Source organism: Stenella coeruleoalba (assembly GCF_951394435.1).
Source record: "Stenella coeruleoalba genome assembly, chromosome: 8".
Classification (NCBI taxonomy): domain Eukaryota; kingdom Metazoa; phylum Chordata; class Mammalia; order Artiodactyla; family Delphinidae; genus Stenella; species Stenella coeruleoalba.
The window spans coordinates 84,592,089-85,037,220 of NC_137154.1; the positions used below are offsets into that span (position 1 = coordinate 84,592,089).

At 37.8% G+C, this 445,132-nt stretch overlaps 3 protein-coding genes across 4 annotated transcripts; 1 reads left to right on the forward strand and 2 right to left on the reverse strand.

The window, feature by feature from the left end:
- Nucleotides 1-19,818: 19,818 nt before the first annotated feature.
- POGLUT3 (protein O-glucosyltransferase 3) lies at nucleotides 19,819-39,612 on the reverse strand. Its single transcript, XM_079929538.1, has 8 exons — nucleotides 39,265-39,612; nucleotides 33,770-33,967; nucleotides 31,246-31,532; nucleotides 28,614-28,830; nucleotides 27,006-27,202; nucleotides 25,534-25,728; nucleotides 23,349-23,453; nucleotides 19,819-21,749 (listed from the first exon to the last, which is right to left on the reverse strand). Exons 1-8 carry the CDS (start codon nucleotides 39,464-39,466, stop codon nucleotides 21,624-21,626), a joined length of 1,527 nt encoding a protein of 508 aa, XP_079785664.1. The 5' UTR covers nucleotides 39,467-39,612; the 3' UTR covers nucleotides 19,819-21,623.
- An 11,385-nt stretch (nucleotides 39,613-50,997) lies between these two features.
- On the reverse strand, nucleotides 50,998-126,316 carry EXPH5 (exophilin 5). The gene is made up of 6 exons (XM_079930728.1): nucleotides 126,018-126,316; nucleotides 78,710-78,870; nucleotides 76,715-76,877; nucleotides 69,499-69,544; nucleotides 61,103-61,238; nucleotides 50,998-58,327 (listed from the first exon to the last, which is right to left on the reverse strand). The coding sequence occupies exons 1-6, from the start codon at nucleotides 126,134-126,136 to the stop codon at nucleotides 52,944-52,946; spliced, it is 6,009 nt and encodes a 2,002-aa protein (XP_079786854.1). The 5' UTR covers nucleotides 126,137-126,316; the 3' UTR covers nucleotides 50,998-52,943.
- A 25,299-nt stretch (nucleotides 126,317-151,615) lies between these two features.
- Nucleotides 151,616-438,312, forward strand: DDX10 (DEAD-box helicase 10). 2 transcript variants are annotated; one of them, XM_079930173.1, is made up of 19 exons: nucleotides 151,616-151,908; nucleotides 159,847-159,907; nucleotides 162,120-162,250; nucleotides 163,299-163,457; nucleotides 164,512-164,632; nucleotides 165,954-166,143; nucleotides 169,050-169,176; nucleotides 172,060-172,222; nucleotides 177,125-177,209; nucleotides 199,666-199,767; nucleotides 200,955-201,042; nucleotides 201,279-201,350; nucleotides 204,035-204,123; nucleotides 207,035-207,512; nucleotides 316,939-317,058; nucleotides 319,903-320,064; nucleotides 330,717-330,773; nucleotides 400,891-401,027; nucleotides 436,006-438,312. In XM_079930173.1, the coding sequence occupies exons 1-19, from the start codon at nucleotides 151,723-151,725 to the stop codon at nucleotides 436,181-436,183; spliced, it is 2,706 nt and encodes a 901-aa protein (XP_079786299.1). In that variant the 5' UTR covers nucleotides 151,616-151,722; the 3' UTR covers nucleotides 436,184-438,312. The 2 variants fall into 2 exon arrangements, with proteins under 2 accessions (XP_079786299.1, XP_079786300.1); XM_079930174.1 differs by lacking the exon at nucleotides 201,279-201,350.
- The last annotated feature ends 6,820 nt before the right edge of the window (nucleotides 438,313-445,132 follow it).

Sequence of the window (445,132 nt, forward strand, 5' to 3'; positions counted from 1 at the left end):
TACATACAATGGAATATTATTCTTCCATTAAAAGGAGGGAAATCGGACATATGATATAACATAGATGAACCTTGAGGACATTATGCTAATTGAAAGAAAAAGTCGCAAAAAAAAAAAAACCAGATAGTGTATGATTCCCTTTATATGAAGTACTTATAGTAGTCAAAATCATAGAGACAGAAAGAATGGTGGTGCTGGGAGTTTGGAACGGGTATGGAGGGTTATTGTTTAATGGGTATAGAATTTCAAGATGAAAAGAGTTCTGGAGATGGATGGTGGCAATAGTTGCACAACATTATGAATGTATTTAATACCACTGAACTGTACACTTAATAATGGTTAAGATGATAAATTTCATCTTACGTGTATTTTACTACACAAATAAACTGGAGTAAGCTAAATTCTTACTTATGCTGCTTAAACATTTATTATCCTAAAAAGGATCTCATCCAAAATTGAATGATTGAGTAGGTCAAATAATTAAACTTTTCCAATATTGTCCCAGTTCTATCAGAAAAGTGTAATGCAAGAATTTTGTTTATTTAGGTTATATAAATTAATACAGGAATTATATTCATTTTCCAGTATACATAATGAGAGGAAATACAAGGTATACATAAGATTTGCAAGTAACCTGTTGTTTTGGTAGTTTTCTTACACATAATCAGGGAAGGAATCCTACTGAACTGAAAGACTGAAGATGTATTTTAGTTTTAGTTCACAGCGCTACTTAACATAACCAAGGACAAATAGCTTAACATCTTTTGGCTTCCATTTCATTGTTTGTAAAATAAAAGCACTGTAATAAATTAACTCCAAAGAGACTTTCAATTTCACAAGTCTCTGAGTTTACCTTATAAAGGACACAAGGCTCCAATGGTCAAAAAAAAGAAAAGGGGAAAAAAGGCCCTATACTGAACACAGAGAGAAACATGGATTTTACTTAATCTCAGAGTTATTAATACTTCATTGTATAAATGTCACTCATTACATTTGCAGTAGTAGCATGGTTCTGAGATGCTTTATCATAGTCCAAACTAAGTGAATATAGTTCTACTTAAAATTAAAAAATTCTGAACCGTTACTTGTAAAATGCTAAATTTAAAAGGACTTACAAATCCCAAAGTCCTGAAGTATTTAGGACTGTATATATAACACACATCTACTAATATGTGCATTATATTTAGAGAGACAGAGACCAAACAGAAAAACTGTCTAAAAGATATGTCATTTATAAGGAAAAATGAAAGAAAAACCTATTTACATATTTTATTTAAACTGTTTTTCTCTTTTGATGTTTAAACTTACATGGAGGCTTAAAACTAAAGAAGTTTTCTTCCTAACTGTGTATATTGCTGAGTTTTAAAAATTGGAACTTTTAAGAGTAAGGAGAAAATGCTCTATGAGAAAAATGCTCTGTGACTTTTTTATTTCTCTTCAAATAGGTTTAATAATATAGGAGGCATGCGGATATAGGTTAAATCTTTGGGTCTGAAGTAAGACAGACCAGTGTTTAAATCATATTCTACCTCATACCTAATTGTGTGATCTTATAAAAGTTATTTAACTTATTCCAACTTCAGTTTCCTCATCTGTAAAATATGGGGAGGCATAGTACCCACTTCATAGAATTGTGGGGATTAAATCAGATGATACAGGTAAAGCATTTAGTACAATTTCTGGTCCATCATAACCATTCAATATATTGTATCTATTATTATAATATAAACTATTTTCAAATATAAGAATTATTCACATGCATTATTCTGGATAAAAAAACATGACTGAACATTATAAGCATTCTCATAACTTATAAATAACTATTAGCATAAATAATAGTAGGAATGATATTTGGTACTTAAAAGATTTGTTAATTTCTTTGTAAATAGTGTGATAATCAGTTTTAATAATTTTTAAGGACACTGTCATACTTCTATCATTAAAAGGGATAAACACAGAAGAAAACCTTGCTATCTGAGATTTATCATAAATAAAAATCGTATCAAAATTTTAATTTTCAAATGTGAGGAAAAAATAGGAAAATAATTATACTGAATTTTGAAACATGGTGGTCACTTCAATTCATTACTTTTTCTGTAATTCATGTTCTTTTGCATTGTTCAACATACAGAACACTGTTACCTGGTTATTCACAAATAACCATAGAAACAGGGCAATATTTAAACAGCATTAGAAAAATAGATAAATATCATTCCCTATTTAACATTTCATTTCTGCTTAAAATCCAAAATTATTCATAGCATTGCCTAGATTTATCTACTCTAAAAGTTATTATGTAAATAATACACATATACATTCTTGTAGTAAAAATTTCAAACAATATAGTACTATAGAGTAAAAAGCGAAAATACCCCATTCCCCATTTCTTCTAGTCCAGTCCTCTGTTTAAAGGTTATCTTTATCTCTATTAATAGGTATGTGATTCTTCCAGCTCTTTTCTTATATATTTAAATTTGGACTATATTTATGTACATATACATATACACACACATACCATAGATTGTTTATTTGCATTAATGTGATGAAATGATACATATTTTCTGCTTTCTTTACTTAACAATATATGTTGGAGATTTTCCATGTTAATACATATAGATCTTCCTCATTCTTTTTATAGTTGCACAGTATTTCTAAGTATAGATATGTCATAATTTATTTACTCTTTATTATTGGACATTCAAATTGTTTCTATTTTTTTTGCTATTACAATTACAAAATGAATATCCTTATACATATATTTTTGTACATGTGCAATTATTTCTGTTGGATGGACTTTTATAAGTGGAAATGTTATGAGAAAAGGTATGCATATATATATTTGCATTGACTCTCTCTGAAAGGGGATATAAGAAAACTGCTGATTGTCTCTGGGGAGGGACCAGGGGGACTAAGGGACTGGATTTAGGAATGAAAAGGAGATTTTATTTTGGTATATTCTTTTATACTGTGTGATTTTGTTTCTATGATGTGTATGTAGCTCAGATATACATAACTTCACAAAAAAAGAGTGAGCTGTGACAAAGCAAGAGAGAGGCATGGACATACATATACTACTAAACGTAAGGTAGATAGCTAGCGGGAAGCAGCCGCATAGCACAGGGAGATCAGCTCGGTGCTTTGTGACCGCCTGGAATTGTGGGATAGGGAGGATGGGAGGGAGGGAGACGCAAGAGGGAAGAGATATGGGAACATATGTATATGTATAACTGATTCACTTTGTTATAAAGCAGAAACGAACACACCATTGTAAAGCAATTATACCCCAATAAAGATGTTAAAAAAAAAAAAGAGTATGCACACTAAAATTTTGACACAGCCAATTGTCCTCAAAAATGTTAATCAGTTTACACCTATAAGCATTCTATGAGAGTGCATAACTTCTAGATTTTACAAAAGTGAGAAACTAAACATAAATGGGACATTTTTGTCCCATTGGAACAAAATGGGACATATTTATTGTGGGTCTTTAATATGCTTTCTAATAATCAACTTTATGTGAGTTTTACCCCTGTTATCAATGCTTAGTGATTGAAGGTATAAAGCAACGTATGTGAGAGTGTGTGTGTGTGTGTGTGTGTGTGTGTGTGTGTGTATGATAGCACAAGATACCATTAGTGTTGATTCATGCAAATTACATAATTTTCCCCAAAACATTCTCAATTGTAGGCCAAGAGTAAGTGATCAATAAATAATATTTGCTGCTGACTGAATAGAAAATTGGTTAAATAAATTATGATGCTTTCATAAAATAGAATCCTGTGAGAATATTAAAAGTGATGCTGTAAATGTACACATTGACATGGAAAATGTTTCATATTACAATGTTCAATTTTCAAAGAGCAGTTTATTAAACAGTTATCTGTAATAAGCTATTTGTCTTAGCTTCTCCCTCCCCTATTCAAATAGATAAGTCTTGTATATATATAACTATGTACATACAAATATGAATGTTAACCGTGCTGATAGAATTGAGGAATTTAAAATATGTTTTTTTCGCTTATGTCTATAATGAACATGTACTACCTGAATAATAATAACAGTTTTAAAAAATTAATTTGTTACCAGCAGGAGAACAATTCACTGCAGGCTTAACTTGAAAAGTGAGCAGAAATAGGGTGTGGGAGGGATAGGGCATAAGGGGTTGGAGCGAATCTCCTGTAGGTGGATATCTAAAAGCTATACTACTTTGAGTGTGGTCCACAGACCTATGCCAGTCTCTGAACTACATGTTACCAGAAGAGATAAGTAAAGAAACTGATAGTAGTTTGAAGCTTTTATAGCAATTTTATACTGTTGTGGTGCACACACACACACACACACACACACATGATCAGTGGGTTTGTAGATCTGTTATTTTTTTTCTTTCTCTAGTAATTCATTTTTATTTTACAAAAGCAATGGTCTGCAACACATTGGAAATAACATTTTAAAAAGTTTCTTCACCACTGAAGATTGATCTAAAGTTTAGTCTTGGAATCAGGGCCAGGAGTTACATTTAGTTACATACAGTTCATGTAGGGTCAATAGCATTTGCTTAACATTCTAGAAACTGGAATCTACCAATAACTGATGCCTCTGTACATATATCAGACACCACTCATAAGGATCTTAATCTTGGTTAATGATCTTGTTATTAGTATTGCTTTAGTCCTCTTGTTTAGACTGAGTTTAGTATGATGAATGTTGGGGATTAGAGGCAGATTTTAACCTTTCATTAATATAATGCACCAATTAAAAGAGTTTTAAATAAATATTTATTGGAGGGAATAATACAATAAGTGACAAAGGAGGCTAAAAATTCTACATATTATATTAATTCTTTGTTGTTTAAGCAGAAACTTGAATGAAGTGGAATGAGCCATTTACATACACAAAGAGCTTTTTAGGCAGACAGAACAGCAAGTGTGAAGGCAATGAAATAGGAAACTGGAACAGGAAGAAGGCCAGTGTGACTGTAGCCAACTATAGAGAAAAAGAGTGATAGGAGATAAAAGCAGAGAGGTAGTGGCAACACAGATTACATAGTGCTTTCCATGGTAAAAAGTTAGAATTTTATTGTAACTGTGATCGGAAGCTGCTGGAGGGTTATACCAGAGGAGTAACATAATCTGACTTGTGTATTTTAAGTGTCACCCTGAAAGGGGGCAAAAAAAAAGAAAAAAAAACCCAAAACTAAACTATTGCTATGGCTCAGTATGAATAAGTATACAACCATAACCATGTTAATATTAATATTAATCCTCCCAAAATGTATGATACAACAACAGTAATACCCCATAATTATATACCCTATGATAATGCCACCCCCAATAATATGAATTTGGATACAACATGATTGGTGACTGGTTCTTGACTCCAAAGCAGGCTTACCCTGGATATTTAATTAGAGTTGACCCTTGAACATGGGTTTGTACTGCATGGGTACATTTACATGCAAAGTTTTCAATAAATATATTGGAAAAAATTTTGGGAGATTTGTAACAGTTTGAAAAAACTTATAAGGTGAACTGCATAGCCAAGGAATATCAAAAAATAAAGAGGTATGTCATGACGGCATAAAATATATGTAGATACTAGTCTATTTTATCATTTGCTAGTGTAAAATATACACGAATCTATTATAAAAAGTTAAAATTTATCAAAACTTAATGCACACACAGACTGAACATGGTGCCATTTGCAGTTGAGAGAATAGTAAACAAATGTAAAGATGCAGTATTAAACATACCTGCATAAAATTAATTGTAGAACATACCATACCAGTGTAGTAATTTCATAGCCACCTCTTGTTGCTATTGCAGTGAGCTCAAGTGTTGAATCTGCTTAAAATGCTGTGTGACACTAATCATCTCCATGTGAGCAGTTCACCTCTCCAGTGAATTGCATATCACAGTGAAAAGTGATCTCCTGCAGTTCTCACCTATTTTTCACCATGTTTAATGTAAACCCTGAATAACACCATGGGACCCATACAAAGTGCTGCTAGTGATGCTGGAAGTGTTCCAAGAAACAGAGTTCATGACATTACAAGATAAAGTTGAATTGCTTAATATGTACTGTAGATTGAGGTCTGCAGCTGCAGTTGCCTGCCATTTTGAGATAAATGAATCCAGTGTAAGGACCACTGTAAAAAAAAAAAAAAAGGAAAGGAAAGGAAATTCATGAAGCTGTCACTGCAGCTATGCCATCAGATATGAAAACCTTGCACTTTTTGCTGAAATACCTTTTTGTCTTATATTGAAAATGTAGCTTTTATGTGGGTGAAGGATTGCTATAAGAAAGCCATACCTATAGACTCTAATATGATTCAAGAAAAAGTGAAGTCATTATATGACAACTTAAAGCAAAAGGAAGGTGAAGGATCTAAAGCTGAAGAATTTAATGCCAGCAAAGAGTGGTTTGATAATTTTAGAAAACGGTTTGGCTTTAAAAAATGTAAAGATAATAGAAGAAGCAGCTTCTGCCAACTAAGAGGCAGCAGACAAGTTCAGATGCCCACTGAAGAGAAAGGAAAGGCTATCTCCCTGAACAGGTTCTAAATGCATATGAAAGTGACCTATTCTGGAAAAAAAAGTGCCACAAAGGACATTTATTAGTAAGGAAGAGAAGTGAGTACTGGGATTCAAGGCAAGAAGGGATAGGCTAACTCTACTGTTTTGTACAAATGCAGTTGGGTTTATGATCAGGACTGCCCTTATTTATAAACTTGCTAACCCTTAATAATTGAAGGGAAAAGATAAATGCCAGCTGCCAGTCTGTACAAGAAGACCCAGACAACCAGTACACTTTTACTGAATTGATTCCATCAATGCTTTGTCTCTGAAGTCAGGAAGTACCTTGCCAATAAGGGACTGCCTTTTAAAGTTCTTTTGATATTGGACAATGCCCCTGGTCACTCAGAACTCCATGAGTTTATCACTGAATGCATCGATGTGGTCTACTTGATCTGAAAACACAACGTCTTTAATTCAGCCTCCAGACCAGGGTGTCAATAAGGCCCTTGAAGGCTCATTACACATGGTACTCTATGGAAAGGATTGTCAACCTCTATCAGAGAACCTCAATAGAGAGACCAACGTGGAAGTCTAGAAGGATTACACCATAAAAGATACCATCGTTGTTATACAAAAAGCAACGAAAGCCATCAAGCATGAAACAATAAATTCCTGCTGGAGAAAACTGTGTCCAGATGTTGTGCATGACCTCACAGGATTTATTACAGAGCTATTCAAGAAAATCATTAAAGGGATTGTGGATATGGCAAAAAAGGTAGGGGGTAAAGGGTTGCACGATATGGATCTTGGCGACATTCAAGGGCTAATAGACACATCAGAGGAATTAGAAGGCGACTTGATGGAGATGAGTGCTTCTGAACCAGTTCCAGGTGATAAGGAAGAAAATGTAAAAGAAGCAGTGCCAGAAAACAAACTGACATTTAGGCAATCTGGCAGAAGAGTTCTTATTATTCAAGACTGCTTTTGACTTCTTTTACAACATGGACTCTTCTATGCTCGGCACTGAAACTAAACAGTGGAAGAAGGATTAGAACCATGTAGAAACATTTTTAGAGAAATGAAAAAGCAAAAAGTCAGACAGAAATTATGACCTATTTCTGTAAAGTTACACTGAGTATGCTGGCCTCTCCTACCTCCCTTTTCACCTCCTATATTTCTTCTGCTTCTGCCACCCTGGGACAGCAAAGACCAATCCCTCCTCTTACTCAGCCTACTCAACGTGAAGATGATGAGGATGAAGATCTTTATGATTATACCTTTCCACTTAATAAATAGTAAATAATAATCATGCTGTATAGTTAATAAACTTATCTGTTATGTATGTGTGTGAGTGTCTTCACGTGAAAATCTAGTAACCATTACAGTGTGCCTCATTCTCCCTGTAATTGGAGAAACTGAATATGTCTATCATCACAGGTAAGTGGTTTAAAAATGTTAACAATGTTTCCAGTGCTGTACTATGAATATGACTAGCACTGTACAACATAAAAATTTTATAATTCTTTCATTAGTATATAGGCCAGGCTACTGTGAAGCAATCGTATCAATTGCACTAGGCTACCATAAAGCAATCATATTTCTGCCCCTTCATTATCAATGTATGAATCATTATACCTGTAGATTAATATGATTTTTTTCACATTATCTTCATTTTTGATGTCTAGTGTTAGTAATACATAAAATGTCTATGGGGCTTTGTACCATATAAGACAATAATGTTGAAGGTATGACAGAAGGACAATTCATCATGTAAACAGATGATGTAAACTCATGGCACCAACAAATAAAGTATAGTACTGTAAATGTATTTTCTCTTCCTTATGATTTTCTTAATAACATTCTTTTCTCTAGCTTACTTTATTATAAGAATACAGTATATAATACATATAACATACAAAATATGTGTTAATCATCTGTTTATGTTATCAGTAAGGTTACTGTAGTTAAGTTTTGGGAGAGTTAAAAGTTGTATTCGAATTTTCAACTGCAGGGGGTGGTCAGCAACCCTAATCCCACGTTGTTCAGGGTCAACTGGGCTTTGTAATAACTCATCCTTATATTGAATGCAATTAAATTTTTGGAACCTACTTAGCGTTATGACATGATTTTTTTTTTTTAAATTAGGAAGATGAGGGTAGAGGATCAGTGTGTATATGTACATATGGTTGGTGTAAGAGAGCTAAATTCTCATTTTATATTTTAAGAGTCTACCAGAAAACAGCCAAATCTAAAAGAAATCAAGACACACTACTATATATAAAATAGATAACTAGCAAGAATCTATTGTATAGCAAAGGGAACTCTACTCAGTACTCTGTAATGATGTATATGGGAAAAGAATCTAAAAGAGTGGATATATGTATATGTATAACTGATTCACTTTGATTCACTTTATTAGCAGAAACTAACACAACATTGTAAATCAACTATACTTCAAAAAAAATTAATTTAAAAAGTAAGAAAAAAAAGAAATCAAGAATAAGTAGAATAACATGTTATTTAAAATATGGCTGTAGAAACCAAAAGAAGTGCATGTGCAATGAAGATAAAAGAGTAGGGATAAAGAATGACCAAGGGGTATTTTAGTACAAACAGCCAAGGAAGGCCTCTCTAATTAGGAGACACTACTTTTCATGATGCAAAGAGAGAACCATGGGAAAATGGTAGAAGAGGGTTGCAGGCACAGGGAACAAAAGATAAAAATGTCTTGAGATAAGGAGCTTGGTGTGTTGAAGTGGTAGAAAGGAAGAAAACTGTGCCATTGGAGCGCAGAGAAGAGACAGAAGAGTGGGAGGTAAGGTAAAAGAAATAGGCAGGAGCGACTATAATTATATGGGAAATTGACTGGCATGGTTTGGCAATGTACTAAGCTGACTTTAGTTCAGTAGAGCCAAATTTTAAATTTTTGAGAATTTTGTGAGTTAGTTTTTAAACAGTCATTATTTTAAAATTAAATTATTTAAGCTTACAATTAAATAAAATAAAGGTAACACACACTCAAAACTCATCACTTACTAATTACTTTACTATTGAAGGGGATCAGAATATACCACCCCAAAATATGCTACTTCGGCATAAGGATTATTTTGAGCTTAAGGCAATTGAGAAATAGCATATGTAGGAAAAGCTCTCTATCCTCCTTTTATCTGCCTAAAAGCAGGACATACATTTCCCTGTGTGAAGGTGTTCCTCCTCTTCTCTCCCATACCAGGAGGAGAAAAATAACCATTATCACTGGAGACAAAATAACCATTATCACTGGCACTGAGATGGGTCTGCACAAACCAGCCTTACTTAAATAACCCTTACCCTCCATGAGCTTTCCCCAAATATTTACCCTCTCACAATTTACCACCTCTAAAAACCCAAATCTCTTTCCCTTTGTCTTGTCACTTCACAAATTTATCAACTTTGTTAAAATAATATACAAGCTCCAAGGGCTAAGCACCCCTTTGGGTTTTCACTTCCTTTCCTGTATATATGTAAAATTAAAATATTAACATCAAATAAAATTTGTATGTCTTTTCTCCTGTTAATCTGTATTTTGTCGGTTTAATTTGCAGGCTCCAAGCACCAAACCTGAGAGTATAGAAAAAAATTTTTCCTCTCTTACACTATTTTTTACTACTATTTATTTTCTTGCGGTTATTTATTTTTATTGCAGGGTTCCTCAACAGTGACCCATTGACGTTCTGGGCTGGGTTCTTTGTTGTGAGGGTTGTTCTGTGCACAATAGGATGTTTAGCAGAATCCCTGCCTTATACTCACCAGATGCAGTAGCACAGTTGTGACAATCGAAAATATCTCCAGACATTGCCAAATGTCCCCTGGGGAACAAAGTCACCCAAGGTTGAGAATTACTGGTCTCTGCATATTATCTACTGGTATCTGTATGGTGGAAACTATATCATGGTGCATGACCACACATACCTTTCCAGTTCCTAAGGCATGTTGGTAGCTTGAAATTGGCCAGTGTGGGAGTATTTATATTATAGAAATTGACAAATGTTACAAATCAGGGCTTGTTGTTTTGCTGGTTGTCCAGATTTAAGATAGTAGCATTTGAAAATGTTAACTTGCAGACTAATTCCACATGTCACCATTACACTATGAATAGCACAAAATAGTGATGAAATATTTTTCAGTATTCAAAATTATTACCTGACTCAGAAATGAATCACATTACTTAGGAATGATGAAGTTCCACACATTTCAAGAAAGAGAAGTGCTCAATTGTGGAGAGTCAAGTAAATGGAGGATAAAGAATTAGATTTGGCCAACTAAAGTTGCTTATTGGAGCAGCAAGGAAGAAAGCCTGTGTCGAGGAAGTGGGAACGCTGAGACAGTGAATATGTAAATGATTCTTTGGAGTGCTGTCAGGGAGCAGAGATAAGGGGTATTTGCTGGAAGGTGGGAATGGATTCAAGAAATTTTTTAAAATATGGGAGACATTAAGGCACATTAAGATGTTGTTAGCTATGAAGGGTAAAGTCTTTCGAGTAGTTTAAAAGGACAAGGTCCAGAGAAGAAAAGGGGGTAAGGACAGTTGCTGGCCTTAAATAAAAAACAATACTGATGTCATATGGTTATTATGAGGCTCCAAATAAATTAATGTGAAAACACTTCAGAAATTCTAAGATACTAAAAAGTACTATCAAGTCACTGTTCAGGTCATGAGGATTTTACATCTGGGTTCCACTTGCAGATTCAGAGATAAGATTTTTATCTATCCCAATTCAAAAACTTATTATAATAGATCATGGCTCCGCTGATCTATTCAGGCTTCATGAGAAAAAGATTACAAGGTTAAGTCTTTGAAATCTAAGTTCCATTTACTTCTTTAAAAGTTTGAAAATAGAATTAAAATTAATTTGCTGGGATTAGAACCTATGCTTCCCATTTTGTTTCCCCTACTGTTTTATTGAATAAACAAATGTTTCGCGATCTTTATCAATTTTGTAATTTCGCTTTTCCTTTTCTTCTGTGGTCCTTTATACCAAGAGCGGAAGAGGTAAAAAAAAAAACAAAACTGCTTAGCCTCCTCCTTAAAAACGATTTTGCCCTTTCCATCTCTAAATAATGAAATGAAAAGACAGAAAACCATTTCATGAATCGAACAGAAAAAAAGTCCAGAAAAACACGTGAGGTAGGTTAAGTATTTCCCGTATTTCCCGCTCGGCCTGAAGGTGGACTAGACAGTATCTGCGCGGTGAGTGGGGCACTGAGAGCGCGAAGGATGGGCCGGGAGCTCCTTTCAACCAGAGGAACGCGAGTTCACCGAGGGCAAGGAGAGGAAACACGGAAACACGGGGGAAGGGGTTAATCCTGGCCAAGATTTTAAACGAGAGGCTAGATGCCCAATGGGGGTTTCAGAGAAACGAAACTTAATTAAGAGGGCTGGATAGGGCGGGGACCTCAAGGACCTGGGGCCGTCAACACACTGAACCAGAGGAGGTTCAGACCCAGCGGCCCCAGAGGCAAGCCGAGTGGGAGCAGTACCGGCTAAGGGGGAGGAGACACCATTCCCTTCACCTACCAATCGCCGCCTTCCTGAGCTCCACTTGTGCCCCAGGTAACGCCGCAGACAGAAATGACGTAAATCTAGTTCCGCTTTGTTAGGCAGGGCTTGGCCCCGTTCGTCCCGCCTCTGGGCCCCGCCCCTCGGCTCCGGGCCTTGGTGCGTCCCCGACCTTTGCGAGTCGCGGAGATCAAAAATCGGAATGTGAACGTGCTTGGGCTTCTTAGAAGCTCTCACAGCGGCTGTCAGTGGCTTTGAAGCAAAGGGTTTGGGACGGGAGAGAAACCGAAGGGACTTTCTGCGAAGCTGGGCTCAATATTTTATAACGCCCGGTTGCTTCAACCAAGGACTTTGAAGATATTGGAGAAGTGTGGTGAAATCCTTTCTACTGAATTAATTTATTCGTTTGTAAATAAAAGAACTGACCCTTCTAGCTTTTTGAGACATCCTGCGTAGGATCAAAAAATAAGTGACACGTGACTGCAGTCCAATGCTACTTCTAAATTTAAGCTATTTAGCTGGTAAAGCCTAAACCAATTTTTAAGTGAAAACAGATGACCTCGTAAATGAATTCCTAGATAACTTTAAATTATACAAATATGCAGGTCTAAAGCAAGTTTGATTTGCTTGAATTCCAGATGTCTCACACTTGGCCCTGTTTTAGTTTGTCACTTATTGCAATGTCAAATAATCTTGCTCAGAAACTGCCCGGTTCTGCTATTTTCCTCCTATGCTCATGCAAGTAATACAATTAGTTTGTAAGGAAGATTAACGTCTAGGGGAAAAAAAACAGCTGAAGAAAATGTTCCCTACATAATACAGAATTGTACAGAAGAAATTCCCTGTAGGCTAATTCATTGACTCACTGAGTTTCCAGAGTTCTTTAAAATTATTTTCACAAATCAGAATAAGCAGATGTGAGCTTTAGTTCCCTTTCATGTAGTTACTTGATACATTAATACACAGTAGCTATGAATAATAAACTGTAAAAATATAGTCATGGAAACATTATGTATATTTGTACTTTTTGTTTATATGTTACTTTAAAAATAAGCCCTACATATTTTTAATGGAGTGCCAGTCTGAATCACTTAAAAAAAGAAAAAAAGATTATAATGTTTACTATTTGAGCATGTATTAATATTATTTTACCTTTAACCTGATCCAGAACAATTCAGTAATTCCTTAATAATAGGCTCAGACCTTTTTCTATTGCTCTAATACATGTAAAAATATTTCAATTTTTTAAAAGAAAAAGTATGTTTAAAGTAGTCACAAAGGATCATTAAGACTTAAAACCATCAGTTTTTCTATTTATTTATTAATATGCACCTGCTTCAATCTAGGACAATTTACTAGGAAACAGAACTCAGAGGAACTTCTGGGTGGTTTTATAAAAACCTTTCTTTCCTTCCTTCCCTCTGTTCGCCATATCCTTCCTTATTCTCCTCATCTTTTTTTTTTCCTCTCTCCTTTTTCTTATTATTATACAGTATGTACTATTATATTAACGAAATTAATATTCTTGCTTTCCAGTTAGGAGGCAAAGATTTATAAGCGATGTAAAGACAAGCGATGTAAAGATTTATAAGCGATGTAAAGACAAAGATTTAAAGCGATGTATTCAATTTTTTATAAGGAAAAAAATTGAATTGGTATAAGAGAAGGGGATATATATATTTTTATTAGTCATCCATTTTATGCATATCAGTGTATACATGTCAATCCCAATCTCCCAATTTATCACACCACCACCACCACCCCCCTGCCACTTTCCTCCTTGGTGTCCATACGTTTCTTCCCTACATCTGTGTCTCACTTTCTGCCCTGCAAACTGGTTCATCTGTACCATTTTTCTACGTTCCACATATATGCGTTAGTATACGATATTTGTTTTACTCTTTCTAACTTACTTCACTCTGTATGACAGTCTCTAGATCCATCCACGTCTCTACAGATGACCCAATTTCATTCCTTTTTATGGCTAAGTAATTCCATTGTATGTATGTACCACACCTTTTTATGGCTAAGTAATTCCATTGTATGTATGTACCACATCTTCTTTACCCATTCATCTGTTGATGGGCATTTAGGTTGCTTACATGACCTGGCTATTGTAAATAGTGCTGCAATGAACATTGGGGTGCATGTGTCTTTCTGAATTATGGTTTTCTCTGGGTATATGCCCAGTAGTGGGATTGCTGGGTCATACAGTAATTCTATTTTTAGTTTTTTAAGGAACCTCCATACTGTTCTCCAGAGTGGCTGTTTCAATTTACATTCCCACCAACAGTGCAAGAGGGTTCCCATTTCTCCCCACCCTTTCCAGCATTTGTTGTTTGTAGGTTTTCTGATGATGCCCATTCTAACTGGTGTGAGGTGATACCTCATTGTAGTTTTGATTTGCATTTCTCTAATAATTAGTGACGTTGAGCAGCTTTTCATATGCTTCTTGGCCATCTGTATGTCTTCTTTGGAGAAATGTCTATTTAGGTCTTCTGCCCATTTTTGGATTGGGTTGGTTTTTTTTTTAATATTGAGCTGCCTGAGCTGTTTATATATTTTGGAGATTAATCCTTTGTCTGTTGATTTGTTTTGAAAACCTTTTCTTTTCTTTTCTCCCATTCTTTTCATCTTGTTTATGATTTCCTTTGCTGTGCAAAAGCTTTGAAGTTTCATTAGATCCCATTTGTTTATTTTTGTTTTTATTTCTATTACTCTAGGAGGTGGATCAAAAAAGATCTTGCTGTGATTTATGTCAAAGAGTGTTCTTCCTATGTTTTCCTCTAAGAGTTTCATAGTGTCCAGTCTTACATTTAGGCCTCTAATCCATTTTGAGTTTATTTTTGTGTATGGTGTTAGGGAGTGTTCTAATTTCATTCTTTTACGTAGCTGTCCAGTTTTCCCAGTACCACTTATTGAAGAGACTGTCATTTCTCCATTGTATATCCTTGCCTCCTTTGTCATAGATTAGTTGACCATAGGTGCGTGGGTTTATCTCTGGGCTTTCTATGTTGTTCCATTGATCTATATTTCTGTTTTTGTGCCAGTACCATATTGTCTTGATGACTGTAGCTTTGTAGTATAGTCTGAAGTCAGGGAGTCTGATTCCTCCAGCTCTGCTGTTTTCCCTCAAGAGTGCTTTGGCTATTCAGGGTCTTTTGTCTCTCCATACAAATTTTAAGGATTTTTGTTCTAGTTCTGTTAAAAAATGCCATTGATAATTTGATAGGGATTGCATTGAATCTGTAGATTGCATTGGGTAGTATAGTCATTTTCAAAATATTGATTCTTCCAGTCCAGGAACATGGTATATATCTCCATCTGTTGGTATCATCTTTAATTTCTTTCATTAGTGTCTTATAGTTTTCTGCATACAGGTCATTTGTCTCCTTAGGTAGGTTTATTCCTAGGTATTTTATTCTTTTTGTTGCAGTGGTAAATGGGAGTGTTTCCTTAATTTCTCTTTCAGATTTTTCATCATTAGTATATAGGAATGCAAGAGATTTCTATGCATTAATTTTGTATCCTGCAACCTTACCAAATTCATTGATTAGCTCTAGTAGTGTTTTGGTACCATCTTTAGGATTCTCTATATATAGTATCATGTCATCTGCAAACAGTGACGCTTTTACTTCTTCTTTTCCAATTTGTATTCCTTTTATTCCTTTTTCTTCTCTGATTGCCATGACTAGGACTTCCAAAACTATGTTAAATAATAGTGGTGAGAGTTGACATCCTTGTCTTGTTCCTGATCTTAGAGGAAATGCTTTCAGTTTTTCACCATTGAGAATGATGTTTGCTGTGGGTTTGTCATATATGGCCTTTATTATATTGAGGTAGGTTCCCTCTATGCCCACTTTCTGGAGAGTTTTTTAATCATAAATTGGGTGTTGAATTTTGTAAAAAGATTTTTCTGCATCTATTGAGATGATCATATGGTTTTCCTTCTTCAGTTTGTTAATATGGTGTATCACATTGATTGATTTGCATATATTGAAGAATCCTTGAATCCTTGGGATAAATCCCACTTGATAATGGTGTATGATCCTTTTAATGTGTTGTTGGATTCTGTTTGCTAGTATTTTGTTCAGAATTTTTGCATCTATATTCATCAGTGATATTGGTCTGTAATATTCTTTTTTTTGTAGTATCTTTGTCTGGTTTTGGTGTCAGGGCGATGGTGGCCTCGTAGAATGAGTTTGGGAGTGTTCCTTTCTCTGCAGTTTTTTAGAAGAGTTTGAGAAGGATGGGTGTTAGCTCTTCTTTAAATGTTTGATAGAATTCACCTGTGAAGCCACCTGATCCTGGACTTTTGTTTGTTGGAAGATTTTTAATCACAGTTTCAATTTCATTACTTGTGATTGGTCTGTTCATATTTTCTATTTCTTCCTGGTTCAGTCTTGGAAGGTTATACCTCTCTAAGAATTTGTCCATTTCTTCCAGGTTGTCCATTTTATTGGCAAAGAGTTGCTTGTAGTGGTCTCTTAGGATGCTTGGTATTTCTGCGGTGTCTGTTGTAACTTCTCCTCTTTCGTTTCTACTTTTATTGATTTGAGCCCTCTCCGTTTCTTGATGAGTCTGGCTAATGGTTTCTCAATTTTGTTTATCTTCTGAAATAACCAGCTTTTAGTTTTATTGATCTTTGCTATTCTTTTCTTTGTTTCTATTTTTTTTATTTCTGCTCTGATCTTTATGATTTCTTTCCTTCTGTTAACTTTGTCTATCCTTCTGTGAATGTGGTATTTGTTCCACAGGCTGCAGGATTATAGTTCTTCTTGCTTCTGCTGTCTGCTCTCTGGTGGATGAGGCTATCTAAAAGGCTTGTGCAAGTGTCCTGATGGGAGGGATTGGTGGTGGGTAGAGGTGGGTGTTGCTCTGGTGGGCAGAGCTCAGTAAAACTTTAATATGCTTGTCTGCTGATGGGTGGGGCTGGGTTCCCTCCCTGTTGGTTGTTTGGCCTGAATCAACCCAACACTGGAGCCTACCTGGGCTCTTTGGTGGGGCTAATGGCAGACTCTGGGAGGGCTCATGCCAAGGAGTACTTCCTAGAACTTCCACTGCCAGTGTTCCTGTCCTCACGGTGAGACAGAGCCACACGCCGCCTCTGCAGGAGACCCTCCAACACCAGCAGGTAGGTCTGGTTCAGTCACATATGGGGTCACTGCTCCTCCTGGGTCCCGATGCACACACTACTTTGTGTGTGCCCTCCAAGAGTGGAGTCTCTGTTTTCTCCCAGTTCTGTCGAAGTCCTGCAATCAAATCCTGCTAGCCTTCAAAGTCTGATTCTTTAGGAATTCCTCCATGGGCAGAAGACAAGTCATTTTTCTTGGAGGACTTATTCAGCCCATGTAGGTGACAAGTGCTTGTTCCATAGCTGCAGTGCTAGTGGTACCAGTGACATAGGTGGTGGCAGAAGGTTCTTGTTACTCTTTGGTAAGAAGAAAGAATGGGGGTGGGGTGGGGTATGAAGGGGAAACAGCTCTTATATTCCTTTAGCTGGTTCACTGTCATCTGAAGCATGTTACTTCTTGCTGTCCACTAGCTCACATTAAAGATATGGATAAAAACCCTTAGAAATCAGAGAGAGACTACACTGTGCCTGTTTAAAATATCCCCTTATCATATACTATGAACTAAAGTATATGGGATTTGGTTAACACATACTGTAATACTCAGGTATTTGTCCCAGACCTTCTGGAGTGAGGTTGATCTTGCTACTTCATTCCCTCGATTCAAGTCTGGTGACTTAGGTAGTCCTCAGTTCCAAGGCTCTCAGAGGTGTTGTGATATTATTAAAAATATACCTGATCTTTGTCTCTGGTTCCTATTAGAGAGTTTCGAAAACCTTAGAATTTCCTGAGTGATAGAAAGAAGTCTCTAATGAGGTATTAATGGTGGGACTCTTAGGTAGCTTCAGAATGGGACTGGTCACCAAAAAGACCAAGCACATGATTAGAGGATTGGGACTTTAGCTGTCCAAACTCCTGGGAGGGGAAGGAGGCTGGATATTGAGTTCAATCACATGGTCAGTGGTTTAGTCCACTGACCATGCCTACATAATGAGACTCCCCCCCAAACTCTGGACACCAAAGCTCAGTGTAGCTTCCTGATTAGTAGCACAATGATGAGGGTGACATGCCCTGGCCTCCCAGAGAGAGGGCATGAAAGCTTTGTGCTCCTTTCTAGACCATGCCCTATGGGTATCCTTTAAAATGAAACTGTAGTAGTTAAGTATAGCATTTTCCTGGGTTCTCTGAGTTGTTTTAGAGAATTATTGAACCTGAGAGGGGTCATGGGAACCCCTGAATTTGCAGCCAGTTGGTCAGAAGTGTGGGTAGCCTGGGGACCTCACTTTTGCCTGATGTCTGTAAAGGCAGTCTTGTGGAACAGTGAGCCCTACACCTGTGGGATCTGATGCTGAATCTGGGTGGTTAGCATCAAATTGTATTGAAGTACACCTAGTTTGGGGTGAAACAAAACAGGTAGCTCATGAAAATATTTCTTCTTTTCTAACTTTCTTTCCTCACTTCTGGCTGCATATAACTCCCTCTACATAAGCCACCCCCTACCCTCCCCGTGCACACTTCCAGGATTTGCTATTTCTTCCCATAGAATAAACAAACTCCAGTCTTCTTCTTTTCTTGTGTCTAAGAAATGTTAAGGTGTTGGTTATCACAGTAAAGTTTAGTGTGACTTCTTCCACACAGCTCTACAGAGAGAACTTGGCTTAAAAGAGACAACTTTGATCTCAGCAAGTGGAATGGCTCCACAAGAGGCTGGTGTGGGGTAGGCACAGCAGTGGTTGGGATAGGGTAAACTGTGGTTCTATGCATAAAAGAGGGATTTTTACAGTCTGGTTAATTTTGTCCTCAACTATTTGAAGTCAAACATGCCTTACCACCACAAGGATGATTTCTTATCCCTCCAAATAAGAAATTTATATTTCTTCTAACTTTGGCCTTATTATGTCAGGGGAGAATTTTTCCTCTCCCTGCCTGCTATGGACTGAAAGTTTGTCCCCACCCCACCCCCCCAAATTAATATGTTGAAACCCTCATCACTAATGTGATGGTATTTGGAGACGGAGCCTTTGAGAGCTAATTAGATCATAAGGGTGGAGTCCTCATGATGGGATTAGTGTGCTTATAAGAAGAGAGAGGGGATAGCTTGCTTCCTCTCTCTTTGCTTTCTGCCATGTGAGGATACAATGAGAATGCATCAGTCCACAAACCAGAAAGTGGGCTCTCATCAGACATCAGATCTGCTGGCACTTTGATCTTGGACTTCCAGCCTCCAGAACTGTGAGAAATAAATATTTGCTGTCAAAGCCACCCAGTCTATGGTATATTTGTTATAATGGTAGCGTGAACTGACAAAGACACTGCACTTAACAGTATTTGCACCTGAAATAACAGAAAATAATGGTGTCAAGCCCAAATATCTTTTCCTTTAATATCAATTTCTACTCACTAGGGATTTAGTGTTTGTGGTAGAAGTTTTGATCCATTTATTCATGAAGACATAATAGAATTAAAATTAGGCCAACCCAGTTACAGAAATACCAAAGCTATAGGTGATTCAATCCTCTTTCTTAAAAAACAAGTTTATCTGTTTCAAAATTTTATTTAGAAAATTTACTTTATTTAAAATGTGTAAATAATATGTCACATGATATAAAATTCTAGACATAGTAGATTTAAAAATAGCATAATGGAAAATATAAATATCCATTTTATTTTCCTATGTATATCTTTTGTGGATTTATTTTCTTTTCCTAGGTTTGTATTTTTCTTTATTTTCCAATCTGATCCATACTTACAGTAAAAACATTTTAAATATCATAGACAGGTATAAGACAAAAAGTAAAAATTCCCTTCTCTCCATTTTCCTCAGATATTGGTGAATATCCTTCTAAACTTTCAATCACATGGATATATTTTTTTACATAAATGTTTTCACATTATATGTGTTGTTCTGTAACTTGCTTTTTACACTGAACACTGTCATGGAAATCTTTCATGATTGATAGTGCATTTAGAGCTAGTTCATTACTTTTAATGGTTGTACTGTATTCCTTGATGTATAGCTATATATTTAGCTAGCTCCCTCATGATGGCTATTTAAGGTGTTTCCAACATTTTATTAATAAAAACAAAATATTGATAGCTTATTTTGACAAATGTAGTTATTATATTAACTTACATATCGTCACACCCCTCTTCTCCTTAGGATCTGGTCACTGTACAGCTTGCCCTTTATTTTATACTTGTGCACTTGTGCTTTTGAACAACTGGTGGGTATTAGTGTTTTCCATGGATACTTGGCTTTGATTACACTGTTACTAAATGTGCTTTTGCTTTTGTCTAGTTAAAAAAATTCTGTGTCCCTAGTAATGTTCAGTAAAGAATAGATATGACTATTTTAAAGTGGTTACATTGTCTTCCAGGTTAAGTAAATATTTCAATTAGGAGAGTAAATATTTTTAAATTGGAGTGTGGATATTTCTTGCTTTGGGAGTGTGTTCTTAATGAATTGAATCTCATATTGGTGGTATTACAAGGAACGTGTAATGAATTTCTGGGTCCTAAGACTTCACCCTGTCCTAAAAGGCAAAGGAAATTTCCAAAGTTTTTATCTTAGCAATACAGCACAGTGAAATAGAGGAGGGGTGCAGTAAAGAATGGATGCTTGCTTCTGTCATTAGTTTATTAGTGAATCCCAAGATACCAGGCTCCCTACAGCTTGTTTCAGAGGTTTTTCAAGTATCCCTTTTAAAGATTAAAAAGAATTAAAGATCCCTATCTGACTACAGTTATCATTTATCTATTCAATATATAGATAATGAAGATACCAATAGGATGCTGTCATCTACTTTAATAACTGTGTTGTCCTTGATGGGTGTCCAACTCAGATAGACTGGGAATTAACTAGCTTAAGGCACTACCTCTCCTTAATTTTGTCTCAGCCCTTGGTAAAACTTAGTTAAAAAGATATGAATGAGCTTTAAAATAACTTCCCTTCATAGTCTCCAAGCTACCTTTAATAATAGAGTCATTCTCATCTTCCTTCATTATTCATATCAGACCTTCCAAGAGGAAACCTGCTATTACTGAATGCCAAAAGCAGCTTGTAGGAGGAGAAGTTATGCAGTGAGGGGGTAAAAAAAGCCCTGCAAAAATATTTTTTCTTCATCATTGGAAAGGGAAGAGGGAAAGTGAACAAGGGATAGAAACAAACCAATAAATACAATGTAAACAGTTTCATACAGAGTTATTTATATTTTGGCAATCCTCTCTATCTACTATGATCCCCAAGTTTTCTTTTCAGAGAAACTATGATGCTGATAATAGCAGTGTTTACTCAAAAGATATTAATATCCTAAGATATTTGGTAATACTTGCTCTAATATTGCTCTATCCATCCACATTATATGAAGCCACCAAGAGAAGCAGTCCCCTGCATACAGTCTTCCAGGCTGTCTTCACAGTCTTCACAGCTTAGATTCCATCTGAATGCTGCCATGAAAGATGTTGCCGGCATATACAGGAGTGTGAATATGGGCTGACTTAAAGCTCTTCTCTTAAAGGCCTTTTCCTGTGGCACTGGCAGATAGATGCACTGTCATCCGGCTGAGGAACAAGTTCCATTCCATCACGTATTTCGGGTTTGCTGGTCTGGCGCTCAGCGTATTTCTGGAATGTGTTTGAAGGCAATGGAAAGATTAGTCCAAACTTCATTCCACTGAATCCTCCCCGTTCCCCTCATGCTATTGTTTCTAGTGGCTATGTATCTTCAGACTAAAACCAAAGGTCTGGTTTATCTCAGTCCTAAAGTTACCTTTTAACTTTAGTTATTACAGGCACTAGTGCCTGTAAGGAGCCCCATCCACTATTTTAGCAAGGAGCCCCATCCACTATTTTATGTATAGGAAAGAAGCCTCTTGTAACGGGATGTCCCTACTTGAAATACAGCACCTCTCGAATTCATCCTCCATGTGTTAATGAATAATTAACTTTGCTGAATATTCAAATCAGTGAACAAAGATGATAAGCATCTCACAATAAAGTTGGTGGTTTCACACATCCTTTCCTTTAGGCCTGTAGTCACACACACTTTGTAAATGGCGACAGGCCTGTGAAATGTCTCTCCTTTTTGGCCACTGACTGAAATATTCCTATACATTGGATTTTTCAGTTCAGTGGTTCCATGTACATTTAGCTGTACATTCCTGGTCCTGGGTCAAATCCAACAAAATACTGACATGTGTACATGAACCTAATTAATATTTCAGAGGGAGAAACTCCTATCATTAAAGTTACAGCCAGACTAGCAGAGGGAAAAGAACTCATTTAAGGAAAAGGCTGCTTCTAATAAATGGAGTAATTAATCATTTTAATTTTTCTGTGAGAGGGTAGTAGCCTCAGGCATCTGAGGAAATTTATTTTTTTTCTGCCTCACAGAAAAATAAGTTTAGGTTAACAACAAAAACATAATTTCTTATTTTTCTCTTCTGGCTAAATTTTACTGAGTAAAACACAAGTTAATTATACAAAGAACCAATCCTTGAATTGTTGGAAGTACAGTAAATATCTGTACTTCAGAATTCAGCCCTAAGGTTTTAGATTATAAATAAAGCTGACCCTTAAACAATGTCGGGGTTAGGAGTACTGACCCTTGGCACAGCTGAAAATCTGTGTATAACTTATAGCTGGCCCTCCATATATGTGATTCCTCAGTATGCGTGGTTCCATATCCGTGGGTTCAACCAACCTTGGATTGTGTAGTACTGTAGTATTTACTACTAAAAAAAAATCCACATGTAAGTGGACCTGCACAGTTCAAAACCATGTTGTTCAAGGGTCAACTGTATTTTTCATTTGTTTGTTTTATACAACAAATTAAATATTTGTTTTCCATCCTGTACTGATAGCAAAAGCGTGGCTCTTAAGCAGTAAGGAGAACAAAGAGGTAGATATTTTGAGCAGAAAGAGACGTTAATGATCTCTAGTCCAACCCTCCTATTTTCCATATGAGGAAAGATTTTCTCTGAGGTTCAGAGATTTTAATCTGTATTTGTAATGGCGCTAAGCATTGTTTTTCATAATACTGAATGGAGATAAAAATATGGAGGCCACAAAGGGACTTAGCACTATCTTTCTATAGGCTGGCGCCTCAGCATAGCCAGAGTTCCACAGGCTGACTGACTCTTGAACACCTCCAGGAAGCAAGCATTCAGGCCATGCATTTGGTCTGAGGACACTCAACCAAGCAGATGGATCCTCTGAACTGACCTGTAGTACTCTGTAATAGTAGCAGTAAAGCCTGTGGGGCTGTAGCAGATCTCTAGCAGTCAACTGCCCTTCTTTTGCAATCTTCTTGGCTTCTTCATCATTTTCCTGAAAAGTTTAAAAAGAAACAATGAATGAAGATTACTCCTGTGACTCACAAAGAAAGCTAATTGTGAATATGAGGTAGGACAGATGTAGGGTTGAATGTGAACAGCATGGGAGAGATGAAACATAAAAATATAACTTAAGGGTTTCCCTGGTGGCGCCATGGTTGAGAGTCCGCCTGCCGATGCAGGGGACACGGCTTCGTGCCCCGGTCCGGGAAGATCCCACATGCCGCGGAGCGGCTGGGCCCGTGAGCCATGGCCGCTGAGCCTGCGCGTTTGGAGCCTGTGCTACGCAACGGGAGAGGCCACAACAATGAGAGGCCCGCGTACGGCAAAAAAAAAAAAAGAAAAAAAAAGTTTATATATATATATATATATATATATATAAAACTTAAGAATTAGGTTATGGAAATTGACAAAGTACTTTCCTAGAAATCTCTGCTATATAGAAATAATCATACCTGTTTGGATCCCCCCTCACCCAGTGCAACAACCCACATACAGCCCCTATCGTGACTATCTTGGTACTTTCCTAGCTACCCAGGAAGTCTAGGGCTCATCATCTGTTCCCCTAATCTAACCCTCTCTGCCTGATATTAAAATACAACTAAAATAGAATGAATTAGTTTTTATAACATCTCTTAAAAGCTCCATTTAAATATGTAGTCTGAGCCAAAAAGTTGTTGTAAAATGGTACCTATGAAAGACTGTATTATTGTTGTAATAAAAAATTCAGTTATTAGTACCCATAGGTTGTTCCTTCAGTACCAGGAATAGTCAGCATTCCTAATTATACTTTTAGAAAATAGCTAATATTCTATCATGGTGCCCACAGGAAAAGCCATTTGCAAGCAATTCTGACTCTTTATAAAGGGTCACAAAAATATTCTGCCTCAGGGGCACCCAGTTATTTCCATAGCCACATTGCTTCTCAGAAACAAAATAAAGTCTTACAGTGGAAGGGTAAATTTTATAATTTCACAATAAAACACAAGAACTTTTAAAATACTTTTCCTTTTTTAAAAAAAGAGTTCTTATTTTATGGGAAACTTGTGATTCATTAAGAACTTGTTATCCAGAGAAAACCATAATTCGAAAAGATACATTCACCACAATGTTCATTGCAGCACTATTTACAATAGCCAGGACATGGAAGCAACCTAAATGTCCATTGAGAGAGGAATGGATAAAGAAGATGTGGTACATATATGCAATGGAATATCACTCAGCCATAAAAAAGAACAAAATAATGCCATTAGCAGTGACATGGATGGACCTAGAGATTGTCATACTGAGTGAAGTAAGTCAGAGAAAGACAAATATATGATATCACTTACATGTGGAATCTAAAAAAAATGGTACAAATGAACCTATTTACCAAAGAGAAATAGAGTCACAGATATAGAAAACAAACTTATAGTTACCAAGGGGGAAAGAGTCAGGGGAGGGATAAATTGGGAGATTGGGATTGACATAAAATAGATAACTAATAAGAACATACTGTATAGCATAGGGAACTCTACTCAATACTCTGTAATGACATATATGGGAATAGAATCTAAAAAAGAGTGTATATATGTATATATGTAACTGGTTTACTTTGCTGTACAGCAGAAACTAACATAACATTGTAAATCAACTATACTCCAATAAAAATTAATTAAAAAAAGAACTTGTGCCTTTTTTTCTAACTGGGGAAAACAAAAGTGTACCATAATTGCTTTAAATGTTTTCTTGTGCATAAAGCACTTTAACCCTGGTCTTTTTAATCTTTAATTTGCATTTGGTGTGTGTAATTTGCATTTGGTATGTGTGCATGAATAAGGATAGTTTAGAAAAATCTATATTCTATATAACACTGGACTTCAAGTCTTCTAAAAATCCTCAAACATACTGATAGAGGGTATTCAAAATTGTCCTGATGTTGATTCTTCAGATATTTCAAGGGAACAAAAATTTCACAAAATAACATTTCTTTTGACTAAATTATGTCAAATTAAATTGTGTTATGATGGAACTCATGTAACTAATACTGGTGAATTTGTGATTGCCTAAAGAAACTAAAATGGCAGAAAGCATACCTTGGCCCATTCAACTTTCTCTAGTAGATCACTAAGATTTCTTTTAATTGGAACATAATGTTTCCAAGGCTTTAGTGCCATATAAAAATGTTCATAATATGGTGAGTCCTGCTTCAGAACCAAACTGTCACCAAGCATGAGGTATGGATATCTATAAGCAGCCACAGTCCCGTCCACATTCACTTGATACTTGTACTAAAAGATTAAAACAAACATAAACAAAAATTTTAACAGTCATTTGTTTCACTTCTGCTTCTTGTCAACACTGTAACATTAAATATAAAGAAGTTATTTCCCAACTTTAGTATTTACAAGTTTTATATTTTATTTTGTAACACACATCTTCTCTTTGTATTAAAATCATAAGTATCATTTAACAGGTCAATTTTAAGAAATACAACACATTTAAAGATAATAAATAATTTTAGGAAATAGGAATACCTATTTCAACTATGTCTATGTAATGGGAAATTCAGATTTCTGTAACCAGGTAAGAAAACTATTTCCAAAGCTCTATATTTAGCAAAGCTTAATATTGATAACAATTTACACTTTCATTTATTTCATTTGTTCCTTATACCCATGTTAGTATAAAAAAGGAAGGCATTATTGTCTCAAAGTTCGGTTTTAGAGTTCAGGAGACAGAAGTCTGGAGAAGACTAAGGACTAGTGTGATGCTGGTGACACAGTACGGACATATTTGTTGGATTAATAAACTTTGATTTACATTTAAAGTCACTTTTCATTCAATTATAATAATGTGAAGCAGATGTTATCATCTCCCTCTCTTTTTTTTTATTAATGATAAAATTTGTTTCAGAGATATTTATAAACCTCTATTCTATGAGCCCAAATCCCATGCTCTCTTCATTATATCACACAGAGGAACAGGATATACTAACAGATTCGGTAATTACTTTTTTCTTAAATAATTGGTACCAAGGACTTTACCAGCCAGTCAGATTTTGTCACATTGTCACACCTCTACCTCCTTTGAGCCTTATACGGTGCTCTGAAGGAGCTAGGCAGGCTCACACATGTTAGAGGCGAGAAGTGCTAAGAGATGAAAGCCCCACAGTTCGTGGCAGAGGCAGGACCGCAGGCAGGACTTGAACCCTATTTTACTAGCATAGAATTCATACTCTTTTTATTTACAAGATCATTTTATGTAAAAGACATTTATATTCCCAGTTTATTAAAGAAGAGAAAAACAGGGAAATATACCAAAACTCTAGGTTAATCCTTGTACTGTATTTTGAGTATTAAATACAGTTCTGAGCTATTTGTTAGACAAAGTTAACAACTACAACAAACAAAAAAGAAACTGCATGAGTTTCATAATTCCCTATGCCTGATAAGAAAGTGTGTGTTGGGTCACAAGATGGGAGAAATCTGCCCAACCCCAGCTATTTGGTTGACTTTTAATACAAGTTTATCACTTCATATGTATCCAGGAAGACTTAATTGCATACCTTAAAGAAGTCAAAGAAACCTATCAATTTAGCTTTTCCAAGCTCCTTTTCTTTTTCTTGGAAGAAGAAATATCCTGTAATTCCTGCATCTAGTAGCTGTGGATTATCTTTGGACAGCTGCACCAACTGGAGCCTCTCCTCTCGGCTATCTCTACCTCTAAAGAAAGCTTTCTCTGTTTTATTGATCCAGGAAGGTCCTAGAGGTTTGAGACCATAAAAAAATACAATTATGAATTTGACATTTTTATATTATGGTAAGTATAATCATCTTTAATCTACCTTTGTCATTTAAGATGCTAAAGCTCTTTTATCATCAACACATCTAAAGTAAATGTTACTTTCGAAAAATATGCTCTAATTTTATCCTTTAGTGTACTAGTGAGAGGTCACTCAAAAAGTGGAGTTTCTATTGCATGACATTAGGAATTATCCAAAATAATGCTGGATCAAGTTCAAAGCAAAAAGAGATTCCGTGACTTGGCTCACTCATCAAGGCATTAGTTTCTTCCAACTTTTGTGCTTCACAAAAAAAAAAAAAAAAAAAGCGCTAGGCTTTTATTCTTAGAGTGACTAGAACAAAGTAGAGAATTAAGTAACATCCACACATCTTTAATTCTTAGGTTGCTCAGAATTTTGAGCATATCACTTTTGAATACAGTGCAGAATTTTTCTAATATGTTGTTAAATGCAAATAAGTTTTGCATAACTTAACTATGTATATATATTTATATCCTCTCTTTCCTGGGAGGGAAATAATCTGGAAGACTTAATTTAGCTCTCTTTCTATTATTCTAAAAAGAAGTCATTAGTTAACACCTGTCAGTGTTCTAAGGGATAAATCATAAAACATAGAAACTGTAGGGGGTCAACCTCTTTACTATTTTAGCATACTTTTCAGGAATTTACTGTTATCAAATAAAAAGTAGGTCAGTTTTCATTTCCCATTACCTTTAGAGAGTTTACAAGGAGTCTCTAGACTTGTCTACTAAATAAGTCCACTAAACTGCTCTAAACAGAAATAGAGACTTATTAAGACAAGGCAGGGATTTTTTCTACTCAGGGAGTTCGGTTTAATAAAAAGGTGTGTAGTACCATAAACCTAAGGTCATCAAATAGGAGGAAAGGAATTCAGATTGTAAAGGATCAAGAGAGGCAGAAAGAGGGAAGAGGAGAATTTCTTATGGTGCTGGAGGTTGTAATATCCAAATTATACTGTTATCACAATTCTCTTACATATGAATATAATTTTATATTTTTCAGAATTCTCTCTCATTTCATCCAGCAATATAAAGGCACTGGAGTCAGAATTAAGTTAAGTGATAGTTTTACCAAATATGTATTTTCAAATGGTATTTACAAGTGACCAACTCAAAGGAGACTCAGTTACACTAGGTTCTGGACATTACTAGCCTAATCCACATATCTTTAATTTCTGGATTAGAAGAATCCTAAACAAAAACCACTTTAGAGTTTAGAGTGCTGTTTTTCTTTTTTCCTGGCTAGAAAATAAGAACAATGGTTATTTAAATATATTCACATACTCTCTCTGATTGAACATTCCTTTCACCTTTCTTACTTCTAAGCTTTTTCTTAGAGAATGACTTTTACCTGTATTTCCTTGAATAGAGAGAAGATCATTTGTAACACCCCTCATAGCTTCAAGTGTGGAGTGGGTGATGTCATATGTTGGAAGGATAACATCTCGTGAATCCAGAGAGCCACACCATGAAATGATAGGTAAAGGGCCAGGGGTTTCATTGACTTTTCGATGCTCCAAAGGCCAATCTCCAAGATTAACATAAAATTCTAAATCTGGGAGAAGGACCTAAATAAACAAAAGAATGCTTATCAGTGCTGGGAAGACCTCAGTCTTTGGTACTAAATGCTTCAGTTCTTTGGCTTTTAAAATATTTCTGATAAAACTGAAATTTGAAAATAGTAGAAGAGAGAAGGATGCCTCTCAGTCATCAGTAGTATCAGAAAATCAAGGGTGAGGATTGTACATGACAATTCACTTGAGCAGGAGTTAGCTACCTCTGTTCAGAGGTGACATTTAAAACTGTTGTGTATTATAGATATGGAAACTGTGTAGAAAGGTGTGAATGAGTGGCTTCAAGCACCTTTTCTGCCAGCTGCTTAAGTGAGAATCTACAAAGTTAGACCCAAGCCCTTGTTTTCCTTCACTATCAAGCCTTTTTATAACATCTATGTTTGTTTCTGGAATCTGCTATCCATTTCTATCTCCATGGTCAATGCCTTAGTTTAGGCCTTTATCATCTCTTACCTAGATTGTTGCAATAGTTGTCCCTTACTAGATGTTCTGATTCTAGCCTCTCCCCACTCTAATCTGCTCTCCACATTACTGTCCAAATTTCTACAACACAAATTAATGTTACTATCAAGCTTAACAGAAATTTAAGCCTATAGGACAAGGTCTAAACTCTCTGGCTGGAATTCAGGCCCCACTCTCTTACTCCAGCTTAGCTCTGAATCCATCTTCCATCTGCCCGTATACCAGAAAACTTTAGTTACTCTCTGAAAATGCCACCCACTTTAATACGTAATTCTCTTCACCTAGAATGCCCTTCTCCTACTTATCCACTTGGCAGTCTCCTGTCTCATCCTTCACACTCAGAGCTAATGTTACCTCTTCTATGACTCGCCTTCCTCAGACATTTTAACCCTGGGTACCTACTTTTCTTATGGGCCTATCGTGTTGTGGTACAATTATTTGTTTGTATTTATATCCCATCCTCACTTCTGAATAACAAAAACAAGTTCCACTAGAGTGAGCTGTTCAAAGACCAGAGGTGAGTCTCACTTATCGTAAGTCTCCTTTCAGTCACTGGGCAAAGAACCTGGAACAAAAGGGAAGGGCAAAGGGATATGACTATTCACCTTAGTGCTTCCCTGTTATCATTTAGTAGCTCATTAGTAAGCTCCACATCAGAAGTTCTCACTGTAGAGCAGGATTTCTCAATCTTGGCACTATTGATATTTTGGTGTGGATAATTCTTTCCTGTGGGGGCTGTCCTGTGCACTGTAGAATGATTAGCAGAATCCCTGGCCTCTACCCACCAGATGCTAGTAGCAACTCCCCAGTTGCGATAACCAAAAATGTCCCTAGGCATTGCCAAATTCCTCTAAGGGGCAAAATCATTCCTAGTTAAAAACCACATGAGTACAAGATACAGAAATACAGGGCAGAGTGGATTGATGGTAGCCCAGGAAGAAAGAACCGCCTTTAGGATCAGATGCCCATAATATGCTCATACGGTGGGCTGATGGGGAGATAGGAGGCAACTGCTATTTAAAATAAGAATTGATTGCAGCTCTACATTCCATCTGCTTGGGAAATTGTATAACTCACATCAGGAAAGCTGGCTTTTGATTTAGAAAACTACCTTGATGGTCTTTCTGGGTGAAAAAGGTAAAAAATGCCCATCCTCATCTTTTACTCTGCATAATCAGGAACAAGAAAGAACAAAAGGCGGTTTGAATTGCTCTGCTTAAGAGGAATTTATAGGAATTTGGCAAATGTGGAAAGAGGGGCTGAATAGAGGGATTGGGGGAGGAGTTGCTGGGGATGTGGAGAAGTCTTTTGAAAGACAGAAGCCCCAGTCATATTTAGTAAGAAGCCAAGACTTGAAAATCAAGGACAGCCAGTGAGAAATTCCCAGAGGCAAGGATGACTGAGAGTCTGATTAACACAGGGATGTCTATTTTTAAATGTTAGGATTTTTGTTTTGTTTTGTTTACTCTGCATTGGCACAAAATAACCTCTCTCAGTTACCCCAACATTCAATGAAGTGTGCAATGCACTTAGGATAAAACAAGGAAAATGTATGCACTTAGGATAAAACAAGGAAAATGTGTCCTCAGTTCAACTTATTCTGAGGTGACAAGAAGAAAATGAAATCTGAATGGAAGGAGTATTCAGCAGGATTGGGGAACTTGAAGAAGTCACCTTGCAGCTGTAAATGTCTGGGAGTTCACAGAAACCTTGGGAGAGCACTATATGGCCTACTTACCTGGGATGGGGGCTCAAGCCATTTAACTTAAATATTAAAGGAAAGAGATATCCATAAAGGTGAAGAACTTATGAGTACTCAGGTGGCAGACAGATGCACATTTTCAAGCCTGGAATCCATTTCCATTCTTTACCATTATTATTCTAAGAATTAAAGGTTACAAATAAATAATTAAACTATTTTTAGAATCAATGAATTCATTCTCATACCTTTCTTGCCAGTGACAGCAAAATCTCATCTGAGAACATTTTGAAGTCTGTGTATTTCCCTAAAGATCTCCGGTAGATTAGGTTACTGAGAATCGTGTAATGAACAATAGCACCCCTCTCATCCCCAAACCTTTTTGGAACTTCGTTTAGCATCTGCTGGAGATTGATGCTGGGAAAAGAAGAAAAATCTTTTGCAATCTGTGGCTCCTTGGCTGGACAAGACAGAGTTTTCTGCCAGGCCTGAGGATCCTCTTCTGGACACTCACAGTACTCATGGTACACTGGTCCTAAGGAAAGCAAAACACATACAATGCCAAGTTTCATTAACATGCACTGCAACACAGGAAGTTGTTTCTGCCCCTGCTGTGAGCATGGGATGACTTCTTGGTAAATTCTAAGATTATCCAGACAGGGATAATCTGCCCTAAACAAATCAGTGGTAAAAGTAGTAATGTCAGAGTCTTGTGCTCTCACCTTCTATCCCCCTTTCATCCCACCCTAGATAAACTAGTATAGCATATGCTCTCTCCCAATATAACCTACTCTCAGTCAATTTATTGAAAAATTTATTTCTAATGAGTTATAAATGGCTGATGAGCATAAAACAACTTACCTTTTAACAAGGAAAAAGAGAATGTATTACTTTTCAGGCATGATAATGTAGTAGGGGTGGTGATTTTTTAAGACAAGATGAGGTCTCTTCCTCTGAGTCCCTAAAACTACCTCCATCAGCACATCTCAAAGAGGAAATATGAAACCTAAGGGCATCTTGCAGTGTAATTTTAAAGTGGCCAGACATAAGTATAAAACTATTCTGAAGACTCATTTAAAAAAGAATTTATGCAGAATTTATATATTATTTCAAAATATATCCATATTTATTTTAATATAAAAATAATTTTTTAAAGTTATTCAATTTTCATGAGAATTTCTACTTCAGACAAGTAATAGGGACCAATTTACCCTCCTACCTGAAACTACCAAAAAACAGATAAAATATATGAAATAACATTTTTTTTTAAGACATTGGACATCAGGCAATGGACAATGAGTTTGAGAGATGAGAAACAAATGAGGTAAACCCTACAGTTCCTAAAGCTTACTGCCTAAGGGAGTTTCTAGGTTGTGGAACATGGAGGAGGAATCCAGGTAGACCCCAGCAGTCTCACTGAGCTGAGGAGACAAGAGCTGAAAGTCCAGTGAGATCAAGGCAGCTAAAAGTTGTAGGACATACTCACTGCACAGAGAGGACTCCAGAGATCTGTACAGGTTCCCTTCAAATATTTAAGGCATACTGACCAATATATATGTTTGAGGAAACTATCCAAGGCAGAGAAAGGACCATCCATAAGGATTAGAGGCAACAATACCCATTGTTCATACAGGGCTGGGAATAGTGCCTATTCATACAAGCCAGACTGGAAAGCATTCTAATTCACAGAGGTTGGATAGAGTATGCAGAGATGTATTGCCTGAGTAGTAAGGAATAATTAGCCCTAGACTAAACATGGCTCTAGGCATGCCTAATAAATTGTAAAAGAAAATTTGAAGCATCAAACTAATTCCAAATAACTTAACTGCATCCTAGAGAAAAGCTCAAGAAGATGAGAAAGCATCAAGCAATGAAGAATACACTGGATGGAATTAATGACAAATTGGGCGTTATAGAAGAAAAGATTAGTGAACTTAAAGATATAGCAATAGAAACTATACAAAACGAAATGGAGAAAAAACATATTTTTAAATGAAAAGAGCATAATTGAATCATCGGATAATTTCAAGTTTAATGTATGGGTAATTAGAATTCTTGGAGGGGAGCTGGGGTAGAACAGAAAAAATATTTGAAGAAATAATGGCCAAATTTTTTCTGGATTTAATGAAAGCTATAAACCCAAAGATCCACAAACCCTAAGCACAAGAAACATGAAGAAACCTACACCAAAGCACATAATAATCAAATTGCTCAAAAAAAACTGATAAAGAGAAAACCTTTAGCAGAGGATCAAAGATATAGATGATGGAAGATTTATCATGGGAAATAATGCAATTGTGAAGACAGTGGAACAGTATATTTCAAGTACTAAAAGAAAAAAATAACTGTCAACCTATAATTTTTAAAAGACATCTGTCTTTCAAAAATAAAGGCAAAATAAAGACTTTTTCAGATATCCAAAAGCTAGAAGAACTAATCATCAGCGTTCTCACATTAAAAGAAAAGCTAATGGGAATCCTTCAGGTAGAAGGCAAATGGTACTAGATGAAAATATGTATGTATGCAAAAGAATGAAGAGTACTAAAAATGGTAACTACCCCGGTAAACACACAAGATTTTTTTGCTTGTCATTTAAATTGCTTTAAATTACTTAGTTTTTCTCTCCCTTAAAATATCTAGTTAAATTGAGCTCCAGAAGATACATATATAATGTTTACCCTGTTGCACATACTTTAAGGTCATCATAACGCATTCTGAAAGCCATGGAGTCTACTCATAAGGCTGGCTCTGGTTTATGTAATAATTACTTACCTTTCAAAATATAAGGAGACTGAGCGACATGTTCATCACCATAAAGGACCTCTATCTTCAGCCCTTCACTGACAGTTTCATACATCCTATATCGCATCAAAAATGTCCCATCATTCCTGTCCAAAGGTTTAGGGATGTGAATCCGAACTAACTCTTTAGGTGAGAGAGATTTGATTACTACTTTGAATAGTGTTTGGCCTGAAAGAAAAAAAATATATAAGTAATTCTACTATTTCATGATTATTTTGTTTTACTAATTATTGGGTAAGTGTCTTTATGCAGAAGTTATTTTTTCAGTACTATCAATGGTAAACAAAATTATTTTAGTTTGGAAGATCCTTGAGGCCAGGAACTACGTTTGATTTATGTCTCAAAACCAAGGATCTGATTCAACATTTGATTCCTTAGTCATTCAATAAGATTGATTGAGTGAACAAAATCATTGAATAAAATAATTCTTAAAAAAACAAGGAAGAGATTAATTTTTTGCCTATTTGATCTTTTCTCCTTTGTGTAGGTTTAAAAGCCCAGGTAGTTAAAAATCCATAAACTTTTAGGATGACATAGCTCTAAGGCAATCTAACTTACTCCTTATAAAGTATGCACAAGCTTTCTTTGTAAACCATTTTAATACCTAATAAACCTCAATTCTGAAGAAATTTCCTTTTTATTAACCCAAATTTCAAGCTATACTTCCAAGCCCATTTCCTTAAGTAGAGAGAGATTATAGCTAGTTACTAGACTCTGCACAAATGCAACACACTCATACGTACACACAAACTCACATACTTTTGTAAATACTAGAGTTTACTTCTCTAAATTTGTTTCCTCAAGTTGAAATGAAACAGTTATACTAGGATGATCTACTAGGATGATCTAACAACCTTTTCAAACCCAGAATTCTGTGGGTTTTCTTTTCCAGGATAGACAATACCTACTTAGCAAACTTTCCCTTCTCTTTTTGCAGTATATTAGCTGACTTTTCAGGCTTTGAAACAATATTGTTGCAGGAATAAATGTTGGGACTTCTTTCTTCAGAGAGTACAGTGGACATACCTGCACTCAGTACAGATCTGATCCTCAGGAGCTTTAAGAATAAAGATCAGTTAATGTCTTAACCACAGTTAATCACCTATCAAAGGAATTGTTAAAAAAAAAGTGGTGAATCCTCTGAAATACACAGTCCTAGTACACAATAATTTGTGATCAAACAGTCTTTCATCTCACACTATCATATTTCATAATATTCAAATATTAAGCATATTTTTTGTTTTTTAAAATTAATTTTTATCGGAATATAGTTGCTTTATTTTTTAATTTTATTGTATTAAGCATATTTAACATATATTTTTGAAATTACTAAAGAAAAAAGTTTGTTCCTCCTATTCTTAGTTTCTAAATCTAGTGAGTGATGTTTCTACTTTTTTTGATCTTCAAGGGTATCATTTTTCCTTGTGGGTCAGAAAAAAATGTTTCTCAGTCTCTTCAATTTAGTAATAGTAATGTAGTATCTGACATATTGCTACTACATAATTAAGTACCAAACACATGCATTTTAGGATTCTTGAAAGAAGTGTGATAAAATTATGAAAGACATCTGCTAAAAAAAAGAACTATAACAGATAAATGTAAGGGATTTATTAAAAAAAGAGTAATAACTTAATGTGAAATTATTATAAATGTTGGCCAATTACCTGAAATGCTTAATGAAACATGTAAGTTATTGCTTTACGTTATTTCCCGCTTAAGTTTCAGAAAGGCAATGTGGTATGGTAGACTGAAAATCAGGAAGGCAGAGCCTGGAGACTAAAAAGCCACCATTCTCTCCCCAGACTGGAAACAGGACAGAAAAGTCTTCTTATCTCCTATCAAATAGTGCTATTCTCCATAAGTTTATGATTTTTAAATAAACAAAACAGATATAAGACAAGCATATTAATGACTATGTGATATTTTGGAAGGAGCTGGATTTACAAAAGAAAACTATCTCCAAAACACTTCATTATTTTTAAATTGATCACACTAAAATAGAAATAAGCAATTCCAACATCATAAAAGAGAAAATGAGAAGAATGCCATTTCAAATTGCTTCAGATAGAAGGTACGTGAATTCTCATTTGCCCTGGGGGCTAATATAATGGAACAGAATCAAGCTCAGCTTGAGCTTTTCTATTCCACAGATCCACACTTGTTTAGGAAAGATAGCTAATTGAATGAGAATGCAGTGACTAAAGGAGACAAAAGGAGGTTGGCAGTATCAAAGCCTTACATCATTAGAATCAGAAATTTTGCAGACTTTTGATATGGAAAGAACACATTTTTAAAAAATTCACTTACTTAGCCAGGGGGACTGGGCCAGTCCCTGAGCTTGAAATTTTCATATGCATTTTCTTATTTATTTCCTCCAAGAACTTGTGAGGAAGGTATTTGCCACCCCATTTTACAGATCAGGAAGCCAAGGCTCCCTTGAAGAATTTAAGTATATACCTTGCCCAAGGTCTCATACCTATGAGTAGCAGAGCCAAAATTTGCACACAGCTTGAATCTTTCTTCTTTCAAAGCCCATTCTGAATCCAACTTGTCACATTGTGTAATGTTAACATACAGGTTCCCAAAATTCATAGTTGGAGAAATAACCTCTGACATTCCTGGTACAATGGAGTCAGCACCTCCCTTGTTGTTTAGGAATTTTATTAAGGCTCTCTACAGCTGCAACAAAAGTGTTGACTCCATCTGGCCAAGGGAACAGAGTCCCTGAAGGCCAACTTGTTACACCTTAAGGCTAAATGGAAATCCTCCCAAATGTCTGGCTGCCTGCTTACCATGCATACTCTATAGGATCTTAGTGAAAACTGGTTCACAGTGATCATATTACCAGTGATTTGATAAAAGGGAAAGACCATTGAACTAGATATTGAAAGGGTTGGGTATCTGGTTTTGACTCTGATCCTTATCCACTGTAGGACCACAGGAAAGACATTTATTTTCACTAACCTGGTTTCTTATAGAAAAAGTGAAGAGAATAGTATCTACCCTTCCTACCTCACAGGATGCTTAAGGAGAGCAAATTAAACACGGCACAGTTCAAAACACTGAAGTGCTACACAACTAGGAGGTAAGATAAGTTTATGAAGATATCATTACTGATGAAGGTAGAGGATGACTGAGGAGAAAATGAGTACTTGTATCCTGCCATCCTGACATACTCCAACCACCCTCTCTCCACCCCTTCTTTCTTTTCTTCTACAATAGTTACTGAGCAACTTTGCCGGGTATTATGTTAGATGCTGGGAATATAACAGTGGCAACAGGTTCTGCCTACATTCATAATAGAAGGAAATAATCTAAGTCAGACATTAGTGAAAATAAAGATATAAATTGGTTTTTTTCCTCATTCAAGGTCACAAGGGATTGAGTAGGATAGTCAAATAGTTAGCATAGAAACCCCATTAGGGAATTGTAGATAGAGAGGGAAATTTAGGGGGCTTTGGGAGACCACAGTAAGATTAATGATCACTCAAGAAAGTAATGGGAAAATCCTGAAACAATGTGGGCTTGCTTGACTCATAAAGCAGAACAAGTTGCTTAGCATCAAAGCCAGATTGGCTTGCTTAACAACAAAATCAAGCTAACTTGATTAGCTACAAAATCATGCAACAGAAGCACGAGACATGCCCCAAAACAATAAAACAATAGTAGCATGAGACCTACATCCTGTCCAGTGAGCTCAGTAAGTTAATGACCCCCAAAACATGCTTTTTGCCTGATGCCCTAAAAACAATAAAACAACAGTGGAGAATAAGGCCTACAACCTGCCTAGTGGTGTCATCAAGTTAATGACCCCCAGCACATGCTCTGTGCACACACAAAAAAACAATCATTTATGGAAATGTGACATCTACCCAAGAGAGACAAAGAAGGTCTTCTCCCCGTCCCCTGTCTTCCTTTGATTATAAAACTGTAACCCATTAAGCACTCAGGGGAGAGCAACTTGCCTGCCCACTTGTAAGCCTCACAAGTGTTCTATTCTAATTAATCACTTCTTATCTATCACTTTGCCTTTGCTGAATTCTTTCTGCGTTGAGACATAAAGGACCAGCCTCCTTGGAGCCCCCTGAAACGACACCTATCAGTTTCAAAAGGGCATGGACATTTTTCATAAATGATATATTTTTTAAAAATTACATTTTCTAACTGTTGAAACTCATTTTTGCACATTTGATTTGTAAATGTTTAAGACTCTTCATATGTTGGGAAAATTACTTTCCAGAACCATTTGACCAATTGTGCTCCCACCAGCGGAGGATGTAGGTCATTGTCTGAGAGTATCTCATTAGCAGCTTTGAGTATTACCACTTAAAATTTTTTTGCCTTTATTTTTAGATTAAAAAAATGGAATTTTATTTGACTTTATAGTTCTTTCATTAAAAGTAAGGTTAACAGTATTTCCTTTTGGATCATGTAACTTTCCTTTTTCATGTATAAATTAATTTTTTCCTTAGTTTTCCATCTTCTTTCTAAAGTCCTCCCCCATTTATGACATTATAAAATTAATTTTAGAAAACAAAGAAAACTATAAAGAAGAAAATACACCTCATGGTGAAAGACTGAATCTGGGTTTAAGAATCTTTTTTTCTGATCCTTAGGGCCAAGGAGAGTCTTTCTAAAACTGAAAAAAAAAAGTACTCAGTTTTCCACCGGCAGCGGAAGGGGCACTGGGTATTCTGATTGTCTCTTTGTTGATAAAACAGGGTGCCAGTTAGCAAGACATAATTTAGACATAAATTATCAAATCCTGACTGGCAACAACTTGAAACTAGCGGGACAAGTTGTAAGACGTTGCAAAGGTAAGATATTAAAGAGAACGTGGGAGGATGATTGGGCAGAAGGGATTCAGGACGATATCCACCCTCGGTAGAGGTAAAACCTAATGCGTTCTGAGTTTCGCTAATTCCTGCAATCTGCTTTCAAGAACTCAAAACTCTAAGAAAATAACCTAGTCTGCAAAACTGCCTCCTTTCTGCCTACTGCTCTGATATTTCCTTTGTGTAGGAGGGAGCTGTTTCAAACCCATTAGGCCTAAGCAGTGTAACCCCATCCGATTCTTGGGCTTGATGACTCAACACGTGAAGGCACTCCCTGCAAGCTGTGACAGATCAGACAACTAGTCAGGGGTGGAAAGACCATCTCCAACTTGAGACTCACACTGCATTCATTAACACCCTGGGCGCCATCCATTCGGAATGTCAGTCCTTGCACGTTAACTAAGGAAGGGCCCTCGGAGTTCATTTATTCATTCAGCATACTCTTGTTGCAACTGCCTCCCGCCTTCGGGTCCAGGGAACGGGGAGAGAAGAGGAAGTGACCGGACTCGGGGGAAGGACGCCACGCAGGTGGCGGGCGGATTCCCGAGAGGCGCGGTCGCGGCGGGGACGCGCGGCGGGGACGGAGGGGAGCGGGCAGCTGAGCGAGGGAGGCCCGCGGCCGAACGCTACCTGGGGGCGAGCGAGTGAGGTTTTGGCCCTCCGAGTTGACGGCCTGCAGGTAGAAATAGCGGACGGGCAAAACGACGCCCGCCCGCAGCCCGGGCCCCCACACCAGGCTCTGCGGCGCGCTGACCGGAGCCTCAGGGGCCCCCGCGGCCACGAGCAGGGCGAGCTGCAGCGGTAGCAGCGGAACCAGCGGGAGGCGGCGCATGGTCTCCAGGCCGCTGCGGTCCAGCTCGGCTGCGGCGGGGAGGGGACGGGAGCGCGGCGGCCAGAGCTGGGCCCACCCCGGGGCGGGCTGTGCGCCGCCGCCCGCCGTCCCGCCTCCGGCCCCCTTCCGGCCGGAACGCGAGGGCGCGCCACAGGCGACTGCGTCAGGCGCTGCCGGGGGTCCGCGATGGACTCGTCACTTCCCCCACCCCCCCACCCCCAGCCGCGCAGGGTTGAGGACCAGGGTCGAGAGGCGGACACTGAGACCAGGGTGCTTGAGGCTGCACCCGGCCCCCACCTCTGGTTGCTGGAGTTTGGCACCTGTTTAGTGGAAACCGTCTTTTGAAGGACGCAAACACAATGGTGATTGCTAGGGGACCAGAGAAAAGGCCCAGCGGCGAACAGCTTTGAAGAGTTTAGGGAAATGCCTTCAAACAAGGAATTTCACTGGGTTTACGAGACGCTGAGCAAATATCACTCCCCTGATCCCCTACAAGGCCAAATCTCCCAGCCCTTTTGTTCACATTAGCACCAAATTTTATTACCTATCTCCTGTTTGTTTTCTGCTCAGCAGTCTCCCTCACTGGACTGTGACTCTCTCCATTCTCCCTAATCCCCTAACCCTAACTTCCCTTCTTTCAACAAGTGTTTGCTGAGCATCCACTGAGTTTGGGCCAAGCCTCAAGCCAGGAGCCAGGAGCTGGGCACTGGAGTAGCAGAAGTCACGGTTGAGGCTGGTGGGTGAGCGTCACCTCAAAGTCAGAAGCTGCTGTCCCCTGTAATTGATGAGGAATGATTGGTCTTGATTACTCCTCAGATGCTGAAAGTTGGATCTGGGAAGAGACTGGCAAGGGCCCTATTAGCGGGAAGCCACTGTCTGCCTCTCTTTTCGGACCATCTTATCTATATTAGTTAATTATTTTTCCTTCTTTTATCTGTTTATGGTTTTAATCTATTCAAAGGAAATAAAAGTTCTTCACAGGCTGGGTGAGCCAGGGAAAATTCACGTACCAGTATGGACACAGGATTTCTTTCTTTTTTAAAAATTTATTTATGGCTGCGTTGGGTCTTCATTGCTGCACGCAGGCTTTCTCTAGTTGTGGCGAGCGGGGGCTACTCTTCGTTGCAGTGTGCGGGCTTCTCATTGTAGTGACTTCTCTTGTTGTGGAGCATGGGCTCCAGGCACACAGGCTTCAGTAGTTGCAGCACACAGGCTCAGTAGTTGTTGCTGCCGGGCTCTAGAGCCCAGGCTCAGTAGTTGTGGTGCACAGGCTTAGCTGCTCCATGGCATGTGGGATCTTCCCAGACCAGGGATCGAACCCTTGTCCCCTACATTGGCAGTGGATTCGTTTTTTTTTTTTTTTCTGGTACGCGGGCCTCTCACTGTTGTGGCCTCTCCCGTTGCGGAGCACAGGCTCTGGACGTGCAGGCTCAGCGGCCATGGCTCACGGGCCCAGCCGCTCTGCGGCATGTGGGATCTTCCCGGACTGGGGCACGAACCCGTGTCCCCTGCATCGGCAGGCGGACTCCCAACCACTGCGCCACCAGGGAAGCCCGGCAGTGGGTTCTTAACCACTGCGCCACCAGGGAAGTCTCTGGAACAGAGACTGCATCCTCCTGATAGTTTCTTAATCCAGAGTCACCAAAATCAGGCCCTTGGGCTGCTCAGCATTCCCGCTATGACCAAGGTTTACCAGGGCAAAATCTTTACCATATTTTCCCCACTTCTCTTGACCTATTTTAATAATGCTGAGCAGAGTTTGTAGATAGTGTTCTTTGTACTTTGGAAAAAATTTTCAGAAACCAATAGTAAAGCACTGATAAATTGCAGGGCTAAAGTGTAGCATTACTTGGCATTACTTTCACTGCTAAATTTTATTTTCTGGGAGTGTCTGCATACTTTAAATTGAAAAATTTGCTCTGCTCTAGCTATCGCTTAAAAGGTTGTTTGGAACACATTGTGTTTGCATTCTTTCAAAATAAATATTAAATTTTTTATTCAGAGAAATAATCTGAGGTTTAGCTGGTACTGGATGATAGTAGAATATGGCCTAATAACATTCCATCCAAAAACAACAGAATACAGTTTCTTCTCAAGTGCTCATGGAACATTCTCCAGGATAGATCATATCTTGGGTCACAAATCAAGCCTTGGTAAATTAGAGAAAATTGAAATCGTATCAAGTATCTTTTCTGACCACAACGCTATGAGACTAGATATCAATTACAGGAAAAAATCTGTAAAAAATACAAACACATGGAGGCTAAACAATACAGTACTAAATAGTCAAGAGATCACTGAAGAAATCAAAGAGGAAATCAGAAAATACCTAGAAACAAATGACAATGAAAACACGATGACCAAAACCTATGGGTTGCAGCAAAAGCAGTTCTATGAAGGAAGTTTATAGCAATACAATCCTACCTTAAGAAACAAGAGACATCTCAAATAAACAACCTAACCTTACACCCAAAGCAATTAGAGAAAGAAGAACAAAAAACCCCAAAGTTAGCAGAAGGAAAGAAATCATAAAGATCAGAGCAGAAATGAATGAAAAAGAAATGAAGGAAACAATAGCAAATTTCAATAAAACTAAAAGCTGTTTCTTTGAGAGGATAAAAAAAAAATTGATAAACCGTTAGCCAGACTCATCAAGAAAAAAAGGGAGGAGACTCAAATCAATAGAATTAGAAATGAAAAAGGAGAAGTAACAGCTGACACTGTAGAAATACAAAGTATCATGAGAGATTACTACAAGCAACTATATGCCAATAAAATAGACAACCTGGAAGAAATGGACAAATTCTTAGAAAAGCACAACATTCTGAGACTGAAGCAGGAAGAAATAGAAAATATAAACAGACCAATCACAAGCACTGAAATTGAGACTGTGATTAAAAATCTTCCAACAAAAACCCAGGACCAGATGGCTTCACAGGGGAATTCTGTCAAATATTTAGAGAAGAGCTAACACCTATCCTTCTCACACTCTTCCAAAATACAGCAGAGGGAGGAACACTCCCAAACTCATTCTACAAGACCACCATCACCCTGATACCAAAACCAGACAAAAATGTCACAAGTAAAGAAAACTACAGGCCAATATCACTGATGAACATAGATGCAAAAATCCTCAACAAAATATTAGCAAACAGAATCCAACAGTACATTAAAAGGATCATACAACACGATCGAGTGGGATTTATCCCAGGAATGCAAGGATTCTTCAATATATGCAAATCAATCAATGTGATACGCCATATTAACAAATTGAAGGAGAAAAACCATATGATCATCTCAATAGATGCAGAAAAAGCTTTTGACTAAATGCAGCACCGATTTATGATAAAAATCCTCCAGAAAGTAGGCATAGAGGGAACCTACCTCAACATAATAAAGGCCATATATGACAAACCTACAGCCAACATTGTTCTCAATGGTGAAAAACTGAAACCGTTTCCTCTAAGATCAGGAAAAAGACAAGGTTGTCCACTCTCACCACTATTATTCAACATAGTTTTGGAAGTTTTAGCCACAGCAATCAGAGAAGAAGAAGAAATATAAGGAATCCAAATCAGAAAAGAGGTAAAGATGTCACTGTTTGCAGATGACATGATACTATACAAAGAGAATCCTAAAGATGCTCCCAGAAAACTACTGCGGCTAATCAATGAATTTGGTAAAGTTGCAGGATACAAAATTAATGCACAGAAATCTCTTACATTCCTATATACTAATTATGAAAAATCTGAAAGAGAAATTAAGGAAACACTCCCATTTACCATTGCAACAAAAAGAATAAAATACCCAGCAATAAACCTACCTAAGGAGACAAAAGACCTGTATGCAGAAAACTATAAGACACTGATGAAAGAAATTAAAGATGATACAGATGGAGAGATATACCATGTTCTTGGATTGGAAGAATCAACATTATGAAAATGACTATACTACCCAAAGCAATCTACAGATTCAATGCAATCCCTATCAAACTACCAATGGCATTTTTCACAGAACTAGAACAAAACATTTCACAATTTGTGTGGAAACACAAAAGACCCTGAGTAGCCAAAGCAATATTGAGAAAGAAAAATGGAGTTGGAGGAATCAGGCTTCTGACTTCAGCCTGTACTACAAAGCTACAGTAATCAAGACAGTATGCTACTGGCACAAAAACAGAAATATAGATCAATGGAACAGGATAGAAAACCCAGAGATAAACCCATGCACATATGTCACCTTAGTTTTGGTAAAGGAGGGAAGAATATACAATGGAGAAAAGACAGCCTCTTCAATAAGTGGTGCTGGGAAAACTAGACAGCTACATGTAAAATGATGAAATTAGAACACTCCCTAACACTATACACAAAAATAAACTCAAAATGGATTAGACACCTAAATGTAAGACCGGCCACTATAAAACGCTTAGAGGAAAACATAGGAAGAACACTCTTTGACATAAATCACAGCAAGATCTTTTTTGACCCACCTCCTAGAGTAATGGAAATAAAACCAAAAATAAACAAATGGGACCTAATGAAACTTAAAAGCTTTTGCACACCAAAGGAAACCATAAACAAATGAAAAGACAACCCTCAGAATGGGAGAAAATATGTGCAAATGAAGCAACTGACAAAGGATTAATCTCCAAAATTTACAAGCAGCTCATGCAGCTCGATATCAAAAAAACAAGCAACCCAATCCAAAAATGGGAAGAAGACCTAAATAGATATTTCTCCAAAGAAGATATACAGATTGGCAACAAACACATGAAAGGATGCTCAATATCACAAATCATTAGAGAAATGCAAATCAAAACCACAATGAGGTATCACCTCACACCAGTCAGAATGGCCATCATCAAAAAATCTACAAAAAATAAATGCTAGAGAGGGTGTGGAGAAAAGGGAACCCTCTTGCACTGTTGGTGGGAATGTAAGTTGAAACAACCACTACGGAGAACAGTATAGAGGTTCCTTAAAAAACGAAAAATAGAAGTACCATATGACCCAGCAATCCCACCGCTGGGCATATACCCTGAAAAAATAATAATTCAAAAAGAGCCATGTACCACAATATTCATTGCAGTTCTATTTACAATAGCCAGGTATGGAAGCCACCTAAGTGTCCATCAACAGATGAATGGATAAAGAAGATGTGGCACATATATACAATGGAATATTACTCAGCCATAAATAGAAACGAAATTGAGTTATTTGTAGTGAGGTGGATGGACCTAGAGTCTGTCATACAGAGTGAAGTAAGTCAGAAAGAGAAAAACAAATACCGTATGCTAACACATATATATGGAATCTAAAAAAAAAAAATGGTTCTGAAGAACTGGCGGCAGGACAGGAATAAAGACGCAGACGTAGAGAATGGACTTGAGGACATGGAGGGGGGAAGGGTAAGCTGGGACGAAGTGAGAGAGTGGAATGGGCATATATACGTTACCAAATGTAAAATAGATAGCTAGTGGGAAGCAGCCGCATAGCACAGGTAGATCATCTTGGTGCTTTGTGACCACCTACAGAGCTGGGATAAGGAGGGTGGGAGGGAGGTGCAAGAGGGAGGAGATATGGGGATATATGTATATGTATACCTGATTCACTTTTTTATAAAGCAGAAACACCATTGTAAAGCAATTATCCTCCAATAAAGATGTTAAAAAAATATGGCCTAATAAATTAGATAACATGTGGTGACACTATTTTTGAGAACAGATCAAGGAAGCCATATAATTGTATCTGAACACTTGTTTAGCTGTACTGAGTCTATAGCAACCTGTTTTCTTTCTCATCCTAATCCATATCTTAAAAGGTATATCTCTTCAAATCAACCAATGCCTTGACTAGATTCTTTATAATAAATCAAATATCATTCACTCAACAAACATTTATTCCATGCCTACTATGTTTTACACATTATACTTTGACTTCACAGCTCCTGTGGTTTAGTGGAGAAGAAAGACAAAGAGGAAATGTAAATAGTGTTATAGGTGCTAAAACATGGGTGTCAAGAACTGTATAGTGTCTGAGATTTTACCCTATTTACAAGCTAATAAGTTAGTCTGTTACTGTTTCATGGATGCTGTCAAAAGACACAAGACTCCTGGGTCAGAGACAAAGAACAATATTATTCATTGTAAAAGCAGTAACCAGAGCTTGTTTTGGTTTGTGTTGGATCCCCATGTCTCTTGTTATATGCTGAAATGAGTTCCTCAATAATTCATATGTAGAGGTGTTAACACTAGTACCTCAGAACATCACTGTATTTGGAGACAGTACCTTTAAAGAGATGATTAAGTCAAAAGCAAGTCATTAGGGTGGGCCCTAATCCAATCTAACTGGTGTCCTAGTAAGAAGAGGAAATTTGGGCACACAGAGAGACACCAGGAGTTCTTGGTTACAGGAGACAGACCATGTGAGGATGCAGTGAGAAGGTAGCCATCTGCAATCCAAGGAGAGAGGAGTCAGGAGAAATCAAATTTGATCTTGGACTTCTAACCTCCAGAACTGTGAGAAAATAAATCTTGCCATTTAAGCCAATCAGTCTGTGGAATTTTGTTATGGTGGCCCTAGCAAACGAATACACTCTCTCCACCCACCTCCCCCCCAACAAAAGTCCTGTGGGGACAATGCAAAAGACCTGTCCTGGATGCCTGAAGTGAGTTGCATTACAAGAGATACACTCTAAATTCAGGGGCTTACCATTTTTAGAGTAAGGGGAATTAAGTCTGTTCTTTGTCAGTGGGGAGATGTTTTCTCATCCCTCTAGGATGCTTGCTGCAAACACACCCTGTACCTTTACACTATGGGTAAAGAATAGTCAAGAACTTACATTCTTGGCATTCCCAGCAAAAATGTTCAGATATGTCCAGGGCCCATGGCAGATTGCCTCTACCAACATAAGTACATCAGATGAGGCCCAGTTAACCCAAACTTGGGAGAACTGAGATGCTTTCTGAAAGAGATGACATCTATGCTGACTCATGAAGGTCAAATAAAAATTTGCTGCAGGAAGAGGGGGAGAAGGGCATTCCAGGCAGGAGAAAAGTCATGCACAAAAGTTGAAATAAATGACACACTTCAAGAAGTTTTCTGTTCCCTTTCACATTCATCTATATATTGAGTTCCAATCTCAGACACCTAGAATTACAGTCTGTGTGTGACTCTGGAAGGTCAACATTCAATATGTATGCTTTTATGAATTGCACTGGCCCCTGGAGTCTTCACATTAAAGCTATGTAAAATTCACAGCTATTGATTATTCACTCAGTTCATCATTTTCTACCTTTTCTAGAAACTGTTCCTCTTTTTTTTTTTTTTTTTTTTTTAATATACTACACAATCCAGAGTTAACAGTGAGGCTTTGCGAAACATGACCTTAACCCATGGCCATAGTTGATTGGTCCATAGTTTAGGACCTGCCTCATACTGAACCAGTCGGAATCTTTTCCTTGGGAGTTTAAAATCAGGGTTAAGAGATTTCAATTTGTAACTATTCTCTTAAACAGAGGCAACATAAACGTCATGTTTTTTGCCTTTTAAACTGAAAATGGAGGAGAAATATAGAAAACTCTCTGGGTTTTCTATACAGTGCACTATAGAGGCTTGGTACAGTTCATAAGCAGCATCTTTGCCCTTGGTTTCTGGGATATCCCTGTGTCATTATAATAAATTCATCTTTTAACATTAGAGAATTGTCTAATTTTCAATGTTATTAATAAAAACCTTACTTGGGCTTAGACAAGCTTAGATCTCATAAAAATTCATAAAAATTTATTTTTGATTATTTCAGTAATATTTATTCAGCACCCACTTTTTGTCATGCATTCTGCAAGGTGCTGGGGATATAAACTCAGTGGCTGCCTTTCCATACATTACAGTTCCAAGGGTGGATTTTAGATTATGAGACAACTGGTTTAAATATTAACTTGCATTTAGAATCAGAATACAGGTGTATTTCCTCCTAAAACACACTACTTATTGGTCCAGTCTGAATCAGGCACTCATTCCTGAACCAATCAATTGTGCTCAGACTCTTAGGGTCTTGTAAGAACATTGATTCTTCCACAGTGAAGATGTGGTGGTGGTGGTGGTGGTGGTGGTGATGGGGTGTCAGTTGGAGAATGGAATTGCCAAAGAAAAGAAAGAAGTGTCTACTGAGAAGACAATCATATCAACAACCACTGCATACCTCCAAAGCATTTCTAGAAGTACTTCTGAGTTTACTCTAGACTGCAATGACAGCATAATCTGGAAAGGATGGATGGGATAGAAAGCATGGGCTCAGAGGGAAAATTAGTGCTAGCATTTATTTTATTAAAACACAATGTTTCCTAAAAGTTCTCAACACAAGGAAAAACACAATTTTCTTCTTCTTCTACCCCCGTTCTTTTTGTATCTGTATGAGATGATGAATGTTAATTAAACTTATTGTGACAATCATTTGGCAATATAGGTAAGTCATGTCATTATGCTGTACACTTTAAACTTATACAGTGCTGTATCTCAATTATATCTCAATACAACTGAAAAAAAAACCCCACTATTTTTCACAGACTGTAGTACAAATATTAATTTTCTAAAAGAAAATAACTTATTAAATATTCTCCTGGATAGTAAATCTTTTTAAAAAATTGTCTCTCACTTTTTATCTGTATACCCACTGATAAAATATTCTAAGTGCATAAATACAATCATAATTACACACACACATAGATACCTATGTATACCCATGTGTGTATATATTTATAGTTTCTTTTTTGGAGGGGTCTTGGCTACCTCTTCTCTCTCTTTTCTGCTGTTCTTGAACATACATCTCCACCTCACCCCCCCAGTCTGGCCACAAAACAACCAACATTAATAGCCTAGTATGTAGCCCTCCATAACATACACATGCATATGCAGGTTTCTTGGTTAATGCTTTACAAAAATGAGATTTTGTATTTCTCAGTCAATAGTACCTCACGCAAATTCTTCTAAGTCAACTTGTATAGTTATACCTTATTTTTTTAATGGTTTCATCATATTACATATGTGGGTGTTCATAATATATTGTCACTTCTTATTAGGTATTCACTTTGTTTCTGGTTTTTGCCACAAAATACATTGTAGCAATACAAATGATTATGTGTAACTCTATGCATATTAGTGCTTTTTATTTCTATTGGAGTGGTTTCTGGGGCAAATAAATATGATTCAGCCAGCATACTGATTCTGCATCTTCCTGGTCATAACAAGGACAGAAGCTCCCATGGCAATCCAATAATCTATGGCATGGTTTTAGGAATTGGACCTAGAATTTCAGCGTAATGTTTATCCCCTGAGCCCTACCAATGTGTTTCTGAGCAAAGTATATATGCTTTAATAAATCCTTTTCTATTTGAACCACCTAGAGAGGATTATATTGTCTACAACTAAAAATCCTAGCTGATCTAATGTATTTTAAATTTTAATAAAGGACAGTAAAAATATTGTAAATAAAATACTGCTCATATTCAAGATGATGACACTCTCCTGTCCTTGGTAGAGAGATGGCTTTGGGTTCCTCTTCTAGAAAAGATAAAAGATTAGTACAAATCTACTAATTTGTTTAGCAGGAATTAACATTGCATGTCTTACATTTCAACTGGAAAGGTCTGCTTATCTTTCATAAGTGCTACTGGGCAGTAGATGGCCCAACTCCACGGGGCTTCCTCTTCCTTTATAAGTGTGAGAACTCTCAGAGAGAAATGCCAGACCCTCCTCATTCCTCCTCTCTTTTGCAGCCAAGTACATTGATCTCCACTTATGGTTGGTTGCTTTTTGGTACAAATGGAAGGAGAAGAGAGAAGGAGTCATTGTTTTCTAAAACCACTCATATGGCTGATCTTATTCAATAGCCACCAGTAAGATTTATTTGAATACTTTCGTCCACCACACTCCACCCCCCGTTTTCTTTTTTGTATTCTTCCTGAAACTTTCACACTTAAAAATAATCATTTGAGGATGGGAATAAAAACCAAGTCAAATAATGCATCTATTTAAATCATTTATTTCAACACAGGCATTGTTTCAAATTTGTACCTTGTCTTGTAACACATTTCATATCTAGGGAACAGGTTTGAGAACAAGTACATAAAAGGATTATTTGACAACATTTTAAACAAAAGTGCTTAAGGCTTATTACATGTTTCAGAAACACAGAAGTGCCAGTCACAAAGAGACTCAAAGTAAAATATTTACATATCTACACTGTACATTTAAATGGGTTATTCTGAAGCATTATTACTATTATTAACAATAAACTCTTAGCAAAAAGGCCTCTTTAACCCTCTGGTATTCAATGGAGTATATTACTTTTATGGACATGTGGATATTCCAGTTTGACACCTAGCTTTACCATAACGTAAGTGGACTTTCTTTCACCACCTCAAGTACAGGCACACATGTACCTCCTACACAAAGCAGATTTTATTAGCCTATCATCAGCCAAAACCTTGTTAGCAGCAGTTGGAGTTTTATTAACAGCGATGTATTTACAATATAAGGGAGTAAATTATTTAGAGGGAAGTCTCTAAAAATTAAAATAATCTCATTAAGCCCTATTTTATTTTATTATTTTATTTTTAATTTTATTTATTTATTTATTTTTGCGTTACGCGGGCCTCTCACCGTTGTGGCCTCTCCCGTTGCGGAGCACAGGCTCCGGACGCGCAGACTCAGCGGCCATGGCTCACGGGCCCAGCCGCTCCGCGGCATGTGGGATCCTCCCAGACCGGGGCACAAACCCACTTCCCCTGCATCGGCAGGCAGACTCTTAACCACTGCGCCACCAGGGAAGCCCCTAAGCCCTATTTTAAATGGACTTTACATGTAAAATTTATGGCTATGGAAGTCTATCATTTAAACAAGTTAATAATTTACCAGGTACTTATTAATATTGATTTCTTCATTATTTACTCCATTTATGTGACTATTTACTTTAATGATGATTATATATTTTAGAAAACGAGTTATGAGTATAAAAATGACTACTATAAATTATTATAGCTATACCAAAAATGAATATTAAAAAGCAGCAGTTTGTATGTTAAAATACATAGACATTTGCTATACTTCTTTAATGAAGTGTTTTATAAAGGTATAAAATTATAGAAGGTGCTATTTTCATGAATTTTCTGTTTGCTTGACTTTTGAGCCAGACCAACAAGCAAATATTACAAATAGTGCAATGAGCATTGGCCATCAATGACCTTTGAATTCAGATGGTAGATTCTAGTACAGAGAAGCAGGGTCCCAAAGTAGTTGTTTAGCCTGACTTTAATTTACCTAATTGTTGATATAGGCTAAATTCAGTGAAAAATAAGCTAACTTCATCTCACTTTTGTAACATACATGTAGACTCAGAATATTTACTGAAATAGATTGGTAAATGATCATTTAAAAAACCAAGAATCTTAATATTAAAATATTAACTTCGAATATTTTAAAATTAAATAGAAAACATAGGTCATGGTTTATGAATTTTATTTAAATTATCAGATAAATAGAAAAAGGAAGGTAGAATTTACAAACATACATGAAACAAAGAATAAACTGTTATTTATTCTTCACCATACAAATTTAAATGGAAACATTTAGAACAGTTGATTTAGAATTCTACTGTCAGTCTCTTTGAGGTCAGGATTGGCCAGAGCTTGAAGTTTAAGACAATGTATAGATTGAAGAAATAGCTTTCATGTAATTACCTCAGTTTCCTTAGTTTTGAGTTTCATGGGAACAATGCAAACTAGCTCTGGCATTTTGCTTCTAGGCAAGGCAATGTTTAGGAGGATAATAATAATATAGTCCTTTCTTGCATTTCTATCAGTTCCAAATTTCTGCATACTTCCCCAACACCTATCATTATCCTTAATTTATATGGATGAAACAAACTAGGTGAGAAAAATGGAAACTAAAATGAGGCCAGGAAGCAAATATAAACCAAACAAGATGAAATCCATTCATGCTGACCCTCACAGTACTAAGATCCAGGATAGCATGATTTCTGTAGTTCTAGCAGATTAGCTTCACTGCCACCTGTTTATTGGTCTTTATGCTGATTAGGAGGAGAGAAAACCCCAAAAATTCCGCATGGCAAATAAAGAGTTAGGAAAGCCAAGTTATCAGTGGGTGTGACAAGTTATTTAGTCTAGATAAATTATTAAAAGAATCATAGTGACGAGCCCTTAGAAGTTCTGCCTTCTAATTTCCAAGGGTCTGGTAAATGATCTGGCAAAGAAGCCTGTGAACCCCAAGGTGTCAGATCTGACTTGGTAGTACTTTAGGGACTTGACCAAGGCTACCATTTGCAACTAAAATGTCTCACATGGAAAAAAGTGTTCTATCCTGCAAATAAAGAAAAAATTTAAATGGATGGTTCTGGAGAAATGGAAGAAAAAAGGAACAGTTGCAGAGAGAGCTGCAGTAAGGATGTCAGTCTCATGAAGGGATGTCTGCTTATCTCTACCCCTCAGTTATGTTCCCTTCCTAAGCAGAAATTCTGTGGCAAAGCCACCTTCTGTACCATCCTAGAAACTATTTCAAAGGAATTCCTAGAAGTACTAATGTTCTTTGGCTTACTAGGGATTTACCTCTTCATCTACTATCTCAAGCACTTCAAATATGTGTTTCCCTGGCTCCGCTATGGATAAAACAGGATGTCCTTATAGATAAGGCCTTATCTTTGCTCAAAAGAAAAAACCCCCAAAAAACCCAAACTCTAAACCTCCTAAATGTTGATGAGTCAGACAGGATAATAATACTTACTCCATTGTTATCACCCTATATTTTATTAAATGCCATGAATATAAGGTATGGAAGAGGCAAGACAGAGTTTTGCTGTTGTGCTGGGATATTAAAGTTGTAAATCACCATGAAAGGTATAAGAAAGTTAGGGGGAAAATAGAGCAGAAAACCAAAACTGGACAGTGAATTAGAGATTAAGTTTGGGCTGAGTGGCAGAAGGCCAAGGATATATACAGGGGAAGAAAACAGCAGAGAATCCCTCTAAACAAGAATTCATTGCTCTAGAATTCAGGAAGTCTATATATAGGGTGTGGAGGGGGAAAAAAAGAGAATTTGGATTGTTTCAGAGCAGGAACTGCCCAGACTAGATATTTTTTTTTTCTAATGTCTGTCCTTTCCGTAGACATACATATTTGCACTTTATTTACATTACAAACTTTTTTTTTTTTTTTTTTTTTTTTTTGCAGTTCGTGCGCCTCTCACTGTTGTGGCCTCTCCCGTTGCGGAGCACAGGCTCTGGACGCGCAGGCTCAGCGGCCATGGCTCACAGGCCCAGCCACTCCGCGGCATGTGGGATCTTCCCGGACCGGGGCACGAACCCTTGTCCCCTGCATCGGCAGGCGGACTCTCAACCACTGCGCCACCAGGGAAGCCCTACATTACAAACTTTTGGTGAAAAGGTTATACATTTTATAGAAAAAGCTTCACAGTTCTGACTCTTTGTCATTTTCATCCAGGTAGTATTCGTCATCCGTGGTTGTGTCTGTGTCACAATCTGAGTCTACTGGATCATCTTCATAGATATTAAGTGGTGCACTTAGAGATAAGCCATCTTTTGGCATCTGATTACTAGGAGAATTAGAACTTGATGACTCTGTTGGGTTAGGAGAGTTAACTACATCATCTTTCAGGAAGCCAGGGTTCTTAAGAAAACTTGGTTTCCATAATCTTCCTTGTGTGAGTGACCTCTTTACATTCTCCAAGAAAGCCAGTTGTTGTTCTTTCCCAAATATCCCATAGTCAATAGGTCTGGATATAGATGTTGCAGACCTAGGACCCATTTTTGGCCCGCTGTTGTACAAAGCCCAACTTTCATTTTCATCACAGGAGGGTAGTTCAGAAAAAGATTTGAATCTTCGACTGTACCCACTGTTGTTAGAGAATTCATTCCCAAGGGTCAGTTGACTCAGGGCATTGTCAATGGAAGTACTTTCAGAAAAATGACGCTCTCTGAATTTTGGAGGATGACTTTTTCGTAGTAGAGCACCGTGCACATTGATGCTTTTTAAACTCTTTGAATGATAGGGGTGTGGCTCAGGTTCCCACTCCAGAGATGAAGCACTCCTTTGTTGTTGCTGAAAACTGGCCAGTGGCATGCTTACTGTAGATTTCTCTGCAGGCTCCAATTGAAAAGGAGGGTTCAGCCCCCTCTGATGGTCAGGGAAATCTGCTTCCCTGAGGCTGATCAATGAGGGTTGGGCCAGGGCTTCTGACTCTCCTTCCAAAATCTGAGCTACTGTTACATCCTTAGAATTCTCATACTTTAGTTGTGATTCTGAGATTTTTTTAAACTCATTTTGATGTGGCTGTGAAATATTGTTAGACTTCTGATTGCTTAAGTGTGTAGAAGTTTCTCTGTTGGTTATTGCAGTAACCTGGAGAGGGTCCTCGGATTTCTCCACATTTACTCCATCATTACTTAACCTGCTTTCATCTGTGGATTCTGTGGACTTTAACGTAGGCACAGGGGAGTGTGGGTTGCACTCTGGTGTGCCAGGGGATAAGGTGCTAAAGCCAGAATTGTTCCCACTTTGAGGAAAGATAGTAGTTACATGTCTTCTGGGGTATAAATCTTCAGCTGGAAATTTTCTGCTTGCTTTGGACATAACTGCCAATCTGTGTTTAACTGAAGATCTGTTTTCCCCTTTTTCTAGGTCATCCAAGCTTTTTTTACTTTTATTACTTCCTTCAAGAAGTGAAGGTTGATTCCATGCCAACTCCTGCATTTCATCTTTAGCCTTGCTCTCTGTCATATTTACCTCCTGACTTCTTTGAGGTAGTTCTCTGGGTTCAGACTGTAAACTGTCTAAATCTTGTTCACTTGAACAAGTCTTCTCATCAAGCTGTAGTTTATGCAAGGCTGGAGTAAGAGCAAAGACTTGGCTTTCTGAGTCAGAAAGTGGTTTATCAGGGTTTTTTGGGAAATCTTTTCTAATTCCCCCTCTTACTTCCCCAGGCTGCAATCCATTGGAGCTATCATCTATAGCTATACCTGTTATATCTTTCTGAAGACTTCCAGTAGCTGTAATGGTTATAGCACTACTTGTACACTCCCCAGAACTTCTAATAATTTGTGAATTTTCAACATTCTCTTCTGAATGGGCTGGGAGGTTAGAAAAATCACTGTTACCTGATTTAATGGATTGCTGACAATTTTCAGATTTCTCTCTTGTAACTTTTTTTCCCTGAAGCATTAGTGAAGTATACAGGGTTTCACTTCGCAATTTTCCCCCTTTCTCTTTCTTGCTTTGTGAATCACATAAAGGTGTTTTAGCTAAGTTGTGTGGGGAAACCTCTCTAGATTTAGGTTCTCCTTTATGAAGAGAAACATCTGCTTCAATAGAAGCAATTTCCTGTAATGTAGGCTCTGAGGACCTAAAACTTGGTAATTGTAAACCAGTCATATTTTCAGTAGTGTGAGAAAGATGGCTGTTCTCCTGAGCAGAGCTGACCTGCATCTTTAGCTCTTTCGAGGAAGGTGTTCCTGACTGCTCGTGTGTAGAACAATTTAGTTTGTCTTTTTCTAAAGCATTAGGAGATATTTCAGTCCCCACTTTAGTTGATTCTGTAAGTGAATCGATATTTTGTGTATACTTTTGAAGAAGGTTACAGAACTTTTTTCTGTGTTTCCTTGGTAGAGTATAGTATATTGAAATCACCTCAAGACATTTCACATTATCTTCATCACCAGAAACAGAAAACATGCTAGTAGTCTTAAATTTATGTAATGTTTTCCCACTTTCTTTGCCTGACAAATCTGCAGAAAAAGGTAAAGGGTGTTCATTTGGATGGGAAAATATACCTGTCCTGGAGGCAGAAATTCTACCATTCTTTTCAGTGCATTCCTGAAAGTATTCCTTCTGGTGGTGTCTTTTGCTTAAAGAACACTCCCGAACAGATGAGTCACTTCCCAGAGGGTTAATGAGTCTCTCCCAAGGCTTTAGTGTTATAATAGAAGCATCTGTATCTGAGACTAAACCTTCTTTTCTTTCATCTCTTCCAGTTGAGGCATATGGCACCCCTGAGGGACATGACACAGCCCTCTTGATGAGGACTTGAAGTGGTCCTTTTCTAACAGAAGCAGATCCAATGTTTGTCATATTTGTCATCTCCTCTGTGGCTTCAGGTGGTATTGAGACTGAGTCTGAAACTACTCTGGAATATTTGCTCTCTGACTCACAAGAACTGGGACTGAATTTGTTTGATGTGTACTTCCCTACTGGATCTTCCACATCATTTTTGATTTGGAATGCAAGTTGCTCATTCCTAAACGAAGAAGGCATTTTCTTACTTTCAGACTTCCTGTTATTGATGAGAAAACTGGCTGATTTTCTTGGTAAGGTACAATAAATTGTGTGAAGCTCAGGAGGCTTGGAATTGCTTTCAGTTCCCTCAATGAGGTTACTGCTGTCACTTGTGGGTATTGATCTACTTTCCGTTTTGCTTAATTTTTCGGTATAGGATATACGTCGTCTTATTTTTCCTTTTCCCTTTCCATCCCTGAAAGGAGGATGTGAATGGCATTTGACAACATCAACCACTTCATTATGTACAGGCATACAATTAACATTACTCTTTTGGTTTTCTGAGAAGCTTAGGGAAAATTGACTATTTTGGTTCTTGCAATCATTGTCTTTTTTTTCTCTTTCTCCCAGAGACAGATCTTTGCTTGAAGGACATTTCCAGGAGAACCCTGCAGTAGAAGGAATCACCAGAGCATCAAGGCAAGAATCATTTGATGGTAAGGAATCTGGTAGTGTACCTGATGACAGATCTAAAGAATCACATGGCACATTGTGGTTGGCAGGTGACTTGCTACAGTTGGTAGAATAAGTTGTGGTACATTGTTCTTCCTTGGTATCTAAAACAGCAGGCTTTTCTGAAGACTGTGCATTTTGATTATCAGTACGTTCAGGACTCCCGTGGTTATTTTTAATAATGTTTGAAATATCTTTATTTCTTACTGTTAATTCCTGGTGAAAACCTTGACTTGGGCTGAGAGAAGGTGATGTTGTTTTGCTTTCTTGAATGAAAGGAAGGGAAGTTGCTGAGCCAAGTTTTCTGTTCCCAGTATAACTCTTATCTTTTTTTAGTTCATTGGCTTTATGAATTTTGGAGATATCTCTCCTGGAAATCTCTCCAGGCAAACTTTTTGAACTTATCGTCGTAGATGCATTAAAAACAAATCTGTTGCTCTTGGCTGAGTCCTGAGAGAGGAAATTTTGAAAATCAGGTAAAGGGTTAGAAATTACTGTCTGTGAAACAAGTTGGGGTATTTCACCTGTCATGGTTGTCTGGTCTATCTTGTTTAGTTGTTTGTCTTTTTCCAAAACAGATCCATTCAAGTCTTTCTCACTATTCACTTCCGTGACCAAGATATTGGGCTGGCTTTCAGTCAGAGGTGGAGAATCAACTGAATCACTGTTGGTCCCAGTGACTTCTGTATAGTTTCTGATTGGAAGAGAAGCAGGCTTAATTTTCTGCAAAGTGACTGTGGGATTCTGAAAGTTGGGACTCTGAGGATTCCCTCTGTCATCAGGAATCTGTGGGAAGGTAGTTTTGAATGAGGATGCTAGAGTTTGAGCAATTTCAAATGAGTAAGGTTCTTTGTTTATATGTAGTTCCACAGGAGAACTGTCCTGTTGACATTCTAACCCATCAGATTTGATGTGATAGCTTGAACCAGGCATGGGGCAAACATTCGGTGCACTAAAATAAGTAGACTGGTTCCTTTTAACTTGTGACACCTCCATGCTCTCCAGTGTGGATGCCTGAGAATCAAACTGTGAGGGATGTGGCTTCTCTTGGTTTCTGGAAATATTTGTCCTGTACCTAGGAGAAAATGACCCCCAGTGTTGAGAAGGAACACTATGACAATGACCAGCTAAAAATGCACTATTTGCTTCAATGGAGATCATTTCAAAGTCTCTGTCAGAAGAAGTGAATGGTTTCCTGCTTTGATGAAAGTCAGACCAGGAAGAATGTTTTTCCTGTTGGCCCCCAAAAGGACTTGGTCTAAATCTCTGTTCCCTGCTCCATCCAAAGGTATTGCTAAGGAAAGACCCAGTAAATGGGTTATCTTCATGGTAGAACAGCATATTCTCTGAGTTCTCAAATGGGTCAGCACTCATTGCATTATTCATGGGGGCATTTAAACCAACACTTCGGTGAACACTCTGTGGATGGTAAAATTCATATCTCCTATCCTCCTGAAAACACCTGGGATACATATACTGGTCAGCAAGGTCAATTTCCATTGGTGATGGTGCCCTCAGGAACTCTTCCTGGTTCTGCCTATCACTAGAGGAATCTGATCTATTCCATATGATAGATGATAAAGGAGTTCTCTTTGGGCTCTGTTGGTGGCTTGGTGGTATAAACCCAGTCTTGATCTGAGTTGTGGCTGAAAAAGGTAAGCTTCTTGCTGTGAAATACCCTGTAGCTGGTGAGGCTGATTGTTGTCTGCTGTCAAAATACAGAGAAATACTACCAAAAATATTCTTTTGCACATAATCTTCTTTTAAGACTCTGGGTTCCCTTGTCTTGTACATATCACAGATTGTCCTTGTTCTAGGAGAAAAGGTTTTAAAACCTTCCTTAGGGGTTCCTGGTCTTAGGATGTCATAGATAGACATATTAGAAGTTTCATTACAGCAATTTTTGTGCCTTGCTGTGATATTACGGTGTTTATTCCCACTGGAGTAAAAACGACTGAACTGTGTTCTTGATCCATAGTTGAGAGGTGTTCTGGCATCCAATGAGCTTGGAGACTGTTCCTGAGCCAGTTTTCCATCCAAATCATCTAAAACTAAAAGGAGAATATACGTCATTTTTTTGCATAAGATTTTACAGTCTAATAATATTTTGAGTTGTTGAAGGCTCCGCTTGAAGAAACATAATCCCTTATAATTTTTAGATCATATCACCATAAATGTTATGACATTAACTTTGATTATGTCTTTAAGATAGTTTGACTTTTACAAGCCTGTAATGGAAGTTTCTTTTTCATTTTCACACTTTTTCAAATCACACATTTTCAAAGTTGACCTTCCAAAATGTCTTAAGAACATAAAAGCACATTTTCCCCCCTAACAGTAAATTTTAATCATGGTTTCTAGTGAATCTTTTGTGTCACTAGGTAGCTATAATGTTTCCAATTATGTTTACCTCAGGGGATTGTAAAAGATATGAAAGTCTGTAAATAACATGTGAGTTCTTAGTTGTACTTAGTTGCACATTACTGCCAAAAGTTTAGCATCCAATTTATTAACATACCTATTTGGATGGTAACAGATATATTTTATCATATTCATGTTACAATAAATATGAGTAGATTGTGTATTTTTTTAAGAAATGTTCATTAAAAAAATAAAATCTGACATGAGAAATAAGTTATGGGATTATTTAAATTGCTGAAGAACTTTTTGGTTTACAGAAATCTATCCTTCTGAGTTACATAAAATGGTGCACTTTCTTTGGTTAATTAAAATTATTTGTCATTAAAAATTGTAATTTTAGGGGTTTCCCTGGTGGCACAGTGGTTGAGAGTCTGCCTGCCGATGCAGGGGACAGGGGTTCGTGCCCCGGTCTGGGAAGATCCCACATGCCGCGGAGCGGCTAGGCCCGTGAGCCATGGCCGCTGAGCCTGTGCGTCCGGAGCCTGTGCTCCGCAACGGGAGAGGCCACATACAGCAAAAAAAAAAAAAAAAAAAAATTGTAATTTTAACTCTTCAATGACAGGGAAAGTGAGGTATATCGGTATCTGAGTGAATGTAAGTGAGACGTACTTATAATATACCAATTATGTTAGGACAGGTGCTGAAGGGGTTTTTGATATCTGCTCTGAATTTTCTCTACTCTCTTTTATTTGTAAGTTGGTGCTATTAAGTTCGCATAGCCAGCAAAAGAACTAGTCTTGAGCATGAAAGATCTGTAACTAAGGAATTCTTCAGGGAAAACATTCGTCAATGTTTTAGTGAAAAAAATTATTTTTCTCCTGTCCCTGAAATAATTTATTTCCTACATCCACAAATAAAATAATCAAGCAATGCCAAAATATAAGGCAGGGCAAAAAGAAAAGAAAACTACATAAATCTGTCTTTAAAGCAAATTATAATGAAATCTCTTTGATTTCTGTTTTCCCTTTCAAGCTGTTCATAGTTTTTTCTTCCTCCTTAAATAAAGTCTTTTGCTGACTACAAAAGCAATATATGGTAAATACAGGAAAATATAACAAAAGAGGTAAAATCACCTGGAGTCCTTCTTCCCAGAGATAACCACTCTTAACATCAGTATCACGGGACTTTAAATTATTCAAAGTTACTTTGATTCCGAAATTAATACTGCTATTTGACTCACTACTCTTGAGGTCAAAAAAATTCCTGTTCTGCTTCTCCTTTTTATTTTCAGAGAGGTCAAGTCATTTTTTTTTTTTATTTCATAAAAAGTAGCTCTCCTCTACTAGCAAAACCTTTGTTTCGGAACAGAAGTTTTCCTCTGGGTCTCTTTTCTCTGAAGCAAGTTCTCTGGCAGTAACCATCTTACTGAAAGGAGTTAACCAACCAGCTGGATGTCTCTCAATGATCACACCACCTGTCCTAACTATAGGGCTGAGGTGACATCATTGCCCTTGGAAATTGAATTTAGTTCCTCAAGGTGAAGCTAGTGAATGATTTCAGACTTCACTTTTCAAATGGCTAGGCTTATTTTATATAGAATAAACTATGTCAAGGTGAGCTATGCTTGTATAATAAGGTCCATGTGTATATAGTACTTTTGGAACCTGTTTTAGTCTTTATTGTTATCTATTGTACAAGGTTAATTGTTTAACAACGATCAGATTTCATCACAGTGCATTTAGGTCCTAATCAGGAACAATAAAAGTCTATTAAGGACAGTAAACTTTATAGATATATTTCCTAAAGACATATCTTTTCCTTTTTACCTGGGTTTAAATATTAAACATTATTACCATTCCATAGATTTATCAGGGCTTGATCCAAGAATATTTGCTTAGATTATATTTAAATATAAGATTCTTTAGGGACTTCCCCGGTGGCGCAGTGGTTACGAATCCACCCGCCAATGCAGGGGACATGGGTTCGAGCTCTGGTCTGAGAAGATCCCACATGCCGCGGAGCAACTAAGTCTGTGCGCTACAACTACTGAGCCTGTGTTCTAGAGCCCGCGAACCACAACTACTGAGCCCATGTGCTACAACTACTGAAGCCCGCACGCCTAAGAGCCCATTCTCCGCAACAAGAGAAGCCACCGCGATGAGAAGCCCGCGCACCGCAACGAAGAGTAGCCTCCGCTCACCACAACTAGAGAAAGCCTGCACAGAGCAACAAAGACCCAACACAGCAAAAAATAAATAAATTAATAAATTAATTTAAGAAAATGATTCTTTAATATTTGTGTTAATAGCATGTAACCACATCTTCTTCAGGTAAGGTAAACAAGAGGGACTTCAGAAATGAGGTACAGGGTTTGATACATTTTGAGCACTTTAATACAGACTGTAATTATTATTTGCTTTCCTTTAGTACTGGGAATTCCAAAGCAATTCAATGCACAGACTTACCTTGGAAAAACTCATCCTCTAGCAGTGAAGCATCCCACGGAGGCATGCTACTTCCCTCCCTCATGCCTGCTGGCTTGGGGACAAATGCACTGCCAATGGGTTGATTTTCCAGAGGTGAATTGTATATTTTTGCCTGCTAATTTTAAAATAGAAAATGTAATATTATTTCTGGACTTCCCCAGCCAACATGTTCCCACGAAAATGTCCCAAGCTTAAAAGTCCTAGTCTAGGGCTTCCCTGGTGGCACAGTGGTTAAGAGTCCACCTGCCGATGCAGGGGACACGGGTTCGTGCCCCGGCCCGGGAGGATCCCACGTGCCGCGGAGCGGCTGGGCCCGTGAGCCGTGGCCGCTGAGCCTGCGCGTCCGGAGCCTGTGCTCCGCAGCAGGAGATGCCACAGCAGTGAGAGGCCCGCGTATCGCAAAAAAAAAAAAAAGTCCTAGTCTAAGAACAGCAAATAAATTTTCCTAACATTTATTTCTCTAGTTGTAATGTTTTGTTGCTTTTGCAATTTGCAACTGATCACAAACTTCTCCATACCTACATTAATTCCTTTCAGTATGAGCCTCTCCGTGCAAAAGATTCCTACAAATTTACATAGCACTACAAAAATCTTAAGGAGGTTCCTGGAAAATAGGAAAAAAATTGACCTCTCTTGAGTGGGGAATGTTGTCTCTCTGGCCCCAGTGGCTGTAATTTTAGATTTCTTAACACTGTACCTATTTTCTCTCAAGAGGCGGTTAGCTGAAACTTGCGGTAGATCTTAAGATTTGTAAACTTGATGGATTTAGGAAAAAAAAGTATTTCTATCCATGGAAATCATGTAGCATGGTAGAACCTCCCAGATACACATAAGGAACTGATTAATCATTCTGAAAAAAAGGCGCTGAAAAGCATGACCTTATAATTTTTTTTTAAACCTTTGCTAGTTTTATAGGATTTAGGAGAATGATGTAGAGTTCTTTACTAGCAAATTATATCTTGATTTCATTAAATCCATCACTGCTCTACTTTTAAGTTTTAATTTGTCTTTATAACCTTGGGGAATTATCCACTCCCACACCTCCACTTCCTTTTGCCAAAACTCCATTTGCATTTCCTCTGGCAAACTGGGTCTGCCACTCATGACTCCACTTTAACTCATCCTGCCTGCATCCCTGCACAAGGCCACTTCCCATTCCAATTGCTTTATTTTCAGTTCACTTTCTACCCAGTCCTTGCCGCTTGAATCCTTCTCTTCCCCAATTTTTCTCTTTTATTTGATGTTCACTATCACATTTAATCTCATCTTGAATGCTTAAGGCCAAATCTCTAATATTTCTAAAGCTCCAGCTTTTTAATTTCCTCAACACAGGTGTGTCCAATTCTAAAGCCTAGGTTCTCTTAATCCTTGCATTCGTCATAATCTAGTATTTTTATACCTGTTTGTTTTCTTTCTCAAGATCTAGGTCAGTTATTTCTTACAGAAGCCCTGCCCAAATTTCATTGACTTGTCATTTTCAGTTCTATGGGTAAGCTGTAATTGAATACATACAGAGGAGATTTAGTAATAAGAAAAATAATCCAATGATAATTTATTGGTTATTGGATATAATTTAACACACTTATGTTAAATTCAGAAGTAAACAAATATTAGAAGCACGATATAACTATAGGGATATACCAATTGGAGGTAATAAAACTAGAAACTAATCATTTGAAAAATCAGATCAGTTACAGTTACACTTTTCTCTCTACAGTGCATCGAGGTGTTCTCTTTTGTGTCCTACCTACTGTCTCTCCAAGTCTTTATTTGTGCTAATAACAATTAGCCATGAACCTTATAAGCCCATTCTTCCCAAACCTTCAGTTTTGGTAGTTGGTGCAGAGTAGATACATTTAAGAGAATAGTAAGCATCATTGTCTCCCAACCATTTTAACATTCAAATAAACTTCAGATTTCCTCTATGTAGACCAGAGTACATTCTTTTTGGCCTCCTGGATCACATTCCTTTATAATGAATTTATAATGAAATGCAAAGTACATGAACTGAACACTCAGGTGAAGAGAAGAACCTCTCTAGGCGGGAAGGGTTTCTACCAAGAGACTGTGAATATAACATCCTTTGGTTATATTTCTGCACAGATCTTCTGCTTCAAGGCCACCCCTATTCACCTAACATATTAAGGATGTTTCCAACACATGGAGATATTATATGGCTAAGAGAGGTAAATCCTTCTGCGGCTCAGAGCACACACAGATCCTCAGTCAGGGGTCAGTCTTGGACTCCGAATCTTCCTCCAAAGAATATTCTGTGCCATAACGTCATCATAAAAGATGAAGCCTATTTCCCATACCTGGCCTAGAGGATGAGGCCCAAACACCTCCGTGCAGCAAAATAGTGTCAAAATCCTTTTCCAATTTTTGATTTAAGCCTTTCTTCCCCAACTAGCTTTAATCCCCATGCTCCAAGCTCCCTACACACAGTCCTTTAAAATGCTGTGCACTTCTGAGGACTCTGTGTCTCTGCTCCTGATCTTTGCCCTTTCTCCTCTTCTTCTGGAAAATGTCAGCTCATCCTTCGGAGTCCAGCTCCTATATCAACCTCTCTGTTAGTCCTTCTCCAATTCTTGCAGGAATAATTAATTACCACAGTATTTTTTATGCACCTCTGGTATTATACATTTTATTTCATATCAAAGTTGTTTACATTCTCTCCACTTTTACTTTATCACTCGACTTCTACCCTTCCTCCCCTACCCTCTCACACATTCTAATCCCCACTCTGATCTAGGAAACCAGGGATTCACAGACACATGAATAAAACCCTGGAAGTGGACCAAATTCTAAAATAACTAAGAAAGCAAAGTATTCTACTTTGTATCCTGAGCACCTTGCATAGCATCAGCATATAAGAGATTGACTCATATTTACTGAACTGAATTCAAAGACGATGCTTCCCACAATAATATTTTCCACTTCTGAACTTCTCCAATACATTTTTGTACACTCTTTTGATACTATTTTATATTTGAACAAAATTACTCATTTATTCAGTTTTCAATATACTTTAAAAATATCTTCTCTCATTTGATCCTTAGAACAAACTTGTGAAATAGGTAGGGATTTTCATTCCCACTTTGCAGATGAAAAAACTGAGTCTCAGTTAAGTACCTTACTCAAGTCACAGGAATAATAAAAGGTGACACTGGCTACTGACACTCATATGGTCTGATCTCTAATCCTATTTTCTCCACTACATTGCTTTGTATTTTTATTTTACTAATGTACATTTCTTCAATTAGGTGGTAAACTCTCTGAGGACAGGAACCTTGCTTTAAACATTCCATACCCTCCATGCACACAGTTATGGATTGATTTTCAATATACCAAGGTAGAAAATTACATATATAGGATTTTTAGTGAAGATTATTACAGAAATTGAGACACTGAATATTTACAATATTGACTCAATATAGCATGTCTGAGGTAGCAAAGCATAATGGTTAAGCACATGAATACTAAACAAGTCCAAATTCTGGTTCTCTCTCTTAAAAGCTGTACAACTTTGGGCAAGTTGCTTAACGTTCCTGTTCTGTACCTTAGTTTCTTTCTTGGAATAATGAAAAAAAAGACAAAAACGCAACAACAACACTCCTCATCTGATAGTGGTGCTGCGAGGATTAAATGAATTAATAGTTGTAAAACACTTTAGAATGGTGTTTAGCACTTAGTAATTCCTCATCGTTAGCCATTACTAGTCTTCTGTGGTTACAGAGAATTTCCTGGAGGACTCCTGCAGGTACTCGTAGTGTAATGAGTTAGAAAAGTGTCCTACAGGATTAGAGGCCAGAGTCTCAAAATGCTGGCTTTAGGGTCTCAGTTACATTCTTAAACATGGTACACAGAATATGCTGAGCAAAATAAGGCCATTTTTCCAACCCCAATTCACTCTACTGATAACATCTGCAATTCTGACATGATGAGTCAAACAAACCTCAGTCATAGAGTAACCTCAGACTATCTGAGAACTTCTAGGGCAGCCAAACCTGTAGAACAGCTGTTGGAACTGAAGCCGGAGCTCGTGGATGTTATCAAATGCCTTGATAAAGTCAACAAGTTAATTTTTCAAGGTGTTCTTGAATTTATTCTGCATCTGTTTTCCTGCAAAGGTCAAATCCAGCATTGCATCTTGTGGCTTAAAACCACACATTCATTTCTTCTTTCAGTTTCTGAGTACTCACGTTGTGCCAGGAAGTGGGGATACACAGGTGAGCAGGTATGGTCCCAGTCTCAGGGAGCTCACACCAGCCTAGTCTGGTTATGCCACATTGGAGGTATGTTTCTAGGGGTACAGAGCTGGCATATCAGCTAAGAACAGACCCAGCCTGAATTTGTTCAGAAATAAGGAGTGACCAAGTGGCCAAGGCCATACAGTTTGTCTATTCTCGGAGATGGCGGCTACTTTGATTTTTGATTCCTCGCCTTTAAGGAGATGGTTCTCAGCTGAGGTCAATTTGCTCCTCATGGAACATTTGGCAATTTCTGGAGATAGTTTTGATTGTCACAGTTTAGTGGAGGAGAAATACTGGCATCTAGTAGGATGCCACTAAACATCCTACAGTTCACAGGAGAGGCCCCACAGCAAAGAATTATTCAGCCCAAGATGTCAGAAGTGCTGAAGTAGAGAGAAACTCTGAGCTAGAAGATCTCTAAGTTTCTCTTGTCAACCTAAATAAAAGGGTAAACTGAGGCAAGATCGAGAGATGAGTTTATTTAGCAATAGCAGAGGACTTGCAATTTGGGACACACAAGCTGTAGCGAGCTGCAGGCAAGTTTGCTGAGGGTTTGAGATAGGCTGTATTTGGGCAGGGAATGTAAAGAGGGGAAAGTTCAATTCGAGTCTGTTAAAACAGACTTATATACACTACCAAATGGAAAATAGATAGCTAGTGGGAAGCAGCCGCATAGCACAGGGAGATCAGCTCGGAGCTTTGCGACCACCTGAGGGGGGGATAGGGAGGGTGGGAGGGAGACGCAACAGGGAGGAGATATGGGGAAATATATATATGTATAGCTGATTCACTTTGTTATAAAGCAGAAACTAACACACCATTGTAAAGCAATTATACTCCAATAAAGATGTTTAAAAAAACCACACAAATGGAGACCAGCTTTGAAAATTTCCTGAGCAGACAAAACCAGTCCAGTCATACAAACAAAGCTCAGTTAGCTTATTTTGTGAGGCCAACCTGACCCGGATCATTTTTGTTCATGCCTCTGGAAACCATAAGCAAAACTTTGCAAGGTTGATAGGAGGCAATCCCTGACCAATTCCCTGTCATTTAAGAAAATTCCAATATTATTATCAGTTTTCTGTAAATCAGGCATTTATGGGAAATCAGTTTCTCGGTCCTTAAGTTTTGTCTTCCTCAGGGAACATGTGTCAGATTTTCCATTTTATGCAATGTATCCTCTGGTTCCATTTTATTTATTATTTTTATTTTTATTTTTTTTGCGGTACACGGGCCTCTCACTGTTGTGGCCTCTCCCATTGCGGAGCACAGGTTCCGGACGCGCAGGCTCAGCGGCCATGGCTCACGGGCCTAGCCGCTCCGCGGCATGTGGGATCTTCCCGGACCGCGGCACAAACCCGTGTCGCCTGCATTGGCAGGCGGACTCTCAACCACTGTGCCACCAGGGAAGCCCTGCTTCCATTTTAGACTGAAATTCTTTCACACATTCTAGCTCTAAAAATTCTGTTTTCTGAAACCCTTTGCTTCTTTTAAGCTGATGTAAATGTTTATTTATTTATTTATTTTTGGCTGCATTGAGTCTTCGTTGCTGTGCGCGGGCTTCCTCTAGTTGCGGCGAGTGGGGGCTACTCTTCGTTGTGGTGCTCGGGTTTCTCATTGTGGTGGCTTCTCTTTGTTGCAGAGCACGGTGCTCTAGGCGCGCGGGCTTCGGTAGTTGTGGCGCGCGGGCTTCGGTAGTTGTGGCATGCGGGCTCTAGAGCACAGGCTCAATAGTTATGGCGCACGGGCTTAGTTGCTCCGCAGCATGTGGGATCTTCGTGGACCAGGGATCAAATCCATGTCTCCTGCAATGGCAGGCAGATTCCTAACCACTGCGCCACCAGGGAAGTCCCTGATGTATATGTATAAATAGCAGCTTCCTTCTCTCTCTTTTTAAAAAAATATTTATTTATTTATTTGGCTGAGCTGGGTCTTAGTGGCGGTATGTAGGATCTTTTAGTTGTGGCATGCAGGCTCTTAGTTGTGGCATGCAAACTCTTAGTTGCACATGCATATGGGATCTAGTTCCCTGACCAGGGATCAAACCCGGGCCCCCTGCATTGGGAGCACAGGGTCTTAACCACTGGACCCCAGGGAAGTCCCAGCTTCCTTCTCTTTGAATGGAAGGTCATCCAAGAATGTAGTACAACCTCCTACAAAATGTTGGAATCCCCCTTGTACAATTCCTGCTAGGCTACCAACCAAGTGAGAGGAAGTTCATTATCTTAAATCTTGGCAAGAATCCCTGTGGCATCAAAGGCCAAATTCCAGCTCTCTGCAGGTTAAGGGGATAGGACTTTCATGGATAAATAATGGAGATCTACATGTTATACAAAACTCTTGTCTTCAACAATCGTTTCATTATTTTCTCTCTCCTACTTTTTATAATAGTTATTAACTGGGAGCTGCAATCATCAGCTTGAGTTTCATTTATATTCCCAGTTCTTACTTTTTTAGATTGACATGCTCTGAGCAGAAAAATGGTCTAAGGCAAGCAGCAATTAAGAGTGCCAAAGAAGGATATCTACTAATCCTCAGACTGGACTTTCAAATCCCAAGAACTCCAGATTAGCTCTCCTGTTTTATAACTTCTAGGTGCTCGCATTTCTTTTTATGTTCCTCATTTGTTTCAGACCCCATGGCTCTTAAATGGGAAAGGAAGGTTAGCTCTGAGCACTTCTTCGAGGAAAAGCAAGAGTACAGAAGCATCCTGAAGTAGGGCTCTGTCCTTTTAGAGAACAAAGCTGCATGTGTGCCAGTTCAGTCTACTGCTCAGTTAAAGGAGAGTCTGCATGTAGCGAGCAACTGGGGCTCATAAACAAACAGGGCTTTGGGGCTGTTGAAGCTGTAGGCATTTTTGACTTCTGGCTACCGAGTTAACAGAGACCCGGGTGTTTCAATCCTGATTATACCATTTTCCAGTGTGACCTTGAGCATGATCTTTAAATTCTCTGAACCTTAGTTTCTTCATCTTTAAATGGGAATAATAATAGTACCTACTTCATAGATTACCTCTGGGGATCAAATGAAGTGACCCATGTCAAGTACCTGAATGATAGCAAGTTCTCCATCAGAATGTAGCTGTTGTTGCTGCTGGCATCATGGTTGGGGCTCAAGCATATAAAGGAGAGAAAGTAGCATTACTCTGAAGAAGAAAGGAGGCTCACTTTTGTTTGTGAAGTAAAGAACCTCTGTTTATATGCTCTCCTCACCAGAATTCTATCTCATGCTTTTTGAAAAAAGAAGAGAAAGGTAGATATTAGTACTAAGGGCCATCAACTGAGAAATGCCTCTACCTTCCTCCTGCACTCTTAGGTACCTTCCAAAACTCCGTCTTTCTTTCATCTCCAAACCATATGAGTTACACACGAAGACACAAGTGTGTGTAGATCAAAAGTCATGATAGCAAAAAAGTAAGAAACAGAAAACTTAAAGCTTCTCAATCTTATAAGCATGTGAACACAGAGATAAATTTAAATTTAAGCCCTTTAAGTGGAGGTCCTGTTGGGTCAGCCCCCTCATGTGAACCTGTTCTGTCCAAATGCATCTCACCTATCAGTGGCTTCCTCTTTGAATACAAATGATGATCTTGCCCAGAATAGGTCTAGCACAGACCCACACTGGTTTGAAGTTTATTTGGAAATTTTCAAAGCTGGTCTCCATTGATTTTGACAGACTCAAACTGAACTCTCCCCTCTTTACATTCCTTGCCCAAATACAGCCTACCCCAAATCCTCAGCAGACTTGCCTGCAGCTTGCTACAGTTTGCATGCCTCAAATTGCGATTCCTCTGCTATCCCCAAATAAATTCTTCCTCTGTCCAACATTCTAGGGCTGTACAGGACTGACACGTGGTAAAATATCAGAGATACTAACGCTAGTCTCTGTGGACACACAATGGCTTCACTCCTCCTGGCAGAGCCTGCTGTTTGAGTATTTTAGTACCACAGCCAACTGGAAACAGATCACAGCTGGGAAACTTTGAACTCTGTAGGAGAAATCTAAGCTTCTCAAGGAAATTTCAAACTGTGCCAATGAGAATTCTATTTAAGTAGGTAGCCAATCAGGAATTACATTAATTCTGAGTTCTTCAGCATAACCTTTAGTTCTTTGGTTACTTACCAAAGCAGTTCCCCTCACAGACACAGGAGGTATGTGGTCGTCACATCTGTGAAAAGAATTTGAAATAACTTCTTTGAAGAAGTGCCTAACTTTTGGAAAATCAATAGCATGTTTGCTATTATATCTTGATATCTTGAGAAGATATATTTCTGATGCTTAGTAGGGAGACATTTCTTAGTGCACTGTTGAAAAATCTTTCAGAAACATTTTCCTATTCTTGCTTAGGATCAATGTTTTACATCTTTGTCACTCAGGTAGCCAAGAAAAATTACATAATAGTGGATTTGTACTTGAACATAGCATGAAGACAATTACAAAAACAGTTATATTTGTTGAGTGTTTACTGTGTATCAGGCAGTATTCTCATGCTCTATAGGCATGTTATCTCATTTAAATACATCACTCTTGTCAGGTGGATACTATGACAACTCTCATTTTACAGATTAGAGAAGTTAGAAGACACTGTACAAGGTACATAGTGGCTGAGTTCAGAGCCGGCCACAGGCTGACTGAATCTAGAGCTCTCATTCTTGATCAGTATGGCACACAGAATTTTCTTGTAAATGGGAAACAGATTTTCTGCTTCTGTACATTTTTATTTTAAAGAGAGAGTAAGTCAGAACCAGACTCAACAATTCTTAAGGGAATTTTTAAAAAAGCAAACCTTATAAAGATGACTTCAGGATGCTTATTTTTATACATATGTCTTATTTATTATGAAATCATCTTGAAGGAGAACAATTATGCTTTTACTATTTATGTTGCTCCTCTAAAATTCAGTAGAAGGTGAAAAATTTTAAAGACATAGGTCCAAAATTGAGATAAATTTTGATTTTTTTAAATCTATAATCCTATGCCAGGGTATGCTGCCTGAATTGCAGCTTAAGAGTTAATAGACCATAGTGACTCAGAGCTCTTGTATGAAATCAAGTCCTCTCCTTCGCTAAGAGAACAGCAAAATGGAATCAAGAATTAAACAAACTGAGACTCTAGGTCAGATCAATTGAAAGTGGCAAGATGCAGTTTTCCTTCATTCAAACTCCTAGTTGCTTCATGGTTCTTGAAAGTTGAGCATAAAACCTGGGAGGCCAAGCAATTTTATATTTAAAAGATACCAACATGTATTTTATAGTTTAGCTCAAAATTTAAACAGAAATTAAAATTAATATGGATTTTTTTCATATTATTTTGAAATACCAGCTCTACACTAATAATATTTAGAAGTTAAAATACTGTTTTTATTCATATGCTTCCTTTTCATACAGCTTTATTGAGCCTGCAAGCCTTCTACATGCTACGCACTATTTTGAGTGCTTTGGAGGAAATAAATATGCCTGAGATAGAGACCCTGTTCTCTGAGACGCTTTATGATAGGAAAGATTAGATACATAAAGAGCCAAAGTGCAAGCCACAATGTGAAAAGGACAATACAGACAATACAGAGGCTTAAGTATAATATGCTGAAAATGCAGAGGGGCCGGTGAGCACTTGCCGAGATAAATGGGAAGGCAACAGGGAGAGAAGGTGGTGGTTGAACAGGTATGAGAGGAAAAGAACAGCAGGAGCACAAGCCTGAGGTGTAAGAGAGTAAGGGAGGCCGGGAACTGGCAAGTAATTCAATTTGCCTGGAGCCAAACTGTCCAGATTGTGAAGATTCTTTCCGGAGCCCTGTGGAGCTGCCGGCTTCATGGTGTCGCTGCGCAGCTCAACACTCTCATCAGCTCAGTCAGGCCCCTGGTCTGATTTGGAGTGAAGGGAGCAGGGGCAACAATCAGTTTCTGAGGGTAGCAGGTGGCACAATTGGGACAGAGTGTCACCGAGTGGGAGGGTGTGCTGTGAGTGGGAGGATGCATGTTCCCTGACAGTGTGCAAGGCCGTGTGGATTTAGGTTGCAGGCAGGGTATAGGACTCAGGAGGCTTGGAGGCCCAGAGTCTCCATGGTCACTTCCAGGCCCACCTTCAAGTTAATTTATGTTTCTTCCACTGAAGAAACATAAGTATGCTTCCGCTTGTAGAGTGAATAAAAACAACAGTGTAATCACAAAAGCTATGCTGGTTAAAGTCCTCTGGACTGGGTGATTTCAAGAGATTGAAAGCTATCTCACCTGCATTTGCTTACAAGTCCTACTGAGCCATACCTTAAAGATCTCTCACATATATTTCCACTTCACCAGCTATAGGTAGAGCAGTTTCTCAGCCTTGGTACTACTGGCGTTTCTTCTGTGTAGTGGTTTGTCACATGCGTTATATGATGTTTAGCAACATCTCTGACCCCTACCCACTAGATGCCAATAGCACCCACCCTTCAGTTATGAAAACCAGAAATGTCTTTAGACATTGTCAAGTGGCTTTCGGGGTGCAAAATTTCCCCTGCTTGAGAACCACTGTGCTAAAGTGATTTTTCTAAAATGAAAATCTCATTATGTCACTTCTCTATTTAATGAAAAAATATATATACAATATGCACACATGCATGAAATACACCAAAATAATTAGTGTTTGTCCAGGTCAGTGGGTGGGGGGTGATTTCATCTGTTTTATATATATATATATATATATATATATATTTATATATATATATATATAAATATATATATATAAATATAAATAAAGGAATGCATATACATATATAATAAAGAGAAAAAGTGATTAAGGGCTCCCTGCTGTCTACAGGATCAAGTCCAAGCTCCTTAGCATTGCATGTATAAGGTTCCTATGTTCTGGCCTTTGCCAGCTGATCCCACCCCACCTCTTATCAGTCTCACCTTATACTTGGTCACTGAACCTCAATGACCTAGATGAGTTCTTACTTTTTTCCAGTCTCTGCATCTTTGCTGTACCATTCTTTCTGCCCAGCGCAACCTCCTAACTCTTAATTGCCTAGCTCAGTCCTATGTGTCCTTCAGAAATTGGCTCTCTTTTTCCAGGAATGCTTCTGTATCCTCCAGTCTGAATTAACTGCTTCTCCTATAATGTTCTCATGGCAGGAATACCTTGCATCCACCACAGCACTCACCATATGATACCATAATCATCAGTGTACTCGGCTGTCATCCAGGCTGTCACTCAGAGGTCACCCCTGTGTGTTTTCTAAAGAGCATCCCTTCCTCAAGATCCTTACTGTCATTTGCCAGGAAACTGCCATAATGAATATACGAATAAATCCATGATGATTGTGATGTGATCAGCACTTCCTAGAGTTCTGCCCAACCATACGCAGTCATCTGGTGTTCCCTACTAGATTTTAAAGTCCTCCAGGTGGGGACTTTGCCTTATTTTCACGATTTTACCTCCAGCACTAAACACAGTATCCGATCCAGAGTAGGACTTTGATAAACAAATGAAAGAGAAGCTATCACCTCAGCTATTAGTACCATGCCAGGAATTCTGATGGCCCTTGCCATAATGAGGGTAGAAAGCTCTGTAACCATGGCTCCTAAACCTGGATGAGCATCCAAATATCCTAGGGAATTAAAAATAAATAAAGTGTTCCACTTCAGACCTGAATCAGAATCTCAAGGCTAGGGCCTGGTTATCTGTCATTATTTTAAAATGCTGATGAAATTCTAATAATGATCAACCAGATCATCTGGGAACCACTCCCTTTGTCATGCTTCTCCCTCCTGTCACCACAATCCTACTGTTTATCTGTGGACACCACACCTGGGATCACTGAAGGAGAATTTCCAGAGAAGGATTTTGCTTACTCTGATCTCTCCTTTGATCTAGGTGTCTTACATGCCTGTGTCCTCCAACTGAAGCCTAGTCACTTAGCAGGAAAAAGGAAGGCAGCATAGTAGGACATTTGGAAAGAGAGAAAAAGGAAGAGTGAGAGAGACAGATAGACAGAGAGAAAACAGAATCCAGGGAAAACAATAATCTGCCTTTTAAACTTTCCAAAATAGCATTTGATCTTTTGCTTATGTAAACTGGAGTGCCTAGGCTGTGTACATCCTATGATAGATCAGGTAAATTTGAGCACCCACCAAAAACTCTGCATCCTCAGGTAAAAAATCATCTGAAAGGAACAGGGTAGTGGGCAGGCATACCCTCACTCCAGGAGAGCAGTTGTCACGCTATAATCACAGCTGTGTGGTGAGTGCTTACTGTATGCTATACACTGTGATGGTCCTCAAAGGAAAGAAGCCAACTTAAATTTAACTGTACATGTTACTCATGAGTCTTATGAACTAGTTCTCTTGTACTTCCACTTTGCCCTAGTCCTTGGGACTACAACAAAGGAAAGTATAGAGGAGAAAACAATCAACATCTCTAAAATCACCATCATGAACTGGTGGCACATGGCTTCATACCTTTAAGAATGTGTGTAGACATGAAGGGGCCCCTTTGCAGGGACGACTTCATTGTGGAGTGTGTTGGTGCATGGAACAGAGGGTGGCACATCACCTATTCACAGTGAGGCGTACATCAATGGAATAACTCGGGGTCTGGAATAAGAAAAAGTAACTGCAGATATTGCTGGGCAGCCAGGAAGGCTGCATTTACAAGCTCATGATATACACTATTAGGTACTTGCTGAACTATGTGGAGGTGATGGAGTTACTGAAATTCTGTGGCAGGGACTGAGCTCCATATCTCAGGCAATAAATACCCCAAAACAAGACACAAGGAAATATAACTTACAGGGAAATATTAGGAGAAAGATACACAATCCAGTCAGCCCTCAGTGTCCACATGTTCTGCGGATTCAACTAACCACAGATGGAACCCTGGTTGGCTGAATTTGTGGCTATGGAGGGCTAACTGTACATTTTGTATAAGATACTTGAGCACCTGTGGGTTTTGGTATCCGCAGGAGGTTCCCAGAACCAATCCCCCGCAGATACCAAGGTACAATTGTATATGTATGTTTTCTTGAATTTTTGGCTAGTAATAAATGAATTAAAACATTAATGGAAAATTTTCTTTGTTCCTGGGTTGTGGTAGAGTCATAGAGAGTACAGTTCAATCATTTACAAATAGGATTAAAATAATAAGGGGATAATTTGGGAAGTACATAAATTTGGGAGGAGAAACTTCAGTAGTCATATTTGAATCAGAAATAGCAAAACTTTTTGCCTTTTCATTAATTAATAAAGTCACTATGTTCCCATGGCTTTCTAGGGGTTGGCTTTCTCTCTGTGATTTGCAGAAGATCCTTTTAAACTGCTTTGCTGACTTGTTCTCCAGAAGACAGTGTGTGACAAAGTCGAGTCTTGATGCTTCAGCAAGTAGAAACCTGCCTCGCACAGGATGACTGTGCTCCCCTCTGGGGCCCTCTGGGGCTCTTTGTCAGTTCCTCCCACTGCGCTTATAGGCAAGGAGGAGCTCCTGAACCAGAGTCTGTATGCTGAAGCTTGATTCTGTATTTTGAAAAAAATCAGAACTGCCTAAGGAAAAAAGCTCTACGTAAGAATAAAGGGCCCCTCGGAATGTATGACACACAATTTATAGTCCTACCATAGTACTATGCTCCCTTAAAAACACCCTTCCCCCAGCACACACATACACATTCAGGATTTAGATCCAGATATTTAGGTCACATTCATATTTAAAAATAAAAAGGGCATATTTTCATGTTTTATCTTCTGAAACCTATTAGGAGCATAAAACAGTGCCTTCATTACATTCTGCACCAGCACAATTATTCCCACTTACGGTTTGAACATAAAATGTATTTAAAGATGGCAAATTCTGAAAACTGTAACACACACACATGCTTAAAGGATAAAATTTGTTTCATTTTTGTATCCTGTGTTTGGCTAAAAGACAGCTACAAGTCATTGTGATATTTAAGAAGAACAATCGCTAAACAGAATTTTGCAAGAGTTTCATTTTTTTCAATTTGGTCTATAACTAAAATACATGATACCCAAAATGAAGATTGTAGAACTTTCATCTTCTTTGATCCACTTTGGCAGCAACTTACAATATGAGCTTGGAAATAACTTGTCAATAGAGTTAACAGTTTCCTCAACTTTTCCTAGTTTACTAATGTTAGATTGTTCAGCTACAATAAAACTCTGCCTTGAAGAAAATTACCTAAAACACAAATTACATCATAAGTCTCAGCCACACTACACATTAGGAATATTTCTTTTCTCCTTAAAAATAATATTTCCTATAAAGGAAATACTCCTCAATTTTTAATTCCCAAATGAGAGAATTACTAGAGTTTAAAACATTTTTTACAAAGAAAAGCAACTCACTATTTGAAGAGTACTTCCTCGTAAGTGACTCTGGTGGAAACGATCACATAAATCTACATTTTGTTCAGCTCTTCACTATTTCATCAAAGACAAAAACAGCCTCAAGTGAAAGCTGGAAGCAAAACCCTTTCATTCCCCCAAGAGCTCCTCTACGAGTCAGGAGCCTCATTGCATGCTTCACCAAGCTGCTTGCTGCCTGTTGTTTTTCAGCAAGAGTGACCTCCAACACCTTTTATTTAGAGCTGCAATGCACTCTTAAAGGCATACATGGAACACATCATGTGCCAAGCCAACACCTTAAGAGGGTGGGAAGCTTTTCAACCAGGAAGACATGCTGAAAATATTTAGCAGTCAGCAAATTGCATGTAAGCAAAGCCTTGCTTGTTTTTCACAAAACAATCCAACAACGTAATGAGTCAAGATGAACTGATTTACACAGTTCTCAACTGGGAATCATCTGGAACAATACCTCCACTGCTCTCAGAGCTTCCCCTCCTTCACCTTAAGTTTAAATTCCAAGCAACTACAGAGGAATGGCTGTCCTCAATATTTTTAATGATGGTAATATATTTTTTCTCCATTTCATAATTCAGTTTTTCTCTACTCTTTGCTCATCTCATTTATGCTCATTTACTCTTTAAACTGCAATTCTCCTGACACACATACTCCCCAAGTAAGGAGTAGTTTCAATTTAAATGTAACTACTTGACCAGGGCAAAGACCAGGCTCTTGGAGCAGTGGAGAAACTGCCAATAATTATTTCTCAACATTTAATCCATCATTCACTATGTCCACCTCCTGAGACCTGTGCAGTTGGTTAGAAGTTAGATTTCAGATGAGCCCAAAGTTTCATAAGAACTTTGTCCCTTTGAGGGCTCAGCCCTGTTTCCTTTGTTACTATCTGAAATTAAATTCTAAGAACATTAAACATTCTGAACACAAAACAGGCTGGTGGGCTCTGGTATCAGATAACTAATGAGCTGTCACAGGAGCTGAGTTTAACTCACCCTTTCTCTCCCAGTGGTTGAAGCTTTAAAGTCTCCTTTCTGGATTTTCTGAATGAGAATAGAGAAGCAAATGATGATCTGAAGCTCAGCTGAGAAGGAACGGATGTTGGGTTTCTTTGATTAGGTATATTTTTAGATCTTGATGTTTGTAATTCCATAGGATCTAAAAGAAAATTGTAAAAATTTTGCATGATTAATATTTCCAGGTAAATACTCTTGGAGAACTAACACCCCCACCCATGCAGTCTAGGAACGCAGGCATCCCCACATGAAGACCTCGGGACTAGGTGGGGCCCTGTGCCTCTTGGTTCTGCTGAGCGGAGGAGCCTCACTAAGAGTGGGGCATCTTTCAGTAGGTGCTGGGGCCTGCAGCTCCGCAGGACATCCTTCCTCTCATACCAGCTGGGACACTTTCTCAATGCGCTTTCCCCATGGCAATCCAAGGCCAAAGGTAGTGTGTTAGGGACCTCATCCGGTTCTTGTGCTGGTCTTAACTACCCCATCCTTCAGAAATTTTTATTTTGGTGCTTTAAAAACATAGTGATAGGGCCTCCCTGGTGGCACAGTGGTTGAGAGTCTGCCTGCCGATGCCGGGGACACGGGTTCGTGCCCCGGTCTGGGAGTATCCCACATGCCGCGGAGCGGCTGGGCCCGTGAGCCATGGCCGCTGAGCCTGCGCGTCCGGAGCCTGTGCTCCGCAACGGGAGAGGCCACAACAGTGAGAGGCCCGCGAACCGCAAAAAAATAAAAAAATAAATAAAAATTAAAAAAAAAAAACACAGTGATAGACTACGTGACTTTTCATATCAAAGAAAGTAAAGGAAAAGGAAATTAAGCCCTTTAGAGTGCTCCTTATTCCCATTAAAATCTCTGTGCATATGTATTTGCTACATATACGGTTTATATGTGGGTATGCATGTAATATAAATATGTATAATATATATGTATAGATAATATGATATTATATATGAGTATTAAAAATTCTAAGCCATGCTCAACATATACCAGTTCCATCATACTGTAATACTTTTGGACATGCTGAGTTTTTAAATGAGAAATTCAAGGTAAGGGGAAATTCATCATGGTATATATGGGGTTAATCTAAAAATCTGAATTGTGAACTTTTTAGATAAATTTCTTTTTTCTGGGAGTTGCAAAATATTTCCAATATATAAGTTTAGATATATTGTTACATATTTCTCAATGTTACTAATGTTAGTAACATATAACAAAAGCAGTCAATGTGACTCTATACTTTACACTGTTTTACTACTTAAAATTTCTAAATGCACTTTGTTATTCTCAAACAGTCCTGAGAAAGCAGTTTTTATTATCCTCATTTACAGACTAAAAAATAAGTGATTGGTGAAGGTGAGAGACATGCTGGTAGTCACAAAGTTAGAATGTCCAAGGAAGGCATTTGTTTGAGCTCATTTTTGGGGTTTAAGTTACCAAAGTACCAGAAGGGTGGCAGTTTCTCTACCACCTTCCCCCTCCTAACCCCCCTCCTGTCCTGTTCTCCTTTCCCTCCCTTCCTCTGTCTCCCCCTCCTTGTGCATCATCATCCCATTTATTTACATGCTTACTGTGTTAGAGTTCAGTACTTTATATGTATTATTTTATTTAATTCTCACAACCACCCTGTGAAGTAGGTATTATCATACCCATTTAAAGATGAGAGAATTGAGGCTTATAGAGAATAAGAATAAGTAATTTGAACAGAGTCACATGAATTCTGATAGAATAGAGAATACAGAGACAGACAGAGTGGAGATTTGAATCCAGGCCCTTTTTGATACTGATGCCTGTGTTCTTAACCATTGTGCTATCTTGCCTGACTCTAAACATACCCTCAAGACAGTACAGTCCATTTTCAGTTCACTCTTTTTATTGTGAATTTTGCCCCTTATGATTTAAAAATAATCCTGAACATGATTGGTTAAATTGGAGATCCCACTGAGCCTTTATCTACAATGAGGTGTCCTAAGATCTCACCATTTTCTACCATCCCCTTTCTCAGTCTGTATGTAACTGGTTGTTTTAACATTTGGCTAACATCTGTTTCATTGCAAAACTTTTTCCTTTGAACTTCTTCAAACCATTCACCAGTTACTCCTTGAAGCCATCTGATATCCCTCTTTGTCTTCTGGAGTTTGCTGAAATAAAACAAAAATATCAATGCATGCTTTAAATTTCTTTGCATGAAGTGCAAACTCGTGGTGGGTCAAACTTTACCTAGTGGAGGCGTTGCATAAACTATAAGTCCAGGGGAAAAATTGGCTCTAGTCGGAGTTTCCTCTTCACCACCATGGATGTATTTTGGCTGTAATCATATAAATTCGATGACAATCTAAAAGTGTCTGCTAGTAGTTGAAATAATCAAGTTGCTGAGGACAATGTGGGTTGAGCATTGTGCAAACCTGACCTAATAATGCAACTGAATGATAGATATTTTAATGACACGGGGAAACTAGAATATTCCAGTTCTGATTACGCATTCATTCATTCGGTAATGACTAGATGTTTATTGAGCAATGTAGGCAATGGGGATTCAATGGTGAATATAACAGATAGTGTCCTTACTTGCCCATTCAGTGGTCAAAGAGAAAAGCTTACATGCAGAAAAGAAATTGTTGAATGTAATGGTCTTAGATAATGGAATTCTTTAAACACACAGACACAAAAGCCCATGAATGAGGACATGGCTAATGCTCAGTAGTAAGGGCAGTGCGATTTGAGATGGATAGGAAAGGTCATCCAAAGCACAGATGTGTCTGATGCACACTTCCAGAGTGCCAGAACTGAAATTCTGCCATTATTTATTTTTCCTTCTCCCCTGCCCTTACCTGCTTAGTCTTCTTTCAAATGAAAATGCTGCTCTAAGTCCTTAGTTAAATCATGAGTTGTGATTTTTTTTTTTTTTTAAAGCAGATCATTTGCTTCATTTCAGGAGGACCCTAGAACTGTTTGGAAATGAGAGAATATTCAATCCAGAGGGAGACTGCCCTGGACTGAGGCAAATAAAGCAGAAAGGGGAGTCTGAAGAACATAATGACAAATTTCATCAAGTGGTCAGTTTGACAAAGCTCTGATGAAAAAGCCAGGCTTGTTGTTGGGCCCCAAGCTCGAGAAGTTCTGCTGTTATTTATTTATTTATTTTGCGGTACGCGGGCCTCTCACTGTTGTGGTCTCTCCCGTTGCGGAGCACAGGCTCCGGACATGCAGGCTCAGCGGCCATGGCTCACGGGCCCAGCCGCTCCACGGCATGTGGGATCTTCCCGGACCGGGGCACGAACCCGTGTCCCCTGCATCGGCAGGGGAACTCTCAGCCATTGCGCCACCAGGGAAGCCCCAGTTCTGCTGTTTTGGAAAGAAGTTCATGTGACTCCGCAGTTGCCTTTTATCCAGGGTCCTCTGTGAAGCACAAGTGTTAGAGAGTTTGTATTCCTAAGAAAGTGGTGAGCAAGACAGCTGCAGAATGGCTAATTTGGGGTTAAAGGCAATGAACTGTGATGGTTGCAAGTCAGGCTCCTGCTTGGGGCTATGATACTGTCATTTTATAAAATAATCAAGAGGGAAGCCAGAGGCCATCCTGCCCAGACTTGCATTTTGAAAAGCATTACGCAACAGTCATCATGTCTAATCCGCATAATTTGCATTGGTGCCTCCCATTTTGCCATTGCCATCCCTCTGACACCTGGTCACTCCTGTCTCTATTGCTACTATTCTTACTAACAGACTAAGAGACCACAAGTACCAGTTTCTAACCAGTACTGGCTGCCTCCAACTTGTTACTACCTCATTTATTAATGTCATATATATATATATATATATATATACACACACACACACACATATACATACATACATACATATATATATATATATATATATATATATTTTTTTTTTTTTTTTTTTTTTTTGGCCACACCTCACAGTTTGCAGGATCTTAGTTTCCCAACCAGGGATCGAACCCGGGCCCCAGGCAGTGAAAGTGCTGAGCCCTAACCACTGGATGTCCAGGAAATTCCCTAATGTCCCACATTTGTACATGACCTCTAGTTCCTCAAAAACCCTTCCAAATTATCAGACCCCAACATTCAGCAGCATCCCTGCCCCCTTCTCAACACATCCTTCTCATTTCAGAGGACAGTCAAGCTACCCGACTTAGGAACTCTCTAATAAACGTAACTTTATTATTTTTTTCTAAAGCCTCCATATAACATTGAGTCTCTTTTAAAATAATCACACTTCATTTAATTTCATCTCAAGCACTCATTCCACACTTGCACTCAAATCCATCACTGACTGTTTCTTGTTAACATTTGGCCAATGAAGTCAGAAATCTGTACCTCTATGTGAATACTCAGACAGTGTGAATTCTACTCCAGGACATATATCTTAAAGAAATACCCTCCCACTCCCCACCCCCCGCAAAGTACATTAATTTAACTGAACATTATGCAGTTGCTAAAAATAATTACTCAGGCAATGTAGCATGTGACATAACATGAAGCAGAAAAAACAAAGTACAACATTTTATCTGTGCTTATATCTATGTGAAAATGATGCACCCATTTAGACACACTAGGGAAAAAAATCAAACACCCGGTCTCTTAGAATACAGTAATTACAGGTATCAATTCCACTTTTAATTTTTGTAAAATTATGTTTATTCTATAAGTACAATATATGTTTCTTTTTAATGTGAGTTTTTATTTATATTATCATTTTACATTATAATGTTTCTTGTAGATAGAGAAAAATATCAGTCATATTTTCACAATCCTAATGCAATCGGTATTGCCCTTTTTTTTTTTTTCTTCGCGGTACGCGGGCCTCTCACTGTTGCAGCCTCTCCCGTTGCGGAGCACAGGCTCCGGAGGCGCAGGCTCAGCAGCCATGGCTCACGGGCCCAGCCGCTCTGCGGCATGTGGGATCTTCCCGAACCGGGGCACGAACCCGTGTCCCCTGCATCGGCAGGCGGACTCTCAACCACTGCGCCACCAGGGAAGCCCCGGTATTGCCCTTTTGATGTGATCTTTTCCTCTGCACGTTTCACATGGTTGTAATAAAATGTATTAAATATATATTTGTGGAAAGCCTCCTGCAGAGAAGATGCAGGGATACAATGGCAAGCAGAGCTGATATAGCTACTATCCTAGAGAGCTTACCGCCTAATGAGAGAGACAGATATGAGTCCAATAATTATACAAATATAAGATAACAAAGAGTGGTAAGTATGATTTCTTCATTCAACACATGTTTGAACTCTGGGCAAAGAGCGGTGAACAAGTCAAGTCCTTGCCCTCATGGAATTTACATTCTGTTGGGGTAGGAGTGGGGACAAACAATAAAAAATTAAACAGGTGTTATAAGAGCATATAACAAGGGGCCCTGCTTATATGAGGCAGAAGCAAATATTTCCCTAAGAAGATGACATACGGCCTGAAGGATGTATCTCAAATTTATTGAGGTATAATTGACATTATTATTTAATTTTAAAAACTTTATTTTACAACATTAGTTTCAGGGGTACAACATAATGATTCAATATTTGTATATACTGTGAAATGATCACCACAACAGATGTCTAGTTAACATCTGTCACCACATATAGTTACAAACTTTTTTCTTGTGATGAGGACTTTTAAGATCTCTACTCTCTTAGCAACTTTGAAATATTCAATACAGTGTTATTAACTACTGTCACTATATATAAAACCATATAGTGGTTATATGTAGATACATGAAAGGGCAAGATTTTGAAGAAATCCAGTGGCTTTTAAAGCAGAAGTATTCCAAGGTTGTCAGGGAAGTGGGTGAACATGTACAGCCAAGAGTGAGAAGATTCAAGGGTAAGGTAGTAAAAACTGGCATTGTGTTTACGTGTTACTAAATAAGTAAACATAAATAGTTCTGGCCCTTGAAGTAAGGATAACCCAGGAAGGGAAACTATGAATGACATAAAAGTCTACTCTAGGTATTACTCTAGGCATCAGTAATTTACCGCCTTAAGCTTTATATTCCCATAAGCCCTGTGCACTATAAAATACAGTCTGTACACTTGCAATGGTTGACTGAGCTTCTTGTACTAAAAGGAGCACACCAACTGTAAAACCAGTGGTTTAGACTCATTTATTTACTTAAAAAATAAAACATCAAATTAGCTCAACATTAGCAAAAAAGAAAAAAAAAACCTGAACACAAAGCAGGGGTATCTTGATGTATGAAACTTAAAAAGACAATATTTTAAGTTTCAGCTAGCCTTAGTCTGAGAGAGGTAACAGTTGCTTGCAAATGGAGTTGAACCAAGTTCATGGCCAGCCTGTACAGGGCTCTTCCTCATCTATTTTGGTTTGTTATATATTCAGCCAGTCATTTAGAGCACACGGTCCACTTTATACCCAAGAGAATAACCTCAAGGTTACAAAGGACATACAACATACATATAGATAAATCACCAGTACACAGATTATTTGCTTCATTAGTGCAGCTTGACTCAACATATCACAAGGGACTGCTGTCTATACATGTAATTTGTTCTACCCCCTAGGCTGATTAACTTGACTAAACTAAATCAGGTCTTTTCTTGCTGGGCCGTAGTCCCAGCCCTCTGCTCCAAGTCAAAATGCTCTTTCTTCATTCACAGGAATCTTAGTCTGCTGTGTGCTGTCTTTTTCCATTCTAGCACCTGCTGAATGAGTCTGTCCTCTGAGGTTCCTCCTTCTATGTTAAATTTCTTTTCCTTTGTTTTCCATCCTTGAGTAATGAACCCATCTCCCCATCTTCCTTGTACTCCCCCACTGTGCCCTTGCCGACCTTTGCTACTCACTTTTCTTTGTCCACCTTTTTCTGAGCAGGTCTCTGTCCTCATCTCTATTTTGATGACTAATTATGTACTAACCATTGAGAATGTGCTCAGTAAATGATACACAGTTGTCTCTTTATCTTCCAGTCTTTTGCCCCACTTGTCTGCTCCCTGAGAACCAAACTCTGGCCTGTTCTTGAGCTGCCATCAAATAGTAGAAAGAGCACTGAATGAGGGTCAGGTTCTAGCTGGTGATCTTGGCCAAATATTTAACTCTCTTGCCTTTGTCACCTGTGAAAGAGAGTTAAAGGCACGGTAGGTTGTTTACAAAGCAGGCGTCCATGGTTCCTTTCATGGCAGAAGGTATACTCCTTCGTGGAGTGACTTTGTCCCTCCTCTGCCCCCTTGAATCTGGGCTGGCCTTGTGCTTGCTTAGACCAATTGAAAATGATAAAGTGAAATTGTGAGGCTTCTGAGCCTAGGCCTCAAGAAGCCTTGCAGCTTCTGCCCTCTCCCTCTTGGAATCTTGATTCTCTGGTCTGAAGAAGCGGGGGCTAGCCTCCTGGAGGATGTGTTCATGTGCAGAGGAGGACCCAGCAGAGTGCTATCACCAATTGCCAGAGATGTGAGTGAAGCTTTCTTAGACCATCCAGATGCCATCCAGCTGCCAGACGACTGGAGCCAAGGGAGTGATCCCAGGCAAGACTAGGAGAACCACCCAGCTGAGCCCAGAACAAATGGCTGTCCCTTAGAATTGTGAGCTAATAAACTGAAGTCATTTTAAGCCTTTAGGCTTTGGGATGGTTTGTTATGCACAATTTTTAAAAATGGACACAGATGAGATTATCTGGAAGATATCTTCTCAGTAAATCTTCTCAGGAAATGATGAGAAGTCCTGACCAAAATGTATGGTCAGGACTTCCCTGGTGGTGCAGTGATTAAAGAATCCACCTGCCAATGCAGGGGACATGGGTTTGATTCCTGGTCTGGGAAGATCCCACATGCCGTGGAGCAACTAAGCCTGTGTGCCACAACTACTGAGCCTGCACTCTAGAGCCTGCGATCCAGAGCTACTGAGCCTGCATGCCACAACTACTGAAGCCCGTGCGCCTAGAGCCCGTGCTCCGCAACAAGAGAAGCCACTGCAATGAGAAGCCTGTGCACCACAACGAAGAGTAGCCCCTGCTCGCTGCAACTAGAGAGAAAGCCCACATGCAGCAACGAAGACCCAACACAGCCAAAAATAAATAAATAAACAAAATGTATGGTCAAAAGACTCATCATTCTCACATCAGAATTAAATCATTGAGAAATCTTATAAAACTGAAAAGGGGTTTAAAGCATAATCAGGTCAATCTCCCTGTCTTCAGATGAAATAATAGCAATAACAGATAATAAGGGAAGATGCTATATATTGAGCACCCACCCTCTCCCAGGATTCTGCAGTCATAATCCTCACAATGCTGCACAGGTATTGCTGTCCTCATTTACAGAGGCCAGCAGGCTGGAGCTGGAGAACTGGGATGGGTACTCATGCCTCATTTGCAAGTCCATGGCCTCATGACCTATCTCACTGTCTCTGGGTACTATTAACCCCATTAATAAACAATGCAATTGATATCAGCTCAGAGTGATTTTTCCCAATTAAAAAGGTGACAATGAGTATTCAAATGTGATTGAGAACAGTCAGACAAATGTTGAAAGCAAACAAATTCCCCAGACCAGAAAATAGGAATTACAGCTTCTATTTTCTTGTCAGAAAAATCTCAAATTTCTCAAAATTGTTCCCTTATCATCTCCTCTTGCCAAGGGCATCAATTCCACTTTTGGCTGTTCTCACCTTCCTTTCATCTCCTCAATTCACATTTTTTTCTCCACTTTTCTTATTTCCTTGGTTTCTATACACGTATCAGTTTGCTTCGCTGACCTTCCGGGTACATGACCCATCTTATTACACCTTATTCTGCCTTCCAGGCAGCTAAGCATCCTTATCTCTATCAACCATCTGCTCTTGCCTTCGAGGACCGCTTCCCAAATATTCCCCAAATCCCTCACCCTATCCTAGTCTCACAGGTTCAGTCATCAGTAAATCCTAGAACGAATTGTTCAATTACACCGAATCCTGTAAAAGTGGATTTGTCATTTGAATTGTAGGAGATCAAAGCAGCATTAAAGTTTGCTTCCCACACAGGAATTCAAACACATTTTTGTTTTATATTGCCCAGCAACCACAACACACAGAAAAGCACAAATGAGTGCACGGGGTGGGAACTGTGTCCAAGTCGCAGCGTAAACACTGAGTTAGTGTCATACCAGACACAGGATCAGTCTGTCCAAGCAAGGACCTTTCAAACCCTGAAACCCCAAGGAAACTCACCATCTTGGGAAAGTGTTGCCCTTTTGTTTTCCTGCTCCAGAAAGGTGATACTTCCAGGTCCAGATTTCTTATCACTCATGATCTAGGGAAAGCTTTAGGACAACTACTATGAGTTCTCAGCCAGGAAGAGGAAAAGTAAAGAATGCAAAAGCCCTTGTTCAGTGGTTGTAACAGCAGCTTTACAATCCAGGTCCTGGCCTCTCCTCTCCCTGTTTGCTGAAAAGAATTGTTTTTTGACAGCCATGGCCCCTGATATCAGAGGCTATTTTTTGGCTCAGCCCATAGCCAAGACTCAGAAAGGGCAGAGATTAGAAAAAAGCAAGCAGGTGTATTGAAAAAATGTGTTCTTTTGATCATAGAAAAGTTAAAACATAGAAGGAAGTCTAGAGGAAGGGAAGCTCAGATAAGGAAAAGTGATGCAAGCAGGAGACAACAAAAACAAAGAGTGGCAGGAAATAATGGCACCAGCATTCAAGCCAAGCTAGATAATAAAGCCCATTTAATCTCCCTGAATGGCTGTCATTGAACCAACCTAAAATAAAAGACAACCTTTTCTATATTTAAAAAATTGACCTGGGCTTCCCTGGTGGTGCAGTGGTTGAGAATCTGCCTGCCAATGCAGGGAACACGGGTTCGAGCCCTGGTCCGGGAAGATCCCACATGCCGCGGAGCAACTAAGCCTGTGGGCCGCAACTATTGAGTCTGCGCGTCTAGAGCCTGTGCTCCGCAACAAGAGGCCGCGATAGTGAGAGGCCTGCGCACCGGCGATGAAGAGTGGCCCCCGCTTGCCACAACTAGAGAAAGCCCTTGCACAGAAACGAAGACCCAACACAGCCAAAAATAAATATATATATAAAAAAAATTGACCTGTGCAATCTTCTTGAATGCTTATTCTCATGTGACACAAAGTCACAACAAAAGGAAAAAATAATCTAAGTAACATGAAGGATGTATACTTCCTGTACTGGTTCAGATCACAGAGAGTCATTTCTTACTGATTAATCACTCTAAGGAAGGTGCCACAGAAAAGACGAGCTGTACACACCAAGGCCAAACTAAGAGTTTAAGTGCCAGCCCCTCATCTGGCCTCAGGGCTTTCTGTCTTCTTAGGTTTGTCTTATTTCTTTCTTAATCTATTTATACCTTTTACCCAAACCACCTGGGAAAACATCCATTGTCACCTCTATATTTGCCAAACTGTATTGAATTGCTTGTCATGCTCCTGTTGGTTTCACTCTCTGTCAGCTCCTTGAGGACAGGTATTGTGTCTCATTTCTCTTCGTGCCCCAGGGCCTAGCACAGTCTCTGACCCAGGATCAATCAATACATATTTGCTCAACTTCTGGGGTAATGAATGAGTTCTACATTCATCGCTGTGAAGCAACTCAGTCAGTATTTGACATAAGTGAGAGAGGTGACCCTGCACATACAAAAAATCATGTATGTGAAACGTAATTTCTCCATAGGAATAATACTGGAAAGCTAGTCATAACTAAGATTTATATGATGCTAATTCTAGACCAGGCATGATTACTTATATTAATTAATTTAATCTTTACAAGAACTCTGTGAGGTAGATACTTTTATTTCATTCTACCAATGAGGAAATTAAAATACCGAGAGGGTAAATTAATGTCAGACTGACTGGTTTGAATGCTGTCCCTGATCTTTATTAACTGTGTGATTTAAACCTCTCTGTGTCTCTGTTTTCTCATCTGTAAAGTAGGGATAAGGGTAATAACAATACCTCATGGGGTTTTTGTGAGGATTAAGTGAGTTAATACATGTAAGGCCCATATACCTGTTCTGGCACAAATGAAATACTAAGTGAGTGCGATCTGCAAAATGACAGAACAGGCAGTAAAGGGGTGGATGGATGGAGAGTGGGGAATGGAATTTGTGTATCACCTTCCTCAACAGAGGTAGATAGCAGGCAGTAAAGAGAATTACCCTTAGGCTTTTCCTTTTCCTGTAGAGAAACTCAAAAGCATTAATTATTTATCATGGGCCACCTACCCCTCTTGGATCTCCAAGTTGCACTTAAATTAATAGCAGGAGTGTGAGAAAACCAAACCTTGCATTGCAGATTCCACAAACACAGTCTAAATGCCATGCTCAAGACAGCGGTGGGGGGCTGGGGTTTAGGGGGGCGCTGGGTAAGACTTATTGACGTCACTGGACTGGACCTCACACTTCACTGAATGCATTGGCTGATGCCAGGGTTTGGGCCATGATTTGCTAAGAACATTGCACTGATTTTAGTCGAAGGTCTAAAGAACATTTACTGTTTTAAACTCTATTAAGGCAAACATACATGAACTGAGAAGAACTTACACTTTTACTTATCTTAAACCTGATTCAAGTCTAACTTCAGAAAGTAACTATTCACTCATTTATTCAACTAATATTTTTTGAGTAGGTATTACGTTCCAGGCACTGTTCTGGAAGCTTGGAATATAAAAGTGCACAAAAGAGACAGCTCCAAGCCTTCCTGGAATTTGTAGTCTAGCTAGTAGCAGTATTTCCATGGCCACCTCCATGGCCCAAGCCACCACCATCTCTCACCTGGACAAACACCAGAACTCCCTACTTCTCTGCCTACTTCCACTCTGACCTCCCTTCCATCCAGGCTCCACACAGCAGCCAGAGTGACATTTTTAAAAAGTTAGTTACATTATGCATTCCACTCCCCTGCTTAAATCTCTCCAGGAGCTTCCAATCATGCTTAGAAGTCCAAACTCCATTGGTCTTCACGTCTGTACAGAATCTGGCTCTCTACCTTATCTGTCACTTTTCTCATACTCCTCTCCCCACCACTCAGCACTTGGCCTTCTTTCTGTTCCTCCAGCAAGCCAAGCTGGTTCCACTGGGCTTTGCACTTGCTGTTTTCTCCACCTGGAATGCTCTTCCCTATTTGTCTCACGGCCATTCCTTTGTATCATTTATGCCTTAGCTAAAACGTCACATCCTTAGAAAGGTCTTCCATGACCCTCCAAAACTACAGTCACTTTCTATCAAATTAATTGGTTTACTTGTCTTTATCTCATTTATCATCACATCATCTTCTTCATTTATTTACTTTTTTATTGATTAAAATATAATCCATAAGAGCAAAGACCTTGCCTACCCTGTCTTCTGGAATGATGTCTGATATAGAGTAGGGGATCAGTAAGCCCTTGATGAACAAATGAGTAAGAATTTGGGAAACTCTTCTCTATGGACCAGAATTTCTTCATCTATAATATGAAGGATTTGAACTAGATGTTCTCAAGGGTGGTTTCCTGCATTTTATCATGCTAAGATTGCTTTTGCTAATATTTCAAGGGGTATACCCTAATATTTCAAGACATGGTGAACAAATCCATATTTAGCTCTGTCTGAGAGTTCATAAGATTCCAACTCTGTCTCCCTTGGGCCTCTGTATTTCAGCCTGAAGAGTCCCAATTATTCATATTGTACTCATATGTCAATTGCCCTTTCACTCCCTTCACTCTTTCTTTCTGCTTCTTCACTCTGGATCCATCACATGATTAAAATAAAACAACTAGAAGAGAATTTATTGTCAAACTGACAATAACTTTATGGAAGATGAAGACAATATTTCATGTTATATCTAGTACCTTCATGATGCTGCTGAATGTTATGGGAACCTTGCACCCTGTCACAGCACATCATTCCCTGCAGAGGGATGTGCACCTGGAATTAAATGTTAAGCATCTGTTGTGTGACAGCCACTCTGTTAGGTGCTTCCACATGCACTATCTCATTTAATCACTATGGGTGCCCAGCGAGGTAGGTATTATTATATTCATTTTACAGTAAAAGGAGTTGAAACCATGAAGTGTGAAAAATCTTGCCTGTGGTTATACAGTGGTAAGTGAAAGAGTTAGGCTTCTACCTAGCCTCAGATCCCACTACCCAGCATGATAACATGTGTTGAGTGAGTACAGTTATTTCCAGATTGTTTTCCAGAGCCTGAATTATTCAATGCTCACTTGTCTCTGAACTTTTTTCACACTGGGTGTCTCATCACTGGATTGCCATCTCCTTAAGCAGAGTGCCAGACATTCTGAACATACAGCAAACAGTGACTAAATATTTGTTGAATAACCCAACAAAGGAATACAAGAAAATTAAAAACTAGAGTTTTTAGCCTTTGCTTCTCACTTATTCTCTTTACACAGATGCTTAGACATCTTCCACTGAAACTTGTAAGGCAAGGGTTAGTTAATTCAAGTTGAATGTTAGGGAAGCTGCTCAGAGCTACAGAATTGGATATGAATGCCTCTTGTAAGGCTGTTATATTACTAGGACAACTGCAAGGCAGGTTAGAGCCAATAAGTTTTGATCAATAGATAAAGTATATTACCTCAACATCTTGGCTTTGTTTATTATATTATTCATGGCTTCTTCTCAAAGACAACTACATCCAAAATTTTGACCACACTCTCTACACTGTTAGTTATATAGAGTTAGGTAGCAAGACAACTGTTCTCGTGCAAATCTGGTGCATCCTTTCATTTTCATGAATAAGAATGCAGAGCATGTTTTTTTTTTTTTCACATATTCAGGCAATTTAATGTTAATTCTTATAATGTGTCCTGACAGGAAAAAAATACAGAAAGAGAAACGTTCTCAGAGGAGCCTAGGCAATTCTACAAGGTTGAAAGAAAGTGATGCCCCCATAGTTTCATTCCAGGTCCAGGCAGTGAAGGCAGAAAGTGCCTTCACTGTCTCAATACCCACAATTATCGTACTTAACTAATTCATTCTCTGTATCATGAAAACTTAAAGATGTTAGAAAATCAACTCAAATCCAACATTTTGGAAGTAGCTTTAACTTTAAGGAACTTAATGTTGTAATATGAGACTCCCTCCGCCACACCCCTACCTACACACTGACCAAATATGTAAGCCAAGGGGGAAAGAAAGATAGTTCTCAAATGGCTATTTAGTCTTTGCTTTGGGACACAGAACTCTGAGAAAATGCTTGAGGTTTCCTAAATGCCACCACCATGGGAACCTCTGGGTTCCCATCAGGGATAATGGAGGTTCAGAAAGTCCATGGCTTGCAAACCATTACCCACTTCACGATTCAAAGAAAGTTTGACGTGGACATCAATTAAAGCTCACTGGTTTGGATTACAATTTGCAATACATTTTCAAAAGGAGTTAACCCTTGAAGTAATCCTTATCCAAAGGGCTGCTGCTTTTCCAAGTGCTCTCTAGCAAACTTGCCTCACAATGATCAGCTTGGGTTTTTTTTAAAGGGCTTCTTGCTGACCTGACAAGCCAACATTCCACCTCATCAGAAATTACTGCAGAATCATATCCCAAAGGGCTTGCTTTGAACATTTCCCCTTGAATCCCTCTGCTAAATGGTATTAATGATAATTATTACTCTTCTGATCAGTTATTCCAAACTGCTTATCTCATCTATGGTATTATCTCATCCAGAAGAGCTTATTAAGTTTTGTCTCTAGATGTAGTTACATTTATTTACCCAAACATACTCTTAAGCACTCCTAGAATAATTCTATAACAAAATCAGTACCTGGGGTGAAATGAAGTAATGCCAGCAGTACAAATGCTTGTCTCTACTCCAAATTATGTAACTTACTTATGGAAACTTAACACATATAAAAGATATTTTACTGGCAATACTGTTGTTATGCATTATTACTATCATTTTAACTTTCAGATTCTAGTATCTAAATTTTTCTTTCTCAATAACAAAAAAAATTGTGATCATTCTTTATAATGTATTAAATACTTTATCATAAAATCTCAATGGCTCTTTGGAAAAAAGTCCTAAATGAAGCTTTGTTACACAATAAAAATGATAATGTAACATCAGAAGCTATTATGTACTTTACATGAATATGTCTCAGTGCATCAAGAAGAGGTACGGAATTGTACTTAATCTGTAAACAGTCAACAATTTCTCAAAAATGAGAAGAAATGTCAGTTGTAATGAAGTAGTAATGCCCGGTGTATTTTACAGAAGAAAAGTGGAAATGAAAAGAACTGTTTACTTGGTATTGTAGATGGGTGTGGTCTATTCTTTATTAACAATGACATTAAATTTTAAAAGTCATTATTTGGTTTTGAATCACTTTGGATTTGTTTGCAAAAATTTGTTTTCTTTCAGGTAGGATGTGATGAAGTAATGTATAGCATAGAAAAATAAATCTGGATATCTGATTCTCTCCATCTTGTTTTGTTTTGTAAATTCTGGCCCCTTTACTGATATCCAAAAATAGGACTCAATTAAACCATAGAGGTAATGAATTAAATATGGTGGTAGGTCTGTCTGAAAGACATGGACCGCTTTTCTAGCATACGGGCAGTCCATGATACGTTGGGAGCCTATTTCACTAGCAAAATTGTCATGGGTAGTTGCTATGCTTTGGGTTATGTGATCCAAAATTTTTCACATTCCTGACCCTAATCAACTGAACCAGGGATTCACGATTGACCCAAAAGCTAAACATGAGCAAGAATGCTGCCTACTCAACATCACTAATTATTAGAGAAATGTAAACCAAAACTACAATGAGGTATCACCTCACACCAGTTAGAATGGACACCATCAGAAAATCTACAAACAACAAATGTTGGAGAGGGTATGGAGAAAAGGGAACCCCCTTGCACTGTTGGTGGGAATGTAAATTGATACAGCCACCATGGAGAACAGTATGGAGGTTCCTTAAAAAACTAAAAGTAGGATTACCATATGACCCAGCAATCCCACTACTGGGTACATACCCAGAGAAAACCATAATTCAAAAAGACACATACACCCCAATGTTCATTGCAGCACTATTTACAATAGTCAGGTCATGGAAGCAACCTAAATGCCATTGACAGATGAATGGGTAAAGAAGATGTGGCACATATATACAATGGAATATTACTCAGCCATAAAAAGGAACGAAATTGGGTCATTTGTGGAGATGTGGATGGACCTAGAGACTGTCATACAGAGTGAAGTAAGTCAGAAAGAGAAAAACAAATATCGTATATTAACGCATATATGTGGAATCTAGAAAAATGGTACAGATGAACTGGTTTGCAAGGCAGAAATAGAGACACAGATGTAGAGAACAAACGTATGGACACCAAGGGGTGGGTGGGGACAGTGGTGGTGGGATGAATTGGGAGATTGGGATTGACATATATACACTAATATGTATAAAATAGATAACTAATAAGAAACTGCTGTATAAAAAAAATAAAATAAAACAAAAAATAAAATAATATTCAAAAAAAAAAAGAATGCTGCCTAACTGATGTGCTCTGTTTTGGAGAGTAATTAACAACTTATTCATATCCTTCCTCTTGAGATGTCTTGAAATCATTATGACAAGTAAGACACACTAAAGTGACACAGTGGCTGAGAGAGACATTGAGAAGGCATTAAGCAGTACCAGAAGTAGAAGCCATGAGGCAACAGAGTCTGGAATAGGCAGAAGCCCTGAAGCAGAAAGGAAAGTTGCAAGAAGAAAATCAACCATGGCCATGGAAGTGAACAGGGAAAAGCAGAGCAAAGTAGTTGAGCCACAAGTCTGGTAGATTACCAGCCTGGTTGATTGGCACCAGAATGTTGCTATGTTGTGATCACTGTTCTTGTTCCCAAGGACTGGTTGTGCAAGCTGAGGCCGTTGTTTCCTTAATTCCCCACTGCAGACTTACAATAGAGTGCCACCCATCACTTGAGGTAAACTAGAGCGTGTTCCTTGTCATCTGAAAGGGCATAATGAAAACAGCCAGCCATAGCTACATGTAGAAATCTTTTTACAAGGGAATTCTTCAGGGTTGGGACAGGAAATTTCTAATGTCAACAAAACTGACTTTGATTGCTGTTGTACAATTTTTAAGTTCATTGTTTTTCTAATTACTAAAGTGAAGTTACACTCAGTACAGAAGACTTGAAAATTGCAGAAAAGCTTGAAAAAAAAAGTCACTCATAATCCCCACAACCAGAGATACTGCTGTGTGTGCCTATGTCCACAGAGCATTTTAAAGCAGGGGTAACAGGATGTTATACTGAGACCCAGCCTGTCTCAGTTTTAGCTGAGGCATGAAAGCAAGTGATTCCACATACTCAATTGAATTGTGAGAAGACCAGTAGGAGAATTTGTTTGGTAGGATTTATAAAAACAAACCAAAAAAAAAAAGAAAGAAAGTCAAAGACTTTATCCTATGTTTTCTTCTTCTTTTACAGTTTCCAGTCTTATGTGTAAGCCTTTTGAGTTGATATTTGTGTATGCGGTAAGGCAAGGGTCCAATATCATTCTTTTGTATGTGGATATCCAGTTTTCCCAACATCATTTGTTGAACAGGTTATCCTTTGTACTTCGTGTATTCTTGGCACCCTTGTCAAAGATCAGTTGACATTAGGACTTCCCTGGTGGTCCAGTGCGTAAGACTCCACGCTCCCAGTGCAGGTGGCCCAGGTTCGATCCCTGGTTGGGGAACTAAATGCCGCATGCATGCTGCAACTAAGGAGTCCGCGTGCCACAACTAAGGAGTCTGCATGCTGCAACTAAGAAGCCCGCATGCTGCAACTTGGAGCCTGGTGCAGCCAAAATAAATACATAAATAAATATTAAAAAAAAAAAGATCAGTTGACATATATGTATGGATTTATTTCTGGGCTCTCTGTTCTGTTCCATTGGTCTATATATCTATCTTTACACCAGTATCATACTGTTTTAGTTACTGTAGCTTTGTAATATATTTTGACATCAGGACGTGTGATGTGATTTCATGGATATGACATCAAAAGCATAGGCAACAAAAGCAAAAGTAGACAAGAGGGACTATATCAAACTAAAAAGCTTCTGCACAGCAAAGGAAACAACCAGTAGGGTGTAACAGCTAACTATGGAATAGGAGAAAATATGTGCAAACTATATTTCTGATAAAAGGTTAATTTCTAAGATATACGAGGAACTCCTACAACTCAATAGGAAAAACCCTAATAACCTAATTTAAAGATGGGCTAAGCACTTGAATAGACATTTCTCCAAAGAAGGCATACAAATGACCTATAGATATATAAAAAGATGCTCAATGTCAGCAATCATCAGGCAAATGCAAATTAAAACCACAATGAGATATCACCTCACACCTGTTGGGATGGCCATTGTAGTAGTAATAATAATAATAATAATAATAATAATAATAATAGACAACAAGTGTTGGCAAGGATGTAGAGAAATTGGAACCCTTGTGCACTGTTGATGGGAATCCAAAATGGTGCAGTTATTATGGAAAACAGCATGGAGGTTCCTCAAAAAATTAAAAATAGAATTACCATATGATATAGCAATCCCATTTCTGGGTATTTATCCTAAGTAATTGAAATCAGCGTCTAGAAAAGATATTAGCACTCCCTTGTTCACTGCACCATTATGAATAATGGCCAAGATGTAGAAACAATCTAAATGCCCATCAGTAGATGAACTGGTAAAAGAAAATGTGGTATATACATATAATAGAATATCATTCAGCTGTAAAAAAGAAGGCAATCCTGCAATATGCAACATGGATGAACCTTGAGGACATTATGACAAATGAAAGAAGCCAATCACAGAAGGACAAATAATACATGATTCCACTTATATGAGGTTTCTAAAATAGTCAAACTCATAAAAGCAAAGAATATATTGATGGTTGCCAGAGGTTGGGGGAGGGGGAAATGAGGAGTTGCTAATTAACAGGTATAAAATTTCATTTATTCATGAATGAATAAATTCTAGAGATCTGCTGTACAACACTGTGCCTGTAGATAACAATACTGTCCTGTGCACTGAAAAATCTGTTAAGAGGGTGGATCTCATGGTAGGGTAACAAGTCCCCTTACCCACATTGGTTCAGAAGAGCAGAGACACAGAGTCTTTTTTTACAGAGGGGCTTCAACAGTACCACTGAAAGAGCTTAATATATGTCCTTTAGAGTTTTGGGGAAAGGACAACTGGTGTCTAACTCCTGCCTAAGAAGCATAAGTTTGAGAAACTGGGGCCAGCCAGCCTAGAGTGAGGGAAGTAAGGGGAGACTGAAGGGAGATTGTTCAGCTGGCAGTCAGTCCTCACTTCCAGAGTTTCTCATGCATGAACAGTTCTACGCATTTCTCATGGACAAGACATGGGCCACAGAAGAGGCTGAGGGGGGGCTGAGGTTCTCTTAGTTCATGTCCACGATAGCTGGCTCAAGAGGCGAACAAACCTTAATAGAAAGGCTGTGAGCGAATCACAAGATTCCTAGGGACATGGAGGGGTTGGCAGAGAGCAGGGGAGGGCACATCATGGTATCAAGAGAGCTGCAAAACAGAGCCTGAAAACCCCACCTGAGCACACAAGAGGCATATTTAAACATCTGCCTGGCCTAAGAGACCGTGAAGCCACCCCAGTCAAGAAAGAGCTTCCTAACATATACCCCCACCCCCACCCAAACATGTACCTCTCCTCCCCTCCATCCTCCACTTCAACTCTGGAATGGTCAAGAACTACCTTCGAGGGGATGGAGAGTAGAGGCTGACAGGGAAAAGGTAGGATCAAACCCCTCCTTACTGTTACAGGCTTCTCACTGCCGCAAGCTGTGGCTGTGTGAGGGGAAATGGCTGCTGCTCTGAATAACACTGGAATTAATCAGGGACTGGACAATCTAATTATTGTATTGAATTGAGACAGTGGTTTTGTGTCTTCAAGTGCCCAAAGGATGTTTACTACCTGAGAGTGAGCAGAAAAGTCATGGGACAGCCCATGTTTTTATCCAGTGGCATTTAAAGGCAAAACTAAAGGTGCTTTCTGATTATATCCCATGAGTCCTGATTTCTCAACATGCCAGTTATACATGTATACATTTTTCAAAATGTTTTTAAACTATAAATACTGTTTTGCAGCCAACATTTCCCACTTAGCATTATATTAAGAATGCTGCACTACATCAATATCCTTTTACCATTGTGTCTTTGTGCCATAGGATATGTACCTACTCCCCTAACATTAGATACATGAGTCATTTCTAATTTTTCACAGCCATAATGTTGAAATGAACATAGTTCCAGCCTAGCATTGCACACCTCTCTAATTAGCTTCTTCGGACTTGAAGTAGAATTGCCAGAAAGAATGACCATGTTTTAATGACTGATGAAATACATTGACAAATTGCTCTGTGGAAAGCTTACATCAAATTTTTCTCCAACCAGCAGATTCTACATGTGTGCCAATTTTCCCATATCCTTGCCAACAGTAGTTATTATTGTTATTATTAATCTTGATAATCTGATATCTAATAAGAGAAAAATAATTTTTTCATAAAAAATTTTCTTTTATTACTGGAGAGGTTGAACATTATTTCATATGTTTATAGGCTATGTGTCATTTTTTTAATGACTTACCTGCTCAACACCTTTGCTTATTATTGTAACTCAGGTATCACTGAAAATATTAGTTCTTTGAATCTCAAGGCAAAGGTCAAAAGAATGGCAGAGCTGGCAATTCTTGGTATTTGCTTCGAAGTGTAGCTCACAGACCAGTCTGTGGGTTACTAAGTGGGGGCTCAGGTTGGCCACTACGACTTGCCACAGAGCAGTGCTAGATGTTGTCTTCAGAGCACCTAGTTTTCTTGGTTGTTTGCCTCCTATTGCTCTTGCCTCTATGGAAGTACAAAGAGAGGCATCGTGTGGCCCGACCACACAGACACGATTGTCACAGATGCTCTCTGCATTATCTTCATCTTTTCCCACCCAGTTGCCTCAGACTGGCATGGTTGCATAACATCACTGTCTGAGCTTATGGAAAGTTGCTGGGCCTGGATGGTGGGAACAATCAGATGGGTTCTAATCCCTTTGTTACTGTGGCTGATCAAATAACATCTATGTGTCTCATTTTCCTCATATGTAAAACTTCATGACCAGACCCCACACTTACCTGTCTGGACTTGTTTCCCATTACCCTCTCATTTAAACCCTATGTACCAACCATTCCAAACTCTTTGCATGCTCTCTGGGCCTTTTTCCAAGTTTCTCTTTGGTTTGCAATGCCCTTCCTTAAACAGTTTTTGGTCCCATGATTAACTCAGGGCTGACACAACTAAAGGTTTGAAAAATGTTCTTTGAGTGAAAAAAAAAAAAAGATTCAATTAAACTATAATGAGAATTTAAATTTGTAAGAATGACTTGAAAGCACTAGGAAATTTAAGATCTAACAGTAGGAAAAGATACGTACAAAATAGCTGTGATATAACACAGGACATGATAGACCTTTAAAAGAAAAACAGATTCTCTATTCACAACACTTCTGAGTTAGTGCAGACCCCGCAGGTTAAGGGCTCAGTCCCACAAAACTAACTCCACTTCAGACACCAACCTCAAGTCCAGACTTCTAGGACTTCGACTGACGGGCTGTAAATTGGGGGTTTCCATGACCCCCTCTTCAGGGTTGACAACTTATTAGAACCGTTCACAGAACCCAGGTAAATAGTTTACTTACTATTACCAATTTATTACAAAGGATATTTTAAAGGATACAAATAAATAGCTAGATGAAGAGATATGTATGACAAGATCCAGAAGGGTCCTGAGCACAGGAGCTTCTGTCCCCATGGAGTTTAGGATATGCCACCCTCTTGGCACGTAGAGGCATTCTTGTTCACCAACTCAAAAGCTCTCTGAACTTTGTTGTTTATTGTTTTTATGGAGGCTTCATTATGTAGGCATAACTAATTAAATAACCAGCCATTGGTGATTAAGGCGGGGGTGAAGTTAGGGGGTGGCTAAAATTTCCAGCCCTCTAATCACATGATTGGTTCCTCTGGCAACCAGCCCCCATCCTCCAAGAGTCACCGCATTAATGTAAACTCAGGTGGTTGAAAGGGGCTTATAATGAATAACAAAAGATACTCCTCTTACCCCTCCCACTCAGGATATATTAAGGGCTTTAGACGTTCTGTGCCAGGAACCTCGGATGAATACCTAAACTATATATATTTCTTACTATATCAATCACATAATAGAAAAACGAGACTCTTACCAAGCCCAGCCAAGGCCCCACTGACTGTTCCCGGCCTGAGCCCCAGCGCCCACAAAACTGCCCCTACATCCAGCAGAGACGGCAGCAGCCCCCTGGACCCAGGCAGCCCACAGCCCCGGAGACCTCAGCCCCCATCAACAGTGGGGACCCTCCAACCACCATACTGGAGTGATTCCAACTCAAAGGACACCCAGAGCCACCATCTGGTATCTGCCAGTTTTTCCAACTGACCTGTATCCTACCCAGCACCTCCCTTCCCCCTTTCCCACAATTCATGACATCAAAACACCGGCTTTTCCCCTTTTTCCTTGAGACTCAGGAGGGCCAAAGCAACAGCCTTTTGCTTTTTTTCTCTCCCTTACCAAGGATTAAAGGAAGGGATCCATTCTTATTGTTCAGAGGCACTAACTCCCTCCGCTAAATCAGGCTGAGAAGGAAACAGCCAGCTCTTATCTCCTCCTGGTTGTTTTTCTTTCCCATCCCAGTTTAATTTTTGTTTCCCCACTACCCCCTACCTCTGAAGCCATTTTATGAACTGTCATGTGCCACCTGAGCCTCCAGTAAAAATAAAAACAGGCTTTCCTGTTGAAAAAAAAAAAGAAAAAAAGAAAAGAAAACCGAGACTCCTGCTTTAAGATTAATTCTGGCTACGGGCTGGGAAAACATTCCTGAAGATGGGTCTTAAAGACAGGGAGATAAGCCTTGTTAGCTCAGAGTCTGAATCCACCATTGTTCCTCACTAGTGATGCTTATCCCCAGTGAATGGTGGAATGGTTTGGAAAGTAGGTACAGGGTGTGTGTGTGTGTGTGTGTGTGTGTGTGCGCGCGCATGCGTGCACAGAGGGGGGATGCATGCAGGCCATCATTGGCAGAGAGTAATCTGAGCAAAGGAAGCGAAGTAGGAGAGTGAAGAACTTCATTTTGTTCTTGTTTTATTTTAAATGGTCATAGGAAGTTTGTATTTGCTGGCCTTGCATCAAGGGAAATCGTCCAAATTTACTCGTGGAGGTCAACCATTATCCATTAATATTTTCAACACTGTCCTGGTCATTGGGTTATAAATAAGAATCCCAGAAACTCTGAAATTCTCTCAATTCTTTGGTACACAGAAATATACACAGAAATTTCAACACTAAGATCATGCAAGTCTTCTGGAGGCTCCTATGCTCTTATGTAAAGAACAGGGCTTGGAGGGGAAGCCAAAGATTTCTTTTTGTGGCCTCATGCCTATCACTCACACAGCTGGTGACTGCTCCCTGACTCAGCAGATTCAACTGAAAGCCTGAGATATGGAGAAAAGTGCCACATAACACTTTAAGACACAGTGAATTTCTATTTATCAAAATGATTTTGTGCTGCTCTGCTATTTATCATTTGCAGAAAAAAATATAAACAGCTAGCCTAAATCTCATTCTCTATGTGAAAGATTGCTAAAAATTAGTGAACATTTAGCAGAAGTTACCGAGGGTGAATAGATCTCTGGGGAGGATGAGGGAAACAATTCAGTTGATGGAATGCTCCAGCAAGCCAGCAGTTTTCCTACAATAAATAAACACTAGCTCTTTTCCTTAGGACTTTAGTTCCCAGTATTGACATGAATAGCCTTCCTGAATTGAAGATTTACATATTCTAACTAGAAATTAAAATTCAATAAGTGTGTTATATAAACTTGATTCGATGGAAGTGTTAACAAGCCATACTTGGAAGTCATTCTCCCCTTATCCACCTTCCACTTATCTACAACCAACCACCCTTCAAGGCCAGTTTCTGTATGAAGTCTTTCCTAATAATTTCAGCTACCATCCATCTTACTCTCATTCCAATATCCTACTGTCTGTACTACCCATTAGGTACTTAGTCATGTGTAACCTTATAATATTATTTAAATTTTCAATTGTCCACCCAAATAGATTATAAATTTCTTGGGTTCTGCACTTTGTATTTACCATAGAAGTTTGCATATACCAAAGAAGTTTGCATAGCACATAAAAAAATAGTAGGTCCTCAAAATATTTGTCAATGATTTCTTATTTTAATAAAGATGAAAATATCACTAATCTTGATCTCCAAACATGTTGGGATTTAAGTACTCTACCATCATGTTAAACTTGGAAAGGTGTACCTTTTTCCTTTATCATCGTTCCTACTGAAGATACCATTCTCAGCCTTGCTGCTTTGAACCTAGAGGTATGCGTTCAACATATTCAGGCAAATTCTGAAATACCAGGGCCAGTGGTTTGCCGGGGGCTTCATCCTGGTGCACAGCATCTTACCTGATGGGTGCTGAGTAGCACAAGGTAGAATGATGGCTTTGCCTCTCTCTTCAGTGACTCTGGACAAGCTTCTGGACAAGATCCCCAATGCCCTAGGCTGGTGGGCAGGGCACACAGAAGAGGGGATTCCCCCACTTGCTGAAGGTGAAATACACTTCTGCTGAGCCCGGAATGAAGAGAAGGGTACTGCTGCACTGCCACTTCAGAGGGAAACAGCCACTTGAAATGAAATGTCTTGCTTTTTCTTTGGAAGGGGGGAAAAGGTGTTTTAATGATCAGTTGGTCTTAATTATTTTTGCTTATAATAGGAGAGAGATAAAGCTACTGATAGAAGTCCAGAGCTGAAAGGGAGGAAATGAAACCCGCTGCAGTTTCCTCTGGCAGGCGGTTCCTGTGGGCCAATCAGTGCCCTCCTCTCCTGTCAGGTGGCTGCTTTCCGCTTCTCCCCAGATGTCCTTTACCAGGCCGCCTGGAGCTGGGGAACAAGCTTCAATCTCCCTAGTCAGAATTCTGCTTTGAAATCTGCTTACTCCTCCCTTCACCCCCAATCCCAGTGTCAGGCCTAAAACGAACTTAACTGCTAAGAGATAACATTCATCAAGAGATAACGTAATTTTTAAATGTTTAGAAGTTGATGGATGGAGGAATTGATGTCCTTTAATATTCATATATATTACCTCACCCGGGACTCACAAAGTGTAGAGTCCACTTGCATCTACCAGTTTCAGTGTAAACAGTAGGTCAAATACCAAAAACTCATCAAAGCCAGAAACCTAAGTTCATATGAACACTCCTTCCCCCTCCTCCTCCAGCCAATCAGCCACTAAGTCCTGCTAATTTAACTGTGCAAATATTTCTTGAACCTTTCCCCTTCTCTTTATCCCTAGTCAAGGCCCCTAAACATATCTGTCTTCTAATCTGGGCTTCACCCTTCATACAGAGCCATCTACCTAAGAGGCACATGTGACACTGTCACTCTGTTGCTAAGCATTTCAATGGCACCTCCTCACCCCCAGTTTGTACCAAGCCGTCTCTTGCAGGTCATTGGCTCTCACTCTGTATTCCAGTGCTAGCCACTGCTAATGGTGCTGCAACTCCATCAGGGTCTTTCACATCTTTGTGACTTATCTCCTCCTGCAAGTCTTCCCTGAGACCACACATGGGGTTAAATGATCTCTGTGTCCCTGTGTGCAACTACCTTATCACCTGCCACATTATAGTGAATATACTGTTTTCAAATCCATCTCCTTCACTACACTGAGAGATTGTGGAGAGCATTTTAGTATCTCTGGTACTAAGATCATGGTAGGATCTCATCTGTGAATAAATGAGTGTTTGATACCTAACAGAAGTGTTGTTGAGTCAATATACTGGGAAAAAAATCTACCCTATGGGGCTTTCATGCTCAAGAGGAACACAGAGGTACCCGACTCTGACCCCTGATGCTGTGAGGTGATGTGAGGAGGGTCCTGAGGCAGTGACAGGTTCCCAAGACAGTTGCCTTAATGCTGCAAATGGAGAAGCTTGTCATATCTGGCAGGTCCAAGAGAAAGAGGTGAAATTGCAATGCTACCCCCAACACGTAACTTTGACGGTTGATTGACCTACAATAAAAAAAAACTCCTGATGATGACCTACCTCCCAGGAAGGAAGCCAAAGGAGTAGTGAGGACCTGGCTTACCTCCCGAAGAGACCCAGGCCCCTGGAGGTGTAGAATCTTCCATCTTTAGGAGTTGCCACCTAGGAGTGCCTATAGTACCTCAGAGATGAAGCTCAGATGAGCTAAGAAGAGAAAAACATTTTAATCACTTTGATGATAAAACTGTAATTATTTTGCAGCACTGTTTGGAAACTGTGACACTTACAACACTTAGTTGGCTTTTAGACACATGAAGATTGTTTATAATAAAAAAATTCACATTTACATATCATTTTGTTCCCCTTAAACTCTGCTTAAGGATCTGGGAGGCCCGGAACAAGTGGTTACATGCTGACACATGAAGGAAGTGAAAAAAGCTGGGGAAGCAGCTGGAGCCAGAGCTCAGGGGAACTGGGCGTACGAGGTGTGAGGCAGAGCTAGGTGAGGGGTGGTGCATGTGACTTTGAAGGTGGAGACAACTACCCTGGAGGGAATATGTTACTCATAAACCTTTTAAAGTTTTGCCTGGATGACAGCGACAAAGTAATTAAACAGCTGTGGACAGACATGACCTACTTTACTGGCCTTTCCTGTTGTCTTTGGTGGAGGCGGTGCTATAGCCTAACCTACAACTAAGAATGTTTGGTGGGGTGTGAGGTTGGGGGTTGCTGAGAATAGGGAAGAAACTGATGTCCTTGAGGAAGAAGAGGCACTAGCAAGCAGGCCAAGTGGAGGGATGGCCAGACCCTCCTGACATACTCCCCTAGAGGGAAGGCCATTGTTAGCAGTCCCCTCAGCAAGCCCCAGTGATTTTTCTACTCTGAGGAGTGAAGTACCCAACACCAGCTACTTCGGGGACAACTTTCAGCAGACAGAGTTCTCCTTTGGCCTTCGGTGATCCTGAAGGGGACTGCAAAGTGTAGGCTCAAGTACAAACACAGAGATTCAGCAACTCAGACCTGCCCTCAAGTGTGCATGATCCAAAAGTCATGCTTATCTACTTTATGGCATCTGGAAGAAAGGAAGAGGACCACACATAAAATACATGATAGATATTTTAAAAATAGGCCACAAAAATGTTCTGCAGTTTAATCACTTAATAATGAAACGAGGGGGACGAGGGGAAGATGGCGGAAGAGTAAGACGTGGAGATCACCTTCCTCCCCACAGATACACCAGAAATACATCTACACGTGGAACAACTCCTACAGAACAGCTACTGAACGCTGGCAGAAGACCTCAGACCTCCCAAAAGGCAAGAAAGTGCCCACGTACCTGGGTAGGGCAAATGAAAAAAGAATAAACAGAGACAAAAGAATAGGGACGGGACCCGCACCAGTGGGAGGGAGCTGTGAAGGAGGAAAGGTTTCCACACACTAGGAAGCCCCTTCGCGGGCAGAGACTGTGGGTGGCGGAGGGGGAAGCTTCGAAGCCGCGGAGGAGACCACAGCAACAGGGGTGCGGAGGGCAAAGCGGAGAGGTTCCCGCACAGAGGATCGCTGCCGACCGGCACTCACCAGCCCGAGAGACTTGACTGCTCACCCGCCGGGGCGGGCGGGGCTGGGAGGTGAGGCTTGTGCTTCGGTTGGAGCGCAGGGAGAGGACTGGGGTTGGCGTTGTGAACACAGCCTGCAGGGGGTTAGTGAAGCTCGGCTAGCCGGGAGGGAGTCCGGGGAAAAGTCTGGAGCTGCCGAAGAGGCAAGAGACTTTTTCTTCCCTCTTTGTTTCCTGCTGCGCGAGGAGGGGGGATTAAGAGCGCTGCTTAAAGGAGCTCCAGAGGCGTGCGCGAGCCACGGCTAAAAGCGCGGACCCCAGAGACGGGCATGAGACGCTAAGGCTGCTGCTGCCGCCACCAAGAAGCCTATGTGCGAGCACAGGTCACTCTCCACACCTCCCTTCCGGGGAGCCTGTGCAGCCCGCCACTGCCAGGGTCCCGGGATCCAAGGACAGCTTCCCCGGAAGAACGCACGGCGCGCCTCAGGCTGGTGCAATGTCACGGCGGCCTCTGCTGCACCCCTCCCTCCCCCCGGCCTGAGTGAGCCAGAGTCCCTGAAGCAGCTGCTCCTTTAACCCTGTCCTGTCTGAGCAAAGAACAGACCCCCTCCAGCGACCTACACGCAGAGGCGGGGCCAAATCCAAAACTGAGCCCCTGGGAGCTGTGAGAACAAAGAAGAGAAAGAGAAATCTCTCCCAGCAGCCTCAGAAGCAGCGGATTAAAGCTCCACAATCAACTTGATGTACCCTGCATCTGTGGAATACATGAATAGACAACGAATCATCCCAAATTGAGGAGGTGGACTTTGGGAGTATGATGGATTATTTCTTTCCCTTTTCCTCTTTTTGTGAGTATGTATGTGTATGATTCTGTGTGAGATTTTGTCTGTATAGCTTTGCTTTCACCGTTTGTCCTAGGGTTCTATCTGTCCGTTTTTTTTTTTATTTTTTTCTTAATAATTATTTATTTTAATACTTTATTTTATTTTACTTTATCTTCTTTCTTTCCTTCCTTCCTTCCCTCCTTTAGACAACGAATCATCCCAAATTGAGGAGGTGGACTATGCGAGCAAGATTTATGATTTTTTCCCCATTTCCTCTTTTTGTGAGTGTGTATGTGTATGCTTCTGTGTGAGATTTTGTCTGTATAGCTTTGCTTCCACCATTTGTCCTAGGGTTCCAGCCGTCCGCTTTTTTTTTGTTGTTGTTAATTTTTTTCTTAATAACTATTTTTTAGTTTAATAACTTTATTATATTTTATCTTACTTTATTTTATTTTACTTTATCTTCTTTCTTTTTTTCCTTCCTTCCCTCCTTCCTTCCTCCCTCCCTCCCTTCTTTCTTCCTTTTTCTTTCTTTCTTTCTTTCTTTCTTTCTTTCTTTCTTTCTTTCTTTCTTTCTACTTCTACTAATTCTATCTTTCTACTTTTTCTCCCTTTTATTCTGAACCGTGTGGATGAAAGGCTCTTGGTGCTGCAGCCAGGACTCAGTGCTGTGCCTCTGAGGTGGGTGAGCCAACTTCAGGACACTGGTCCACAAGAGACCTCCCAGCTCCACATAATATCAAATGGCGAAAATCTCCCAGAGATCTCCATCTCAACACCAGTACCCAGCTTCACTCAACGACCAGCAAGCTACAGTGCTGGACACACTATGCCAAACAACTAGCAAGACAGGAACACAACCCCACCCATTAGCAGAGAGGCTGCCTAAAATCATATTAAGTCCACAGACACCCCAAAACACACCAGCAGACGTGGACCTGCCCAGCAGAAAGACAAGATCAAGCATCATCCACCAGAACACAGGCACTAGTCCCCTTCACCAGGAAGCCTACACAACCCACTGAACCAAACTTAGCCACTGGGGACAGACACCAAAAACAACGGGAACTACGAACCTGCAGCCTGCAAAAAGGAGACCCCAAACACAGTAAGATAAGCAAAATGAGAAGACAGAAAAACACACAGCAGATGAAGGAGCAAGATAAAAACCCACCAGAGCTAACAAATGAAGAGGAAATAGGCAGTCTACCCGAAAAAGAATTCAGAATACTGATAGTAAAGATATCCAAAATCTTGGAAATAGAATAGAGAAAATGCAAGAAATATTTAACAAGGACCTAGAAGAACTAAAGATGAAACAAACAACAATGAACAACACAATAAATGAAATTAAAAATACTCTAGATGGGAACAATAGCAGAATAACTGAGGCAGAAGAACGGATAAGTGACCTGGAAGATAAAATAGTGGAAATAACTACTGTAGAGCAGAACAAAGAAAAAAGAATGAAAAGAACTGAGGACAGTCTCAGAGACCTGTGAGACAACATTAAATGCACCAACATTCGAATTATAGGGGTTCCAGAAGAAGAAGAGAAAAAGAAAGGGACTGTGAAAATATTTGAAAAGATTATAGTTGAAAACATCCCTAATATGGGAAAGGAAATAGTTAATCAAGTCCAGGGAGCACAGAGAGCCCCATACAGGAAATACGCCAAGACACATATTAATCAAGCTGTCAAAAATTAAATAAAACATATTAAAAGCAGGAAGGGAAAAACAACAAATAACACACAAGGGAATCCCCATAAGGTTAACAGCTGATCTTTCAGCAGAAAATCTGCAAGCCAGAAGGAAACGGCAGGACATATTTAAAGTGATGAAGGAGAAAAACCTGCAACCAAGATTACTCTACCCAGCAAGGATCTCATTCAGATTTGATGGAGAAATTAAAAGCTTTACAGACAAGCAAAAGCTGAGAGACGTCAGCACCACCAAACCAGCTTTACAACAAATGCTAAAGGATCTTCTCTAGGCAAGAAACACAAGCGAAGGAAAAGACCTATAGTAACAAACCCAAAACAATTAAGAAAATGGGAATAGGAATGTACATATCGATAACTACCTTAAATGTAAATGAATTAAATGCTCCAACCAAAAGACACAGACTGGCTGAATGGATACAAAAACAAGATCCATATATATGCTGTCTACAAGAGACCCACTTCAGACCTAGAGACACATACAGACTGAAAGTGAGGGGATGGAAAAAGATATTCCATGCAAATGGAAACCAAAAGAAAGCTGGAGTAGCAATTCTCATATCAGACAAAATAGACTTTAAAATAAAGACTATTAGAAGAGACAAAGAATGACACTACATAATGATCAAGGGATCGATCCAAGAAGAAGATATAACAATTGTAAATATTTATGCACCCAACATAGGAGCACCTCAATACATAAGGCAAATACTAACAGCCAGTAAAGGGGAAATCGACAGTAACACATTCATAGTAGGGGACTTTAGCACCCCACTTTCAACAATGGACAGATCATCCAAAATGAAAATAAATAAGGATACACAAACTTTAAATGATACATTAAACAAAATGGACTTAATTGATATTTAGAGGACATTCCATCTAAAAACAACAGAATACACATTTTTCTCAAGTGCTCGTGGAACATTCCCCAGGATAGATCATAACTTGGGTCACAAGTCAAGCCTTGGTAAATTTAAGAAATGAAATTGTATCAAGTATCTTTTCTGACCACAATGCTATGAGACTAGATATCAATTACAGGAAAAGATCTGTGAAAAACACAAACACATGGAGGCTAAACAAGACCCTACTTAATAACGAAGTGATCACTGAAGAAATCAAAGAGGAAATTAAAACATACCTAGAAACAAATGACAATGGAGACACGACGGCCCAAAACCTATGGGATGCGGCAAAAACAGTTCTAAGCGGGAAGTTTATAGCAATACAATCCTACCTTAAGAAACAGGAAACATCTCGAATAAACAACCTAACCTTGCACCTAAACCAATTAGAGAAAGAAGAACAAATACCCCCAAATTTAGCAGAAGGAAAGAAATCATAAAAATCAGATCAGAAATAAATGAAAAAGAAATGAAGGAAATGATAGCAAAGATCCATAAAACTAAAAGCTGGTTCTTTGAGAAGATAAACAAAATTGATAAACTATTAGCCAGACTCATCAAGAAAAAAAGGGAGGAGACTCAAATCAATAGAATTAGATATGAAAAAGGAGAAGTAACAACTGACACTGCAGAAATACAAAAGATCATGAGAGATTACTACAAGCAACTCTATGCCAATAAAATGGACAACCTGGAATAAATGGAAAAATTCTTAGAAATGCACAACGTGGCAAGACTGAATCAGGAAGAAATAGAAAAAAATCAACATACCAATCACAAGCACTGAAATTGAAACTGTGACGAAGAATCTTCCAACAAACAAAAGCCCAGGACCAGATGGTTTCACAGGCGAATTCTATCAAACGTTTAGAGAAGAGCTAACACCTCTCCGTCTCAAACTCTTCCAAAATATAGCAGAGGGAGGAACACTCCCAAACTCATTCTACGAGGCCACCATCACCTTGATACCAAAACCAGACAAGGATGTCACAAAGAAATAAAACTACAGGCCAATATCACTGATGAACATAGATGCAAAAATCCTCAACAAAATACTAGCAAACAGAATCCAACAGCACATGAAAAGGATCATACACCATGATCAAGTGGGGTTTATTCCAGGAATGCAAGGATTCTTCAATATACGCAAATCAATCAATGATAAACCATATCAACAAATTGAAGGAGAAAAACCATATGATCATCTGAATAGGTGCAGAGAAAGCTTTCAACAAAATTCAACACCCATTTATGATAAAAATCCTGCAGAAAGTAGGCATAGAAGGAACTTTCCTCAACATAATAAAGGTCATATATGACAAACCCACAGCCAACATCATCCTCAATGGTGAAAAACTGAAACCATTCCCACTAAGATCGGGAAGAAGACAAGGTTGCCCACTCTCACCACTCTTATTCAACATAGTTTTGGAAGTTTTAGCCACAGCAATCAGAGAAGAAAAGGAAATAAAAGGAATACAAATTGGAAAAGAAGAAGTAAAGCTGTCACTGTTTGCAGATGACATGATACTATACATAGAGAATCCTAAAGATGCTACCAGAAAACTACTAGAGTTAATCAATGAATTTGGTAAAGTAGCAGGATACAAAATTAATGCATAGAAATCTCTGGCATTCCTATACACTAATGATGAAAATTATGAAAGTGAAATCAAGAAAACACTCCTATTTACCACTGCAACAAAAAGAATAAAATATCTAGGAATAAACCTACCTTAGCAGATAAAAGACCTGTATGCAGAAAATTATAAGACACTGATGAAAGAAATTAAAAATGATACAAATAGATGGAGAGATATACCATATTCTTGGATTGGAAGAATCAACATTGTGAAAATGACTCTACTACCCAAAGCAATCTGCAGATTCAATGTGATCCCTATCAAACTACCACTGGCATTTTTCACAGAACTAGAACAAAAAATTTCACAATTTGCATGGAAACACAAAAGACCCCGAATAGCCAAAGCAATCTTGAGAACGAAAAACGGAGCTGGAGGAATCAGGCTCCCTGACTTCAGACTATACTACAAAGCTACAGTAATCAAGACAGTATGGTACTGGCACAATAACAGAAAAATAGATCAATAGAACAGGATAGAAAACCCAGAGATAAACCCACGCACATATGGTCACCTTATCTTTGATAAGGGAGGCAGGAATGTACAGTGGAGAAAGGACAGCCTCTTCAATAAGTGGTGCTGGGAAAACTGGACAGGTACATGTAAAAGTATGAGATTAGATCACTCCCTAACACCATACACAAAAATAAGCTCAAAATGGATTAAAGACCTAAATGTAAGGCCAGAAACTATCAAACTCTTAGAGGAAAACACAGGCAGAACACTCTATGACATACATAAATCACAGAAAGCTCTTTTTTGACCCACCTCCTAGAGAAATGGAAATAAAAACAAAAATAAACAAATGGGACCTAATGAAACTTCAAAGCTTTTGCACAGCAAAGGAAACCATAAACAAGACCCAAAGAGAACCTCAGAATGGGAGAAAATATTTGCAAATGAAGCAACTGACAAAGGATTAATCTCCAAAATTTAGAAGCAGCTCATGCAGCTCAATAACAAGAAAACAAACAACCCAATCTAAAAAGGGGCAGAGGACCTAAATAGACATTTCTCCAAAGAAGATACACAGACTGCCAACAAACACATGAAAGAATGCTCAACATCATTAATCATTAGAGAAATGCAAATCAAAACTACAATGAGATATCATCTCACACCAGTCAGAATGGCCATCATCAAAAAATCTAGAAACAATAAATGCTGGAGAAGGTGTGGAGAAAAGGGAACACTCTTGCACTGCTGGTGGGAATGTGAATTGGTACAGCCACTATGGAGAACAGTATGGAGTTTCCTTACAAAACTACAAATAGAACTACCATATGACCCAGCAATCCCACTACTGGGCATGTACCCTGAGAAAACCATAATTCAAAAAGAGTCATGTACCAAAATGTTCATTGCAGCTCTATTTACAATAGCCCGGAGATGGAAACAACCTAAGTGTCCGTCATCGGATGAATGGATAAAGAAGATGTGGCACATATATATATAATGGAATATTAGTCAGCCATAAAAAGAAACGAAACTGAGCTATTTGTAGTGAGGTGGATAGACCTAGAGTCTGTCATACAGAGTGAAGTAAGTCAGAAAGAGAAAGATAAATACTGTATGCTAGCACATATATATGGAAGTTAAGAAAAAAAAATGTCATGAAGAACCTAGGGGTAAGACAGGAATAAGGACACAGGCCTACTAGAGAATGGACTTGAGGACATGGGGAGGGGGAAGGGTAAGCTGTGACAAAGCGAGAGAGAGGCATGGACATATATACACTACCAAATGTAAGGTAGATAGCTAGTGGGAAGCAGCTGCACAGCACAGGGAGATCAGCTCGGTGCTTTGTGACCGCCTGGAGGGGTGGGATAGGGAAGGTGGGAGCGAGGGAGATGCAAGAGGGAAGAGATATAGGAACATATGTATATGTATAACTGATTCAATTTGTTATACAGCAGAAACTAACACACCATTGTAAAGCAATTATACTCCAATAAAGATGTAAAAAAAAAAGAAAAGAAAAGAAAAACCTTTGTTGCCATCTGGGCTCTGATGCATTTTAAATCAGAATGCTGCCTTTTTAGGGGATTTATTTAAGACCCCTAGGACTTTCCTCAGGCTCCCTGGGAGCCTTTGAGGATTCTATCTGCACCACTCCTTGGCCCCATGGTCACTCCTGCCTGTATCACAGCAGCACCTCAGGGAAGCTCATGAGGGGCTGCAGAACAGCAAGTGGTCGGCCTCAGAAAAAGGGGATCTTGTTGTGAAGCTGTGTCACATGGACAGCACTTGAGTCTCACCTAGACTGTGAGTTTATCTGGTGTGGCTGTAGGGGTGAGGCTGACGGAGATCACAGGGGTCCCAAGCTGACCCACACACATCATAGCAATCTATGATCACAATTCACACATTCTCTCAACTGTTATTTAACTCTCTTAAAGCTCAGGTATTAACTTCCCTTTGAATCCACACATTTCCACACACCTCCATCGCTTAGTGTCTGGATCGGTTCACCCGTACAGCAACAGGACATGCTGCACAAGTGCCACAGGGCCCAGAGTCCTGTGTTCTAGTCTCACATCCACCCTTGGGCGTTACTATGGTCTTGAGGTATTTTGAGAAAAGAGAAAAATAAGGATAATAATATCTCATCTGGGAAAATAAGAAAATAATATCTGCTGTTTCTACTTTAAAGGATATTTGAGAGGATCCAGTGAACATGGTAAGCTTTAAAGTACTGCATATATTTAAAAAGTCACCAATCACATATTCCTGAATAATCACAGAATCATCAAAGAAAGACATCTAATTCCTTTCTCTTTCTTTTGACCAACTTGTAGTGAAACCAGGCTGCTTTACCCTTTCAGAAACTCTTTGGGCTTCCATGTTGTCCTTCTTTAGCTATGTCCTGTTTCCTCACGTTGAACATAACCACTCAACAGCCAATGTGAAGAACCTATGACTAGAATTTGGTTCAAGGAAGCGAGTTCACAGCCAGGATGTAATAAGCTCCTGGATATTACAGCATTTGTGTTTATGTGTAACCACACTAAGAGGGCAGTAAAACAAAATAAAAGCAACAAAAAGTGAAAAGCAATTTTTACAGTTGTCAGACTACACAGCTCCAGGGGCAGAAGGTCTTTTTGATCCTGCCAAGAAATTCTGAAGTGGGAAAGTACTAGAAACAAGGCTTTCTACATTTGTGTCAGGCATATTCCTCTCAGACTGTCCTTCACTAGCACTCTAGGCTTTCCCTTCCCAAACCATAGGGTTTCCTGAGAAATCAACAGTCCCTCAACTCATGTAAAGGAGTGGCCTATAGGAAAGATGTGACAAGCGAAGTCACAATCCAATGTCCAGGCAACCAAGATGGGATCCCTTACTGCATATTAGGTCATCTGGGAGCTTTAAAAAAACACCCATGCCCAACCTGATCACAGACCAATTTGGCTGGAGTGTCAGGGTGGGGCATGGAATCGGGCATTTTGAGAGTTCCTCAGGTAGTTGTCATTTCAACCAGGGTTGAGAATCTCTGTCTTTGCAGAGCCTGCAGTCCAAGACTTGTCATCACAGAAGCCAAGCAGACACATCAAATGTATCTTAGTGCACAGGTAGGCATACAGAAAGGAGAGACAGTGTGAGTACAAAGAACCCAAGTGCAACCCCCTCCTGGACAGGTGAATCTCAGTGCCTGCCAAGTCAATATTATAGCATCTTGAGCTGAACTGGATGGTCTACGGCCCCCACTTAGAATATCCAGCAATAAGTTTTCCCTAGGAGGTGCTACAGATTGGATGCCTTATCCTAGGGCAGCCCATTCACAGGCTGGCTAGAGAGGCATCAGGTGACCTGGCATAATGGCCATGAGCACCAGAATCAGACCAGAGAATGTATAAAGAGTCAGCCAGTTGAAATATGCCGCAGCATGAAGTGAGGGAATCAAAGGCATCCTAGGAGAAGAACAGTGTGGGCTGTGCCAGGCAAGCAGAGTAGCTGGTCCCTAGAGTTGTCTTGGTTTCCCAAGTCCTTCAAATTCCAGATTCAGTCCACAGGTAACCTTTCTGCAAAGCCCTCTCCATCTAAAGTGTCCTGAGTGAGACTCTTCCTCTCCACCCAAAGACCCTGACTAACCTGAGCATGTTGGAGGCTGACCATGGCATAGGAAGAATACCCAGAAAGGTGGGGAGAAGCAGCAGCACAGAGAAGCAAGAGCAGAATAGGGCCACTCCCAAAAGGTGCTGAAGCAAGAGACAGAAACTGTGAAAGAGCAGAGTGAGCAGGAACAATAAGTATAGGATAACTGGAAAGAAAACTCAAGACAATTTTCTGGCAGGGAAGCAAAGCCTTAGCAATGTAAGACTGGGCAGTGAGAAAAAGTAGAATCTAAAGGACGACAGAAGAAAACAACAGGGATGGAAGGGAAAAGAGGACAAGAAACTGTCCCTTCCCCGCTCTGCTCTGTGCTGCTGGGAGATGACCCCTGTAAGCTGCATTTCCCAGGCTCTCACTACCAGTTAGATGCTTCCAGCTGGCTTCAGCCAGACACTGGCAAAAGACTGGAGGGCTGGAAGGGAAAAGTCAGGGTATTTCTCCTCTTCCCTCTCTCTGCCTCATGCAGAACTTCTGGCAGTGACTGTCTCTCCCACGTCTCCAAATCCCCAGACAGGCCTGCCATGGTCCCAGTTTCTCATGGGGGACCCTAGCCTGTAGGGCTTGGCTAACACCACCTGCTCCCTTTTCCTCTCTAACCAGTGGTGTGCTACAGCTGGCTTGTACTGGTTTACAAGAGCAGATTGTAAATATTCAGGAATTTTACAAGCTGTTTGTTAAACTGTTTCTAGCTTGAAATTAGCCAATGCTACAAATCAAGGCTTTTTCTCTAGGAGTACCAGTTATCAGTGCACCACTGCCTCCAGGCTCCCTGCAGCTGCCAATCTCTGGTCAGCCTCACTGTCCCCTGATTGTTTTCTCTCCCTTTTTTTAATCACCATGTAACTAACCAATTCAGGGCACTACACTCTGTTTTAAATACCCAGTAGTTTCTGTTTTCCTGGTGTGACCCTGAGTGATAAGCAATGATCTCCTGAAGAGTTTTACCTGTTCCCCTGTGAATGGTAAACATTAAACTCAAAACATATGTGATTTTAATTTTGTTTGCTTGTTTGTCTAGTAATCCTGTTAATCACTTATCCTTTTAAAGCAAATTAATTTTGTTGTAAGTTAAAAACTTATACCCCCCTAATAAGGTATTTGTTTGACTAGGAAAAGAACCAGATCTAAATGACAACCAGGTCACTTGATGGATATCTCAGGATGAGATAATTGAGGTCTACTCTCAATTAGGTTTGCTACCTGTCATAGAAAATGGAAAGAGGAAGGAAACTGAAACACGATCCATTAACTATGTGCACTGATAAACGTATAACAAACAATCACACTTCTCAGTACTAAAGCCTTTTCCCTGCAATTTCCTTCTTAGGTTTCATGAAAGCTGATGTTGCAGCATTTGCCTCATCAATTCTTTGCTGTTGTTGATATTGTTTTTTTGTCCCATAGTCCTTTCTCTAAAAGGAATAACCATGGGCCCTAGAAGTAGATGGAAATAAGTGGTACCAGGACAATTTGCTAGTTATTTGGGAAAAAAATCAATTTATATAATTAACCTACCTTATAGGTAAAATACATATCTGATCAATTAAAAAGTTAAATTTTCAAAAAGATTTTAAAAACTAGAGGTAAATGTCGATCTAATTTCTAAATGGAAGAACTTTTTAATCTAAAAAACAAACAAAAAAATTTAAACTTAGTACATTATATAAATAGGAAAAAAAAAGCCTTTTCTCAGATAAATAGCAGTTAAGTGCAAACTGAAATCTGGGAAATATATTTGTAATAAGTAGGATAAAAGTCAATTTCCTTCATGTATAGAGAAATATATAAAGCAATAAAAAACCCAAAACACACTGAGACTCTGTGTCAGATAGTGCTCTTTGCCTTCTAGAATCCGTTCCCCCTAGTTCCCCTCCTTTTTGGTTTTGCTGTGGGCAGCAAAGTGTGCAGCCCCAGGGGATGGATCACGAATGATTTAAGCCTAACATTTAAATCCTATTACTTGATTTCTCAATTCCCTTGCAGCAAAGGGTGGCTTTATGACCTGGTTCTGGTCAATGAGACATAAGGGGAAGTGTGCTGGGATAGCATTTGGCAAAGCTTTTACTTTCATAATAAAGGGGACAGATGCAGTTGGCTCCACCCTATCCCCTCTCTCCCTGCCTTGAACATGGATGTAATGTTTGGGGCAGTTGCAGCCATTTTTCATTGCAAAGACACCAACCTGACATCCTAAACCACTAAACCAGCTAGCAGTCGCCTACTTCTAGATATCTTGTTTATGTCAGAAAACTTTATTCCCAAGTCATTAAAGCCATGATTAGATCTGTTATTTGTGACAACAAGCATTCTGAATATAAATTCTGAAATATAAATGGGCAAAGGTATAGAGAATTCATAAATCATGAAATGTAAATAAATAGTAAACATATGAAAAAAGTTCAAATTTATTATAACCACAGTGTCAGAAATTATTGATAAATCTATTATAAGAATATTTTAGCCTACAAAATTAGCAAAGATTAAACATAATAATAATAATAATACGATCCAGGGCTGGGAAGGGTATGGTAAAATAGGAGGCTTTCCGCTGCAAGTCAAGTCAGTGTTCGGTAGAACATTTTTGAAGAGCAAGTTGGTAACAGGTATCATGAATTTAGCAAGTATTTATATTATAAAATAATGATTCTACATTTTGGAATTTACCTTAGGGACACAGTTTAAATTGAATTAAGGATGTAAGCACAAATGTTTGTCCTGGTGTTATTTAACATAGTGTAACAGAGAAGAACAAACCTGACTCCATATTGAATCTATTCCTTTAGCTCTAACTTGTGTGCTCTGTTGCCAGTGCTTAGTCATGCTGGTTCTGAACCTTTTGTACAAGAATGTTGCCTAGAGCCTGAAATATACAGGATAGCCCATTCTCAAGAACATCGTGACCAGACCTAAATGGACAGTTGCAAGAACAAAGAATTCTGGCACCAAGAAGTTTGCAACAACCAGCCACATCCCCTCCCCTTTTAGTATAAAAGAAGGCTGAATTCTAACTTGGGTGAGATGGTTCTTTGGGACACTAGTCCACCTCTTCCTGGTCTGCTGGCTTTCCAAATAAAGTCACTATTCCTTGCCCCAACAACTTGTCTCTCAATTTATTGGCCTGTAGTGCAGCAAGCAGTATGAGCTTGGACTCGTTAACAATAGCAATGAGAAACAAAAAGAATAAGAGAAAACTGAAGAACCTAAAATACTGGAATGATTAATTAAATTATAAAATGCATATAGCAGAATAGTATGCAGCCACAAAAAATAATGTTGACTAAGAGTCTTTAATTTGAAGGGGTTATTTTTATGTCAGATATTACACAAACAAAAATATACACAGTACAGTCACAATTATATGAAAGTGAGTGTGGATGAAAACAGTTTTGATGATTCCTAGAAAGTTAAACCCAGAATTACCAAATGTCACAGTAATTCCACTCTTGGGTATATACCCCAAAGAACTGGGAACAGGTACTCAAAACCCTTGTAGATAAATATTCATAGCAGCACTATTCACAATAGCCAAAAGGTGGAAACAACCCAAATGTTTATGAAGAATGGATAAACAAATTGTGGTATGTACATACAATGCAATATCATTCAGTCATAAAAAAGAATGAAGTACAGACACATGCTACAAAGTAGATAAACCTCAAAACATTATGCTAAGTAAAGCAGACACAAAAGGTTATGTATTATATGAAAGGTTCCATTTATATGAAATATTCAGAATAGGTAGATACATATAGACAGAAAGCTGATTGGTGGTTGCCAGCATTGGAGGGAGGCAGGAATGAAGAGTAACTTTTAAAAAAATTTATTTTATTGAAGTAGAGTAGATTTACAGTGTTGGGTTAATTTCTGCTGTACAGCAAAGTGATTCAGTTTTATATATATATATATATATATATACATAAACACACATATATATTCTTTTTCATATTTTTTCATTATGGTTTATCACAGGATATTGAATATAGTTGCCTGTGCTATACAGTAGGACCTTGTTTATCCATTCTATATATAATAGTTTGCATCTGCTAATATCAAACTCCCAATCCATCCCTCCCCCACCCCCTCCCTCTTGGCAACCAACCACAAGTCTGTTCTCTATGTCTGTGAGTCTGTTTCTGTTTCGTAGATAAGTTCATTTGTGTCAAATTTTACATTCCACATATAAGTGATATAATATGGTATCTGTCTTTCGAAGAGTAACTATTTAATGTTTAATTTTGGGGTGATGAAAATGTTTCTAGCCTTGTGCCCAAATATCCCAACACGTTTTGTTGAAAAGACTATCCTTCATTGAACTGCTTTCATACCTTTGTAAAAAAATCAATTGGCTATATTTTGGGGGTCTATTTCTGGACTACATTCTGTTCCATCAAACTATATGTTTTTCCCTTCACAACTACTATGATAGCTTGATTACTGTGATGTTATAGTAAGTCTTAAAATCAAGTAGTGTGATTCTTTCAATTTTCTTCTTTTTTTCAAAATTGTTTTGTCTACTCAGTTCCTTTGTTTTTTCATAAAATTTTTTAAAAATTAGATTTTTAACTGTTCATTGTTATTATATGGAAACACAGTAGATTTTTGTGTATTAATCTTGTATTCTACCACCTTGCTAAATTCACTTATTAGTTCTAGGATTTTTTTGATAGGTTTTTGGGGAGATTTTCTTTGTAGACAATCATGTCATCTGCAAATAGTGATAGTTTTATTTCTTCCTTTCTGATATGTATACCTTTCATTTCTTTGCCTTGCTAGGACCTCAAGTATGATGTTAAATAGGAACGGAAGGATTGATTGTACATCCTTGTCTTGTTCTCAATCTTAAAGGAAAAGCAGTCTTTCACCATTAGATATGATGTTAGCTGTAAGTTTTTTGTAGATACCTTTTATTAGGTTCTATTTCTTCCTTGCCAAGAGGTTTTATCTTGGCTTTTTCTGCATCAACTGATATGATCATGTGTTTTTCTTCTTTAGACTGTTGATATAGTGGTTTACAGTAATTTATTTAAAAACATTGAACCAGCCTTACTGTTATGTATTAAATTGTGTCCTCCAAAAAAGATATGTTGGAGTCCTAACCCCTCGTACCTCAGAACATGACCTTTTTTGGGGATAGGGTCTTTACAAAGGTAATCAAGATAAAATGAGGTCATTAGGGTGGGCTCTAGTTCAGTATGATTGGTGTCCTCATGGAAAAGGCAAAATTTGGACAGCAGAGGCAGACATGCACACAGGGAGAATGCCATGTGAAGACTGGAGTTACACTGCCACCACCCCAGGAACTACCAGAAGTTAGGAGAGGCCTGGAACAGATTCTTCCCAAGTGCCTTCAGAGGGAGCATGGCCCTTCTTGATACCTGGAGGACAGATCTTTTCAGCAGATCTGAAGAACAGAGCAGTGGTTGCCAGGTTACTCTCTCCCCACACCAGATCAGACCCTTCCCTCCTTCAACTACCATTAAATGCATTGTTTTAAAATTGAAACCAAGGCAAACTTGATATAAATATAAAACACCACAACTTTTCTTTGGGAAGTGGGGAGTTTGGTGGTCACTGTAGCCCCTGATTTCCTCTTTCATCATTAGAAAGTCTAACACACAGAGGAATGAGGAAGCTGGCTCCTGTGGTATGCCAAGTTGATATTTTGAGTACAGCCTTTAATTAGGGCTATTGGCAACGCCAATAAGGAAATATTCCTGAGCAGGAGAGTGAAGTGAACCTAGACCCTCAATATTATGGCCTGTGCAGTAACTAACTGCAGAAAAACGGACCTGAATTGCTTTAGCAAGGCTCTTAGCCAACTCGTTCTCAGTTTTAAAACCCAAATGTGCTAACAGGAAGAAGAATATTTTCTGATTAACCTTAATCTGACCTTCTTTGTCCTTCATATGGTTTCCCCAGATCTATCCTTCCCTCATTTTGTACTCCCTCACAGAAGTAAGTTAAAGTCCACTTAATTAGGAACTGAGTACCTACTAGGTGTGTGAGGCTCTCCATCCCTAAGATAATCCTTGACCACAAAGAACTTGAGATTGATGCAGAGAAACCAACTTACCCATAAATACATTAACATTACAAAATGTATAAAACATTATAAAGAAAAGGGCAGAAAAATATTCAGATATTTTTAAGACAAATATTTTAAAAGTTATATTTATGAAGGAAAAAGAGTTATTTTGCATTTCTTTATTATCAAAAGAAATAATCATTAAAAAATAATCCGTGATAATTTTAAGGAATAAAATAATAGTAAAATGGTTAGAGTTCCTTTAAATATCACATCCAAGAGATAACCATCTTAATAGTTTACAGTATATCCTTACAAAATACATATACGCTTTTTTAAAAAAAAACAGCAATAAAAGAAAATTTCACATATTGAGGTACAGGGAAGTCATTCTGGCTTATACATGAGTAAACTTGAATTTTGTGCTAACTAAAACAGCCTGTGTGTACATACATTGTACATCTGCTTTAATTATTAAAGAAAAGGGCACAGTGACCAGAAGTAAAGAATGTCCATGTTAAAAGTAAAGATTAAATGCCTCCCTTCCTGGGACACCAATGCTGGTTCTCCTTTGATGATGATTCCCTTCCCAGGTGCCAAGGCTGTACTGACTCACTGTGTATGTGCTGATCTGTTTTTGGTCTCCTTGGAGACCAATCCAAGGAGTAACTAGCCGGGAGAATTTGTCTGAGAGAAAGCTCTCCCCTCAGTTTAAAGGAATTAACTAAATTGGATGTTACTGAAAAGTGCAGACGCCTCAGAGATCCATGATATTGATCCCATTCCTTGTTATATTATCAGAACACTCCAGCCTATAGGGCACTCTTGTGACCTCCAGGCAGTTCTCACAGTCCCTTCCCCAGCCACGCAGGGCTCCATGAGGGCAAGCTACATTTGTACGAAGTCTTCATCTTAGAGGACTTAACCACCAACCAAAAACTTTCATAGACTAAAGCCATTTGGGGCAGAATTTCTTTGCTGTATCCTCAGGGCCAACACAGTGTCTGGCACAGAGTAGATGCCCAATAAATAAGCATCCAAAGTTTCTTGAAAGTCTATCCTAGCCAGAGGCAAATTTCACCAGCTGGAAGAGGAGAGGGCAGGCAGAAAGCCTATGAGAGACAGGAGACTTGTGTATCTTGTTTTTAATCTCCGCAGGATGTTGCAGTTTCCAGCAGCTACGGATCACTTCACTACTTTGATATGCATAGTCCCCCTCAGGACTGAGGCACAGCTCAAGTACACTAGTGTAAATCAATCGAAACAGCTAAGTTCTAGAAAACTCTCCTGGGCTGCAATCTTGCCACTGAGCAAAGATAGTCTAAATCTAGACATGCCATTTTTCAACTTAAGTACACCTGGTGCTGTAACATCTTATACTTTATAAGTTTTCTGCAATAGGAAAAATAAACATTTTTGATTTATTGATATCTCTTCTGTGAGCTTGACTAGTTGATATAATCTCTTGGTACTTTCTATTTCAGTCACACTTATGAGATGGGGGTGGTGGGGGTTATAGGTAGGTAGTTGTGTTTTTCAAAGACTTGTAAAAAGTAAGATGCTTTTCAGATTTTATTCCATCTATCTATCTATCTATCTATCTATAGTATTTGTGTATATATATGTATACACACACACATATATATTTCCTCCAAGATGTGACAGAAGTAGTAAGGGGAAATTTTTCACCCGCCAATCGTGATTCAAACTCTCAGCCATTTTTCTTCACTGTAGCTAAAACCACAGACTGTACATGGCTTAAAAAGTCACGACCAAGTGAATACTTCCAGGCAAAATCCTTTCCACAATCCAAAAAGAAGCGTAACTGACAGATTATAATTTAAGTATTTCCATTTCTTTAACTGGCTCTCAGAGAATTTCTGTAGCTCAGATCCCAGACTGACAGGACAGAAGAGGATAAATGTAACAGAGTGATTATAGTCCATTACAGGGTTCAAAGGAGGGAGAAATCCCATGTAACTGGGCAGAGGGTATTGAGGGATGAGAAGAAGGTGAAACAAACAGAGACTGAGAAATGGGAAGAGAAGTTGGGACAGCAGAAGCCTCTGACTGCAGCCAGTGCAGACCATTAATTCCTTCATCAAGTATTTATAGGGGGCCTATACAGACAGAAACCTTTGTGACCCAGGTCTCCCTCTCCTCTTAGCCATGAAATCCTACATCTTTCCCCTCATCTGCCTTCCCAGAGCCTTAGGAGGAAGCATGTGTCCGGCATTCCTGCCCAGACTACCAAGCATCCTTACCCCCAGGTCTGATATCCCATCTTGGCAGTGTTGGGTTTGAGGGCAGGAGAGCCCAGCCCCCAGCTGTCAGGGCAAGCCCATGCCTTTCAGCAAACATTTACTGACTGTTCACCATGGGCCAAGAGCTGCAGCAGGCCCTAGAGATTCACGGAAAGGAGAAGCACAGATTTTTGCTATTTTCTTCTAGTTGCTATGCACATGCCCAGATGTCCAGAAGAAACTGAAATAATAACATAAGCACTATTTTGTGTTCTGCTTTTTCACAGAACAGTGCCTCGTACACATTTTTCCACAGCTGCATCCATGACAAGCTTGAGGTGTCTACAAAACCAAGGTAGTCAGAAATATAGAACTAAAATATCATATTGGATGGGACATAATGATGTCTTCATAATTGTCCTTTGTAATGACTGGACTTTTACTTAGATTTGAAATTTTCCACTATTTTGCTATTATAGGTAACACTGCAATATCTGAGAGTATATGTCTTGTTTTTCCTCTACTAAATTGTTTCCTCAGGGAAAAATATGGTATAGTGGAAAGAATACAGGTTTTTAGAGCCAGATAGATTTGGGTTCAAATTCTAGTTCTGCCACTTACGAGCTGTGTGACCTTGGGCAAGTTCCTTAACCTTGTTAAATTTCAGTTTCTCTTCTGTACAAAGTCATTAATAATACTCACCCCAAGGGATGGTTGTGAGGATTAGTCAATGCTGATGGGTAAAATAATTTTGAGATGGATCTGGATTTGAATTCTAGCTCTGCTGCTTAACTTGAACAAGATACTCAACATTTTTAAGCTGTTTCCTTCTCTGTGGAATGGAAATTAAAGTGTGTACCTAACGAGGTTATTGAGAGGATTAATTAAAAATATACAACATGTTTAATACAGTGCCTAGTATACAGTAAGGGACCAATAAATGTTAGCAATTATTATTATCACAGTAATTACTATTATTACTTAAAAAGGCAGCACTTAATAAATGTTGGTGTGGTCATTTTCTCCACCTCAATCTCCGACTAATGAGTAACATTCAAGAATTGGATAACTGGGTCAAGGGCAAGTCATATCTTCACAGGTGTTGCAGTATTGTTCACCAAAAGGATGATATTCAACTTACAATACCACTAACAATATACAGAATCTATCCATTTCACTTCAACCCTCACCAAGTCTTTTTAGTTATTTTTAAAGGTGCAGTATGATATCTTGAGGTTACTTTGATTTTTTCTTTTTTCTTTTTTTTTTACTGTTAGGGTGAACATTTTCCCATATGTTTTGTTTACTGTTTTGATATCTTCTAGTGTGAATGATTTCTTTCTATCTTTGCTTATTCATCAGTATGAATCTTGGTGTTTTTCTTAAAAATCTGAATAAACTCTTCATATATTGGAAACATTATAATATTTAATGTGAATACTTTCCCAGTAAGCTGGGGCCAAAGAGTTCTGGTACTGATGAAGGAAGATCGGGGGAAGCTCATTTCTACAGGTGGGGCTATGGTCTCCTGCATGGTGAACTCAACTAGTTCTGTGCCATTAACATCCACCTCTGGACACCTCTGGCCTTGCATGATACTGTAGTTCTATATTTCTAACTGTAGGATACTTCTTCTTAGTTGTCTTGTAGACAGCTCAAGCCTATCACAGATAGGCCCTAACCGGCAAACCTTCCAAGCTTCTGCATTTAGTCCCTTCCCTTTTTTTTTTTTTTTTTTTTTGGTACACGGGCCTCTCACTGTTGTGGCCTCTCCCGCTGCGGAGCACAGGCTCCAGAGGCTCAGGCTCAGCGGTCTAGCCGCTCCGCGGCATGTGGGATCTTCCCGGACCGGGGCACGAACCCGTGTCCCCTGCATCAGCAGGTGGACTCTCAACCACTGCGCCACCAGGGAGGCCAGTGCCTTCCCTTTTTGTCCTAATTAAGAGATCTGAAGACTGTTTCTCAGTATAGTAAAAAGACCTCTGAGAGTCTCTTAGCACTGTTGTATTTTTTCTCAAATAATACTCTTGATTTATAAGTCACGTGTCTTGACTTGATTAGGAAAATACGATGATCAAAAATGAACAGAAGAGCTAAGTTGGCATGTCATCTCAGGACTTTTCTGCATGCCAGTATCTGCTTCTAAAACCAACGCATGTGAGCTGGTGAGCAGAGCAATCCCATGGAGACTGCTATCCAGGGACAGGTATTTGATAGTGAGACACAGGAATCAACCAGGGGAAAATAAAGTACTAGAAATAATTGCCTTGAGCATTTGGCTCAAGTGTCTGCTTTCCTTAAATTATTTGTATACTTTAGTGGTGACATTTAAAAAATTGCTGGGGTAATTATTTTTCAAAGTTTGTTTAATAGTTAACAGTATTGATTTTTTTTCTCTGCTTCAGACCTTTATTAAACAGATTTTTTAAAAAACAAAGCAGAAAAAAATGTTGTGCCTGAGTAAATAATCTTAATTATTTTAAATTTCCTCTCTGATAATGCCAATATTCCTATCATAACAGTATTGATCTTTGTCTTAGCATTATGGCTTTTTTTGCTGATGCTCCAGTTAGGATATGAGTGCCATGAAATCAGAAAATGTGTTTTAGCCTTCCTTCTAAGGCCTAGCCCAATGGCCTTTGCCATCTAAGTGTAGCTCCCCCTAAAGTCAGCTGCCACAGGCACCATGAGCTGCTATAGAGAAAACACAACAAGGCAAGCATGCAGTTCTAAAGCTCTGCTTCCCAACATTGGGTGTGCCTGTGTACACTGCACGTGCATACGTGTGGGCACATGCTCCTGGGTGTATGTGGGTGTGGACATACTGTGCTCACGAGGGCATATTTCTTCATAGTTTGAAGAAATTATGGAGCCTATTTTTCTAAAGGCAGAGTATGATGGCGTGAAATACACATCCTCAAACTTCAAATATTCACTTCTCCCCACAAGAGTCATATCTGGGGGGTAGGGAGTGGGGAGAGAAGACAGGGTTTTGGGCCCAGTGTGTTTTAATCGCTTCTACAAAACCAGCTAGGGTTTCCCTATGTGAAGAGTATCTTTGGAGGTTTTTTCCCTGGGGGTTTGGGGGGTGAGGGGTAAGTAGGATGCCTGGAAGGAAGTGGAAACATAGAACCTAGATCACCAAGAAGTTGTTCACAAACAAAATGGCTTTCTAAATTCCATCAGTGCCACACTTTCTGGTCTGAGAGTGATGCCCTAAATTTTCTTCCACAGTCCACTGGAGGCCTTGGGTGGGTTTATTCCAGGATTGGTGAGAAAGTCTTTAATTCATTCCAAGACTTATCCCACACTTCCCCAGCAGAAAAACTGGTTACTTTACATCTCAGGCAATGATCTCTGGATTTCATTTCCTGGTAACTAATCCCTCACCTCCAACACTGTACAGTAAGGTCAAGGGGGAAATTCCGCAGCAACTTCTTCCCCAAGCGCCACACACAAGGGGATCGAACCATTCTAGACACCCCACGCGGCCCAGTCCCAGCTGGGTTCACTCCACACAATTTGGCAAGTTCCTCGAACTCCAGCCCTTGGGGTGGGAAACACTTGGCCTCCAGTGAGGTGCCAGCTCTCCCGGGCCTCGCTGACGGCCCGCGTCGGATGGAGAGGGAGGTTTCTCTGGGGCAGAGGAAGAGTGTGTTGGGCGAGAGTGGACGACCCGGAGGCCTCTGTAAGCACGTGGATGCGCGCGGGCAAGACTGCGCTCCCCACCCCGTTTCATGGGCCCACCTGGCCCGCGCCACGTGGCAGCCTAGGAGACACCTGAGAGATCCGCCACCCAGCCTGGACCCCCTGCGGCGATTGCCGCCCACGTGTCCCGGTCTGGGGCCGGAGCCGCAGCGCAGGATCCACTCTGAGAAGAAACGCGCCAAGGCACGCTCCCGCGCGGCGAGGGCAGGGGCGCGCCCTACGCTGCGGGACCTGAGCTCGCAGTCCAGCCTGCCCGGAAGGCCGTGTCTGCACCAGCAGCGCCTCCCAACGTTCTCAAGAGAGACTCACTGCAGATTTCCCCCTGCCGGGCCGCGCGCTCCGGACGAACGCTGAGCGTCCCCGAGCCTCGGACAGGTGCCCCACAAAAGCTCGACCCCTTCCTCCACTCACGCCGGGCTCGGGGGACGCCGCGGACGCCCCCCACTGTGGCCCAGACCCAGGGGAAAAAGGAATTAGCTCGGTACCTGATCCTGTCCTTCTCTGCCCTCTGTAGCTCCTCATTTCTTTCCAGCACCTGAAGGATCTTCCTGGCTTCTTCTTCATTTAGGAAACTGAAATCAAACCCCTGAGGAACTTTCGTCATATCCTCTACTGTGTGTGAATTAACACTTAAGCTCTTGGCGCTTCCTGTTACAATGACATTTTTCAAGCTATAGAAGACCAGTTTCAGGAACTTGATCCTATAGCCAATGATAAGTCCTCCCGTTTGAAAATCTAAAACCACAAACCTAGGGAACAGCCCACACCTACAGGGCTCTCAATGACATATTTCTCTCAGCCTATCCAACCGAGATGCAAAATGAACGGCTGAAGGGAGAGAGGGAACCAATCCCATTCCAAAGGGGCGGCCCCTTCCACGCTCCTCCCTTCCCTCCCCCACCCCCTATCAGACTTGTTGACGATCCTACGTAATTTTGCTCGTGAGGCAGAGGCTTCAGTATTGGCTCTAGCGTATTTATTTTGGCTGTTGTTTGCCCACAAAACTTGAACTTGACTAGCAGGAGTGAAAGGGAGACAGTTTCACGACTAATCCTCCTTTCCAAAGAAGAGCTTATAGGAAATAGAATTGCGCTTAGGAGCTTTGGAACTGGCAAAAGGGTTAGCCTATTAGAAAGACCCGGAAGGATTGAATTTACTATACAGCTGGCTGTAGGCGGACCAGGCCCCAAGGCTGAATTTAGTGTATCCTTGGAAATAAATTATTTGTCGAGTCTCCCATCCCTCAGATACCCCCAATTCATTGTCCACAGAAGGCATTCTCGGACTTTAGAAAAATCAAACAAACACAAAGCCGTTTATGGTATTTTAACAGAAGACATGACCAAAGGATGGTAAAAAGCACCTGTTTGTAGTTTTCTATAAGATTTGATAATCTTCTTAATAAATTGTTTCAGGGAAGTAATAAAAGTGCCACTTTAGGGGCTTCCTTGGTGGTGCAGTGGTTGGGAGTCCGCCTGCCAATGCAGGGGACACGAGTTCGAGCCGTGGTCCGGGAAGATCCCACATGCCGCGGAGCAACTAAGCCCGTGCGCCACAACTACTGAGCCTGAGCTCTAGATCCCGCGAGCCACAGCTACTTAGCCCACGTGCCACAACTACGGAAGCCCGCGTGCCTAGAGCCCGTGCTCCACAACAAGAGAAGCCACCACAATGAGAAGCCCGTGCACCACAATGGAGAGTAGACCCCGCTCGCTGCAACTAGAGAAAGCCCGTGCCCAGCAACGAAGACCCAACACAGCCAAAAATAAATAAATAAAATAAATAAATTTAAAAAAAAAAGTGCCACTTTAAAACACCTAATCCTCTAAGGTAGAATGCAATCTTATGAAACCACAGAAATAGCTTTCCCTAGAAAGTACTATTCCAAGATATGATGGAAATTTCTAAATATATTTATAAATATACATTTAAAAAATTATCCATACTTTAAAATGTATAACTCAGAAATAACTAAATTTTCTTGTCAATTGCATTATTATGAACTTTCATCAAATCTTTAACCATGGTCATTTTAAAGTCTTTTGTCATTTACAGACAGTTCTGGGTATACTCTGATGCTTTTGCAAAAATGTTCCTATAAAAGGGTTTCTATCCTCAAGGAATTCATGGAAAAGACAGGTTTCTGGTAACTGACCATACTGCTGAACTGAATGAATAATCATTTTCAGAAATCTAATAGAAAACTGATGAATTCATAAAGTGCTAACCAAAGATCAAGATAAAAAAAATTAATTACATGGGACTGAGTGAACTGATGAAGATGATTATAATTTTTGTGACTTTCTGTTTGAATTAAAAAAAAAATCCCACAAGGACTCAGAGGCAAAAAATATACAAATCAATTTTCACTGCAAAGTAAAGGAGCTGTTACAGTGGAGGATTACTGGATTGAATGTCAATATTATGACATAGTATGAGTGTGTTTCGTGTTTGGTAATTGCAATCATTGTTGCTTTTGTTGTGGTCATCCAAAAAAAAAATTGAGTAAAACTGTTATAACAGAACTCTGTCCATTTCCACTGAATGATTCCTCAGCACTTAAATGCATTAAAGATTGATAGGATTGAAAAAAAAATTATCCAGCCTTTTTCAGAAAACATTTTGCTTCTTTTGGCTTCACTTTGCACACAAAAATAGCTTCATCAGATCAACTTTATTGTCCCATAGCCTTAATGTGGTCACATAGTATGTAGTGGTGATGGTTACTAAGAGTTAAAATGTGCTTCCACATGTATCATCTCTTTTCATAGTGAATAAGCACAATAAAGATTTTCTATCTGCAACAAAAACATTTGTCAAAAATGGCTATTATGTTTTGGCCTTTGGATCCTCTACTCACCTTGATCATACTTATTCAAGACATGTCTAGGCAGGTAGGCTTTAACTAACTTCTGTGGGCATCTGTTATTTCTATGAAACAGGAATTAATTCAGTTCACCAATGTTGTACAACACACAGAACTTCTTTATAAATAATCTCTGTGTTAATGATGGTTTAGGAATGTGTCTTGTTTATGATGTCCATTTTTTCTACTCTTTAGTGTGTTCATTTATTCAGCATACATATGGAACTTTTTAAATGTGTGCACAGGTAGGCTCTTATTTTGTTCCTGGTGTAGCAGTGAATTGATTTCAAATAACATGTAATGGTGCCTACTATATGAAAGCACTATACACTGTGAAGAAGATAGTCCTTGTCTTTAGGAAGTTTATAATACAGTGAAGGAGATAACACAAATAGAAAAATGACTACATAACAAAGAAGAACATAATGGATGTATAAAGTAAGTTCTATTAGAGCACAGAAGGAAGAAGTTAGTTCCAGCTGAGTGCTTCAGGGGAGGAAATGGTACTTGGGTTGCAACATGAAGAGTCATATTTCAATAGGAAGAAATGGAGGGTAGTGCGAGGAGATGTGTGAGTCTATTCTAGGCAAGGGAAACAGTGCACTGAGTAGCAGAAGTACACTCTAGGAATCTTCTCATAATTCCTCTACTCCTCTGGCTAATGGCCAAAGTGAGTTAAAACTTGGAAGCTAGGAAATAGAGGGGCATATTCAGGGATTGGTAAAAGATGTGTTTTGGCTAGAGTATGAATTCTAAATAGGGGCAATATTGCCCCTGGTGGAGCAAAAATTGGTTCTTGGAGGGTAAAATCATCTTACTTTTTAAATGGAAAGTACAGATATACACCCAGTGTATAAACAGACAGTATACCTATGGCATTAAAATTTCATGAGAGGGATGATTAAGAAAAAAATAAAAACCTTAAAAGACACCTTGGGGGACAATAATTAAAAAGGTTGAAAAACCACTGAGGTAGGGCATAGGACATGGAAAGAGTAAATAAGGCTGAGCCCTGACTATGAATGCCATGCTGAAGAATGTGGACTCCACTGTGTAAGAATGTGGACTCCACTGTGTAAGGAGTCAACACAGGCTTTAAGGATGACAATGATAAAGTTGAAGCTGAATATTGGGATGACGATTCTGGCAGCAGTAGGTAAGAAAGAGTAGAGTGAGGGTGGTAGCAAGGGGCACTGTTGGGTTGGAAAGCTGATGCAGGAGAAAGGGGAAGGAGGACCAGAACTAAAGCAGTGGAATTGGGAATAGAAACGAGGCTTGGAGTCCAAAGATATTGGCTGGACTTGGTAACTCATTAGATATGAGAGTTAAGAAAGAAAGAGGCACAAAGATTATGCAAGGTTTCAAGAGAAGTGTCTGAAAGGAGTGTAGTCTTTTTGATTATAGGAGAAGCATAGGGCTTGTAAAAAGATTAGGAGTTCAGTTTTAGACATAAAGAGTTTGAGGTACCTGCAATTTATCCACATGGAGGTACTGAGCAAAAGTGAAAAATGTGGGACCAGAAATTCTTGACACATGGATGGAGAAGTAGATTAGGAAGTCATCTGCTTAAAGATGATTGCCAAAATCCTGAGACTAGATAAGATGGCCAGAGCAAAGGGGAGATAGAAGTAGAGGCTGTGTTCAGAACCTTGAATGACCACCCGGGACATCAGCACCCAGGCATGTTTCAGCCCTGGGTTATGGCACAAAGGGGAATATGATTGAGAAATTTTTATATTGAAGTTTTATACTGAGAAATTTATAAGGCATTGGGGTTGCCCTGGAAACCACAGAGGCACTTTCTGTGGGGCTATAAACTTAGTGTTTTTAAAGTAAAAATAATTCTCAACGGGTTGTTTTACAGGCTCCTTCAGCCAGCTCCAAGCAGCCATTTTCATCCTTAGTATTTGGTAAACCTGACAACCTCCTGCCCAGCCTCCCAGCTAGAGAGATACTCATCAGTTTGGTTTTTAATGGTAGCAGTTGGATAGAGAGCAATGATCTTTTTTATTAACATCTTTATTAGAGTGTAATTGCTTTACATTGTTGTGTTAGTTGCTGCTGTATAACAAAGTGAATCAGCTATACGTATACATATATCCCCATATACCCTCCCTCTTGCGTCTCCCTCCCACCCTCCCTATCCCACTCCTCTAGGATCAGGAATATGTGAGAAAGGACATCACCTTCTACGTCAATCCCCAAACTGCCTACTTCTAAAGCCCCATCTTGATCTGATCGTGTTACCCCTCCAAACCTGCCCCAGTCAGTTGGTTTCATTATGGTCTCTGTCTGCTTAGACTCTTTCCCTGCCTTGTGCTCACCCATCTACTCCACTGTACTTATCTATATCCTGCTCATTTTAAGGCTTGGCTCAACTTTACTTCCTTTATACCTTCCCTATGCACCTACTCCAACTTACCTACACTACTTCTCCAAAAGCTTTTAGATCTATTAATCAGTTCCACACAACTTAATGCCAAATTATTCACTATTTTTTCATGTATTTTAAATTTGGACTCTCTAATGAGATTGTAAACTTGTTGATATTAAACCTTTTAAAGACAAGAGTTTCATTCTAAAGGTTCAGCTCACTTTGCATATGAACACTTTCCTTACCCTCTCCATGTGATTCATCCCTGCCTGATGACACACTCTCTCAAGCCTCACTCTACCCATGCAGACCTTTACCATAGCACCTGGAACTAATTCTTTTTTTGGGGAATTTTATTTATTTTTTTATACAGCAGGCTCTTATTAGTTATCCACTTTATACGTATCAGTGTATATATGTCATTCCCAATCTCCCAATTCATCACACCACCCCACCCCCACCCCCGCCGCTTTCCCCCCTTGGTGTCCATACATTTGTTCTCTACATCTGTATCTCAATTTCTGCCCTGCAAACTGGTTCGTCTCTACCATTTTACTAGGTTCCACAGATACGCGTTAATATACGATATTTGTTTTTCTCTTTCTGACTTACTTCACTCTGTATGACAGTCTGTAGAGCCATCCACATCTCTAAAATGGGCCAGTTCCATTCCTTTTTATGGCTGAGTAATATTCCATTCTATAAGTGTACCACATTTTCTTTATCCATTTGTCTGTCGATGGGCATTAACTTGCTTCCATAACCTGGCTATAGTAAACAGTGCTGCAATGAGCATTGGGGTGTATGTGTCTTTTTGAATTATGGTTCTCTCTGGGTACATGCCCAGCTGTGGGATTGCTGGGTCATATGGTAATTCCATTTTTAGTTTTTTAGAGAACCTCCATACTCTTTCCATAGTAGCTGTATCAATTTACATTCCCACCAACAGTGCAGGAAGGTTCCCTTTTCTCCACACCCTCTCCAGCATTTGTTGTTTGTAGATTTTCTGATGATGCCCATTCAGACTGGGCTGAGGTGATACCTCATTGTAGTTTTGATTTGCATTTCTCTAATAATTAGTGATGTTGAGCAGCTTTTCATGTGCTTCTTGGCCATCTGTATGTCTTCTTTGGAGAAATGTCTATTTAGGTCCTCGGCCCATTTTTGGATTGGGTAGTTTGTTTTTATAATATTGAGCTGCCTGAGCTGTTTATCTATTTTTCAGATTAATTCTTTGTCCGTTGATTTGTTTGTAAATATTTTCTCCCATTCTGAGGGTTGTCTTTTCATCTTATTTGTAGTTTCCTTTGCTTTGCAAAAGCTTTTAAGTTTCATTAAGTCCCATTTGCTTATTTTTGTTTTTATTTCCATTACTCTAGGAAGTGGATCAAAAAAGATCTTGCTGTGATTTATGTCAAAGAGTGTTCTTCCTAGGTTTTCTTCTAAGAGTTTTATAGTGTCTGGTCTTACATTTAGGTGTCTAAAACATTTTGAGTTTATTTTTGTGTATGGTGTTAGGGAGTGTTCTAATTTCATTCTTTTACATGTAGCTGTCCAGTTTTTCCAGCACCTTATTGAAGAGACTGTCTTTTCTCCATTGTATATCCTTGCCTCCTTTGTCATAGATTAGTTGACCATAGATGTGTGGGTTTATCTCTGGGCTTTCTGTCCTGTTCCATTGATCTATATTTCTGTTTTTGTGCCAGTACCATTTGTCTTGATTACTGTGGCTTTGCAGTATAGTCTGAAGTCAGGGAGTCTGATACCTCCAGCTCCGTTTTTTCCCCACAAGACTGCTTTGGCTATTTGGGGTCTTTTCTGTCTCCATACAAATTTTAAGATTTTTTGTTCTAGTTCTGTAAAAAAATGACATTGGTAATTTGATAGGGGTTGCATTGAATCTGTAGATTACTTTGGGTAGTATAGTCATTTTCACATTATTGAGTCTTCCAATCCAAGAACATGGTATATCTCTAAATCTGTTTGCATCATCTTTAATTTCTTTCATCAGTGTCTTACAGTTTTCTGCATACAAGTCTTCTGTCTCCCTAGGTAGGTTTCTTCCTAGGTAAATTATTCTTTTTGTTGCAATGGTAAATGGGAGTGTTTCCTTAATTTCTCTTACAGATTTTTCATCATTAGTATACAGGAATGCAAGAGACTTCTGTGTATTAATTTTGTATCCTGCAACTTTACCAAATTCACTGATTAGCTCTAGTAGTTTTCTGGTGGCATCTTTAGGATTCTCTATGTATAGTATCATGTCATCTGCCAACAGTGACAGTTTTACTTCGTCTTTTCCAATTTGTATTCCTTTTATTTCTTTTTCTTCTCTGATTGCCATGACTAGGACTTCCCAAACTATGTTGAATAATAGTGGTGAGAGTGGACATCCTTTCTTCTCCTGATCTTTGAGGAAATGCTTTCAGTTTTTCACCATTGAGAATGATTTTTGCTGTGGGTTTATCATATATGGCCTTTGTTATGTTGAGGTAGGTTCCCTCTATGTCCACTTTCTGGAGAGTTTTTAAGCATAAATCGGTGTTGAAATTTGTCAAAAGTTTTTACTGCATCTATTGAGATGATCATATGGTTCTTCTTCAATTTGTTAATAGGGTGTACCAGAGTGATTGATTTGCGTATATTGCAGAATCCTTGCATCACTGGGATAAATCCCAATTGGTGATGGTGTATGATTCTTTTAATGTGCTGTTGGATTCCTTTTGCTAGTATTTTGTTGAGGATTTTTGCAACTATATTCGTCAGTGATATTGGCCTGTAATTTTCATTTTTTGTAGCATCTTTGTCTGGTTTTGGTATCAGGGTGATGGTGGCCTCATAGAATGAGTTTGCAAGGGTCTCCTGCAGAGGCAGGGTTGGGGAGCTATGGCTCACTGTGAGGACAAGGACACTGTCAGCAGAAGTTCTGAGAAGTATTCCTTGGCGTGAGCCCTCCGAGAGTCCACTGTTATCCCCACCAAAGAGCTGGGTAGACTCCAGTGTTGGGTCGCTTCAGGCCAAACAACCAACAGGGAAGGAACCCAGCCCCACCCCTCAGCAGACAAGCATATTAAAGTTTTACTGAGATCTGCCCACCAGAGCAATACCCACCTCTACCCACCACCTGTCCCTCCCATCAGGAAACTCGAACAAGCCTCTTAGATAGCCTCATCCACCAGAGGGCAGGAAGCAGAAGCAAGAAGAAATACAATCCTACAGGCTGTGGACCAAAAAACACATTCACAGAAAGATAGACAAGATGAAAAGGCAGAGGGATATGTACCAGATGAAGGAACAAAATAAAACCCAAGAGAAACAACTAAATGAAGTGGAGATAGGAATCCTTCCAGAAAAAGAATTCAGAATAATGATACTGAAGATGATCCAGGACCTTAGAAAAAGAATGGAGGCAAAGATTGAGAAGATGCAAGAAATGTTTAACAAAGACCTAGAAGAATTAAAGAACAAACACCTAGAAGGATTAAAGAACAAACAGAGATGAACAATACAATAACTGAAATGAAAAATACACTGGAATGAATCAATAGCAAAATAACTGAGGCAGAGAACAGATAAGTGACCTGGAAGACAGAATGGTGAAATTCACTGCTATGGAACAGAAAAAAGAAAAAAGAATGAAAAGAAATGAAGACAGCCTAAGAGACCTTGGGAAAACATTAAATGCAACAACATTCACATTATAGGGGTCCCAGAAGGAGAAGAGAGAGAGAAAAGACCCGAGGAAATATTTGAAGAGGTTATAGTTGAAAACGTTCCTAACATGGGAAAGGAAATAGCCACCCGAGTCCAGGAAGTGCAGAGAGTCCCAGGCAGGATAAACCCAAGGAGAAACACGCTGAGACACATAGTAATCAAACTAACAAAAATTAAAGACAAAAAAAAATTATTGAAAGCAACAAGGGAAAAATGACAAATAACATACAAGGGATCTCTCATAAGGTGAACAGCTGATTTCTCAGCAGAAACTCTACAAGCCAGAAGGGAGTGGCATGCTATATTTAAAGTGATGAAAAGGAAGAACCTACAACCAAGATTACTCTACCCAACAAGGACTTCATTCAGATTCCATGGAGAAATCGAAAGCTTTACAGACAAGCAAAAGCTAAGAGAATTCAGCACCACCAAGCCAGCTTTACAACAAATGCTAAAGGAACTTCTCTAAGTGAAAAACACAAGAGAAGAAAAGGACCTACAAAAACAAACCCATAACAATTAAGAAAATAGTCATAGGAACATATATATATCGATAATTACCTTAAATGTAAGTGGATAAAATGCTCCAACCAAAAGACACAGGCTCACTGAATGGATACAAAAACAAGACCCATATATACGCTGTCTACAAGAGACCACTTCAGACCTAGGGACACATACAGACTGAAAGTGAGGGGATGGAAAAAGATATCCCATGCAGATGAAATCAAAAGAAAGCTTGAGCAGCAATACTCATACCAGATAAAATAGAGTTTAAAATAAAGAATGTTACAAGACACAAGGAAGGACACTACATAATGATCAAGGGATTGATCCAAGAAGAAGATATAACAATTGTAGATATATATGCACCCAACACAGGAGAATCACAAAACATAAGGCAACTGCTAACAGCTATAAAAGAGGAAATCGACAGTAACACAATAATAGTGGGGGACTTTAACACCTCACTTACACCAATGGACAGATCATCCAAACAGAAAATTAATAAGGAAACACAAGCTTTAAATGACACAATAGACCAGATAGATTTAATTGATATTTATAGGACATTCCATCCAAAAACAGCAGATTACACTTTCTTCTCAAGTGCACAGGGAATATTTTCCAGGATAGATCACATCTTGGGTCACAAATCAAGCCTGAGTAAATTTAGAGAAAATTGAAATCATATCAAGCATCTTTTCTGACCACAACACTATGAGATTAGAAATGAATTACAGGGGAAAAAACTGTAAAAATCACAAACACATGGAGGCTAAACAATACGTTACTAAATAACCAAGAGATCACTGAGGAAATCAAAGAGGAAATCAAAAAATAACCAGAGACAAATTACAACAAAAACACGATGATCCAAAACCTATGGGATGCAGCAAAAGCAGTCCTAAGAGGGAAGTTTATAGCAGTACAAGCCTACCTCATGAAACAAGAAAATTCTCAAATAAACAATTTAACCTTACACTTAAAGAATCTAGAGAAAGAAGAACAAACAAAACCCAAAGTTAGTAGAAGGAAAGAATTTATCAAGGTCAGAGCGAAATAAATGAAATAGAAACAAAGAAAACAATAGCAAAGATCAATTTAAAAAGTGGTTCTTTGAGAAGATAAACAAAATTGATAAACCATTAGCCAGACTCATCTAGAAAAAGAGGGAGAAGACTCAAATCAATTAAATTAGAAATGAAAACGGAGAAGTTACAACAGAAACCACAGAAATACAAAGCATCCTAAGAGACTACAAGCAACTCTATGCCAATAAAATGGACAACCCGGAAATAAATGGACAAATTCTTTGAAAAGTATAACCTTCCAAGACTGAACCAGGAAGAAATAGAACATATGAACAGACCAATAACAAGTAATGAAGTTGAAACTGTGATTAAAAATCTTCCAACAAACAAAAGTCCAGGACCATATGGCTTCACAGGTGAATTCTAACAAGCATTTAGAGAAGAGCTAACACCCATCCTTCTGAAACTCTTCCAAAAAATTGCAGAGGAAGGAACACTCCCAAACTCATTGTATGAGGCCACCATCACCCTGATACCAAAACCAGACAAATATGCTACAAAAAATGAAAATTACAGACCAATATCACTGATGAATATAGATGCAAAAATCCTCAACAAAATACTAGCAAACAGAATCCGACAACACATTAAAAGAATCATACACCATGATCAAGTGCGATTTATCCCAAGAACGCAAGGATTCTTCAATATATGCAAATCAATCAATGTGATACACCATATTAACAAATTGAAGAAGCATAATCATATGATCATATCAATAGATGCAGAAAAAGCTTTTGACAAAATTCAACACCCATTTATGATAAAAACTCTCCAGAAAGTGGACATAGAGGGAAACTACCTCAACATAATAAAAGCCATATATGACAAACCCACTGCAAACATCATTCTCAATGGTGAAAAACTTATAGCATTTCCTCAAAGATCAGGAGAAGACAAGGATGTCCACTCTCACCACTATTATTCAAAATAGTTTTGAAAGTCCTAGCCATGGCAATCAGAGAAGAAAAAGAAATAAAAGGAATACAAATTGGAAAAGACGAAGTAAAACTGTCACTGTTGGCAGATGACATGATACTATACATAGAGAATCCTAAAGATGCCACCAGAAAACTACTAGAGCTAATCAGTGAATTTGGTAAAGTTGCAGGATACAAAATTAATACACAGAAGTCTCTTGCATTCCTGTATACTAATGATGAAAAATATGAAAGAGAAATTAAGGAAACACTCCCATTTACCATTGCAACAAAAAGAATAATTTACCTAGGAAGAAACCTACCTAGGGAGACAAAAGACTTGTATGCAGAAAACTGTAAGACACTGATGAAAGAAATTAAAGATGATGCAAACAGATTTAGAGATATACCATGTTCTTGGATTGGAAGACTCAATAATGTGAAAATGACTATACTACCCAAAGCAATCTACAGATTCAATGCAACCCTTATCAAATTACCAGTGTCATTTTTTTACAGAACTAGAACAAAAAATCTTAAAATTTGTATGGAGACAGAAAAGACCCCGAATAGCCAAAGCAGTCTTGTGGGCAAAAAATGGAGTTGGAGGTATCAGACTCCCTGACTTCAGACTATACTGCAAAGCCACAGTAATCAAGACAAATGGTACTGGCACAAAAACAGAAATATAGATCAATGGAACAGGACAGAAAGCCCAGAGATAAACCCACATATCTATGGTCAACTAATCTATGACAAAGGAGGCAAGGATATACAATGGAGAAAAGACAGTCTCTTCAATAAGTGGTGCTGGGAAAACTGGACAGCTACATGTAAAAGAATGAAATTAGAACACTCCCTAACAGCATACACAAAAATAAACTCAAAATCGATTAGAGATCTAAATGTAAAACCGACACTATAAAACTCTTGGAAGAACACTCTTTGACATAAATCACAGCAAGATCTTTTTTGATCCACCTCCTAGAGTAATGGAAATAAAAACAAAAATAAGCAAATGGGACCTAATGAAACTTAAAAGCTTTTGCAAGGGAAAGGAAACTACAGACAAGACGAAAAGACAACCCTCAGAATAGGAGAAAACATTTGCAAACGAATCAATGGACAAGGGATTAATCTGCAAAATATATAACCAGTTCATGCAGCTCAATATTAAAAAAACAAACAACCCAATCCAAAAATGGGCAAAAGACCTAAATAGACATTTCTCCAAAGACATACAGATGGCCAAGAAGCACGTGAAAAGCTGCTCAACATCACTAATCATTAGAGAAATGCAAATCAAAACTACAATGAGGTATCACCTCAGCCCAGTCAGAATGGGCATCATCAGAAAATCTACAGACAACAAATGCTGGAGAGGGTGTGGAGAAAAGGGAACCCTCTTGCACTGTTGGTGGGAATGTAAATTGATACAACCACTATGGAGAACAGTATGGATGTTCCTTAAAAAAACTAAAAGTAGAATTACCATATGACCCAGCAATCCCACTACTGGGCATATACCCAGAGGAAACCATAATTCAAAAAGAGTCATGTACTCCAAAGTTCATTGCAGCACTATTTACAAGAGCCAGGTCATGGAAGCAACCTAAATGCCCATCGACAGACGAATGGATAAAGTAGATGTGGTACACATATACAATGGAATATTACTTCGCCATAAAAAGGAACGAAATTGGGTCATTTGTAGAAATGTGGATAGCTGTAGAGACTGTCATACAGAGTGAAGTAAGTCAGAAAGAGAAAAACAAATATCATGTATTAACGCATATATGTGGAACCTAGAAAAATGGTCCAGATGAACCGGTTTGCAGGACAGAAATTGAGACACAGATCTAGAGAACAAACATATGGACACCAAGGGGGAAAGGGGCCGGGGGGTGGTGGTGGTGTAAGAATTGGGAGATTGGGATTGACATATATACACTAATATGTATAAAATGGATAACTAATAAAACCTGCTGTGTGAAAAAATTAATAAAATAAAATTCAAGGAAAATAAAGAAACTTTTCTTTGCATATTTACCACTACACATAATGGTCATGAGCTCTTGAAAGCGTCTGTGTACAAAGATGGAATCTGTATAACACAGTGCTCTTTTATGACGACATGCCCTTTATAGCACTTGCTGTGTGATGACTCAGTTCAATTATTCCACCACTTGTCTTTATTTGTACCACTTGTAAAACTTTCCCTAATTTATACATGAAGGCTCCACTTGGACTGAACACATCATTCGTGTATTATATATGCTTCTTGTGTTTTTTTTTCTCTCATTGGCCTATAACAATCAAAGTAGTTCATAACTCCCTTGCATCACATTGCTTTCTACAAACAAATGAAAGTCTCGATGGATTGACTTTTCTATGAAATGTCTTTTAATTTTGAACTATCTCTCCAAAAAAAGAAGTTTGACTTTGGTAAAAGAGTTAAACATGAGTGCTACTTTGAACACATAGCTCACCATATAGTGGCCCTGGTGAGCAGAGGTAATTTTCACACATAGAAATTAATGCTATTATTTAGGGACATGGATTTTAAACCTATGCAGGGACACTGAAAGGGATGTATCTCTGTGAAAGAAGGATAAGAAAAACTCTCCCCACTGTCTCAGGGAGATTCAAAGGGAATTTGTCAATGCTTAGGTCTTTAGGTATGAAAAACAAAACAAAACAACAAATCAAAAATCCCAAGTTTTCTCCATGTATAGGTTTGGAACTTCCAGCATGGTCCAGGAAAAACTGCCCTGCCCCCACTCCTGAAATGAAAAAGTTAATGTAAAAACTTGTCCCCATTGGTGGTACCACTCAGCAGCCTGGAAAAAACGAAAATCAAATAAACAAATAAGCTACTTTGGAGAGTACTTCCAAATCCAAGTCTTCACTGAAAAAAATTCCCACTGAAGATAAACTCACATTTTTAAAATTACAAAACAAAGGAGGAAACAATTCACCATGTGTGAAAGTTATCAGATTCAATAAACAGCAGATTGATACATTCTCAAAACGTCCCTCCCCCAAACTTCAGCTTACAGCACTACAAAATACAAATGTTTAAAATAGTTTAAGAGATAAGAAAAAATAGAAAGCATAGGAAAATGATATACTATAAAAGGCAAGCTTTAAAAAACAAAACTTTTAAAAATAAAAATTGAAAAATATAGTTGTAACTTGAAACCTTTATTCCCTAAATAGAGAATTCATGACCTAAGTTATAGATCTTAGGAAACGTATACAGTATGTGAATCTCAAAGGGTTTATTTAAGAAATGGAAAACATGAAAGAGAGTTTAAGAGACATGGAAGAAAAAGGGAGATGTCCAATGTCTATCTAATAGGAATTTCCAAGGAGAGACTGGACAGTGAAAGGGAGGCAGTGTTTCAAAAGATAATGACTGAGAATTTTCTTGAATTAATGAAAGACATGAATGCTCAGGACAAAGAATTACAGAACACTTAAATAAAAGAAAATATTAAAACAACCAGGGATTTAAAAAAAAATTACACTAAAAGTGAACATTAGTTAAAAAGACAGTAGACTCCAACAGAACTGAACAAGTTCGGAGTTAATCGAATAGAAGTTTCAAATCTGTCAACTTAGAATTCTATCCCCAGCTAAATTATCATTCAGTTGGAAGGCTAAAATAAGGTAAAATAAATATATTTTAAGACAAAAGTGAGAAAACTTACCACTCACAGATCCTTGCTAAAAGAGCTCCTAAAGGATTTACTCCAGGAAGAAGCAATTTGAATGGAGAAGAAAGGAACAAGGAGGAGTGAGGTTTGGGAGATAAATGAGGACACAATAGTTTCTGACCTCTTGCCCCATTTCTTCCATCTCCTTCCCTTTTCAGAGGGCTTCTGCTTCCCTTCCTAATTTTGAAGTAGGATTACTTTGCCTTTTATCATATCCTCCCCATTTATGGAATTTTCTTCTAGTTTGTACCTTCTTCCCTGGGGCTTCCATCTGGCGTAGCATGCATGATAGATAGTAGGGTACTGGGGAACATGATTAATTAGGAAAAGAAAAATATAACCTGCTTAATATTTTAAAAATCTTAGCCTTATAGTGCTTATATTAATTTTTTTAGACTATCATTGAAATGAAAATACGAAATTTTAAAGACCTGTGTTCAAGGTTCCCAAGGGTTCAAGACCACCAGCTTGAAAGATCTGCTTGATAACATTTGCCTTCTTAACTCATGGGTGTTCTAACTTTTTCCTAGTAGCAGGCTCATTTTCATTGTGTTTATAGGCTTGTCTCAAGCAAACAAGCCAATGTATGTTCATTGTCTCATCAGAAAGTTTTTCATTTGAGGTGGGTCTTGGGTATTATAGATAATTTTCATGGTGTAATTGAGATTATTGTGAAAGACACACCTCAAGAATCGACACACTGCATCTAGCATGCTTTCTGGGTGCAGGGTTTACATTGTCATATAAATCCATGGAGAGCTCAGTTTCCATGTCCTTCCTGTTCAGTAACATTATAAGTACAAATGTTCAAACAGCAGTGAAGTTGTTCTATGGCTAAATAGCAACTTTTACCCTTTAAGAATTGAGCAGCTCTCATTTGACTGGTTCTTTTAGATTCATTTGTAATGTTTGAGAAAAAGAACCTCACCTTCTGAATCTCCGCTTCCATTAAGCAGGAGAGGATAAAGATCGAAACTTAAATGACATTTAAGATTCTGCAGTTTCAAAATCTATGCTCTGTCCCTTGCCTTCTCCTTTTAAGTTGCTTTTGTTTTGACACAGTGGGTGGGGAACCGTCAATTCAACTTAATCCACAATGAGCGAGTGGTGAAACACTTATGTCAGTATAAAGAACTGGAAATGCTGTCGTCTAGGTAAGACTTAAGGTAAGCTACCCAGTTGACAATACTTTAGTGTTTCTATAGAAACCTCTTTCTAAAAAGGCCACTTTTCACAATGTAGCATAGATTTCCTGGCCTGATCTGATAAAACATATTCAATGAGATAAATGTCATGCATGGTTCCTATCTTACAAAAAAGAAGACAGGCACAGAGAAATTAGGGGCAGCAATAGCATTGGTAAAGTGAATTCTTATCTATCTCATGGGTAACCTGAAAGATCCTGGCCCATGGTTTCTCCTCCAGTGGTCCTGCTGAGGTAATAGGTGAGGGTGTGTAGAGAGAGGACCAGTTCAGAAGGGGTCTCCCATGACATGCTGAGAAACTTGACCTTAAATCTGAGAGGATTACAGGAAGATGTAAAGGAATATTTTTTCTTTTCAACTAAATAACTTTTTCTTCATAAAACATATTGTCTTCATAAAAATGATACAGGTCATTATATTTAAAATATTCAGCAATATAGTTTTATTAGAGAGTGGATTGAATACACTCCTTTACCTTTACTATCTTCTAAAATACTATTTAACATAGCCAAAAATCCACAAGGACAAAAAAAGTCCAGAAACAAAAACTGGGCAAAAAATTTTGGAGGCTGGAAAGCAAACAGACCAGTGTTAACTGGCTTAGCAGAAGCAAGAAAGGTAAAAACCTATGAAGTCAAGGAAGCCATAGTTATTTTAAATTCCTTTTCTAATACTTCCAATATCTGCTTCATATCTAAGTTTGGTTCTGATGCTTGCTTTGCCTCTTTAGACTTTTTTCTTGTATATTGGTGTATCTTTTCAATTTTTTGTCAGAAGCCTGGTACATTGTATTAGGTAATAGGAATTGAGGTGTGTGAGAGTTTATGGTAATCTGTCTAGGAGTTGAACTTTGTTTAATGTTTGCTGTAGCTATAGGTGCCAGAGGCTTCAGATTCCTCTAGTGTTCTTGGTTTTATATTTTCTATTGACCTTGGGCTTCCCTAAGTTCTTCTCCTTAGAGAGAGCCTGTGTATTGCAGTTTTTTTCAGTTATAACCCACTACTATTACATTGGAGCCTTGCTGGAGTGGTGGTAAGGTGTAGGGGAGGGGGAGGGTCTATAATTTTCCAATTCAGTGTCAATCTTTTATTGGGTCTATGTCTCTTGCCTGTGATTTTCACAAGTATTTATTCTTAGATAGTCCTTCCCTCACTTTAGGTAAGACAGGAAGACTGGAAGGGCTGGAGTGAGAGGAATGTCCTTCCCTCATGAATCTGGGACAAAGTTCTGGTAAAGTTGTTTCTCCTGGAGGGTAGTCCTTTATCATGGAGAAGGCTTTGGGAATATTTCATAATAATTACTCTTCCCCTCACCGTGGCCACAAGGGCATTTTTCTCAGATCTTTACTTTTTTTTTTTGCGGTACGCGGGCTTCTCACTGTTGTGGCCTCTCCCGTTGCGGAGCACAGGCTCCGGACGTACAGGCTCAGCGACCACGGTTCATGGGCTCAGCCGCTCCGCGGCATGTGGGATCCTCCCGGACCGGGGCACAAACCTGTGTCCCCTGCATGGGCAGGCGGACTCTCAACCACTGCGCCGCCAGGAAAGCCTGGCAGTTGCTTTTAATTGAAAGTAATGTGATGGAAGAAAGAATTCATAAGTATTCCAGAGAATTTAAGGAGTACTAATTGTAGGTCATGTTCTAAAAGCTGATTGTTACAAGGCGGATAAACTGAAAGGAAAACCAACTGCTTGGTGGCTATAAAAACTCAGATTGAATTTGGTCTAATCCCAAGGGAAAGAGAGTACGTGATCCTGAGCTGCCATCTGCTGGCCATGACCAACTAAAAAGAACTAACTGTAAGTTCTATTCCTTACTAAGTGAGAAAAGTGGCAGAGGTTTAGTTTATCTCAGACAAATGATTAGGGCATGAGTTTTCAAATATTTTTACTAGTAGACCTCTTTATCAGAATCTTTATGGTGAGAGCTACAGTAATTTTTACTGATAACTTCCATGAGTGGAGATGGTTTTGTTAGGCTTGTTAGTATTATCTATGGTTCAAATGTGATTCAAGGGCATATGGAGAATTTATTCATTTCTATTTCCTTTTCATATGTTAATCTTTCATAGTTTTATTATTGTGTAATTTTAGTGGCATTAAACTGAACTGATTCAAATTATATAATTAATTATAATCAGCTTCAAGTATTATGATTAATTATAATCTATTAGACCAGAGGTTCCCAAAAAACAATGTGCAGACCAGTTGATCTGGTTGATCACATCAGGTTGCCTAGTTTCCATTTCATACTTGCAGAATCAGAATATTTTTGGGTAAAACTGAGGAAGCACTATTTTCTAAAAAAACTCCCTTTGTGATTCTCAGCAAGCTAATTTCAGAGATTATCATACTAGGTTATAAACTCCTTGAGGCAAGGACAATTTCTTATTCATTTTGTATTCTTGAGGCTTAACAATGTCCATCCAGTACACTGTAGGCACCCACAAAAATTAGATAAATGAATGAACAAATGTGTGCAGAGACAAAGTAATTGATTCATGACTTCTGGCAGAGGTTAGAAACACGACAGCTGTGGCCAGAACCTCTTGGCCTTCCAGTTTATGTGTTCTAGCCAATTAGGCAAATATATTTTTGCTGTTGAAAATTTCAGAGATGTTACATACACTCTGTTTCTCTGGGATTAAAGTGGCTGCATGTTGGCCCTGCCAGGTTTCAGAGGATGTGAGTTAAAGAAGATGGAACCAACCTAAGCTGCAACCTCTAAAATTCCATAGAGGTATTGTGTCCTAAGAATGACTTCAGACTGATGATATTTATAAGGCATAAAGAGACAAAGAGGGATTTATTTATTTGAATAAGCATATACTTTGTTGTAGGGTTATTAATTTCCTTTTCAATAAATAAGTTGACATACAATTGAATTGATTTACCATAAATTATTTGCCTTTTTACATGACAAGAGGACTTAGATGAATCATATTTTAGCTTCTTAGGCCAAGTTATTCAGCAGCTATGGGACTCTCTTGAACTTAAATATATTTAATTTCAGTAGCAATGTAAGAGGCAGTTACATTATAGAAAGCAGAAAAACTTAAACAAAGAACTAATATTGAAGAGATCCTTTCTGTGCCTGGGAAAAAATTGACCGGTAGCAGTTAACTCTAAAACATAACATAGTAAAACTATCAGGGTTTTTCAATTGAAGTATAGTTCATGTACAATGTTATATAAATTATAGGTATACAATATAATGAGTCACAATTTTTAACGGTTATACTCCATTTACAGTTATTATATAATGTTGGCTATATTCCCTATGTTGTACTTATAGTTTATTTTATACCTAATATTGATAGTTCGTACCTCTTAATCGCCTGTCCCTCCCTTATTACCCCTCCCTCCTTCCTTCTCCCCACTGGTAACCACTAGTTTGTTCTCTGTATCTGTGAGTCTGCTTCTTTTTTGTTACATTCACTGGTTTGTGGTGCTTTTTAGATACCACATATAAGTTATATCATACAGTATTTGTCTTTCTCTGTCTGACTTATTTCACTTAGCATAATGTCCTCCAAGTCCATCCATCTTGCTGCAAATGGCAAAATTTCATTCTTTTTATGGCTGAGTAGTATTCCATTGTGTGTGTGTGTGTGTGTGTGTGTGTGTGTGTGTGTGTGTACATATATGCCACATCTTCTTTATCCATTCATCTGTTGATGTACACTTAGGTTGCTGCCATATCTTGGCAATTGTAAATAATGCTGCTATGAACATTGGGGTGCATGTATCTTTTTGAATTAGTATTTTTTTTTTCAGATGTATACCCAGAAGTGGAATTGCTGGGTCATATGGTAGTTCTATTTTTAGTTTTTTGAGAAACCTCCATAATGTTTTCCAGCTGCACCAATTTACATTCTCACCAACGCTGTACAAGGGCTCCCTTTTCCCCACATCCTTGCCAACCTTTGTTATTTGTTAAAACTATCAGATTTGTTTAAGAAAATGGGGTGATCCTCTTATTCTGCAGTCAAAATAAGTAAGATCCCAAAAGTACATGTTATATAACAATAATTTAGTAATTCCTAGGTAAGCATTAGGTGATTATACAAGGGTACATGCTTCCTTGTTCTTTTTTTTTTGTGTGTGGTACGCGGGCCTCTCACTGTTGTGGCTTCTCCCGTTGCGGAGCGCAGGCTCCGGACGCACAGGCTTAGTGGCCATGGCTCATGGGCCCAGCGGCTCGGCGGCATGTGGGATCTTCCCGGACCAGGGCACGAACCCGTGTCTCCTGCATGGGCAGGCAGACTCTCAACCACTGCGCCACCAGGGAAGCCCCGCTTCCTTGTTCTTATAAAATGTCATTAGGCAAAAATAATCAGTGTTGAAATTTAGCAGCTTTTTTGGGTATATATTGTTTTAAATTTTTACAAATTTTGAGATAAAATACAAAACTCATATAATTTCTTACTAGATATCAGAAACATAATTTTAAATATTAATAGAACCAGAAAACAAAAAGAGGAAGCTATTATAGAGGAAAGTGAAATAATATTATTTGGTTAATTGAGAAAATATAGGGGGGATACAGTACTGGAAAAAATAGTATTTTCATAGACTGTGGAACTGAGAGAAGGGTGGGAATTTACTTACCTCCATGTCAATCAAGACACATGAATTGAAATAAAAACTGGAAGAGAAAAAATTAAATATACATTTGTACCCATGTATTTTCTTCCAATTCAGGTACATGGCCATATAATTTGAATATTAAATAGGTCATTCTTCTTGGAAATTATCTGTGACAAGCAAGAAATCTAAAATTAAAAAATAAAAAACAGCACACGTGGAAGTTTTGGAAACTTTGTAAAAAATACAAACTCTTTCAAAGAGTGAAAACTTACTAGATTCTGTTTATTTTACCTTGAAGGAATGTTTTTATCAAAAGTTATCAAAGAATGAAAAAAAATGCAAATGGATGCAAAGACTCACATTTATCACACGTTCCTAGAAATGATAAAGAGAATGAAAAAGCACATCAGCAAAATGTTAAATATTCAAAAATGAAATTGGATTTGAAAAGTATATATGCAACTGTTGGTGCTGTGGAATAGAGACTATACTTAGAGGGTAAAATACAAAACCAAATAATTAATACAATAGCAGACGCATTACATGAGATTATTTGAATAAGGCAAGATATGCTAAATATTGCTCAATTGTTTTAGTTATAACCTTCATAGAACCCATGTAAAAGAGATAACAATTACTGTTAGATTTGTGGATTTCTAAAATCCACTCTTTCTGTATATGAACATAGATTTTGCTCAGCAAATGACACAACTGGAGAATTATCAGATCTACATATCTAGTGGGCTACTTGTAAACACAGAACAGAAACCAAAATCATGTCAAGGGAAGAGATCTTTGTGATTTGTGATGATTCTCTCCATGATGAGAGCATGTTGGCCAAAGTAAAGCTTCCCTGAAGGCTGAATTCAAAGTAAATGCCAAAAAAGCTTCTGACAGCAGTGTAGAAATTGTGACCGTGAAAAAAAATACTGTTACCTGACTAAAGTTTGAAATGCTACATTTTTCTTTTTTGCGGTATGCGGGCCTCTTACTGCTGTGGTTTCTCCCGTTGTGGAGCACAGGCTCCGGACGCACAGGCTCAGCGGCCATGGCTCAGCCACTCCGCAGCATGTGGGACCTTCCCGGACAGGGGCACGAGCTCGTGAACCCGTGAACCCGTGTCCCCTGCATCGGTATGCGTTCTCTCAACCACTGCGCCACCAGGGAAGCCCTGAAATGCTACAGTTTTGAGGTGAAGATGTTACGGCAAATTGAAAATGATCTATCCTTAAGAAAAAAAACATAACTTCTGGTTCATAGGTCGATATTGGAAAAAAATTTGGTTCAAATAATAATTTCAGCAGTAATAATGATATTATTATTAATATACTACTACTGCTATTATTCATAGCTTGGAAGTCACAGATATGATAGTGTCACAATTTTGTAAATGAAAAGCCAAATGGATTTTGACAGGAAGTTTCTCAAAAAGTAATTCTAGAGAATTCCATATCCCTGTTGTACGTTCTTCAAACATAATGGTGAAAAACACAGCAAAAATCTTTTTTTATACATTTGAAATTTTCATATCATCTAAGAACTATACATCTACCTTTTAGTTCATTGAAGCATGGAAAGGCATTAAAATATTAATTTTGAAATCATAATAAAAATAAATGATGTGAAAGTCCAGTTGAGGTCATCCTGTCACTAAAACTCAATTAGAGGCAATAAACAATGCTCTTTTATAAATTATTGATATTTTTAAAGCTAAATTTTCTGGATAAAGGTTAGAATGCTAGCCAAAGATATACTTTTGAAAATACCTATGTTTAAATGTATTTTCTCAGCACTATTTTTGTATGCCTCTTTTGGTGTGGACATTTTATATTTTAAAACATTTTTTATTGAAAATATAACATACCTATAGAAAACAATATAAAACAAGTATAGAACTTATGAAGTATTACGAGGCCAACATTCTTACGACTAGCACCTAGGTCAATAAATAGAACTGTGCCCTCTATTCCCATCATTCTTTGAACTCTTTTTAAAAATTTGTTGGCACCTCAAGACATTCTAGGCTCGTCCTGTACTTTTCCTGCCCCGTCCCCGGAATTAGTTATTTCTCCAAAGAGCTGTGGTTCGTTTGATTGGAAAAAAGGGTATTTACAGACCAAGATCTGGGCAGCAGTTGGGCTCATCACTACTGGGTATCATTGCTTCTATGCTTTTGCAGATAAGATAATCTTTAAAAAACAGTTTTAAAGTACAGAAAGCATATAATGGTCTTTTCAAATTTTAGAGACATATGTAATTTGAAGAATTTTGATGATGAACAACCATAACTATGTAAAAATTAAAATAGAGACCAATGATGAATAATATTAAGTGGGTTATAATATATGAGGAACTGATATTACATCCTTCTCCCCCTAAATTTTAATAAAGCCCCTGCCCCCACTGAAGTTTTGCCTGTATTTGTAGTAGTAGTTACCAGGCATATTTCCATATACTTTTTAGCCCTTTGGGGCCTTTTTTTTTTAAAAGTATTTATTTATTTATTGGCTGCGCCGGGTCTTCGTTGTGGCACGCAGGAACTTTGTTGCTGCGTGCGAGATCTTCTTTGCGGCATGTGGGATCTTTAGTTGCAGTATGCGGGATCTAGTCCCCTGACCAGGGATTGAACTTGGGCCCCCTGCATTGGGAGCGCAGGGTCTTAACCAGTGGACCACCAGGGAATTCCCAGGAGCTTTTTGAATATTGGCTGGTAGCGGAGGATGTAGTCTGAAAATTAAAATGTGTTAACAACTATTTAATGTCCTCAATGTCACTGAACATCTGTCTCAGGGTCATTTCTACAGAAAACAGGTTATTGGAGTAAATAAGCATTGAAACCATCATAAACATGTTATTTTATCCAATCAGGATGTGAATTATTATTATTACAAATCATCAAATCCATTAGTGACTTTGGAATGTGATATTGAGTTTTTTATTGTGATTAAGCTTTGAATTTTCTTATTTTATGTCAAAAATTTGACATATATAATGAACAAAATAATTTCCATTGAGTTCTATTTAATTTTCTGAATAGTTTCTGTTCTTACACGTGGATACCATATCTTACCTTTCTAAAAATATTAATTTTTGAAGATTTATTTTGCTCTTTGCATTCATTTGTTAGTTTTAGCTTCCAACTTTTTAGTTAAAGGATTTCCTCAAATGTTTGGTGGTCTTTGCTTATTATTTCATATTTGAGTAAGGCTGATCAGAAACAAGTGTTTGGAAGGCCTTATTAATTGGTAGGTTTCACTGAAGAGCCGGGGGAGGTCAGTGACTTGCCATTTATTTGGTCGCTGCCTAAATGCCATCATATCCAGGTCTTTCTCTTATGCCAGTTGGCTTCCCGAGAGACAAACGGTCCAGTTTTTTGCCTGAGGCATGTACATGCTTGGCTGCTTCAGATTTAGGAGAAAAGTGAGAATTAGCGTTGAGAACCTCATTGTTCTGTATATACCCTTAAAAATTAAAATAATTTAAAAAATTGTGGTAAAGTACACATAAAATTTGCCATTTAAACCAGTTTAAAGTGTATAGTTCAGTGGCATTAAGTATATTCACATCCTTGTGCAACCAACCTCCAGAACTCTTTTCATCTCACAAAACTGAAACTCTCTACCCCCTAAACAGCAATTCCCCATTTCCCCTCCCCCCAGCCCCTGGCAACCACCGTTTTACTTTCCATCTCTATAAATCTGACTACTTTAGGTACCTTATATAAGTGGAATCAGATGGTATTTGTCTTTTTGTGACTGTCTTATCTCATTTAGCCTCATGTCTTCAAGGCTCATCTACATTGTAGCATTGTCAGAATTTCCTTCCTTCTTAAGGATGAATAATATTCCATCGTATGCATATACTGCATTTTGTTTATCTACCATTTGTGGATGGACACTTGGTTTGCTTCCACCTTTTGGCTATTGTGAATAATGCTGCTATGAACATGGGAATGCAGGTCTCTTCCAGACCGTGCTTTCAATTCTTTAGTGTGTATATCCAGAAGTAGAATTGCTAGGTCTTGTGGTAGTTCTATTTTTAACTTTTAGTGGATGTATATATACTTTTATATAACCTCTCCATATTGAGCTTTACTCTCTACCACATCTAGTGATTCTTGAGTGTGGAGATTTTCCAGTTCACCTGCTCCCCCACTCCCTCACCCTCCATCCTCTGTTTAGGGAATGGGCTTGTGGTTTGGGCATTCATCTGGCTTTGTGGGGTTGGAAGGGGAATTTGAGGGTCCAAATACTCTGCATGGGAACTTTGAACTTAATTTCCCTGTTTTCCTTGCCACAACTCTGCCCTCACCCCTCTCTAGTGTATATTTGTGCTCTAGGTAAATGTACCAGAAAAACCAATTCACTGAAAGCCAATTCACTTAAATGGCCAACTTGCAAATAACTTTTAATTCTTTATTTTTACTTATTTTGTCTTCATGATAGCCTTTTAAGGCAATTCAATTTGACCCTGCTCCAGTTCCCTACTGCTGCAGCTACAGTCTGACGGGCTAGAAAAAGGGGAAAACACAGAAGGACATAAGAAGAATACAGAATATTCATTTTTATTCCTACGGAGTTACCCTGCAGCGGACAGAAATCAGAAGTTGTTAACTAGCTGTTTGATTTTGGGGCAAACCATTCGGCTCCCTGGGCTGAAACATGCAAAACGAGGATCACAATTATAATTCACAGATGGGTGTGTGTATATGTGTGTGTGGCGGGGGGGTGGGGCGGTGTGTGTCTGTGTGTGTGTGTGTGTGTGTGTGTGGCGGGGGGTGGAGGGGCGCGCAGTGGTGGTAGCGCCCGGTTCGCGAAGGAAAACCCAGAGCAAAGTTACGGCCTTTAAGTATTAAGTTGTACGACCTCACCATAGTAACAGCAATCAGCACGCATGCGTGTATTTAAAGCGCCGGCGTGCTTTAGGAACCACTCAGCCCCGCCCTCTTCCTCAGATTGCCCGGTTTCCGTTTCCCCCGAGCCTGCTCCGCTCCGCTCTGTGGATTCCGAGTCGCCAATCACCGCCCACTTTTTTCTAGCTGTGAACACCGCGCATGCCCACGTTTCGAAAGCCCGGGGGCGGGCTTGTGGTTTCGCGTATGCGTAGTCGTCCTCTTTCCCCACGCTGGTTCCTCGTCGTCTTAGTGCCGTACGTCCTCCTGGCCTGATCTCGTGTTTGGGCACCGTGTGCGCTGTCGCCACCGCCGCGATGGGTAAAACTTCCGCCTCTCAGGGTCCAGGAGCTCGGCCTGACCCGGTGCGGAGCTTCAATCGTTGGAAGAAGAAACACAGCCACAAGCAGAGCCAAAAAAAACAGTTGAGGAAGCAGCTGAAGAAGCCCGAATGGCAGGTCGAGCGCGAGGTTATCAGCCGCCTCATGCAGAACTTTGAGAAGGTGAGGCCGGCGCCGGGGAGGGGGCGCGGGCCGGCTACGGGGCTACATGTCCCTGCCGCGCTGGGCTGCACAGACGAGGGGGCCGACCTGTCACTGGTACCCTGCCTGGGGAGCAAGCCGTTAGTTCCGGAGAAGGGAGTGGGGTGAGAGGTGCCACCCGGGGCCCTGTTGAGGCCACAGGTGGGCTGCTGGGTGCCACAACCCAGGCCTCCTGACCGTCCAGGCCGCTCTTCTGCTCACCACACTTGTCTTGATAAAATGATGGAAATGCAGTGGTACTTAAGCATAGGGAGATTAATTGCTATAATAGGTATTAGAAATATTCATAAAAATAATACTAACAACAGTAATGGTAAATAATGACACATTTTAAGCCACTCACCATGTGCTTCCCATTAATTATTTGACTTGATCTGAGGCATTGGGTCTTATTTCCATTTTACAGATGAGAACATTGAGGCTCCAAGAGGGTAAGAAACTTGTCTGGAACCTAGACTCATGTCTTTCTGATTCCAAAGCCTTTGCTTTTAATCGTTATGCTAGTCTTGCATCTCTCATCACCATCCTTCCTATGCTTATTTTTTCTACTTGTTTCATGTCCCCATCCAATAATTGCTATAGAAAAGCTGGACTCATGGTCTGTTTCTGGTACCTGCCATCCCACAATGTAGCTGATGTTCCCAGATGAATGTAGTAGTTATCCGGTAGTTATCATTTTCTTTTTTCTTTTTTTTCAATTTTTTGCGTTATGCGGGCCTCTCACTGTTGAGGCCTCTCCCATTGCGGAGCACAGGCCCCGGCCGCGCAGGCTCAGCGGCCATGGCTCACGGGCCTAGCCGCTCCGCGGCATGTGGGATCTTCCCGGACCGGGGCACGAACCCGTGTCCCCTGCATCGGCAGGCGGACTCTCAACCACTGCGCCACCAGGGAAGCCCCTGTAGTTATCATTTTGACTTCTAGATCTCTTCCCAGCTCACGCTTCTTGGGGCTGCCACTACCCCTTCTTTTCCTTCCTCCTAAATTCCACGTCTGTTGGCCTTCACCCACCTCACGTAGCCTTTCAGTGATTGCCCCCTTCTAGTGCAGTGTAATCGGGGATTTAACATATGGAATATATCTGGAATTAAAGTCATCATGTGTCATGCTGGTATAGCTTTTCTTTAAACAACTATTAGATCAAAAGTAAGGTTAGATGGAGCTTAGAGTTTGTTTTGGGCTTTTAAGTTTAGATGATGATTTGATTCTGGCTTTTGGTTGCCCGATGAGTGACTTTGGGCAAGTTACTTTGCTTCTCTTGTCTTTAAAAGGCATAATAATATCTACCTTATAAGTTATGGGCAGTTAGTAAGAATGCATGTAAAGTATTCTGCACAATGCCTGACGCATAAATATTCCATATATAACCTGTTACATTATTACTGCTGCTGTATACACAGCACCTCAAGAAGCCACTGTAAGGTAAATTACTGTCAGATTGCATTTTGGGCCCTTCTTCATCTGACTGGAATTACTTCAGGAGGAGAGCCTCATCCCTTGCTTCTTCTCACTCTGTTCTCTTATCTTGTGTAATCCCAAGGTTTATTCTTGTGACTCTTCCTTCTTGCATTCTACCCAGAGCTCTTCTGAGTTCATATCCTTTTTTTTTTTTTTCTGACTGTGCTGGATGTCTTTATTTGTGTCATAGGATACCTTAAATGCTGCAGATCTAAAACTGAGTTCATTATCTTTGTCTTCTAAATTCACAATCCTGTGTATTATTTCCGTATTGCCACCATGGCAAATTACCACAAATTTGTTGTCTAAAAACAACAGGAATTTGTTCTCTTACAGTTCTGGAAGCCAGAAGTCTGAAATCAATTTCACTGGGCTGAAATCAAGGTGTCAGTGGGGACACACTCCCTCTAGAGGCTCTAGGGGAAATTCTGTTTCTTGCTGCTTCTAGCTTCTGGTGGACGTATTCATTGGCCTGTGGCTGCATTACTCCAGTCTCTGCCTCCATGGACACACTGCCTTCTCTTGTTCTATGTCAAATCTACCTGTATCCTTTTTTTGTAAGGGTACTTTTGATCACATTTAGGGTTTACTCAAATAATTGAGGATAATCTCCCCATCTCAAGATCGTTAGTTACTGTGCAAAGTCTCTTTCGTCATGTAAGATAATATCCACAGTTCCGGAGATTAGGATATGGGCATATTTGGGGACCATTATTTAAGCTACCCCATCCTAGCCCCACCACTTAAGCAGACTGATGAGCTAGAAACCTAGGAGTAATCCTAGAGGCCTCCGTCTTACCACTCTTACATTCAGTTAGTCACAGTGGTGATTAACTCTGCTTCTTAAATTTCTCAAATGCTTCTCCATCGCCAGTGCTATGCCTTAGTTCAGGCTCCATCATCTCTTGCCTGGGTTACTACAGTAGCTATTGCTTGTAACATGGGTCAGCAGACTTTTCCTGTAAAGGACAGGACAGTAAATGGTTTTAGCTTTGCAGGTTGTAAGGGTGGAACTACTCAACTCTGCCATTGTAACACAAAAGCTTGCCATGGAAATACTTAAATGGGCATAGCAAAACTTCAGTTACTAAAACAGGTGGTGGGATTTGTCCCTTAGGCCTTACTGCCTTCTAATCTGTCCTCCATATTTGCTAGAATGTTTATTTCCAAGATGAGATCCAATTGTTTTACTCCTGATTAAAACCCTTCCTTGGCTCACAGTTATTTTCAGAAAAGTGGTCAAACACTTCAATGTGTCAGCGTGTTCTAGTCCAGTGAAAGAGTAAGTTATTTGTGGTCAGGCAGACCTGGTTTAAATCTCACTCAGTTCAGGTGTTGACTCGCCAAATTTCTTTATGTCCCTGTGTCTCAGTTTCTTTATTCAACAGAGATTATTAACCACCCAGAGTGTTGTAAGGCTAAAATGAGGTGATGTATATAAACCAAGTGGTATGTGGTAGGCGCACATGAAAGAACAACCTGCACTTTTGTGAATTGGCCATGCTCCTTGATGCTTCTTGTCCTGGTACTTGATGTTTCCACTGCTTGCAGTGAGCAGTCCCATTTCCCCAACCCTAGGGACACCTACTCATCCTCCAAGATTTACCTCCAGCTTCTCTTCCTGACCTCCCCAGGTAGGGTTAGGGCTGCTGTGTGTCCGTAGCATTTTGTATATGCCTTTATTATAGCAGTCATCAGCAGGCTGTGATGACTGGCTTTAACTTCTTTGTCAACTCTACCACTAGGTCATTGATGATATACCTGCTTTGCTCTCCCCAAAGATGGGTCCCACAGTGCTTGTCCTTGAGAAGACCTTTAGTGTTTAGATGTTTGGTGCACACTGACCTTTTCCAGGTGGCTTTATTCTGCTCGGTAACGTGGGTCCGTTCTTTTTGGTCTCTTGTTTTAATAATAATTATTAACATTTATCAAGCTTTTATACATGTTGATTTGCCATATTCTCACAACAAACAACCCTATGAGATAGTCCCCATTATATAAGTGAGGAAACTTTAAGACACAGCAAGGCTAAATAATTTGCACTACATTAAACAGGAAGTGAAAATGCTATTGATAGTAAGGGGAAAAGTTCTAATCCAGCGGGTATAGGTCTGATGCCAGGGCTCCAGACCACCATGCTTTACTGTGTTGCACAAATGTTTAAATCCCAATCTTTTCACTAAGTTGAAGGAACATTTTTTTTCCTGCTAAGTATTGTTCTGTTTTTTTTTAAGTTTTAGAAATATTTTCTTAAGAAATAAATGCAGTATGGAATCAGTTGCCATGGCTAGCAATACTAGAATACAACCAGAGAAGATTGTATGTAAAAAGGGGCAGACCCTACCATATGGCTCTCAGATGGTAGAATTTGTGCATAGAAGTTTTATTACAGTGGACAGTGCACAGGTGGTTCTCAGTAGCCTCACTGGTGAAATACTGAACAATTTGATTCAGAGACATTTTGGAACATTTTGACAGGTTGTTGTTGAGGCTTAGGTAAAAATCGGTGGAAAAAAAATACCTGTCTGTATCTCAAGGGAGGTGGGATGGGGTTGATACATTTTGACAGATGTAATGCTAGTAAATATGTGCAGTGCTCTGGAGTTAGAGGATGGTGTAATTGGGGAAAAAGGTTGAGTTATTCTATGCAGAGCCCTTTCTGGCCAGATGACTTAGAGAAAGGTTTTTCCACTGGGCACGCTACCCTTCTTCCTGGTGGTTGCAGCCTCAGGCCTGGCTGGTGGTGCTGAAAGTGGGCTGGATTTCAGCTCCCACACCTCAGCCTTACCAGATGCCTTTGGGTAGGACATGAACTGTACAGCAGTTTGTGGTAGCCATGAGTGGAGCCAGTTCTTGAATGATGTGTTCTCCAGGTGGAAAAGATTGGCAAGGACATTGTAGGTGGAGGGAGCAACAAGAGGAGATACAAAAAGATGTGAAAATACATGGTGTTCTTTGAGGGGGACATACTCCTTGGAGTGTGTGTGATATGTGTTCCAAAATTGGCTTCAGATGAGGTTGAAGAAGAGGATTGAAAGTAGACTGAATGGCTTTGGAGGCTGTAGTAGGTAGAATAATGACCTCCTAAAGACGTCAGCATCCTAATCCTCAGACCTGTGAATAAGTTACATGGCAAGGGGTAATTCAGGTTGCTAATCAGCTGACTTTAAAATATGTTGGTTGATCAGGATTATCCAAGTGGACCCAGTGTAATCATCCAAGGGCCCTTAAGTGTGGAGGAGGGAGGCAGAAGAGTCAGTGTCAGAGCACTGTGAAGTGAGAGACTTGACTGTCCATGCTGGCTGGCTTTGAAGATGGGAGGGGGCCATAAGCCAAGGAATGTGGGCAGCCTCTAGAAGCTGGAAAAAGCAAGGAAATGGATTCTCTCCTAAAGTTACCCAAAAGAATGCAGCCCTGCCAACTCCTTGATTTTAGTTGAGTAAGACTGGTTTTGGACTTCTGACTTCCAGAATTGTAAGTAATAAATTTATATTGGTTTAAGCCACTGTTCTTGGTAATTTGTTACAGCAACAGTAGGAAACTTATATAGAGGCTGTCTTTAAAAGCTTTATCTAGAGGCAATGGTGAGTTTCAGGGGACAATTAGAGAATATATCCAAACTGTAAAGGGTCTGGAGGCTAGACTGTTGGTATAGTCTAGATCTTGGGTCCTCTGAGAGGCAGATGCCAAGATGGGGTTAAGTGAATTGGAATTTATTGGGGGAAAGTGTCTGTAAAGGTAAAGGAGAGGGAACAGGAATAGGGAGGGAAAGGAAAGAGGACAGGAGGAGGGGGTAGGAGGCGCGTAGGCTGCAACACTGTTTTCAGAAAGCTGACAGGATGTCCTCAAACCAAAGTTGCGCATAGAGGAATCCCCTGTCCTGCGGGAATGGGTACTGCTGCTGTGCTTGGTCATTGACTGGGTGCAGGCCAGGCAGGCATGGCTTTTTCAGTGGTGGCTCTAGAGCGGTGACAGCTGGCATTTATCAGTCAGCTCTCTTCCCGAAGTGGGAACTCTGGGTGGCTTATTTCTAAGGCCACTGTGTAGGGTGTGTGTTCTAGAGGGGCTGATGGAGAGCTGGGGATTGAAGCTTATGGAGAAATGTTGAACTAGTTGTTTAGTAATGGTTTTCACTTGCTGAATGACTCAAGCTCTCCTCACCTAGGATTCATTTAGATTTTTTATTGTAATCAGCTATGCTATATAGGAACTCTGCTTTCTAATCTGATTTTGGTTTTTCCTTAATCAGAATTTGGTCTGGTGTAATTTGAAGTAGATTGCTTTTCTTCTCTTGATTGCAATAGGTGGAGCATTTTAGGAAGTTTTAAATACTTTTTCCTCCCTGCTTCGGGATGTAAAAGCATCATTCACATTTGTGAAAAAAAGACAGTTGGAAGAAGTATAAGAGAGTGGTTAAGTAATATCCACCCTGTTCTCCTTTCCTCTGCCCCCTCTAACTTTTCTACCAATGCTGGGACGTTCTTAATAAGTACCGTCACTGAAAGATCTGTTCTTTGATTTCAGAAGAATGATGATACAGATTTTTAGAGGTTTTGATTGATAGAGATGTTATGATTTTTCTAAGAGTGATTTTTTTTCTAAGAAAAGAAAAGGATGAAGGGAAGGGGAAAGAGAGTTTTATTTTTTTTGTAGGAACCATAGCCATCTTCTGCTGTGGCTTCCTAGTGTTCCTTGGACTATAATTGACAGTCTTCTAGAACATGGTTGGCAGAATTTTTCTGTGAATATTAAGATAGTGAATATTAAGTTTTGTGGACCAGATGGTCTCTGGCACAACTACATAGACAGTATGTAAATGAATGGTTGTAGTTGTGAATATTAAGATAGTGAATATAAGTTTTGTGGGCCATATGGTCTCTGGCACAACTACATAGACAGTATGTAAATAAATGGTTGTAGTTGTGCTCCAGTAAAACTGTATTTACAAAAACAGGGAAGAAAAGATTGGGCTTGTGGGCCATAGTCTGCTGACCCTTGTTCTAGAAATCAGTGGAGTAAAAAATGTCCTTTTTGTTTCTTTGGTGACCTCTTTCTAAGCGTATAGTGTGCAGTTTTATGTTGTAATGGTTGGTAGAGTACTGGAATAGTTTGTTTCTTCCAGACTTTCCCTTTAGGAGGTTGATAGACTTTAGAAAGATATGCAGTCCTTTGTCTGAGTAGCCCACTTTGCCTGTGGGCTGTATCTATGATGGGGATTAAAGAGTGTGTTGCCCGTCTAGCTCCTGTAAGCATTCTACTTGCTGTGAAAACAGATTTTTAGCTGATAATACCACAAGTGCAGGGTGGACCGCATCTGATTTTATTGTCTGGTTTGGGAGATTACTTACCTCCTAATTTAGGTTCCTTGATAGGACAGGATATTATTTGAATAAAATTTTCTCCTTCTACTGTTCGTACACTGATTCTGCCTCCTCTCCAGTGTTATCTGGAATGAGTTGTAGGGATTAAGGCAATGTTTTAATAATTATGTTTTCATCATTTGAGGCCAGAGAATAACCCTGTCTGGACTACATTAAGAATCTATAGACTGAAATGAAATCCAAGCTGTCATCCCTTTACTGCCTGGAGTGTAATTTTAATAAATGAACCTTACAAATGCAGCTTTCCCCTTTTGTGAATCATGAATAATTTGGCAGCACATTCCCAGATCTGAGTAGTTCCTACTTTCAGCATCTATGATAAAATAATTCTCCTGAGCATCCGAAATGAAATTCAGAAAATTGGGTTTATGCTAATGAAGAACATCAGTGATGAACATTTAGGTAATGTAAAGTTAAAGGGCAAAATGTTACTTTTTGTGACTTCAGCTCATGACAGAGACACTTTCCCTGGTTATTGTTAAATAATACCCCTCCTCCAGTATACCCCCAAACGAGTAGTTGTCAGGTTGCGTTTGAAAGGTTTGTGCTAGCAAGATATATTTCTGCACCTAACTTCAAGTTAGTCTCCAAAGTGTGTAAAGAGAAGTTTTCTCATCGTGGTCTGTGGTTTATAGTCATTTTGCCCTTGACTTCCTAGACTGATATTCTTTGAAGGATGGGATGAAGGGAAATTTTCTTCGTAAAATTGATGTGATGATGACTTATTGTATTGTTAACATTTTAGAGGTGTTCGAAGATATTGAAGGTAGGTGTGTGTGTGTGTGTGTGTGTGTGTGTGTGTGTGTTGAGTGAATGAAGTTTTTTTTTTTAACCAGTTGAAATGGTTACAGAGTTATATTTTTGATGATAGCTTCTTCAAGGCATATTTCTTTTCAGAAGGAATGATAGTTTTTATTTAGAAGTGATGATTGAATTCAATACCGCAGTACCAAGGATGCGCTAGGCAGCACAATGTAGACAAAAATTAGTTTTGTTGTAAAATAAATGAATTATGCAGTATGTTATTTTGCCTTATCTCACATAGTCCCCTTTTACTTTTCAGATAAATGTAAATGAAATTACAAGATTTTCAGATTTCCCCTTGTCCAAAAAAACACTGAAAGGTAGGTTCATGGTGATCTTGGGACATATTGTTGGATTTCTTGATGCTTTTTTTAAATGGAAAAATGTTTAGAGAAAGTTTAACCTGAAAAAAGTCTTATTTTGTTGGACTTAATGAAATTTAAAAGCTTTTGCACAGCAAAGGAAACTATAAACAAGACGAAAAGACAACCCTCAGAATGGGAGAAAATATCTGAAAATGAATCAACGGACAAAGGATTAATCTCCAAAATATATAAACAGCTCAGGCAGCTCAATATTAAAAAAACAAACAACCCAGTCAAAATATGGGCAGAAAACCTAAATAGACATTTCTCCAAAGAAGACATACAGATGGCCAAGGGGCACATGAAAAGCTGCTCAACATCACTAATTATTAGAGAAGTGCAAATCAAAACTACAGTGAGGTATCACTTCACACCGGTTAGAATGGGCATCATCAGAAAATCTACAAACAACAATTGTGAGAGGGTGTGGAGAAAAGGGAACCCTCTTTCACTGTTGGTGGAATGTAAATTGATACAGCCACTATAGAGAACAGTATGGAGGTTCTCTAAAAAACTAAAAATGGAATTACCATATGACCTAGCAGTACCACTACTGGGCACATACCCAGAGAAAACCATAATTCAAAAAGACACATGCAGGGGCTTCCCTGGTGGCGCAGTGGTTGAGAGTCTGCCTGCCGATGCAGGGGACACGGGTTCGTGCCCCGGTCCAGGAAGATCCCACATGCCGTGGAGCGGCTAGGCCCGTGAGCCATGGCCGCTGAGCCTGCGCGTCCGGAGCCTGTGCTCTGCAACGGGAGAGGCCACAACAGTGAGAGGCCCACTTACCGCAACAACAACAACAAAAAAGGGACACATGCACCCCAGTATTCATTGCAGCACTATTTACAATAGCCAGGTCATGGAAACAACCTGAATGCCCATTGACAGACGAACGGATAAAGGTATGGTTCATATATACAATGGTATATTACTCAGCCATAAAAAGGAAAGAAAGTGGGTCATTGATAGAGACGTGGATGGACCTAGAGACTGTCATACAGAGTGAAGTAAGTCAGAAAGAGAAAAACAAATATCATATATTAACACATATATGTGGAACCTAGAAAAATGGTACAGACGAACCAGTTTGCAAGGCAGAAATAGAGACACAGATGTAGAGAACAAACGTATGGACACCAAGCGGGGGAAAGCGGGGGGTGGTGGTGGTGGGATGAATTGGGAGATTGGGATTGACATATATACACTGATATGTATCACATAGATAACTAATAAGAACATGTGGGCTTCTCTGGTGGTGCAGTGGTTGAGGGTCCGCCTGCGGATGCAGGGGACACAGGTTCGTGCCCTGGTCCAGGAGGATCCCACGTGCCGTGGAGTGGCTGGGCCCGTGAACCATGGCCGCTGAGCCTGCGTGTCCGGAGCCTGTGCTCCACAACGGGAGAGGCCACAACAGTGAGAGGCCCGTGTACTGCAAAACAAAAACTAAAACAAAAAAAATCATGCTATATAAAAAAATAAAATTAAAAAAACTCTTATTTTGATATCATGAAAACCTATAACAAGAAACAATATTAATTTATTTAAGCTTTACCAATTTGTCATTCTCATTCTTTCTGGACTGGTTAAAAAACAGTAGTAAAAAACCAAGGTGCCAGGGCCTCTGAATAATTAAAATGTTTAAAATAAGCAAGAGAATAAACAAAAATGTGTCACCTTTTGTATTGATTTGCTAGTGCCACCAGAACAAAATAACACAGACTAGGTGGCTTAAACAACAGAAATTTATTTTCTCATTGTTCTGGAGGTCAGAAGTCTAAGATCAAGGTGCTGGCAGGGGTGGTTTCCTCTGAGGGCCATGATGGAAGGATATGCTCCAGGCCTCTCTCCTTGGCTTACAGATGGTTGCCCTCTGCTGCCTCTCAAAGTAGTTGTCCCTCTGTGTACTCACACCCTAGTGGTTTTTGTGTCCGAATTTTCCCTTATAAAGACATCAGTCAGATTGGATTTGGGCCCACCCTAATGGACTCATTTTAACTTAATCACCTCTTTAATCACCTGTGTCTGAATACAGTCACATTCTAAGTACTGGGGGTTAGGGGTTCAACATATGAATTCTGCGATTGAGGGGGTGCCCAATTCAGCCCATAGTACTGTTCTACAGGGATGCTCTAAAGTGTCATTTTCTTCCTGTCCATACTGGCAGGTTTGCAAGAAGCGCAGTACCGTTTGGTAACTGAGATACAGAAGCAGACCATTGGGTTGGCATTGCGAGGTAAAGATGTCCTTGGAGCTGCCAAAACTGGATCTGGCAAGACTTTGGCTTTCCTTGTTCCAGTAAGTAGTTTTTTCATGTTGGGTCAGATCCTTTGTTATATGATTTTAAAACATTCTGTGCCTAGATAGAAATAACTATGTGAAGAGTTGTTTCATGTTGGGTTTCCCTGGCTAGAATGCAAGCTTTATCAGACTGGTGCCACATCTGTCTTGTTCTCTACTGTATCCCCCATGTCCTAGCACAGCACCTTGCACATGATGGGCACTCAATAACTTACTGAATGAATGAATTATCGTGTGCCGACAAGCCTGAATTCCTGAAGGATGTGGGGGTGGCAGGTTCCAGGGTGGCGGGCTCTCTGCAATGAGCCCGGTGGCATGGCAGGGAAGGCTCTTTCTGTACTCACCCTTGCAAACCTGCCAATCGCATTTATACTTGCCACCTGTTTAGGATAAAGCTAAAAATTGCTCACTTTAAGGAAATTGGGTCATTCATTGAGAATTTTCCAGGACATTGATATCTATCTTTTATAGCAGTAGAACAATAGAGCCTCTTAGGAATTCACTTATATCTGTTATGCAGTTGGTCTCGTAATTTTTAATTCCTGCTAAATAATCAGCTCAGAAAAATCACATTTGATTTTTTGTTCCAAGTGTTAAAAAAACATTTTTCTCTTAAATTCTATTTTTTATAACAACATCTTTCTACAACTAGAAAATTCAGTCACTGTATAACTACGGCAGTTACACAGAGTTTATTTTAATGTGGTTTCTGTTCAGAAAATGGTGACAAATATTTTTCTGAAATCTGTTTTAATGGACTGTGGGCTATACAGACCTTTCACTGATTGTCATCTCATGGCATGTCTCTGGTAGCATCTGCACTGCCATGGGGCTTCTTTTCCTCTATGATTGGGGGAGGATGCTTCTGGTGCATAGAAGAAAAAGAAAAAACAAAGCAAACAGTTTCTTCTTTCTGATTAAGACTCATGACAGGTATACTTTCTGCTTGGAAGGTGCCTTTGATTTGGGGGGGCAAGATTGACTCAGGAGTCAAAAAGTTGCCTCTCTAAAGGACTTATTGAACGTGAATTTGTTCTTTTTTGAGGTGCTGGAAGGCTTGTATCGTCTGCAGTGGACCTCAGCAGATGGGCTGGGGGCTCTGATTATATCACCTACAAGAGAACTGGCCTATCAGACCTTTGAGGTTCTCCGAAAAGTAGGGAAGAATCATGACTTTTCAGCTGGCCTCATCATTGGCGGAAAGGTTTGTCTTTTTGTCCTTGTCCTTCTTTCTTTCCTTCTATAACTTATTTATGTTGGAGCACTGTGGCAGTTGACTGGGAAGAGGTAGAGATATCATCTAAACAGAGGCTGGCCCCTTAGACAGGAGGTGGCAGCATCCTGGTGTGGTCACTATCATCCAGAATATGTTTGTCAGTTTTGCAGGTCCAGAAAATCTGTTTTGTCAGGGTATCTGGATTGATCAGATTCTCTGAGACTAATTAATTCTAATTAGCCTGTAAATCTATTTGTTAATATTCATTGGAAAAGGTACATTTCAGTATGTAGACTAGTTCCTTTCAATAAAGTATCTAGGAGGTTGAATAATTCAGAACATTGCTGGGTCAGCAGCAGAAGAAAGGAAGGTAGAAGGTAGTTTTGAGGAGTGTTTATTTTAGGTTATAGTAAAGCCCACTGCTCCACTTCTCTTTCTTCTGGTTTACCTGGACTACTTGTCTTGGCTAGAGTCTCTTCTAGATTGTGAGGAATTCTTGAATTTATATGCAAATATGCACAAAAAAGGAAGAGTATCACAAGCCCTCACATACTCATGTACCTATCACCCAGCTCTAACAACTAACATTCTGTGGCTCTTCTTTCGAGGAGAGATATTCTAGAATGTGGAGAAGTCAGCTCTTGTTTTCAGTCCATGAAGTGCAGTGAGTGGTGTCAGAGAGCCTGTTCAGTGCCCCTGGGTTCTGACTTAAAAGAATGGGTATAATTCTAGTTTTTAAGTGGGTTCTGGCAGACACAGGAGGAAATAAAGACTTGGAGCAGTCATATATTTTTCTTGGCTTCAAAATCCCAGATAGGATTAAGAATCTAGAGGAGCTCTGAACTCCTTAGGTCTTCACTAAGGACTTTTTTTTAGCCCAGAAATTTGGATGTGCTATAAAAATAGAAGGGAGAAATTACATTTACTTCTAGAGTATTTACATTGCTATGATGAAATGCCACATGCAGATGGCTTGTATAGTTTTGCTACACAGGCTGCTCAGTGATGGGTCTGTGTAATCAAAAGAAACAACTGTTTTCAGGATCTGAAACACGAAGCTGAGAGGATCAATAACATAAATATACTTGTTTGCACACCGGGTCGGCTTCTTCAACACATGGATGAAACGATATGTTTTCATGCTACCAATCTCCAGATGTTAGGTGAGTCTAATATATCTCTAATGAAAAAAATCTCAGGCTTAGGAGTGAGTGCTCATAAATTTTAATGATAGAAATATTTTATTGAATAAATATTGTGACTAAAAATCTGAGAATAACTTGAAGCAATTTTTTGGCATATGGTTCTAAATCCAGAGAGTACAACTCAGACTTTTTTTTTTTAATATCTTTATTGGAGTATAATTGCTTTATAATGTTGTGTTAGTTTCTGCTCTATAACAAAGTGAATCAGCTACATGTATACATATATCCCCATATCCCCTGTCTCTTGAGCCTCCCTCCTACCCTCCCTATCCCACCCCTCGAGGTCGTCACAAAGCATCAAGCTGATCTCCCTGTGCTATGCAGCAGTTTCCCACTAGGCATCCATTTTACATTTGGTAGTGTATATATTTTCAATGCTACTCTCTCACTTTGTCCCAGTTTCCCCTTCCCCTGCCCTGTGTCCTCAAGTTCGTTCTCTACATTTCCACCCTTATTCTTGCCCTGCCACTAGGTTCATCAGTACTGTTTTTTAAGATTCCGTATGTGTGCGTTAGCATACGGTATTTGTTTTTCTTTTTCTGACTTACTTCACTCTGTATGACAGACTCTAGGTCCATCTACCGCATTACAAATAACTCAATTTCATTCCTTTTTATGGATGAGTAATATTCCATTGTATATATGTGCCACATCTTTATCCATTCATTTGTTGATGGGCATTTAGGTTGCTTCCATGTCCTGGCTATTGTCAGTAGTGCTGCAGTGAACATTGTGGTACGTGTAACTTTTTTTTTTTAACATCTTTATTGGAGTATAATTGCTTTACAATGGTGTGTTAGTTTCTGCTTCATGTAACTTTTTGAATTAACTGTTTTCACTGAGACCATTTTTAAATCAAAATAGAAAGAGATAAGCCCTCTTTTCTGTATGAAATTAGACACCTCAGTATTTGACACTGCTAAGAGTTATCTTTTAAGGTACATCTACTTATGATGTTACCTAATGTGTATTTTTTAAAATCAACTTCGGAATAATTCTAGATTTATAGAAAAGTTGCAGTGATAGTTCAGAACGTTCCTCTATATCCTTCCGTCCCTCATTTTCCCCCAGTGTAACATCTTATATAACTTTGGTACCTTTGCCAAAACTAAGTGATTAACATTGGCATATTTATTTAATATACAGACTTTTTTTTGATTTTACCAGTTTTTCCACGAATGTCCTTTTTCTATTCTAGAATCCAGTGCAGAATACCATATTACATTTAGCCTAACGTGTATCTTAAATATTGTTGTTCAACTTGCATCTCTCTTTTTAGTTCTTGATGAAGCAGATAGAATCTTGGATATGGGCTTTGCTGATACCATGAATGCTATTATTGAAAACCTTCCCAAGAAACGTCAGACTTTGCTTTTCTCAGCTACACAAACCAAATCTGTAAAGGACCTTGCACGCTTGAGTTTGAAAAACCCTGAGTATGTTTGGGTTCATGAAAAAGCAAAATACAGGTATGTACTATTTGAAACCATATTTGATTCAATCACAATCAGTGTTCTCTCTTTTTAGATTAAGAATTTGACATTTCAAATTAATACTACTTTTCTAGGAAAGAAAACATTATTTTATATTGTTGATTAAATATGCAAAGCATAGAAAGTATATTGGTAAAAATTATTTAAATTCTCTATGCACCTTTAAATGTGTGACTACTCTAATGCAATATTTTCCAAAATGTGGTGTGGGGAACAAATTCCCCCATAAAATAGGGGTGAGGTGGGGAAATGCATACCTAGATAGATAAATAGCAAATGTTGAGTTAAGGTAAAGCAGTGTTCTTCAAGACTTCTCAGAACCTTTAATATTTTCTTGGACATTGTGATTCTTCAAAGCAGTGGGAGATGAATAAAGCTTTCTGCATTTACTGAAATTATTTTGGTACAGAATCATTCTTTTTAGCTGTATTATGCGGGACTAATGTATTATGCGGGACTAATGTGCTATGGAACACATTTTATCAACTGTATTAATATTTAGCAAAATACCTTTCTGTTTAAAACATTGCAGCAATGTTTTGTGTTGGTCTCACTAAAACTGGAAAGTAAGGTGTGTGTGTCTATGTGACAGTAAAAGGTGTGTGCGTGTGTGTGTGTGAGAGAGAGAGAGAGAGAGAGAGAGAGAGAGAGAGAGGTATAAATGGGTTGGGGGAAATATGTTTTAAAGTGTATTTTGATATTATGACTGCTGGAAGTGTATATATGTTTAGTATGAATCATACGCACATACATGCAGACTGTGGACATACTTGACTTCCAGAAATGTTTTCCAGTGAATTTAAATTGAATCTGTATTGAAGATCTCAATATGGACTCACCTCTACCATCATCTCTATCTTAACTTTCATTTCTTGCTGTGAAATGTTAGTCTAAAAAGAAATATATTGGGAAAACAAATTGGGTTTCTTGGAAAGTCTTTAAATACAGGGGATATGGGCATTGAGGCCCACCTTGACCTTGTTCAACCAATGGATGTCTAGGATTAAAAAAAGCCTGAGAAGAGGCTAGATTCTATGCTTCCAGGTGATCCTAGTGGATAAACTTCGGAGAATCTGAGTTCTGGTAGCTTTGGTTATCAAGAACTCCTTAGGAATGGGATAGCAAGAGATATTTGAGGTACAGTTTCCTCCTTGGCTTACCATTGAGTAGACACTAGTTTTTGTTTGTAAGTTAGTGTCGAGACAGCTCTTGAAATTCTTGGTACAATTAATTTGATAATCTAAAGACTGTCTAGGTCTTTTGATTTTATTCATTGTTCTCTTTGCTCTTTCCTTTCTGCCTGTTTTTGTCTTTACCTGACACTAATTTTTCAATCATTAGGTGGTCTCTAAAGTGTAAATTAATTGTACATATTATCCCTGTTCCCAGTTTCTGTAGATAATAGTTGGTCATTATCTGTAGATCATGGAGTTAGAAAAAAATGAATGCAAAAACTGTTTATTTCATAAATGATTCTAGAAAGTAGTTCCATCATTTGTAAAAAAATGTGACTATCAGAAAACATATTGAAAGACAGGTATTTAGCAACATAATTTACAAAACTGGAGGTTATATGATAATGACTGCAGTACTCTGTAATTTCACATTCACCAGAAGCACTATAAAAAGCAGATGCTATTGTGAATTTTATTTAATATCATTATTGAATTTTCCCCTTTAGCAACTTAACGGTTTGGTTAATATATCCTGAGAGATTATGGTCAAGAATATTTTAAGGCATAAAAGAATATTTACTCTCAAATTACAAAGGACCAGAAAAATCAGGATTGAATCTTTCTGAGTTGTATATCAGAGTATACGTAGAAGAAGTACACCAGTGTGTTTCCTTTATATTTCTATATGTTGCTCTTTTTTTTCCTCTTTATACAAACAGATACACCCACAGGGTTGCCTGTGTGTGCATGAATGTATATATACCTTCACTCTGATAAATGATACCAAATTTTATGTACTATTCTTCTTTGCTTCTTTCACTTAACAGTATGCCCTAGAGATCATACCATAGCACTATATATATATTCCTCATTCCTTTTTTTGCAGTTGCATGATACATTATTGTGTACAGTAGTTCATTACACAAGTTTTCTACTACATATGGGTTGATTTCCATCTTTTTTTTTTTTTTCTTTGTAAATAATACTGTATCTTTTTGTGTTTTTACCAGATTATTTTTTGGAACAGAATCCTTAAAGTAGTTTTATTAGTTCAAAGAGTAAATGCATGTATGTTTCTCTCCAACATTTTTATTATGAGAAATTTCAAACATGCAGCACAATTGAAAGAATTTTGCAGTGAAAACCCTATACGCATCCCTCTGTACATCAACCCATCTTATTTTTGATGCATTTCAAAGTAATTTTCAGATATCTGTACACTTCCCCTAAATATTTCAGTACACATATCACTAACTAGAGTTCAGTATTTGTATAGAGATTTTCTTTTTTGATGTAAGATTTACATACAGTGCGAACAAACGAACAAATTAAGAGTACATTTACTGAGTTTTGATAAATGTGTATGTCTCTGTAACCCAAGGCCCTGCTAAGAAGTAGAACAGTACCATCTGCCCAGCAAGTTCCATCATGCCCTTAAGTTGATCCTTGACCCTACTCTTGCAGAGGTGACCCCTGTTTGCATGTATATTTTTGATACATTATAAGGGATTTTGTATGTATTTTGGTCATGTGTTGTATTCATTTCCTAAGGGACAGTAGAGAGGTTGTTTTTGGGGGTATGTATGTATGTGTGTGTCTGAAAAATTTGCTTGAGAGGCATGCCACTGTTAACATTTGTTTTTTGGTCTGGGTTTCAAAATTACCAACACGGCATATTTTTAACATTTTCCCTCTTATTTCCATAAGCACCCCTGCCACTTTGGAACAGAACTACATAGTCTGTGAGCTGCAGCAAAAAATAAGTGTGCTGTATTCCTTTTTGAGAAGCCACCTGAAGAAGAAAAGTATTGTATTTTTCTCCAGTTGTAAAGAGGTACCTAGTGTTTATTTTTCTTAAGTTATTCGTGTTGAATTGTCCCTTTTAAAATATCAAATTTCTGTTTGAAAATGCTGTTTATCTATTTTAATAAATACAGTGCTAAATGTGGAGGGATTTGTAGATAATGAAAATCTTGGCATCTTCATTTTTAAAGGAACCCATGGATGAGACTGTAAGCTCAATAAGGAAGGGCAGAAACTGTCCGTTTTTACTTCAGTATTGTTAGCACCTAGCACAATACTTAGAACATAGTAGTCCTCAATAAATATTGGTAGAACCAACAATTGAATGGCTAGACTAACTAGAGGTCTTTATAACCTCATGTCTACCTTACCCTCCGTGAATACCGAACTGAATATGCCATTTATTTCCATGCCTCCGTATCTTTGTTCATGCTGATCTCCCTGCATCCCTCCATCCTAATTCTGGAGGAATATTTAATATCCTTTAAGATTAAGGTCAAATGTTGTATCTGAAAGTCCTTTTCTGACACTCCCCAACCCCCTTGTGACAATGAACTGCACCTTCCTCTATCATTCTGTAGTGTTTTGTTTATATCTTTATTTAGTTTATCAGCATTTCTTAAACACTAGTCATATGCTTATAAGTAACGGATTTAGTGATGTATAAGAAAACGTGGTCTTTTCCCTTAAAGAGAAGAAACTGTGGTTGATTTTGTGTGTCACTTTTCTTCTACTGTATTTCAGATTTCCTGATGACATGTAGTTGTTGGTATATAGTAGGTTGATTCTAGATTTATAGCTTTTGCAATAGCTTAGCATGGCAAATATGCAGTGAGTTTTCCTCCAGCTTATGGGGAAGATAAGTAGTGGTCTGTTTTTGGGGGAAAGCACAGAACCTCATTATTTATCCATGTAAAGAATGACTTCAGATTTTTTAGGACTTCTTTTAGATTTTTAGAATTTTATATCTTCTAAAGAAAGGATGTTTTTCGTATCTGTGTACAAGGAAATAATTTTAAGAGTTAATGTTTATAAAGTTTTTATTCTGTAATACTCTGCTTTTCCTCTTCACAGTGGGCAGAGTATACTCTGCCCTTTCTCAAGCTATACTCTTTCTATACCTCTTTAATTCCATGGCTTTAAATGCCATCTGTATTCTAACAACTGCCAAATCTACATCCTAAGCCCTGACTTCTTTTCTGAGCCCCAAACTTGTTTATCCACTTGACTACTAGATATTTCCAGTTGGGTGTCTAAAGGGCATCTTAAATTTAACATAGGAAAAGCAGTTTTAAGATTTCCTATCCCTAAGTTCTGCTCCCTCTAACTCTTCCGCATCTCATTAAATGACGGAATCCTTAATTCTTGCTTGTCTTCAACTCATATTCAATCTGTTGACAGTTCTCATTAGTTTTACCACTTCTCACCACCCATCATGTTACAGTGCAGTTTAAACCGTGCTTAACTTTCTCTTAGCCTCTTGGTTGATCTTCCATTTTAATAGTTCTTCAATTTCCATATATGCTCTTCTGAGATTGGGTTGCCTGAGAGTACATCTGTGGTCTGGTCTGTGGGCTCTCCTTTCTCATCTCCGCTTTCATGTTAGCCCTTTTAAAAACTTTACAAAGGAAAGGCAGGAGTGCCTCTATCCCTAGTCTTACTGGGGCATTGTCTCAGGATCAGAGAACCTTCCTAGCACTAGAATATTGTTTGAGAAAGTGAATAACTTTAATTTTGGAGTAACAAGTCATTTTGCAATTTAGGTGGTTTCCCATTCTTTACTTTCAACAAAATACGAAGGAAGACTTAATGGAGTTATTAGCTGATAAAATTATTTGTAATTTATCATCATGTTTCTGACATATTTTATAGGAGTTCAAAAAGTTAAGGTCCCTTCCAGTCCATTTTCTATATTTTCATGAAGAGATTTTCTTAACACCTGTGTTAGAGAAATAGGAATAAAATGATGCTGTACTCTGCCTCAGTATAGCAACCAGTGGTATTCATTTATAAGTACGTAAACTAAAGAAAAATAAAACTAAAGCAACAGCTCTATCTTGTCTCATGTATTAAGAGAGATATTTATAATAGAATTTTATTTTTTATGTTTAACAGTTTTTTAAATCAAATTTTAACATTTTTTTGTTTCGGCCAGTTCTGTACTAATAATTATAATAGTACCTGAGTCTGAGAACTTTTAATGCAGCTTTACGGCTACAGGAAATTAAAGTTAAAACTTACATATACATAGTTTTGTTGTAGAAAATCACAAATTGTGATAAAGTGATCAATAAGAGACTTTCGAGCATAAAACAAGATAAAATTCTGTGAGGTCAGGAAATAGAAATATGAATTCAAGGAAGAAAAGAAATGATGTAAAATTTTTCTGTTAAGGAAGAGGTTCCTCACATTTTGTTAGTAATCTTCCTTTTTTAAAGACTTTGTTTTAGAGCAGTCTTAGGTTCGCAGCAAAATTGACGGGTCCTGCCCCACACATGTGTAGCCTTCCCCATTATTTTTAAATAACTGGTGGTGGATATCATGTTGCTGTGCTATTTAGAATCAATTGGATACATTTATAAGAGGTAAGTCTTTATTTTAAAATATATTTAAATATACCAGAAATTATATTCTTTGCAACCACTTAAATTTGGAAAAATGTCAGATACTAACTTAAAAGTGTAAGGAGGGCACATTTTTTTCAAAATTCTTTTAGGAAATAATGTGAGCAAAAATGTTCAAAGACCACAGCTTTGTTTGAAGACCACAGCTCTAGACTACATTTCCCTTTCTGTGCTCTGTACTTTAATTGATGAACCTGTGCTCTGTAATGCATTTTTCTGTTCATCTTGCAAGCTTACTTCCTGCTGCTACCCAGAAGTCCTACCAAAATCATTTTTCTGTAAATGCCTAGGTTCAGTATCTGTACCGAGTATTCTGCCGGCTACGTCCTGGCATTTCTATCCTTGCCCTGCATGGTCGACAGCAGCAGATGAGAAGAATGGAAGTCTATGATGAATTTGTTGGCAAGAGAGCTGCAGTACTCTTTGCTACTGATCTTGCAGCCAGGGGGCTGGGTAAGAAAACTTCTTTTGAGAAAATGTTCTGTGATCATGGGCTTATAAATGGGTGTATTCCAGTAATTCAAATAGTTTGACTCAAATAATTGGGCTTTCTTATTTTATAAAAGAAAATTAAGTAAATTGATAACTGGGATGACTAACACTAAGGATATGTCAGTGAAACTTTTTGTAATGTCTTCATCTTTTGTGCTCTTATTGTTTCATGATAATAATTACATCATAGAATCCGAGGAGTCTACAGGATCAAAGGAGAATTAAAAATTTAAAGATGTGAAAAAAAATTGTTTCTTTGAAAATTGGAAACTTTGACAAATACTATAATTTACTTAACAAGAAAAATCAATGAAGTACATCTTTTCTCCAACCATTCTAATTTTTATTTTAAAATCGTTACATTTAATGTGTTTAAACTTTCAAAAAGCCATTATAATATCATACAACTGATGGCTTTGTGGGGGTGGGATGGGGTATGGAAGTAATTACAGAGGATATAGAGGCAAGAACAAAAGATAAGGATAAATAAGTGGTAATTTGAATTCTTCAAACACCTAATTTTATTACATTAATTATTATGGTAAATTTTAAACATACACAGAGATTGAGTCTAAAGTACCCTCATATACATATTACCCAGTTCGAGCAGTTATCTTTCTCATGACCACCCACTTAGCTCCCCGTCTTCCATCCCTCTGGGAGTATTTTAAAGCATATCTCAGTCATCATAAAGTTCATTCCCATGTGACTAGCAGCAGTAGTTAAGTATGAATATTTTTAAAGCTCTCTAGGTTATTTTCTCAGCTCCACAGTAACTCATTCCAACTACCCTCCCCCACCCCCTGCTCCTCATCACTGTTTTGAAACATTTTAGTTATGTTTTTATCTACTTATATTACACTCTGATACCACCCTTCCCCTCCCGATTTTTGAACCTAAAATAGTTTAGGTCAAAATAAGCAATTAATTATATTGCATATATAACATGTATTCTGTATATTGATATATCACAATGAACAGATATTACTGTTTTGTCATATTTTCCTTGCAGTTTGTTAAAGAAACCAAATATTTAGTAGATGTAGTTGAAATCCTTTTTGTACCCTTTCCCAGTCTCACTATTTTCCCTCTCCTCCTTTCCATAGACATGTTTACTGTCATATAGTTGGTAGGTAACCTTTTAATTGAAGGCTCTTCACTTCTTGTCTGTGATAGAATTCAGGGTGTCTGTGAACTTAGATGGGGAAAAAATTACACATATTCACTAACCTTTAACTGAGATTTAGCATTTCCTTCAATTATAAATGTAAGCAGCGAACTGTTGTGGTAGTACTTATAACTTTGTCATCAATTGAAAATCATAGATATTTTCATTTTACATTACAGTTTCTGTAGATATCTTGGAATATTATTTACACTTAGTACTATTTTGATATTATGGTAGTTATTAGATATACAGCTAGGTTGTGTTATTTAATATGTTAGTAAATAAGCATATACATTGCTATATAAAAAAGTCAATAAAAATGTTTATTTCATTATAATTGCTTTCTCTTATAATCCTATATGTTTTACTTTATGCATTTAAAAAATATTCTGAAAAGGGGTTCATAGGTTTTAACTGTGGCACAAAAAATGTCAAGAATCTCTTTTCTAGTTTATTTTAAAAAGATTATATGAATGTATTCATGAGCAATATATAGTATTATCTTATGTGTTTATGAAGTGTATAAAATAATATTATACATACCAGTCTGTGACTTGCTTTCCAAGGCTTTCCATGTCAGTGTATAAAGTTCCAGTGTATTTATGTAGTGTATCTCATAGTATGTCCAGGAATTTCTTTAGAGTACACCAGTATCTTTTTTAAACTTGAGTCTTAATTTTTCTCAGTTTTATTTCTTAATGAATAATATGCGATATGGGTAAAAACGAGTTATGAGACATAGCAAGCCGTACTCTACCCCTCCTCACTCTCCAGAAGCCATTATTTCTCTTGGTATTTAGCTTCATATTTCTAAGTACATTTCTTATATCAAGTTAATGATTGAGTTAAAATTAGTTTTGTGTTTCCTGTTCTAACTTTCCTCAGATGTTCCAGCAGATGTCACATCCCTAGTTTCCTAATAGTTCAAACACAGTCTGTTTCTTTTTCCCTTGGGATCTCCTTGTTGCAGCCTTTTAAAAGTCTTCAGCTCTTATCTGGACTGGTTGCTCCATAAGCCTGATGCATGTTTGTCATCGTGAGACTTTTCATTTGGGTCTTCATTGCTGTACATGGTCTTTCTGTAGTTGTGGCAAATGGGGGCTACTTTTCGTTGCAGTGCACGAACTTCTCACTGTGGTGGCATCTGCAGAGCACAGGCTCTAGGCGCACAGGCTTCAGTAGTTGTGGCTCGCGGGCTTAGTTGCTCCGCAGCATGTGGGATCTTCTCAGACCAGGGATTGAACCCTTGTCCCCTGCATTGGCAGGCGGATTCTTAACCACTGCGCCACCAGGGAAGTCCCCTTCCTCTTTCTTGATTTATTGTTATTATTGTTTTTTAAACTAAAGCTCATTCTTTAATAGCTTCCGAAGTAAGAGTGCATGGGAGGTACATTTTTTGAATTGTTGCATATCTGATAATGTCCTATTCTTGAATGATAGTTGTATTGAGAATAGAAATCTAGGTTGAAATAATTTTCTCTTAGAATTTTGCAGATAGTGCTCCATTGTCTTACGGTAGTCAGTATTATGTTGAAAAGACCTTTGCCTTTCTGATTCTGTTTTTTGTAGCCCCCTTTTCTTTTTCTGGCTGTTCTTAGTGTTTTCTGTTTATCTATGGAGTCCTGAAATTTTATGATAATGTGCCTTAGTGTGAGGTCCCATTTGTTGTATAGGCGCATTCAGTATATTTTTTCAATCTAGACCAGCAGTGTTCAATAGAATTTTCTTTGATCACTGAAATGTTCTGTGTCTGCACTGTCTAATACTATAGCTGCTAGCTACACGTGACAGTTGACCACTTAAAATGTGTCCAGTGCAATGAGGAAAGATTGAGTTATTAATTCTATTAAATTTTAAACTTGAATACCTTCTGTATTGAGCAGCACACAATAGGGACTCATGTCTTTCAGTTGCAGGAAATATACTTCTGAATTGCTTCTTTGGTGATTTGATTAAATAAATATTCAATATTTGTTTTGAGTATGTAATTACTGCTTACTAATGGGAAATTTGTGTACTTAGCTTGTTTCCTTTCTCATACCTTTTTTATAACATTTTCCCATTCCCCCCTTATTTTCTCTTTCTGGAAGAGTATTTGACCTCTTTGATCAATCCTCTAGTTTTCCTGTTTCTTCTGTTGCCATTTCATTGTCTTTTTCTTGTTATTTCTGGGGGATTTCTTGATTTTATATTTCAACTTTTCTGATTAAAATTTTAATGAAGTACCAAGAGTTCCTTTTTTATAGCCTCTTACTCTTATTTGATGGATGCCGTGTTTTAGCTCTCTGACGATATTAGGTTAAAGTTCTCTTCACATTGTTTCTGTTTCTGTTGAGTTTCATTTTTACTCTTTTATCTGTCTTTTCATTTTTGAGACTTTTCTCGATTGTCTGCAATTGACAGTCTTTTATTATATGTAACAGTGAGGCATCAAGAAGCTTATTTGAAGTGATTTGTATGTGGATGAGGCTTGTTGACTAACGGCCTTCATTGCGAGGGGATTTAGACGGAGTTGGTCATCTTGTGGAGGACCAGGATGTCAAAGTGTATTCTTTTTGAACATTCAGTCTCTCCAGATAAGAATACTTCAACCTCTTGAGCAGAAGGATTAAGCTTGCTGCTGGCTCTCTAGAAGCCTAGCAAGGAAGTAGACATAGAGGGCTCCCAGTCAGCATTCAGACTTACACTCAGTACCCCTGTTTTCACTCTGCCTCTGGTGCCTCTTTTTTCCACTCTCTCTGGTGTCTTGGCTTGAAGCCTTTCTCGAGAATAAGACTTTCGCTTTTCTTCAGGAGACCCAGTGTATAGGATCCTGGAGGGAACCTGAGGATCTGAGTGCTACTTTCAACCTATCTTCCTTTTTACAACCCTGAAATATATCCTTGCCTTCTGAGGTACCTGGTTACTTCAAGTCCCAAGGGAGAGAATTGTTCTAAATATCTTTTTTCTGTTTTTCTTGGGTTATGCCCATTTAAATAGATTCAACCCTTTTGAATAGCTTGTATAACTTGGTTGTAGTTTTTATGCTCATAGGTATCCATAGGTATCATTATCTTCCCAAATATTTCTTTTTCTTTCTCTTTTTCTTTTTCCTTCCTTCCCTCCCTCCCTTAGCTTTTTTCTCTGTGATAGACATTGATCTGAAATCCTTATGGCAAAATCTGTAAATGACTAAAGGTAATTCTCTTAAGTTGTTGAGACCAGGATCTCTGAGAATGAATGGAAACTTTTGCAGCCAGAAATAAATATGAAGTAATTATTGCTAGGAAATGGGGAGAGGGATTTAAAAAGACATCATTAATTTGAATGGAGATGGAAATAGCAGGAAAAGTAAATTTTCATTAAAATTTATCAACCAGTTTCATAGTTCACTGGGAGCTCATGAGAAGTGGTTCTTTTAGGTTATTAACTATCAGGATATTTCGTTATTTGTGTGACACAAAGCAGTCTGTCTCCTCTGTCAGATACAAAATAATCTTCACATTCAAACACTGTCATTAATTTTAGTTCAGTTTGTCAAAGAAGAGAAGTGTTTATTATCTCTCGGTTCATGCAGTTAATTTTAATAGTGTCCACAGATGATATCTATCAGTTTGATGTGATGGAAAGCCCTGGCAAGCAATATTATAAAATAAAAATAGTGCAGCAGGAAGATCTTGGAACTGTGTTTTCAACTTGATATTCCTTCTGTACAGATTTCCCAGCTGTGAATTGGGTTCTTCAGTTTGATTGTCCAGAGGATGCCAACACATATATTCACAGAGCAGGTAGAACTGCCAGGTAGGTGTGCCAGCCTATATCTTTGCTTTTGGTTTTATCTAAGCAAAAAAGCGTGCTTTCTGAACTGTGTACAAACAAAGAATGGAGGAATTCAGGTAAGTGACTGCTGGTTTGACATTTTTGTGACATTGGTTGCTAGCAAGTGGACAGCTCTTGCTAAGTCATTGTGGCCGAGACTTGATGATGAGGGCTGAGAAAAATCCATGAAAATCTTCTTTTAGTGTTTTTGTTCTAACTTTCTTCCCTTACTAAGCTTTTCATTAGAACTGCTCACTGAACATCATCTCTTTGATGAGGTATAAGACTGTTTATTCAATCTCTGTTTTCAGATGACAAAACTTGAGTGTTCTGAGCAGTTAAACATTTTGTGTGAAAATCCATAGAGCCAGGATTTGAACCAAGGCAGTCTGACTCCTGTAGTCTAGATCTGTGCTCTTACCTTCTCTGGTATAGGTTCTAATAAGAGACAAGGTGGTTTTGAGTCATAGATTTCTCTTTTCCTTTTTTCTAGTGTGGGAATTAGAGGCATTGCTGGAGGCTACTCCCAAATACTCCCTTTTCACCTCCCCCCACCCCCAGTAAAAGTATCCTGTGTTTGCTCAGGAATGTGGGGGAGCTATTTGGAAAAGAATATAGCAAAGTCAGTCATTTGGGAGGAAAGGGCATAGAAAGGTATATGAATGAATGAAAAGGGTAACGTGCTATATCATTGCCATTGAGGTTGCAGTCAAGTTGGGAGATGTGTGCTGCAGGTAGAATTATAAATGTTAGCATCTTTATGGGTAATATTTGGTAGTACTTACCAAAAGCCTTAGAGTTCTTCCTTTTGCTTCAGTAATTCCACGTCCAGAAATTGATCTTAATAAAGTTTCTATAAAGGTGTTCATCTTACTGACATTTGTAATGGTAAGAATTGGAAATAACCAATTAAGTGTTAGACCCCAAATCACTAAGTATATGGCAGAAACAGAACTAGAATTCAGATCTTTTGACCCCGGATTTCAATCTTTTTCACTAAGTAACCATTCATGAAAGACCAACCACGTGTGAGGTACTGGATTAGGCCTGGTGTGAGCTTGTGCATGAAAATAAGATATAGTGTCCATTCCATTAAGGATGTTTTAGTACCTCGAAAACAGTCTATAGTAGAGGCATATACAGTATTAGAGGTATTGACAGAAGTTTTATGGAGCTCCTGTGGAAGTACAGAAGAAAACTTCACAGAGGAGAAACAGTTGGGTTCAGTTTTGATTGGCAGATACAAGTTCTTGGGAGGCAACTTGATACAAGATATTTCTTCCTCTGTTAACTGTGTGCTATATAATATATCTTTCTGTATTTTAACTCAGACTCAAATCCCAACTACTCTTGATAATTTTTTTTGAGGGAGGGACTACTAGAAAATACAAGAGTTCTATGTGTCCATATCGTAAAATGTGATCCTTTTCATAAGCATCTCCAAACACTGAGCCCCTAGTCAGTTGTAAAACATTGTTCCCTAAAGTTAAGGAATGGTCTGTGTGCCATGCAGTATTGCAGCCACTTGCAACATGTGGCTATTTAAATTTCAATTAAGTAAAATTAAATTAAAATAAAAATACAGTTTCTCAGTCACACTAGTCACATTTAAACTGCTAATACCACATCTTGAACAGAGCAGGTATAGAACATTTCCATCATTGTGAAAAGTTCTTTTGAATACTACTGGTATATGTTTAAAATACATTTTACTTAAAATTGTTGAACCAAAGAACCATAGATTCATATAATAAAACCATAAAATAGAAAATCATAAAGACATTAGAGCTGAAAGTAATCTGGATTCACTCATTCATTTTTTCTATATGGATTTAACAAATACATATTAAGTGCCAGGCATTGTACATAGTAGGAGGTAAAACGAGCAAAACAGACATGATTCCTGACCTCGTTCATCTTGAAACCTGGAGGGAATACAGACAATAAAATGCATAATTTCAGTAGAATGTGATTGATTATTTACTCCTATCTCTAATTTTGTTGCAGTCATGAGAACACATGGCAACTCTCAGGTTTACACATGCAAAGAGAAATAGACATTTTTGTCTCCTGAGAGGTTATAATCTTTCTGAGTCACATAACCCCCCCTACTAACTAAAGGAAAGTTTTCTTTCAGAGATTTCTGTAGGTTTTTGAGGTGTGAGCTTATTAACAGGCATTTTTACCTCACATGGATTCAAATATGAGGTTCTTCAAATGTGGGTATATTTTGTTTAAAAAAGAAAACTGGAAGCAACCTAAATAATAATCACAATAAGGTTGTGATTGGTTATGATGTACTATCTCTTTGGTTTTACGTTTTCTTTCTCATCAAAACTGCATGAGTATTTATAATATGGATGTCAGTCAGACATTAATGCTTAATGATGGAAGAGACACCAACTGTTGGTTTAAATGGACCAAGTTACTTCTGATTATTAAGCCACCAACTTCTATTTAATGAGTTCCCAGGGATGGCAGGATCTTTAAGACCCAAGATTTAAATCCTCATCTAGGGACTTCCTTGGTGGTCCAGTGGTAAAGAATTCGCCTTGCAATGCAGGGAGCACGGGTTTGATCCCTGGTCAGGGAAGTAAGATCCCACATGCCGTGGGGCAACTAAGCCCGTGTGCCACAACTGCTGAGCTTGCGTGCTCCTCGACTAGAGAGCCCGCGTGCTGCACACTACAGAGCCCACGCACCCTGGAGCCAGTGCGCCACAACTAGAGAAGAGAAAAAACCCACACTCTGCAACTAGAGAGAAGCCCACGCACCGCGACAAAGAGTCTGTGCACTGCAACGAAGAGCCCGTGCGCCACATGCCTCAATGAAGATTCCTCATGCCGCAACTAAAAGACCTGATGCAGACAAAAATAAGTAAATAATAAATAAATCTTAAAAAAAAAAGAAGAAATTCTCATCTAAGCAAAGTCTGTCATTCGCCAGCAGGCTTGCTTTTCTACCTGCCCTGCACCCATTTCAGCCAGTGGCCTCAAGTTTGAATGTGTCCTCTATCCTTTGCTTATCTAGGAAGTCCCTTTGGAGTTGAGTCTCATAAATTTCTTTGTATCTACTGTTCTTGGATGGCTTTAAAGGGAAAAAGTTTTTTTGTTTGTATTTGGTCAATTTTGTTGTTGTTTCAGTTGAAGTGGAGGTTTTTCCTGTTCTACAGCCTAACAAGATATAGAGCTCCTTCTTCCTATAATTTTCTAATTTTCATAAACTGTTTTAATGTTTAAACATTTTTCGATTGATTCAGATTTACCCTTTGGGCTGTTAAACATGGGCTATGATCAAAATGTACTCATTTAAATTAAAAGCATTTCTTTTGACCTGCATGAAGAAGGAAAGGAGAGAATAGTACAATAGTGATAGATAAAACTATTTAACAGTAGGATTGTACTAGAGGATTCAAAAGTAAGTCTTTTTAATTGTAATTATGTAATTTGAGCAAGTAATAGAGTTAGAACTAGGCTCTGTGTATGATTTCATTGTACATTCAGACAGACTTGTCTTTAGACTGGTAACCTTTTGGTTTCTAGTGGGATCTAAGTAAATGGGACATAGGTAGAACAGCAGCTTTGTTTTCCATTTTGTAAGAAGGTACATGGTGCATCAGTGGTCTTTGTGTTGGATACATGTTTGGATTATCTTTCATAGTGAGATATTTAGAGAAGTCATTAGTAGTGGTTGGTGGAATTAATACACTGTTTAATTCTCCTCAGTAAATGTGTAGCATGTATGAATTTGTACATTTATCTATGCACACATTTGCATTTCATGGCCCTGTGGGCCTCTGGATAGGTGAGGTTGGTGGATATCATCTCTCATCAGTGTATTGGACCAGGCCAGACAGGCTTTTTTAGATGTGCCAATGGTGTGGGCATGGACAGGTTAAACTGATTCCTTTATAGAATACATTTAGCAGTATTTTAAAATTATTCATCCTATATGAAGATTATTTGACATCTCAGTATATCAGGAAAAGTTTCAAGAAGGGGAAATATTTCAGGGTGCTTGGTTCCTGGAGAAGTTGTTAAAAATCTTATGTAGTTGAACATGCCATGGTAAGCATTAAATTGGTTTTAATGACTCGAGGTGAAGAGGAGGTACAACATCACAATGATTGTGTTTGAAGAGAGAATACCAATTTGAAAAACTATTATAATGTAGTTTCTAATATGGTCATTGATTTTTAAAGTACAAGCTTGTTTGACCCTTTGTAACCAATTAAAAATGTTTTGAACTGACTATTTTAGATGTATAGTTAGTGGAAAGGTTTAGGATATGTAATGCTTATTTTTTCTTTGTCAGTCTAATAAAAAAAAGAACCAAACTGCAAAAAGTTACCATTAATGGGCTTAGAGATAAATTAGAACTTTTGTGGGCCATCAGACTGGATAATTGAATTGAATAAAAGCTAAATTAAAGCTTGAAACTAATTAAAATCCTGTATATATGCTGTAATTAAAACTAGGTTGCCAGATAGTGTTTGCTTTTGGAAGTGAACTATACTGTATTAATATTGAGAAATGAATTCACTGCTTTGTGGCAAAATAGCTAAGGTTTGGGGAATCTGTTTTTTTCCTTTCTGTGTTTTAGCTAAAAATAAAGGGTGGTTTAGGTACTTGTTGCCTTAAGTGCTTTATTCTGTTTTAATTTATTCACCTGTTTAAAATTCTTTTGATCTTTAGTAATTGAGAGAAATTTGTTTTCTTAACTATCCACACCCCTTTTAACAAAATGATCTCGTTTAGGAAACAAGTGAGGCAAGGAATATGAATATAGTTTTTTAAAGCCATGTTCTGTGATACATTCTACCACTTAAAAGCGAATGTCTTTAGGGCTTGTAGTTTTTAGTACTCATAAAACTAAGCTCTTCTATTTCTTATAAAAATGCCCAGTTGAAAATAAAAAGGATTTGGGAATGGAAAGTCCTTACATATCAGATACTCCTAATTTTTAAAATGCTTTTATTTGGGCAGTAGGGGTCTGTGGGTGGAAGACGGGAACTTATATATAACTGTGTATATTTAAACAGTTGGGAGTTTATATATAAGAGTTAGGACTTTATATATATAACTGCTTGGTTTTCCAGAGTAGTGGTAAAATTCCAGCAGTATTTCAACCGAGCCTTATTTGCCTGGCTGCATTTTGTGGATCTCAGATTTTGTTTGTGGGAGATTTAGGTAGCAAGATGTGATTCCAGTAGGGGGCAGCAGAGGCCAGTTCTTTGCATTGCACACTGGCTTGCATCAGTTTAGATTAAAAACAGCAAATATGAAGATGGGAAGTAGTTAAAATTTCTAATGTGATAACCTGTGCAGAGTTCATGGTTTGTTTGTGGTAAATACTAGTACTTTATGGAATAGATAATGAGAATTTTTTAAATAGTGTCTTTAATTGATTTGTAAATTGAAATAATAAAAGTGAAAAGACAATTTCCATGAGCATTAATTTACTGAAACATACTGTGTATATCTTAGGTATAAGATAGGAACAGTCTTTGCTAGCGAGAATTCTTATTACTTTGATTCCTTTATTGACTGAAGATGCTAACTTTACTCAGCTCCTCCTAGATAGAGGCTGGTGCTTCCTCACATGGCCTTCTGCCTTTGTTGTTATCTAGGATTTAAAGCAAAAAGGCAAAACCAATGCTTTATTTTGCATCAAAAAACATTGAGCTGGGGTAGAGTATGACCACTATAGCTAGAGAGGTAGATAAGGGGGCTGATATTTCTTAGGAGTTTCTTATTTCCTAGCACTTCCCCCTTGCTCTCCTGCTGTCTATTCTCAATACAGCAGACAGAATGATCCTTTAAAAACACAACTCAGATCATGGGACTCCTCTGATGGCTCCCCATTTCACTCAGAATAAAAGCCAGTGTGACCTACTGGGCCTATGCTATTCAACCCCCCTCCAATCTTATTTCCTGTTATTCTCCGCTTGTTATTATTCTCCGCTTGTTCCCTTGCTCCACACTGGTCTTGCTATTTCTCCTGCATGCCAGGCATATTTTTGCCTCAAAGCCTTTATATTATGTTTCTTCCACTGGAATGCTTTTCCCTCAAGTATCCACATGGCTGTCTTTCTTTACACTGCCCCAACCACTCCTCCTTACCTTGCTCTATATTATCTTTTTTCCATAGCACTTATCACCTTCAAATATACTAGAGTATTTACTTATTTATTGTTGTTTTCTTTTTCTCTTCATTAGAGTGTAAGCTCCATAAAGGCAAAGGAATTTGTCTACTTAATTGATGGTTCCAGAGCACTTAGAACAGGGTCTGGAACAGAGAGGCACTTGAGATAACACAATTAGTTTCTCAAATCAGGCTCATGAATCAGAGATAACATATAAATTATCTATTGTGGTGTAATGAATTACCCCACAGCTTAGTGGCTTGAAGCAAGAACCATATATTATCTCATGGTATCTGTGGGTTAGGAATTCAGGTGTGGCTCATCTGGGTCCTCTGGCTCAGTCTGTCACAAGATTGCAAATCAAGGTGTCACAGGTACTTTAAGGCTCAACGGGGGTGGGGTGGGTGTGGGTGTGGGTCTCTTTCCAAGCTCACGCATGTGCTTGTTGACAAGATTCATTCTCTTGCTGGCTGTTGGTCAGAGGTGTCTTTCAGTTCCTTTCCATGTGGTCCTCCTCTTCAGAGGGCTTCTCACAATGTGGCATCTGGCCTCATCAGAGAGAGCAAATGAGAGGGGAAGAAGGAGTACGGTGGAAGCAGCAATGTTCTTTATGACCTAGACTCAGAAGTCAAACTCCATTTTTTTTTTTTTTAATAATTGACATACAACATTATATTAGTTTCAGGTGTACAACATAACAATTCAGTATTTGTATATTTTGCAAAATGATCATCAAAATAAGTCTAATCTGTTACCATACACAGTTACAGAATTTTTTTTTCTTGTGATGAGAACTTTTAAGGTCTATTCTCTTAGCAACTTTCAAATATACAGTACAGTATTATTAACTGTAGTCACCGCGCTGTACATTACATCTGCATGACTTTTTTTTTTTGCGGTACGCGGGCCTCTCACTGTTGTGGCCTCTCCTGTTGCGGAGCGCAGGCTCCGGACGCGCAGGCTCAGCGGCCATGGCTCACGGGCCCAGCCGCTCCGCGGCATATGAGATCTTCCCGGACTGTGTCCCCTGCATCGGCAGGCGGACTCTCAACCACTGCACCACCAGGGAAGCCCGCATGACTTATTTTATAACTGAAATTTTGTTCCCCTTCTCCCATATTGTTTACTCCTTGCCCCCAGCCCCGGCAACCACCAGTCTGTTCTCTGTATCTATGAGCTTGGTTTTTTGTTTGTTTGTTTTTAGATTCCATATATAAGTGAGATCATACAGTATTTGTCTTCCTCTGACTTATTTCACTTATATTTTTAAATCTATTTTTGCCCCACCTGCTCCTGACATATTTTCTATAGTGTAATGCCCTTAAGGTCCTTTCATGTTGTTGCAAATGGCAAAATTTCATTCTTTTTAACACAAAATAATATTCCATTGTATATATATACTACATCTTCTTTATCCATTCACCATTGGTGGACACTTAGGTTGCTTCCGTATCTTGACAATTGTAAATAATGCTGCAGTGAACATGAGGGTGCGTATATCTTTTTGAGTTATTGTTATTCTTTTCTTTGGATAAATACACAGAAGTGGAATTGCTGGATCACATGGTAGTTCTATTTTTAATTTTTAATTTTTTTGCATCTTTATTGGAGTATAATTGCTTTACAAAGGTGTGTTAGTTTCTGCTTTATAACAAAGTGAATCAGTTATACATATACATATGTTCCCATATCTCTTACCTCTTGCGTCTCCCTCCCTCTCACCCTCCCTATCCCACCCCTCTAGGTGGTCGCAAAGCACTGAGCTGATCTCCCTGTGCTATGCGGCTGCTTCCCACTAGCTATCTATTTTACGTTTGGTAGTGTATATATGTCCATGCCACTCTCTCGCTATGTCACAGCTTACCCTTCGCCCTCCCTGTATCCTCAAGTCCATTCTCTAGTAGGTCTGTGTCCTTATTCCTGTCTTACCCCTAGGTTCTTCATGACATTTTTCTTTTTTTCTTAAATTCCATATATATGTGTTAGCATACGGTATTTGTCTTTCTCTTTCTGATTTACTTCACTCTGTACGACAGACTCTTGGTCCATCCGCCTCATTACAAATAGCTCAATTTCGTTTCTTTTTATGGCTGAGTAATATTCCATTGTATATATGTGACACATCTTCTTTATCCATTCATCCGGTGATGGACACTTATGTTGTTTCCATCTCCGGGCTATTGTAAATAGAGCTGCAATGAACATTTTGGTACATGACTCTTTTTGAATTATGGTTTTCTCAGGGTATATGCCCAGTAGTGGGATTGCTGGGTCATATGGTAGTTCTGTTTATAGTTTTTTAAGGAGCCTCCATACTGTTCTCCATAGTGGCTGAACCAATTCACATTCCCACCAGCAGTGCAAGAGTGTTCCCTTTTCTCCACACCATCTCCAGCATTTATTGTTTCTAGATTTTTTGATGATGGCCATTCTGACTGGTGTGAGATGATATCTCATTGTAGTTTTGATTTGCATTTCTCTAATGATGAATGATGTTGAGCATTCTTTCATGTGTTTGTTGGCAGTCTGTATATCTTCTTTGGAGAAATGTCTGTTGAGGTCTTCTGCCCATTTTTGGATTGGGTTGTTTGTTTTTTTGTTATTGAGCTGCATGAGCTGCTTATAAATTTTGGAGATTAATCCTTTGTCAGTTGCTTCATTTGCAAATATTTTCTCCCATTCTGAGGGTTTTCTTTGGGTCTTGATTATGATTTCCTTTGCTGTGCAAAAGCTTTGAAGTTTCATTAGGTCCCATTTGTTTATTTTTGTTTTTATTTCCATTTCTCTAGGAGGTGGGTCAAAAAGGAGCTTGCTGTGATTTCTGTCATAGAGTGTTCTGCCTATGTTTTCCTCTAAGAGTTTGATAGTTTCTGGCCTTACATTTAGGTCCTTAATCCATTTTGAGCTTATTTTTGTGTATGGTGTTAGGGAGTGATCTAATCTCATACTTTTACATGTACCTGTCCTGTATTCCCAGCACCACTTATTGAAGAGGCTGTTCTTTCTCCACTGTACATTCCTGCCTCCTTTACCAAAGATAAGGTGACCATATGTGCGTGGGTTTATCTCTGGGCTTTCTATCCTGTTCCATTGATCTATCTTTCTGTTTTTGTGCCAGTACCATACTGTCTTGATTACTGTAGCTTTGTAGTATAGTCTGAAGTCAGGGAGCCTGATTCCTCCAGCTCCGTTTTTCGTTCTCAAGATTGCTTTGGCTATTCGGGGTCTTTTGTGTTTCCATACAAATTGTGAAATTTTTTGTTCTAGTTCTGTGAAAAATGCCAGTGGTAGTTTGATAGGGATTTCATTGAATCTGTAGATTGCTTTGGGTAGTAGAGTCATTTTCACAATGTTGATTCTTCCAATCCAAGAACATGGTATATCTCTCCATCTATTTGTATCATCTTTAATTTCTTTCATCAGTGTCTTATAATTTTCTGCATACAGGTCTTTTGTCTCCTTAGGTAGGTTTATTCCTACATATCTGTTGCAATGGTAAATGGGAGTGTTTTCTTGATTTCACTTTCAGATTTTTCATCATTAGTGTATAGGAATGCCAGAGATTTCTATGCATTAATTTTGTATCCTGCTACTTTACCAAATTCACTGATTAGCTCTAGTAGTTTTCTGGTAGCATCTTTAGGATTCTCTATGTATAGTATCATGTCATCTGCAAACAGTGACAGCTTTACTTCTTCTTTTCCGATTTGGATTCCTTTTATTTCCTTTTCTTCTCTGATTGCTGTGGCTAAAACTTCTAAAACTATTTTGAATAAGAGTGGTGAGAGTGGGCAACCTTGTCTTGTTCCTGATCTTAGTGGAAATTCTTTCAGTTTTTCACCATTGAGGACAATGTTGGCTGTGGGTTTGTCATATGTGGCCTTTATTATGTTGAGGAAAGTTCCCTCTATGCCTACTTTCTGCAGGGTTTTTATCATAAATGGGTGTTGAATTTTGTTGAAAGTTTTCTCTGCAACTATTGAGATGATCATATGGTTTTTCAGTTTGTTAATATGGTGTATCACGTTGATAGATTTGCATATATTGAAGAATCCTTGCATTCCTGGAATAAACCCCACTTGATCATGATGGATGATCCTTTTAATGTGCTGTTGGATTCTGTTTGCTAGTATTTTGTTGACGATTTTTGCATCTGTGTTCATCAGTGATATTGGCCTGTAGTTTTCTTTGTGACATCCTTGTCTGGTTTTGGTATCAAGGTGATGGTGGCCTCGTAGAATGAGTTTGGGAGTGTTCCTCCCTCAGCTATATTTTGGAAGAGTTTGAGAAGGATAGGTGTTAGCTCTTCTCTAAATGTTTGATAGAATTCACCTGTGAAGCCATCTGGTCCTGGGCTTTTGTTTGTTGGAAGATTTTTAATCACAGTTTCAATTTCAGTGCTTGTGATTGGTCTGTTCATATTTTCTATTTCTTCCTGATTCAGTCTTGGCAGGTTGTGCATTTCTAAGAATTTGTCCATTTCTTCCAGGTTGTCCATTTTATTGGCATAGAGTTGCTTGTAGTAATCTCTCATGATCTTTTGTATTTCTGCAGTGTCAGTTGTTACTTCTCCTTTTTCATTTCTAATTCTATTGATTTGAGTCTTCTCCCTTTTTTTCTTGATGAGTCTGGCTAATAGTTTATCAATTTTATTTATCTTCTCAAAGAACCAGCTTTTAGTTTTATTGATCTTTGCTATCGTTTCCTTCATTTCTTTTTAAAGTTTGTGTTTCCTTATTTATTTTCATTTTGGATGATCTGTCCATTGATGAAAGTGGGGTGGTGAAGTCCCCTACTATGAATGTGTTACTGTTGATTTCCCCTTTTATGGCTGTTAGTATTTGCCTTATGTATTGAGGTGCTCCTATGTTGGGTGCATAAATATTTACAATTGTTATATCTTCTTCTTGGATGGATCCCTTGATCATTATGTAGTGTCCTTCTTTGTCTCTTATAATAGTCTTTATTTTAAAGTCTATTTTGTCTGATATGAGAATTGCTACTCCAGCTTTCTTTTGGTTTCCATTTGCATGGAATATCTTTTTCTATCCCCTCATTTTCAGTCTGTATGTGTCTCTAGGTCTGAAGTGGGTCTCTTGTAGACTGCATATATATGGGTCTTGTTTTTGTATCCATTCAGCCAATCTGTGTCTTTTGGTTGGAGCATTTAGTCCATTTACATGTAAGGTAGTTATCGATATGTATGTTCCTATTCCCATTTTCTTAATAGTTTTGGGTTCGTTATTGTAGGTCTTTTCCTTCCCTTGTGTTTCTTGCCTAGAGAAGATCCTTTAGCATTTGTTGTAAAGCTAGTTTGGTGGTGCTGAACTCTCTAAGCTTTTGCTTGTCTGTAAAGGTTTTAATTTCTCCATCAAATCTGAATGAGATCCTTGCTGGGTAGAGTAATCTTAGTTGCAGGTTTTTCTCCTTCATCACTTTAAATATGTCCTGCCAGTCCCTTCTGGCTTGTAGAGTTTCTGCTGAAAGTTCAGCTGTTAACCTTATGGGGATTCCCTTGTGTAATATATGTTGTTTTTCCCTTGCTGCTTTTAATATGTTTTCTTTGTATTTAGTTTTTGACAGTTTGATTAATATGTGTCTTGGCGTATTTCTCCTTGGATTTATCCTGTATGGGACTCTCTGTGCTTCCTGGATTTGATTAACTATTTCCTTTCCCATATTAGGGAAGTTTTCAACTATTATCTCTTCAAATATTCTCTCAGTCCCTTGCTTTTTCTCTTCTTCTTCTGGAACCCCTATAATTCAAATGTTGGTGCATTTAATGTTGTCCCAGAGGTCTCTGAGACTGTCCTCAGTTCTTTTCATTCTTTTTTCTTTATTCTGCTCTGCAGTAGTTATTTCCACTATTTTATCTTCCAGGTCACTTATCCGTTCTTCTGCCTCAGTTATTCTGCTATTGATCCCTTCTAGAGTATTTTTAATTTCATTTATTGTGTTGTTCATCGTTGCTTGTTTCATCTTTAGTTCCTCTAGGTCCGTGTTAAATGTTTCTTGCATTTTGTCTATTCTATTTCCAAGATTTTGGATTATCTTTACTATCATTACTCTGAATTCTTTTTCAGGTAGACTGCCTATTTCCTGTTCATTTGTTAGGTCTGGTGGGTTTTTATCTTGCTCCTTCATCTGCTGTGTGTTTTTCTGTCTTCTCATTTTTGCTTATCTTACTGTTTTTGGGGTCTCCATTTTGCAGGCTGCAGGTTCGTAGTTCCCGTTGTTTTTGGTGTCTGTCCCCAGTGGCTAAAGTTGGTTCAGTGGGTTGTGTAGGCTTCCTGGTGGAGGGGACTAGTGCCTGTGTTCTGGTGGATGAGGTGGATCTTGTCTTTCTGGTGGGCAGGTCCGCGTCTGGTGGTGTGTTTTGGGGTGTCTGTGGACTTATTATGATTTTAGGCAGCCTCTCTTTTAATGGGTGGGGTTGTGTTCCTGTCTTGCTAGTTGTTTGGCATAGGGAGTCCAGCACTGTAGCTTGCTAGTCGTTTAGTGAAGCTGGGTGCTGGTGTTGAGATGGAGATCTCTGGTAGATTTCTGCCATTTGATATTATGTGGAGCTGGGAGGTCTCTTGTGGACCAGTGTCCTGAAGTTGGCTCACCCACCTCAGAGGCACAGCACTGACTCCTGGCTGCAGCACCAAGAGCCTTTCTTCCACATGGCTCAGAATAAATGGGAGAAAAAGTAGAAAGAAAGAAAGGAAGGAAGGAAGAAAGGAAAGAAAGAAAGAAAGAAAGGAGGGAGGGAAGGAAGGAAAGAAAGAAAGAAGGTAAAGTAAAATAAAATAAAGGAAGATAAAATAAAGTTATTAAAGTAAAAAATAATTATTAATAAAAAAATTCATTTTTAAAGAAAAAAAAAAATAAGGGACGGATAGAACCCTAGGACAAATGGTGGAAGCAAAGCTATACAGACAAAATCTCACACAGAAGCATAGACATACACACAAAAATAGGAAAAGGGGAAAAAGTCATAAATCTTGCTCTCAAAGTCCACCTCCTCAATTTGGGATGATTCGTTGTCTACTCCTGTATTCCACAGATGCAGGGTACATCAAGTTGATTGTGGAGCTTTAATCCGCTGCTTCTGAGGCTGCTGGGAGAGATTTCCCTTTCTCTTCTTTGTTCTCACAGCTCCCGGGGCTCAGTTTTGGGTTTGGCCCCGCCTCTGCGTGCAGGTCTCTAGAGGGCGTCTGTTCTTCGCTCTGACAGGACGGGGTTAAAGGAGCAGCTGCTTCGGGGACTCAGGCTCACTCAGGCGGTGGGGTTGGAGGGGTATGGAGTGCGGGGCGAGCCTGCGCCGGCAGAGGCCGGCGTGATGTTGCACCAGCCTGAGGCGCGCCGTGCGTTTTCTCCGGGAAGTTGTCCGTGGGTCCCGGGACCCTGGCAGTGGCGGGCTGCACAGGCTCCCTCGAAGGGGGGTGTGGATAGTGACCTGTGGTCGCACACAGGCTTCTTGGTGGCAGCAGCAGAAGCCTTAGCGTCTCATGCCCGTCTCTGGGGTCCGCGCTTTTAGCCGCGGGTTGCGCCCGTCTCTGGAGCTCCTTTAAGCAGCGCTCTTAATCCCCTCTCCTCGCGCAGCAGGAAACTAAGAGGGAAGAAAAAGTCTCTTGCCTCTTCGGCAGGTCCAGACTTTTCCCTGGACTCCCTCCCGGCTAGCCGTGCTTCACTAACCCTCTGCAGGCTGTGTTCACGTCTCCAACCCCAGTCCTCTCCCTGTGCTCCGACCAAAGCCCGAGCCTCACCTCCCAACCCCGTCCGCCCCGGCGGTTGAGCAGACAAGCCTCTCGGGCTGGTGAGTGCCCGTCGGCACCGATCATCTGTGCGGGAATCTCTCCGCTTTGCCGTCCGCACCCCTGTTGCTGTGCTCTCTTCCGCAGCCCCGAAGCTTCCCCCTCCGCCACCCGCAGTCTCCGCCCGCGAAGGGGCTTCCTAGTGTGTGGAAACCTTTCCTCCCTCTCAGCTCCGTCCCACTGGTGCAGGTCCCGTCCCTATTCTTTTGTCTCTGTTTATTCTTTTTTCTTTAGCCCTACCCAGGTATGTGGGCACTGTCTTGCCTTTTGGGAGGTCTGAGGTCTTCTGCCAGCGTTCAGTAGGTGTTCTGTAGGAGTTGTTCCACATGTAGATGTATTTCTGATGTATCTGTGGGGAGGAAGGTGATCTCCACGTCTTACTCTTCCGCCCTGTTCCCCAGCTCCACCTATTTTTAAGTTTTTTGAGGAACCTCCATACTGTTTTCTGTACTGACTGCACCAATTTACATTCCCACCAACAGTGCACAAGGATTCCCTTTTGTCCACAGCCTTGCCAACAGTTGTCATTTCCAACCTTCTGTATAATAGCCATTCTGACAGTTGTGAGGTGATTATCTTATAGCGGTTTTGATTTGCTTTTCTCTGATGGTTAGTGATGTTAAGAACCTTTTCATGTACCTGTTGACCATTTGTATGTCTTCTTTGAAAAAAATGTCTCCTCAAGCCCATTTTTTGAATGAGATTCTTTGGTTTTTGCTATTGTGTGAATTCCTTGAATATTTTATTTTATTTTGGTTTTTTAAATTTATTTATTTATTTATGCCTGCGTTGGGTGTTCGTTGCTGCGTGCGGGCTTTTCTCTAGTTGTGGTGAGCGGGGGCTACTCTTCGTTGCGGTGCGCAGGCTTCTCATTGCGGTGGCTTCTCTTGTTGCAGAGCACGGGCTCTAGGCACGTGGGCTTCAGTTGTTGTGGCACGCAGGCTCAGTAGCTGTGGCTTTCGGGCTCTAGAGTGCAGGCTCAGTAGTTGTGGTGCATGGGCTTAGTTGCTCCACAGTATGTGGGATCTGCCCCGACCAGCGCTTCAACCCGTGTCCCCTGCATTGGCAGGTGGATTCTTAACCACTGCGCCACCAGGGAAGCCCCCTTGAATATTTTAGAACTTACCAGATATATGGTTTGCAAATATTTTCTCCCATTCAGTAGGTTGTCTTTTTATTTTGTCGATGGTTTCCTTTTCTGTGCAGGAACTTTTTAGTTTGATGTAGTCCCACTTGTTTGTTTTTGCTTTTGTTGCCTTTGCTTTTGGTGTCACACACAAAAAATCATTGCCAAGAGCAGTGTCAACACTTCATCTTGGCCAGGAGGCCCAGATTACAGTTAAGTCCCCTGCATACAAACGAGTTCCGTTCCGAGAGCGCATTCATAAGTCCAATTTGTAAGTCCAACAAAGTTAGCCTAGGTACCCAACCAACACAATCGGCTATATAGTACTGTACTGTAATAGGTTTATAATACTTTTCACACAAATAATACATAAAAAACAAACACAAAAAATAAAGAAAACATTTTAAATCTTACAGTACAGTACCTTGAAGAGTACAGTAGTATAGTACAAGAAGAGTATAGTACAAGAAGTACAAGAAGAGTTACTGACTGGAGGAGGGAGAGGAGGTGGGAGATGGTAGAGCTGAAGGATTGTCAGCAGTGGGAGACGTAGGGCAAGCTGCAGTTTCACTCATGCCTGACGTTGATGGCACAGGTTCTGGTTCCTTGTTGGATTCAACTCTCTCTACCCTCTTGAAAAAACAATCCAGTGATGTCTGGGTAGTAGCTCTTTTTTTCTCATCATAGATGGCGTGGTAGCACTGGATTGCATTTTGAAGAGCTGCTGCAACCTTTGTGTACCGTTCTACGTTAGGGTCCTATGCCTGAAAAACTTACCAGTGCCTCCTTAAATAAAGAAAATCCCCTTGCCATTTCCTGCGTCGTGAATCTCTTTGGTTCTTCAGTTACTTCTTCCTCTTGTCTCTCTTGGTCCCTTCTCTGGGCCTCCAATTCCATCAGATCTTCATTAGTAAACTCCTCGTGTTGTACAGCAAAGGGTTCAATGAAGTCCTCTTGCAGATCTAGCTTGAAATAACGATACTTTATAGTATTACTGTACTCTATACAGTACTGTACAGTAAAGTACACAAGAGCATAACCACTTGTAGAGGATGCATGCACACCAGACAATGTACACCAGACAATGTACACCAGACACATGAACTAACTTACGTGATTGGACACGTGAATGCACGTTTGCACCTTTGAAAGCTCGCAACTTGAAGATTTGTGTGTAGGGAACTTACTGTATTGGGAGCCAGTAATTTAGAAGCTGCCTACCACACCTAATGTCAAACTTCACTAGTATGTAATTTCAAGTACAAAGGTAATCACGCGGTATAGGTGAAGGCAGGAAGAGGTCTGGGACCTCCATTACAGCTCCACAGGTGCATTCTTGCCACATCAGGGTGTGCTGTGGCCCAGATTAACCTCAGAGTCTCTAAGTGATATATGAGGTTTATCATTTACACCGATGGGCCACTGGTATAGTTACAAAGCTGATCCCAGAGACCTACTCCTTAAATGCATAGACTGTAAACAAACCTGGTACATCGTCTTAGTATCTCATAGATGAGGACTCTCATGCTAGCAGATCTACTATGTTTGTTTCCCAGGAGGCTTGTCATTGGTATGTTTACGAGGAGGTTTGACTATATCACTTGTTTTTTTGGCCAGGGTAGCTTCTTCCCTGCCCTCTTCTGCACCTCCACAGTGAAAGATGGGTTGTGGCTTAGCCATTCACTTCCTAACACATAGCTGGGTGAATATGAATGAACTCATTTAGCCTTTATAATAACCTTATGAGAGAGGTCTTCGTATTAAAAAACTGTTTCTCAGAGATTGTGAGGTAAAATGTGTCTAAGATCACTCAGGAAGTACCATGGCTGGGGTTTATACTTGGGTCTTTCTGACTCTACAGCTCATGTTCTTGTCAGTGTGCCCCAAACTAGTCGTTTTCATTTAATGAAGTCTAGTGGCCGTTGCTTCCATGCAGGGCTTCTAGAATGTATGAAAGGCAGGTACTTGGAGAAGGAAAGTAGATATTTCTATTTAAGTTTGCTGCCATTCATGGTCATGAGGATAAACTAAAAATATATGCATTTTCCTTCTTTATTTGGACTGTGAGAGACAGATATCCCATAGTTGATCAAACACTGTCCTTAAAAGTCAAGAAGTTTAGGTTTGGACATGGCTCTGTCACCTGATGGCTGTGTACCCTTTGAACTTGTGTTCTTAACCTCTTTAAGCCTCAGTTTCTTCTCTTGTAAAATGGGATTGATCATATCTCTCAGGTTCCTAAAAGTATAATTTTAGGTAGTATCAGTACCACTTTTGTATAGATTTTCTTTTTCTTTTTAATCTATTAAAACTTTAGTGTTTTTCAAAAAAAAAAAATTCTTTTCTGGGGACAGAGTTGACAGAGTTTAATGTTTTCTACCCTTACCCTGTGAACTTCATAAATCCTTATACTTACTCAGTTTGCTAGAAGCTTTTCATGCAATGCATGTTAGCCAGCTTGGCTTCTTTCCAGTTATTTTATGGTGAACCTCATTTGTCAAACTGTTGAGCCTATGTGGTATACCTGTTTGTATTTCTAAGATCTTAGGCTGCAGATGACTTCATCTTTCCTGGAATATTTCCCAGTCTGTCTTTTTATTTTTTAAATCTAGTGTAGTATCTTTAGATCCTGGAATAAGCTCTGCTTTGTACCACGTTGTGCAGGAGGAGCAGAACAATTGGACTCTGATTCTTATGGCTGTCTGTCTGCCTCTGTATGGCTGACTGCACTGTCCTCCCACAGTGATAGGAGCTCTTGGGGCTGGTTGCCACAGGTAAGGCTAAGGCATAGGGAGAATAGAAGCAGACACAGGGCGGGGACAAAAGAGAGAAGGGCTGTGGAATAGCAGAGTGTGACCAACAGTTGTCTCCATTTCTCCACCTCTTGATCATACTTGTATTGTGAACAATGACTAGTATATTAATACAGTCACAGGTGTTAGAATTAAGGTCCTAAAGGGACCTAGATCATCTCACTCAAACTGTATAATTTATAAATAAGAAAATACAATATATAGTGATAAAATGACTCATTATCCAAGTTTATAAAGCTAATGAATAGTAGAACTGGAACTTGAAATCAGTTCTGTTGATTCCAAATCCAGTATTTCATCTGCTAGTGCAACATCTAGTGGTTTGTTTGCATTTTTTCACCCACCAAATATTTAGTCACCAGCTTTTAGGTACATACGATATATGTTAGGTCTGAAAGTCAAATTCATACATGTTAATTTAATGGTCAAGATAAGAGAATACACTAATATTGGTAGTACTAGGATGTGTTAAACAAGGTAAGAGTTAGATGTAGATTTTTAAAGCTTATAAAGTTTTTACTAACTTGTGTTTTATTACAAAAGACATGCTTATTTATTATACAAATTTGAGACAATGGGCAAAACAGTTAAACCACCCAAATTCTACCACCTAGAAAAATTTCTTTTTCGTGTATGTTTGTATATATATTTTTTTAAATTACAAAAGTCGAATCCTTCTAAACATTCTTTTATAACCTGATTGATAACCTGGAGAACCAGGCTGGGAGAACTCAGAGTGGCAGTTGTGAACACTGTCAGATCCTGCTGCAGCAGTTGTTGAAGGTAGGAGTGAGCAAGGTTTAAGGGCCATTTAAAGACTCAACTAGAATGGAGTTTGTGTTGAGGAATCTGAATTGGTGGATTAATGGTTCTTGGGTAGAAGGCAAACTATTGCCAGAATGGCAAGGCCTTTTTCCCTTCCTCTGGCCATATTGTTTCAAGGTTATTTCATTGGAAGAATTACCATTGGGATCCAAGAGTCAGTGGTTTGGATCTCCTAATTTAGCTAGAGATACAAGTGAGCTGTAGGGTGTAGAAATAAGTTTCCTGATATCAGACAGTTACGGTCAACCTATTGAGGATCCTTCTTTCCGGACAGAATCCTGCTATAGTTGAAAAGGAGTATGGAAGTGAAAGTGTAGTCATCAGCTCATTATGTAGTCATCAGCTGATTATTTATTTATTTAGGCCAATTTCTTGGCCTTTCAGGAACTTTTTTATTTGCTTCCTCAATTGGTTGCTTGCTTTTAAGATTGGCAAATTAATGTAAAATGAAGCTTATCATAAATTCTGAAGAGTTACATAAATGTAACTGATGGTATTAACACTGATGGTAAAAATGAGACTTTTTGTTTTGTTTCAGATGCAGGGCTTTTTTTTTTTTTTTTTGATGCCTACAGTGTTTCTTAAAATAATCTGTCTAAATATATAGAACTTTAAAATGTAGGTCTTATGAAGAACATTTATTTCTCTATGCATATATTTAGCCTTGGGTCTTGGATATTGCTTTGGAAATATAAAAGCTAGCTCATGGGTAAATAGATTATTCTTGTAAGCATTTTTTAAAAAGGGGGGCAAATGTGCTTATGCTTTTTTAAAAGTGCTCTTCTTTTTGTAATAAAAGCTTACTGGAAAATTTTGGGTGTTGGTATGTGGGAGATAATTTGTGCTTTACATTGTTTCTGGGAAAAGATGTGTGTGATGTAAAATAGGTAAAATAACCAGTGATGATCTTTATTAAAAGATGCTTGCTTTGTGGGATTCGACTTTGGACATGTTTTTCCATTTTCCTTTGGGAATCTTTTTCTTCTAAATTTCAGTGTTGCAGTCTGTCTTAACCTTAGCCTTTTATGTGTATATTCTGTTAGGTATATTCTGTTAAAGGTTTGAATATGACCCCTTGGTGACATTACTCGTGACTTATCCTCCTAGATTGTCCCTGGATGCATGAATGGGTAGATAAGATAGATGTAGATGGTTAGACTTATTTTTGCTTATGAGTCAGTCTGAAGATTGAGATCTTCATTGGATTCCCTTTTGATATCCTAGAGATTTCTCTTTACCCCTTTGCTACAGCTCTGGCCTAAGTAGACTTTGGAAGCCTTTTTATTTTCTTTCTCCATCTCTGAATTTGGATGTGGAATGTTAGAAGCGTGTGTTATCCTTCAACCCACTCATCTCCCTTATTCCTAATTGTTTTTCTTTGTACCACATGAAATAAGCTTTTTTACTTATGAAGGTAACTGATTTTACTTCAAGAGTCGGTCTGCTTTGAGGGTATTTGGTAAGTGCATACATAGTGAGTCAGTATTGACTGATCTGTGTCCTCTTTGACCTTCACCCTGTCCTTGGTAAAATTTTAGAATTTCAGTAGTTGTGATGTCTCTCAGATATCTTGTTTGTTCAGGTACCTCACTACTTCATAGACTAATAATTTCTGCTCACAGATAGTTTAGTCCAACATTGCTTAGGGGAAATGCTTTAAATTCATATTTCTTCATAGTAAATTAAGATGAAACATTTGAGTCATACTAGTCTGTATTAAAATACAGTGAAGAAGTTTTTCAGTTGTGAAACAGATTCTTTGTAAAAGGAGTAAATGTATGCTTAATTACTTTCATCTCCCTGTTTAATACACAAGCATTTAGAAAACATGGAATAAACAAACAAGCACAAAGTAGACAAAACTACCCATCGGACTCTCTCAAATGCTGTTTTCTCCCTGGAAAACTTGACTCTCCTCTAACAGTTGACTAATTCCTAATTGTTCTTTAAATTTCAGCTCTTAGATGTCATTTTCTCAGGGCAGTTTTTTCTTTCTTTTTTTTTTTTAAACTCCTAGAGCACATTGTGTAGAGCTCTGTGTTATGTGTTTTTGTAGCTTCCCATATGTCTACTGTAGCAGTCATATCACTTTGTTGTTATTACGGGTTTTATGTCTATCCCTAATAGTCTGTAAGCTCTGTGACAGCCAGAACTGTATCTGTTTTATCACTCTATTTCAGTGCCTGGTATATAGTAGCCCCTTAATTTTTTTAAATTTATGAATTAACTTTAACCTTTTAATACTTTTGATGTTTTATTTCATACTTTTCTATGTGTCTGGGTACACATAAAAATATATAAACACATACTTTTGTAATGCTATTACACTGGAGTTTTTTTACCCTTTTGTGTAGGAATAGAATTTTGAAATCAACATGTGAGGTAAAAATTGCTCTTCAGTCTTTGGATTGACAGTAAGTCAACAAAGTCATATTCCCTCCAGTGTACAGTGATAAAGGTCTGCTTATATACAGTGGTAGTTGGTCTCTCTAGAGACTTATCCAAGGTCCTCTAAAACCAGACTCTCATGTACCTTCCGGCAGTCTTTCCTGCTGTGCACTTACATACACTGGCTTCAGTTGAATTTCTCCTATCTTTAGTTTACTCTGTGTTTGTCTTGTATTTTCTGATTCCCGCTCCTTTGTTCATGCCATTTTTCCTCTTTGGAATACCTTAGCTTTTCCCTTTCTATCCATTTTTAAGGCCCACGTCAAATTCCATCTGCTGTGACATGTTTCTCTTTTTCTCTGGCTAACCCTTAGTGTCCTCCTTTCACTTCTGAGTTCATGGCGCTTTATTGCCAGTGGTTATCCTTTGACACTTGGTGATTTACCATTTTGGGACTGTTTTTTGAGGCTCTTGCTTTTGTGTGAGTTTGTCTTTTCTGGTAACCATATTGTTGGATCACTGAAGGCAGGGATATTCATCTTCTATTTATTTGTGTTCTTCATAATTTATACCTGGCACAAAGTTTTTCAGTAAATAGTTTATTTGGTTAACTATAAAAATTTATTTGCCCCTCATATTTATAGCATGAACCCTGAAGAGAATTCTTTGTCTTTAAGAAATTTCTACAAATACCTGATTCTATTCTGTCTTACTGCTTTCATGTAATATCTAAGGTATCCAGGAAATCTGTATATAAGTAGCACAAGAAGCTTAAGTAACTATGGGGTGCCTTATGGCCCACTTACATAGAAATTTTTGATGGTGCACCTATATACTAGGTGAAGGAAGAGAAATCATGGATTAGAGGTAGTAAGTTTTTCAGCGGAGCAGAGATCCATTCCTTATAACTGATGCCTCTGAACTCTGAACCATGTTATTCCCAAGGTAGAAGAAAAATTTCCAGGAAGATGATTAGATTTCCTTAATGTATTGGGAGCCATGTTTATTAAATGATTAATTTTATTACATCAGTCTTGTGACTTGAATGAGAAATTGTCTCCTTGCTATAGGTAGACCGTTATTTAAGAAATTCTTCTTAATTGATTTGTTTCTTCTACTGTGGTATAGCCTAAAAATCAATGGGAATTGTAACTAGTGATGAATTTTGAAAAAGGTGTTCAAGAGCCCTAGTTTTCTGTTGTCACAGAAGTTAAAAAAAATGGTATTCCTCATATTTACTAATTTGGTGAACTTGCTTTCTTGTTACCTGTTCATCAAACTGTTAAAATGTAAAGTGCAGATGGCATTAATGTGGAAGGGATTTTGTTTGTTTTTTGTTTAGGTACAAAGAGGATGGTGAAGCTTTATTAATTTTGCTTCCCTCAGAAGAAAAAGGGATGGTGCAGCAGCTTCTTCAGAAGAAAGTGCCTGTGAAGGAAATCAAGTAAGAACTATTTGCTGTCTTGATATTATTGTTAGAAAAATGAAGGCATGAAATTATTATGCCTAATTATGTATACCTAATTCCCTCCTCCCTCTAAGCTTTTCTGCTCTATGATTTTGGACTTTTTGTTTGCTTTGTTTTTAACAACTTTTTTAGAAGACTGTCATCGGAGAAAACAAGATGAAAAAGAGACCTTGTTAGCATCAGGAGGCATTGATGGTTGAAAGAATTAAACCTCTTGGCTGAACTTATTTTTGGGGTTGTCTGTCTATTTCAGAGGATTGTCCTCTCCTGTCATTGAAGATGTTTAGATTGAGTGTCAGCAGAATTGATTGTAGTCTCACTTATATTGGGGCCCTTGAAACACCCTGCTTTCATCTGGAGGAAAGTAACTTGGGAGGGTGGTTAGATGTGGTGGAGGAGTGGATAAGAGTTTAGATGAAACAAGATTGGATGTGAGTTGATAATTGTTGAGGCTGAGTGAAAGTTTTCTACCTTTGTATATTTTGATATTTTCTGTAATTAAAAAAAGTAAAAAACACCTCATCTGCCACCACCTATTACCACTCCAGCTTTTCAGGAACAAAATTGTTCAGTCTAAAATCAGGGAAACAAGTGGAAGTTCCTTTGTGAAACCTAGAATAGATGCTTGTAAGAATTACATTCTTTCCTGTAATTTTCATTCTAAACCCCGGGCAGATTTAAGTAACCATTCTATTATGTTATGCCTGATTTCTAGATAAGGAAAACAATATTTATATCCTTGGCTACTTGTTTATTATTTGACTTTTGTTTTATGGTATTTGACTGAAAACGGAAATTGTATAAAAGTGACGTTTGCTTTCATTTATTCCATTTCATTGATGATCCACCTCCCACAAGAGGCTACTTTCTATCCTTAAAGACTTAAGAAGTGAACATTGCTAATTGTGGTGTTAACCTAATCTTTCAGTCACTCAGCATGGGTTGTTTAGAGAAAATGTGAATTTTACATTTTTTTCCTGCATTATTCAAAATATGCAGAGTCAAATTTCTGTCTAGTGTAATTTCAGTCTAATCTGGGTCATAGATGAGAAATAATGTTATAGATTTTAAAAATACTGAGGAAAATAGAAAATACTGTATACTGTTTTCAGTTTCTAAAATTGAGATGTCTTAGTTTAATCTTTATCTTTTTGTTACAAAAGAATCAATCCAGAAAAACTTACAGACATTCAGAAAAAATTGGAATCGCTTTTAGCTCAAGATCAAGATTTAAAAGAAAGAGCTCAAAGGGTAAGTCATTTTTGAATTTGATACCTTCAGTGGAATAGAGCATATAATAAAGTTACGTTGTATCATTTTCTACTACTTCTAGGTTGCATAGTTATGCTTCAGATATTCAGGTAGTATAAAGTTCAGGTAAGTTTAACTTATTCTTTAACTTTGAAAAAATTATGTATTTCTTTCTTTTTTTTTTAAAAATCTTTGGCTGCACCACGTGGCATGTGGGATCTTGGTTCCCAAACCAGGGGATTGAACCCGTGTCCCTTGCAGTGGAAGCGTGGAGTCTTAACCACTGGACCGCCAGGGAAGTCCTAAAAGTATATATTTCTTATAGTAACTTGGAAAAATGTCTATTATTTGTCCATAGTCTTGTCAGACATATAGAAAATACTCTGATTTTTAAGTGTACAATGGCTGGATTTCTAATATACTTGATAAGGTTATCAACTTTTGATTTCTTCAGTAAAGTTTTTATTAACTTCTGACTGCACTTTCTTGACTGTAAAATTAATATCTTATATTAGGTTAAATTTCTAGAAAGCATAGCACTCTTGCTAAATTCTCTTTAGGAATGAGATTTTAATCTATAAGTATGACAGTGTTCCCAAACTGCTTTTTTTGGACTTAGAAATCCTCTTGATTAGCAAATACTCAAAGAATTGTCACTTTTAGTTATACTTATTTTTTAGTTCTTAGAGCACCCAGCAGTAGATTCTTTAGAAAAGGAAGATGTGAAATTATTTTGCGTTGTGCTTATAGCTGTCCAATCTTTGAATTGACAAATATTTGAGTCCCTGTTATGAAGTTCTTCATTTTCAGCACTTGTTTACTTATATTTTAGTTACGAGATCTACATACGATATCTACATCTGCATCTCCCATAACTCAACAATGATTTAAAGAGTAGGGATTCAGAGATTGGAGGAAGAAAATAAAGAGGAGGCATGGAAAGGGCATCCTCAGTAGACAGAGGAGCCTGAGCAGAAAGTCAGTAGTCAGTCTTTTGTGTGATGGTTTTGAAAGTGGATATTCTAAGCAAAGAAGTTTTATTTAAAGACAAGATCTTATGTTTAAAAAATTAACTTAGGTTATATTTTATCAAATTATTGTCACTGTGCTTAAAATACCAACATTAATGATGAAAGCTAAAATTCAGATGCTTAGTATGTGCTAGGCACTTAGCTGCAGCATGACCCTATTACATGACAGTTTGGTTTTTTTTTTTTTTTACATGACAGTTTGATATGCATTGTGTTATTTAATCTTGCCAACAACCTATGAGGTAGGTGATATTGATTTGATTTTATAGATGGGAAAATAGGAGCTGAGGAAATTAAAAATTGTCCAGGGTGACGTAGCTATTAAGTGGCAGACCTAAGATTTAAATCCAGGTCTTTCTTCAGAAGTTCCATGATACATCAGGAGAAGTTCCAGAGTATAAGAGAATCAAATGATGAACTGTGCGTAGTTAAACTTCTGTAAGCTCACTTCACCTGAAATCTAATGAAAAGGGTCTTTAAACAGATTTTTTTTTTCTTAGTTTTTGGGCATATATTTAGGCATGGAAACATTTGTGTGCATGTTTTGCCTAGCAGACATACTTTAAGCTAGGAGTTAAATCTTTTAGAAGCTTTGGAAATAGTATGCACATTTGAAAATAATATACATGAATTCTGATGTCATGACTTTGTGCATACTTAGGTCATTCTATTATGAATCAGGAAATATGAAACACTGGAAGGATGTCGTTTCACTGGTTTCTGCATATAACAAATGAGCCTTCCAGAATAAGATTATAGAAAAGCACATTGAAATAAATGATGTGATTTACTGGGTGTCACGCATGGTTTAGCAGAACGGCTAACTGTTGTCAGCTGCAGCAAGCTATCGAATTTCATAGAAGCAATTTTCTAGCTTTTATTATAATCTGGATAGAACAAAAACAATAAGAAACTGGGATGATTTCTTGTGGACGATTGTAGGGGAAAAAATTATCCTTGAATTATTCATTTTAATGCCTATGGAGACAGGGAAAATGGTTTGAAGATTAGTGTAAATGGTTTGAAGAAAGGATTAGTGTAAAGTTAGAGAAAATGTGAAGTTTAGGAAATATAGAAATGGGAATTAAATATACTGTATAAAAATTAATTTTAAAATCAAAAAATAAAACTCCTGCTTACATATGTTTCACCATCTTTGCTGCCTGTTTATTTTACAGACTGACAGAGGATCCAGGACCATGTTTACTTTTTAGTTTGCAATAGTTCTTGGTATAAAGATAGTTTACTTTCTTTTTTTTTTAACACAAGCAAGAAAAATATTACAAGTTAATGACAGATTACTTGAAATTATAATGACAACTAATTACTTGAAATTATAATAAAAAAGAAAAAGCTTTAGGAATAAACTTTTCCTGTTATGATTTTATTAAGCTTAATTTAAGTACAGTAAAATTTTGTTGTAGTAGTCAAAGGATGTTTTCAAGTAATAATTATTACTTATAACTGGTATTCATTGGTACTTAATGTATTCCAGAAGAAATGCCGAGTACTCTACATGCATTTTTCTCATTTAATTCTCATAACACTCTGAGTAGAAGGTACTGTTATATTATGTTTGATAGATGAGGAAACTGACAGAGAAATGAGAAACTTGCTCAGCTAGTAAGATGTGGAGCTCAGATTTCAACTGTATTATTCCAAAGCCTGTGTTTTTCCATATTAATGCACCTGAATGATATTAACTTCTAGAATAGCTTTTTGAGAAGGTTATGTTTTATGTTGAGTTGGCTTGATGAAACCAAATTTAAAGTCTTTTCTAATATTACAATTCGAAAAAGGTAGGTTTTTTTGTTTTTGTGAGATGACATATACTCAGCTATTTTTGAGGTTTTTCACTACTGTTGAATTTATCCTTTTGATTAATTTTTTTATCTCAGTTAAAATTCATTTTCCATTTCTGACTAGTATATATCTTACACTTCAGCCTTTTATGTTTACAGTGTTTTGTCTCCTACATACGTTCAGTGTATCTGATGAAGGATAAAGAAATATTTGATGTGAGCAAGTTACCTATACCTGAATATGCCCTGTAAGTATTCATATTATAGTTTTGTTTGTGAATCCTTAAAGTTAGAGGGAATTTGTTTGAAACCTGGTTTTGAGAGTCTTAGTTTAAACCACTGTGCCTTACCTTAGAAGAATCTGTTGAAGATTTGCAGAGAAAAAGATTATATAAACTGTAGAAAACTTGTTGAGCTTTCAGTTGTCAGGAATTTCAGTCAGGAAGAAGTTTCTTACTTGTAAGTATGAATTCCTGAAAGTTACACTGGCAGTTTCCTGTAGTTTGGGCTTAAAGGAGATGGAGAGCAATTGACAAGCATTCTTTGAAATCTTTAAATGTCTGTAGCCCTCTTGTTTTCTAAAAAGCTGGCTTGGTTTACTGTAGTTCTTTTTATGCTTTGGATGCAAGTCTGTTTGTCAGTTCTTCCCTTCTTTTAGATTGGTTTCCCATGCTGCTTATTGCCTGGATATTCTTTGTGTCTTGATGTTTCTTACATGTGCTCACAGTTACCATGGCAAAATGTCTCTCTTTAGTAATTGTGGTTACTATTATATGAAAACGGAACTCTTGGTCTTGTTTTGGCTTAGTAGTTGAAGGATTTTTTTTCCTAATCTTTTCAGGTATAAAGGAGGAGCATCTGTTTTTTCAATGGGGTCCCACTTGTGGGAAAAGCATTGACAAAATCCTATAGAAGCACCCTTAAGGTTACTCATACTTTGAATGTCAGATTGAAATCTCCTAGTCTGTGATGAAATATGTACTTTCAAAGCAAGGTCTGTGTATTTGGCCTGCTTTCCAGGAATTCGAGTACCTTTACCTTTGAGTCTAATAAAAACTTGTATCCGAGTGAGCTGCTGTTTTCCATTCTTCATGTTACATTGCAAGTTCATTATAACAGGTAATTTGTCAGTTGTAACATTTTAGAGCCATTTAATTTGCTAGATAACAAAGTAAGGTCACTGACTGTTTAGGTAATGGATGGAAAATCACATGCCAGGGATAACATGTTTTTGTTTGCTTATCTCTTTACGAATTTTAAAATTTCTGAATATGATTCATGGTTTAGGTTATTAGCTGATTTTTGTGCTTCATGAAATTCTATCCTGGTTTCCTGGTTTTCTCATTGACATAGCTGAGATACTAGCAAACAGGAGAGGCACAGGTCTTTTAATGCTGCAGGGCCATATTTAGAGGACATTTTGTTGCCACAGATGCCAGTAAATCTCATCTGTTTACAGTTGAAGACCTTTGCTTTTTGTTGGTGATGCTTAGGGAAGCAGAAAGTTAAATTCTGAGCCTAAATTACTGGTACAGTTTAACTTGGTGTTTTAATTTAATTTTTGTGGATTTTAGATGTATAATTTCCTTGATCTATACTTTCCTTTAGAAGCCTTTGATACCTAAAACAGTGCTATGTATGTGGGATAAAATAAAGGTTTAAAAAACTATTTTACTGAAGAAATATATTTTATTTATTTATATTAGTAAAATACTTTTTTGAATATTAAAGAAATATGTTTTAAATACCTAATATATCTAGTTCATTGAGCTAGGCATTAAAATTATAGATGTGGGGCTTCCCTGGTGGCGCAGTGGTTGAGAGTCCGCCTGCCGATGCAGGGGACACGGGTTCGTGCCCCAGTCTGGGGAGATCCCACATGCCACGGAGCGGCTAGGCCCGTGAGCCATGGCCAATGAGCCTGCGCGTCTGGAGCCTGTGCTCCGCAAGGGGAGAGGCCACAACAGTGAGAGGCTCGCGTACTGCAAAAAAAAAAAAAAAAAAATTATAGATGTATGGTTATGTACTTCTACCTTAAAGGAGGTCCAAGTTTAGTAGCAGAGAAAGACATGTAAATGTAACTGTAATACATTGAGGGAAATGCTCTGATGCGTATTGAGTTTGTGATCCTAACTGTATCCCCTATAACAGTAATAATGACAAGTGCTCAGTAGTGGCTGCCTGTGTGTTAGGCACTATAATAGATGCATTGCCTCTGTGAACTCATTTTATTTTTATAATGATCCTATAATGTAGGTACTCTTGTCATGCCATTTTGCAAATGAGAGGACTGAGGTATAGAGAGGTTTAATAATGTCCTTTGATCATATAGCTTATAGGTGACAGAGCCAGGATTTTAACCTCAACAGTTCTATTTATGAATCCAGGTTTTACAACCACACCTCTCAGTTTCTGTGAATTGTGTCTTATAGGAAAAAGGCAGTTGGTCCATTTTCTAATGTTAGCTTTTTATTATAGCAGGCCTTGCTTTAAGAGTTTCTTTTCAATCCATCTGTGGGAACTTAGAAGCTAGGAAAGACCTGACCATAAAGTAAATCTTGATCTTAGAAGGAGAAAATAAGATTTTTTTTTCTTTTTTGGTCTAAAGTTTAAAAATCCATTTTTATAGAAGTGATTGTGCCACGTTATGTGTGTTAGAAGGGAGGATGATAATACTTGAGTTTATTCATTGCAGAGAACTGTGTTTTGTTCTTTCATGGTCATGCCTTTTCCAGCTTTAGTATTTATATTTTACAAAGTATTTTCATATAGTTAGTACATCAGATATTTATAATAGCTGTGAGATAGGCCTGGTAGGTATTGTTATCTCACATTTGAGAAAACTGAGGCTGAGAGAGTTATACTGGAAATAGGCAGATTTAGTAGTTGAACTGTTCCCTTGCTTCTGGTCTCATGCTCTTTATTTTGTTAACTGTGTTACCATCTTAATGGAAAATGGGGTATCTCCAATATTTTCTGACAGGTATTCATTATCTTTTAGATCACCTAATGTGTCAAGGTGGAGTTGTATCTCAGAGGAACATTTTCTTAAAAAAAAAATTTCCAAAAATCTCAACTCCTGAGAAACTGTTTCATAATAAACTCATAAACACACCATCAGTGTGCTGAGATAACTGTTTTCATTTGCTCATATTTAAGGTCTCTTGGTCTTGCTGTGGCACCACGGGTAAGATTTCTTCAGAGAATGCAAAAACAAACCAACAAAGAACTGGTAGTGAGTCAAGATAATAAAGTAATTGAGCCAAGGACTCTCTCCCTCACTAGTGATGAAGTGGAAGAATTTAGAGCCTACTTCAATGAGAAAATGTCTATTCTCCAGAAAGGTGGGAAAATACCAGAAGGGACAGAGTACAGACTGGCTAGTGGTATTAGTGATGGAGAGGAAGAAGAGAAAGAATGTGAACAAGAAATGGAAGAGAAACTGGGAAAAACAAAAGGGTCTCAACCTCAGTCTGTCTCTAGCAACAAAGAGCCACAGAAGAACAAAGAAGTTCCTGTGCAGTTCTTGGACAGAGATGATGATGATGAGGAGGACGATGGCCTCAATGCTGACTTCATTAAGGTGAAGAGGCGCAATGTGTTTGGGTTGGATCTTAAAGAGAATAAAACATTACAGGTAAGTTTACCCCTAGTGGAGGATCTTCTATTATTTCCTACCACTTCTTACCACGTGCTGCCTGTTGCCTTTGGGGAACTGTGGGAAAATAACCAGGAGAAATTTGTAGAATGACTTTCTTTGCTGTGAACTCTCCCTCCTTCTCCATCTTTAATGATGGAATAGGTGCTAAAGAATTCTCATTTTTCATAACTTTGCGAATTCTAAGAGGTTGACAGCTTTAATCTTTTCATTTATTGGTTTTCTGGTGCATGTTTTAAAAAGTAGCCAGTTTCATGATTATAACATTAAGTAATAAGGTGATGGGGTTTCGTGGTTTATGATGTGAGGATCCTTCACTGTGATTCTTAGTATACTACTTTCTGATTTAAATAATTATAAATATTCCTTACAACAATTCAATCTCTCTAAACTTTTAATGAGACATTTGGTTTTGGGCACCAATCCAGAATCTTAAAAAGAAAGCCAGCACTTCTATTTAAAGGCCGCTTATGAAGGTTTATTAAGTTTCACATAGGTCCTTTGTTTCTCACTAGGCACCTGCTAGGAGGAATAAAAGAGATAATCAAGGTAAAGCACCTGTTTCCTGGGGTACTTGTAGGTGCACAGTAAATATGTTTCTCCACCCTTCCCTTATTTTCGTTTTAATTTTGTATGCCTTATTCTTGATCATTTCTTTGGAGAGAATTGAATGAAAAATGAACCTGAACTCTTATTCCTTATACAATTCTTTATACAATATTGTGACAAGAGTCACAATAGGAAATATTAAATTTTGAACTATGAAACTTGGATAGGTGTTTTTTAAAATTAATTAATTAATTATTATTTTTGGCTGTGTTGGATCTTCATTGCTGTGTGCGGCTTTCTCTAGTTGAAGAGAGCATGGGCTTCTCCCTGCAGTGGCTTCTCTTGCTGCGGAGCACGGGCTCTAGAGCACATGGGCTTCAGTAGATGTGGCGCGTGGGCTCTAGAGCGCAGGCTCAGTAGTTGTGGCTCACGGGCCTAGTTGCTCCACCGCATGTGGGGTCTTCCCAGACCAGGGCTCGAACCCGTGTCCCCTGCATTGGCAGGCGGATTCTTAACCACTGTGCCACCAGGGAAGCCCTGGATAGGTGCTTTTTAAAGTAACTAAATAAAAACTTTAAAAGTAGCAAACATACTGAGTACTTTATGTATTAGGCATTTTCTAAACATTATCTCATTTGGTCCTTGAATAACCCTATAGGTAGGTACTCTATCATTATACAAGTAAGAGGAAAATAACGGAGATACAGAGATAATAAAATAGTGAGGTGCACAATTAATTATTGGCAAAGTCGGAGTTTGAATCTAGGTATTCTTACTCTAATACTCGTATCTTGACCAATAATCTGTTTTTTTGAAGTCTGATTTAGGTTTTCTCTTACGTTTTCTTCTGGACTTTTTATAGTTTTAGCACTTGAGTTTAGGGCTAGTGTTCATTTCAATTTAATTTTTGTGTACGGTATGAGGTAAGGGTTGAGGTTCCAATGCCTCTCTCCCCCCATGTGGATGTCCAGTTGAACCAGTACTGTTTTCTGAAATTACTGTCCTTTTTCCATTCTAGTTACCTTGACTCTTTGTTGACCACGTACGTTTAGGTCTCTGTGTTGACTCTCTTGGTTTTATACAGTTACCCTTTCATAAATAACACCAGTGTCAATTAGTATAGCTTTATGGTAAATCTCAAGTCAGATAGTGTTAGTCTTCCAACTTGATATTTTAAAAAATTTTGAGCATTTTTAGACCATTGCATTTCCATGTAAGTTTTTGAATCAGCTAGTTAATATTTATAGAAAGTCTTTTCATATTTTCATTGAGATTGCATTGAATGTATAAATCTGTTTGGGGAGAATTAACAATATTGACTCTTCTGATTCAGTATATGACGTATCTTTCCATTTATCTAGGTCTTCTTTAATATCTTTTAGTATTTTTTAATAATTTTAAGCATGTACGTCTTACCACATATTTTGTTAGATCCATCACTATTTTATAGTTTTCAATGCTATTATAAATACTTCAAAAAATTCAGTTTCTCATTTTTTGTTGCTAGAATATAGAAGTACAGTTTTTGCATACCAGTCATTCTAAACTGTCCTGTTAAGTTCTTGTGGCTGTTTTTTGAGATTCTTTGGAGTTTTCTTTGGATCTTCTCTGTAGCTGGTCATGGTATTTGTGAATAAAGATAGTTTCATTTCTTCCTTTCCAATCTGTGTGTCTTTTATTTCATTTTCTTACTTGATTACACTGTATGTTGAGCAGCGGTAGTGAGAATGGACATCATTGTCTTGTTCCTGTCTTAGGGAGGGGAAACATTCAGTCCTTTACCATTACATCCGATGTTAGCTGTAGGTTTTTTGTAAATGCTTTTAACGGGTTGAGGAAGTTCATTCTATTTCTGGCTGGTTTAGTGTTTTTATCAGAAATGGATGGTGAATTTTGTCAGATGCTTTTTCTGCACCTATTAGGGTGAACATAGAGTTGTTGTTATTTATTCTGTCAGCACATTGATTTTTCTAATGTTGAACCAACCTTAAATTCCTATGATAAACCTCACTCATTCGTGATGTGCTTTCCTGTATCTATTACAGGACTCTATTTGCTAATATTTTGTTAAGGGTCTTTGCTTCTGTGTTCATAAGGAATATTGGTTTGTAGTTTTCCTGTAATGACTTTGAGGACATGACACGTTTTAAAAGCTTTAGATACATTTTGCCAAACTGTCCTGCAGAGAGGTCATATTGATCATTGTCCCACGGGCTTTATGTCCGTGCCCATTTACTAACACCAACACCGAATATCCACATGTTTTTACTGTTTTGAAACAAACAGTTAGTGAGAAATTCAAACTTACTCTTTCAATTTATTTTTCCTTGATTCTGTTATTGAACATTATTCATTTATTTATCCATTGTATAATTTCTGTGTGTGTATTGCTTGTTTTCCTCTCTCTTTTTTTCTCTTACGATATTGGTCTCTTTCCTGTTGATTAGCAAGATGTCCTTAAACTTTAATTACTATTACTGGCTTTTAATTATTTTATACCTCCCACCACATTTTTTGCCTGCCTTCCTTACTGGATTTTGAATTTCCTGAAATTATTGTCTTACTGACCAGTGTGTGTTCACGGCTTGATACAGTGTCTAGGACCTAGTGCAGATTTCACAAATGTTTCATGAATGAATAAGTGAATCACTCATATCTTCTTTCACTTTGATAGTTTTATTTGCTGTGAATTATGTAGAATTCATATATGTAGAGTATATTCTTTGAAATCTATATTTTGAAACTGAGTATGATTTGTCTGATTGACTTACAATAATTCAAAAGGTATTGTTGAATTTTCTATAAACATGAGCAGAAATGACTTATTTATTTGACTTGAATGATATAGCTGTGCAGGCCAAGCTTTGTAATTTAGATAGTAAATAAAAATATCTAATAGTAATGATAACTACTGTTATCATTGTTAACATATCACTGTTATTCTGTTAACTAAGAATATGTTTGCATAGCATAGTATAAAAAGTTCTATCTTGAAAATACCTGCTTTTTTTTTTTTTTAGCCATAACAAATGGGAAATATTATAGTGTTTGTATCAAATGTGAGGGAACTTTTGGGGCAGTTACAGGATTTTTAAGAAGCCAATAAAGGAATGTTTTTCTGTATCTTCCTGCACATTTCCTAGTACTATACACAAAAAGTAGAGTTAAAATTATTGGCTCTTTAGCTGAAATAGAAATAGAAAGGCTTGTCAACTTTACCTGTTATTTGCCTTTGAATTTTCAAAATCAATACTTATTTGTACTCAGATTATCATTTTTTTTGTTGTTGTTGTTGTTCTTTATCATGTTTTCAAGGCATTTGGTTTTGAGTGTGATTTTGTATCCACAATCTCAACTTGACTTTCCTATTTAGCTTTTGTTTTGGCATTTTATATTTTCATATTGCATTACAGCCATCACTCACTGGAAGCTGCTTTTTTCTTTTATTACGTGTTTTTAAGGATAGACCTGATAAAGTAAAGAAAACCAAACAAACCTTACACAAAATGGGAAATAATACTATCATTTACATATATAAATGAATCTATTCTTCTTAAGGTTAAATATTGGGTTCGCCGAAAAGTTCGTTTGGGTTTTTCTGCAACATCTTATGGAAAAACCCGGACGAACTTTTTTGGCCAACCCAAAACTTTTTCAGACACTGCTGCCTTTGTTCAAATATTTTTGTTGCTGCTGTTTTAGAATTTTCTTTAGGGAGAGCATACCAGGCATGCAAGGGAACTGGTTTCATTACCTCTATCACAGGCTGTTCTCTTTGTCTTGTTATCTTTTTCCTCATTTCTTGCTCCCTTGGAGCAGTTGTAGAACTCAATTGAGACTTGGAGTCAGTGGGAACACATTGGATTACAGATTACATGGAATTTGTTTATCATATCATTATCATTAATAAAATAATATATTTTTTGGTATTTTACCATATACCAGTGCTTTCCTTGCAAGTATTCATTTTATCCTCATGACAGGAAAGGCAGATGCTATTATTTAAAATTTCAGAGACTTTTAAGTGACTTTTCCAAGGTTACAGTGGTGGAGTTAGTACTACAATCTATCCCTGATGTCAGATCACATTCTCTTTCTCGTTTATTCTGTGGCCTACTGTCATTTGTGTGTGGTTTACTTTCTGTAAATGGGTAGTGCCAGTGTAATTGACAGCACTGTAGATAATTTTGGGCAACCCATTGTGTGCAGACACTTTGAATACAGAATTGATAAGTTTACCTCTTTAGACTTGGGCATAAATGGAGAAGAGAGGTACTGAGTGCCAGGGGCAAGTGATATCTTCTGGAAGACTGCCCTGTCACAGTTCTTTTCCATTTGACAGGTTCAAGGCATTGACAGAGAAACAGATCTCCTTAGCATTGGAGAGGGAGTCATGAGTGATGGAGCCATGAAAGAAATGGGCGGGAGAGAGCACACTTGGGCTGATTAGGCACTACAGTAGTAAGAGAAGTTTGGTTGACCTCCCACATAGGGAAGGGACTTTTATTTTTTTTATTTATTTAATTTTTTGGGGGGACTTTTATTTTGCCTTGCTTTCTTGGCTGTTGGGTGTCTAGAAAGTTAGCTTCCAGAGAGACAGTGTTAGAGAAGAGCGTGAATATATAATTAAAATGTTGAAATTGAGAATGATTTTAAAACATGTTCTTGGGCTTCCTTGGTGGCGCAGTGGTTGAGAGTCCGCCTGCAGCTGCAGGGGACATGGGTTCGTGCCCCGGCCCGGGAGGATCCCATGTGCTGTGGAGCGGCTGGGCCCGTGGGCCATGGCCGCTGAGCCTGTGTGTCCGGAGCCTGTGCTCTGCAACGGGAGAGGCCACAACGGTGAGAGGCCCGCGTACCGCAAAAAAACAAAAACAAACAAAAAAAATGTTCTTAAATATGAGAATGAAATCTCTAAGCAAACACTTTTCTCTCTCATATTTTACAGTTGTTTAGAAATGAGACTGATAGGTGGATTCCATTTTAGCTCAGCAAGTGTCCTTTTAAAGCTTTCTCAACAGTAAACATACATCAGTCTTGGTTAAGATTTGAATGATACTCATAAATTATTCTTTGTCCTTAGAGCTGAATCTATATTCTGTTTACATTTTAATTTTATATTTTGGCACAAAATTCTTAGTAAGTGTTTTAGGAACTCACTGTTGGTGGTAAAACATAGGTTAGCTAATTTTATTATTAAATTGTTGCTTATGAGTATTCTCTTATAAATATATTAGAAGTTCTTCATCAAGAATCAGATATTTGGGAGCTGGGATTTTTCTGCCTCTTGTCTCCTCTCCTTTTCCCTTTCACTCCCTTCTTGCTTTCATTTTTTTCTCCTCACAGCAGTGATTACTGAGTGCCTACAAGGTGCCAGGGGCTGTGCTAGGTTCTTAGTAAGTTTCAGAGCCTTATACTTTAGTTAACATAGCAGACTATTAAACCAAAATTTCAGTACATAATCTTAGATTTCTGTTCATTTATTGATTCTTGAAACCAAATGTTTTAAAGTGTTAACATTGGCACCACAGTAGAGAAGACATCCTGAGAGAAGTTGAGCCTTAAAGCATGAATATGAGTTAATAGGAAGGGGAATAAGCATTCTAAGCAGAGAGTACAGAATGAGCAAAACCATGGCCACAAGAAAGTGTGTGTTTAGTGTGGGAGCTATTTCTGGTATGATGTTTAGTTTCAGTAGTTAGCCTTTCTGAGGCTTAGTGTCCATCTCTGTAAAGTTACTACCTGGCAGAGTTATTGTGATGCTTAGAGATAGAAAGCAACCAGCACAGTTTGTGTATGTAGAAGGAGCATGGTTAAAATTAGTTATTATTTCTACTTGATGAAGTATAATAGGAACATACAGGTAAAGGGTTTATAGAACTTTGCCAGTGCAATGGCTAGGCAGTGTCCGAGGTAGTGCTGAAAAATAAAGGCTTTTTCTGAATCAGGTCGCATTGTAGAGAGAAAAAGTGATGTATTTTTTTTATTCCAGATGTAGTATCAGGAAACAAGACTACTTTTTGATTTTAGCGTAGTTGATAGAGCAGTTTTCACATTTTCAGTGTCCTGCATTGATCTGGAGAGTGCTAAGGCCTACACTGATACCACAGGTCAGGTGATGTCATAGCCAGGTATTTAAGGAGAACTTATAATTTGGTATAATCAGACCATAACTAGGCAAGCATAGTGCCCTGTGGAAATAAATCAGTTGGTTATAAATAAAACTAAAAATGATGTTAGTAGTTGATATTTAATGTGGAGTCATTAAATGAATATTTTTCTGGGTGGAGTTCTCTGTCCAATTAACTGGCAGTATTCTTGTGAATATTAATACTATGCAGTATACCTCTAGAAGATATTATATAGAAGATACTAGGTTATAGATATTGTTTATATGTTTAAGACTTGATTTAAAAATGGACATTAGACCATTGACAAAGGAATGGATAAAGAAGATGTGGTACATATATACAATGGAATATTACTTAGCCATGAAAAAGAATGAAATAATGCCATTTGCAGCAACATGGATGGACCTAGAGATTGTCATACTGAGTGAAGTAAGTCAGACAGAGAAAGACAAATATCATACAGTATTGCTTATATGTGGAATATTAAAAAAATGGTACAAATGAACTTATTTACAAAACAGAAATAGAGTCACAGATGTAGTAATCTTATGGTTCCCAGCAGGGGAAGGGAAGGAGGGATAAACTGGGAGATTGGGATTGACATATACACACTACTGTATATAAAATAGATAACTAATAAGGACCTACTGTATAGCACAGAGAACTCTACTCAAAACTCTATAATGACCTATATGGGAAAAGAATCTACAAAGAGCGGGTATATGTATATATATAGCTGATTCACTGTGCTGTACAGCAAAAACTAATATAACATTGTAAATCAGCTATACTTCAATAAAAATTTTAAAAAATGGCATTAGAGAAAGTAATGCCCTTGTTTGGGGAGTGATTGGGCATGCTGATGAGCTGCTTTAGGAGAGAGCTGATTTAACTGTTTTTTTAGCCTCATAATTATTTAATTTAAAAATGGGAATGAACCATGTTAACTTATTTCCAGAAATTTCTTGCAGACAACTATGTTTTTGTAGAAGAAGATCAGGAAATGATGAACATCTTTTGGTTTCCTATAATCTGCCATGCCTTTGAGTATTGCATCTCATTGCTTAAACTCTCCACAACCTTGCACAGTATTTTCCCCATTTTGTGGGTTAAGAAACAGAGGCTTTGAAAAGTTCTGTTGCTTGCCTAATGTCCCACAGTTGGTGAAGTGGCAGAACTGGAATTTGTTTTGCCCAGGCTCATCGATTCTTTTGACTGTGCTTCTTTCGATTCCTGTCATTTCTACATTTTAGCAGTTCTTCTTTACTTTAGTGCTCTTTACTTTTAGTGTTCCTCTTTACTTCCCACTAGCACTACCACTGTTCTGTCCCACACCGTTTTCACCTCAGACTTGCCTTGTGGGATAAGCCTCGTAATTGGTCCCAAATGTTGTTCTTCTGAGTCATCTTCCTGTGAACCTCTCTCAGATCTATTTTTTTCATGTGGTTGACCTTCCATGCCTCCCTTCATTTCATCCTTTTCAGTTGGGCTTTGTAAGCTAGCCCCTTCCCTGTTAAACTACCAGTCCAGTGCATTCTTCCCAGTGTGAGTTTCCACTTACACTGAAGGGATTCCTTCCCAGGATATTCTCACCACTCCAGCCTTTCACATCTTATCTTTCAAGATTCAGGGCTGAGCTTGCCTCTTCCTTGAAGTCTTTCTTTACTTACTTATTCCACTGACCTCCAGATTCCAATTGTCTGTTTTGCTAGTACTTTTCTTTTTGGCTCTTCATAATAGACCTACTTGAATGTCTTAATTTCCATTTCTCCTGGTGATTCCTGAGATTGTCATAACCTTTGTATGCAAGGGTCTTATATATTGCTGTTGAATTAAACAGAAGGGAAAACTCTTTAAAATAAAACCTAGGAGTCAAGAAACTTTATTCTCAATTTTTTGGTACCATGAAGTGGAACACAATCTTAAATGCTGAGTAGCTCAAATAGAGTTGGTATATATGTTCTTTTGTCTTCTTACAGGTGCTTTTATTTTATTTTATTTTATTTTTGCATCCTGTGCTTAATTCTTGTAGGCTTCATTCTAATTCAAAAGGAATAGTTACTGTGTGACTTGAAGCTTAAATGTATATACTGAGTTGCTATATATATGTATATATATATTTTTCTCCCCTATTTGAGTTTTGTATGCAAATGATTTCCTAAGGATGTAAATTGTCAGTGGAAAGCTAAAAGTTTTTGGCTTGATGTTTATTCTTTCACATGCTGCATCATTATTGTATCAAAAATATTTCAACTTGTTTCTCTTCATTTCCTAGTTTTATACATATTCAGTGTTTAAAGGAACTGCTGACTAGTACTGGATTTTCTCATGACCTACTTTTATAGCCTAAATTTCAGGAACTACATTTATCAGGGCATGCTTATCTTCATTTTAAGCTAAAGTGGAGGTAATGACAGAAATTTGAAATAGGACAGGCTATTCTTGAAGAGGGTCATATAAGTTGCCCTTGAACTTGACTGTTAGGATAATCAGAAATAAGGAGCTTTTCAAAGTCATCAACAGGTGCTTCTGTACGTGTGTGTGTGTGTGTATGTGTGTGTGTGTGTGTGTGTGTATATATATATATAACAAATATAACTATAGAGAATTTAGACTAATATGCCAGGTTTTCTGCTTATGAACAGATTAGTTCCAGTATGCTCTTTGTGAGATCCTTTGTTCTTGAGTCTAAGCCATCAGTATATGTATATTTACCTAAAGCTTTTTAATGGAAGGACTGTCTTTGTGGTGACACTGGATTTAACTGTTCAAGTTTCTTTCAAACTCTTAAATTTTTCCAAATGTATTTCACTTTTGACTTTGTTCTTTTCAGTGTATGTTTTTGAAACACAGCTTCAAAAATCCATGCTGTGTCTTGAGTCCAAGGCAGCAGTTGAAGCTAGTGCCATCTGGTGGTGACAGGCAGAGTTAAATCACATTTGCTTTGATGTGAAGCTTTGTTTCTATCATGAAAGTTTCTATTTTAGGTGAAATGAAGGCTTGTTAAATGAAGCATTAATGAGATAAAAAAAAAATTCACTCCTTCAACAAATATTTACTGCATACCTGCCATGTGCCAGGCATTGAAACATCACCATTCCCTCTCCTCATGGAGTGTTATGTTCTAGTGAAGGGAGATGGACAAAAACTATAAACATGTGCTGTGGGAAAAATGAAGCATGGTAAGGGGGTGGGGTGTAGCATTCCAAATAGTAGGATGGTGAGAGGCACCTCCCTGAGAGTGTGTAAGGCACTCTTCTGCTATTGCTAGATTAAGACCTTTAGATGTTTTAAGCATTTAAGATTATGGTGCTTCCTCTGCCCATATGTAATTTGAAACAAAAAGAGTACTACATTTTAAAACAGAGTCCTCAAGTTATTATTTTTTCCATGATGACTACTTCATTGCTTTTGTTGAAATATGTTATTTCAGAAACATTTTTTCTTAAAATACTCCAGTTTTGCTGGTGCCCTGAGCATGTGTTGTGAATAGCCAGTTGGTTATTTGCACTTGAAAGCTAGGCCTGTTAGGGGAATGGAAAGAGAATTCAGACCCTCTTGGGAGCAGGCGCTAGCAAGTAAATTGGTCAGAGCAATGGCACTTCGATGAAGTTCAGTGGGAACAGGGATGCCTGTATATTAAGAAAGGCCTATTTTTCAGTAAAAGTAAAGTCTAAGCATAAATTACATACTTACAAAATAAGTATAAGATTAGCATAGTGATTTCATGATGGTTTAAAATTTTAAAGTCTTTAGGGCAGTGCTTCTCAAGCTATGTTTGCTGAAGGGCTAGCTTTTTAATTTCCAATTCATCACACAACAATAATGTTATAAAATAGATTAAAGAAAAATTACTAAAAAAGTGAAATGAATGTTTTCTTGGCTCTTTTCTTTCTCTACCTTTTTTGCTGCCTTCTCTTTCTCTCTCTGGGTTAGATGATTATTTTCTCTTTTACTATTTGATCAAAAGCCTCTTTCTTTTTTTTTTTGTTTCTCTCCATTTCTTCTGTTTGTGTGGCCATAATAGTATACAGTGTTGTGGGATGTTTGTGTCTGTGTAATGAATGATGTTTAATGAATGGAACATACTGTTTGTCGTTTAGAAAACTGTGTAGTTTTAACCTTTCCATGCCTTTTGGGTTATTTTTGATGAATGGGATTTGGCCCTGTAAGGGATACCACCACAGTTGGGATATGAGTGTTCCTTGGCCCTTTTTGGTATTAGTTCCTTGTTTAAGTTGTGTACTTTAAACAAGGAAAGATTAAGAGGGAGAAATGATTGGTAAATGGGCTTTTGGTAGGCACATTGACTATACAGAGAAATGTGTAGTAAGATGTATCTCCTTGAGAGCAGGTAATAAAATTTATTTATGTTTTGGCTGTGTCAGGTCGTATTTATGGCGCGTGGGCTCTTCGTTGCTGTGCACTGGCTTCTCTCTAGTTGTGGTGCATGGGCTGCAGAGCGCGTGGGCTCTGTATTTGCAGCATTCGGGCTCTATAGTTGTGGTGCGCGGGCTTAGTTGCCTCTTGGCACGTGAGATCTTAGTTTCCTGACCAGGAATCCAACTGGCGTCCACTGCATTGCAAGACGGATTCTCAACCACTGGACCACCAGGGAAATCCCAGCACTTCTTGCTTATAGCTGCATTCTCTGCAGCATCTTTTACATGGTAGACACTGAATGCTTGTTTCTAGTGTGGGGTCATTTTCTTTCAATGAGCCTCTCCTGTGGCATTCATTGACAGCACTTTCATCCTTAGTATAAAAATAAAAGAAAACAATAGTGTAGCTCTTCCTAAACAAATCATAATTAGAAACATCTACGATGAAGTTTTAATAAACTGAATTTAAAAAATTTTGTTTATTTTTCAAGCTGGGAGTGTTTTGCCATAGAATAAAAAATTTATCTCTATTAAGCAAGAGGCAGACCATCAATCTCTGGACATTTTCTCCTCAAGAACGCTGTTGCTGTTTTTGGTTTTTTTTCCTTTCTTTTCTTCTTTTAGCTTGCTTGCTGGCTGTTAGAATAGAGGTGACAGACAGACCTGATATACTGTTGGGCAGAGAATCTGCTGGTTTTTATTTGGCATAATAAATGATTGAAAACAGAGTGATATTATGTTGCAGTTCTAATAAAGCCAATACAGTGGTGATTCTTACAGTACATTAATTTTAAGCTCCAGAAACAAGTGCCTTACTGTACTGGGCACTGTAAATGTCCCTGGAATATATGAAGAAAATCCTAAGCATTTGGCAAATGTGATAGAAGTCACATATTGCAACTTTTCTGATAGCACATAAAGGATGCATCTCATATTTTCAGGGGTAATCGCTCTTGATAAAATTTTCTTACTGTTGGTCTGTTCCCTCCCCACCCCTCACATTGGTGGAATAAGCGAATCAATTAATTTCTCAGTGGCAGTCAATATAGAGCCTACCTCCAAATAATAATTCCTACCTAAGTTTGTTTTCTAAATTAAAATGGCATATTTCCCATTATTTCTTTTGTGTGATCACAATTAGAATAATTCTTCCATCTGCACGCATTTTCATGTCTGCTGGTTTATGTCATAGGAAGCAACAGAGCAGAGGAATGCTTTCTTCCTTGCTGTGATACCTAATTTTGGAGATATACTAATTTCAGAATGTTTGTTGTAGGAAATGGTTGCATATTCCAGAAACAGTAAGAACTTGCTGAATAATGTTCTCTCCTGTGGTTTGGTTCAGCACTGTTTTTTTTGCATTTTTTGATCTATCTGTACTGTTTTTCCTATCTGCTGACATTCCATAAAGTAGAACTTTACAAATCAAAGAGTAGGTAAATTTCTATTAGGTTCTCTATCTCTACTCCCCACCCAAATCTTCTGAGACTGAACTTTTTTTTTTTTTTTAAGAAATCTGAAAAGCTGGCTTTTAGTGAATCTTATTTTCTCCTTACTATTTTCCATTAAGTGTTTTTAGGTTGACTCAATTTCAAGCATACTTAGTAGTACATGTTTTAATAGCTATTGGACAATTTTATTTAATAACTTGAACAAAGTAGTGGTGTTCAGTGGGTGTTTTTAGAAATAATAGTCTATTTCTAACTCTCCCCCTTCACATATTGCCCAAGAATATGGCATCAGTGTCCTGGAGGCTACCTACATATCTAATTTCCAGCCTGTCTGCTAACACCAGCTTAGCTAACCAGGTTTATAATGGATTTATAGTTACAGGATTAGATGTGGTATACTGGGTTACTCTTCCTCTCTTCCTTTCCCCATCTCCCATTAACTAGCTCTGTTCTCTGGTAGAAATTGCAGGTTAATTTGGCTTTTCTTATTCTTTTACTGAAAAGAGAAAAATTATTTCTAGGTTTCAAGAACCATGAAGAGTCTGAGATCCTACTCTACTTGCCATGAGTTAGCCTGCCATATTTTGATATATGTTGCTAGACAACTCATGGGACAGCAGGCCACATGAGCTTCAAGTTTGCATTGGTTCCCCTGCCTCTGAAGTTCCACAGGGGCCATGCGGAGGTATCCCCAGGTGGGAGCTGTCCACAGGGTAGGTTTGTGTCAAAGCTAGGAAGAAGACTGCTAGCAAACCTGCCCAGCCTTCACCCAGAGGGAGAAGTTGTCTCTATTAACCTGGTCAGGAGGAAGTCTGTTAATTGCCCCCAGGGGAGATACTATCTCTGTCTTCTAAGGCTGTATGCTATGTTGACATCCTTGAAAGATAATCTGGAAGAGTAACTGATTAAAATGTGCAGAAACACGAGAGACCCACATAGATGATTATCTCTCAGTGCTTGGTAGCAACAGAGTCAGAACTGTTTCCTTCTGGTTCTGTTTTGGTCTGTTTCTCCCAAATCAGAATGTAGAAAAACTAGTTTAAATGATCAGCATGAATTCCAGAGACACAGATTCCTCCATGTGAGAACTGTTGTTTTTATTTGATAAGGCCTAAAATAGTGGGTAGTTACGTTTGCTGGGACCAAGTCAGGTGCTCCAAAGTGTGCGTCCGGAGCAACCTGTCCTCATGTTCTCATAGCACTGAGCACGCTGCACTGTCATATTGTTTGTTTTCCCCACCGTATGATGTACCTTTACGGAGGCAGAGAATATATATTAATTCATTTTTGTGTCTTTATATCTGTCAGGGTTGCCTATCGTTGTAATAGGTTTTTAGTAGCTGTTTGTTGAATGAAAAGAATGAATAAATAGATAAACAAGTAGAGTCTTTTAAATTCAAATCTGTTTAATCTTTTGTCTGTTTAATCAGATTTCTTACCCCAATTTGAGACTGTACCATTTGATAGAAAAATGTACTGGGAACACAGGGGGGTCAGAAAATATTTGTTGCCTGAATGGGTTAATCTTAGGTAGGACCCTTGTGTTGGATTAGAAAAGCTGGGTTAGGTACAGAGTAAATACCTTGTGTGAAATCTTTCTTAAGCCTGACTTTAATTCATCCATATCCTTTTCTTTGCATATTGGTTATTTTGATCTCTAGGACCTGTTTTCTTGCTGTGTTCCTCTGTTGTTCTAGAGAAAATAAAAATTTAAGTGATATTTTGGCTATTTCCCTTTTTCTAAAGATGGTTGAGAAAATAATTTAGAAAAACTAACTTCTTATGTTGAACAGCCATTAATTTTATTTTATAGTGAGTTTACTTGTAGAGATTAGTTTGATCCTAATGCTGTCCATCAGTGGGTTGTTTTAGGTCTACATGGGTATATACTTTTGAGCAGAGTGTGTATTTAAATCACTATTTCCAGGAGAGTTTGCAAGACTCTTTCCCGCCATTGTGTACTTCTTCAGCCTAGACTTAACCTTAGCAGAGGAAGGTGGAGGCAGGCTTCCTGTTTCTCAGTGCTGGCACAGACGCTCCTCCATTTGCAGCACCACTTGAGTCCTGGTGTCCCCACACTTAAGAAGCCTGGAGAAGCAATTTAAGAACTACTAGGCAGTACTGGTGCTGTCTCTTTTGAGACATGAGTAAGCACAATAATCAAAATTACCTAGTTATTTTAAACCAGAAATGACAGAATTGTTTTGGCAGGTCTGTGTGTTCACATCTGTGTTGGGTTTATATGTTCCTGCAAAAAGTGTATTTAGCAGTATAAAGGAGAATAATGATTCATAAGCTTTTTCAAATTCAGATCTACAATTCATTTATACTTAATTATATCCTCATTAATATCATTTTGAATGGCTTTATATAGTTTTCTAGGAATTCCTCAGATTAGAAGTTGAGGGAAAGAGTGGTTTCATTGCAGCTGGGGAAGCATTTTTCCAGTAGTGTCCATGTGTATTGAGTTGCACATATTGTGTGAAATGTAGAGCCTTAGCATGTGCCAAGAAACAATCATTTAATGAGGCTCTATTTATGTGTCTGGTTTTCTCAGGTTGAAAGACCCTTAGAACACCAGCTTCTGTCTTATTCTGTTGAGGTCTCTGTAAAAACACCCATAGCCACTTCAGGGACTTATTTATTCCTACTTTCACTGAAATAATTCATAGTTCCCAAACCCAAGAGTTTATTGAAAGAATAAAAGTACTGAACCTTTAGGGATAGTGGGTTAGTCTGAGCATTTGGGATTGTGTCAGTTGGCCTTAAATATCTTCTGCCACAGTTTACCCCTGTAGTTAATCAAGTGTGTGTTTGTTTTACTCACTTAATGTGGACATGTTATTGTATCAAATATGAAACAATTAGACTTGTCAGCTCTCGGGAAAGTTAGAGTTGAGGATATAGGACATTTATGTGGAAATGTTATATGAAAAAACAATATAAGATAGCTATGTAAAAAGGACAATGTAAAATATTTACCTAAATAAAATGTTTTGAATTTGGGCTAGAGTCTTAGAGATCTTTCTGAGTAGGTGGGACTTGATTAGCACTAAAGGCTGTGTTGGATCTGATAGGTGGAGAAAGAGGGAAAGGGTATGAGCAGAGTTGGGGGCAGTAGTTTGGGTCATTAGTTTTGGAAGAGTAGAAGAGCTTTGCAGGAACCATGAGGCAAGTAAAGAGTGATTCTATTTATATATGTTCTTGTATTATCCAAGTTCACTACTATGACCACTACTGCAGTTTCAATATAAATCTGATCATAGTATCAAGTAAAGGAAAGTTGATGCAGATTCATCTTAAAACATGACTTCTGAAAGTTAGTCTTCCTTTTTACAATTCTCTGAGTAGTCTTAATTATTAAGTATTACAATTAGCATTTATAATTGTGATTTTTATCAGTGAGAAGAAAATAACTAAATCAGATACTGAACTCTTCTAGACCTTGAAGACCTGATATATGGTTAGATATGTTGGAAATTAGTGCATCATGTTATTCCCTTCTCAGTGGAAGATTTTCAGCATGTCTCTCATATCCTCTCTCTTTTATTTTTTTTTTTGCGGTACACTGGCCTCTCATCGTTGTGGCCTCTCCCATTGTGGAGCACAGGCTCCGGACGCGCAGGCTTAGCGGCCACGGCTCATGGGCCCAGCTGCTCCCTGGCATGTGGGATCCTCCCGGACCGGGGCACGAACCCGTGTCCCCTGCATCGGCAGGCGGACTCTCAACCACTGCGCCACCAGGGAAGACCTCATATCCCCTCTTTTTTGATAACAGCTTTATTGAGATATAATTCATGTATTATAAAATTCATCTATTTAAATTGTAGCTTTTGGTATGTTTCCAGAGTTGTCCAACCATCATCACAATCATAGAATATTTCATTACCTCTGAGGAAATCCCACACCCTTTAGCTGTTACTCCTCAAGCCCCCATTTTTCCTCAGCCATAAGCAACCACTAATATATTTTCTATCTCTACAGGTTTGCTTATTTTGGATAGTCTGTGTAAATGGAATCATGTATGTGGTCTTTTGTGACTGTCTTCTTTCACTTGAGATAATGTTTTTAAGCTTCGTTCATATTGTTGCATGTATCAGTACTTCATTCCTTTTTATGGCTGAATAATATTCCACTGTATGGATAAACCACATTTTGTTTATCCCTTCATCAGTGTCCATCTTTTGGCAATTATGAATGATGCTGCTATGAACATTCGTGTACAAATTTTTTTGTGAACCTAAGTATTCATTTCTGTTGGGTATATACCTAGGATTGCAGTTGCTGGGTCATATAGCAAGAACTTTTAACCTTTTGCAAGTCTGTTTTCCAGAGTGATTGTACCACTAACAGTGTACGAGAGCTCCAGTCCTCCCATATTTTCAATAGCACTTGTTATCATCTATCTTTTTGATTATAGCCATCCTACTGGATGTGAAATGGTATTTCACTGTATTCACTGGTATTCACTGACTTGCATTTCCCTGATGACCAATGAGTTGCTTATACTCATGTTGTTTTAGTTTGGTTGAGTATACAGACCATAAGCATTAAAAGATGATTAACAATACCTGTTAGCTTAGGTATGTTATAGAAATATTTTGGAGGGAAATAGTGCAAGGACCTGTGAGGGTGGGACTTGAATTGAGTCTTGAAGAAAAGAATTTAACTACAATTGTGATTATAAGGATTTTTTTAGCAAGGTGATAGCATAAACAAAGCCTTGCAGATAGAAATGTACATTTCATGTTGTGAAAGGGGACTGGTGGAGTTGCGAAGGTACATGTAAAGGAATCATAGCTAAATTTGGATAGGTAGGTTGTGCTAGATTAGGAGGCTCAGTATATGAACTTGATCTTGATAGTGTAAATAGGGATCATTTAACATATTTTTGTTTACTCTGATTATATATAAATCATTTTTGGTAGATCAGTCTGATCAAAATATAAATCAAGGATAGTAGATAGGTGTCCTGTTATATGCTAGCTGATTAGTTGGTGTTGGCAACCTGGATCTCTATATTGAAAAGAATGATAAATTCAGTTTTGGCTCAATGGGCTAGAGTGTGGTGATTGAATAGTGAGGCCCACTTTTAATATGGTATGGAAGAGTTTTGACAGGATCAATACTTACTTTCCATTTCTAGGTAGACTGAGGTGATAGCAGTGAATGTAAGAAACATGGAGAGAAGTGTTAATGGCATAATACTGTGGGGGAAAAATGTTTGTGACTTCTACCCTGACATTCCTTTTGATTTCTGGGTAACTTACTTACCTGTATACTTTCTAATTTCTTTGACTCAGTCCCCATCCTCTTCATGCTTACCACTATCCTCTCCCTATTCTTTCCTTTGGACTGTTAAATTAGTCCCCTAACCGATCTCCTTTCTCAAATCCATCCTCTAACATAGCCATCAGAATTGTCTTAATTAAAAGCACATCTAATAAGTACTATTAATGATCTTTCTCTTGCTATATATATTATGACTCCAGAGTTATTGAGTCATGGAATTCATCCTATCAAACTTTTTATGGATTTTGTCCTTCCTGAAACCTTGGGGTACACTGAGTCCATTATTAGGTTTCAGACAGAAACACGTGCGCGCGCGCGCGCGCGCACACACACACACACACACACACGAGCCTGCGCGCACGCACACACACGCACACACACAAAGTAACATTGAAAAACAGTTTAAGTCTGCATAGGGGCTTCTATGGTGTAGGTATAGTAAGCGTCTAATAGACTGATCCTCCTGCAGTTAAGAATCATAAGTTTTGGACAAAACAAAAACTTAAAGACTCGAGAGAGAGCAAAAGTAAGCAGATTTTAGAGGGGAGTCAAAACTTGCAAGAAAGGACTGGCTGACACAGGGTGGATTTTCTGTTGTGGCCCTTCTGTCCTAAGGATGGGCCACAGTAACAAAGTGGGAAAAACTCTCATAGGAAGTATGCAGTCTTACTGGCCTGAGGAAAAGAGTGGGGCTAGGGCAGTTATGGCCCTCAGAGTGAGAGGAGACCTCTGGAAGAGAGAGCCAGAGAAGGAGAGCTCCAAATCATTTTAAGGCCATTTAACTCTCCTTTGTCAGCAAATGATAGAGCAACTAGATTTAAAAAAATCAATAGACATATGAAAACATTGAGAATGTATCTGGGTAATACTGTCAACTACCTAGGCCTAACTGATATTTTAGAACAATACATCCAACAACTGCAGAGTATTTATTTGTTTCCAGTTCACATGGTGTTTTCATAATACATTATATACTAAGTCATAAAATAAGCATCAATATATTTAAAAGGTTTGAATTCCTACTGAGTATGTACTTTGATTACAACTGAATTAAAATAGGAATCAGTAAAACATCTAGGAAGACCCCAAATACTGGGAAACCCAATCCATTCAAAGCCTGAAGATAGTGAGTATCCTTGCTAATTACCTGTTTTTGTCTTCTCATTGCTAATATTGACATGAATATGCATTTTAAATAGTGGGGTAGAAGTACAGAGGAACACAGAATGGGTTACATATGAATATTGAAATCTGTATCTGGATTTTTTCCTTAGCTTTATTGAGATATAATCATGTAGATATTTTTAAAGGCCACAATGGTAAAGGAAATAGAATTCCATCCATTATTATATACAATTTATGAAATAGTGATTTGTTACAGTGTACTATAATTCTTGTAATTATCATACTAACAGTGTTTACACTGTTAATGATGAGAATCTTTGTTCCAGGAATGGGGGATTACTGCCGTATTTATTTCACTCTTCAATAGTTTGTTAGCTTACTGAAAGGTTGCATGTTTTATCAGGCCAAATTTAAAAGTTCTCTTGATGCTTAAAGGTCAAAGAACTGATCCTCTTTTGTTGTTCTTGAAATAGAGAAACCATGTAATTTTATTAAACGCTTCCTTTAAATGCTTGGTTTTCTTCCTCATGCTTCTTGGAGTTGTCACTGCTATAATTTTTTTCTGTAAATGTCAGTATATATAGGGTGTGTACTACAGTGTGAAGTAAATTGTGGTTGAATCACATTTAATGTGTAAAATTTTATTAATAAAATTGAGTTATCATGAAAGAAATCACGCTGAAGCTAAGTGTTTAATGATCATTTAGAAGTCTAGAATTTCAACCAGATGTTTATTTTGACTTAAGTTTTGTTTGAGCCAAACCGAGGACAGTAGCCTGGGAGACATCCTCTCAGATAACTCTGAGGAACTGCTCTGGAGAAGCATGGTTTTCAGCACAAAGAACATCAAACAAGTCAGGGATACCTTCCTTCAAGGTTTTTTTTAAAAAAAAGATCAGCGTGTACACGGCAAGTCGGTAGGGTAGGGCCTTGGCAGCTGGGAAGGGAGTCTTATCATCAAAGGAGAACCAGTGTTGGCCTCCCAAGAAGGGAGGCATTTAATCTTTATTTTTAACATGGACATTCTTTACTTTTGGTCAGTGCACCCATTTATTTAATAATTAAAGCAGATGTATGTTTGATAGGCTACAGACAGGTTGTTTTAGTTAGCATAAAATTCAAGTTAAATCATGAGTAAGCCAGAATGACCTCCCCATACTTCAGTATGTCAAACTTTCTTTCATCAATAGTGTGATGATTTGATACACATACATATTGTGAAAGGATTCCTCTCACAGAGTAAATTAACACATCTATCACCTCACGTGTGTGTGTGTGTGTGTGTGTGTGTGTGTGTGTGTGTGTACATTTAAATTCTGCTCTCTTAGGAAATTTCAGTTACATAACATAGTGTTATTAACTGTGATCACCATGTTATACATTAGGTTCTTAGACCTTCATCTTATAACTGAATGTTTGTATCCTTTTACCAGCCTTTCCCTCTTTCCCTCATCTCCCAACCCCAGGCAACAACTTTTCTACTCGCTTGCAGTGACTAGTTTTTATGTGGAGGTGTTAGAAGTACATTTGTGCAGGGTCTTCAAATTTAATCTAAGATTAAACCTGCTGATTTGCTTCTTGCTCTTGATGTGTACTCAACACAAGACAGAAAAAACAAGTAGAGGTGTCCTAATGCTGCCTTCAGCATGACAGTGCTTTGGGTTTCTGCCACCTATTTCTGCTGCTCTCTTTACTTTCTCTCTTGTGGCATGAATTGGGTAGAGGTGGCTCACCAAATAATTTATGTAGAGCTTTGGTTAAATTCACTGTTGTCACCACTGATAGCATGAACATCCAGTAGTGTTTTATCTAGTAACCAGTGATGAATGTGATGCATGTTTTGCATCACTAGCATGGATCCATCTTGGTGTGTTTATGAATGAGTAGGTAGCTGGTGAATATCATGACTCAGTTGGAACAGTTTTTGTTGTTCTGGTCTAACCGCCAGATTGGATTATCATATGCCATGTAATAGTCATTCACTGTGGAATGATCACAGTGGTGAAAACTTGTGAAATGGTTTTGTATTTGTCATATTCATATTATATACACTTCTAAAATAGAATTGGTAGAAAATTACAAGACAGTATTTTTCCCAGCACTAAACTATAAACATAGCCTAACATTTTGCCATTTTGAGCAGTAGCACCTTAATTTTTATATTTCCTAGGCAATTCAGTGTTGTTTTTTGATGCCAGATTTTGAGTCACTACTAGACAGTGAATGTCACAAAAGTTCCATTTTTGTCCCTTGAGGCCTGGCACAGTAGGTACTAAATAAATATTTGCTGTATTGAATTCTGGTAGCCAAACTATAATGTTAGAAAACATATAGCTCTTTATCATCAACTAGAAATGTGTTTCATATCGATTACCAGTGACTATTAGCAGTCTTTATTTCAGAAAGGAGACTTCATAATGCATAATAATTTGTACAAACCAAATTTGTTTAATTTTTTTTTATAGATGGACTAACAGCACAACTGGAATGCTCATTAAAAATTTATGTCTTAATCATAAGGCACAAACCTTGCATAACTACTTCCGCACTTATCCTTGGTTGGAAAAAGTCTATCTAAATAGAGCCACTGTTTTTTAATTTTCAATTTTAAAAGTCTACTGTCCTTCACGGGGAGGGGGAAGGGTAAGCTGGGACGAAGTGAGAGAGTGGCACTGACATGTATACACTACCAAATGTAAAACAGATAGCTAGTGGGAAGCAGCCACATAGCACAGGGAGATCAGCTCAGTGCTTTGTGACCACCTAGAGGGGTGGGATAGGGAGGGTGGGAGGGAGGGAGATGCAAGAGGGAGGAGATATGGGGATATATGTATACATATAGCTGATTCACCTTGTTATACAGCAGAAACTAACACAACATTGTAAAGCAATTATACTCCAGTAGAGATGTTAAAAAAAAAAAGAACAGTGGTATGCTAAAATTTAGATTGTTCACAAACAAACAAACCAAACTACAAAATGGAGTCATCCACTCCAACATGGATAAACATTCCAAAAGGAAGCAACTATTACTACATATTGCCCTTACAAGTGTTAAAGCTACTTTGAAATGCCCAACCATTTCCCACCTGTCACGTTTTTAGTGGTTACACTTTTTTATATATCATGAGTGCAAAGGATTCTCTGTGCATTGATTCCTGTAAATAACTGCTTCAGAACACAGTTGGAAGCTAGAGTAAGCATGTAAGATGTGTAGTTCCTATGGTGTGTTCTCATTTGGAAAGTGAAGAGCATCATGAAAAATTGGAAATACTGAATGCAGGACAATTAAGCAAAAGTATTCTGCTGGAATTAATTTGGAATATTTAGTAAAGTTTTATATTAGTGAGTTATCAAATAATTGAGCTTAATTTTAGATTTAGTATTATTCTGAGCCAGATAGTACTTGCTTTTATAGGAGTATTAAGACGTTTAGTGACTTGAAATTTCTTAGACTTTTCTTGAGCTGCCTTATGAATGTAAAATGCTGAATGCAGAGTGTGGGGGGTGTGTGTGTGTGTATGTGTATGTATAAAGTAACATATTTATATATTACATTTATTTTTGGCTGCCTTTTCCCTAGAAGTCAATCCAAGACATCAGTCTCTCAATTTACCTTTTTAATTCAGTGTTGACAACTGTTCTCATTCATTAAAAATTTTGTTTCTAACAAAGTTAGTTTTGATGCTGATTTATGTTGTAGTGAAGTAATGGACTCTATACAGGCTTGTTTTTTTGTTCACATTTTATGCTGCTGTTCTTGCTGGGATGTATCATATCACTGAACTATTTACTGTTCCTAGTACACAGTATGACTTTAAAGGCCCAGTCTTAGTATGACCTTCACTGTATGCTTTCCCTGGTGGGTTGTCCAAGCTGAATGAACCATACCTTCATCACTGTTCTCATAGTGTTTTATACATTAATATGTTTGAGTATATCATTCACTTTACAAGAATTATTTTGGTAGTGCCAAGTTTGGAACCTATGGCCATAATCTAGTTTCCATGTAGAATGTGCTTGGTGAAGCATTGGGATATAGGAAGAAAATATTAGAACCTGTATTTGCTTATCTAATCCTTTATACTTTTCTTGTATAATTTGATTTTATATACACCTACATATATTTATACACAAATTTTATAAGTTAAAATGTGTATTGGGTACATATTTAACATGTTTTTACTAAAAGGTGTAAGTGATGAAAAACATTTGTAAACTAAATAAATAATAGGTGGGTAAAAGTTAAATTAGAGAGGTAATGTTAGGAATTGGAGAGGAAGGGGAGTAATTTAAGATATAGTGCAACCTTTAGCTGTAGGTGAGAGGTAAGATAAGAATAAGGTGGGTGACAGAAGGATCAAAGAAATTCCATTTTCTTGTTCATAACTTCAGTTAGCCTGGGGGATCTATGAGAACAGAGGGCAAACCTTGTTCATGGTTCTTTTCCCTGTACCTAACTGGGTGAGTAGCCAGGAAGATAGTGGTTAAAAACTAGAAAGTCAGCATCAGAAAAGGTTGAATTTTCAGTGTGATGCATTTATATCTGTTTAATTTGCTTACTCTACTGAAATGCAGTCTCATGCTTCCTGCCTTTACTGTTCAGGAAATCAGATTTTGTTGGCTGAATGTTATAACCCCAACCCTAACAGTACAGATGCTATTGATGGGGAGTAAATGTGGGCCAGGAACAAATGTAGGCTGTGCAGCAGCCCTGGTGCAAGTGGCTGTGGCTTTATAAAACCTGTTCTTGGCAGGAGGTGCTGCCTGCCCTGGGGATTTAGAAAAACCTAGAGGTGTCCGTGAGAGACTGCAAAGAGAAAAGCTGCACTAAACACTAAAACAATGCATTTTAACAATGTAATTAAAAATACAAATCTTTCTGCAAATAAAACTATTTGCCCTTGAGAAGGTCCTTGATATTACTTCTTATAGCTTCTGTGCAGATTTTTTTCTGTAATTGATTTATATAGGAGTCATAAGTCTACTGAAAAAAAAAAATGTCTACTGAAACTTTTAAAATCTCCTGCTTATGAACTAGCCTAGGTAGGCAAACTACCGCCCCTGAGATAAATCTGGCCTATTACCTGTGTTTGTAAATAAAATTTAACTTTTTAAATAAATTTTATTGGAACACAGCAGAGCTCATTTGTTTATGGTTACTTACTGGCTGCAGTAGCAGAGACGAGTAGTTGTGTAGTTATGACAGAGGCCATGTGGGCCATAAAACCTGAAATATTTATTATCTGACCCTTCACAGAGAAAGTTTGCTTACCTCTGAGTGAGTTGATCTTGCAGATATTTTATGAATAGTTGTTTCTCTTTACTCAGATTTTATTTTATTTTTTTTTAATGTTTCCATGGAGAAGCTTACCTTTTATGAGACAGTATAGTGGAATGATTAACAACATTGACTCTGGAGTAAAACTTTGTGAGTTCAGGTCTTGCTTCAGCCACTTGTCAATTTTGTGACTTGGGGAATATTACTTCTCTTCCCTTTAGTTTCCTTTCTGGAAAGTAGGGCTAATAATAGTACTAGCTCAAAGGCTTGTTGTAAGAATTCAGTAAGTAAAGTGTCTAGTGTACGGCAGGTGCTCAGTAAATAAATATTAGCTGTTTTCACTACAGGTTTTTTTTTTTCTTTGAAATCTGAAATATAATGGTAAAAGGAACAATTCCAAGATCATACATCATGTCAGAAGTTTGCACCTTCCCTCATACTTAGCCTCTGGCTACAATGATTTCATTAGTGCTGCTACAGTTTTCTTCTTTAAAGATATTTGTCCAAACCACAGGAAGGTTAGTTTGTGGTAAATTTTATTGAATGTGATTTCTTTTGGTTAATTCTTGTTTATTTTTCATACATTGACTTCATAAAATTCAACCCAATTGTTCATTGGACTGGGTGATTCTTACATAGAGAATTTATCAGTGCTGTGGACCTCATGCATCTGGATGTCAAACTCACTGAGATCAAATTGCATTCTTCATCTGCTTTAATCTTATTGCAAGCATAATGAAGTTCAAATTTATAGTTGTCTTGAGAATAGGCTGCAGAATTGATGAGAGGTAAATTGAAATTGACCCTGTATTTTCACTCAAGTTAATTTACTCACTTCACTGTGTATAGTTGGATTTGTCTGTTGATTTAGGATATTATGGACTTTACCTGATCTTTGGTTTACATAGTCCTGAACTAGTAACCTTGTTCCTATAATATCTTTTTAGTTTTGCTCTTTGAGCTACAGATAAGTTAGAGCTGTGAATAATTTTCTTCAGGTTGCTTACTTTTGGAAGTTCCTTTCAGAGCAGCTTGTCTAAAACCAGTAAGGTAGTATTCTCATGATGTTTTCAGAGTATCTATTTGTGCTTTCTTGATGGCTTGTGATGACCATTAGGCTTTTTTTGGCTATTCCTACAGTGAGAAAAACGCAGTTCTTATGTTTTGGAAATTACAATCAACATCCATCTACTCGTATCTTGCTTTCAGATTCTTTTGGTCTTAATTGAAGGAAAGTGTTGTAAAGTCATTTATTAAGTAGAATTATCTCTCTTGTAATTCCTAAAGCATACCAACACACATTCTCTCTCTTGACCTAGGAACTATCTGAAAAATATAGCAGATAACAGAGCATTTGATTTTAGTCTGGATCTATATTTTGATAGAGGGTAAGACTGCTGAGGAAGGTGCTGTCTTGGAAGCTGGATGACTTTTTGGAGCCCGTGGTCTATGGTTTCACTAGTTCATTTCAGGTGTAATTTCACCAACCCAATCACAGAACTCTCCCATCTCTCCCCACAGAGAATTCTTTAAACCAAAACATCAGCCTGTCTGAATTCACCTTTATTTCCATCTCTTCCTCTTTTCCTGTCTCTATAGAAGAAATGTTTGTTCTCCTTTCCATGATTTATTTTGCATATCAAAATCATTTGATTTCTAGAAACTCAGTTTCTGCCTTTTGTGTTCTTGTCTGTGTAACGTAAGCTACACCTGTTAATTATAGTTTTATGTAATTATCCAGATAAAAATATTTACTGGTAACTGTATTTTTATAATTTTGAATACTGTTTATGGGATTTGGGAGCAGATGTGTGCACATGACAGTCTTTTTATTTATTATGATAATTTCCATACTCATCAAAATGCCTGGATCCAAATAACCAAGAGTTCTGTGGCCAAGAATGCCTGACCCACCCAGGGGTTTCCTGAAAAAGCATGGTTATCTTCCTTGGTGTCAACCTTAGTAATCAAGCTTCTCTTTATAGGCTTGTGATTTTATTATGCCTAGATTTGACCAAGATCTTTGACTTTTTAGTTCCTTCTGGAACCATCTGTCCATTGCCCTGTTGGAAACTGTCATACTCTCTGACCCTAATTTCTTAACCTTCCAGCCCTTATAATCTGTTATTTGTCCTCTTCTTGTTTTCTGGTTTTTCCCTGATCTCTATCCCCCAAGTCAGTACATTTTCTTGCCATTTGTCAGCCTTAGCTTCCTGTATTTCCTTCCTGTCTGCTTTCTAATTTGTGATCGATTGAACCTTTTTCTTTTTTGCTTTGTTTCTTTCAGTACCTTTAATGCCATTGCATTCTTGTCTTTCTAACTCATCTGCCCAACAGACTTCATACCGGAATTCACGGGACTGTCCACCTTCCCCACGCCCGGACCTGGGTTGCCACAACAACCTCAGCTGGGCTTTGCTCTTTCCGCCTCCTCTTACGCATAGTGACAACATCAAATTTTTACTCTTCCTAAGCCTCCTAACCAGTCATCTCCCTGCTCAGTTTCATCAAATGGCTCCAAAGAGAAAATAGCTACCATCTGGCAGAAAATCTGGTTCATGGTAAGTAAGCGAGGGGTGAATCTATAATACATTTTTTGTATCCTCAGCACCTACTGCAAGTTCATGTTCTGTGGGTATTCTGGACGTTTGACAATGTTGTATCATTTATTTTAAAAATTTATACCATCTCAGCCTATAAAGGATTTGAAATAGCTCACAGGAAATACATATTAAACAGTGAAATAAACTTAAAAAATGAAACTTTTGGATTTTGTAAAATGTCAGGACAAGAGATATATATAGCATAGGGAAAACGGAATAATAGAGGGATTGTACTATTTTCCTGTAGCAGCTTTAACAAGTTATTACAAACTTAGTGGCTTTAAAGCAACACAAATATGTTTTCTTACAGTTCTGTCGTTCAGAAGTCTTACATGGGCCTCATTGGGCTAAAAACAAGGTGTCAGCAGGGCTGTGTTCCTTTCTGGAGGCTCTAGGAGTGAGTTCGTTTCCTTGCCCTTTCAATTATAGAGAGGCTGCCCATGTTCCTTGGCTTCCTGCCTTCTTTCTCTGTCTTCAAAGTCGGTAACAGTGGGTTGAGTTCTTCTCACATCACATTGCTCTGAGCTCTTTGCCTCCTCCCGCTTTTAAGGATCCTTGTGATTATATTGGACTCACCTGGATCATCCAGGATAATCTCATTTTAAGATCAGCTGATTAGCAACCTTAATTCCAATTACAACCTTAATTTCCCTTTGCCATATAATGTAATAGATTCATAGGATGGAGGGATTAGCACATGGACATATATTTTTGGTGGGGAGGATGTTGTTTTTTTACCTACCACAGGGACTGACTATAAAATCCCACTCAGTTGTTCTAGTTAAGTCATAATTGTGTCTCTAAGATGCCTTTAAGGTAGCCGAAAGGAAAATAGGAAATATTGCTTGTTTTATATTTATTTTGTATATGTATTTGTGTGTGTGTGTATACATATATATGTGTGTATGTATATATGTGTGTGTGTGTGTATATATATATATATATATATGTATATATATTGCTTTTACTAACAGACATACCACTTCTGGTAATGCTGTTAAAGTATAATCCACATGATCTTTTTAGTTCTTCCCTCAACCATGTTGACTTGCATTATTGAAGGTTGGTATTAGATGGTTAATAAAAGTAATTATAAATTAATAATGCAATAAAAATTAACTTGTTTATCTTTTAGATGCTATATAATTATTTCCTTAAATTATTTGATTACGATACAACTTAACAAAAAACTGTGTCTAAGTTCCTTGTACTTAGAGCTCTCATATACCTGTAAAACCAAAACAAAATAAAAGACAAAGCTAAAAACCAGTGCACTTCAAATAAACAGCATTCATTTTATGAGCTGGGTGATACTGTTTTGAGTTAGTCATGAGCGCAGGGGTGGTGTGATGAGTCAGTGCTCCTACTCTGCTCCAACTTCTCTCCCTTTGCTCCTGCAGTTCCAGCATTTCTGCTTTGTGCCAGTACGGTTGTCAGGACTCCACTGAACTCAGATGTTAGATTTGGTTGTAGGATCATCATCCAGTTGATCCAGAATGTAAACTAAGCATTTTAGATTGTCATTGAACTAAAAATGCAACATTTTAAGTTCTTACAGTGAATTTATAGTTAATTGAGACCTCTTTTTCTACTACATCAGTCCCAGGGCTGCTTCGATGACTCCAAAACTAAAGTCGGCAGAACTTGATTTATTACCATCATCCTGCATCTTTTTTCTTCATCGGTTAATAGCTCATGACTGAGATTTTCCATACATTTCTTTATTCCAATAGCTCAGATTAGGATGTGGCAGTAAAACTTTTGATTTAAGATACTTATTCCAGATGTCATATTTTATCAGGAATTAGTGTTATTACAAAACTACAAGGTAATGAAGGAATTTTCCAGGCATTCGTGCTGTGCCAAAAAAGCAGGTATTTTTGTGTGGAGGATGCTTGGCTTAGCCTCCTTCCATTTCACTGCATAGCTGATTTTGTCTGCAAAAGAAAGAGTTTTGATGTATTTAGAGAAATTGCCTGCCCTGATTCACTGCAAATAAAAATATGATTATCCGACTGTGAAAGAGATAACTTGAATGTGTGAGTAGCGGGTGCGTCTTTAGAGTGTTATGTTTCTTTTTTTTCTTTTTTTTGCGGTATGCGGGCCTCTCGCTGTTGTGGCCTCTCCCGTTGCGGAGCACAGGCTCCCGACGCGCAGGCTCAGCGGCCATAGCTCACGGGCCCAGCCGCTCAGCGGCATGTGGAATCTTCCCGGACTGGGGCACGAACCCGCGTCCCTTGAATCGGCAGGCGGACTCTCAACCACTGTGCCACCAGGGAAGCCCAGAGTCTTATGTTTCTTATTGGTTGTTCTTTACTTTGCTTGAATCTGGAACTTTCACTTTTACGTTTTCCTTTTCGTTAACGTTTTCTGTGTGGTATGTGTGAAGGTTGGTTTTTCTTATCATTAAGTAAGGGTTTGTTTAAGCTTTAAGAATTGTTTTGTGTACCGGGCTGCGTTTTAATTGGGCTATATTCTGTTGTTCATGAAGTAGATCTCTGCAGGAAACTGGCACAGCTCATTAGATGACTTGGTGAGTTTGATGGGTGAGCTGGCGGGGATGGTTGTGGGTGGACATGTGAAAACTAGGGGAGAGACAGAAGGACATAGATTCTAAAATGTTTCTACTTGTTATATTTTTATACATTTTTAAATGATTACTACGTTGGATGTATTAAAAAAAAACCAAACTTGTTAAAGTTCCTATATGCTTTCATGTTAATTCATGTGAGAATGTTCTTAAATTGATCTTTTAGGATTACAGGTAATAAATTTATTTGTACAACTATGAAATCATATTCAGATTTGATTTAGGATATGTTTTTATTAAAGTGCAACATAGTATTGTTTTTTCTTAAAAAAGGGTTTGGGGCCTGTAACAGGAAAGGTGGTTACCTTATCCTGACTGTATCCCATTAACTTACAGATGAATGACTTGTTGAAGTAGAAGTCTAGAGTTTAGGAATAGGAAAAATCTCCTTTTATGCTGGTCTCAAAAAGGAGTTCTAAGTATGATTTTAACTTTTGCCATGTAATTCTTTCTCATGGATCGTTTTCATGGTTATTTTCTATGATTGGCAGGGCTATTCACCTAAATCTTCTTTGAAATGATGTGAAAAATCTTTGGGAATAGGAGATTGAATAAACAAAGTAATTCAGTCACCTAAGCATATGCTGTTGGAATTCTAGCTGTGTGACAAAACCTAACTCACACATAGTACTTTATCAGCGCCTGTAGAAAAAATGAAACAGATGCAAGGTGTAAAATGAAAACAATTTTCAAACTCTCATCGCTTCAGAAAGCTTTTATTTTGGAGGGTGATAAGACCTCTAAGGACCTGGTTGGTTTTCTTTTTCCTCTTTCCCTATTGTGGCAACAGTATGAGCATCCTTCAAGAAGGAATGAGCCAGCAGATCTCTTCCACTCTGTTGAATACTCAAAGCAGGGAAGATGTATAGAAAGCCTGATTCTATTTTGATTCTGTTAGGAAAATTGTTATTTTATGTGCTTGTGTTTTTCTTTTCCTCTCCTTTTGGAGAATAGTAGTTTAGAGGCAGCTTCTCTCCAGTTTTTTGGTGGCCTTTTTGCATGGCAATAACTGAAGTGGGATTAAAGTCCTCTTTGATTCTGGACTTTTCTTTCTAAATGGCTGTACATGTTAACTTTTAAAGAGCTTTTGGACTTCCGATCCCCTCTAATATAAAATTTCTTTGATTTAGAATGCTGGTACTTCTGGGTGGTGAGATTGCTATTTGTATTTCCCTGTTACTCTGTCCTCAGTGATCAAGAGATTACCATGTATTGGGACTTCCCTGGTGGTCCAGTGGTTGACTCCACGCTTCCACTGTAGGGGGCATGGGTTCAATCCCTAGTTGGGGAACTAAAATCCCACATGCTCTGTGAAGCGGCCAAAAAAAAAAGAGAGATTACCATGTATTGCTTCTGTGTTCATTGGGAAACTCAGAAAACATGTATGGACCACTATATCAGGAAGGTTAGTGTTTTAGAGAAAGAGTCAAGTATAAATCCAGATCTATTCTTCTTGTAAGACATTTCAGTAGCTGTAGTGTTGTTGTTTTTGCTTCAAGTTGTGTATCTTTTGGCCTCTTCCATTTGGCTTAGAACAAGGAAGGACCATCAGAGAGAGGAAGTATCTTGTAATTAGAAGTGAAACTTACTGTTAGTGTGGAGAGGTGTGTGTATTGCAGGAAATTTGAATATCCATTTTGTGGAAGCATAATATGTTAGTACCTTGGCAGATTTACTAAGAATGGAAAATAAGATAATTTGTAATAAATCATTATGTAAATGTATGTAATATTTTATGTAGTAATGGAAATGTGAAAAATCAAAGTTTGACATTTCTCTCATTAAGAATGTGTATGATTGATGTTTATTGTTCACTGGGGTTTCTCAGTTGGATTAGAACAATAATCTTTCTTTTGGATTGAACCTGCTGTTCCTAGTTTTCGTAAATTATTAAAAGAAGGCCTGCATATATTTAAATGAAGAATTATGGGCAAGTCATAGCCAGCTGTTCATTTAGTAAATCTGATTGATCTACCAAATCTCTGTGTTGAGAACGTGAATATTACAACCTACCAGGTGTGAATCAGAGGTAACCTTTCCTTAACTCCCTGTCCCCAGTCCCTCCTGATTTGTCATGATTACTTTATAGAGGGTGTAATAAAGTTTCTACTAGAGAGCAAACAACTTGACCTTATTTTAAGTATTAGACTGACCTTATTTTAAGTAATAGACATACTCAGCTGAAGTTGCAGAAAGGGACATTTTGTGCATTTAAAAACATTTCCCTGTTGATTCTATTGTAACTTAAGTGCTATGGTAATAACAAAAAGTTTGTATCTAGTACATAATAAAAATCAATCTTGTTAAATATTCAATTCAAGGGACATTTTGCCGTTTACTGTTAAAGTCTTCAGGCCTTTAATTCTACAGTAACACTTGCAAAAAGATTTTCAAATGGACAGTGAATCTTTATGACCTTACTATTAAAAAGGCTCAAGTATGTCCCAATGACAGTTAATTTCTATTAATCCTTAGTGACTTCTGTGCTTGTTCTGCTATACAAGTTAATTCTGTACTTCAGCCAGCTGTTGCTTTGTGAGTTGCAGTCAACTATGTCTGAGAACAAGAAACTAAGTCTTACTCAGTTGATAGACCACTATAAATTAGATGATACATTACTACACTGTAACAGAAATGAAGAAGAATTTATAGGTATTTAATTCATAATTTTTTCTCCAGATTATCTTTTTGAATGACAACTTAATTAAAAGATACTTACTCATTTTAAAGGGAAGTTATAAGCCATTAGGGCTTAGAGAAAGGCATCCTGGTGAACCTGGATCAATTTTGGGGCACTCTGGTGTATAAGTACAAACTAAGTTCTAAAATGAAAATTTAGTATTTTGGATAAACTTAACCAATGAAAACTTGACAGTTAAAGAAATGTGAAAAAAATTTAAATCATGTTAAAAAATAATTTGGACAATTCTGGAAGTCAGTTTTAATACTCTGTCTTATTGTGATAAAAAGTTTTATTTAAAGTTAAAAAATAGTCCAATTTGGTGAGTTTAAACCTAAACTGGTCTAAAAATGCCCGCCTTTCTGGTAAGTTTATGACCCTTGTTTCCATTCATTTACCACATATTTCCATTTCAACTGATTTCAACTGAACTAAACTTAAATACTTAAGCATTTGGATTAATGTATTATTCCAGGAACTTGCCATTTTCTGTGTGTGAGCCGTACATGGATTTCTTTTCATACACACACCCCCCCCCCACCCTCTGCCCCAATACCATTCACCTCTCCCTAAAACAATGAAGGCATTGTTGTTTTTGGCATCACTGAATTATATGCTTGGCTTTTAAAGAGAATTGTTGGTATATTCATAGTCACTGAATAATACTTGAGAATTTATTTTTTAAAAAGTGCTAGAAGGGCTTCCCTGGTGGTGCAGTGGTTGAGAGTCCGCCTGCCGATGCAGGGGACACGGGTTTGTGCCCCGGTCCGGGAAGATCCCACATGCCGCGGAGCGGCTGTGCCCGTAAGCCATGGCCGCTGAGCCTGCGCGTCCGGAGCCTGTTGCTCCGCAACGGGAGAGGCCACAACAGTGAGAGGCCCGCGTACCGCAAAAAAAAAAAAAAAAAAAAAAGTGCTAGAAGTTAGAAGAATGGCACAGAGTGAATAAATTTTTTTAAAAAATTGAGGTGGATTCTGGCAGTGAAAAAACTGGCAAGCTAGCCTTCATCTTTAGTGAAAATTCTAGATCTTATTAAATAGATGTGAGCAACATAGGGTAAAAAAAGGAATGAATGTTAGAAGTCAGTGTGGATTACTTTAACTAGTTCATTTCATTTTCTGAATAGGATTGCTAGATTGACAAATACAGGGACTTATTTAGAAGTGTAGTGTGTTCTGCTTTTAGACAGATATTCTCAGAGCATCTTTGGTAGCAAGATAAAGAAACTAGGAATCCCCAAAGTATTGTCTCTTTTGTTCTAAAGCAATGCTCCTCAAAGTATGATTTGCATACCAGTTTCAGTTCATAAACTTTGTTGCTGACCTTGATCAAATTGGTATTTAAGGTTTTAAACTTGACTTTTAATTTCTGTTTTCAGTCTTAGAAGACAAAAGAGGGTTGGACTAGATAGTAATCTCTTAGCTTCCTTCCTTGCTCTAAATTTCCAATGCTTGGGGATATTTTTATTTGGTTTACTTGTTGTGGAATGAGATTCTCAAATATATAAGACACATGTGTACCAGTGAGGAAATATATCAGCAGTCCCAATTTAGGTAACAAAACTCAACAGAATGGGTAGTTATTCCTCCTTGAGTTACTTTCCCTTTTTCATTGTTGTGCTGCCACGCAAACAGTGTGGTTCATTTATACTGTTTTTGTGAAAACAAGCAAGCACACAAACAAACTAGGGATTCAGGATAAAAAATATATCCTTTTCCATTTGTGGTATCACAGTTATGATGGGAATTGGGTATTATCAGTCTAGATCAGGAACCCAGGCTTAAAAACTGGAGAACAAAGATTGAAAACCTAGGCAGGAGTTTCTGAAAGCAGGACATAACCTACTGGTCAACTAGAGGTCTTCTAGACGAATGGAACTTGATTACTAAATTAAAGGCCCTGTGAGACAGATTCTCAAAATACCTTTAAATTGGTCTCGTGTGGATAAGGCAGATCTTACCTTGTTGGAGGTAAGTAAATGATCCTGATTAAAGTCAGAAGAAAGTAAAGTAATGTCTATATCAGTGGTCTCATTTTTGGGGGACATGTATACAAAAATTATGTGCATTTCTACCCTCATTTTATACATTATTTTATTCCACCTTCCCATGGAGAACACTGTCTATTTGGCTGCCAGTGAGCATTCCTTTCCTTTTCCCTTTCTTAGAACAGTGTGATTCCTTAAAATGTTGAAAATAGGTTCTGCCAGTTTTCTTTCCTTGCGTATAGAATAATTTGATTCCCATTAAAATATCTTTGAATTTCAGTACCATGCCTCAAAGAAATAAATTCTAGTCACAAAACAACTGTGGTGGGCTTCCCTGGTGGCACAGTGGTTGAGAGTCCGCCTGCCGACGCAGGTGACATGGGTTCGTGCCCCGGTCCGGGCAGATCCCACATGCTGCGGAGTGGCTGGGCCTGTGGGTCGTGGCCGCTGAGCCTGTGCGTCCGGAGCCTGTGCTCCGCAACGGGAGAGGCCACAACAGTGAGAGGCCCGCGTACCGCAAAAAAAAAAAAAAAACTGTGGTACATATGGATCCTGTTCTCTCTTATCTTTTGCTGCCTCTGTGTTCTTGAACACACTGATTCCTTCACCATAGTGCATGCCTCTTTGTAGAGCAGGAGCTGGGTGTCCTTGAAAAAAATCGCCATGACAGGCAGAGCAGGTGCTCGGTTAACAGATTCAAAGAGGGCGCTAGTGCTGTTCTTCCTCTGGTTTCAGTTCCACTGCTGCCAGACTGGACTGCACTGTAGCAGTTATATTGAGAAGAAGTTGATAGTTCCTCTGATGAAGGGGGATGGCACTGATGTCTAATTTCACAGGCCGTTATGAAGGTCATCTGCACTTGGGTTTATCTTTACCTAGTCTCTCACCACTTGGTTTCACAAGAATCCATAGTAAGTTAAACATTGAAAAAAAGTATCCATAAGGCATTCTATTACTAGAAACAATGTGTTAATAAACAAGACTGATTAGAGATATAGGGGATGCTGAACACTTGGCAGTGCACACATATTAAGGATTTTCTGTATTGGTGAGCACCACGCTTTATCCAGTGTTGAATTTATTTGGCTTCTTTTTTTTTTTTTTTTTTTTTTTTTTGCGGTACGCGGGCCTCTCACTGTTGTGGCCTCTCCCGTTGCGGAGCACAGGCTCCGGACGCGCAGGCTCAGTGGCCATGGCTCACGGGCCTAGCCACTCCGTGGCATGTGGGATCTTCCCGGACCGGGGCACAAACCCGTGTCCCCTGCATTGGCAGGTAGACTCTCAACCACTGCGTATTTGGCTTCATTTTTAAATGGGCTAGAAAGCTTTGTATTTTTGAAATGTTTTATTGTTGTGCTTTGATATAACCAAAGTCATTTGGTATAAGGACAGTAGACTTTATTTTTTTTTAACATCTTTATTGGAGTATAATTGCTTTACAATGTTGTGTTAATTTCTGCTGTATAGCAAAGTGAATCAGCTGTACGTATACATATATCCCCATATCCCCTCCCTCTTGCGTCTCCCTCCTACCTTCCCTATCCCACCCCTCTAGGTGGTCACAAAACACTGAGCTGATCTCCCTGTGCTATGTGGCTGCTTCCCACTAGCTATCTGTTTTACATTTGGTAGTGTATACATGTCAGTGCCACTCTCTCACTTCGTCCCAGTTTACCCTTCCCCCTCCCCGTGAAGGACAGTAGACTTTTAAAATTGAATTTTTAAATTGAGTTGTTAATCATTGGATGGTAGGTTCTATTTTAATTGTGGATATAAAGGAGTAAATGGGAGAGAAAATATTTGACTCTGCTCAAAATGTATGTATAGTAAAAAGCAAAGCGTTTCCATTCTCAACAAACATTCTCTACTTAGTAATACTGCATTGAACAGTTCAGGTTTAAAATTTTATATAAGAATAGCTGATATTCAAAGAGAATATGCTGCGTTTCCTCATATTCTAATTTGCAGAAAATAGAAATTGATAAATATTAACCATTGAAAATATGGTGCTTTTATTACTTTATTGACTAAGTAAAAAGAGAAGAGTGAAAATTATGAGAATTGTGGAAATAAACCTTTTTTGTTTTGAAGGCAAAACGTCTAAAGCCTGTGGTAGGTTTTGAATAAAAAACTTTGTATTTTAGTGCATCTTTTAACTCCACACTAATATTTGAGAACTGCTTTTGCAGGGCAGTATATATTGTGTTAGATGAGCAGCAAAATGAAGTTTGCCTCTTTCAATTTTATGGAAGAGTCAAACACCACATCAAAGAAATATCATCCCTTCCAGGGAATTTTTTGTTTAGCCAAGTAGAACACAAGATGAAGAGTGAGAGAGACGTTTACAAAGGTTATTAATTCATTTTGGTGTGGGAGAGAAGAGAGAAATAGCATACTGAAGTTAGTTTTTAAAAATTTCACTACAACACAGATCAATTTCACTAATGTTTGCAAGGAGACATTGTAAATTAAGAGGACATTCAACAATCAAAACAACAAAAACAAAGCTTGGGAAAAGAACAAAAAAAATACTACCTTGATACTATGAATATAAAAAATAAAAAGTTTAATTTGAAGCGGACTGAGATAGGGCATGGGATGCATTTTTTAGTATGCTTTCCTTGACTTTGTCTCTTAAAAATCCATAATGATTTGAAAATTGATTATAAACAATGAATAAGTACTTAGATAAAATGACGTTTGAACTGTAATATTTATGGTGATTCTAGTATAAATAACAGCATAAAGTTAAACCTAAAATTCATTCTATTAGCTTTGGGATAAAAAGCATGTTCTTTAATAATATATTCTATCAGATAGGACATGCAAATAAAAAAAACTACTTGGATTGCAATTTAAACTTTTATTTTCGTTTCCTTGTTTTTAGTAAGATATTAACTTTCATGCAAGATTGTAATTGACCTTCAGAGTAATTTAAAATATTTTGAAGAAAGCAAAATTTCTTAGTAGACCTGAAAGATGGAGAAATCTACAGTTATAATACTTTGCCAGTTCCACAAAGTAGATTTGTACCTTGACTCTGAGACTCTGAGGCAATGAATATAACAATCTATTACTTACTTATAGTCAGTGGAAGTGTCAAAAGAGCTACAGTGCTACTGAATTTAAAAAGTAGACTGCTTTAGTTTTATGCTACATCCTCATATTGTCCCTTCATTGAATAACATATATACAATTAGTCATAGTCTTCGAAGAAGGATAAGAAAAACACTAGCATTCAAGTTTTGTATACTGTAGCTTTAGAAAATTACCGCTCTTTTAGAAATGTTGACAAGGTGCTATTAGTTTTTAAGTAAATTCAGTGCTCTGTCTTTAAGCCTAGAAAAAATATTTGTAAGCTATAGTTTCACTTCAGTTGTCTAAAGGAAATAAAATATTTTGACTGCAGTTTGAGAAATTTGACAACCTCATATTAAATCCAGGAGTCATTCTGTATTTTATAGATGCCAGTTTACTTCTGCATTGTAAAATATATTACCATGATCTTTGACATTTGTTCATGTACTTTATTTTTCATGTGAGCATCACAAAATGATGATCTGTGCCTAAATAGGTGAGATTTTCTATTAAGTCAACTCTGCAATTCAACAATCATTTAATTGTGTGCTTTTGCCTTTACATACACTGAGAGGGTTTTGAATGGAGTGGAAGATTGGGCCATGTGATGCTGTAAAGAACGTTAAATTGTTGATGAATTTGACCATGTTTTAAGGAAATTTAAATAGTTTCTTATTAATTAGTTGGAGTATTGAATCATAGATGCCTACAAAATTTAGTGATCAGTGAGAGCCACAGTTGTATGCTTTACTTCAGCACAGCCTTACTTAAATTTAATTGATGTTACTTACTTAAAGCTTTACTTAAAAAATGATTTTGAATTGGGTATTTTCCTCAATATAATAATACATGGGCCTCTACATTTATAGTTCGATTGTATTTTCCTTTGTTTCTGTTATCTTTGTATCTTTTTTTCCTCCACTAGATTATAAGCTTATGAGGGCAGAACTATCAATATGTCTTGTTTGCCTTTATATCCCTCACAGAACCCAGCAGTATTTGTCAAAAAGAAGTAAATTAATACATTTTGTACCGTGTATTTAATATAACATTCCTGATTATTCCTTCATAATGACAAATCTGTAATTTCTTTTCATGATGACAGTTAAAATAGAAACAAAGGTAGTATAGGATTTTTAAAAATTTCTTACCTCATTCAAGTACATAATCTAGATAAAAGTAGCACTTTATACACACGTGACTTTGGACACTTGCTTGAAAACCATTGCAAGCTAATTACTATGTATTTTAGATCTTTTTTATGATCATAATTGATATTAACAGACATTTATTGAACACCTACTGTGTAAGTGTGTGTTTTCTTATCCCAATTGTTTAGATTTGGAGCAAACTTACATTATAGGTACTTGGGTGTGTGTCTTATTTGTATTACTCAGAATTTTAAACAAAACAATATGAAGAGAATTTTAGTTAATGAAAGTCATGGTTCTTGAGATTAAATAGTAGCAAGCTGGGGAAGTGTTATGTCGTATTGGGAAGGAACATCTGTTTTCATCACGAGATGGCAGCACCAATGCCTAGTGTTTTTTTTTGGCCGAGCTGCATGCCATGTGGGATCTTAGTTCCCGACCAGGGATGATGGAACCTGCATTCCCTGCATTGGCAGTGCAGAGTCTTAACCACTGGACTGCCAGGGAAATCCTCCCCCCTCCCACCCCAGTACATAGTTAACACTCATTGACTAATTGAATGACTGACTGAGTGAACAAATACGTGAATAAACAACTGAATACAATTTAAGAAGGTTGGTACAGAGTAATTAATTGGCTAAGCTGGAGTGCAACCATTAGGATCTGAGTTGTTTGTTGATTAAAAGCTTCAGTTTGACTTCAAGAGTATGGAAAACTTAATTACTTTGTGAACTCTTTATTAAGTAACGGGTGCTAATTGCCTGATGTCTATTAAGCAATTGTTGGGGCAAGAGAATCTTACTTCTACTTTTGGGGTGCCAGCTGTTTTAGCTTTCATTTTGGAGAGTAAAAGGGAAAGCAGTATTAGGCACTAAGCAATATGGGCCTCATCTTATGTATCACCAATAGTGTATATATGCTTTCAGCAGTCTATGGAATTGTATTACTACTTATTGAAAGTCACTATCTTGATTACTTGTATTATACTGAGATACATTCTGAGAAAAGGCGTTGTAAAAGTGCGTCTGTGCAATGGTAATTCTTTTTTTTTTTTTTTTTTGCGGTACGCGGGCCTCTCACTGTTGTGCCCTCTCCCGTTGCGGAGCACAGGCTCCGGACGCACAGGCTCAGCGGCCATGGCTTACGGGCCCAGCCGCTCCGCGGCATGTGGGATCTTCCCGGACCGGGGCACAAACCCGTGTCCCCTGCATCGGCAGGCGGACTCTCAACCACTGCACCACCAGGGAAGCCCTGGAAATTCATTTTGTGCAATAAAATGGAACTCAGATTTCATGTTCCTTTGGGGCCAAACAGTAAAACCCTGTCTACTTTCCAATTTAGGCATCTTCACATATGGTGAGTACCGGACACTGATTACTGTGAGGAGAGGAAGGTGGAAAAGAGACTGGGATCCACTGGCAGCTTTATCTCCTGCATTAGAGATAAGGATGTCTCCTGTTGGTTTTTACAAGTGAATGCCTGGGAGATGAGCTTTGTGCCCTAGCAGTTCAGAACTGCAAATTTCAAACTGCTTTTAGTTTTCCTACACAAACCATGCTGTTTTATCCCTTTGGCTTTTACTCATGCTCTTACATCTCTTTGGAACACACTTCACTTAACCCATTCTTTGCTTAGTTAATTCACGGTTTATTATGTGAATATCTTGGGGAAGCTGTCCCTACTGTAGAATCCTGGGCATATATCTCTACCTTGGCAAAGTAAAGAGCAGGATAATTCATTGGGGTACAAGAAGAAAATATTAATCTAAGCTTTTTGCAATATTATATGGATCGAAAATGGCACGCTCATTGTCTCATGTGTCAAGTGGGCACTTGTTATATACAATGTGCGAAATACTCTGCGGAAGAGTGGGAGTTTGTGAAACACAGAGGGGTTTATATTAGTATCCACACATATTTGTTGGCTTTCAGCATACTGTCATATATTTTAGTTTGTTACGTGTACCTGGTTATCTTAAACATTCAAACTTTTGGTTTCCCTTGATATGATAAACACGTACTTAATTTAACTAAGTCTAAAGTTAACCATTTTGGGGCTTCCCTGGTGGTGCAGTGGTTAAGAATCCGCCTGCCAATGCAGAGGACATGGGTTCAATCCCTGGTCTGGGAAGATCCCACATGCCACGGAGCAGCTAAGCCCATGCACCACAACTACTGAGCCTGCGCTCTAGAGCCTGCGAGCCACAACTACTGAGCCTGCGTGCCACAACTGCTGAAGCCCATGCGCCTAGAGCCCGTGCTCCACAACAAGAGAAGCCACTGCAATGAGAAGCCTGCACACCACAATGAAGAGTAGCCCCCACTCGCAGCAACTAAAGAAAGCCTGTGCGTAGCAACAAAGACCCGACACTGCCAAAAATAAAAATAAAAAGAATTAGGCTGATCTGATGCAAATTTAAAAAAATATAAAGCTAACCATTTTCTCTACCCTCCTCTTGTACAATGTGAGACCTTTGGAACACTTTAACTCTTCACTTTTCCAACTCCAATGTTATTATGTTCAGTATTTTAGTTTTGCATATTTTAAGCCTCCAGCATTAGTTGTTACTCTCCCTCTTGGGTAGCAATACTTATTATTTATACTTGCACATTTATTTATTTGCTGATGTCTTTCTTGTGCCCCATTTTCTTCTTTTTGATTTAATTTTCTCTCAAAATACCACTGAGTACTTATTTCAGTGAGGACGTGATAGTAGTAAATATTTCTTCTGTAAATATTAGTTTGGTTGGGTATGACTGTTACCCTTGTTAGCCTCAGGATATTATCCTACTGTCTTCCAGCTTGTCTTGTGCTGTTGCTGATGTTAGTCTAATTGTCATCCTTCTGTAGTAGTTTGACTCTGATTTTTTCTGGGGGTTCACTGATTGGGATTCATACTTCCTATATCCTAGGATTTGCCTCTTTTGTCAGTTCTGGAAAATTTTCAATATTATTTTCTTGTTTGAAACTCCAAGTTAACATATGTTGTCTTTTTATTTTGTTCTCCATGTCTTGTAATCTCATTTTCATATTTTTCATTCCTATATCTCTGTGCTGCCTTCTGTTTAATTGCTCAGATTTATCTTCGAATCCATCTCTACTATCTATATCTGTATCTAATTTACTGTTTAGCCCAACCACTGAAGCTTAAATTTCAGTGCCCATTTTTTATTCCAGTAAGTTATATTTGATTCTTTTCTAATCTACCCTTAAAAATATACTTTTTTCTTATGTTAATTTCTTCTCATATGTTTAATAAATTTTAAACTTATTTCAGTCTCTATCACATGATTCTATTATCCAGATTTCCTGGGAATATAAACCACTGTGTTCTTTTTTATTTATTTATTTTTATTTATTGTTTAAAAAATTTTTATTTTATATTGGAGCATAGTTGGTTAACAATGTTGTATTAGTTTCAGGTGTACAGCAAAGTGATACAGTTATACATATACATGTATCTATTCTTTTTCAAATACTTTTCGCATTTAGATTATTACAGAATATTGAGCTGTGTTCCTTATGCTATACAGTAGGTCCTTGTTGGTTATCTATTTTAAACATAGCAGTGTGTACGCGTCAATCCCAAACTCCCAATCTAACCCTCCCCCCCATCCTTCCTCCCTGGTAACCGTAAGTTAGTTCTCTAAGTCTGTGAGTGTTTCTGTTTTGTAAATAAGTTCCTTTGTATTAATTTTTTTTTTAAGATTCTGCATATAAGTAAAACCATATGATATTTGTCTGACTTACTTCACTTAGTATGATAATCTCTAGGTCCATCATGTTGCTACAAATGGCATTATTTCATTCCTTTTAATGGCTGAGTAATAAGTATTCCATTGTATATATGTACTGCATCTTCTTTTTCCATTCATCTGTCGATGGACATTTAGGTTGCTTCCATGTCCTGGTTATTGTAAACAGTGCTGCAATGAACATTGAGCTGCATGTATCCTTTTGAACTATGTTTTCCTCTGCATATATGCCCAGGATTGGGATTGCTGGGTCATATGGTAGCCCTATTTTTAGTTTCTTAAACAACCTCCATACTGTTCTCCATAGTGGCTGTACCAATTTACATTCCCACCAACAGTGTAGGAGGGTTTCCTTTTCTCCACCCTCTCCAGCATTTATTGTTTGTAGATTTCTTGATGATGGCCATTCTGACTGGTGTGAGGTGATAGCTCATTGTAGTTTTCATTTGCACTTCTCTAATAATTAGCAAAGATGTTTAGCATCTTTGCATGTGCCTCTTGGCCATCTGTATGTCTTCTTTGCAGAAATGTCTATTTTCGGTCTTCTGCCCTTTTTTTTCCTTGATGAGTTAACATTTTATTTTATTTTTTTTTGGCTGCACCGCGTGGCTTGTGGAATCTTAGTTCCCCGACCAGGGATTGAACCTGGGCCCCAGGTGGAAGTGCGCAGACCTAACCACTGGACCGACAGGGAATTCCATGCCCATTTTTTGATTGGGTTGTTTGTTTTTTGGATATTGAGCCATGTGAACTGTTTATAAATTTTGGAGACTAATCCCTTGTTGGTTGCATCATTTGCAAATATTTTCTCCCATTCTCTGGGTTGTCTTTTCACCTCATTTATGGTTTCCTTTGCTGTGCAAAGGCTTTTGATTTTAATTAGGTTCTATTTGTTTATTTTTGTTTTTATTTCCATTACTCTGGGAGACAGCTCGGAAAAGATATTGCTGTGATTTATGTCGAAGAGTGTACTGCCTATGTTTTCCTCTAAGAATTTTATAGTATCCGGTCTTACATTTAGGTCACCATTTTGAATTTATTTTTATGTATGGTGTTAAAGAATGTTCTAATTTCATTTTTTTACATGTAGCTGCCCAGTTTTCCCAGCACCATTTATTGAAGAGACTGCTTTCCTTCATTGTATGGTCTTGTCTCCTTTGCTGTAGATTAATTGACTGTCGGTGTCTGCATTTATTTCTCAGCTTTCTATCCTGTTCCATAGATCTACATTTCTGTTTTTGTGCTAGTACCATACTGTTTTGATGACTGTAGCTTTGTAGTATAGTCTGAAGTCAGGGAGTCTGATTCCTCCAGCTTCATTTTTCTTTCTCAGGATTGCTTTGGCTATTCAGGGTTTTTGTGTCTCCATACAAATTTTAAGATTTTTTTGTTCTAGTTCTGTGAAAAATGCCATTGGTAATTTGATAGAGATTGCATTGAATCTTAGATTGCCTTGGGTAGTATAATCATTTTCATTTTGACAATATTGATTCTTCCAATCCAAGAACATGGTATATCTTTCCATCTGTTTGTGTCATCTTTGATTTCTTTCATCAGCACATTATAGTTTTCGGAGTACAGGTCTTTTGTCTCCTTAGGTAGGTTTATTCTTAGGTATTTTATTCTTTTTGATGCAGTGGTAAATGGAATTGTTTCTTTAATTTTTCTTTCTGATCTTTTGTTGTTAGTGTATTGAAGTGCAACAGGTATCTATGTATTAATTTTGTATCCTGCAACTTTACTGAATTCATTGATGAGCTCTAGTAGTTTTCTGGTAGCATCTTCAGGATTTTCTATGTATAATATCATGTCATCTGCAGTGACATTTTTACTTCTTCTTCTCTAATTTGGATTACTTTTATTTCTTTTTTTTCTCTAATTGCTGTGGCTAAGGACTTCCAAAACTCTGTTGAATAAAAGTGGTGAGAGTGGACATCCTTGTCTTGTTCCTAACCTTACAAGAAATGCTTTCAGCTTTTCACCGTTGAGTATGATGGTAGCTGTAGTTTTGTCATGTATTGCCTTTATTATGTTGATGTATATTCCCTCTACTCCTGCTTTCTAGAGAGTTTTTATCATAAATGGTTGTTGAATTCTGTCAGTAGCTTTTCTGCATCTATTGAGATGATCATATGGTTCTTATTCTTCAGTTTGTTGATGTGGTATATAACACTGATTTGTGGTTATTGAAAAATCCTTGCATTCCTGGGAAAAATCCTACTTGATCATGGTGTATGATCCTTTTAATATATTGTTGTATTCGGATTGCTAGTATTTTGTTGAGGATTTTTGCTCTATGTTCATCAGTGATATTGGTCTATAATTTTCTTTTTCTGTGGTATCTTTATCTGGTTTTGTTATCAGGGTGATGGTAGCCTCATAGAATGAGTTTGGGAGTGTTCCTTCCTCTGCAATTTTTTGGAATAGTTTCAAAAGGATAGGTATTAACTCTTCTCTAAATGTTTCATAGAATTCGCCTGTGAAGCCATCTGGTCCTGGACTTTTGTTTGTTGGAAAATTTTAAATCATGGTTTCAATTTTAGTACTTGTGATTGATCTGTTCATATTTTCTATTTCTTCTTGGTTCAGTCTTGGGAGATTGTACCTTTCTACGAATTTGTCCATTTCTTCTTGGTTGTCCATTTTATTGGCATATAGTTGCTTGTAGTAGTCTCTTATTATCCTTTGTATTTCTTGGTGTCCATTATAATGTCTCCTTTTTTATTTCTAATCTTATTGATTTGAGTGTCTCCCTTTTTTTCTTGGAGTCTGGCTAAAGGTTTATCAATTTTGTTTATCTTTTCAAAGAACCAACTTTTAGTTTCATTGATCTTTTCTATTGTTTTCTTCATTTCTATTTCATTTACTTCTGTTCTGATCTTCATGATTTCTTTCCCTCTATGAGCTTTGGGTTTTGTTTGTTCTTTCTCTAGTTGCTTTAGGTACAAGATTAGGTTGTTTATTTGTGATTTTTCTTGTTTCCTGAGGTAAGATTGTGTCACTGTAAACTTCCCTCTTAGAACTGCTTTTGCCACGTCCCATAGGTTTTGGATCATTGTGCTTTCATTTTCATTTGTCTTAGGTATTTTTTGATTTCTTCTTTGATTTCAGCAGTGGTCTATTGGTTGTTTAGTAGCATAGTGTTTAGCCTCCATGTGTTTGTGTTTTTTACAGTTATTTTCTTGTAGTTGATTTCTAATCTCATAGTGTTTGTGCTCAGAAAAGATGCTTGATAAGATTTCAATTTTCTTAAATTTACTGTGGCTCACTTTGAGGCCTAGCATGTGATCAGTCATGGAGTATGTTCCATGTCCACTTGAGAAGAATGTGTATTCTGCTTTTATGGATGGAATGCTCTATAAATATCAATTAAAGCTGTCTGGTCTAATGTATCATTTAAGACCTGTGTTTCCTTATTGATCTTCTGTCTGTATGGTCTGTCCATTGATGAAAGTAGGGTATTAAAGTCCCCCACTATTATTGTGTTACTGTTGATTTCTCCTTTTATTGCTGTTAGTATTTGCCTTATATATTGGGGTACTCCTATGTTGGGTGCACATATATTTACAGTTGTTTTATTTTCTTCTTGGATTGGTTCCTTGGTCATTATTTAGTGTCCTTCTTTGTCTTTTGTAACAGTCTTTATTTTAAAGTCTATTTTGTCTAACATGAGTATTGCTACTCCAGCTTTCTTTTGATTTCCATTTGCATGGAATACCTTTTTCCATCCCCTTACTTTCAGTCTGTATGTATCTGAATTGGGTCTCTTGTAGGCAGCATATATATGGGTCTCGTTTTTGTATCCGTTAAGCCAGTCTGTGTCTTTTGGTTGAAGCATTACATCCATTTACATTTAAGGTACTTATCAATATGTATGTTTGTACTACTATTTTCTTTTTTTGCGGTACGCGGGCCTCTCACTGTTGTGGCCTCTCCCGTTGCGGAGCACAGGCTCCGGACGCGCAGGCCCAGCGGCCATGGCCCATGGGCCCAGCCGCCCCGCGGCATGCGGGATCCTCCCAGACCGGGGCACGAACCTGCGTCCCCCGCATCGGCAGGCGGACTCTCGACCACTGCGCCACCAGGGAAGCCCCTGCTATTAATTGTTATGGATTTGTTTTTGTAGGTCTTTTTCTTCCCTTTTTTGTTCTCTTGTGATTTGATGACTAACTTCAGTGTTCTTTTGGATTCCTTTTTCTTTTTTGTGTGTGTATCTATTGTAGATTTTCAGTTTGTGGTTACCGTGAGGTTTTGATATAGCAGTCTGTATATAACCTAGATTGTTTCAAATTGCTCATCTTTTAATTTCAAATGCATTTCCAGTATCCTGCATTTGTACTCTCCTCTTCTCACAATTGCTGGTTTTGATAACATATTTGTGTACAGATGATTTCCTACCTTTACTTTATGTTTGCCTTTACCAGTGAGTTTTTCTGTCTGTAATTTTCTTATTTCTAGTAGTGACCTTTTCTTTTCCACTTAGAGAAGTTCCTGTAGCATTTGTTGCAAAGCTGGTCTGGTGGTTCTGAGTTCTCTTAGCTTTTGATTTCTCCATCGAATCTGAATGAGGGCCTTACTGGATAGAGTATTCTTGGTTGTAGGTTCTTCCCTTTCATCACTTTAAATATATCATTCCACTCCCTTCTTGCCTTCAGAGTTTCTGCTGAGAAGTCAGCTGATAACCTTATGAGAGTTACCTTGTATGTTATTTGTTGCTTTTCCCTTGTTCCCTCTTTTTTTTTTTTTTTGTGGTGCGCGGGCCTCTCACTGTTGTGGCCTCTCCTGTTGCGGAGCACAGGCTCCGGACACGCAGGCTCAGCGGCCATGGCTCATGGGCCTAGCCGCTCCGCGGCATGTGGGATCTTCCCAGACTGGGGCACAAACCCGTGTCCCCTGCATCGGCAGGTGGACTCAACCACTGCGCCACCAGGGAAGCCCTCCCATGTTGCTTTTAATATTTTTTCTTTGTCTTTAATTTGATTACTACGTGTTTTGGCATGTTTCTCCTTGGGTTTCTCCTTCCTGGGACTGTCTGTGCTTCCTGGACTTGGGTGACTGTTTCCTTTCCCATGTTAGGGAAGTTTTCAGCTGTTATCTCTTTAAATATTTTCTCAGGTCATTCCTCTCTCTCTTCTCCTTCTGCGACCCCTATAATGCAAATCTTGGTGAGTTTAATGTTGTCTCTTAGACTGTCTTCATTCCTTTTCATTCTTTTTCTTTATTCTGTTCCATGGCAGTGATTTCCACCATTCAGTCTTCCTGGTCACTTATCCGTTCTCCTGCTTCACTTACTCTGCTGTTTCCTTTTAGTGTATTTTTCATTTCAGTTATTGTATTGTTCATTTCTGCTTGTTTGTTCTTTAGTACTTCTAGGTCTTTGTTAAACATTTCTTGCCTTTTCTCGATCTGTGCCTCCATTCTTTTTCTGAGATCTTGGGATCATCTTCACTATCATTACTCTGAATTCTTTTTCTGGTATATTGCCTATCTCCACTTCCAATAGTTGGTCTTCTGGGGTTTTATCTTGTTCCTTCATCTGGAATATTTTCCTGTGCTGTCTCATTTTAACTTTCTGTGATTGCGATTTCCATTCTGCAGGCTGCAGGATTGTAGTTCTCCTTGTTTCTGCTATCTATCCTCTGGTGGATGTCTAAGTCTCATGCAGGCTTCCCAGTGGGAGGGTCTGGTTTCTGCCCACTAGTGGCTGGAGCTGGGTCTTGTTCCTCTGGTGGGCAGGGCTGTGCTTAGGAAGACTTTAAGTAGCCTGTCTGCTGATGTATGGAGCTTTGTTCCCTCCCTTTTTGTTGTTTGGCCTTAGGTGGCCCAGCACTGGGAGCTTTAAGACTGCTGGGTGGGGCTAGGTCTTGGGGAGGAAATGGTGGCCTGCAGGAGGGATCATGTCAATGACTACTTGCTGGAACTGCTGCTACCAGTGTATTTGTCCCCACAGGGAGCCACAGCCACCCCCTCTCTCCATAGGAGATGCTCCAATACTAGCAGGTGTGTCTGGCCAAGTCTCTTATGAGGTCATTGTATTTTCCCCTGGGTCCTGGTGTGCATGGGACCTTGTGTGTACCCTCCAAGAGTGGAGTTTCTGTTTCCCCTGGTCCTGTGGAATTCCTGTGATCAAACCCCACTGACTTTCAAAGCCAGATTCCCTGGGGGCTCCTCCTTCTGTTGCCAGACACCCAGGCTGGGAAGCCTCACGTGGGGCTTAGGACTTTTACTCCTGTGAGAGAACTTCTGTGGTATAATTACTTTCCAGTGTGTGGGTCACCCACCTGGCGGGCATGGAGTTTGATTTTATTGCGATTGCTTCCCTCCTACTGTCTTGTTGTGGCTTTTCGTTTTCTTTGGATGTAAGGTGTCTTTTTTAGTAGATTTCAGCATTTCTTTTGTTGATGTTTTTTCAGTGGTTAGTTGTGATTTTCGTGTTTTTGCAAGAAGGGGTGGGCTCACATGTCCTTCTACTCCACCACCTAGCTGGCCAATTGGCCTTGCTCTGGTTGTTCTTTTTTATGATGATGGATTGTTTCCATGTGTGTTTTATAATTTTGTATTCTGAAGCTGTCTTCAGACTACTTTCCGCTGTGGTAATTCTGTGTGCTCTAGTTTGCATATATGTTCCCCTGGAACTGTTTTGTATTTGTTCTGGCACCTGAAGTATCCCAGGCTTCACTCAGGTTATTTTCTTGATGGGTAGGGAGTTCTCAGACCAACCATGTAAATAAACATTGACCTGTTATTCTTCATTTACTTTGTTCTGAATTGGGATGTTTGTATATACACCCGTAGTGTCATATTATTGAGATCTGGGAACTTTCATATAAGTGTTGGGAATTAAATTGTAGTTCAAGTTGTGTTGTACCTGCCTTATTGTGTGAGATAAGATTTGAACAATCTGAATGATTCTTTGTCATAGAAAGTTATTGAAACTGGTGGGTAGAAGGAGTGAGGTTGTTTTGAAAAGTAGGAACAGTTCAAGCTAGTGATACTAAAACTTTGCGATTGCCCAAACTTTTGACACCCATAGTCATTATTGAGGGCCCCAAAGAGCTTTTATTTCTGGGGGTTATATATATTGATACTTATTGTATTGGAAATAAACACTGAGAGAATTTTTCTTCTTTTTATTTTTTATACAGCAGGTTCTTAATAGTCATCCATTTTATACATATTAGTGTATACATGTCAATCCCAATCTCCCAATTCATCACAGCACCACCCCCACCACCCACCGCTTTCCCCCCTTGGTGTCCATACATTTGTTCTCTACATCTGTGTCTCAATTTCTGTCCTGCAGACTGGTTCATCTGTACAATTTTTCTAGGTTACATATATATGCGTTAATATATGATACTTGTTTTTCTCTTTCTGACTTACTTCACTCTGTATGACAGTCTCTAGATCCATCCACGTCTCTACAAATGACCCAATTTCGTTCCTTTTTGTGGCTGAGTAATGTTCCATTGTATATATCAACCAACTTCTTTATCCATTCGTCGGTCAATGGGCATTTAGGTTGTTTCCATGACATAGGCATTTCCAATGGGCATTTGGGTTGTTTCCATTACAACTATTTAGGTTGTAAATAGTGCTGCAGTGAACACTGGAGTGCATGTGTCTTTTTGAATTATGGTTTTCTCTGGGTATTGGGATCCCAGTAGTGGGATTGCTGGGTCATATGGTAATTCTATTTTTAGTTTTTTAAGCAACCTCCATACTGTTCTCCATAGTGGCTGTATCAATTTACAATTCTACCAACATTGCAAGAGGGTTCCCTTTTCTCCACACCCTCTCCAGCATTTGTTGTTTGTAGATTTTCTGATGATGCCCATTCTGACTGGTGTGAGGTGATACTTCATGGTAGTTTTGATTTGCAGTTCTCTAATAATTAGTGATATTGAGCAGCTTTTCATGTGTTTTTTGGCCATCTGTATGTCTTCTTTGGAGGAAAGTCTATTTAGGTCTTCTGCCCATTTTTGGATTGGGCTGTTTGTTTTTTTAATATTGAGCTGCATGAGCTGTTTATATATTTTGGAGATAAATGCTTTGACCATTGATTCGTTTGCAAATATTTTCTCCCATCTGAGGGTTGTCTTTTTGTCTTGTTTATGGTTTCCTTTGCTGTGCAAAAGCTTTTAAGTTTCTTTAGGTCCCATTTGTTTATTTTTGTTTTTATTTCCATTACTCTAGGAGGTGGATCAAAAAAGATCTTGCTGTGATTTATGTCAAACAGTGTTCTTCCTATGTTTTCCTCTAAGAGTTTTATAGTGTCTGGTCTTACATTTAGGTCTCTAATCCATTTTGAGTTTATTTTTGTGTATGGTGTTAGGGAGTGTTCTAATTTCATTCTTTTACATTTAGCTGTCCAGTTTTCCCAGCACCACTTATTGAAGAGACTGACTTTTCTCCATTGTATATCCTTGCCTCCTTTGTCATTGATTAGTTGACCATAGGTGCGTGGGTTTATCTCTGGGCTTTCTGTCTTGTTCCATTGATCTATGTTTCTGTTTTTGTGCCAGTACCATATTGTCTTGATGACTGTAGCTTTGTAGTATAGTCTGAAGTCAGGGAGTCTGATTCCTCCAGCTCCGCTTTTTTCCCTCAAGACTGCTTTGGCTATTTGGGGTCTTTTGTTTCTCGATACAAATTTTAAGATGATTTGTTCTAGCTCTGTAAAAAATGCAATTGGTAATTTGATAGGGATTACATTGAATCTGTAGATTGCTTTGGGTAGTATAGTCATTTTCACAATATTCTTCCAATCTAAGAGCATGGTATATCTCTCCATCTGTTGGTATCATCTTTAATTTCTTTCATTAGTGTCTTATAGTTTTCTGCATACAGGTCATTTGTCTCCTTAGTAGGTTTATTCCTAGGTATTTTATTCTTTTTGTTGCAATGGTAAATGGGAATGTTTCCTTAATTTCTCTTTCAGATATTTCATCATTACTATATAGGAATGCAAGAGATTTCTATGCATTAATTTTGTATCCTGCACCTGTACCAAAGTCATTGATTAGCTCTAGTAGTTTTCTGGTGGCATCTTTAGGATTCTCTGTGTATAGTATCATGTCATCTGCAAACAGTGACAAGTTTTACTTCTTCTTTTCCAATTTGTATTCCTTTTATTTCTTTTTCTTCTCTGATTGCCGTGGCTAGGACTTCCAAAACTATGTTGAATAATAGCGGTGAGCGTGGACATCCTTGTCTTGTTCCTGATCTTAGAGGAAGTGCTTTCAGGTTTTCACCATTGAGAATGATGTTTACTGTGGGTTTGTCGTATATGGCCTTTATTATGTTGAGCTAGGTTCCCTTTATGTCCACTTTTGGAGAGCTTTTGTCATAAATGGGTGTTGAATTTTGTCAAAAGCTTTTTCTGCATCTGTTGAGATGATCATATGGTTGTTATTCTTCAATATGTTAATATGGTGATTCACATTGATTGATTTGCATACATTGAAGAATCCTTGCCTCCCTGTGATAAATCCCACTTGGTCATGGTGTATGATCCTTTTAATGTGTTGTTGGATTCCTTTTGCTAGTATTTTGTTTTGTATATTTGCATCTATATTCATCAGTGATATTGGTCTATAATTTTCTTTTTTTGTAGTATCTTTGTCTGGTTTTGGTAGCAGGGTGATGGTGGCCTCATAGAATGAGTTTGGGAGTTGTTTGGAAGAGTTTGAGAAGGATGGGTGTTAGCACTTCTCTAAATGTTTGATAGAATTCCCCTATGAGGCCATCTGGTCCTGGACTTTTGTTTGTTGGAAGATTTTTAATCACACTTTCAATTTCATTACTTGCGATTGGTCTGTTCTTATTTTCTGTTTCTTCCTGGTTCAGTCTTGGAAGGTTATACCTCTCTAAGAATTTGTCTGTTTCTTCCAGGTTGTCCATTTTATTGGCATAGAGTTGCTTGTGCTAGTCTTTTATTATCCTTTGTATTTCTGCAGTGTCTGTTGTAACTTCTCCTTTTTCATTTCTAATTTTATTGATTTGAGTTCTTTCCCTCTTTTTCTTGATGAGTCTGGCTAATGGTTTATCAATTTTGTTTATCATCTCAAAGAACCAGCTTTTAGTTTTATTGATCTTTGCTATTGTTTTCTTTGTTTCTATTTAATTTATTTCTGCGCTGATCTTTATGATTTTTCTCCTTGTGCTAAATTTGTGTTCTGTTTGTTCTTCTTTCTCTAGTTACTTTAGGTGTAAGGTTAGATTGTTTATTTGAGATTTTTCTTGTTTCTTGAGGTAGGCTTGTATAGCTACAAACTTCCCTCTTAGAACTGCTTTTGCTCCGTCCCGTAGGTTTTGGATCATCGTGTTTTCATTGTCAGTTGTCTGTAGGTAGTTTTTTGATTTCCTCTTTGATTTCTTCAATGATCTCTTTGTTATTTAGTAATGTATTGTTTAGCCTCCATGTGTTTCTTTTTTTACGTTTTTTTCCCTGTAATTGATTTCAATTTTCCTTGTAATTGATTTCAACAATTTCAGTTTTCTTAAATTTACTGAGGCTTGATTTGTAACCCAAGATGTGATCTATCCCGGAGAATGTTCCATGTGCACTTGAGAAGAAAGTGTAATCTGCTGTCTTTGGATGGAATGTTGTATAAATATCAATTAAATCTATCTGGTCTTGTGTTATTTAAAGCTTGTGTTTCCTTCTTAATTTTCTGTTTGGATGATCTGTCCATTGGTGTATGTGAGGTGTTACTGTCGATTTCCTCTTTTATAGCTGTTAGCAGTTACCTTATGTATTGAGGTGCTCCTATGTTGGGTGCATATATATATATAATTGTTATATCTTCTTCTTGGATTGATCCCTTGACCATTATATAGCCTCCTTCCTTGTCTCTTGTAACATTCTTTATTTTAAGGTCTATTTTGTCTGATATGAGTATTGCTAGTTCAGCTTTCTTTTGATTTCCATTTGCATGGAATATCTTTTTCCATCCCCTCACTTTCAGTCTGTATGTGTCCCTAGGTCTGAAGTGGGTCTCTTGTATACAGCATATATATGGGTCTTGTTTTTGTATGCATTCAGCAAGCCTGTGTCTTTTGGTTGGAGCATTTAATTTGTTCACATTTAAGGTAATTATTGATATGTATGTTCCTATGACCATTTTCTTAATTGTTTTGCGTTTGATTTTGTAGGTCCTTTTCTTCTCTTGTGTTTCCCACCTAGAGAATTTCCTTTAGCACTTGTTGTAGAGCTGGTCTGGTGGTGCTGAATTCTCTTAGCTTTTGCTTGTCTGTAAAGCTTTTGATTTCTCCATGGAATCTGAATGAGATCCTTTCTGGGTAGAGTAATCTAAAGGTTCTTCCCTTTCATCACTTTATGTATATCATGCCACTCCCTTCTGGCTTATAGAGTGTCTGCTGAGAAATCAGCTGTTAACCTTATGGGAGTTCCCGTGTACGTTATTTGTCGTTTTTCCCTTGCTGCTTTCAATAATTTTTCTTTGTCTTTAATTTTTGCCAGTTTGATTACTGTGTGTCTCGGTGTGTTTCTGCCTGGGTTTATCCTGTATGGAACGCACTGCGCTTCCTGGACTTGGGTGGCTATTTCCTTTCCCATGTTAGGGAAGTTTTCAACTATAATCTCTTAAAATATTTTCTCTGGTCCTTTCTCTCTCTCTTCTCCTTTTGGGACCCCTATAATGCGAATATTGTTGCATTTAATGTTGTCCCAGAGGTCTCTTAGGCTGTCTTCATTTCTTTTCATTCTTTTTTCTTTATTCTGTTCCGCAGCAGTGAATTCCACCATTCTGTCTTTCAGTTCACTTATCCGTTCTTCTGCCTTTGTTATTCTGCTATTGATTCCTTCTAGTGTATTTTTCATTTCAGTTATTGTAATGTTCATCTCTGTTTATTTGTTCTTTAGTTTTTCTAGATATTTCTTAAACATTTCTTGCATCTTCTCTATATGTGCCTCCATTCTTTTTCTGAGGTCCTGGATCATTTCAGTATCATTGTTCTGAATTCTTTTTCTGGAAGGATGCCTATCTCCACTTCATTTAGTTGTTTTTCTGGGGTTTTATCTTGTTCCTTCATCTGGTACATAGCCCTCTGCCTTTCGTCTTGTCTATCTTTCTGTGAATGTGGTTCTTGTTCCACAGGCTGCAGAGTTGTAGTTCTTTTTGCTTCTGCTGTCTGCACTCTGGTGGATCCATCATGGTCAGAGTGGCCTTATCTGTTGCTGGTGTTCAGTTTATGTTTAGCTGTAGAACATCAAGACTTAGCTGTGAGGGTCAGAGCTTAATCACATCAAGTCTCCACTGATAGTACCAGACACGTTTCTATCTTTTAGGGCTGCTTTTGTAGTTTGTTAGTTGTTCTTTCAAGTAATAATTATTTGCATACAGAAAGTGTCTAGTTCGGTTTGCAGCTTATACAGTCTCACAAGTACTTTTCCTCGAGATAACCATTGTATTTCACTATGCAGTAGAAGTGCTTTATGCACACTTTCCATTTGGTCACGCAGAGTATTAAAACGACTTGTTGTTAAGGGGCTGAATAAAGGCCCCTCAAAAGATATGTCCATATTCTAACTCCCAGAATCTGTGAATGTTACTTGAATCAGAAAAAGGGTCTTAGCAGATATAATTAAGTTAAAAATCTTGAGATCATTTTGGGTTATGCAAGTGGGACCTAAATCCAATGATAAGTGTCCATTTGGAAGAGAGACACTGACAGAAGAGAAGACACATTTGGAGAAGAGAAGGAGGCAATGTGTGATCATAGAGACAGAGATTAATGTGGCTACAAGCCAGGGAACACCTGGAGCTAGAAGAAATTGGAAGAGGCAAGGAATGAATTCTCCCCAAGAATCACTGGAGGGAGTGTGGCTTTGCTGACATTTGATTTTGGACTTCTGGCCTCTAGAACGCCAGGAGAATAAATGTCTATTTTAAGCCACCAAATAGCGATTTGTGGTTATTTGTTATGGCAGCCTCAGGAAACCGGTGCACTTGTACTTAAGGGTTGAGATGTAATGAAATCAGTTATTTTTACTAGTTTGAAAGGGCATTTGCAAGTGAAACTGACATCTATTACAGGGAGTATGTGGGGGTGGAAAATACAATGATGCTAGTTACGTTTGTTGCCAAACCCTTGATTGGTGCTAATGCACTGGCATTTTTTTTATCCACTGTTGGTCTTGTATCACAACTGAAAATGTCAATATGGTGAAACATAGGATTATTTTGAAGACAGATTTGACCTTGCAGACTTCCTGAAAGGGTATCGGTGAGGGTGTGTGTCTGTGGACCACACTTGGAGAACTACAGGCTAAGGAAACCTGACCCAATTTCAGAACCCAGATTGAAAATGAAGAACTTTCTTTTTTGAGACTTTCTTTGTTAGGGCACAGGATATTGCAGCCACTGTATTCTTTTTCACTGACAACTCTGATGTAAACTGTAGCATAGTGTCTTGACTCATAATAGTTCTGTTGAATCATAACGTGTTGAGTATTATGAACCTTATAGTACTAATGTAAATGTGCAGGCAGGAATGATTTATCTCTCTAGAAAGTAGATCTTTTACTTGTGACAGAAACCCAACTCAACCTCAACTTTCTCTTCTGCCCACTAACTGGCTGTTCCTTGCAGAGAAATACCTATCAAGGCAGCAACACTTTTTGTTGGGCGTCTTGTCTTTTGATGAGGTCTCCTTTTCTACCTGCATTCTTTACATACATAGTTCTTTTGGAACAATTAAAATTTTTGAAAAAAACTTATGATTTATTCTTCTACCAAATTATACTAGGAGTTCTTTGAGCCTTTCCTGTCTCCTCTCCATGGTTCCTAACTTGTGAGCACATGTGTGCTCACAGACACACACTCAGATGTACCTTTCACTTCATTGTCTAGCTGTTTCTCAGCCTTTTCCCAGAATCTGGTTTCATCATTGCAGAATTACAAATATTGATTTCCATAGATATTAAAGGTTTGGCGTTAGCTTGTTTATAGCCAAACTGAGGAGGACAAAGTACAGTAAGGGTAATTCATTTATATTTTAGAGTTGCCTATAAAAAGGAATTTTAAGCTTACTAATGTTTAAAAATCATATTATATTCTCATTTAATTGTTTTGAAACAATTAAATGAAGGTATAGCTGAGAAGGTGCCCCTTCTCAGCTATAGCGCTGAGAAGGGAGACTCAGCCCTGAAACTGTTAGTTGGGAGTGTGAGCATTGGGCCTGGAGAAACATAAAGGAAGCTATTTTGCTTGAATTAGACAAGGAAGAAAGTACTTTTCCCCAGACACAAAGAGAATGCTGGGTTGGGGAAAGTACCAAAGCTACAAGGTAGCACAGATGCAATCTCTTAGTTGGTGAATGGATTAAAGGTGTTCTCATGAAAAACTACCATAGCAAAAACAGACTATGCCTCTGTAAGCAATAAGGAGAGCCTGTGTAAGTACTTAGTAATACTAGTTTTTTTCATTGGCTTGGGACTAGCTGACAACCAGAAGGAGAATCCAGGGTGTTGTCTTACTTATGTCTAGTAGGAAATGTGTTTGGTAGGAACTGATGCTGTAATTCAGTTTATAGTGTGGGAGTAGATTTGCCTTAGTTTATTGCATGTGGTGAGGTGAGAGTCATTTGTTAGCAGTGTGACTAGTCTAGCATGTTGTGGGCATTGCCCTGTGCAGGCACTTAGTTCACATCTTTCTTCACACTGCTGAGTTATTTACCATCCTTCATCCACTTAACATAATATAAAATTTTGTTAATATCTGCTGTCTGCTATTATCTTCTCTCTCTTTCTGTTGGTCGGTGGGGGTTTATACTTATTTCTTGTATGCTTTTTAATTAATTCTTTTCTGGAGGGAAGAGAAAGGGTCCACTCATTCCATTGCCTGTACTGGAAATCTCAGCCTTGATTTACTACCAAATCTTGCATTATACCTAGGACATTAATTTTTTCTTTAATTCCTGGAGCCTGTGCCTGGTTACGCTAGAAAATATCATTTCACATTCTTCTCCACTGCCCCCAAACCCACGCCCCTTTACACTGTTCTGTTCCCCCAGCCAAGAAGACTCGTGATCTTTCATGTTTGTAGTTTGTATTACAGAAAAATATAGGCATATTAAATAAGCTGTTTCATACTGTTCCTGGTATGCTTTGAGAAAGGATTTTGGTTTGGACCTTCTCCTCTCCAGTGAAAACCACACGTTGCTCACTGTTTAGAGATTTCTGCCTGCTCTGAGCCGAATCTCACTTGCTAGGGTAGAAGGCACATCCGTTTATATGACTACATGTCTGGCACTATTAACCCTTGGTAATTTGTTACAACTTTTCTCACTTGTTTGCTTGTAGTGAAAGAACTCAGTACCGTGTAGTTTTATAAGTGAAATAGATCACAGTGAAATGTTTTCAGAACCTATTCAGAATTGGATGTTGGCTCATTTAAATGGTTGGTATTGCCAAATGTGTCCAGTTCAGAAAGAAGTGAAATAAATATGAAAGCTGTCTTTAGCTCATTAGTGAAATGAAGGAAACATTGTGAATATGAGGGTGAGTTGTCATGGGAAATTAAATGGGAATGAAAAATATTAATCTTAAATTGGTTTTGCTATGCATACCAATTTTTAAATGTGTCAGGTTACACTGGCAGATGGATGATATGAAGACTTTGACCTTCACGGGGAAACATACAATTCATTTGCCAATTGAATGAATGTATGAACCAAAAAAATGAGTGAGGTACTGTGTAATTTAGGAATTGATGACTAGCTAATTGAAAAGAGTAAAAAGGGGAAATGAGTGCTAAGCCTTGGTATCTGGGTCGAATTGTGGAAACTCAAGCATTCTCCAGTTAAATTCAACATCTCAAAACAATGTTTAATGATCTTGGTTTGCTTTTGTAGCAGGCTGGTCCCAAGCAATGAATTGGCTTTTTAAAATTTCCCTGCCCAAATAATGTTTAAAATATAAGTGTATAACTGTGAGATCAAAAAAATTGACATGATTTTAAATGTATTTATATTTTCTTTTTGTCATTTTGTCAACATAAATCTGCATACTTATAGTTTTAGTGCAGTATCATACATTTTTTAATTTTACATTTTTAGAGGTATAATTTATATGCAATACAGGCACAGATTTTAAGCAAGTTCCCTTATGCCCTTTCCAGCCCCCTGCCCTCCTCTAATACAACTACTACTATTCATTCAACTAGCTTATTATCTTTGTCCATTGTAGGACTTAACAATAAACATAATCATACAGTGTATACTCTTTTATGTTTGGTTTCTTTTGTTTAACATACGTTTTGAAAATTCTTTCATTGTTGGATGGGTGAATAGTTATTTCATTTTCAATGCTGAGTTGTATTCCACTGTATGAATGTAGTACAATTTGTTTATCTGTTCACTTGCTGATGGACATTTGGGTTATTTCTGCTTCTTGGCTAGTATGAATAAAATTGTTGTGATCAATCATGTACAAATCTTTTAAGTACATTCGTGTTCATATCTGTTGGGTAAATGCCCAGGAATGAAATTGCTGAGTAGTTGTATGTTTAATAAAGGAGTGATTCTCAACTATGGATGATTTTTCCACCTTGGGGGACATTTGGCAGTGTCTAGAAACATTTTTGATAATCACGACTGAGTGAGGGTTGGATAGAGGTTAAAGATACTGCTAAACAACATACAAGGTACAAGATAGCTCTGCATGCAAAGAACTATTTGGTACACAATATCTATAATGCTGAGGTTGAGAATTTCTGCTTTAAGCAAAATTGCCGAACAATATTCCAAAGTAGTTGTGTTATTGTAGATCAGCATAGATGACAGTTTACATTTGTTACATGTACTCTGAAAAATTTGTTATTATTAGTCTTAATTTTAGTTATTCTAGTGGTATCCTATTTGTGGTTTTAATTTGCATTTCCTTTATCAGATAGTGATGTTAAGCATTTTTTCTTGTGCTTTTGACCATTCCTATATCTTTCTTTTTCCAGTTTTGAGATAATTGACATAACATTTAAGTTTAAGTATATAAACATAAGTTTAAGGTATATAATGTGATGCTTTGGTATATGTATAGACTATGAAATGATTACCACAATAAGGTTAGGGAACACGTTCATCATCTCACATGGTTACCTTTTTTTTTTTTGACAAGAACATTTAAGACCTATCCTTTTAGCAACTTTGAAGTATATAATACAGCACTTAACTATAGTCACCATGCTTTATGTTAGATCCCCAGAACTTATTTCTCTTAGAATTTGAAGTTTAATTACCATCACCCATATTCCATTCCCCAACCCTGGCAACCACCAATCTACTGCTTCTATGAGTTTGACTCTTTTAGATGCCACATATAAATAAGATCATACAGTTTTTTGTTTTGTATTTCTCTGCCTGACTTATTTCACTCTCACATAATACCCTCAAAGTTCATCCATGTTGTCACAAATGGCAGGATTTCCTTTTTTATGGCTGAATAATATTCCATTGTACACATATTTCCTGGTTTAAACTATATCACAAAGCTATAATAAAACAGTATGGTGCTGTCATAAAACAGGTACATGGATCAGTGGAAAAGAATTGAGAGCCCAGAAATAAACCTGTGCATAGTTGGTTAACTAATATTTGACAAGGGAGCCAAAAATACTCTGGGGGAAGTGTAGTCTCTTCAATAAATGGTGCTAGGAAAACTGGATATCCACATGCAAAAGAATGAAACTGGGGCCCTAACTTACACCACTTGCAAAAATTAACTTGAAATGGATTAAAGATTTAAATTTAAGACTTGAAACCATAAAACTCCTAGAAGAAAACATAGGTTATGGCATGACAACACAGGCAAAAAAAATCAAAAATACACAGGTGTGATTACATTAAACAGAAAAGCTTCTATGCACAGCAAAACAAACAAACAAGCAACAACAAAACCACAACAAATGTAAAGGTAGCTTATGGAATGGGAGAAAATATTTGCAAACCATATATCTGATAAGGAATTATAACATCTAAGATATTGAAGGAACTCATACAGTTAAATAGCAAAAAGTCAAACAATTTGATTCAAAAAGTGGGCAGAGACTTGAATAGACATTTTTTTTCAAAGAAGACATACAAATGGGCAGAAGACTTGAATAGACTTTCCCAAAGAAGGCATACAAATGGCCAATAGGTACATGAAAATGTGCTCAATATCACTAATCATTAGGAACATGCAAACCAGAAGCGCTGTAAGATGTCATCTCAAATCTGTTAGAATGGCTGTTATTAAAAAGATAAGAGATAACATGCTGGTGAGGATATGGAGAAAAGAAAACCCTTGTGCACTGTTGGTGGGAATGTATTATAAATTGGTATAACCACCATGGAGTACAATGTGGAGGTTCCTCAAAAAATTAAAATTAGAACTACCATGTGATCCAGCAATTCCACTTCTTGGTATGTATCTGAAGGAAATGAAATACTACCTTGAAGAGATATCTGTACTGTGATGTTTACTGCAGCATTATTTACAATAGCCAAAGACATGGAAATCAACCTAAGTGTTCTATACCTTTTGCAAAAGTTTCTCTTCAGTTCGTGTCCAATGGAAAAACTGGATTGTTTACATAATCTTGTTCAAAATCCTTTTCCAGACATACGTCTTGCATATGTTTTCTCTTGGTCTGTAGCTTTCCTTTTACTTTCTTAATGGTATCTTTCGAAGTACAGAAAATTTAAACTTGAGTCTAGTTTATTACTTTTATTTCTTTTTTTGGCTAGTGCTTTCTGTGCCCTATGAAGGCTTTGCTTATACGAAGATATCACAAAGATACTCTTCTTGGTTATCATCTAGAGCAGCAGTTCCCAACCTTTTTGGCACCAGGGACCGGTTTCGTTTGAAGACAATTTTTCTACGGACTGGTGGAGCTGTGGTGGTGGTGGTTCAGGCAGTAATGCGAGTGATGTGGAATGGCAGATGAAGCTTTGCTTGCTGGCTGCTCATCTCCTGCTGTGCAGCCCGGTTCCTGACAGGCTGTGGACTGGTAGCAGTCCGCGGCCTGGGGGTTGGGGACCCCTGGTCTAGAAGCTTATAGTTTTAGGTTTTATATTCTATTGGAATGGATTTTTAAAATATATGGTATGAGGTGGGGATCAATATATATTTATTTCCTTATGGATTTTCAGATCTTACAGACCATTTCTTCAAAAGACTATTCTTTCCCCAATAAATTACTTTGTCTTCTGCCTAAACTCAGTTGATCTATTTTGTGGGTCCGTTGTTGAACTTTCTATTCTTCTCTGTTTAATCTGTATCTATGCTTATTGCCAATATCACACTGCCTTAATTACTGTAGTTTTATAGTAAGTCATGGAAACAGGTATGATGTAAGCTCTTCAATTTTATTTTTCTTCAATATTATTTTGCCTATTCTAAGTCTTTTGAATTTCCATATAAAGTTTAGAATGTGCCTATTAGTTTCTATTATAAACATGTTAGAATTTTAATGATGATGGCATTGATCAGTTTGAGGAGAATTGATATATTAATATTAATAATACTGAATCTTCCAATTCACAAACATGAGTTCTCTCTCCATTTGTTTCTTTAGAGCTTTAATTGCTGACATCGTTGTTTTAGAATTTTCTGTTACAGTTCTCAAAGAGTTTTGTGTTTCTTTTAAAGTTTTTTATGATTTGTTTTTAAGACTTTATTTTTTTAGAGTAGTTTTAGTTTCACGACAAAATTGAGAGGAAGGTACAAAGATTTCCTATATATCCCCTTATCCCCCACATGGGTAGACTACCCCAGGTGGATATATTTGTTAAAATTGATGCCTAAATTGACACATAGTAATTGCCCGAAGGACACACTTTACATTAGGGTATACTTTGGGTGTTGTACGTTCTATGGGTCTGGACCAATGTGTAATGACATTCATCCACCTTTATAGTATCATACAGAATATTTTCACCACCCTGAAAATCCTTCCTTACAATGCTTCCCCTATTGTAAATTTCTTTTTAAGTGTTTTGTGATTTTTTTGATAACATGTAACTGTTATTTGAAAAAAAATTTATATTGTTGCTAGTACAGCAAACTAGAATACAGTTGGTGCTTTGATTTTGTATCCTGTAAAATTGGTAAATTTACTGTTATTTCTATTAAGGTTTCTTTTTTGGTACATTCTTTAGGATTTTCTGCATAAACAATTCTGTCTTCTAAGAATAGAAGTTTTAATTTTTACTTTTCAATTACTGTGCTTTTATTCATTTTTCCTGCCTACTGCAATGGCTAGGACTTCCAATATAATATTAAACAGAAGTGGTGAGAGCAGACATTCTTGCCTTTTCCCTGATTTTGGGCAAATGCATTTAATATTTCACCATTAAATAGATGTAGAGTGTAGATTGTTTATTCCATTTTGCCTCTCCAAAGTTTGTCTTGGGTTCATCTAAATATCGGAAAGGGAAGTAAAACTGTGATTGCCATACTGGGCTTCAGGTGTCTGTTAATCTTGGAACTCAGTCCCCTCCACTGCTCCCCATCCTAGGTGAGATTTCAGGTGCAAGAAAACAAGATCCCCATTAAGTGGTTGGGGGAGCCATACTAGGTTAGGAGTTTCATGCCCCTCGGGAGCTGCTGTCTTTTTGTAACGCCATAGGTATCTTTTACATGGTCCTTGCAAAGGACATATCCATTACAAAGAAGCTTGAATTTATACTTCCTGTCAGATTATTAGTAGTTCTCTTAGTCCAGATGCAGACTACCAACAGGGATCATTTTTACTGTAAGCATAAAGATCGTGGACATACTAATTTATCAGGTAGGAGATACCTCATAAAGGAGATAGAGCTAGGAAGTTAACCAAATGTCTGGTTACCTACATCATAGCTGTCTTTCATCAAATTGATAAAGTTCTCTTCTCTTCCTAGTTTTCTGAGTGCTTTTCTTTTTAAAATTATGAATGGGCATAATTTAGTCATGCGTATTTTTTATTTCTATTAAGATAATATACAGTTTTTGTTCCTGATTCAGTTAATGTGGTGAATTACATTAATGGATTTTGCATTTCTGGGCTAGACCCAAATTGGTCATTGTGTACTCTCCTTTTTATATATTGCTTGGTTAAGTTTGCTAATATTTTTAAAGAATTTTTACGTCAATGTTCATGAGTAATATTGGTCTTTAATTTTGTTTTATAATGTCTTTAGCAGGTGTTGGTGTCAGGGTTATGTTAGCCTCATGAGAGAAGTTTGATGATTTTAAGGTTGTTATTATTTTATCCTTAAGTGATTTATAGAATTCACCAGTGAAGCCAGCAGTGCTTGGAAAACTTTTGTGGGAAAATTTTAAATTCTGAATTTAGTTTCTTTAGTAGATATAGGGATATTCAGATGTTTTTGTTCTTGTATTAGTTTTAATTGGTTTTGTTTTCTGGTTACTTGTCAATTTAATCTAAGTTGTTTTTGGATAATTTCAGTCTACCTGTCTTAAGAGTCATTGATTCTTTTTGCTATTGTGTCCAATTCTCTGTCCGTTCTATCTGATAAAGTTTTTATTTTATACATTTGGTTTTCAAAATCTGGGATTTCTGCTTTTCCATTTGATTTTTTTTGATTATTTCATTCTCTATTGAAATATCCATTTTTTACCCATTAAGTCTACCTTTTTATGCAGACTCTTTTATATATTTGTTATAGAAAATTCTTATTTATTAATTCCAGTATCTGGATCATTTGTGGATTTGTCTCTATTGATTGTTTTTTCTCTTGACTGTGAGCCACATTTTTCTATTTTTTTCATGTCTAATTTTTTAAAAAATTGTATATTATTGTACATTCCAGATGCTGTGTTGTAGAAGCTCTGAATTTTGTTATCTTCTTCTGAAGGGTGTTTTGTTCTACTAGGTGGTTAAGTTTTTGACAGACCCCCTTGAACTTGTGGAGGCTTCATGTTTGGCCTTTTTAAGGAAGTTCTGTTTTGGTTTCATCCTTAGTTTTGGGGCACATTCCTTAGTCCTGGATCCTTCTGGAGTTTCAGTGGAAAGATCAAGGTATATACCAAACTTATCTAATTTGGTGGGACTAAGACTCCAAATTTTGTCTTTTTCAGTGAACAGCAGCTGGATCTCTACTCAGCTCTTTCTGTCTTCCAGCTATTGTTTCTCCTTAAGTTTCTAGGAGTTTTGTCACCTACATGGGCATTTCAGCTGTCAACCAAGGTTCTTAGAAGAATTATACATAGATGTATGAGCTATCTCTGTGACTCCCTCTGCTTTGGGATTTCTCTTCTTAATTTCTAGATTCTCTGGGCCTGAGGTATATGTTCTGACTCTTCAGAGTAATAGATAGTGGCTTTCTGCTTTAGTGTTAGCCGTCCATACTGAGAGGACTGGGAGTCCCCTCAGAGAAAAAGCCATATAAGTGCGTATGGTAGGGAGAATGCTAAAAATGGCCCCTCAAGATTCCACACACTAATCCCTGGTGCCTGTGAATATGTTGAGACATCATCTCTGTGATGATATGTTATACAGCACAGTTGACCTTAAGATCGGGAGGTTATCTTGTGGGGGTGTGCTCACTACTCACACGAGATCCTTTAAAATTAGTTTTTTCTGCATGGTGGCAGAAGAGGAACTCAGAAATTCAAAGCACAGGGAGGATTTGACACACTATTGCTGGCTTAAAGATGATGGGGGCCACATGAGAAGGCAGTCTTAAGGAATTGAGAGAAATTCCTAGCTGACAGCCATCAAGGAAACAGGGACCTCAGTCCTATAACCACAAGGAACTATATTCTGCCAGAGGACTGTGTGACCCTGGAAGCAGATTTTTCTCCAGAGGTTCCACATGAGAACTTGGCTGAGCCAACATCTTGATTTCAGTCTTGTGACTAAACAGAGACCTTAGTCATGCTGGCTAGATTTCTGACTTGCTGAATTGTGAACTATATAATGGATGCTACTTTTTAATTTAATTTTATTTGTTTTTTTATACAGCAGGTTCTTATTAGTCATCAATTTTATACATATCAGTGCATACATGTCAATACCAATCGCCCAGTTCATCACACCCCTCCCCCACCCCACCACGGCTTTCCCCCCTTGGTGTCCATATGTTTGTTTTCTACATCTGTGCCTCAATCCCTGCCCCGCAAACAGGTCCATCTGCACCATATTTCTAGGTTCCACTTATATGCGTTAATATATGATATTTGTTTTTCTCTAACTTACTTCACTCTGTATGACAGTCTCTAGATTCATCCACGTCTCAACAAATGACTCAATTTCGTTCCTTTTTATGGCTGAGTAATATTCCATTGTATATATGTACCACATCTTCTTTATCCATTCATCTGTCAACGGGCATTTAGGTTGTTTCCATGACCTGGCTATTGTAAATAGTGCTGCAGTGAACATTGGGGTGCATGTGTCTTTTTGAATTATGGTTTTCTCTGGGTATATGCCCAGTAGTGGGATTGCTGGATCATATGGTAATTCTATTTTTAGTTTTTTAAGGAACCTCCATACTGTTCTCCATAGTAGCTGTATCAATTTACATTCCCACCAACAATGCAAGAGGGTTCCCTTTTCTCCACACCCTCTCCAGCATTTGTTGTTTGTAGATTTTCTGATGATGCCCATTCTAACTGGTGTGAGGTGATACCTCATTGTAGTTTTGATTTGCATTTCTCTAATAATTAGTGATGTTGAGCAGCTTTTCATGTGCTTCTTGGCCATCTGTATGTCTTCTTTGGCGAAATGTCTATTTAGGTCTTCTGCCCATTTTTGGATTGGGTTGTTTGTTTTTTTAATATTGAGCTGCATGAGCTGTTTATATATTTTGGCGATTTACCTTTGTCTGTTGATTCGTTTGCAAATATTTTATCCCATTCTGAGGGTTGTCTTTTCGTCTTGTTTATAGTTTCCTTTGCTGTACAAAAACTTTTAAGTTTCTTTAGGTCCCATTTGTTTATTTTTGTTTTTATTTCCATTACTCTAGGAGGTGGATCAAAAAAGACCTTGCTGTGTTTTATGCCAAAGAGTGTCCTTCCTATATTTTCCTCTAAGAGTTTTATAGTGTCCGGTCTTACATTTAGGTCTCTAATCCATTTGGAGTTTATTTTTGTGTATGGTGTTAGGGAGTGTTCTAATTTCATTCTTTTGCAAGTAGCTGTCCAGTTTTCCCAGCACCACTTATTGAAGAGACTGACTTTTCTCCATTGTATATCCTTGCCTCCTTTGTCATAGATTAGTTGACCATAGGTGCATGGGTTTATCTCTGGGCTTTCTATGTTGTTCTATTGATCTATGATTCTGTTTTGTGCCAGTACCATATTGTCTTGATGACTGTAGCTTTGTAGTATAGTCTGAAGTCAGGGAGTCTGATTCCTCCATCTCCATTTCTTTCCCTCAAGACTGCTTTGGCTATTTGGGGTCTTTTGTGTCTCTATACACATTTTAAGATGATTTGTTCTAGTTCTGTAAAAAATGCCATTGGTAATTTGATAGGGAGTGCATTGAATCTATAGATTGCTTTGGGTAGTACAGTAATTTTCACAATATTGATTCTTCCGATCCAAGAACATGGTATATCTCTCCAACTGTTGGTATTATCTTTAACTTCTTTCATCAGTTTCTTATGGTTTTCTGCATACAGGTCTTTTGTCTCCCTAGGTAGGTTTATTCCTAGGTATTTTATTCTTTTGGTTGCAATGGTAAATGAGAGTGTTCCCTTAATTTCTCTTTCATATTTTTTCATCATTAGTGTAGAGGAATGCAAGAGATTTCTATATATTAATTTTGTATCCTGTAACTTTACCAAATTCATTGATTAGCTCTAGTAGTTTTCTGGTGGCATCTTTAGGATTCTCTATGTATAGTATCATGTCATCTGCAAACAGTGACAGTTACTTTTTCTTTTCCAATTTGTATTCCTTTTGTTTCTTTTTCTTCTCTGATTGCCATGGCTAGGACTTCCAAAACTATGTTGAATAATATTGGTTAGCATGCACATCCTTGTCTTGTCCTGATCTTAGAGGAAATGCTTTCAGTTTTTCCCATTGAGAATGTTGTGTGCTGTGGGTTTGTCATATATGGCCTTTATTATGTTGAGGTAGGTTCCCTCTATGCCCACTTTCTGGAGAGTTTTTATCATAAATAGGTGTTGAATTTTGTCAAAAGCTTTTTCTGTATCTATTGAGATGATAATATGGTTTTTCTTCTTCAGTTTGTTAATATGGTGTATCACATTGATTGATTTGCGTATATTGAAGAATCCTTGCATCCTTGGGATAAATCCCACTTGATCATGGTGTATGATCCTTTTAATGAGTTGTTGGATTCTGTTTGCTTGTATTTTGTTCAGGATTTTTGCATCTATATTCATGAGTGGTATTGGTCTGTAATTTTCTTTTTTTGTAGTATCTTTGTCTGGTTTTGGTGTCAGGGTGATGGTGGGCTCATAGAATGAGTTTGGGAGTGTTCCTTCCTCTGCAGTTTTGTGGAAGAGTTTGAGAAGGATTGGTGTTAGCTCTTCTCTAAATGTTTGATAGAATTCACATGTGAAGCCATCTGGTCCTGGGCTTTTGTTTGTTGGAAGATTTTTAATCACAGTTTCAATTTCATTACTTGTGATTGGTCTGTTCATATTTTCTCTTTCTTCCTTGTTTAGTCTTGGAAAGTTATACTTTTCTAAGAATTTGTCCATTTCTTCCAGGTTGTCCATTTTATTGGCATAGGGTTGCTTGTAGTAGTCTGTTAGGTTGCTTTGTATTTCTGTGGTGTCTGTTGTAACTTTTCCTTTTTCATTTATAATTTTATTGATTTGAGTCCTCTCCATCTTTTTCTTGATGAGTCTGCCTACTGGTTTATCAATTTTGTTTATCTTCTCATAGAACCAGCTTTTAGTTTTATTGATCTTTGCTATTGTTCTCTTTGTTTCTATTTCATTTATTTCTGCTCTGATCTTTATGATTTCTTTCCTTCCACTAACTTTGTGTTTTGTTTCTTCTTCTTTCTCTAGTTCCTTTAGGTGTAAGGTTAGAGTATTTATTTGAGATTTTTCTTCTTTCTTGAGGTAGGCTTGTATAGCTATAAACTTCCCTCTTAGAACTGCTTTTGCTCCATCCCGTAGGTTTTGAGTCATCGTGTTTTCATTGTCATTTGTCTCTAGGTATTTTATGATTTCCTCAGTGATCTCTTGGTTATTTAGTAACGTATTGTTTAGCCTCCATGTGTTTGTGATTTTTACGTTTTTTCCCCTGTAATTCATTTCTAATCTCATAGCATTGTGGTCAGAAAAGATGCTTGATAGGATTTCAATGTTTTTAAATTTACTGAGGCTTGATTTGGGACCCATGATGTGATCTATCCTGGAGAATGGTCCGAGCGCACTTGAGAAGAAAGTGTAATCTGCTGTTTTTGGATGGAATGTCCAATAAATATCAATTAAATCTATCTGGTCTAATGTGTCAGTTAAAGCTTCTGTTTCCTTATTTTTTTCATTTTGGATGATCTGTCCATTGGTGTAAGTGAGGTGTTAAAGTCCCCCACTATTATTGTGTTACTGTTGATTTCCTCTTATATAGTTGTTAGCAGTTGCGTTATGTATTGAGGTGCTCCTATGTTGGGTGCATATATATGTATAATTGTTATATCTTCTTCTTGGATTGATCCCTTGATCATTATGTTGTGTCCTTCCTTGTCTCTTGTAACATTCTTTTTTTTAAGGTCTCTTTTGTCTGATATGAGTATTGCTAGTTCAGCTTTCTGTTGATTTCCATTTGCATGGAATATCTTTTTCCATCCCCTCACTTTCAGTCTGTATGTATCCCTAGTTCTGAAGTGGGTCTTTTGTAGACAGCATATATATGGGTCTTGTTTTTGTATGCATTCAGCAAGCCTGTGTCTTTTGGTTGGAGCATATAATCCATTCACGTTTAAGGTAATTATCAATATGTATGTTCCTATGACCATTTTCTTAATTGTTTTGGATTTGTAGGTCCTTTTCTTCTCTTGTGTTTCTCACTTAGAGAAGTTCCTTTAGCATTTGTTGTATAGTTGGTTTGGTGGTGCTGAATTCTCTTAGCTTTTGCTTGTCTGTAAAGCTTTTGATTTCTCCATCGAATCTGAATGAGATCCTTGCTGGTAGAGTAATCTTGGTTGTAGGTTCTTCCCCTCATCACTTTAAGTATGTCTTGCCACCCCCTTGTGCCTTGTAGAGTTTCTGCTGAGAAATCAGCTGTTAACCTTATGGGAGTTCCCGTGTACGTTATTTGTCGTTTTTCCCTTGATGCTTTCAGTAATTTTTCTTTGTCTTTAATTTTTGCCAGTTTGATTACTGTGTGTCTCGGCATGTTTCTCCTTGGGTTTATCCTGTATGGGACACACTGTGCTTCCTGGAGTTGGGTGGCTATTTCCTTTCCCATGTTAGGGAATTTTTCAACTATAATCTCTTAAAATATTTTCTCTGGTCCTTTCTCTCTCTCTTCTCCTTCTGGGACCCTTATAATGCGAATATTGTTGCATTTAATGTTGTCCCAGAGGTCTCCTAGGCTGTCTTCATTTCTTTTCATTCTTTTTTCTTTATTCTGTTCCGCAGCAGTGAATTCCACCATTCTGTCTTTCAGTTCACTTATCCGTTCTTCTGCCTTTGTTATTCTGCTATTGATTCCTTCTAGTGTATTTTTCTTTTCAGTTATTCTATTGTTCATCTCTGTTTGTTAGTTCTTTAATTCTTCTAGGTGTTTTTAAACATTTCTTGCATGTTCTTGATCTTTGCCTCCAATCTCTTTCCGAGGTCCTGGATCATCTTCACTATCATTATTCTGAATTCTTTTTCTGCAAGATTGCCTATCTCCACTTCATTTAGTTGTTTTTCTGGGGTTTTATCTTGTTCCTTCATCTGGTACATAGCCCTCTGCCTTTTCATCTTGTCTGTCCTTCTGTGAATGTGGTTTTTGTTCCAGAGGCTGTAGGATTGTAGTTCTTCTTGCTTCTGCTGTCTGCTTTCTGGTGGATGAGGCTATCTGAGAGGCTTGTGCAAGTGTCCTGATGGGAGGGACTGATGGTGCGTAGAGCTGGCTGTTGCTCTGGTTGGCAGAGCTTAGTAAAACTTTAATCCGCTTGTCTGCTGATGGGTGGGGCTGTGTTCTCTCCCTGTTGGTTGTGTGGCCTGAGGCAACCCAACACTGGAGCCTACCTGGGCTGTTTGTTGGGGCTAATCGCAGACTCTGGGAGGGCTCATGCCAAGGAGTACTTCCCAGAACTTCTGCTGCCAGTGTCCTTATACCCCCGGTGAGCCATAGCCACCCCCTGCCTTTGCAGGAGACCCTCCAACACTAGCAGGTAGGTCTGGTTCAGTCTCCCCTTTTGTCACTGCTCCTTCCCCTGTGTCCCAATGCACACACTACTTTGTGTGTGCCCTCCAAGGGTGGAGTCTCTGTTTCCCCCAGTCCTGTTGAAGTCCTGCAATCAAACCCCGCTAGCCTTCAAAGTCTGATTCTCTATGAATTCCTCCTCCCATTGCAGGACCCCCAGGTTGGGAGGCCTGACGTGGGGCTCTGGATCTTCACTCCAGTGGGTCGACTTCTGTGGTATAAGTGTTCTGCAGTCTGTGAGTTACCCACCCAGCCGTTATGGGATTTGATTTTACTGTGATTGCACCCCTGCTACCTTCTCATTGCGGCTTCTCCTTTGTCTTTGGATGTGGGGTATCTTTTTAGTGAGTTCCAGTGTCTTCCAGTTGATGATTGTCCAGCAGCTAGTTGTGATTCTTGTGTTCTCACAAGAGGGAGTGAGAGCACGTCCTTCTACTCCGCCATCTTGGTCACAGGCTCCATGCATGCTATTTTAAATGGCTAAGTTTGTGGTAATTTGTTTTGTAGCAATTGAAAACTAATACAACAGGGATTTCACCCAGCAGTATTTCCTTCTTTCTTGGTAATCCTGTTCAGTTCCTACTTGATTTTGGTTGCCCTCCAGTGCCTTCAAAGAGTTGTTTTACATATTTTGAGTGGAGGTTATAATTGCCATCTGTGGGAGTGCTAGTAGGTTACAAACTATTTTACCATTGCCGGAGCTAAAACTCTCCATATTAATTTCAGGGTTTCCTTTTCTTTAAACATTATTTATATGGGCTTCATGTTAGTTATACAATATTTCATTCTGTTGAATTAGCATTCTCCTAATGTTAGCTATTTGGTTGTTTCTGATTTTTGCTATAAAGAGCAAAAATATCTTTTATGAGTCTGTGTTTTGGTTTTGTTTATTTATTTACTTAGGATAAATTTGGGGTAGAGTTCCTAGGTTAAAGAGACTAGAGGAAATAAAGCCTTTGGAGGGATATGTGAGTTCACATTCTGCTATGCTACTTACTAGCTGTGAGACTGTGGCAATTTAACCTGTTGCAGCCTTATTTTCATCTTATGTGAAAAGTTAAGAAAGTCTGTCCTTTGTGGTTGTTTGAGCATTAAATTATATAGCTTATAGAAAGCACTGGGAAAAGAGAGGATACTTAATGGTAGATGAAGAGATGAGGATTATGATGATAGCTATTGATGTGTTTTGCCATCTTGCTTTCTGATAGTAAAATGTCAATTTACAGTTGGATTGCTTTCTTTAATAGGTCTTCTGTGTAACTAATGACACAAGGAGGGACAACTACAAAATGCAGAGCACAGGACAGCATAGCTGAAGTTAAAGATGAAAGAACAGACTTTATAATACTACCGCATACATATTTGGTACTGAATCAGGTCTCCAAAAGATATCATTGTCCTATTCTCCTTAGTTTGTGCATCAAAAGGAAATCTTTTGAGATGACTTAGAGGGGTGGTTTCTGGGCATTTTTCTTTCCCTCTGTGCTTCGGTTTAGGTCTAGTATGTTTGTTCAGGCCGGCAGACTATATTATCTGGTTTGTTTCCAGTATAGCTGTCATTTGAATAATCTGAAAAGCTTTTTATTGGAGGTCTTTATCAAGTGCTGGTTGGATTTGTAATTTTCTTAGTTTACCACATCCTCCATAAATATACTTGTCTTGTCTCTGTGTCCCAATGGATGCTATTGTATTACAACTCATTGAAATAACATAGTCTTAGCATTCCATTCAAGCATTTTATTAATGTAGATGCCTGGGTTATATTGTTGCAGAATGTTTGTTATTGACAACTTGCTCTCTTTTTATTTGGATGGGGCAATAAATATAGGTACTTAATTTACATAAGCCTATTAAATGAAATTCTCAAGAGGAAAGAAAATAATTTTAAATGCAGTTTACAATGTGGTAACAGCTGATCCACTTACAAATAAGCTCATTTAGTGGAATTGGATTGAATGAAGAAAAAAAAACTTTGCATAACATTATTGTTTGTGATATATACCAAACGGTATTTATGATACTGAGCTGCATGAAGAGATTAACTGTATTCCTACTGACCCTTCTCTTCTCTTCTTACCCCTAGAGGGTACTATTCCTATTGACCCCTTCTCTTCTCTCTTCTTACCCGTAGAGGGTAAAAGAAAGAGGGTTTTTGCTTTGTTTTCCAAAATGGTTCTATCAATGTGTAATTAAAATGGCTTTCTTTTAAAAGGGAAGCGAAGAGTCTGAGCTGCAGTTATTAGATGTTCTAAAAGTGTAGTTCAAGTTGCAAACCAAAGAATCCTCTCTCCCGAATGTTTGTTTCCTTTCTTGAATGAATAATTTTCAGACTTTTTTTTTCGGGGTAGAAATAAAATTAGCAAGAGAGTATGAATAGGACAACTGGATTGTTCTATTTTTAATATCTCTTCAGAAGTTTTTAAAAGTTGCTTCTGTAACGTCATAAGGATTTTGTTTCCATTGGCCATTGGGAGTTAAGAGCACAGTCATCAGAAGAGATTATTCTCACATTTTCCTCTTTGACCTTCACAAAGGTGCATTTCCTTTTTGAAAATGCACAAAGGTGCATTTTCTTTGACCTTCACAAAGGTGCATTTTCTTTCTTCAGCTAATGCGGAACATGGAGTCCATTTGTTTAAAGGGTTGCAGCCTTAGGGCACAAATATAACACATCAGCTCTTCCAGTTAATTTCTGGCAAGCTCAGGTGATGACTTTGATACGTTGGATCATGTATGGTATGGATATGGGACTTGGTTACCTTAGGAACCATCTTTTTTCTTAGGTTTCTGCTTAGGAATTGTGATTCTTAACAGGCAATTCTGCAGAAGATTTTCAGATTTGAATTTGGATGTAGAGGACTCACCCACATTCTTCAGAGAAAGAACAAGCCTAGAATTCTTCTCCCATTAATTCATTCTGCAATTGTTTTTAAAAACCTGGATATGGTTAAAATTTGTATCATCAGTTTTTCTCATCTGCAATTAAATTCTAGTTAGATTATTTCTCAACCACAAATTCTGCAGTTTCATTGTCCCAGGATCACTTTCTGCTTGCTTCTGTTCTATACATTTTATTAATCTATGGTAGTGTACTTGAGGCCACTATTCATGCACTATATTATCCTCATAACTGCTATTTTTTGTACATGTTTGTTTGGACATTACTTTTATGAAAGCAATTAATTTGACTAATCCTGTGGAGAGAACTGAATATTCTTTTTCTCATCAGTACATCATTAAAGTTGCAAATGAAAACTTTTTATAGTGACCCAGTTTGCAGTGTCTACCACCCAGTACGAGGCTGGGATCAAATCTTCTTGAGACCATTTAGAGTGTGAGGAAGATGGAGACAGACACTTGGGAATAGAAAAAGAATCCCACAGAAGAGTGGGATGGGAGGAAAGCCAGAGAGAGTATCAAGAAAGGAAGAATAATCAGTGATATCAAATTTTGCCTGACAGGTTAATTAATTTCTCCTAGATCTATCCCTTCCTTCCTGCTCACTGATGCGGCCTGAGTTAAGGTCATTTCTCTATTTTTCACACATATGTACTCTGTCTGAAATATCCTTTTTCAGTGTCTACAACATTATGAATTCCTGTTAAACCTGTAAAACTTCAATTGTTCATTGCTTCTTTGAAACTGTTACTAGCTCCTGTTCCTTGTGATTTCTGTCTATCATGTATAGGCTTCTGTCATTGAAATTATTTACCAGGTATTAAAATCATCTCTGTGACTATTTCTCCCATTAGACTGAGCATTTTAAGATAGGGACTGTTTTAATCAGTCTTGGACATCTAGTGCCTAACACAGTTTGGCTTTAATGGAAGCTTAAAAATAATCAAGAAAGAACTGCAAAGACTCAAAAGGGGTCATTAATTTTAGCAATGAGGCAATAATTGGTGACCTTTCCCAGAGCAATTTTAATCAAGTAGTGGAGGTGGAAGCCATATTGAAGTGGGTTGATAAATGAAGAGATAAGTGGCCACAGTTGAGGTTGACTGTAAAAGGCATGGGTGGGAGTGGAGGCCGTAGCTGGCAGGGCAAGGAATATAAGGTGCAGAGTCTTATACTGTGTGTAAGCAGTGGGAGGTGTGAAAATAATTCAAGGCCTAAGTCAAGGAGCCCTGCACCTTATGGAAGACAGTGGGGACAGTGAAGAGCAGCAGGTTCAGGAGGGGTGGGAGGGATCCAATCCAGGGTATGGGGGAGAGGTGAGCTTTGGGAGTGACAAGCTGTCCACATTCCCTTGAGAACGAAATGAAGAAAAGTTTAAATAATTGACTCAGAAGTGAATTTAGGGAGAGAATCCTTTATTTTTTTAAACAGGTTTAATTCACTTTACTTTTCTGGTATAAAAGCTATGTGGTGACCACAGTTGGAGCCTGGGTCCTCTGCAGGGAGATTCTAGTTTGGGTCTTTTTGAGATGGTCAGTGAATTCCTGATAGGGAGACTTGGTGAAAGTGGTCTCTGTAGAGGCTTAGGGATACAGCTGTAGGTTTGGAGATGACATCAAAAGCAACTTTGGTGGAGTTGCCAGGGAACATTCTAGCCATCCTCAGTACCGTCTGCAGCAGCTTCTTGGGTATAGGGGCCTAGATCATGCCAGTGCCCCTGGGGGTGAGGATGAGAAGCACCTGCGTAGAGCCACAGCAGATAGTCACCTTGCAAGGGACGGTTAGGGCTTGCTGATCTTGTGTCCCCAGTTGCCTCGTCACACGGGGTGATGAAGAGCCTGGCCTGGATGATAGCCCTGAGGATGGCAATGGCTACCTCCATGGAGTGCTTAACACCCAGACCAGCAGGTCTGTAGTAAACCTTGGTGGTGACAAATGCCTTAAACCTGGTCCACTGGCCAGCACAGGTCTGCTTTTGCATGGGCATAATCTTCAAAACCTTGAGGGACATACCTGAAAAAAGTCAGTGATCTCAGATTCTGTAAAGGGCAAGGAGAAGAAAGAGATCTCCTCCAGGGACTTTACTTCATATCCTTGACCAGGCAGCTCAGTTTGGTGACAGGGACCCACTTCTTGTCCTTTGCCATGCCTCCACGGAGCCCTTTCCGTAGCACCTGCCCATGATCCACTGTTATGTGTTCTCTCGGAGAAGAAGTGCAGAATTCTTCAAATCAGGTGCTTTCTCCTCTTGTACCTTAAATCGGAGCCAAAGTTGAGTATACACCAGCAGCATAGGCTTGGTAGCAGTTCCTTTTTACTGTGTTTAGGTAGTTTGAACTGATGAGCAGAACAAAGAAGGAAATGTCATCTGTGTATTGTTTCATTCTGGTTTTTGTGAATGTCCCTATTCATTTCAGACTAATATTATAGGTGTATCTGGGAGATAGCGCTTAAAATACTCGTGAAAAATATATGTGCAAATTGATATTTTATACTACTGTATCATTCAGTTTCAAAGAAGAAGCTCTAGTCATTTGAAGATGCAATTGAGCAGGCACAATCTGTTCAAATATTCAAAATTAGATGTATTTTATAAGCTTTGAAAAGATCTTTTCAGTAAAATGACGTCATTTTTTGCTGGCTCCTGTAAAATTGGCTTGTCCTTTGTCAGCAGAATGACTGGAGTTCTGCTTCCTGTTTATAAAGCTAAACTTTTTTATCCTGAAAATTGTATTGCCAGGCATAGCCTGTAGGATACTTTTCATTGCAAGAAACAGGAAACACAACCAGAAATGGCTTAAAAAATGAGAAGAATTGTTAATTACATAATGAGAAACCTGGATGAAAGACAGTTCTATTGTCAGTTAATTCAACAAAGTTTTCAAAATCAAGGTTCTTTTCATCTTTCTGCTCTTAGTTAATATTGGGTTGACTTTTGTCCTCAGACTTGTCCCCTAATGATTAAAAAGACACTGTTACTCCAGACCAGTTAAATGAGAATCACTGTGGGGAAGTGAGGAAGTCCAGTCATTAGTCCATTTAAAAGTTCCCAGATGATTCTATCCTGCAGCTTGCTAGGACCCAGAACAGAGTTACACCAAATAAGGTTAACCCTGGGGATTATAATCCCAGCTACTGTGAAGTATATGGCCATTTGATAGCTGAAGAAAACAGGAGTCCTTTTACCAAGGAATAATGGAGAAGAATTAGGCCAATATTATCTGCCATGCTACAGATGATTTATTTAAAGTGTAAAAAACAAATAATATATTTTGAATTCATGTTTGATCATTATTATCACTTAAAAAAGCTATGTAAATTGTTCCTACCCCTTGCCTTAGAGACAAATCTTCAGATAGACATTTTATTAACCCAGTGAACTACAAAGAAAATGTTTCAGCTAGGAAGGAAGCAGGAGTATTAAAGCATACTTTCTGGCATTTGGTGTTTAGATAAATATCCATCTTTTTAGTAAATATAAAGTAATGATCTATGTTGCCTTGTCTAAGGATTGTAGTCGACTCTTGATCAATCAGAATTGAGTCTCTTCTTCATGGGTTATATAATGTGTGCTCTTTGTTGTGGCTCTCTTGTTTTTTAATTTTCAGATGCATTCTACCTCTGCCAACATGTGCCAGAACAGAATTTGTTATTATCCCTTCTAAACTTTGTGTTGCTTAATGACGTTACCATTTTCCAGCCAAGACATTTCACTTGTATTCGTATAGCATCTCTGGCAAGCATGTTTTCTCTTCTTTCTTGCTCACAGACATTCTGCCACTTGAGAGTCTCCTTTGCTTTTGACTCCGAAATACCATCTTAAAAGGTCCTCACTCTCCTTCCCTTTGCTCCCCATGTTTTTCAGTCTCTCTGTTTTAGTCTATCCATAATAGTGCTTCTGGAGTTATCATCCTAAAATTTAGATTGGATCATGTTTTTACATTGCCCTATCTACCACTTATCTACAGAATAAAAATTCAGTGTGTTAGATTGTCTTTTCCAAGATAGTCATAAAAATATTTCCCATTTCACACACTCTGCTTTATACTGTGACGTTGATAGTCCTCCCATGAAGAGGTGGGGTCTGTGTCCCTTCACTAGAATCTGGGCAGGCTTCTGACTGTGGTGGAAGAGACACTAATGTGACCACCTAGACTAGGTCATAAAGAGTGATAGGGCTTCTGCCTGTACCTTTGGGATACTTAGTATTGGAACCGAAGTCACCATGATGTGAGTGAGAGCCCAGCCAAAACCTTCCCTGCAGCCCTTGCTAAGCTTCCAGCTCCCACCATCTTCCTGCCCTGTGAGTGATCTTAGAAGTGGATCCTTCCCCCAGTTAAGCCACCCAAGCTGACCTTTGTGGAGCAGGACTGAGCCATCTCTGCCAAGTTCGCCTATATTGGAAAATCATGGGGGAAAAAAAAAAAGGTTACTTGCATTTAAAGTGACTAGATTTTTCTTTTTAAAATCAGCTTTGATGAAGTATAAGGTACATAAATTTCAATAATGTTCAGTATACAATTCAATGAATTTTGACAAATTTTTGCAGTCTTTTCACAGTAACACAATCAAAATAGAACAGTTACATCACTTTACAAAGTTCTCTTGTATACCTTTGCATTCAGTCTTCTGTCACTATCCTTAGTCCCTGGTAACCGCTGATCTGCTTTCTATTATTAGAGTTTTGCCTTTTGCAGAATGGAAAATTTGTTTCTGTGCTAGTTTTTGGCTGTTATAAATATACCTGTTATGAATAGTCAAGTATAAGTCTTTTTGTAGACCTCAGTTTTCACTAGTAAAGAGTGGAATTGCTGGGTTATATGGTAGTACATGCTTAATTTTTTTAACTGCCTGTTTTCCAAAGTAGTTTTTCCAGCAATGTATGAGAGTTTTAGTTGCCCTGTGTTTTTGCTAGTTCTTGCTGTCTTTTTTTTTTTTTAAGTTCAGCCATTCTCATGGGTGTAAAGGCATCTTATTGCTGTTTCAATTTGCATAGCCCTAATGACTAGTCGTGTTGACATCCTTTGTGTGTTTGCTATTTCTATATCTTATTTGATAAAGTATCTATTCAAGTCATTCTGCCATGTAAAAAAAGATTGGATTGTTTATCTCTTCAATACTTAGTTTTAAGATTTTTTATATATTTGGGATATGTTTCCTATCAGATATATAGTTTGTAAATATTTCCTCCTGTTCTGTGGGTTGTCTTTTCACTTTCTTGATGGTGTCCTTTGAAGCACAAAGTTTATAATTTTCGTCAAAGTACATTTTATCAGTTTTTTATTTTGTGGTTCATGTCTTTTGTGTTTTATCTAAAAAAACAAACAAACAAACAAAAACTTTGCCTAAACAAGGTCACAAAGATTTTTCTTCTGTGTTTTCTTCTAGAAGCTTTATATTTTTAGCTCTTGCATCTAGGGGTATGACCCATTTTGAGTTAATTTTTGCATATGGTGTGGGGGAAGTTTCAAAGTTCATTTGTATATTTTCAACAACATTTGTTAAAAAGAAGACCATCTTTTTCTCATTGAAATATCTTGGCACCTTTCTTGAAAATCAGTTGACCATATTCATATGGGTTTGTTTCTAGAGTATGTGTTCTGTTCCCTTGATTATCTGTCTATCCTTGTGCCAATATTATACCCTCTTGATTACTGTAGCTTTATAGTCAACCTTGAAATCAATTAGTGTTAAGTTTTCCAACATTTGTTCTTTTTTCAAAGATGTTCTAACTGTTCCAGGTTCTTTGCATTTCCATATAGATTTTATAATAAGCTTTTAATTACTATGAAAAGGTTTGCTAGAATGGGGATTGGATTGAATATTGATTAATTTACTGACAGTAACATCTTTAAAATAGTATTTTTTCTCATTTTGCATATCCATTTACTTAGTTCTTTTAGCAGTGTTTAGTAGTTTTCAGTGTATAAGTTTTGCACACGTTTTGTTAAATTTATTCTTTGCACTAATGGTGGCATTCCAGATAGGGTTCAGTTACTAAAGAACACTCAAAGGGTCCAGAATTAGAAATTTATTGCAGGGAAAGGATTCAGTATAGCAACAGGATTAGAACATTAAGGATATGTGTTGCAGCCAGAGGTTCCCTCACTGCAAGAGCTTTAGAAGGGCTAGGCATGACCCCTGACTGTCCTCTTTGTTGATCATATGGACACACTTTTTCTCTCAGATCAGGTGCCACTGATGTGTGCACAGAACCATGTAGCCCCTAATGGAGTCTAGGCTGGTACTCCTTATACTCTGCTGGTCATGTAGGCATAGTCTTTCTCATAACCAGCCCCAAAGGTAGAGCCCTCTGTGGTGTTTCACTAAGACCAGATGCAAATCATCAAATCTCACTTATCAATAAACATTGTTGACAGTCTGATACAAACTACCCTGAAACTTACCTTAAACCCATCAGTACAAAGCAACACTATCAAGCCATACATTTCATGTCTTGACAGGGATCAGCACCATACAGGTACATTTTTACTTTAGCAGAACAACTCGGGCTAATTCCAGGTGTGCTGCAGTTGACTCACATCCCTAAATTTCTCTTTGGTCCTGTTATAATTGGTATTTAAAAAAATTTCTATTTCCAATGTGTATTGCTTTTATATGTAAATAAAACATGCTTTTTGTATATTGACCTTATATCCTGTGACCTTGCTAACTCACTTATTACTTTTAGTAGCTTTTTGTAGATTTCCTAGGAATTTTTACATTGAAAGTCTTGCAGTCTTTGAATAAGGGTAGTGTTTCTTCATTCTTACCAATCTGCTTTTATTTCTTTTTCTTGCCTTGTTGCATTGGCTAAGAACTCTAGTACAACGTTGACTAAAAGTGATGACAGCATTCTTTCTGATTTTAGAGATAAAACATTCAGTATCTCAGCATTAAGTAGGATGTCGTCTCTAGGATTTTTATAGATATTATTTATCAAGTTGAAGGATTTCCTTTTCCTTTTATTCCCAGTTTTTATCATGAATGGATATTGAATTTTGTCAAATACCTTTTTTGCTTTCATTAAGACAATCATTTGGTTCCTTTGGTGGTGGCAGGGGTATGTTAGTCTGTTAATATGGTGGACTTGTATTGATTTTTGAATGTTAAACCAGCTTTGCATTCCTGGAATAGATCTCTCATGACCATGATTCTTTTTATATATTGCTTCGTTCAATTTGCAAATATCCTGTTAAGGATTTTTAGTTCTGGGTTTATGAGAAACATTGGTCTTTAGTTTTCTTTTTTTGTAATACCTTGGTCTAATTTGGGTATTAGGGTAATGCTTGACTCACAGAATGATTTGGAGCCTGTTTCTTCTTCCGTATTTTGCACAAGTTTATGCAGCATTGTTATCTATTTCTTACATGTTTGGTATAACTCACCAGTGAAGCCATCTGGACTTACGAATTTTCTTTGTGGGTAGGTTTTTAAACTACGAATTCTTTTTCTCTAATAAATATAGGGCTAGTCAGTTTATCTGTTTTTTTCTTGGATGACCTTCAGTAGTTTGTATCTTTCAAGAAATTTGCCCATTCCATTTAAGTTACTGAATTTGTTGATATAGAATTCTTAGTAATATTGTCTTAGTCTTTTAATGTCTGTATGATTTGTAGTGATGTTCTCTCTTTCATTCTTGATATTGTGAATTGTGTTTACTCTCTTTTCTCCTTGTCAATTTTACTGACCTTTCAAAGAGCTCGTTTTGGGTTTATTGATTTTCAATAAAGACATTGTTTTTATGTTTTTTGTTTTATGATGGCAGAACTATCCTTATTCCTCATAACCTTTATAGTACAGATCCCTTCTGTTCTAATTGAATGTGTACTTGTGTTTCACCCCTTCACCTCCCAGGTGAATATGCTTTTTGGGACAACTGTTGTTATTCATCTTTGTCATTTTGACAGAATCTTAATTTAAATTGGACTCAGTAATAGAGAATAAAGATCTTGGAAGTTAGCATAAGTTGATTTAGTGTTCTGGTAACTGCCTCATACAGAATTCAATAGTAAGTTAAAACAAAAAGGCATAGAGAGAATTCTCATTATTTGGATGGAAAATTTAGCCTTTTTTAAATAAAAAATTGTCTCTATAATGTGTTTTAAATATTTACATTTTTATTATGATTCACATGCTTTAGGTAATTCCGGTCTCATTTTCTTTTGGTATATAAAAGGGGAAGGGCTCTTTTAGTACATTTATCTGATTTAGAGCTTTCTTTTAACCTCACTTCAAGTCTTTCTCGCATGCTGCAGTGGAGATGAATGCAAAGGAATCGATACTAGGATTTAACAGAATAAATAAATGATTTCTATTATGAAAAGAGCCACTCTAGGAAATAAAGCTCTATCTAGTAAATATGGGCTTACTTAGTACATTTAGCATGTGACTGGAGTTACCACAATTTTGTTTATAAAATCTTTCAGAATTTCATCTATCATGTAATTTGTAAAGAGAGTTGTATCATTATCACAGCAGCTCAAATTCTGGAATACTTCCATTGTGCTTGGCCAACAGCGAGTAACAGAACAGTGGTTATTTGCTGACCTTTTCAGATATTTTTAGATGAAGAAAGGTGTAAATAAATAAAGCAATTCTTTGATTCCTGATAAATGGCCTGGAGGCTGATCTTGTGCAGTTTACTGTACCTTTATCTGCTTGCTCAGCCACTCCTTAATAAAGATCCCAAGGGAGCAGACTGAGGCTACATCCTTCCTCTTACCCATGCTAGAAATCTTAGCAACTTCATCTTTGAACTGATCCCTAAAATTGTCATTTCTTTCAATTTTTCTAAACAGTTTTTCTTGACTCCCTCCTTCCAGCTCTCATTTCCATCTGATATATTTTAATATATTAATGTCATTTTAATCTTGGTAAAAACATTGCAATTATATCATTCTTTTGCCCCCAAACTTTCACAGAATAAAATAGTCTAAACTCTTCATCCCCAGTAAATGATTTACTTGGTTTCACTGCCTTGGGACATGGACTCATCCTCAGTTATTCACCATTTCATTCTCAATTTTTAAAAATATTTTAGTAATATTTTAAAACACACATGAAATTTCCCATGTTAACTGCTTTCAAGTATACAGTTCAGTATTGTTAAGTATATTCACACTGTTGTGCAACCAGTCTCCAAAACTTTTTCATATTGCAAAACTGAAACTATTTATTAAATAGTAACACCACTTTTTCTCATCCCTCCAGCCCTTGGCAACCATCATTATACTTTGTTTCTATGAATTTGACTAATCTAGATTTCTCATATAAGTAGAATTATACAGTATTTGTCTTTTTGAGACTGGCTTATTTCACTTAGCATAATGTCTTTAAATTCATCCATGTTGAAGCATGTGTCAAAGTTTCCTTCCTTTTTAAGGCTGAATATCAGATCCCTTTTTAAGAGCAGGATTTTTTATGGGAAGGGGATTGAAGATGTTAGAATATTAAATATGTGAGAAGAATTACTATAGTTAGAAGGTAGGCTGGTGGGGGGAACATTGTGGGGCTTCTGAAAGTTTCAACTTTGCTTACCCTACTTGTGTAGGGTAGCAGAATATGCCACCCCCAAATATTCCACTGGGGCATAAGGATTATTCTGAGTCAAAGGCACATAAACAGCAGATGCAAGAAGGCCATTCTGACCTTTCTTTTTCTTCTTGAAAGCAAGAGGTAAACTCTCATGTAAAAGGTGCCTTCTGGGTATCAGGTGGAAGGAAAACATTCTTACTACTAGAGATGGGGAATAGAAGCTGGGAACAATCTGTACAAAGAAACCTTGTTACTAATCCTTATCTTCCTAGTCACTTTTCCACAATTAACTGCTCTAGCCCAAACCCTTTGTCTTGTTACATCTTCACAATTTACACCTCTTTATCCAACCACACATATAAGCTTTTGGCCCTAACTGCTTCTTTGGGTCTTTATTTTCCTTGTGAAGGCTTTCAGATACACAAAAAAATTACTAAATAAAATTTGTGTGCTTCTCTCCTGTTAATGTGTCTTGTGTCAATCTAATTCTTAGGCCCATCTGGGAGAGGGTAGAGGAGAAATTTTATCACCCCCTCTCCCCCCAGTCTTGTTTCCCATTTACTGAGTTTCCTGGGTATTAGTAGTGCCTGGGTTTTTGTAATTTTTTTAATTTAAGTAAAATCCCATCTCAGACCAAGTTTATTTCTAATTAATAGACATACTGATTCAATAATGTATCTGCTGTCTTAGGAATCACCTTTTCTTTGCAGTCTTTGCGATACATGTTTTTTGTTTTTGTTCTTTCACTGAAGATCTGTTAAAATTAATGTTAATGTCTTTTTGGACTCATGATAACCCAGATGACCTGAAAAATAAGTTGTTTCTTTGGAGTTCTCTTAGTCATTGGTAAGCGTGTGCATGACAAAGTTTACTTTTCTTGTTATATAATAAAACAGTCTTCAATGTAAAAAAGTTCAGTCTTCAATTTGGACAGAATTTTTTTTTCTACTTACTGTGTAGCAAATATGATAGTCTTCTGAAAGGATTAGTTCTTGGCCTCCTTGAACCAGAACCACCTAAGAAGTTTTTTGGGACAAATCTGATCACTTTATACCTCCAGAGTATGCCCCTGCCTTTTTCTATATGTGAATTCCAAAATCTTTAGCTACTAAGTGTTTTACAGTCTGGTGCAAAACTAAGTCCATGTCCTATTTCTTGTCAGACTCCAATTCTCTCCTTTCTCACTTTCATCCCTGCCTTCATCTCAATGAAATGACTTAGAATTCTCCAAATGTGGCATACCTTTTCCTTGGCCTAGCAAATAAGATTCTCCCTGCTTGGGATACCCAATTCTTGTTTCTCTGTATCTGGTGAAATCTCCCTATTTGATGGAGGCCTTTGTCTGCCAGGGTTTCCTTTTTTTTTTTTTTTTAAATGAATGAATTAATTAATTAAGCTGCATTGACCCTTCGTTTCTGCACACGGGCTTTCTCTGGTTGCGGCGAGCGGGGGCTACTCTTCGTTGCAGTGCACGGGCTTCTCATTGCGGTGGCTTCTGTTACGGAGCACGGGCTCTAGGCGCATGGGCTTCAGTAGTTGTGGTGCACAGGGTCAGTAGTTGTGACGCATGGGCTTAGTTGCTCCGCGGCATGTGGGATCTTCCCTCACCAGGGCTTGAACCCGTGTCCCTTGCATTGGCAGGCGGATTCTTAACGACTGTGCCACCAGGGAAGTCTCTCTGCCTGGGTTTCTTATCTGAACCTCAGAACTCAGTGATTTGAATGACTGTTTCTCAGTTTTTTTAAAGATGGTGTATGAAAAAAAATAAAGATGATGTATGAATATTATCATTCTAGACGTATAAGAACAAAGTTAATTTATTACCTTCAATGGATACTTTAGGGCATTAGGAATTAATTTTCTTTTGAGATCCCTACTAAAAAAGATGTAGTCTGAGTTTGTTTCCTTCTATTGCCCTTGCACAAATTTTATACTCCTTTGGAACATTTGTCATATTAGAATTATTTGTTTGTATATTATATATTATTTTTTGTCAGTTTTTCCATTTAGGCTGGACATCTAGAGAACAGTCTGTCTTATTTATTCTCACACCCCAGTACGCGGCACCATGCCTGATATAGTGTTGATGTTCAATAAATTTTAGTGAATATAGATAGATACAGATGCTGAGGATTATATTGACTTCCTTAAAGTAGTTTAGCTTCATTTTTTTCAGCATGACTATACTCCACGTTCTTCATTCCCTTTTCAAACTTATTTTTGTATTTGCTTTCTTTCTTAAATGAGCACCTTAATATTTGCTACCCTATTCTCTACTTGTCTATATATCACACTTAAGCAATTTTCTTGTTCCTTGTGGATGCTCTACCTGCTTAAATAGAGCGAAGTGCTCCTATTGGTATGGATTTTTGGAATCTCTAGTGTCAGATTTATAAGAAATTAAACTCATTGATTAATTGACAGCTACATGGAAAATTGTATGAGATGATGCTTTTGCCTAATTTTATTTGAATAATAATGTTGCTTTTGTAGTGTTTATAATTTGTGTTATCTATTTCCATTTTCTCAGTTGATAATTTTCACTATACATTATTATACTTACCCTTTGAGTGTTTGCTCTATGAATTGATTTCTCATCCAGATGGTAATTTCCCTCCATTCTTTTTGCACCCCTATCTGTCCAGTATGTAGAGATGGAAGTAGATATTGGTTGTTATTTGATGTCATTTTGTCAAGTATATGCTACGTTCATGAAGAACAAAAGAGTTAATCCTTCGAATTGGCAGAACCACAGACAATGCTGAGGTATCAATTCTCTCTCAGACTCTGGAGGATAATGACAGTACAGCTTCTCTTCATGGAAAAGACCCTGTAGTTGTTAGATTATGGACTTTGGAATGTCAGAATGGGTTCTTTGCCAGAGTGTGATTGTTTTAGTTTTTGTCAAGCAAATATTAAACTAGACCATAGTTTTCTAACAATATTAGAAAAAAACAAAAAATTTGTCTTCATGTCTCCTTACCTGCCTAGCCTATGAAGATTGATAGGACACATTCAATATTTTGTTAACTGCTGTAGAATCAGCAGTAGGTTTCTGTTGTGTTGTGTTGTCTTTCTCCTCTCCTTAAAGCTTGAGATAAGTGTGCTTTTTTGAGGTTGATTAGAAATACGTTTTCAAAGTGTCTGAATTGGTGAAATGTTAAACCATTCCAAGATTGGAAGTAGCTTGGCATGTGTAGAGAAAACCACATTGCTAGTGGATTAAGATATCAGAAGACCTGTGAATCCTGACTATATTCTGTTCTGTTTCCTGAATTTGTTCTTAACTTCTTATAGCCTCAGTTTTCTCTTGTTGTGAAAATCAAATGAAAACATACACAGTAATATTTATATAGACTGTATGGAACAAATGTGAAGTGACATTACTTTCTGTGTTTGGTTGATAGGGTATTATTAAGCCAGCTCCCATTTTCTCCTGCTTGAATACATTCTCCATATTCTTCTTGCCCCGTTATAATGCATCCAACCTTGAAAACCCTCTTCCTCATGAAAAATTTGAGTATTTTTTAAAATGTGCTAGACACTGATAAATAAAAACATAACTAGTAAATAGCAAAGTTAGAATTCAAATCCAGGTCCTTTTTACCCCTGAGCTTGCGCCGTTAACCAATATATGCTATCAACTATCAACATTCTTTTATCATCATTAATGTTAGAATGGTGATCTTGAGAATCTTATTATTCAAAGATAACTGTTAACTAAAAGGGAGCTATAGGAAGCTTGACAAAGAAAATTATAGAAATTCTCAACATGACACTGTTCTAGTAGGTGTATTTGTAGTCAAAACAAACAAACAAAAAAATAGAATCAGTGTGAACTGAGGACTGTGTGGCCTATTGTGGCTCATGAAGTGGAACCCATCACTTCTCTGTTCAGAAAACGCAGAAATGTGTGTGGGTAAGTCTGGAACATCCAAATAATCGTGCATTAATGTGATTTAAAATTTACTAAATGCAATAATACTGTTACTCGAAAGATGCCAGGTTTTTTTTTTTTAATTCTTTAAAGCAATCTTTCAAAATTTTTTTGAATTTTATTTATTTTTTTATACAGTAGGTTCTTATTAGTTATCCATTTTATACATATTAGTGTATATATGCCAATCCCAACCTCCCAATTCATCATATTTCATCATTTGAATTTCTTTCAAATTTTTATTAATCCATTTTTATTTATGTACCAGAAGAAGTATCTGATTTCTTGTACAAAGTTTATGTTTACAAGACAGCAGCATTTTATTTCTCTTCAGGGAGATGTCATTCTCTCAAGTCTGGTTCTGTATTGCTTAGAATAAGTTGTTTTTCTTTTGTAATTTTCTGAAACCTTATGAGATTTTTAAAAAGATAATTAAAAGATCCCTAGAGTTAGTTGCTTACATTGCATGGAAAGAGACAGGTATGTGCTTTTAATTTTTATATGTGCACTTTAGTGAAAATTACCCCTCCCCCCTCATTAACAAGGTGAATTTTTGAATGAGAAAGTGCTAACTTAGGATACTTGTTTCATGAATTTATCTTTCCAGGCTTGAAATTTAATTATATCACTCCCTCAGATTTAGATATAAATACAGCTCCTAAGTACTGTCAGCAGAAGCTACCTATAAAACTGATGTCCGTATAATTTTTATAAATCCAACATTTAAGAAAAAGTAAAAAATATAGTTCTTAGAAAAGCCAATCAGATTTAAATGTATTCTGTAGAACTGATACTCTGCTATTACAGGCACATGCGGTCTCCACCAACCTTTTCTTTTTCTTTTGGCTGTTTATTTCAGTTTCCTCTGCTTTTTCTTTCTTTCTTTTCAAACAAATGAGTCTTTGCCAGCAGCATTCTTTCAATCTATCCAATTTGCTTCAATATTGAAAGTTTTTCTGCTACCTTTGTTACTCAGGGTGATTTCCATCCAGATGAATAATATTATCCAGGAGCAGTATTTTAGAACCTTTAAGGATCTGTTTTTCTTTATCATTGCCATTCACATTATATCTGTGAGGCATATATTATGTAAATAAAAGTTATATTTTGAAGTCATATAAAATATACTTGATATATATTTTTATATGCTCATTCTTTTATATTTTTAGGTAAGTAAATTTCAGATATTAATTTCAGCAGAAAGTTTTTGATTTCAAATGATCTTTTGCTTATAAAGTAATCTCTAGGTAATAGAAACTGAGAGATAAAGCAAATGCTCATGTGTTGGAAATAAATATCTTTGGTTGTTGCCCCTGAACTGTGTTTTCCTTTTGCTAACCTGTGAGGATCACATGAAATAATTGCATTTTGGGGATATTTTCTCACTTTTGAGTTCTGTAGCTTCTCATCTCTTTTTAGAGTAAGGCATTGCTAATGGGTCTCTTTTCAAGGCAATTTCTATCTTTTCTCACTTGTGAGCCTTTTTTTTTTGCCTGCTTTACCACAGAATTGAAATATAAGTTGGCCAAAAAGATCAAACTCTCACAGTTAATTCAGTAGGCATTTATTGAGGGCATTGTATGTTGTGTTAAGTCCAAGTACATCAAAGAAATAAAAATGAAATCAAATTAGCGAGCTGTTCTAAGGCAGTGCATTAGTTTTCTATTGCTGCATAACAAATTTCCACAAATTTAGCAGCTTAAAACAATATACATTTATTATCTCGTGTGTTTTTGTGGCTCTGGAGTCTGGGCACAGTTTAGCTGGTTCTCTGCTCAGGGTCTCACAAGGGTGCAGTCAAGGTATTGGCCAGTCTACATTCTCATCTAGGGACCTGAATGGAGAAGAATCCTATTCTGGGCTCATTCAAGTTGTTGGCAGAATTTCTTTGGCAGCTGTATGATGTAGGCCCCAGATTTTGGTTGGCCAACTAAGGGTGATCACCCTTAGTTCCTAGAGGCTGCCCACAGCTCCTTCCATGTGGGCTTCTCCAGTGTGGCTGCTTACCTCATTAAGCCTGCAAGGGGAGTTGTAGCTCCAGTCTGCTGGTAAGATGGAGGCTTATATAATGTAACACAATCATGGGAGTGATATCTCATTACCTTTGCCATATTCTGTTGACTAGAAGAAAGTCATAGGTCCTGCTTACGCTGAAGGAGACGGGATTACACAAAGGCACGAACACCAGAATGTGGGATCATGGAGAGTCACTTTCGGATCATTCTGCCGCAGGCAAGATGGAAATAAATGGGTGATAAGTAAACCTTGAGTAATTAAAAATGGTACATTTTATTGCTTATATATATTATGTTCATGCTGGGATTAGATTAGACAGTGTTGAAGCTGGGCCATTACTGTGATTGGCACTTTGTTGAAGCATGGTTTCTACTTTGACGAGACTGTGTGCAAGCTAAGGATGAGGTCTATCTCACGAAGCCCTGTAGTCTGTGTGCCCTAGCATTCCAAAGACATACCTACATATATTTGAGCCTCCATAGTAGAGGCCAGCATTTCTTTCTCTCCACATTTTATTCATTAAGATTTCAGAATTGTCATCAAACTTTTAATATAGTTAGTTGCTTTTGTTTAAAGTAGCAAACAATGCAGACATAAATGATAAGTTTCTTATTAGGCTGAATAAAAATCTCATTAAAATAATCATTTAGACATGTATAGTGGATAATTTTTTTTAGATTTATGTGTTCTTGGAAAGCAGCAATATGTTATATTTTTAGATTTCATAATAACCTTAGGGTTTCGTTTTTTGCTTCAACTTATTCAGCTGTTTAAACAGGTAATGAGATTAGTTCCATTGAATTTTTTCACCTTTTCTTATTTTTCCTCCTACTTAATACTAGGCTTTATTTTACATTGCTCAGTTGATATCATGAATTTAATGACTTAGAACAGTGACCTTTAATTTTGGCTATAGATTAAAATAAAAGATATCAAATTTCTCAGTGTCCTGCCTCTGCAACCTCAGTTTATTTATGCCAATATGAGCTGCTTTAATTTTAAAGATTTCTGGATTAAATTCACATTTTAAAAATATTTTTATTCTTGGGAAATATACCAATTTAATAGTGAAAGTTAATATTTGTAGATATTATTGAAAGTTAAATATGTAGAATAAACCATAGTCTTTTAAAAATGTTTATACATTTTTCTTTTTTTTTTTAATTGAAGTATACTTGATAAGAATTCTGTTTATACATAAAAAAAAACTTTTTTATTAAGAAGAACTGCAGGGCTTCCCTGGTGGCGCAGTGGTTGAGAGTCTGCCTGCCGATGCAGGGGACACGGGTTCGTGCCCCAGTCCGGGAAGATCCCACATGCCGCAGAGCGGCTAGGCCCGTGAGCCATGGCCACTGAGCCTGCGCGTCCAGAGCCTGTGCTCCGCAATGGGAGAGGTCACAACAGTGAGAGGCCCGTGCACCGCAAAAAAAAAAAAAAAAAAGAAGAACTGCAACAACAAGAAAAAGTGGGTGGAAGGGACTTGAATAGATATATCTTTTCCCCTGGCTGTATTCTTTTGATCTTGTTTTATAACATGAGTTATGAGAGCAGTGATGACAACCTATGTGGAGAAGAGTAGGATGTACTGTACCCAGTTGCATTTATAGATGATTTATAAGTTTGGCTTGGAGGGCTGGCGTGTGTGTGTGTGTGTGTGTGTGTGTGTGTGTGTGTTTTGGGGGGCGATAAGGGAGGAGAGGTTGATTGAGAAGGGGAGATGGTGTTCTGAGTTGTGCTAACTTTCATTGTTTAGAATTGACTGATGTGGACCACATCTCTAAAATGGGGACACTAAGCTCCAATTAAAGTATAAACTTCTCAAGTATAAACTTTCACTTTTCCATGGCATTTGTGCTTTGTCTTATTTTGCATTTTTTCCACACTTGAGTGATCGTGCACGTGTGTGCATGTGCGCGCGCGCGCACACACACACACACACACACACACACACACACACACAAATGCATGGCTAGATGCTCTGGGAATTTTAACAACCACCAACCCCTGATCCCCACCTCCCTCAAAGACACATGCCACACACTTGCCATTCCTCCTTTACCCTGCTGTGTATTTTTTCCCATAGCACTTATACCTTCCAGTCATTATTCTTTGTCTGTGTCCAATGGACTGTAATATCCAAGGGAGATGTTTTTGTCCCTTTTGTTCACTTTCTACAAAAAAGGTGAACAAAATATATTTTACAAGATATTTTTGTCTGTTCACCTTCTACAAGAGATCACTAGATTTTGTTGTCTAAGTCAGTAGTTGGTCACTTGATATACTATGTAAGTTATGTTGCCATCTTTTTCGTACTCAGTGTTGTGCCAGTGTGGTGTATGTCTATGTTGGGATGGTGGCGGTGGCTGTGGTTATATATACTTTCAACCTGTCACACCTCACATGATTATATTGTGGAGATAGGTAGTATGTGTAAAAATTAGCAAATGATACAAGACCTTATAAAATTAAGCGCTAAATTATATGGTAGTAGGAATTGATCAAAGATCATCCTGTTGGATTGAGCAAGAGACAGCTTCATGGCATAGGTGGACCTTGCACTGGACTTTTAAAATTATAGAGGGTGGGCTTCCCTGGTGGCGCAGTGGTTGAGAGTCCGCCTGCCGATGCAGGGGACACGGGTTCGTGCCCCAGTCCAGGAAGATCCCACATGCCGCGGAGCGGCTGGGCCCGTGAGCCATGGCCGCTGAGCCTGCGTGTCCGGAGCCTGTGCTCTGCAATGGGAGAGGCCACAACAGTGAGAGGCCCGCGTACCACAAAAAACAAAAACAAAAACAAAAATAAAATTATAGAGGGTAAGGAAGGATATTCTAGGAAAGGAGCCCTTATGCTGCCTCCTTGCTGAACTTTCTCTGAATTTACCCCCATCCTTTAGGATTTATTTTTAAAAAGGAAACACACTCAAACGTTATTCACCATCTTCTACCATGATCTGGCATATAGCACATAATTAAATTTAAATATTATAATGTCATTATTTGTATACTGTTTTTTACTCAAAACAAAACAAAAAAATGTCTTAGACATATTATTGATGTTACCTTAGAGATATTTGTTAAAAAGCAAGCAGAGAGAATGTGTTTTCTCTTTCAGTGAGGGGGAAAGAATCCTCAGAAGACAGTATGGATCTATTTAGCACCCAGTTATACTTTCTCATTAACTGTCTACCAGTTTCCCATTGCCTTTATGCCCTAGAAATGACAAGTGATCCTACTGAATTTTAGTTAGCTAGGACTAATAGAGCAAAGGCTACTTCTGGAAGGGAAATTGACTATAAATGTGATAAAGAGAGAGCCAGTAATTAATAAGACGGGCAATTTTTGATACACATTTGCTGTACTTTTTCTATATATTTTAATTGTATATATGTAGAAGATCCTCATGTTTTTTGATAATGTTCACTTATCCTAAAATTTTTATACTGGTACTAGTTAAAGGTAAGCATGTTACTATGTTCCTGTTTTTCTTCTAGTAAAATCATTGATCATTTTGCAGTAATGGCTGCAACCAATCTGCTCATTAATTTCCTTGTTGCAAGAGCCTTTGCCTAACACACTAGATACAATTTGAGGAATGGACAACAAAATCAATAAATAAGATATTTTCCAAAATCCAGTTATCTTTCAGGGTTTATTAAGCAAATCACTAATACACAGATATTATGCCTTTGAAATGAGGTTTGCCACATAGCATCATCAAATCTTGCTGTGTTTGATATCCTATGTAGCCAATTAATTAGCCGCCTTTGCTTTCGATTGATTTTTGCTTTTCAAAAGTAAATTCCCTAGATATTCTTTTTATAGTGTTATATCTCTCAAAAAACTGCACATGAATGAGAATTTTAGTATACTTCATTTTTGATGAAATAGACATGTAAGCTCATTACTTACATTGATTTATAAGTACATGATAATAGTCAACACTGAGTTACATTTTTGTAGTTCTTAGGTATTACTTGTATATGTTTTTCAGTAGCTGTTGACTAAATGGATTATAGCATGTGTAAAAAGATGTAAAATGAATATTTCTAAAATTATAATAATGAAAAGTCATAAAAATGCCATGAGCAAACATTTACTCTGTTTATAAACAGATTTCCCAAGTTCTTAAGTTGTTATAAAATTCATAATATATGTTTTTGAAAACAGACAACCAGCCAAAACCATATGTATTTTCTTCCTTACTGATATAGAATATATTTGAGTGTGTATTTCTCTTCATTTAAAAATAAACTATAGAATAAATTCCCAGAAGTGAAATTACTAAGTCAAAGGGTCCATAAGTTTAAATTTTTGATAGATATTGTAAATTGGGCTATTTCACATTTCTGTTTGTAATACATGATACCACTTTTTCTCGTAACACAGAATCTTTTGAAATATTTGATCTTTCCCAATTACACAGGAGATAAATGGTATCTCTGTGAAGTTTTCATTTACATTTCTCATATCATGAGTGAGCCATTTGTATTGCATTTTCTGGGAACTGTCCATATCTTTTGCCTTACTGGGAGGTTGATCTTTTTTCTTACTCTTTGTATTAGCTCTTTATATTGGGAAAATTTGACCATTGCTTGGATCTAATGAATTAATTGCAAGTAGTTTGCTTTTTCTGTTGTTCTTGGTTTGTTTTTGTTTTCCAGATTAGACTATCTTTTGTTTTTCTGACTTTGGATCATGTTTTAAAAATTTTTTATGTAGTTGAATTTGCCAATTTTGTCTTTTGTGACTTCTAAGTTTCATGTCAAAGTTGAAAAGAACCTTCACTGCTCTAAGGTTATAAAAGATTTCTCCAAGCACTTATTCCAGTACTTTTATGGTTTAATTTTGTGCATATAAGTTTTTGATCCACTTGGAATATATTCTTTTGTAAGGTGTGAAGTGTGGAAAAAATAAACTGTATTTTTTCTAGATAGCTATTTTGTTCTAACACCATTTGTTGAAGTCTGTCTTTTGCACTGATTTAATGTGCCACCTTTATTCTATGTGAAAACCTTTATATATTTTGGTTCTATTTTTGGACTTTCTGTTCCATTCCATTGATATGTATATTTTCCTTTATCATAAGCTTAAATATTTCATAGAGCTACTCATCACTTACTCTTTTACAGATTTCCCAAAATTCTTAACTTAAATGTAAACTATTTTTTGTTTATTTCTTAACCTGGGGGTTTCTGGTGGTGTAAATTTGGGCAATCCACCTTGGGTTTTTTATTTTATTCTAGGATTTTATACTCATCTCCCTCCCCTTAGTCTCTTTCTTGTACCCAGAGCTCAGAGCCTGAATTGATCTAAACTTCCTTGTTGTCTTTTTGGGCCCCCAGCCGAATTTTTTTTCTGGTCCTTCTTTCACAGAGCATACAGCCATTTGAGAGTTTCATAGCAGATTGATTGTTCTCATTTCTTGCATCTCTTCTACCAAGTGTGAGTGTAATACTCAGTCTCATAGCATTTGTGGTTTGTTTTGGGTTGATAGTGTACCTGAGGACTACCCAATTTCCTTTTCCTTTTCTGACTTGGGGGATTTTTTTCTTGCTAAATTAGCAATATATTTAATTATTGAAAAGCTATTTAGTTATATTTTATCAGTGTTGCTAGGTATTTATGGTGTGAGAGCTTCTACCATGTTGCCAGAACTGGAAGTCTAAATATTACACATTTAAAACCACCTCTCCTATCTTGGCAGTGAATGAATAGTGATTTATAATTTTCTCTTATACCTAGATTAGATAATGTGTATAAAGGTTAAACTTTAGCTGGTCTTTTTTTTTTTAGTGGTACGCGGCCCTCTCACTGTTGTGGCCTCTCCCGTTGCAGAGCACAGGCTCCAGACGCACAGGCCCAGCGGCCATGGCTCACGGGCCCAGTCGCTCTGCGGCATGTGGGATCTTCCCGGACTGGGGCATGAACCCGTGTCCCCTGCATCGGCAGACGGACTCTCAACCACTGCGCCACCAGGGAAGCCCTTTAGCTGGTCTTTTGATATTAGTATTCATCTTTTTGCTACATGTAAGCCAGGGTTTAGAAAAAACAAAAATGACATGTTTGTCAATGTTTCTAAGTTAACATTGGACACAAATTATTTTCTTTATTTTCTTGAATACTGGTAATAAGTGTTAGTAGAGGTTCATTTTTCAAGCTTGTGACTGGTTTATTTTTGGCCAGATTTATGGTAGGTGGCTTTCTACTTAAGGGAGCTAAAACTGAAAATAGGGGCCAGATCTGCAGTAGCATATGTTAGAGAGTATAAGGTGGCAAGATACCATTGTGAAGTTGAAAGAGTAACAGCTCAGTGGTCAGACAGTCAAAGCTAGATGCCATTCTCAGTAGGATGATGAGTGGAGGTAGACCAGAGTAGGAGGACACATCTGTGATTAGAGCTGGTTGATGAATGTTGAGGTTAGTAGACTAGATGAGTGAAGACATATTTACTAATTAATCCTGAAGGTAGCCCTATCGAAAATATATTATCGTTCCTATTTTAAAGATGAGGAAGTTGAAGATTGGGAGGTTAAAAAATCTTGAGCTAGTAAATGATAGAGCTAGGATTTGGACATAGTAATAAGTAGTTCCAAAATTTATGTGCTTAATCTTTATACTGACTTAATAATAAAGCAGGTTTTTTGGGTCAGTTTTCATCTTTTTGTTAATTTGTTAGACTTACCTGTAGAAAATGTTCACCCCTTTAACATGCTTGTGTGAATGCTGGCTGGCTGGGTCTAGGCTGGGTCACACAATAAGTGTATATAATTAAGTCTTTGCGTAGCTCTTGTAGAGTTACTCTCTTATCCCTGCACATAAAAAATTAACAAATTTCTTTGTTGGTGATTTTTAAAATACAACACTGTTATTAAAATAAACAAGTTAGCTGTTAACTTCATGAATAACAGTACATGTTACCTTTCCATACTCTGTCCACCCTACTAGATTTGGGAGGCAAAATCTAATTTGACATTAGGAAGCTCTCAGTTAATCATTAGATAAATTTATATGAGTTTCCCTTAGCATGATTCTGGGAGGTAGTTTATAATAAAATAATGGACAAGGTAAGTAAGATGGAAGCTTACCATTGTTTTTGGATGAACTAGATTTAAAAAAAAAAAAGAGTACTATTAATGATCCAAAAGCTCCCTGGGAGACAGACATAAAATGTTTTTAGGATGTTCAGAAGACCTGGATGTCCTTCTGTAAAATGGGCTTATTAATTGCTTTAATGGTTGTAAAATTGGGACCATCAATCAAACACTCTTTAATAATGAGATTTCTTTGGGCTCAGTTAGCTTTATTCCTTTTCCTTATTAATTTGAATCTGAATGGTAGTGAACTGATTTGTCATTCCCTCCATTATAGCATGAAGATGAGATCAAAAGGAGTAAGCTTATTACCTTCCACTTTAAAATGACAAAAATTTAATTTTATTTATTTGCTTAGTTTATTCGGTTTTCTTTGCTGGTTCCCCCATCTTTAAATGAGGGAGTGCCCCAAGACTCTGCCTTAAACTAGTCTCCACCTAAATATATTCCCTAGGCAAACCTAGACGTTGGATTTGTCGATGAATCCAAATACATGTCCTGAACCTCTTCTGCTTCACTTAAACTCCTTTTAACTAGGTGTTTAATATCTTTTGGATATTTAACGCCAGTCACTCAGTCACTCAGTCTAAGAACCTAGGAGTTATCCCTGAATCCTCTTTCACCTCCCACATCTACTCTTCTGGCAAGTGTTGTTACTCTTCCTTCAAAATATATCCAGACTCTACCATGTTCTTCACTTGCTACTCTGATTCAAACCATCTATGATCTTGCACGTAGACTGATAGATTAATTTTCTAATTGGTTTTCTTGTTTTTTTCTTTGTCCCCCTCTTGCTTCTATACAATTTGGTATCTTCACAGCGGGGTGGGGGTAGATAAAAAAAGAGTAAACTAGATCATGTCCTCTTTCTTGCTCAAAACTTGTATTCATTCTGTTGTATTCAGGGTAAAATCAGACTCCTTATAGTGTCCTGCAAGGCCTTACCTAATCAGAAATCTTCCTTTGTCTCTGATTGCCTCTCTTACCACCCTCCATCTTGCTCACTCTTTTTTTTTTTTTTTTTTTTGCGATACACGGGCCTCTCACCGTTGTGGCCTCTCCGGCTGCGGAGCACAGGCTCTGGATGCGCAGGCCCAGCGGCCGTGGCTCACAGGCCCAGCCGCTCCGTGGCATGTGGGATCCTCCTGGACCAGGGCACGAACCCGCGTCCCCTGCATCGGCAGGCGGACTCTAAACCACTGCGCCACCAGGGAAGCCCCATCTTGCTCACTCTTATCTGGTCACTCGGAATTTTTTTTTCTTGAAAATAATAAACTCATTTCCCTTGTGGGCCTTCAGAACTTATTGTTTCCTCTACCTGCAAAGCTTACATAGATTACTGACGACTTCCTCTTTCACATCCTTATGATATTTGCTCAGGTGTCCACTCTTCAGAGAGGCCTTCTCTGTCTGAAATTTCTTCATTCTACTCAGTCACTTCTAGCCCCTTACTCTGCCTTTGTTTCTAGCTCCTAAAGCTCCTTGACATATTTGTGTGTGTGTGTGTGTGTGTGTGTGTGTGTGTGTCTGTGTGTGTTTGTGTGTATGTGTGTGTGTCTGTGTTTTCCGACTAGAATTCAAGCTTCACTATAGCCTAAGTGCCTAGGATAGGACTTGGGATATAATAGGTACTTAGTCAGTGTTTGATGTATAAATAACTGAGCTTCCTTTATTCCTTTTAATTATATTTTATCCCTCCTAATCCCACAAGGAATTTGAAGTGGCTTAAAAAATACTTCTAAGTGTAATAAAGTAGAAAACATCAGGCATGTAAAATATAGATAGAATAGAAATGACTGGTGGGAAATTAAATATGCAGGTCATGCAAGGTTTTACCTGGTTCTTAATATGGATCAGGAATTTGGCTCTGAGGTCTTAAGTGCCAAAATGAAAGAAGAACACTTTTTCCATATTGAGAAAACATTCTTCTACTTTAGAGAAACACAGCTTTTCCTTGCAATTCAACAACTGTCCTACAGTACATAAAGTAATAAATTTTTTATGGCAATTTTCAGTACCTATCTTAAGTAACTGGAGAGATGATGCCAGGGTAAGTTCAGGGAAAGCAGCTCTCTAGAAACTGATAAGATACTCATACACATTCATATTTGCTCCCTCCCTCTGTGCCTTCCTCCGCCAAAAAAAAATGCATGCATGCTTCTCTGAGTAAGGTGGTGGAGCTTACTTTAACATGATTGTCAAGGTATAGCAGCTGATTTCTGGCAAAGCAGTGAATTACAACTTACTGTTCTTAAAATGGTTAGTCCATTCCAAACCAAGTTAAAAATTATCCAGATGCTATGCCTTCAGTTAAATAGCTGATAATAGTACTATTTTGATCAAGTTACTCTGTGATAGTTTGTGGTCTTTATTAGGAAGTTTTGACATCTAGCATCTTAGATTCAGAACTAATGAAGCAAATTATTAGTGTGCTTCATAATATGCTGACTCCAGAATTCTTAATACATGAGTGGAGAATTAATTGCATTTTAATAGAGAAAATTCCCATCACTTCAGCCTGTTTACTTGATTAGATTGAAATTGAATGTATTTGAAATTAGTTTTAGGTAAATCTTTTATTAGGATCATCACTGAGTTATTAATGATTGAACCAAATCCTTCAAATTATTGTATGATTTAAATAATTCAAGTTTTTGGAGAAGAACCGGTTTAGGATATGTTATAAATAGTATTGGTCAGTGGTAGCATACTAACTTGGAAATAACCACACTGAGTTCTAAAGATTAATTTCATGTTTTAATATACTCTTTTCTTTTGAACTTACCACTTCTATTCTTATATCTCAGGCTTTCTTTTGGTGTAAGGAAGAGAATATTTGGGAGATGGAAGACAGTTATGCATCCTGTCAGTATGTTTTCCCTATTTAGAGTTGATAGTTTGGTTAGGTGTCTGTTAAGGGAAAAAAGTGAATTGGCTGTATGGTGCAGTGTTCTTGCAACACATCACTAATCGTGAGAGGAATTTGTTTTCTTAGAGCTTTTCCTTTCCCTTGTTTCTTCCTTTCTTGTGATTTTGTTTTCAGATTGTCTCCTTTTATTACTGTAACTGTCCTGACTCTGCACAGCTGTCCTTTTTCTTGTCTATATTGTTCCATACATGTTGTCTCTTTTGTCCCCAGTCTTCCCTGACTCTTGTCACAGAACTCTTATTAGCTCTCTACCACCCCCCAACTTTATTTCACCTCTATCTGTAATTACTATTTTCTTTTTCCTAGATTGACATAAGAAAATTCAATTTGTCTTCGTTTTCATTACCAGAAGAGACCTCTAAAGGGTAACAGTGGAACTTTGAAAAAAGCATTTAAATTGGGATTTTGACCAATATTAATTGCTTATGTGGTTTGGAAACTACATTAATTTTTTAGTAAAAAGAGTAATTTTCCTTGCTGTTTTCTATTAATATAATTTATTCTTTTAAAAATACATAGGAAAGATAGCAATAGGTGCCCGGTGCAACACGTTTTCTTTATTTAATGAATTCGCTATCAAAGGATTTGTTCAAGTGGAAGTAGTATTTCAATCTCTGAGAGAGGTTATGGGCTCCAGCATTTGAAAAGTAGACTAAAGTTTCCTACAAACAATGTTTCTAAAGTTTTTTTAATCAGTGACATTGTAGAGTCCTGAGAAGAGCATGAGCTTCAGTGTTTGAGATTATAAAATTTGAGTTTGATGGGTCTGTGTTTAGAACCTCCCTCTTTCTCTTTAGCAGGATAATTGTTAAACTTATTTTATTGTCAGTTTCATTGCCTGTAAGATGCAGGAAATACCTCAAAAGGGATGTTGTGAGGAGTAAATGAAATGGAAAACATCTAGCATGGTACCTGGCAGATGGCATCTCTAATTAGCTACTGTTCTATAAACTTCTCAAAGAAAAGTTTAGTGACCTTCTGATCTGCCGGTAAGTCCATCTGGATTGGCACTTGTCATGCATCAGAGCTTAGGACAAATTTCACAATATCATGGCATGGATTAAGGAATAGGCTTTATCGGGAACAGGTGACATTTTATGGGGACAAGCCAGGATCAGCAAGAAGAAGGTAAGGCATGGGTTTCCCATCCTTTCATTATTCCACACAGAGGGATGCCAGAGGTTTGACAGTCTGCTCAATATAAAGCATAGGTATTTATTCTAGTGAAGGTATCCTGTCCTATATATTATTCTCTCTTACGTATTAGAATACGTGGTAGATCAACCTCATATGTGAATTGTCACACAGACTACTTGGGAATCAGACAGAATAGTGTGGATGCCTGCAGTCATCTAAGAAATTCATCTGTCCAGCATGTGGAGACCTGGGGCCCATGGGAAGTTGGGTTTGCCCTGCTAAGGGAAGAAGCTCTGGCTTTGTCTAAAGCTGAGTGAGGTCACACAGCCTCTCCTGCTGGGAGAAGGGGATAAAAGAGTGATTCCAGCTCACTGACTAGGCACCCGGAGTGACTCCTGACTGCATTTACAGACAGTTCTACTTCTTGCATCATACTTTATTGTCCAGAGTTAGTGAATCCATTTTCTCAACTAATAAGTATCAAATGTGAAATATTATATATTTGTTTATTTTTATGCTATTTAAGTAAGTTGATGTCAGAATAGGTAACAGAAGAATGCATTTCAGAGTCTTTGAATGAATGTTGCTCCCCCAAAAAATTGGTCTTGATTTGACCAGTCTCAGCTCAGCTTCACAAATAATTATTAGTTTGTCCAGGCACAGTGTTAGGCACTTACTCTAGGAATTGAACAATGAGTAAAACAAAGTCCATATCCTCAGGGAGTTTGGTGTGGTGTCTAAGAGGAGTAAAATAGAAGTAGCAGAATTTCTTAAAAATAGAAGTAGAGTGTAAGAAAAACCATGAAAGATAATCACCAGAAGACCGAGGGAAGAAAGTGAGAAAAGGTCTCAAAAGACAGCCAGTGTTGAATCTTAAATTAAACTTTCCTTTTGCAGGAGAATTTCAAGCATTTTTTAAAAAATTGAATTATAGTTAATTTACGATGTGTTAGTTTCTGGTGTACAGCAAAGTGATTCAGTTATACATATGTGTGTGTATATAAATATTCTTTTTCATATTCTTTTCTGTTATGGTTTATTATGAGGTATTGAATATAGTTCTTTGTGCTATACAGTAGGACCTTATTGTTTATATATTTTATATATAGTAGTTTATATCTGCTAATCCCAAACTCCTAATTTATCCCCCCCCTTCCGCTTTGGTAACCGTAAGATTGTTTTCTATGTCTGTGAGTCTATTTCTGTTTTATAAACAAGTTCATTTGTATCTTTTTTTTTTTAGATTCCACATATAAGTGATACTTGTCTTTCTCTGACTTACTTCACTTAGTATGATAATCTTTAGGTTCATCTGTGTTGCTGCAAATGGCATTATTTCATTCTTTTCTATGGCTGAGTCATATTCCATTGTGTGTATATATATTTGTGTGTGTGTGTGTATGTATACATACACACACACAGTGTCTTCTTTATCTGTTCATCTGTTGATGGACATTTAGGTTGCTTCCATGTCTTGGCTATTGTAAGTAGTGCTGCAATGAACATTGCAGTGCATGTATCTTTTCAATTTATGTTATTCTCCAGATATATGCCCAGGAGTGAGATTGCTGGATCATATGGTAACTCTGTTTTAGTTTTTTAAGGAGCCTTCATACCATGCTCCATAGTGGCTGCACCAATTTACATTCCCACCAACAGTGTAGGAGGGTTCCCACTTTTCCACACCGTCTGCATCATTTATTATTTGTAGACTTTTTGATGATGCCCATTCTGACCAGTGTAAGGTTGAATGTCTCATTGTAGTTTTGATTTGCATTTCTCTAATAATTAGCAGTGTTGAGCATCTCTTCATGTACCTTTTGGCCATCTGTATGTTTTCTTTGGAGAAATGTCTATTTAGGTCTTAATGTCCATTTTTCTGATTGGGTTTTTTGTGTTTTTGTTATTGAGTTGTATGAACTGTTTGTATATTTTGGAAATTAAGCCCTTGTCAGTTGCATCGTTTGCACATACTTTCTGCCAGTCTGTAGGTTGTCTTTTCATTCTGTTTATGGTTTCCTTTGCTGTGCATCAAGCATATTGATAGCTCCTACATTTTCTAGTTTGTGGATGGGACAGTAGGAAAAAGAGTGATTTTTAAAAAAAGTGTTGCTTGGCTGTGTAGCATAAGGAGTTTGGAGCTTAGCAAAAATTTCATTTTACTTCTTTGGGAAGTATGGTTTACAGTAGTTTTTAGTAAGTGGTAGTCCAGAATATTACATTTTAGTGTTACAGATTTACTAATGAAATAACAGGGACTCATTCTAAGGTAGGAGAAAAATAAACAAATGAGCAAGAATCTGTCAACACCTTGCAGTCGCTGTCTAACTTTTAAAAATGTTTAAGTGCGAAAGAGGGCAGATGGAAATTATATTAATCACTGCATGCTCAGCATGCAACTTACCGGAAAAAAAAAAGCACGTTGAGAGGCAGAATACTTTTTTCTAAATGTTATGCTTTTGAGAGATTTTTAAAAAAAATAGAGGTCAGATTTAGTCATATATCTGGTCCTGCCATTAGAAAAAAAAGGGCTTCCTTGGTGGTGCAGTGGTTGGGAGTCCGCCTGTCGATGCAGGGGACACGGGTTCGTGCCCTGGCCCGGGAGGATCCCACGTGCCGTGGAGCCTCTGGGCCCGTGAGCCATGGCCGCTGAGCCTGCGCGTCCGGAGCCTGTGCTCCGAGGCGGGAGAGGCCACAGCAGTGAGAGGCCCGCGTACTGGAAAGAAAAAAAAAAGAAAAGGAAAACGCTTTTAAAATGCATTCCTTGAGAAATTCTTTGCGTTTTAAAGAAAATTGTTTGTTGTTGACCAGCTTTTGATTTCTGTTTTATGGAGTTTCTGAGTATTGTTTAGGAAAACTATGATTCTCAGAGGAAAGTGTGGTCTCTGCGATGTTTCTAAGATATTTTATTAGTTATATGTGGTATTAAGGTAAGATCACAAACTAGGTTTTGGGGTTTTTTTTTTTGGTGATCAATATAGGTTTTATTTTTTGTTGTTTTTAAGTATAATTGATTTACAATATTATATTAGTGTCAGGTGTACAACATAGTGATTCAGTATTTTTATATATCACAAAGTGGTCACCACACTAAGTCTGGTTACCATCTGTCAAAATTAAAAAAAAAAAGTTATTACAGTATTATTGGCTATATTCCCTATGCTGTACATTACATCCTGCGACTTATGTATTTTATAGCTGGAAGTTCTTACCTCTTAATCCCCTTTATTTTGCCCACCCCTCTACCCCAGGATTTAGAGTTCCAGCCCTAACCTTGCTGGTATTGTTATGTGATCTTGAAAACCTCTTAACTTCTACATATACAGGTGCATGCAGTGTTATTTTTCTAGGTGATTTTGGCCTTTTCATCCTTCCAGGTTCTGTATTTAATAATGTCAATATTTTAAAATCACCATTATATGGCTTTGCATAACACTATTTTATAAATGGTGTATTTTTAAGAATATCCAATTTTAAATGACTGGACATAATCCAAGCACATTTTGTTGACGTGTACATGTAGGCTGGCCTTTGACCTTTCATTTGGTACTTTTTGCTTAGCTAACTTTTGTGTACAACAGAAGGCAGAGCTTGGAAACTTGATGTATGTGTAGTTGTGAACATGGCTTGGACTGGACGTGGTAGTGATGTTTATTATTTCTCTCTCAGTTAAGATATATCCCATTCATGTCTTGTGATTTACTAGTGTTAACCAATTTAGAAAAATGGCAGACACTGGAACCGTGGAAGGTGGTAGAGAAGTAGACAGCTTAGTTGCTTTCCCCAAGAGAGTATACCTTAGTGTCATATTGTTTCTAGTAGTTTTATAAATGCTGCCCCAAGTCATTTAACTTAGTTTATTACCACCAGTAGCAGTGATTACCTTGTCTTGGGAGTTTGGGAGGTTGGCATCAGCATCTCTTAAATGTCTTAAAATGGCCTGTCAAAATTGGCTTAACTAACTAGGTACCAAGGCCAGTTTGAGTTTAGTATATATATATTTTAAAAAAGGAATCACAAATATTTCATAATAAATATTTTGTCATTGCTGCTTAATATATTGTAGTGCTCAGTAACCATTCTCATTACTTTATACATTGAAATTGCAGTTCACAGACTACAGTGAAATTAGTAGTGCATGGCCTTATTGACCATACAGAATAGAGAAAGAGAAAGATTAACATTTACTTATGGTTTGCTTCTTAATATAAGATGGACTTAATTGTATATTAAGCTCCTTAATATACAAGGACTGATCTAACCTTAAAATAAGTGAGGAACTTTGTTGGGCTATGTAGGCTTTCATCTATATGATTTTGTGTTTAGAATAAACACACATTATTCATAAAATTTAAAAATTTGGAAGGATTTGTAGAATGGATCATTTAGGCAATCTTTTAGATATAATTTATGAAGTGTCAATATCAAGTAATGAGACAAGTATCTCATACAAATAAATTCTATAACAGCTATGATTCTCATCAGAAAGGAGGTAGGGTTGGGGTCTTGTAATTTGAATAGAATATTCTTAGCAATGATCTTTTGGTTAAGATACCAAAAGCATAGGCAACAAAAGCTGAAATAAGCAAAGGGACTGCATCAAACTAAAAAGCTCTACACAGCAAAGGAAACAAGTTAAAAAGGCAATCTATAGAATGGGAGAAAATATTTACAGATGATGTATCTAATAAAGGGTTAATATCTTAGATATATAAGGAACTCATACAACTTAAAAACAAAAAACCAAATAATCATATTTTTAAATGGGCAAACAACCTGAATAGACTTTTTTCCAAAGAAGATATACAGATAGGCAATAAGTGCATGAAAATGTGCTCAACATCACTCATCATCAGAGAAGTTTAGATAGCTTTAAAATAGATTGTCAAATAGTACATCCTTATTTTATACTGTAAAATTAGTGAATCATTGTAGTTCAGCAAATATAGAATGATTAAGGATTAAGTTTACATGGCAGGCAGTTTTGCTTTTTTTAGAAAAAAGTAATAAACAAGTTCTAGTAGGGTTTGGTTATTTAGGCAGCAGAAATATCTGAAGTTAAGTACATTTGGACTTTGGGGAAACAGTGTTTATAAATGTTACAAAAGGCCCTTATCTTTAGCATGAGGGCATAATAGGTATCCTCTAAGGTTCCTACCAGGATTGATAGTTCTTTATTTTGTTGGTTTTCTTCACTTTTAGATACAATTTCTATTATAAACTATTAATTATTCAGTGACACACATGGAGCTACTTTAGGGAAAGATAAAAATCTGATTTCTTTGGAGTATCTTTCCCTTTAATTTTAACTTTCATCTCCGTATGGTTTTGTTTTTCATCATTTTGCAATAATACTTTTATCCTCTATGATATCTAGTAATGTTTATACTAAGGTAGGTTTTTTTCGTTGATTGTATTTTGAATCTTCTTGTAGCCAATATTAACTAATGTGGCCCTTTTGATAGGAACTGTTATTGTGTTTGTAACTGTTTTCATTGTTCTTTTATCTTCCAAGTTATTCATGGCAACCTGCTACAGCTATCACTATCGAGAATGACTTGATGCTTTATCAGCTTTGTATTTTATGACATTTTTCCTCTTGGCATTTTATTTTATTTTATTTTATTTATTTATTTATTTTGCGGTACGCAGACCTCTCACTGTTGTGGCCACTCCCGTTGCGGAGCACAGGCTCCCGACGCGCAGGCTCAGCGGCCATGGCTCACGGGCCCAGCCGGTCCGCGGTATGTGGGATCCTCTTGGACCGGGGCGTGAACCCGTGTCCCCTGCATCGGCAGGCGGACTGTCAACCACTGCGCCACCAGGGAAGCCCTTGGCATTTTATTTTAAAGTATAGCATACATGTTGTGGAAGAAGTGCAAATAGAAATGAAAATTGCATTTTGATGTTTTATGTCTTGTCAGGAGATCTTTCATTATACCTTCTAACTGCTGCAAATTTCATTCTTATACCAATAATATAAAGGCTTATAGTCAAAATATAACTCTTGCCTAGCAATAGGTATAATTTATTTTTTTTTGTGACAGTGTATGGAAATGTAAAGTATTAATGAGTACTTTCCCCCTTGTTCAAGAGCCAGTGTTGACACTTTTAAGAAAGTAAAACCTGCGTTTTAAGGAGTTAAACTCATTTTTAAAAAGTCTTTTAGTTGGAAAAATATTAAGTATGGCACAAACCTAGAAAACCCAGAAAATTTTATTATTTAAAAAAATTAATTTTATAGAAATTAAAAATATATGCTTGGCAAAAACAAAGCAAAACGAAAGAATATTACCCTATATGGCAGAAGTATAAACATAAATGATGAAGTGGGAGAAAATATTGAAGCATCTTTAACCAATGAAGAAATTTCACAAATTAATAAATGAAATTCCAGGAATTCATTAAAAATGCTGGCAAAGAATATATACAGTGCACTGAAAAATAAATGCCTTTGCAGAGATGTTCTGCTATGTTTAAAATACAAATGCAAATTAAAACTTCCCTGAGATACTATTTTTTCCCCTAGTTGACTGGTAAACGTAAAGCCTAATATTATATTGGGTTGGCCAAAAAGTTTGTTTGGGTTTTTCCCTAAGATCTTACAGAACTTTTTGGCCAAACCAATACTTTGTTTGAATAGATAAGGAGAAGCAGTTACTCTCAGATTTTTGATTGGGTTATAAATTTTTATAACTTCTCCGGAAATATGTTTCAAAATTTAAATACACATACTCTTTGACCAAGTGCTTTAAGTTTTAGAAATGTATCCTAGATAGATAAATACACATGTATATGAAGGTGTAAATACAAGACTGTTCATTGCAGGGAGGGCTCTTTTAGTAACTTGTTGCTCTTCATATGTACCTGAATGTGGGTAGAATGTCTCTGGAAGGGTACAGAAAAAGTAGCAGTGCTTGCTTCTTGGGGCATAAACTGAGATAGCCGAAGAGGACATAAATGCAGCTTTTTTTTTTAGAATAATTCTTTATTTTTATTTATTTATTTTTGGCTGTGTTGGGTCTTCGTTTCTGTGCGAGGGCTTTCTCTAGTTGAGGCAAGCGGGGGCCACTCTTCATCGCAGTGCACGGGCCTCTCACTATTGCAGCTTCTCTTGTTGTGGAGCACAGGCTCCAGATGCGCAGGCTCAGTAGTTGTGGCTCACGGGCCTAGCTGCTCCGCGGCATGTGGGATCTTCCCAGACCAGGGCTCAAACCTGTGTCTCCTCCATTGGTAGGCAGATTCTCAACCACTGCGCCACCAGGGAAGCCCATAAATGCAGCTTTTGCACTGAATATCCTTTACAGAATAAATAAGCATGTGTTACCTGCTAAAATTAATATTCAAAAGAATGACATTGAACTAAAACTTTTTTATAAGCCATATGTGAAATACGCCATCAGTGGACACACAGAAGCTATTTGTTCATCACCAGTGTGTCAGTAATGCAGCAGTGTTTGGGCGTTTGCTACTCCATTCAAACATCTGTCCCTCAAAAGGAAGTTTTCTTTGACTTCCTCTCCTCACCCTAGACTAGCTAGGGCAGGCACCCTATTAAAGATTTATTCATCCTCTGTATTTTGTCTGAGCACTTACTACATCTGTGATTAAATAGTTAATGTTTAATGTTTTTTTCCCCCCATTGTTAGAGTTAGGTTCATTGAGGGTCTTTCACTGCTGGGGCAGTATGTACTATGATATCTTGTGTTTTGGTAACAGTGCATATTTGAATGAGTGAGGATTAATTCTAGAGTATCAGAGCAAAGCCACAGCCTATTAGGAAATTACAATAAACATGTCTTCTCACCCATGTTGACATTTCTGTTCCTTCTTTCAGTGGCTTCCCTAAAACAAACAAACAATTTAACCTTTTTTTTGTGAGGAGGAGGGGAAGATCACAAAGCCCTTTTAGAAACCATGATAATCATAAAACTGTGGTGATGCAAATACCCCCAAATTTTGTTACATAATTTCTGTAGTATCATGGATTTCCCTAAAGCTCTTGATGTAGACCCACATCACTCCAAGGTTTCACTCTGCAGGATTGATTCTTCTGACTGACTATTATTTTATTCTGACAGTTTTTGGTCTCTTTGCTATTTTGACTGTTTCTCTTGTTCCTAGGACTGGGCTTCTGTATTTTATAACAGTAAATTTCAAACGTACAGAAAAGTTGAAAAACTGTACTTTGGATACCAAAACATCCATCACTCATTCTATAATTAACTTTTTGTCATATTTCCTTTCTCATGTAATTTCCCATCAATCCATTCATTATCCTTTTTTTATTTAATGCATTTCTGAGTAAGTTGTTAACATCATTACACTTTCTTCCATATACTTCAGCTTGCCTGGCATTAACTTAAAGTTCAGTATTGTTTACAGGATTCTTCTTTGAGGTAGACATTTATATACGATGAAATGCACCAATTTTAAGTGTAACATTTGATGAATTTTGACAAGTGTATACACCTGTGTAACTCAAACTCCTATCGAGATGCAGACCATTATCATCACCCCCAGAAAGTTTGCTCCTGTTGCTCCTCAGTATTTTTGTGCTTTATTTAAGTGATAACTTACTCCTGTTTAATTGTTATTTTTACATCATGATGATTCTCTCAGATTTGCACTGTTTGATCAGCATTTTCTCTATCATAAGCTGAGGGTTGGTGACAGAGTATCAGCTAACCCAGGATCCTTAAGAATCAGCCTAGCCATAAAACCAAGAAGATCCAGTAGGAGTCAGTAACACAGTCTCCAGCCTGGTGGTTGTGTTGGTGGTGTTTGCAGGGTAAAAGAGGTATAGGGGGAATCACTGGGTGGAAGGAAGTCTTATTAGTGCCCTGTGTTCACAAGGTATACTACAGGGAGAAACTTATTTTGGTTGATAAACTTCCTGTTCAAGAACTCTTACTCCATCTCAGCTTTGAACACAGCTTAGTTATCATAGGATGTTTTCCAGTATTCATATAGTGAATTACTGTAATGGGAGGAAGATTGTTGAGTCACAAACAGTGTATTGGAGTCATTTTGCTTTCCAGGGAAACATTTTCCTAGTCTAAAATTTTAAGTGTGTACTTGGAAGTTAGAGCTATTTTTTAAATGTGCTGTTTTTAGCTGGACGATAGCTTGCTTTATCTTACATGTCCATTTATCACATTATTATGTAGTTTCTGATGCTTTAACATTATCGGGATAGCACAGTTTTAGTAACAGAAGAAATTTAAGGTTATTTATGTCTCACATTCACATTCAAATTTAAACCCCTTTAGCATTGGGGGGGGTCATTAGTTAATAAGTCTAATAATTTTATTTCTGGACAGCAGTTTTGGTGCTTCTCATTAGCCAAGGAGCAATAAACACACTCAGTTTTGGAAAGTGTATTGCCAGTGTTAAATTGTTAATATAAAACAGCCATTTACCTAATCATCTGTGTTTTTTTGTATATTCTCACACAGAAGAAAGAACCTTCTAAATCCAGTGTGGAGAAAAAAGTGACCAAGGTTGCAGAAGCAAAAAAAGTAATGAAGAGAAATTTTAAAGTAAATAAGAAAATAACATTTACTGATGAAGGAGAGGTAAGATTCTGTAAATGTTTCATTTCTGAGGTACATTCCAAGTATTAGAAAGAGTTTGACTCTCCTGCTGACTTGCCATTCTTTAATAAGAAAAATAATGTTTCTCTAAAGCACTCGGGCAATTCCTTTCATTGTTACTGTAGGTAATTGGTCAGCTCTGCATCTGTAGGCAAGAATGACTTTCTGACAGTAAGCTGGGATACTTTCTGGTAATAACAACAGAGTTGGTTTTGGACTTTCCAAATCCTGTTTTTATAGATAAGACTTTCATGTCATGGGGTCCATCTGTTAACATGCTCTATGGGAACATGCTCAAGGATAGTAATACAAGTACTGGCCACAGCTTCTTTTGCTTGACTCTGGAAAGCCTCTGCTCTGTGGTTCCTCAATTTTAGATGCCATATTGGCATGTTTTTTTACTTACTGGCCTGCTGTGGGAAGGAATTCCCTGCTTTAAAATAACCTCGGACATATAGGTGCCTGGTTTTCATTTCACCATTATCTGGTCTTAGTGTAAATACATCCCAATAGAGTAGGAAAGGGGTTACCACTCACAGATTGCTCATGAAAGATCACTCTATTAGATAATAATATCTTCATTTTTTAAAGAGGAAATATATCTAGAATGTCAAGTGACTCACCTAAGGAGTGATGGCTAGAGTCAGTGGTTATGGCAGGATCTTCTGAATATTGTCTCTGTTTCACTCTCACCAACCTACGGGTTTCCCTGTTCATTCTGATATAGCACTCAACACCCCATGCCCACCATGATCTCATTTCCCTTGCCCTATGTTTAGTTTTTCTTCATAGCACTTATTATGAGACTTTACATTCTGTATTTATTCGGTGGTTGTCCATTTCTTCCATTCCAGTGGGATGAGGGAAGGTATTTCTATTTCACTGGGTTGAGAAAAGCTACATGAGGGAAGGTATTTGTTGGCTATGTTTACTACTCTGTCCTCTGCACTTAGAATAGTGCCTAACAAATAGTAAACCCTCAGAAAAAGTCTGTTCTAATACCCCAGTAAAATAACAGAGCTTTTTATACTGACTGTAATGTATCACATCAGATATTTTATCATTATTAATAAAAATGCTTCCTGCACAGTCTATATTCAGTGGAGTGTGTTTCCTTTTAATTCTGAAGTTAACAAAGATTTGCATTTTACTTCAGGGAAGAGGGCTTTGTTTTAGTAGCCCAAATTTGCACTAGTAATAACGGAGTAAAATAGTGTATAAATCATACGAAAACTAACAAAATAGAATGTAATTCAGCGTGTTGAAGTTGCAGAGGAAGCCTATATAGTTGGAAAATATGAATCTTTGTGAAATTACTGAGAAGAGGTCAGTCAGCACCTGAGAAACAGGCTAGACCAGAAAATAGTTAGTTGTAGTATTACATCGATGCTCACTGTAAAAGATTAGTGCTGTTAGCATAATGAGGTTCCTTACTGTGCTACTAAATTTAACTGTACATATTATACCCATTAGCTTCAAGTTGAGTGTAAATCCTTAACTGTAAAATGTTTCAGTGTAAACTTATTGCTGATAGGAGCTCTGTGTGGCTGGGAGCCGCTGCACTGAAACTTCTGATCTAAAACTCTGAAAGAAGTGCTACCATTTGTTCAACCTACAGAGGGATGAATGTTTTTCACTCTGCTAGAAAAAGGAGTGAAGAGTCAGAGCAGTGGATGGTGTTCTTACTGTCACAGCTCATCCCTTTCACTGCTTCCTCAGTGCCAGTGACTGCTAGCATGGCTAGTCATGCATTTGTGACCCTTGTTCATTGCTTCAAGCTGCAACTCTGTCGGAATCTCATCTTGAAGAATGTGGTGGTGACAGGAGTGAGAGGAGGCACTAATACCTGTGATGTGTGTGCCTGCAACTTCCATTTGCCTGCCGTTTAATGAGCAGTCTTTCAGAAACTGTGGCAGCTGCTTAAGTCCTCCTGGCAACCAGTTATTAGGCAAAATAAGAAAATTGTTTTTGTCGAAACTGTCTAGAATTTTACTGTGTTAGGCCGGGAAGATTATTAAGTCAAACAACCCTTATTTTTCAGATAATGACACAGATGTCCAGAGATTAAGTAATTCATTCAGGATTATGCACTGGGCTAGTGAAAAAACCAGGACATTCAGACAGGTCTCCTGACTCCCGGATCAGTGCTCTGACTTCTTTGTCACGTTGTTCCTAACATAAAAAATTTGTGTAAAATTATGTAGATCTGAGCAGGCTTGTGAAACCCAAACTAACTTTCTCCTTTACACTTAAGTTATTTCAGTTTGTATGTGCGGTATCAGCTGATATGTGATTCCTCAATCAATTTTGAGCATCTCATGTGTGCCAGATAATGTGTTGGGTTCTGAGGACACATGAATAAGGCATATGGCTGCCCTCAAGGAGATTAGTGATTAATTTACAGGAAAGTAAAACAACCCAGTGTGGTGAGAGAGGTGTTCCAGGAGGTACACCAAGGTGCCATGGCAGTGGCGGGGATGCACTGTGGCCAGCCTGGCCACCGCCCTGTGCGGGTCATTTGGAGCTGAGTTGGTGGAGTATAGCATACTAAGAACACTGAAATGATGTTGAAGCAACTACCTTCTCCTCCAAATTATTTAATGAAAATTTCCTTTAATCCTGCTCTCATGAGTTATGGAAGCATTACTTTATCCTGACTGGGAAAGTCTTTTCCGTGATTTGCTCACTTTTATTATAAAGCTTGTTAGAAAGTTTAAGAAATGTAGGTTGTAAGGCAGAAAGTATGTATCATTATACAAAGGAAAGTGGTGTTCTGTTACTATTCCTTGTCTCCTACCCCATACTCACCTTTTTTCCTCTCTGCAGTTGGTTCAGCAGTGGCCACAAGTGCAGAAGTCTGTCTCCAAGGATACTGAGGAAGAGGACGATGCTGGTGGTATCAACTTAGATAAAGCAAAGGAAAGGCTTCAAGAAGAGGACAAATTTGACAAAGAAGAATATAGGAAGAAAATTAAGGCAAAGCATCGGGTAAGCTTTCCATCTTGAATTAATACTGAGTGAAATTTAATATGTCCTAAATATATGTACATGTTCATTAGATATTCTTTAGTAACTAAGTTACTTTATTGTTTTCTTTAACCTTATTTTTCTGTAGCTATTTTGTTGTTTTCTCTAGTCCTTCTTTTCCCTTCTGCTCGTGGAGTCTTTGTATATTAACTAGTTTCTGAGAATGTCACCTAAATCTCCTTTTGGTTGAGGTGACCCAAATTATAGTGATTTTTTTTCAAATAAAGTTTTAATTTGGAGATAATTGTAGTTGCACATGTAGTAGTTAGAAGTAATAGAGACAGATCCTGTGTGCTCCATTTCTATAACTTTGTCATTTCAGGAATGTTATATAAATGAAACTGTGTAGTATGTAGCCTTTTAAGATTGGTTTTTTTCACTCAACACCCCATTCTTTCTGTTACTGAGTAGTGTTCCGTGGTGTGGATGAAGCACAGTTTGTTTCACGTTTCACCCATTTAAGCAACATTAGTGTTGTTTCCAGTTTCAACTTAATAGTTAAATTTCTTTCCATAAGCAATTACTTGGTAATAGATATTAGATTAAATTTACTACATTAAGAAAAAAAATAAGGAAACCTTGTGAGAGGGAGTGCTTCTACTTAGGCATATGCCCTTTAAAGCATTGACCTTAAACATGGCAGTTTTCAGTTATCATTGAAACAGAAAGGGTTACTCCATTCTGGTCACTCATTATATTACTGTCCTTTCACACTACATAAAAGTGGACGTTTCACTAGATAAATGAATCAGTTAATGAACTAAAACAGATTTACATTTTTTAAGAAGTTTCTGCAGCATGCCCTTGAGACAATGAATGATCTCAGGGTAACACAGTATCATATGCAAGAATCACTGCTATAATGTTGGGCTGGCCAAAAAGTTCATTCCAGTTTTTCCATAAGATGTTACAGAAGAACCAGAACAAACTTTTTGGCCATCCCAATATTAGGTTCTGTACCAAAAAAATTTTAAGCCTTTGGATGTGAACATTATTAACCGTATCCTGAGGAGGGTTCTCATGGTTTTTGACTCCTGTTTGACCTTGTTACTATTTAATAACCCAGTAAACTTTTTTTTTTAATAGAGCAGCAGTTCTCATTTCCTTAAGATATGATACAGCTTCCCAGTAGCATTTAATAAATAAGAAAACGTAGATATTGAAGATAACTTTCAAGGATGGAAACGAATGGTGGGAAAAACGTTCCAGAAATATGGAGAACAAATGAACCTGAAATATACTGGTTACAGTTTTGGGATACTTATGTTATTGAGAGAACTAAACATTTCCTGTATTGCTGCTTTTAGTACAGTGCTTTAAATGGAAATTTGGTGTTAATAATTTGTTACTAAAATTATTTTTAAGTGTCAGCAGCTTGCCATGTTTCTGCTTATAGTCTTCTTAGAGTATGTATCCAACATAAGAACATTTTACCTTTAAATTGTAGCCAGCAGTAAAAGAAATATGGAAAATTTACATAAAATAAAGCCCCCCCATCCCCCCCCAACCTGCTTCCCCTTCTTCCCTTTCACCCCTTTTCCCAATGTGTGGAAGTTACTACTGTATCCAGGTTGTAGAATATTGTTTCTGAAAAATTTAGGAACTTAATTTCAAATTGACTGTTGTATATTTGTTACACAGTGTTTGTGTGCTAGGCTCTGCCTTAGGCAGTGAAGATGGAATGTTTAAAATACATGGGTTCCTCTATCCTCAGGAAGATTATTATAGTTAAATCTTAGTTAACTATGGACATTCTCTCACTGCACAGAAGCTTTTTGTGCCCCAATTTTTTTACATTAAAATTTTTGAAATGAATAATATCTTTACATTTTTCCAAAATCAAGAGGGATAAAAAAGTTAACATTCAGAAGTCTTGCTTCTGCCCATACCTGTCATTTTTATTCATCCCTCCACCCCAGAGGTAACTTTTTATTAATTATTAATGTATCCTTATAGTTTCTTTATGCAAAGACTAGTAAATAGAAATACATATTCTTGCTTTCTCCTTTTGTCACATGAAAGGTAGTATACTGTAGATTGTTCTATACTATTTCATTTTCACTTATTTTTGAGATTTTATGTAAATCATTTTCTTTGTACCATTGTTAAAACATAGCATATGATTTTAAAACTATCACTGTGATTGTCTCACAGCAAGGTTGAACAGAGCAGTTTGGGGCTGACACAATTGTGAGAGAAATCGCAAGAACTTTCCATGCTACTGGTTTTGAACCAGTTCTCTATAACTAAAATAGGTATAAGGTCTTTCTAAAACAAGTCAAAGCTTGTTGTTTTATATAAAATAAGTATATACTGCACAAGGTGGCCCATGGCATACTTTCTATATTGGAGGTTGAAAATATTATGTAGCCTAAAAAGAGCACAAAGAAGTAACCAAAATAGTCTTCTCTCTATTCACCTTTAATGTAAATGCTACCTGGCACAAATATGATTCGTTTCTTGGTATTTTCATCAGTAAAGTTATTATTTAAACACATATAAGTATTTGTGTATTAAATTAGTGAATATTTCATGTTTGTGAGCACTTAGTATGTTTATTACAATAGCATACATAAGATACAATACAGGTGCTCAAATCAGTTATTTACCAAGCTGCAATGGACCGGATTTCTACCCAGAAGGCATATGGAATATCTTTTTTAAATGGCAAGTTTTAACATTTGGCATAATGTTTGGTGGAAAGAGTGTTGTGCTATAACAAGTTGGTATACTTGCATTTGAGTCCTGAGTCTAGCATTACCTAGTCCATTTGGGGATCACCAGTCACCAGTTTGGATTCCACTTCCCTATACTGAAAAATGAGGGAGTGAGAATGGGGGTTAATACCAAGTAATCAGAGAGATCCTCTGGCTCTGTGTGTATAAGTAAGATGTGAGAATAAAATGATCCTTTCCTGTCTGAAAAATGGAATTTTAATTTGTTGTTTTTCCCTGCTGACCCGTCGGGTTCCGTGCTTGATGATAAGGCTTCCTTCTTGTTCACTTATTTTTCCAATGGTTACTAAAATTTTACCTTAAAAAGTAAATATATTCTTAATCCTGCACAGTTTATTTTATTTTAATTGCATTACCTGAACACATTATTGGGTTTGAAATCATATTTTTTTCTTAACACAAAATTATGAATGAGGAATGTGCCTGAAAGACTTTTACATATGAAAAGAAAACTCCATAAAATCTATAACATAATTCTGTATTTGATACATATTATGACACATATTATATTTTTTAAAATATGTATCACTTTTAGAAGCTTTTATGAGCTTAGAAATCTTTTGGCATGTTTAAAATAATTGTATTTCATGATTATATTTTTGGTTTAAGAGGATAAGATAGTTAATATATAAGTTATATATAAGTGAATATATATAATCATTAGTCTTAATGATTCTGTTTGAAAGTAGTTGTTTGTTCTTGGTGTTTAAAATTAACAGCCTCACACCATAGCTTCTAATATGCACTCAGTCTTTGTATTGTAGGTCTCAGCTATTCATTTATTCCCACCTGTTTTTCCTCCGTGCTATAACACCTGTCCTTGACTCATTTTTCATCTACCAAATTCTGAAATCTGTGTAATTTCTACTGTGACTCAAGTAAATATCTTTGTTCTAAAGATTTAGAAACTGAACTATAGAATTTTAACTAGTTTATAGCCAAAAAAAAAAAGCAAAAGAAAAAATAAAGGCAGTACAGTTTATGGCATCACTGGGAGTGGAACTCAGCTGCCCGCTTGCTGGAACTTAGCCACTTGCTCTGGGGACTTCAGGAGCCCTTGCATAACTGCTTTGGATCACCCAGTCCATAGCTTTGTTTCTCTTCATGAGTCTTCATTGTAGTCATTAAGTATCATTTTCTTCTGAGACCATTCTGGTCTTTCTCTTTCCCTGGCAATTTATAAGTAACTATACTTAATTAGACCTTGTTACTGTTTTCTTTGCTAAACCTCTTGAAACTATTTATCAGAAGTAAAATTGTAGCAAAAGCTATATTTTTACATATAAAACCATTAGTAAATTACTAAGTTGTAAAGGCGAAAGCGCTGCTTTTGCACAGAAACTGTGTTTTCTTTTTTTTCTTTCTTTTTTTTTTTTTTTTAAGAAACTGTGTTTTCTGATAATTCAGTCAGAACTGTGAAAGATGGGCCATGGATCATATCATTGAAAGGTTTTTACTTAAATGGAATGAAAATCTGCTTTGTGGTGTATGTCATCATCTTAGCTCTGAAAGATAGCTTGTGTTTAGTGTGATAATATCTGCTTTAACAGCTGAGAGTGGAGAGAAGCAATTCATTATGAGATTCTCTTTCATTTCTTTGAAATTTGCTTTGAGTGCTTTATCCATTTTGGGTTGTATATTTAGGTGTCATGTCATAATGTGTCTCTGGACTGTTTGCAAAGTTGCTCTGGGTTCTACTTAACTACTAGCATGAATATTATTAGAACGTTAAGAAAGAATTAAAGGGACTTTTTAGAAAATCTGTTTTGTTGTTGTTTACACAGAATTGAGTTGGCATGGAATCCAGGTATCTTAAACATAAATTTATTATGATAATCAAGAAGGAGGGAAGCTGTAATCAGGCATGCTAGAAATAATAATAACAAGAACATTAAGAAGGACAATAACAAGTAGCAGTTAGTTAACTGGGCCCTGCACTAAGCATTTTTTATGTGTCGTATTATATGCTAACAATTAACTTCTGATATAAGTGGGTTAACCTCATTTTACTGATGATAAAACTAAGACTTAAAAGGGTCAAGTAATTTATCCAAGGCCCCACAGCTTATAAAAGCTTACAAATAGTAGCCCTGGGACTCTTACCATGGTCTTTGTTTCTCTACACACTGTTTTTAACTATGTAGCTGCTACCTATCTCATACCAATAGCCATTCTCTTACAACAGGATAACTCTGAAGCAATGAATCAAAAGGTAGAGAGGATGACATCTGGGGATGAGGATTTTGAAGAAGGAATGACACATAATAGAAATTGTTCATGTTTCCAGAGCAAGGTCATTGGTCTCAAATAAATTTAGAATAAAATAAGCACTGTGGTTAGTAGTTTAGTTTAGGACCACATACTAACATTACCTTTCCCTGAATGTTCGTTGCATAGCTATATAGTTACTAGTACCATAATCCATTTTTAAGTAGGTATGGCCATTTAATCGTCTAAGGCATTGTCAGAGACTGGTCTAGCTCATACGAGCTTATGAAATTTTACTAATGTCAGAAATGTCATCATGGGGGGACATGTATTCCATACTTAATTCTAAAATTCACTTTATGAATAAAGCTTATTTATAAGGGAGGAAAGGAGATTCTCACCTTGTACAACCGTCCTACTACCTGTCCCCTTCCTACTACCATCACAACCGGATTTATTATAAAAAAGGAACCAGCCTATTACTATAGAACCTTTGCCTATAATTCAGAGATGTCTACCTGGGAGGTTTCTCTTCTTATTCTCATGAGCTTATATCATCTTGTGATAGTCCAACATCTGAGTATTTGGGCCTTTTTTCATATCCAGCATCCAAATGAGATAAATACTCAAGATTATATAGGTCTTATCCACTTTGTGGCGAGTCTTTGACATGTTTATTATTTCTATTTTTATTGTTAAGTTCTTTGTGGATTTTTTTTTTAAAAAAAACACCATATGTTGTTTGAGAGGTGGGGTGGTGGTTAGATTGATGGTCAGTAGCTGGAGAGGTTGAGGAGCAGGGGCAGAGTTTGGTGCTAATGGAATTCAGGGATCTGACCAGATTAGGTCATAGACTACAAAGGTGTGGGGAAGCTAGGCTGTGTCTGTTTTGCCCATCCCTATATACCCAGACCCCACCACGGGACCTGGAACATAGTAGCTCAGCAAATGTTTGAAGGAATTGATTAGTGAATCGGTGTTTCTGTGTAAATTTGTTTTTCTCCCTGTCTTCATATCCTTACTGTAGTTGTTATAGATTTATATATGGAAGCCCAGTTTTTTATGTTGTTCAGATGAAACTCTGTAGAACAGGTAACAGATCAGAGAACCTTGTTGTGTTCTTCGTTCCCAGGAGGGATTTAGGCTTACTGGGATTTTGTTCTTGGAGGGCAGGGGGTATCTTCAGGGCCAAAAATCCTTGTAATCATTCTTTTACTCACTTTTGTTGAGCCAGTTTTCTTCCCTGAAAAAGAGATTCCTGTAATACTGAAATGAGGATTGATGTCCCCTACTTCTTTATGTGACAGCTGGGAACTCCATTCCTTACCAAACTGACACAGTTGCCTGAGACTCATTCAGATAGGTTATATGCTTCCACCAGCTCCTGAAAAATATTGATTTCTAAATCTACAGATTTCCAAGCACCATGGAATGAAAATGGTTTAAATACGTAGTCCTGACTGATGTTGAAATTCATATTTCATGGTACTTTCTTTTCTGGAAGCTAAGGACCTGTAGTGTGTGAGAAGCCAAAAGACATATAGTAACATCTATAAAGGAGTATTTTGTACTTTGAAATGTAATTTTTCTGTTTTCTTTTGAATTTGATTTTTATTATTGAATTTCATGATCTTCTTATACTTAATCATTTGTAGCATGGCAGAACTAAACATAAAATTGTGCCATCTTTTTGTTGGCATAAAATACCTTTTGGTACCAATCCTAAAAAATGAAATAGGAAAAGAAAGGATTTAAAGCATTTAAACCACCTAAAATTAAGTGTGTGGGGGGGTGAGGAACCTCGGTTACTGAATCTAATAAAATTCAATTATATTTTTCCCCTAGTCATTGTAATTCAATCTTTTATTTTTATATCTTGTCATTTATAGCATTTATGATTCACATACTCTTCTTTTAAGAAAAGAACCCTTTTCCTGCCTTAGCAAAAGAAGAAATTGTACTTTCTTCCCTATATCCGTTTCCCAAATTTTGGATTACCATAATTCTATTTCCTATTCTCCTCTGTTTAAAGACTAATGTTCACTCTTTCCTCTTTTCAGATAGAGTGCTAATATAGCTTTTTCAGATAAGAAAGAGAAGTTTTCTAATTTTCTTTTTGTTTCACCCAATATTGAAAGTTTGGTCTTTTTATTATACTTCATTTTCATGTCCTGGTCATGTTCATTTCACATTTTACAGGTTTTGAATATCCCTCATCCACCTAAGACTTGTGGCAGAAATCTTAAAAGGAAAAATTATTCTACTTGCATGCACATGTGAACTCTGATAGCCAATTTAAATTTTGAAGTTTAAAATATTCTTCATTGACTATAATGAGTCAATACTGGTGTTCAATAGTAGTAGAAATTTGTTAATATTTTTTTTCTGCTCTGATTAAAGTGGCTAGATGAAAAGCCCCAAAAGAGAGATTGCGTTTACTTGTTTAGAGAGAGTTTGTCTGATGTGAACATATTGAGGTTATTCTTTGGAACTTTAAAGTACCATTTTCAGATGCTCTGTTGTGTTGGGAGAAGGCCAGTTACTGAATAAATACAACAACAATTTGTGTGACTGTTAAATGTGGTTCATTATCTGTTTGTTCTGGACAGGAAACAGGCAAAAATTAATTAAATAGTGTACATAAAATGCTATCAGGAAAAAAATGCTCTCAGGATGAAAGACCCATACGATAACCGACCATTATTAATAATAAAAGGAAATGCAACATTTGGCTGAAACATGTTGTTAAGATAAAAACTGTTCATCTGGGCTTCCCTGGTGGCGCAGTGGTTGAGAGTCCGCCTGCTAGTGCAGGGGACACAGGTTCGTGCCCTGGTCTGGGAAGATCCCACATGCCGCGGAGCGGCTAGGCCCGTGAGCCATGGCAGCTGAGCCTGCGCATCCGGAGCCTGTGCTCTGCAACGGGAGAGGCCACAACAGTGAGAGACCCGCGTACAAACAAAAAAAAACTGTTCATCTAACAAAGCTGCGTAAACTTTCTCATGGAGGAGAGAAGAGGTATAGACGTGTGCTGGAGTTGAGGGAGTTGACTCCATGTGGTGTTAACGCCATAGACCCAATTTTAGTCTCAGCTCTATCACACTGGCTGTGTGACATCAGGAAAGTTACTTCATCACTTTGATCTTCAACTTTTTCATCTATAAGATGGGAATGATAATACCTCAAAAGTTTTGTTACATAGAATTAAAAATATATGTAAAATGCTTAGCACACTGCTGATCCTTAATAATTCAGTGCTTCTACTGTTAGTAAGAAAATAACAATAGCAATAATGTGCTAATGAACAGATACATATGTATAAAAGTAAAGAGTGACAACACTCTCTAGTTATTTGACATTTTATGTAGCTGTAGTTTTAAAATTAGTTTAAGGAGTGCAACACTCAAAAGTTACTGTGGGGCTTCCGTGGTGGCGCAGTGGTTGAGAGTCCGCCTGCCGATGCAGGGGACATGAGTTCGTGCCCCGGTCCGGGAGGATCCCACATGCTGCGGAGCGGCTGGGCCCGTGAGCCATGGCCGCTGGGCCTGCGCGTCCGGAGCCTGTGCTCCGCAACGGGAGAGGCCACAGCAGTGAGAGGAATGTGTACCGAAAAAAAAAAAAAAAGTTACTGTGATCTTTGTAGACTAACATAAAATACTGTTCTGCTTAATTTTACTTTCCATACATGAAAACTTTGTGTGGAAAATGAAACTAAATTGTGTATGTGTGAAAGAGAGAAGAGAGAGAAAATTACAAATACATCCATCCACAAACTAAAGCCACCTCTCAAGCTAAGCATAATTATGGTCAGTGGTTTAAAATTTTTTTCTTTAATATTATTTTGCTACTTTCATTTATTTTGTAGTCTGCTAATACTCATAGAGAATCAGTAATTGGTGCCAACTTTTGTGAAAAATTTGGGTGCAGATGTTTACAAACTGCCATCCATTAACTTTTTCCCCCTCCCACAAATGAGGACACACTGAAATTATTTCACTTTAGTGGCAGAACAACTCTCATAAGCTCATTAGAGAACCAATTCATGTATAGTATCTTAATAACTATTGCATTCATTGGCTGCTTGGTAAAATAATAGTAAGTTTATTTTTTTCTGTTATTAAAGTCACACCTGTTAAATTCTCCAAATCCTGACTTTTAATTTTTTTTAGAATGTATCCAAAAAAGGCACTAGACTTGGCATACGGAGACCCATGTTTGAGATCAGTCTCTCACTTACTAAGCTCTTTGACAATGAAAAGAATGTGTTTGACAACAGGTTCTTAGTTTTGATTTCTTCATCTTTCCTTTTCTCCTGACCTTGATCCTGGAACTTCCAAATAATCTTTAGAATGTTTCTCTGTATAATTGCACATTGTTTAAGTTTTACGTGCTCTTTTAGTTGTATGTTTTATTTGGAAGTCAAAGTAATCCATTTTCTCCAAAACTAGTGTAGAAAAAGAATAATAATCACAGAAAAGAATAATTTAACATTATGCATTATTCAGGGGTATGACACATGAACAGTTGCCATTTGAATTTGAATTATTGTTAGTTTCACTTAGAATTTAGCTTTCCTGCTGTGCAATCTGAAGCTATAAAAACTGAATCTATAAGTTCTCTGGACTCCCTTCCTCTTTGCATTAATTAGTACTTAACCCCCTTTGAAACTTTTAACATTTATGTTCTCACTTTATTAAAAAGAAGTCTGTAAACCTAGATAGGGTGTATAGTGTGGATTGTAGCAGTTTCTTGCCCTTCTCAGAGCTGTGAGCAACAGAGCAGCCTCAGGTCTGTCTCTAGAGTATGTATTAGAATTGGTTCTTCAATCTGGAGAAAGCTATGCATGAAGCATAGTGATAATGATAGATTGTCCAGACTGAAAAAATTGTTAATTCTCATGTTAGTGGATATTTAATGTAAGAGTGAATCATGGTCACAGTTTCATGAAAGAACTATTTGCTGTTTATTCACTTTTTACATTGACCTAGTAGTTCATTAAATTTAAAATAGTTAGCTATGAATTCTGGATTGAGACTAGCCTCTATATTGTTTTACCACTTTATTTTTTGAAGAGGAAAAGAGGTGTTTTATTTAAAACAAAAGTTTTTTCAACTTTAGCTTCATTTTGTTGTTTTGAATTTTATTAATATACATATTTAATTTTCTTATTTTGAAAACATTAGTGCTGTATTTTCTGCCTGTTTTATGATCATTGGAAAACTAATGGGGAAATTATAAAACAATTCAGTAAAATAAGGTGCTTATAAGAATAATCTTCCATTGTTTTTGTTTTGAGAAAAATATTGCCACTTTTCTAAGAACCCCAAGGATGAGGATTTCATATCCTTTATAAATTCTGCTTTTAGAGGAAAAGGGAAATAATCATTACTGCATTTCTTCCTTTTTATTTTAATAGCCAACACTGTGAACCAGTCATATGTCAGACATTGTGCTAACGAGCATTTATGTTGTTTTATATAGTTCTTATACCAACTTTATGAAATGTGTGGTCCTGTTATCTCCATGTTTAGATGAGAAAATGAGAGGTAGCAAATAAGTTGCCCAAAACTGCACAGCTAGTAAATGGTCTAACTGTAATTTGATTCCAGATCTGTTTGACACATACTTAATGATTATGAAAACTTATTAATTTTCCCCCTCTTCCTGTAGGAGAAAAGACTGAAAGAAAGGGAAGCCAGAAGAGAAGCCAGTAAGAAACAAGCAAAGGTAAGGGTTTATATTTTAATGAGAAGAATGTTTGTAACATTGAATGGAATTTAAATACTCTTCTTTTCCAGATGCAATTTATATTTATTTATACATCATGTCATTTGAATTGGATTTAAGTCCGTGTATGTGTATCATTTGCTTTCTCATATTCATTTGTTTCCTCTGTGGTGCAGGATGAAAAATACATAAGATAATTTGTTTGTTGGGCTTTGCCCTCCTACCCTCAACATCTTTTTCCATTATGTTTTGTATTAAGTGTAGGAGATGGTTGACTCTGTGGGCCAGGCCTGATAGGATTTTATTCTATGTCATCTTCAGACTAGAGAGACAGCCTGTGTGAACCCAACTTGCTAATAGATAACCCTGAAAGTATTGGTTGCTTCAACTCCTAGAACCTAGGGGAAAGCACTCTGTATCTCCCACCTTCACTGTATTCTGTAAACAAAAATTTTTCAGCAAGTGTATATGTACAGTTTCTTTCAAATATATGTACAATTGTAAACACCATCATCCATGTGCAGCTATAATTTTTATCTGGTGTGTTTAACACCAAGGAAGGTTCAGCTTCTGCATTCTGAGGACATTTAGTAGAAATGATTTCCTAAAACCAGGGCACAGAAATGTATGTCATTTCTCATGCTGTATCTCATTGTGCTATGTCTGACTAGCCATCATTTCTTCTTAGCAGTTAGCAAAGATCCGACTCCCTTGAGTAAAGCCGTAATGTTCTTTGTCATTTTTTTCCATGCTGACCATAGCACTCAGAGAGCAAGTCAGAGATGATAACTTATGCTATAGTTGTGAAGTGGGAAGCAATTACTCTTCAGTGTAAGATGAAAAGACTGCTTATATTTAGTATTAAATATCACTTTGTCTTCAAAGGTGCCCTGAAACGAGAGCTACAGTGTGTGCAGCCTAACTGCTAAATCAGGTGGTGGATTCCGCATTTGCTTTTAAAATGCAGATGTGAACTGTCATGGCATGGAAATGAGATCTCAGGGACTATAGTAGGAAAAATTTAAATTTAAGAAGGAAATCTTAACTTTAATGAAAGCAGTTGATATTTATGAATATTGTATGTTCAGCATAAAAATAAATAATTTTATTTTACTAAGAAGCTCTCATTTCTTTCTGCACATGAAATTATAAAATGAAAGATATCAATACAGTCTGGAGCCAAAAGAAAACCCTGTATTTCCTTTGTGTGATTTGTGCATATTTGTATATATTACTAAATCTGGTTTATTTTTTATACTTGTTGACACTGTATGCTTCATCTTTTGTAGTGGTTTAAGCTGTAAGAAAGAAATTACTCTCACCCTTGAGCCTGCCTCTTGTGCCTCTTCTTTTATTTCCCTATAAGTTGCTGTATGTATTTGGTCCTGATACTGTGCCAGCTGGGAAATGAAAAGCCGTAAAGGCTGTCAGTTAGGTTTTGCCACTGGGGTAGACCTCTAAAGTGAACTTCTCAAGCCAAGCCCATCCCTCCACTCCACACCCCTTCCCCTGTTTGTCATGTGTGTTTTGTTTCCTGATGTCTAAGAAAGGAGGAGGACTTCCTTGTCAAGAGGTTGTCTCATTTCTGTATAAGTGCTAAGGACTGTACTGGGAACAAAGAAAAGAACAGCTGACATGGCTTTGCTGCTCAGCCAGGAGCTTTCAATAGACAGAGGCGGTGTTTTAGTATTGCTCTGAATAGTCGAGCTGCCTCCATTTCACAGCCCTGTGTGTGCTCAGAGACAGCAGCCCTCTTTTTTTTTTTTAATTAATTTTTTTTGGAGTATAGTTGCTTTACAATGTTGTGTTAGTTTCTACCATACAGCAAAATGAATCAGCTATAGATATATACATATTCCCTCTTTTTTGGATTTCCTCTTATAAGAGTGTTATTAGCAGAGAGATGAGAGGATGAGTTGTATACAGGACTCAAATATTCCTCAGCACACCAAGGACTGACAGCAGTGACAGATTCAAGCTGACTCATGGAGGCCAAGGAATTAGCTTGGGCTGACCTTTTTGCACCCAGCTTCTTTTCAAATGAAAGTGACAGAGGATAGAGGCTCTTACAGCTTTTCAGGTGCCCCTTTGGAAACAGACCCAGAAGATGTTGGAGGGACTCTGTAAAGAGGTGATGGCCCAGAGTTCTGTGATAGCTAAAAAGAAATATATGAGATGAATTATCAGGTTTTCCAATTGTGTGTGTATGTGCACACATGCTTTAAATTATGGATATGTCTTAGTTTTAGAGTAAACTTTGTCTTTTCTTTAATATGTCTAAACATAGTCATTGTGTGACTTGAGGCTGTTGTCTTCTGAGGCCTTCTGGTCAGCTTCAATCCAGAGCATCCTTCAGTCTTTGAACCTATACCTAAAAGATACCTTAGTGGTGAAAGAAAGTGGTGTTTGCAGACTTACTATAGCACCGGAGGTGTTTTCTTACCCATTTATACCTATTTCAAGAAATCAATGCATAGAAACTAGAAGTGTGAGAAAGGGAGACTCACAGAACAGTTTTCTACCTTGTTTTGTGCTTCATTTAGCAAACATCATGTTATAGGAGGAGGAACATAGAAGACACAGAGTATTGCTTTAAAAATTGGAAAAATGTGTTAGAATAAAAGTTGATAGTATTATCTTTATTTCCCAGAAAAGAGAAAGTTTAAAGATATTGTGAGTTCTCAATTTTATAAATGATGCTTGGTGGTTATCTCTTCCCAATACACAGTAAGTATTCCTAAGAAAAATTGCTTTGAAGTTGGAGTGCAGTAAAATAAAGTTGGAATGGACCTCTCAGAAAGCTGATGCAACTTTTTGTTGAAACATAGATCTAAGATCTGCCTAGAATACATTATGTGCAGTGTCAGGAGTTGGAGAGAAATAAGAAGTTGAAACTCCTAAGAAAGTTTTCAGGGTACCCAATGTCTAGTGATTCGAGAGACAGAGGTCTTTGGGTATCAAAAATTTCCTTAGCCTTGAAATATTTGAACTGCTAAAGAATATTTGACTTTTACCTTAGCTAATGGGATGTTGTGTGTTCTTATAAGTTAGAAATTTTAAACTGAGATCTGAAAAGTAGTTGTAGCAATGATGAATAGACCACATTGCTTTTTGGATTCAGGGAGGTTACATAATCCTAGAAATACAGCTTTACCTCATTATCCAGCTAGATTTCCTCATGTTACTTTGATGGTCTCACGTGCTTATACCAACCTCTGGTGGCTGGAAGGATTTTACAGAAATGTAAAGAAATAAAGTATGTGGTTGATAAAACTGAACACTGAGTGTGAAGGAGCAAAGAGTGGGAAACAGCTCAGAGGCACTTAAACACTGGAAAGTTAAGCATTGCTTGGACTTTATATTACAGATGATGCTTATAGTTTTTATTTTTTAGGTGTTGGGGAAATTATATGAAAATAATTAAAATGATGTATGTTTTGACATTGATGTTATGTAGCCATTGTAAATTTTAACTTGATTTTCTCTTTCTGTTTTCTTTTATTGCTTTTAAAAATTTTAGTGACTCTGGGGTGCTTTATTAATGTACTTAATGAATAGTAGTCTTAGGAGATAGTTTTAGGTAAGGTGGTTTTGGTTAGTTCTTTCACAATAGGAGTAGAAGAAGTTATATAATTTTAGAACTTGAATATACCTGAGAGATGGTCTGGAGGTGTTTCCTAAAACTGGTTTATAATATCTTTTTCTCTGGCTAGCAATAGTTTCATAAAGCAAAGCTAAATTTATTTTTTGATATTATGTTCTTTTGAAATCTTTTTGAACTTTTCCTGGTCCATGAAATGTAAGAATGGAAACATCCACTCATCTATTCCAGCAGTTTTAAATAGTGCATTGAGTAGCCTAGGGGTTCTGCAGAGGTATACCACCCCCCCTCCCCATCCCCCCAGGATACAGGAGGGTTATTTGGGCAGGACTCCAGGCTCCCATTTTGTCTTCAATAAGAGTAGCCCCCTTTTTTTCTCTATGTATACTGAAGCTTCCAGGGAAACGTTTGTTTGAAATAATGGTTCTACTTAAATACATACATCCATTCATACTTGTTATTTTTAAAGTACCCAAATAAATTAAGCTAAAAGCAAGTAAATGACTTAACATCGTCACTGGCTTCTCTGATGGCAGAACCACTGTGTGTACTCAGGCTCCCTGAATCCTCATTTCCTGTTATTCTTATTGCACCATGCAGTTTCTGTATGTTACTTTTTACCTCTTTTATTTCTTTTTTTTTTTCTTTAAAAAACAACCCTGATCTATGGTACATAGGCTAACAACTATTCATAGAAAATTACTAATAGCAAATACCTTGAGTAAGGAGAGAACGCCACACTAAGACTGGAAAGCAGTCTGTGTCTCGATTGCTGTGTGACCCCTTGATCTGAGCCAAAATATGTAACAAAAAGTATGTCTTACTACAGGTTTACCTGCTAAAGGATTATCTCTCCGTGTAGAGCTACAAATAGAGCTTGATAAATGTTGGTAATGGTCATTCACAACTTTTCTAGGTCTTCAGCCTTTGCATTTATTCCCTTTTGGCAGTGCTTTATTGACTGACACCAAACTAGTATTTTTTTAACTTGTGGGGAAATACCTCCTTATTCCATATATTTCATATAAACCTTCTACCCGCCCCCCCCACCACCTTTTTTCTTTTTTGGCATTTTATAACACTGAAATATTTAACTAGTCTCTTCCTTTGTTCTTAATATGTTTAGGATTTCAAGGGCTCTAGAGGATTGTTTATTTCAAACCAAACAGCTTTTGATAAAATTAAAAACAAGATAATGGAAACGTAAGTTTGTTTATAGTCCCAATTCCCAGTGAAAGCAAAGGTACTCCCTGGAAGTAAATTGCTCTCCCATTTGAAGGGTCCGGACTCTTCCAGGGCACCGTTTGCTGCACTGATACAATCACTTATTCAGTGGTGTCCTAAATGAATTCATTCAGTTTCTCTAAGCAAACTATTCAAATAATACGTTATTTTAGTGCTGTAATAAGACCTATTAAACTGTCCTTCTACTTCTTAAATAAACAACATTGAGTCTTTTAGAAGGCCTGCTTTTTCCCTTTAATATCTATTTGAGTTAGCAATGAAAACCCAAGTAGCTTTCATTGTAATTCTAGTGTTGGTTTGGTTGCTTGGAGATTAATGTAGTGGGTTTTGAATTTTTTTTCCCTCTCTTTATTTCTTTGGTGATAATGAAGAAGGGGATTACTAGGTTTGAACTTTTAACCCTCTTGGGTTATTTAAGAGTTACTTCCAGTGTTCACTGTAAGAGAATTGTCCTTTTCTAGCCATGAAGATTTAAAAGTTAAAAGGGCTTCCCTGGTGGCTCAGTGGTTGAGAGTCCGCCTGCCGATGCAGGGGACACGGGTTCGTGCCCCAGTCTGGGAAGATTCCACATGCGTGGAGTGGCTGGGTATGTGAGCCATGGCCGCTGAGCCTGCGCGTCTGGAGCCTGTGCTCGGCAACGGGAGAGGCCACAACAGTGAGAGGCCCGCGTACCGCAAAAAGAAAAAAATAAAAAATAAAAAAATAAAAGTTAACTATGGGAGAAGGAACAGTTGTGGTCATGCATATCATCCAGTTGGTGAATACATGCTGTTCTTTTAAGACTCAGTTTATGGGTCTTTTATGAAGATTTTTCCAACCCTCTCAGATATAATGGACTCCTGCTTTTGCAACTCCTACTCCAGCCTCCTTTATGAAGCATTTGGTAGTTTATAGCACTTATTTGGACACGTGTCTATTTTTCCTACTCAGCTCTAAGTCTTGTTGTTTGTATTCCCTATCACAGTGCTTGGTTCATAATAAGCACTTAGTAAATATTTGAATGAATGAGGGCGTGAATGAGTGACTTAAAGGGATACAGAGCACAGACTGTAAAATTCTTTATAGTGGTAAAATATATCATAAAATTTACTATTTTTTAACAATTTTTATGTGTACCGTTTGGCAGCATTAATTATATTCACATTGCTGTGAACAACTGCCACTATCCATTTCCAGAACACTCTCATAGTCCTGGACTGAAATTCTGTGCCCCTTAAACAGCAACTCTCCATTCCCACCTCTCCCAAGAGTATAAACTTTTAAAGAGGAAAGTAATATTCCTAATCATTCTTTAACAGGTGAGAAAGTGGAGGCCTTTAATGAATAGGTGATTCTTCCAGTGTCTTACAGTTAATTAATAGCAAAATAGGGCTAGACCCCAGGTCTCTGAGTCTTTTGTGTGTGCTTTTCATTCTGCTTTAAACCCTCTCTATAACAATACAGGAAATACCAAAGAGCACTGAAAGTAGTTTAGAGTTTTGTTAGATTTATTTTATTTAAGGTGTCGCATTTAAAAATATAATAAAATGATGTTATTAATACTACTCTCAGTCACAATCTCAACACTTACTAAGGACTGTAACCCAAGTAACATTGAAAGTTTCCATAGCATCAATTTTAAACTTACCAAAAGATTTAAAAAACAGTACCCATTTTTTTTTTCCTCCAGAATAAATAGGAATTGTAATAATGACATTAGTTTGGAGTATAACTTTCATGGTCAATGTAAAGCATAATAGTAACTAGTAGCTGCTATCATTCATTGACTGCCTACTCTGTTACAAATACTGTAATTAAAGGCTTCACATACATTATTTCTTTAATCCTCATAAACAGTGCTATGAGGTAACTGGTATTGTCGCCATTTCCAAGATGAGGAAAGATTATGCAACTTCCGCAAGATCACAGAGCTAAGGATATGGCAAGCCCAGACTCAAATCTACTTTACTGAACTTTTTTTTTTAATATTTATTTATTTATTTTGGCTGCACCGTGTCTTAGTTGTGACACGTGGGATCTTCGTTGCGGCATGTGAACTCTTAGTTGTGGCATGTATGCGGGATCTAGTTCCCTGACCAGGGATCGAGTCTGGGCCCCCTGCATTGGGTGCGCAAAGTCTTACCCACTGGACCACAGGGGAAGTCCCTACTTTACTGGACTCTAAAAGAGCCTTGACCCTTAAGCATAAGGCCACACTGTCCCCTCATTTCCAAGGCGATCAAGAGTATTCACATTTGAGAGCCCTCAAAGCTAAAATAGAAGTTGCAAGTAAATACTTTCTCCTAAAATTGCCCTTCTTATCCAGTTAGTTCCCTGTTATAGTGGTTACTTAAAGAAACAGAACAGATAGTTGCATAACCATTGGCAGATATAGAGTATTGTTAATTTTCTGCTAGTTTCTATAAAACCTCACTGTAATCCCAGTAGTCAAGTTTTTTTCTTATGAATAAAATATTATGAAACAATTTACCATTATTTCCAGCCCATGGAGATCAGTTAAAATTGTCACATTCTCCTATATTTACTTTTACACAAACTTTCCTTCTGCCTAGAATGTCCTATCTTCATTACTTCTTAGCACCATTTCCTATTTGAAGCCTTTCCTGCCTTCTTCAGGAGATTTAGGCATTTTTCCTTTCTGCTCTACTCTACTTTTTGGACATTATTTTGTCATGATACTTAGTGATTGTCTCTCTTATCTCTAGACTGTAAACTCCTTTTGAGCAGCAACTGACATTTTTCATAGCTGGCACATAGTAAATGCTCGTAAATATTTATTGAACACATCAATGAAATGCAGGCATATTTATTCTTAAAGTTAACATTTACATGTTAATGCTTTGTCAGTTACAGGCTCCTTGAAATCCAGCAACTGGGCCCATGGAATACAGTGGAGTTGCATCATATGCATTTAAGTTTCAGCCAAACTGTGAATGCACCCAGCATACCTAGGCTTACCAAGTTGATGCTCCTCTCATCCCCCATCTTGTTTATTCAACACAATTTCAAACAAACCCATTAACTTACATTAAGGTTATAGATGCTTAATATTAAAACAGAATGTAGTAAACTCTTAGACAGTCAGGATCCCTTTATTTTTTTATTACTTTATTTTTTATTTATTATTTTAACATCTATATTGGAGTATAATTGCTTTACAATGGTGTGTTAGTTTCTGCTTTATAACAAATTGAATCAGTTATACATATACATATGTTACCATATCTCTTCTCTCTTGCATCTCCCTCCCTCCCACCCTCCCTATCCCACCCTTCTACGTGGTAACAATCCACCAAGCTGATCTCCCTGTGCTATACGGCTGCTTCCCACTAGCTAGCTACTTTACATTCGGTAGTGTATATATGTCCATGCCACTCTCTCGCTTTGTCACAGCTTACCCTTCCCCCTCCGCATATCCTCAAGTCCATTCTCTAGTAGGTCTGTGTCTTTATTCCTGTCTTACCCCTAGGTTCTTCATGACTTTTTTTTTCTCTTAAATTCCATATATATGTGTCAGCATATGGTATTTGTCTTTCTCTTTCTGACTTACTTGACTCTGTCTGACAGACTCTAGGTCTATCCACCTCATTACAAATAGCTCAGTTTCGTTTCCTTTTATGGCTGAGTAATATTCCATTGTATATATGTACCACATCTTCTTTATCCATTCATCCGGTGATGGACACATAGGATGTTTCCATCTCCAAGCTATTGTAAATACAGCTTCAATGAACATTTTGGTACATGACTCTTTTTGAATTATGGTTTTCTCAGGGTATATGCCCAGTAGTGGGATTGCTGGGTCATATGGTAGTTCTATTTGTAGTTTTTTAAGGAACCTCCATACTGTTCTCCATAGTGGCTGTACCACTTTACATTCCCACCAGCAGTGCAAGAGTGTTCCCTTTTCTCCACACCCTCTCCGGCATTTATTGTTTCTAGATTTCTTGATGATGGCCATTCTGACTGGTGTGAAATGATATCTCATTGTAGTTTTGATTTGCATTTCTCTAATGATGAATGATATTGAGCATTCTTTCATGTGTTTGTTGGCAGTCTGTATATCTTCTTTGGAGAAATGTCTATTTAGGTCTTCTACCCCTTTTTGGATTGGGTTGTTTGTTTTTTTGTTATTGAGCTGCATGAGCTGCTTCTAAATTTTGGAGATTAATCCTTTGTCAGTTGCTTCATTTGCAAATATTTTCTCCCATTCTGAGTGTTGTCTTTTCATCTTGTTTATGATTTCCTTTGCTGTGCAAAACGTTTGAAGTTTCATTAGGTCCCATTTGTTTATTTTTGTTTTTATTTCCATTTCCCTAGGAGGTGGGTCAAAAAGCATCTTGCTGTGATTTATGTCATAGAGTGTTCTGCCTATGTTTTCCTCTAAGAGTTTGATAGTTTCTGGCCTTACATTTAGCTCTTTAATCCGTTTTCAGCTTATTTTTGTGTATGGTGTTAGGGAGTGATCTAATGTCATACTTTTACATGTCCTGTCCAGTTTTCCCAGCACTACTTATTGAAGAGGCTGTCCTTTCTCCACTGTACATTCCTGCCTCCTTTATCAAAGATAAGGTGACCATATGTGCGTGGGTTTATCTCTGGGCTTTCTATCCTGTTCCATTGATCTATCTTTCTGTTTTTGTGCCAGTAGCATACTGTCTTGATTACTGTAGGTTTGTAGTATAGTCTGAAGTCAGGGAGCCTGATTCCTCCAGCTCCATTATTCATTCTCAAGATTGCTTTGGCTATTCGGGGTCTTTTGTGTTTCTGTACAATTTGTGAAATTTTTTGTTCTAGTTCTGTGAAAAATGCCAGTGGTAGTTTGATAGGGATTGCATTGAACCTGTAGACTGCTTTGGGTAGTAGAGTCATTTTCACAATGTTGATTCTTCCAATCCAAGAACATGGTATATCTCTCCATCTATTTGTATCATCTTTAATTTCTTTCATCAGTGTATTATAATTTTTGCATACAGGCCTTTTGTCTCCTTAGGTAGGTTTATTCCTAGATATTTTATTCTTTTTCTTGCAATGGTAAATGGGAGTGTTTTCTTGATTTCATTTTCAGATTTCTCATCATTAGTGTATAGGAATGAGAGAAATTTCTGTGCATTAATTTTGTATCCTGCTACTTTACCAAATTCATTGATAAGCTCTAGTAGTGTTCTTGTAGCATCTTTAGGATTCTCTATGTATAGTATCATGTCATCTGCAAACAGTGACAGCTTTACTTCTTCTTTTCTGATTTGGATACCTTTTATTTCCTTTTCTTCTCTGATTGCTGTGGCTAAAACTTCCAAAACTATGTTGAATAAGAGTGGTGAGAGTGGGCAACCTTGTCTTGTTCCTGATCTTAGTGGAAATGCTTTCAGTTTTTCACCATTGAGGACGATGTTGGCTGTGGGTTTGTCATATGTGGCCTTTATTATGTTGAGGAAAGTTCCCTCTATGCCTCCTTTCTGCAGGGATTTTATCATAAATGGGTGTTGAAGTTTGTCGAAAGCTTTCTCTGCATCTATTGACATTACCATATTGTTTTTCTCCTTCAATTTGTTAATATGGTGTATCACATTCATTGATTTTTGTATATTGAACAATCCTTGCATTTCTGGAATAAACCCCAGTTGATCATTGTGTATGATCCTTTTAATGTGCTTTTAGATTCTGTTTGCTAGTATTTTGTTGAGGATTTTTGCATCTATGTTCATCAGTGATATTGGCCTGTAGTTTTCTTTCTTTGTGACATCCTTGTCTGGTTTTGGTATCAGGGTGATGGTGGCCTTGTAGAATGAGTTTGGGAGTGTTCCTCTCTATGCTATATTTTGGAAGAGTTTGAGAAGGATAGGTGTTAACTCTTCTCTAAATGTTTGATAGAATTCGCCTGTGAAGCCATCTGGTCCTGGGCTTTTGTTTTTTGGATGATTTGTAATCAAAGTTTCAATTTCAGTGCTTGTGAATGGTCTGTTCATATTTTCTATTTCTTCCTGATTCAGCCTTGGCAGGTTGTGCCTTTCTAAGCATTTGTCCATTTCTTCCAGGTTGTCCATTTTATTGGCATAGAGTTGCTTGTTGTAACCTCTCATGATCTTTTGTATTTCTGCAGTGTCAGTTGTTACTTCTCCTTTTTCATTTCTAATTCTATTGATTGGAGTCTTCGCCCTTTTTTTCTTGATGAGTCTGGCTAATGGTTTATCTATTTTGTTTATCTTCTCAAAGAACCAGCTTTTAATTTTATTGATCTTTGCATCGTTTCCTTCATTTCTTTTTCATTTATTTCTGATCTGATATTTATGATTTCTTTCCTTCTGCCTACTTGGCGGTTTTTTTATTCTTCTTTCTCTAATTGCTTTAGGTGCAAGTTTAGGTTGTTTATTTGAGATGTTTCCTGTTTCTTAAGGTAGGACTGTATTGCTATAAACTTCCCTCTTAGAGCTGCTTTTTCTGCATCCCATAGGTTTTGGGTCGCTGTGTCTCCATTGTCATTTGTTTCTAGGTATTTTTTAATTTCCTCTTTGATTTCTTCAGTGATCACTTCATTATTAAGTAATGTATTGTTTAGCCTCCATGTGTTTGTATTTTTTACAGATGTTTTCCTGTAATTGATATCTAGTCTCATAGCGTGGTCAGAAAAGCTACTTGATACAATTTCAATTTTCTTAAATTTACCAAGGCTTGATTTGTGACCCAAGATATGATCTATTCTGTAGAGTATTCCATGATCACTTGAGAAAAATGTGTGTTCTGTTGTTTTTGGATGGAATGTCCTCTAAATATCAATTAAGTCCATCTTGTTTAATGTATCATTTAAAGCTTATGTTTCCTTATTTATTTTCATGTTGGATAATCTGTCCATTGGTGAAAGTGGGGTGTTAAAGTCTGCTACTGTGATTGTGTTGCTGTCGATTTCCCCTTTTATGGCTGTTAGTATTTGCCTTTTGTATTGTGGTGCTCCAATATTTGGTGCATAAATATTTACAATTGTTATATCTTCTTCTTGGGTGCATCCCTTGATCATTATGTAGTGTCCTTCTTTGTCTCCTGTAATAGTCTTTGTTTTAAAGTCTATTTTGTCTGATATGAGAATTGCTACTCCAGCTTTCTTTTGATTTCTATTTGCATAGAATATCTTTCTCCATCCCCTCACTTTCAGTCTGTATGTGTCCCTAGTTCTGAAGTGAGTCTCTTGTAGAGAGCGTATATACAGGTCTTGTGTTGGTATCTATTCACCCAGTCTGTGTCTTTTGGTTGGAGTATTTAATCCATTTACATTTAGATAATTATCTATACTGCTGTTCCTATTACCATTTTCTTAATTATTTTGGGTTTGTTATTGTAGGTCTTTTCCTTCTCTTGTGTTTCTTGCCTAAAGAAGATCCTTTAGCATCTGTTGTAAAGCTGGTTTGGTGGTGCTGAACTCTCTCAGCTTTTGCTTGTCTGTAAAGGTTTTAATTTCTCCATCAAATCTGAATGAGATCCTTGCTGGTTAGATTAATCATGGTTGTAGGTTTTTCTCCTTCATCACTTTAAATATGTCCTGCCAGTCCGTTCTGGCTTGCAGAGTTTCTGCTGAAAGATCAGCTCTTAACCTTATGGGGATTCCCTTGTGTGTTATGTTGTTTTCCCTTGCTGCTTTTAATATGTTTTCTTTGTATTTAATTTTTGACAGTTTGATTAATATGTGTCTTGGCGTGTTTCTCCTTGGATTTATCCTGTATGGGACTCTCTGTGCTTCCTGGACTTGATTAACTATTTCCTTTCCCATATTAGGGAAGTTTTCAACTATAATCTCTTCAAATATTTTCTCAGTCCCTTTGTTTTTCTCTTCTTCTTCCAGAACCCCTATAATTCGAATGTTGGTGCGTTTCATGTTGTCCCTGAGGTCTCTGAGACTGTCCTCAGTTCTTTTCATTCTTTCTTCTTTATTCTGCTCTGCAGTAGTTATTTCCACTATTTTATCTTCCAGGTCACTTATCCGTTCTTCTGCCTCAGTTATTCTGCTATTGATCCCTTCTAGAGTATTTTTAATTTCATTTATTGTGTTGTTCATCATTACATGTTTCATCTTTAGTTCTTCTAGGTCCTTGTTAAATGTTTCTTGCACTTTCTCTATTCTATTTCCAAGAGTTTGGATCATCTTTACTATCATTATTCTGAATTATTTTTTTAGGTAGACTGCCTATTTCCTCTTCATTTGTTAGGTCTGGTGGGTTTTTATGTTGCTCCTTCATTTGCTTTGTGTTTTTCTGTCTTCTCATTTTGCTTATCTTACTGTGTTTGAGGTCTCCTTTTTGCAGGCTGCAGGTTTGTAGTTCCCATTGTTTTTGGTGTCTGTCACCAGTGGCTAAGGTTGGTTCAGTGGGTTGTGTAGGCTTCCTGGTGGAGGGTAGTAGTGCCAGTGTTCTGGTGGATGATGTTGGATCTTGTCTTTCTGGTGGACAGGTCCACGTCCATTGGTGTGTTTTGGGGTGTCTGTGGCCTTATGATTTTAGGCAGCCTATCCGCTAATGGGTGGGGTTTTGTTCCTGCCTTATTAGTTGTTTGGCATAGGGTGTCCAGCACTGTAGCTTGCTGGTCGTTGAGTGAAGCTGGGTGCTGGTGTTGAGATGGAGATCTCTGGGAGATTTTCACCATTTGATATTATGTGGAGCTGGGCGGTCTCTTGTTGACCAGTGTCCTGAAGTTGGCTCTCCCACCTCTGAGGCACAGCACTGACTCCTGGCTGCAGCACCAAGAGCCTTTCATCCACATGGCTCAGAATAAAAGGGAGAAAAAGTAGAAAGAAAGAAAGAAAGAAAGAAAGAAAGAAAGAAAGAAAGAAAGAAAGAAAGAAAGAAAGAAAGAAAGAAAGAAAGAGAGAGAGAGAGAGAGAGAGAGAGAGAGAGAGAGAGAGAGGGAGGGAGGGAGGGAGGGAGGGAGGGAGGGAGGGAGGGAGGGAGGGAGGGAGGAAGGAAGGAAGGAGATAATAGAAAATAAAATAAAGTAAGGTAAAATAAAACAAAGTTATTAAAATAAAAAAATAATTATTAAGAAAGAAAAAATTTTTAAATTAAAAAGAAACCCAAAATGCGCACGGATAGAACCCTAGGACAAACGGTGAAAGCAAAGGTATACAGACAAAATCTCACACAGAAGCATACACATAGACACTCACAAAAAGAGGAAAAGGGGAAAAAATAATAAATCTTGCTCTCAAAGTCCACCTCCTTAATTTGGGATGATTCGTTGTCTATTCAGGTATTCCACAGATGCAGGGTACATCAAGTTGATTGTGGAGCTTTAATCCGCTGCTTCTGAGGCTGCTGGGAGAGATTTCCCTTTCTCTTCTTTGTTCTCACAGCTCCCGGGGCTCAGCTTTGGATTTGGCCCTGCCTTTGCATGTAGGTTGCCAGAGGGCGTCCGTTCTTCGCTCAGACAGGACGGGGTTAAAGGAGCCGCTGATTCGGGGGTTCTGGCTCACACTGGCCGGGGGGAGGGAGGGGTACGGAGTGTGGGGCGAGCCTGCGGTGGCAGAGGCCGGCGTGACGTTGCACCAGCCTGAGGTGCGCCGTGCGTTCTTTCGGGGAAGTTGTCCCTGGATTCCGGGACCCTATTAGTGACGGGCTGCACAGGCTCCCTCGAAGGGAGGTGTGGATAGTGACCTGTGCTCGCACACAGGCTTCTTGGTGGCGGCAGCAGCAGCCTTAGCATCTCACGCCCGTCTCTGGGGTCCGAGTTGTTAGCCGCGGCTCACGCCCGTCTCTTGAGCTCCTTTAAGCAGTGCTGTTAATCCCCTCTCCTCGCGCACCAGGAAACAAAGAGGGAAGAAAAAAGTCTCTTGCCTCTTCAGCAGGTCCAGACTTTTCCCCAGACTCCCTCCCGGCTAGCCGTGGTGCACTAACCCCTTCAGGCTGTGTTCCCGCCGCCAGTTGTCTCCCTGAGCTCCGACCGAAGCCCGAGCCTCAGCTCCCAGCCCCTCCTGCCCTGGGGGGTGAGCAGACAAGCCTCTCGGGCCGGGGAGTGCTGGTCGGCAACGATCCTCTGTGTGGGAATCTCTTCGCTTTGCCCTCTGCACTCCTGTTGCTGCGCTCTCCTCCGTGGCTCCGAAGCTTTCCCCCTCTGCCACCCGCAGTCTCCGCCCGCGAAGGGGCTTCCTAGTGTGTGGAAACCTTTCCTCCTCAGCTCCCTCCCACTGGTGCAGGTCCCGTCCCTATCCTTTTGTCTCTGTTTATTCTTTTTTCTTTTGCCCTACCCAGGTACGTGGGGAGTTTCTTGCCTTTTGGGAGGTGTGAGGTCTTCTGCCAGCATTCAGTAGGTGTTCTGTAGGAGTTGTTCCACGTGTAGATGTATTTCTGATATATCTGTGGGGAGGAAGGTGATCTCTGCATCTTACTCTTCTGCCATCTTCCCCTAGATCCTCACCCATGTGCTTTTTAAGCTCCTGCCTCTGTGCTGGTACTTGGAGTGAGTGAGTTTGTACATAAGCCCTTCAAGAGGAGTCTCGGTTTCCCACAGTCTTCCTCCAGCTCTCCCAGACGTAAGCTCCATGACTTTTCAGAGCCAGATGTAATGGTAGCTGATCTTCCTGGTCCAAGTTTCCCAGGCTGGGGAACCTGATGTGGGGCTTGGAGTCATGGCTCCTCAGGGGAGACCTCCATAGTTGTGACATCCCTCCCGCTTGTGTGTCACTGTATCATGGGTGTAGGTTTTGACTAGACTATGTCTCTGCCCTTACTACCAGTCTCAGTATGGCTTTTTCTTATATCCTTTAATTATAAAAAATCTGTTCTGCTAGTCTTCAGTTTGTTCTCAGAGATAGTTATTCTGTGTGTAGTTGTAGTTTTGATGTGTCTGTAGGAGGAGGTGAGCTCAGGATCTTCCCACTCCACCATCCTGATCCACACTCCTTGAACAGTCAATGGATAGAAGTTTTGTATTAATTCCTAAAGGCCATTCCTGATCTTGGAGTTTGATGGGAGGATAAAGCTGATTCCTAATTTTCAAGTGTTTATGGTTACTACTCCTGTGTGAAATACTTTTCAGTGAATAAGGAAACCTCTTTGTGGTGGGGGGGGTGAACTTTTACTCGCTACTCTGTTGTTTGTCGAGTATAAAGTGGCTAAGCTTTATTGCCCCTTCTTTTGTAAATTAAAAAAAATTTTTTTATGTGTTTATTCAAGTATAATTGCTTCACAATGTGATGTTAGTTTCTGCTGTAAAACAAAGTGAATCAGCTATATGTATCCCCATATCCCCTCCCTCTCCAACCTCGCTCCCACCCTCCCTATCCTGCCCCTTTAGATTGTCACAGAGCATCGAGTTGATCTCCCTGTGCTATGCAGCTGCTTCCCACTAGCCATCCATTTTACATTTGGTAGTGTATATATGTCAGTGCTACTCTCTCACTTCATCCCAGCTTCCCCTTCCCCCACTGTGTCCTCAAGTCCATTCTCTAGGTCTGCATCTTTACTCCTGCCCTGCCACTAGGTTCATCAGTACCATTTTTTTAGATTCCATATATATATGTGTTGGCATACGGTATTTGTTTTTCTCTTTCTGACTTACTTCACTTTGTATGACAGACTCTAGGTCCATCCACCTCATTACAAATAACTCAATTTCATTCCTTTTTATGGCTGAGTCATATTCCATTGTATATATGTGCCACATCTTCTTTATCCATTCATCTGCCGATGGACATTTAGGTTGGTTCCATGTCGTGGCTATTGTAAGTAGTGCTGCAATGAACACTGAGGTACATGCCTCTTTTTGAATTGGTTTTCTCAGGGTATATGCCCAGTAGGGGGATTGCTGGGTCAAACGGTAGTTCTATTTTTAGTTTTTTAAGAAACCCCCATACTGTTCTCCATAGTGGCTGTATCAATTTACATTCCCACCAACACTGCAGGAGGATTCCCTTTTCTCCACACCCTCTCCAGCATTTACTGTTTCTAGAGTTTTTGATTATGGCCATCCTTACCGGTGTGAGGTGATACATCCTTGTGGTTTAGATTTGCATTTCTCTAACAGTTAATCATGTTGAGCAGCTTTTCATGTGTTTGTTGGCAATCTGTATGTCTTCTGGGGAGAAATGTCTCTTTAGGTCTTCGTCCCATTTTTGGTTAGAGTTGTTTGTTTTTTGATACTGAGCTGCAGGAGCTGCTTGTATATTTTGGAGATTAATCTTTTTTCAGTAGCTTCGTTTGCAAATATTTTCTTCCATTCCAAGGGTTGTCTTTTCATCTTGTTTATGGTTTCCTTTGCTGTGCAAAATCTATTCAGTTTCATGAGGTGCCATTTGTTTATTTTTGTTTTTATTTCCATTACTCTAGGAGGTGGACCAAAAAAGATCTTGCTGTGGTTTATGTCATAGAATGTTCTGCCTATGTTTTCCTCTAAGAGTTTTATAGTGTCTGTCCTTACATTTAGATCTTTAATCCATTTTGAGTTTATTTTTGTGTATGGTGTTAGGAAGTGCTCTATTTTCATTCTTTTACATGTAGCTCTCCAGTTTTCCCAGCCCCACTTACTGAAGAGGCCGTCTTTTCCCCATTGTATATTCTTGCCTCCTTTGTCAAAGATAAGGTGACCATATGTGCATGGGTTTATCTCTGGGCTTTCTCTCCTGTTCTGTTGATCTATATTTCTGTTTTTATGCCAGTACCATACTGTTTTGATTACTGTAGCTTTATAGTATAGTCTGAAGTCCGGTAGCCTGATCCCTCCAGCTCCGTTTTTCTTTTACAGGATTGCTTTGGGTATTCGGGGTCTTTTTTGTTTACATTCAAATTGTAAAATTTCTTGTTTTAGTACTGTGAAAAATGCCATTGGTAATTTGATAGGGAGTGCACTGAATCTGTAGATTGCTTTGGGTAGTATAGTCATTTTCACAATGTTGATTCTTCCAATCCAAGAACATAATAAATCTCTCCATCTGTTTGTATCGTCTTTGATTTCTTTCATCACTGTCTTATAGTTTCCTGCATGTAGGTTTTTGCCTCCTTATGTAGGTTTATTCCCAGGTATTTTATTCTTTTTGTTGCTGTGGTAAATGGGAGCATTTCCTTAATTTCTCTTTCTGATTTATTGTTAGTGTATAGGAATGCAAGAGATTTCTGTGCATTAATTTTGTATCCTGCTGCTTTGCCAAATTCATTGATTAGCTCTAGTAGTTTTTTCTGGTGGCATCTTTATGATTTTCTATGTATAGTATCATTTCATCTACAAACAGTGGCAGTTTTACTTCTTCTTTTCCAATTTGTATTCCTTTTATTTCTTTTTCTTCTCTGATTGCCATGGCTATACCTTCCAAAACTATGTTGAATAATAGTGGTGAGAGTGGGCACCCTTGTCTTGTTCCTGATCTTAGAGTAAATGCTTTCAGTTTTTTACCATTGAGAATGATGTTTGCTGTGGGTTTGTCATATACAGCTTTTATTAAGTTGAGGTAGGTTCGCTCTATGTCCACTTTCTGGAGAGTTTTTATCATAAATGGGTGTTGAATTTTGCCAAAAGCTTTTTCGCCATCTATCGAGATTATCATGGTTTTTGTCCTTCGGTTTGTTAATATGGTGTATCACATTGATTGATTTGAAGAATCCTTGCATCCTTGGGATAAACCCCAGTTGATCATGGTGTATGATCCTTTTAATGTCCTGTTGGATTCTGTTTGCTAGTATGTTGTTGAGGATTTTTGCATCTATGTTCATTAGTGATATTGGCCTGTAATTTTCTCTTTTTGTGATATCTTTGCCTAGTATCAGGGTGATGGTGGCTTGTAGAATAAGTTTCAGTGTTCCTCCTCTGCTATATTTTGGGAGAGTTTGAGAAGGGTAGGTGTTAGCTCTTCTCTAAATGTTTGGTAGAATTTGCATGTGAAGCCATCTGGCCCTGGGCTTTTGTTTGCTGGAAGATTTTATTTATTTTTTTATTTATTTACTTATTATTTAGTTTGGCTCTGCTTGGTTTATTTGCGGCATGTGGGCTTCTTAGTTGTGGCCTGCATGTGGGATCTAGTTCTGTGAACAGGGGTTGAATCTGGGCCCCCCTGCATTGGGAACACAGAGTCTTACCCATTGCACCCTGTTGGAAGATTTTTAATCACAGTTTCAATTTCAGTGCTTGTGATTGGTCTGTTCATATTTTCTATTTCTTCCTGTTTCAGTCTTGGAAGGTTGTACTTTTCTAAGAATTTGTCCATTTCTTCCAGGTTGTGCATTTTATTGGCTTGTAGTAGTCTCTCCTGATCCTTTGTATTTCTCCAGTGTCAGTTGTTACTTCTTGTTTTTCATTTCTAGTTCTGTTGATTTGAGTCTTCTCCCTTTTGTTCCTGATGAGTCTGGCTAATGGTTTATCAATTTTGTTTATCTTCTCAAAGAACCAACTTTTAGTTTGGTTGATCTTTGTTATTATTTCATTTCTTTTTCATTTATTTCTGATCTGATCTTTATGATTTCTTTCCTTCTGCTGACTTGGGTTTTTTGGTGTTGTTTTTTTGTTCTTCTTTCTCTAATTGCTTTAGATGTAAGGTTAGGTTTGAGATTTTTCTTGTTTCTTGAGGTAGGATTGTATTGCTGTAAACTTCCCTCTTAGAACTGCTTTTGCCGCATCCCATAGGTTTTGAGTTGTCATGTTTTCATTGTCATTTGTCTCTAGGTATTTTATTTCCTCTTTGATTTCTTCAGTGATCGCTTGGTTTTTTAGTAGCCTATTGTTTAGCCTCTGTGTGTTTGTATTTTTTACGGTTTTTTTCATGTAATTGATATCTAGTCTCATAGTGCTGTGGTTGGAAAAGATGCTTGATAGGATTTCAGTTTTCTTAAATTTACCGAGGCTTGATTTGTGACCCAAGATGTGATCTGTCCTGGAGAATGTTCCATGAGCACTTGAGAAGAAAGTGTATTCTCTTGTTTGTGGATGGAATATCCTATAAACATCAATTAAGTCCATCTGGTATAATGTGTATTTAAAGCTTGTGTTTCCTCATTTATTGTCTGCTTGTATGATCTCTCCATTGATGTAAGTGGGGTGTTAAAGTTCCCTAATATTATTGTGTTACTGTTGATTTCCCCTTTTATGGCTGTTACCATTTGCCTTATGTGTTGAGGTTCTCCTGTGTTGGGTGAATAGATATTTACAATTGTTATGTCTTCTTCTTGGATTGATCCCTTCATTGTTATGTAGTGTCCTTCCTTGTCTCTTGTAATGGTCTTTATTTTAAAGTCTATTTTGTCTGATATGAGTATTGCTACTCCAGTTTTCTTTTGATTTCCATTTGCACAGAATATCTTTTTCCATCCTCTCACTTTCAATCTGTATGTGTCCCTGGGGTCTCTTGTAGACAGCATGTATACTGGTCTTGGTTTTGTATCTTTTCAGCCAGTCTCTGTCTTTTGGTTGGAGCATTTAATCGATTTACATTTAAGGGAATTATCGATATGTATGTTCCTATTACCATTTTCTTGTTTTGGGTTTGTTTTTGTAGGTCTTTTCCTTGTCTTGTGTTTCCTGCCTAGAGAAGTTCCTTTAGCACTTGTTGTAAAGCTGGTTTGGTGGTGGTGAATTCTCTTAACTTTTGGTTGTCTGTAAAGCTTTTGATTTCTCCATCAAATCTGAATGAGATCCTTGCTGGGTTGAGTAATCTTGGTTGTAGGTTTTTCCCTTTCATCACTTTAAACATACTTTGCCACTCCCTTCTGGCTTGTAGAGTTTCTGCTGAAAGATCAGCTGTTAACCTTGTGGGGTTCCCTTGTATGTTATTTGTTGCTTTTAATATTTTTTCTTTGTGTGTAATTTTTGTTCATTTGATTAATGTGTGTCTCAATGTGTTTCTCCTTGGGTTTCTCCTGTATGGGGCTCCCTGCACTTCTTGGACTTCATTGACTATTTGCTTTTCCATGATGGAGAAGTTTCCAGCTATAATCTCTTCAAATATTTTCTCAGACCCTTGTTTTTTTTTTTTCTTATTCTTCCGGGACCCCTATAATTCGAATGTTGTTGTGCTTAATGTTGTCCCAGAGGTCCCTGAGACTGTCCTCCATATTTTCATTCTTTTTTCTTTATTGTGCTCTACAGCAGTTATTTCCACCATTCTATCTTCCAGCTCACTTATCCGTTCTTCCGCCTCAGTTATTCTGCTGTTGCTTCCTTCTAGAGTATTTTTAATTCCAATTATTGCGTTGTTCATTACTGATTGTTTGCTCTTTAGTTCTTTTAGGTCCTTATTAAACGTTTCTTGTATTTTCTCTATTCTATTTCTGAGATTTTGGATCATGTTAACTGTCATTACTCTAATTCTAACTGTCATTACTCTGAATTCAAACTACCTATTTTAGATAGTTTGCCTATTTCCTCTTCATTTATTGGGTTTTGTTTGTTTTTATCTTGCTCCTTTGCCTGCAGGATATTTCTCTGTGTTCTCATTTTGTCTCATTTACAGTATTTAAGGTCTCCTTTCTCTAGGCTGCAGGGTGGTAGTTCCTCTTGCTTCTATTCTCTGCCCCTGATGGTGAGGTTGGTCCAGTGGCTTGTGTAGGCTTCCTGATGGGAGGGACTTGTGCCCGCATTATGGTGGGTAGAGTTGAGTGTTTTCCCTCTGATGAGCAGGGCCGTGTCAGGTGGTGTGTTTTGGGGTGTCTGTGAACTTAGTATGACTTTAGGAAGTCTGTGTACTGGTGGGTTGGTTTGTGTTTCTGTCTTGTTTGTTGTTTGATATGAGGCGTCCAGTGCTGGTTTTTGCTGGCAGTTGGGTGGAGCCCCGTCTTGGATTCAGATAGAGGCCTCCATGAGAGCTCTCCGTGATTAATCTTCCCTGGGGCCGGGAATTCTTTAGTGTTCTGGCATCCTGGACTTGGTGATCCCACCCCAGGGCATCAGGCCTGAGTTCTGGTTGAGGAACCAAGACCCCTCAAGTTCCTTGTCCGGGCAGTAAAGGGGATTGGAAAAAAAAAAAAAAGATTAACTAAACCTCAGACAAATGGTAAAAAGTTAAATCAAACAAACAGAAACAGAAAGAAGGAAACACGCACACTCACAAAAGAAATAAAAACAGAACCAAATAAAACAAAAAGCAAGAGAACAACTAGACAAACAAAAGAACCTAAGAATGAAATCAAACAATTAAAAAGAAAACTGAGAAAACACAAAACCAGAAAACAAAACCAAAGCAGAGTACCAAATGAAGAATGAAGCAAAGAAAGAAAACAAACCGACAAAAATGATGATTTAAAAAAAAGAGAGAAAGGGGAAAGAAGACAAAACAATAGAAAAGGAACATAGAAATAGAAATACAAAACAATAAAATAGAAAATATATGTACAAAAAAAAGACAAACAAAACCCCAGAGAAATCGTGAAAACAAAATCAAACAAGCAAAAGCAGAAGCAAGGAAACACATGGAAAAGAAACAAAAACAGAACCAAATAAAACAAAATGCAAGAGAACAACCAGAAAAATCGAACTCAAAAATCAAATCAAACAATTAGAATCAAAACTAACAAAAACACAAAACCTAAAAACAAAACCAAAGCAGTGTGCCAGCTCAAGAATCAGGCAAGGAAATAGAACAAACTGATAAACATGATTGAAAAATAATAATAATAAAATAAAATAAAAAGAGAGAAATAACAGAACAACAGAAAAGCAAAGAAGAAATGGAAATATTAAAAAAATAAAAATATATTAAAGAAAAAGAAGAAGAAAAAAGGTAAAAGAACACAGAATAACAGAAAACAAAATAAAAATATATGAGAAAGTAAAAGTAAAAAATGCTGTGAAACATGAAGATTCCAAAAGACAAAAAAAAAAAAAAAACTAAAACAACAACAAACAAATAAGGTAAAGAAAAGAAAACCAAAAAAACAGCCAGAACCAACAACAGAATGAATCAAAACATAATAAAATTAATAGTAGTAATTGTTTCCCTGGGGTAAGTGTCTTTGCACACACTGTGAGCCACAGCCCACCTCTGCCTCCCCAAGAGGCCCTCGTTTTGCCTCTGGGCCAGTCTCTGGACCTACTGTGGGCCCTGTGGGAACCACTCAGACTCTGATCTGGCCCAGTTCCTACGTGTGCTTGGCCCCAAAGTCCACAGCTGCCAGAGCTAGACCGTTTTCATTTGTGGGAACACTCATTGTCTACTCATATATACCATAGATGCAGGGTCTACCTAGCTGATCGTGGGATTTAATCTGCAGCTTGTACAGCTGACAGAAAGATTTTTGATCTTCTTCCTTAGTCACCTCATCCCTGGGGTTCAGCTTTGGTTTTATCCCAACCTCTGCATGTGGTTCACCCACAGAGTCTGGTTCTGAGGCTGCCCTGGAGCTGTTGGGTGTGCCCCAGTGAGGACAGGGGTGGTATGACTGCTTGGATCACGGGATGGCTCCAAATGTGCAGGGAAGCCGGTGGCCACAGGCGCAAGAGATATGGCCCTTGTGAGGGCCTTTTCTGGCACCCGGCATAAGGCGCGTTGAGTATTGCCCCTTCTTTAAGTTATAATAACTTCTGTTGGAGAGCACCATAAGCCAGTGTTCTAAAGAGAAAAGTTAGTGGCTAGAAGAATTTGTTCCTGTAGGTAATCAAATATACCAGAAATTTTATTGAGAAGACTTATTTTTCTCACTGATCTTTTTTTTCAATCCTCTGAAGAATTATATATGAAATGTGTTATAACTATAGAGCTCTGTTTAGCTAATTTTATTACTCTTATTATTGCAGTTATTATCAGCAACATTAAATGATTTCCTGTTTGCTGTATTTTCTCGCTTTAGGTAAAGATGTAGCCAGATGTCTGCAATATTTTATACAGGAATATTTTTTCCGTTGCCTATTAACTATTATTGATATATATTGTAGGGTTCAAAGATTCTTTACTTGATGAGAACTCCAGAATTTGTTGTTTATAGACTGTGTTGGTGTAAATTTTCTGTAATGTCACATAGCATTTATCCTTTTCAAAGTACTTTTATCAAGATTATCACACTTGATTAATCAATTTATGTAATAAGTAGAAGCCATTAAAGTTATCTGACAGTTGAAAAGCTTTACTGTGGAGAAGCTAGGTAGGTGACTTGGTTAAGGTCATGTACCTAATTAGTAGGTTAAAAAAAAACCCTCAGGTTTCTGTATCAGGACCTGATATGCAGAGGTCTTTTGGTATTATTTAGGAGTTCATTCTTTTTCTTTCCTTCAGATTTTACATTAATATATCTTCTCAGCCTGATTGCCTTGAGCATTATCTGCAATGTTCAGAAGGGAGTAATATTACATTATGATACCTTGAATTTATCTCTGTTTCTTTTCCTAACTCACTGTATATTTTGGTACAAAATCACTATAATTCTGTAAGCTTTACTTTTCCTTTTTAGCAGTTTAACTACTTGGGAAAAATGTTTGCTGATGTCTACTAAGCTGAATGTATACCTACCCTGTGTCCCCCACTTCCTCTCCTAGGTATATACCCAAGAGAAATGCCTACATGTTTACCAAAAGATGTTCATAAAGCAGCACTATTTATAATCATCAGATTTGGAAATAACTCAAAGTGTAGAATGGATAAGTTTTGTGTTTAATACAATTAAATATTACAGTTGACCCTTGAACGTCATGGGAGTTAGGGGTGCCAACCCCCATGCAGTGGAAAATGCAAGTATAATTTCACAGTTGACCCTCTGTGTTTGTAGTACCTCGTCTGCAGATTCAACTAACCACGATCATGTAGTACTGTAGTATGTATTCATTGAAAAAACTTCACATATAAGTGGACCCACATAGTTCAAACCTGTGTTATTCAAGGGTCAACTGTATATAGTTGTGAAAGAATTATTGCTACACGCAATAATAAGGACAGATTTCAAATATTGAGTGAAGGAAGCCAGACACAAAAGAGTAAATACTATAATATTCTATTTACATAAAGTTTTTTTTTTTTTTTTTTTTAAGTAAAACTAACGTTTGGGATAAGAGGGTGGTGGGATTACCCTTGGGGGAAAATAGGGGTTGTTGCTGGAAATGAGCATGGCGGCAGGTTTCTAGAGAACTTGGGAGTGTTCTGATTTCTTATTTTGTGTGGTGGATTCTTGGGGGTGTTCTCTGTGAAAATTCATCAAGCTGTATGCTTATGATTTCTGCACGTTCCTGAATTTATGTCATACTTCAATTAAAAAAAGGTTCTTTTAAAAAGTGAAGTGGTAGACTGGATCTCTGTATGTATTTTTAACGTAGATGTTTTAATTTTTGGATTTAGGAATATACAGGGTATTATAGATAACTCTTGTAACTCTAGAAGTATTAAGAACCTTAGTCCCTAGGGTCATCCATGTTTTATGAAAGCTATGAAAGAAAATAATTTATATTCCTCAAATGCACATTTATTTTAAAAATCCCCTTGTTCTGAGAAGTATGATATTTTACCCCCTAAAACTTAATATACACTTTCTCCTAAATGAGAAAATCAATGTTCTTTTAATTCTCATGCAAATTAAAAAATAAAATGCATATTTTCTAAAAGGGGCACAGTAATCATTGTGCTGCTCAGAGATTTGAAACCTTTCTACACCAGTGAATTTTCTGGTTTCTACACTAAATTTATGAGGTGGTTTTAGAATGTTGTATAGGTTTCTACTGTTCATACCCTCTGAGATGGTAGTGAGAACTATTGAATTGGACTTTATTTAGAATAGGGAACACAGGGGTAATGAAACAGACATTAGTATGAATGGTCCCTATGTGTAATTACTGTAACTTCACAAATTGAAATAATAACTGACACAGAAATTGAGAAATATTCAGAACTTGAAGGATCCTAATCAAACAAGTGATTATCTTCCCATGAGTAGGCTTTTTTCATTTAGTTTACCTCGTTCTTGCCCTAGACTCTGATTATCCATGCATGTCTTATGTGAATTAAGTATTTACTTCTTTCCTTTTGCTACCTGCAGATAAACATCAACTTGACAGGTACTTGCTGAACATCTGTCATGTACCTGCTCCAGTAGTAAGAGTTTACAGTGTTAATGAGGAGGAAGTAGACTCTTTTTGTTAATATAGCCTCATTTTATCTTTACTTGAGGGAGTAAATTTCATCTCAATTGTTAAGCTTGGAAAATGCTGCAGAAATAGTGCATGCATGATCCAAAAGTTCCAGTATCAAGAAACATATTGCTTTTCTGTCTTTGAACTGTAAGATAATCACTGCTAGAATTAAGAACAATTGTTTTACTTTACTTATCTTGATTTTCAGCTGTGTACATCAGGTTTTCCCTTTACTACAGACACTTTCGATTTTGTAAAGTCATCTCATTTCGTTCAGTTGGGAATGATATATACTCTCAATCTTAACCATTTATTTATATTAGTGCAGCTTTTTTTGAAAAGTAGCAAGTATATTGTCGGAGAACTTCAGCCATCATTGAATTGCTTTTAACATGAGTCTTATCTAAATTGTAAACACAACTGCTGTTGATTGCTGCCTCCTGGCATACATCCAACCCTAAGATTTTTGCCCTACTCCATACAGCTGTTACATGGTATTTTTGTGGTGTTCCTTTGAGGATAACAGAAAGTGAAAGAAGGAAGAAAAATACTGAGTCATCTCTAAGTAAAAGAAAAAGTTAAGATTGACTGATCCTGTAGTCTGCACTGGAAATTCATCAGTAATGTTAGATTATAGATTTGGGGTTTAAGGTCAGCTTTTATCATTAACTGCCAGGTGGTTAGAGCTCTCCCAAAAGAGCATGAGATTTGGAAATAGAAGAGCCAGGTTCAGTTCTTGCTAGTAAGCTTTGGAATCCATGGCAATCATCTTTCCCCTGAGCCTCAGTTCCTCTTCTGTAGAAGAACAGCAGTGATGTTGTCTGTATTGTCAACCTCTTGTGAAGATAATAAATGTGTAAGGGTTTGGTGAGCTATGAATCACTCTAATGTTACTATATGTTGCCTTTTTAGACACACTTCTGCCTAAATTCTGAACTACCCAAGGATCTAAACTGGTGGTTAAATCAGGACTGGAGTGTGTTGAATCCAGATTACTGAAAGATGTCTCAGAATGCACATACCTAGCTTCTTTCCTCCTCACCTTCCTCCCATCAAAATCTCTGGGGAAGAGGGTTTATTTGCATGTATTCATGCAGTATATGTGTATATAATTAAGATACTACCACCACCCTATTAAGAGCCAGTGGTCTAAATCCAGATATGCACCTTTACTTGCTTACAACCCTCAGGTGCTAATAATAAGCCTTTTCCACTTTTTGGTTTGGCTTATGTCACTATGGTAGAATGTCGTTCTACTAGAAATACTTGGATAAATGCAAGCTCAGTCTCTTGAGTCAATTTGTAACCTGGCATGAGCAGTGTAATTCTCCCTTGGCATGTTTGATTGTATGCAGGTTGGCATCAGAGAAAGATCTCCTTTTATTCTTGCCCTGAAACCTTATGAATAACCTTTGAACCAATGCTGGGTGTAAGGGAATGAGAGTATGAGAGGAATATCGCCTAGAGCCTTGTAAAAGACAAGGACCCACCAGTATTTGGCCTCTGCATGGCATGTAAACATGTAAGTCCTGCTTTTTTCAGCTTAGTGTTGGGGGAAGGAGAGAGTCCTACGAGTGACCACACTGGGATAAAGTGGACCTGGTTTGTTAGGTGGAACTCATGCTGACCTAGAGGATCTAGTGGCCTGGGAGCCTGATTTCTATGCTGCCAATGGATCACTGTGTGGCCTTGAGCAAATTTCTCAACTGGCTCAAAGTGTCTTGGACTAGATGTTCTGTATGGCCCCTTTCAGCTACTACTTCTGATTTCCTTTTTTATTCAAGAGCTGATAAAATATTTTCTATCATTTTTAGATCCTTTCTAACCTTCCCAAGTATTACTTGCAGGTGTGTTGTCTATTCTGTGTAGTATGGTCACCAGTGTTAGAAATACAGCAAGAGACCATAACCATTCCAGTTTAAAAGATTTGGCGTTTGGGGGGCTTTGGGGAAGCATCTGATTTTGGAGGGTCTATCAGTTTTTACTGGTATGCAAGAGGAGTAACAGGAGCTAGAGCTGGAGAAATTTGGTGGATCATAGATGATCCCAAATGCTTAAAGATCTGGGCTGATTCAGGAATGTGGGGTATGCACTGAAGATTCACGGAGGGGTCCAACATAAGCAGTAGGATGATCCTAGAAAGATTTATGCACTTATTCTACGCACATTTCTTGAGTGCCTACTATGTATTACCCTTCATAACTCCAAGATAGAGTTAACCTGCTCTTGAGGAACTATAAATCTAATGGAAGAAATTTGTAGTTAGCACAATATAATGAATGCTATGATAGAGAAGTTTTGTGAATTGTCTACATATATAATGGTTGAAGACAATGGGGGGAAAAACGTTTATATGGTGCTTTCCATGTGTCAGATACTATTGTAAGTATTTTCCATGGATTTTTAAAATTTTATTTTAGCGTACAAATTTCAGCCCTTGAAGTTATAGGTAACAATATTATTATGCCCATTTAACAGATGAAGAAATTTTAGCATAGAGGGTTGTACACCTCTTTGTCTACAGCGATTCAAGATTCCAAGCTATAGATGGTCTGACTCCAGAGAGTGGATGACAGAGCAAGAGCCAGGTCACAAATCCTGGGGAACAGCAACATTTAAGGGGCAGACAGATGAAAAGCAGTTAGGACAATTGAGAAGATATTATCAGAAAGATATATTGGTTTAGGAAGTATGGAGAGAGAATTTAAAGTAGGACCTAGTCAAGAGTGCTAAATGCTACAGAGAGATAAACTAGGATGAGAACTGAAAACACACACCATTTGGTAATTAGAATGTCACTGTGATCTTACCAAGATTAGTTTTGTTTGCATTGTGTGGTTGGATTGGAGGGCTAGGAAGGCTGGTGAGGAAAGGACATTTTATTCAAGGTATTCAAGAAATATAGGTATCAAAGAACGATAACTGATTGGGCCTGAGGAGGCTGGTAGAGATGAGTCAAAGATTACCCTAAGGTTACCAAAACTTGGTACCCAAGGTGGTATCAGGTACTTACTGCTTTAGGAAGTACAAAGATCTGTAACAGAGAGCCATTTTTAATAGCTACCAGTATTAAACTCTTATGTACTGTACACTATGCTAAGGCATTTTATTTAGTACTACTCACATGTAGGTATTCTCAACACAATTTGATAGGAGGGACCGGAGGCTTAGAGAAATTGAATAAATTTGTCCAAGGACTCACATTCAGTAAATGACTATCTGAGTCTAAATTCTTACATTTAACTTCTGTTCTAGAAGGCAGATCTAGTAAAAGAGATAAAATAATGGACATAATTGTAGTAGCAGCACCACCCATAAATGATACAAGGTACAAACAATTCAGAAGTTGGAGAGATTATTTTTTACTTGTAGAATTCAAAAAAGAGAGGATTGCAGGAAAGGGGGCCATTTGAGTCAAGCTTTGAAGCATAAATCAAATAAGTCTTCCTGAAAGTTCTTTAATTGTAATGGACCATAGAACTATCATATTGACAATAAGTGGGGTTGAATGTTCCCAGTTGGCATAAAAAAGAAGCAAGGGAGAATTAAGTTACAAGTTATTAGCAGCAGAATTTTTTCTGAGGGGTAGAGGTTCTCAAAGTGGAGCAGTACAAGTTGGGGTTGGAAATAGAGGGCCTTGAATGTTATAATAAGTAGAGTGCACTTTATTAGTGGGTGGTAGAGAGCCATGAAGAGTTGTGAGCAGATGTAGGGATGTGTGTTTATGTGTCAGCTCATGTTTTAGTAGTTTTGTATATACATATACTGAGTAGTGTGAGTAGAAATTTGGAACTTTGATTTGATTCTTCTTAGGAGGTGAAGTATAAATTTAAGCACATAATTAATTTTAAAAAATTGAAATCTAATTCATCCTTGATACAATACCTTACTTATTTGAAAACTGATGACTAGAGTCAAGAACCAGGAAGTGAACAAAAGTCTCTGACCAGTCAACATAGAAGTCACAACATCTGGGCACTGAGCACATGCAGTCTGCCTCCAGAGAAGGTCTGCAGCCATTACACATTGATTTGCATTTTAGTCACAGTCCTGATAAATATGATTTGGTGGGTTATGAGGCTACAGAGGATAAACAGCAAATTAGAACAGGTAGTTTGTTTAAGGCCAGTCCTCTATCATCAGTCAAATGAGATAAGGAAAATGTATAGCAAAATTATTAATAAAACAGACCTCATTATTGAAAGCACAGTAGTATTGGGACAGAGTCCTCAGGAATCTTAGTAGACCCAGAAGGCACCACTCTGGTACAGTACTGATGGTTGTAATTTTTGCCCTCAGACATCAAGGAAATATTGTTATATTCTGTCTTCAGGCAGCCCTTCATATATGGTTTGACTTAAAGGCCTCTTTCATGTGAATAGTAGCTTGGGACCCAAGGTAATATGAAACTCCTCATTTTATAGATATTACAACTTGGTATTCACTGGGTTCATTTTTCTTTTGCCTCCAGTGTTTAAGCCTACTGACATTACTTATTTACCTTGTCATTGGGCTTTACAGTCAGGAAAGAAGAAAGGGCAGAGAAAAGCTCTTGGTACCTCATCTCAATACCTTTTAACAAGGGACTTTGATCTGTTGCTCGTAGTAGCACTGTGAGATGGCTGTTTGTGTTACCTCCATTTTTCAGATAAGGAAAAAAGACCCAGAAAGTTTAGGTAGAAGGGCAGTCTGGGTGCAAGACTAGATGATTGAAGATCATGAAGTTATGGTTGTGGAAGAGTGAGTAGCTCACTATAGGGTTTTCCACACTTTTTTTGTCTAGACCCTAGAGTAAGAAACACGTTTTACATTCTTCCTAATAACGTGTATAAACAACATTGAAAGATAAATTTCACAAAACAATACTTTCTATGTGTCATACACAGAATTTTCTATTCTGTTTCCTTTTAAAATATTATAGTCACAGTCCACTCAGTGACTTCCTGGTTCACTAATGAGTTAAGATGTACCATCTGATAAACACTGGTGTAATGTGACTTGAAAGTAGATTATTTTATGAGGAGGTAAAGCCAGAGGGATATATTGTGGTTAGATTGCAGATGTTCTTTAGTGCCAGGCCAAGGAACTTATCTCTCATGGGCAACAACATAAAGTCCTTGAAGAATTTGTGTCAAGGTGATAATATGATTATGTCTTTGCGTCAGGAATATGAAGATCATACCCTAACAGAGCTCCTTACAGTTTATAAGTAACTTTCACATCCATTATTTAACTTGTTCCCATTAATAACCTTGAGAAGTAGATAAGAAGAGATATTTATCACCTTTATGCAGATGAAGAAACTGAGGTTTAAAGAGGTAAGGCCCTTTCTCAAGTTTAAAGCCACAGTTAGGAATTAAGCTCAGTTTTTCTGACTGCTAGATCAGTGAGTAGGAGAAAAAGCTTATAGCTAACAGGCCTTTTCAAATATCTGGGCAAGAGGAAATGACAGTGATGGAAATGAAGGGGAGGGGTCAGATGCAGAACTAAAGGAAAACCCAAATAATTGCTAGAAGAATTTATTTTTATGTAGAAAGTCATATGCATACATTCTTAACTCTGATTTTGTCTTTTGTAAGATAGTTTTTTGGTTATATTGTAAAATTCCAGCCCATTTACCCAGCAAGGGCAGGGTATAAAATTGCCATTATGCTCTGTCATGGCCTATGATAGTTTTCATTGTTCATTTTCTCTTTGGAGGGAACTGCATTGAGAAGGCATTTTTCACTGTTTAATGTTCAAATCTAGAAATACTGATATTTAAACTTCAGAAACATATCATTTGGAATAAGACATGTCAGCAGGTCTTTTGCTAATTGTGAATTGTTACAGATATTCCTGAATTCTTCCTTTTTGTTATAGATTAATCTGTATTTTTATTGATAAACTTTCATTAACATCTTATTTATTTGGATTCCTTACCCCTCTGAAAGTCATTAAAAAAGTAAGTCTTGGGCTTCCCTGGTGGCGCAGTGGTTGAGAGTCCGCCTGCCGATGCAGGGGACACGGGTTCGTGCCCCAGTCCGCGAAGATCCCACATGCTGTGGAGCAGCTGGGCCCGTGAGCCATGGCCGCTGAGCCTGTGCGTCCGGAGCCTGTGCTCCGCAACAGGAGAGGCCACAACAGTGAGAGGCCCGCGTACCACAATAAAAAAAAAAAAAAAAGTAAGTCTTGCTCCAAATTTCACTCTGAACAGACTGCAGATTATCAATATTAGTCTGAAATGAAAGAATGAAGAAATGAATGCTTAAATATATTTGTATACAGGTAAACTTCAAAATTTCACTTTTGTCCTTTTTTGATCTATAATTTGCCAAAAGAATTTTTCTTTTACCAAGAGAAGTATGATATACTGATTTTTAAAAATAATACTTTATGTAAAATGGTTGAAAGGTTATTACTGACATTTTGACAGTTCAGAGTTTTTAGCTTCATTATAGAGAATTATGGTAAAATGTGGATATTAATTAAGAGAAGGCTAAAATTGAAAAACTTCTCTATCATCATTTACCTGTTTTTTTCTTGCCTAGAAACCTGGGAAGCATTTTTAGCTTTTTCTACGCATTATATGCAATTAAGCATCAAGTTCCTGCAATTCTATTTTTAAAATCTCTCTCAAACTAATATGTTACTCTTCCTTGAAACCTCTGTTCATATAATCAACTGCGTATTGGAAATCTTCACTTGGATTTTTAGTGGGAGTCTCAAACTGAACATAGACAAATTCAAACTTCAGATTTTTTTCTCCCAAATTTGTTCTTCCCACGGTCTTCCTCATCCCAGGAAATGACAACTCCATCCTTCCAGTTGCTCAGGTGAAACCTTAGAGACATCCTCGACTTCTCATTTTTATACTCCATCACAATTCGTCAGTAAATCTTGTTGACTTTACCTGAAAAATAGATCCAGGAAAATTGGTACAGTCTAATAAGTTTAGTTAATAGTAATTATGTCTAGAGTTTAGTTAATAGTAATATGCTGGTGTTGGTTTCTTAGTTCTGACAAATATACCACAAGATGTTAACAATTGGGGAAACCTGGATGAGGATTATATGGGAACTCTGTACTGCGTTAGAAAGTTTTCTGTAAATCTAAAATAGTTTAAAAATGGAAACTTTCTTAGTAAATCCAGACCCCAACCACTTTTTAACACCCTCACTACTATCACTTTGATCCAAGTCACCATCATCTCTAGCATGGATTGTTAATTGTGATAGCATTCTAAGTAGTCTACTTGTCTCCCTTCTTTTACCCTCCCTGCCTCTCTCCCCAACCTCAGTTTATTCTTAATATAGTAGCCAGAATGAGCCTTTAAAAGTAAGTCACAGGGACTTCCCTGGTAGTCCACTGGTTAAGACTCGGTGCTCCCAATGCAGGGGGCACGGGTTCAATCCCTGGTCAGGGAACTAAGATCCCGCATGCGTGGCTAAATAAATAGATAGATAGATAGATAGATAAATTCTTCTCAGTTAAAAAATAAAAAGTAAGTCACATTATATCACTCCCTGTTCAGAACCCAACCCGCAGAGGGCTTCCCTATCTTATTCATAATCAGAACTACAAAGTCCTACATATATGATCTAGCTCTCAGCTCCCTCTCTGATCTTATCTTCCACTCTTTTGCCGCTAACTCCTTTAACATCAGGCCCTCCTTATTTTTCCTCAAATCAGCTGATTATGTCCTTTGCCCTTCGTACCTCAGATAGCTATGTGATTTGCTTCCTTACTCCTTTCATCTCCTCCCACCCTGCTCTCTCTTACTCTGATTTAATTTTCTCCAGAGTACTTACCTCTACCAGACAGTACGTAAAAATATACTCATTGGGACTTCCCATGCCGTCCAGTGGTTAAGACTCTGCGCCTCCACTGCAGGGGGCGCAGGTTCGATCCCTGGTTGGGGAACTAAGATCCTGCATGCCACGTGGCATGGCCAAAAAAAAAGATACTGTTGTTTCTTGTCTTATTCCAGCTAGAATACAAACTCCATGACCAGTGTATCACCAGTGCCTAGACTAGTGTACCCAGCAAATAGTAGGCACTCAATATTTAATGAGTGAATGAAATAGTAACTCTTTAATGAAGTTACTTATTTTCACTGTTACACTTATAAAACATGATGTAGCATAATTATAGCATGCGATTTATTGGAAGGCACAGTAACTTTGGGGATATTTCAAGGTCATTTAGAGGAAAAACAGTAAAACAAAACAAAATAAGGTTGGGGGGGCACCTAGAAAGCAGTGTTATTGAGCCAAATAGGAATTATTAAATCTCTGATGGTACACTTTACGTCTCCAAGTTCAGTTGTAAGCTGGAGCATGTTTTTTCCATAGAAAAGATGTCATACACTGGGGTTGATGATGGTGACCATATAAAGTACCATACAAACAGGATACTTTAGAGAGTGAAAATAAGTGGAACGAATAACTGCACCTGGACAGCTGGCCCTGGGCAAACCTGAGGCTGTCTTTGGCAAACCCAGGTCTCCTTCATTATAACTCAAAGATGCCTTTACCCTAACCTACGTGAAAGGGCATCCTGAGCTCTAAGGGGGTTTGGGACTCTGGAAACAATCTCCTGCTGGTAGAAAATATGAGTTGTAAAGTCATGCCACATTTTGTTTCATCTCTCCCCTTTCCTTTCCAGGATACTCTACTCGTCACTTTAGCACTGAGGGGGGGAAATCTTTCCCCTCCACTATTCTAGAATTTAAAATAAATTTCAGTTTTCCTTGCACTATCCATCCACTTGCCTACATCCCCGCTTCATCCTCCTCCTTACTAGTCCCAGTAATTAAAGAAAAAAAGTTGAGCTTTGATGATAGGTCTCCCCGTTTATATAAAACGGAGTTTCAGTGAAGTACTAAGAAATTTTATGAGTTAACAAATGATTGGAGTAATAGTAGTGGTTTACTAAAGTACATCTATTGCAACATTCTGAATTTGTGCTATGAGGTAACTATTTTGCAGTTATCTTGATTCTTACTTTTGCACAGTGTGTTCTTGAAAACTCATCTTGTCAAATGTGCCTCTGAATACCCACAAGATAAATCACAAATATATAAAAGATTGATGATTAATTGTAATCAAAATCAACTTAATTTTATATAATTGATTTTCCATTAAGTGGTTATTTGCATTGAATATCCTTTAAGATCATTGTGTTCTATTTTAGTGTCTATAAAATAAGAAGTTTCTTCACTGTGTTCAGCTCTTTCAGAAAAAAGCAAATTGGTATAAGCATAAGACACTTAAGAAAACATACCTTAAGTTTTAATTTCCTTAAAATTAGTACTTACATAAGTTAGCGTAGGGGGTAGAGGGATGGGGGTGTAGCCTCTAAAAAGTATTTGAGTTGCACAAAACCAGGGATACTTTGAGATAATATTCTCCCCAGGTTTAGACAGCTTCGGTTTGTAAAGCAAACTTGTTTAGATGGCAAAAATATGAGTCCATTTTGGTTCAGTGTGCTAGTTTCTCAACTGACTTCTGTTATTTTTGGCACTATTACCATTCTGTTTCTTTTAGAAGAACTTCTAAGTTAATTGTACTCAGTGGTGTCTAGTAGGGTGTGTGTGTTTGAATTTGTGGAAATACTTGACAGTATTTCCCTTCAGCAGTGTCTTCTGGTGCAAATACCGGTGTGTTGTTTATCTAAAGTATATGGATGCTAATTTCTCCTGTCAACTCTCTTACCCATTTCTCTTTCTCTCTCATTCTCCTTCCCATTCAGTCTCTCACTCTCCCGTCCCTTCTATCCCCATACTGTAAAGGCTCTGAAAACTAGGAATTGCCCTCATTAAATATGACCTATATTGTGATTTAAGACCAGGAGCCACTGCTCAGAAGGAGGCCTAGAATGAATTCTGTGAGTACATGTTTGTAGGGTAAACATCATGGGCGTAATTCATAGTGAAATCATCCTGAGGATTTATGCAATTCTCTAACTGTTTCATGTATCACTGGAAGGTTACCGTGAGATTTTGCCTCATCATCTTGTGTTAGCATTGTGTTGGTATTTAAGTTTGGACTAAGTGGCCATTTTTTTGATTGGAAAATTGAGCCATGGTGTATTGTTCTTCTAAATAGGTAGACAAGGGTGTTTGAACTGTCAGAAGGTTAAATTTGAGGAAAACTTGACACGCTGTTCCTGAATAGCATGGTATTTGTCAGGGATTAGTGTGTGTTGTTTCAATCCCTATGGAAAAAAACTTACAGTCTTTTTTCCCTTCTTCCTTTTCACTTCAGCTTTAGATCTCTAGACTTGAAGTACCTGATAGTTCAGAGAGATATGTTTTTATCTTCCTGACTGACTGAATATCCCCTTTATATAGGAGTGAACCATTATAGAACTATTTTTTTCCCTCCAAGTCTATGGTTTTCTTTGTCTTATACCATTGTCCTGGGTGTTCCAACCATGAAAACTTTTATTTACCAGAGAACACCTCCTTTTTGGGACAAATTCTTTTGTGGTTTGGATATGCTTCTCTTTTTCCTTTATAAAGAATTTCAAATTCCTTTCATAAAACCTGTTTCCAAAGAGGTTAAATGATTGATGGGCCAGGAAGGGGAATTCAGACTTAATACCCTCTGATGTCTACACTGCCTGTGCATTTTGTTTGACGCACAACATTCACTTAAATATTTTGTCCATGATACAAAGCTGACTCATAAGAAAGGTTAGTTGTCAGTATAGTTTTATCAAAACAGATTATACAGCACCAATCCCAAATAAGTTACTTTATTAATCTTTTATTTTTCTGGGTATTGAACTAAATTGGATCAAACAGTACCTGAGCTGTATTTCATTCAAATAACTCCAAAGGGTCTATTTCTGTTAAATGTTTTAGCTGTCCACAGTTAGTAGGTGTGCTTGCCTGACTTCCTGAAGAAGGGTACATTCTATTTAATCTGCAAAATTGCTAAGAGTCAGAAGGGGTATTGATTTAGGTGATATACTGTGTTTTCACAGCAGTAGAAAAAGTCCTCATGTTTTACAGCCACAGGAAGTGCAGCAAATTGTTGATTAATTGAAGATGACATGGCTTTTGAAAAAGAAATTTTAAAAAATACTGTATGTGTTGAAGGTTGCCTGTGGAAGAACTTCATGACAATTAGAACTGTTGAGAAATGAAATGAGTTCTCTCATAAGGGCAAAGTGTTGTATCCTTCACTTTCAGACACCATTCTCAATGAAGCTAGGAACTCCTACCCAGCACAGGAGTTTGAATGAGAGAACTTCTGAGGCCTATCAAGACACTCAAAAGCTCATAATTGTGTTGATTCTACTTGGAGAGGGATCAGAGGAGGCACACAACATGTTCTGTAGCAGAGAGCTGTCTATAAGACTGACAGTGGATTTAAGAATAGGTACTCTGAGATATTTGAAGGTGCTTGAAGATGGTTTCCTTTGTTTAGTAGCTCTAACTTTTTTAACATCCTAAGAAATCCAGCCTTACTTAATAGCTAAACAGCTAATTTCAGTTGGACTTTTAAAAAAAGCTATCAGTGTGAAAGCAATGGGCCTAAATTAATAAAGTATTGTACAGTACTTAAGTTCAGTTCCTTTATTGAAGGCAGTAGAGCAGAGTGGTAAACAGGGCTGGGCCTGGAATCAGAATGCCCGGGTTTGAATTCTTTGGCAACTTAATGAACTTATTCCCCATTTCTAAAATGAAGTCAATAATAGTACCTATTTCATAGGACTGTTTGAGGGTTAAGTGAGGTAATGCATGTAAAATTAGCACAACTAAAGTTAATCAATAAAAGGTTGTTACTGAGCCAGAGGTTTAGGGCAAATAGTTTTGCTTATTTCAAGGAATAACTCTAAATCAAGAAAGGACATAAGGTTTCTAGAAGATTCATTACTATGTACATCATTTTAATTCTGATTAAAAGGAAAAGAGACTGGCTGATTTTGGTCAATCTATGCTAGTTGTCCGTTGCCACACAGATATTTTCTAAAGTTTTAATGCATGTATTTAAAAAATTTGACTTCTTGTACCTTAGGCCTTTGTCTCCACTGAGAGCTTAATGAGTCATGGTTTGAAAGTGCAGATCCTGGTGGAAACCAGAGGGCCTGAATGGGTCAGAGCTTTAAAAAAATTGCAGGTACTTCTTCTTCTTTTTTTTTTTTAATGTTTTATTTATTTTATTTTATTTATTTTTGGCTGCATTGGGTCTTCATTGCTGTGCATGGGCTTTCTTCTAGTTGTGGCGAGTGGGGGCTGCTCTTCGTTGAGGTGCGCAGGCTTCTCATTGCTGTGGCTTCTCTTGTTGTGGAGCATGGGCTCTAGATGTGCGGGCTTAAGTGGTTGTGGCACACGGGTTCAGTAGTTGTGGCTCTTGGGCTCTAGAGTGCAGGCTTAGTAGTTGTGGCGCACAGGCTTAGTTGCTCCACGGCATGTGGGATCTTCCCGGACCAGGGCTCGAACCCATTTCCCCTGCATTGGCAGGTGGATTCTCTTCCCACCGCGCCACCAGGGAAGCCCCTGAAGGTACTTCCAATCCCAATTTTAGAACTCCCTGTGGCCCTCTTATCTGTCATTATAGAACAGTTTCAGGGATTCTAAACTCAGAAGAGTCTCTCAGCAAGAGATTTGTTGTTCCAGATTTTAAGTTCACATCAGAATGCCTTTTGAAACTGCTGATGTATTAAGTGCACAGATGCAGAATAGTGCCTGTAACATTCTAGTATGCATGACCAGTTGGCTGAAAGAGTCTTTATTTCCAGGATAAATGACCAGGTGGCCAGAAGAGCAATTAGAGAGTATTTCCACAAGGAATGTCCAGAGTTAGCATTCTGCCAGATGTTACCTGTAACAACAGTGGCTAAGGTCCGCATTGGTTTTCCAGTTCCTGGAATGCTTTCACATGGCATACCTCTGTTGGTTAGCTTCTCACTACTAGCCTTCCCAATAAGGTGGTGGATAGGAATTACTGTTGTATTCGTAGGAACTGGAGGTGGTTGGTGAGGTTGGAGATGACAAATGGTGGTCTATGAGTTTTCCTGTTTATTTTCATATAGCCTATTAGATTCAGGGAGCCCCACTCAGTGACTCAAGTCTTTATCTGCACTAGATCATATAATGTAATGTTCTCAACAAATCAATGATGTGTAAGTAATGTTGTTCTCCCAGTTCTGCACATGAGGAAAATTGAGCGCTGGAGAGGTTAAATATCGGTTGAATCTTTGAAAATTACTGATATCTGATAATCTTTCATTGACAAAAACAGAACTTTCACATGGTCAATCTAATAATTTTCAATGATACTAAATAGGCATGTTTGTATAGCTCTGTTCTGATTTATTTTATGTTGATTTTTGTCATTTGACTCTTAGAACACTATCTTATTTTAATTCATTTTTAGTTTCTTTTGAGGGTACCTTCCTATTGGCACCGTGTTTTACCTGATAGTTTTTATTTTCTTTCATCAGATGAGGAGCCTGAGCATCAGAGAGGTTAAGTGATTTGTCTAAAATGCACAAGTTATATAACAGGTAAATCTCTATCCTCCAAACCTCTTTTCCCTGTATGCCACATCAGTGGACAAAATGGTTAGAGGACTTTGGAGCCATGAGGTATTAAGAATGGTTGCAGAGGAACTGTAGATATTTAACTTGGCTGAGAAAATACTTAGGAAAGGAAAATGGCATTGACTTTTGAGTCATACAGACCTGGATTAAAACCCATCTCATTATTTATTAGGTATGTGATCTTGAACAAGTTTCTTAAACTCTCTAAGTTTTTTCATCTGCCAAATGGGGCTATCGATACCTAAATCCTAAAATTATTGAAAGAAATAAGTAAGATTACATTTATGAAGTACCTGTTATTGCTTGACATGTAAGAGTTTCTCCACAAATTATTTCCGTTTCATACCACACTTCTTCAGAAGAGAGAAAATGCATCTTATTTATTTATTTATTTATATTATTGTGGAAAGTCACGTCAGCTATTGTATGGATATTAAAATATGGCGGATTTCGTCACAATCTTTTAGAGAGATTCCGGTTAAAAGTTATACTACCACTACCACTACTTGTGTCCAAATTAAAGTCCCCTTTGTTATAAAGGGGATTTTTGGTTCAATAATGGTTAGTCCAGTTGACCTCCAAAAACTTTCCTAGTTTTTTGAAGAGGTAGCCATGAGCTAAAAGAGCAAAAGGCCAACACTTGTCATGTTGTCATCATAAACATCAAAATATTCTGGAACATTCAAAATTTTAATATATTTCTAAGATTGCTTTTTTACCATAAATCTCAAGACTATCTAGCTCCCATTGTGAAAAGCATAAGTGGATGAAATCTTGTTCCCTGTGACTGTTTTTACATACTACTGTATTTAATTTTTCAAAAGAATGTTTAGGTTAAAGCATGTGCAAACTTGAATGTAAGTAACTTGTATGGTTGTTTTATTTTCATGATCCTTTGAAAATCCTCAGCGCCATTTGTCTTCTGTTTTTTTTTGACCTAGACATTGTTCTAGGATGTCTAGTAAGTTATGTGTAACTGTAGTTCTTTAAATTTATGTAATGCTTTTGGGTATAGACAGCACAGGTAGAATTTCATTTTAGTGTCCAGATGAGATTTCATGTTATATCTAAATCTCAGTCACAGTCTGTTGTTACAGCATAGTTACCATAGAGAACTTCACTGGGTTTCTAAAATATTTGTATAAAGCAAACTTGTGTTAGGTATTTATTGTTACTAACGATGAAGAGGGAGTTGGCTGTTGGCTATGCATGGTTGATTTGGAGGAGGGGCGAAGTGCCTTCTGAAGGTAAATATACATTGTCCACATTTGATTTGTAAAAGGCATACAGTTGATGATCTGGACTCAGGGTCTTGGGTAGACATAAACATTACCATAGGAATCCTGTGGAAGATACCTGTATAACTCCCTGCCTTGGAGAGTTTTGTCTTGATAGCTGGAAAATAGAAAAATGCAGTTCCCATTTGATTTGCCATTTGTTGTAGCTTTCCAAATTTGGCAGAGTTCATTTGATCATTTGAAGTGAAACAGTCTAGCCCAAGGAAAATAAATTTCACATCTAGGAAGTTTATTAAGGCACTGCCAGATGATGCTAGCTAATGTTTCTTTTTCTTTATCTTGCTTCTATTTGTACCTTGGTGATTCCTTTTTCACTTCTTCCCTCCCTCTTCTTCTCCTCCCTTCCTGTCCTCCTTTATTTCAGAAAAAGGAAGATATTTAATGGAAAGCTTTTTTTTTCTCGTTCTCTCTACTTATTATTTGAAAATAATTTCTAAGGTAAAATACCAGTTTTGGCTGTTTTTGAACCTCCATGTTATTCAGAATTAGGCATATTGGATTCATATATAGGACAAGAAATTGTTTTATGAGACAGTGTAATTTTCCAACTTCAGATATGGAAAAGTTTAAAATCAAAAAAATGAAGAGGTGGATTGGGCAGAAATTCGCGTTTGTTTGTTTGTTACTCCCTCGAAGACAGATGCACTGATACATTCTCTTATAAAGAGTGAGTTGTCTCAGTACTTCATATTGCATGTCAAACTTTTCTATAAATTGCTATGTGGATATAGATGTATATCACACGACTGCTACAGAAAGATTTTTTTATGCTTTTTTACTACTTTCTCTTGGTCAGCTCCTATTTCACTGGAGAATGAGCTCTACACTGATTCTCTTTTCTTGCTTTCTTCCTCTAATGTGATATTTCAGTTTTCCTTTTGGAATGAAATTATTGATTACTTGAAAATCATTCTCCCTTTTTTCCAGAGTAGCTCCTCAAGTCTTATGACAAAGCTTCCTCTAATGTCTCACTTCATTTTTTTTTCTGATGAAGGTCTTCATTTGGCACACTGTTACAAAGGGATTCTCTATCTTGAGGACTGGGTAAATACTTGCCTTTCTTTGTCAGTTGGTTGCCAGAGCTATGTTTTAGTGCAAAAATCTTGGGGGTTGTTGACAAACACTTGTTTTTTCATCCTAATTCAAAAACTTCATAGGTCTGTGAACTTGGGCAAATCACTTAACTGCTCTAACTTCAGTTTACTGACTTATAAAGCGAGGAGAGCCTCTAAATAGAACTGAAATACTTTTGCTTTTATTATAGCTTTCATAGAGTTCCATGTTCAGCATTAACTGGAATTAAGGATAGAAAAAATTTTTCCCATTAGAATTTTCTAAGTCTTCTAAACACTGAGTTTAATTAATTTGCTGTATTCTTCCAAAGATAAACAGCTTCCTATTTATATGAACAACATTTAGCTTATACTCTAGCTTGGATTCCTCTTCAAATACCTGTGAAGGAACCATATTCATAAATAATATAATCTTCCTAAAATAATAACTTCTGCTTCGCTCCTACTGATGAAAGATCATGTAATAAGAATTGCAGTAGGCTTTAGAAGCACATGGTTATGTAACATTTGGCTGGCTGTTTGATACAGAGACATGGTGAATTACAAAAAAGATAAACAAAATCCGTTACTTTCCCCTGTTTTTATTATTGAGTTATGACAGTAAAATAGGTAACCGTGACCACCTCCTAATGTTACCACTCTTGCCAGTCTCTGGATAGGTGACAGGCAGGAACAGATAAAGAATCATCACTATCTCTGCACATAATACTTGTTAATAAAAAAAGTTGATTTTGCCTTCTATTGGGGTCATTCTGACCTGGCTTCATCAAATTAGCCTTGTCAGAATGTTCCTTATTTCAAGGTTACCATATCAAAATGTTTTGTTGTGGCTTATACATGTCAAGACCAAGATTTTACGGGTATAATTGCATACTTTTCCAACTTTGACATGTTGTCCAAAAAATATGTGCTAGTAATTGAAGGGAATTTACTAATTTGTGGATTTTTTAAGACTAGCTTTTAAAAACACCCTTCGTGACCAAAATACTTTCTTGGTATTAGTCAGCTCAGGCTGCCATAACAAAATATCACAGACTGGGTAGCTTAAACAACAAATTTATTTTCTCATGGTTCTGGAAGCTAGAAGTCCAAGATCAAGGTGCTGTCAGGATTGGTTTCTTTTAAGGCCTCTCTTCCAGGCTTGTTGATAGCTGCCTTCTCACTGTGTCTTCTCATGGCCTTTCCTCTGTGCTTGCATGCTGGGAAAGAAATTTCTGGTGTGTCTTCCTCCTCATGTAAGGACGCCTGTCCTATTAGATTAGAGCCCCATGACCTCATTTAACCTTAATTTTGACCTCATTTAACCTTAATTACCTCATTTAAGGCCCTATCTCCAAATATAGTCACATTGAGGGTTAGGGCTTCAAATATATGAATTTGGGGAGGAGGCACAAGTTAGTCCATAACAGCATTGCGTTGGATATATGAACATTAATTAGACTTCATCTTAATCTTCAAGGGGTTCTCTCTGTGTGGAAGCTCAATGTATAAACAGATTATTAGTGTATTATCTAGTAAGTGTGATAGCAGATGTATTCAAATGACAGTATCATTTTAGTTGGATAATAATAAAAAAAAACTGTAGGCTTTGCTATGAAGAAAGAAAATACAGGCATTCTGGGAAAAGGAAGTAACATCACACTTCAGGGTTGAGCTGTAGTTAACAGTGAACCTGGTAGAGTTTTAAACAGGAAAACTCTGGCATAACCTGATTTATATTTTAGAACGATAGCATTGGTCATCTGGTCCAGACTGCAGATAGATGTAGAACTCCCTAATTCTTTAAGCACTTAATCAAAGCTATGCCCAGGTGGTACTTCTAACTATATTTCTGGGAAGAACTTTCTTCTACCATGGTGTTATGGAGTCTTTTTTTATATTGACATTCAAATTTCCTTATGCAGCTTAGAGCATTTTTACATTTTTTTTTGACCTGAGGGAAAAAAGTTTATTTTTATCACTACCACTATATTTATAGATGGACTCTTATGTACCTTTTCGCTTTTTCTGAACTAAGCCATGTGTATTAAGTGTTTAAAACTTCCCGTTAATCATTTTTGAAGTGCTCTTTAAACTCTCACTTTCTTGATGTACCACATGCATTGTGAGCACAAAATTTTACAGCATCAGAAAGGAGTCAGTATTTTATCCTGTAGAAAGCTCTGTGAATAGTTAGTCTAACTGGTAGCTTAATGGTAGTTTCCCCTCTCCTACAAGATGGGGTAGCTGTTAGGCTTCATGGCTGCTTTCTGTGGGAAGGTTGGCTTCGTGGAAATTTCTTTTTCATAGATCAGTTTGGCATAGAAACCTTAGATGTGAATTAAAGATGAGAAGCTTAGTGTGATTATAATGGCAAGCCTGATATTTGAGATAAAACAATCTGGGAAAATATACCTTATTTTTATAAAGATATAAAAGAAGGTCAAAGGAATTAAGAGGGTCTAACCTAGAGGAGAAAAGACTTTGAGAAGATTTAAAAACAGTCAGAAATATATACAAGTATAGTTTTCAGATGATTGTGATAGACTCCATTTTCTTTTAGTACAGGAAGAGAGTTTGTGGGCCTAAGCTCTTGTCAGAAGGTATTAGGTTAGACGCCTTGAAATGCCTTACCACAAGAGCTGCGGAGTCTCTGAAAATTTCCAGGGAAGGGGGTTAGGCACCATCTTTTCTCAGAAAGGATTGAATTGGATGCCTTCTTAAGAGCATTTTAAGTTCTATGCTTGTGTGATATTTTAATATATTATACTGTGGGTATTACAGAATCAGAGTTTATATTCTGAGTAAATCCTTCTATGCTAGATAGAGAGGAGAAAAGGTTGTTTTTGCTGGTTAGAGAGCAGAACTATAAATAATTAGCTCTTTGCTGCAACTTTTTGTTTCTGCTTGTTAGGCAAGATCATTTTTCGATGAGTTGTTTAAATATTGTCTATCTTCATTAATTACAAACAGGTTAGAATCACCAACAAACAAGTTTTTTAAACACCTGCTTGTTAGAAATAAGGATTCTATGAGTTGTTTTCAGGTGTGGAGAATATTCATTAATTTTATTCTCAAAGGATTTACCAAAACTACCCAGTGCTTGCTTCCTTAAGTCTCATGGATGTTTCTTTTCTAGTCTTTCCCATTGCCATCCACTCCAATTTGAGATTTCTGTTGTATCAAACTATACTGCTACAAAAACTTTCTAAATGGCTCCAAACTCTTAGAATTATTTTCTAGGAGGTATGATTCACATACAATATAGTGCTAATGATGCCTTTTGGAGTCGTGCAGCTCATAGCAGCCCTGTGATACCCCCTTCACCAACCAGCCTCGCATAGTTCTGTAAAATTCATCCTACCAAAATGCTGCTCTCACTGTATTAGTCTGTTGTTTAAGAATCTTCTTTTTTTTTTTTTTCTTTTGCTTATTAGCTAAAGGTCCTACTTAGAAATCCGGCTATCCCTCATGAATTATTTTCATTTTGTTTTGTGGTTTTCCCCCTCCCCCGACTTCCTAACCTGAGGGCTACTCACTTTTCTCAACATTTCAGGCCTTAACTTCATTTCCAAAGACTTGCCTGATCCATAAAGACCTTACTTTACAGACATCTTTGCCTGTTTTAAATATGGTGAGGAAGGGGGAGAGAAAGGAAAATAAAATATGTGTACTGTGTGGGCCAGGGGCTCCCTATGCACTATCTCTCATTTAGTTCTTTCTCCAAACGTAAGACATCCTAGAAACCATACCAATTTGACAGAAGAGGAAATAGCTTCAGAGAGATTAATCATTTAAATGAAGTTATACAACCCAGAGAGTTGGGATTTGAACTTGGGTTTGTCTAATTTCAGAACTCTTTCTCTAGCTGATTGTCATTCAGCCCCTACTATATTAGCTATACCAGGTTTTATTTTCTTAAGTTTTATTTAGGTTATAACAAAATGTCATCTAGGGCAGCCTCCCAACAAAAGGCTTCCTGCTTTCTCATAAAGCTGTTGGGAACATTTCTCTCCTTTCTCTGTCTCTGTCTCACAACAGGGTTATTATTTGAACAGTGTTAATCCTTTCAATTCAGTAATATAAAGTAGTCCTTTTATGATAATAAGGGACACATCTTAGATAAGTAAAGTCTATGTAGATTTCCCAAATGTTGTTTTATCCTGTGGTAGCATATCCTTCAAGAGTAAACCATTAGGAGATTCACTAACAAGTGCTCAAATTGTCAGGTCTAAAACTAATTTATTTTTATTAACTCCGTTTACTTCCCGGTAGAGAATTGAGCATCATGAGGGTTGCTTAACCATGGAATAATTATGAATTATGGGGGAGAAAGAAAACTAAAAGCATCCATCCTCTCTAAACTAGATGAAATAATCACTCCAAATTATTCAAGAATTCTCTGAAGTCATTTTCTTGCTTTTCTGTATTATCCTCCATAGTATTTGCTTAAAATCTGCCCCCTCCCATCCCATTTTTTTTAACATCTTTATTGGAGTATAATTGCTTTACAGTGGTGTGTTAGTTTCTGCTTTATAACTGAGTGAATCAGTTATACATATACATATGTCCCCATATCTCTTCCCTCTTGCATCTCCCCCCCTCCCACCCTCCCTATCCCACCCCTCTAGGTGGTCACAAAGCACCGAGCTGATCTCCCTGTGCCGAGCTGATCTCCCTGTGCCTGTGGCTGCTTCCCACTAGCTATCTATTTTACATTTGGTCGTGTATATATGTCCATGCCACACTCTCACTTTGTCCCAGCTTACCCTTCCCCTTCCCCGTATCCTCAAGTCCATTCTCTAGTAGGTCTGCATCTTTATTCCCATCTTGCCCCTAGGTTCTTCATGACCATTTTTGTTTTTTTGTTTTTTTAGATTCCATATATATGTGTTAACATAAGGTATTTGTTTATCTCTTTTGGACTTACTTCACTCTGTATGACAGTCTCTAGGTCCATCCACCTCACTACAAATAAGTCAGTTTCGTTCCTTTTTATGGCTGAGTAATATTCCATTGTATATATGTGCCATATCTTCTTTATCAATTCATCTGTTGATGGACACTTAGGTTGCTTCCATGTCCTGGCTGTTGTAAATAGAGCTGCAATGAACATTTTGGTACATGACTCTTTTTGAATTGTGGTTTTCTCAGGGTATATGCCCAGTAGTGGGATTGCTGGGTTGCCTTCCATCCCATTTTTTAAAATCTGGGAGCAGGTAGAAATGGACCCAATTTTTGTGCTAATATTTGAAGATTATTCTCAACCATTATGATCTCAGGGTGCTCCATTCATGTTCTAATTCTGCATTTCACCCAGAACTGGAGGCAGTGGTTAGGTAAGAGCAAGCACGTAGTCCATGAGGATTGGGGTGAAACAAGGAGTTTAGCAGTCTGTTTGACTACATTTAAAAACCTCATTATAATTTCATGGTGACATCCATAATATAAGCAGTTAATCCTCAATTGTATAGATCATAAGGTATCATGAAACATGCTCTTAAGCCATTTTGTAGAATGTAAAAATTCGTTGCTTTTCATTGATAGATAGGAGGTCAGATTTTTAAGTTTCTTGTATGTCTGTTAACTTTGATTTTATTTCTTTTAGTACTTTAGGAAATTACAGAAAATGCGTTTTAGCTAATATTGTACAAAAGTATTATAATGAAAAAGGATTCGGAACAGTAGTCTGGAATTAGGACACCATGCTTCTTGCTTGTTCTGGGACAGTGACATGACCTTGAACAAATCATTTAAAATCTCTGGGTCTGGGCTTCCCTGGTGGCGCAGTGGTTGAGAGTCTGCCTGCTGATGCAGGGGACACGGGTTTGTGCCCCGGTCCGGGAAGATCCCACATGCAGCAGAGCGGCTGGGCCCGTGAGCCATGGCCACTGAGGCTGCGCGTCCGGAGCCTGTGCTCCGCAACGGGAGAGGCCACAACAGTGAGAGGCCCGCATACCGCAAAAAAAAAAAAAAAAAAAAATCTCTGGGTCTTTAACATTTCCTCATTTATTTTTATTTATTTTTTAAAAACATTTATTTATTTTATTTTTTTGGCTGTGTTGGGTCTTTGTTGCTGTGTATGGGCTTTCTCTAGTTGTGAGAAGCGGGGGCTACTCTTCGTTGTGGTGCACAGGCTTCTCATTGTGGTGGCTTCTCTTGTTGCAGAGCATGGGCTCTAGGTGCACAGGCTTCAGTAGTTGTGATACACGGGCTCAGTGGTTGTGGTGCATGGGCTCTAGAGCGCAGGCTCAGTAGTTATGGCACATGGGCTTAGTTGCTCCATGTCATGTGGGATCTTCCTGGATCAGGGATCGAACCCGTGTCCCCTGCATTGACAGGCAGATTCTTAACCATGGTGCCACCAGGGAAGCCCTCCTTCATTTATTTTTAAAATGTTGCTTTCACATCTAAAATTCTGTGACTGAATACTGTAATGACTTTCTCTGCATTCATTCCTCTTTGTTGCTCCTACCATTTAAAATAATGATTACATTAAAATCCTAAACACTGGTTTTAAAAAAGCACAGGTGGATATACTGTGGGGTTTTTCTTTTTTTTTCCTGATATGCTCTCTGTTTAAGGACACTTTGTGCTAGTTTGCATTAAAACTTGAATTGTAGCTCAGCAGGTTGCTAATTATATTTGGTTGGAATACCAAAGGGAATTGAAACTAACTTTTTTTTTTTTTGCGGTACGTGGGCCTCACTGTTGCGGCCTCTCCCGTTGAGGAGCACAGGCTCCAGATGCACAGGCTCAGCGGCCATGGCTCACAGGCCCAGCCGCTCTGCGGCATGTGGGATCTTCCCGGACCAGGGCAGGAACCCGTGTCCCCTGCATCAGCAGGCGGACTCTCAAGCACTGAGCCACCAGGGAAGCCCAAAAATAACTTTTTACCTATATGACTCATAAGAGCAATTATTATACTTCAAGACTTTACTTTCTCTGTAATACTAGGAATTATGAGATTCACAGGAAAATCAATAATTTTTGCCTTTCAGATCAGTCTATAATGGAATGAAATTCTGGGTATGATATATGCTGTTTTCTTCTTTGCTTTCAGAGAACACATAGGCTTGGAAGGTAGCATGATACAAATAATTTTGGAGTTTTTTTACCTCTGTGGTAATATATGCATATCACACCTTCTTGAGGTTTGCTTTATTGTAAGTGGTGTTGTCTAGAAGAGTGAGAACTGAAGAAATAAATGTTCCAGTTCTGTAGTACTGGGCTGCATGACTGTGACCTTAGTGAAGATTCCCATCCTCCAATTCTGTGACCTCCTTTATTCTAGAAGGAGGTTGAACTAAATTATTTTTGGTAACAATCAGTTGCTAACATTTCTTGAATACTTACACAAATGTGCAATGAGGCAGGTCCTGCTATCACCCTACCTCATTTCAAGAAGAAACTGAGATCTAGTAGAGATTAAGTAATTTGCCCTTAGTAGTGGAAGAGCTGGTATTCAGCCAACACCTACCCACACACCACCTGCTTCTAAAACTCATAATTTGACCACTTCATTATACTGCCTTCCAACTTAAACAGTCTGTGATTATGGGAATTTCTAATACAGAAGTATCTATCTTAAACAACATTCAGAATCTCAAGATACTGCCCACATCAGTTGCTAAGTATTCCTATGTAAATTTTCTACAGCCCATGCCAGATCACTGTGTACATTTGTAACACTTACTGCTGTTTCTAAATAACTTTAAAATAGTTTGTACTCGCATTCACAACACTCCATAAGGTAAGTTGGGCAACTGAGGTATTATAATACAGATGAGAAGGAAGATTTGGTGGGTGTTATTTAGGTCGTGAATTGGTAGAACCAGATCTTGAACCCACTTCTTGGCTACTCCGGTTTTCTATAGAACATATACCTATGATGATTGCTTTTAAAGATTCACACAAAAAAAGATCAATCACTGAAAGACTCTCTCAGATTACTACTGAGAAAATAGTAATAATCCAAGAGGTTATTTTATATTATATAATATTCTTTCCTGCATCTGTGACTTTCCATCTGTTACCATGAATAAATTGTCTCATCTCTGATCCAAGGCCAGCCTCTACTTGGGCTTTGGATCTCATCCCTTCCTTTTTACTCAAGAACTTTGTTCTTGAATTTTTCCATGTCTCTTCTGTAACATCGATTTCTTTCTCTTTACCAGATCATTCTTATTAGCATACAAACATGTTATATCTTTCATCATAAGGGGGAAAACATCCTTTCCTAGATTTTGCATTTTACCTTAGTTTTGTCACATATTGGATGCACTTAGTTGTGTCACATTTTTGTCAATTTCCCTTGATAGTAAAACTCCACAGAATTTTTTTTTTTTTTTTTTTTTTTTTTTTTTTGCGGTACACAGGCCTCTCACTGTTGTGGCCTCTCCCGTTGCGGAGCGCAGGCTCAGCGGCCATGGCTCGCGAGCCCAGCCACTCCGCGGCATGTGGGATCTTCCCAGACCGGGGCACGAACCCGTGTCCCCTGCATCAGCAGGCGGACTCTCAACCACTGCGCCACCAGGGAAGCCCTCCACAGAATTTTTTATGCTTCTGTTACCATTTCCTTATTCTTCATCTCTCCAGTCTCCTTGCTCAGGATATACTACTTCCACTTCACTGCAATTTTTCTTCTCATAATTATCATCAACTTCCATCTTAACAAGCAAGTGGTTGGTTCCCAGTCTTCATTTTACTGGACCTCTCAGTACTTAACCCACTTGCTCATTTTCTCCTTCTTAAAACCTTTCTTTACTAAGCTTTAAGACTGTCAAGTTCTGAAAATCTCCCTTGAAGCCTCTTTTACTAACTTCTCTTTTACTCCTGCACTTCTAGTTGTTGGAATGCCTCTGAACACAGTCCATGAACCTCTTTTCTTTGTCTTCGCTCATCCTCAGATGGTCTCAGTCATTCTCAGCACTTTAAATATCATTCCACAAACAATTTTTTGCATGAACCAATTTAAAAGTCTCTCATACTGTTTGTGCTACTTTGCACTGACTCAACCTGTTGCAATTTAATCTAACCCCCATCCCCTGAAAAATAAATAAAACAGTTTCAGCCAAAAAAACCTAAATCGTTCCAATGTGATGAATCCTAAATTTGTATCTTTAGCCTTCACCTCTCTCCTGAGGTCCTGATTTGTATATTTAACTGCCTACTTAATATTTGGGTGGCTGTTAGGCATTTCAAATTTATGATGATTAAACATACTATTTTACTTTAATGCTGAACAAGGAAATCGATAAACTTTTAAGATCAACAAACCAAAGCCCATGCCAGATCACTATGTACATTTGTAACACTTACTGGCATGAAAAGAATTTAAATGGTCTCCAATCTTGGGAAAGCACAAGAGCATGTTATGTAATGGGTAGAATGTCAAGTCATCTTCATTTATGGGCAATTCCAAAGGTATTCTGTTCTGTCCCCCATGAAAGAAAGAGTAGTAGTAAATCATTTTTTTTGAAACAGACCCAATGACATAGAGAATCCATTCTTCCAACAATTTTGAAACCTATTGTACCTTGAAAAAATTTAACTAATGCCACCCAATGCAATTAGATGAAAAGCTGGAAAGGCAAGATATTTTGAGTTGAAAATGCAAGCTAAACTGTTGACTTACAAATCTCTTTTTGTTTCTGCTAAATTTGTACCTTTCAAGTCTTCCCCACCATAGTTTATGGCAGTCAATTTGGGTAAAACGATAGGTAGGAGTTCCTTGAACTCACCAAGCTCATTGCTACATCTGAGCCTTTACACTTGATGGTCCCTTTTCCGATAATTCTTTCCCCAAATCCACATATGGGTTTCCTTTCTATCTCTTTCCCCTCTTCTTTTCTCCTCTCTTTCCTTCTCTCCCCCTTCTTACCTCTCTCCTCTCCTCCTCTTCCTTCCCTCTTTCTGTCTCTCTGACTCTCCCTCTCCTTCTCCCTTTTTCTGTCTCTCTGTCTTCATGTTCTGGTGAACAGGAAGTGAAACGCCTCTGCCTCCTTAAAATCTGGGCTCTTTTGAGAGGACTACTGAATTTTGCCATGGAAAATCCATCATCATTTGAATGCTATTTAAGCATTGCTTTGCTTCTTTTGACATTTAAAAATATCAGTGACATCAGAGTGTCAGACACCAGTAACAAAGTAGCTTTTATTTATTTGGAATGAAACAAATCAAAACCACAAGATGGTAGCTAAGAGAGATTTTTCTCAAGACAGATCAAACGAACGTTTTTCAGTTTTTTAACCACTGAGTTATTAAGTTAATCTTTCTTTCAATCTGTGTTCTTATTTTCTGTTGTTTTTATTGTTTACTAGCAAACATCATTCCATTAGCCACATAAAACTAATTCAGTACATGAAGATGCACATGCTGTACTGGACATTTGAAGGTTATCCAGTTCTTACCACTGTTTCAGCTTAACGAAATGTTTCCATATTTTATCTTCTGGGCTACTCTTAATCACCATTCTCCTTTCTTTTTTTATTAAACATATAATTCTTGGGAAATGATATATTGCTTGGAAATATTAGAAATGCAATACTAGTTACTAACATGTGTTATAGTTTTGGAAATACCTACAAATTAGCAAATATTAATTTTCATAGAGAAATTGAAGGTTAGTTTCTTGTTTGTAATTTTAAGCTTCTGAGTTTACTGCTATATTGTACATGGGTATTATGTAATATATTGCTTTACCCAATGCAAAAGTCAAGGCTATTAATCACCAAAGAACTAATTAATCTTTAGAATTAAGTACTTATTTCCAAAATAGAAAAATGTTGAAGTATTTCTTAAAATTTTAGAGATATATATTTCTCTCACTTATATTTTTCTCTGTATAGCAAATCAGTGGCTTGGAAAAGCATTCTTGTTTTTGTTTTGTTCTGGTTTTGTCATTGATTTTTTAAAAATTTTTCTTAAGAAAAACTGATTGTGGTACAGCAAGTTTGTTAGACTCTGAGCAGATCACTCTTGAATTCTCTTGATGCAAAGGATAAAATCACATCTGAAATAACCTGAAAATCATAGTCAGCTAAAAACACTGGTTAAAAATATATTAATGTTCTACCACCCACCCCCCTAACTTTCTAGATACTAAATTACTCTTGGTTTTTATAACTTTTTCTCTCAGAGAAAATAGATATTGCTTTGTGTGAGATAGTGTTTTTTATGCTTATATGTCTTATTTTTAAGATTATGACTCATGGATTTTAATAGCCCTGTCAGTCACTTTATGGACAAATCTTCTTAGCAGAGGGATAATGATTAGAAAATAAAGATACCAAGCCCTTTGTATTATAGGCCCTGAACTGTAAAAATCACCTGTTTTTATGGAATGTCAAATTAAATTCAAATAAGGGGTAACAATAATACTATCAAATTCTAACATGAATTTACTAATAACATATCTGCAGAACCATGCATGGTTTCAATTATCTGGAAGTACTTACACATATTTAATTTATATGCCTCCACCCTCTTAGCCTTGAGTTATGTTGACCAAAGAAGCCACTCGACTCTTTTATTTATTATGCAAAAACCCAAGTGATGGTATAAGTAAAATATACTGTTTTCTGGTTGCAAAGTTTATATGCCATTTCACTTCCTGTAATCAAATATAGCTGTTAATATTATGTCTTGACTATCTCTGTGTATGCTCTGCATAACTGCAGTATGCACTCACAGATTCGTGAAAGACTATACAGCTGTTCTAGATTAGGGTTTATGCTGCAAAATCTCTGTGTACTTTCCTAGTTTGGTTAAGTTCACTTAAACAAAAGCATTTTACTGGGGAAGTTGGACATGCTATATATACTGGTAATAGACTAGAAATGAGATATAGATGTTGATATATTTGACAAGATTTATCAACCACTCTCCCTCTCCCCTTAAAAAATAGTTTTGATGCCTAACCAGTAGATTTTCTTGGTGTTCATCTCTATGGTTTAAGTCTAATTTTCTGCACCATAAGATGTTATGATATAGTGATAAGAATATAGAATATGTAGTTAGACCCAATTCTAGTCCAGATTCTGCTGTTCACCAGCATTATGGCCTTAGGCCAAGATGTTTAAGGTCTCTAAGTCTTACTTACCTTGTCTACAAAATAGAAATAAAAGTCCATCAAATAGATTTGTTTGAGAATTGAGTTAACATAAAAAATGTGCTTTGTAAACTGTATATTGATCATATAGATGTCAGAATTCTTATAGGTATTACCTTTCCTTAATAATTCAGTATTTTACAATATATCCAGGTTATCTTCCTCACTTTTTATTATGATTACATAACCTGTCAGCGTCAAAATGACAAGAGATGGAGTTGAACCTGTAGTGACCCATAACACATACTGCTTCTTTCACCTAAAAGTCCATTGTCCCCAATTTCTACTTAATTGAAAGTTCCAGTTGTGTTTGAATAATGGAGGTTTTAGTTTTTTTATGACTTCAAAGTACTTTCAGCTGATAAAATTTGAGCCACAACACAGTTGACCATAGAAAAGACACTAGGGACTTCCCTCGTGGTGCAGTGGTTAAGAATCCACCTGCCAATGCAGGGGACACGGGTTCGAGCCCTGGTTCGGGAAGATCCCACATGCTGCGGAGCAACTAAGCCTGTGCGCCACAACTACTGAGCCTGCGCTGTAGAGCCCGTGAGCCACAACTACTGAAGCCCATGCTCTTAGAGCCAGTGCTCCACACCAAGACAAGCCACCGCAGTGAGACGCCCGTTCACCTCAAGGAAGAGTGGCCCCCGCTCCCCGCAACCAGAGAAAGCCCGTGTGCAGCAACAAAGACCCAATGCAGCCAAAAATGAATTTAAAAAAAAAAGACACTAAATTCTGAAGCCTGTATTAGAATAACTTTAATTGTACCAATATATAAAGAAACCTTGAAAAGGTTATTTAGTTATAACTAGTAATTTATTGTGTGTGTTTATGGTTGCTATGAGACAAGTAAACGAGAATTAAAGAGCAAACTCACAGTTTCAGCACAGCCAAAAATGAAAATGAGAAGCTTGAGAAAGAGGAAATGTTTTTTCTTGTTTGGTTTGTATAGGCACATTGTAAATATAAGTGATCGTTTTGACATTTTTAGGCATTATAAAGAAAATTCTATGTATAACATACCAAATCTTAAGTAAATAGAAGTTTTCAATAACTAAATAGGTTAAGGAATGGCAGTGTTATTTTTTTGTAGCAGAGATTTTCAAAAAGGTGTATTGAATCTCCTTAAAAAGATAAAAATATATGAAACTTGACATAGGATCAAACGGTATAGAACAGACCAATAGATCTTAAATATTTGCTAAAGTGTAGATGCATGGATGCCTTAGAGAAAGTCCTTCCTTGAGAATTTCACTATTCTGAGTATTTGGTAAATTTACTGTGTCCTCTACAAGGTTAAATATAATTTGATAGAAATAGGACATCAGTTCAGGAGCTATCAATCCATATCACTTTGATAAACCGCAGCTGAGAGAGACACTGTCCATTCTGCCTACGAGTTGGCTTGTTGGGAATGACAAGTGCAGCCTGTGTAGGACCTGAGGACAATATGTTGCAAATGCCCTCAGCTCTTCTGGAGCTGCCACTTTGTTCTCAGTGTCTTCTGATTGTTGCCTGGTACCTGTAGCCTGCAACACCCTTTCCTACTCCTGCCCTTTTTTAAAAAAAGAATTAAAAAAATTTTTTTAATTGCTTCAGCATGATGCTTATTGCTAGAATGAATTTTTCAAATACCACATTTTTTTAAAAATGCCACTTCTCTGTTTAAGAACCCATGTAGATGTCCTCATTCATTAAACTACTCTTTCAACATTCCAGATTCTCCGTAGTCTGACCTTACCCTACAATTCCATCCCAAATTTGTTTATTATACCAAGTTCCATTCCACAGAGGATTGGGGGAGCCCATGAGAATACTTATGATAAAATAATGGATAAATATATTTAGAAATGAGGAACCTTGGAAATACAGAAATAAAGAGCCCAGAAGGTGACACTGGGGACGAAAACTTAGATGCACAGCTTATACCTGCTGTAACTAAGGTTAAGGTTTAGCTCTGAACTGCTAGATATCACTTGTTCTGCCGTCCCCTCCAACCTGCATCTTCTCTACTTCAGCCTTCTCCCAACTGTGCCCCTGTTTAGTGACATTTCCATGTATGTGTGTGTGTTCACTTATCTTTCTGATATCCTCCCATTATTCAAAGTTCAGTCTCATATCCATTTCCCATCTTCCATGAAGCCTTCCCTGTGTGTTCCAGCCCTCTTAGAATTCCTTCTTTGACTTCCGTAGCAGTTATACTCACTGTAAAATAGTGTCAATTCTTTATCACCCATCTTTTGTGGTGATCAGGAATTATGTTTTCGGCCAGCTTTCTTGAGATAGATTTTTAAGTATTCTGAGAAATTTTTATATTTCTAAGCTTGTCTGTTGGTGACTCCTTTTATTCACATCAACATCCTATACTGGTGCCTGTGCCACCCGCATTCTTCAGGCATCGTGTTTCGCTCTCCTTCTGCATCCTTCACAGGAGCCTGCACAAGGCCGAGATTATAATGTAGGCAGTAAAGTAAGTAAGTCTGTGTATCTAGTCAGTGCTTGTATTTGCAAAAAGCATGGCTTTAATATTTGGAGCTTTCCATTGTGGACCTTTTCAGATATATGGCTGTGTGGATAGTTTAACCACTCTCCAGAGGAAAAGTAGACTTTGAAGAAAAGTGTTACAATTCTGAACTTTCTTACCTCAAAGCACAATTGGGAATCAGTTCCCTTCATAATGTCATTACTCCTGACCTTATACTTCATACTGTGGCTCTGGAATGAAACTCAGGTTGGCCCCAAAACCTGTGTACTAAAGCATTCTACAAATATACAGTTCTAATCACCCAGTGTTGCAGTAATTTATGCCCAAGATTATGTTACTAATTACTTGAATTTGGTGAACAGCAGGTATGGAGCCAGAAATTTCCGGAACATTTTAAGGGAGGGTATGGGGCAGAGAGGTGAAGAGTTACCAGGATGATATAAAACCCCCTGAAGGGCTTCCCTGGTGGTGCAGTGGTTGAGGGTCCACCTGCCGATGCAGGGGACACGGGTTCATGCCCCGGTCTGGGAGGATCCCGCATGCCGCGGAGCGGTTGGGCCCGTGAGCCGTGGCCGCTGAGCCTGCGCCGCCACTGAGCTTGCGCGTCTGGGGCCTGTGCTCCGCGGCGGGAGAAGCCACAACAGTGAGAGGCCCGCGTAACGCAAAAAAAAAAAAAAAGAAAAAACCTGTAAAATTAGCAAAGATGAGGTTCTCATACCTGGCAGTATCTGCAATCTGCTCAGATGTTACCAGTATCTTCTGCATGTCTCCAGACAGACCTTTGGAGGCCTGGGAAGCCTGCATCTGTATCTGGGAGTGTGCTGCCTCATCTGGTGCTTTCTGTAGTAGTCAGGACAGATGTGGTTACATATCCTTTGCCTTTAAAGAAATTTTATATTTTTAACCTCATCTGTTGATGTCACCTTCATTTGCATCATCCTGTAGTAATGCCTGTGCAGCCAGCATTTTTTAAAAAAATACCTCAGTTAAAAACCCTGAACTGAATAATTCTCATACATATGAACTACTAATTTGAACATGCATATAGTTGCTATTAGCATTAGTAAAAATATACATTTTAAAAGGGTCTCAATTTATAGTAATTTTGGTCATTGCATATATTCTCAAAAATAACAATTACTATCATTATGGGGGAAATGAGAATGGAGGAATCTAGGCATTTTTTTTAATGGTTTAAAAAAAAATCCTATTTTTAAAAATGTTAATAGTGTTGGGCCCATAGAATTAAGTCCAGATTTCCTTGGCATACATTCAAGGCCCCTCCCAAGCTGGGCCTTGTCTACTTTTCTAGCTTTGGCACCCACTGTTGTCCCATCCTTCATGGTCCTGAAACCCCCCTGTTGTTTCGTGCCCCTCTCTCTTTCCCTTTGTCCTATAAATTCTGACTCATTCTCAAGACTATTTTGAATCTATTCTGTGAAATCTTCTCTGTTCTTTTAGATTCCCTTTGTATATGTGTGTGCACACAAATAAAGTAACTCTATGAGCAGATGCTTTACAATTTAGAAGTCTTTCTTTCACTAAACTGGCTTATGTAAATAATCTATAAATACTTGCTGAAGAAAGGAAGGAAAAGACAAAGCGCACATGAGAGTTCATAAATTTGTATAATGCTTCTTGTATAGTGATTGTTTAGGATTTATGCTGATTTGAAGATTATTATTAACATCACTGACTTGGTAGTTCAGATTATGGATGAAGGTGGGAGATACTTGTTTAAATTATCTTTTTTGGAAAGATTTTAGGTTAATTTTGTATTGTAACCCAAAGGTTTGAGTTCTAGCTCTACCACTGACTATATTTAAATTATCTAATCCTATTTCCTTATCTGTAAACTGTGAAATTTTAATACAATTTTCATTCATTGATTCATTTGTTCATTCATCAAACATTTGTCTTCTAGACATTATTTTTATCTTTAAAATTTAACCTTTAAATATGGACTTTCCAGTTATACTGCTTAAACCTTTAGAAAATGCACCAAAATGTTTGTGTTTTGTTTTTTTTTTTCTTAGCAGCTTATTTGCCTACCTTATTCTTTTGGAAAGCTGCACAAAACAAACTGTCTTTCAGATATGTGGTCACTAGAGATTGTAGTTTCAGCTCTATCTATAAATAATTATATATGGATAGGTGATTTAATATTAGCCCAGCATCTGAAATGATATACAAAAATTGCTTTTTGTTAGTTTCTTACCAGGGAAGCATTGATTGCTAAATAGAATATTAAAGAGATTGATATGCAAGATTGGCTATTTTTTTGCAAAGAGGGAAAGTAATAGAAGGTAAGAAATTTCATGCAGATTTATGTAATGGATAAGTTAGATGTGATTTCCTCAAAGAATGTTTTTCTCCTTTGTAAACAAAACATTTTCTTTGCTTTTGCCTTGCTGAATGGAAAATTGATTATCTTAATTGTGCCTCTATTCAAACTCACTTATAAATGACTGTGTGGCAAACTATAAGGAAATAGAATAGAGAATTTCAGCATTTGAAAGTTTTCACTGCACAAGTGAACTTTAATTTTGGATTTTAATTTGGCTATTAAAATCATGAGCTAGTTGATTTCTTAGTTAAAGAAAATTTGTGAGAGCATGAGGATAATAATACACTGTGACTGCACATGTCATATTTTAGCAGAGGAGGTACTAGGTTGGTGTTGAGAAGTTTTATAGATAGGAAGAGTAAGAATTAGGAAATAGTAAGTGAACTTGAAATTTCGTAGTATATTTTTATTGCCTTTAAGGTGAAGGTGGCAAAGATGTAAGAAATTGATGGTAGTTGAGTCTTTCTATAATATAAGGCACTTAAGATATTCTTTTGTAAACTTTTAAAAATGTATTTAAACAATTTAAATGAGAGTTAATCTTTTCATGATTGTAAGCCATTGTTTATTATGTGCTGCAGATCATGATTTTTCTAGTTTTAATGTGTAATTCATTTCAACTAAATTTGAAAATAGAAGCCTGAAATGGAGTAAAAACTTAAGACTACTGGAGTAGATTTATCTCCGACAGATCTACTTATCTTAGCAGTGGTTTATTAGTTTTTTTAAATGAAAACTCAATTCTTTGGTTGCCAAAGTGTCATGGGGGAAATAACAAAAGTTAATAGGATTCAAAATGTAGAACATTTTGGAAAATGGTGTTTTGCTCATTTAGGCATACTCTTTTGTAAAATACTTTGTATTAAAAGAAATAAAACTTCCAGTAAAGGACAACTATGTGACTTTTCAATTAAGTAGTGATTGTGGAATTTTAAGGGAACTTGGGAGCAATTTATAACTCATTTCCATTTTTGAAGAAGAAAAGACTTTTGTTTACTGCTGTAAAGAATATTGAATGATTGCTGTCTTCCTTTTTTTTTTTTTAGTGGAAATTTCTTATCCTATATAGAAACTTTGTAGAATTTTGGGTTTGTAGTTGGCATTTATGCTCTGGCCTACAATTCAGATCATGACTATTTTGGTCAATTTCAAAATAAGAAAAAGATGGAATTTTAAGTAATTTGTAGTTTGTGTTTAGCGAGGTTTGGAATATATCCTCTGATTGACAGAGGCAAGCTTTGACCTGGGTAATTAAAAAGAGTGCATACTGGGACCAATTTACTAATGCTTGAACAGTTAATTGGCTCTGTTTTAAGAGGTGTAAGAGTGCTTGTAATACACTCTCCAGAGTGTTAGATGCCATCATTGAGTTGTTTTTCTATGCATTGTTTTATTAGTCCTGTTGTATCATATCACTAAATCAGTATTCAGCTAAACCCAAACGTCACCATTATGGAATAAATTTCTAGGAGACAGAAATAAACTGAAAATATTCAAAAATATTTTAATTAGTATGATAACATTATTATTAAAAAGTGAAGGGGAAATCAGGCTGTTACAATTTAGCATTATGGTGGAGGAACAGTAATTTCTCAGCTCTGTCAGCTGCTCTTGGGTTTACTGTTCTGCACATTTACCTTAGTAGGTAGATGCTCATTTTCAGCAGGCACATTTAATAATAACATTAATCTTTTTGTGCTCATAACTCATAAAAAACATTTTCCATAATTTCTTCTGTAAGTTTGTACCTGGGATTTATAGCTTGGGTAAATCTCAGAAATCAGTCTCTCTTTAACTATCGAAAATGGTTGGCTGTATATAGCAATCAGAATTTTTTTATCTTCCCAATGCTTTCTTAGAAAGTTGTTTTGAAGCTTTATTAGTGAGAACAGAATGTATTTTGAATACCTCATTTTTCTGTAAAATTTTCTTTTCTTCACAGTCTTTATATTCTTTGTCAGGATCAGAAATAGTTTATCATGAATTTTGGAATTTTCCCTCCTTGTGAAATTTTGAGGTGTCAAAGTTGACATTCTGCTTTTAATTCATACAATATGGGGAGGTTCCTTTTTAAAAATCCTAAGTGGGGGCTTCCCTGGTGGCGCAGTGGTTAAGAATCCGCCTGCCAATGCAGGGGACACGGGTTCGAGCCCTGGTCCGGGAAGTTCCCACATGCCGCAGAGCAACGAAGCCCGTGCGCCACAACTACTGAGCCTGCGCTCTAGAGCCTGCGAGCCACAATTACGGAAGCCCATGTGCCTAGAGCCCGTGCTCCGCAACAAGAGAAGCCACCACAGTGAGAAGCCCGAGCACCGCAATGAGGAGTAGCCCCCGCTCGCCACAACTAGAGAAAGCCTGCGCGCAGCAACGAAGACCCACCACAGCCAAAAATAAATAAAATTAAAAAATAAATTTTTTAAAAATCATAAAAAAAAATCCTAAGTGGAATTAAATAACTAAAATTTAAATACAATTCTTAAAGCTTATTTCTATGAATGCTATATGGTAAGCAGAAAGGCAATAAAGATAATTCTCTATATTTAGACTGAATTGATTTCCTCACTAACAAACACTGACTGACCAGCAAGAATGCCCATTCACTCCTTAATCCATTACATGCAATGTGGCTTCCACCTCTACTCCTTAGTAGAGTGGTTGAAATTGTCTCATTCCCTTTTACTTTATAAACATTTAAGGTCTTTGGCCTAACAAAATTTACTGTGGCACTAAGGGATGATCCTTTACTTTCTGTATAGTAAAAGGAAATAATCTATTCTCCTTCACTTCACATCAGCCCTCCTCTCCATTTCTCAGAGTTGTTCTGGAGTTATATAGCTTTGTTTTTAATTTTAATACAGCTTCAAGAGTGTTACCCTTTTTTTTTTTTTCTTTTTAAGAATCATTTATTGTTTAGTTAATGTTGTAATTTATAGCAGCGGTCCCCAACCTTTTTGGCACCAGGGACCAGTTTCGCAGAAGACAGTTTTTCCACGGGGTAGGGGAGGGAATGGTTCGGGGGTAATGCGAGCAATGGGGAGCGGCCAATGAAGCTTTCCTTGCTCTCCCACCGCTCACCTCCTGCTGTGCAGCCTAGTTCCTAACAGGCCACGGACCACCACCAGTCCACCAACCAGGGGTGGGGACCCCTGATTTATAGAGTTTGCTTAATCGGTCTTTTTTTTTTTTATGTGGACCATTTTAAAAGTCTTTATTGAATTTGTTACAGTATTGCTTCTGTTTTATGTTTTCGGTTTTTTGGCTGCAAGCCATGTGGGATCTTAGCTCCCCAACCAGGGATCAAACCTGCATGCCCTTCATTGGAAGGCGAAGCCTAAACCACTGGACTGCCAGAGAAGTCCCAGTTACACTTCTTATTGAGACATTTTGTGCTCATTCAATTTTAACATTAGAATTTCATTTTTGTTTTTGCTTTTGCTGTAGTTGTGAATGCTCTCAGAAATAAAAAGAGATAAGGGAAATAAAACGTGTAGAAGCATATTTAAGCATACGTTTATACCTCTTTTAGAGAAAAAAATGAGATATACAAGATATATTCTGTTGCCTGTCTACCAGAGGAATTTTATACAATATTCTAAAGTTTTAAACTTCTCAGAAGTAAGACCCTAACTCATTCATTTTTGCATACCCATTATGGGCTAAATGTACTAAGCACTCAGCAAATGATTATTAATTTAACTTGAAGGGAGTGCTTGAGTTTTCTATATTTTTTGAATGAAATTCAAATTCATGTAATGGTCATGAATTTGATCATACATAAGTCCATATGTATAGAAATAACTAGATTCTTTGTGTATGTATAAACCCTCAGTGTGTATACAGACTCTTACATGAAGTTTTCTTGCATGATTCTCTAGAGGGAATTTTAAACATAACTTATTTGTTATTTTATAGGCATATTGCACATTTCATTTTTCTTTACTGACTAATTTGTTTTCCCATTAAGGTGCTGATTGCATATTTTCAAAGCATCTGCAATTAATTAAAATCTTTACAAGCTTCCTTAAACCTAAATACTGTAAATTTTATACTTGAGAAATCTGAGATGGAAATTAAGTGGTTGACAGTTATTAATAAAAGTCTTATGATCAGATCTAAATTTCATATGATCGGATTTCTAGTGTTAAACCCTTATCAATAATAAGTACTTATTTATTTTTTATACTCAGTATTTAATAAATAATAAATATTTCATAGTATTGTATTCCACTTTAATATTTTCACATTAAATATCTATTTATCAAGTATTTGAGAACCTGCTCTGTGCTTTATGACTACAGTAGTGAGCAGTGTTAAAAAATGTTTAAAGAAGATAGTTCAGGTGATACAAACTTTAACATTTCATGAAGTGGACAGTTTCCTTTTGTAGAACTGCAAAATGGGGCAGAAGGCAGGAGGCTTTTATAGGATAAAGAATAAAGAACAAAGAAGAGAAAAATTGAAGATATCTGATTGATTGGGGCCACATTAATCAACCTTGTTTAGAGTGAGAAGACCCAGAGTTGGCTTGGCGTTTGGGGATTGGCTGACAGGACATACAGCATTTGGACATTTATAGGGACACGGAAGTTGTCTAAGTTTTGGTTTGCTGATGTGGCACCCCAGGCAGGAGCAGCTCCATCTTAGCCCTAGAAATCTATTTCAGTAATGATAACAGGACCTGGCCTCTACTTTCATGAAACTTACTGCCTAGAAAAGGATGCAGACATTAAACAAAAATGAATTCACTCTAGGTATAGCACTGAAGAGAAATCTACAGGATGTTTTACTAAGGGAGTGCTGTTTAGAAATGTTTAATCTGAGACCTGATTACTTGAAGTTAACCAGGTTTGGTATAATAAGAATATATATTTCGTCTTTGTCCCTGGTTCCTGACAATGAAGTCAGAGGTTTTAACCCATGGAATTTCCTGAGTGATGGAAGTGTTTCGTTGTTCATAAGAAGCCCCTGTTCAACACAGTTGAATTTATGCTAATGAGGTGACTCAGGGTGGGATGTCTAGATAGCTTCAGGGTGGGGACTGGTCACCAGAAAGACTAAGCGTGTGATTAGCCCCATCCCTCTTCCTGGGAGGAGGTTGGGCCTGGAAATTGAGTTGTAAGAACTCTTGAACAACAAGATTCTGAGACCTTCCAGATTGGTGAATGTGTTGATGTGCTGGGAAGGTGACCCTCCTGTAGAAGACATGGAAGCTCTGCACCCCATCCCCACTGCATACCTCATCCTGTGCATCTCTTCCATCTGGCTGTTCCTAAGTTATACCCTTTAAATAAATAAACTGGTAATCATAAGTAAAGCATTTTCCTGAGTTCTAGAGAATTATCAAACCTGAGGAGGGGGTCATGAGAATCCCTGAATTTGTAGTCGGCCAGGTAGAATGGCAAGTAGCTTGGTGACTGCATTTTGCAGCTGGCATCTGAAGTATGGAGTCTTGTGGGACTGAGCCCTTTACCCCTGGGGTCTATGCTAACTCTGCATAGTGTCGGAATTAAATTGAATTGATAGACACTCATTTGACTTTGAAGACTTAGTGTTGAAGAGAAACCACATGTTTGGTGTCAGAAAACACTACAAACCAGGCAAAAGGAAGTAGAAGAAGATTCCAGTAGAGAAGTAGCAGTAATGCAGACTCTGAGGTGGGAAGGGGCTTGACTTGTTTCAGAATCTTGAAAGTGTGGCTTCAAAGCTTGTAAGCAGGTGATAGACATGATCAGATTTGAAACTTATTAAAAAAAATTCTAATGACAACACAGAGAATTGGAGTGATCAGAAGAAGAATGGTTGCAGGGAGACTCATTAGGAAGGTGGTACAGTATTCCGCACAACAGAGAAGAGAGGCTTGGGAGCAAAGGTCATGAAAGTGGGAATGGTCACATACAAGGTGACACAGAAAGCACCCCCATATGTTTTATGAAGTTTATAAAATATTATTGATTCTGAAGAAATAATTGTACAAGTAGCAAATTCAAAGCTTTAATGGTGAAAGTTGAGATTCAGGATGATGTAGAAGACCTAGCATATGTACATATTTGTGTGACCTTGTTAAGCTATTTAGTCATCTGACTCACATTTTCTCAATTTTGAAAATGGGAACAATAATTCTTTTTCTTCCTACTTCATAGAGTTTGAAGATGAAGTAAGATAATGTATGTCAGAGCACTTCATAAATTTGTTGTAGAAGAATGCTACTTCTCATCTGTATTTCTTCTCATCATCAAAACTGAAAGCAAAATAAAAGCTAGTTGGGTTACATTTCTTTTTTGGATATTTTCATCTGCCCTACTTAATAACTGAGTCTTCCAAGTGTGTATTTTAGGAAAAGTATTCCTATTTTAGGTGAAATATTTTTCTCAGAGGTTCTGAAACTGTATTTCAGGAACAGCCAGTTCATAGAGGTGACCCTGATCTCTTAGTGTGTATGAACTACTTTTTTTTTTTAATTTCTCAGAGCCTTAAGACAGGAGTGTGGGTGTGACCATAGGGCTGGGAGGGTAGAGAAAAATGAGAGAATGATTAGTCAGTGAGGGAGGAGTGGTTGCATCTTCCAATCTGGAAGTACCTAAAGAGAAAGAGGCGTGTTGACAGCCAGGATCCATAAATTGAAGGCTGCATTCTGCCAGATGTTAAGCATTTAGCAGGGCTAGTGGAGTCGATTCATTCGTTAGTGGCTGCTCTGCAGAAATAGAAGAACATGGCTTTCATTTTAGTGCTTATGTGGATAACTATCCTAGAACAGTTCATTTTATCATCAGGGCAGGGACTCTGTCTTATTCACTGCTATATCCCCAGTACCTCGTAGTATGTTTGTCACATGTCTCCTTAATAAAAACTTATTGAAGGAAGGCATTTTTCTAAAGCGTCTTCATAATACTTATTAAACTTTCTTAGACCATGTTTATCATGTACAACTATGCTTATGAACATAATGATTCTCTGAAATGTACCATATACCCATGTAGTCCACAGAGTCTAGTTGGTTCTCCCTCCTTGACATCTCTCATACCTGTTCCCCACTTCCATCTCCACTGCCACTTCCTTCATTGAATCCCTTTCCTCATCTGGATTATTGTAGTTTTTAAACTGATATCCTACCTTCAAATCTTATACCCTCCAACGACCCTTCCCATTGCTGCCAGGGTGCAGCATCTGTAAGATACAAGTTTAGTCTTCTGCTAAAATACTTAAATGGTTCCCTTTTACGTAGAGCAGTGAGTTTCCAGCCATGATGTTCTAACACACTGATATGTCACAGTCATTTGGAAGGTGATAGGTAGCATTTGGAAGGTGATAGGTACCTCATAGTATTTGTGCTGTCCCTCATGAAAATGAGTCCAGAGAGAGATAAAAGTGAGGATGGTGCCATATTTATAATTAGCTTTTAAATGGTTCATGAAATCACAAGGATAGAGAGAGACAGAGCAGCTAAAATGTCCAATGTCCATTTTCTTTACCACCTTACCTAACTAGAAAGAGCATACTTCTAAACTAGACCTTGACAGAACGATAAACTCAGTACTTTTCTCCAGAATGTTTTCATTATGGCAATACCCTCTTTGCTTAGTGATTTTTATTTATGCTTTGTGTTTGTTGTAGATGATAGTGCTTTTAAAATTTTTAATAGATTAAAGGCATTAATAGAGGCACATTGTACTTTTTAATACAGATATTGTACATTTTTATAGTTATATGTTTCTAACCCTTCAAAGAATGACTAAAAGACAAAAAGCTCAATATGAAAATGTCTTTCTCCATCATCTCTACAGTTTTAGTAGGTTGAAATTGTGTTTCTGAAAGGAGTGATTGCCAACTTAAATTTGTTTGTCATTGTCATGAATTGAGGAGTATAATGCAGCACAGACAATATGGTATGGCATCAACAGTGGGATCATCTTACAGATCAGGAAATAGCAAGACCTTAATGTTGTCAATTACAAGAAAGTCATAGTAATACAAATCCAGATAATGTTTTATCCATTTAAAAGTAAGTTTTCATCATTTTGAATTTGTATTTTCCTTCAAATAGATAAACATGTATAGTGGAATATTGAGTTAAGGTGTTTATACTAACTCACTTTCTAATTTATTTTGTATTGTACTTATTTTGTGAAGGCCACTTGCTTTATAGTAAATGTTAAAGGAGCATATTAAATGATTCTAGGTGTTAAAATACAATTAATTCAAGTATTCTGCTTGACATATCACAGTACAGATCTCAGAGCCAACAGAGCAACTGGAGATTAGGGGAAAACGCAAGAAGCAAGGAAATCACAAGAGAGGGGAGCCCAACTCTGCCTAAATCCTTGGCTGAGTGTCACATTTCACAGGCTGAGGGAAGACTCATAGGAAACCAGGCTAAAAAAACAGCAGTTGGAAGCCATAAGAACAAAACAGAGATGAGATATAAGTAGCTGAGTACCATGGGTTAGAGAGAATTTGCAGTTTGAATCCAGGCAAGGTAATTGTCTATTAGAATAGAAATCTAATAATCCTCAGAAAAACCTAACAGAATTAAGTTTTTCTATAATATATTATCTAAAGTATCTAGTTTTCTACAAAAATATGAAACGTAGTGAAGCAGGAAATTGTGATCCGTGGCCAAGAAAAAGTACTCAATAGAAACTCTTGTTAGCCCAGATTTGAATTTATCATAGATTTCAATGTAGCTATTTTAAGTATGTTAAAAGAATTAAAGGAAAATATAGGTATGTAAATAAACAGATAGGTAGCCTCCCCAGAGCAATGGAAACTATATTTAAACAAAACAAAAACAAATGTGGTATTAGACCTGCCTGAAAGCACAATTACTATAAAATTTTTGCCAGGCAGGCTGAAAAACAGTTTGGAATTGTCAGAAGAAAGCAACAGCAAACCCGAGGACCCAGTAGAAATAACCCTGTGCAAAGAACAGAAAGAAAAAAGATTGCAGAAAAATGAACAAAACTAAGAGAACTGTGAAGTAGTCCATTATACATGTTCTTGCAATCATGGAAGGAATGGTAAGAAAGAGGCATAAAAATATTTGAAGAAATCATAGCCAAAGACTTCCCAAATTTACCGAAAAGCATTGATAGATCCAAGAAGCTTGCAGAGAGCCCCAAGAAAGACAAATACAAAGAAAACCATTCTTAGACACATCATAGTCTAACTGCTGTATGATAAAGAAAAATTTTGAAATCAGCCAGAGGAAAACAACACTTATTGCTACACTTCAAAGAAAAAACTGAAATTATTTCTCGCTGATGAAAAAATTCAAGCTTCTAAGAAAAAATTAGAATTTTAGAAAACTTATATCCACCAGTAGCTTCCCAATACTTTGAAAGACATTTAAAATGATATTGACCATGATATTAAGAAATATGATTTTTAAAAATATTGTATAATGAAATGTGTTAATATTTGAAGATCCATATAAAGAAGATACGCATAATTTAGTGAACCAGTATTTTCCACATGACTGGTGCACAGCGTTATGAAATCATTCACTGGTAAAAGATCCATTCAAAGTGCAAAGTAGACCAATGGATTTTAATGTAACAGAGTACAGGAAGCTTATTGATAATGGCTTCAGATTCCACATTGTAACTACTTTTTAAGAAACTTCCACTCATCAGTGTTTATTGTAGTATCAAAGGAGAGTAACTGCACTTCTCTAAAAAGGCTGTTAAATTACTTTTCCCTTTCCCAACTACCTATCTCTGAGAGACTGGATTTTCTTCGTATGTTTCAACCAGAACAATGTATTGAATGCAGAAGCAGATATGAGCATCAAGATATCTTCTTCTGAGCCAGACATTAAAGAAATTTGTAAAAATGTAAAACAGAGCCCTTTTGTTTTGGAAAGAGTAGCTATTTTCATAAAAACACTATTTATGTTACCATATATGTTAATATATAATAATGTAGTGTTTATTATTACTTTTAAATTAATGAATTTTTAAAAATTCTAAGTTTCAACTTCTAATACATTAAATGGCAATAGATATAATCCACCTTAACAGGAGCTCTTTGGAGTCCTTTATATATTTAAATGTATAGGTGCCGTGGGACCAAAAAAGCTTGAGAATTACTTTGGTAATTCTCTGGCTCCACCTTTAGATAACAGATTCCTTTGAGAGCACCAGACTGGAAAATTGGAAATACCTTGTAGCTTGGGAGATTAGTGTTCTTCAGTATACAATGACATTCAATTTTTGTTGACATCCTTGATTATTTTCAAATGGACTGTATAGTAGTATGCTGTTGAGTTGTACTGCTTACTGCCTCTGATGGCAGCCTTTTCTTCTTCCCTTCTGATATTTGTTTCCAGACCTTTTATTTTTAGCAGGGAATTTTACCAAGAAAACAATAAAGGACTTTTGCAGTAGTGACTAATCCTTATTTTCTTTACTTCTTCCTTCTTTGGCTATGTTTAGAGGTTATCAAGGAAGAGCTGTACAAAGAATGTAAGCAGACTTCAGTAGAGGGCTGCACAGTCAATTGCTATGCTATACTGAGTTGTTATTCAGTTTCTGGGAAACAGCATTAATCATTTGAAATCAAAGAATCATTGAAGTTTGTCTCATATGGTGTGAAAAAGAATTATAAAGTGGGTAACTAAGAGAAATTCGTCCAGAATTGTTTTTTAGTCCTGCTTACTGCTTATAAGCTGTTAAATGCGTGTGACAATGTTTGTTTGTATTTCTTATCTACCAGGTGACAAAACCAATCTGCCAGAAATAAACTTATTATAAGGGATGTTCATTACATAAATGTGTAGTAAATTTATTTTAACATTGCATTACTTTGTTCTCACAAAACAAAAGTAAAAAAGCCTAAATACCTACCTACTTGGATGAAACTGTATAGTTCCCAACTTTCTGTATCTTGGTATTCTATCTTATTTTTTAATTGTTCTTAGTTACTTCGTACTTAATTCGAATTTAGAAGGCCCTTCACTATCAATGAGCTAATACAGATCTGATTGTTGTTTTAAGATTTATTGCGATCAAAAAATTATCAGATATTTCTGTACTCTCTCGTCTGGCCTTTTACATTTTTACCTAATATTTTTGGTAGTTTTGAAACTTGCGTAGTGGACAAGAGCACTAAAACAAATTTATTTTACACTTTATTTCTTTGATAGTTGAGTTACATGGAAGTAATTAAACTGTCAAATTTGTCCCATATTGTGTTTAAGGGACTTAATAGTGATTTACTTTTTGAACCATATTTTGTTTTACTTTTGAAATGACATGGGTTTTCTTTCTCAGTGCAAATGATTATGGTTCTGAAAGTCACATAGAGGCTTTTGCCAGAATGAAAGGCTTCTAATTTGAGGATCTCAGTTAGGGATATTTATTTGGGGCTAGAAATAAGACCTGATTATTTATGAGCTGTTTTCTTAAACGACAATTTCCCTTGCCTTTTCTTAGGCTAAAGATGAAGAAGAAGCCTTTCTGGATTGGAGTGATGATGATAATGATGGATTTGATCCAAGCACACTTCCAGATCCAGATAAGTACAGAAGCTCCGAAGAATCAGATAATGAAGATATGGAAAACAAAATTAGGTATGTTTCTACCGCTGGTGGCATTAAGAATATGGGTCTTCTCCTTTTAATAACTCCAAAAGATGTGTGGAGACAAACATCTCATGCTCTTCTCGTCATTTTAGGGGCCCTTCTACTGTTTCTGTTAATTCCTGTTAACAGATATATTGGGTGATATGAGAGTTGTATCTTTTTCTTTGTCTATTCTCTTCTTGTCTCTCTCTTTCTGAATCTTTTATGCTTAAGTATTTGATGCACTAGGGTATATTTAGTGCAAACAGAGGTAAGATTTTATTTTGATTCACTGTTGAGATTGGTGTTAATTATTTCTGAATTTTTTAAAAGGGCAGTTTTACTTTCACATTCTTTGATGTAAAATTAAGTAAGAAACACATAAAATAATGGAAAACTCGTACATAAACAGCCTTTGACAAATTCTCTCAAATTAGAATCTGTTCATTTTAATGTGGACTTACTTGCTGCCATGCCAGAAATAGATGAAATGTAATGAATTGAATGGCTTGCTCAGCACTTGTTTTCAGAGTACTATGTATTAGATTAAATTGAGATTCTGTTGATTTAAAAGTTGAGAATATTGAACTGCATGGTTCATGACTGAACTAAATCAATGAGCCTATTTAGGCACAAGGGGGAGGTACTAATGATGGATGAAGTTAATATGGTTGAAAGGGAGAGGAAGCTTGTTGGAACCCCTAAAGTTGCTAGTCTGAAAAGTTTGGAGTTGAAAAAATAGGCCACAGAGAGCTATAATCCAGTTTTAACTAAGAGCATTATGAAAAGGTCTCAAAAAGATTATCCCCTTAAGAGAAAAATGCTATAGAGAGATCATTTCAGAGTTACCCTTTATTTTAATATTGTGCTCATTTAAACATAGTATTATTTTATAATAGTGAAAATGACTTATCCAAAATGCAGTCTTCCCATGTGATGCCAGAAACTTGAGACATTTGCTATTGGACAACTAGGTAATGGACATAATAGCTTTACTACCACAAGAAGCACCACAGGTGAAAATAATTTATTAGGATTTAGCAAAAATATTTAAATGATAAGGGTTAAATAATTTAGGTCCAGGGCATAATTCTAATCTTTAGAAATTGACCTCTAAGAGTAAATATGCATATTCTACTTCAGAAAATACACATGTCCAGACCTTGATGAACTGTCAGTATGGTTGTTTGTTGCCCTTTTTATTCTTATATAAATGTCCCTGTTTCAGAGTAGTTTATGGGATCTCCATTTTGATAGATGTGATCTAACTTAACATGTATAACTTTGTATCATTAACTTCTAAATGCTCTGTGTAATTTTACTTTCTGAAGGGAACTTTAATTGGTTCTTACAGTTTGTTATTTGGCCATATTTTCCACATCTGTCTAACATACCTTTAAAACATAGAGCCAACCTTTGAAATCACTGGTAAGATGTCAGCAATCCTTCTGTATCTGATTCATAAGGATTTTTGTCTAACATTTTTCATGATAGTTTCTGGGTCGTCCTTAATCTACATACAGCAGACATTTCATTTCATTCTTTTGGCATCTCTTACCCTCATAGTGACATTTCCCTACTACCACGTAGTTAATATGACTTGTTCTCAAATAGTTTCACATTTCATCTTCTTAATGAGCTTGTAAATGCTTTGTAGCTAGAAAATCTGTCTTTTTATACCGATACTTTCAGCTCCAGCCTTTACTCATCTCCCCAGCATTAATGTCATAGGCACAGAAAAAGGCCCTAAAATACTTGTATTGATTAATAGATTTATGAAGGAGATTTATAGAGTAAAAGAGAGAAACATAATGATAAGCAACTATATAATTGGTCCTAATAGCTTAAATGATACCAGAGATGACAGAATAGATGGTTGCAGAACTGGAAGAAGCCAAGTTCCAATAGTGTAATGGTGATGCACAAGATGGTAGTAATACCTTGAGAGATGCCAAAGCATCTTAACTCAGTGACAAGTGTTCAGATGGGAAATATTTAAGCATTACATGAAAATTAAAATAGTTTTAAGTTAAGGCATAACTGATAACTATATTAGCAGAGATCGAAAGGAATTGATAAACTTGTCTTAGGCTGAAGAAAAATTATCTTGTTGTTGAAAAGAATATCAAGAAGGACTTTATTCCTTTAGTACATTTAGGGGCTTCCTAGCAGTTTTGTCTTTGTATGAGCACAGTGATTATCTAGTCCACCCTCCTCCTCTTATAGATGAAAAAGCCACGGCTTCGAGGGATAAAATCATTTGTCTGTGATCACAATACAAGTTAGGCACAGGTCAGTGTGATCTGCCTGAATCAAATTGAACCTCTGGTTCTAATACTCCAGACAAGTTATATAGAATTACTATGGCATTAGAAGAGGTAGCTCAGGAAAACTACCTCAAGACAAATTTAATGTTATTTGGCTGAAGACCTGATCCATGGACTAACCATAGGATAGATTTGACTGGACCATGGTTTCCCTACCTCAGCATTATTGGCATTCTGGCCCAGATGATTTTTTGTTTTGGAGAGTTTGAGGTGGTTGTAGACTGTTTAGCATCATCCTCTACCACTAGCACCTCCCCAGTTGGGATAACCAGAAGTATCTTCAGACATTGCCAGGTATCCTTTGGGGAGCAAAATCTCTCACAGTTGAGAACCAATGGACTAGACCCGGGATGGTAGAATGTATTACTAGTGCTTAATTGCCCCATCCCTCATCCAGGATAGGCTTTGTCTGTATTCCTTTCCATTTAGTCCTAGCAGTCCTTCTCAAACAGGGTCCATCAATCAATCGGGATTGGTACACAAGATAAAACCTGTTTTCCATTCCTGGACTAGAAGGTAGGATTTAGGGTAAGTTACAAGTAATAGTCTACATGTGAAATTTCTATTTATACTCTAATTTTCCCTTCTCTCTTGAAATTACCTCAGTGGCAATGAATAAAGATATATGTAAACTAAAACCACACTGTTTTGGATAAGAAGAGGCATTCACAAGTAAATTCACGTACACTAGAATTTTGACAGTAGTAATTGCTTCTGCTGTGTATAATAATAGCGCCAATTCTATCTTCCTATATTGTTCCAGTTCTGCTACATCTTTTTTTCTTTGCCTCTCATGGACATGACCGAATGCTAAGATTTTGTGATGTTAGCTTTAGAGGATCCTCCTGGCTTGTTCACAGGTTTTATTTGGTGCACTGTTTCTGGCTTCTGCTCAATAATTGTAGGACAGCTAGTGTTCCAGCCTCTTGGTCATCCTCACTCTGCCAGTAGGTTATTCTCTGGATATTAATTTAGCATTTTCAGATATGAGTTTGTATAGGACTGGTTATACCAATTAGAAAGTGGCTATTAGTCCCAAACTAACTAGTATGAGCTAATTTCTTTGAATGTTTCCTTTCTATGTCTCTTTTTCCTTCACTTTGGTGACACCCGTAGATATTCCGCACAGGTAACACATTTGTCTCTCTACATGGAAAGACACTTAGTCAGTAGGAAATAGGCAAAGGAGAACCAGATTTAGTGGAGAACGACTGAACTTGGGGTCAGTAATTCCTCCTCAGGGAGGTCTGATAGGATTTTAAAGAGTTTGTACCTCTGTCCTCCTCCTCAGCTCAGTATATAGCCACAGTAGAATTTAAACCCTTCTTAACCCTCTGTAGAATTATCAGAATTGTCATCTCTAACACTGAGATTCAAAAGAGATTCTCATATATAAGATCCAACTTCTTTAAGTTAGCATGACAAAAAGAGGTACCTTGCTTATAATATAGTCCCAGGGACAATGAAAATGATATGACCCTGAGTTCCTTTTAAGGAACTTTAAGAATGCTGCCATTAATAGCTCCATTTATCCTTAGAAACAGAGCTATGAAATAGGGGGAGTGGGTAATCTACCCATCGTACAGAAGGAATGTTAGCTGGTTACTCAGTAGCAGATGCCTGAATTCCATTGGAAGCTCTAAGCTTTTGTGCGCTATTTTTGAAAGTAGGTATAGAAGGGAGAGCTTGCTTTGATGCTCTCTGCTTTCTTTTCTCATCTTCCATCTTACAAATGGGTCCATGCTATCTATGTTTTACTCTGTGGTTTTCATTTCTGATTCCTTCTACGGAACTAGCATAGGTAGAGTTAATACAAGGTATTGGGATTTGTTGTTATTATTATTGTTATTAAAATAGACAGAAAATTTAGTAGGAAACCTAGCTCTTTGTTGCAGCGGACTTTGTGACATCAGAGAATTCACTGGTCTGCAGGGAACTACACAGAATCATGTGTTCTTGTCTCCAGTGAGTTTTGATATAGACTTTCATACCTTTTGAGGACATAAGACCTCGAATATTGCATGTAATTATCTTTGTGCTCATAAGTGATTTTTCATTTCTTAATCTCCCAAATAGTCCATATAGTAGAGTTATACTGCTTTCACAATAAACATATTTGACTAGCTTCTATATGTGGTGCCAAGAGCTGGAGAAGCAACTTTCTGCATTATTTAAATCACATTCTGATTATTTAAGAGTTAAAAAATTTCTACTTGATCTGTAGTCTCTGGCTTCTTGTCACATTTCCTCCATCCATTCTTTCAACTAAGAATTTTTTTAGTACCTATCCTGTGCCAGGCATAGTGCAGGTACAGAGGATAAAACATTAAGCAAGAAAAATACCTTTCCTGCTTTCACAGAACTTTTAGTTCAGTGGAGGTTACAGATGGATAAACAAGCAATTACAAAACAACATGGTGGTTAAGTACTGTGATTTGTGCACTCGGGGAGGTGATGGGGAGAGGGATGGATGAGCACGAAAGTGATGGGCCTAACACTTGGGCTTGGCAAACCAGAAACAGCTTCCTGAAGGGAGTGATGGCTAAGCTAAACCTGAAGTAAGTTTAAGTTGTAAGAGAGCAGGGAGAAGGTTAAATTGCCCTTCTAAAGAATATGGCAATTTAATTTAAGAATTAAATTGCCCTTCTAAAGAATATGGCAATTTAAGAATATGGCAATTTAATTTAAGAATTTGAAGTGAGACAAGTGTATAACCATATTCCAGTTAAACTCTTCTTTCAATAAAAGTGTTCCTTTTAGCTGTGCCTCACAAGCTGAGAGAGATTTGGTCCTGAACATGTAATCTAAGATTAATTTTTGTATATCTAGTAGTATTCATTATATTTGGATTATGGCCATCTTCTTGTGAATTGCTAATGATGTGAAAATTTCGAAGTATTGAATATGATGAAAAAGAAGCAGCTGGATGTTCCAGATATTCATTATCCAGCCAAATTAAGTTTTTAATATTTATCATCTTAACCTTTTTCAAGCAAAAAAGGGAAAGAAAAAGGTTGTGGTTAGACTGTTACTGCGTTATATCAATCTTTTCTTCACAGAACACGGTCTCTGACTAAGATTGCTTTATAAAGAATTGTTATATGGTGGGGTATTTGGTAGATTATTCTAGGTGGTATAAGACCACTCACATGTAATTTGTACTGAGACTGTTGGCATAATTTAGACATGAAAAGCTCTATATGGATTGGTACCTTTTCCTGTACAGGGTAAATTTTCACATCTAATATAATTAGCTGTTCTTTTTGCCTTGCCTGACACAGCTCTGAATCAAAAGGCTGATCAAGGATTTTTGTCTGGTTTCCTTTTGTTTGGGGGTTTTGTTTTGTTTTAAAAATCTGTTTTATACTAGTTTTCTGTTTTTGAGTGAACTTGCCCATGTATCATGTATCTCTTACATGAAGGAGATGAACCACTTTAATCTGTATGGTTTCTCCTAGTGTTCTGTGACAACTCTTCAGTAAATTTTGCCCAGCAACTACTCTTCTATGACTTTACAGTCAGCTTTGTAATACATGGAAGGCTTTTCACCTGGAAAAGAAATATGTATGCATTAAAGATAAATTTGGGGGAAGGAAAATTCCCAGAAAGCATTTTCCTTTCTTAACTGGTTTTGGTTGGGGCTGAGTATGACACATTATGTATTTTATATTAATTGGTGGCATAGTTGGCACTAAATATAGGGGATGATTTTTTAAGGGGATTTTTTTTACTCAGAGTCTAGGTGATTGTTAAATAGGATTGGGTATAGTTTTCACTTACTGAACCAGTGTTCATTGGTGAATCTAGCTGTGGGTGGTAGATATGGAAAGAAGTTGGCTCAGCTCAGTGATATATTGACTTTATTGTGTGCCTGCCATTCTTTCCTTTTATTTTTTTTAACTTCAGGAGATTATCTCTGATTCCAGTATGCCTAGCAGCTTTCAAGAGTAAATCTCAGTCACCTCTTCTTCTTTGTGAAATACAAAGTTCATGACCTATCAAAGTTCATAGAGCTTTTATCAGCACTTAACATGAATTGTGAATAACAAGAAGAGTTAATTTACTTGACTTTCTTTAAATTGTGTTCCTTTTGTCTTTTTCCCTTTTGCCATTGCCCTAAAACAAAACAAAAGCATATCCTGTGTGATGTGAAGCATGAATGGACAAACTTCCAAGGCAGATTGTTGGGGTAGCAGGGAGGGTGGAGTGGGGAAGGTGGGAGAGGAGTGGGAAGGCAGTATTATTTGTCTTGGGACTCTTAGGGGAAAGGTTGCTACCTATTGAGGAAGGAAGGCATTATTTTCTGGGGTGAGGGTTGGGATGGGGAAAACACATTTTGAGAAATTTGAGGTTTAGGAAGCTCTCAGCTTGACCTTACTTGCAGTCTCAGGTTTTGCCCTGTGCTTTCTACCCCTCTGTCATTTAGCCACCCATTGAATAACTGTCACTCAGTGACAGTGGTGGGTTTGTCATGTTTCAGAAATACTAGGATCTCTAAGAAGATGGATGAATGGCTCAGGATGCTATGAGGCCAAGGTGAACCACCTAGTAGGTTCACCTAGTAGATGAAACATCTAGTAGGGTTCTCTTGGCTGCTGCCCTGATTATGGTGCATGTTGACTGCTTTCACCGAAAAGACTGTTGAAAATGATACTTTTCAGGACCATCCTTGAGAATGACACCGCCCTTTTTTTTTTTTTTACTTCACATTGCTTCATGTAGAATGCATTAATACCTACTGACTATATTATGTTATTTAGTTATGTCATAATTTCTTTATCCATTCCTCTTTTAGAATTTTAGGTCATACTCATGCTTAGTTGTTTGGTTTTGTTTTCTTTTGTTTTTGCTATTATAAGTAATTCTTTAATGGATAACTTTGTTGAACATTGGGTTTTCTCTCTCTTGAAATCATTTGAAGGACTAATGAAGAGTTAGTCTAAACTGTAAAACTTAATTTTGCCAGATAGCTAGAACATTGGGGACATGATTGGGTAGGTGATGATCTTGAATATTAAAAGCTAATCAGTGAAAGTAGTTTGAGGAGAAAAGCTGTTGTGCTTTTGGGGAGCAGATATATTTTACATACAGATTAGTAGCAAGAAAAATCCATAACATAAACCCAACTTGTATGAGTGTTTAAATATTTTTTTTAATCTGGGAGAAGAGAAATCATGTGTCTTCTAAATTGCTGCAGAGGAGTTGTTTTTAACCTGAACTCTATGGATGAACTTTAGGGGAATCTCAAACATCTTGAAATTGTGTGCAAAATGATGGTTTGGGTGTGCATGTAGCAGACACTCCCGTGCGTTTATCTGGAAAAAGTGTCACGAATTTTCATCAGATTCTTAAGTGGGCTTATAAACCAAAAAAATAGAGATTGGGGGAGCCAGAACTTTTTCCCCATCCCAAATGATGTTTGTGTTTTTTAGAAGGAAACATGTACATGGATCAGTAGTGTGATTGCAGTCCCTTGTGTACTGTTGCCTTCTCACAGTCCCCAACCTTTTCAGATTATTAGAATTCTGATCTAAGAGGATATCATCTGCTCTTGCAGTTATGTTTGTAATGAATGCTGAGCCAATCTTTTCTTTGACTAAATTGTTTTTACAGATCCATTTCTAGTACCGAGCAGCTAGAAAAGAGACATTAAGGACATGATACATTTTCAGTTCCATTTCTATATGCGATAGCCTTCACCATCAGAAGGAAACTGGGCAGATTTTATGGAATGTACTGCAGTAATTAATCTTCATTAGGACTGTTGCCATGGCCCTGTAAATGAAAATTTATGATGAGGGGAAAGTCTTTGGCACAACGTATTTGAATACCAGAGTGCCAGTACTTAAGGGTAGGTATAGAGATCTCTGAGAATTTTTTTAATGATCCCAAGGTCATTTATTATTAGCTTAAAATTCTTTAAGAAACAGTCCAAGCTATATTTACTGATATGAATGCAAGAAGGAGAGTTTTATACAATAGGGGCACAAACTGGACATGCAGATGCTGAACTCTTGGTAGCTTTCCACACACAGTTTGGCAGCATGTTGTAAAAGGACACCCAAGGGTTTCTGTGTGAGTGAATACTCCGCTCTCCACCTCAGTCCTCAGCTTCCTTGCAGCTAGCTCAGCCTGCAATTTCACCTGATTTCTTTCCTTTGCATTCCAAAAAAGAATGAGAAAACAGCATGAGGTTGAAAGCTGCACAGACACTGTAGTAAAGGGAGTGTGCTTTCTTCCAGCAGCCCCTTGTCCTGGCATTTGTTAGGTTTCTGAACAGGCTTGTACGGTGATGTTGGTCCTCCATTTTATGATGTAGCACACACCAACTTGCACAGCCTTAATTGTGCATGAACAAAGGCAGCCAGTACAGAAGTAAGGAGCTCTAACATATGGCATCATGATGCTTTCTGGCTGCACAGTCTTCCAGGCTTACAGAATCCCTGGTGATTCTGGTTGCCATTTTGTAACTTAATTATTGGAACTGCTTGCCCCAGTGTCCTTGGAAGTTTAGTGCTCACTCCATTACACTGTGTTTCTCTAAAGCCCTGCATACACCAGGGAAGAAGTCGAAAAGTTTTCCCGGCAAATCTTTTCTTCTGTAGTGCCTTGGCCACAATCATATCAGACAGCACTTGGAACATTCTTGAGACTTGGAGTAGCAGTTCCAAATTCAGCACCCTTGTAGCCCAGGGAATGTGGTTTCCAGGTTACAGAGGACATTCTGATGTCTTGTATTGGAGTTTATTCACAAATCATTTATTTAAAGTATGCTGTTTAACAATCAGTAGTCTTCCTATTCATGGCAGATACTAATGGTTACATTCTTCTTGTTGGAATGTCCCATCCCTTTCTACATCTGTTAAGACTGTTGACTAAAGCTTCCTAAGGGCCAGAGAGAGAATTTGTAAAAATCAAGCCAAATAAGACTTGGTAGTTTCCTCTACATGGAAAAATATTATATCAAGGAATCAGGCTGTCTCCTTTTGTCTTTCTGTATCAATACATAGGAATTTAAAGTATGTCTGTTCCTGGAAGAATGGTCTCAGATGCATCTGTACTATGGTTCTATGAACCCAGAGACTGAATGACTTGCCCACATGTACCACCACATATAGTTTGGGAATATGGATCTACATTCCGTATCCTAAACTTAGCAACATGTGGAGAAGTAGGAGTTTTGTGAAATTAAGTCTGTTAGAACAAAGGCAGGCTACTTCGCCCTGCGGGATATTTGTGACTTTTGGAGTCAGATAGACAGACCTAAATTTGAATGTTACTTTCTTTTACAAGTTGTCGACCATGGACAAGTTAAGTTACTTAACCTCTCTGACCCTCAGTTTTCTTCATCAGTCTTTATCAGATGATAATTCTTACCTTGCAAGGTTACCATGAAGATCTAACTAGGGTAAAAAGAAAGCAGAGTATGATATGTAATACAGTCATTAATATATGATAATCATTTTAATTACTAAAAACAAAACTGTAGCAGGAGTTTTTAAATGCGTATATACATTTACAAGAATAGAATTGAATGTCTTCTGGGATGTGAACTTTCCTTCTTCTTCTTCATCAAAATCATTCATTAAGCCTCAGATACACAACATGGCAGGCCCTATATTCAAAACAGTCTGCAAAACTATCCTACAGACTAGATTGAAGTGATGTATGATATAATGAAAATAATGTCATTAACATATCCTATTCAATGTGTGGATAAAGGGTCCATATTACCAAATTGGAATGTGGGAAATGTCTTCACTTGTCTGTTCTCCTTCCTCAGCGTTTCCATTATTCAGGAATTAAACACACTGAAAGTTAACTGTGTGCTTGGCATAGAGCAATAGAGATACTAGATCCCAGCCCTCATAAAGCTTATATTCCAGTGAGGGAATGTAAAGAGAAGAGATGGTGATAAGGGCCATGAAAGTGGTAAATGTAGGCTACCTAGAGAGGAATTGGGAGAGTTTGCTTTATATAAAGTGGTTAGGAAAAACTTCTCTGAAGTGAGACCTGAAGAATTATTGAAAGCCTTCTCTTTAGGAAAGAAGGAATCATTCATCCTAACATTCTAACCATGAATTGCTTGGACAATTATTAAACTTTAAATATTTAAATAAATATTTAATATTAATATTAAATAAATAATTATTTAATATTTAATTTAAATAGTTACCCTAATAGCGACTCTATATAATTATGTATATTCCTGCCAGAGGAGATTCCTCAGCTTTTTTTCATTCCATCATCCTTCAACCATGTGTCTATACTGACTATGATTCTGATTGGTTCATGGAAGGTGATGAGGATAAGAAGCAGCTGCTATTCTAGTCCATAAAGTGGAAACTCATTAGAAAGGTGTATGCCAGCATGAAGTTTATGAGAACAGGAGAGTGAAGTTAAGATGGACTGATTACTCCAATTGAAGACTGGAAAGGTAATTCAGGTTATGAGTTAAAGCACCATGTCATTCATTGGGGATAAGAGGAGAAAACTTGAATGTATTTTTATGCTTAATTATTTAGGTTATAATGTGTTGATGGTGTATCAACTCTTTTTGAATATATATACAGTGGAATATTACTCAGCCATAAAAAAGGAACGAAATAATGGCATTTGCAACAACATGGATAGACCTAGAGAGTATTATGCTTAGTGAAATAAGTCAGACAGAGAAAGAAGAAAACTGTATGTTATCACGTATATGTGGAATCTAAAAAAGAAAACAAATGAATGTATAGAAGAAAACAGAAACGGACCCAGATAAAGAAAACAAACTAATGGTTACCACTATTGGTTACCAGTGGGGAGAGGGCGGGGGGAGGGTCAAGATAGGGGTTTGAGATTAAGAGATACAAACTACCAGGTATAATATAAATAAGAAACAAAGATATATTGTCCAATACAGGGAAATATAGCTGTTATTTTATAGTAACTTTACATGGAGTACTATTTATAAAAATATTGAATTACTATGTTGTACACCTGAAACTAACATAATATTGTAAATCGACTATAATAAAAAAGAGAGAAGTTAGTTCCCGTCAAGGGGATTTGGAGATACTATAATTAATATTTATAATGCATTTACTATTCATATATCACTTATCTTGCATGAGGTAGATATTAATCACATTTTACAAATTAGGAAATTCACACTCCATGAAGTTAAGCAGTTTTCCCAAGTTTTAGGCATTTGCTAACATTTGAGTCAGTCAGGTCTGACTCAGAAGCCACTTTCTTCCATACCAGAATTTTTGTAAAACTACCTGTTAAGTAACTGATTTTAAAAAGCAGACATTTCAACATTAAACATGCTGAGGGGAAAAGATGTTCTTTACATTATGAGATGTATAATCCAGAGAAGTTATATGTATTGTTTCAAAGAAAATCAAAATTACTCTTTTTTTGTTGAATCAAAATGGCAAGTTATACTCCTTCTGTAGTATTGAAGTATTGTTTCATTTCTTATTCTGAGTCTGAGGTTATTGGGTGCTTCTTTCTAGTATTATTTTCCTTATGCCATTAATGTTTTAATTTTCACTGTAGCTTTGATCTTCTGGATTTCTTTGGGATTAATGATACGCGATTTGAAAAAAAAATGCAGTACAGATTTTAATGTCCACTTATATACTCACTCACAAAGAAAGTAGGAATGTGGTTTTAGTTAGAGATTACTCTGCCTAACTTTATATGATAATAGAGTGGGCCAGTCAGATATTTAGCAGTATAGAAGCTTAGCCTAGTGGGTTTATTCATTTATTTAAGAAATATTTACTGAGCCTATGGATACTACAGTGGGCAATGTGACTGCAAAGAATAAGACAGGGCTTCCCTGGTGGCACAGTGGTTGAGAGTCCGCCTGCCGATGCAGGGGACACGGGTTCGTGCCCTGGTCCGGGAAGATCCCACATGCCGCGGAGCGGCTGGGCCCGTGAGCCATGGCCGCTGAGCCTGTGTGTCCGGAGCCTGTGCTCCGCAACGGGAGAGGCCACAACAGTGAGAGGCCTGCGTACTGCAAAAAAAAGAATAAGACAGTTTTTGTCCTCAAGGAACTTGGAATCTAATCGGTGAAGCAGATAAGTAAAATAGACAGTCTTAGTACAGCATTTCGTAGGGTGTGATGGAGGAGTGCATAGTGCTAGGGGGCACCTAAGAGGGCACTTAACCTAGACTAGGATGGTCTGGAGAGGCTTCCCGGAGCTGAGTCAGGAGGGGAATGAATAACAAATAGTTACAGAGGCACTAGAAAGACTTAGATGGGTTTGAGAGAGATTAGTGAAGAAATGATCAATTAAATTAAGGATGTGAAGAAGAAGTGGTTAAAGGATGACTTCCAGGCTTTTAGTAGGGGTATTACTGTTCACTCAGAAGGAAAATATAGGAGGAAGAATAGATTTGGGGAAAACATGTAGTAGTTAGGGGCATGTTGAGTTTGCGGTGCCTTTGCAAATGTAGATGGAGATTTCCAGGATCCAGCTGAATATGCTGATCTGGTAGTCAGGAAAGAACTCTAGGCTATAAAGATGAATATTTTATAAGTCATTAGCACTATGGAAGATAGTTGGAATACTGAACTGCATGAGAATACTCAGAATGAATATGTAAAATGAGAATAGTAAAGGGCCAAGGATGGAACCTAGAAATACAGATATAAGTAATGGTGACAAAGGAAGAGGAAACTAAGATACCATTAGGGAGGTAGTAGTTAATCTGTAAGTACTTAAAAGTTAGATGATTGCCCATTACACCTCATGGAAGCTGTAGTAATGGTAAAATTTTAACTGTCCGCTGACTGGGTGTTAACTCAACAGAAGTCATGTGTTTGGAAAAATGAATTACTAAATTTAGCCTTAACATGACCATTTATATAATTTTGAAAAACATATGCAAAGCCAAAATTTAGAACACTGGGAACTTGTGCTATTAAAAACAGGGGATTGGTCAGCAGCCTGGCGCCTGTGTACCCACAGACTGGACTGAGTGCTGTGGGAGTTTTCCCATGCGTAAAGCTCTCCTCTGTGACTCCGTTGGAACTTGAATTAGAAGCAAGTTCTGATGAAACATTGCCTTCTTCATTGCAGTAATGGTACCTCTCAGGACTCCTAAGAACCTTCAACAAGGTCATGATTTCTGCCTTTCAGATGAGTAGGCATTTATTGAATGCCTTTTTTTTTTTAACATCTTTATTAGAGTATAACTGCTTTACAATGGTGTGTTAGTTTCTGCTTTATAACAAAGTGAATCAGTTATACATATACATATATCCCCATATCTCTTCCCTCTTGCATCTCCCTCCCTCCCACCCTCCCTATCCCACCCCTCCACGTGGTCACAAAGCACAGAGCTATCTCCCTGTGCTATGTGGCTGCTTCCCACTAGCTATCTATTTTACATTTGGTAGTGTATATATGTACATGCTACTCTCTCACTTTGTCCCATCTTACCCTTCCTCCTCCCCGTATCCTCAAGTCCATTCTCTAGTAGGTCTGCGTCTTTATTCCCATCTTGTCCCTAGGTTCTTCATGACTTTTTTTTTTTTTTTTTTTAGATTCCATATATATGTGTGTTAGCAAACGATATTTGTTTTTCTCTTTCTGACTTACTTCACTCTGTATGACAGACTCTAGGTCCATCCACCTCACTACAAATAGCTCAATTTCGTTTCTTTTTATGGCTGAGTAATGTTCCATTGTATATATGTGCCACATCTTCTTTATCCATTCATCTGTCTCATCTGTCAGTGGACACTTAGGTTGCTTCCATGTCTGGCTATTGTAAATAGAGCTGCAGTGAACATTGTGGTACATGACTCCTTTTGAATTATGGTTTTCTCAGGGTATATGCCCAGTAGTGGCATTGCTGGGTCATATGGCAGTTCTACTTTTAGTTTTTTAAGGAAGCTACAGACTGTTCTCCATAATGGCTGTATCAATTTACACTCCCACCAACAGTGCAAGAGGGTTCCCTTTTCTCCACAGCCTCTCCAGCATTTATTGTTTGTAGATTTTTTGATGATGGCCATTCTTGACTGGTGTGAAGTGATACCGCATTGTAGTTTTGGTTTGCATTTCTCTAATTAGTGATGTTGAGCATCTTTTCATGTGCTCTTTAACCATCTGTATGTCTTCTTTGGAGAAATGTCTATTTAGATCTTCTGCCCATTTTTTGATTGGAGTTTTTGTTTTGATATTGAGCTGCATGAGCTGTTGTATATTTTGGAGATTAATCCCTAGATGCTTGCTTCGTTTGCAAATATTTTCTCCCATTTTGAGGGTTGTCTTTTCATTTTGTTTATGGTTTCCTTTGCTGTGCAAAAGCTTTTAAGTTTCATTAGGTCCCATTTGTTTGTTTTTATTTCCATTACTCTAGGAGGTGGATCGAAAAAGATCTTGCTGCAATTAATGTCAAAGAGTGTTCTGCCTTTGTTTTCCTCTAAGAGTTTCATAGTATCCGGCCTTATTTAGGTCTTTAATCCATTTTTAGTTTATTTTTGTGTATGGTGTTAGGGAGTGTTCTAATTTCATTCTTTTCCATGTAACTTCCAGTTTTCCCAGCACCACTTATTGAAGAGACTGTCTTTCCTCCATTATATATTCTTTCAAGTCTTTATTGAATTTGTTACAATACTGCTTCCGTTTTATGTTTTGGCTTCTTGGCTGCGAGGCATGTGGGATCTCAGCTCCACGACCAGGGATCGAATCCACAACCACTTCATTGGAAGGTGACGTCTTAAGCACTGGATCACCAGGGAAGTCCCCTTCATTGTATATTCTTGCCTTCTTTGTCATAGATTAGGTGACCACAGGTGCGTGGGTTTATCTCTGGACTTTCTATCCTGTTTCCATTGATCTGTTTTTGTGTTAGTACCACATTGTTTTGATTACTGTAGCTTTATAGCACAGTCTGAAATCAGGGAGCCTGATTCCTCCAGCTTCGTTTTTCTCTCTCAAGATTGCTTTGGCGATTCATGGTCTTTTGTGTTTCCATACAAATTCTAAATTTTTTTTGTTCTAGTTCTGTGAAAGATGCCATTGGTAATTTGATAGGGATTGCACTGAATCTGTAGACTGCTTTGGGCAGCATAGTCATTTTCACAATATTGATTCTTCCAATCCAAAAACATGGTATATCTCTCCATCTGTTTGTGTCATTTTTGATTTCTTTCACTGGTATCTTATAGTTTTCTAAGTACAGGTCTTTTGCCTCCTTAGGTAGGTTTATACCTAGGTAATTTATTCTTTTTGTTGCAATAGTAAATGGGATTGTTTCCTTAATTTCTCTTTCAGATTTTTCATCATTAATGTATAGGAACGCAAGAGATTTCTGTGCATTAATTTCGTATCCTGCAACTTTACCGAATACATTGATTAGCTCTAGTAGTTTTCTAGTAGCATCTTTAGGGTTTTCTTTGTATAGTATCATGTCATCTGCAAACACTGGCAATTTTACTTCTTTTTTCCAATTTGGATTCCTTTTATTTCTTTTTTCTTCTCTGATTGCCATGGCTAGGACTTCCAAAACTATTTTGAATAGTGGCAATTGTGGAAATACTTGTCTTGTTCCTGATCTTAAAGGAAATGCTTTCAGTTTTTCACCATTGAGAATGATGTTTGCTTTGGGTTTGTCATATATGGCCTTTATTATGTTGAGTTAGGTTCCCTCTGTGTCCACTTTCTGGAGAGTTTTTATCATAAAATGGTGTTGAATTTTGTCACAAGTTTTTCCTGCATCTATTCAAATGATCATATGGTTTTTATTCTTCAGTTTGTTGATGTGGTGTATCACACTGATTGATTTGTGGACATTAAAAAAATCCTTGCATCCCTGGGGTGAATTCCACTTGATCATGATGATCCTTTTTTGTTTGAATTTTAGAATTTTATTTATTTTTTTATATATCAGGTTCTTATTAGTTATCCATTTTATACATATTAGTGTATATATGTCAATCCCAATCTCCCAGTTCATCACACCACCATCACACCCGCAGCCACTTTCCCCCTTTGGTGTCCATACATTTGTTCTCTACGTCTGTGTCTCTGTTTCTGCCCTGCAAACCGGTTCATCTGTACCATTTCTCTGGGTTCCACATATATGCATTAATATACGATATTTGTTTTTCTCTTTCTGACTTACTTCACTGTGTATGACAGTCTCTAGATCCACCCACGTCTCTACAAATGACCCAATTTCGTTCCTTTTTATGGCTATATGTAGCACATCTTCTTTATCCATTCGTCTGTCAGTGGGCATTTAGGTTGCTTCCACGACCTGGCTATTGTAAATAGTGCTGCAATGAACATTGGGGTGCATGTGTCTTTGAATTATGGTTTTCTCAGGGTATACCCAGTAGTGGGATTGCTGGGTCATATGGTAATTCTATTTTTTAGTTTTTTAAGGTACCTCCATACTGTTCTCCATAGTGGCTGTATCAATTTACATTCTGACCAACAGTTCAAGAGGGTTCCCTTTTCTCCACACCCTCTCCAGCATTTGTTGTTTGTAGATTTTCTGATGACCCATTCTGACGGGTGTGAGGTGATACCTCGTCGTTTTGATTTGCATTTCTCTAATATTTAGTGATGTTGAGCAGCTTTTCATGTGCCTCATGGCCATCTGTATGTCTTCTTTGGAGAAATGTCTATTTAGGTCTCTGCCCATTTTTTGATTGGGTTGTTTGTTTTTTTAATATTGAGCTGCATGAGCTGTTTATATATTTTTGAGACTAATCCTTTATCAGTTGATTCGTTTTCAAATATTTTCTCCCATTCTGAGGTTGACTTTTTGTCTTGTTTGCATTTTCCCTTGCTTTGCAAAAGCTTTTAAGTTTCATTGGGTCCCATTTGTTTATTTTTGTTTTTATTTCCATTACTCTAGGAGGTGGACCAAAAAAGATCTTCCTGTGATTTATGTCAAAGAGTGTTCTTCCTATATTTTCCTCTAAGAGTCTTTTAGTGTCTGGTCTTACATTTAGGTCTCTAATCCATTTTGAGTTTATTTTTGTGTATAGTGTTAGGGAGTGTTCTAATTTCATTCTTTTCCATGTAGCTGCCCAGTTTTCCCAGCACCACTTATTGAAGAGACTGTCTTTTCTCCATTGTATATCCTTGCCTCCTTTGTCATAGATTAGTTAACCGTAGGTGGGTAAGTTTATCTCTGGGCTCTCTGTCCTGTTCCATTGATCTATATTTCTGTTTTTGTGCCAGTACCATATTATCTTGATTACTGTAGCTTTGTAGTATAGTCTGAAGTCAGGGAGTCTGATTCCTCCAGCTCCGTTTTTTTCCCTCAAGACTGCATTGGCTATTTGAGGTCTTTTGTGTCTCAATACAAATCTTAAGATTTTTTTGTTCTAATTCTGTGAAAGATGCCATTGGTAATTTGATAGGGATTGCATTGAATGTGTAGATTGCTTTGGGTAGTATAATCATTTTCACAATATTGAGGCTTCCAATCCAAGAACATGGTATATCTCTCTATCGGTTTTTATCATCTTTAATTTCTTTCATCAGTGTCTTACAGTTTTCTGCATACAGGTTTTTGTCTCCCTATGTAAGTTTATTCCTAGATATTTTATTCCTTTTGTTGCAGTTGTAAATGGGAGTGTTTCCTTAATTTCTCTTTCAGATTTTTCATCATTAATGTATAGGAATGCAAGAGATTTCTGTGCATTAATTCTGTATACTGCAACTTTACCAAATTCATTGATTAGCACTACTAGTTTTCTGGTGACATCTTTAGGATTCTCTGTGTATGGTGTCATGTCATCTGCAAACAGTGACAGTTTTACTTCTTTTCCAATTTGTATTCCTTTTATTTCTTTTTATTCTCTGATTGCTGTGGCTAGCACTTTCAAAATTATGTTGAATGATAGTGGTGAGAGTGGACATCCTTGTCTTTTTCCGATCCTAGAAGAAAATGCTTTCAGTTTTTCACCATTGAGAATGATGTTTGCTGTGGGTTTGTCATATATAGCCTTTATTATGTTGAGGTAAGTTTCCTCTATGCCCACTTTCTGGAGAGTTTTTATCATAAATGGGTGTTGAATTTTGTCAAAGCTTTTTCTGCATCTATTGAGGTGATCATGGGGTTTTTATTCTTCAATTTGTTAATATGGTCTATCATATTGATTGATTTCCATATATTCAATAATCCTGGCATCCCTGGGATAAATCCCACTTGATTATGGTATATGATACTTTTAATGTGTTGTTGGATTCTGTTTGCTAGTATTTTGTTGAGGATTTTGCATCTATATTCATCAGTGATATTTGTTTGTAATTTTCTTTTTTTGTAGTATCTTTGTCTGGTTTTGGTATCAGGATGATGGTGGCCTCATAGAATGAGTTTGGGAGTGTTCCTTCCCCTGCAATTTTTTGGAAGAGTTTGAGAAGATTGGGTGTTAGCTCTTCTCTAAATGTTTGATAGAGCTCACCTGTGAAGCCATCTGGTCCTGGACTTTTGTTTGTCACAATATTTTTAACCACACTCTCAATTTCAGTACTTGTGATTAGTCTGTTCATATTTTCTATTTCTTACTAGTTCAGTCTTGGAAGGTTATACCTTTCTAAGAATTTGTCCATTTCTTCCAGGTATCCCTTTTATTGGCAAAGGGTAGCTTGTAGTAGTCTCTTAGGATACACTGTATTTCTGTGGTGTCTGTTGTAACTTCTCCTTTTTCATTTCTAATTTTATTGATTTGAGTCCTCTCCCTCTTTTTCTTGATGAGTCTGGCTATCAATTTTGTTTATCTTCTCAAAGAACTATCTTTTAGTTTTCTTGATCTTTCCTATTGTTTTTTTTTTGTTTCTATTTCAGTTATTTCTGTTCTGATCTTTATGATTTCTTTCCTTCTACTAAGTTTGGGTTTTGTTTGTTCTTCTTTCTCTAGTTCCTTTAGGTGTAAGGTTAGATTGTTTATTTGCGATTTTTCTTGTTTCTTGAGGTAGGCTTCTATTGCCATAAACTTCCCTGTTAGAACTGCTTTTGCTGCATCCCGTAGGTTTTGGATCGTTGTGTTTTCATTGTAATTTGTCCCTAGGTATTTTTTGATTTCCTCTTTGATTTCTTCAGTGATCTCTTGGTTATTTAGTAACGTATTGTTTAGCCTCCATGTGTCTGTGTTGTTTACGTTTTTTTCCCTGTAATTCATTTCTCGTCTCATAGTGTTGTGGTCAGAAAAGATGCTTGATAAGATTTCAATTTTCTTAAATTTACTGAGGCTTTATTTGTGACCCAAGATGTGATCTATCCTTGAGAATGTTCCATGCGCACTTGAGAAGAAAGTGTAATCTGCTGTTTTTGGATGGAATGTCCTATAAATATCAATTAAATCTATCTGGTCTATTGTATCAGTTAAAGCTTCTGTTTCCTTATTAATTTTCTGTTTGGATGATCTGTCCACTGGTGTAAGTGAGGTGTTAAAGTCCCCCACTATTATTGCATTACTGTTGATATCCTCTTTTATAGCTGTTAGCAGTTGCCTTATGTATTGTGGTGCTTCTATGTTGGGTGCATATATATTTATAATTGTTATATCTGCTTCTTGGATTGATCCCTTGATCATTATGTAGTGTCCTTCCTTGTCTCTTGTAACATTCTTTACTTTCAAGTCTATTTTATCTGATATGAGAATTGCTACTCCAGCTTTCTTTTGATTTCCATTTACATGGAATATCTTTTTCCATCGCCTCACTTTCAGTCTGTATGTGTCCCTAGTTCTGAAGTGGGTCTCTTGAAGACAAATATGTATATATGGGTCTTGTTTCTGTGTCCATTTCACAAGCCTGTGTCTTTTGGTTGGAGCATTTAATCCATTCTTGTTTAAGGTAATTATCGATATGTATGTTCCTATTACTATTTTCTTAATTGTTATGGGTTTGTTTTTGTAGTTCCTTTTCTTCTCTGTGTTTCCCACTACTTTGTGTGTGCGCACCAAGAGTGGAGTCTCTGTTTCCCCCAGTCCTGTCGAAGTCCTGCAATCAAATCCCACTAGCCTTCAAAGTCTGATTGTCTATGAATTCCTCCTCCCGTTGCCATACCTCCAGATTGGGAAGCCTGACATGGGGCTCAGAACCTTCACTCCAGTGGGTGGACTTCTGTGGTATAAGTGTTCTCCAGTTTGTGAGTCACCCACCCAGCAGTTATGGGATTTGATTTTATTGTGATTGCGCCCCTCCTACCCTCTCATTGTGGCTTCTCCTTTGTCTTTGGATGTAGGGTATCTTTTTTGGTGAGTTCCAGTGTCTTCCTGTCAATGACTGTTCAGCAGTTAGTTGTGATTCTGGTGCTCTTGCAAGAGGGAGTGAGCATACATCATTCTACTCCGCCATCTTGAACCAATCTTTCATGATGTTCCTTTTAATGTGTTGTTGGATTCGGTTTCCTAGTATTTTGTTGAGGAATTTTGCGACTATGTTCATCAGTGATGTTTGCCTGTAATTGTCTTTTTTTGTGATATCTTTGTCTGGTTTTGGTATCTGGGTGATGGTGGACTCGTAGAATGAGTTTGGGAGTGTTCCTTCCTCTGCAATTTTTTGGAAGAGTTTGAGAAGGGTAGGTGTTAACTCCTCTCTAAATGTTTGATAGAATTCGCCTGTGAAGCCATCTGTTCCTGAACTTCTGTTTGTTGGAAGATTTTTAATCACAGTTTCAATTTCAATACTTGTAATTGGTCTGTTTATATTTTCTATTTCTTCGTGGTTCAGTCTTGGAATGTTGTACCTCTAAGAACTCGTCCATTTCTTCAAGGTTGTCTGTTGGTGTATAGTTGCTTGTAATAGTCTTTTACGATGCTTTGTATTTCTGTGGTGTCCATTGTAACTTCTCTTTTTTATTCTAATTTTATTAAGTCATCTCTCTTTTTTCTTTTTTTGCGGTACGCGGGACTCTCACTGTTGTGGCCTCTCCCATTGCTGAGCACAGGCTCCGGATGCGCAGGCTCAGTGGCCATGGCTAACGGGCCCAGCTGCTCCATGGCATGTGGGATCTTCCCAGACTGGGGCAGGAACCCGTGTCCCCTGCATCGGCAGGCAGACTCTGAACTACTGCGCCACCAGGGAAGCCCTCCCTTTTTTTCTTGATGAGCCTGGCTAAAGGTTTATCAATTTTTTTTTTCTTCAAAAAGGACCAGCTTTTAGTTTCATTGGTCTTTGCTCTTGTTTTCTTCATCTCTCATTTATTTCTGCTCTTATCTTTATGATTTCTTTCCTTCTAATTTTGGGTTTTGTTTGTTATTCTTTCTCTAATTGCCTTAGGGGTAAGGTTATGTTGTTTATTTGAGACTTTTCTTCTTTCTTGTGGGAAGATTGTATTGCTATAAATTTCCCAGTAAGAACTGCTGTTGCTGCATCCCATAGGTTCAGTCATCATGTTTTCATTGTCCTTTGTATCTAGGTATTTTTTGATTTTCTCTTTGATTTCTTCAGTGATCCAGTGATTGTTTAGTAATATATTGTTTAGCCTCCTTGTGTTGTGTATTTTACATTTTTTTTCCTGTAACTGATTTCTAATCTCATAGCTTTGTGGTTGGAAAAGATGCATGATTTCAGTTTTCTTAAATTTACTGAGGCTTGATTTGTGACCCAAGATGTGATCTATCCTGGAGAGTGTTCTGTGTGCAGTTGAGAAGAAAGTGTATTCTGCTGCTTTCTGAGATGATTTTTTTTTTTTTTTTTTTGCGGTATGTGGGCCTTTCACTGCTGTGGCCTCTCCCGTTGTGGAGCACAGGCTCCAGACATGCAGGCTCAGCAGCCATGGCTCATGGGCCCAGCCGCTCTGCGACATGTGGGATCCTCCTGGACCGGGGCACGAACCCACGTCCCCTGCATCAGCAGGCGGACTCCCAACTGCTGCGCCACCAGGGAAGCCCTGAGATGTTTTTTGATTTCTCTTTTTATTTCTTCTTCAACGCTTTGGTTGTTCAGGACTGTGTTTTTAAATTTCCACATATTGTGAATTTTTCAGTTTTCTTATAATTAATTTCTAGTTTCATACCATTGTGGTTGATAAAAATACTTGGTATGATTTCAGTCTACTGAAATTGCTAAGATTTGTTTTGTGACTTATCATATAGTGTTTCCGAAGAATGTTCTGAGTGTGCTTGACAAGAATGTGTATTCCTTTGCTGTTAGGCAGAATGTCCTGTATATTTTTGTTCAGTCTCTTTGCTCTAAAGTGTAGTTCCAATCCAGCATTTCCTTACTGATTTTTTTTGTCTGGATGATCTAGCCATTGTTGAAAGTGGTATACTAAAGTCCCCTTCTCTTATTGTATTGTTGTCTATTTCTGTCTTCAGATCTGTTAATATTTAATATATTGTGGTGCTCCAGTGTTTGGTCTATGTGTATTTATTATTGTTATATCCTCTCGATGAATTGACCTCTTTGTCTTTATATAATGATATTGTTTGTCTCTTGTTACCATTTTTAGCTTAAAGTATATTTTGTCTGATGTAAGTAGCTACCTTTGCTCTCTTTTGGTTTCTACTTGCATGGAATATCTTTTTTCCAGCCCTTCATTTTGAGACTATGTGTTCTTAAAGGTGAACTGAATTTCTGGTAGGTAGCGTATAGTTGGGTCTTATCTATGCCACCAATCTATGCCTTTTGATTGGAGAATTTAATCCATTTACATTTAGAATAATTATTGATTGGTAAGGAATTACTAATGCCATTGTATTGTTTTCTGGCTGTTTGTTGTTCCCTTGTTCCTTTTTTTCCTTCTCTTGCTACCTTCCATTGTGAATTGATGATTTCTTAGAGTGGTATGCTTTGATTCCTTTCTTTTTATCTTTTGTGAATCTGCTGTAGGTTTTTGCTTTGTGGTTCCCATGAAGCTTACAGAAGACATCTTATAGATAGATAATAGTCTATTTTACACTGATAACAGCTTATTTTAATCACATACAAAACCTCTACCCTTTTACTCCCCTCTTTTTACGTTTTTGATATCACAGTTTACCTCCTTTTATATTGTGTATTTATTAACCAGTATTGTAGCTATAGTTATTTTTAACACTGTTGCCCTTTAACCTTTATACTAGAGTTAAATGTTGAACACACCACCATATTACAGTAGTAGCATATTTTGAATTTAACTGTATACTTACCTTTACCCAGTGTCTTGGATATTTTCATGTACTAAATAGTGTCCTTTGATTTAACTTGAACTCCTTTAGGCATTTTTATTTGTTGTTGTTAAGGCAGGTCTAGTGGTGATGGATTCCTTCAGCTTTTTTTTGTCTGCGATACACTTTCTCTCTCCTTCATTTCTGAAGGACAACATTGCCAGATAGAGTACAGTCAGCCCTTTGTATCAGTGGGTTCCACATCCACATTCAACCAACTGTGAATCGAAAATACTCAAGGAAAAAAAATTCCAGAAAGTTCTAAAAACCAAAATCTTAATTTGCCATGCACCAGCAACTGTTTACATAGCATTTACATTTTATTAGGTATTAAAAGTAGTCTAGGAATGATTTAAAGCATATGGAAGGGTGTGAGTAGGTTACATGCAAATACTACACCATTTTATATAGGTACTTGAGCATCTGCAGATTTTGGTATCACTGGGAGGGGGAAGAAGGGGGGTCCCAAAACCAATTCCCCATGAATTCTGAGGGATGACTGCATTCTTGGTTGGCAGGTTTTTTTCCTTTCAACACTTTTGCTTATATCATCACATTCTTTCTTGGTGTGTAAAGTTTCTGCTGAGAAATATGCTAATAGTCTTATGGGAACTCCCTTGTAAGCTGCAAGTTTCTTTTCTCTTGTTGCTTTTAAGATTCAGTCTTTTTCTCTGATTTTTGACAATTTTATTATAATATGTCTTGGAGGAGATCTCTTTAAGTTGAGTTTGTTTGGATACCCATGAGCTTCGTGAACTTGGGTATCCAAATCTTTACACAGATTAGGGAATTTCTCAGCTGTGATTTCTTTCAGTAAGTTTTCTTACCCCTTCTTCCTCCTCTTCCTCTGGGATTCCAGTAATTCACAAGTTGTTTCCTTTGAGAATTTACCATAGATCACACAGGCTTTCCTCACTCTTTTTATTATTTTTTTTTTTGTTCTCCCCTGACTAGATAATGTCAAAATTCCTGTCTTCTAACTCACAGATTCTTTCTTCTCTTTGATCCATTTGCTGTTGATTCTCTCTTTTGAGATTTTCATTTCATTCATTGTATTATTCAATTCCAGAGTTTCTGTTTGGTACTTTTTAATGATTTCTGTCTCTTTGTTGAATTTCTTACTCTGTTTGTGTACTGTTTTCCTGATTTTGTTGAATTTTCTTTCTGTGTTTTCTTGTACCTCGTTGAGCTTCCTTAAAACAGCTATTTTGAATTCCTTATCCAGTAAATTGTAGATCTTCATGTCTTTGTGATAGGTTTTTGGAAGATTATTGTGATCCTTTGGTGGTGTCATGTTTCCTTGATTTTTCATGTTTCAGGTTTTGTGTTGCTGTCGTCACATTTGCAGTAGCAGTCAACTTCTCCAGTCTTTATTAACTGCCTTCAGGAGAGAATACCTTTTGTCAGCCCTCCTAGGAATTCTGAGGCTTTCTCAGACTTTCTATAGATATGCCTGCTCTGTGCTTCTTGCTCCCTTTTGTGGGAGAATTCTTAAACTTGTGTACCTTTTCTTCATTCTGCAATGCACCAGGATGCATACTGATAGCTTCCCTTTCGTTTTCCCATGGGTGATACTAAAGCTGAAGCTTGTGGCCTCTCTCTGACCTGCAGGTTTGGGTCATGCTCACTAGGTATCTGCCAAAGCTCACTCTCACCACCAACATCAGGAGCACTTACAGGGATCTGGATACAGGGTGGACAGGGGTGTGGGTGAGGCCCATGGAGCCCTAGGGGTGCCCATGGGCCAGTTGGAGGGATCTACATGCAGGGCGTCTCCAGCAGTTCGTAGGTAGGCTTCTTGAAGGAATTCATGGTATAGTTAGTAGGATTCATGTCCTTTTAATTCTCTGAGAGTCCTATCTGCCACTCTTCTAGCCTCTTCCCCACTCAGTCCCCACCCCATGCAGCTCATTATTTAGTACTCTGGATAGGGTGAGAGAGAAATGGGGAGGAAGTTTTGTATAGTAGGGGAAGCCAGGCACTCACTCACTCATATGTTCTCACTTTCCCCAATAGGAAAAATCACAGGCCAAGAAGATCTTTCTTGGCCCTGAACTGTGCCACTTTGGAGGAGGGCTGATATGAATAAAGTCAAACTGTTCCATTTACTGTCTCCAGTGTGTCCAAACTCGTGTTTTTTTGCTGCATTGGTATGCTGGAACTTCTCCACAGGAGACTTGGACTTCCATAAAGGCTCACTTATGTGTGGCTGATTATATAAATATTGTTATTCCACTGCCAAGAGGGACTGCAGCGGTGGTTTGTGGGCCACTGCAGGGTTCACAGCTGGGACAGGTCTCTATACCTCTTACCCGACACATGATTGGGACAGACTCTTCCCGGGCCTCTTAGTGTAATGGTGCTAGATCCCACAGCTCCTACAAAGGCACTTTTGTCCATGGACGGATGCCGGATTGTGGTTGGGAGGGAACATGAGCGAGGATATCTCATTTAGCCATGTTGCTGACATCACCCTCTGGTGCCAAACCATTTAGAAGAGCCCTTTTCTTTTTATTATTATTTTTTAATTTATTATTTTTTATTTTATTTTTTAAGTTGAAGTAGCTGTCATGTTTTATTTAGTATTTTTTTCTTCTCAGGTCTTTCTTGGAGTATAGTTGCTTTACAGTGTTGTTAGTTTCTTCTGTATAACAAAGTGAATCAGCTGTACATATACATATATCCCCATATCCCCTCCCTCTTGCATCTCCCTCCCACCCTCCTTATCCCACCCCTCTAGGTGGTCACAAAGCACTGACCTGATCTCCCTGTGCTATGCAGCTGCTTCCCACTAACTATTTTACATTTGGTAGTGTATATATGTCAGTGCCGCTCTCTAACTTTGTCCCAGCTTACCCTTCCCCCTCCCCGTGTCCTCAAGTCCATTCTCTAGGTCAGCGTCCTTATTCCTTTCCTCCCTCTAGGTTCATCAGAACCTTTTTTTTTTTTTTTTAGATTTCATATATGTGTTAGCATATGGTATTTGTTTTTCTCTTTCTGACTTCCTTCACTGTGTGACAGACTCCAGGTCCATCCATCTCACTACAGATAACGCAGTTTCGTTTCTTTTTATGGCTGAGTAATATTCCATTGTATATATGTGCCACATCTTTATCCATTCATCTATCGATGGGCACTTATGTTGCTTCCATGTCCTGGCTATTGTAAATACTGCTGTAACGAAAATTGTGGTATATGACTTTCTGGATTATGGTTTTCTCAGGGTATATGCCCAGTAGTGGGGTTGCTGGGTCGTATGGTAGCTCTATGTTTAGTTTTTTTAAGAACCTCCATAGTGTTCTCCATAGTGGCTGTATCAATTTACATTCCCACCAGCAGTGCAAGAGAGTTCCCTTTTCACTACACCCTCTCCAGCATTTATTGTTTGTAGATTTTTTGATGATGGCCATTCTGACCGGTGTGAGGTGATATCACCTTGTAGTTTTGATTTGCATTTCTCTAATAATTAGTGGTGTTGAGCATCCTTTCATGTGTTTGTTGGCAATCGGTATATCTTCTTTGGAGAAATGTCTATTTAGGTCTTCTGCCCATTTTTGGATTGGGCTGTTTGCTGTTTTCATATTCAGCTGCATGAGCTGCTTTTATATTTTGGAGATTAATCCTTTGTCAGTTGGTTCGTTTGCAAATATTTTCTCCCATTCTGAAAACTGTCTTTTCGTCTTGTTTGTAGTTTCCTTTGCTGTGCAAAAGCTTTTAAGTTTCATTAGGTCCCATTTGTTTATTTTTGTTTTTATTTCCAATACTCTAGGAAGTGAGTTAAAAGGGATCTTGCTGTGATTTATGTCACCGAGAGTTCTGCCTGTGTTTTCCTCTAAGAGTTTTATAGTGTCTGGCCTTACATTTAGGTCTTTAATCCATTTGGAGCTTATTTTTGTGTATGGTGTTAGGAAGTGTTTTAATTCATTCTTTCACATGTAGTTGTCCAGTTTTCCCAGCACCATTTATTGAAGAGTCTCTGTTTTCTTCATTGTATATTCTTTCCTCCTTTATCAAAGATAAGGTGACCGTATGTGCGTGGGTTTATCTCTGGGCTTTCTATCCTGTTTCATTGACCTATATTTCTGTTTTTGTGCCAGTACCATACTGTCCTGATTACTGTAGCTTTGTAGTATAGTCTGAAGTCAGGGAGCCTGATTCATCCAACTCCATTTTTCTTTCTCAAGATTGCTTTGGCTATTCAGGATCTTCTGTGTTTCCACACAAATTGTGAAATTTTTTGTTATAGTTCTGTGAAAAATGCCATTGGTAGTTTGATAGGGATTGCGTTGAATCTGTAGATTGCTTTGGGCAGTATAGTCATTTTCACAATGTTGATTCTTCCAATCCAAGAACATGGTATATCTCTCCATCTGTTTGTATCGTCTTTAATTTCTTGCATCAGTATCTTATAGATTTTCTGCATACATGTCTTTTGTCTCCTTAGGTAGGTTTATCCCTACATATTTTATTCTTTTTGTTGCATTGTTAAATGGGATTGTTTCCTTAATTTCTCTTTAAGATTTTTCATCATTAGTGTATAGGAATGCAAGAGATTTCTGTGCATTAATGTTGTATCCTGCTACTTTACCAAATTCATTGATTAGCTCTAGTAGTTTTCTGGTAGCATCTTTAGGATTCTCTATGTATAGTGTCATGTCATCTGCAAACAGTGACAGTTTTACTTCTTCTTTTCTGATTTGGATTCCTTTTATTTCTTTTTCTTCTCTGCTTGCTGTGGCTAAAACTTCCAAAACTATGTTGAATAATAGTGGTGAGGGTGGACAACCTTGTCTTGTTCCTGATCTTAGAGGAAATGGTTTCAGTTTTTCACCATTGAGAACAGTGTTGGCTGTGGATTTGTCAGATATGGCCTTTATTATGTTGAGGTAGGTTCCCTCTATGTCCACTTTTCTGGAGAGTTTTTATCATAAATGAGCGTTGAATTTTGTCAAAAGCTTTTTCTGCATCTATTGAGATGATCATATGGTTTTTATCCTTCAGTTTTTTAATATGGTGTATCACATTGATTGATTTGCATATGTTGAAAAATCCTCGCATTCCTGGGGTAAATCCCACTTGATTCTGGTGTGTGATCCTTTTAACACATTATTGGATTCTGTTTGCTAGTATTTTGTTGCAGATTTTTGCATCTATGTTCATCAGTGACATTGGCCTGTAGTTTTTTTTTGTGACATCTTTGTCTGGTTTTGGTATCGGGGTGATGGTGGCCTCGTAGAATGAGTTTGGGAGTGTCCCTCCCTCTGCTATTTTTTGGAAGAGTTTGAGAAGGATAGGTGTTAGCTCTTCTCCAAATGTTTGATAGAATTCGCCTGTGAAGCGATCTGGTCCTGGGCTTTTGTTTGTTGGAAGATTTTTAATCACAGTTTCAATTTCAGTGCTTGTGATTGGTCTGTTTATATTTTCTATTTCTAACTGTTTCAGTCTTGGAAGGTTGTACTTTTCTAAGAATTTGTCCATTTCTTCCAGGTTGTCCAGTTTATTGGCATATAGTTGGCTTGTATTAATCTCATGATCCTTTGTATTTCTGCAGTGTCAGTTGTTACTTCTCCTTTTTCATTTCTAAATCTGTTGATTTGAGTCTTCTCCCTTTTGTTCTTGATGAGTCTGGCTAATTGTTTATCAATTTTGTTTAACTTCTCAAAGACCAGCTTTTATTTTTATTGATCTTTACTATTATTTTCTTCATTTCTTTTTCATTTACTTCTGATCTGATCTTTATGATTTCTTTCCTCCTGCTAACTTTGAGAGTTTTTTTTTTCTTATTTCTCTTATTGCTTTAGGTGTAAGGTTAGGTTGTTTAGTTGAGATGTTTCTTGTTTCTTGTGGTAGGATTGTATTGCTATAAACTTCCCTCTTCGAACTGCTGTTTCTTCATCCCATAGGTTTTGGGTCGTCATGTTTTTATTGTCATTTGTTTCTAGGTATTTTTTATTCCCTCTTTGATTTCTTCAGTGATCTCTTGGTTATTTAGTAGCGTATTGTTTAGCCTCCATGTGTTTGCATTTTTTACAGTTTTTTTCCTGTAATTGATATCCTGTCTCATAGTGTTGTAGTCGGAAAGGATACTTGGTACGATTTCATTTTTCTTAAATTTACCAAGGCTTAATTTGTTACACAAGATATGATCTATCCTGGAGAATGCTCCATGAGCACTTGAGAAAGTGTATTCTGTTGTTTTTGGATGGAATGTCCTATTAATATCAATTAAGTCCATCTTGTCTAATGTGTCATTTAAAGCTTGTGTTTCCTTTTTTATTTTCATTTTGGATGATCTGTCCATTGGTGAAAGTGGGGTGTTAAATCCCCTCCCATTATTGTGTTACTTTTGATTTCCCCTTTACGGCTGTTAGCATTTGCCTTATGTATTGAGGTGCTCCTATGTTGGGTGCATAAATATTTACAGTTGTTATGTCTTCTTCTTGGATTGATCCCTTGATCACTGTGTAGTGTTCTTCTTTGTCTCTTGTAATAGTCCTTATTTTAAAGTCTCTTTTGTCTGATATAAGAATTGCTACTCCAGGTTTCTTTTGATTTGCATGCATGGAATATCTTTTTCCATTCTCTTACTTTCAGTCTGAATGTGTCCCTAGATCTGAAGTGTGACTCTCGTAGACAGCACATATACGGGTATTGTTTTTGTATCCATTCTGCCGGTCTATGTCTTTTGATTGGAGCTTTTAATCCATTTACATTTAAGGTCATTATCAATATGTATGTTCCTATTACCATTTTCTTAATTGATTTGGGTTTGTTTTTGTAGGTCTTTTCCTTTTCTTGTGTTTCCTGCCTAGAGAAGTTCCTTTAGCATTTGTTGTAAAGCTGGTTTGGTGGTGGTGAATTCTCTTAACTTTTTCTTGTCTCTAAATATTTTAATTTCTCCTTCAAATCTGAATGAGATTCTTGCCAGGTAGAGTAATCTTGGTTGGAGGTTTTTCCCTTTCATCACTTTAAATATGTCCTGCCACTCCCTTCTGGTTTGCAGAGTTTCTGCTGAAAGATCAGCTGCTAACCTTATGGGGATTCCCTTGTATGTTATTTGTTTCTTTTCCCTTGCTGCTTTTAATATTTTTTCTTTGTATTTAATTTTTGATAGTTTGATTAATTTGTGTCTTGGTGTGTTTTTCCTTGGATTTATCCTGTATGGGGCTCTCTGCACTTCCTGGACTTGACTATTTCCTTGTTAGGGAAGTTTTCAACTATAATCTCTTCAAATATTTTCTCACACCCTTTCTTTTTCTCTTCTTCTGGGACCCCTATAATTCGAATGTTGGTGTGTTTAATTTTCTCCCAGATGTCTCTGAGACTGTCCTCATTTCTTTTCATTCTTTTTTCTTTATTCTGCTCTGTGCTAGTTATTTCCACTATTTTATCTTCTGGGTCACTCCGTTCTTCTGCCTCAGTTATTCTGCTATTGATTCCTTCTAGAGAATTTTTAGTTTTGTTTATTGTGTTGTTCATCATTTTTTCTTTTTAGTTCTTCTAGGTCCTTGTTAAATGTTTCTTGTATTTTCTCCATTCTATTTCCAAGATTTTGGATTATCTCTACTATCATTACTCTGAATTCTTTTTCTGGTAGGCTGCCTATTTACTCTTCATTTGTTTAGTCTGGTGGGTTTTTACTTTACTCCTTCATCTGCTGCATATTTCTCTGTCTTCTCAATTTGTTTAACTTACTGTGTTTGTGTTCTCCTTTTCACAGGTTGCAGTTTTGTATTTCATGTTGTTTTTTGGTGTCTGCCCCCAATGGGTGAGGTTGGTTCAGTGGATTGTGTAGGCTTCCTGGTGTAGGGGACTGGTGCCTGTGTTCTGGTGGATGAGTCTTGATCTTGTCTCTCTGGTGGGCAGGGCCGCATCCAGTGGTGTGTTTTAGGGTGTCTGTCAATTTAGTATGATTATAGGCAGCCTCTCTGCTAATCAATGGGGTTGTGTTCCTTTCTTATTAGTTGTTTGGCATGGGGCATCCAACTGCTGGCTGTTGGGTGAAGCTGGTCTTAGCACTGAAACGGATATCTCTGGGAGAGCTCTTGCCAATTGATATTACTCAGGCCCAGAGGTCTCTGGTGGTCCAGTGTCCTGAACTTGGCTATCCCATCTCAGAGGATCAGGCCTGACGCCAGGCTGGAGCACCAAGACCCTGTCGGCCACATGGCTCAAAAGAAAAGGGAGAAGAAAAGAAAGAAAAAAAATTTTTAAAAATAAGAAAAAATTTAAAAATTATTAACATAAAGAAAATAATAATTCAGAAAATAAAGAAGAGAGCAGCCAAACCAATAAACAAATCCACCAATGATAACAAGCTCTAAAAACTAAACTAAGATAAACATAAATATCAGAAACAAATCAGTCTCACACAGCAAACCCCAAGTCTACAGTTGCTCCTAAAGTCTACCACCTCAATTTTGGGACATTTCATTGTCTATTCAGGTATTCAGCCGATGCACGGTACATCAAGTGGATTGTGGGGACTTAATCCGCTGCTCCTGAGGCTGCATGGAGAAATTTCCCTTTCTCTTCTTTGTTCGCACAGTCCTGGGGTTCAACTTTGTTTTGGCCCCACCTCTGCATGTAGGTCACCCTCAGGTATCTCTTCCCTGCCCAGCCAGGAGGCGGTTAAAGGAGCCGCTGATTAGGGGCTGTGGCTCACTCAGGCCACAGGGAGGGACGGGTACGGTGGTCATAATTGGAATGCGGGGCGAGCCTGCGGCAACAGAGGCCAGCATGACATTGCAACAGCCTGAGGCGTGCCATGTGTCTCCTGGGGAAGTTGTCCCTAGATCATGGGACCCTGGCAGTGGCGGGCTGCACAGGCTCCCGGTGGAGGGGTGTGGATAGTGACCTGTGCTTGGACACAGGATTGTTGGTGGCAGCAGCAGCAGCCTTAATGCTTCATGGCTGTCTCTGGGGTCCAAGCTGATAACCACGGCTTGTGCCCATCTCTGGAGCTCATTGAGGCAGTGCTCTGAATCCCCTCTCTACACGTACCCCAAAACAATGGTCTCTTTCCTCTTAGGCAGTTCCAGACTTTTTCTCAGACTCCCTCCCAGCTAGCTGTGGCACACTAGCCTCCTTCAGGCTGTGTTCACGCAGCCAACCCCAGTCCTCTCCCTGGGGCCTGACCTCGGAAACTCAAGCCTCAGCTCCCGGCCCCACCCCCCCACCCTGGCTGGTGAGCAAACAAGCCTCTCAGGTTGGTAAGTGCTGGTTGGCACTGATCCTGTGTGCGGGAATCTCTCCGCTTTTCCCTCTCCACCCCTGTTGCTGAGCTCTCTTCCGTGGCTCCGAAGCTTCCCCCACCCCCCATTCTCCCTCCACCATCTCCACGAGTGAAGAGGCTTCTTAGCGTGTGGAAACTTTTCCTCCTTCACAGCTCCATCCCAGAAGTGCTGGTCCTGTCCCTATTCTTTTGTCTCTGTTTTTTCTTTTTCCTTTTGCCGTACCCAGGTACATGGCGAGTTTCTTGCCTTTCTGGAAGTCTGAGGTCTTCTGTCAGTGTTCAGTAGGTGTTCTGTAGGAGTTGTTCCACATGTAGATGTATTTCTGATGTATTTGTGGGGAGGAAGGTGATCTCCATGTCTTACTCCTCCACCATCTTGAAGGTCCCCCCCGAGTCCTTTTCTGAAGATACCAAATTATGACCATATTCTGACTAAATGTTTACCAGATTTATTACATTATTCCCTTTTTGGGAAATGAATGTTGTCTAGATTCATAACATTTTCCCCCATTTTAGTAAGTTACCTGTAGAATATCTAAATCATTATTTAATAATTAATTTGTTCTACCAGTTACCACTTTTTTGCTATGGAAAGTAGTATAAAATATCTTTTTAAAATTTGAACTGGTCCACAAAGCAGCAGTGCTGCTAATTCTGAAAATATTTTCCATCTACATAAATTTTCCATCTTTTTTTTTTAGTATCTGAACCAGCTATTTCCTGCACAGAATATAGTGTGCAGAGCACATTAAGAAAGGAGGCGTTAGTAAAGCCCACTAATTAGGCTGCTTCTGATGAGCTGCTCTTAGATGCACTTGAAATACAGGCAGGGCAAAAATCAGTATTAACTTGTTCCAAATAAATCATGGTACTCTAGCCCGGTGGAATTGGCACCATACTGGCCATAATCAAGCAGATTTTAGGACTCAGTACTTTTTTTTAGAGTCCTCTTTCCACTAAGAGTAACTTTGTTTACTGACTGAATTCCCATTATAGGGAACTCTTTCATGTTCATCTCTGTAGGTACATACCCACCCTTTTAAAATATGATTATTTGTAGCTTTAAATAACCTCATAGTTTGTCTTTCCTCCAGTGGTGAGAGAGAATGGCTGCTGAGTCAGAGTACTGGGCATTTCTGGGAGGTGAATGGGGAAATAGTTTACAGTTTTGCTTCAGGCTGGTCAGAACTGGATATGCTGATTAGGCACATTCACTTTGATATCCCCACTATCTTCTTAAGGCATAATAGAGTCCATTGTAACTTGAGCAATTTATTCTCTTTTGGAATACATCCTATGCTTGGAATACATTTTGCTTTCGATTGTCTGACTTTGGGGCTGAATTTAGAGTAATTCAGCTCTGGGTTTGAATTCCATGTGCATAATCTAGGTTCAGTCATTAACCTCTTTTAACCTCATTGTAGAATGAGGCTGGTGCTCACCACACCAAGGATTGTCATGAAGATAAATGTTGTAATCTATGTAAAGCATGTAGCACAGTGCCAGACCCTTGGTAAGCCCTTAATAAATAGTTGCTACTGCCATTGCTACTAGATGGATTTTTTATTTTGTTTTAAACTTGTATCCAATAATTTGGTCATTTTTGAACATGATGATGGTATGTTAAAATGCCTTGAGGATGTTTTGCTTTCTCTTCTGATTTTAATGTATCAAGTGCTTTTCTCTACCTTCAGAAATTAGTTTTATTTTTATGGTCTGTGCCTCAAGTGTGTGCCGAATACTGCAGTAGTGTTTATGTTTTCTTCAGACCATTTGTGAGTCTTAGATACAGATTTAAATGGGGCAGATTTACTTGATGTCTTAAGTAATTTGTAACTTAACATTTCAGATTCTATTTTATTCATGATCTATATATCACAACAGATATTACTGCTACCTAAATGATAACCTAACTCTATAGAGACTGTTTGATGTGACAGGACAAGCGCAGATTGGAGCCAGTCTGGAGCCAGAATGTGGGCCAACTGGTGTCCTCATATTGTGAATGATATATCCAGGGCTTCCTAGAATTACTGTGAGGGTTGGATGACACAGTGTATACAATGTACCCTGCACAGTGCCTGGTATATGATAGGCCCCCTCCCCACATCTGTTAATGGGAAGGTAGTTACTATGACACAGATAGCCTGATGTTGTTATAGCTTCTTTCCCTCTTGAATAATATCACTTTACTAAGTATCTGTTATTGGTAATTTTGTTCTATTTTAAGTGTTTGACTTCATAATAATGGATTTATTTATTTATAAAGTAAATCATTGGATTTGTTCCCACCAGTGATACCAAGAAGAAGAAGGCAATGAGGAAAAAGAACGACAGTGAAGTGGAAGACGTGGGACCCACAAGTCATGACAGAAAGAAGACCAAGTGGGAAACCTCAGAGCCTTTGGATACAGGCCTGTCTTTAGCCGAGGATGAAGAGCTGGTGTTACATCTGCTCAAAAGTCAAAGCTAAATAGTACTTGCTCTTGTCTTCTCCTTGAAACCTCTAGTCATGATTATGTGGGCAAGAAGTTGAAAAAACAGTTGGCTTTGGGGCACGTAGGTAACATGAGTCCCATGCCCAAAGGACCCATTCTTCAGACAGGAACTATCATACCTCTAAGCCCCTTTCACAGGCCATGCTTGCACCATCCCAGAGCAAACTCACAGTGATGGTGGATTATAAAATTTCCTGATCCCATTTTCCAGCCTGTGCTCTGTTAGATTTTATCCATGGGTTCCTACATCTTATCACTGGAAATGCTTCCTTTGTTTTACTGGCAAGTTCTAGAGACCTTGTTTCATTGTTGGAAATTCCTGTTTTGCTTACCATACAGAAGTTTCTCTGTAATATTAAACAAAATTGCTCAGAGAAAGAGTATGATGAGTATGATGGACCAACCCTGAGAAAAAATTAATATTTTTTAATTGCCATGATCAATAATAAACATATTTCCTATAAAATAAAATATTAATGTTTTCATTGTATCCAGAAATATGAGAGCATTCTCAAGGGAAGTTTGTTAAGATTAAAATGTTTGGCCAATTCCTGAAATAGTGAATCTTTCATATTCTTAAATTAGCCTTCCTAAAGATATCATTTAACTTACACTTGCAGACTTGGTAGCCATTTATAAATAGAAACCCTGACTCTGAAGACTTAGTGATCTAAAACCAGATCTGTTAGTGAGCACCTAGTATGCTGTAGGTCTTCTACAAGTGCCTTTTGCAGCAGGTACCACAGATCCCTGCCCAGAGCCAGCTCCTGATAATGAGTAGAATAACACAGAGCCTCTTTTGGTTATAAGTAACTGGCAAATTCTTCACAGGGAAAGAAATCTGTGCCTTGGCATGACACCACTGATTTGATCATGATTTGTCATCTTCTCCTTATTCTCTCCCTTTCCTACTTTCCACTCCATGCACAAACAAAAATAATTTTTGCTTACTGGTACAAATGATTCATGAATCCAAGGAAGGGAATATCCATAATTGCTTCCATCTCAGCCTAAGTCCATATTTGTCTCTGAAAAGTTTCTCCTACTTTCTTGCTTGGTATCCTCATGAGCAACACCAACATCTTTTAGTCCTCAAAATGAGAAACTTGACAACTCCTCAGCTTCTCCCTTTCCCCACCCTTCACTTTGATGGTTTTATTGATTCTTCTTCATAATGACTCTCTTATCTCCATTGTTTCTTCTCTGTCTTTACAGCTTCTGCTTTCAGGCAGAGTTACATTCTCATCATGACCTGCTCAGATTTCTGCAGTGATCTCCTAACTGGTCATTGTGCTTCCTGCCTCACATTTTTCTAGGCCAATCTTCCGTGTTGTCAGAATTCTCTTCATAGCATTGATCTGGCATGTTTCTTACTTCTGTTGCAGTGCTTATTATGTAATGTTGAAGACATTTGTTTATAAGCCTGTTGCCCCTGTTGTAAGACAAGTTTCTTGAGAGCATAAGGAATGTGTTTATCCCTCCTGTGTATCCCCAGAGCCAGACACAGCACCTGCCCTATAATAGGTTCAATAAAGGCTTTTTGAGTTAATGAATGGACAGTAAAACACCAAGACAGTTTTTGAAAGTGTGTGGTAGTGCATTGCTCTATTACCTCTGGTGGGAAGGATATAAAATGGTGGAAATGAGAACTGGATGAAATGGCTACAATGGGCAAGAATGACTATAATGGAGAAAACAGATGAGAAAGGAATTTGGGGTATAACAGCCTGGGATGATTTTGAAATTAAGGTTGCTGGTACAGGATCTCTTGAATATTTTCAAAGGGCAAAAAGATGCAAGAGTATATAAACTAAAGGTTTGGCCTTCCCTGGTGGTGCAGTGGTTAAGAATCTGCCTGCCAATGCAGGCGACATGGGTTTGAGCCTTGGTCCAGGAAGATGCCCCATGCCGTGGAGCAACTAAGCCCAGGCGCCACAACTGCTGAAGCCCATGCACCTAGAGCCCATGCTCCGCGACAAGAGAGAGGCCACCGCGACAAGAAGCCTGTGCACTGCAACGAAGAGTAGCCCCTGCACACAGCAATGAAGACCCAACACAGCCAAAAATAATTAATTAATTTTAAAAAAACAAAACTAAAGGTTTACCACTGAATTCACTCTGTGCAGTTTTAGATTTTGTTTTTTCTAATCCAAATAAGGAATTTTTACTTATTTTTTACTCTATATATGTAAGCATTGAATAAATATACTGCAAGGCCTTTGGTTCATGAACTAGTTTGAGCTGTATTCTGTCCGTAGACCTGAATGGATCCTGACTAATACATACATTGTAAGGAACTTTAGTTTGCTGAAATTTGAAAACTGGTTAAAACATCAGAATAGTGCTGTTTGAAAACTCAGGTAACAAATATATATTTCGGTAGACTAAATTGTTACTGTTTTAGCTGTGGTGTAGTTGGGGGCACATGACCTAAATCTGACTGGCCAAGCTATTTCCTAGACTCAGAGATTGGCCCAGACGTGGGTATAATACTCAGGTAAGGACGGAAAGACTCCTTCCTTGAGAGTAAAGTACAGAATATGAAAGAAAGATTCCCTACCCATGGGGAATTCCTAAAAAGGGAGGATGTCGATCTGGGGCCTTTGGCAGCAATTTTTTCTGGTCAAATGGAGGCTGCTTCTGAGAGGTTGGAGAGAATAAGACCAACACCGTGAGGTGAGCAGAGTGGAGAGATGGAGAGAGAGCCCTGATGGCATCATTTGAACCCTTTGGCTTCAACTGTATCTGCTCCTTGTACTTCCTAATTATGGGTCAGTAAGTTTCTTTTTTGCATAAACTACTTTGAATTGTATTTTGTTCCTGGAATGAATGGATCCTGACTGAATATATACGTTGTGGGGGATTTTAGTTTGCTGATTTGAAAATGAATTAGAACATGGGAATAGTGCCGATAGAAAGCTTGGGCATTGTTGTTCAGCAGACAGCAGCTCCATCCCCTCCCTCCCTTGGAGAAGCATGGGTTTCCCACTCTGCTCACGTTGGGCTTGAGCCTGTGACTGACTTTAGCCCGCGAAGTGTGGTGGAAGTGACTGTGTCCCTGTTATAAGCAGAGGCTTTAATGTGCTCTGTTGCTTCCACCAGCCCTCTTACACTCTTGTCTTCTACCTTGAGACCAGCGTGGACTAGAGAGGATTCTGCTTCAGGCTGGGCACAAGGTGAGAAGACATGTGAAACAGACCTACAGCCTCCTCCAAGTCCTGTGGAGCAAGAAATCCACTGAGACTTGGGGTTCTTCACAGGAAAAGGTGAGAGAAGCACTTAACCAATGAGCAAAAGCATTCATTCATTCATTCATTCAATAAATGTTAATACAGCAACTACTGTATGCCAGGCCCTGTACTTAAGAGAAATAGAGCAGTCCCCTCCCCTGCTGTCATGTAGTAAAGGGAAAAAGAGAAGAAAATTCATAATTTCAGTGCATTATGAAAAGAGCAGGCAGGAAAAGGAAGACTGCTCTTTGAATGAGAAAGCTGTTGCTGGAGTACAGGAAGGATGGAGGATATGGGTAGTTTCTTGGCCTGCGACCCAAAGACCAATTCTTGCTTGATGCTTAACTGAGGCAGAGAGGCCATTCATCAGACTCATGTAAAACGATCCCTAAGATGTGTAAGTCTGAGCAGATACACTCAGCAGCAGAGTGCTTTGGAGGACTGCCCTTAAGCTTAACATGGCATTTTAGATTTGTTGGTTATAAAAAATGGGTAAGTTTAATTAAATGTAGTTAATTTTGTTATCCAACATTTGAAATATCCTGAACATGAAGGTTGTCTCCGTGACTGTCAGAGTCCACCAGAGGATGCAGATGTTCCTGGGAAGTGTGGGGAAGAAGGTGGAGCTGGAGGTGGTGGTACAGGTAAAGGGGAAAGAGCCTGCAACCAAGTTTTGAAAAGCCTGTTTCATACTTTTTAAGACCATTTTTAACTAGACATGTAATCATAGTGTGATTTTCTTCCACGGCCCCTGCTGATCAGACAGGCCAGAGCAGACAGGTTTTATACCATATTACCCAGCGCCTGCTGAATCAGGAATTGGCAGCTAACCCAAAGGCTAGCCATTAGCCTGTGAGAGGCCAGTGCAAAAAGCTCTGCACAAACAGGGACAAATTGGGCAGATAATGTTCTTATTCTCTGAAACTGAAATTTAGGTAGTCAGCAACATAAGGTTATGAGACAGACCAAGAGCACATCATGGGCATAAGTGAGCTCAGATTAGAAGTCAGGCAAAGCTACAAGGGAACTAGAACTCTGGCAAAAAGATAAAGAGTAAATGGTGAGGGATCTAGTTGGTCATGGAAAGTGAAGCATGCGTGGAGAGTATTGCACCTGGTCCAGAGCTGCAAAGACCTGCAGACTCCCCTTGCTGGGTCTCCAAGGTCCACGCTGACCCTCTGGGCCTCGTCTCCATAAGCCTCATATTCTCCTGGGTCCTATTCCTAGATTTCTGTTCAAGTCTGTCTCCTTCACTGCCTGGGATGTAAGACCCTATTGTCTGAGGTAGTCTGAGTGAGTCCTTGGGTTTTTTGTACCCAAAAGAGCTTCAGTAAAACTCAGAATACTCTAATGTCTGCTGCTTAGATTTAACGTGTATAGGAATCACCAGGGAATCATTTAAAAGTGCTAATCCTGAATTGGTAGGTCTGGGGTGGGGCCTGAGATTCTGAATTTCTTATAAGCTCCCAGGTGATGGTATGCTGCTGGCCCTTGGCCACATTTGAGTAGCAAGGCACTAATGGAATTCAGAGAGTTATTAAAAGCATTATTTACAGATAGGGATCCTGTCAGAGTTCCAGCAGGAAACAGATGGCACACACAAATTAGGATAATTCCAAGGGGATTTAATAAAAGGATTAGTTACATAAGCCAGAGCAGGGTGTAAGGAAACCACAAAAGGTTAGTCTACCAGAGACTAGTAATAGAAGTGTTAACCACTCCTCTCCTTGAAGGGATGAGGGGAGAGAAGGGAAGGAGAGACAGCTAATATTTGACCTTCAGTTGATATATGCAGGCAGCCTGAGGTGACCACAGGGAATGAGGCAAGAGAATAAACACTGTGACCTCACTCTCCGGCCAGTGGTCCCCACTGGCCCCAACCAAAGCCAGAAAGCAAGTTGCCCATAGATGTAATTGTACAGTCTCCCAGGACACAGCAAGGTGGAGAAGTGTAAGGGGCCAACAGGAGAAACTGGCCGAGACGTAGGGTGTATGTAGGTGAAATCTTTTTGTGGGGAAGAGGAGAAGCCCTCAGACTTTGTGCCTTCAACACTACTGTGTACCAGGCGTTGTTCTAAGTATAGACACATAGCAAGGATGGGCAAGAAGCAAACCAGCATATAAAACACTAAGTGTAAGAGTAAGGAGATAGAGCAAGTGAGCAACAGAGCAGAGGCTATTTTGATGAAGGCCAGCAAGAACCTCTGATGGATAGGAATCTGAAGGAACAGGACCTACTTCCCAAGTACATGTGAATGAAGAAAAGTGTCCAACCATACAGACTGGCCTCACTAGAAAATTCATTCTTGTAGTGGGCCTTCAGTGCTGTTTTCCTAGCTTTGCCCTCTCTCCTACACTCCAAGACAACTATTTCACACATTTCCCTCTCAAATCTCCAAAACCTCTTGCCCTTCTTCACTCTTGGCTGATGATCTTACTTTTGATTTTACTGAGAAATCAAAAGAATCCTTCCCTGGGACTTCCCTGGTGGTCCAGTGGTAAAGAATCCGCCTTACAGTGCAGGGGATGCAGGTTCGATCCCTGGTCAGGGAACTAAGATCCCACATGCCGCGGGGCAACTAAGCCTGTGTGCCACAACTACTGAGCTCGTGTGCCTCAACTAGAGAGCCCATGTGCTGCAAACTACAGAGCCCACGTGCTCTGGAACCTGTGTGCCACAACTAGAGAAGAGAAAACCTGCACACCACAACTAGAGAGAAGCCCGCGTGCCACAATGAAGAGCCCACGCACTACAACGAAAGATCCCGCATGCCTCAGCGAAGATCCCATGTGCCGCAACTAAGACCTGATGCAGCTGAAAATAAATAAAATAAATAAATAATAAATCTTAAAAAAAAAAAAAGAATCCTTCCCCAAACTCCCACACCACATCCACCCTTGCACCTATGCCCACACTTCCTGCCTTCCCTATTGCCTAAGGCCAAACCCCCTGCATGCGTGATCCCATGTCCTCTGGCCCTTTGAAGGATACTGCTTCTGCAGTTGTCCCCTCTCTCTACAGTATTATCAGTTTTCCCTCCCTACTGGGTTATTCCCATCAGTGAACAAGCATGCTGTAATGTCTCCCATCTTAAAACAAAACCTTGACATTCCCGTGCCTTTCCAGGCACAACTCCATTTCATCCTTTCCTTGTGTAGGTTGAGTCCTCAGAAGAGCTGTCTCTATTACCACCTGTCTGTACTTTCTCCCTTGCCAGTCTTTCTTAAACACTTTATCGAGGTATAATTGATATGAATAAACTGCACTTGTTTAAAGTATACAATTTGCTAACTCCTGTTCTTGTTGATTACTTCTTTTCAGTCTCTTTTTCTGGGTGTTCCTCATGTTCTTTACTTCTAACCGTTAGAGACCTTCTGACCTCAACCCTTGGATTTCTGTATCTACATTCACTCCGAGTGATCTCATTCAGTCTCCTAATATAACATACCATCTCTAGACTGATAACTCTGAAATTTATCTCTAGCCCAACTTCTCTGCATTCCAGACTCATGTCCAACTATACTCAACATCCTTTCTGGATGTCTAGTAAACATCTCAAACTTAATATTACCCAAGATGAACTCTTAATTTTCCCCCAAATCTTTCTCTCCTGTTTTGCTTCCATTTCAGTAAATATCATACCTATTTTTTCTGTTTCTCAGGCCAAAATCCTTGAAGACCTGTTTGACTTATCTCTCTCAAATCCTAGATCCAACCCATTAGCAAATCCAGTCAGCTTTTCTTTTGACATACATCCAAAAGCTAACTTCTTATCACTATTCCCATTGTAATTTCCACTCTATTACAACACATCATTCCCAGGAATATTGCAATAAGCTCTTAACTGGTCTCCTTGTTTCTGCCCTTTCCCTCATCCAAAAGCCAAAATGATTCTTTTAAATTATAATCTGAAGGTCCTTCGAAGGACATCAAGATGAAGGAGTAGGAGGGTGTTGAGCTACCTCCCCCAATAAACACATCCAAAAAAAAAAAAAAAATCTACATGTGGAACAATCCTCACTGAAAACAAACTAGAGACTGGTAGAAACTCTCATACAACCAAGGCTGTAAAGAAAGATTCACACAGAGTTGAGCAGGAAGGGAAGAGAAGTGATCAAGTCAGGGGCTGTGCCCCTAGGAGGGGGCACAGAAGTGGGGGGGATTGCATGGGCTCAGAGATTCTACCTGTGGAGTGAGTAGTTTGAACCACATATCGGGTGCCCCAGCCCTGGGGTCCCACATTAAGAAGACAAGTCCCCTTACCTTAGCTGGTTTGAAAACCAGTGGGACTAACAGGAGGGCTGTAAGAAACCAAGACCCCACTTGTACAGAGTGTACAAATGCTTGCTTATGCCCAAAATAAGGTGAAGGAAGCAGAGTGAAACTGCAGGGCTCTGGCTGGCTTCCCCCAATCCCAGTGTGTGCCCTGGCCCATGCTGAGCATCCACTGTAGCACCTTTAGCTCTGTGCAGCTCCTGACATGGGCAAAGACTGCCGTTGCTGAGGAGAGTGCACAGTCGAGGGGGGATGGAGCCTGCTTGAACCTGGCATGACAGCCACACAGGATGAGGGTGGCCATTACTGGGGTTCATGGAGGCAGCAGATCAGAAGTGGCCTGGAGCTCTGACTGTTGTGCTGGGACGATCCTGGTATGTGCAGTGGCCTGAACTGGGTACCTGCTGGGGCTCATCTTGCTCCAGTGATGCTCCTCCTGGGGTGAAGTTGCTGATGCTGGGAAGAGGGGAGAACACACACTAAGAGGGGAAGGCATCAGCTTGACCTGATCCTGAGGGCTTCCACTCCAGCACCTCAGGACCTGACCCTGCCCTTGTTAGGGTGGTGACAACCACTGAGCATAGGAGAAGCCCTGGCTCACACCTGGCTCTGGCTCTAGCCACTCCAACTCCAGCCCCACCTCCCACCAAGGTGATATAGCACATCCTGGGGGAAAATGTGACCCGTGCTCACTTCAGATCCACCTCTCCCATCAAAGCCACTGGGCACACATAGACTACACAGGGACCCTCCCACACAAGGACACTGCTTCAAACCAGGATAGGTAGCTGCTTCACCTAATCTCATGGAGACAGAGAAAGTTAAGCAAAATGAGAAAACAGAGAAATTTATTCTAAATGAAAGAACAAGAAAAAAAAAAAAAAAAGCCCTGAGGAAAACAACTGATGAAACAGAGATAAATAATTTACCAGATAAAGAGTTCAAAACAATAATAAGAAGAATGCTAACTGAACTAGGGAAAAGAGTAGATGAACACAGTGAGAATTCTAACAGGGAATTAGAAAATATAAAAAAGAACCAGTCAGAGCTGAAGAATACAATAGCTGAAATGAAAAACATACTAGAGGGAATTAACAGCAGACTAGGTCATACAGAAGAATGCATGAGATCTGGAAAATAGAAAATGGGAATCAATCAGAACAGCAAAGAGAAAAACAAAATAACAGTTTAAGGGACTTCTAAAACAGTATCAAATGTACTAACATTTCCATTGTAAGTGCAGCAAGAGAAAAAAGTCACATAGAAGACTGTCAGCTGATTTTTTCTGCAGAAACTTTGCAGGTCAGAAGGGCAGGGCATGATATATTTAAAGTGCTGAAAGGGAAAAACCTACAAACTAGGATACTAGCAAGATTATTATGCAGAATTGAAGGAGAGATGAATAACTTCTCAGACAA

What these genes read in the sequence shown, in the direction of transcription:
- POGLUT3 (XM_079929538.1), bottom strand. Translation starts at nt 39,466, where the DNA reads ATGCGCCGCCTCCCGCTGGTTCCGCTGCTACCGCTGCAGCTCGCCCTG. An exon ending in TGCTGTCACTGGCAAGAAAG is followed by an intron (nt 28,831 to 31,245) that starts GTATGAGAATGA and finishes TTGTTTATTTAG; the next exon opens with GTCCTTCTCCCAGATTTAGA. An exon ending in GTTTCTTTGACTTCTTTAAG is followed by an intron (nt 25,729 to 27,005) that starts GTATGCAATTAA and finishes TTAATCTTTTAG; the next exon opens with TACAAGTATCAAGTGAATGT.
- EXPH5 (XM_079930728.1), bottom strand. Translation starts at nt 126,136, where the DNA reads ATGACGAAAGTTCCTCAGGGGTTTGATTTCAGTTTCCTAAATGAAGAA. An exon ending in CAACCACTGGGAGAGAAAGG is followed by an intron (nt 69,545 to 76,714) that starts GTGAGTTAAACT and finishes TTCTTTTCACAG; the next exon opens with ATGTGACGACCACATACCTC. An exon ending in CTGTGAGGGGAACTGCTTTG is followed by an intron (nt 61,239 to 69,498) that starts GTAAGTAACCAA and finishes TTTTAAAATTAG; the next exon opens with CAGGCAAAAATATACAATTC.
- DDX10 (XM_079930173.1), top strand. Translation starts at nt 151,723, where the DNA reads ATGGGTAAAACTTCCGCCTCTCAGGGTCCAGGAGCTCGGCCTGACCCG. An exon ending in GTCCAAAAAAACACTGAAAG is followed by an intron (nt 159,908 to 162,119) that starts GTAGGTTCATGG and finishes CCATACTGGCAG; the next exon opens with GTTTGCAAGAAGCGCAGTAC. An exon ending in CCAGTAAGAAACAAGCAAAG is followed by an intron (nt 330,774 to 400,890) that starts GTAAGGGTTTAT and finishes GCCTTTTCTTAG; the next exon opens with GCTAAAGATGAAGAAGAAGC.